The sequence below is a fragment of the Pangasianodon hypophthalmus genome, chromosome 6 (genome assembly GCF_027358585.1).
Source record: "Pangasianodon hypophthalmus isolate fPanHyp1 chromosome 6, fPanHyp1.pri, whole genome shotgun sequence".
NCBI lineage: Eukaryota > Metazoa > Chordata > Actinopteri > Siluriformes > Pangasiidae > Pangasianodon > Pangasianodon hypophthalmus.
The window spans coordinates 20,436,841-20,975,975 of record NC_069715.1 but is presented as its reverse complement, the minus strand read 5'-3'; the positions used below and the strand labels follow the sequence as shown (position 1 = coordinate 20,975,975).

At 39.1% G+C, this 539,135-nt stretch overlaps 17 protein-coding genes and 1 long non-coding RNA gene across 49 annotated transcripts; 11 read left to right on the top strand and 7 right to left on the bottom strand.

The window, feature by feature from the left end:
- Nucleotides 1-4,463: 4,463 nt before the first annotated feature.
- On the bottom strand, nt 4,464-9,172 carry irf2bp1 (interferon regulatory factor 2 binding protein 1). Its single transcript, XM_026914092.3, has 2 exons — nt 7,117-9,172; nt 4,464-6,763 (listed from the first exon to the last, which is right to left on the bottom strand). Exon 1 carries the CDS (start codon nt 8,915-8,917, stop codon nt 7,127-7,129), a length of 1,791 nt encoding a protein of 596 aa, XP_026769893.1. The 5' UTR covers nt 8,918-9,172; the 3' UTR covers nt 4,464-6,763; nt 7,117-7,126.
- A 4,642-nt stretch (nt 9,173-13,814) lies between these two features.
- On the top strand, nt 13,815-34,453 carry daw1 (dynein assembly factor with WDR repeat domains 1). Of its 2 annotated transcripts, XM_026914093.3 has the most exons (14): nt 13,815-13,909; nt 15,874-15,946; nt 16,576-16,720; nt 20,655-20,713; nt 20,794-20,916; nt 23,045-23,144; nt 23,645-23,752; nt 25,122-25,228; nt 25,431-25,533; nt 25,637-25,751; nt 26,034-26,110; nt 31,495-31,587; nt 31,704-31,773; nt 32,088-34,453. In XM_026914093.3, the coding sequence occupies exons 1-14, from the start codon at nt 13,870-13,872 to the stop codon at nt 32,120-32,122; spliced, it is 1,248 nt and encodes a 415-aa protein (XP_026769894.1). In that variant the 5' UTR covers nt 13,815-13,869; the 3' UTR covers nt 32,123-34,453. The 2 variants fall into 2 exon arrangements, with proteins under 2 accessions (XP_026769894.1, XP_026769896.1); XM_026914095.3 differs by lacking the exons at nt 13,815-13,909; nt 15,874-15,946 and adding an exon at nt 20,400-20,511 and having other exon boundaries at nt 16,599-16,720.
- A 44-nt stretch (nt 34,454-34,497) lies between these two features.
- On the bottom strand, nt 34,498-140,275 carry sphkap (SPHK1 interactor, AKAP domain containing). Of its 2 annotated transcripts, XM_053235010.1 has the most exons (13): nt 140,081-140,275; nt 98,929-99,032; nt 74,626-74,722; nt 67,699-67,806; nt 54,291-54,350; nt 49,828-49,965; nt 49,017-49,269; nt 42,461-45,587; nt 40,738-40,905; nt 37,519-37,602; nt 37,291-37,334; nt 35,911-36,095; nt 34,498-35,550 (listed from the first exon to the last, which is right to left on the bottom strand). In XM_053235010.1, the coding sequence occupies exons 2-13, from the start codon at nt 98,970-98,972 to the stop codon at nt 35,407-35,409; spliced, it is 4,452 nt and encodes a 1,483-aa protein (XP_053090985.1). In that variant the 5' UTR covers nt 98,973-99,032; nt 140,081-140,275; the 3' UTR covers nt 34,498-35,406. The 2 variants fall into 2 exon arrangements, with proteins under 2 accessions (XP_053090985.1, XP_026769789.3); XM_026913988.3 differs by lacking the exons at nt 98,929-99,032; nt 140,081-140,275 and adding an exon at nt 80,136-80,403.
- A 27,904-nt stretch (nt 140,276-168,179) lies between these two features.
- Nucleotides 168,180-190,808, bottom strand: pid1 (phosphotyrosine interaction domain containing 1). 2 transcript variants are annotated; one of them, XM_026914123.3, is made up of 3 exons: nt 190,607-190,808; nt 175,541-175,687; nt 168,180-172,451 (listed from the first exon to the last, which is right to left on the bottom strand). In XM_026914123.3, exons 1-3 carry the CDS (start codon nt 190,634-190,636, stop codon nt 171,987-171,989), a joined length of 642 nt encoding a protein of 213 aa, XP_026769924.1. In that variant the 5' UTR covers nt 190,637-190,808; the 3' UTR covers nt 168,180-171,986. The 2 variants fall into 2 exon arrangements, with proteins under 2 accessions (XP_026769924.1, XP_053090862.1); XM_053234887.1 differs by lacking the exon at nt 190,607-190,808 and adding an exon at nt 186,232-186,403.
- Nucleotides 190,809-196,478: 5,670 nt separating this feature from the next.
- Nucleotides 196,479-219,321, bottom strand: dner (delta/notch-like EGF repeat containing). Its single transcript, XM_053234886.1, has 13 exons — nt 218,801-219,321; nt 209,476-209,769; nt 209,295-209,389; nt 208,188-208,351; nt 207,945-208,093; nt 207,624-207,777; nt 207,296-207,409; nt 206,289-206,519; nt 202,881-203,003; nt 202,636-202,749; nt 202,431-202,562; nt 199,364-199,610; nt 196,479-198,527 (listed from the first exon to the last, which is right to left on the bottom strand). Exons 1-13 carry the CDS (start codon nt 219,020-219,022, stop codon nt 198,416-198,418), a joined length of 2,151 nt encoding a protein of 716 aa, XP_053090861.1. The 5' UTR covers nt 219,023-219,321; the 3' UTR covers nt 196,479-198,415.
- Nucleotides 219,322-223,647: 4,326 nt separating this feature from the next.
- On the bottom strand, nt 223,648-280,933 carry trip12 (thyroid hormone receptor interactor 12). Of its 6 annotated transcripts, none has more exons than XM_026914160.3 (43): nt 280,596-280,869; nt 276,899-276,940; nt 268,714-268,833; nt 267,600-267,725; nt 266,592-267,472; nt 259,721-259,826; nt 259,377-259,507; nt 257,812-257,895; nt 255,762-255,848; nt 255,249-255,400; nt 254,227-254,262; nt 253,706-253,801; nt 253,049-253,141; nt 252,578-252,739; nt 251,755-251,823; nt 251,452-251,617; nt 251,197-251,314; nt 250,139-250,295; nt 248,133-248,286; nt 245,933-246,158; nt 242,801-242,919; nt 241,563-241,764; nt 241,351-241,451; nt 240,863-241,037; nt 240,314-240,455; nt 239,091-239,282; nt 236,165-236,316; nt 234,932-235,089; nt 234,749-234,822; nt 234,133-234,332; nt 233,613-233,740; nt 232,980-233,131; nt 231,091-231,233; nt 230,304-230,460; nt 230,086-230,184; nt 229,265-229,379; nt 229,000-229,154; nt 228,116-228,280; nt 227,301-227,465; nt 225,790-225,903; nt 225,605-225,699; nt 225,374-225,477; nt 223,648-225,129 (listed from the first exon to the last, which is right to left on the bottom strand). In XM_026914160.3, exons 3-43 carry the CDS (start codon nt 268,782-268,784, stop codon nt 224,933-224,935), a joined length of 6,219 nt encoding a protein of 2,072 aa, XP_026769961.1. In that variant the 5' UTR covers nt 268,785-268,833; nt 276,899-276,940; nt 280,596-280,869; the 3' UTR covers nt 223,648-224,932. The 6 variants fall into 6 exon arrangements, with proteins under 6 accessions (XP_026769961.1, XP_026769956.1, XP_053090616.1 ...); XM_026914155.3 differs by lacking the exon at nt 280,596-280,869 and adding an exon at nt 280,068-280,542; XM_053234641.1 differs by lacking the exons at nt 276,899-276,940; nt 280,596-280,869 and adding an exon at nt 280,912-280,933.
- Nucleotides 280,934-281,622: 689 nt separating this feature from the next.
- fbxo36a (F-box protein 36a) lies at nt 281,623-287,316 on the top strand. Its single transcript, XM_026914384.3, has 4 exons — nt 281,623-281,724; nt 285,474-285,582; nt 286,253-286,425; nt 286,842-287,316. Exons 1-4 carry the CDS (start codon nt 281,629-281,631, stop codon nt 287,049-287,051), a joined length of 588 nt encoding a protein of 195 aa, XP_026770185.2. The 5' UTR covers nt 281,623-281,628; the 3' UTR covers nt 287,052-287,316.
- Nucleotides 287,317-290,005: 2,689 nt separating this feature from the next.
- zbtb38 (zinc finger and BTB domain containing 38) lies at nt 290,006-312,539 on the top strand. 19 transcript variants are annotated; one of them, XM_053234837.1, is made up of 8 exons: nt 290,006-290,070; nt 290,671-290,817; nt 290,995-291,062; nt 291,139-291,235; nt 296,808-296,876; nt 298,887-298,982; nt 300,013-301,423; nt 306,699-312,539. In XM_053234837.1, the coding sequence occupies exons 7-8, from the start codon at nt 301,406-301,408 to the stop codon at nt 310,497-310,499; spliced, it is 3,819 nt and encodes a 1,272-aa protein (XP_053090812.1). In that variant the 5' UTR covers nt 290,006-290,070; nt 290,671-290,817; nt 290,995-291,062; nt 291,139-291,235; nt 296,808-296,876; nt 298,887-298,982; nt 300,013-301,405; the 3' UTR covers nt 310,500-312,539. The 19 variants fall into 19 exon arrangements, with proteins under 19 accessions (XP_053090812.1, XP_053090813.1, XP_053090821.1 ...); XM_053234842.1 differs by lacking the exon at nt 290,006-290,070 and having other exon boundaries at nt 290,407-290,817; nt 300,013-300,150; nt 300,278-301,423; XM_053234841.1 differs by lacking the exon at nt 290,006-290,070 and having other exon boundaries at nt 290,407-290,817; nt 300,013-300,150; nt 300,261-301,423.
- Nucleotides 312,540-318,147: 5,608 nt separating this feature from the next.
- rasa2 (RAS p21 protein activator 2) lies at nt 318,148-365,472 on the top strand. Of its 3 annotated transcripts, XM_026913853.3 has the most exons (24): nt 318,148-318,354; nt 331,874-331,997; nt 337,262-337,365; nt 337,976-338,070; nt 340,115-340,191; nt 340,635-340,718; nt 343,456-343,528; nt 343,993-344,066; nt 345,760-345,861; nt 349,038-349,191; nt 349,407-349,555; nt 350,261-350,375; nt 350,460-350,534; nt 350,633-350,756; nt 351,561-351,667; nt 353,693-353,779; nt 355,196-355,273; nt 355,351-355,424; nt 355,510-355,616; nt 357,201-357,283; nt 357,393-357,541; nt 360,135-360,238; nt 361,192-361,369; nt 364,060-365,472. In XM_026913853.3, exons 1-24 carry the CDS (start codon nt 318,297-318,299, stop codon nt 364,088-364,090), a joined length of 2,406 nt encoding a protein of 801 aa, XP_026769654.1. In that variant the 5' UTR covers nt 318,148-318,296; the 3' UTR covers nt 364,091-365,472. The 3 variants fall into 3 exon arrangements, with proteins under 3 accessions (XP_026769654.1, XP_053090905.1, XP_053090904.1); XM_053234930.1 differs by lacking the exons at nt 318,148-318,354; nt 331,874-331,997 and having other exon boundaries at nt 336,382-337,365; nt 360,138-360,238; XM_053234929.1 differs by lacking the exons at nt 318,148-318,354; nt 331,874-331,997 and having other exon boundaries at nt 336,386-337,365.
- Nucleotides 365,473-369,572: 4,100 nt separating this feature from the next.
- Nucleotides 369,573-373,422, top strand: polr2i (RNA polymerase II subunit I). The gene is made up of 6 exons (XM_026914140.3): nt 369,573-369,731; nt 372,242-372,296; nt 372,398-372,471; nt 372,725-372,799; nt 372,947-372,998; nt 373,216-373,422. Exons 1-6 carry the CDS (start codon nt 369,577-369,579, stop codon nt 373,276-373,278), a joined length of 474 nt encoding a protein of 157 aa, XP_026769941.2. The 5' UTR covers nt 369,573-369,576; the 3' UTR covers nt 373,279-373,422.
- A 4,717-nt stretch (nt 373,423-378,139) lies between these two features.
- pglyrp5 (peptidoglycan recognition protein 5) lies at nt 378,140-382,581 on the top strand. Its single transcript, XM_026913364.3, has 4 exons — nt 378,140-378,443; nt 379,981-380,176; nt 380,422-380,540; nt 380,638-382,581. The coding sequence occupies exons 1-4, from the start codon at nt 378,416-378,418 to the stop codon at nt 380,823-380,825; spliced, it is 531 nt and encodes a 176-aa protein (XP_026769165.2). The 5' UTR covers nt 378,140-378,415; the 3' UTR covers nt 380,826-382,581.
- A 7,089-nt stretch (nt 382,582-389,670) lies between these two features.
- On the top strand, nt 389,671-394,186 carry snrpd2 (small nuclear ribonucleoprotein D2 polypeptide). Its single transcript, XM_026913365.3, has 3 exons — nt 389,671-389,820; nt 391,093-391,272; nt 393,835-394,186. Coding segments are annotated over exons 1-3 (357 nt in total). The 5' UTR covers nt 389,671-389,818; the 3' UTR covers nt 394,010-394,186.
- Nucleotides 394,187-397,680: 3,494 nt separating this feature from the next.
- LOC128318527 (uncharacterized) lies at nt 397,681-400,196 on the bottom strand. Its single transcript, XR_008301923.1, has 3 exons — nt 399,934-400,196; nt 398,043-398,259; nt 397,681-397,780 (listed from the first exon to the last, which is right to left on the bottom strand). It is a non-coding gene; the product is annotated as an uncharacterized LOC128318527 (long non-coding RNA).
- Nucleotides 400,197-401,512: 1,316 nt separating this feature from the next.
- Nucleotides 401,513-432,411, top strand: vaspb (vasodilator stimulated phosphoprotein b). 3 transcript variants are annotated; one of them, XM_026913362.3, is made up of 14 exons: nt 401,513-401,947; nt 414,210-414,381; nt 418,983-419,157; nt 420,033-420,099; nt 421,868-421,965; nt 423,117-423,370; nt 423,582-423,724; nt 423,946-424,009; nt 424,297-424,324; nt 424,465-424,507; nt 424,811-424,867; nt 425,934-426,003; nt 426,793-426,850; nt 429,765-432,411. In XM_026913362.3, the coding sequence occupies exons 1-14, from the start codon at nt 401,943-401,945 to the stop codon at nt 429,797-429,799; spliced, it is 1,269 nt and encodes a 422-aa protein (XP_026769163.2). In that variant the 5' UTR covers nt 401,513-401,942; the 3' UTR covers nt 429,800-432,411. The 3 variants fall into 3 exon arrangements, with proteins under 3 accessions (XP_026769163.2, XP_026769164.2, XP_026769162.2); XM_026913361.3 differs by having other exon boundaries at nt 401,514-401,947; nt 423,579-423,724; XM_026913363.3 differs by lacking the exon at nt 424,811-424,867 and having other exon boundaries at nt 423,579-423,724.
- A 5,679-nt stretch (nt 432,412-438,090) lies between these two features.
- akt2 (v-akt murine thymoma viral oncogene homolog 2) lies at nt 438,091-458,796 on the top strand. The gene is made up of 14 exons (XM_026913651.3): nt 438,091-438,236; nt 447,358-447,602; nt 447,857-447,985; nt 448,219-448,330; nt 449,299-449,437; nt 449,557-449,688; nt 451,965-452,030; nt 452,142-452,210; nt 452,301-452,423; nt 452,626-452,754; nt 452,893-453,107; nt 453,287-453,374; nt 455,114-455,216; nt 457,309-458,796. The coding sequence occupies exons 2-14, from the start codon at nt 447,557-447,559 to the stop codon at nt 457,386-457,388; spliced, it is 1,431 nt and encodes a 476-aa protein (XP_026769452.1). The 5' UTR covers nt 438,091-438,236; nt 447,358-447,556; the 3' UTR covers nt 457,389-458,796.
- A 6,254-nt stretch (nt 458,797-465,050) lies between these two features.
- Nucleotides 465,051-471,989, top strand: ccnp (cyclin P). The gene is made up of 9 exons (XM_026913555.3): nt 465,051-465,190; nt 465,271-465,396; nt 468,967-469,033; nt 470,017-470,201; nt 470,287-470,385; nt 470,504-470,659; nt 470,835-470,993; nt 471,088-471,266; nt 471,539-471,989. Exons 1-9 carry the CDS (start codon nt 465,143-465,145, stop codon nt 471,705-471,707), a joined length of 1,188 nt encoding a protein of 395 aa, XP_026769356.3. The 5' UTR covers nt 465,051-465,142; the 3' UTR covers nt 471,708-471,989.
- A 5,087-nt stretch (nt 471,990-477,076) lies between these two features.
- On the top strand, nt 477,077-494,066 carry si:ch211-132b12.7 (uncharacterized protein LOC564531 homolog). 2 transcript variants are annotated; one of them, XM_053234946.1, is made up of 6 exons: nt 477,097-477,167; nt 477,463-477,707; nt 477,860-477,997; nt 483,155-483,334; nt 488,054-488,223; nt 488,380-494,066. In XM_053234946.1, the coding sequence occupies exons 4-6, from the start codon at nt 483,163-483,165 to the stop codon at nt 489,538-489,540; spliced, it is 1,503 nt and encodes a 500-aa protein (XP_053090921.1). In that variant the 5' UTR covers nt 477,097-477,167; nt 477,463-477,707; nt 477,860-477,997; nt 483,155-483,162; the 3' UTR covers nt 489,541-494,066. The 2 variants fall into 2 exon arrangements, with proteins under 2 accessions (XP_026769104.3, XP_053090921.1); XM_026913303.3 differs by having other exon boundaries at nt 477,077-477,707.
- A 177-nt stretch (nt 494,067-494,243) lies between these two features.
- Nucleotides 494,244-496,220, bottom strand: ttc36 (tetratricopeptide repeat domain 36). The gene is made up of 3 exons (XM_026914235.3): nt 496,025-496,220; nt 495,558-495,746; nt 494,244-494,621 (listed from the first exon to the last, which is right to left on the bottom strand). Exons 1-3 carry the CDS (start codon nt 496,128-496,130, stop codon nt 494,353-494,355), a joined length of 564 nt encoding a protein of 187 aa, XP_026770036.3. The 5' UTR covers nt 496,131-496,220; the 3' UTR covers nt 494,244-494,352.
- Nucleotides 496,221-539,135: the final 42,915 nt, after the last annotated feature.

Here is a 539,135-nt window from a genome sequence, read left to right as displayed (position 1 = left end):
TATTAGTTGTTCTTATATGTACTGTATTTTTGCAGAACTGAGAGGCAACTGCCTGGGGGAGGCAGACAACGTCTTCTGACAGAGGACCAAGAAACTGCAATTGTAAATATGGTCATTGCTAATAATGCAATTAGACTGCGTGAAATTCAGAGAAGAATTATTGAAGATCAACATGCCTTCTCAGAAATTGATCGTATAAGTATTTCTACAGTTGACCGGATCCTGCATCGTAACAGACTTTGAATGAAACAGGTATATAGGGTGCCTTTTGAAAGGAATTCAGAGCAGGTCAAGAATCAGTGAGTGCAGTATGTGCAGGTACTAAGTCTAACTCACTAATGTGTTATTTACTGTAGTGCTGTAATTTGATAATGTACTCTTACAGGTAAAGTGATTCTTATTGCTTACTGTACACATGTACTCAAAACATCTTTTCGCAGAACATGTTCGAGTTTGATGGTAGAGACACCCTGCATGAATATATATTTATTGATGAGGCTGGGTTTAATCTAACTAAAAGGAGGAGAAGGGGGCGGAACATTATTGGACGGCGTGCCATTGTGGAGGTCCCTGGCCAGCGTGGGGGTAATGTGACACTGTGTGCTGCCATCAGTCACCATGGGGTTCTCCACCATCACGCTACCTTGGGCCCTTACAACACACAACATCTCTTGGATTTCCTTAACCATCTCTATGGTTCCGTTATCCAGCATGAAGCAAGAGAGCCAGGACGGGCCGAGCAGCCTCAGTATATTGTAATTTGGGATAATGTAAGTTTCCATTGTGCTGCTATGGTCTGCAATTGGTTCAATGACCATCCCAGATTTTCTAACATGTTTCTACCAGCATACTGCCCATTTCTCAATCCCATAGAGGAGTTTTTTTCTGCATGGCGGTGGAAAGTTTATGATCGAAACCCTTACAAACGGGAAAACCTTTTGCAAGCAATGGAAGAGGCCTGTGGTGACACTGCTATAGAGTCGATCCAAGGCTGGATAAGGCACAGCAGAGCATATTTTCCCCGCTGCCTTGCAAGAGAAAACATTTACTGTGATGTAGATGAAGGTATGTGGCCTGATCCTGCCCAGAGACGTGATGCTGAGGGTGCTGAGGATGCTGATCAGTAACTGCTCGTTTTTGTGTGTGTGTGTGTGTACTGTAACTGTAGACAGTAAACAGTCTTTTGTTGCATACTGAGTTCATACTCAGTTCTTTAGTCTGTGGATTTGTTAGGTTTGTGCATCATCTGAGGCCAAAGTTTGATTCTGACTGAAGAGAATATGTTTTTGACTAGAATATTTGGTTTTGACCTGGAAGTTTAAGGTTTGTGCAAGTTGGTGTATAGTTTTGAGATTGTGTTTATAGTTGCGAGAACATGGTGAATTGTTTCATGAATTGTGTGTTAGCAATCGAGAAAAACTGTAATAATGTTTTTGTGAGATTAATAAGGTTTATGTCTATGGTCTCAGTGTGATTACACCAGTAAAATATTATTCATTCAAAATTACATTCATTCTGGATTATAGCCTAGGTAGCCTTATAGCCTAGTCAAGGTCAGAATCACACTTGTGATAACTGAGACACTCCTCTGTTTGGACAACCTGCACCCCCTGTGCATAAATCCAGTGCAACTGTCTGAGCAGCACTTATATCTGTAGTTATGTCTGAGATCTGGAACCTGATGTGGGCGATTTCATTAACTCTTCTTTACATGCATTTAACTACGAACACGACCCAAGGAGCATGAATGATGTTTAGCATACACTCAGTTTCAGATATGACTTCCGCAATTCATGGATAAAACACTGGCAGATATGGACTGGCAAACATAACTTAAACCTATATGTAAAATTTGATCATTTGTTTGATAATAATGAGGTCGGTTATGAGTATGTATGGAAATGCAGCGCTTTGACGTTTTTGCATTTTGGAATTGCGAATCCCGTCAGCATGATAGTGACTGATACAAAGTCGTTCACTGTAGTGCATCGTTTAAAAAAGACTGAATCATTCACGTTCAGGACAATTGTAAAGAGGAAGAGTACTGAGCTGGGAACCCTCTGCATAGTTAGTTATTGGCCTGATTAATGTTCCATATTTCCCAGTCTACATTATTAAGATGTTTCATAAAAACACGATTTAATGCACATAAAATCCATCAATGCATCATTTAACCATAGCTGTGGAGTGTTTCATGTGTCCATTCATGCATCCATTTTTGTATCAACTTCTTGTATTTTAAAATGGTACCTGACTGTCTCCATCCATCCATTCTCTGTAGCACTTATCCTACACAGGGTCACAGTGAGCCTGGAGCCTCTCCCAGGGGACTTGGGGCACAAGGCAGGGGACACCCTGGATGGGCTGCCAACCCATCACATGGCACAATCACACCCACTACAGACAATTTGGATATGCTAATCAGCCTACAACACATGTCTATGGACTAGGGGAGGAAACCAGAGTACCAGGAGGAAGCCCCTGAAGCATAGGGAGAACATGCAAGCTCAGTGCACACAGGGCGGAAGTGGGATTTGAACCCCCAACCCCAGAGATGCGAGGCAACAGTGCTAGCTACTAAACCACCGTGACCAACCCCCAACCCTGCATAAACCTGATACTCACCACCGTCAGAGGAGTGACACGCATCTGGTGGTTTCTGAAAAAAAACATAAACACACAACGCCAGCACCACCAGCAACAGGGAACACACCGACCCACAGAACCCTGCTCTGATGTAACTCAGTCAAGCATTGTTTCGGAGTCAGATTTTGTCCTTCAAACTATCCAGAGACCTGAGACCAGTGTGCACAGTAGATCATCAGGAAAACTGCACACAGACTCAGTTACAGCACTATACACTGCCATAGCATTGTGCATCATCATCAGTGGAGCAATGAGCCTTCATTTTGAAACCATTCCATGGAATGCCTAAAGGCAATGTGTGAGACAAGATTACAAAATCCTGATCACCAAATTCACTATCATCATGGGAATCAAATAATGCAGATATCATTAATGATGAGAATAATGAAATAATAAATGCTTTGGGGTTTTTTTTGTTTGTTTGTTAGATTTTTAAATGTTATGAAGGTGTTACCAACAGGAGGTGCTGCCATGAGGGTTCTTTTAAGACTGGGATCTTCTAATCTTCAACTGTCCAGTTTGAGTGAGTCTGTGCCCATGATAGCCTCAGATTTCTGTTCTTGGCTGACAGGATTGGAACCTTGTCATGTGGTCTTCTGCTGTTGTACCCCATCAACTGCGACGTTTGATGTTTTGTGAATTTTGAGATGCTTTTCTGCTCACCACGGTTGTAAAGAGTGATTATTTGAGATACTATCTCCTTCCTGGCAGCTCGAACCAATCTGGCCATTTTCCTCTCACCTCTCTATTCAACAAGGTGTTTCCACACACAGAACTGTCACTCAATCAATGTTTTTTGTTTTTCACACCATTCTGTGTAAACTCTAGAGACTGTTGTGTGTGAAAATCCCAGGAGATCAGCATTTTCTGAAATTCTCAAACCAGCCCATATGGTACCAACAACCATGCCATCATTAAAATCATAGCGATCACACTTTTTCTTCACTCTGATCAAGCTCTTGACTTGTATCTGCATTATTTTATACTTTGCACTACTGCCACATGATTGGCTGATTAGAAAACTGTATGAATGTGCAGGTGTACAGGTGTTCCTAATAAAGTGGATGGTGAGTCTATACTCATACATATGTTATTAATTTTATAGTATTGTACTGTTTGTAATCTAATTGTGAAGAGGATTACACATTTGGAAGAATTTGGAAAGATTTGGTTGATTTTTAAACCAACTTATAGGTAAGAATGATTACATTATTGCTCTGTAGTCACCCAAGTTGTTATGGTTACTGCAAGGCTGGGCAGTATCACGATAAAATGTTGAAATTGTGATAAATTATATCATGATTCAATTTTTTTTTTGATATATCATTGTTACAGTGATAAACTCTGCAAGCAGAAAAAGTTTTCTACTGTTTTCAGTCTTTAAATTTGTAAAATATTACAATTTTTACTACTAACTACAAACTACTACACGAGCTATTGTATCATTAAAGCTACTCTTTAATATTTTCGTACCAAAAAATTGCAAAGCTGTCTTATTTAATTCAAGAAGATAACTTTGACATGATTTCCCCTCAGATAATGTTGTTAGCCAACATTCTTTTTGTCAACTATAGCTTGATCAGCTATCAAGCCAAAATACACATTATTATTATTATTATTATATTTATAAATTTGTTTGAACAAATCAGTTACTATTTTAGAGGTTTTCCCTATTCTACAATACTTCGATGTTCCTCTTTAATCTGTGTGCTATCTCTTTTAATCTCTCATAAAGTTGTTTTTCTTTTTTTTGTTTAAAATAAAGTGCTGCATCAAATACATTTATTATAATTATAATAGTAAAAACAGGAGATTGGTATCTTTAGGGATGTATTTAATAAAAACATTTGAATTTCCCCTCAAGAAAAGTTTTTTTTAAGTGATTGTACAAAGCGAATGTGTGTGTAAGTGAAAAGCAGGTCACCTTTTAATTTAAATACAATCCAAGAGCTGATTAAACAAAACAGTGCTTCTGTTTATACACACATTTGTCCAGAGATACATTTTCTATTCATAAAACAGAATTGAAGAGGTGAGGACTAAACATACCAGAACATGTAAAAGGAAAGGAGTAATAATAAAATTTAAAAAAAAAAGAAAGAAAATTCTTACATGGAAAAATATCCAGACTATAATAACAATTGTAGAAAATTAAAAAAAAAAAAAAAGAATATCTTCAACTCAACAGTGTTAGAATACAAAATATACTGATCGGCTAACACTTTAATAAGAACAACATCTGTGTTCATGATTAAATATAATTACGTGAACCATTTCCCACCAATGGTGCTGTTATTTAACAAAAGCCATGTTTTTATGTTGCTTTTATGCTGTTTTCTATATATAAAGTGTCATATATATATATAATGTAATATAACATGTAATATATAATAAGTTTTAGCACGTCTATCTTTGGTTTTGTTTGTGGTATCAAATTTATAGAAATTGCACATCTAATAACCATTAACAGCAAATATTTCTTACAATCTATATTGTATAAAATATAAATATTTCTACTATACATGCACTCTTAATGTAGCACACATATATATATATATATATATATATATATATATATATATATATATATATAAATATATATATATATATATATATATATATATATATATAAATATATATATACACATATATGTGTGTGTGTGTGTGTGTGTTTGACCAAAATACAAAAGAATGTCACAACACTAGGCATGAGCCAATGATCAATGATTTAATAAAAACCACTGGTTGTGATATGACATATTGCAATATTTGACAACATCCCGATCGAAAAGACCTAAATAGGTGGCTTTTTTTTTTTTTTTAAATCAAATCTGTGCAAGTGTAACGACAGTTGTATACCTTGTTTAAGACAACTGTCTATAATTTTGGTCAGATAATAAAAATATGAAAGACAGGACAGTTGTTTCAACTGATGAATGATTAGTTAAAGAATACAGTATCATTATAATATTATAAACCATGATAAAAAAAAAAGACTACGCAATTAATGCAATATGCATATCTATCATCGGCACATGCCCTACTTTAGTGCTGTTGTGGCTGCTGAAACAGGTGGGAGAAACAGAAATCAAAAGCAAATCCTTTTGCCAAATGTAGTCAATCAACCAAGAAACATTATAAAACATTTAGTGACTAGTGTCTCATCCAGGCTGTATTTCAAACTGGATTTACAGAATTTTGGGTGAGATAAAGTTCAGTTAGTTGTTAGACTTGTAGCTCCACTGCAAAATATCAGTCTTGGCTGATCAATTATATTTGACACAAGGAAAACTGTAGATAAACCTTTTGCTAATATGTATTTGTAGGACATTCGTTCAGACTAATCATTTGTCATATGTTGTATTTGAGATAAATCTACTACTGGGAATCAGAAATGCTAAATAAAAGTAAAAAAAAAAAAAAAAAAGGGATTTTAAAACCCTAAATAAAATGATTTAGCTCTGCAGTAAAGCACTATTAGATGTTGGGGTGGGGAAAAAAAAAAAGCAAAACAAATCTAACTGATTGTCCATTAAAAGGCATTAATTGAGGAATGAAAGAAGATGAGACGAGTGAAAAGGAAAAGGGCCATCTTGATAAAAGCACTAAACATACTGAAATAAATTGAATTGAAATGAACTGATAAGGGGAGTAACAGAAAGAAAGATAGATAGATAGATAGATAGAGAGAGAGAGAGAGAGAGAGAGAGAAAATGAGGAGGGGAGAGGATAGAAAGAGAATGAGCAAAATAACTAATGAGAGGACAGAAATAAAGGTTGTGGGATGAGAAGACAGAGAGAAAGACTGAGAGAGAGAGACAGAGAGAGAGAGGTAAAGAAGTGATAAGAGGATAGAGCAAAAGACAGATGAAGGATGGTTGATTTTATTATGGGCAGAAGATGTGGTAGACAGAATAACAGACAGAAAAAAAAGATGGAGACACAGAGGAAATATTCCTCAACATGGGTGGATGGGTGGATGGATGGATGGATGTAAGGATTCTTCATCGTGGACAGAGGGATGAGATAATTGGAGGAAGAGGACGTGTGCATGTGAACAGTCGTCTCTTCAGTGCTGTGGCGTCGGTCATCTTTGGGGTTCAGGAACTGCAACTTCCTGCATTGAAATAGAAAAAATGTATAGTATATTTATGCAGTCTGCCTTCTGGACTGTAAAATGTCTAGAAATTGTGCACAAACAGTAAAAAAGTAATGATCTATTGCATTCCATTAGATTCTCTCTCTCTCTCAATAAGCACTTTGTACTGTGCTGTCTTATTGTATTTATGGTTATCTGTGAATGTTTGTCTTTTTTCCACTACTGTAATGCTGCAATTTCCCTCAGGATCAATAATCTCTATCTATCTATCTATCTATCTATCTATCTATCTGTCAAGCACTTAGCATACCATATATATATTAGCATATATTAACAGATGTGTGTGTTTTCAGTGTGTGTGTGTAGCATACCTGCTTCGAATTAAGGGTCCCTCTCCTTCTTGACTTTGACATCTCCAGCCAAGATGGTGGAAATCTCCCCCTGCATGAATGCCCAGGGTACATTGGAGCCCACCAGTGGGCATTTATCACCACTTGGGCAGTACACCTCACTCCCTGAGCCCTGATTACGGATGAATTCTCTGGTACAAGGGAAGCAGAACTTGTGCACGGGTACTGAAGGGCACTGGACAAAGTGTGTATCCTCAAGCCTTTCATGGCAAATGGTGCAACAAAGAGGAGGTCCAGATGCTCCAGAGATTTCAGATCCTTGGTCTGCCGCTGCACCTGGGGGCATTGCTGTGGCAACCGCGGCTGTTCCCGACCCATTTTCACCGTTACGTGATGCCAGTCGCCTTTGCCCAGATGAAGAAGGGCTAGCGCTGGAAGCGTGGGCGCCACTGCTTCCCGGCATGTCTTTTGGCGATTGGCTGATGGCACCAACGTTGTCTGCAACGCTCATGAGGGCGCTGATAGGTGAAGGATCACTGCCATGGGAAACAGGAACCACCTCCTGGAGATTTGGAGGCTGGCCAGGCATAGCGCTGGCGAGAGAACTGGTGGGAATGTGGGCGCTCATGCCAGGGTACCAATGCTGGCGTAATTGCTCCTCTGAGGGCATCCTCTCAGCGCCATCCGGATCCGGAGAAGCTTTTCGGCGCCGCATTCGAGCTTGGCCAGGACGTCCGAGATGGCAGAGCGCAGTGGGTAACATGGCACAGGCAGCATCCACGAAAGGTTGAGGGAGTGAATCAGGGGCTGGCGGTTCTTTAAATGCCCGAACAGCGTCGCTGAGTAGCTCAGAAAGGAGACGCCAATCGCTGGTGCCATGCCGCTTCTCATATTCGATGTATTTGAAGCCCGAGCTGATCACTTTGCCTGAGTCTTTTTGGCTATCCTGGAACATCTGCTTCACCAACGCCAGCAGGCTGGAGAAAACGTTGCCTGAGCCACACGGGTACTCGACAAACACCTTGAGCTCAAAATCCACACCAAGCTTGGCGTCAAACGCAAACACCCTCCCGACAAGGCCATGGTCTTTCTTAAAGCGCACGTTGAACGGTGCGCAGTTGGAAAGCGCCAGCAAAGTGTCTCGCACAGATTTGGGACGTCCAGCCCAATCATCAGCCCGGTTCCGGACACTTTCGGAAAGTTCTTCAGCATTCCTCTGTTTCTCCTTCAGATCCTTCTCAAAGTCTGAGCTCATGAACGACATCCCAACACCCAACGCCTGTCTCTTCCCAAGTTCGCTCAACATTGGGGCAGATATGGCCAGCGGTGGACCGCTGGACCTGGCGCCGATCAGGAGGCCATGCGGTGTACCCACAATCCCTTGGGCCATCAAATTGGGTGACACACCTGCCACCATCGTCCTCCTCGCATTGGGACTTTGCCTGCTAACCTCTGCAACAGCACCATCCTCCAACCTGGGCAGTCCATTGGGAAGTCTAGCAGGTACAAAGTCTCCTCTGCTCCTTTCAAATCGCTCAGCAGTGTTTCTGCCCCCATCCAGTGCGCCATCTTTCGCCCCAGGGCCGTGTTTACCACCCGGCTGGGGACCTGGAGACCTTCCGTCCTGCATCACATGGGTGCGTTTGAGCTGTCTCGCCGTGTCTATTAGCATTTCTATCCTGTCTGCACCTTCATAATTCACACACCCGCGACACACAGCTTCGCTAAAATCCCAAATCATGGCCCAAGGCATCTTGGGTAAGTCGCAGAGATAGCACCATTGCCGCCTGGAAGATGCCTGCGAGGAGGAAGAGGAGGACATGTTTGATTTCTGATCCGCCCCCGATTTTCTTTTGTCTCTTTTCTCTTCTTCTCTTTTTCACCTCGTCCTGTCCGAGTGATAAAACCGTCCACCTTTATCCACAAAATGAACTTTTCCTAAACATCCAGAACGAAACTAAGTCGATGTTTCTATTTTAGCCGATGTGGCTAGCTAACTAGCTACGGCCGCGAGAGTTTTCGCCTGGAAGAAGCTGGAAAGTTACACAACTCTGTCGCGGTGCAGCATGGGAAATGTAGTTTTACTTTTATTTTCTTTTTCGCTTTTAGACATGAGTTAACAAAATAGTTACCTCTGCAAAATGTTTCCTATTGTACAAACATCAACACATTGTACGTATTGTTAATGCATAAAAGATTAACAATATAAATATTAATTTATAAACTAAATGGATAAACAAAACAATCCAATTTTAGGGAAGAATTTGTTTTATATGTTTGTTTACATGATATATGTCCTGAAATATATATTAGTGTGGGATTTTATTAGGAATATTTAATGGATATATATATCCTGAATCTGTTGATATACAAAGCAACTTGCACTTTTACCGCAGTGTATATAAGACTTTTACAGCGATAGAGGAGGGGCAATGCTACTACATTTCCCAGGGTCCACCACGGCATTTAGCGTTCGTGACGCAAATTCCGTTACAGCTTCCTGGAACTCAAAACTTTGAGATTTGTTTATTGTAAGAAAACAGAATTAAAATTGGACATGTATTGGTGAAAATAACAAATAAGTACCTGCTGAAAGTGCCAAATAAACATTAAAATATTAAAAGAATAGCTATAATATTATTCTGAAAATGTACGTCCATGAACACTGAAACGACTATATATGCTTTTCTACTGTATTCTGATTCTGTACAGTACTGACAGATTTTGGGAATTTTTTTTGGTATTTTTAAGTAATTTCCAGTAACATATATAAATTCTGAATTATACATAATTTAATTAAACCTGTTGCATTTGATCGGTATTAAATAAGGATTGATTGGTTGTTTAGAACCAACAGTGATCAGTGATTGGTCACTGGGAACAATGATGATCAGTGATTGGTTGTTGTTAACAATGATGATCAGTGATTGGTCTCTGGGAACAACGATGATCAGTGATTGGTCGCTGGGAACAATGATGATCAGTGATTGGTTGCTGGAAACAATGATGATCCGTGATTGGTCGCTGGGAACAATGATGATCCGTGATTGGTCGCTGAGAACAATGATGATCAGTGATTGGTCACTGGGAACATTTCAGAAGTGCAACTCAGTCACACCGGGGTGAGTCCACCGAACCAGTTCAACTCTCATCATGTGTAACAAGCAGCTGTGGAGCTGGCGAGCTGTGTCAAATGCAGGACAGTCACTAATGCTAACATCTGTTCAAAAAGTTACTAAATTTGTTGCTAGACGCATTTAAAATAAATAAATAAATAAATAAATAAAGTCACTAAAGGGGTCCAAAATCACCAAATCTAGTGACAATGGAAACACCTCAGTTCACTTTCAGTTAATTAATGGCACTCTCATATTCATTTTAATAATATACTCAACAAGTTCTCTAAACTTTTACCTGATCTGCCCCAAATATGATTCGCACCATTTTGAAGAGGATAGACTTCTCTATAGTTACATCCTCCAGCAAATAAGCCCCATTATGATTCAATGTCTTCCTCTATAAAGTTAAGTCAATGGGCAATATTCCTGTTCTTAAAAACAGGAATCATCTAATTGTTTTCAGGAAATGCCACAGGATTCTTGAGGGGAAGCTTATCAGTTACTCATGATGTGACTTTGATGCTTGTTCACTGTAGTTCACAGGATTCTCAAAGACTTATTAATTCTCACACATGGAAGATTAGTGAAATATCTTTTTCCTAGTGGCTCTTCACGCTTAGCAAGACTAAAAACTGAAGTAAATGAGTACATATGAGAATGGAAGACACTGTCAGCCCATAGCTACTGCAAACTGGAAGGAAATCCTAATGATGCAATCTAGTATTATATTATATCTAGCTAGTTTAGTTCAAGCTTCTCATCTAACAAATGCTCATAAATGTTTATAAAGTCAGTATCTAGGATTGATGGGTAAATGGACACTGTGTCCCGAATGCCCATTTTTTAAATCCTGTACCTTCAAGGACTTGACAGAGACCTTTTCACTTTGCCTACATCATGAAAGTGTGGACATGGAGGAGGAATGTAGGGTTTAGGGCACTACTTGGGACAGGTCTGGAATCAGTTCCCTAGATGATATACAGTAAGGACATTTTCATGTTATAATACAGGTCTATAAATGCCTGTAACCATAGTGACAACATCAGAGACATTATTAAATGTCTTCTTTACCATCGGTAATCTATAAAAAAAAAATTAAATAAAATAGAATAAATCCTTTATTGGATCCTCATTGGATCCAGTCTGTGTTTCATATGCACCAGGTATTCTGTTCATCTTCATATCTCACTTTTTCACAAACTCCCACAAAATGAGACAATGTTTGTTGGCTAATATATAACTTGCAGTGTATTTAAAATAATGCGGATGCAACAACCTGTATACTGTGAGGACTGGTCGTGATACTGAATGGGCGAGCTGAAAAAGTCTTCAACCTATCAGTAACTCACTATCATGAAATCTTTATGGCTGAATCTTATAGCGTGAGGTGTCATTGAAGACATAAAACTTTGTATTACAAAGTAGCTGCTTTGAAGCAGGAAGTAAAAAGATTCCTGGAAATACAGTTTATCTGGTTCCTCAAGTGGAAATGGGCCTTTTCTATACTTTTGTACGTTGACAACACAAGAAGGGGCAGAACATGAAGTGCTTTCAATTTAGGGCTGAATATTAGTCATTATTGGCAGTGTTAAAGTTGTCCATGTGCTGCTTATAACAGATTTAATTGTCAATTATTATTTGTTATGGTGTATAAAAAGGTCTGTGGTTAATCTTTAGTTTTAGAAGCACTTGAACATATAAGTCTGTAAATGTGCTTAAGTAAGTAAGTATGTGAGTATAGTAAGTAACTTAGATACAAATACACTATGTGGCCAAAAGTATGTGGACACCTGACCCCACCTACATGCTTGTTGAACATCCCATTCCAGATTTAGTTCCCCCTTTGCTGTTATAATAACCTCCACTCTTCTGGGAAGGCTTTCCAATAGATTTTGGAGCGTGGCTGTGGGGATTTGTGTTCATTCACGTTAGTGAGGTCAGGCACTGATGTTGGGTGAGGAGGTCTGTGGCGCAGTCTGTGTTCCAATTCATACCGGAGGTGTTCAGTGGGGTTCAAATCAGGGCTTTGTGCAGGACACCTATGTTCTTCCATTCCAACCTTGGCAAATCATGTCTTCATGGACCTTGCTTTGTGTACAGGGGCACTGTCATGCTGCAACATGTTTGCCCCCTCTTAGTTCCAGTGAAGGGAAAATCTTAATGCTACAGGATACCATGACATCCTATACAGTTGTGTGCTTCCAACTTTGTGGCAACAGTTTGGGGAAGAACCACATATGGGTGTGATGGGTGTCCACATACTTTTGGCCGTATAGTGTACCTTAAGGGAAACATTTAACAGAGAAAAAAAAAAACAAAAACACAGCAGCTTGGCGTGACATCATGGCAGTTCCTTGTCTCTGTTTTTCCCCCTCTTTTTCTTTTTTTTTAAAATTCTATATATTGAACATGAACAAACAATCAGGCAAATGTATATCAAATTGTAACAAAAAGGCAGACTTAACAAACATTACCAAGCATTGGTTGAATAAAGTTAAGAGAATAATTACTCCCCTTTTTTCCCAAACTAAAAAGGGGAGTAATTATATTGGGGAAAGATGATATTGCAATATATCCCAATCATCCATATCATTTAGCAGTTCCAATAGTGTAATAACATTCTTAAATGAAATTAGGTGTAGATATGTTCTAGACTTACCAAAATCATGTTTAAAGTCTTGCAGTGATAGAAGGGTTTTCATAAATCTACACTTATGTATGAAAAAAGTTTACAGTTATAAATATATTGTTAATCGGAAAGTGATGTTTAGAGTCTTTCTTAAGTACACCAGATGTAATCAGCTTATAATTTATAGGTTTCATATGAATGTTATTACAGGACATCCAGTTGCATAACTGAACCCAAAGCAATTTCGAGTAATTACAACTAAAAAATGATGTTCAGTGTTATTCAGTGTAATTATGTTCAATATTGCTCCCACAAAATTGTTTTCATCAATATTGAAGCTTAAACTAAGGAAGAATTCTTTTGAGGGATAGAACTCATTTATTTTAAAATTTGGAAAAATTGGAAATCTAAGATCATTTGTCCTTATGTTGTGTAACTCATGCATTTCAAAGTCTTTGAAGATTTGGTGATGTCTGAGCTGACTTGGATGGAGTATATCAATGAAAATATTTCTAATGTACATGCTTTTTGGTCCTTAATGTAAAACTTATATACACAGTACTGTGCAAAAGTCTTAGGCACATGCAAAGAAATGCTGTAGAGTAAAGATGTGAAAAAATGTGACAACATGTACATTAGAAATATTTTCTAGAAATATATGTATATATGTATGAATAAGAAATATTTCTAATGCACATGTTTTTTGGTCCTTAACGTAAAACTTATATATATATATATATATATATATATATATATATATATATATATGTATGTATATGTGTGTATATATATATATATATATATATATAGAAAGTGTGTGTGTGTGTGTGTGGGTGTGTGTGTGTATGCACGCACCATTACATTAGAATGTGAAAGAAAGTCTCTGGTGGTTAATGAGTCTCTTTGAGTCTAGCCACTTATTACAAACGCTTATTACCGGCGCCTGTTTGTGACGCATGCGCACATAGAACAATGAGGCGCGTAGTCGTGGTTGCCGTGGTAACGCTGTGTTAAACTCAAGCAGAAATGAGACTGAAGCGGCTCCACATTCGCTACTATCCTCCAGGTAACACTGAAAAAGTAACACTACATGACTTTTTATTACTCCTTTTACAGCTTAATATAGTCTGTTTTCGTAATGTATATATTACCGCCTGGTTTTCATGCTTCGTAAACTAGCTTGTGTTTTTAACACAAACTTAAGCTGGTTTTAAGAAACAAACACATTAGCTGTTGAGAGGTAGCTAAGCTAGCTCTTGAAACAAAACCTTAATTACAGTGAATAAATACATTAAAGATATAAATAAAGATATTCCCCTGGTTATTATTTGCTATTAACTTGCCTTACTAAACAAAAACACATACAAGCTTTTACTGAACCTAAACAAATAATACTGAACACAGTCATAGTCAACATAAACAGTTGTTATTGGGCAAAAACAGGACTTAAGTTAGCTCTTCAACAAAAAATCACATATCACTGTATAATATTAGATTAATAATAATAAATATTAAATATTTCTGAAACAGATTAAGAATTACAGAACAAATTCAGTCATTGTTAAATATTCCTAACATTTCAGTATTACTTGAGTTGTGTATTGTGTTGGTGTTATTTATTCATTTGTTTGTTTGTTTGCTTGCTTGCTTGCTTATTTATATATTTATTAAAACCATTTATAAGACCACACATGCTGTAATTAATTTCAGTAGACCCCTTTATGTGTCCATAATGAAAATAACTTCAGATGTAAGGAAATTTATTAAATAGAGCATTTTTACAAAGAGAACACAACACAATATTATCATATTAGATATCATGGAAATCTTAAAATGTCATTTCACCTAATGTTGTCTCATGCCGTGTCTCAATTCACCTACTATCCGTCCTAAATAGTATCCGAGATTAGAATTAGTGTGTCCCAAATCGTAGTATGTTGAAACGAGTGTTCCAGAGGTACCCGAACGCTCTACTATTTCCGGGCCCATGGACACTTTTTCAGCTAATATTGCCCACAATCTCCTTGTGTGAAAGAGGAGGAGCTTTGTGATGGTTTGCGTCTCCAAATTCAAGGACCTATTTTAGAGAGCTGTAAACGAAATGTGGAAAAATAAATGAAATTATGGAATTAAGGAATAATGAATGAAGAAAAGCTGAAATGCAACGAGAAGTTTGTTTACGGTGACAGTTTCTCTTCCATTACATGACGTGTTAGTACGTCCCAGTACCTGCATACGCTTTTGCTACATACTCAAAAGTATGTACTTTTTTCTTCATGAAAAGAGTGTGTAGTATAAGTAGGCGAATTGAGATGCAGCATCAGTCTTCCAGAGTAATTGCTCTGTACAGGACTGGCGTGTGTTCAGATGTGTTGACGCCACACAATGAGGAGACGTTCCTCATTCTACTACTGCTAGGTAGATTTTACAATAAATTATTACAATCCAATAAAAGATGAAAGATAAAAAAAAATAGTGTATGAAATACCATTCTCCTACATTGTACTCTTCAGAAGGGCATTCTTATATACATTTACATGAAAAAAAAGGTCCACATCCTGTTTTTCACAAGACCCAACATTCCCATATATGCTTATGTTATGGTTTAAGGAAGCCTCACTCACTTAAATCTACAGCTTGTTTCTGCTCTCCCCTCTTAGCAGGATACAACTGCCTATGTAAGGTCATATAGATCACTTTCAGGCCTCCGTGTCACATTGAGCACTACACCGGTACATCTATACCATTGAAGATAAAATATCATCAAATATGAGTACACATTTTGTGGTTAACATTTTTTGCTTACAGTACTTATATAACAGTGATCCACTTTAAACAATATTCTAGCAGTTTCACCTCTATAACTGAACTGTCAGACTATCACAGTGTTTTATGGGATTTAATGTCATCCTTTTTTGCAAAATGGTTAAACCTATGCTGTGATTTACTGAAAACTGTTATGACAGTCGGTTCAGGAATGTATCACCTAATCCCCACGTCACACTGAGTCTGAACTTGGTTTTTGTGCAGGTATAATTCTGGACTATGAGAAAGGAGGACAGGAGAGGAGCAGATGCATCGACCTGCTGCGCTTAACACCAAAGTGAGTGTTTAATGCTTTGCCAGTTTTAAATCAACATGTATTTTACAGGTATTTAACTTACTCAGATTGACTTGCAACTCAGGTTGAAGCCAGTCCAAATGGACTTGCTGGTTCTTAGGTTTGGACCAATGATTGACACAATATTCAATAAAATAATCTAGAGCCCCAAAATTTTATAGCTGTAAACTGTTTTAACAGATTTTGATGCCTGAACTAGCTTGCTAACTAACCAAAAGTAGCACAGTCAGTAGGATCAATATATATATATTATATTAACCAGAGAGATGAAAGTAGGGGTGATCATTGTACTGATATTGTAACTAGCATGAACTAAGACAAGACAGCTAACACTAGCTATTTTATAACAATTTACTATTGACTGTATGACCTTAGCTACCACTCGAGGTAGCCTGGTAAGGTTTACCTGACCATCACACCTATATGTGCTTTCTAAACATCCTGTTCCAGATTTATAGGATTAATCTAACCTACCATTAATATATTGATTAATATCACTTACAATTTTGCAATCATGTGATGTATTGTAATACAGTTATAAAATTGGACTTAGTTGAATTATGTACATGTAAGCTTATAGTTATAGCAATTCACACTGCATCTCATTTCAGCACCGATGTGAATGAGTTGCTATCAGAAATCAGACGAATCGAGCCATTAATCACTGACTCACGTACCGATCAGGTGAAAGTGCTGATTAAACGATTACAGGACAAACTCAGCCAACCAGATGAACGCAACTTTTACCTGTTCAAGGTATGCACATACACACACATTTGTACACACATTGATGTTCCTGACAAATGATTATCAGTATATAAGAAATCAAAATCTTCCGTGTTTAATTGTACAACATTAAGAAAATAGCAAGTCATGATCCAATGAGGGCAATAATACATATATACAGTCCAAAATGCTGTTCAAAGTATTGGAATGGCAAGGCCAGTTCTTTCTTTTTGCCTTTGTGTCAGATTTATTTCGCCACTCTGAGAGTAAGGTCAAAGTTATAATAGACCATACTCTCAGAGTGCCGAAATAAACCTGACACAAAGGCAAAAAGATATAAAACAGGAAACACAAGAGAGTTACCATTTTTACTGCCGCTACATTTCCACACAATGTCTAATCACAAAGACATGTTTTATGTTTTTTTTTTTTTCTTATAGCTCCTTCTTAAACTTTACGGTGATAAACACAAAAGGTAGTATATTCCTTTTCATAAAAATGGGCAGTTTGAGTTAACTGTTTTCACTATAACCTCCAGATGGCAGCAGGGGGTCAGTTATGTGAAAAACAAAGCAAAACAAATCAAACAAAAAAAAAAGCAAATTCAAGTAAGGTGATCAAGGTGATCAAGCAAGGCAATGTAAATAAATACGTACCTGTCCTGAATTTACCAAGTGACAGCTGTCCCTGGGTCATCAAAGGTTAGATCAAGGATTGATCAGCTAATCACAAACCTTGCCATCTGACATCACCACTAGCCTTTCATTTAACATCTTTAGGTCAGCACATGGATTAGCATAAACTACTGGATTTATACAACACATAAACTAGCCATTCCTCTTCCTCAAGGCAATATTGTTAGTCACCTAAGTAGATAATTTAGCTAACCTTAATGTTATCTCATTAGCAGTAAATATCTGCCAGATTTGCTAGCTGAAGTTTGATAGACTATTATATTGTATAATTAGCTAATTAATTGGGGAGGGGGGGGGTTGTGTCAGTGCAGGTAAAGACAGCTTGAAAGGATAAATTAAGAGTTGTTAGAGATTAATAATTTTGCTGCAGATTTCTTTTTCTTTCCTTTTTTTTTTTTGCGCAACGACAGCTGCCTTAAAAATTTAGGCTTTATTTTTTGTGCCGACGCAAACATGATTTGTGCCATGTTTGTATTAGGTTTTTTTGTGTGTGTGTGTGTGTGTGTGTATGCACCTTGTTATTTTTGTGGGGTTTTTTTTCCTTTAATTTGTTTTGGTCTCTGTATTAATGTGATGTTGGTGTATTCGACTCCTTTGTTTGTTTGTAAGTGATTGCAGTTAAAAAGCACATGCACTTGTATTAAATTGTCAGCATTTGTGACATTTCTGCTAAAATAATGACATCAAGTATAGTAACAGAGACCACTAAAAATCTGAGTGGAGCTGAATTGATTGTATATCACAGCAGCTTGCCTAACCACATGTCCCTGTAATGTAGTAGCTCCTTTTACATTTACCCCCCTCTGTGCCACATTACCACCTGCGCTGTTGGTCATGAAAATACAAAAAATATGTGCCACAATCTTATGCCGTATTTTTGTACATTTGCTCTGATTATGAAAGTAGTCCTCTTAAAATATTATTTAATAAATCCATTTTTTACAGAGAACAATAAAGACAACACTGCAACAGAACACACAGTGGGAGAGGTCACCGAATGTAGCCTTATTTCACAAAATATTGAATTCTTTCCTTTTACCTTTCCAGAACAGACAGCACTTATAAAGAGTGCCAATATCCTACTTTTTTGAGACTGAGAGTCACTCAGAGTGTTGATTGAGGGAGAGGATTACATAAACTTTCTCCAGGGCACATGGGTTGCGAAGAAGCAACATTCAGTCTGTAAAATCTGGCAAAGGTAAACCGTGGACTCCATGTGGCTACTTCACAAATGTCTGCAATTGATATTCCTTTTGCCCTGCTTTCAAGCGTGTTTGCACAATCACTTGCTTAACCAACAGGCTAACCTGTCTTTAGACAGCCGAGCCCTTTTGTGGTTCTCCACAAAGCACACAAACTCTTACACATAGTGCTTAAGACCGCTGGACATTCTCACCTGCAGGCACAGATAGGTTGATAAGTTGATAAGTCTTTTTGAACGCTGGGTTTGGTCACAGTGTGACATGTTTGAACTCTGGTCCCCAACAAAGGTACTGCGTGCTGACCAATAATGCATGCAATTCACTTATGTGTCTGCATGTCAGAAAAAATTATATATCTTAAGCGAAAGGAATTTTATGCCTGCATCTTCCATTGATTCATATGGCAAATTCCAAAAGCTGCATGGGTTTGATGGTCAGTTGTCCACATACTTTTGGACATGTAGTGTAGCTTGGTCTTTTAAACCCAACTCCATAATTGGTAATAATGTGATAATGCAGACGAACCCTAAGGGCAGTATGTTGTGTCACGTTTTTCGCTATTGCCCCAGACAGAAGGAGGCAATCATTTAATGCTTCCTGGGCTTGCGTGCCAAAGACCCATCCAGGTACCAGCTGGTATGCCTGCTCTTTTATAAAGTCTAATCTTTTACCCACCCTTGAACATGCATAAGGGCTCATCAGAAAAATTGCTACATTGTGGAAGATCCCAGCAACTTGCATGGGTGAATGCACCATGAAAACAGATTAGGCACTTGTCCAGCCATTTTGGCTGGAGGATCCAAATTTATTTTTCCATGGCAGCCTTAACACTGGCTTGTAGCACATTCAGTGTCACTACTCTGCTGTGCTTCTGATTTTTCTCTCCGATCTTTAGTCTGTTTTGATATGTAGCTACCAGTGCTCTCTGAGTGAGCCTCAATTTCAGGGAATGTGAATCAAATCTGCATTCCAATGCAGTAAAGGCACTCTCTCCTGTTCGCTGGGTCTTCTGCCGCTGCAACATGGTGAAGGAGCTTACCTTTGCTCTTATGTCTGCCATTTGCTTCACTCCTCACTTTGGCTGCACAGCTCCAGTGGAAGGTGAAAAGACAGCAGCATTTTCAAAGTACGTGAGGCGCATTTTGGCTCTGTAAGTGTTCAGATCGCAAACAATTTGGGCACTGATCATGTTCATCATCCAGTTCCATCAAGGCTTGGCAGAATAAACAACTCACCATCCTGCCCTAAAATTGACAGAAGATTTAGAAAGTTGACAAAATTTCAACAATTCACACTTTATGGACTTATTTGTTACTCTGTTACACAACAACTTAAAACAACAGGCCACATATCTTATTCAGCAGCACAGTCAATGGTGGCAAAATTAGTAATAAGACAATTATTAATGAGAAATCCTGGCACCTATAATGCGTGTTTGGTTTACTTCCTGCAGTTGGGTTGATTCAGGGTCGAGTTGCTTTCTCACTGCAATGGAACTGCACTATTTGCTTACAGACCAGTTGTTTAGGTCCACAGCCAAGTGAAATTGCTGTGTTCTTATGTGCCCAAATGAACTGAACCATGTGAAAATGCACCAGGGTTTGATTCAAATGGAATAATGGAATTCACAATGCTGCATATGTGAAAGCACCTTCAGAAAAAAAGAAAATAAAGGATTAGAGTTGAAAAATGTGCTCTGCGTTCTTGAAAAACTAACATTTTTATCTAATGTCAGTGCCAAATACATTAACATGTGAAGCAGCAAGACAAATCCATGCATGCACAAAATAATGCTTTTTTCGGTTGCCACAGCTGTCCCTGCAGCTGTGCATGCTGAAAGCATAATATTCTTGCCACCTCCACTGGATGCAATACCACCACCACCCACTGGGAAGCCATGGTTTACAGGCTGAAAATTACCGATGTATGTAAATCACACAGTCAGGATTATAGATTGGAAATGAATTAATGCACTTAAGCGCACCACTTCACAACACACTCTTTCCATCCATCATTCCCTCCCTCTCACTCCTTTCTCTCTCTCTCTTCCTCTCCCTCGCTCTCTAGGCGCTTCAGGCTCACATCCTGCCTCTTACCAATGTCGCCTTCAATAAATCAGGGTCGAGGTGAGTTTATCTCAGCCGCTCATGTTCTTCTCACTCACTCACTCCTCCGCTCATCCTTTTCTCCCTCATCTTGTCTGCAGTTTCATAACCGGGAGCTATGACAGAACATGTAAAATATGGGACACTGTGTCTGGAGAGGAACTGCACACACTGGAGGGGCACAGAAATGTTGTTTATGCCATCGCATTCAATAATCCCTATGGGTAATAATATTTATGATTATTGCTATTCATTACCATCCATTTCTTTCTCTGTACCATACTTCTATCCTCGTAAATCAGAATTCTCTCTTGAAAATAAACTCTTACACTATATGTCCAAAAGTTTGTGGACATCTGACCATCAGACCCATATGTGGTTCTTCCCCAAACTGTTGCCACAAAGTTAGAAGCCCACAGTTGTATAGGATGTCTTTGTATGCTGTAGCTTTACAATTTCCCTTCACTGGAACTAAGAGGCCCAAACATGTTCCAGCATGACAATGCCCCTGTGCACAAAGCGAGCCCCATGAAAACATGATTTGCCAAGGTTGGAGTGGAAGAACACGAGTGACCTGCACAGAGTCTTGATCTGAACCCCGCTGAACACCTTTGAGATGAACTGGAACGCTGACTGCGCCCAGGCCTCCTCACCCGACATCAGTGCCTGACCTCACTAATGGTCTTCTGGCTGAATGAACACAAATTCCCACTACCACACTCCAAAATCTAGTGGAAAGCCTTCCCAGAAAATTGGAGGTTATTATAACAGCAAAACAGAGACTACATCTGGAAAGTGATGTTCAAAAAGCAAATATAGGTGTGATGGTCAGGTGTCCACAAACCTTTGTCAATATAGTGTATATGTTAATAAAATAATGGATTAATGAAAGAATTAAATGATGTTATTGTAGTGAATTAGTGTTAGGATCCTAATGAGGGTGTAGTTCAAGTGTTCTCAACCTTTTTGGCCAATCAGATTTTAACCGATGCCAGAGCATGCACTGCTGCAGTAGGATAGAACATGAAATATTGCCCATGGGCGATTTAAATTATGGGAATACGCTGCAAAATTATACTCAGATTATTGCATTTTGTAGTGTTTCTAGTTTAAAACCATGAGCAGTTTACATTGTAAAAGGCCACTTTGATTAGCATGACAGCATGTTGGACGCAGCACAGACGCAGTCTGGTGTAACAGGCTTAAAAGAAGCTTCAAATTTAATCAAGGCTAATTAAATTTTAATAATTATAATTATTAATATCAAAAAGTTTTATTTATTATATTAAAATATTCCATAAATCAATTGTTCATGTGCATATAACTACAATAATTGGATGGTAAAAATCTGCGATCCCATCATCATCTCAGGAGATGAGGCAAGAGGGTTGCAACCCCAAGGCTGAGAACCTACTGTACAGCATAGTTCCATGACATTACATGACATGATCAGATGTCAGCTGAAATTCAACTATACAAACATTCACACTTTAATCTGAAATATTTAAAAAAAGTATTGAGTTAAAAAAGCCACGTCACTTGCTGAATTAAGGTTACAAAACCGAAGCTCAAACAGAACCTGTACACGCACACACACATACACACACACACACACACACACACACACACACACACACACACACACACACACACACACACACTACAGGTTCAGCCAGCTCCAGAGTGTTGTGTGGGAGCACTTGTCATTTTGAGTCAGGTGCTCATTCTCTTATCCCCTTCTGTTTCTTTATCTCGCTTCCTTTATCTCTGTTTCTCTTGCTCTGTCTCCCTCATTCACTATCTCCTTCTCTCAATTCAAAACAGCTTATTTCTCTCTCCCTATAATGTTGTGCACCGTCTGGCACCTATCCAGGACTCAAAAATATGTAGCCCCTGCTCTAGATAGATTAGCTTACCTGATGCATCCACTGTACAATAGACTTTTGTATGGATTTACTGTTATAAGAACAGATATTTATCTCTCTCTCCTTCTCTCTCAATCCCTTTCTCTTTTTAAAGCTGTTTAAAGATGGGAGTGGCTTAGCATACATATTGTGCAGGCAATTATGGTATTCATCCTAAATATATGTGCAATATAGTATATTCATTTTCTGTAAGTTGTTCTTCAGGTGATAGGATGTGCATTGTGCATCTCTATCTCATTATAATTCACTATATACTTATTACCATATTGAGTTTGCTTATGCCAAAGCCTGGAAATTTATAAATCACTGAGATATGGATAAAGAAATCAATGTAATTGACTATACATTTCGAGAAATATTTAAATGTATGAACCGAAACTTACTAATTTGTCTTTTCTGTGTTTCTAACTATATTTATCTCTCACAGAGATAAAATAGCTACAGGCTCCTTTGATAAGACCTGCAAATTATGGAGTGCCGAAACTGGAAAGTGTTTCTACACGTTTAGAGGACACACAGCGGAAATCGTACGTCTTACACCCCTCAAATCTGCAAGAGACTGCAAGAGCTGATTTTATTCTGTTATTTTATTCTGAAATAGATCCATTGTGAAAAATCTATGTATGAAACTAAACTCTATGTGAGTCTCTTGTTCACACACCCTATACATTCCTCATAATTGTCACTCTAGTAACTACATGCATTTTCCTATTAGTTCCAGTGTAGTTACTGAATAATTCATAGTAATTACTGAATAATTAAAAAAGGTATTAGGTTAATAACAACAACAACAGAAAAAAAATTTTTTTTTGACACCATCAGCAACCTCCTCTGTGTGTTACACTTTAGGACATTTTCCTGTCTGTCAGAAACCATTGATATGCTTTGCTATCATCCTCAAAACGACGTGACACACAAAACACTCCAGGTGATTGTACAAATTGTCCAGCCATACAGTGTGTGTGTGTATGTGTGTGTGTGTGTGTGTGTGTGTGTGTGTGTGTGTGTGTGTGTGTCCCCTCTGCAGGTCTGTGTAACCTTCAACCCGCAGAGTACCCTGGTTGCCACAGGCAGCATGGACACTACGGCTAAATTGTGGGATGTGGAGAGTGGTAAAGAGGTTTCCACCCTAGCAGTGAGTATCTCTGGCTGTGTTCCAATTCTTTTTGTCCCCTACCATCAGTTGAGGCCCTTTGGCCATCTTAATGGCTGTTCTATTACTTTAGTAAATCTGGTTAGTTGACCATTAGATGAGGAATTAGATGAGGAGTATGTATTACTGTAGACTTACACAGAAGGCAGTGCTGTGCTCTGACGCAGTTTCCATTTCAAACTGGCAGAAAAAGTGTTTAAACAGCAGCAATAAAATACTTTATATTTCAAATACATGTGATAAAGAGGGATGAAAACAGGTTGTATTTTATTGTCAGGCTCTGTATTACAGTAGTATATTATTTTAGTGATATTCCCCTCAACTTTATGTGCAAAAAAAAAATGCTTGCAGCTTTTTCCATCAAATTGACCTTGTTCACAGCTTTAACAGCTACATGTTGACAGAATGATGAAATAGATCAACTTTCCTGATAAAAATGGCATGTTCTGTAACTTTTGACCTATTTTAAAAACATGCTTTGTGTAAGTAATACACATGTCAAAGTTTCAAAAGCATCTTATTCAATAAAAATCTTTTAAGAAATTAACATTCACTAAACCAGAACTTACAGCTGATATTATCAGGAGAAACTTGCTGTAAACGTGCATTGATTTGTTTATATGGTGGGTCAACTGTTGATGTATCGTGGCAATAAGAGGCATTGAAAGACCATACCGAGTATTGCTGTTATGATATAGATAGTCCCATGCCAAGGGGCTACTTAGAGATGCTATACAAATCTTATTTGGGAAGGACAATAGGTAGGGCATTCACGTGGGACCCACAGTAAAGATGTAGACTAGACATGTGCATGGGACTATTTTTTTAAAACCCCACTCCTGCCTGCTCCAGAAAGAATTCTCTGTAATCCCACCCATTCTCACAGAAACTCTTGAGCAATCCTGCCTGCTTGCATGGTTATTATCTTTGTTTGTATTTGCCTGCAGTATATTTTTTTTCTAACAAACTTATTTGGTTCCCTTCCACCCTTATCCCCTTGAACCCAGGCCAACACCGCTCTCTAAAACATATCATGTGGCCCGTGTGTGTTCGGCCAGTTCTTGGTGTCATAATTGTTTGTTATTTTCACATAGGCAGTGAGGGAGTCCGTGGCATTCGGAGCCTGCTTTGCCTCTTGCTTCGTGACTGTGTGTGTGTGTGTTTGTCCCATCATTACATTGTTTAACTCCCCAGTTCCTCTCCAGTGAATCTAAATGATGCATCAGAATAACAAGTTCTTAAAGATCCAACATTTTCTACTTTTGTCCTTGGTGTAGAATAACAAATAATTTCTCACTTTCTCTTTTTTTTGTCTTTTTTTTTTGTCTCTCACACTCACTGTCTCTCTTAGGGTCACTCTGCTGAGATAATCTCTCTCTCCTTCAACACGGTTGGGAATCGTGTAGTCACTGGGTCATTCGATCACACGCTCACACTGTGGGATGTACCATCAGGAAGGTGTGTGTGACCCAGCAGTTGGTGTCCTGAGAGTTCACTCAGAATTTTGAACATCTACTGCCTAGACGTGAATTGTGGAAAAAAGGGAAATTAGCCTAGCCAACACCAGATTCTAGATAACCATTTCACAAATGTTCTCTGATTGGAGTATTTTATTTATTGATTGATTGATTGATTGATTGTGTTGTACGTGTCGTTGAAGGCGAATACACACTCTGATAGGGCACAGAGGAGAAATCAGTAGTGTGCACTTCAACTGGGACTGTTCCCTCATCGTCTCTGCCTCTATGGACAAAAGCTGCAAGGTCAGAATTCAGTGCTATATTCAGTACATATCATGAATAAATGTTCTGTATGTGTGTATAAAAGGCCTAAACTGAGCTTATGTGTTTGTATGTATGTGTGTAGTTGTGGGATGCTGAGAGTGGCCAGTGTTTGGCGACTTTGATTGGTCATGATGATGAGGTGCTGGATGTTTGCTTTAATTATACCGGTCAGCTCATCGCGACAGCTTCTGCCGATGGTGAGTCCATTGCTGCCATCAGCACAACAACATCACAATTTCCACACCACCACCAACCACATCATCACCAGTGACGTCTAACAAGCAGGCACATCATTACCAGTATCTCACCAGCCACATCATTATCATGATCAGAATCCTCACCATCACTACAACCATTAGCATCATGATCACATTCATCATCATCACCATCCGCATTACAGCAAGATTATCATAAACATTGCCATCATTATCATCACTGCTTGCACATTCTCTCTTCTTACTCATCCTCCCTCTGTTTAGGTACATCCAGGGTGTTTAATGCAGAAACCTACCAGTGTGTATGTAAACTTGAGGGTCATGAAGGAGAGATATCTAAGGTAAGTCTTACATTCAAACACACACACACACACACACACACACCTGCTTATCTTTTTCCTCATCACATCTCCATTTCCGTGTTCATTTCCTGTTTTTCTTGCCTGTCCCTCAGTCACTTCCTGTTTGTCTCTACATGTTTCACAGTCTATCTCTCTCTCTATACCATTTTCTCATATTTCTTTCAGTTACCAATTTCCTTCTCACTCCTGTCTTCATGCCACCATTATGTCATTATTCACACATCTTCTTTTATTTTTCTCACCCTCCCTCTCAATTCCTCCCTGTATGTATCTATCCATCCATTCATCCATCTCTCTCTCACTCACTCTCTCTCTCTCTCTCTCTCTCTCTCTCTCTATCTTTTTATCTCCATCTCCCCCCTCTCATCATGAAGGCCAGAATAGTTCCATTTCCTGTATAATGGATTATAATTCAAACACACTCTTACATTTTTATAACAACATCCACATAAGGGGCTCTTCATCAATTTCAGCTGTAGAACATACTGCCACAGTGACATAGGTCACACAGAGTTTAAGCTGTCTCTCTCTCTCTCTCTCTCTCTCTCTCACACACACACACACACACACACACACACACATACACAGACTCATCTGCCGATGTTAGAATTTTGTAGTATGATCATTGACTAGTTTTTGTCATGTTTTGCGATATTACAATATTGATTTCTGTGTCTAATTGAGCAGCAAAGTATTACGAGGCTTATGGAAAAAAAGGAATTGTGTGGTGTTTAATATTGTGAGGTTTATCAAGGTTGATTGGAGTAATTAATTGTTGTAGGTTGTGAGTGGCTAACAGCAGCCTAGCAAAATAGCACAAACACTGGCACAAGCACCTATTTAAACAGTCTTCAAGTTGACATTATCTGGCTGGCTAACTAACTAGTCAAGCTAACCGATCACTAGCAAATAAGCAACTTGATTGTTTTCATCATAAAATTAATCATAAAATTGCATAAATCTTGTCATATACCTTTTTAAAAATTCTGTTCCACTTCTTTCCCTTCTATCTGTGGTGATCTCTTCTTGATAATAATATGATCATAGATGTATCACAGCTGAGTGGCACAAACAAGCTGAAACATACCATGCCAAAGATGAAGCTTTTGAAACGTCCATTCAGGATGGAGAGTTCCAAACATCAAAAATCCCAGAGAAAGGGACTCTCAGAGTGTTAATGCTTTTGTGCAACCCCCATACAGTACTGCTACCTTTCAGACATTGATGGAGGGTCCTGTCTGTAATGTTTTGAAAAAGTATCGATGTATGACATCGGTATTTATGGAAAATACTGTGTCAAACAGCAAGCATTCCCAACAACCTTCTTGCTGAACTAGTACCGGTTTCATATGACAAAGAACATTTGCAGTTATATGGGGTCGACAAAACCACAGTTACATAAATAACTAGCATTCTATTTCACCCTTGCTAACTGCCAGGGGTAATGTAATAATGTCATGAGGAATAGACCTCACCTTAGGACTGCCCTAAAAGGTGCTCAGAAGTGATGGCTGCAGTGGCAGGGGCAATGTTAACCTTGTAAAATATGGAGAAAGTGCATGGTGACATCCACATAGCAGCAGCATAGATTTCCCTGTAAAAGGGGGAATGTGTGTTATGACCAATAAGGCTTGGTATGATCACCGGAATGTATAAACTCTCAAGACCTTCTGTTCTCCCGATCTGGAACACATCACGCTTAAGTGCCAGCCATTCAAGCTACCTAGAGAGATTACATCAGTTATTATACTGACTGTTTTTATCCCACTACAAGCAGACTGTGATGTGGCACTTCAGATACTGTACAAGGACATCAATAAACAGGAAACCATGCATGCAGCTGCTGCCCTTATTGTTGCAAAGGACTTCATCATAGCAAACGTTGAAGCAGGTTAGCCCCAAATACTACCAACATATCTCAAACAACAGATGAGGAGACTGGATACTCAATCATTGCTACCCCCCCTTCCATGTCTAGACAGTTTGGATATCCCAAACAGAAACCATGGATTACCAGCAAAATTAGTGCAGCAATAAACACATGGTCTACTGCTTTTGTGTCCAGGGACACGTCAGAATAAAAACAGTTAAGCTCTTCGCAGAATAATCACAGCAGCCAAACACAATTACAGAGACAGAATCGAAGACAAATTTGACACTGTTGATTCAAGGAGCATATGGCAAGCACTACAGACTTAAAAACAAGAACATCAACGGTGCAAACTCTTCCATCTCTGTCGCCAATGAGCTGAACACATTCTATGCTGTTTTGATTACACCAGTGTCACAGAGAGCACTCCCAGACTGGCGAGTCAAGTCCCGCAAAGCAGCCAGGCCAGGTGGCATCCCTGGTCATGTCCTTCGAGCATGCACAGGTCATTTAGCCTGTGTATTCACAGACATTATCAATCTGTCTCTCACTCTGTCTACCATTCCTGCCTGCTTCAAGAAGTCTACTGTTGTGCCTGTTCTTAAGTATAACAAGGCAACATGTCTTAATGACTGGGGACCTGTAATATTCACCTCCATCATCAGGCAGTGTCAGAAATCTTCTCTGCACCATGCTCTCTACCACCTAAGACCCTCTGCAATTTGCCTACTGTCATAACAGATCTACAGATGATGCAATCTCCACTGCAATACACATAGCCCTCTCTCACCTGGAAAACAAGAATACTTATGTGAGAATGCTGTTTGTATATTACAGCACTCAATGCCATAGTGCCCTTCTAGACTAGACACCAAGCTCAGAGACCTGGGCCTGAGCCCTTAATTATGCAGCTGGATCTTCAGCTTCAGTTACCATCCATAGCATATTAAAAGAGAAGGTCTTCAGGAACTGGGTCAACTCTCTGAGATCCAAAACTGGATGGAAACTTGATGGGAACCATCCTTTATTTAAGGAAAATATGTTGAGTATGACTCCTTGTTTTGAACTGCAAGGATACCTTTTATAGCACCTCTGTCCAAGAGGGAAAGAACTTTGAATGCTGTGACAGAGGGGCAGCATTAATGTGATATGAGTTCGACTAGCCCTTGTGCCCTAAAATAGCTAGTGACAACATTGTCATCAGGACCCACTGATCTGAGTTTTCTTTTATAAAATGCCTCAATGCCAGCCCCTGCTGTGGCCCTCTGTGTTGGAAGACTGGACTGGTGTGTCACCACACGAATGGTCCATTTGGCTGTGCTGGTTTTGTGTTTCCAAACCTGTACCTTCCTGTGTAGTACTTTTTTGACACCAGGCCCAAAGTCTGACCTTTGCACATAAGGCAGGTTCCACAGGGCAGCTTTGCACACATCAGTCTGAGCAGATTGCGCAAAACACACTTGAGAGTTGCCCCTAACTTGTCTTATGTGCCCCACTGCAAGGAGTGAGGCGTTAATGAACTTCCTTGCAGATTCAACATTTGCAGATTGGAGGGAGTGCACCTGTGCTAGCAGCAGAACAGTCAACATATAGCCAGTGCATGCCACATGCAATGCAACATCGTAAGCTTTCACCAGGGAAAGAACTCAAGGAGTGCACTCAATGAGTGCAAGGAGTGAGGTGTTAATGAACTTCCTTACACAGTCAACATTTGCAGATGTTGCAACATCGTAAGCTTTCACCAGGGAAAAAACTCAATTGAGAAACAACTCAATAAAGTATTTGGTAATATATATATATATATATATATATATATATATATATCCAAAATCCAAGTCAACAAAAGAATGATATACCCCTATATATATATATATATATACACACTCCTGTTAAAATTGCAGCTTTCTATCATGTAAAAAAATTTAACCAAGTTAAATCATGCCAGATCTTATTCCACCTTTAATGTATACCAACCAACAAAATTCAAGTGAAAAACAAATAGAAAAGGAACAAAGGAACAGAAAAACATACAATAACCTGGTTGCACAAGTTGCACACCCCTTAACTAATACTTAACACATTTTGCTTGTAATGCAGCACTCAGTCTTTTTGGGTAAGAGTCTACTGACTTAGCACATTTTGATTTGGCAATTTTATTCCATTGATCTCCTGTGCACAGCCCTCTTATAGTCATTCCACATGTTTTTGACAGGATTTAGATCTGGGGTATGACTGGGCCATTCGAAAACGTGATCATCGTCTTCTGAAGTCATTCCTTTGTTGACTTGGATTTGTGCTCATTAACATGTTGGAAGGTGAAATTTTTCTTCATCTTCAGCTGTATAACAGAGGCTGTATCAAAATTGATTGGTATTTGGAGCTATCCATGATTCCCTCTATCTTAACTAGAGCACCAGTCCCAGCTGAAGAGAAGCAGCCCCATAGCAAGATGCTGCCATCATCATGCTTCACCATGGGTATGGTGCTCTTTGAGTAATAAGCTGTCTTGTTTTTGTGCCTAACGAAAAAACGTAATTTTTTTAGAATTATGCCCAAAATCTTCTACCTTGGTCTTATCAGACAATAACACTTTTTGCCACTTAGTTTGGCGTGATTTAGGTGGGCTGGGCATTACCTGTTCTTGGTAAAATCACTGTGGGGCCCCATTTTCTCCACTTGACTTGACAATGTCCTTCAAGGAGAAACTTGCTTTTGATGATTGGTTAATTCTGAGCACAGTCACATGCCCCATTATAAATGGGTGTGGACACTTTTTTTTTCCTTTTTTGTTTTTTCCCTAAAAAGTTTGTTTGTTTTTCAGTTGTATTTTGCTGGTTGCTATATCACATTAAAGGTGGAAAAATATCTGACATGATTTATCTTGTTTTTTTTTTGTTTTTTTTGTTTACATCAAAAAAACAATTTTAACAGGGGTGTGTAGACTTTTTATATCCACTGTATGCAGAATGGAAATTAGAGGGGGATATCCACAGCTATGGGGGACAAGACCCCTGTAGCTCTGACAGTAGCTACAAGCGGCAAACAGATAGCTTCATACTGTGTTCATGTTCATGCATGGTGTGCGTGAAAAGAAAAAAGGGAAGGATTCACTATAGTTATATGGCAGTAGTTATGACAAATACTGTATCATTTACATAGTAACGTTACTGTGTTCAAGTTCAAGTGGAGTTTATTGTCATTTCAGCCATATACAAGTACATAGTGTATATAACGCCTTTACAAGACAGCTGTCCTTTTTATGGGACAGACATTTATCTTATTGGCCTATAATATCATCCACCTAGGCAGTCTGAGCCAGAGTGTAACAAGGGGTAGTGACAATATTTTGAAATACCATGGTAACTGTGCCTCTTTTTGTGATAACGGATTACATGCCATTACTTTTGCGTTTGCATTTTTAATTTCGATAAAAATAATGTTGATTAACATAAACATTAATTTTGCATGACTGGTGTCTCTTTATTTCTCCCAGGTGTGCTTTAACCCACAGGGGACACGTGTACTAACAGCGAGTGCGGATAGGACAGCACGTGTTTGGTGTGTGAACTCTGGCTCATGTCTCCAGGTGTGTGATTATGTCATTTATTAATTACTAATTTTGTACCCTTTAGTCGATTTACATAAACTCTCAGAACTCATGATTGTACGAGTGTAGATGTGCCGTAATAATAATGTGTGCAGGTGTTGGAGGGACACACTGATGAGATCTTCTCCTGTGCCTTCAACTATGAAGGAGACACCATCATTACAGGCAATGACACACACACACACAAACACACACACACACACACACACCCCATTAGGTGTATATAAGGTAGTTCAAAAGTGAAGCTAAATGTCTATGATCCCCTGTTAATACTACAGTAAAATTTTAACACTGTCGATATTCATATTAATGAACGGACACTGAGCTTCTCTCAACAGTAGCTAGGTTTTTTCTACTGTGCAAATTCTTCATAGTAATCTGCCACCAGTAGAATCACTGGAGCCATGTTGTCATTTTTATATACGTTCATAGCACGCACGCACACATTAATAAATTTGTGTTTGTTTCTTTTTCTGCAGGCAGTAAAGATAATACCTGTCGGATCTGGCGTTGAGACTCAAAGAGGGCAACCTTCAGTATTAACAAACACACACGAACACGTTGTTGATCTATTCAGCCTTCTGACTTGCATATAAAGGTTGCTGAGAATCTGCTCACACACACATACACTCACACTAGCAGTTTAAGAAAGCCTCCTATGAAATCTATTTGTATCTCCTGTTCACACACCATTTGTTGCTTCACCTGTTGCTTCACCATTTGCTTTTTTTCCGAATATGATGACATACGTTTAATTAAAACACTGACACTCACCAACAATTAACAGTACAATATGCGTGGGAGTAAATAGGTATAAGTGAAAATATTGTAGATTTTAAAGAAAATTATATTCAAATTATTTTTGGTAAACATGTTTTAGCAATTTTCCTATTTTACTTCCTATTAGAATTTACTTAGACTCCTAATGTACTTAATTTACACTCCTGATGGGAAGCAAGTAGGAAATAAACTGAAGGAAATCTGTCAGGTCTGAGCTGTTACAAAAATGAGTTGTCTTATATGGCAGCACTTTGAGACATGCTTTAAAGGGAACATATGTCACCACATTGCCTGGATACTGACATACTAACTCTAATGTCCATTATACAAGAAATAAATTATCAGTGGTGAAAATGATACTTTAGAAAAAAAACAGAAAAGTGTAAGTATGCTGTAACTACAAATATAATCTTATTAAATATAACAAATATAAGAAAAAAATAAATATAAATAACTTTTGTCCACAAAAGTTCAAAGAATTTCTCCTGTGTTGTCTGTCACCATTTTTAAAGACTGGCTGGTGCAATGGATTATGGGAGCGAAAGATACATATACTCACCAGCCACTTTAATAGAAACGTGTATTTCTTCTTTTTCAGGCAATTATTCAATCAGCCAATTATCAGCACTATGCATAAAATCATGCAGATACAGATCAAGAACTTCAGTTAATGTTCACGTCAAACAGCAAAATGTGGAAGAATGTGATCTCAGTGACTTTGACCATGGCATGTTTGTTGGTGCCAGATGAACTGGTTTGAGTATCATGCACAACAGTCTGTAGAGTTTACACAGAATGGTGCAGAAAAAAACAAAAAATGTCCAGTGAGTGTCAGTTCTGTAGGCAGAAATATTATAGTTGATGAGAGAGGTCAGAGAAGAGAGGTGACAGGAAGGCTATGGTAAATCAAATAACTACTCTTTACAACCAATTGAAAAAGAAGTTTGGAAAAAAACAACAAGGGCAGCACAGTGGCAAGGTAGATAGCATTGCTGCCATGGCTGAAGTCACTGAAATAAATTTTTTTTCCCCATTCTGAAGCTTGTGACTTGTATCTGCATGATTTATGCATTGCACTGCTGCCACATGATTGGCTGATTGGATAATTGCATGAATAAAGCGGGATAAACATGTTCCTTTTAAAGTGGCCGGCGAGTGTATATAGTATACTGCCTTCAAAATCATCCAGATGAAGGTACCTCAGTAAGTACCTGTTCTGAATACAGCCTCAGAAGGCAGCTGTTTTTATATTTCACACCCTTAGCCTCAGTGATGGAGGTTGGGAGAACATATTGGAAAGGTTTTGAAAATTTTTGGAAGTGTTTTACCACATTTATCGCCTTAATGTTTAGATCCTTTAATGTACTTGCTAGCTTGCCTGTATGTTCCGCTTCATGTCTGCATATTGTCCCCCTGCTCTTTGGCTTTGATTCATCAAGATATGGACAAAGTTAAAAATGTATGATTCTACATTTTGTTTAGAGTTCTTGCTTAAGCAGAGCAAGGCATATAATACTAGAGAATTCAGCATCTTTGATTTTTTTTAAATTAGCCACAATAATATGCATGTTGAAATGTTCAACGATATTTGCAAAATTCAAGACATATATTGTCCCAGTATATGTAACTACACACATTACACACCTTATTTTCACTACTGGGCAGAGAATAATACTTCACGGGTAGTTATAGCTAATACATGGCCAGTATGTGTACAAAGTATTTAAGCTCTTGTGCTATTTTACATTTCCAAAGAAATCTATTAACCTAATATTACGTTATAACAATGAGAAGTGAAAGTCTGGAACCGTCCAAGGTTTTTGGACATAAAATTAAAAACAATGCAGCAAACATCATTCCATTGTCATTGCTGTGCAGAGAATGTTCCACAAACCAAATGATATCCTTTCCACTGATGGATGGGGAAGATGGAGGCTGACACATTACACAGGTGTACCTGATAAAATAGCAATTCAGTAAATATCATATATATTACACACACATATACAATGCATATACAATATGTATAAATATATAAAAATTTAAGTTTTGTAATAGAGCAATTTTAATGTGTGTTGTAAAATAAATCTTCAAATAAAGGACCATTACTGAAATAATCCTACATACAATTTTATTGATTTTGAAAAGCTAAATACATTCAGATATACAGTCACAGATTGGATGCCTTTGTGCTTTCCGTGCTGACATTCAGAACACTACTGTTATTATGGAATTAAATTTCACACAGAATTTCACATATACAGATTTTTACATGACAAATAAAACCGTACTCACGCACTATTACTGTAAATCACTTCTGCAAACTTCCCTATTTACACCTAACTAAAATAAATCATTTTACTCACAACATACTGTAACACACCTCTAAATGTACCACAGAACGAGCAGATGTGTTTGTAAAAGTATAATTGAAGCAAAATCCTTCCCTATTCTCTGGAGTGCTGTACTCAAATTATTATATACACTTGATAATCTGTCATATTTAATATTTCATTTCATATCCACATAGATTTTATATCTTTGAACAAAACACCATTTGAAATACATTTATAAATTTCAGGCTACAAAATGGCTGGTTTTTATATCTATCCTGCCTACCAGAGTGTGGGATTGATCATCTTTTGCAGATTTAATTGGCTGTGCCAAAAAAGACAACAAGTGGATAATTAAAGGGGAAATAAATCCTCCAATCACAGAGTGTCTGTGAAGCAGAGGGCATGGCTAAGCTGACCTCATAATTCAGTGTTATGGAGAAGGAGTGAAACCGTGTAAAAACCCCTTGACAAACAGAAAGAGAAAAAGAGTTAGAGAAACAGGAAGCAGGAGAGATAGAGAGAGAATGGGAATCAGAGAGAGAGAGAGAGAGAGAGAGTTTAGACTTTCAGACCCCAGTGTGGGACATACACAGTGATTACAGATTTAGGGCTCTTCAGAACAGGCCACTACCACAATGTGTGTGCGTGTGGGTGTGTGCTTGTGTGTGTGTGTGCGTGTGTGTTAGCGCTGTGTTTTCAGAAGCCAGTCGAACAGACCAAGCTCTTCTTCACCCTCACTGTGAAGCCGGCAAAACTGCAACACAAGACTGAATAAATCTCCCACACACCAGGACCTCTGAGCAGCCAGGTGCACCACTTTCTGAAACTACACACAAACACAGTTTTGATGTTTTGAAACCTCTAAAAAAGTGTAAATGGTCATGACTGAACTAGCTCAGAGTGAAGGCTGAACAAAACATGGAAGGATTATAAGACAGCCAGGAAAAATGGAAAGTGAGAAGAAGAAATGAAGAGTGAACAAAAGACAAAAAAAATGAGTTATAGTGAAAGTAATTAAAGTATACATTTTTATAAAAAAAAAATAAAAATCCACATCGCAGTTGTTGCTAAAATTATCCAAAAAAGTAAAGTTTGGCCAGAGATTAATGTAATTCTTCCTTTTTCATAATTTATTTTAATTTAATGTATTAATTGGATTCATGTTCTAGGTAAGCACAAGGGTTACCTTGGTGTGTGTATGCTGGAGTGTTTTTCTGTAGTACAGTGCAGGGATACCAAGTTCAGATGCCGCAATCCACTGCAGTGTTGCTCGCATCTCTCTATCCACACCTTCCACCTCCAGGTCAAAGTTCATCACCTGCAGTTCCCTGTGACAACTACTTCCTGCTGTGGACAGACCTGAGGTCACCTCTGAGAGAGAGAGAGAGAGAGAGAGAGAGAGAGGACAAGAGAGGAGACAGAGACAGTGGGAGAAGAAAATTATCTGATGACATGAGAGTTTAGCTGGGCAAGCCTAACAAGCACCACTGGCTAACCAACCATTTTCCCCACAAGATGTTGTTGTTATGTGCACGTAGTGGTGCACATGCTTCAGGGTCATGTGCGGGTGAGGCTCACACACTACATGACCATTCTCCTGTAGTGATCCCTGACAAAGTTGTGCCCAATCCCACAATCACCCTGTTACACCTAAAATAAATGCAAAGCTTTTCATCATGTCATTTTTTTTTTTTTCAGAAATTGACTCTGAGCAGCTTTCTGCAATCATTGCTGCTGCTGCTCAAGAAGAAGACCATTTTAAAGAATTATGGAGCAGAGTTTGGGGAATCGTGTTCATAACAAAGCACAGTATGAAAGAAAAACGGTTAGTGGGCAGCGAGATGAAGCAGTGGGTAGCATTGTCTCACAGCTCCAGGGTCCTCGGTTTGATCCTGAGCTCTGGTTACTGTCTCTGCTGAGTTTCTCATGTTCTCCCCGTTTCCGTGTGGGTTTCTCTGGGTTCTCAGGTTTCCTCCCACTGTCCAGAAACATGCAGGGAGGCAGACTGGCTACACTAAATTGCCCCTAGGTGTGAATGAGTGTGTGCATTTGTGTGTGTCTGGTGCCCTGCGATGGACTGCTGTCCCATTTGGGAGTATTCTCCCACCAGTGTTACAGGCTACGGATCCAACATGACCCTGATCAGGATAAAGTGGTTACTGAAGTTGAATAAAAAAGTATAGTACTGTTCCACTTTTAGTGAGAATTGAAAATATATGAAAATATTGGATGAAATATACACATTCTGTGTAGACTACTCTATACTCTATATTATTTCTAGAAAGACAGACACATAAATGACTTTAATATAATACACAGTATACCAAAATGAGGAACAGTATGCACTATAAAGTTTGTACTGATGCAGTATGCAATATAAAAGTATGCCATTTCATTTATAGTGTGGATCAGAGGCTTTACTAAGAATGAAAATGGCCCATAAACTCTTTATAATCCTTTACTGCAGTAAATTAATGCTTTAAAGCACTTACAGTGCTTCCTCAGTGTAACCGAGTGTGTGTATGTTTGTGGTTTAAAAAGTGTGTGTGGTTTAAACATCACTCACCATCTGCTTGTTCCTGACTCTGTAGTACCCTCAGTCTCTCCTCACTGCACACACAGACACACACAGTCTCCATCAGCATCAGCAGTACTGCTTAATTGTTTTCCAATTCTATCACAACTCAATGCACTACTTTTGTCCCTCATGTAATACAGGAAAGACAAAGACTAGAAAATAAGTTTTGATCAGAAGCAATGAGATACATACGTCATATGTCATAAACATGTCTACCTGTTTAGCCCCGTGGAGCTGGAGCTTTCTGGAAAGCCCTCGAGATCCGCAACACCAAGACTAGATGCACTACTGTTACCGTTTCTATAAGGCAAACACCACATATATATTGAAACACACACATTTATGCACAAATCAGATTCATAAAACCATGCATTTGCTGTTTTCTTATCCTTTATAAATGTCTCCTTATAAATAAATGATTTTAGGTCCCACCTCCTGAGCCGATGGCCCACCAATATTTAAAAAATAATTACTAAACAAGGGATGAAATGAAAGTAAAAAGGAAATGATACAGCAGCAGTGGTGAGTGTAGAAAGCTTGGCCTGGTGCTTATCAGATTAAACCACACACATTTACACATCTCTCTCATGCTCTCTCTCTCAGCAGTTATGTTGACTTTCCTATGGACTTTCATACAGAATGAAACAAGACATAGAATTGAAGACTGAAGGTTTGTTTGGGGGGGCTGGGAGGGTGTGGGTGGGGGTCTGAGGTTTTTTTTAAAATATGTATATATGCACATAAGTTAAACTGATGCCTTAAAGGCATCTTGAAAGTCTTAAAACTCTCTCTCTCTCTCTCTCACTCTGTAAAACAAATCTACTCTTCAGTCGGTAATCAAACTAGATGTGTAGAAAGTGACAGTGGAAAACACACAAAATACTTTGAAAAATATTTTTAAAAGTGCTCTAAAATGCTTGAAAGTGTCAGTAATATGGAGCGAAGTTATGGGGTGATGAGAGAGAGAGAGAGAGAGAGAGAGAGACGAAAGAAGCAAGGAGAGAGGGAATATAGGAACATCCTTCTTCAGTGTAGTTCCACTGAGTGTGAGTTTAAGCAAAGCTGCTGACAGGTGGCAGGTAGAATGCTAATTACTAACATTCCATCAGTATGAAATTTTAGTAGTAGATTTCACACATTAATCTGGATTTTTTTTAATTGTCTAAAATTTGCTTTGAGGCAAAAACCATGGGGCAAATCAAATGAAATTATCTACAAAAGTCAAAAGAGTTCCTACATTAAGCACTTCAGGCTGGAGTCATCAGAGAAAGGGGGAATTTCTATACTGTGCTTGCCTCACACACCTAATTTGCTTGAACAACAAGTGGTTTGTTAATTTCTTCTTGTTCATACTCATATACTATTTTTCTAGTTATAACATGTCTGCACTGATGTGGGTTGTGAGACGCAACAGGAGGTGTACATTAAACTCTGTTGGTGCAGTGGTATGTTCAAACATATCTTGGTTCAACACTGTACTTGTAGTACCACCTGTAGGGACTCCCTGAGATAGTGACCTTAGTGAAAAGAAATTGAATAAAACATGTAATTAATTTGCACTGTGTATGTTGATTTTAGTCTTAAAATATTGCATTGTTTTCAGGTAATAGTCGTGTGACAAAAAAGCCAATCCAGCACAAATAATAATTACAATGGCACAAATCAGTTCAATTGAATCATAGATTAATTACATACATTTATTCAATTTCTTTTTAGACAGAGTGGCAATTTTGGTATTACTGAATAACAAGCCTTCCCAAAAGCACCATGATCAACAAAGTAGAAAATACCCTAGAATGTGGTCTTGTGGACTGTTTGAATTGTTCACTTTTACACCCTCACCCTCAAGGTTTCATTTGTCATGAGTAAAGTTTAATGCACCAAATGAGTGTGACGTGGACTTAGGGGCATCATTTGGGACAGGGTCAAAACTCAACACAACGCTAATCATTTGGATAAAAAATGTGTGTGTGTGTGTGTGTCCGCTGCCATTATGTCTTACATAAAATGTGTTTTATGCATTTTCCCTTCATCTATGATTTGTTATTGCTTTCAATATCTGAAAAGCTGATGCCTCCAGCTACACTGCATTAAAAGAAAAAATTACTGCTAGAAAATTGGATGTGATGGAGGAAATGAATAAATATAAACTGAGATCTGAGAAATGTGGACACTAGTGTTTGATAGAAGAGTTCTTTTTTTAAACCAAGAAAACAGAATGAAGTCATTTGGGACAGTGCACATACTCTAGACACTGTCTCAAAGAGTTGCTGGAAAACAGAACGTCACATTGAATAGCCAGCCACAATGTAAATAGAGAAAAAAAACTGTGTTGCAGCTGATGTTCTACACAGTATACTAAGTAATATATTCTATATATTGTATGCTATCTATTTTAGTATGTATAGCTGATTTTTTTAGGGTAGTAACGTAACTTTTTTCATTGCACCAGAAAGGACAAATTACAACAGGATACCTCATGTCACTGAACAGCTTCCAAGTGCAGTTGTTGATTTTAAAACCCAAAATGTGTAGTTCAAAGAGCAGTAGTGACATGCAGTGACATTCACACTCTGTGCATTGCCTAAAAATTAAAAAAAAAAAAGACCAGCTCTGATAGCGATGGCTCCTCCCTTTCACAATATAAAGCAGAGTGCAGTGTCCAGGAGCCTCCATTCCATGTTTTGTTGGTTTTAGTACATCTTTAGGGTATTACGAATGCAATAAAATCTCACTGAATTTTCCAGTATGAAACTTACTTGCACTAAACATACAAAAAGTACACATTTGAGGGACAGCTATAGTATGACTAGCTCCAGAACACCACAGTTAGCATAGCAATTTGTGCTTGTAGTTTTAATTAATAGCCAAATGGAGTAGCTTTAAAATGGTTCATGAACACTACAGATAGCATCACCATTTAGCCCATGCAGCTTTAATGGAGAGTCAAATGGAGCAGTCATTAAATGGCTCCACAACACCATTGTTAGCATTAACATTTAGCACATGTAGCTTTAAATGAGAGTGAAATCAAGTGGCCCTCGATAAGCTCTTCAACACTATGGTTATCATTAGCTATTTAGTGCATGCTGTTATAATGGAAAACCAGATGGAGTAAATGAGCAAACTGCTCAACATCAAGATTAGCATTATAATAGCTTTAGTGGAGCGCCAAATGAAGCAGGCTTGGAATTGCCTCACAACATCACAGATAGCATCAGCATTTAAACATCATAGATTTAATAGAGACCCAATTAGAGCAACACTGGAATGACCACACAACACTATGGTTAGCATTAGCATTTAGCACATGTAGTTTCAACAGAGTGCCAAATGGAGCCTTGGAATGGCCCTCAAACTCCACGGTTACCATTAGCATTTAGTGCAAGCAGCTTTAAAGGCTTAAAAAGCATGAAGGGATACTGAAACACTGACCCTTCGCTTAGATGAATAAAACTACAAGTGGTTTCCTCTTGTGGATCTTCATCAGGGGCAACTTGAGCCCAACCGCCTGAGCCACTTTCCTCACTGCTAGTGCTAAGAGAGCGACATGCCCCTTCTACACAAGTAGAGGGTGCTGTGGTTGTCCTGTTGCTGTTGTCCCTGGTAGGAAAGAATAGATAGTAAAACCACAATGTGTTACATGGCAAAAATCACAGTCACTATCGTTGCTACTGCCAGTTGTGCAGCTATTGCGAATTTTCCTTTAATGACTGTCCCTAACAAGTGACCACTTATCTGGGAAGCATATTATTCAGCAGAAATAACAATATAGTTGAAGCAAAAACAATGCTGTTGAGGCACAATCAATTTATCAAGTAATATATGATATCTACCTACAGCATATGACCAAATTTTGTTGACACCTGACCATCAGACCCATATGTGCTTTTTGAACATCTTATTCCAAATTTAGTCCGGGAAGGCTTTCCACTAGATTTTGGAGTGTGGCTGCTCAGGGATTTGCCCATTCAGTCACAAGACCAATAGTGAGGTCAGGCACTGATTATGGGCAGGGAGGCCTGTGGTGTAGTTGGTGTTCCAGTTCATCCCAAAGCTGTTCTGTGGGGTACAGCATACAAAGACATTGTATACAATTCTGTACTTCCAACTTTGTGGCAACAGTTTGGGGAAGAGCCACACATGGGTATGATGGTCAGGTGTCCACAAACCTTTGGCCATATAACATGATATTTTCTTAGGAGACTAAATATTTAATATTATATTTTAATATTAAATATTATATTTATTATTTATGTATGAAATTATATTCGATTTTTTTTTCCATGAAGAAAATTGAACAATATACCAATGCTTTTAACTTCCTATAGTTTTTTTTTTATAGTGATGTTGATGCAGTCCTTCATTTAATAGTCATTTATGGAATTTCACTTAACCTGATGACTTAGAGAAAACAACTATTGTGAGGTTTGAATTCAACAAAGAAGAAATCGAAAAAGTGGAAATCAACAAGGGGGCACATGTTGTAATGCAGGGTTGGACTTCTGTGTGAGCAAGTATACTGCTGTAATATAACAGATTCAGTCATAAAGTCTATGAAAGAGCTAGGACTATAAATAGTCTAATGCAGGGCTGTCACTGTACCCATAATACTGCCAAACTCTTGGTTGTCAATTTAATGTTGACATAATCTTTGGTTTAACAGGTTCTGTACATCACCTCCCCCCACAACCATCACCAAAAAAGGTAATACCAAGATATCACAGTAATATTTTTTGTGATTACAATAATTTAAATACATATAACTGTTACAGCCCGCATCTTATGTATGAATAATATAACAAATAATAAGACTGCATTTAAATAATGTGTCCTCGTCACAGTGTATGTTTTTGTGTGCTGCTTATCACTATTCATTATGCAAGTTCCAAGCCACTGGAGACAATGGATCAATAATGTGGTAGTAAAGGAAATGGTCAGCAATTTTATTCTTAAGAAAATCTCACTCTGTTGCTTCCTCTTTCTCTTCGTCTCTGTCCGGCAGATCAAAGCTGCATTGCTAGACTGAAATGCTACCTTTGTGTTTGGGCTTCTGCAATTTAAAAGCTCTGTGAGAAGCTCATCGGTTGCTCATGAAATTGTCTGATTGGGAGCAAGACCCTTGAAAAGTGTCTTTGTGTTTTCTTTTTTGACATACCTGTTCTGGATTGACATTGCTTTTTCGCTGCTACTTTGAGGTTGAACATTGGTGTTTGAATCTCTGAGGAAGTGACTATTACGCTCCATGTCTTCAGACCCTTCATCCTTTTGATCTGGTTCAATGTGGATCAGAGGAACCTCCCTCTGTCCACGATTTGCATTCTCTTGTTGGGACCAGCTTTGGCCAATTCCTGAGCAGGACTGCATGAAACCCCGCCTCCTCTCACCAACTGAAGCATGACTAGCCATGACTTCCTGTTGGCATCCAAGAAGTGACTTGCCGCTCTCAACAATGTCTGTGGCTAGTCGATTAGCAAAGAGTTGGACATGTGGTTGAGATTCGGAGGAGTCCTGCTCTGTGCTGTCCTCTGAGGGTTCGGCTATAATTTTGTTTTTACGCATCAGAGACTCAATAGAGCTGGCCCAGGTCTCATGGATGAGCATGTCTGTAATATGGTCTGTCTGGCCACGCTGGTACAAACAGGAATCAGATTTACATAATCCTGTGGATGACACAGAGTTGGATGGATAAATGTTGAGAAAGTCACCATGCACATTTCGGGCAAATCCATCAAATGAGTTGGCCTTAATGGGAGAGTTTACAGTTAGCCTTGAGTCAGATGATCGTCTGTCCGGAACAGATGATTGACGGATACAGAAGGGGGTTCTGGAGGGTGGAGGCAAAAGGCTGTTGCTCCAATCTTTCGTCTTAGCAATCCCATAATCTTTATTCTCCTTGTCCATATCTTTGAGCATGTAGCGATAAAATTCCTCAGTAATACTTTCTGTGCTGGACTGTTTGGACAGGCAAGACGATGTCCGAACATTGAGGTGACCATTTTTCTTGCTTGTCACCTGTTGAACAGCAGCTGCTAGGATGCTGCTAGCATTTTTCCCAGCATAGTAGTCCAGCAGTAGGTCAAACCCTCTGCCTTCTGTCTCCATCTGGTTCACCATGAAACGAGAAAACTCATCTGTAATGCTCTCACAGCTGGACTGCTTAGATATTGAGCTTCCCCGGCTCAGGTTGTGACCCAGTCTGCTTCCTGGATCTAGGGTGTTGGGTGCTCCAGAAGGATCTGCTTCTTCTTCTGGGATACTTTCATAGCTGGAGGCTTTTCCACGACTGCTCCATCTCTCGCATTGCAGCCGGCTGCGAGATGACTGACCTGATTTGGATGTGTCCACTACATTCAGTTCAGGACAGTTCATTATCCTGGCTGTGACCTCTGAGGCAAAAAGTGCGAAAGGGTCTGAGATTGCCGGATCATCAAGATTGACTGTCTCATCAACTACACGGTTCACCAGTCGCTCCATAAGCTCAGGCTGCTCCTCAGTTTTGCGCTTGATCTCACTGAGGCGAGGTGCACGGTGCTTTTTGGCAAGCACCACTCCATTTTGTGTCTCTTTTCTCCTGAAAGGTGCAACTGTGCGGCAGGGCAACAGGAGCCCCTCAGACCCTTCAGATCCTGCCTTCAGGGCACAAAACCAGGGTTGCTTGCCACTCGAATTTTCCAGACATATTGCTGCCAGCTCTGTAGCCATAGAGACCACAGTGGTTGCCAAGTCTTCAGCAAAACACGCAACAGGAGTCTTGGACTCACCTTGATTCATTTTAGACACCACCAGATTTCCTGTAGACGAAGAGAAAATCTGTTGCCTGACTTCAGCTTCCCTGATTGTAGCAGCAGTAGTTCTGCTTTGAGTATGTTTGGTGGGCTCATTCACATGTAATTCATTCTCTTTCTCTGCTTCAATGCCTTGGTGCTCTTTTTCCTTTTTTCCTGCAAGTAAAGAGAGCTTTTCTACCTCATTGGTATTTTCAGGCTGTTGGAGTTCAGTCAAATGCTGTAGTTGGCTTATTGCTTCTCCTCCAGGCTTGGTGGTGGCCTCGTTTTCTTTTGCACTGACTTCACTCTTTTTCTTAACTGATAACTCTGGGGTACATTTTGAAATGTCACCAAACTTTCTTGATGTGGCACAAAGAACATCAAAGAGCAAGCTGTTCACACTCTCCATGAGGAAGCAGTGGATGTTGGGGGCATCCTTCCCTTTGAGCTCTTTTCTTTTTACTGCTTTCTCCAATGCATATTTAAACATGCTCTCTGCCAACTCTTGGGTAAAATCATCATGGTTCTGATAGGACCTTCTTGGATGCATGATGCCATCCACAATCTTGTTATGTGTGGTCTCCAAGAAGTTTGCTATGCTTGTGTAGCTCTGTTTGTGGATGAGGACTTCTAAAGCTTCTTTCAAGAGAATCTCAGCCACGGTGGATCTAAATGTGTCCATACTAGATCCTTCTGCCACATTGCAGTGTAACGTAATGGCTGTGGATGCTTGAGCTGCTGATAGCAGTCCCACTGATGTTGCAGACAATTCACATGAATCTTCAGTTACACCTACTGAATCTACTGCTCCTGCTAGTTGGGACATGGCACATATTGTAGAAGGTAATAAATAGTCTCTTTGCTCCGTCTCTCTGCACTGTTCTTCATCTTTCTCCTCCTCATCATTTCCCGATTCTAGCACTAGTTGCTTTGTGACCTGTGGGTTGCTGATTGTGCCAATGATGCTAGCAGCACATGCTAAAGCTATCTCCACAGGTTTAGCTGTGTGCCTAATTGGAGAGCTGTGATGCAAGTGAGGCTGAGTTCCTGTCTCTTGTATGTCCTGGTTTTCAGGTGCACCAAAGGATTGTGTTCCGGGCCATTCAGATGGCTCATCGCAGTTATCAGGACTCTGTACTATCACAATTTTTGGAAGTTCAAAGGAGTGTGTTCTTGTTCTAGTGGGCTCATCACTTGGTTTTTTTGGAGAGGTGCAGATAGACACTGCTGCCTCTGTGGAAAAGGATGACTCGTCTTGAGAAAGGTAGATAAAAGCATCCTGCATAACGGATTCAGCAAGACTGGAGGCGTAATTTGACTCTTTGTTGGTTTGTTTGCTATTTTTAGGAGTGATATTGTCACGTCTGTTGGAAGTTCTGGAAACTTTGTGGGATTTGCAGGAAGCACAAAGGGTATCTGAGTCTTCACTGTCTTCTCTTTCCACCATGTTCTTCTTCTTAGTTAGGTCTGTCTTCAGCATCTTGGTTGATTCTACTAAAACTCCACCATCTGCATCTATAGAGATAAAATTGTTTTTACATCACAGTCATTTTGGACAGAGATGAACAATATGAGTATATGAGTTTGAGCATGGATTTGTACACTAAGGATTATAACCATGTTATGTATAAAGACTTCAATAAAACAACTTCCCCTATATATCCAGGCCAAATTAGGTGTAATTCTGTATGTTAACAAGAAGAATAATGTGACCAATAGGAAAGACAAGAGACAGCACAAGCAAAAAATAGCTATATGTTTAGTATCATTACAGACTCACTGCAGTCTCTACCTGTGATGACAGTAGTAGCTTCTCAGTCATGAGTGATGTATCATTAAACTTCATCACTGCCTTTTACTTCTTCTTCACTTGTCTTATAAACAAGCCTCCAATTAAGACCTTTGTATCTTATAATAAATACTGCATTGGCTCCAAGGTGAGCCTAACCTTCACACACTGCTCTGTCTTATTCCTCATGAGAGTTTAATTATAGATTAGTCTTACCTTGTGGCTGCTGGGCGGAGTGTGATCTCATTGCATTGACCCTCAGCTTCTGTGGAACTCACTATCCCTCAATCTTTAATACTATTTTCTTATTATAATTATCATTTTCTACTGATGTTTCTATTTTCTGGTTGGTCTTTATGCTGTTTTTTTTCTATGCTTCTACTTGTGTGTCTAAGAGTCCTGTTTACTTGTTGCTGGAGTGGGTGCTGAGTGCTGGATGTGTTTCTACCTATTGACCTATTCTGTTACAAGCCGCTTCCTAGTGTACTGGTCTATTAAGACAATATCAGAGGTCTTTGTTACTAGTCATTTTGGTCCAATGGGTAAAACTTCTGTATTTTCTGAATTTGATAGAAAAAAAATGCAGTTTTCAAATATAATAATTTTATTAATATAATAATTTTAGGGTAGTTGTAGCTTTTGTGTATCATTGGCACAACAGTGATTCTTGAGGAACATCTTTGGAACTGCATTGTTGACTGATTTGTGCTTAGGCACTAAAAGGTGTTCTCAATAATGCCACACACTGCAGTGTATAAAACCTAGACTGTAATTAGAGATGTAATTAGAAAGTAATTAGAAATGACTGTTATTGATTATGAAAGTTTGTACTTGAAAAGATACAAGCCAACAATTCCAACAATTTGGCTATGATAGCAAGGTTAGAAAGGTCAACAATGTATTAAGATGGAAGATTAAGGCTAAGTTCTTCAAGAATTGTGATAGCAGTGAATCAGAGTAGTAGGAATAGAATCAGACAAAAGTGAGGTGTTAATAAAGTGATATTTAGGTGCTGAGATGACCTGAAAGTGATGAGTAGAATCAAGCTGGTATGTAGATGAATTAGATTTGACTATAAGCTCCAAGATGAAAGCAGGCTCTGAAAAGCCGGCAGAGTTTAGTGATTTCACTGGCAGCAAGTGTCAAGGGGAACGAGTGGGAACTACTAATATGTTTTGCTGATTTTTTTTTTTTTGGCTAAAAAAAGTCAAAAGCATCACATTGCAGCGTGGATCTGGGAGGATCAGCAGGGGAGAGGCTGAAGAAGTGTGTTGATAGTATAAAGAAATGGTTTTGGGCTTATGTCCAGCACAAGTAATGACAGTATAATTGTGTCGTTCTGCAGCACTTGCATTACTGGCTCCAGAAACAACTTAAAGCTTAGATTATATTGTGCCTCAACTGTAACTTGCTTTGGATAAAAGTGTCTGCATAAAGATTATACAATAATATAATATAATATAATATAATATAATATAATATAATATAATATAAATGTAAGGTTGTTAATAAGGCATGCACTGCATTGGAAATATGATCAGACAGGTGTAAAGCTGTCTGTAGTGTGATTTAAAATAGAGAAAAGATTGAATGGAAAAACAGATAGAAGAATGGATGGATAGATGGAAGCACATTTTCACTAATGTTTTAAAGAGAACGAGATGAGATTAACTATTCCAAAAATTTTCAAAAATTCCACGGTTTATGGATAAACATATAGAACTTGACACCAATGTTATTGATGGGGATGCCTGCACCGGCAAACAAGTCTAGTCTTTTCAGACATTCGACCTTGCTGTGACCTTGACCCTGTTCTAATTCCATATAAAGCTGACAAACATTCAACCACTCATTCTTGAGAAATCACATTAACGAGAATCTCAGATGGATGGACAGACAACCCAAAAACAGGCGGATACAGTTGTATACAAAGTTTGGGCACCCCTAGTCAAATTACGTATCTTGTTGAAAGAAGTAAATACAACCTGTGCATCAAACTATTTTAAAAATTTTTTCTGAAAATTAGAATGCACAATTACTTTATATTTGATGAACTTGAAGAATAGAATAAATATTAATTGTGGCATGTGCAAAAGTTTGGACATCCTTCTAAATCAGTACGTAGTAAAACACCCTTTGGCAGACAGAGATGCCCAAACTGTTGCATACAACTGTATGTGGATGGATGGATTAATAGACTTATTATAGATAAATGATAGATACAGTTGTGGTCATTTTTACACACGCCTTTCAGAATATGCAAAATGTTAATAATTAAAAAAAAGAGGGATCATAGAAATTTTGTTTGTTTTTTTTTTACTGGGTGTAACCAGTTGAAAAAAAAATTTAAATTTTTGAACTGGTTCATTTGTGTAAATTCAGTTATTATTTTGTCTTGTGGACTATATGTAAACATATGAAATCACTTATTCAGGGCAGTACTAAATAAAAAACAAAATGCCAATTTTATAATCCCTTTTATTTATTTTTTTAATTATTAACATTTTGCAGCTTCTGCAAGGCGTATGTAAACTTACGACCACAACTGTAGATAAATATAGAGATGAATGGACAGAAGGTGGAAAGCCAGACAGATGGATGAACAGATGGATGTATAGCTAGACTCAGTGGATTGACAGATGTTGGTTCATTCGGGTTAGGGTAGCAATGCATCTGGAGCCTATCATGGGAACACTGGGGGTGAAGTGGGAATACACCCTGAATGGGATTTCATAGAGGTACATTCAGTTTAAAATGTAGGTCCGAGTTTGGCTCTTTTTTATCAGGCAGTGTAAATTTGATGTAGACAGTGACAGGTACTGGATGGGTGGATAGAAAGATGTGCAGATATGTGGACAGATGGATGGATGGATGAAGAGAACACAATGGACAGTGACAATTTTCATAATTTTGCCTCTGTACACCACCACAATGAATTTGAAATGAAGCAATCAAAATGTGATTGAAGTGTAGACTTTCAGCTTTAATTCAAGGGGTTTAACCATTTAGGAATTACAGCCATTTTTTACAGAGTCCCTCCATTGGATGCAAAAATTGCCTGTCACTGTGTCACTGTTCAAATACTTATGGACCTGATTGTGGATGGATGGATGGATGGATGGATGGATGGATGGATAGATAGATGTGTTATTCACCATTTTTGTCATCCTCACTTTCTTCCCCCAGATGTTCAGAGGCTGTGAGGAAATCCTCTTCTATGGATGAAACAGAACGATTGGTGTCATCATCACAGATACGTTGACTGGCCAATCGAACATGCCGCTGCCTCTCCTGCCCAGACTGTAGACCAATCAGGAACTTGTTGATCTGAAGGACGAGGCTGTCTGACTTAACTGGGCGACACCCACTGGCACTCTGAACCACACACACATCAGCTGCTCTCTGGCTCTGTAATTCACATGTGCACACAGACACACAAACACACAGAGCTAAATGCTTTGAAGCTAAATGCTGTGGCATCAAAATGGCACAGGCTCTGTCTGAAATGCTAGAAGTCATGCTTTGTTGGTTTTCTTACTAAAACATTCTATTTAGAATATCAGCCATTTTATGCCTCTGTCCCAAATGCTTGACAAATATTATGATCTTGATTATTTGTTAGTTAATAATAATTAGCTATTTGGCAAAAGCTTCATCCTTTACTCCAGGCAAGGGCAAATCATTTTAGTGACGTTGTGGAAGTTCTGTCAATTTTTTTTATTTATATCCATTGTTTATAGTTAGATAGTCTACATTTAAATGATGAAAATGTGACTCTGTTGCACATAAACTCTCATATATCAACTGCTCGTTTATTACATTAGGTAGGCCTACACAATAATTTAATAGCTTAATAGCCTAATACCTAATCAGAGTGCAGCAGAGGTGAAACATTGCATCAGAATGCACACACTATTTCATTACTTACTAGAATAAATTTCCAGTAAGAACTTCCAGGGTACTCACATGTGAGTGGGTGAGGTCATGTGGGCAAGTATCAGGTGACTCCAGGCCATTCAGCAGCAGAATTTCATGTTCTTTGAGTGGCCGAGAACCAAGAGCCTCAACCAGTCGTGGCAGATCAGGAGACACAGATGCCAGCTTCTATAATAATAACAACAATAATTATATTAAAATACAGGCATATTAAGTGTCCATTGCACTGACAGCAAGGAACCCTGAATTCATTCAAAATGGTTCAACCATTATAAACAGTTTTTTTTTACGTTTCTATGATGACGCCCAGTGCATTATATATATATATATATATATATATATATGTATATATATATATACACACACACACACACACACACACACACATACATATATATATATATATATATATATATAATTTTACGGAACTGACTAAATCATGGCCAAAAGCATCGCAGAGATATGAGAGAAAGAAATAAGGAAGGTGTGCATTAGTGTCTCACTGAGTGTGAGTTTAAGTGAAGCTGTTGATTGGTAAGAATTTGAATGTACTGATATTCATTCAGTTTATTTAAATGGAAAGAGTCACATTACTGAAATATTAACTGATATTAACATCGGCAGTCAAGTGAAACATTAGAGATTAAACTCAATTACACTGAGAGTGAATGAAAATGAGATGGAATTAAAAAGGAAGAGAGAGAGAAAAGGATGTGATAAAGTAAAAAAAAAATCTGAGACTAAAAAGCAGAATAAAAAAAGAAAATGAAAGAGACACGGGAAGAAAAAATACTGAGAGAAATAATTTATAAGAAAGGAAGAGAGATCAAGTAAAAACTAGAACATGGTCATCAATTAGATTTGAACTGGGGCCAAATTTGGCAGAGTAAATACTGTTTGGGCCAGACGCCACCATACACACCCCAACCCTCCCAAACTAAACAACCCAAAACCTCACACACGCTCCCTCTTGGACTCTCGTATCCAATCACCCACTTCTTAGCATGAACATGTTAACAATAATTATTACAATGATGCAAAATAATAATAACAAAATAATAATAATAATAATGTATTTAAAAGGGTGTCAGTATTCTGTGGGAGATTATTACATTATATTAACTGAAATTATATATATATATATATATATATATATATATATATATATATATATATATATATATATATATATATATATATATATATGAAACCTGCATACACCACCTAGTAGTACATGTAGAGCACACAATTTGATATAAAGCCACAGAAAAATGTAGCAGAAATATAGAGCCTAATGTAATGCTGTAAAAAAAACATCTTTGCCTTTACATATTTACACAAGCAAGATTAAAAAGCAATCCCCTTTAAAACTACTCTTCCAACTAATTTATTTATAAGGCCGTGCCTGTTTGACAGATTTTACACAAAACGTCAAAACGTCCTCGCTTACATTCTCACTCCTTGCTGTTTTTCTGACACACAGCCAAACAGCACTCACCGTTTTCAGTTTAATAACTAAAAATTGCATTTTTTGGCCCTTTACATGTGAATCTTTTCTCTCTTTAATGATGTTGCCTGCAAATTTCAGCATGTCTTCATGGTATGACAGTATTCAATACTTTACCCAGGTTCTACTTGGGTTTCTAATTAATGTGACTGTAAAATTCTTCAAAGGCCATCCTGCATTTAACTGATCATGAAAGTAAATTAGTTTTATTTATTATTATTATATTCTATAATAATAATATTATGTATTATTTTCTGTTAAAAATATAACTTAAAATAGATCTAAAATATATATCATATTATATTGCGTAGTTTATATAGGCTAATACTTTGCTACCTATTTGCTTACATTAACAAAATGCTCTGGGGGTGTGAGTTGAGGGGGGGATAAGTGTGGGTGGAGTCGAAGCATAAAATGGAAGCCTAGGCTACAAATTTGTGTATTAAAGGAAACCCTTCATATTTTATAACAACTTGGGGGAGAAAGGATGGCATTTCTTCAGCATGGTTATACTGTATACCCATTGCGTCAATGTGTCCAAAAATGTAGTGTCATCTGGCCACAATAGACAATTCTGTCTAACTGTAGTTCCAGTGATGCTTAGTGCGTTGCTCTGTAATGGATTTTTAAACTAACAGACCCAACAATCAAATAAACTGCAATTTTTTTCTTTGCCTCCCTCACTGTCATACTCATTGTGCAAGAGGAAAGGTTAGTCATGTCTCCAAAAGCTTGAGGGGAACATCTGAATCACTGTGTCACACTAGCTCAGAGTAGGATCCCTCCCAGCCATAAGAGCTTCCTAGGTGGTGGACATCAGGATTTTACTTCCTGGTTCTAAGAGTATATAAACCCTGTTACATGGCTTTGCGAAGTCTTGCCAGACATAGAGTGTGAGAATCATTTGTTATTCTACCTGAGATTGCTATGTACCTGGCCATTTGCCTGTTTTATTTTGACTATTGTTTTGGATTGTCCCAAAACAAGTCTTGACTGACATGTGTTTTGGGTATAATTATTGTCTTTTGCCTGATTTCAAGCTTTGGAAAATATGAATATGTTTTTAAACTTGGATTTTAAACTCCTGCACATGGGTCTACATCGAAATTTTTCATCTAACCCACAATGGCCCTTAATCATAAATGTTTTATTCAGTTAAATCTGATCATAAAACTAGCATATGCAAATTCCACAGTTTCCTTATTTCCTTATTCCTCAGCTGCATCCTTGACATATCTGTGGATGTCTAATTGGAGTGTGTAAATTGGACTTTTCCACTTTAACAGCCAGACATTGTAATTCTTTGTTGCAAAATCTACAACAAAGAATTACAAACATACTAGACCATTCTTTCTTAAGTCATAACTTTGGCTTTATGTTTATTTGACTATTTTGACTATATGAATATTAAATTTCTTTCAACCTTCCAAAAAGGATTTTTTTTTTTTGTGCCCCAAGCAAAAAAAGACACAAGCATCTCTAACACAACTTCACTGAAATGTATTTATCTTCACTTCTTTCTTGGATCTTAGATAAATGTATAAATGCTTGATGATGCGTTTCCTTTATTGGTTCCCTATTTTAGCACCTGCATAAACTAAGGTGTTGTTCATGTAAAACAGATTTATATGAGTGTACATTGAGGAATGATGTATGCCTATAACGTAAAAAAGGGACAAGTTGGTGGGAGCTTGCAGGTGAAGCTGATACATCATTTGTGCTCAAATCACAATTTGTTTTGATGCTGTGTGACATTTTCATGAATCGGACACATTTTCATTCATGCATATTGTCCGTAATGTTAATTTTATACAATTATTTTTGACCACTATTTTGAAAGGCCAATCAACGTGATTCTGTGAGTGTGTCAGTGGTGGCTGATGTCCAGTAAGTAATGTGGTAATGTTAGCTTCATATAAAGGATGTGTCAGTCAGACATTGTTTTATTTTTCCAATCAATAAAACATGTTTCTACTCATGACTGGACTGCATTCTGTTTGCTCTGCTGAGTTATTTCCTGGCCACATGTACCTAGCTAGCTAGTTGACAGCATGCAGCATATTGAAATCGAGCCACTGAGAGAAGTAATGTGTACACCTACTCAAAAGCAGTAACAGCAATCAAGCAGGTAATTACAATTCACACTCACTTCATGATTATAATTGAAGGCAAAAACCAAATGGAGCATCTTTAAGTTATCTTACTTTGGGTGGCTTATACTTGATATCTGTTGTTTTATGACACACTGATAGAAAAACAAATTAAGCATGTTGGTTGATTTATCGTGTTCATTCATTTACTTGTTTTTGAAGTATTTATTTTGCTTTTGTAACTGTACTGGTTTGGAGCTTATGTGTTTATTGTAAAGTTATCATCATTTCTTTTTATAAAAAACAATGTCAGTCAGTATGCACAACACAAGCTTAAGCAGGGTACGCCCTCCCATATTCAGTGGTTGTCCATAAAAACATTTTAAGAATACACAATAACTCTTATTTCTGTTAGGTTCAAAGGTTGATTAAACTACCCAAGACTGTCATTCCCACAGGCCTACATAATGCATTGTGTACAAGCTGTGAAAAGGATATGAAGTTAAACCTCGTATTCTTATTTTATATTATTGCTCAACATACTGTATGCCAAAGTTATTGACAATTGGCAATAGACACTTTCTACCTGAATCCCTATTTCAAATAGTCTTAATGAATGTTTGAAATAATGAATGACTGTGTGGCTCTAAAAAAAATTTAAATACATTTAGTAGTCATGTAGTAGTAATTACTATGTCCATAATATTATTAACCGTATTTGCTACAGTAGTCCCATTTAGGAAATGCTCTTCAGAGAAACATATCTCCCCAACCATTCTCCCCCGCCCCTCCCTTCCCTACCATGTGCAGATGTTTTGGATTTCTACTGTGATCAGGACCGTGGAATTTGCTGCACTGTTGGTTAATCAGTTAAATGTTATTTAAAAAAAACCCACCTTGAGGCAGATGTTGTCATGGCGGTCAGACGCACTCGTGTCCAAACTCACAAAACAGATCTGAAAACAGAGAAAGACACAGACACACACACTCACATAGAATAATAGCACAGAATAATAATTGATTTGAGTAGCAGAAAGAGACAAAAAAAGAGGGAAAGAGAGATGCTCAGCAAGTGTAAGAGTGAAAGAGAAAGACAGAAGTATGGAGAAAGGAGAGAGATAAAAAAAACAAAACTGAAAAGAAAGGGAAAGAAACAGCCATGCAGTTGGGTCCATAAGATTTGGAGGGTGAATTTTCATAATTTTGAATCTGTACACAACCACAATGGATTTATAATGAAGCAATCAAGATTGAAGTGTAGACTTTCAGCTTTAATTCAAGGGGTTTAACAAAAATATTGCATTAACCGGTAGGAGTCAAGAACACTCTCAAGGAGGTAGGCAAATCACTGTCAAAGTATACAATGAAGAGATGCCTTCAAGAATGTAAATGCAGACAGTTTACCTCAAGATGCAACACTCACTGGTAACACTCAAGAACAGAAAGGCCAGATTAGACTCTCCTAGAAAACTAAAAAAAAAAGCCTGCCCAGTTCCGGAACAAGATTCTTTAGACAGATGAAACCAAGATTGACTTGTCCCAGAATGATGGGAAGAGAAGAGTATGAAGAAGGAAAGGAAGGGCTTGTGATCCAAAGCATACCACATCACCTGTCAAACATGGTGGAGGAAGTGTTATGGTATGGGCATGTATGGCTGCCAATGGAACTAGTTCACTGGTGTTTATTGATGATGTGACTGCTGACAGAAGTAGCAGGATGCATTCTGAAGTGTACAGAGCTATACTTTCTGCTCACATTCAGTCAAACGCTGCAAAACTGGTTGGAATGGAATGGAATGTTCTTAAATGGCCAAGTCAGTCACCTGACCTCAACCCAACTGAGCATGTTTTCACTTACTGGAGATAAAACTGATGGCATTAAGACCCACAAATAAGCAGCAACAGAAGGCGGCAGCAGTAAAGGACAGGCAAAGCATCTTAAGAGAGGACACTCAGCATTCAGTGATGTCTAAGGGTTCCAGAGTTCAGGCAAACATTGACTGCAAAGGATTTGTATCCAAGTATTAAAAATAATCTTTATATTTATAATTATGTTAGTTTGTCCAATTACCTTTGAGCCTGTGAAAATGGAGGGACTGTGTAAAAAAATGGCTGTAATTCCTAAACGGTTAATGCAGTAATTTTGTTAAACCTCTTGAATTAAAGGTGAAAGTCTACATTTCAATCACATCTTACTTGCTTCATTTCACATCTATTGTGATGGTGTACAGAGGCAAAATTACAAAAATGGGAGAAATATGGAGAAAATGCCAGCGATAGAGATATAGAAGAAAAAGAAGAAAGTGTGAATGTGAAGATGAGGGTCAAGAGAACTGAGAAGGGAAGAGAGACATGGAAAGAGAGAGGCAGATGGAAGGAAAGTGAATGTGAGAATGTAATAACCAAAAGGAAAAAAGAGAGAAAGAGAGGTTTTAAAAAAGGCAGAATGAGAAAGTGAAGGAGAGAAGTTAAAGAGACAGTCGTAAATAGAGAGAGAGATGAAAAGAAATAGAGAGAGAGAGAGAGAGAGAGAGAGAGAGAGATGGTTGCATGTCCTTGACAAGGACACGCTCATTAAACCCCCATTTCCCATTTGAGTGGAAATGGCTGACATGCGTGCGTGCGTGTGTGTGTGTGTGTGTGTGTGTGTGTGTGTGTGTAGGTCTAAAAATGACCTCCATTGGGACACTGTCACATCGCTAGTGTCCAGAGGAGAGGTGATGGAAGGAGAGTGAGAGAACACACCCAGGGAATGAAGAAAGGAGGCAAGGATGAAGGGAGGGGAGGGGAGCAGGAAGAGCCATTTTGTGTGTGTGTGTGTGTGTGTGTGTGTGTGTGTGTGTATGTCCCTTCATAGTTCACTAGGTACTCAATGAGGCAATAAATTCACATCTGTGATCCCGGATACAGCACAATAACCAATCACATCCTCTCATCTCAACCTCCAACCAATCAAAACAGGATCTGACAACTTACAATATCCCATTTTTAGTCCGGTCAACCAACCAATCAAATTTCCATCTGGGTATTTTCGAATAAATGATGACATCCCATCAGTCTCTCAATTGTTTATGTCCAAAATTGCATCCTGCTTTACTAAATTGAGTGTTAAAACAATAGATCAGGAATGATGTTGCACTATTTTGCCATTTGACATTAGAGCTTCATTTTGACTGCTAAAAGCTTAGCTAGCTAGCACATCCACTTAATGAATACTATGTGCTACACACGACACACTATATTGACACGGTCTAGTGCAGTAGCATGTGATTTGGGATACAGCCTGCATCTGAAATTATTTGAGAAGTAATTTGATTATATTACTTCACAACAGTGTTGCCTTTTTTATCTGTATTTTTCCTATCATCATCTCGCTGTTTAGAGAATAGTAAACTCAACGAGCTTTAAAGTTCAGTGAGCTACAGACCAGTGAAGAATATGTTTAAAACACTTTGGCCTTCCCATCTGATTTTGTGTCTTAAAATGAGCTGGAACATAAGACCAAGACACAATACTAGAGCTGGAAGTAATTAGTGAGCAATGAGAACTAGCTGGGACAAATATCTAGAAAAAGAGATTCATCGGAATAAAAGCAGGACAAAAGTTTATAATGAATACACACTCTGCAGAAGTGGTCTGGGATTTATGACCTTGGACCTTCTTGATGACTTCTTGATTTTGTGAGTTTGGTTTCAACATGAGGTCCTTGGTTGCTTCTGTTACTCTGAGGATGGGATATTGAATGACAGTGCAGTTTTGGCCTTACATTAACACACACACACACACACACACACATACACACACGCATTCTCTTTCTCTATCTATCTATCTCTCTCTCTGTCTCCCACATTAGCACTCATTAGCATAAAACACTGTGCTAATATATTCACATTTTATAATGAAAAGCAAACATTTCATTAAAGTATAAAACAGGAAATCAAGTGGGGTGGAAAAAAGAAAATGGAAATTATATCAAATTAATAGCCAATAAACATCAACACTGTTCACGGATCAGTAGATTACGCAGAGCTGATGCACAAACAGTTTTAACATTTTATTGAGGAATTAAATCCTTTTTTCTATTTCATTTGCAGAGTTTTCATTTACATTGTCGGGCAATGGAGTACAAAATATATTAATAACAAATATACATCAGTGATACTTATATAAAAATCTACATTTATAGTCAGAATGGATGCTCCTTTGTGGAGACTAGGATCACGGATTTAGTGTTTTGTGAGACTAGTGGGTGCCGCAGCTATAAAAAAAATTAGTAAAGTGTACTTAAAAAAAAAATGACAACAATAACATAAACAAGTAATTTCAAGTAAAATCTATTTGACTGAAATGGAATCTTTCTTTCTTTTAATTTTACTTCTTTGCTTAAAGCAACAGAGCTTAAATAAATTAGCTAAAGCTAACCAATGCGAATGCTAAACTGCAAATGGTAACTAAATGACTGAACTGCAAATATAGCTCACTTTTCATGCTGGACAAATACTACATTTATCACATTTATCTAAAGCAACTTTTAAGTGACAGTTAAACCGAGAAAAAAACCCGCAGCAACCTCTTTTGTTCAGCAGGTGTTGATCTGTGTTTGCTCAGGAGTCCAGTCGGGTCAAGTAAATATTACTTGTCTTTTTTTCTTGTATTCTGAGCACTTGCAAAACACAGTTGAGGCATAAACGTTTACATACACCTAGGCTAAAGACATGCAAACTCAATGGACATCTCCAGACATTCATGCTACCATACATTTCCTGTTTTAAGTCAATTAGGTTATCCACTTAATTATCATAACAGGACATTTCAAAGGTTAATAACTAATTTATTTCAAGTTTTATTTACTATATCGGATTTTCAGTGGGTCAGAACTTTGCATCCACTTTGGTAGTATGTAGTGGCATTGCCTTTTAATTGCTTAACTTGAATCAAACTCTTGGAATAGCCTTCCACAAGCTTCTCACAATCCTTTGCCAGAATTTTGCTCATTCCTCCTGCCAGAACTGGTGTAACTCAATCATGTTTGTAGGCCTCCTTGCTCTGACATGCTTTTACAGTTCAGTCCACAAATGTTCTATGGGATTCAGGTCAGGGCTTTGTGATGGCCACTCCAATACTTTCACTTTGCTGTCTTTAAGCCATTTTGTTACAATTTTGGAGGAATGCTTAGGATCATTTTCCTTGCTGTGAGAGTTGGGATCATGATTGTCAGATTTAAAGCCTGACCCTTGTTCCTCCATACACATCGCTGTTAATTATAGCCAAAGAGTTAAATATTTGTTTCAACTGACCAGAGAAAACTCCTCCAAAATATTGGTGATCACCTGCAAACTTCAGTCTGACTTTTTTATGCTGGTCTTGAAGCAGGGGCTTCTTCCTTGCATGTCAGCTTTTCAGGCCTAGGTGACATAAAACCCTCTTAGCAGTGGGTGTACATACTTTGGTACCTGATGCCTCCAACTCCTTTACTGGTTCCTTTGTTGATGTCTTTGTCTGGGAGTTAATTTGTGCCTCTTTCCTGAATGATCCCAAGATTTTTATATTTGCATACAGTTGTTTGTACAGATGCTTGTGGTACATTCAGTTGTTTGGAAATTGTTCCTAGGTAGGAATATGACTTCTGGACTTGCACAATTTTTTTTTTCTGAGGTTTTGGTTGAGTTGCTTGGATTTTCCCATGATCTCAAGGGCAAAAAAGCACTGTCTCTGAAGTCAAGCACTTAAACACAGCCACTGGCAGGCTCCTAATTAACTCCTACTTATAACAATTGGCCAATCAGAAGCTTCTAATAGTTTTCTAATAGGATTAAAGCTGAAATAAATCTCTAATCGAGATTTGTTAAAAAAAAAATTACCTCTGATTACCTCTAATTGTTTTGAACAGAGTACACACCCTAACTGACTTATTAAATAAATGTTTGGTAACATGAAAAATTGAGTCTGAATGTCTTTAGCTTAGGTTTATGTAAACTTTTGGCCTCAACTGTGATTATAAATTTAACCCAGAAACCTAAGTATAATAGTCATGTTGAATTATAACCACATATGTATGTAAAAGAATTAATTTAGTACAGAACTTAAGGCATTTAAGTAATACAAATAATTAACTTTTTTTAATATTTGCTAAACAGCTCAATCACTTGTTTCAGTACGTGTTAAAACGAATAGAAAAATATTTTTAATCATGAAAAAAAACTGATAAATGTTCAGAAATGACACAGTGGTAATGTTGCTGCCTCACAACTTCAAGGTCCCTGGTTCTATCCTGAGCTCAGATTATTGTATGTACCTTACTGTTACTCTACTGTAGGTCCTAGTTGTGAATGTGTCCGTGCATGTTGTCCATCCAGGATGGATTATCGCCTTGTGCCTAGTGTTCCTGGGATAGGCTCCAGATCCACTTCCACCCTGACCAAAATAAAGAGTTACTGAATGAAAAGATGAATGAAGTGAATGATAACTGTTCATTCAAGCTAGCGAGATGCTATTAAAGCTTGAAAGAGTTTTTTGTTTGAAAAGAAAATGTGAAAAACAGTCATCTGGGTGCAAGGCAGGAACAAACCCTGGATGGTTGTCCATCCCGGGGCACCGTGCACACACATTCACACCTTTTTTAGCATAGCCAATTCATCTCTGGCATGTTTTTGGGAGGTGAGAAGAATCTGGAGAACTCAGTGGAAATATATGGGCATATGGAGAGAAGACACAAAACTCCACACAGACAGTAACCTGAGCTCAGGATGGAATTGAGAACCCTGGAGCTGTAAGGTGTCAACGCTACCCGCAGTGCCATGGTGCCACCAGTTACTGAGTCAGGAGAGAAAAATACTCCAAAATCTAGTGAGTTGCTGTGAGTCACCCTGAAAGTCTTGTAACAGTAATTGACAGTCAGATGCTACTTCATGTCTTAACCTTAAGCAGACAGAAGGTCCAGCTGCTATTATAGTTTTGAGAATCCAAATACTGTATTTGCACCCCAAAGGTTAGTAAATGTAAATATGTAAATGTTTTTAAAGGAAGCTAAACCCTGATCTGTCTCTCCAGTTGTGTTGTTTCAATCTGGGTGTATTGGCAACAAACAGACAAAATTGTCACACTCTCTGTCTCTCCCACTGGTCCTTTAGGGATTATGTAAGTCCTGGTTTGCCGAGACTAGATGAAACTGTGATAGATCGAAGATGAGAGGAGAGATGCCAAGGAGACCTTCCATACTAAAACCATCAGTCTAGTAAGTCACCACTTGCTTAAAAACTCTCTCTCTCTCTCTCTCTCTCTCTCACACACACACACACACACACACACACACTCTTCACCCTCCACCTGATTAGGACACAGCTGATCAGTACTAATGAGAAAAGCAGGCACTCCAAATACCAATCACATTAAACTGTGCAGAAGACCTTCAGCATTTCCGTCAAGTTTATTTATCATCCCAACTAAAGTTCAGATTTGTAAAGGCAGACAGACAAAGACGGGGAGAGAGAAAGAGAGTGAGGAGGGGGGCTACAGAGATAGACAAAGAGACAGAGAGAGAGTAATAAGTAATGCATCAAAAGACATGTCATTTTGTATTTTAAATTGTACATTATGTAAAAGAGGTCTGTTTTAACTCAGAAAGAGAAAAAAGATGGGGAGAGAGGCTTTTCTCAGATTAACTGTTTAAACAGACAGGGGTGAAGGAGATGGAAGGAAATATAAAGAATAGAATGAGACATTATTTCAAAAAGGGAGAGAATCAGACTGGTATGAGGCATGGATATTACAAAATTTGTGTGAGGTAAAAATGTAAATAATTAAAGCATCATTGAATATAACACCCTGTTAGATCTGGATAAGACTGTGTCTGGTAGGAGAACATTCAGAATTCTGTACACTGGTAGCACAGCATGTCCTCATCTACCACCATCAGAGAGATAGTAAGTGACAAACCCTCTCTCCTACCTCGTTTTCTTGCTGTTATTATTACTACTATACACTATACGGCCAAATGTGTTAAACATCCCATTCCAGATTTAGTCCTCCTTTGCTGTTGGGAGCTAGGCTGTGGTCATTTGCTCATTCAGCCACAAAAGCATTAATGAGGTCAGGCACTGATGTTAAGCGAGGTAGCCAGGGGTGCAGTCAGTGTTCCAGTTCATCCCATGTTCAGTGAGGTTGAGGTCAGGGCTCTGTGCAGGTCACTCGAGTTCTTTCACTCCAAATTTGGCAAATCATGTCTTCATGGGGCTCGCTTTGTGCATGGGGCATTGTCATGCTGGAACATGTTTGGGCCTCTTAGTTCCAGTGAAGGGAAATTTTAACGCTACATCATACAAAGACATCCTATACAATTGTGAGCTTCTAACTTTGTGGCAACAATTTGTAGAAGACCCACATATGGATGAGGTGGAAGACCCACATTTGGTGAGGTGTCCACAAACTTTTGGCCATATAGTGTACATTGTATTGTATTGTATTGTATTGTGAGTGCATTTCGTGGAATGATCTTTTGTGTATGACCGTGCCTTTTGGAATTTCTGACCCTGCCTTTTCTTGTGACCATGTGTCTGACATTCAATTTGGATTAGTTTCCTGTTCGTGTATTTTGCTAACGACTCAGGCTGGTTTTGACTTTGGGCATTGTTCTAATAAGCCCCTCCATATGGATCCGTATTCTGTCTCCCTGATCCCCTAACAACACGACAGAAATTTGGCATTGATTAATTTTTTTTGGTCTTGGTCAATTACCACCCGCTAGTCAGCTCTCCCCTATCATATGACAGCTACTAACCCAGGAGGGTGAGGGCTATCATGTGCTTCCTCTGAGACACATGCCAAGTCAGCCCATCACATCTTTTGGACCTGCTACTAATGCTGCCTCATGGGGTGGTGTAGCACACTCGGAGGAAAGTGTTATTCACACCCTTCAACATGCATGAGGTCACAGACACCCAAGATTGGCTAGTGTCCCTGTGATTGACAGGGGAGAAAGACTATACCACCCCTCCCACCCAGAAGGCACAGCCAATTTTGCTGTCTTGGACTCCCGCCAATGGATGGCTGTGGCATCGATTTCATCGTGTGAAATCCCTCCATCCTGAAGACTTTACTATAGAAACAATAATACAGTAGAATGAGCATATTAATAGAAACCTGTGATTTGCCTTGCAGCTGGCACTACCATCAGATCCATGCTGTTAAAGAAATTTTATTGAGAATTCAACAGTGTTCTGGTATAAAATTCTATATTAGTGGGTTAGTCAGTTTAGTATAATGCTGTATTAGTGGATTAGCATATTTACTGCTATATCAGTGGTTTAACCTGATTATTATAATACTACTGGGCTGTAGGGTTTGAGGACCAAAAGCAAAAACACACTCAAAATCAATGTTCTGGAAAAGAAATGCTAATTTGAAACCTCTGTTAAATAAAGTTAATTAATAACATTATTTTTTCATTCAGTCTAGCCCACTAGCTTGCATCCAAACTTTCTGGATCAACATCATGTAACATGTGATTTCCTTACATACATTATTCAGCATAGGTTATATCGTTACTGGCTTCATGTTACGAACAAAGAAACAAGGTACATTAAAATTAAGCCTGTTTGTTGTTGTGATGCACTCATGACAATGAGAGAAAAACACCTTAGCTAGCTAATCCAGACTAGGAATCGGCATTTAACCAGCGACCATATCTATGCATTTTGCAACAAGCTCCACTTTATTAACTGTACAATGTGTAACACTGCACTGGGACTTGATTAGATAATAACAACATCAGGCAAATGATGATGGACTGTTTCATGGTGATATGTTGGGGCACAAACAATAAAATTGCAAAGCCTGAGTCTGATAGCTTTCCAAACTGACTAGTTTATTATATTAAGTCTACATACGGCTTCTTTAAAAGGGTCCGAATTAAGGGCTGGGTTTTTTTTTTTTTTCATTTTGTTTTAACCAGTTTAAAAACATGATGTTGGAGTTGGAATGCAAGAACAGAAACATTAAAAACTGGTTCTGTTCAGAACTGATTGATATTTTATTTTCTGAGCCCTGTAATATTACATTAGTACTAATGTTTATTAGTATCTTTGATATATTGCTATTTTAGTGAATTAGTATAATTTTATGTTGATAGGTTAGCCTCATTTTTATAATGTTGTAAGTGGCATATTAGCATATTTACTGTAATTTTAATGCCCCCACATGCTTTTTTAACGGTTACTTCTTCCTTGTAAGTAATATAACGTAAGTTCTATCACTGATCACATTCTATCACAGTCTCACCTTCATTGAGAATAGTTAGATGAAATGTAGTGTGGCATTGAATTTCGGTCACACCACAGACATCTACAATATATTGTAACTAGTAGCATGTGATTACAGATCAAATCTTTGTTGCACAGAATGACATATTTTACCGTCGACTTTGCTTTTCAATAAAGTGGTGACTTAAATTATTGATCTCTTTTATTTGTATTTTATGTGCTTGTTCTGATTGGTCTCTCCTACAACAATGGCATTTTTAGTAACAAACCGAAGTAACAAAGCAGCTGCAACCTTAATCTGCATATGAATACACTGAACAATAGAATTAAGCATAAAGTTACTGTACATTAAAGGTAAAACGTTTTAAATATTTTGTCATGTGACAGTAAGCTCAGTTTAACCTGTGGAATTTTGTGCTAGGCGAGGAAAGTGTGCATTACTCTGCCTGATGTAAAAATAACTCAAATTTATCATTTAATGTATGATCCCTCACATTTTAATCATTCTGATAAAACAGTGAATTTCAGCGAGTTGGCCATGTTCTGTGATCATGGAAAAAAAAATACTTCCTACTTAAAGAAATCATTATACCCCTAACAAAATAAAAAGAAAACAAATCTCTCTCTCTCTCTCTCTCTCTCTCTCTCTCTCCCTCTCTCTCTCTCTCTCACACACACACACACACACACACACACACACACACACACACTCTGCTTGTGTAAAGTTGGCACTGTGTAACAGGCAGCTGGTATGTGTGGGTTTAAAATCACAGTGTGGAGTCTTTGTGTTAGAGGAGCATGCTGGGTGTGAGAGCTGCAGAAAAAGAACAGCACCACGAAACCAAACAGACCCGAGTAGGACCTTATAGAATTACTATAATCCAAACCAGAACCTAAGAGTACCCTGACAGAAGTTTCTTTCCTCCTTTTATTGGTATTACACACAATAAATGGAGAAAAAAAACCATAATAGTGTACATTGAATTACACAACTAGGGAAACCTTGAAGAGGTAACATTAAGGTATAAGAAAGATAAACACAAAAAACAAAAAATGAAATAACTAACTGTAAATACATACATACATACATACATACATACATACATGTATACATTAATTATTTAATAAAGATGGCACTAATCCAAAAATATCAGGCCAATGCCAGCAAAAAAAGGGGGGTAGGATATCAGAGGAAAAAAAAACAGTGAATGTGATCCAATACTGTAACAAATGGAATGGAAGATTGGAACTGGATTTAAAATATTTTGGATTACATATATATATATATATATTTATATATATATATATATATATATATATATATATATATATATATGTATATATATATATATTTTTTTTTTTTCATATTTTGTTGTATTTGCTTTGTAGGTGATTTTTTCTGCATTTCTTGACAGTCTATTCTATATTTAAAAAAGTGCAGTAATCCATGCAAATAGTATGATTTGAATTTGATCAAGTTGACATTTACATTAGTTAGTCTTATTAGGTGTAAATTTACACACACTCAGGAGAATGAGTAGAACATGGATGCTTTTCCAAGTTTAGGATTTTCATGAATGCCAAATTTATTGTGTAAAAGCTTGTATGAATGATTTAAGCATGAATCCATTCGTATCCAGCTTGATAAATGAGGCCTGTTGAGAGCGCATGATATGGAATGTTTTCCCACTCCTCTGTCAAGGCTGGATGATCGAAATAATTGGTTGCAAGAGGAGTGGAAGAAGTAGAAGACTGCTCCCAAACCCACCACCATGTTATTTGTATGTTAGGAATTTGGATAATTAAGGGGGAATGTAAGAGGTTATAGACAATAAACACGTAGAGCAAACCCAGGAGTTAAGATTAGCATAGGTTGCCAGATTGCCACCATCAGGGAGAGAGGATGTAGCGACCAGTTGAAGCAGATCCATCTGTATCAACTCCCTCAAAGTTTCTCCCTGAGCATTCTTGCATTATTATTGGCATCAACACATAAGTTTAGCTCTACATGTCTATTTTTTTGCAAACTGCTTTGTCTAAAACATCCAGGCATGACTGAAATATGCTGAGATGAAGGACATTATGTAGACTTTCGGACTTCCATGGAGAGGTAGCATGCAACTCTGCTGGTGGGGTTTTGCTGCAGCTATAATGAACACACTCAGTTTTCTACCTTGAAAGCACCACTGGCAAAATTCAGCAAAAATAACACACTTCAAAAATCTTACAGAAAGAATGTTAAATGACTTTACCTCAGATACCTCAGAAGAAATATTGAGAATTACAGGAATGCAACAGATCCCCAGATCTACTAATTCACTGAAGTTGCTAATAGTTTTTCTCATCTGGACACACACTGTAACTGAATGAATACACCAAATAATTAATTCCCTATACAAAAACCCCATAATCACACAATACTCCTTCACAATGATAAACGCATCTTCATTGATTCAACTTAGTTTGAGGTTCTGCTGCACTCTATACACACTTCTCAACACACTATGTACTTCTCATTGGGAACACTGGCGTCACCAATCAGAACTCAGCGTGCTAATGAATGGAACTGCATCTCACCTCTGAAAACTAAATTCACCATAATTATCCACTCAGTTTTCCTAATTCCCTGGGAAATATAAACTCTGTCCCTGTCACACTGGTTCACGAAAGAACTAACGAGAAATGGAGCAACAAAGACCGCAGAGAGGAAGAGGCAGAGTGGAAGACAAAGAGGACTGGGAAGACAAAGAAATATTTCCAATGACACTCAAGCAATTCTGGATTGAGCATGAGGGATGCTAGGCAGTGAGTACAACCGCATTTGTGTTGTCACACTGGCTGCAGAAAACACCACCTATGTTGTTATATTAGGACAACATCAGTTTCCACCGTGCACATGACATACAAGAATGGTTCGCCACACATCCAGATGATATTCCTTCCACCATATTCCCCCTTCCTCCATCCAAGTGAGGAATTTTTTTCAGTGTGGTGGTGGAAGATATATGAGCAGAACCCCTATCAACAAGTGACTCTTCTTGAGGCTGTGAAGATATCGTTGCACAGTCACGTCAAGGGTTTATCCATCACTCTAAGCACTTTTTCTCCCGCTGTTCGGCCAGGGAGAACATTAGCTGTCATATAGATGAGGTTTTGTGGCCAAATCCTCATGATTGACAAGATGATGCCTAAGTTTTCTTTTTTTAATTTCTTTATTTTTGTTAGCTATTTTCTGTATGCAAACTTTACACACAGTACCAATACTACATTTCCCTTTCGAGAAATGTTTTTGTTTCTCACCTCATTTTGTAAGATGATTAGATTTGTGAACAATGAAGTGTACATAAATTGCTTATTCAGTGGCTGGTAATTTATTTTAAATACAATGTCTAACTTGCTGCATTGTGTATGTGTGTGTGATTCAGACTGGATTATTTGGCTATGGGGCATGTGTGTAGAATTTTTTGAATGAAAAGTGAGTTGTTCCCTCACAAGTGTAAACTTTTCAGAATAGTATGTATGATAGAGATTTGTGTTTGTTGTTGTGGGAAATGTGTGTAATGTTTGGGAAAATGTGTGTAACCAATTGGGAAAAACTGTAAGACACAATGGGCCTCATTTATCATTCAGGATTCAAACGGATTTATTTGTAAATTATTTATATTAAATTGATTATTTTAATTCTAATTATGTTAAATAGAAGACTTTCTTTGTATAGTATATCATGTGTGTGTTTGTGTGTGTGTGTGAGTGCGAATTTTTTAGTCCTTTGTGAGGACAACATGTCACCATAAAGTGAAAAATTAGATTTTTTTTTCATTCTGAGGGTTTTTTTATTAAAAAATCTGTTATTTGATTAACGTCTGTATTTCTTCCATAATGTTCAGTAAAGATGTAAAAAAAGATTGTGTAGGTATAATTGTAAACATGTACAGGTACATCAGATATTATGTGTGTGGGTGTGGATGTAATTCAGAGACTGTGTGTGTGTGCAGTAAATCAGAGATTGTGTGCGTGTGTGTGCGGGTGTGTGTGTGATATAACTCACAGTACAGCCTCCATCATGTTGGTCCTCGAGGAAACCGACTCTGCAGAGCGCCTTGTCGTTCTTCAGCCAGTAATCGCACGTGTCTAACACACTGTTGCTGCATAGAACCTGACAGACACAGAAATGACAGTTCATTTTCACCTTATAGCAAATATAATGAATATGTAATATTAATATAATGAATACCTTACAGACACACAACATTACAAACAGATAAACAGTTGCTTGTACATGTACAAGCAGTACATCATACATGCCCGCCCACAAGCAAACACACACACACACACACACGTATATATGAAACATGTATTGGGAGAATAATTGCAAGGACTGAGAGTGTGTGTGTGTGTGTGTGTGTGTACATACTTTCCAGGTGAAAAGGTTTGTGCTATTTGGAAATTAAATTGCATAAATTCTTCAAAAATGTCAGCCATGCTCAACACATACACAAGATGTCTCCTAATTATGCAACAAAACTGTTTGTGTGTGTGTGTGTGTGTGTGTGTGTGTATAAAATCATGACCTTTAAAGTTGATTCATTAAGTACTTTGCAAGCTTGATCTCTTGCGGTCTGCTTATTTAGGGGATAAACACACATCCCTTAGCATCGACTCCCTGGTGTGTGTGTGTGTGTGTGCGCGCATGCGCGTGTGATAATGAAGAAAGAGAGAGACATATAGAGAGGAGTGAGGACACAGTTGTGAAAACTGTCTGCATGTTTGTATTGCTTGGTGTGTGTGTGTGTGTGTGTGTGTGTGTGTGTGTGTGTGTGAGTTCTCTCCTCTTGCTGTGGGTACCATCTGGCCAAACTGTGTATCTTACAGTAACTGAGGTACATCTAACCCACAGTTCAGGAATAGATGCATTACAGTTTAAACAGCTTTAGCAGAACCCTACAGAACCCAATACCATAAATCCCTAACAGAACCCCTGTAGAGCCAAGCACAAAACTATACCTCAAACACAAACGACCAACCAGAACCCAGTGCAACCCTACAAAACCACACACAACCAACCAGAACCAAAACAACTCTACAGAATCCCACAGAACCAAACACAACTAACAGCAAAATCCACAGAATAACACACAATTCTACAGAACCAAATACTAACACTAACAATAAACAAGAAAACCATACACACACAGCCAAACACAACTGCACTGATTCGTATAAAATGCATAAAGGACACGTGCAGAAATGTACACTACAGAACCTAATGTCCTGACACAGACCCTAACACTACCATACAGAATCCAAAATCACTACAGAGCCCATAAAAGATAAAGAACAACCCTACACAACTATACAAAACCATACAAAACTTATACAGAACTCCTAAAGAATTCAGCATAACCAAACCAATCCTTAAAGCACCTGGTACAGAATAAGAAATTTGATTTATTACATATTTCCACTGATCTTATTTCCAAAATTATATCACTTTGTAGTGCACTATTTGGACAGTTTTTGGACACTATTTTGTACTAAAATAGTAACCAGAGTAATAATAACTAGAGGGCAATGGACTTTAAAAAGTTAGTGTCTTAACAGTCTGGAGATCGTGAGTTGGAACCCCTAACATGTCACAGCCACAGAGTCTGAAGAGCACTGCCCGTGGCCTGTGGTTGGGAGTACTAGCAATCACTCTTTCTCCCCTGCCAATCACAGTGACTCTAGCCAAATGTGGGCGTCTGTGCTCATGTCTGTGGAAGAGAATGGATAGCGATTTCCTCCAAGTGTATTACGCTGCCCTCTGACGCAGCATGAGCAGCAGTTCGAAATGATGTGGTTGGCTGGCTTGTGTCTCAGAAGAAGCATGTGTTCGCATTCACGCACCCTAGTTGGTAGCTCTGGCATCAAATGTGCTGTTTGCTGCTAACTAATGTCATAACTCAGATTATTTTGGACTTTTGTGGAACCAAGCACAACAGCCCCTCCAAAGGTCAACAGAAAAATACATAGAATGGTATGAAGACTCGAGGCTGAGGCTGATTCTCTCTAAGCCCAGACTGTAGATTCATGTCTACATTCAGTCTAAAAGTGGCACTCATGTCGAGTGATTCATTTGGGCTGAAATTTTTCAGCTCCATTGACGCATCTGTAAGATGTCATCAGCAGTGATTGAGAAGTAGCATGTGAAATACAGTCATGGGTGTAATGAATGTGAACAAGGTGCATTAATTTACTCAGTCATCTTGTTTTCCTTAAAATGCCTTTGGAGGAGAAACTAAGAGTAGATAGACTATAGTAGTCTACATATTGTAGATAGACACATTGTCTAAACAAAATACAATTGCACAGTAAATTTAGAAACTGTAAATTTAGTGTTTTTTGTTTGTTTGTTTGTTTAAACGAAACTGTTACAACCTTTCTGTATACTGTGTTTGGTATTTGGAGGAAACGTGGTATAAACCTAGTAGGGCATTAGTAAGGACTTGAAACTCAAAAAAATATAGAAATCATGAATGTGTGTGTGTGTAATAGTTTGCCCTACATCATTCTTATTATACCATTGAGAGACATTGTCACATAATGCAATGCTCAAACCTAATAGTTTCATTGTCGAGATATTGATGGATATCAGATTTTAGCCCTTCCAGCTAATATCACCATCAGCTCTCACTGTTCATTGTGCTGTTTATGGGGAATATGGACTTTTAGGGAATAGTGGGTGTAAGGAGTGACCCTGAATCAAATAACATTAGATGAGCTATAGACACTTCAAATCAAATTTTAGTGATATAATATATTTACACAGGGCTCTACAATAATGTGGAGACGCTCACAAAGTCACTGTAATTCAGTTTAGCACAAATCAATCAGACAAAGCCACGACTGAATGAATGGATCAAAAGAGTGCTAAACGAGTGGAGAGAGACTGGGCTAAATCGAATCATTTCAATCAGCGTCCTCCTTACTTCTTTCTTTCTCACTCAATTTTTCCATCCAAATCTTTCGCCTATGTTTTGCTGATTTTCGTTCTGTTGAATATTCTTTAGAGGATGAAAATAACATAACGTGTAGAATTAAACATAAATATAACAGCTGCTCATTTTACAAACAAGATGCACAAGAACACGGTAAGCCATTTGTATGTGCTTTAATGTCTGGATATAAATATGTAACAAAATGTGTCCACAACATATTTATTTGCACTGGTTTTCTGTGTGTGTGTGTGTGTATGTGCGGTGTGTGTGTTTAAGCCTGTCAAAAAACCCACCAGAGCAGGCTATCGTTCTGCACTAGAAATTTTCAGCTAGCCATTAAGCTGCATCTGTTAGTGAGAACAGCAATGCAGTGTTAACAGATCAGCTCATTTATATTTGTGAATCAACAAACTTGAACAACATATCCAGAAAACAAACACAGAATTCACAAATACAGTTTTATGGACAACCTGACTTTTTTTTTAACCTTGTTAGTTCATGTTCCTGCTTGATTCAGCAGCAGGGTGATTCTTGATTCTTCTTTTTTTATGCAACCACTGAAAGGTGAGGTGAATAACATTGATCTCTTTACAATGGCACCTGGCAAGGGGTGGAATATATTACGCAGCAAGTGAACAGTCAGTTCTCAATTTTGATGTGTTGAAAGCAGGAAAAATTGGCAAGTGTAAGGATCTGAGCAACTTTGACAAGGGCCAGATTGTGATGGCTAGACGACTGGGTCAGAGCATCACCAAAACTGCAGGTCTTGTGGGGTGTTCCCAGTATGCAGTGGTTGGTACCTACCAAAAGTGGTCCAAGGAAGGACAACCAGTGAACCGGCAACAGGGTCATGGGCACCTGTCTGGCCCGATTCCACAGAAGAGCTACTGTAGCACAAATTGATGAAAAGGTTAATGCTGGCTATGATAGAAAGGTGTCAGAACACACAGTGCATCGCGCTGTGCCAGAGTACCCATGCTGACCCCTGTCCACACCGAAAGCGCCTACAATGGGCAATCACGTTTTCTTTTACATCAGGTGAAAGGCCAGGTACCTGTGTGTCACTCACCATAGATGGCACCAGGACGCACTATGAGAAGAAGGCAAGCCGGTGGAGGCAGTGTGATGCTCTGGGCAAATGTTCTGCTGGGAAACCTTGGGTCCTGGCATTCACGTTGATGTTATTTTGACGCGTACCACCTACCTAAACACTGTTGCAGACCAAGTACACCCCTTCATGGCAATGGTATTCCCTAATGGCAGTGGCTTCTTTCAGCAGGATAATGCGCCCTGCCACACTGCAAAAATTGTTCAGGAATGGTTTGAGGAACTTGACAAAGAGTTTACGGTGTTGACTTGGCCTCCAAATTCCCCAGATCTCAATCTGATCAAGCATTTGTGGGATGTGCTAGACAAATAAGTCCGATCCATGGAGGCCCGACCTCGCAACTTCCAGGATTTAAATGATCTGCTGCTAATGTCTTTGTGCCAGATACGATCAAGATGCCTCGACGCGTCTGAGCTGTTCTGGTGGCACAAGGATGACCTACACAATATTAGGCAGGTGGTTTTAATGTTATGGCTGATTGGTGTATTCTGACTGATCACATTTATCAAATGATGACATTTCTATCCTTGTCATGTCTGTGCCCTAAACACAATTAAAGAATAAAACCTGTGTTCAACAAGATTCTTATGAACTGTATTGAACGTTTTGTCACTGTATTATATTAATGTGCATGGGGATTATGACTGTAGAATAGAAAATATACAGTCCCATCTGAAAGTATTGGAACAGCAAGGCCAATTCTTTTGTTTTTGCTATACACTGAAGACATTTGGGTTTCAAAACATCATAAAATGAATATGAGATGAAAGATCAGAATTTCAGCTTTCATTTTCTGATATTTATATCTAGATGCTAGACGTTCTAAGTTAGACAACTTAGAACGTGGCACCTTTTGTTTGAACCCACCCATATGTGAAATATGTGACTGGCACATGTTTCTTGTTGCCCACGTGTGCCCTGTTAGATTGATTTTTTAAACAATTAATACCTCTGAATGTCTACTCTTGGTTTGAGCCCTGAGTTTTGCCTGTGAAGACTGCATTTGTTGTTAAAAAGGATAAACCAACAAGACCAGAGAGCTGTCTATGGGAGAAAAGCAAGCCAATTTGAAGCTGAAAAAGAAGGAACATCGAACAGCGCCATTGCACAATGCATCCAATCTAAGTGGGAGGAAGTTCATCATGCAGCAAGACAATGACCAAAAACACACTGCCAACAAAGCAATTCATTAGGGGGAAAACATGGAAGATTTTACACTGGCCAAGTCAGTCACCAGACTTAACCCACTTGAGCATGAATTTCACCTCCTGAAGAGAAGATTGCAGGAAGAAACTCCCCAAAACCAACAACAACTGAAAGAAGCTGAAGTACATGCCTGGAAAAGCATCATAAAAGAAGGATGCAACAGTTTGGTGATGTCACTGGGTCGCCAGCTTGATGCAGTTATTGCAAGCAAGGAATATGCAACCAAATATGAAGTGTTATTTACTTAATTTACTTTAAGACTATCTGTTCCAATACTTTTGCTCATCTACAAACTGTGGAACATGACAGTTTCAAAGGGGTCATGTTCTAAGTTGTTTTACACTTCTAGATGTAAATATCAGGAAATAAAAGCTGAAATTCTGATCTATCATCTCATATTCATCTTTGGATCTCAAACCCAAATGTCTTCAATGTATAGCAAAATCAAAAGAATAGGCCTTGCTGTTCCAATCCTTTCAGAGGGGACTGTAGATCTCTTGGTATCAGTAAACTCCAATCCTGATGAAAGTATTGGAACAGCAAGGCCTATTCTTTTAATTTTGCTATACATTGAAGACATTTGGGTTTGAGATCCAAAGATGTATAGCAAAATCAAAAGAATTGGCTTCGCTGTTCCAATACTTTCAGAGGAGACTGTAGATCTCTTGAAATCAGTAAAATCCAATCCTGATGGAAGTAGTCTCTTCCAGGATGACTCTGCTCCCAACCACAAAGCATGAGGCCTCAATGAATGGTTCAGTGAGTACGAAGATGATGTAAATCATATGCGATGACCTTTGTGGTCACAAGATCTCAACCAAACTCAATCAAACACCTATGGGAGATTTTGGACCAAAATGTTAAACAGTGCTCTTCACCATCATCATCAAAACAATGACTGATAGAAAATCTTTTGGAAGTTTCAGAGTTTCAGTGTTTTTGTGCATTACATTATGATTGTAAAATATGTTGCTAAATATTTTATTCAAATGTTATGCTACAGACACAGATTACATTGTATTTCCTCAAAGAAAGTGTTGAGAACTATTTGATGCTGTATATATATTTGTATATCTTACACTTGCAATTGTAAAAAGTTTTAAAGTCTTCTTAGAAGAGAAGAACCATGGTATCATCACAAACTGTCAGTTGAGCACATACTGAAAATGTCATTATTCTAAACACTTAGATTTTTACATCAGCAGCAAGCCAACAGAAATAGACCTACTGTATCATTGAACCTAATGTGTGTGTGTGTGTGAATTTTTTTTATCTCTTTAAGAGTACCAAATTTCCCAATAATTAAAGAAACATCTAAGAGTTTTGATCTTGTTGGTATATTTACTTGGTCCTCATAAGGAATAAGGTTTTTTTTCTTGCAACAAAACTACAGCTTTTATTTGAACATAAAATGGTCAAAATATGTGGTTACTGAGGTTGGTGGTAGAGTTAGACGAAGGCATGGCATATTATTTATCTATAGTAATGAATAAGTTAATGGATATACCCACAAAAATAGGAGTACAAACGTTTGTGTGTGTGTGTGTGTGTGTGTGTGTGCTCGCACGGTTTGACCACACTAGTGTGGCCAAATCCAATTAGTGTGGATCACTGAAGCTCAATGTGGGTATCAATCACACATATACACGCACACACACACATACACACTCACACACAAGTGTACCTTCTTGCACGCTGAGACAGAGGATCCAAGGCTACTTTCCGTTTTAATTCCTTCAGTTTCTACAAAGTCCTCAAATAGAGCAGAAGACTGGAAATTCCTGCAGAAAGAAAAAAGAGACAGAGAGAGAGAGAGAGAGAGAGAGAGAGAGAGTTAATATCTCGATCTCTCTGAGAACAAGTGATTTAGATCAAAGTTGAAAGGAGAGAGGGGAAAAACATCTGCACTGTAAACAACATTAAAAATAAAATCAATAAAAATACTGTGCCTGCAAGAAGAGCAACACAATGAAATATCTGTATATTGATTAAATCAAATTGATTAAATTAAATAATTAAATCTTTAATGATTACATTATTAGCATCTTATTTTGCCTTATTTTTTTTATATATATGCCTCATTTTTAGTCTCTCATCCAACTCTAAATAACTGTATGCAACACCTCTGGTTCTTTTAGGTTGTTTTCTTCTCAGAAGCTGGACTATGGGCAGTAATAGTTATCACTCTATTTAATAATAAAAATATTAATTTATAAGAGTGCAGTGCAGATCAACCTGAGTCTAAAATTACCAACATGCCAAGGTAATTGGACAGGAGTCAATAAAAATACATGAATGCATCAGTAAATACATGGTACGTAAAAGTGTTTTATATTTGCATTATTGGTTTTCGTTCATGCTTATTGAAGAGATGGTTCTGCAGGCAGACAGGGAGAGAAACTGAGCTGTTTGAACATCCAGATGAAATGGATTCCAACAACATGAATCTTCGTTGTAGTCAGTAATAAATTCAGGTGAACATGTCTGGAAGGAAGCACTAACTGATGAGCTCTGTTTTTGTGACCTTACAGAGGCCCATGACTCACAAGCATGGAAATGCTTCTTGCCAAGGTGAGCTCTGTGGTGGCAGGTGGTCGAGCTGCACTGTGGATTTGATAGTTGGTTGGATTCACTTGCCTGTTCGGGTGGATGGAGGTCCCATGAGCACACTCCACACACCCGGGCCAAAAGTGTTCCAGCAAACACACCAGTCGTCTTTGGATCATTAATTAAAGTCTGGAGTCATGTCTGTGAGAACCGCGCACATAGTGTTGTTTATGCAGTTAGTGTTGTTTATGCAGCCCAGAGCCCAGCTTCTGAGATGGAAACAACCTAAAAGAACCAGACGTCTTGCATACAGATAGCTAGAGTTGGATGGGAGAAAAATTTTTTTGCACACTGCATAAAAACTCTTACACTGTACAGCTCTGTATATTTCTACACACAAACACTTACACTATGAGAAAATTTTTTGCATACTACAGCTCTGTATACTGTTTAAACATATTCAATTTATGCATATTCATATTCTACATTTCAGTCCTCTAAAGGCTGCTAATCTTTCTTAACATATAGTCTACTAGATTTTATTATATTCTGTTTTTATTATGTAAAATCACTGTTGCACTGTGGGATGAGGCACTGAGGAAATACATTTCACTACATTACATCACATGTATGTAATATGTACGTGACAAATAAACAACCTTGAACCTTGAACCAGTTAGGCCAGAGTTGCTATAATAACTGGTACATACAAGAGGTTTACTTGAAGCAGAAGTGTTTTGAAAAGTGTGAGAATGCCACAGCTGTGAGTCAGGAGTCCAATCCAATGTCCAAAATGGTGCATAATTTATATTGTGGTAATTATGCTGGGCCACATTTATCAACATTGAGTAAAAGTTCTAAAATGTTTCTTACACATAAAATTCGGAATTCTCAGACACATTAAAATTGGGATTCATCAAATGCACATACGCAGCTCACATACACAAGAATCATTTTTCACCTGGGTGCTGTGAAAATGCATGGTCAAAGTTGTGTGTAAATATACACAAATTCTAAACAAACATTCATTTTAATAAAAGGAGTTCAATGCAAAGTTTGCATTGAAAGGTTTGTGCAGAAATGTGGGCCCCATTACACACTCAGAATAAAGAGATAAAAGCCATAGCGTTTGTGTTGTCTTGTGTGTCATTTTCGTGTATAAGGATGTCTCTGGTGCTATGTATAGCTGAAGGATTCGAATTTAAATGCAAAGCCAGGAGGACAACATGCAAAATATGAGTGTTATTATTTTTACACCGTTCATTGGTTCTCAGCTGGTTCTGAAGCAGCACTGACTGTGTCAATGGAAAAGTGTCATCAGAAATGATGTTCAGGAGGAGCCCCGAACATGAGAATGGCTTCCAAGGGCTTTTGAATCAATACAAAAGGACAGCACATGATTCCTATACACATGAACACACAAACTCATGGACCATCACCTGTCTATTTTACCCAGCCTTCACATCGCACCACACACCAAATGTGTCACGTTAGGAAACACACTTGCTCTGACTTGCTGTATCAAAGCTGACCAAATAAAATTATTGATCTGATTTTTGTTTTAGCAAACAGCCACAGAGGTTGCCAGAGTCATTATCACAGCAAGTGCACCTTTAATTAGCTTGATCCCTTTTTTCATGCATTTTATTATTATAATCCTGCTAGGGTTTGTAAAATAGGAGTTCATTATAAAGCATAGTGGATACCTAATGGTCCCCTCGCCCTTACAGCTTGCCCAAGCCTTGGCTCTGGAAAGCCATAAGGGTCATAATGTCAACAAAAAAAATTGCATTCATAGAGACAATGTTCAAACAGTTCCGCAGAGTTTGTAATGTTAAAACCATTTATTTCACACCAATATTTTTTAAATTCTCTGTATGTATATCTGTAAAGTTTTCTAGAATGAGAACAAATGGAAAGGTATGAAAGCGGAACATGAGGAGTTATATATACTACATACTATATATATATTACATACTATATATATATATATATATATATATATATATATATATATATATATATATATATATAGATGTTTTTTCAGCCCTAATGTAACGGAAAATAGGCAGCAGGCAAATCTGGCAACACATGTAGTGACAAGTATAGGGAAATCTGACAGAGTTACATTTTGTTTTGCACAATGAACACCAACAGAACACCAATGATATAATAAGAATCCTTGACAACAATCAATGTTGCATTGCACTGCAATATAATTATGAACTATTATACAACATTTAATTTGATTGGTTGAGCGGCATTCCCACAGCGCTCGTATTTCCTATAACCGCACTGTGACATTTTACTGTGTGTGTCATTCCGCTCGTCTGTGTTCGCCGTGTAAAATTCCACTTCCTAGTTCGGAACGGTTACTAAAGTAGTGTTAGAGACGTCAACAGTGGACATAGCAAACTATAGTTTTCAGGAATGTAACTTTTGGCTTAAAATATGAAAGTTCGTCAGATGATTATGAAAAGGAAGAACGGACACTGATTTTCCCAGGAAACACCTTTAAGAAGAACATACAAATCAATATGAGCGACAGTAGCTAGCCAGCTAGCTGACATGCTATAAAGTGAGTGTGGCTTCTTCGGGATCTATTTCCACTAGCGGAGCACAAATAAACAGAACATTTGACCATATTCTGTCAGAAATGTCAATTTCTTGATATTGATTTCTTGTTCATAGAATTGTTGTATAAAAGCAATATCGCACTCGCAATCGTGCAGTTATACTGAATACCTGCACAGCTGTGATTAACTACAGTCGAATCACAGCCATGCCGATATTCAGTGTAACCGCAGCCTTGCTCGTGTTATATGTCTTAAATATCATATTAAACACTTTGAACAAAATGTCGTATTTGTAAATTGCTCACTGTTAAATACACATTTCACTCATAACATTCACATTCAATACGCAGGTAGGAATATAGCCTAAATAGGACTCCAGTCCATCGCAGGTCATCATACACACACTCATTCATACAGCTATTCAGACTTATGGCCAATTTAGCATAGCTAAGCTGCCTTCTTGCTTGTATTTGGACAGTGCAAGGAAACCAGAAAACCCAGAGGAACCCATGCAGACACCAGGAGAACATGTAAAGCTGCACGTAGACAGTCACCCAAGCTCAGGATCAAACCAAGGAACCTGGAGCTGTGAAGCGGCATCGCTACCAGCTGCACCACTACACCACCCTCATAATACAGGGTGTCCCAAAAGTCTGCATATTTAGCAGAAATTAACACTTTTTAGCAAAATGTAACTTTATTGCCATTTTGTTGTAAACACACCCATTGCAACCTTGCGACAACTTTCCAATCCAATCCAGCCATGAGAATGATTTCAATACGTTCTTCTTTTGTCAAAGGCACTCTTAAAGGCTATCTGGAAAATATATATATATATATTTACACAGTACTGTGCAAAAGTCTTAGGCACCCTATTTTTTTTTAGTACAAACTTTGTTATAGATTTTTATTTTATGACTTCTACATTATTGATTCAGTACAAAAACATTTTAGATTTCCAAACATTAGTTTTCCAGCACAAAATTAAATGTTAGAGAAAAATGTTTGTATGTCAGTAAAGAAAGCAACATATTACATAAGAGACACTTTTCAGACAAAAAACATAATGAAGGCTGCTGGGTTTTGCTGCAAAAATAAAACCCGAGTGTGACAAAGTCTCCAGAAGAACTGTGGCTGCTTCTGCAAGATGCTCAGTAACACTTACAGCTCATTTCCTTATAAAACTGCACAAATTGTACCTGAGACTACTATTTTTTTTTTTTAAAGCGAAGGATCGTCACACCAAATATTGACTTTGTTTCAATTATTACTGTTTACCGCTCTTTACAGGATGTATATGCATTGTTAATGTAAAAGTATTTAGTTTCATTATTTTTGAAGGCATCTTTGCTCTACAGCATTTCTTTGCATGTGCCTAAGACTTTTGCACAGTACTGTGTATATAAACTAAGTATGAAAAATTTTGGAAGACATTTTTCTAATTTCCCCCATGTATGGAGGCATTTGACCCCTTTGGCTCGCCATAGCAGAGCCATGAAACTCGCTGAGGTTAAAGAAGCCTAAAAGAGCAGTGTGTTCCTCGGATGCACAGCAGGGTTTATCCTGTTTTATATTAGAGGACAGATTTATTATAGCTGCTGTTCAGCCAGATTAGTAATGATTAGTAAACATGGACACACTCCCACTTCATACTCAGAACCATGGAGTGCGTTCTCATATCAAACCTGTGTACTGACCTACATTCACACCTATTTTACACTCAGTCTATCTGCAGATTTAACTGACATAACACGTGTTTAAGAAGCTGACACGTGCGCGCGCAGGACCAGTGTATAGCCTACAGTTTGATGCCATTTGGAGTATTTTCTGATTCACTGTTGAAGTATGCTACCTAGAGTTTTCTGAAAATAAGATAATAAGAACACACTGTTAACAAACCACACAGAGGACAATAGCACAGGTAAGGTAATAACAGATAAAAGCGTTTCATGTGTTCAGTTAATTCAGGTGCATCGTGCAGGTTCATTTTGTATACGACAGCTTCGATTCAGAAGAAGCATACACACACGAGCACGCGCGCAAACACGCGCGCGCGCGCGCGAGCTCTTACCCCAGTGTGGACAGAAGCCGCTGCGCTCCCGCCATCCCGCCGCCCGTTATAAACAAGTACAGGACCCTCAAAGAGCCTCAGTAATTCCACACAATTAAATCCCAGATTGTCTCTCCGTGTTTCTCTTTATATCCCTCTCTCTCTCTCTCTCTCTCTCTTTCTCTCTGTTTCTCTCTCTCTCCCTCTATTTCTCTCTCTCTTGTGTGTGTCCGTGTAAGGTCCCGCTCCCCGCAGCACGAGCGCCAATCTCCGACTGAACGGAGGAGGAATTCCAGAGCTCGCGCCGACACGCCGTGCGTCACTCACGCGCGCACATTTATTTATTTATTTACCTGGGGGGGGGGGCCTGAATTCAAATATAATGGGACACTTTTGGAATTTTAAGCAGTTAATAAAACAGAATACCCAACACATGATGCATTTCTGAAATCCGCAAAGTATTAAATATTTAAATAGGAAGAGGGAAAATACACACACATATATATATATATATATACACATAGGGGCCCTGTGGCTTAGTGGTTCGCACTGAGGCTGAAATCCTGCCTCTGCCCTGTGTGTTCTTCCCATGCTTCAAGGGTTTCCTCTGGGTACTCCAGTTTCCTCCCCCTGGGCAAAGACATGCATTGTAGGCTGAGTGCCATTTCCAAATTGTCTGTAATGTATGAGTGTGTGTGTGTGTTTGTGCCCTGTGATGGGTTGGCACCCCGTCCAGCATGTCCCCTGCCTTGTGCCCCGAGTCCCCTGGGATAGGCTCCAGGCTCCCCTGTGACCCTGTTTAGGATAAGCACTACAGAGGATGGATGGCTTCTGCTTTTGTCGAGACTGATGCAAACCATGTTTTAATGACATGCTTGGTCATTTGGGACATGTTTTCATTGGTTTAGGCTTTACGTTCCTCCACAAATTACATGTTTAAAACATGATTTGTAACATATTTATTAACGGCATCAATAAATTACATTTCAGTAACAGGGTTTTTAAAAATCTTATCCAAATTCATAATCAATATTACAGTTCATTATAGAAAAACATAACGGTTTAGAAATCTTCAATACTGTATTTTCTGAATTTCTAACTGTTTTCTAAAAATCATTATGAACAGATTAATTTTAAAAAATCACAGTAAAAACACCAGTAAAAGGCAATATTTTTTTTTTTTTTTTTTTTTTTTGCAGTAGCAGCATCACAAGATTAAAAAAAAAATCAACATCAATCTCAACTTCAATTTCTAAGATGATATGAACACAGACTAAAGCCGGGATTATGCTGGATTATGTTGCAGGCACAATCGCATATCGTAAAGGATAATCTTTGGTCATGAGTTGAGATCATTGGTCTTAGAACGTATAATGTCACGTGCTCACTGGTGGCCAATTTAGTGCCAAAGACAGCAACAAAATTCTGGCAGTGTCAGAAAATTTTGCTTAAAATCTCAAAGTATGACCCCTGCTACAACACTCATCTAAAATGCACCAATAGAAGGGTGGCATAGGATTACACAAAACTCACAGGACAGCTAGAAAGAAGAGCAGTTTGTTGAATTGTGGCAGCAGACAGAATGTCTCTATAACATCCCATCACATATATCATGACAGAACAAAAATGGGACGCAACATGGAAAGAAATAGAGGATTAATTACATCCTCCAGGTGTGTAGCTAATTAGCATGCAAGCGCTCTGTTCATAGAGTATATTTACTACTGTGATAAGGTGAAGCTATTTTTATGCTTTCTAGCTGCAGAGCTACAAACCTGTGCTGAATTGCTGCGCACCCAGTATGGCAGACCATCATTTAATCTGACATGAAGAACACATTATCGCACAGTCTGCTACAGAATTCTTATTGCGTTCATCTTGTACAGTGTGACAAGTAATATTCGTAAAAAAGATCGTTGGGAAAAGTAAAAATGTCTGCGTACTAAGTATTTGGCCTATGTAAAGCTCTATACAGTCCCCTGAGTGATACACATGATGCATGACACGTGAAGAGAATTTGTTTTCTAAAATGTCCTGTCTTGTTGTTGGGTGTCAGAATCAAAAAAGTGTTCATAATCACATTCATTTTTACCGCATACTAACGAATCAGACACCTTTCCAAGGCAAAAGAAGATGGCTGTGGTTATAGACAATTAGGAGGGATAATTGTCCGAGGAGCACAGTCTTTGCATTGCAGTGTCTGTTACTTCTCAGCTAAGTAGCTAACTGTCATGTAAGTGAAGGTGACTTGCTAGCTAAGAATTTAACAGGCTTAGCATGCTAGGTTTATGCCTAATTTACTGTATATTGCTTTAACAAACCTACATAGCTCATCTAAAATCGACATCAAGAAACTAGCTAGCTAATGCTAGATAGCTAGGTCACATCCTTATCGAGGATTTGCCTGTAATGCACATGTTTAGCTATTGTGTGTGTGTTTGTGTGTGTGTGGGTTTGTGTGTATCCTTGTGGTTGGTCCTCATGAGGAAAACTACTTTATTAAAAAACTTAAAGAGCCAACATGTTTAGCTAGCTGACAAATGAGTTTATCTGGCTTGGCAGCACCTCAGCTTTCAGAGCCACAACGTTCTCAGTGTTGTAATCGTAAAACATTACGACTTGAACGTTCCCACAAACAACAAAGTTGTAAACATCAAGAGAGATGTATGCTTTCAATTTCTCTCTAGTATAAATGCTTGGAGTTTCTATGAGATATGTAAATATGTTCAGGCATGGCTTGATCATTTTGCCACTGACAGGATGCCAAGCAGATCTTTTACAGTTACACCATTTGAAAGGGTTACTTCTTATCCTTTTCATTATTAATCCATAATAATGGATGGATACCATTTTAGCTAATGCTGATCCAGATTCCTAAATGAAATTCTTGATTGAGCAAGTTTATAACCAAGTAGTATCAGGTTGCTAGCCTACTCGGGTCTTTTTACAACCAGGTTGCACTCGCATTTCTTTTTGCTTACAAACACTAGAGGGGTCTATCTCCCAGTCTACCTTATTCTCTTGCGTCTTAAGATGCTTCATAAAAACACCATTTATTGAGCATAAAATCCATCAATGTATCATTTAACCACAGTTGTGGCATGTTTCATGCATCCATTCATGCATCAGTTATACATGATTTGAACTAACCAATCTTCATCATAACAAGTTTATAGCCTCATTAAAAAAAAACTATGAAACTATAAAACTGTAAAAAAAATTTTTTTTTTAAAAACTATTTTAAAAAACAATAAAAAATATGCCGACGCATATGTAATTTAATGCTGATGACACACTTGTATCATTTCGCATGAATTTAGTCATGCTATTTCTGTCACTTCCAGTCCAAGGTCTTAGTAACAAAAATTTTGAAATCAGCCTTATTGCATTTGTTCTTTTAGGATACTATATTTAATTTAAAACAAGTTTGACTATTTAAATAATTGAAGCACATTTTGATGTTTCATTTAATGTCACAGTGCATCTCCTGTCAAATAGACAGAACACTCTAGTGCTCTCTTTGATTATGTGACATCCAGAACACTTTTGATGGACAGTCAGTCATATTCACACTTGGCCAAGAGAGCCACTTGAGACTCAGATTACATTTATCTTGTTTATACAACTGAGCAGTTGAAGGCTAAGGGTCTTGCTCAAGGGCCCAGCAGTGGCAGCTTGGCGGTGCTGGGATTTGAACACAACCTACCAAGTAATGTCTAAACTACTGAGATACCACTGACCAGTTTAGTGTTTCGGAGAATTTATAAGCTTGTACAGTGTTGTTCGCAGTAGGTAGAGCTAGACAGAAATAAACTGCAAAGAGCAAATATTGCTCAATGTCTGTGATTTGGTTGCCTCTCTATTTGGAGAAGGCATTATTTTGTGTAGCCTTCTCTCTCTCTCTCTCTCTCTCTCTCTCTCCCCCCCCCCCTCTCTCTGTGTGTGTGTGTGTGTGTGTATGTGTGTGTGTGTGGTGCGATGAAAGCCATTTCAGCCAATGAAATGGGAGAGCAGAAGTGTGGAGTGGAAAGAATGAAAGGAAACAACAGAAGAAAAAATAGGAATCGAGATTGAGGAAGTGAAGAAAAGTGAAGAAATAGAGGGAAGAGAAATGGACAAAAGGAGAGAAATTAAGAAAATAGAGAAGATAAGAGAAGAGAAATAGTACTAAAAAAGAATAAAGAAGAGAATAAACAAAGTAAAAAATGAAAAGTTATGAGAAAAAGAAGACAGAAGGTAACTATTAAATGAAGCAATGTTATGAAAATGAAAAACCGAGAAGATGAAGAATAGAAACATTAAAAAAAAGAAAAGAGAGCAAGACAAAAAGCTGAAAGAAGAGAGAGAAAAGAAACAGAGGATCAGGATGCATGAAATATTTTTAGCACAGTGTAGCATGACCCCGAGAGGAAGCTTTGCTTAAATCACTCTATGAAGGGGCGTGACTAATCCAGAGGTCATGTCCAACCACTGGGGGTTATGCAAATGATATGCAAATGAACAAAAAACAATATGCTAATTTCATGTTCTCTAAATGCCATTAAAGACAGCAATCTGTCATCTAACAAGGGGGGATGAGCTGTGTGTGTGTATGTGTGTGTGTGTGTGTGTGTGTGTGTGTGTAAGCAGGTGAGATGCCTGTCATCTCGCACGTCAACAGCATGCATGCGCGCACATACACACACACACACACACACACACACACACCAACAAATCTGCAGGAACAGAAAAAAAATGCAAGAGGCGCACTCTTACTGATTATACTGATTAACCGTGCCATTAACACTAATTACACCCACATAATAATACTATGTGTGTGTGTGTGTGTGTGTGTGTGTGTGTGAGAGAGAGAGAGAGAGAGAGAGAAGGGAAGATAGATGCGGTTCACAGATTGTGTTTCCGGAACACTGCTGAGTCCATCCACTGTGCCAGGACAAGCTCTCTCTCTCTCTCTATCTATCCATCTATCTCTCCCCTACCATTCTTTCTTCTTTTTTCTCACACAAGTGTCTCACACTGTCTTTCTCTGTCTGTAACTTTGCATTATACTTTAGATTTTTAGACTATACATTAGAGACTAGACCTTGATATTTATGGGGTAGTTACGTCTTACACTGAACACTAACACATCAATTCACAGTATCACACACCAATGAACAGCCAGAGCAGCTGTGTTAGCTGTGTTTTATAGATATTGTTGCTTGGTGCACTGACGTTTTTAATTTTTTAAACTGCAGTAGCTTCTGATGGCTCTGCTCTTTACAGTACAAAGAGGTACTAGTTAGCTAGTCCTCCTAGTTAGCTCCATAGTCTTAAGTGTGTCCCAACGCACACCACAGAATGAAAGGGGAGAGGCTTATAGCAGATAAAATTATTATGGCAACTGATGATAGCTGTAGATAGTTGTGTGTTTGCCCCTTGCGTCCGGAGATTGCAAGTTCTAATCCTGTCAATTGCGCAGCCATCCATGGCTGGGAGTCCAAGAGCAAGAGAGCAAAATTGGCTGGGCTCTCTGGGTGGGAGTGATAGCATACCTTCTCTCCCCTGTCAATCACAGTGACACTAGTCAATTGTGTGCAACTGTGAGCTTATGTATGCGGAAGAGGGCAGACAGCGGTTTCCCCTGAGTGTGTTATGCTGCTCTTTTATGCAGCTCAAGCAGCAGTTCAAAAAGATAAGGTTGGATGGTGCCTGAGAGAAAGCACACACTAGCCCATTTGGGGAGGTTTTATATATACATGTATAGGTAACCCTTTACAATAACTAATACCTGCATTAATACTTACTTAAATATGAACTATGACATGAGTCTTATGAATTCGTGCGTGAATAACAACCACCTTAAGTACACGTTAGTACATGTTTGTTAGTTAATGTATTAATTAACACGTAGGGGTAAACTAAATCAAACATGCTCTATAAGAAAGAATATGAATTAAACGAGTCATTAAATGAGTCAACTGTCGTTCACATCACGTCATGAACTGTTGTTTACATCACAAACATTTCTAAACATCATGTATCTCCTTCAGTACAAAACAGATAGTGTTTAAATTCAACCAACCTCTTATGTATAAACTCACATTCAAGTCTGTTTTGTACTGATTTTCTATACACAGTGATTACTTTTGATTATTAGATCACAACGTACAGTGTGTGACACAGCAGGGGTTTTTTGTTTCCTTGTTTTAGTGCTTGTATGGTGATTCTGGTCACTTCAGCATAGTAAGTTGGCTGGTGAGTTGTTCAGTGGAAATACCTGGATAAACAAATTTGGTGCAATCACTCCTCTCTGTCTAATGACTAGGTTGAATTGAAACAAGCTGTATGTTCAAAACCACACCCTATACACTACATAGTGTAGTATTTTAGGAATTTTGGCTTTACACATTAAGTATATATATGAATATCCTTACGAAATCCCACAATATATTGAAATAATTGCTGTAATGCTGCAAGCAATGAACCCTAGTGTGTAAAATATTATTGTATTATTGTAATTTACTGTTGGCAGACAAGTAGGGCATGATTTTGGACACAGTCCTCTCTCCACAAAAAAGGGGGCACAAAAAGAAGAATAGATAGGGAAAAGAGTAGTACACCCACAGTAATAACAACAGTAATAACAATTTTGTTGTATAAATTAAAAGTAGCTTTATGTACGACTAGGAACAATTTGTTTAATTACTCTCTATTAGTAAGTTTAGTAAATAGCAGAATGCCTTTTGTGTTTAATAAAGTACCTTCTGCTCTCCTTTCTTTTTCTCTGTCTCCCGGTGCTGACAATGGCCTGTACTCATTAATCCCAGTTACATTAAGGAATTATCCTGGATCCAGTTAATCCGGCACACGCTAATACTTGCGCGCACACACACACACACACACACGCTCTAGTCACATGCACTCAAGCATGTACACCCATATCACAGTGACGGTTTATTCATATTTATTCGCCTGGATAAATGATTAGTATGCCACAAGGGATGTTTTGTGCGTGCGTGTGTGTGTGTGTGTGTGTGTGTGTGTGCGCATTCCTCCAAGTGGATGGATGGCTGTGATTGGATATTGGCCCGGAGGAAGTCCTGTTGCTGGCCTCAGACAATTTAATTATCATCTATAATTAACATGAGCACAAGGAATAGCAGGTGTTTGTTCTCTGCAATTCAGTTAGCCTTTCTTATTGCTAGCCAACCAAATGACATAGCCTAATGCTACTTAAAGCAAGCAAAGACATGTTTGTTGTCTGAAGTTTGCTTCCATAGTTTTGCACTGGAGCTAACAGGGGAACAATTATAGCTTAAACTGCATATAGGCAGCAGTTTGAAAAATCAAGGGAACTTGAGTAAATTACCCCACTTGCAAAAGACATTGTTTGGCTCAATAATACCATTTGTACAGAAACAGTTACATAAAATAGCAGAAAAAGACTATGTTTAAACAATTAAATATGTAAATTAAATTGGCATGATACCAAATACAGACATGTGGTAAATGTTTGCAAAACCATCATATAGTGTTTTATTAGGGTGTTGGGCTAGCATAAGGCCCCAGAGCATCATTACACTTTGCAATACATTCTACAACTGTCTGGAACTGTACTAGAGGACTGAACACGGTTCTTCCAAAAGATATTGCCTCAGTTGTTGCTTTGATGGTGGTGAAGAATGAAGTTTTACACGCCGGTCAAAAATCTCCCATAGGTTTTCAGCTGGATTGAGATCTGGTCACTGTGAGGGTTATAACACATGATCTTCATACACATCAAACCATTCAGTGAGCCCTCATACCCTGTGGATGGTGGCAGGGTCACCCTGGAAGAGACCACACCCATCAGGATAGGAATATTTCATCAAAGGATAAAAGTGATCAGTCAGAGTAACTCTGTACTGATTTGTAGTGACTCTTCCCTCTAAGGGGCCGTTAAAGGGACCCTTAAAGGGACACTCTGGCCAAAATTTTTAAAAAATTAACCAAATTTAATATATACATCTGTTGTGAGCATGCCTACATGCATCTTACAGTGGTGACACAGCAGTCTCTGTAGCATCATTTCCGGCTTTGAATACTGGGCAAAACATCTCCTGATTATGTATCTTGAAGGAGGATGCAAAATTTGAAAAACTATAACCATTATGGTGGATATTTGGGTGGGAGGAGAATGGGGGAGAAGGAGGGAAGGGGGGCAGTGCTTACTAGATAATGGTATGTCCAGTGAAGCGAGATACCAGATAAATCACATAAATATAATTATTTTGCTTTGTAAGTTAATTTTTAAGTACATTAGCTTTGTAAGTACTTTGTAAGTAAAAAAATTACTTACAAAGCAATTACTTTGCTTTGTAAGTAAATTTTTACAATGGCACAAATGGATTATTCAAGTGACAGAAATTCCTCAATGGATGAGGAATTTTTTTGAGTTACTGCTTCACAGTGCCAAACAATCTGGCTTGTTCAAGCCAGAATACACAGAAACAGAACTGCACCAGACCGAACAGCAACAGGAGGCAAACATAGGGCAAAATGACACTGAGTCAAATAACTGCAGTTAGCAACAACACAAGTAGCTACTCTGATCTCTGTTTAGTACTAAATATAGACAAAATCGCAGAATTGCAGAATTACAGCATCTTCTTTGGCAGAAAACCCAGTAACTCTGCTTTCAAATGAAGGGCTGGCTGCACACTCATAAATATACATCATTTTTCAGAGATGGATAGAAAGCATTAGTGTTTGGAAGCAAAATGAGATGTGTGAGCAACCTGGTTAGAAAGAGATGTGTTTACCCTATATCAACTGAGCTACTTGGTTTTAATCTGACCAAAGTATCTATCAAGACTTTTATTTAGGAATTGGATTGACGGTAGCTAAAATGTTATCGGTGTATTATTGTGGATTACCATTAAAAGACAGGGAGAGCTATTTGGCTAAAGTAACACTTTCAGGGAGGGTGTGAACTAACCATCAATAAAATCTATAATGGGATAAATAAAACAATACAGAAAGCACTGACTATGCCACCTGGGAGTCTCAACCAGGGAAGTCTCACAAGCTCATTACACATTACACACATGTTTCCATTATTAAAAGTGTTTAGTGTTTATTAACATTTACACTGGCAAAACACATTGGGCTTAATAGTGTATGCTGTAATAAACATTCTTATATATATATACTGTGGCAAATTGCAATTTCATCAATAAATATGAATTATATACAGTCAGTTTGTTTTCTCCTTTTTAAATTGACTTAAGCATTAACCAACAACCAGGTTATATCTACACATGCACACATGGATCGCCACTGATAACTAAAGGGAAAGAAGAAAAATATAGACCAAAGGACGAGGGCGATAGAGAACTTGGGGTGTTCACTTGCCCAACAACCCAAAAACCAAACCATACTAAAGAAACACTCAAAGCACACAAAAATCATGCAGTAAACCCAATTGAATGGTGGCCACCAGGAGAAGGAATACCTCTAGGCTAAATTACCGGCTCTGCTGTAACAAAATTTAAAGGAAATATGGAAAAACTAATAAAAAAAAGACACTTTTTAAGTTAAAAAGAACTTAAAACCAAAATCACACCACAATTAGAAGTGCGTAGTGAACGCAGCAGAGCAGGAAGGAGTTACAATCAAAGGTTGGCAGAGCAGGACGAAGCAGCAAGCAAGCAAGGTCAGCAAGGCAGCAGCATCACAGTTACTAGCTCACTGGCTAGTTTATTGCCTGTTAACATATCTCTTACTTTTCACCTAGAAAAGTAATCCCCAGGGATTACTCAAGCAGTTACAAAGTTTAGCCAGCCTGATGAAAGACACAACATGAATAACCACTGGAAAGAGGAGCAAGTTTCAATGCAGCAGCCAAGCTTCTGTTTCTATGTTACAGGCAACAGGGGGCAAGAGAGTGCAGTGCCCCTCTTGAATATCCCTCTTTTCATATGTTGTGCTAATGACACAACCAGCTATCAGTCAGCCTGCAGGATTAAAAGCGGAAGGGGCCGTGCGAGGAGAACTGGAAGGAGGAAGGAAAAGGACAGGGAAAACTGAGCCACCTGACCTTGCTACATCTAGAAGCTTCTTCTGGCTTGGTGTCCTGTCAGTGGCTAAAGCTGTGGTCTAGCCTGCAACAACCTTACATGTATGCATATCTCATAGAAACTCTGAGTGTTTATACTAGAGAGAAATGCATGTAGGCATACAAGTCTTTTGATGCTTACAACTTTGTTGTCTGAGGGCACATTACGTTTTGTTTTACAGGGACGTTTTTACACCGAAAGCTGAGATGCTCCATAGCCAGCAGCTATAATTAGTATTTTAAGTTAGATATCCAGATGTGGCAATTATAGGCAACTCCTAAATAAGAACACGACTGATGTAGAGCTACATAGGTTTGTAGAGCTACACAGGTTTTCCAGGATATCACAACGTTATCACAATTCCACTGTGTTTTGTGTCCAGGAATGAGGGAGACATCAGAGAGACGTGTCTCATTCAGAGATCTGGGTTGGTTGATTAGTAGGGATTCCCAGTGGTTGAATATGCATTGGTGTATTGCATGCTGGGTATTGTAGCTTTTGCTACTTTGATGGATGAAAACAGGAAAATGACATAAAATCATGAATTCTGCTAAAATGTGGACAGTAAGTAATACAATCCTGTGCAACACAATACTACATAGCATGACAAATAATATATCAAATCTACTTTTATGCCGGAACTGTCCTTTAACCCTAAATGCTCCAGGGGCACTGTATCATGGCTGACCCTGTGTTCTGACCCCAGCTTTCTAATAAGCTGTGATATGCAAAGAAAAGAATTTCAACGTACTGTATACGTGACAAATAAAGGATTCCTCTTCTAAATATTTACAATGCTGGTGTCTATAAGCTGTCTTTACTAGATAGCTATATTTGTCTCATAGAGTCAGTGTAAAAGAAATAACACACCATATGCTTTACACACTGACACGCAAATGTTTTGGTAGTAAAGTAGAGTTCACTAGTGTAACTGATCACCCACCCACCCACACAACCAAAACAAACACACACACACACACACACACACACACACACACACACACACACTACCATCACTGTGTTAGGACGCATGTGTATTTGGAACGCTGTAACTAATCAGCCCTTATCAATTATGAAACAGTGGTGTATGTGTTGTGCATCAGTGCTGAGTGTGTGTCGATTGTTTGAGCAGAAAAACGACCTCCACAAACTCATGACTCATTACCGAACATTTACTCATAATTTATTAGCACATCCAGATTAATTATGAATTACCACACAAAATGGAAACAGCAGGCAACAGAGAGAGAAAGAGAGAGAGAGAGAGTAAGTGAAAGAGATGGAGAGAGGTATAAAGAGAGAGTAGGGTTGCCACCTTTGAAAAATAAAATAAGGAAAAATTTCCTCCATATATGTCTCCATCATTCGGAAGCAGTATTTTTAAAGCATTGTATGCACAATATTATAAATCTCACACATTCTTTTTTTCTTTAAATAAATGATTAGTCTCTAGCAGTCCTCCTTCTATGCTGTATCTCAGTGTTTTCTTTTTTACACAGTATGGGAGCAAAGCACCAAAGCAGTTACTTGTGGGCATTAGCTAATGTTACTATTACAAAGGCAACATTATATACACTACGTACTGTATTAAGGAATCACAGAAATGTTTATGCATCAGTGACACTGGTATATAGGAAACTTTTCAGTGCATCTCGAGCATATTTTGCCTTATGCATCTAGATAATACTTGTCCGATTTGTACCAACAGTTCAAGTTAATAGGAGTACATGAATTTAAAAAAAGGCTATTGCACTTCTTAGAGAGCGAATGCATGACTGACTGATGCATGTGTATATAGGCACATGTACAGAGCTGCCAGTGAGATATTTATCTTACCTTCTGGTAATATTTGTGAATAAATTAGTACTTTAATTGTGCTATTTTCACTTCTGTTACTCTAGTAAGGAAATATAAAAACATACAGCATTCTGTATTGTTATCCATGCAACCACTGAATGCAACATTTTGCATTTCATTATGACATTAGACAGAGTAGGATAAAGAGTGACACACAAACATTGTCTGTGTACTGTGTACTTGCCTTTAGTTTTAGCGCTAATGACTAAAAGATAACTTAAAGTTACCACAGGAGGGTATTTCTAGTTAGTTAAAGTTACCATGAGAGGTCACTAGTTATCTAAAGTTACAGTGCTAACAGTGTCTCCATCTATCTCGCTGTCTGTCTCTTCATTCTCTCTCTCTCTCTCTCTCTCTCTCTCTCTCTCTCTTATCTGGCTGAGTGGAGAGCAGGAACAAAAAACAAGCATTACACATTTATTAACACACCACTTATTCCCATCCAGTTACTAATAATACATAATCAGGTGTGGACAAAATGCAAAAGTATGTGTGTGTGTGTGTGTGTGTGTGTTTGGAACCTTGGACAATGACTATTAGCGCATGAAATGACCCTCATCTTCTGTTTGTACGTGCACACACACACACACCCACACAAACACACACACACAATCTGTGAACTGCATCTATCTTCCCCTTTCTGTCTCTCTCTCTCTCTCTCTCTCTCTCTCTCTCTCTGATACACACACACTATTAAAGCAGAGCAAAAAAGAATCAAACAGGACACTGATTTGGTCAGCCACCTGCAATAGAGTCAGGAAACTGTGTGTGTGTGTGTGTGTGTGTGTATGTGTGTGTGTGTGTTTTCTAGTTCTTCTCATTCACACACTCTATGTACATAAAAGCCCCCAATCAATTCTGGTCTAGACACACACGCACACGTACACACACACACACACACACACACACACACACAGCCCAGTCAATAACACTCACATATCGAAAAGAATGAGTGGAAAGAAGAGAGATAGAGAAGAAACAATGGGGGAGAGGATTAGTGCAAAAAGAGGAAGAAGAGAAGAGGAAACGGTGAGGGAAAAAGCAAAGAAAGGAATCCAAATAGAGAATGGCAAAAATAGAAAAAGAGGAAAGGGATAAATAAAAAAAAGATTAAAGGAATGGTATTAGAAAGAGGGGGTGCACTACCTGTGATTGCAAGAAGCTTAAACTGATAAAGGAATGAAAGAAAGTAAGGGACATATGTTGTGTCTGAATTTTTTTCCCTATTATTCCTGAAGTGAGTATGTGTGTGTCTATCCCCTGGTTCTCTATATTTTCATTTCAATTGTTACACTCAGTCATGTAGATAGAAACGTACAGGTACCTCATACTTAGAAACAGACAATACTGTACAAGATGACATACTGGATATTTTTAAAATATCGAATAAATACAATAATAAAATTAAATTTACTTAAAACTAATTGAGTACACTTTCTAATTTTTCACAAATGCAAGGATATGCATGTAATCAATCAAATTATGTAACTTGAGTATAGTCAAATTGATCTAGTATTTCCTACTACATGATTACTAAATATAGTATAATATAAGATTATTAAAGCTATTTCTAGACATTTTTAATAATTTCAAGCTTTAACTTTTCTTATTCTATTGACAGATCACTTTGCTTCTTTCCAGAAATAAATGCTTAAAATTAGCAGAATTATTTGCCAATAGAACAAGACTTTTTCAAGCTAGAAACTAGTAGAAAAAAGGTCAAGACATAGGTTTGTTTGTTTGTTTGGTTGGTTGGTTTGTTGACCAAATATAATAGGAAATATTAGATATATTTGACTATATTCAAGATATTTTATACTTGCTCTCATTGTTTGCAGTGCGCCACAGAGTGGAGGACTCCCAGGGCAGTTTCCTTTCGAACTGGTGGAGTTTTCCCATGTACTCATTCCTAGCCGAGTACTTTTAATTTATCACCTCTTAAACTCACATAGGAAGCCTAGAAACGGTCCCTTCTATGTCACACTCTGCCCAATCTAGTCAACCCGAGTGATCCAAGTGTCATTGGCGGTCATCCACTCACACACATCCACACACATGTCGTAGAACCAAGGTTACGTACATAACCTTCCTAGTGGAGGCCGTGTATCAGTCTTCATGCTGGTTAGTAACATGTTCTGATGCCATACCTCACCAGACAATAACAGCTAGCATTCATAAACAGTGCCAATAACACACAATTTTAAGACAGAGAATTACACAAATGTTGATATTAAACTCTATTGTAGTTACAAATTGCTCAGTCTTCATACTATATAATCAGTCTGTAAAATCTATCATAGGTAGATGGTGAGCTCCATGTCTCCACTTAACAAATGTCCCCAAGTGACTTTCCTCTTAGTGCTACCCAGGAAGAAGCCATAACACACATGGAATGGTACTTAATGGAAGAAGGCATCTTGTGACCTGTGTTCAAGCATGCCTGCACAATCACTTTATTTACCCAATGGGCTAACTTGTTTTCAGACAGCTCATCCCCTTTATGGTTCTCCCCAAAACCCATAAAGAGCTGGCAGTCACTTCAATGCTTGAGAGCCCTCGCTGGACACAGGGCTGGACCAGACTCATTCTCACCTGCAAGCGTGGATAGGTTGATTTGTTTTAATGATAAACTGTCAATATCTTTGGTAAGAGTGCTTGGTTTGGCCACAGTGTAACATGTTTGCACTCTGGTACCCAGTGCAGAAACTGTGTGCTGACCTATAGCACGAGCCATTTACCTACAGTCATGGGATAAGAAAGTACACCCTCCTTCAAGTCTATGCTTTTATTTATCATGGCCTAAATAACAATTGTGTGGTCCTCACCAACTTCTATATACAAACAAATACCCTCAGGTGTCAACAAATAAACACAACAGATTTCAATATGCTGTCATTTTTTTCCTGAAAAGGAAACCAACATTTAGAAACCAGGTGGGAAAATACGAGTACACCTTATAATTCAGTAACATGTAGAACCACCTTTAGCAGCAATAACTTGAAGTAAACCAATTCTGTAGGAGTTTATCAGTCTCTCACATTGTTTTGGAAAAATTTTGGCCTACTCGTCTGGTATAAAGTGGAGTTCATCATTGTCTCAATGACTGCAAATTTCCCAGGTCCTGTGGCTGCAAAAAAAAAGTCCACATCATCACCTCTCCACTACCATGCTTGACAGTTGGTATGAGGTGTTTGTGGTAATATGCTGTGTTTGGTTTTCACCAAACATGATGCTGTGCATGATGACCAAACATCTCCACCTTGCTCTCATCACTCCAAAGGATATTGTTCCAGATCTTTTGTGGTTTGTTCAGATGCAATTTTGCAAGTCCATATTCTATATGGAGAGAAGGGGCTTTTTCCTAGCCACTCTTCCATGAAAGCCATTCTTGTTCTATATTTATGTGATTGTGCTGTCATGAACAAAATTTAATGTTCTTATAAAGGACTGTAGCTCTGGGTTTTGTTTATATATTTGAGCATTAATAGTCTAATCTTGGACTGAATTTGCTGGGACGCCCACTCCTGGGAAGATTGGCAACTCCATTTGTCTCTCCATTTGTAAACAATCCTTCTCACTGTAGAATGGTGAATTTCAAATTGTTTGGAGATGGCCTTATAACCCTTCCCAGATTGATGAGCAGCTACAATTACTTCTCAGAGGTTATGGCCCTGAGGCTATGGCTTTTTTCTTGACATGATATAGACACACTGCTGTGTCACATTTCTTGATGATTAACTAATCTTGTGCATTTCGTTAGTAACACCTGGCTGCTAATTACTCTCTTAATGATTGTAGAAGTAGGAAGGGTGTACTTATTTTTTCATACCTGGTTTCGGAAAGTTGATTAACTTTTTGGGAAAAAATGACTACATATTGAAATCTGTTTTTTTGTTGACACCTAAGGTTATTTGTTTGTTTATAGAAGTTGATAAGGGGCACACAACTGTTATTTAGACCCTGACAACTAAAAACATAGAATGGAAAGAGGGTATATTTTCTTTTTCCCATGACTGTCCTTGTCTAGCCGTTTGTGATGAACAGTAAAAAAAATTGTCTTAAGTGAAAGCTGTCTGTATCTTCCACTGATTTATATGACAAATTGTACAAGCCGCTTAGCGCCAATTCCAGATTCTTCTGTGGGATCATTGTTTCGAGGGTCAGAGATGAGCAGAGACATGATACGTATGCATACATAAACTGTATACGGTGCAACTGTATAGAGTGCATTATGAAATATGATTGTAATGTGCAGTACAGATCTAGCAGGCATGTAATATAAAATAAGATGTATGCATGCATACATAAACCAGGCAGGGAGTGTGAATCGGGTACAGAGAGTAACATTGCAATGTATTCTGAACACTTCAATCTGAAATCTTTTAACAGCCTGAAGTTTACAAAAAACTAATACTTCGCACCTCTTACTGAAATTATCTATAAAACAAAGTTTGAACGGAATCTGTTCAAATTTCACACCAGACTGTCACGCGTTGGTGACAGTGAGAGAGGGAAAGAGGTAAACATACAAAGCACTATATAAAAAAATCTCCTACTATTATTATTATTATTACTCCTTTTTCTTCCAGTTCACTGATGTAAGAAGATCAAAGCTGATCAAATGGCAGTCCGAAATAGAGATTACTGAATTTGGATGTATTATACTGGATGTATAATATGCAAAAGTACAAATATTTACAGTCAAAGAGCTTTATTGTTAATTTAATTAATTCATTAACAACCTCCTTATGGGAGACACGAGGAAAAAGATGATGAATCACTCAGGCATAAGAGTCATCTGTGTATCTGTACCAGGCTCAACTGCCTGTCGTCAATCTACTGTTCATACTGATATTTTAGTACTTATTTTAGATTTGAACACACCATTAAAAGTGAATTAATCAGTAATTACCACAGACTTGTCACTTACTTTTTATTTATTTATAAATATAGAGTTCTTAGATACAGAGTGCAGAAGCCACAAAATATATATAAATAACAATATAGCAATACATGTGCACAATTTACTTTTCCATCTTATCCACAAAGGACTGGTGTGGGAGCAAGTTTTCATTTCAACTAAGCACGAGCCACACCTAATTCCACCCGTTTACTATCAGGTGTGTCTCTTGCTTAGACGGATTGAAAACCTGCATCCACAATGCTCCTTTGCAGATATGTTATATGGCCAATGGTTTGTGGACACCTAACCATCGCACCCATATGTGATTCTGTAGCATTACAACTTCCTTTCACTGGAACTAAGAGGCCCAAACATGTTCCAGCATGACAATGCCCCTGTACACAAAGCAAGCTCCATGAAGACATGGTTTCCCAAGGATAAATATGGAAGAACTCGATTGACCTGCACAGAGCCCTGACCTCAATCCCACTGAACACCTTTGTGATGAACCGACTGCACCCCAGGCCTCCTCGCCCAACCTCAGTGCCTGACCTCTCTAATGCTCTTGTGGCTGAATGAGCAAATATCTACAGCTAAACTGCAAAATCTTGTGGAAAGCCTTCCCAGAAGACTGGAGGTTATTATAACAGCAAAGGGGGACTAAATCTGGACTAGAATGTTCAAAAAGCACATACTGTATGAGATTTATGGTCAGGTTTCCAGTCTTTTGGCCATATAGTGTAAGATTGGACACTGCTGCCTTAAATGGAAGAGTCACTGCAAATAAATATTTTAAATAATTCTGACTGATCACCTTTATCCTATGAGGAAACATTTCTCTCCTGATAGGATGATCTCTACCAGGATGACAATATACAATGGCTCACTGAATGGCTTGATGAGTAGGAAAATGATATGTCATATGCTATGGCCTTCACAGTCATCAGATTTCAATGCATTTAAATACCTATGGGAAATTTTAGACCAACGAGTTAAATAGCACTCTCCACCACCAGCATCATCGACACCAATTGAGGGAAGTATGTTTGTAAGAATTGTGTTCATCCTTCCAGTACAGCTCCAGAGATTGGTAGAATCGATGCCAAGGTGCATTGAAGCTGTTTTGGTGGCTCATGTTGGCCCAACAACATAATAAGTCACCTTATCGTGATTTTTACTTTAATTTGTCACTATATATTGGCTGAAATATTTTAATTAAATCTTTAATTAAAGACTTTAATTAAAAACAATTTCTTTTGAAAATGTAAAAATTGAAAATGGACAAATTAGTAAATATAAAATGTCCAAAATACACTGTGAACTTTTGTTTCCCATTGCCTGCCTACACCAGTGATCTTTTCTGTGTATTTATTTTCATACTTTACATGTACACTTATACTTACATAATAAAATTCTCACCTAAACTGGATGTTGCCTGAAAACATTTGCATTTTGCATTCTGGCTGGTTTGTTTGGGAACATTACATGCATAGACACCTGTTCATTTTATGGTGTGGGTCACAGAGCAAAGGTGAGTGTTAGTGGCCTCACAATGCTGTTGGAATAACGTCATCAACTATTACAGCTTTAATGTAATGATCTGTAGGGTGTAGCAGCTCCATTCAGTGGAATGTCAGTGCACACTAAGAATAAATGAGTCTAACCAATTGTCATGGTAGCGCAGAACTACACTACCCATCAGCCCCTGCATGTCACATTTAGCTTGTCACATGCCTCACTAATCACCTTTCATCCTTCTCCAACTACCATTCCTGAAACAAATTTTAACGTTTATCTCTGTATCTTTTTTCTTTTACTTCATCACAATCCCCCAATTGAAATGACAGTGTTCTATATATTTTACTTTCCTTTACTATTTTCTGATAGACTATTCTATTATTCTATCTATCTGTTCTGGTGTTTTACAACACCTACTGTAAATATTTTATTTGGATATTTCATTTTGTTTGTTTACCTCTCAGTAAAGTTGTGCAGAATGGTGAACAGATTGGTGAACATGTTTAAGCACTCACTCTTCTCTAGCCAAGTCTGGGCTGTCTTGGGTCCCCGCTGTCCTTCCTGTGGGAGAAATAATTATTATTTGTGTGATCGGTCATTTGCAGTACAGCACAACCAAATTAAATAAACTTAATTGGTCAGACGTAGACAGTGGCCCTGGAACATGTGTGTTAAGTCAGAGATTGTTACAGTCGGATGTAAGCTTTTCTCAGTGGACCCTGTATTCCTAGCCTCACCTCATCTAACCTAAGGAGAAATGACAAAGGATATGTGTAGAGGAAAAAGGAGGGGAAAAAAAGATTAGAGGAGATTATAGACAAAAAAAGGAACATAAGGAGAGTAGTGAAAGAAGAGACTACTACATAAATAGACAGAAGAGGGGAATATGAAGAAAAGGAGAAAGGATAGAGTGGCAGAAATGGAGAAGAGGAGAGGGAGGAAAAGATGAAAGATAAGGAGAATGAGAGGGGAAGAGGGGGAAGAACAAAAGAAAGAAAAAAGAGGAAAGAGAGAGGAATAAAAGAAGTCTTGGTGCTTTTTTGAAATGAAAAAAAATCTGGGACAAAGCTGCTTTATTAATAGTGTAATTAACACAACATAGATTTGTGTGTGTGTGTGTGTGTGTGTAAGTGGTGTTTAATTGACCTAACATTGAACAATAGAATGAGCGGTGGTAATGAGACCTGAAATGGAATGAATGGAATGGAACACAAACACAAACACACACACACACACACACACACAGACACAGCAAAAAAAAAAAAAAGCAAAGGCATACCATAGTGTGCGAAAAATGAGGCTCCCTATGAATTAACCTTGTAAAGATAACAAGGTAAAAGTAGGACCAAGAAGTTCTTGTTTTGTTCTTGTTTTGTTGTGCAACATAATTGTCCAGCATGGAGGTTTACATCTTGCAAGCTAAGCTAATTTATGAGCCTGTCACAAATATCAACCTAACTAGCTAGTAGTAGCTAGCTGGTTGCACAATATAGTAAATATCAAATAAATATTTGAAATTGAACTAGGTTAATTTGATCTTCAATCCCCTTACTCTTCTGACTACATTTCTGACATCATTTTTCTCACTACAGATATAGTTTGTTTATCTGGCTTTCCATTGCCTATCACACTCACATCTCAAGCACCAGTTTTATTTATGAGTTTCACCGATCAAATGTTGTCAGATAAAAGTTGAGAGCAGCTGATACAGGCTATTTTATGGGAGAAACCGGTGACTCAGCAGAGGCAGCATGCTGGCAATAAACTGAAAAATTACTTTCCCTCCAACCAGTCAAGAGTAATGACTCTTGCACCACCTGCCACAAAAACGTGGACATGAGAATGCAACATTACCAGTAACATTAGAAATGAATACAGTGCATAATTATAAGTACATTAATTGCTGCCTAAGTATATTTTGTCCCATTTTAACATTTCTCTGTTTTTTTTTTTTCACTAATAGAGAAGTGGAAACATTGTGACTTGTTTGCAATATTGGTTGTGACGTGAACAAAGTTCAGGGTTGGGCAGGAGAGGGAAGGGAGCCAGTTAAAAGGAAGGGTCAGTGGAATTAATTCATTAAACCACAAAGTATGGTAAGGTAGAACCTTGTTTTGTTTTTTTAAAACAAAAATGAGACATATAAATGCAGAATTTTATATCTATACAGGCAGCTGAGTCATCTTGGCTGCTGTCATTATGTACACTATATGGCCAAAAGTTTGTGAACATCTGACTACCAGACCCATATGTGCTTTTTGAACATCCCATTCCAAATTTAGTCCTTCTTTTGCTGTTATAATAACATCTACTCTGATGAGAAGGCTTTCCACTGGATTTTGGAATGTGGCTGTGGGAATTTGTGTCCTCTGAAGCCACAGAAGCATTAGTGAGGTCAGGCACTGATGTTGAGCAAGGAGGCCTGGGGTGCAGTCAGCATTCCTATTCATCCTAGGGTTGTTAAGTGTGGTTGAGGTTAGGGCTCTGTGCAGGCCATTCAAATTCTCCCACTCCAACCTTGGCAAACCACGTCTTCATGGACCTCGCTTTGTGCACAGGGGCATTGTCATGCTGGAACATGTTTAGGCCTTTTAGTTACAGTGAAGGAAAATTGTAATGCTACAGCATATAAAAATGTCCCATACAATCGTGTGCTTCAAACTTTGTGACAGCAGTTTGGGGAAGAACGACATACTGAATGGGTGTGATGGTCAGGTATCCACAAACATGTTGGCTATATAGTGTATCACATCATTCTTGGATATATCTCACTCTGCTGCCATTGAGCTTCACGGATATTCTAAAATAATTTGAAATCACAGAATGTATGCAAAGATTCTGACTGCAAAAGTAATCAGATCCAGATGCTTACATTGTGATTATATTCCTATTTAGCACATTGTTGTTAAATGGATTACCCCCCTAATTTATTCAGATTGAAAATTCATTCATATCAGAGTACTCAGATTTTATTTTTTATCTTTGCTAGGTTTAAATTAGCCATTGGGGAAAAAAAACATTCATATACCTATTTCTTAAACATTTTCTTTATTTTTCCTTGCAAGTTTTTCAAAATTGTCACAGTGAACTGATTTCATATTAAGGAGCAATAGAGTAGACATCTCACCATTAATAAATCATCTATTTTATCTAGTTATTGTAAATGACTGAACTGAGATGTTCATTATTGTGTATAATACAGTCTACTTACATTACAGTGGATGGCTTATTTAAACCTGGTAAAGATAAACAATAAAATCTGAGTACTCTGATGTGAATAAATTTTCAATCTGAATATATTAGGTGGGTAATCCATTTAACAATGTGTTAAATAGGAAAATAATCACAATGTAAACATCTGGATCTGATTACGTTTCCAGACAGAATGAATTGAACAAACCTGTGTAAAATATACATTCTATTCTAGGACTATATGAATTTTTATGTTTTTATGTCAGTTGAACTGTTAGACAGATTAATGATGGATTATTAAATTGCATGTAAACATACTTGCTGTGGTGAGAATCAGTTGTTTTTAAAATCTATATTTCCTTTAATTTTAACTTTTACTTATTGAAGAATAAAATACATAGAGTGAAGCTTTTCCTGTCCATCTAATTTCAGTAAGGGTCAAGTCAAGTATTTGGTTTTCAGGGAAAAACTGAACAGAGAAAATAACTGAAAGAAGAGCTGGCAGCTTGTCAGCACATATCTATAAATGGGCCAGTACCAGAGTAATTTCCCTATGGACAGGCATTGGAGAGGTTTTCAGAAACCAAAAAAATCATATGTACAAACAGTGCCATCTTGGGTAATAACACATTTTTAGTCTTTGACACTTATCGTCTTTTATATCTGTGTCAAGATATGTCTATTTTGCAACTGCATGCTGATCATTTAATTTAAAACAATTGTAACTCTTTACAGTAAGTTTCCCTTAATTGACATTATTTAACACATTAGTAATATGAACAAACCATGTACCTCAGCATTAATACACTATTAGTAACATTAACAAAGTAACTAACACTCATATTAATTTATGGGGTTTTTTGGTAATAAAGAAAACAAGCCAAATAATCAACACCTGGATTCAATCATGTGGCAGCAGCAGAATTGCATAAAATCATGCAGATACAGGGCAAGAGCTTCAGTTAATGTTCACATCAAACATTAGAATGGGGAAAAAATGTGATCTCTGTGACTTTAACTGCAGCATTGTTGTTGGTACCAGATGGGCTGGTTTGAGTATTTCAGAAACTGCTGGTCTCCTGGGATTTTCACACACACCAGTCTCTAGAGTTTACACAGAATGGTGCAAAGAAAGAGACGTCTTGTGAGATGAGGGTCTGCAGGCTGAAACACGATGTAGATCAGAGAGATCACAGGAGAATGACCAGACTGGTCTGAGCTGACAGGAAGTCCATAGTAACACAAATAATCACTCTTTCCAACCAGGTTGAGCAGAAAAGCATCTCAGAATGGACAACACATCAAACCTTGAGGTGGATGGGCTACAACAGCAGAAGACACATCAGGTTCAACTCCTGTCAACCAAGAACAGGAATCTGAGGCTATCATGGGCACAGACTTATCGAATCTGGACAGCTGAAGACTGGGGAAAGACCAGGTGATTTTTTCTCTAATCTTCACCTGTTCACTTTGGGTTAGTCCCACAGACTCAATCTCAGATTCCTGTTCTTGGCTGACAAGAGTGGAACCCAAAGTGGTCGTCTGCTGTTGTGCATGCTGAGATGCTTTTCTGCTCACCATGGTTGTAAACAGTTATTATATGTGTTACTCTATCCTTCCTGGCAGCTCAAACCAATCTGGCAATTTTCCTCTGACCTCTCTTATCAACAAGTCGTTTCCACCCACAGAAGTGTTGCACCATTTTGTGTAAACTCTAGAGACTGTTGTCTATGAAAATCCCAGGAGATCAGCAGTTTCTGAAATACTCAAACCAGCTCATCTGGCACCAACAACAATGCCATTGTTAAAGTCACAGAGATCACACATTTTCCCCATTCTGATGTTTGATGTGAACATTAACTGTAGCTCTTGACATTGCGCTGCTGCCACATGATTGGCTGATTAGATAACTGCATGAATGTGCAGATGTAAAGATGTTCCTATTAAAGTGGACAGTGACTGTATTTTTAGTGGTTTTAATAAGTGTTAGTCAACAGAGGTGTATTTTACAGTGGCCAACACGTTGCAAATGCAGAAAACGCATGCAAATGCAGAAAATGGATGCATCAAACTGGCAACCCATGCAGGGTAGTTCAACAACAGCTACAATGTGTATAAGCAAATTCACCAATTTGAGAACACATAGGCTGCATGTAGAACACACCGCAAATCGAGAAAGCACATGCAAAAAAAAATGAGTAAGAGTTATCACATTAGCTAAGTTATTTGTCTGAACAATGTGTTAATGTTAGTGTCCTTCATCACTTTTACTCTAAGTAACATTATTTAATGACATGAAAACAATTTACATGAACACACTAAGACCAAGATTCTCTTTCCCATTAAGATAAAACCAAAAACAATGTAATTTCACTGTTAAAACATAAGCAAACTTACATGTTAACTTTTAACTGTTATTTTATATCATCCGTTTTTTGTTGTCTCAGAAAAGTGTTTACAGATAAAATCACATCAATCATATAACACTCTGGAGCTCTCAATTCAGAACTGCGGGAAACTAATGTTCTTTTGCAGATGGGCAATGTTCCTTCTGTATGATGTGACGTGTATTTAAATCAGTTTTTCTGCATTTGTTCATGTTCATGCTGAATGCTTTAATCTCACCATGATGAACACTGCTTGTTCTGAAATTTAAATCTCATAGCACACTACTTGAGTGGGTTTTTCATTACTTTCATACTCTTACAATTTATTTGGTTAACCACTACTACTCCTAGTTTTTATTTATTTTAGGTAACTACTTTTACTTGAGTATGTTTTACTTGGGTATTTTTCGTATATTCTACCCGACTCTTGGGTAGCATTTTCAGTTAAGGATCCTCAAAACAAGTAACAATGGTGCAAGTTTTGGCGGTTTTTAAAATGCAATTGTTTATTTGTTTGTTTATCCTTATATAAATTGTACAGGAAGAATAGAAAAAGGGTTGTTGACCATTCAGCCAACAGTGAAGTGGTCTGAGGTGCAACATTCCCAGCTTCACTACTGGAGTTGTGGGCACTAGAATTCTAGGAATTCTTTATATGGACAATGAGTTGCCACTCAAAATTTAAATGCCACATTTAATTATTTAAATGGCATCGTCTTCTCTTGAGAAGACTCACATGGGATGTGAGTGAAGCTTCATGACAACTAACTGAATGAGGGACTGAAGTGACTTAGTCTTAGGGCTTCCATATGTGAGCTTTGTCTGGATCACCACCTGCTGCTGGGGCTGTCCGCACTGAAGCTAATTGTCCAGAAATGCGATTATACACAGACCCTGAAAGAGCTACAGTAACTCAGATAACTACTCTGTACAATTATGGGGAAAAGCGTCTCAGAGTGCACAACACTTCGAACCACGGCTTGGAAAAACGCAGCCTGGGCTGATAAATCTCCATTTCTGCTGAGGCACACAGATAATAGGGTCAGAATTTTGCATCAACAGCATGGATTCATGAACAGAACCTGCCTTGTGTCAACAGTCCAGGCTGGTGGAGGTGGTGTAATGGTGTGGTGAATGTTTTCTTGGCACACTTTGGGCCGGTTACTACCAATCAGTGATCACTTGAATGCCACAGCCTATTTGGCCCTTCATAACCACAATTTAGCCATCTTCTAATGGCTACTTCCATAATAATGCACCATGTCACAAAGCAAAAGTCATCTAAAATGGGTTTCATGAACATGACAATGAGTTCAGTGTTCTTCAGTGGCCTTCCCAGTCACCGGATCTGAATCCAATAGAACACCTTTGGGATGTGGTAGAATGGGAGATTCATAGCATGAAAGTGCGCCTGAAAAATCTGCAGGAATTGCATGATGCAAGTATGTCAAGATGGACCAGAATCTCAAAGGAATGTTTCCATCATCCTGTGGAATCCATGCCATGAAGAATTTCGGTTGCTTTGAGAGCAAAGTGAGGCCCTAGCCAGTATTACTATAGTGTTTCTAATAATATGCTCAGTGAGTGTATATGTATGTGCACAATAGGCTACACTTTTAAGTTTCAAACTCAGACCTATGCACTAATTGATGAGTAATTATCAGTGTCATACTCTCTGGCACCCTGACTACAGAAAGACTCAGTTCTTATCTCACCTTGAACTTTCTTCCCCGGAGCTTGTGGGTCCTAATTAATCATTCCATTCATGGCTGGTTTGCACCATGCACAATATTTGTTTTTGTCAATTGTGCCCTAGTCCTCCTACTGTAGTAGCCCAGTAACTCAATTGGGTGGCTGCGTGGTGAAATGTCTTCAGCATTTGATTGTTTGGACTGGAGGATCAAGCTTTTGTTTTTCTAAAGCAATTTAAATTACTGACTACAGTGCATTCGAAACTGCTTCGAAACAGAATTCTCTGATAGCAGGTACTGAATAATCAATAATATTCCGATATCCCACAAGGTGTACATCAAATTCAGCATTATGCTGCAGTTAGTGGTAGGCTCTGTAAGTGCTCATTGAAGATGGTTATCATGAGCATTGATAACATTCATTCTCCTACTCCAGAACAGCTCACCTTCCTACCCACAAGAGGTTAAGAATCGTTTTTAAAGTTCAATAATTCAGAATTTATATAAAAAATTGTGAAATTAGTTACACTGCCCATAGCACCAGCACTACTGCACACTGACATGAACAATAGGCAATGTGTCCATTCATACAGGCAATTGTGGCAAGAATAGTAATATTTATAGATAGTCAGAGTGAGAACAGAGATAGTGTCAAGTAGTGAAGTCATAGTGAATGACCATGCACACAAAAATTGGTACCTCTGAATCCTTTTTTTTTTTGGCCTAAAATCCCTTGGTGCAACCATCCAAAAAGTAACATCCAGTCCTTAAGTAAACAGCAAAAGGGAGAAAACCTAACCAAGTTTTAAAAAATTCAGGCTAGGAGGTCTTAAAATTCCATACACACAATGCAAACAAGAATTGGTTCAGACCTGGTGTTAACGTCAGTCGCAGGTTATCTGATTACAGGTGGGCAGAGCTAAATGCAGGTCTAGATGGAGTAAAATGGATTTTTGTCATCCAGTCATTTCAGACCAGTGGTGGTTTGGGATGCATGTGGCCACATTATATTTGTAGTGTGAACAGCAGTTTCTCCCAATGCATCCCCAACATTAAAGCCCACCTAGTGACCAGAGTTACCAGGTTTGTGGGTTTCACAAGGAATCAAGCTACTTTTGCACTGCCCAGCCACACTGTTGGTACACAAAAATGGTTCATGTTTTGTGTCCAAAGGTTTTTTTTGTCAGCCCTGACTTCTCTATCCATGGCCACAGAAGTCCAGGGGGATCCCCATGTATTCTCAAACCAACTGTGAGGTATAATCTCTCCAGTGGGTCCTGGGTATCCCCTGGGGACTCCATCAAGTTGGATGTGTCTGATACAGCTCTAGAGTAAGGTGTAAGTATATAAGTAAGCATTGGCTCTCTCTCACTCTATCACAGACAGTAAGCCCTGCAAAGGAACCTCATTTCAGACACATGTACCTTATTCCACCTATCTCCAGAACCCTGGCATTGACTTTTCCTATGAGGCTGTAACTTGACCACAGATCCCCCACATTTCCAGTTTGCCAGTCCAAAGGCACTACCACAGATTTCTATGCAACACCAAAGAGTCCATCCAGAAGGCTTTTTCCATGGCCGAGCTTTCACTTCGGCAACCCTTCTGGCTGCTTCTATTCCTCTCCACTGAATAAGTAAAGCCCTCTGTGAGCATGACTCTAAAGGCTTCCTTCTTTTTTCACCACTGGTGTCCACCAGTGGCACCAGTGGGTCCTTGGGTTACTGCTTCACTCAGGACAAGGGAAAAGTCCTTTCAGAGGTGGGAGTTAAATTTGTCTCTCACCCAAGCTTCTGGCAGATCTCTCAAGCAACCCAGAAGGCCCTAACTGGGTTTATGTTAATTAAATTTCTATATTAAACTGGGCACTCTCACTGCCATGGCCCGGGCTCGATTCCAGGCCAGGGAACCAACTCCAGCCACTGGGATTCATATGACAGTGCCCTTCCAGTGCCAGTCCCAAGCCCAGATAAAATTGGGGAAGGTTACGGTAGGAATGGCTTCTGGTGTAAAAACTGTGCCAAATCAAATATGCGGACAAATGATCTGCTGTGGTGACCCCCAACGGGAGCAGTCGAAAGAGCAACAACAACAACAACAAATTTCTATATTAAATTGTGCACATCAGCCATGCAAGATAGCCGCATCTCATACTTGTTACCATTCTTAAATTAAGTTCTACTCTCTAGTGTATAAATGTAGGCAGTGTATTTATGTACTGTATATGCATCCATTTGTGTCAGTGAGTTGGTCTATTCATTCTCATAGCTATTCTGTATTTATGACAATCTGTAATAGTAAAAAGGCAATGTTAGCGGCTTGGTAAAAATAAATATTTAAGAAAATTTCGTATTTCATATTTTTAATACTACTTCGTTAATAAATACTGTATGATTTTGTGTGTTATAATCAAACACAACTAGACCTAATGGTCTAGATGTTGTATTTACAATAAATATAGGGTTTGGAAGAAGCAGATTTTGAGTTATTCATCCATCACTTTGTTTAAGGAAACATACTGTTGGACAAAATTACTATTTTAAAGCCATCGAGCACACAGCAAATACAATTATGTTCACATTTAGTTATTTATCAGATACTCTTGTATGGTGTCAGTGGGAACATTTGTTTCAGCTGTCATAAGAGGCAGTTGCTTTGTAGCCATACACACACACCAGAGGCAAAGCTAAGAGGGCCTTGGCCCACCCTTTTGGAGGCTTGGCCCAACCAAAAAATAAAAGGAAATGAAATAATTTAATAAAAATCTGATGATGAATGGGCCATTCTGGCTATTGCTTCTCTTAAAATCCTCACTTGAATAAATTATTTTAAATGTCACTGCAACTGAAGATGAATCCGCCTATGCCTATATTCAACTCTATTTCTGTCATTGCACAACTAGTTTATGTAGAATTTCTGGCCTTGCCACTGACATACATCACTGTTAAAGACACAGCATCCCACATTACACAAGAAGAAACCTTTAAAAACAGTGTGCCTTTCCAAGACTGAGCATGCTCAGTAATTAACCAATCAGCAGCCTTGAATGCTGTGCCACACTCACATATCCTGCTGTGCTCTCTGACATACTGTATGAGTCACTCAGCAGCACAAAACTGTCGGATTCATATGGAAGAATGAAGCAGAAATCATGCAAATGCCTTCACTGAACATTTTCTGTGCAAACACACACATACATGTACACTTATATGTGTATATAAACTAAGAACCAGAGAGAGAGAAACTGAAAATCCAAGAGAAACAGAGTGAGATTGTAGGTCCAAATGGAACTTCTGAATTCATGGTTTCAGTATGAGTGTATAACACACTCATATGCACATCATGCAGGTAATGATAACATTGATGTCAAGAATAAGCTAGTAAATGACTGAGGTGAATGATTTAGGTAGCAGGCACATAGCAGTTAACCCTTTTAAACAAACAAAGTACAAGCAAAAGAATAGGTAATTCAAGAATATCCTTGGGTAATATCAACATGTTGGTAAATTACTAAAAAAGACTAATAGTATACTGTAATGACCACAAACCTAATGTCCATGGGCTGAGCCACATTGATGTCGACATTGCATGAATTTGCAGTTATTAGTACAGTTATGAAGTAATGAATACCAGAAGAGCAGATAGTTCATTTAAAATGTCCTTGCTTGATTACTAACACCTGCAGCTGGTTTCATAGATCAGTTTTCAGACTGTATATATACCAAGCTCCCACTGTCTCTGTGTGCGAAGCCTTGCACCTTTCCATGTGCTTACTCTTTGCTGCTTTCTTTACTGTCATGAACATAAACATTTTATGTGCTTACAGAGGCCAGTAAGTCACATGGTATAACTCTTGGATTTTTCTTTATATCTCTGAGCATTAAATGGTCTGTTTTCTGACTGAAGTTACTGGGCACAAATTGGGAAGATTGGCAACTGTCTTGAAGGCTCTCCATTTGTAAACAATCCTTCTCACTGTAGAATGGTGAATTTCAATGTTTTTGGAGATGGCCTTATAACCCTTCCCAGATTGATGAGCAGCTACAATTGCTTCTCTGAGGTCACGGCTGATGTCCTTTCTTCTTGACATAATGTAGACACACACCCGAATCACACTCCTTGATGATTAATTAATCTTGTACATTTCATTAACAACACTGCTAATTACTCTTTTAAGGATTGGGGAAGTAGAAGTGTGTACTTATTTTTCCAACCTGGTTTCTGAATTTTCTTTTATTTTTTGGGAAAAAATGACTACATTTTGAAATATGTTTTTTTGTTGACACTTGAGGTTATTTTTTTGCTTATAGAAGTTGGTGAGGACCAAACAATTGTTATTAAGGCTCTGCTAAATAAAAACTTAGAATTGAAGGAGGGTGTATGTTTTTTTGTACATACATATACACACACACACACTGCTGTTTTTTCTGAGTTTGTCAAAAATATTTTGCTGAACAACAGATGCTTGATTTTTCCATTCAAATTGAGAGTGTAGTGGCACAGAGTTCATTAAATGTGTCAAAATAAAGTAAGATTGCTGTGTGTGTGTGTGAGTGTGTGTGTGTGTGTGTGTGTGTGTGCACTCCACTGCTATATCTCTCTACCAGCTAGTTTAAAAATCTACAGTGATGGCATTGAAACATGGAGAAGCAGCACATACTGTACATATTGGGTCTGTAAAAAAATAGCTTTACTGTATTTTCATTTAACTGCCTACTATCATGTGGCAGTGAATGACATATTAACAATTTATTGTGGTGAGTCATGACTTTCTCTGCTGAAGCTTGGGAAGATCAGATTAACTTTCTTGTATTTTTCTGCAGTGGCTGCTAGTCAATAGGGACACCCCACCATATACAGTACCTGTGCAAAAGTCTTAGGCACTGCATTATTGAGTCAGTACAAAAACTTTTTTTATAATTCCAAATTAGGTTTCTTACATAAAACATAATGAAGGCTGCTTGGCTTTGCAAGCAAGTGCAACATTCAAAGTCTCCAGAGGGACTGTGGCAGATTCTCCAAGATGCTCAGTAAAACTTACCAGCTAATTTTCTTACTACATAAAAACTACATAAATGGTACCTGAGACTACTGATGTTTTTTTTTTGTTTTTGTTTTTTTTTAAGCAAAGGAAGTAACCAATGGAGAAGTAGCAGTGGACTGGAGAGTTAATGAAAGGGTTTAAAAATTCAAGAGGTTGGCAAGCTCTTGTTTTACAGCAAATAATCAGATTATTTATGATGTCTGTGATGTCCAGAACCATTTTTATTGTAAGATACATTGCAAACACTGGGAGAGGGAAAGGGAGATTATGGAGTGGATCATGTCCGTACATCAGAAATGTGTGCACCACAGTGACCTTGTTTCCCATGCAAAGGGAAAATGAGAAAATGAAGAAAAATATGTCTTCATTTTTCAATTCCCAAACTTTGGGCTAGTTTCAGATCTTTTCTTTGGTTTTTGGGATTACTGAAATTTTGCTGAAACCTGGTAAAAAAAATCTGCTGTAGCAAACGGTTGCATCAAAAACAGCATCTAAAACACTCAAAAGCTACTAGACTGTGTGCTGGATGACTGTTACTATAAAAATTCACTAGATATAGGAGGTATATACAGATAGTAGCATACAGCATAGAAAGTGTCATATAGCAAGTCAAGTGTGATAGTTTCTCAACTTAATTTTGTTAATGACCACAAAATCTATGGTCATGAGCTGCTGCTGTTGTAAGATTTTATCATATAATGCAAAACAATGTCAGAAACTGCCTTGGCTCAAGTGTAAACTTTTTTTAATTGAAAAAATGGGTTAGTTAAAAAAATAATAAAAAAATAATATTATAATATATTCTTGCCCATCAAGATTCAGCCAGAACAAGATGGCAGAAAAGTTAAATTCAGAAATGTCTTACCTTAAAAAAAAATTATACATATATATATATATATATATATATATATATATATATATATATATATATATATATATATAAAGCCATTGTTTTTTATTTTGCAGTCAGTGATACATTCACCACAGAAGCTATAGCTAATAGTAAGAAGCTAATTATGAAAATAAATTGGCAGGCTTTTTGAAAGCACATGTCAATTAGGACTGTGTACAGTCTCTTACTGTGTACTACTGTGTACTATGCTTCCTTCCTGTGACATAAATAAGAGTTACTCAGCAAGAGGATGCCATAATATTGCATTATTGTAGCCTACTAACTAATGGGGTAATTAGCAGTAAATGTATTACAGAAGCAGATCAGAAGATTCATCTAAAACTCAATATATCTAACCTCCCACATAATGAACTTAAATGAACTTAATAACGAATGTTGATGTTTATTCCACAAAACAAGCTACATAGCTAACACTGTATAGTATGTTCAGTGTCACATATGCTGTATTTAATGCATTAGAATTGACCTCTGGTGTGTTTTCCCACCCACTGTACATTTCCTTTGCTGGGTTATTACCTGCCAAATCATACTCGAGTATAGGCCAAAACAATCTGTCTGAGTCTGAGAGAGCTGGTCTCCAGCCACTTCCCTGCAAACCCTAAAAAAAAAATGCTGGATAAAGTTAAAAACAAATTAAGCACCCTAAAATGGCCATAGGAACTCCATCCTACACTCCCATTTCTCTCTCTCTCTCTCTCTCTCTCTCTCTCTCTCTGTGTGTGTGTCAGGTTTAATCAGACAGTGATGAGAGACTGATTAAGTCTGAGAGCCATTAGAAACGTTAATGAGACGCTTACAGGAGGTCAGACAAGCAAACACACATATACACACAGTCACATACAAACACGCACACACATGTAGATGCACAGCAGCACCTCCAAGTACCTGTCTCCCATCTTTTCTTCCACTAATATTATTATTTTTAACATTCTGTCCCACACTCTCTTCTCTCTCTCTTGGGTATGTGTGTGTGCATGTGTGTAGTGTGTATGATGTAACATGTCACTTGTGCTGCTGATGAGTTATCTGCCTCGTCTCACCTCTGAACAGGCAGATCAATATTTCACTTGTATTGCTGCCACATTGAGATGGATGGAGGCACTTTATAGTTCAAAAACTTAACATGTACATGTCCACACACACTAGTTGAAGTCCCAGTCATGAGTAATGGATTGAATGTCACGCCTTTATAACTGGCCTGTAACAAATAATAGGTATTTTTCTGTCTTTCTCTCTGCCTCCCTGTGTCTCTTTCTTCCTCTTCTTTACCTGAAAAGAGGGGCTTGTAAAATTGGACTTGTAAAGTTGGACAGAAAGACAGTGTGTGTGTGAGAGCGAGAGAGAGAGAGAGAGAGAGAGAGAGTTGGATGTCATGTGTTGATGTCTTTCTTTCGTACAGTGAGTCAGTGTATGAGTAAAGAGCATCAAAACCTAGTACTTATGCAGCCACCATGACAACCGCAGGAGCTGCACCTCCTCTCAATCATTAAGAGGCCGAACACTCACTAATTACCCACAATGCACTGTTGTGTGAGGCGAGGCGTCGACACACTTAACTTAGTCAGACTGAGATAAAAGGACACTGGGCACTCTCTCTCTCAGAGATGAAACATAGGACACTCTCCCTTTCTCTGGATGTTCTTTAATCCAAGTACTACTATAGGGGCTGTTAATGTGCCAGAGTGCCCTTATGTCTTTGTTACCTTCTGGCAATCAAATTTTAGTTATGCTGTCATTCAGTGGATAAAAAAAGTCTACACACACCTGTTACAACTGTTGTAACAAATGAAACCAAGATAAATCATGGCAGATCTTTTTCTACCTTAAAAAAATGTAAAGTGTGCATTCCCTTTTATAATGGGGCCTGTGACTGTGCTCAAAATTAACGAATCACATTCAAACTCATGTTTAAAAGTAACTATTATACATCCATCATCAGTGCAGTGATTATGATTAATTCCAAATAGAGATCAGCTGTTTGTGGGTTTTTCTTGACATCTTCTTGGTTTCATCTGACTGCTGAAGTCGTGGTCCACATGGTCAAACAGCTTACAAAGCACATACAGTATCTCATTGTCAAAAGGTATTGACCAGAAGAGAACTAAACAGAAAACTAAACTTTTGAACAAAAGAACTTTCAAAACATTAGATGCACCATGGGATATTGTGAAGGCCATCATCAACCAGCGGAGAAAATGCTATGGATCATGCTAGGGTTCTGCTTCTCTTCAGCTAGGACTGGGGCTTTAGTCAGTTTGATACATCTTTAGCATTTTTACAAGGAAGAGTGGAATAAAATTGCCAAATCAAGTTAATAGACTTTTACCCAAAAAGATTGAGTGTTGTATTACAAGCAAAAGGTGGTTTAACAAAGTATTAGTTAAAGTAAGCACATGCACACATATGCAACCAGGGGGCCACCTTATTGTTATTCTACCTTTCTTATTATTATTCTTCTTCCACTTATTCTTCTTCTTCTTCTTCTGGCTAGGGTGTCTATGGCAGCCCATAGAACTGTCTGGTAAAAAGTTGTGAAATTTGGCACACTGATTGGGGAGGGTCTAAGGAACATTCTGACCAAATTTGGGCCTAGTGCTGCCAACGCTCTAGTGCCACCATTGGGTCAAATTTGGACCTAATTTCTAAGTATGTTTATGGTCATAACTTTTGAACTGTTTGTCCAAAATTGAAAAGCCAGGCATCCCTGGGTCGAGATGAGCACAATGCACTTTATGACACCTAATTAGATTTTGCGCCATCTTGGATTTTTTCAAAAAGAGTTTTTCGCTGCTCCTCCTAAACATTTTGTCCAATCTTCACCAAATTTGGCATATGTCATCTTCAGAGTAAGCCTCACAAAACTTATCAAAAGAATTTTGATTACTCCAAATGGTTTGCCCATAATGGGCCAATGAATCTGACGGCAATGCCGCCAAACAGGAAGTGAGGCTGTATCTGACACAAAACTTGTTAGCATTTTCAGAACCATGACCTGAGGCTTTGCAACAAATTTAGTGACAGCATCACTTGCAATAACAATGATAAAGTTGCAATAACATGCCGAAAATGCTTCCATCTAAGTGCCATTTTTGCTACTCCTCCTCCAAATTTTGTCCAATCTTCACCAAATTTGGCACACATCATCTTGAGCCCTGTCTAAACAAAATTTATCAAAGGAACTCTGATATCCAAAAGCGTTCTCCCATAACAGACTGGCAAATGCATGGAACTATAAATAATTCTTGAATCACTTTGCCTATAGTTATGGCTTTGCTCTCCCATGATTGTTTATGCAACAATTGTAGCGTGTCTGTGAGTGTGCAGCTCACCGAATCTGGGTGCTTGGCCTACACTATATGCTGCTCGCAGCGTTAGTTTTTCTGTTTTTCTTTTTTTCCCCTAAAATGTTTCTATTTGTTTTTCACTTGAATTTTGCTGGTTGCTATATCACATTAAAGGTGGAAAATGATCTGACATGATTCATCTTGGCTTCATTTTAATATGATAAAACCTGCAATTTTTACGAGTGTGTAGACTTTTATATCCACTGTAGTTAGACCTGTCGGAGTCTCCACTGGTACTCTGATCACAGTGTTATGTCACTGTAATTTAAGCGCATGCATAATAATCTCTTTTTATCATACCTAATATCTGTGACCCAATGTGATGCCAGTGCCAGTGCTGGTGTTACCCAGAAGAGGACGGATTCCATTTTTGAGCCTCTCAATACTTCCTCCTTATGTAATCTCAGGGTGTTTTTCCTTGGTACAGTCATGTTTGGCTTACTCATTAAGGAAATAAACTATATGGCCAAATGTTTGTGGACACCTGAGTATCATACTCATATGTACTTTTTTGAACATCCCATTCCTGATTTAGCCTCCCTTTGCTGTAGTAACCTCCACTCTTCTGGGAAGGCTTTCTACTAGATTTTGGAACATGGCTGTGGGGATTTGTCCATTCAGCATTAGTGAGGTTGGGGCACTGATGTTGGGCATGAAGGTTTGGGGCCTTAAAAAATATTAACTAAAGAAATATTAAACATGAAAAAAGAAAGAAAGAAAGAAAGCAAACATGAATCCCTACATTAAAACAAACAAGACCAGTCATTCTGTTAAGAATGCCACTGTAGGAGGACTGGCTGCATTTTTTGATTCATGTCAAACCATTTTCTTTTCACCTCACTTAATTCATATCTAATTCACCTTTTCTTTGTTTTGGTTCCAGATTTTGGTCTTTTCAAGGGGTTGTTACATTGATAAATAATATTTTTATTGACATAGACTTGATTCAAAATAACTTTCAATTCTATCTCTTGGAAAATCTTTTTTGCTGTTTACTCATCATTTCAGCTATATGAGCTTTTGCCTTTAACTTTTTTTTGTGGTCAGCACATATGTAAATCAGCTGTGCCATGCACATGCCTTATAATGTTTTACAGGTTACTGGCACTCATTGATATACTCAAGCAAGTGTGAAGAAAATCAGCGTTTCCAAAAATTTAGTAAATCCTGGGGAATTGTTTAGGTCTGTTGGCTTATATAAACATTTACACACAATTTTACTAAAATGAGGCCCAGTGTCAGCAGGCAGAAGTGCTGTGCCATGAAGCCCCAGAGTAGCTCAAAGCATCTCACAATGCATGCACTGAATAGAGTACTGCGTGCTCTACATGCTCTCTGAGTATGAGGAGGTGCAGTAGTAACAGCATATTATACTTATAGCAGCTGCATGTCTATCTGTATTTGTTATTGAGGCTCCGCCCACACACGCCTTATTTAAGAGCCTTGTTAATCATCATTAGACTCTTTAACTCTCATTAGTAGTCTCTTAATTGGCCCAACACAGCAGGAAACATGCTTGTCTCCCACAGTGACCTCTTCTGACCACACACACACACACACACACACACGCACGTACCCACACATGCACGCACACACACAAACCCCCTATACTCCTCATTCTGTTCTTTTCTGTGTTTCCCCTCCGATAAACAGGGAAAAAGAGAGAGACACTGAAGAAATCAGAGACATGTGGAAAAGGAGAGACAGGCAGAGAGAGCGAGAAATCAAAGATTGTTGTACATCATTTTCTCTCTCTATGAATAACCACACACGCATGCCTTCATCTGACCTCTGAGAAAATTAGCACGATAAGCACAGCTAATTAGTACAGCAAAAAGTGTGTCTGTTTAAAGTGCAGGAGGCTCAGTCATGCTGAATTAAACCATCAAAACTGTCACATTTCTCATTACACTCACAGCAGGAATTTAACACACACACACACACACACACTCATACACACACCAATTACAGTATAGGAACTCTCTAATGAAATCTGCAATCAAACTTATGTTACATTATAGACAAAGGGAGAGAGAGGGAAAGAGACAGTGGTACATCACATATTTTAATATAGATGATCTTAAAGATCTGACCGTTAATATAAGCATAACACACCTTGATAAGCATAACACATAACATAACACACATAACACACCTGTAATACAGAGCCACATGACACAGGCAGGGATCTGTCTGTCTCTCTTTGCCTGTCTCTCTCTCTCTCTTCACTTAAGGTCAATTCTTCAGCACATTCCAATTTACTCTGCACCATTGAAGATCAAACACACACTTGATACACTTCCAGTTTTTACAGCACTACAAAGAGCTGTGTGATGAGTCACACACACACACACACACACACACACACACACACACAGATCCATTCAGTGTTACAGATCTACTCAAGTGCACTTGAGCACTTTCATTTTTTTCACTTTAGGAAATTATGTGATTACAGACATAAAGAGACACCATCTAGTGCTATAGCGTGCATGCGTGTGTGTGTGTGTGTGTATTTTTATGTTTGCTGTATTGTGTATCTGGTCAACAGTACCCAGCCCTCCCTCTTTTAGTACGTAATTCAGCATGTGCGAAGCATGCAATAGCATATAGAAAAGTCTAGGCAATTACAGGAAACCCTGCAGGATACCCTGCACACACAGCTTACTATAGCTGGATGGAGTCACTTGTGAGATCAAAGGCTCAACATGTCTATGCACATCTTGAGTCAAAAAAAAGGATTAAAAAAATGTAAGCTTGAAAAGCAAAATTCACAAATGTATTGAAATATGTAAAATGTATTGAAATTACATGGTAAAAGCATGCAAATATTCATTAGAAAAGGCAAATGTGTAAGAGATTAGCATGGTGGGGCAGTGGGTAGCAATACCATCTCAGAGCTCCAGGTTCCCTAATCCTGAGGTCTGTTTACTTCCTGTGTGGAGCATTGCACCCTCTCCCTGTGGTTCCTCTGGGTTCTCATTTTTTTTCTCCAACCTCCTAAAAGTCGGTGGATTAGCTACTCTATATTGCCCCTAGGTATGAATGTGTGTGAGATGAATGTCTGTGATAGATTCGCATCCCATCCAGTGCTTATGCCTGCCGTGTGTCTAGTGTTCCCAGGATCTAAGGACCTAATAAAAAGAACGAAATAGAACAAAAGACTAAATTAATCAGTGATTATTTCCTCAGTGATGTTGTGGACAGAGATCAGTGAGTGAAAAGAATGTGTTGAATGTTGTGTTACGTGCCATGAGTGAATGTTGCCCCAGGTGATGAGTAAGACACTGATGTGGATGATGCTGATAATCAAAGTGAGAACTCATTTTCCATTATACACTGACACTATATGGCTAAACGTTTGTGGACACCTGACCATCACATTCATATGTGCTTTTTGAACATCTCATTCCAGATGTAGTCCTCCTTTTGCTGTTATAATAACCTCCACTCTTCTGGGAAGGCTTTCCAATAGATTTTGGAGCGTGGCTGTGGGGATTTGTCCATTCAGCCACAAAAGCATTAGTGAGGTCAGGCACTGATGTAGGGTGAGGAGGTCAGGGGCATTGTCATGCTGGAACATGTTTGGGCCTCTTAGTTCCAGTGTAACAAAATTGTAAAGCTACAGCATACAAACATCCTATACAACTGTGTGCTTCCAACGTTGTGGCTTCAGTTTGGGGTAGAACCACATATGGGTGTGATGGTCAGGTGTTTCAAACATTTGGCTATATAGTGTATATCATATTCTTGCAAATTTAGAAGTCATGTTTTTCATATGTAGATTAGGTTATAAATGTAGAGGTAGTCATGGCGTGGAGTTCAGTGGAGTCAGAATGGAATCTTTAAATGCAATTTTCTGCTTTTTCACCTTTGGTGGTAACTAGATTTTGAAATGAAACTTATTTCAATTCAGCAAATCCTGTCATTTACAAAATTATATTTGGTAGAAAGTAGCCATGTGAAGGGTTTTCCTAGCCCACCACACATAGTTTTTGTACATAGACAGACAAATTATATTAGCGCCTAAGCAAATTATATAACCGCTTCCTGAAACTTAGCAAAGGCATGCTGTGCTGGAAGCTGCACATCAGCACAGTAAATGTAGGTTTGCAATTAAGGATAATTTGTTTACTGTACTCATATTTATGTTATGGCTTAAAATATCCTCTCAGAAACCTTTTTCACATTATTTATTGACCTCTCTCTCTCTCTCTCTCTCTCTCTCTCTCTCTCTCTCTCTTTCTCTCTCTGGTAGACAGATAGACACATTCCTAAACAGGTATTGTGAATTTTGTATTTTAAAAACTACAGACTGGCTGCACCTGCTTCACCCTTTGTGTGTGTGTGTGTGTGTGTGTTTCTGCTGTGTGTTTTCATGTAAGAGACACAAAACATGAAAAGGCGTGACATGAGTTATTTTTGAGCACAGATTTGTCATGTTTGAAGATGTAGTGTGAGTGCCTGTGAGATTCTTTCTGGCTGTGAATCACAGTGTGCATTGTTCCTGCCTCACAGGAGAGGAGTTGTGTTATTTAGCACAGAGCTCATGCTTGACATGCAATTTCCGCAGGTGTGACTATAGTGTGCTTTGTGTTCTGTATATCTGTCTGTCTGTCTGTCTATCTATTGCACCAAATATTTATTTTTTTATGTTGTAATTTCAAGAGTTGTTCTGTGTGGTAAACATACAGTACAGTTGAGGTCAAAAGTTTACATACCCCTTTCAGAATCTGCAAAATGTTAATTATTTTACCAAAATAAGAGCGATCATACAAAATGCATGTTATTGTTTATTTAGTGCTGACCTGAATAAGATATTTCACATAAAAGATGTTTACATATAGTCCACAAGAGAAAATAATAGTTGAATTTATAAAAATGACCCCGTTCAAAAGTTTACATACCCTTGATTCTCAATACTGTGTTGTTACCTGAATGATCCACAGCTGTGTTTTTTTTTTTTTGTTTACTGATAGTTGTTCAAGAGTCCCTTGTTTGTCCTGAACAGTTAAACTGCCTGCTATTCTTCAGAAATATCCTTGAGGTCCCACAAATTCTTTGGTTTTCCAGCATTTTTTGTGTATTTGAACCCTTTCCAGCAATGACTGTATGATTTTGAGATCCATCTTTTCACACTGAGGACAACTGAGGGACTCATATGCAACTATTACAGAAGGTTCAAACGCTCACTGATGCTCCAGGAGGAAAAACCACGCATTGAGAGCCAGGGGGTGAAAACTTTTTGAATTTGAAGATCAGGGTAAATTTAACTTATTTTGCCTTCTGGGAAACATGTAACTATCTTCTGTAGCCTCTGAAGGGCAGTACTAAATGAAAAAATATGATATTTAGGCAAAATAAGAAAAATGTACACATCTCCATTCTGTTCAAAAGTTTTCACCCCCATGCAGTTAAATAAGCTAGATAGCATCACAGTGAGGGGCATTGGAGCATTTTAACTGCAAATGAATAGCTAGCTGGCGAAAATGGTACTAAGGAGTTGTCATTGGAGTAGTTAAATAAATAAATAAATAGCTAGATTGGTTGGTAGCCACACTTTATAAAATAAAGCATTAATCTTAGTAGCATTAATGCAGTAATCTAGATATCAACTACCTCAACACTAGATGGATTCTCAATGGTTCTTTCGCAATGATGATGGGCCAGGACTGCCATGCCCATGATGTAAGCAGCAAGACACTTTACACAGAGAAGTGTGTAAAGTCTGTATGTGCTTTATTATCAGTCCATAATCAGAATTATAACACAGGTAAAAGTCAAAACCAGGAAGTAGGGAAACAGGGCTTGAAAAATGAGCTTTATACAGACAGACAGACAGACAGAGGGAGAGAGAGAGAGAGGGAGAGAGAGAGGGAGAGAGAGAGAGAGAGAGAAAAGAGCACAAATCTCAGCTGGAGGTGTGATTGAACATTCAGAAGCACAGTCATCACAATAGGACATGAGAAAACGAAGCAAGCGAGGGATGGATGGGGAAGAGAGAGAGAGAGAGCGAGGGATAAAGAGGAAATTCATTGCACATCTGCTGATGTTTTATACAATCCCTCTGTCCTTTAACTCGGCTGTCCGATGTAAGAACAAAGCCTAATCAGCACCTCTTCATTTCTTTTCAAATAGGCTTCCTTTCAAGAGTACTGTTAAATGCAGTGCAGCACTGCTCCTAATATGCCCTTTTAGTGTTACCTTTCCTCACAACTCACAGTGAGTGTGTATCATTGTGTCACCTGAGTGCAGCACAATCAGCATATTATCACAGTCTCTCTCTCTCTCTCTCTCTCTCTCTCTGTCGAGCTACACATGGCGCTCCTGAGATACCTTGAACTCCAGACCTTCCTGATCCATCCTGATGCCCTACTTCTCGTTGGAGTTCTCATCACCCGAAAACCACTCGCTGCTGCTGAGGATGGACATACATGGACAGCCTAAAGATCATTGAGATTACTGTGGATGGTACCACTTAGAAACCATCAAGATGGCTTAGGACTGCAATTGCTACAAACAGTTTTGCACTCAAGTCTCCATCAGTGATCAGCTGATAACTTCAACAAGATAGACTTCATGTTAAAACTATAATGAATTCAGAAATAACTCTGTAAGAGCCATATGTTATTTGTTTCTTATATAGATGTGGAATAAATAATTGTGTGTGTTAAGCAATTGTAAAGTAATTATAAAAGTAAACAATTTAATGTGTATTATATTTTGTATTGACAATGATGTCATTTCCGGCAAGGACCGTTAGTTTTTTTTTTTTATGCAATATTGGAGCGAGACAGTTTTTTGACCATGTAACATTTTTCCAGTTAATTTTGTTATTAAACTTTAACTAAAGAAAGTTACTGGACTACGGAATGTTATTCGAGTTCAAATCACGCTCACACATGAAGAAGAAGCAAGAAAGATGAGAATTTAAACTGATTGCTATCACAAACTCTGATCCTCGTATTCACAAGTTGCTCATATGTTCCTGGTTACACAGTTGCACTTTTTGACTATATAGTATACAGTTATAGAAGAGAAATTATTTATATATTATATTATAATCGCACTATCCAGTGTCACCCAGATGAAGATCAGTTCCCTTTTGAGTCTAGTTCATCTCAAGGTTTCTTCCTCAGATCATCTCAGGGAGTTTTTCCTTGCGACCATCGCCTCTGTCTTGCTCATTAAGTAAAAATTTATACATTTAAAATTAATATCTGGAATTTATATGTTTCTGTAAATCTGCTTTGTGACAATGTCTGTACAAATAAAACTGAATTGAATTGAAGTGAATTGAACTGATTGCAGGTACATAGTAAGGTTTATTAAAATGTACAGCAGACAGTCTGAAATGTCATGCAAGACCAACGTCAGTACCAGGCAGGGGATCAAGCTATTGGCAAACAACACAAACCAGACAAATCCAAACTCAAAACCAGGAACAAAGTTTGAAACCAGAATAGTGTGAACAAAGGCTTGGCAAGTCAGGCAGTGATGCACTGAGCATTACTTTGCAGTGAGTGAGTGGTTTTGTGTATGTTTATATAGCGTGTATTAATTGAGTCTAGGTGTGTGCAAACAGTTATCCGGTGACTGTGAACATGAAAGTGCTGGTGAGTGTTGGGAGTCGTAGTCCCTGGCAGCCATGTTTGTAGGCTGCAAGCTGTTCTGGGAATCCAGCACTGACATGACAGCCTTGCTTATTAGAATAACAGAGGTCAGTATGAGTTTAATCTTTTATCTAATTTAACCTCTTGAATTAATTTAAATTTAAAGTTAAATCAGGTAAATCACTTGCAGGACAGATTCAGCTGTAAATGTCATTGTCTCTTAAGGTGTTGAATTATGACCTTGGGAACCTCATTCATAATTTCACTTACGGAATCATATTGAGGGAACCCAGAGCCAAAGGGAAACACAGTGCCCCGGAAAACTACATATGCTCTTGGTGGGTGCAGTAGGGCATCTCCATGAGCTGTCATATACAGATGGAGAAGTTAAAGAAAACAAAACATAATCTGAATATAGAGTCATAGTTTGAAATAAGTACTTTATTGCTCCTTTCCATTTTGAAAAGGAGCTACACTATATGGCCAAAAGATTGAGGACACCTGACCATAACATTCATACAGCATGTGCTTGTTGAATATCCCATTCCAGATTTAGTCCCAATTTGCTGTTATCCTCCACTCCTCTGAGAAGGCTTTCCTCTATATTTTGGAGCGTGGCTGTGGGGATTTGCCCATAGAGCCACAAGAGCATTAGTGAGGTCAGGTACTGATGCTGAGTGAGGAGGCCTGAGGTGCAGTCACCATTCCAGTTCATCCCAAAGGTGTTCAGTGAGGTTGAGGTCAGGGCTCTATGCAGGCCACTCGAGTTCTACCACTCCAACCTTGGAAAAACATGTCTTCATTTGATACTGACAATGTGCACAGGGGCATTGTCATGCTGGAACAGGTTTGTGTCCCTTAGTTCCAATGAAGGGAAATTGTAATATTAGCCTACAAAGACATTCTATACAATTATGTGCTTCCAAATTTGTGGCACCAGTTTGGTGAAGAACCACATATGGGTGTGATGCTCAGGTGTCCACAAACTTTTGGCCATATAGTGTATTATGTGACATTGACTCGATCTAACCAAAATAATGGGATGGCACTTAAGTATTGAAAAGCAGTCTTTCTTTTACTCATGAATAACCTTTTATTCTATCCTCCACCGATCCCCTGTCTCAGCAATTCACACACCTGCTCTGTGGTGGAATTTAAAGCTGACACTGACCAACTTCAGTACACACACACACACACACACACATTCCTCAGAGTGCTGAATGTAGCAGAACTGGGCCGAATTGAATCAGACTTTCTATATTCAGCTCTGTTTCATTCCTTTGTTTTAGTTTGTAGGTGTAGCCTATTTTTTATTTCTAATACTGCTATCTCAGGTACTTGTGTGTGTGTGTGTGTGTGTGTGTGTGTGTGTGCGTATGTACTGAAGTAATGTATGTTTTAATACTGTAATTTTTCAGTATAAAAGAATTCTAACATAAATTCAGCATCCAGATTGATTAGTTGTAGAAAAGAAATTCATTTTGAGAGAATCAGTTTTAAAATACAATGTGATTTCATGTGTTCCTACTCTAGTAAGTATAACATAAGTTTTATAAAGAAAATTGGCATGTACTGTATATCATAATGACATAAAATGACATATCAGGAAATAAGCTTTTCAGGGATACATGACATGATATTTTCGGGCAAGGTTTCTGCAAACTTTCTGATAAAGAGGTGGTCATGAGTGGATTAAGAACAATGACATAAACATGATTCTGTTGAGTTTTGAAACTCTAAGCAATGATTGAAGTGAAATGACCAAAATCATCATTTCTAACTGTAGTGGAGTTTTCTCCTCATGCAGTGAGGAGGACGAGGAAGTTAAGGAGAAATCTGTTCAACAAGCAGCCCAGTTATGCCAACAAACCAGAATATCTTTGAATAGTAAAGTGGTATGTCTAGCAAGAGCCTCAAAAAAGCACTAATGGCTTCCTATTTAGTAACTCAGTGTATTGCTAAAAGCAAAAAGCCACATGTGGTTGGATAAGAGCTTGTGTTCCCATCAGCGGTTGAACCGTGTGAGGTTATGTTAACTCCAGATGCAGCTAATCAACTCAAAGCTGTCCCTTTTTCAAATGAGCCTGTGAGGAGCAGAACAGAGGATTTGGAGCTAAAATAATTGTGTTTGTTCAGTGTGTGTGTTCTGGTGCCCTTTTGATGATGCCATCTAGTTGCACCTTAAAAATGAGGAAAGAATATTAGCTTCCTTCATATATGGATGAAAATGTAGCTATTTAGCATGCATCTGTCACTAATGAGTACTACATTATTACGCAGTGATTATCTGGCATTCGTATCCCTTAAGTTCATTTATTAATGCTATTCTTTAATAGTTTATTCATTCGAGGTGACTCAGGTATCTGCAATCTATGACATCACTTTCACCACATATCTGTCTAATTAAATGTCATTGATCACTCTCCACCTCCTCAATTCACTCTCTCTCTCTCTCTCTCTCTGTCTCACACACACACTCACACACACACACATGCAGGTGGAAAGTATAATCAGGGTTATCTTGATTAGTTGGTGCTGTGGTAAAGAGCTGACCTTATCAGAACGAGATTTTCAAAGAAACCTGAGACCAAAACATCACCTGCTTCCACCAAAACAAATCTCTCCCTTTCTCTCTCTCTCTCTCTCTCTCTCTCTCACTCACACACACACACAGACTGAGTGGATGGAGGGCATCTGAAATTAGTTCCTCGGAGACTGAGAGAGCTGAAATGAGGTCCTGTGTCAGTCCGTATGTTTCTCCTACAGAATATTAATGAATGTTTTTAACCCCCTGTAATCTGTTTTGCTCTACATTCAGTTTTCCCTTTGCTTATCACACTAAAGAAAAATCACACTATTTTCCCTAAAATAAATGGTGCCAGCACAACCAAAGATGAAGCTAGAGGATAAGCAAACCATGTAATAACAAGAACAACATATCAATGCCCCCCATTAGTAAAAAATTGCTCCTCTTCATCACGCAAAAATGGTCAACATTGTCAATGTCTTGCGTTACCTGTCTTGCATTTTGGTCCATTCTGCCCTTAGGAAACTCGACTATGGTTAATCATGGGTAATGATGGTTTTGCTATAGTACTTCATGGTAACTATCACACTACCATGGTTTTATGATGGTACTTCACTGTAACTATGACACTATGTTTTACAGTGGTACTTCATGGTAACCATGATGCTAGCATGATTTTACTATGGTGCTGAAGGGTAACAGTGTATGTTATGCAACTATGTATATCCTACATACTCAAAACTTCCAAAGAAACAAGAGCTTAAACAGTGTTGATTTCTAGATGTGCATGTTGAGATGAATATACATTATAAACGGTGCATATAAAGTGCAGTAAGTGTGAATGTGCCAGTAGTAGGTGTTGCAATGCAAATCAGCTGTTATAGCGCAATGTAGAGCAAAAGAGATTAAAACTGGAGAGAGTTGGGATGCTAACAGCAGGTTAAGTGCAGATAGAATATAAGTGAAAAGCAGTGGTTAGTTAATGAGTGAACACTGATGAGGTAAAAAGGGATAAAGGCTCGGGGTAAAACTGTTATAAAGCCTTACTGACCTGTCTGCCAGACACAGGAATGAGAATGCTCTGTGTGTGTGTGTGTTTGTGAAATTGTGAAAATTATGTCCTGCCTTAAATAGAGTTAGTGATGTAACCTTATGCATGATGTGGCAGTATTAAGTCCAGCCGTCTAAAAGTTTGATAGACACACTAACACATAAACACAATATGTCACACTGAAATACACTATATGACACCTGACCATCAGACCCATATGTGGTTCTTCCCCAAACTGTTGCCACAAAGTTGGAACCACGCAATTGTCTAGAATGTCTTTGTATGCTGTAGCATTACAATTTCACCTTTACTGGAGCTAAAGGGCCCGAACGTGTTCCAGCATGACAAATCCCCTGTGTACAAAGGTCCATAAAGGCATGGTTTGCCAAGGTTGGCGTGGAACAACTGGAGTTTTCTGCACAGAGCGCTGACCTTAACCCCACTGAACACCTTTGGAATGAACAGGATAGCCAACTGCACCCCAGATCTCCTCGCCCCACATCAGTGTCTAACCTCACTAATGCTCTTGTGACTAATTGAGCATGTATCCACAGCCACGCTCCAAAATCTAGTGGAAAGCCTTCCCATAAGAGTGGAGGTTATTATAATAGCAAAGGGGGGGACTAAATCTGGAATCGGATGTTCAAAAAGCACATATGGGTGTGATGGTCAGGTGTTCACAAACTTTTGGTCATGTAGTGCATATGTTTTGGCCATTGTAAATAGAAAAAACTAATAAGAAAAAACCCATGTAATGCAATGCCATTTGAGGCCAGCATTAAATACATAAGTATATCATCCTTTAAATTCCATAAAAAGTTTTTTTTGTTGTTGTTGTTTTCTTTTTTTACTAGGAGGACATCGGCATCTCAATCAGAGATGTTGCTTATCTGCAGGAATGGCCCTTGAGCACGGCCCTTAACCCTCAACTCAATTGTATAAAAGAAATGAGATAAATGTAATTTGCTCTTGATAAGGGTGCCTGCCAAATGCTGTAGACGTAGTGAGAATAACAATACAGTATAAACTTGAGGCCAGTGGTCCAAAATAAGTTGAACAATGATAGCAAGTTCTACAAGATCCTGTAAGATCAAATGACAATCACATTAAAATTGTCGTCCACCCCTTCTTCCTTACTCTCCCTTCTTTCTCATCCTCAGGTAACCTGGAGTTGACTGGTGTGTAACATCTCTAATTATGACGAAGCTAACTCATCTATAGAGGAGCACATGCAGGAGGCCCTCACACAGGTGTACAGGTGAAGAAAGGTTTGGGAACTATGGCCATGTATTGATTATCATGGATTGAATCAAGTAACAAAGAAATTCCATTATCCTTGCCAGTGGTGTTCCAAGTTTTTTGAAGCACAGCCTGAGGACTCGATACAACCTCATCAATTTCAGGGAATGTTATAGTGTAATATGTGCTCACATTGCTACTGCTCTCAGCCAGAAAACACATCATTAAATGTACTAATTGTACTTTAGATGCATTTTTAGATTTTTAGATGAACTGATATTTATAAAGAATGATGGAGCCTGTAGACTAAATAGTATTTGTGTTTGATAGCTGATTAAATTCACACTTGGCTTTTGTAGTTGCCTTAGATATTCTCACACGATTTTCTCAAATGACGAGTCACTTCGGTCTTTTCCATAATTTCTCAAGTCATACTTTTCAGAGATGTGAGATATTTTGAGGTGTTTCATCTCTCTGAGCTGCACGGCACAGCATGGTTTTACACATATTTCAACTGTGTCTCTCTCTCTCTCTTCATTTCTTTTTTCCTCAGTTCTTGAAGCCCACCAGCTGGCCGCTATGTGGGTTTTGTGTACTATGTCAGGAGTCATTCTCAGTGATAAATAGCAGCACTTTCAGAGAACTGCTTGATGTTTGCAGTGTTTGCACGCACACACTCATACACTACACAGTGTTTTTTGGTACAGTGCACTGGCTGTGTATATTTTCATCTTCAAGGATCACATAGAAAAATAAAAAGACAGAAAGATGGATGTGCAACATACAGATATATTGGAGGATAGAAACATAAAGAGATAAAACTAGAGAGAGCCCTAAGGCAAGACAAACAGAAAATATTCATTTGAATCATATAATCAGAGTGATAAACTCTATCCCTAACCCTATCCTCTAGCCGCCAATACGTACCTTATAGGTCATGGTACGTCAGTCTCAGAAGGTATATATACATTATATACCTATAATGATCACCGTGGCATTCATAAATTTATTATTTATTATTTTTAAAGTATTTAGCTAACAATCTTATCCAGAGAGTCAGGTTAGTGCTGATGGCTGGTATACTACAGCGCCCATCAGCCACTGCACTCCACATGTTCACATCACGCACCAAGTCACATGATCACGAACACCTGAACTATGTTTATGCACAATGAGCATCAGTATTTATACTCACATTTGTACAGCACTCCTTGTCTAGCATCTGTTGTATGTAGTGTCGTTGTTTATTGTCCTATCTATGCTGTATTTATCCTGATTCCAGGCTTGTCTAGTTTGTGTTTTTTCTTATAAAGCCCTTGTTCTTGTGTGTTTCACAATTAATAAAAGACACTGCACTTGAAGCTGTCTCCAAACCATCCGTGACAGAATGCTAGACTGAACCATGTCTGCAGCAGAGTTTATCCAGGTCATGTCAGACCAGACTAAGCAGATCCAGGAGAACCAATGGCAGATTAAGATTATCTTGGACCAGCTCTGGGCTGGGCTTCCTCAAAACAATTTTGGAGGGAGGGCTATAACCTGAGGACATAGTCAGCCAAACACTGGCAGTGGGGAAACAACGGGGCTCATACCAGAGGCCATGGATGTGCAGCATACACTATTGCAGCTTAGACTAGAGGTGAAGGGGGGGGCCTCAACAAACCAGCTAATGGCTGAGGCAGACAGGACGGCCTTCTCTGTGCAACCCACACCAGAGGTCGACAGGACAGCCTCCCAAGAGATGCCCAAGCCAGAGGATGACAAGGCGGTCCTGCAAGCCACACCCGAGGACGACATGGCCTCATACACTGAGTCCACTCTGCCCTTTGAGTCTGGTAAGGACATCTTTGCATCCCCTTCCTGCCCCAAGGAAGTGCTTTGGAGTCTCTATCAAAATCACATCCTCCTGCTAGCTCACTAGGACAGGGATTAAGAACCAGTCAGTTTATATTATTGGCATTAATTAAAGAATATGAAAAATATAGAAAGCAAGCCAGCACAAACCCATAAATTAAGACAAATAAAGTAAATCACTCAATTCTGATAAAATAAATGCCGCTGTATGAATGTGTCATGTCAACACAGGAATCGGTGTTAAACTCCAACTCCCAGAGCACAGCATGGCTTATAAACATGGCTGTTGAGGACAACAATTCACAGCCATTACGGACACTCTCACATTCACGTTCACCCGACTACTGATTGCACACACCTGGACTCAATCACCTACATACTACATAAGCGCCCTGCACTTTCACTCTGCAAAGTATACACTCTGTGTTTGTTTATACCAGTCATTACCAAGCCGTTGTGTACGGATTGACATTCTGGATTCTTATCTCATCTCTGGTTTGCTACAATCAATAAAGCTCTGTATACTTGCACTTGCGTCTGTACCTGCATACCTGACAAAATGGAGGAGAGGCCGGTCTGGTAGTGTATAGACATAAATGGTAAACAAATGCTTCAACTTTTAAGATTTAGCGCTCACTTATTATTATTATTATTATTATTATTATTATTATTATTAAATATTTTTCTATTTATATTATTTATATTATTAAGTATTTTTATTGGCTTAGAAGTGAGTCAGAATAATTTCCATTTCTATCTTTCAGCCTTTACCCTGATTGTTCACTTTGTGCTTCCAGCTGTCTGTGTACTTGAAGTTTAATGGAGTTTTGTGGGCCTCAGTAAATGCAAATGAGTTGTGTTGGGAATGTGTTTTGCACTTTAGGGGTGATCAACAAACACACGAAGAAAATCAGCATTTCCAAAACTATTGTATGTATTTATACCGATCAGCCATAACATTAAAACTGCTGACAGGGTAAATGAATAACATTGATTATCTCATTACTGTCAAGGGGTGGGATATATGGGCACAGATGATGTGGGCACAGTCTTCTTCTGGACAGCCCTTGTGTGTGGCGACTCGCTCAAAGGTGCGCAGGAAGGCTTCCGTTTCGTCTTCAGCCATCTTCTTGGTGCGGAGTCACTGGGTATCTTGGCAGGGGTCAGGCAGCAGTAGCAGCGGTTGTGTTGAGCTTGCAGAGGGACAGCAGCTCCTCAGTGGATGTGCGGAGCCCCAGTGCTAGCTCCTGGGTCACCACTTGCTGCTGGAGGCTGATTTCTAGGAGGTGCTTGAGCATCGGATCCATGAGTGGCGTGAGGGGTGTGTGTGTTCATGCCCGCATTCGCCACCACTGTAGCTTGATGGTTACAGTAGCAACTCGAGGCTGTGATGGGCTGAACACAGACACACAGGAGGCAGGGGTAGTGGAAAACAAGTGCTCTTTAGTGGAATGGAGGTGAGATGAGTGCTGGTTGAGAGGTTCAGCATTGTGGTCATCCTAGCTCTGGGCACAACGAGCAGGGATGAGCAGCATCAAGGTGACGCTTTGACCATTGGGGTGCAGTCACTCAGTTCAGCACTGGTAGGACACATTGCCTTCGTCACTGTTGGCAGTCTCTGAATGAGGTGTATTGAAACGGATCAGCATTGCCTTCCAGACCAAACATGCTCACCTTGCTGTTTCTGCTGCACCCCTGGTTATACTCCCCTGGTTATACTCCCCTGGTTTCTCCAGGAGGGCAAGGAGCCACCGCCACACTTCTTAGAGACCAGCCATGTGTGATTGTTCCGCCCCGCCTTGCAGCCATGTGCTCCTACGCCATCCATAACAATGGGGGTGCCAAAGTGGCGCTGTCCTTTCAACACCAAAGGTGCTATTTACATGCTTTTTGTGCCATTCCTTGCATCATGTCATTTTCTAGCCTTGTGCTTATCCTTTAGAAGTTAACATATTAACGATTGCATCTAGCTCTATTGGTCTGTTTATGTCGAGACATAGTTACTTGTTGTGTTCACTATTTCCATGCTTTAAGCTTATCTCTATTATCTATGTTCTTAGGTTACAATACAACAGGACTTTGTGTTTATAATTTAGTTATTCACAGCCTTGTTTACTGAATTGTCAGATTCCCTTATTTTTCCCTTATTTTGCATAAATCTCAAATTATATTGCTTTATGTTTCTAATCTTTGTTTTCTTGGTTCATCTGTAGAATGTGGATCTGTGTCCCCTTTTGTCTCCCTTGGAAATTGCTCACAATTCAACAACTGCTTGTATGGTAATGGATGTGAGCTAGGCAAAAAAAATAAGAAGCATTGTTACGCTCAATACCTGTGTGTGGGTATAATGACAATTTGATCTCTATAAAAACCAAATTAGGATTTAAGATAAGTGTTGTGTTTCTCTCCATCTGATGAAGTGATAACAGAGTATTTCATCCTTCTCTCTGTCTGCCTGTCTCTCTCACTAATCCTGGTTATTCAGAATCCTGCTGAAAGAGAGAAGTGTAAAGCAGAACAGAAACAGAGGGAGAGGCGAGAGAGATAAAACTTCAGAGAGAGAGAAAGGGAGGGAGCAACAGACACAGCTGATGGGAGGATGGGCACCTGTTCATTGGTGATAAGACTCCTCCTGCTCTTCTGCTCCACAAACCCCAAAGCAAAGTAACACACTCTATTCGTCTGTATCTCTTCCTGTTGCTGTTACTCCCTCTCTCTCTCTCTCTCTCCCACTCTCTCCCCTTTTCCCCCTTCCTTTTCTTTTTTCATTTTCTTTCTCAATCTATCTCTATTTCTCATTTTGCTCTCTCCAATTTTCGCCTAAATCACCTCTGCAACACTGCATAAACTTTATCATTTCTACAACCTATTTTTATATTTTCCTATCTAGGTAACACACGCACACCAACACACACACACACACACACACAGACACACAAATGCACACACAGTGGGAGGGAAAATCACAGTCATGGAGGAAGCCGATGACAGAAGGGGATCTTTTGCCTAATTTTGATTGGTCGATTGTTTCTCAGTTTCTCAGTAATTATCTTGTCTGACTCACATCAGCGCAGCGACCCCAATCCCCATAACAAAGCTCTGTTGCCGTGGCGACCAGTAGCGGGTTATCTCAGAAATGTGGCTTCTATTCATAAAAAGCTATTTTTAATGTAGTTTTTTCTAATCTTTTTTTTATTTGTTTTTGTTTTTCTATCATTGCAACATTTCAATTCAAATGTCACACAATTTAAGCGAATTTTAAGCAAATATACAGCGATTATTTATAGGGTTATTAATAGGCTATATTAGTTGCGACTAAATAAGTTACCTCTAAAAAGCTACCGTAAGGCCAGCTGTCTGACAGCAATCGTGTGTTTAAATGGAATTTAAACATAGGAAGTGAAACACAAGATATATTTGTGAGAACACTGTTGCTATGCAACTGGAAAAGATGGTTGTCAAATATAACATATTAATAATTCCTAAGAGACACAGCATTTTTTGCTAGCTAGCAGAAGGCCATTATACAGAACCTCGTGGAATATCAATATTTTCCTCAAATATGTTGGTAAATGACTAAGAAAAGGCTCTGTATGATTTACATGCAGTTTAAGTACACTGTAATCACACCGTTGACTGCTAACCGAACAATAACTGAGTTTGAGAAATGTCACTGGATATGTGGATAACTCAGGAAATGGGCTGTTAAATCCATAAAATCTTGTTATTAACATAGTTAACATGGCCTCTTCTGAATGCAGGATAACTTGGCTTTACATTTCATCTCCTCACTGAGTATGGCTATGTTATAACATAATATAAAATAATATAGAAATAATAAAATAATATAAAATATCTATTGAGCTATTATAGTTATTATAAAATAACTATTTCCTTCTTATGTTTACTTTATTTCTTCTTAAATAACCTGTTCAGTAATAAGACTATGCCATGAAAAACAGTAAGTAGTATTGGGGAAAAAATGTACCAGAGTAAAAAAAAAAAAGTATTTGAAACACAACCTGTATAAAGGCCCTGAGAATATAATGCTTAGTTTCTGGTAATATCACTCCAGCAGTAGATGTGATGATGGTAAGATATAAGACCTTTGGATGAAGTACACCATACAGAAGAGTGCCAGACAAATTTACACTCTCTCTGGGTGTTCTTTAGTGTGCGCTTATGTCTTGACATTGCACAGTGCAGCAATGTGGACGAGGCAACTTATACCTGTAAGGAGAACAGGGTAGAAGATGGGGTAGGAATTGTTTATTGTTATTTATAAATAAAACATATATCAGTAAATAGAATTAAAAAAATATCTTGGAGGGTCATGTTTGCGACTCCTAGGTGAATTTTATTGCCACATTAACAGCCTGTAACAGATTGTTAAACTAGTATCTTGAAACACTATGTGAATGCTGGTACATGCTCACTGCTAAGTTAGTTAGCTCACAGTAAGCTATTATTGCTGAAGATAAGGGTAAGTATGCAGCATGCATTACACTCTTACAGAAGTCAGTGCTGGGTATGTCTGCCATTGCTCTGTGGTGTACGTGTCTGGTGTGTGTTTATCACTGCTGTTTTTAAGACCTGTATAATCACATCCCTGGTAATGTGGATAAAAAAAAAAGTGAACTTGATTACCTAAGTACATATTACATTTGTCTGCTTCGGACTATTACATGAGCCCTTACACTTGTTCCACACTGTTCCTGTGAGGCCTAAAGCCTATAGAGAATATGTTTCCATGTTTTCAGGGTCTCAACCTTTAGGGTTTATTGGGAAGGAAGTTTCACCTACTTTCTCTAACTAAACTTTGGTTTTCAGGTGGATTCACAGGTTACTGGATAACATGGACTTTTAGTTGGTTGTATGTACAAATGGGGAAGCCAGGATGCTTTTCTAAGCATGCATCTGGATATCCTTCTACTTCTTGGATGTGCTCATGAGCAATAATGTGCAATAATTGGTTTGGCAATATCAGGTCTTCCTACTGTGACAGACATACTGTGAAATGACTGTCTCCTCAAAATCTGAGCAGTTGAACTCTGAGACAGAAGACAAGCTAGCTTGTTGAGCTCATTATTTTCACCATGCCTCTTGCCGAAAACTGCAAACATTGCCATCGATGGGTGCATCTCGACTGGAATATGCTACGTAAAACACTCCTGGCCTAGTTTCACAAGCAATCTCAGATTTCCGTTAAATAACACTTTTTTAGCACAAGATCTATATAAAGGTTGGAAGACTCGGCTCATTACTGGTGATTTAAACCCTCTTGGTTTCCCTGTCTATATCAGATTTCTGCTTATCTGTTCATCAACACGTCTTGTTTAATTCCATAGTGATATGTCCACCTTCTAAACTCCATCCGCCTAATCATCACTCACACACCATTACTCCCTGTATACTGATATTCGGTTCTCAGCCACGTTTACAGCTGTTACTTTAACTTCTACCATTCCTCCTTAATGCCTCAGCATTGCTGAGCTAGTTGTTCTATTCAACTCTACTTGTACTGACATCCTGAACTCTGCTGCTCCACTTAAAATCAGAAAGCCCTGGTAGGCATGCAGGGGAGAAAGAACAAAAGGGATGAAAATTAAGTTACAAAACTCCTCTTGGAGAACTCAGAGAAACCATAAAGATGACTATGGATGTTCTTCCTTGGATAGCCTTAGGACTATAATTGCTAAGTACAATTTGCACTCAAGTCTCTAACCCTGAACAGTAAATAACCTCAGTTCAATACAATAGACTTTAAGTTAAGACTATAATGAATTCAGAAATGACTCTGATGCCCATACTCATAATTTGCTCCTAAGCTCATAAGTTCCTGTTTACACAATTGCACTTTTTGACTATACAGTTATAGAAGAGAAATTATTTATAATCACACAATCCGGTGTCCCCCAGATGAGGATGGGTTCCCTCTATCTCCCGTTTGAAACCTGGTGAAAAATGGCTCTCTGCAACTTCCCTTTGATTGTGTCAAATTAAATAATGCCAAGACGGATATAATATTTGGTCATCTAGACTCTTACTAGAGCTGAACTTAGAGTCCCTATCAAATAATGTACACAGCTATCTGTGTAGTTTTCAATTTCTTGTATTGATTATTTCAATTCTGTTTACATGGGACTCTGTCAGTCAACCCTGTCCCGTTTACAGCTGGTCCAAAATGTGATGATGACATTTTTTGTGCAGCACTGGGCCAGACATTATGTATTTTAAAAGTGCTGTATTAATAAAGGTGACTTGACTGCTGACTGATGTGTGGCTGCTAAATGCTTAGCTACCTAATTAGCACTGTTTGCTCAAGGCAATACACTATTTAGTACAGCAGTATGATGCTTCGAGCTGCAGTGGATGGAAAAACATACACTATTGTCAGAAATGCACAAGGAAAGATTTTATATACACACACACACACACAGTGTCTAACAAATAGAGGGTTTCAATTATTCAGTTAGAGTAAATCAATACACCAGTGCCTTTTAGTGAAAAAGGGAAACCAGCATTTTACACACACACACACACACACACACAAATTCTTCTATTTGTTTATAGTCATCACTTGAATTATGAATATGCTTTTGATTTAAAAAATCTCTCTCTCTCTCCTTGTGATTATTTCTCTCTTTGCTTTATTGCAACATTAAATTTCTGTGTATGAGTTTTTTATGTTTTCAGTGATTCTCTACATAAATAAAATTAAAATAAAGTATATACATTTACAGTTTTTAGACAAAAAGTCTAAAAACTGAATAACTGATATTCACACTTCTTTCTTTTAGCAATCTAAATGAGGAATAAATGTGTGTTAATGTTATATCCACCTGTGTCCAATTGTATGCTTGCATAATAGATATCTCTGACTTTGGGAGGTTTCACAGCTAAAATGCCAGATTAGATTAGTCCTGCTGTCTTGAAGACCAAGGCAGAGTTGAGCATTTAGCAGAGTTGGACAGAATTTGCATTGAGGAATGGAAGAAAATGCCAAAGTCAAAATGTGCAAAGGTCATAGACACATCTGAGCCAGCTCAAATCTTTAACTGCTGCAAAGGGACAATTCACACTGAGGGGTGAATACAGTTTTGAGATTTTTCATTTTCAAATAATTGAGGACATACTTTAATTCACTTCTGGTATGCTTAAAGTTGATGTTTTAATACAGCAAAAAGGGGAGGTGTATGAATACTTTCTGGAGGCACTGTATATATTCTGGAGGCACAGTACTGTGCAAAAGTCTTAAACACATGCAAAGAAAGGCCAGAAAAAAGAAAAAACCAAAGATGCCAGAAAAAAATAACTTAAAAAAAAGGATTAAATTTAATGTTTCAACACAAAAAAAAACTATACTATAAAAAGCAGTAAACAGTAATAGTAACTAAACAAAGTAAATATTGTGTCACAACCATTTCTCTTTAAAATGCAACAGTAGTCTCAGGTGTCTTTGTGCAGTTTTAATAGAAAATTGGCTAAAAGTTTTACTGAGCATGTTGAAGAATCTGCAACAGCTGTTCTGACAACTTTGGCTGGCGCACTTGCTTCTTGTCATATAAGGAGATGTGAGAGGGATGCAGTTGCAGTAAAGTGTTATATATTTAATGAGAGGCAGGCAGACAAATTCAATAATGTCAGGCTAGATCAATGTCAATAAACAGGCGAGGGTCAGGTGAGGAACAAACAGAGTCTACAAGGCTAAAGCAGAACACGAAAATCAGGAACAAGCAGAAGTCAAGATACCAAAATAGCGAATATGGAAACAAAAGGCTTAGTAAAGACAGGTGGGTAAACACTGAACAAAACTTCCCACAGAACACAGAAACATAAGGGTTTAAATATACAAACTAATCAAGGGACAAATTGAAAACATGGCCGAGTAATCAAGACAAGAGAGATACAACCAGTGACGGGACCAGGGTGGAGACAAGACGTGAATCAAAACAAAAACACACGTGGCAACATAAACAAACGTGACAGTTCAGAAACATGCACTGTAGTGCAAAGGGGAAATACATGGCAGACCCCCACCCCTGCTCCTGCAGCACCTTCAAACGCTCCCCCTGTCGGTCCTGCATCTATGGATAAAGGTTCGCCAGGGTCAGGTGGCAGGGCTGGGACAGGCTCACCGGGGTCGCATGGCGGGGCTAGGACGTGGCAGGCCACGCCGTCTGCCTCGGGCAGCAGCAGGCGTGAGAAGCCACCCTGTCAGCCTCTGGAGGGAGCTCTGAACGAGACGCCACCACATCAACCTCTGGCTGGAGCTTGGCAGGGGACGCCGCCTCGTCAGGCCGCCTCGTTCCATCGGCCTCTGGCTGGAACTCTGCTGAAGACTTTGCTTCGTCCTTCTCCAGCCCTTCTTTCTGTAGTAGCTCATGAATGGCAGAGTGGGTTCAGCTGTCAGGCTGGCCCTCCCCAAAAAATTTTAAAGGTCAGGGTTAAACTTGGCCCACCCATACACCACTCTCAGGAGGCATACACACTCGGCTACACTGCCTAGGCCTAGGTTTCCCGTGGCGACCAGGAGCTCCGCCCAATGGCGGGCTTGGCCGGTGAGCCGGGACAACTAGAACCTCAGAGACTGCTTCTCTTCAGGCTTGGGGTCCTGCAGGCCCTTAAAATAAAATTGGCACTGAAGCAGGAATCCATCTGGTGGGCATTCAGTGCCATCAAAGGGAGCTGGGTGTCCAGGTGAATCCACTGGTGGAATTTTACCAATTCAAATGTCGGCATGGTCATCCCGGGGTAACGCCCCCCCTCGCCTTCCTGCTGCATCCATGTTATCGGCAAAGTATTCTGTCAAGAAAGAGATGCTGAGATGGATGCAGTTTAGGTGTTTTATTAGAGAGGCAGGCAGACAAATCCAAAGACGTCAGGCAAGGTCAAGGTCAATAAACAGGCGAGGGTCAGGCGAGCAGCAAACAGAATACATTGGGCTAACCATGAGAATCGGGAAGCCAGACGACAGCAAACATGGAAACAGAAAGGCTCAGCACGGACAGATGGGTAAACACTGAACAATACTTCGCACAGAACACAGAAACACGAGGGTTTAAATATACAATCTAATCAAGAGACAAACTGAAAACAGGTGTGAGTAATCAAGACACATGAGGGATACAACCAGTGACAGGACCTGGGTGGAAACAAGACATGAATCAAAACAAAAACACATGTGACAAACAGACAGCTTGGAAACATGCGCCGTAGCACGCCTCTGCTCACAGTGCTCAGTGCAAAACCCAACAGAATTCATTATGTTTTCTGTCTTTACTGACATTTATTTATTTATTTATTTATTTAGGAAAAGTAATGTTTGGAAATCTATTTTTTTTTCTTGATTCAATAATGCAGCAGTCATAAACAAAAACATCTAAGACAAAATTTGTATTTAAAAAATAGGGTGCGTAAGAATTTTGCACAGTACTATAAACACATTTCTTAGAATTATATATTGAACATTTGAAACATTTGTTCCTTTAATTCATCCTTTAATGTAGGTTAACACATTGCTAATTGTGTGTATTTCCATGTATAACAGCAATTCAAAAAAAGAAAAAAGGCTGCTGTGGACATGACAGAACTAGTTAATAGGATTATCTACTTCACACACACACACACACACACACATGCATGCTGGGCTCAGACACCATTTGTGAGACCTAAAGATGCATACACACACACACACACACACACACAAACACACACTGAGCAGTATGTCTTTTATCTCCCAAATTGCTCCTTACTGTTCACTAAATAGGCCATTAAAAGCTTTTATACCGTAGTGCCCTTATACTGGTGGCCCCTAAAAATAAAATTTGCCAAATATTACTAAATATTTCTACAATTGTGTGTATCTGGTATCACATGGAGAGAAAAAGGTCCTGATAAGAGCACCTCTAAGAGGAAATATTAACTCTTACTCTTCTCATCAGGTCTGCATGACAAGTTTTAAATGTTTATAAAAGTGGAGCAATGGTAAACATGATTTTTCCAATATGATCCTGATTATGCATTCAACTTGCATTAATACACACTTACAAATTCATAAGGATTCACATGACTTAACTGGTATAAACTATTTCAAAGGTTACGATTGGGTTTTCGGGGTGGGGTTTGAGTTTTTACTTTTGCTTATGACTTCAAGCATATGAAACTGAATGAAATACAATCATATTGCCCATGCTCAGATTCCTAACAGTTGTACTTGAGATCATGCTCTTAAAACCAGTACTTCATGCTAAGCAGTACACCGAGAAGTAAGCATAAAAGGCTAGTGGTGATGTCACATGATTAGCTAAACGAATTTAACTTAAGCTCCACCCCTGTTGTCCTAGGAACACCTGTCCCTTGGGAAATCAGGACATGCCCTCTAAACAGGGTTGGCAGAATGAACAGAATCCTAAGTGAATTACACACATTAGCAACACATACACACACACGCGCACACACAGACACACACACACTTTCTCGTCTTCATATTTTCTCTTAACTCATCAGCAAAACAAATTAAGCATACTGGAATAAAAATCAAGAATTTCATTCAGCATTATTATATATTATTCTACATTATAGTGGGAACTAATTTATCTCTGAAGAGAAAGGCAGAGAGAAAGACAAGGAGAGAGACAGAGAGAGTTTAATGATCTGGTGAGTATATTGTGTTATGGTTAGGGAGTTCAGTAGCTCTACCCAACACACACACACACACACACACACACAGGAGGAAAGAAAGGCACACTCACCCGAGGTAAAAGTCCCGTCTTTCATCCAGGCTGGTAGTTCACGCTGCCGTGCTCTCCCAATTCTCTCTAGCCGTATCTCTCTCTCTGTTTCTCTCTCTCTCTCTTTCTCTCTCTCTCTCTCCTGATTTAAGTGTTTGTATACTTCCTGCAGTGGCTATTGAGATGGAAGAAGCATGTCTGTCTGTGCTTGTGTGTGTGTGTGTGTGTTGCAGGTCTCAGTAAGCTTATCTATCAGTATAGTATTTTTAGTTGTGTGTGTGTGCACGTGTGGATGTAATCCTTCTTGAGAGTGGGTGCTTAGCAGCCGAGAGACACCTGGGAATAAAACACTAATGTCTCGGTTACTTACACACACACACACACACACACACAAAATACATTCTGACCCAATAATATCTGCTGCATTGTATTTTGTAAATAACCTTTTATTTCACAAGCTATTTATTTAGGAAGTAGGGAGCTGAATACCAATGGCCCTTTATTGAACTTATAGTGCAGGGCATAATGTGTTAAATTCCAAGGGCCCTTCATTGGACTTTAACTCATTGGAGTGTCACGTTATTTCCTATCCTATGTAGTACACTTACATAGACAGTAGGGAGCTGACTCCCAAATTCCTCCCTTTTGGATAGGAGCCAAGTCCAATCTAGCCAAGTGACACAGTAAACTTATCTGTCTAAATAGATTATTGACCTGATGTCACCACACACATACACACACACACACACACACACACATACACACACACACACATACACATTGTCTAAGTCGTTTTAGAAGGCTCTTAACTGGAATCTAAGTTGACATACTCTCCACTGGGGAAACACGGACAAATTTAATTTTTTTAAAAATCACACACGCACTGACACACAAACACACACAGAGCAATCACATTTCTACAGTTTCCATGTGATCATAATTGGTTAAATTATATACCATGATGGTGGTTATCACGCACCGTACTGTTATCACGGACACTTCAAAGTACCATCACTATGACTGCTTTTCATCATGCAGGACCCTACAGAGGAAGACAAAAGTCTACAGTGGATATAAAAAGTCTACACACTTCTGTTAAAATTGCAGGGTTTTGATGTAAAAAAAATTTAATTGTTTCTGTAGGATTTTCTTGACATCTTCTTGGTTTCACCCGACTGCTGTAGTCATGGTCCGCAAAAAGCTTACAAAGCATGTACGGGATCTCACTGTCGAAAGGTATCGATCAGGAGACATGTACAAAAGAACTTCCAAGATGTGGAGAAAATGGGTCAGTAAAGTGATATTACCAAGATCAGGATGTCCGTCAAAAAATTGATAAACATAAGACGAAAACATTAGGAAGGTTGCCAAGAGACCTACATCAACATTAAAGGAGCTGCAGAAATATCTGGCAAGTAGTGTTCACTCCCTGCATGCGACATCAATTTCTCATAATTTTCACATGTCTGGGCTATAGGATAGGGTGGCTACAAGGAAGCCCTTTCTCACAAAAAAAACATCTAAGCCTGCCTAAATCACTCCAAACCATGTGACACGAATGTATTATGGTCTGAAGAGACCAAGGTAGAACATTTTATCCATAATTCTAAGAGATATATTTGGTGCAAAAACAAGACAGCTAATCTCCTAAAGAGCACCATACCCATGGTGAAGCATGATGATGGCAGCATCATGCTATGGGGCTGCTTCTCTTCAGCTGGGACTGGGGCTCTAGTCAAGACAGATGGAATCATGGATAGCTCCAAATACCAATCTATTTTTGGCACAAACCTTGTAGGCCTCTGTTACACAGCTGAAGATGAAGAAAAATTTCACCTTCCACGATGTTGATGATCCAAAGCACAAATCCAAGTCAACAAAGTAATGGCTTCAGAAGAAGAAGATTTTGGAATGGCTCAGTCACAGCCCAGATATAAATCCTATCAAAACCTGTGGAATGACTTGAAGAGGGCTGTGCACAGGAGATCATGGAGATCTGGAGCATTTTTGCAAGGAAGAGTGGAATAAAATTGCCAAATCAAGATGTTTTAAGCTGGTAGACTCTTAACCAAAAAGACTGAGTACTTTATTACAAAAAAAGTGCTTTAAAAAAGTATAAGTTTAGGGGCGTTCACCATCCTCTTAAAAAGAAAGGATGGTGAACAAATTTCTATTTATAACTGCTATAACATAATCGATAAAAGGAGCTAACTCGTCTCACAGATATTCCATAACATTAAATCTAACTATAAACAGTTAAAAAGTGTGGTATGTCATCCATTGAAAAATAAAAATTATTATATTATGATAGATTATAAATACATCAATTGATCATTGTTAAAGCCCTGACCAAGTTTGAACTTTTACTTTTTTCACACCTTTCAGGGTTTCACAGTGTAAGTGTTTTATTTAATTTGCTCTTTAGCTTTTTAAAGCTACTGCGCTTAAGCAGCCTATATTTATAGTTTAGCATTTTCATTACAGGATGACAATGAAGAGACTGTGATGGCTGATTCAGAAAGGAAAGAGTTACTTTTTGAACCAAAATTGAACCTCTTGCTAGCTGCCTATCTATTAGTTATGTAGTCCATCTGAAGAACCAAGTAAAAAAAAAGTATGCTCTCCAGACCAATTTAATCTACAAAAGAGGAAATGAGGCTAGTAATGGGAATAATTGAGTTAAGCATAAACTGGTTTTAGCCACTTAGAAATATCTATTGTAGATTGCATCTCTGTGGTAAGGAAATTGAGGGTATTCTTCCTCTGCTTTATGGTATGATATGGCAAAGTGTCTTGTTTCATGCCATGCCATAATAATATCACATGTCCCATGTATGGTGACCCTAAGCCCTACATAGACACTGGGGATGTCTGTAAGCATCCCAACCCTGGGTCTATTCCTGAAGTTGAGCAGGTCCAGCCTTAAGTAAGGGGTTAGACAGATCACAATTTGAAGAAGGTCTTCAACTTGTACTATACTGTGCACACACTAAGGAAGCAGATTATTTTATGTTCAGTTACGTTAAACTAGTCTTTGAGCATTTGTTGCACAATGTGGACTCATTATAAATAAATTATAAATGATATAAAAATTGAGTCAATTTCATGATAAGGGAGCTTGGCCATTTGCTTTCAATGTTAGTAATAGCATGGGTGAGCTCACGCATTAATTATCACCAAGCCCTTTTAATTAAATGGAGAAGACTAGCCTACTGAATGGCACTACACTGTAAAATAAAGCATTTGAACTGAAAGCAATATTACAGTGGATATAAAAGCCTACAAACCCCTGTTAAAATTGCAGGTTTTTGTGTAGTAAAAAAATGAAACATTAATGAAAGATTAATCATGTCAGATCTTTTTCCACCATTGATATAACAACTGAAAAAATTGTGAAGTGAAAGACAAATAGAATGTTTTAGCAAAAAAAATGTTGAGCAAAAAAGATAAAAATAAAACAATAACCTGGTTGCATAAGTGTGCACACCCCTTAACTAATTCTTTGTTAATCACCTTCTGCTTGTAATACAGTACTCAGACCTTTTGGGTAAGAATCTATCAACTTAGTACACCTTGAGTTGACCATTTTATTCCACTCATTTTTGAAAAAATACTCCAGATCTATCACATTGTGAGGGTAGCTCCTGTGCACAGCCCTCTTCAAGTCATTCCACAGGTTTTGATAGGATTTAGATCTGGGCTGTGACTGGGCCATTCCAAAACATTGACTTGAAATTGTGCTTTGGAACATTATCATGCTGGAAGGTTAAACTTTTCTCCATCTTCAACTGTCCAACAGAAGCCTGCAGGTTGTGTGCCAAAATTTATTGGTTTTTGGAGCTATCCATATTTCCCTCTATCTTGACTAAAGCCCCAGCTGAAGAAAAGTGGCCATCATCTGTCAGGGATTGGTCGTGGAGGTGGATGCAAGTGCAGATATAGTTTATCTTATACAATAATTAGGAATAGCGAGGCAATGTAACAGCTAGAACATAACATGAGTAGGAGACACTGACACCCCAAACCATGTGGTGTGACACCATTATGCTTCACCATGGGTATGGTGTTCTTTGGGCGAAAAAATGTCTTGTTTTTATGACAAACATATCTTTTGGAATCATGCACAAAAAATCCTACCTTGGTCCCATCAGACCATAACACATTTTGCCACATAGTTTAGGTGATTTAGATGGGCTTGGATGTCTTTACCCATGAGAAACGGCTTTGGTTAGCAATCCTACCCCATAACCCAGACATGTGAAGAATGCAAGAGACTGTTGTCACATGCAGGTAGTGACCAGTACTTGCCAGATATTCCTGCAGCTCTTTTTTTAATGTTGCTGTAGGTCTCTTGTAGGTCTTTAACAGGGGTGTGTAGACTTTTTATATCCATTGTATATAATTACCTACACATTAATGCAATGGAAAGATTTCCCCTTCACATCCAGTACATTTGCAAACAGCAAGCCATATTTTGCATAGTCCAACAGTTGAGGGCACTAAGAAACAGCATAGTTTGGGACATGATATAAAATGATAGCATATTTAACTGGATCTAATAGATGCAAAGCTGATACTAAAGGCCACAACCTTTTTAACAACTGTTAAGACACTTCTCTTCCATTGTTGCAACCTCATTTCCATCTAATAGCCACCTCTCCTCACTGGCCTTAAACACCACAACAGACATGATATGCTTCACTCTAACATCTTCTCTTGACACCATCTGCTGAAAACTTCCAGGCGAGTCTGCACGTCATCCTCTAGTCGTTGGCTCTCGAAAGCTGTTTGTAACAACCGGACTAAGCTCAGGGCAGCTGAAAGGAAATGGCGTAAATCAAACGATCCGTCTGACCTAACCAATTACCAAACTCTTCTCTCCTCTTTTTCTCACAGTATTTCTACCGCTAAAGCTGCATACTACCAGGAGAAGATTGGCAGTTCTACTAACACCCGTACTCTCTTCACAACTTTTCCTCTCTTCTCTGTCCCCCTCCACCCCCTTCCCCTACATCTCTGACTGCAGATGACTTCGCCACTTTCTTTTCCAACAAGGTTACATCAATCAGGAACCAATTCTCCACCCCAGACACCCATAGAAAGGCTCATCCTACATGCAACTCTCAACTGTCCTCCTTCTCCCTTCACTCGGAGACTGATGTCTCCAAGCTCCTCCTCTCTAGCCATCCTACAACCTGTCCTCTAGACTTTATCCCTTCTCACCTTCTTCAGGCCATCTCTCCCACACTACTACCTGCACTCTCACACATCTTTAACACATTCCTCTCCACTGGCACCTTCCCTACCTCATTTAAGTAGGACTGGGTTACCCCGCTGCTTAAAAAACCAACACTTAACCCTGCTGCTGTTGACATCTACAGACCTGTCTCCCGCCTCTGTTTCCTGTCCAAAACCCTTGAAAGATCTGTTTTCAATCAACTCTCCACTTTTCTCACACAGAAAGACCCCCTGGACACCAAGCAGTCTGGCTTCAAAAGCAGCCAATCTACAGAGACTGCTCTGCTGTCTGTCACTGAAGCCTTACAACTAGCAAGATCAACCTCGAGATCATCTGTCCTGATCTTACTTGACCTCTCTGCTGCCTTTGACACTGTGAATCATCAGATCCTCCTGTCAACTCTCTCCGGTATAAGCATCACAGGAACGGCTCTGCACTAGGTGGAATCCTATCTCTCAGGCAGATCCTTCAAGGTGTCATGGAGGGGAAGGGTGTCTGAATCTCAGCAACTCACAAGTGGGGTTCCCCAGGGGTCAGTTCTGGGTCTACTGCTCTATTCTATTTATACTACATCTCTGGGGCCTGTGATTGAGTCTCCTGGCTTCTCATATCACTGCTATGCTGATGACACTCAGCGCTATTTGTCCTTCCAGCCTGAAGATCCATTGATCTCAGCAAGCATCTCTGCCTGCCTGTCTGTCATCTCGGACTGGATGAGAGAATGCCACATTAAGCTCAACTTGGCAAAAATGGAGCTTCTTGTCATCCCCGCCTGCCCCTCAATCAACCACAACTTCACTGTACAGCGAGGCTCAACTAAACACAAACCAACCTTGGGGTGTCTTTCAATGACCACTTGAACTTTACAGATGACATTTCAACAACTGCATGGTCCTGTAGGTTCATCCTGTATAACATCAAGAAAATCAGACCCTCACTAATCATGCCACACAGCTACTTGTCCAGGATGTTGTTATCCCAAAACTGGGCTACTGCAATGCACTACTCCCAGGCCTCCCAGCCAGCTCCCTCAATCCCCTTCAGATGATATAGAATGCAGCAGCATGCCTTGTCTTCAACCAGCCCAAAAGGACCCACGTCACACCCCTCTTCGTCTCTCTCCACTGGCTTCCTGTAGCAGCCCGCATCAAATTCAAGGCCTTGATGCTCACATACAAGACCTTATCTGGAACTGCACCCCCCCTACCTCAACAGTCTCCTTGAGGTTTATGTTCCCTCCCTCAACCTGCAATCAGTCAACAACCGATGCCTGGTAGTGCCTACTCAGCGAGGTATGAGGTCCCTTTCGAGAACCTTCAAAGTGACTGTCCCTCAGTGGTGGAATGAACTTCCAACCTCAATCTGGACAGCAGAATCCATCACTATCTTCAATAAATGGCTAAAGACCCACCTCTTCTGTGAAGACTTTACTGTCCCCTAATTTGACCCCACTCAAAAAAAAAATGCTTTTGCGCTGGCTCTTACACCTCTACTCTTTGCACTTTGCTCCTCTAGCACTCAATTAAAAATCTTCTCTGACAGCACTACTTGTATTGTTCTCTGCTTAATATATCACTTTGCTTTTATTGTCTCATTTGTAAGTCGCTTGGGATAAAAGCATCTGCTAAATGAATAAATGTAAATGTAAATGTAAGTGCACGGTAAGCTGATGCTCTGATCTCAGGTTCTGGAATGGAACAGATATCTGTGTTAGCAGATAGGTGTTAGGGGTTATTAGCTAAATGCGCTTTCTGAAATTCCTCCCTGAGCCACAGCAGCCATTACTCATCCTCAGTCATCTAATTCAGTCCCATGTTTAACCATGCCCCCTTCTGCTACTACATTTCATCGGATGTTATTTGAATATGATTCTATGTGGTTTGTCTCTTTTCAAACTATCTATTACTTCAACTATCTGCATCTTAAATTCATATGAAGGACATCTAAGCTGCAATGTTACAAGCAACCCCCTCCTCCCCACTCCCAGTGTCAAATCGTTTAGAATTATAGTGCACTACAAGATGATAGCACACATAACACGCGATGGTTACACAAACGCAGTGAGTGACAGCTCATTTAGCTGGTTAGCAGGAAGGTGAAGAGGGTGATGGGAAAGGTTGCGTCCTAAAGTAAAAGAGACAAACGGCTCCTACGCTAACGTCTTTAGTCAGATGTGAAATGAACAGCCTGACCCAACCACACACACACACACACACAAAAACACACACAGTGTTAGACTGTCATCAGTAAGCTGTTGTTCATTTATTTTTCCTCCTGACCTCCTTCATTCATTCATACAAAAATAAAATAGAACTTTCTTCATCGTTTCTCTTCCTCACTGTCTCTCACACAACATAAAACACTACACACACACACACACACACACAGATAGAGATAAACAAAAACACAGACAGACAGACTGATAAATAGACCTACTCTCACTACATATTACACTACAATGCCTGTGCAGTAAGGAACCACTGGTAATTAATAATAATAATAATAAAAATAATAACAACAACAACAACAACAACATTGGCAGTAGTAGTAGAAGCAATAGCAGTAGTAATGAGTTGTAGTAGTAGTAGTTGGTCTTTAAATATAGCATAAGACCTACACCCATGCATTCAAGCCACAAGTTAATTACTGGATGATGAAGCTAGAATTGAGTTAGAAAGATTAACAGATGTACTGCCAGCCTGCTGAATTATAGTTTAAGCCACACACATACACACACACACAGACACACACATTTGTGTCTCCTTTTGTCTTCCTGACCTTGGCAGATGGCCCTGAGGGAGCTGAACTACATAATTAACACTATTTGAATGTAACACGACTCGACCTCACATCACAGAACATCAGAAACTCCATCCGTCTCCACCCGAGTGCATGTTTGCTCTGTTTATTTCTCTTCTCTTCAGGTCAAAGTGGTCCATTTCTTAAAAAAGAGAATAATAATAAAAAAAGACGTTTTTTTACATCATGTTGTACACAAATAGAGGCACATTAGAGCAGAGAGTGTTCGTTCTGATTTAAAGGGTTTAGAATTTATAACTCTTGTAATGACAGGAACATTGTAGAACATCTGAGATTCACACTGTGTTCTAAATGTGCGTTTCTCTTGTACAGGTGATGTTTGGATTATTTAGTTGGGAGTTGGGAACAAGTTGAAATAAAAGGTGAAGACAGTAACATAAAAGTCTTTATTAATAATATATTGTGTTTCTAAATATGAAACAGAATGGTGGTGTTGTTGTTATTGTTGTTGTTGCTGTTGTTGTTAGTGTCATCTCGTTCCTCCATTTCTTATTTTCACCCTAACCTGCACACACACTTGCCATCGGGAGGAACCTGAAAATGGACTTTCTGGTTCTGGCTTAGAATTATATTGGGTTTTTAAAATAAATTGTGCAATCATATTAGTTCAAAAACTAAAGAGACAAGCTGGGCAATGAGACACCACGCTGCTAAGAAGTGAACCCTAGAGAATGTGCAGGAGATGTTTGCATTATAGGGCTCAAGTTACTTTATTCAACTCAATATATAGATTTAAAACTGACTGCTAAAGAAAAATGAGAAGATGGAGGGGGTGGCATGAAAGAGAGAGAGAAAGAAAGAGAGAGAGAGAAGACGTGAAAGGGAAGGAGAGACATAAAACAGAAAACAGCTAAAGTCACTAATGAATGATTTTATTAGACGAGATGGAGAGATTAAAGAGGACCTAGAAACAGCAATAAAAAGAGATAGATACAGAAAACAGATAAAAGAGAAAAGTAGTAATGTGGGAGGAAAAGAGGACACAGAGAACACAGTGAAACAATTACCAAATAGGGAAAATGAACACAAAAAGATCACAGAGGATGATTAAAGAATATGGTTAGCCATTGGGGACTGAAACAGGGTGAACATGACACACTGAGAGTATTAATACTGAAACACACATCAATCCATATCCACTGGCACACAGAATCAGACTGTGTTGTGGATCATGAGCTCTCTGGCCATGCTAATCAATAAGCGATCGATATCTGAGTAGTGACATGCAAGGAAAGGGTGTGGTTTGTTTCTGAAGGTCAGGTGTAAGTTTTCAGATTGAATGGCAGACCAGACCTGATGAAAGATAATAATATAGTTAAGGAGATGTGCACTTAGGAATACATAGTGCTTTCTGAAAGTCTGACAGTTTTTTTAAATGAAGTGTCCCATTCTTCACTGCAGAACCTTTCAGTTTTGAATGGGGAGTATCTGCACTGCTAGAGATTAGGTCCATTAGATCCAGAGATTAGGTTCAGGCCCTGGCTAAGCAAGGACATTCACAGACTTGTACCAAAGCTGCTCCTCTGTATTCTTGGCTTGGTTTTCTACTTCTGCATTAATGCATATTTGCATCACGATGCAGAGAGGGGGATGTAGACAAGCATGCAAGCATGCAGATAAACAGAGAGGTGCTAGCTCACATCCTGTCAGAGAGCTAACTACATGTTATACATACCTGCAGTGATCAGCATCCACCGATACTGAGGTGAACGCTGATTGGTTGGTGAAGAGGTGTGTCCGGTTGTGTACCCAGAAAGGTTGTTCAATTCAAAGTAATATTGTTCCAAATACATCTCAAGTGTAAACAATAAAATGTTAGATAATAAAGTGTAAACAATCTAATTTGTCCTAATCGCTAATCGCATCCAGTACTTTTCTTCTTCTATAGACATGCTCGTGATCCCCAACCACTTCCTGAAAGTTTAATCTACTAAAAATAACAGCTCGTGTCAGAAACAGATGAAAAACTGCTGTAAAAAAAATAGATGTAAAAATCTCAGGTTAGACATATTCACTTTGTTAATTTCTAAGGTTTAAGTGTCTTTAATAAAAAAATTCTCCTCTATGATAAAACTCTCATGCTGAACAACTAGTACAAATGAACAGCTTGAGTGAGATCAGTTTCCCCTTGTGTTTCTTGTTTGCTTCACATGCAGCAATCACATTATTGTATAATGGATTTATTTACAGAAAACTACAATCAGGATATTGTGTTATAAGCTAATATAAAGTGCGAGGCTTTATACCAGCTGTAGTTCATTATAATGATGACTTTAATCCTGCAGGCTCTCACACTTTAGTTTCTCTTTATTCTAATGGCTCGTTAATAAAGACACAATGTAGATGATATAAACCGTAGCAACTCAATTAAAATACAATCTAAAGCATCCATCATTCTGTGATTGCAGAGCACTTTATACTGCTGAATATAGATGAGTGAAAACAGTTCATAAATGCTGTCAGTGGGAATTCAAATGGTTTATCATTGATAATGCGAGGTTTCTTTTTTCCTCCAGCACATTTCAAAACAATGCTATGCTCATGTTATCTTCTATTTATTATTTCTACACTAAAACATAGAACTCTCCTTTGTTTATGCTTTTTCTCACTCTTTAAATTCTGTAAAATCTGGTGTGGTTCATATGGCACTGCCCCCTAGTGGACATGCTCATATTATGTCCAAGCGTGAAGATTTTACCCTCTGCAAGCATCTGCTTCACCCCAATCTGAGATCGTGTTATTGGGCTTTTTTTTCCCTCAAAGATGCCTCTGTGTTTTGATCCATTCATCAATCTTGACAAACCTCTGAGTTCCTGCTGTTGAAAAACCTCCTCACAGATTGATGCTGCCACCACCAGGCTTCACTGTAGGGATGGAGTTGATCAAATGATGTGCAGTGCTTGGTCTCCTCCTAATTGTTAAGCTTGGCATCTTGGCTTTATCAGAATCTGGCTTCTTATGGCCTGAGTGTCCTTCAGGTGTCTTTTGTGCCTTTTAGGCTTCCATCTGGCCACTGTACCGTTATCTTTCTAACAGGTTCTTCCATTTCCACAATGGACCTCTGTAGTTCCATCAGAGTGACCTTAGAGTTCTTGGTCAACTCTTGAAATAAAGCCTTTCTCCCCTGTTTTTTCTGGTTTGTTTGTACTCCAGCTCTAAGAAGGGTCTCAGTGTTTTCAAAGGTCTTCCATGTAAGAATGAAGCCGCTGTGTTCTTTAGATCTTTTGAAGTTGCAGAATTTTTTCCCTTCCTCAGATCTGTACCGTGACACAATCCTGTCTACAGTGTTTTTTTTTTTTTTTCAGACATACACTGTGAGCTGTGGAGCTTTATATAAAGGTGTGCCTCTCCAAATAATTTCCAGTCAATTGAATGCACCACAGGGGAATTCTGGTCAAGTTGAATCAACAGAATCAACAGAAATGGGATGCACTTAAACTCAATTTCTATTGTCATGCAGAACGTCTAAATACTGTAAATATGTTTCAGTTTTCTGTTTTTAATACATTAAAAAAAACTTTAAAAACCTGTTTATGCTTTTATATCATGGTGGTCTTTTGTGACATGGGGCAAACTAATGCGCATTACACACACTCTAATGCGCATTACACGCGCACACACACACACACAGCACTGTATATGAGTGGACATAGTGCCATTTACTACCACTGTATGATATTGAAACCTTTTCTGGCCACCTTGTGAAAAGTGGAGCCAGAGCATGCACAGTAGATATAGCCAGTCAGACAGTGGGTCCACATCTTGCCTGCCCATATTAGTGATGGACACCATGATGCTAGTTCATGTCAGGAAACACATATGCAAGTATACGTTGCTAATGTAATGTCCCGACTGTAAATATACTGGTAAACAGCAGTCAACATTTACACTCATCTATATCTGACACCTCATACCCATCGAGACACACTTAGAGACACACTTTTATGTGCCACTCGTTTTGTCGGTTGAATTCGTTTAAAAAGGAGTGAATGGCTAACCTTACCAAACTGTAATATATAAGTTAAATATAAAATATATAATATTAAATATTAAAATATAAGTTTAGGTCTTTTCCCATTCACTGATTTAGGAATGGGCGGAGTTAAAAATTCTAATTCAGCCAACTACTAGGGGGCCTCAGAGATGTTTACTTTTGAATCCTTGTTACAACATCCATCCATATACTGTATACAGTCATTGACAAAGACACACACACACACTTATCAAGAAAGATCTGCGCTTGTTTAGCACAAAAACTAATTTAGCACAATGGATAGCATGAAAGGATAAGGGAGAAAATGCAGTAGGCTAGGCTGCACAAAATAAGAATAAAAATAATAACCAAAAAGCCTACAATAAAAATAATTAGAATTTTCCTCTGTTGAAGTAGCCTTACTTCAAAAGCTTGAATGAGTGGTTCTGTCACAATTATCACATAAAATGCAAAGTCTTCAGCAAGTCTAAGTACAATTTATAAGCTTTAAGGATGAAAAGCTTTTCCTCTATTCTGCAACTGTAGTGGCTGCATCAGCAAACTACTACTTACAATGCTCTTATTAATAAAACTATAAATGGAAGTCTTGAATCCATTGAAAACTTAAAATCTTGATTGTCACAAATGAGCATATGTCAGATGTGATGCCTGGCCATGTATGGATACAGTATAGTATAAAGAAAAGAGAGAAAAGCATCAGCTTACCTTACCAGTAAAAACAGATTTTTGTGATGCAAACAGTTTAATCATCAACTCAAATCTAATATTTTGGATGAAGTCTCTTACAATAGGTAGTATAGCCAATGGGTTCAGTCAGTCCTGTCCCATATTGTTCCAGAGAAAAGACATGATCCTTTTAAGTGTACTGAAACACCTTTCTGATTCTGACTTTTTTATGGGAGTTGTGACAGTAATTTGTGTTACTTGAATGTTTCAGAGAAAGTGCTTTGTAGATTGTTCTCATTAAAAATCTTTATCAGAGACAAAGCTGACTATAACCTCTAAAACTCTGTGCTGCTGTATGCCAGCAGCTCACCCTTCAACAAATCACTGGGAATTACTCACTTGTAATGTCAAGCTGTCTTTTGAGGAAGGTGATCATAAAATGCAGAAACAGTTCAGGGTCAATAGGTTCAAAAGACACAAAGTGTCAGGCTTTATCAAAACAGGCTTTTGACTGTTCAGTCATTATGTCACAGTCCTCTGCAGCTACTTTGACATTGTCCAGCCTTGTCCTTTTATGTGTCACTCCAGCATTAGTGACTGGATGAGGTCAGGATGGGTCATCTGTGATCACACTGTCCTTCAGGTTACCTATAGATTGAACTGGAAATTATGAAAATTATCAAGGGACTGTTTAGGCTTCAAAGAATCTGTTGATCATTTTTGAAGAACATTGCATAATAAACATGCACAAGGGCAGAGTGGAAAAAATGACAAAAAGAAAAGGAAGAGCTCATCTTCCAATAGTGTGAACAGGTCATGTGCTTGTTGAATTGAGGTCAAGATGGGTCATCTGTGGTCACCTTGTACCCCTGGGTCTTTCCCCGGAGGCTGATGGGTGATGTGTGTCCACCCCCTCGCCGCAGCATGGCGTGCAGCGTCTGATCACTTTTAGTGTGTCTTTTACTTTCGCTGATTATTCTGAGCGGACTTGTTGCTGCTCATTCCTCTGTTCAGTGGCAGTGCCCTGTGTGGGCCACAGCGCAGGCCTTCAGTGGGACTGTGATCAGATACACCAATGAAATTAAATCACAGCAGCTTTTAATCATTTTGTTTTTATGCGTTTCTTTGGTAAAGCAACCTTGGATGTGAGAAGGGCACTATATATATTAAATACTGTGTATTATTAAATATATTATTATTATTATTATTATTAATTGAGACGCTATCCTAAAATTCATCATTCTCAATTTTTTTCAACACTCTGGTAGGCAGCAAGGACAATGAGGAAGCAGGAACCAGGCTTTGGAAAGAGTGATGAGGGTTTTTTTTTTTTTTACTTTTTTTTTTTTTTTTTAACTGGAATGCTTTTTCAGCATATTGTTTAACAAACTAAACTACGTTAACACAGGTTTTCATTTTTATCAGTCTGTTTACGGTCAAAGTCCCAAATAACATAAACTACCCACAGGTGTAACCACTCACACATTACCTATTCATCCTCTGCAACTCTTCCTCCTATTCACAGCCAGCGTTTGACTGCACCCTATCTGCCACAAAACTGTTACAGAATCTCTTTATAATCAAAAACTATGTTAACAGTACAGCTTTCCATCTTGTTTGCCCTGATGCTGGAATCCTCCTTCAAAGATTTCAAGAAAGGATTTGCAAAAGCTGAGATGTTTCGTGGGTTTTAGAGATGAAAATACCTGCTGCATGATGAGATTTGACTAATGTCCATAGCAGTCCACAAAGTAAACATGAGGGAACATCTGATCTGCAAGCTGAATGATAACCTACTCATTACCTCTGCTCCATCAATATGTTTGTGCGATGAGTTTGTGCTCTAACTTATATGGCTTTAGCTTCTCTGTCAGGAGCTATGCAAGTCCCTCTGTCGTTCCAGCCACTAGGACTAGGATCTTGGCAAAGGAAAGAAATATCTTCACAACTGTCTCTCCAGTAATGTCCCTAAGGACAATTACACACTGGCTAACACATACTACTTCTGTCATCTCATCTGCTTGCACAGCCACAAATGGTACCTTATTTCATCAGCTATTTTCTGTCCATAAACAGGGAGCATACGGTCAAGTAGCTCATTTTGGCTGGTTTTTGACATCTGCTGTACTTGTGTTTAACAAGTGATCAACTAAATGGCTAGCTAAAAAAGAGAACTGATTGACCAAATCAAGAAGGATGCCCCAGTGTAATGATGCAGCAGATTCATCTGACCCATGCAGAACTAGCAAAATTTAATACAGTCTGCTATTCTTGACAGCAAGTGCCTGATCTTTTTAATGAGTTCATTGTGTCTCTGTATGAAGATACGGTGACCTTCATCAACCTGACAGGCAATATTAGCTTTGCCCAACACTGACAGTTTAATGCTATTTCCAATATGACTTGTGCTCCATTTGTGCTTCCTAATTCTATCTAGTTATCTACTTGATTTTTTTTTTAGTTAAGTGTTTCACACCTTATTGCCTTGCTGGGTATAATCTATATAAGGGGGCGAAATCTAGGAGGCGTTTCACTATGTGTAATCACTTCACTGTCACTGCTAGGCTGTGTGAACAGTGTGGGCTAGAAAGAGCCAGACAATCCAATCAATTGCATACCATTCTGTGTATTTATACTGACACCTTTGGTTGTGCTGTTGCACTTGGTTCCACAAAAGTCCAAAAAATCTCAACTAAGCACATAAGCTGATGTGGACTCCATCCCTGACTGTATATAATCTTAGGAGTTCTGAAAACCTTAACAGTGATCACGAATGTTCATGATTGAAGGGGCCCAGAATGCATTACTTAATAGCCATGTCATGGCCTTCTTCTGCATTAGATGGTTAGACAACTATTGGGAAAACAATCAAACCTCCTCCATAGCACTTACATCCATTTGTGTTGATGGTTAATTTACATTTTTAAATTTAACCAAATTTAACACGCTCATCTTTCTACAGGATAAAAGACTTGATGAATGATGGATATTGTTAATTGTAATATGTTGCAGCTCTAAAAAATAATGAGGGTAAAACCCCAGTGATAGTAAACAAGCAGGCTTATCAACGTAAGGAAGTCTGTAGAGCATAAAGACAGTTCAAAATTTTCAAAATTCTGTGTATTTCAGTAGAAACTTTCACACCTTACTCTTAAATATAAGTGTAAAGTTAAGAAATAAATAGCAAAAATCCACAGTGCAACTCTTTCTGAAATTAGCTATAAAACAACTTTGAACCGAGTCTGTACCAATGACTGTGTATGTGAGTGGACATTGTAACAGGGATTCAAAAGTCAAGCCAAAATGTCTCTGAGTCCCTCTAGTGGCTGGCTGCAGTAGATTTTTAACCCCACCCATTCCCATGTTAGTGAATGCAAAAAGCCATACATTTTAAGTTATTTCTCCACAAATTATTTTTAGGAATAGCGTTCTCTTATTTCAGTTCAGTTGACCTTGATATCTCCCCCAATATTAATTCTTAAGATAAATGTTTTATAAGAGTTATTTGATAATAAATGAGAGGATGTGGTTGATGAGGTGATTGATAGTTTTGGGTTGGGCTAGAAATAACAGTTAGGCCTCATGAATGTGCACACACACTTTACAACAAGGACCTGAAGCTCTTACTGAGACTACAGCCCAGAGAATTTAAGCTTTGAGTGTTCTGTAACAAAGCCATGTCTTGTTCTGCTGTAAACGGTTCTAACAGACATTATGTCTAGCAAACTAGTGTGAATGAATGAAGTGATGGCATAAACCAAGACATCTAATGCAAGCTAAATTTTCCAGCAAATTATTGACTTTACAACCTTACCTAACACTCTTTTTTTAAAAAGAGCACTTCTCCATTGAGATGGGTAACATACTGCATGTGTCAAAGCGAGATGGAAATCATGAATAGGTTGTGTTGAGTGTAAATGTTGTCTGCTGTTTACCAGTCAGTCATGACTGAAAGCTTTAAAGTTTTGAGTGTAAATGTTGTCTGCTGTTTACCAGTCAGTCATGACTGAAAGCTTTAAAACCATTTATTGACAATGGAAAATCAATGTATTTGTGAAAATTATACAACTACAATTTATCATTTTGCATATTAATTAATAATGCTGTACTTGCCAATTTTGAGATATCCAGTGCAGCATCTTAAGTTGCACTTCAGGTTATATTTCACAGCGTGTGCTAAACAGGTACTGTGTCCATCACTAATATGGGAGGCAAGAGGCGGACTCCATGACCAACCAGCCGGATCTACTGTACATCTCTCCAAGGTCTCTACTGCACAGACTTTCGCAAGATGGCGACAACCATTTTGACAACAAACGGCTCATGGGATCATCACAGAAAAGGCAAGAAGAAGACCAAATAACAGTACTGTTGCATCAATGTTACCTTTCTAGCAGTGGTTATCTGATGTTATGTAGGTTTGATGGCAAACTAGCTAACATAAGGCTTTTACACTGTGTAAATAAAATGCATGCTAAGCAGTGTGTCAAATAGAAGGTAGTAGTGGTATCAAATAATCAAAATTGTTCTTGGCTGATCAACATAAGCTACATCCTTGTTTACCCAGAAATGCCTGTCATGCTGGGAAAAAAGGATATTACACCCGACTTTATGATTTATGGTTGGGAACCACATATGCTAAATCCTTGTTTATCACACTCATTAGCAAAAGATTTTTAATCTCAACATCAGGCCAGGTGTGATCTCAGAGGCTGAGAATCTGCGCATATGTTTGCATCACACAAAGTTCTGAAGGTGAACAGGACCTTGGGTACTCAAAAACAGATTTATCTTGTGTGTTAAATTATAAAACATGAGCAATGCATTAGTATTTATGAGCAGCTCTGTTTCTTTCATCTGATGGTATAGGCTAGCTGCTCATATGGCTCGGCATCAGTTGTCGGCTGCTGTGATTTATTAACACATTTCAATTCAGACTCTGAAGCACAAGTAATGTTCCAAGGACAAATAATACAAGCATGACTGACTGTGTGTGTGTGTGTGTGTGTGTGTAAAGACGATTGATATTGGATATTGTGTGTATAGAGCAGGATTGAAGTAGACAGGTGGGCTTATGAGTAATGCATGTTTGTGTCAGATCATACACTTACAAGGAGGTGACAGCAATACAGGAAATAGACCTGCCCCCTTGTCCCTTGATGTTCACAGTTCCCATTTTTTGAAAGTATATATACAGTCCTCTCCAAACGTATGGAACGGCAAGGCCAATTCTTTTATTTTTGCTATACACTGAAGGCATTTGGGTTTGAGATTAAAAGACGAATATGAGATGATAGATCATATTATCATATCATATTAATTTCCTGATATTTACATCTAGATGTGTTAAACAACTTAGAACATGGCACCTTTTGTTTAAACCGGGCCATTTTTCAAGTGATCAAAAATATTGGAACATGTGACTGACAGGGGTTTCTTGTTGCCCAGGTGTGCCCTGTAAGATTGATTGTTTTAACAATGAATAGCTCTGAATGTCTACTCTTGGTTTGAGCCCTGGGTTTCAACTGTGAAGACTGTATTTGTTGTTAAAAAGGATAAACCAACTTGAAGATCAGAGAGCTGTCTATGGGAGAAAAAGCAAGCCATTTTGAAGCTTAGAAAAGAGGGAAAATTGAACAGAGCCATTGCACAAGCATTGGGCATAGCCAATACAACAATTTGGAATGCCTTGAAAAAGAGAGAAACCACTGATATGCTAACAACCTGACCTCAAACAGGTCGACCAAGGAAAACAACAGCAGCTAATGACAGAATCACTGAGAGCTGTGAAGAAAACTCCAAAAACAATAGTCAGTGACCTCAGCAACAACCTCCACAGGGTAGGGGTGAAGGTGTCACAATCCAAAGGAGACTTTGAGAGCAGAAATATAGAGGCCATACCACAAGATGCAAACCACTAATCAGCAGTAAAAATTGGAAGGCCAGCTTGGACTTCTCAAAGAAATACAGAGATGAACCACAAAAGTTCTGGAACCAAAATTAACCTCTACCAAAATCATGGAAAGGGCATAGTGTGGAGAAAGAAAGGATCATCAAAACATGGGAGCTCATCAGTCAAGCATGGTGGAGGTATTCACATGGCTTGGGCTTGCAAGGCTGCTTCTAGAAAGGGTAATCTTTATGCAGTAATCTTTATTAATGATGTAATTCATGATGGTAGCAGCAGAATGAATTCAGATGTCTACAGTAACATTGTGTCTGCCAATTCACAGAGAAACGCATCCAATGGGAGGAGCTTCATCATGCAAGACAATGACCCAAAACACACTGCCAGCACAGCAAAGGACTTCAGGGTAAAAAGTGGAAGGTTTTAGATTGGCTAAGTCAATCACCAGATCTTAACCCAATTGAGCATGCATTTCAACTCCTGAAGAGGAGACTGAAGGGAGAAATCCCCAAAACAAACAACGACATAAAGAAGCTTTGGTACATGCCTGGAAAAGCATCACAAAAGAAGAATGCAACAGTTTGGTGATGTCAGTGGGTTGCCAGCTTGATGCAATTATTGCAAGCATGGGATATGCAACCAAATATGAAGTGTTATTTACTTTGTCTATCTGTTCCAATACTTTTGCTCACCTAAAAATTGGGTGGTCTGCCACCAAAGGCACCATGTTCTAAGTTTAATATGTCTAGATGTAAATATCAGGAAATGAAAGCTGAAATTCTGATCGTCTCATATTCGTCTTTGGATCTCAAACCCAACTGTCTTCAGTGTACAGCAATAACAAAATTACTGGCCTTGCTGTCCAGATACTTTTGGAGGGGATTGTATATCCTTCCCAAACAAGGAAAATATATGGCCGTGTAATGTAAAAACTCAATGCTATGGCAAACACTAATAGCAAAGTACATTAAAGAGAATACGTTGATGAAAGTGTGCTGTTAATGCATGTTAAGCTTCATTCACACTTTTAGTTGTAGCCTACAAGTATTTTGTAATTTCAAGTTAATGCTAGCCCATACTCCAGCTTTGTTCCATGAATTCCAGGTTTGCTTAACCAAAACGAAACAAAACAAAAGAAGAAAAGTCCATGGCCATGAGATTACAGGGTAGTTATGAAGCATGCAGCTCACTCAAGTTTGCTACCATATGCATATCATTTAGATGAAACACACCCTAATTATGTTTGTAGCAAACATAATTACAACAAGATTAATATACCATTTTAGAGCCACTTGTTTAAAACCTAAATAAAGAACAGAATACATGCACTTTGATATTGGCCAATTCCAACATTTTGACCTGACCGGATGTAAACATGCTGTATAAAGTCTGAGTTTCCATCTGAACCTCAGTGTGATGCTTACTGGCGTCACTATCTTTTCTTCAACCTTCTGTCTTGCTGTTCAGAGGGGATTAAAGATCAGGGAACAGGTGCACGCACACACACACACACACACACACACACACACACACACACACTTTTACATCTGATCTGATAAAAACACCCGAAAAGCTCAAACTGAGCAAAGGATTTTAAAAAAATAATTCCGACACAGGAGAAGAAGACAGAAAGAGAGAGGATGGACAGGTGCAGTGAAAGCTATAGATAATAATAATCACATTAGAGAGACAGACAGGCAGATGGGGAAATAGAGAGAAACAGACAGAGGCAGACAAACAGACAGAGCATTCCTTGATATAGTGATCAGTATTCAATCTTCAGCAGCATGTAAAAGGTCAGGATCTCTCTCTGTCTCTCTCTCTCTCTCACACACACACACACACACACACACATAGATTTCCCTAAGCACCAATACTGTTAAAATGATCATAGTGCAGTTCAAACTCAGCTTTATACATATGACTACTGAAGTACAATAATACCAAAGCATGACAAGTTGACCCCTTTACACCCTTATAGCCACAAGAGGTACTTTTTTCAAGATTTATATAATTACAGACATGTTAATGGTCCTGTATCTTATTATTTTCCGGTGTTTTTGTATTATTCCAGAGAGTTCAGATTGTTAAAATGAAGAAAACTATTATAAAACTTAAAAACTAAACTATGGGTATAGATTTTCTTCTTCTCAAAAAAATACTCTTCTCAAAATAATAATCAGCTCCATAGAATGCTGTGTTAAAATTGGGAGAATTTTTTGCAGCTGAACCATATAAACCATTCTGTGTACAGATTTCATATTTTCTCTGTGTTTGCTCATTATAGTCTGAAAACTACCAATAAAAGCCTCAGGGAAAATGTTGTCTGTTAATTGCGTAGCAAGCTTCTTTCTTAATACAATTTTACTTGAGTAAAATTGAGTCACTTGTTAAATGGCAGTATTTGCTCAAATCTCAAAGGAATCTCAAAGTGCTTTTTAAATCAAATATTAAAGTTTCATATGCCACACTAAGAGACCTTTTTGTAATTAATGTGTTTTATTACTTGAACAAAATAACAACATACAGGGGGAGTCAAATGAAAAAACATTTTTTTTTTGCATTGTTTATCATTATCAGTGTATCATTTTTCTAACTAAACCCCGTTATTCAATGCAAGTGTTCCAGCGCTTAATGAGTGTCCAGATTTGATCAAATTCTAATATATGTAGCACTTTTTGGAATTAATTTGACCCTCGTATAATAAATGAACAAGGCATTGTTATGATTATATGGTTGAGACAAAAAAGTATTTGAGCAAGACTTTACCCTAGTAAGTTGGTGAGAAAAGTACAGTATCCTTCTTCCATATCTTTCTTTCACCTGATATCAAACCATGTCTTTTAACTATATAGTAGAATCATAAGGGTAATTTAACAGGTTACATAAGTACAGCAATAATAACTGGGTAATGTCATAGCCAAGAGCATAACAAACACATTAATGGTGTTCATGGTTGAAATATTTAGGGTTTTTTTTTTTCCTTCAACATCCTTGCATGGGGGCACTATGCCCATGTGTCCAGACACAGTGAAAAAAAAAATACAAAGGTAAATAATGGAGTTCTATCAAAAAAAAAAGAAAAGAAAAAAAAAACAATGTAAGAAAATGGTAGTTGCATCCATGAACATGTATTAAGCTTTGTGTCATTTTTAGGTGTGTTAAATATTACTGGCACACAAACAGGGCAGATCTGGCCTAATAACACACCCCCAAAATAACACAGGCCAAATGAGATAAAGTGTGACAGATTGGATGGATCTCTGATGCCACCTGGTGGTTGGAATTAGAAGCACAACTACTGTGACACTCCAGTTTACAGTTTTTCCTCAATCTCTCGTGACACTCAGTTTATTCTCAAAACTCTAAGTTTAATTTCTCACAATGTTTCACCACCTGGGCAATAGAAACCTAACACTGGCATAACAAATGTTAAATATTTGAAACAAACCTGGATTGACTACATAGTGCTGCTGACACTGTTTATCTATGACACAATCATTTAGAAAGGACAGAATGTAACAAAATAATGAAAGTCAGAATAATGAAAAAAAATTATATGTTTTTGGAAAACTACAAGCTGCTGTAATTAGCTGGGGTATCAGAGAGTGAATAGTGTAGTAGGAACAGCATCAGCATTCCCTGGTGATCTGCAAACCATTGCCTGATAACTGGAATTGTGAAATCTGGAACCGACCTATGTAATTTGACATGTCAAGGCTCACCCTTTAATTCTTAGCAATGAGAGAAGTGTCAAGGTCCCTCAAGAAATCAAAAAGACAGTTGTGTTGATAAAAACAACAAAACTAAGTCAAGAGGTTCCCACACTTGACTTGTGCTATATACTACTACTATATACTAAATTGTTAGAGTAACCCTGTAACAGGCAGTTGAAGGTCAACAACAAAGTAATCCAGCATGGAGTCTGGCATTTTGTCTTGAATTATCTGAGATCTACCTTTCTTCAGCTGTGAAGCAGGTATAGCAGGTAATATCAATAACCAGAGTTGCCAGCTTTTAGCAAAATTTCTAGCCTAACAACGTTTCTAAATGCACAATCCAGACCTGTAACTAGTCTAAAAAAATTCAGCATTGGAATTTTTTTTTTTTTTTAGACTCTTCTTCCCAGCATTTCCATGGGAAACAAGGTCACTGTGCTGCACACATATACATTTCTCGTATATGGACATTATCCACTACAAAATCCCCTCCCTCTCCCTAACTTTGCAATATACTGTATATCACAGTAGAAATGGTTCTGTACATCATAGACACACTGTCTGCACTTACACGTCGCCTTACTTTGCAGAACATTATCAGATTCAATTTTGATTATTTGCTAAAAACGAGATCTTGGCAGCCGCAGAGTAAAACTAAAACTTTTAAACTAGCCCAGTCCAACAACTCCATTAACCATTCTGTCTTCCACTCCTTCCCCGAGCATGGGGCAGCATGACTCCTTCTCCAATGGGCCTCTATTTGTGCTTGTTTTAGTTCCCATTTTTAACTAGGTTAGGTTAAACTAGGTGCAATAATAACTTTACGGAAGCAAAATGGGACATTTGCTGTACCATACGATTTTGAAAGGGGAAAATCAGCTTATGTTTGATAGTAAAAAAATGTTAGGGAATTTCAGATGTTTGATCTTATCAAGGTGCTCTGTATCCACCTATAAGTCTTAAAAGCTTCAGTCACCCCCAGTCAAGAAAAAACACGTAACATTAACCACTCTACTGAAAACTGCCATTCTTACATTATCAGCAAAACATAGCATGAATTAAAATATATAATACTTTGTTTTGCTTTAGTTGTGCTATGAGAGGAATATGTGCATTTAAAATTATTTGTTTGATCAAAGACAAATTAGTCAGTACACTGTAGAGACTAATCCTTCCACCTAATTTTAATATTCTGCTGGGTTTATTCTTAATTTTTACTATGCATATGGAAACGCATGTCGCCCGTATCCTGCGTTCATTTGGTACATCGATCATGCACTTGGGGGGCAGTACTGTATGGAGACGATTCTGTGACAGATGTGAAAATGTGAAATGCAATACACAGGTAGTATTGCTTTTCATTTGTGGTTTGTGACACTAGAACAATGTACCACACTGATACATTGACACTGGGATCATTGTTTTCTGTAGGGTCCAAAACATTTACATTTACCAATTGGGCTGAATCTTTTCTTGAATTGAAACAGGATACAACTGAGCCATCGAGGGCTTAAGTAACTGGGGCCAACATTGGCAGCTTGTATCAGTAGCCCAATGCCAATTCCAGTAGTCCAGTTCCAATCAGTAGCCCAATACCTTAAACACTGAGCTATCACTGCCTTTTGCTAAGTTGGCTAAGCTGCTATAGTTTTCATGTGATAAGGTTAGCTTTAATAAACCTAATAAAATTAACTCAATATATTTAAGACACAATGAATTTTATATAATTTTAGTATTATTTTAAACGGCTCAACTAATACACACTGGCCTAGATTAATAAAAACCTTTTAGGCTGTTAAATGCAATGTGTGTGTGCATGTGAAATATGGTTTCTATTCTTATTCAGTCTGCACAACAGGAAGTGACATCAAATAGCTGCAAAATTCCTCCACAGCATCTGTAGACAATATGGCCGACACACACTTTCAGACACAAACACAGCATTGGCGGGACTGTGTTAGTGTATAAACATGCCTTCTGATGGTCTGTATGACGTTGGCAAAGCCGTGACAAATGGTGACTCAGTAAATGTGGCACTTCATGTAAAGTTTGTGAAGAGTGCAAGACTCTTACAGTACATTGCTGCAGCACTTGTGTGTGTTTCTACATATAGTATAACTTCAAAGATCTAGATGTACTGTATATACAGTAAGTGTAGTGCTGCAGGCCAAAGGATCACAATATACATGTCTACTACACCTGGTTGTTTGGGATATGTTTTTTAAGCATCATTGTGTCCAGTTCTGTAGTCAGACAGTAATTATAATTTTTTTGTAATTATGTCACATGATTTCTGAATAACATTCAGTCCAGACAGCATTACAGTCAAGGCTGTGTTCACATGTGGCACTGATTTTAACAAGAAGGCTGCTTTAATGGACAGCAGGCACCAATGCATGATGTGAGGACTTGACTCCAATGTCCATTTAAACCACAAACCAGAGTATTGATGAACATAGTCTCATGTAACCAGCTCATGAAGCACCTTGGCTCACAGGAACACACATTTACTTTAAGGTGGCATATGACCGTATGATGCTATCTTCTTAACAGCACAATACCACAATATGATAAAAAGAAATTCTAGACATAGTCTTGCTAAAATGAAAAATTACATGATATTATAGCCCACAGCAATTATATTGAGACATCATACAACACTTTTATCATAATGTTCAGTCAACATTCAATAACATTTACATAATACTGAGACCTAGAACAAATAACATTATATCACCATTATGTTTTATAAAACAACATTCCATTATCATGTTACAGAAGAGATATTATACTGTCACAATGTACCAAAACAATCATTCCATCACCTTAGAGTTTCCAAACAAAACTTTCATCACCACAATTCTTCACCAGAACAAACAGTTCATCTCTGTAATGTTCCAAAAAAAACAATCATTCCTTAAATCATTCCTCAAACCATGTCTAGTCCATTCCATCATCTCAGAGTTTTAAAACAAACCTTTCATCACCACCATGTTCTAGAAACAGTCCATGTCTATTCCATGCTCCAAAACAAACATTACATCACTGCAATGTTCAAGAAAAAAAACATTCCTTCTCAATATCCTAACACACAGCATCCCATTGCAGAACAGCATTACATTCCAGAACCTATGACTTTCAGTCACAATGTTCAAATAATATCATATTGTTATATGCCGGACGAAAATATTTAAGCAATATCGCATGAGCAAGAGTGCTCTTGTACTGAATATCAGCATGGCCGCATGCCATGTCCTATACAACAGTCCTATAAACAAGAAATTAATACACAATGAGCCTCATTTATCAAGCTTATATAATCATTCACATGAGCATTTACAAAAGAAATTTGATATTCATGAAAATCATTCATGAAAAACATCCCTGTCCTACTTGTGCTCCTGACTGTGTGTTAATTTCTACATAAGAACACTAACTAATTTTTATCTATGGACTACCTTGTTAAGTTTAAATAGTTTGTGTATTTCAGTTACACGAATGTAATGAAACCTTTGTGAAAAACAATTGCTTCATATTAATGGCATTAACTAAAGAAATATTAAAAAAATTAAAGAAAACAAGCCAACATAAATCCATATGTTAAGACAAATAAGACCAAACATTCAATTAAGAATGCCACTGCATAAAAGAAGAAAACATGCTTTAATGGCTCAGCATTTAAGTTGGTACAGTTTTCTACAACATCTTCCTTTAATGCTGTGCAACACTAAGTGACTGATAAGTGACTGATCTGGTATGTCTCAAGCTGCAATGTGCTGTATTCTCCACATTGTGCTGCGTGACTTCCTATGAAACCCTCCTGCTTTCCCAAGACAGTGCCGGGGAGGGCTAAAAAAAATTAACAATTTCTCTGCATGATGTGCTTGGTGTCCACGATCACCTGGGTACAGATTGTTTCCTCCATTTTCCTGTCAAACCATTTTCTTTTCACTTCACAAAATTCACATCTAATTCATCTTTTCTGTATTTTGGCTCTAGATTTTGGCCTTTTCAAGGGCTTGGTTAATGATATGAATAACTAACTTCTACTTCCCAATTGTGCATCCTGGTGAGCGACGCACACGCACCTGGCCATCCACATGATGTAAAAGACAACGTGATTCATCAGACCAGTCCACCTTCTTCCATTGCTCCATGGTCCAATTCTGATGCTCACGTGCCCATTGTATGGGCTTTTGGCAGTGAACAGGGGTCAGCATGGGCACTCTGACTGGTCTGTGGCTAAGCAGCCTCATATGCATCAAGCTGCGATGCACTGTGTGTTCTGACACCTTTCTATCATAGCCAGCATTAACTTTTTCAGCAGTTTGTGCCACAGTAGCTCTTCTGTGAGATCGGACCAGATGGGCCAGCCTTCATATCAGTGAGCCTTGGGCACCCATGACCCTGTCACTGGTTGTCTTTGCTTGGACCACTCACACCCCTTGACGACAGGTGCCATTGTAACAGGATAATCAATGTTATTCACGTATTCATCTGTCAGTAGTTTTAATGTTCTGGCTTATTGGTGTTATTAATGTTCTGGCTGATTGGTGTGTGTATATATATATATATATACACATGGGGTGTCCCAAAGGTCTCCATGTATAGGGGACTATGTACGCCAGCACCATGTCAGCTGTGCCTTCGTCAGTGGATGTTCGTGGACGTCCACTTCTATATATGTTGTTCTTCTTACTTCAGCTGCGTATCTTTGCACAGCGTATCATTGGTCCTCATATTTGATTTGGAACAGTTTTTATGCTGGATGCCCTTCCAGACACAACCCTCCCCAATTTAATCCTGGCTTGGGACTGGCACTGTCTTGTGCAACCCCAGAGGTTGGGGTTGGTTCCCTGGCAAGGAATCAAACCCAGGCTGTGGTGGTGAGAGCGCCGAGGACTAACCACTAGTCCTCCAGGGACCCATATATGTATGTATATATATATATATATATATATATATATATATATATATATATATATATATATATGTGTGTGTGTGTGTGTGTGTGTGTATGAGAGAGAGAGAGAGAGAGAGAGAGAAATGAAATGATCAGCTTTAACTTGATGGTATTTACATTCAAATCAGGTGAAAGGTATAGGAATTACAACACTTTTTATATGTGATTCCCCCATTTCAGGAACCAAAAGTAATTGGACAAACTAACATTATCATAAACTGACTTGTCATTTTTAATACTTGCAAAAACCCAATTTAAGGACCAAGAACTCACAAAATGAGATTCATGAATTCACAAAAAGTGTTCCATGCTTAGTGGTTTCCAGGTCTTTGCAAATCTCCCATTCTCACTGTTAATTAAGCACTTTTTGCAGGTGTAGTAAGATAAAATAATAATAATAACAATAAATTTAAAAAGGCTCTTGCATTTTAGCTAACTGTGTTGATACAATTTGCTGCCATGGCCAGGTGAAAGGAAATATTGCAACGTGTTGGTCATCGAGCCACCAATTCTAAGAGAAAAGTGGCGGGCCAGTTAATATCTGTCTGAGGGCCACATCTGGCCCTGGGGCTATTTTTGGGACACCCCTGTGCTAGATAGATTGGCTAGGATTAACTGCCCTTAGGTGTGAAAGAGTGTATGAATGTGTGCACAAGGTGTCATATGAGTTTTACCATCTTTCAGTACCTTCTGCCTTGCATCCAGCATCCCCTCAGGACAAAGTGGTTAATATTCCATCATGGAAACAAAACATTTTGAAACATAATGACACAGCCTTCTGAAACACAACACACACCTTATGCAGTGCTGGTAAGGAGTTTATAGGTGAGGACTTTTATTTGATAGAAATTCACACCAGACATTTAAAGCTGCTATGGCAGGAAGTGAGAACATTCACAGAAAACAACAGCACACTCATTCTTCCTCTGCACAATACTGACTTCATGTGGTTAAACAAAAACATCTATAAACATTTGACTGTAATAATAGAGAACTGATACATCTGTATAAACAAAGGCTTCATGAATACACTGTGTAGATAAATTTATAATCATATTTATATATAGATTTCTTTCTCTCTCTGTTCCACTAATAGTCAGTCCAGTTACTGATCCATTTTTCATTTGGAGCAGTGTGTGTGTATGTGTGTGTGTGTGTGTGTGTGTGTGTGAACATGTTCCACAGCCAACTGTCCAAGAAAATATATCCACAAATCATGTGAACATAACCAAAAAAAATAATAATAATAAACAGGTACCTTAAAATTAAAAGTGTGCAGCATGATATCAAAGATACACTGCTCAACAAGAGACAGAAACTGGACTGTCTTTCATGCTAAGGCTTCATCCCAAACGCTAGAGTTCATGTCTAGTGTTCTTAAGAAGAACATCAGCCATTTTAAGGATGGAACACACAAAACACAGTCTACCAAAACCTGTTCATTGTGTTCATACAGTCTGACTCACAGTGGATGCAGTGCGTAAGCTTAATTCATTTATGTGGAAGATAGGGCTGTAGCTCATACATATCTTGTGTGCTGATTTAAGTAGATCACATCATTAGCCCACATCATTAGCCCATTAAGTACCAGGCTTTGTGTAATTCTTCCCAAACAACAGTTCTCAGTCACCAGCACTTGCGAGAATGATTCATAATAAAGCCACATATATCGTACACTTGCGTTTGGAATGCAGCCAGGCAGGTCAAAGCAGAGGGAATAAAACAGCAAAAAACTTTTACAACTGAACACAGCGTAGTGGAGAACCTGTATTTACACACTGCGATTGATGTGGCTGAGAAAAAAAATCTGTCAATCACTTCAATCCACAAACACACACACACACACACACACACACACATGCACACACACAAAGCATCACTTAATACTGTTGTCAAAAAAACTGTTCTGTAAAGATTTGCCCATGGTCTTTAGTACAAATCTTTCTCTCTCTCGCTCTCTCTCTCACACACACACACATGCACATACACATCTGGCTGTTAAAAACGCAATTTCTTAAAAACATATTGGGTAAGAACTTTGGCTACTCAGGGAACACTGTGTGAAAGAGGGAACAAATTCCAGAGATTCCTATTGGCCAAGGAGAATGCAAGACAGGAAAGCCCTGCCACTCATACAGTTACTGTAACACACAGCGGCTTTCTGTATATGGGGAGCTATTGTTTCCTCAACTGTATTCGTTCACAATGTTCAGGAATGTATTGTCATTCTACAACAACATTCTTTTACAGCATTCTAGAAGAATGTCCACAGTATAGAATGTTCGCAGTACTAGAAAAATATATTTCATCACAACGTTATAAAACAACGTTCCTCTTGGCATTTTATCACGTTTTATCATGATGCTGTAGAACACATTGTACAATGCTCTAGAACATTCCAGTACAACTGTATTCTAAAACAATCTAACATTCTCAAACCAGCTTTCACCAATGTTTCAGAACAAGGCTTGTGGTCATTCTGAAAATTCTACTGTTCAATAACAATGCTAACAATATTATGCAACAACATTCCATCACATCATTCATCTGATGCCCTTGAAAAGTCCTACAACAAAGATCTAGCTATGTACTACAACATTGTTTCACTGTTGATGTTCTAGAATAATGCTTCAACGTCTAAAAACACGTCTATTTTGGCATCGTGGGACAATGTTCCACTGCGATGTGATTAAACAACTGATTGCTCCAGAACGTTCAGTCACAATGTTCCTGATATACAAAGATCTGCTGAGATATTCTAAAACAGTATTCCATAACAATTTTCATCGCCATGTTGTAGAAAGATGTACACAATGTTCCAGAAGAACATTCCATCACAATGTACTGGACCAATTCTCACAATATTCAGAATACTCGGAATATAAAATGGCCTACAGGGTGGACAAATCATAAATCCATGAGTTAGAGTTTTTATTTGGTTGTCTAGAAACTTATTAACTAGGCTAAAAAGTGGGAGTTAATGTAATTTAGCCTGAAGTATAACAAGGTATTTATCTAGTTATGTGCAGTGACATGAAAATGGATTCTCAAATGAGTTCTCAAATTTACCAGCTTGAAGACAACTCTTTGTAGCCATAGGCCTAGTTCACACTACCATAGGTACATTTCTTTTCAAATCTGTTCTCCTTCATGGAAAAAGGAAAATGTAGATTGTTTGTCCTGTGATCTTCTCAATTACATGATTAATTGCAGAATTTATTGTGATGCTCTTTTCTGTATTTTAATTTCATCTGACATGCTTTTATGTTCATGTTTTAAATAATGTAAACGTCATGGGTATAATTTAAAATTATTTAACCAATTCCAGTGTGTTATGTGTAAGTGTACATATTAACGTTTAAAAAAAATAGCTTTTTGAAAGTCAATATGGCATTTTCTTCTGTGGTTGGTGGACTGCGTCTAGAACCTACTTGACCACCAGGGAACTACAACTACAAAAATGATAGCATGGAGAAGTAATCTGCTTATACTGGGCACCTGGGCTAGTGATTTGTCACTCCTGGTTAATCGTGACATTCTAAAACAATAATCTAGAACTAATTTTTATCATATGGTGAAGCATCATTCCAGAATATTTGCAATGTGACAATCTTGATCACTTTTGTTCTAGAACGGTGTATGCAACATTCCATCACACCATTCTAAAATAATGCTGCATCCTGATGTAATATTCCGGACAATTTTTCATAACAATGTTCTACAACAATGACATAATATTTGATGATCCATTAAAAATGCCTGCAATATTCTTTAATGTTCTAAAACACATGTTCCTTACCATCTCCGAGGAACAACGTTCCATCACAATGTACCAGAAGCATGCTAGCAACATTCTAGAACAACAATCCATCACATTCTAAAACAAATGTTGCATCATGATGCAATATTCGGGAAGAATCTTTCATAAGTTCTAGAACAACGCTCCCAATATTTGACGCTCCATAAAAAGCTTGTTCTATTCTAAAACAATGTTCTAGAACAGTGTGTACAATGTTCTAGAACAACATTACAGCAAGGCATTCAAGAACACTGTTCAAAAATAATGTAAAACAATCTGACTTTTTTAAAAATAATTTAGATACATGTTTTATAACAAGGGTTGCGATATTCTAGAAAAGTTTTTCATTGAGATGTTCTAGAACAAGGCATGTAATAATTTAGAACAATGTTTCATCTAACACCACATTCCATCATGTGATGGAATTTGAGAGCAATGTCCTAATCCAATATTCCAGAACCGCTATCACAATATTCGCCAATATTCTAAATGCAGTATTCTATAACAGTATTCTAGAACACACCTGGATCACAATATTGTAGAACAACCATGGCAACATTCGGAAACAATATAGTATCGCAGCAGTTGAGAACAACAGTCCATTGTGATGTTCTAATACATGTTCTAGATCAATTTTTCATTGCAACATTCTAGAACAATAACAAGATTTGTGAGCAATATGGCTGCAGTGATGCAATTATTTATTAGCCGCGAGCTAAGAGAACATTTTGATTTCTTTTTCTTTACTCCCACCAAAGACAGAAACAGAGATGGGATCACACATTCCCCCTACAGGTCCCATCCCCTCGGCCCTCAGCCTCAGCCATCATCAGGATTTGGATTTGAGTCTTCAGGAATCTCGCGTCCTGAGTGGTGGATGCGCCCGTCGGTCCGCATGGAGTGGAAGGTCTTGGTGAAGGCATCCATCATGGTGTGAGCGAGCATCTTGGCAGCACGCTTGCTCTCACACTCCACAGCATGGCAGTCCATCTGGAATGTCAGGTCCTCGTTGATCTGCCGGTAGATGAACGCGAACACCTTCGGGCTCACCTCGTGATCCGCCGTGCAGTATGCGATCCGTGCCACCTGGAATGTCTCCACTGAGTCTGGCGCCTCACTCCGCCCACCCAAGTGGTGCAGACGCACCTGGAAAGGTCGGATCTCCAGCAAGGCATCCATGGCGATTGATGAGCACTTTGTATCCCATAATGCCACCACCGCAGACTCAGTGCAGCCTGAGAGGAACTTGGAGCCGGGGATTGTCACTTTCCCTAGATAGGTCACCTAAAAGAGACACATAGTAAGAGCTAAGTACAGTTCACAGAAACAGAAGTGTGTTTCTGGTAGAGACACAAACTTGCCACACACACACACACACACATTGTGGAGCAACTGGTGTTGGTTTCATTTGCATTAGCATTAGCATGTGTGTATGTGTGTGTGCCATTTTCAGACAGTTTGTTTAGTCTGCAATTACAAAGCTTAAATCTGAACTGGCTCTGTCTCACTCCTCTTCTTCCATCTGTCTGTTTCTCTCCGTTTCTTGCACTTGCAATTACAGTATTTGTGAGCGTGGATATATTTGAAACTACTAAAAGAGCTATGTAAACACCAAAAAACAAACATCTTACCATCATTACTACACCATCCACTGTAGACGTGTCCCAAATTACACTCGGTTCACTATATAGGCCATGCACAGTTTTCAAATATCTGTACCTACTAGATATCATGAGTGCACTATAGAACGCATTGTAGATTGTGACAATGGGCCTCATTTATCAAACTAGATAGGAACAAATTCATTTATAAAATGTTTGTAAGATTATTGTAGGATGCTCCTAGTTGTGTGTAAATTTATGCATAAGAAGACTAACTAATGTAACCCTCCACTGATCGACTTTAATTCAGCTTTAAGATTACGGATTACGCTGTCAAGTAAATATTCTGTGTATTTCAGTTACATACACAAATTTAATAAAACTGTTGTGAAATCCGGTTCATATTAATGACATTAACTAAAGAATAAAAAAATAGAAAAATAAATAAAGCAAGCTAACATAAATCAACATAAAAAGACTGTCTCCAGTGGTGTATAAGTGTGTATATACATATATACAGTGTATAAGTCGTGTCGTTTGCCGTGGCATCTTCTTTTAATGCTGTGTAACACTTTATTAAAGCCAGCACTAAGTGAACTGTAAATGTGTTGTATACTCCCTAGTCTGCTTCCTGCAGACACATGCCCTTCTACTTTACGGGGTGAGGACGAGGGATTTCAGGCTGAAAGTCACCGAGACACTTCGCTTTGAATAACAAAAAAAACAATTAAACATAGCAGATAAACTTTTTTTTTAGTTTTCCTGTCAAACCATTTACTTTTCAGCTCACTTAATTCACAACTAATTCACCGTTCCTGTAATCTGACTCTAGATTTTGGCATTGCAGCTGCTGGTACTCTGTCAGATAATATGCCTTTTTTTAGCATAGCCAGCAGTGAAAAAATAACTTTCACTTCTACTTCTGAGAAAGTCTGTTTTTGCCTTTTTCCTTTTATTGATTTTTTTTCCACCAAATGCAAAATCAGCTGTGCCATGCATGCACCTGGTAATTTACGGATGATGGCATCAGTCAACATACGCAAATAAGTACTGAAAAAAATCAGCTTTTCCAAAACTTTTGTAAATCCGGCAGAAATTTTTAGTTTAGTTCGGTTCGGCTTCTGCAAACATTTACACACAACTTTACAAAAAGATTGATAAATGAGACGAAATATTTGGTTCATATAAATACAATCCATTGTAGGGTTAGTCTGTCTGTCTGTCTGTCTCTCTCTCTCTCTCTCTCTCTCTGTCTATCCTTCTGTAGACCTGCCGTGAGCTGCAAGAGGAAATGGCAGTAATATCTCTCTCTGAAGATGATTTGCTACAGAGAGTCAGGCGAGTTTTCTCTTCTTGGAATGTTGGAACACAAGAGACGACAATCCTAACACACACAGACACACACACACTCCTCTCTCTCTCACTCCTACTACTGAGTCCATTATTGTATACCTGAGTCACCCCAAGTGTATCTCCATCTGTGTGTGTGTGTGTGTGTGTGTGTGATTCTGACAGACTGATTTGCAGTGTTGACATGGACAGTGCCTCTGCAGGAGACTAACACACTTTTCCAGATTTCCTTGTGCGAGACCAACAGGAAGAAAGACACAGGTGTCCTAAATGCAGTGAAACATAAAGACCTTTTTTCCCTTATTCCTTTCAAAGTTTTAAATGTAGTACTGTAACATTATACAGCTGGCTTCAGTTTTTTTCCAGGGTTGGCCAGATATTTTTGTTTGGGATAAATATTTATAAATAGCTGTATGTAATTGTGGACAGTGTGGTGGTACATTTGGGTAGCATTGTGTTATAGCTCCAGGGTGCCAGCTTCAATCCTGAGCTTGGGTTAACTCTGTGTGGAGTTTCTGTGCATGTTCTCTCCATGTCCTTGGGGATTTTCTCCAGATTCTCCGGTTTCCTTCCACCAAAAACCCAAAAAAACATGCTAGTACAATGCAAAAATGACAGCAGGTGAAAATAACTTGAATACAGTCAAATTTATCTAGTATTTCCCATTACAAGATTACCATAAACCAAATATAAGATTATTAATGCTATTTCTAGACATTTTTTACTCATTTTAAGTTTTAACTTTTCTTATTCTGTTGGAAGATAATTTTGCTTCTTGCTAGTAATAAATGCTTAAAAGTAGCAAAATTATCTGCCAATAGAACAAGACTATTTCAAGCTTGAAATTAGTAAAAAAAAAAAAATGTCTAGAAGTAGGTTTAATAATCTTATATTAGGTTTATTGTAATCTAGTTTATTGTAATAAATTTTAATATAGTCAAGATATTTTCACTTGATGTCATTCTTTGCAGTGGAGGTAGATCAGACGAAAATTGAAATGAAATTGGATGAATTGAATGAAATCATTGGATGAAATTGCCCCTAGGTGTGAATGTGTGTGTGCATGGTGCCCTGCGATGGATTGGTATCTCAAAGAGGAAAAGTTCTTTGCTTAAAAGTTTCTCTTTGATATCTCGGGAGATCTAAAATTGATTCTCTCTTCATTTCGGTATCAATTTGATACAAATGTCTATCCTAAAATTCACACTTACCACCCCACTGTGCCACCTGGAAAGTTATTAAATTACACACACACACACACACACACACACACACACACACACACATATATATACTGTATATATGTATATGTATGTATATATAAAATCACTATTATAATCTAGTGTGTACTAGATCGCACTAGTTTCTGCACCTTATACATGGTGTGTTTATATTTTTGTGGTGTGTATGTGTCTGTCATACCTTATAACCAGTATGTGTGCGTGGCTTAGTGGTGTGTGTTGTGGAGCAGAGCTCGATGGCCTCCGGTTCATGGAAGATGACACTCGGTAACGAGTCTTTACGCAGTGTCAAAACATTCAGCTTTGATTTCAACATGTTCTGGAAATGCTGAGAAAAGCAATGGAGAAAGAGAGAGAGAGAGAGAGAACATAATTAAGCATTGATCTTTTAATTTTTAATTTTGTTCAACAGCAGTTGTCAGTAGATAACTAGATTAACATGTATAGCCTACAAAGGAGACACAGGGCTTCTAAAGCTGCATTCATAAGAACATTTTCATAAGTGTCACAAATTCTTCTTGCAGTTTAATGGGATGCAGTGATGGACAACATATACCAATGCATGGCTTTGTGTAAAAACTATGATCCATTATCCATTCAAAAGGCTCACCAGAGCTGAAACTGTGTGTAATGCAGTGGTTCTCAAACTTTTTGTAGCCAGGGACCCCTTTAACAATAAAATATATTCCACGGACCCCCTCTGTATGTATGTATTTCGTGAACATTGTTTAACATTCTTCAAATAATGTTTTCTGGAGCCATAGAGCTTTCTTTTCCTGATTTTTCCACTGATAGAAGACAGGTGTGAGTTGACTTTAGTGTTTGGACCCCTAAATATAGTACCATTGATAATGTGGGTTGTGATTTCCACTACTGTAACAAAATTTGAAATAAATAAATAAATGATAGACCATCTCGGAAACTGGAAAATCATTAGGAAATGCTAAAAATTGTTATGCTAAAATGCTGTAGACGGACTGTTCCTGGCTATATGCTGATATTTTTCATCTGCTTGAAAAGTAAGGTTTTCCAAAGTAAACTGCAAAATGAAGCATCCAGTTCTTTTCATTAATAATCTTGGGATCTTGGCTAACTAAGATAGCACCACTGTCATTATACAGCATCCTTCACATCTGGGTTCTGAACATGTTTTTTTAATACATAAGCAAAAAGAAGTAGCTAAATAAATATTTTTTTATTTCTAGATAGTTCTATGTATCCCTGCCTCACGCCCAGTGTTCCTGCAATAGGCTCCAGATCCACCACAACCCTAATCAAGATAAATAAGTTACTAAAGATGAATGAATGAATCAATTAATGATAATTTTATGCATCACTTAAACAGCAAGTTTCTTTTAATTCTCTTTGTAACACAATGCAATTCATAATGCAATGCAAACATACGCTGCGGTTTACTGACCCTGATGTGTGCTTTATCACCTCCTGTAATACAGAGCACAGGAATGTATGGTCTTCAACATATTAACGCGGTGACAAGCCAATGCCGGAATCCACCAGGAACTCTACTTCCCAGAACACACCACGGCCTACAAACATGGCCGCCGCAGACTACAATCCCCAACACCTCACTCCACTGGCACGTTCCCATTGACTCGAATACTAATCAGGCAAACCTGTTTCCAATCCCACCCTCACCCTATATATACACTGACTCTCGCACTGACTCTTTGCGAAGTCGCGCTCAGTGTATGATTACCTAACTTACCAAGCCTTTTGTTTACATGTTTGCCATTCTGGTTTTTGTATTCTGGATCTTGACCTTGAATTGTTGTTCCTGTTTATGATTTTGCCTCACGTTTTGCATTAGTTTTAATAAAATTCTACAGCAATTGCGTCCATCTCCAACTCCATCACATGGCATGCAGATATCGCTTAAAAAGCACAATGTTTTGGTCTTTTCCACACTTTAACACCATTTTCAAAATTGTTCTCCAAGGCTGGATATCTATAATGAAATATAACAATATTATTTTAATTTTAAATCAACACCGCTGGAAGGTTTTTAGTGATATATATTCCGTAATACTTCTTGTATCATCGAAATTTCAAGTATCATGACATGAGATTTTTGTCATATCACCCAGCAGTATTCTGGTCTAAATGTCTTTCTACCACTGTGGAGAAAGTTTACTGCAACTGGAAATATTTACATACAGTACTGTGCAAAAGTCTTAGGCACGTGCAAAGAAATGCTGTAGAGCAATGATGCCTTCAAAAATAATGAAATTAAATGTTTCTACATTTTAAAAAAAGAGCAGTTAACAGTAATAAATGAAACAAAGTCAATATTTGGTGTGATGATCCTTCACTTTAAAAAAAAAAATAGTAGTCTCGGGTACAATTTGTGCAGTTTTATAAGGAAATGAGCTGTAAGTGTTACTGAGCATCTTGCAGAAGCAGCCACAGTTCTTCTGGAGACTTTGACTGTCACACTTGCTTCTTATATTTTTGCAGCGAAACCCAGCAGCCTTCATTATGTTTTTTGTCTGAAAAGTGTCTCTTATGTAATATGCTGCTTTCTTTACTGACATACAAACATTTTTCTGTAACATTTAATTTCGTGCTGGAAAACTAATGTTTGGAATCTAAAATGTTTTTGTACTGAATCAATAATGTAGAAGTCATAAAATAAAAATCTGTAACAAAGTTTGTACTAAAAAAAATTGGGTGCCTAAAACTTTTGCACAGTTTTATTTTATTATATTTATAGTTTATACTTGATTATATTTGCCATGTAAATATATTATTTGTGTAAGGGATTTTTGTGTGAAAGACTTTAACTAATTAAATAAATATGCAGTTTTGTGTAAATCATATTTTTAGCTATGTATTTTTTGTATATTCAGTAATTTCAGAGCTTAGTAGTTTTTAAAGAAAAAATATCGGATGAGTATTGATATCAGCTGATACTCAAGGCTTCTGTATCGTGTCTTCTCTAAACTTGTAGTTTTCTCTAAACTTCTCTAAACTATTGTAATATCAGCATACCCTTAACTGGCAGAAGAAGAATAACACAGGAAAATAAGCACACTGAGAGAGACTACAACACAACACAATATAAAACTAATTAGGAATAATAGTTAGAAGATGTGGGCAGTGGGTAGAGCCAGAGCAACCAGGAAAGAGTTTCAAGGCTGTCTGTATATTTACACATTCAACAATTTGGCATGAGCAAACAGAGAGTTTATCTGACAGTGTTAACTATTTACTATTATTCAATGTTTACTGATTTAACCATTTTATATTCCAAATGGGTTCATTTGTTTATATAGTTGATTTTTATTCTTTCTTTGGATCAGCAACATTAAACACAAAAATAGCTATCCAAGTAAAGCAGAACACGAGAGAGAGAGAGAGAGAGAGAGAGAGCAAAAGAGAGAGACGAAGAGAAAAAGACAGAGAAAAAGGAGAAGGTCATTGCAAAAAAATATTGTTTTGTTTGACAGTTTCCTTCTGGAAAGTAAATTCCCAGAATTTCCACACACATTCACTGATCCTTATTGTGAAAGTGGTGTTTTGCAAGTGAGTGGCTGTGATTTGAACTGTGTGTGTGTGTGTGTGTGTGAGCTCACACGCTCTGTGGGTGTAAGTATCAGCAATGAAACAAAATAAAACTGAAATAAAACTGTCGACAATGTTGAATTTTCATCAGTAAACTCAATCAAATGGATGAAATGTTATTGTCCAGCTCTACTTTCACTTTTTTATATCAGGGATCATTTCATAATGCAGTATTTGAGAAAAAGAACAGGCCTAACACACCCAGGTTGAATTTATTTTCTTTCTTATGCTAATTTCTAACACACACGCACACACAAAAATAGGTCAACACTAAGCCGATGATAATATCTCCCCTATAAGATTAACATGTCTTGTACTTCTACCTAAAGATACAGACATATGAGTCCAGTAATATTACATCTATACTCTTTATTCATTTGTTAGGACTACACTTTGTTTATTCTGTTGAGATATATTAAAGCATTAGAGTGTAGGGTTTTTTTGTCTTGTTTTTTTTTTTTTTTTAATAAAAAACATGATTATTGAGGCAGTGGACAAAAAACTCAGTAATATGATGCTGCTGTGAGTTAATGGGAAATTTGTACACACACATCATACCCCAGCTGAGACATATCAAACAATAAAATTCCCTAACTTTAGGCATGAAAAAAGCCCGAGTGAAAGGTGACAGCCAAGAGCTGGCAGCCAATCAGGGGAAAGAGAGTGAGAACACATGAGAGTATAAACATAGAAAGTGGTAGTCTGTGAACAGTTTGCAATAAGACTGTTCTACCAGAGACAGCAAAATTCCAAAATGTCACATCCTGTAGCTTTAAATATTAAACTGCACCTTTTTTTTCAAATTATGCATCAAAATCACACCAATGTCTAAACACCCATACTTTATTTTTGTTAAAATGAATCTTTTATTTAAATTTAAAAAAAGTCTAGCTAAATATTCTAAAGAAAAATGCACAGATAAATCAAAAGAAAGTAACTAAAGAAAGACTAAATCCATGCACACACTTCCATATAAGCGATTCATTATACATCTGCTAACTGTACAGCTTCACAGTGAACCATGCTAACACACACCTCTCAGCTACAGAGTGGGGAAACTACCTTAATCCTGGAGTAGCAATTAACACACACATTGCTAATGCTGTCTATGTCACAGCACCTGATAAAGAACAAAAAGTGCATTATATGGTATTCTGATAATGACTTATTCAGTAGATTCCTCAGTGTGCTGTGCATCATCATTCCTGCTGCTGTCAGCCAATCAGAACACATCACACTCAAGTTATATTAATGGAGAGCAAAAGAAGAAGAGGATGCTAGAAAAGAGGAATAGAAAGAAGAAAGGAGAATGGAGAGGGGAAAAAAACAACAGGAAACACGTCCAAGCTAAATCAGCTATTTCAGACAGAGAGCGAGAGAGAAAGAGAGAGAGAGAGAGAGAGAGAGAGAGGTGGCGAGAGTAACACAGTGGTTTGTGTGTCTCAGTGGGAGAGCAGTTCTGTGGAATTCTATTCATAATATTTTGACTAAGTTTCATTTTTATTCCAGAATAAGTGTGTGTGTGTGTGTGTGTGTGTTTTACCTCCAACTGGAGTTTGGACAGTGTGTTATAAGAAAAACATTTAAGTAATACACCAGGTGAGTGAAAGCAGTCTCTCTCTCTCTCACACACACATACACACACACATGTGATGTGTGTGATGGTGATGGCTTTAACAGGTCACAGAAAGAGAACGTGAATCTCACCAAACACACCAGCGAGAAAAACAGACAGAGTAACAGACAAACAGAGAGAGACTGAAATGGGGAAGGGAGAAAATAAGAGGAAGGAAAAGACAGAGGGAAAATTTCCCAGGGGTGTGTTAATTCCTTATACCTGGATAAGTAGAATCTAAATTAGATTTGGTCAAAACAAACCTAAATCGATTCAGCTGATAGTCTACTACAGAGCCATGCTGAAATCTAACTACGGTTTAGGATTGGTCTGTATTAAACAGCATGACAACGCTGCAAAAACAAACATGAATGAAAGATTTTTGGGGTCGGGAATAGTGATGTTCTTTACCTCCATCGCCAATGTTCTCATACATCATATGACCAAAAGTTTGTGGACACCTGACCATCACACCCATATGTGCTTGTTGAACATCTCATTCCAGATGTAGTCCTCCTTTTGTGTTATAATAACCTCCACTCTTCTGGGAAGGCTTTCCACTAGATTTTGGAGTGTGGCTGTGGGGATTTGTGTTCATTCAGCCACAAGAGCATTAGTGAGATCAGGTACTGATGTTGAGTGAGGAGGCCTGGGGTGCAGTCAGCATTGCAGTTCATCCCGAAGGTGTTCAGTGGGGTTCAAATCAGAGTTCTGTCCAAGACTCAACTTCTTCCACTCCAACCTTGGCAAACCGTGTCTTTATGGACCTCGCTTTGTGCACAGGGGCATTGTAAGCACAAGCACACCTGCTTACTTCTCCTTGTATCTCATCATAAGCATTGTGAAATCTGAAATCTGCAGAGACGACAGATTTTCCTTGAATAAAAATAACCAGCAGATCACAAAAACAGAAAAAGGGGAAGGGGAAGAGTGAAGGGAAAACAATGTGGTCTTGTGAAGTATTACAAGAGCATGCATTTAATGCGTGTAATGAAAAAGCATGTCTCAACTCACTCTCTAGAGTAACTGTTTACTTTAAACTGTCGCAGCATTAATGTTTTAAAACAGGGGTCCGCAGTAACTTTTCCTCATGGGCCACATTCAATTAACAACCTTGGGCCAGTGTGTCGGTTTCAAAATAATAGGAGGGCTCCTGGGTTGGGGGTTCGAATCCCAAATCTGCCCTGAGTGCACATGTTCTCATGCACTAGAGGTTTCCTCCATGTACTCTGTTTTCCTCCCCAAGTCCAAAGACATGAGTTGTAGGCTGATTGGCATTTCCACATCGTCCATAGCGTGTGAATGTGTGTGCAATTGTGCCATGCAATGGGTTGGCACAGTGTCCAGGGTGTCCCCCTCCTTGTGCCCTGAGTTCCCTGGGATAGACTCCAGGCTCCTCCATGACCCTGTGTAGGATAAGCGGTATGGAAAATGGCTGGATAATAATAGAATATTATTATTGTAAATAATAAGGCCTAACTGCCACCTGCAGATATTTGATTTTCCTCATCATTCAATGAGAGAAGTGAAAGCAGCAGGTTGTAGTGATATAAAGACACTGCTACAGATGTGCACTGGAGAATCTGTTCCTGTCCTGGCTTTTGATAATGTTCATTGAACAAAATGCAGATTGACAGATGAAAGGAAATATTGTGAGAATCAGTATTACGATCACTCTTGTATTTCTGACCAATGGTTTACCTGGAAGTCACTTGCATTTTGTTGTGTTGCTCTTTCAGCAAATCAATTTTGACATTTCCAAGATCTCCAGGTGAAGAGAATCTTGGTGCAGAGTTGGAAGTCACCTTTTGGCCTCAGCCACTAGCCGTCTGCAGAAATGGTGAACGGTTGTTGTATAAACATGAGGATTTCACGAGAGGATGTGTTCGATTCGCTCCTGGAAATTCTCTATCAGCCTCACCATGAATCACACATCATGGAATCTTCTTGCACTTTCTTCTTCTCACATTGTTGGTACAGCTTTGAAAAGTGCAGTTTAGTCTCATTCAAACAAGGCCAACTCTAACTGGAAAGCTTCAAGTACCTCATGCGCAATGGTATGGTTCTTGCCTTGTAATGACAAATTCAGTGAGATGTGTTACATATGCACATTGATATGCAGCAACTGATCTCCTTGCTTCAGTGGATATTCTCACCTGAACACTGTAGACCTGTACCTAAGAACTGCTGTAATCATAAAGACTGTCCTATTTTCATCCCAGGACTCTTGTACTAGAGCAATAATTTATAATCTTGCTATTCAATGATTTCCCTTTTTGTCTGGTTCCTCTCAAGGTTTCTTCCTCATGTCGTCTCAGTTCGTCTTTCCTTGCCTCTGGCCTCTGGTTTGCGCAATAGACAAATAAAATTCAAATGAATTGAATTGAATCATGATGTTCTGTTGACATTTCCTTCATCAGAGCTCTGAAGATGCGATGCTGCAGACTGGAACTCCCACAAATGAAGTTTATAAGTTTCTTCACTGTATACATGGGGTCCTTCATTTTCCTACACAGTTTGGAGCATTGATTTGTAAATGATGCATTGAACTGTTGTTAGCACTGGGGTAATAACAGTTAGCCTGTTTACCAGACCCTTGGTTTGTCCAACCATGGACTTCGCCCATGTCGCTGGCAGTTTTTTTTCAACAACCTCCTGCTGTCCTGTCACAATATCTGAACTGAAAGTCTGAAAACTAACTTTCTTTAAATTAGAGAACAGAGTACACAGGCATTCTGTTAAACTCTTTTCACTGCAGTATTGTCCAGTAATGGTGCTTACCTCAAAAAGTCTACGACTGTTTTCTGTTTTTTCTTTGTGCCTTAAGCCTTCTTGCACCACATCAACTGCGCACAACTTTATCAACTCAGCATCTACAAAAGTTCCAGGAAAAATGCAAAGATGCTGCCTTTTCGCTTCGTCAAGATTTTACGGATGGTGGAAAAAGAATGATTGTGGGCAGCAGGGAAGTTGTCATGAAATTGGCTGTGGCTTGTTTTATTATTATTGCTTTATCATTATTATTATTATTAATATTATTATGATTATTATTAGCCACCTTGCATACAACTACAGTTTCAGAACATAGTAAACAAACTGGCTTAGCATTGGTATGGTCTGATAAAATAAAACAATATTTCTTTCAGCTCTAATTTAGTTTTTTTTAGTAGCCAGTAACGTATACGCGTAGCTTGTCTATTGGAGAACCCTGCTCTAAACCATTGAAGCACTAAATCCTTAAAGCACTGAAGCCAACAAACTCTAAAGCCTTAAAGCATAAGAACTATAGCCTACAACCCTAAGGTACTACATGTTCTACAGTCCTACAAATTTAAAGTCTTTAAACTATACAGCCATTAAGTGCCTTACAGTCAATAGACCTCAAAGCCCTATAGCACTAGAGCAATATAACCATAAGGCTCTAGAGCCCAAAAGCTTTACTGTACTAAAGGCCTAATTGTCAAAAGGCCTTAAAGCCCTATACTCCTAAATGACAATATTCTACAGCCCTAGAGCAATACAGCCCTAAGGCCCTGATGCGCTAAAGCTAATAGTCCTAAATGCCTACAGCTCTAAAGCTCTAAAGCCACAGATGAAAGCTCTACTCTCCTAAAACCTTAAAGCGTTACAGAATTACAGACCAACAGTCATAAACCTTTAAAATGTAAAGTTCCTGGAGCCTTATAATCCAGAGCCTTGAAGTCCTACAGTCCTAAAGCCTTAAAGAGCTATAGCCTAAAAGCTCTACAGGATCAAAAGGTGCCCAAAAATATCACACACCTACACAACCTTCTTCTTGTGGCAAGCACAAAATATTACTACTGTGCATGTGAAATATTGTGCTGTATCATGTATTGTATAGTGTGACAGCAAATACGCAGAAACTGTGATGCGGGAGGAGCAAAAACAGCAGCCATCCTTCCCATCTGACTCATAACTTACTCACATGTGCACAGACACACATAAATACAGTTCAATCCAGTGGTTGCTGTAGCAACGACATCATAAATGAATCATTGTGGTAATAGAAGGAAGATTCAAAAAGAATAAATGAGACATGCTATAATATACAACATCATCACGGACAGCTCGTAATACAACAACTGTACGAGAAAGCACAGAACAAGAGAGAACATTGCCAAAAACACTGCCGTTCATCACCGCCATGGCAACGGGCTGTGGCAAGGCAGCAGTGGTTGTCAAGGTAACCCTGTAAAGGACAAAAAAGCAAGGGTGCATTCAGAGAAAAAAAAAAATCTGTGTATGAGAAAAAAGATCAGTGTGTGTGTGTGTGCCAGAGATAGAGCTGCTGTCCTAGTTGTTAGCATCTCCTTACCAAATCCCCATCTACTTATGCAGTACAGGCACTTTACACTCCGAATCCCATGTAGAAGCGTATGAAGAGTCTTGGTTCAAATTTTTTCTTATTTAATACTTTTACTCAATATTCAATTTTATATTATTCAACACTTTCCAAAACTTTGGGAAACTCAATCGTTGCTGTCCTTGAGTGATACATTTAATTGGCAATGCAAAATGAAATGCTGTCAAATACCTTAAAACCACCCATAATATGAAATAGGATAATTATCTGGCCATATCTCTCAGCTCTAACTCAATCTGATGCATAGCCAATAAGATAATGTGGGTCAGCATCACATACAGAAAAACATCTCTCTCTCACTCCTCTCTCTCACACACACACACACACACAAACTAGCTGACCAATAAAATTCCCAAAACACTTACTAAATCCCCCCATTCCCCAAAAAACACATTTCACTGAAACACACAGGCTATATTGTCCAACCAGAGCAAACAGGAAATGCCAGGTCATACAAAGACAAATGTTTAAAAAATGTAATACTAGATTCCAAGTGGCAGACTGAAGGGCAAAAAGCCAGATTACACAGATGTGACTGTCATCAAGTACTGTCCCCCAAAGTATCACAAATATAAATGTAAAAAAAAAACGTTTTGGTTTAAAATATTAAGGTTCATAATAACTGTATAATGAAATAGAAAAGTTATTTTCTGTTCCTGATGTGGTGATTTCAACAAGAAACTCTCAAAAGCTTTCAATTTTTAAAGCTGACACAGGGATGAATGATGGAAGGAGGTAAAGAAAACTAACGAATGAAAGATTTCACCCAACATGCCATGGGGTTCAATGGGAAGGTTCTGATATGTAAAAATACATATACATTTTAAAAACTTTACATAAAAAGGAATTTATTCTGTTCTTTGTTATGTGCTTTGGGCTGGGCTCATGACAGAATGAAGGAAAAGTAATAAGACAAATGTATATTAGTATGTGGAATTAGAGTTCAGCAGTAGTTTTACTACATCTAATGACACACACACACACACACACACACACACCTGTTTACATGAGAAGTTTCACACTTTAAGTAACATTTATGTGATAATTTAAACCACTCAGTCTGGACACACATTCCTTTGCATACCAAACATAAAACAGTAAAATGTGTTTCAGCTCACAGCCAAAGAAATCTCTCTCTCTCTCTTTCTCTCTCTCTGTCGCTCTCTCTCTCTCTCTCTCTCTCTCTCTCCACACACAGATATAAATGTGTTTTGTCTACACACTAAGATAAATTAAATCGTAATGTGTAATAACATTGATTATTACAGCGCATAATGTTGAGTTTACATACCACAAGAACTTTGTGCTCTCTCTCTCTCTCTCTCTCTCTCTCTTTCACACACACACACACCTGTAAAGTGAATTAAGGTCATGTGGTGTGTAAACCATTTGATCCCACCATTCTTTTGCCGCACAACTGAGAATGATGACGCCCGGATCACTTACTACGTGATTCGGCCCTGCTGTGGCTTTGCAGAGTCTGCGTGCGTGTGTGTGTGTGTGTGTGTGTGTGTGTGTGTGAGAGAGAGAGAGAGAGAGAGAGTTGGGGGGCGATTGTGTAAGTTCACTCTGAACATCTGGAGTGCATTAAAGGAGCAGCACATGGAAATACCACTCATTCACCACCATTTCACTCATAAAGGGACAAAGTAACACGAAAACCCGTTCTCTACCACACCAGTACATGACTCGCATGTGACCATAATCACCAAACATTTCATCACAATTTTCCAAATTTCGTGTCAGTCTCATACCGTAAACAAAACTGCACTCTGGAATGGTTGATACATTCTAATTAAATTAAACCGCAATAATCACAGTTACAAATATCATCAGAAACAATAAGAAATGATCATTTGTGGTATAATTGTGCAACCTTATCTGTCAGCTACAATTGATTTTAAGAATAAAGCAAATTCCCAAGTGATTTTGTGGCACTATGGAACACGGACTGAGTATCCTCAGGAACAGCAGGTTTAACAGAAGTAACACAGCCACTGTGCAGATTTATTTATTAATGTTAAACCAAACAGTCCAAACTAACTAATTTAAAAACAAAAGCATGGAGTTACGAGAATTTCTTATGACAGCTATGATTCTCTAAGCCAGCTAAATTATTGTTAGATTGGAAAAATCATGAGGTAAAAATAGAAGATTTGGCAAAACCCTCACTGAGGAATGAACTTAGTGTTGTGTAAAATGGAAACACACACACACACACACACACACAGCCTGTAAACAGATGTGGGGTAGATCAGGAGATTCCAACTCTTGATGTTCAGCACCATGTGGCGAACTTCCTGCTCTAACACCCACTAATACACAAACAATAATACACTAATACTAATAAAAATAATAAAAGTAATCCGCTTAACACTAAATGAACAGATGATAAACCAGGTTTGTTGTACACAAATCTAAAATATATCTAAAATATAGTATCTAATATCTAAAATATAGTCGTGCTGACTATATTTTAGATATTAGATACTATATTTTAGATATATTTTAGATTTGTGTTTGATAAAAGGCTTTTTATTAGAACTCTTGATCAAAAACGTTAATAGAACGTGGTTTGGGACAAACCTGATACTAGGTATCAGGTACACCTAGCATATCGGTCACATTAGGTATATAATTACTGTCTGTTGCCTGTCTGTTGCCTGTCTTTGTGGACACCTGTCCATCACACTCATCCCATTCCAGACGTAGTCCTCTTTTTGCTGTTATGATAACCTCCATTCTATGGGAAGGCTTTCCACTAAATTTTGGAGCATGGCTCGGGAGGTCAGGGACTGACGTCTAGCAAGGAGCTAAGGTCTCAAGATCTTTCACTCCAACCTTGGTAAACCTTCATGGAGCTCCCTTTGTGAACAAGTCCCTTGTAATGCTGGAACATGTTTGGGACCCTTAGTTCCAGTGAAGGGAAACTGTAATGCTACGGCAAACAAAGACATGCTATACAACTTTGTGGCAACAGTTTGGGGAATGTGCACATATGGGTGTGATGGTCAGGAGTCCACAAACTTTTGGGCATATGTACAGTATTTTTGTACAACTTTTGGCCGTATGGTGTATGTACAGTTTGTCAGCCCCCCTCTACCCTAGAAAGGAACCACAATAGCACCACCACAGTGTGTCGTAGCGCAAGGGCACTTCTACATATAACAGGCGTCTGGTTAAAACCGGAAAGATGGAAGGAGAATGAGGAGAACACCAAAGTGTCTCCAGTAAAACCTCTGTTGTCATTTCCAAGCTCCATTACCAGCTTACTGACCCTTTCAAGCCAGGTCTGATTCTTACTATAAGTGATATATGCAGTTGTATGGCCAGCAAGCCACCAGCAGGCAAAATACTGATACTGTAAAAACCAAAACATTTGTCTGAGATGTATTGGGTATGATCGATATTTTTATAGAAATTGCAAACTATGATTGGAAGCTGATTTGATGTTCAAATTTTGTAATGATTTTTTTTAAATTAATACATTTAAAATAAATTTTCTCCTTTTTTGGAGACTTTAAATAAAAATATCATTGAAAATTTACTTTTTGAAATTTTTTTAATGCAATGCTACCATTTTACTGCCGAGCAAATCTATATAAAAATGTTACATATCACGTATTGTAGAAATGACTTCAAGTATCATGATAAAAATGTTTCATATTTACATAATAAGGCTGCATTATAACCCTAAAATACCACTAGGAAATAAAACACTAACTAATTGAAATTAGTCTTTTGTAACTATTAAGATTTTTGCAGTTCATATAAATCAGTTAATGGCTAAGTAACTAGTATTTGTAATAATATGTGTTAGCTAAATTGTTTACAGCAATTTATGAAAACAGTAGCCTAATAGTCAGTTATGTCATACTTACATCATACACTTACACTAAAGTACACAAAACTCTTTTTCATTTGTTTGGACAGTGAAACGTATTAACCCTATGACTGTACTGAATTAAATGTGTCCTGATTTTCAAACCTTGTGCACCATTATTTATTCAACCTTTTGTACCATCAGTTATTGAACGTTCTGTGCTGATACCAGTCTTTTACTGAAAACAGCACATCTGTAGACTCTATGATAAGCTCCTTTGTTAGCTAGCTAGCTCTATTTCTTAGGATAATGTATTTATGCAACTGTACTTGGGCTGGATGATATGACAATTTATACCAAATCTATTTATACCCCACACACATTAATGTGCTCCTTCAATATGTTAGCGTTTCTATAGTAACAATTCATTCACAGGGACTTGCACGGCAGACTCTTCACATAATCTAAGCTTAATAATAAACATCTTTTTAAAAATGTGGACATTCAAAAACTATAAACTGTTATTAGTATGTTATGTCGTTCATGAATAAATTGCAAATTGCTGTGGTATAAGAGGAATAAAAAACTTCACAGCACCTTGTCAATGATTAGTTTCTTGCAAACAAAGTCCCGAAGTGTTTTATTCCTTACATGATATCAATGTGATGACAAATGACATCAGAAAACACTTTTTTGAGGTATACTGAGTATTGTCGCTATTTTCATAACAGATCAATACAATAATAAGCACCTGATTTGATGTTAAAGTATATAATAATACCAAGAGAAGATAATGCATACATTCTGTAGATAATACATAAAATTGTTATTGAAGTTTTAGCTTTTGTAGTTTTTTTTTTAATGCAGCACGACTATTTTTAATACTATTTTGCTGGCACTTCTTATGTAGAAACCCTATATATTGTGATATTGTGTCTTAAGTTCTTAAGGTATCATAGTGCATTTTGTGTATTATTTTCCCTACTCTTTACTCGGTTTGTCTGTACTGCTTCTTATGGTCTATATGTTACCATTTTCATTTAAATAACCAAGTTCTCTTCAGTCATAATTAATACTTGTTAGCTAAATTTAGGTAGCAGGGGGTAACGTATTGCTGTACAGTATGCTGTTAAAAGCGACAGGTGGAATTAATAGGTTTAAGTGCATTAGTGACGACTTAAGTCCCTGCTGAAAAGAAAAAAAAAAAAAACAATAGAAACCATCACAGAAATTCTAATGGTTTCCACTACAAATACTATTATAATCCATCAGCTAACCATTAAACCCATTACCATTAGTGGTCCTTAATGGTGTCCACTAGACATAACATGCCATCAATAGAAGGCAACAGATTACCAGTAGAGATCCACAGGGACCATTAGAGTTTCCATTAAAACCAGTACAATTCCCATTACAACCATTAAAACCATTACAAATTCTATGAGGGTTTCTATTGCTTTTTTTTTTTCCCAGCAAAAATTTCTCCTGTATATTAAACTTTCCTGGTCATAAATGAATGTAATATGAATAAATTGTCATCCTTGCATGGAGAATAGTGTGATGATGGTGGGAGGAAAGGAGGAAAGGAGGAAAGGAGGGAGAGATGTCGCTTTAGGAGCCCTGCTCTGCTTCAGGAGCAGAGAAAAGGAGAAAGTCGGTGTGATTGTAAGCGCCAGCTGGGTAAAAGGCCACAATGGAGCCGATCTGCTTTAGCGTTACTTTAACAGATCGTACAAACGCGCCTGCTTTACCACAGCGTGTGCTGAACATCTGGAGCTGTGAGTGCACAGCTGGCTGGCTGGAATGTGTGGAGGATATGCAGAATAAACGCGGATCCGCTTACCTGCAGTCTCTCAGTCGCAGGCTGCCACATCGTAGCGGATTTCACCGGGTTCCTTCAGCTCACATCTGCCTTCTTCCCCTCTTCCTCTGTGCTCTTTCTCCTTTTTTTTCCTTTCCAGCAAAATACACGCAGCGAATTCCAACGGTACTGGAGGAAGAAGCTCCGCCTGCGAACCCGTACGGCTCTTCCTCCCTCCTCCTCCTCCTCCTCTTCCTCCTCCTCCACCTCTTTCTGCTTTTGAAGGTGTGCTCTCACACTGTCCAGCAGAGGGCGCGCTTTGTTTACGGACTCACATTTTAGAGGGTGGATTAAAGACGAGTGGCGCCATGTGGAATTTTAAACGTACAAACTTCCGGGACAAGGTCATGAATATTAATTAAGCTGTGCACAGAGAGGACATGTGATTGGCTGACGCGAGACAGTGGTTGCTAAGACAACCGGTGTGAACTCAGGCTTCCTAACCAGAGCTTCTATAGGGTTATATAAACCAGAAATGTACATGGCGTAGGTTCCCATTAGAGTCTGTGGAAATTATGGTTAAAAATGGAATTTGCTGTCCTTCTCTGTCACTTGCCCCACAGGCGGACTTATGCTCAGGAAAAAGCTGGCTGTAGCCCCCGGCCCGGGGCAAAATAGGGCCCCTAAATTAATCAGAAGCTGTGAATAAATATTAAGGTTTTCAGTTCAGCAATCTACGGAAGCCCTAAGAGGCCATGTATTATAATTTTTTCTTGTTTTGTCCTGATCACAACTTAATTTTCTTGTGATCTCGATATAACAAGTTGTTTTCTGGTGATCACGACTTAATTTTCTCGTGATGTCTACATAAGTTGTTTCCTCGTGATCCAGACATAACAAACAGTTGTTTTCTCATGATCTCGACTTAATTTTCTTGCAATCTCGAAATAAGTTATTTTCTCGTGATCACGACATTAACAGTTGTTTTCTCGTGATCTCAACATAAACAGTTGTTCGCTCGTGATCTCGAATTAATTTTCTCATGATCTCGAAATAACAAGTTGTTTTCTCATGATCACAGCTTAATTTTCTTGTAATCTTGCTTAGTTGCTTAGTTGTATTTCAGTCATATTTGGCTTGTGTTTATTGGTTAAGGTGTTGGCAAAAAAGAGGAGAAAACAGATGTAGTCACATAGGCCTTTGATATTAGTTAGCTAATTGTCATAATGTCAGATAATTACGCAATATCGCACAAGCAAGAATGTGGTTATACTGAATATCGGTACGGCTGTGGCGAATGTATTCACAGCAGTGCCAGTATTCAGTAGAACAGTAATATTGCGAGTGCAATATTGCTTTTATACAACAGTTCTATAAACAAGTAATTAATATTGAGTAAGCAACATTTTGGACACAATATGGCCAAATGTTCTGTTTATTTGTGCTCCTCTAACAGAAATATATCCCGAAGAAGCCACGCTCAGTTTATAGTACATCGGCTAGCTCGCTAATTAGCTCACATTGATTTGTACAGTGGAATTATTTGATTTTCCTTTACTTTCTCTTATGCTTAAAAATGTTTATTCTCTTTATGCTGATTCTTATTATTTGTGAGTGTATTCTGTACCAGGGTGTTCTGACCTGATATGTCACGCCATAAGATAAGTGAATAGAACGTACATAAGGAGATAGATAAGTGGTACACGTTGTCATTTGAAGACTCGTTTATCACACAATGAGCTAAGCCTGTCTGAATGTTATCACATAAAACGCAAAAACTTGTTATATATTGGGTAGAATTTCACACGTTTAGTGAGACAGAAAGGGAGACAAGTTATGGGACAAGGCTGAAACAGAAATCCAACTACACTGCCATATTTATCCATCTGAAGAACTTCTGCAAATAAAATTCATCTACTGTGAAGATCTTGTCTCCAGAATTATCCTTCCACCCTTTGCATTTGACTGAAGTGTTATTCTGGTGTAAAACACAACAGTACATTCCCGTTAAAGGTGCTTCCAGGAAACACTGGTCTTCCTGCTTCCTTTTCATCTTCAACTGATGAGCTTTCATAGTTTAAGCCAAAAGTTATATTCCTGAAAATATTGATGCCAAGTCCACTACTGTAGTAATGGTTTCAAACTAGGAAGTGGAATTTTATGTGGCGAGCACAGATGAACGGAGTGATACACACGGTCCCAGTGAGGTTATAGAAAATGTAAGCACTCTTGGAACAGCCAATCAAATTAGTGGACCAGAACTAACTGTTGTATAATTAAGCAATATCGCACAAGCTAGAGTGCTGTTGTAGTGAAAATCAAAGTGGCTGTGATTCAGCCACAGGTAATAACAGCTGTGCAGATATTCACGACAGCAGCATGATTGCGACTGTGATTATTTCTTTTTTATGCCACAGAAAGGACAGTAGTTCCAGCTATAAGATGAAAGATAGGTTAATATTAATTCACTGATTCTAATTTTTATTGTTTCTAGAGTAAAATCTCATACACAGGGACTTGTATGGTGGACACTCCATACAAGACTAATAATAAATGCATTTAAAAAGAGTGTTGTTATTTAACAAAGTAAAATCTATAATCATTAATGTGGTGATTTCTTTTAGAAGACATTTATTTAACATTTATTAAAGGAGTCTCAGGTGTAAGCGCTTTGTATCAGTCATGTTTGTCAGCCCAGGAAAGTCTACAGGACAGAGGAGTTTTGCACTTTTGGAGTAAAATGACAAGCTGTAAGTAACAGTTTCAATGTTACAAACTTTTGCTAGAATTGTAGTTTTATTTAGTGAACACAGACAAGCAGAGTGAGATGAACAGTGAAATGTACCAGTGCTGTTATATTAAATATCAGTGGTTTGTAGAGGTTTGATTCGTGCTTAAGTGGTGGCTCTGTACATGCCTGGATTTGTAATACACGCCAGGAAATTTAGTTTCAAAGTCAGACATTTGGACAGCAAGCCAAAATATTGCATAACTACATGTTTTGAATGTGACATCAGAAGGAGACCAACTACACTTGTTTAATCAAAACTCCTTAGTTAGTTTTGTAAGTTAGTAAAACATTTTGTCTGCTTATACACCATTGTGCCTATGTCTTCTCATGCCTTTTTGTAGCATTAAGTCCAAGTCTTGTTTTCCCTGTCCTGTACTTCCTGGTTTTAACTGTTTACTATATTTATTATTATGGATTACCCTTGTTTAATTTTGCCTGCCTGTATTCTGTTCCCCGCTACTCAGCTTATACACTTGCATCCTGCTTTAAATCACAGCACACTACAGAAACTTTGTCCATAACTTTGTCTTGGACTTGTTTTGATAGCTTATTGGTTTTCATGATGCTGTTTGTTTAGATATGCTCTCTAACAAACTCTATGAGCTTTCTTTAACATTTATATTAAGATCACGTGATGGGTGACTTCTAATAGCAACTGGTGAATTAGTAAGTTCAGGTAATAAGGCCTGGCTCTCAATCAATGATCCAACTCATCCCAGAGGTGTTCAGTGAGGTTGAGGGCAGAGCTCTGTGCAGGCCACTGGAGTTCCTTCACATCAAACTCACCTAACTATGTCTTTATGGACCTCGCTTTATGCACAAGGGTACAGCCATACTGGAACAGGAAAGGGTCTTCCCCAAACTGTTTCTACATAATTAAAAATATACAATTGTCTAAAATGTCATTGTATGCTGTACTATTAACATTATCCTTCAGTGGAACTAAGGGGCTGAGCCCAAACCCTGAAAAACAGCCCCAAACCATTATCCCTCCTCCACCAAACTTTACTGTTGGCACTATGCATTCTAGTAGGTAACGTTCTCCTGGCATCCGCCAAATCCAGATTCAGACTGCCAGATAGTGAAGCATGATTCATCACTCCAGAGAACACATTTCCACTGCTCCAGAGTCCAGTGGTGCCATGCTTTACACCACTTCAGTCGATGCTTGTCATTGTGCATAATGATATTAGCTCGCCCATGGAAGCCCATTTCATGAAGCTCCCAACGCACAATTCTTGTGCTGATGTTGCTTCCAGAGGCAGTTTGGAACTGTGGCGAGGATGCAAGGAAAATTGGAGGAAGGCTTGGAAACTGGCAGAAGTCTGTTTTTGTCTTTTTACATTTAGGCCCCATGGAGGAACCCTTTTGGGGAGGGAGATGTGATGGCCCCACGCCTCCTGTGCTTGTTTGGGAGGCCAGGCCAGGCCATGGCAAATCGGTTGCCTTGCCTATAGAAGAGCAGGGGAATATTAAAAGAGAGCTGTCTCTCTTCCTCTCTCTCCTCATTGCAGATGCTGATGCTGCCATACCCTAGACACCCTTTTCCCTTCCTTATCCTTTTCACTTTTCAAACATTATTCCGCATTCATCTCCCATTCATGTTTTTGTTGCGGCTCTTAAACAAGCTGGGTCATAACAATGATTTTTTTTTTTAATTGTTTAAGCAATGGCATCAGCACAGGTGTATTATGTGGCTGATAAAACCCATTTGGAAAACTAATTGGGAAGCCAATGAGGAACACTGACTCACCACATCATGGCAACAACTTGAGTGTAAAGTAGAATCTTTGAAATATTTACATGAATTTCAGAGTTTCTTAGTATGTGGTTTTTCCCCTTTTTGCTATAATGACAGTGTGCACTCAAGCTGGCATGGACTCCACACATTTGTACAAAACCTTATGATCCATTTTAGATCAAATCCATCAGAGTGTCGTCTGAACACTTGCTTCAATAGAAGAGATTAGGCATAGGCACCATAAGTCCCACGCATAAGTTTAATCACACTCCAGATTTAATTATGACATTTGGCGTCAATAGAATACAAGATACTCACTGTTCCTTTAAACAAAGACGTGTCTAATCACTGTTTTAATTTTCTGATGCGCAGTTTCTGACACCTAAGAAACGTGTACTTACACCACTCCCAGCTGCAGCAGTCAGAGATAACCTAAGGTTACTGCAGTGTACCATGTAACAGATCCCAACTTAACTGAATAATTGAGGGGTTAAATACAACTTTAAGAACTACCATGTACAGTGGAGCACCATCTCATATGAGATAAACAATAATTAGAAGATCCATCCCTTGGTACAGCGAATAATTGCACACCATCAAGCAAATCTCCTGACAGTGAATGAAAGTGATGGAAAATTAGGTGGAGATGGAGGTCTTCCTAATAGTATGGAGGTAATAGCTCAATAACTACCATCCAGCCCTTGTCTCAGCCAGAACAGCTTATTTTTCAAACGTGATAGAAAGCAAAATGACAATATTAAGTCTTTATTTAACACAATATCTAATTTAAGAAATTATCAGGCTATTTATGATTGTCAGAATTCCTCCACAATGATTTCTCAATGACTTTTTCATAAGAGGTAAAATTCAGCAAACCATTATGTACCACTCCATATCGTTCTGATCTCCTGAAACAGTATAACCTATCCCTAGCACTTCACTCAGCTGAGGCCTGCCTACTGCTATTGTAATGGCATTTCAAACACTTATTTTAAATTCTGATTAAATACACACTTGGTCTATCCTTGGTCTCTGGACATATTTTATTAAATAAAGTTTTCATGATGTGTAGTCATTGTTTTGACTTTTTACTGTATGTAAAGTATTTAAATAAAAGCTGCTATGAAAATGAAGATTATTATTATTATTATTATTATTATTATTATTATTATTATTATTATGTGTTGGGATTTCCCTCCAACTCATATAACTAACAAAATACTTTAAAGTAAAGTGGACTTCCAATGTCTAATAAAAAAAGTCATCACCCAATGATCTTCTATTGATCTGCTCCTTATGACCTAGAGCAGGAGTATGCATCCATCAGTTTCTGAAATATTCTTCCCTCCTTTCTGAACAAAGTGTAACAAAATCAAACAAAATTAAAGAAAAGTCACATTTAACCTTTTAATGAAGAAAAATCACATGTATGTAATACGACTTTTTTTTGTTGTTTTTAGCTTGATCACTAAGCCCTCACACTGCACAGTACTCACCATAGTTCAGTCTACAGAACATGCCAGTATTGACTCACAGATAACAAAACTACTGTTCTTAATTTTAGTTTTATGAAGGACAGAAAGGATAGAGTAAAACAAGACTTACATTCAATAAAAAAATGTTAAACATTATTAAAGCTAACCACATGTCAAAATATGCCATATTCACTACATAGTGAGATGCAGGAGTCATTTTTGTAAATGCAGTGGAAAATATGTAGCTCACAAAATCCCACAGTGCATTTCAGTAGGTTAGTGTTCCTTATTGGGACAGAATGTACTTTGCATAATGCAATTTGTAGGGAATAGGGAGTAAGGTATCATTTTGGAGACAACAGCTAAATCATAGCTACATCAATAGTTATAGTGGATGAATTTAGTAAAACAAACCAAGTGAATGATAGTGGTTAAAAGCAGTTATTTACGATACAATGGCACTTAACACTCTTCTACCACCAGGATGAGTGCACAAGACTCCGGCAAAGAGAACACTAGATAAACATTCAACAACATCTTACAAATAATTTAACTGTGAAACCACCGAGTCTAGCCATGCAGTGTTTAAGGCAGCCTAGAGCTTGTTTTTACTTATGCTTGCACAAAAGCTTTGTCCCAAAAGTTTGATAGAAGTGTTCTTATTAGAAGTAACCTTAATCAAGATACCTTAAAATGGCTAGTGCACTGTGTCACACAGAAGACTCATAGTACAGCAAGCCATTGTACCTGGTCTGATGTCAAAGACACTGAAAAATATATTTTAATCAATGAAAAATAGGTAGCTGTTTGCTAAGGGTAACTAGTTTGCAATGAAGTTAGCTAGTGTTACAACAATGGACTGTCACTGGTGTTCGTTATCTAAACATAAATAGCTAGTTAGCTAATATCTGTAAAATACTGAATATAGTTACCTCGCTGACAACTAAGTATAAATAGCTAAACAACAAGCTAGTTTAGTAGTTAGTAGTAGCTACCACCACTCTGTAAAATAAAATGTTATATAAAATAAGTGTTACATCAAGAAGCAGTGTACAGTGTAGTAACATAAACTACATAGCTAACTAGCCCACCACTATTATCACAACTTGCAAATTAAGGGTCCTTTCATAAGGATTATGTCAAGGGGGACCAGCACGCTCACTACACTGGCATAACTTTGTGCTATCATATGCTGTACGTAAATCGGCACACTCAGCTAAAGCCTGACGGGGACGTTATACACATGTGATCTTTAGCTATATGTTACAGACAAATACACTATTTAACTTTATGTTTATTTTGTTATATATTCTGAAACAGAACGTTACATGTGTAAAAATGACTCACTGCTAGCAGCTATTTCTCAGTGTTAACATAGTGCATTGTAGGTAATACAAACACTCCCTCCCACTGAATGGTTTCATTAGAACCTACTTTAGCATTTGGACAGAGCTTTAAACGTTCTAGTAAGAACACTAACTGTGTTTGGAACAAAGCCAAAATTACAGCCTACAATACCAGTGCTTTACTGAAGGAGACTACGTCGAAGTGTGCAAAACTAGGGACACTTATGCTCTTTGTAGTTCTTCTTTCTGCAATTAAACAAAGGCCTTTACTGATAAATACATCTATAAAACACAAATTTTAGCTGATTATGCATATCAGTGGTAAAATAGATCTATTCAATATCAAAGTTCATCTAAATATTATCTTTTATAGTTTAATTAAATTTTTTATTAAGTCCTTTATTAAGGTTATTTAATACTTAATGGTTGGCATCAGCTAATTGGAAAGGCTGGATTTGCGTGTGTGTGTGTGTGTGTGTGTGTGTGTGCGCATGTGCTTTACAGATCTTTAGTTTTGATGAGTGTGACAAGCGGTTTGTCATCTGGACTGAAGTCTTCGTAGTTGATGGGTGTGGCATCGTACATGGCTGGGCGAGATTTCTTCCCAAACCTGAACAAAATAAAAAAACATCAAAATATATTACACCACATACAACCTGTCCTACTCGCTGTGTTTGTTTTTCACTCTCTCTCCCTCAATCTCTCTCTCTCTCTCTCTCTCTCACTCTCTCTGTTTCTCTGTCTCTCATTTCTTCACACTTTGTGCCTGTCTCTTTACCTGTATCTCTATCTCTTTCTAACTCTAAATTTCTCTCTCCCTCCCTCTGATGCACTCATTCTTTGTAACTGTCTGTTGGTATCACTCTCTCTTTGTCCCAATTTCTCTCTCTCTCTCTCTCTCTCTCACACACACACACACACGCACACACACTTTATCACACTTTGTGTCTGTCTCTTTACCTGTATTTGTATCTCTTTCTAACTCTAAATTTCTTTCTCACTCCCTCGGACACACTCATTCTTTGTACCTGTCTATTGGTATCACTCTCTCTTTGTCCCAATCTCTCTCTCTCTCTCTCTCTCACACACGCACACACACACTTCATCACACTTTGTGTCTGTCTCTTTACCTGTATCTGTATCTCTTTCTAACTCTAAATTTCTCTGATGCATTTGTTCTTTGTACCTGTCTGATGGTATCCCTCTCTCTTTTATCCCTCTTTTATTTCTTTTTTAGTCTGCATCTCTTTATCTCTGTCACTATCTGTCCATCTGTCTGTTGATCTTTCTCTCTGTCTGTTTATCTGTATTGACTTTGTGTAGAGTGTAGTTCACATTCTACATGAAGATATATAAATGTTATAATGTACTTTGTGATAGATGAATTCTGAGATGAGAGTATAAGTGTGTGAAGAGATAAGTATATGTGATTAGTGTATGATGTACCGGGCATGGCGTATGGAGGCAATGGCGTTGCTGAAGTCACTGTCGATGCTGCGGCAGTTATAAAACTCCTGATAGGCATGACGAGACGAGGCCTGATACTCGATACGGCTGATGCGGCAGATTCCAACAATGAGGATGATGAGCATGAGGACGAAGGCTACACACAGCGCACCAATAATGATGTAGAGAGAGTGACGTGGCATGCTAGGGAGGGAATCGACTGTACGAGATGCCTTCCACTGCAGATCTGGTGATAAGTATAAAACAAATAATTAAAGCAATATAATAACTACAATTTCAGCTGGAGATCTGAAAGCACAAATAATATATTTATAACAGTGTTTTTTTCTCTTCAAAATCCGATAAAATATAGAAATACAGACTCTTTGAACATTCTTGTATTTATAACATTAAAAACAAAAGGGAGTCAAACCAGTTATAACCAAAAACAACCCAGTTGAGTCCTCTCAGATCCAGAACAGGGCAGAATCCACCATCCTAAACAAAAAAATAGCTTGTGCTGAATAGCAGGGTCTAATTTTTTGTCTCTGTCCAAGAGCAAATAAACTTCTTCTCAGAAAGGTGCATTTTTTGGGGTTTGGGCCAACGGCAGAACTGGAGTTTGTACACCCAGGATTATCAGAATCCACTGATCTGATGTAGTTGTTGGCTATGAAGCGCCACGCCCGCAGCCCCTGCCATTCACTGGTGGGCTCTGTGGGATTCTTTTTAGGTGGGATGCCACATATTATGGCCCAACCCAAGGAGTGGACCATGGTGTCTGGACATTTGTTAAGGCCCTGGTTATGCTTATGATTCTAATGAGACCTGTGAACCTTCAGAGGACATTGGAGTATTGGTTTGACCCATTGTAACCTGTTGGTGCCATGTGTCTTTGTGCGATTCCAAAGGCTGAACCTCTCTAGGGCTTCTTTGGCTGCAGGCCCAAAGAGTAGCCTTGGTACACAGGGCAGACTTTTTTTGTGGGGTTGCTTTGCATGCTTCTAGTAGTGTGGACTGTGCCAGGCACACTTGATGCAACATGTAAATCACACTGATGGACAGCTTTCCCATCGCTTGGGCCAAGTGCCCTGCTGTCAGAAGTGTGGTGGAACGACTGGCCTCTACCATCTGGGACAGCCACTCTAATGCTAGGTGGAAAATTGCCAAAGAATTGCAAATGCTAGCCAGCAGAGGGTTGTGAAAAACCTTCGAGGTGTTTTTGTTTGTTTGTTTGTTTAAGAGCGGGTCACTGAACAACAATGACAACACTCTAAGCTATCTTGGCCACCATGGAGTGTAAGCTAACAGGCTAAGCTAGCAACTAGAGCTTGAAGAGAAGTCACAGGCTTAAAGGGGTCTGACAGAATTAAAAGGATACACTCAGTTGTGGTGAAGAGAAAGAACAGGAATAAAAACAGGAGTCTATCACAGCTTTGGAGAACAGAAAAATTGTAGCTCCAACTGTATATACAAGCTGTACAGGATAGCTCCAAACTCCACAGTCCAGCATGTGCACACGTTAAAGAAAAGGAAAGAAATAACGTGGTGTTAAGGTATTTATAGCAAATACTATATCACTGTCACTTTGTTCTTGGATAAAACGCTAAAAATAAATAAATAAATAAATAAACATAAAATAAAAATTATTTGTGATCTGCAGAAACTTTTCATCTCAAAAAGATGGACACTGTTTTTCAACAACACTTGCTACTACCACTAGGTGTCAGCAATCTCCCAAACACCTGCTTCACCAGAACAAGCAGCAACAGCACCACATCAGCATCACATAGAAGAACATCACTTCACTTTAATGTGATTGTAGTCACAGGTCCTTCTGAGAACAGTGGGTTTTAGGCAAAAAATGTCTACTGTCGTAAATTTATCACTAATGCTATGTTAGATTTTTCAAATTCAAATGTGAAGTCATGGTATTTTTGTCCAGAATTTCAAAATATGGCTTCATGAAAAATATAAATAATCATACTGATATCCATATTTATTCATAATACCTTTTATTACATGATATACAAAGATATTTGTAATGTTAATAAAATAAAAGATGTGATATGGATGAAAAGTAGAGCTTCTAAGCTTTAAAAGATACCGGGGCTATATATATGCAACCTATATTTCTCAAGATATTCTGTTATTTAAAAAATATGATTTTGGATTTTAAAAAGTTAAACCAAATTTTCACATAGGATTCTTTCATTTCAGAAAATACATAACTGTACTCCTATGTATTAAAAAATGTACATGGTATACTTTACCATTTAACTGCTGCTTAGAAGATTTCCTTTTTGAAGTGTTTAAATGTGATAGTGTGCCCACCCTTTTCATTTTCTGTCTACAGTACACCATTCACCATATATTTTATTGCTTTATGTTGAATGTCTCATTTTTAAAAATCTCACTTTTCAAAATCTACAAACATACATGCTTTTGAGGCTGAGTTGAAGAATTTTGCTGAGAGAGTTTTGTAGATTTTACTCATGCATAAAACTAAATATTATAGTGGTTATCAATCATATTTTTGAAGGAATCACTTTTGCTTTACTATATTAAGGGTTACTTTGCATCTTGCATCATACAAGAATACAAGCAATCATTCTGTAACACAACTTTGAATTTCAGCTATGATATGTTTGTGGTGTGCAACCCCAAGAATTGGTGTGCCCTGTCTGGCCACTCCACTTTAAATTTTCTGGAGGCGCCATTGGCTGGCCCACATGAGACCACTTTAGCCTTGCAGTGAGTCACACACTGAGCATTGAGACATGCACCTTCCTTTCCCTTTACTCACCAGGGTCTACACTTTGCTTTCAATTTGTTTGGCTCTCTTTTAACAGCCACCCTCACTGACACTGTTCTGCACACTCAAGTCCTCGCCACCTAAACACTATGCATTTTTAGCCATTTCGGTTTCATAAGTTCAGCTGTTAATTAATTCCACTGTTAACCCATATTAGATAAATCTATATAAGAGAGCTGCTAATTACACACACATTCGATCAGTAGCAGATGATTCACATTAAAGATTATTCAAGTTAAAGGTTTAACTTACGGATCTCACAGGCCCCGCCCACCCAGCCAGGTGGGCAGTGACAGATGAAGCCATCTGACTGGTCAATGCAGGTGCCACCATGATGACATGGGCTGCTCTCACACTCATTAATGTCAATCTCACAGTTCTCACCTTAGGAAAGAGCAAAAGGGGGTTAAGTCTCTCCCACGCACTCACACAAACACACACATATGAATGTACTCACCTGTGTATCCAGGTGCACACACACAGGTTGCATTGCTCCGCCTTCTTTCACACTGACCTCCATTCTGACACTGCAGTTTCGCACATGGATCTTTATAAATCTCACAGTGTCTCCCTACAAAACACACACATCACAAGACATCACAACACAAACATGATACAGACTGCAAGTACATTATTGTAAGGCACACACACACACACAGTCGACACAAAATGCAATACTGTAAAGCAGACATAAACGTGTACCTGTGTACTGCGGCGTACATACACATTCATAGGCATTGATCAGATCCCGGCACGTAGCAAAATTTAGACATGGAGCAGAGAGACACTCGTTATACTCCTCCTCACAGTACAACCCATGATATCCTGAGAGAAAAACAGAGAGAAGGAGACCACACAATGGCAGTCTTACTCTTACTTACAGTCTTACAGATTTGTATTTCCTTTTTGCAGTGTTTTCATACAAACATTACATTATTGCCAAAAAGGAATAGTGCCGGGTAACCAGAGAATTAATTTTTGTATTTCTGTGCACAAGCAAGCACATACATCACTACATTTCTACTCACACACACACCTCAGCTATGTATGTATGTATGTATGTATGTATACACACACACACCATCAGAAGGTACCAAGGGAACATTTGCATATTACAGGTATGCTACTTCTAGCCCTCCATACTAGACACCTCTCCAACCTTGGCTGTGACTTGATATCCTGTCCATGAAAACCACAAACATGAGTGGAGACAAGACACCCCCTTGACAGTGACTGACTCTCACCTTGAACAAATTTGGTTTAACTCCAAGTATAAGGACACAACTCTCACTGTGCTCACACAAAGACCGGACTGCACAAATTAGCAACCTAAATATCACGTGCACCTGCAGTACCTTTTAAAAGAAATAATGAGGCACATGATCATAGGTCTTCTCCAACTCCACAAAATATGTAGACTGAATTAGCATACTCACGTGAACCCCCACAATGCTGTGCAAGAGTAAAGAGCTGGTCCACTGTTCCATACCATGGGTGAAACCCATATTCTTCATCCAGAATTCAATGTACAACAATTGTATGAAGGCTCCTCTCCAGAAACCTGGCAGACTTTTCCTGGGATGCTGAGGAGTGTGATTCCCATATAATTGGACAACACCGTCTGGTCTCCTTTTTTAAAATTAGGTACCATCATCCCAGGTTGGAAGTCCAATGGCACTTTCCCAAAACTCAAAACAACACTGAACAGGAGTGTTAACCACACAACCCCATCTTTGTCAAGTGCCTTCTCCAGCCAAATCTCATCCACCCCTGCCTTGACATGTTGAACTGCCATAGTAAGCCACAGCCACTGTGGTGGACCCCAAAACACCAGATATTTCTACACTCCCTCTTGAAGGGAATGCATGTCCCCTGGGAAAAGGAGTTCCTCACTGTGCCCCTTCCACTGCCCTGCTATATACCCAGTAGAGGTCAACATTCTCATGCACTTGCTTAGCAGAACTTGTGCCTCGTCAAGCACCGAACAGTTTGCCAGAATGTCTTTGGGGCCACTTGAAAATCTATTTCCACCCGAAAGCCTATTTTCCATGGCCTCTCCAAACTCCCATGCTCAAGCTTTTGCTTCTACAATTTCATTTGCCACAGCCCTCTCATATACCTCTCAGCTGAAAATGGACAGCCCTTAGAATGCCTCCTTCTTCAACTTGACAGCTTCCCTTACAACTAGTGTCCACAAGCACATACTAGACGTACTTTCATGACAGGCATCAACAGCATTCTGGCCACAGCTTCTGCTATGATTGGACTTGAACATAGTCCTTTCAGAATCAATGTCACCAACCTCACTTGGTAATAAGGAGAAATCCTTTTGGAGGGAAGAGTTGAATTTTACTGTGAAAGAAGCTTCTGCTAGACACTCCAAATCAACACAGAAGGCTGTCCTGGTTTTAAAAGATAAATCTGGCCAGCACATTGTGTGACAATTCCAACTTAGCACCAAGTGGTGATCAGTTGATAGCTCTGCCCTTCTCTTTACCTGACTATCCAAAACATATGGCCTGGTGGTCACATGCTCTGCTAATGCAATCAGACAAAGTACTAAGTACACGTATGAACAACCTTGTGTTCAAACAAAGAGTTTGGCCAAATAACTTTGTCAGGAATATGGAGTTTGGCCTCAGAGTGACATGTTTGAATACCTGGTCCGCAGATACTTTGTGCTGACTAATGCACTATGTGCTAATGCATGCAATTTGCTGATTTGTTTGGCCGTAGTAATGGCAAGTTGGCTAAATAATGCAGCCAAGAGTTTGAAGAGAGCTTGTTTTCAGCTGTTTATGTTTTTCACTGCCCATTTGCTCATTGCAGCCTGGCAGAACAAACAGCTCACTATTCTACCCTGAAAAACAGGAGGCTGGCGGGAAGGTACAACAAAGTACAAGTCAATAAAGTCAAAACAAGCTATGAAATTCTGGGCTTATTAAGCTTATGGTTATGAGATAAGTTACTATGTGTCTTCAGCGCGCATTCTGCCCTTCTGCCTCATATGCCTGTTCAAACAATACAGTCAACCATGGCGATAAACAGTAATAAATCAGATACTAGAATTACCATCACCTAAGGTGTGTTAGTGCACTACAATTACAAGATTACACTTAATAGCAAAAAAAGTTTAGGGTCCAGGAAATATTTACGAGTGCTGTGGTATGAGGTACCGACTTTGCCATTGGAACTAGGCAAGAAAAAAGGCAAACTGGAATACTACACTAATTCTGAAGGTAACTGCCCTGGCAATCAGGAACAAATGGAAGTAGAAATTCCCTTTGACATCATCCATACAAAAGGACCTTTACAGACAAAGTCAAGGTGTTGAGCTAGCTGTTTGGCTTATGTAAGTAAGGTTTAGCTACTGCGGTGAAGCCTGTTCATGTATCCCCCACTTTTCAAACTTATTTATTATAACTTATTTTTATTAACCATTTTATTTCATAGACTAAGAATAGCTGACCACCAACCGAGTTAAATATTTAGCTTTTAAATGTTTGGCATTGGCAGCACCTAGGTGTAACATTAGATAGATAGCTATATTTAATTCTTAGCTAGCTATTCTTAGCTAGCTATTTAGTACTTCAGTGACAACTCATGATGCAACACCAGTTAATCACTTGCTATATTGTCACCTTGTCTCCATAGCAAGTGTCTCATCACTTGCAGCAGCATTGATTGTTTCCCTGTTATCATGATCCTACAGCCCCTGGGTTTATTTCATGACCCCTACTTTTCAGCACAAAGCCATGAGGCATACAAGACGATCCATGCAGTATGACTGAGAACCTTTATCATATATTAACTAGCATATAGTACATATCTAATTGGATTTAACCAGAATTTGACATTACCTTTGGCAAGGTGTGCTGTGCTAGGCAATAATGTTATAAGCAATATATTTATAAGCAATAAACTTATAAGTTCCATTAACACACAGTTTATAGTCAGCAGTATTCACATGTCATCGTTTAGTGAGATAATGATCATCATTTCAACTGGTGTCATCTCAAATTTCAATTTTATCCACATTTAACTTGTGACAAAATTGATAGCAGTCCAACTTCTGATACAGCAGTTTAATCTTGTGTGTGTGTGTCTCACCTGGCACGCACAGGCACCTATAGCTTGTGCCAACATTGCGACATACACCATGTGCACACGGGTTGAGTGAGCAGAAATCGACGAGCTGAGTGCAGGTGTGTCCGGTGAAACCAGGAGGACAGGTGCAGCTGAAGCCCTGTCCACCGGCCTGCAGATAACATGTCCCATTATTGTGACATGGACCAGAAGCACATGGGTCAACTCTTACCTCACAGACATTTCCTTTATAACCTGCAGGATGTGTGTGTGAGAGAGAAAAAGAGAGAGAGAGAGAGAGAGAGAGAAAGAGAGAGCTTCAGTAAAACTGTAAATTGGGATTTTTGCATTATTGCTGAGGCTATGGCTTCTCTGGGGAAAGGAGTAGGACGAGAAGATTAAAATAAGCAACTAGGTGGCACAGTTAGGGAGTACAGGAGACAGAAAGGGAGCATAAATCAGGACGGAGTCAATATGGGCTGCTCATGCTCCGTGGGAATTAAAATAGGTATTAAAAAGAAGATAATTTTAGAAAGGTCTCACTAGTGTTTTATAGCTGAGTCAGTGTTTTAAAGTAACCAAGACCATCCTGAGTAGTGTTGGGATGAATGAGTTACTTTTCCTGAATCAAACAAAGTCCTTTCAAACCAGTTTAAGTAAAGATAACTCTGATAGTAACAGTTGTGAATGTGAATCATTCCAGCTATTTCCACCATCTTAGAGCTTTGCCGTTTCTATAGTTACTGGTGGTTCAGGTGGTCCAGATGGTCAGCAGAGTGAAATAGGTACTTTTTTTTACAGTAGTAAGGGCTAGTAGGTGAAAAACAGTGCTGTTGTCAAATAAAACAGCAAATGTAGAACACTTTTCAACCAATCAGACTGTAGGCAGGTCATATAATTGCTAATATGCCACACAATTTGTACATGGGAATGAACTGATTTGAGTCAATTTCTGAGCTAGAGAGTTTTTCGGGAAGTGTGAACTGGCCATTTCAAGAAGCACATTTGTATATACAAGCTGGATTGTGTACCCTCTGCACAGGTGCACTGTGGGCCGTTCAGGGTGTTTGTGCATGTTGCTCCATTTTTGCAGGGTTCTGAGGCACAGTGATTTACCCGAGACTGACAATTCTGGCCTTCAAACCCTGTAACACACACACACACACAGGCAGGAAAGAGCCAATAAACATTCTGTTTATCATAGACCAGTTACAACCAGGCTTCTAATCTTACTAGAATTAGCTCTTTCTCTTGATTCATTTGCCTCTTTAAGTATCTTCTTCTCAGTCACTCTCCCTTTGCAGTGCAGTAACGTTTCCAGTAAATATTCCACTAACGTTATCTTTCTAAAAAACACACCTGGTGCACAGGTACAAGTGTAGTCATGCCCATCATGTCTCTGTGTGAGGTCACTGCAGGTCCCATTGTTTTCACATGGGTTTGTGTAGCATGCGTCAAATTCCTCACAAAAGATTCCAGAGTATCCAACATCACACCGGCAATAAAATGTGCTCTGCAACACACACATACACACCGTATATTCCAAACCATATACTACAAAAATAATTATCAATATAGTATACCAAGTGTGGTAATTTACAGTGCCATACTATTTCATCGTACTACTTAGTACAGTAGTATGCAGTTTGGGATGTAGTCAGCATCTTTGTGAACTCTTACCACAGAAGACTGTGTGATGCACTTCCCTCTCCCAGTGCATTGTGGGTCACTGAAGCTGCTGCCTGGCTCCATGCAGCTAGCAGACTTTACAGTGAACTGTAATCTGAGAGTGACCTCCAGACCAGAAGGGGCTCCAATGCGCAGCACAGCTACACACACACACACACACACAAAATACTGAGAATGCCTACTGCACTTACACACAGTAATGAATGCTAAAGCAGTACTGTTAGACTCTCTTACTGATGAAGTAGTTGTGACCGAGTGGCAGTAACTGATCAGAGATTACGAGGCCATTGGAGTCCTGCTGGAACCATACGACCATGCCATCAGATACTGAACACCGGTCAAACCCGAGAGCTCCAACACGCCACAATGCTGCAGCTCCACTAATGTTCAGTACCAACCTACACACAGACACATAACACTGTTCACGGACCTGTAATAATTCAGCTCTCTGCCTTTTATTTCCTTTACTTCTTCTGTGTCTCTTTCTTTTTTTCTCTATTTACATCTGTAATCAAGAGGCTAATTTTTAATTATACTTGACATAATATGCACCATCTTGCCAAAAGTATGTGGACACCTGACCAGCAGACACATATGGGCTTGTTGAACATCCCAATCAAAAACCATGGGCATTAATATGGAGTTGGTCCCCCTTTGCTGCTATAATAACCTCCGCTCTTCTGGGAAGGGTTTCCACTAGATTTTTGCATGTAGCTGTGGGGATTTCTGCCCATTCGGCCACAAGAGCATTAGCACTGATGCTAGAAGAGAAGGTCTGGTGTGGAGTCTGCATACCAATTCATTCCAGTGGGGTCAGGGCAGGGCTCTCAGGAGTTTTTCCACACCAGCCTGGGAAAACCATGTCTTCGTGGACATTGCTTTGTGCACAGGGGAATTGACATGCTGGAACAGGTTTGGGCTAGACCACTTAATTCAAGTGAAGTTAAATGTTAATGCTATAGGATAAAAATGACATGCTAGACCATTGTGTCCTTCCAATTTTGTGGCAACAGTTTGGGGAAGAACTACTTATGTGTGGTGGTCAGGCGTCCTTTTGGCCATATAGTGTATCACGGTACCACGCTTGAATTCACTGAGCTCCTGAGAGCGACCCATTCTTTCACAAATGTTTGTAGAAGCAGTCTGCATGCCTAGGTGCTTGATTTTATACACCTGTGGCCATGGAAGTTATTGGAACACCTGAATTCAATGATTTGGAGGGGTGTCCCAAAACTTTTGGCAATACAGTGTATGATTTTTATTATTAAATCCATTATATGACACTTAGACAGAGTCTGTGTGCAGCTGTTTTTATTAGTTGGCACAGCAGCGGTAACTTACTTTACTGCAGTTCCTTCTGCAATCTCCATAGAAACCGTCATCATTCCAGCCGGCTCAGTGCCTGCGATGCTCACACACTCTGATCCATCAGTGATCTGTAACACACATAAACACACTTGGAATTTGTTAAACAAAAATGATTAGTTGATGATGTATATGTCTGCTAGATACAAGCACACACCTGGAGCTCCTCCCACTGGACCTCCACCACTCTCTGTCCAGGCTTTGATTGCCATGGTTGCAAAGTGGGTGGGGCCTCAGTGTCACTCAGCTCTGTGATTGGTTGAGACGGTTGAGTAGTGGTAGCTGGAGTAGCTGCCAGGTCCCAGCTGGACTCAACAAGGTCAAAGGCTGAAGGTGGCTGCTCACACTTGACTCCTCCATACCCGTCGCTGCACACACACACAAACTCTGCACCTTCACGTGTGCAGTTACCATGGAGACAGGGGTCACTGGCGCAGGGGTCGGCATAGAACTACAAAGAAAATTCAATAGAGAAGGGAGAAACAGATTAGACGCACAAAACATGATCTTTCCGGCTTACTAAAGGAGGGTCAGTCTGTAGAACACTGAACATGTCCCATATATGAACTTCCTTCTTTCCATATATGGACCCAAACATGACCACAATTCCCTCTATGGCTTTTAAGCATGGCTGATCAGAGCCACTGTCAATTTCATACAAGAACTCAAACACATGCCCTTTTGTGTACCGTGATCTGCACACAGACCCTATTGATTTACTGTGTTAATTAAGCGTGCAGTTGAACAGCAGTTCTAACACACAATCTTTTTTTTTAATTACTTGATAATTGTTCATATTTGTCATGCGTCATCACCTACAATTCTCATCTCTTCCAATCTTTCTCTTTTAGAATAAAATGGCTGGGACCCCTATGAAGGGGCAGTAACAACAATGAAGGCCACTACAAACAGGCCATGAGTGTGAGAGACTCACATTCAAATGGATCAAATGCTTCAGTATTTTAATATCCATTATGTAACTTATACGGCTCAACATCAATCTGTCTCGCTTCTGTTGCCCTTTAGTTCTCCCCATGGAAAAGTATGATAGGTACATTTTACATGAGCATAACAATACAGCTTCTAGAAGACAAGGATGACAGTTTACATTTTGTTTAAATAGTTTTAAAGGTGTCAGTAGTATTATGAAAAAGTAAGTAGTTTCTCCATTTGTTTGAATGGAAAATTTAAATTGTCTGTAATGTTTATTTCATATGTATTTTAAAATGTTTGTCTTTTTTCAACAAAATGTAATTTAAATGTATTTAAAGTCCTAAGTTTTATGTTTCTGCTTTTCAGACATGTTTATATTTTGAATTTCTTTACCACCTTTATGCCTCTATACTAATATAAGATAATGCCAAACTAATAAACCACTCAATAAACCACTTAATAATTTGCTAATATGATGCATCATTATGTTAATAAGACAAAATGAGCTTGACGTGTACACATGTATGTAATGTGACATATTGTATACTTTTACTTTTTGCTTTTTTTTACTTTTTTATTAAACTTGTGAATGGTCATTGGTTGTCTAGCAGCTAAGGATCCCGCGCTCTAACTGCCATGGCCTGGGTTCGATTCCTTGGCAGAGAACCGACCCCAGCCACTGGGAGTGTACTCTCAGTGCCGCTCCCAAGCCCAGATAAAATGGGAGGGTTGCAGGGCATTCGGCGTAAAAACTGTGCCAAATGGAACATGTAGACCAATGATCTGCTGTGGCGACCCCTAATGGGGGCAGCCGAAAGAACAGCAACAACATGTTAGAATTGTGAATGTGTATTGGGGACTGGTGAGAACTGGAAAAAGACCATGATTTGTTTTCCCTAATCTTCAACTGTTCAGTTTAGGTGAGCCTGTGCCCATGATAGCCTCAGATTCCTGTTCTTGGCTGACAGGAGTGGAAACCAATGTGGTCTTCTGCTATTGTAGCCCATCCACCCCAAGATCCGATGTTTTGTGCATGCTGAGATGCTTTTCTGCTCACCACAGTTGTAAAGATTGATTCTATGAGTTACTCTATCCTTCCTGTCAGCTTGAACCAATCTGGCCATTTTCCTCTGACCTCTCTTATCAACAAGATGTTTCCACCCACAGAACTGTCTCTCACTCAGTGTTTTTTGTTTTTCACACCATTCTGTGCAAACTCTAGAGACTGCTGTGTGTGAAAATCCCAGGAGATCAGCAGTTTCTGAAATACTCAAACCAGCCATCTGGTACCAACAACCATGCCACGGTTAAAATCACAGAGATCATACTTTTTCTTCATTCCGATGTTTGATGTGAACATCAGTTGAAGCCCATGACCTGTATCTGCATGATTTTATGCATTGTGCTACTGCCAGATGATTGGCTGATTAGATAACTGCATGAATGTGTAGGTGTACAGGTGTTACTAACACAGTGGACAGTGAGTGTATATGATATAAAATTTTGGCATAATTATCTTCTGTAAAATTAGCCGATTGAAGCAAAAATAACATGTTTATCTTATTTATTTACAGAGATTGGAATCTGTGAAGATTTGTGGTTGTGTTTCAGCAGGTAGTGCGTGTGTGTGTGTGTGTGTGTGTGTGTGTGTGCTTAATTTGATGATCAACACAAATATAGCATGTCATTATTTACAGTAATGTAGTTTGCAGTGTGCATTTAGTTAAAGAGCAATGAATTAGTAAGTGTGTGTGGTGTGTGTGTAGGGGAACAGAAGAAACATTACGTCCTCTCTGAAAGTAGCAGAAACATTGTCTCAGCCATGATAAACCATCACCATCTGTGTGTGCGTGTGTGTCTGATGTAAAAGAGGGTGCCAGAGAGACATGTCATACAGACAGGTCATGCAGTTGCTAAGAAACAGCCACTCCAGGAGAAGTGGAGGCTGAAGGAACAGATGAAGAGATACAGACACACACTTACACATGGCACGTCCATCCCTAGCACACACACCCTACTGAATCACAAACAAATTTTCATTGATCACTATGTCTGTACACAGGTGAAAGAAACTCTGTGGTCAAGTCAGACATTCAGAGGAACACACACACACACACACACACACAAACACTCACACATAAACATATCAGACCCTGATGTCCACATGGAGGAGAGAAAGAAATAAGAAAGAGTGTAGTATAAGAGGAGGATGTGAGGAACTGACAGCTCTACTGCCTTTTTTAGATCCACATCAGTAATGCGCATTGCTATGGCAACACCTCTGGACAGTGACACACACACACACACACACACACACACAGAATAGAATAGAATACTGCTAGAATACTGTAATGTTGTGGTCAGGATTGGGTAATCATTGCATTGCTAACTACAGAGAGAGTACAAGGCTCCATCAGAGCCAAAAAGATGTTTTGTACAATTTTCTTTTTTAAACAAAATATTGTAAATTAAGTAGTATATCTCTCATCTTAACTTAAGGGAACAAAAGAACTACAGACAAACTGAGAGCTGTGTATGAATTTTCTCATATACAGATGTTCTATGGGCTAAACATAAGTCAATCTAAGAATAGTTAAACCAGAAAAGAACTTTATGTATACCACAGTGTGGCTGAATGCTTGAATCGGATTGGTCAGAAGGTGTGCTTTATTTTCTGTAATGTTCTAGTGCATTATTGTTTCTATAGTATCAGCTCATACACATGGACTTGTACAGCAGACATGTTAAATGCTTTGTAACAGACACCGTGCTGTCTTCACGACAGAGGAGTTTATGCATTCCCGTTTCTGGGTAAAATGACAAGCTTTGCTTTTTGAAAGAGAGAGAGAGAGAGAGAGAGAGAGGTTGGTGAGGGAATGACTGTTTATCACAGATATAACATAAGTGATAACAGGAACTAGCTTGTCTCTCGGACATTCCCCAACATTAAATCTAACTATAAACCGGTAAAATCACAAACTGTTGTTCATTAATATTTATACGTTAATAAACATTGTAATTGTTGGCAAGTCATTATGGTATAAGGGAAGAACATAATCCAGACTGTGTGGTTAACGGAGTGCATTATGCTGATTTCAACTTGCCTTGTAAGTGGTAATTTGCAGATTGTAATGATGTCATTTTCCACCTCGGCATGTTTGACTTGTGAAGTTGGGAAAAAATAAATTTGATGCCACAATTTTCATCTGTTGTTAGCAACAAGCTAGCCAGCTAACTGTGATGAGCGATGTATACTTTCCTCCTCAAGCAACAAACTATATATATATACAGTACTGTGCAAAAGTCTTAGGCACATGCAAAGAAATGCTGTAGAGCAATGATGCCTTCAAAAATAATGAAACTAAATGTTTCTACATTTAAAAAATACTATAAAGAGCAGTAAACAGCAATAAATGAAATAAAGTGAATATTTGGTGTGACGATTCTTCGCTTTTTTTAAAAAAAAATCGTAGTCTCAGGTACAATTTGTGCAGTTTTATAAGGAAATGAGCTGTAAGTGTTACTGAGCATCTTGCAGAAGCAGCCACAGTTCTTCTGGAGACTTTGACTGTCACACTTGCTTCTTGTTTTTGCAGCAAAACCCAGCAGCCTTCATTATGTTTTTTGGTCTGAAAAGTGTCTCTTATGTAATATGCTGCTTTCTTTACTGACATACAAACATTTTTCTGTAACGTTTAATTTTGTGCTGGAAAACTAATGTCTGGAAATCTAAAATGCTTTTGTACTGAATCAATAATGTAGAAGTCATAAAATAAAAATCTATAGCAAAGTTTGTACTAAAAAAAAGGATGCCTAAGACTTTTGCACAGTACTGTATGTCTATATGTTGATTGATCTAAAGCAAATACTTGTATATACAGTATAACTTGTTTAAAGGTATTAAGTGTATGTTGTATATTTCTGATGCTGCACACACAGTCATGACATCACTCCCTAAACTGGGAAGGAACGTCATTGAAAAGACTACCTCAAGTTGATGAGTTGGAAAGTTGAGGGGGAGATTTTTTTTATTTTTACTGATCGGAGTTGGGGCATTACACGTTGCATCCTCGAGTTGGATGCAGCAGTATTTTTGTATAACTGCACATTCTGTTGTGTGTCAATACTTAGATAATACTAAAATCATTCTAAACAGTCTCGATCAGTTTGCTGTTCTCCGTTTTGCACTGAAGCCATGAGGTAAGGATCACTAATAAGTAGTAGTATGTAGCATTGTACAAATAGGACACTTAAAATATCACACTACTGAACACTTAAACCATGTCGAGTAGGTGTGCAGTTTGCAGCAGTAAGCCTTCCGTTCTTGTTAGCTACATTACACTTGTCAGTCCAGTGCCAACTAACTAAAGAAGCAAACTTCACACACTGAACGTTTTGAACAATCAACTATGTTTGTGGTGAGAGGAACAGAATGGGCAGGACTTAGTGTTGCTAATATAGACGTGGTTAACAGGGAAAGTGACAATAAGATAACAACAAGCAAAACATAAGGAAATTATGCAAAGAAAGACAATAGGCAAATGGATACAAGAAGATGACAGGGAGAATGGCACAAAGCAAAAGGGTTAAGGACACAACAAGATATGTAGGTCACAACAAAATGACTCGGGAAATTACACAACAACTTGAAGAGTGACATAACAGGATGACAGAAAGAAATTGAAACTGAGTTAAGGACACAAGGAGACACAAGAAGACTATAAGATGAAGTACACACAACCAGGAGAACATCACAACACAACTTGGTTAAAGACAACACAAAACGATACAAAAATACAATGGCAATATACAATATACAGCACATAAATCAGTTAACGTACAATTCAGGGTAATTTTGAGAGCTCAGGGGAAGAGGGGAACAGAGTAAAGGACAAAAGAGAAGATAAAAACAGAAGATTAAGAGAGGAAAAGAGGAAAAGATAGAGGGAAGAAGGTCAAACAAGAGGAGAGGAGGAAGATCAAAGAGGACAGCAAAGGCAGTTTATGTGGCTTAGTGAATAGGGTAATTCGTGGTTTGGGACACGTCCACAGTGGACTGCTGACAGTGACGTTTCCGCAATGACGTAAAGCAACTCTGTGCCTGTTTTACTGTACTACAGAGTGTCCTTGCTGAGGTGAGACAGTGCATTTGACGTTACACTCTTCATAGAGCGTGCACACACACATGCACACACACACACACACACACACACACACATACACACACACTCAGCCAAACCTCAGCAGGGGTTAAAAATTATAGCAACATGCACTGATTATTAACAATTCAGGTCATTAGAATGTAGCACTCCTGCAGAGAGAGAGAGACAGAGAGAGAGAGAGAGAGAGAGAGAGAGAGAAGAGGAGAGCACTGCACTGGCTCTGAAAGGTTCTGAAAGGCTGAAGTGTGTGTGTGTGTGTGTGTGTGTGTGCAGGCTATAATAAGAACACTAAAGGGTTACGGGACTAATACAAAATCTCAGTGGGAAACACTGTGACATCACCATGACTACACGACTTTCTTCTAACCAATCCCTGTACACTGATGACTACAGAGCCAATCAGTGAACCCACACAAGTGTGCGTCAGGTCTGAGGTTAAAACTGGGGGAGGGGTGTGACGTCTGGGTGACGTTAGAGAATGAGACAGAGCGAGAGAGTAAAGCAGACAGATCTGAAGGAAAAGAGAAGGACACATCAATAAAAAAACTCATCTGCTTTACCCTTCATTATTCAACTTTATGACTATCATAAAGTTTATTTTAGAATTAATCCCAGAGTGACTCAACATATTAAACACATAATGTGACCATTTGTGTGCATGTTTGAGCTCATGTTTTGTGGTAGCCTGTTAAGTGCACTTCAAATAGCCTGTAATGTTCAGTCAATTAAAGATTGCACACTTCACTCTGCAAAGGTGATTTCTGCCAAAGCACTAAGCTTATTAATAATGAAGGAAAGTCACGGACGACAGTTAGCATAATGCTGATGAGCTTCTATCAAAAGGGGAGACAGTTAACTCCACAGCCATGTCAGTCAAGACTCAGGGACATTACTTATATTGTATTGTCCACTCACTGTCCACTTTAATAGGAACACCCATAGAACTGCACATTTATGCAGGTATCTAATCAGCCAATCACGTGGAAGTAGCACAATGCATACAATCATGCAGATACAGGTCACGAGTTTCAGTTAATGTTCACATCAAACATCGGAATAAAGAAAAAGTGCCATCTCTGTTATTTTAACTGTGGCATGGTTGTTGATGCCAGATGAGCTGGTTTTAGAATTTCAGAAACTGCCGATCTGGGATTTTAAGACATAACAGTCTCTAGAGTTTGCACAGAATGGTGTGACAAACAAAAGAACACTGAGTGAGAGACAGTTCTGTGCATGAAAATGCCTTGTTGATAAGAGAGGTCAGAGGAAAATGGCCAGACTGCTTCGAGCTGCCAGGAAGGATACAGTAACTCATATAATCACTCTTTACAACTGTGGTGAGCAGAAAAGCATCTCAGCACGCACAAAATATCAAAACTTGAGGTGGATGGGTTACAACAACAGAAGACCATATTGGGTTCCTCTCCTGTCAGCCAAGAACAGGAAACTGAAGCTATCATGGGCACAGGCTCACCTAAACTGAACAGTTGAAGATTAGGAAAAAAAAAAAAAACACCTGGTCTTTTTCCAGTCTTCAACAGTCCAGTTTCGGTGAGTCTGTGCCCATGATTTTATGCATTGTGCTGCTCCCAGATGATTGGCTGATTGGATAACTGCATAATTGTGCATGCGTACAGGTGTTCCTAATAAAGTTGACGGTCAGTGTATATTTATATATTATTTATTCCTATACACAAACTTAAAGTATGTGAACAAACATTTCTTTGTGCACCAGTACGTTAGCACATGCTTACATAGTTCCTGACTTTTAGTCATGCTAGTGTGACACAAGATAACGACTAAAAAAATATAATTAATCTAACACTGATGATGTATATACTGAGCAAAACTGTTATGACATCAACAAATATGACATTAAAACCATAAACAATACAAAAATCTTACGTAAGGGTACAGAACAAAAGGACTGGATATTAATCCCCAATGATAAAATAGATTTTTTTAAAAAAACAATTAATGAAATGAATCAATGAACTGTTTGTACTCAAATCATACTGACAGCAGGTTTCCAAGTTTGATTATACTTTTTTTGCCCACAATGAGACTTATTCTTGTCTTATGAGCTATTGGTTACTGAAAGCCAAGGTCATTGTAACTACACAGCAAGTAATTTAGTTTGTCTATATTTGGTTGTCCCACTAAGGATTTGACAGCACTGTCTAGTCTGAGACTGGGGTTGTGTATCTTATCCACAAAGGGCCAGTGTGGCACCTGATTCCCCTTGTATAATCCGTTCATCTTTGCCTTCAGTCATTATCAGGTGTGGCTCCTGCTTGGCTGGAATAAAAGCCTGCAGTCACACCAGCCCTTTGCAGATAAAACTGATGACCCCTGATGTAGGTTGACTTTAAAAATAATTTTTCCTGTGTTAAATGACGTCACGTGATCATTCATGCACACCATTCATTAGGAAAATTCACTCAGCAATCTATAGAAATTCAGCTGATCCATTCTGATTCACGTTTATCATGTCACCATTCGTTGAAATAGTTTCAGTAATACAGTATGACTTCATATTTAATAAACTTGTAACAGTAAATTTAAAACCTGTAAAGTTAATGCCTACAAAAACCATGCAAGCTGGATTTCAAAAAGCTTTACAGCATGTGATGTTGTTTCTCTGCTTTTCACTTAATGAATATGTGATTTGGGGTTTTTATATATAAAGGGCCAAAATACAGTGCTGTGTCAGAGCAAATCTGTTCATTTATAACCTGCAGAGTTTAAATATTGTTTCCTTCAATGTTTAATGGCATCAGTTATGCAATTATTTCTTGTAAATCACCCACTTACTAACGGTTTGTGTGATTCAGATTTAGAAATACGCAAATTATCGCTTTTATTATTTGGTAGAAAAATGGAGCCTTAATCTATTCTGAATATGTTACGCTTTTAAGTATTTTAAAAGAGAAAAATGACTGAGTATATAGTTTGCTTTTCATTGGCTGCATCTGTTATTTATCAGAAATGATTAATTAATAAAACCTTATTTTATTCATTTAATGAAACACTTTGTGCTATCTGACCTGTAGCCTTTTTGAAATAAAGGAAAAGAGGGGAAAAAAAGGAAAAAGTGTGGAAAAAGGAAAAGAGTAAAAAAATAAAAAAAAATCTATGCTAATTGAACAGACTTCTTCTCACAGCCACACTGTAAATGGGTCAATGGGTAAAAAAAACTCTCTCTCTCTCTCTCTCTCTCTCGCACACACACACACACACACACACACACACACACACACACACACACACGTCTTCCTCTCTGTTCTGTTGCCACAGCAACGCTCTCCTCTTCACATCTTACAGACAGCACATGAGCACACACACAAACACACACACACACACACACACACACACACACACACACACCTGGCAGTTGTGTCCGGTGAACTGTGCACTGCATGTGCAGATATACTTCAGCTCTTCTCCCTCTGCAGGTGTACACACTCCTCCATTTAGACACGGTTGTCCCTCACACGGATCCGTGGGGATTGTTGAGGTCACATCAGGGTCAGAGGTTACAGGAGTTGTGACCCCCCTCTCCGCAAGGAAGATGAGGAGAGGAAGAACGAGCGCGATGTGCTCCATCATACACCCGTTTACCACCGAGATCTTCTCTAATGTGTAGTGCAGAGCTCCACAGCTCTAATGTGTGTGAGACAGAGACAGCAAGAGAGAATGTGTGTGTAAGCGAGAGCAAGAGAGAGAGAGTGAGTGAGGGCGGGTGAGTGAGGGGAGGAGAGAGAGAGACAGACAGAATAGTGAAAGAGGCAGAATGAGACAGTCTGGGAGAAAGATGGAAAGAGAGAGTTAAAGAGATAGAGAAAGAGAAACAGAATGAGAAAGAGGGACACAGGAAAAGCAAAAGACAGCAAGAGAGACGGAGAGAAGTCTCTACTTCAGCAAGCGCAAGACCGAGTGATATACAGTATATGGGGGTGGAGACTGACGGGGAGATCAAGGATGCTGAATCACAGGCAGTATTGATAACACACACACACACACTCACACGCCCCTCATTTAGAGTGTTGTCACTCATAACCTGGCCTTGTGGTGCACACTCTCTTAGGGAATGTGTGTGCGCATGTGTGTAGATGGCTCACCAATGTCTTGATTATCATGGAGGTGGTTTCCATGGTGACCAGATGGTTCATATGTGTGTGCATGTTTATTTTCTATCTCTGAGAAAAACCATGCAGTAAAATTCCACTTACTGCTTCAGTCTTTATCTGTTGTTATGGAAAATATGGAAAAGAGGGCTGAGTTTGTTTCCTGCGCCTGTACACACACACACACACACACACACACACACGGCTGATGTAGGACTTTAATTGTACCAGCCTTCTGCTGTTTAAGCACTGCATTCAGTAAAGTGTATCTGTAATTGGCACACAGTCCAAAATCTTCTGAAACTTTTATTAATTGTAATGATTTCACAAGATGTACCATCAACACAACATTAACACTAGCAGACTAGCCTAGCTAGTTTGAATGTTAAACTAAACATTACATTAAGTGTAAAGTGAAATGTCACGAGCTCCAAAGTCTACATGAACAGGGCGAAAGCACTGAAGCAACTTACTTGCATTAGCTGTGGGTTTTAGAGCATTGGGTGTGGGATTTTTGGACAGTCTGCTTTTTTTCTTACTTTTTTCTAAATAAAAACTGTAGGGAAAGCAGTAGTCTCCTCTGATGTAATCCTTACAAACGGACTCTTGAGGATCATCTAAGCTTACCATAAGCAGGTTACCTAGATTATGTACGTAACGTTTAGCTACACAGCATGACGTAACACTTACCTATTTTATTAAATACTTTATTTGACAGAATAATATTGGCTAATTACCCAACGAGCGATTTTGTGGGAGCCTGAGAAGACATTTGTAACCTTCACATTTCTAACCATATAATAGTACAGACTTTTCTGACCTGATATTGATGTCAAGTTGTAGGATTTTAATGTCTGGTTACTCCCAAATAAATACATTGTGAAAAGGGAGAAAATTGCATTTAAAGATTTTTTTCCAGTAATCCATTAGGATCACTACTGTACCAACACTTTGCTATGCATGAACAAGCTGCACAATCATGACATACTTGTACATTATGAATTATACAATAAGGTTTATTGTATACAGAAAGTGATTGTGATTCAGTGGAGGTTATGCATCATTTACATGTGCAAATGAACAAAAAATGGTGAGGTGCATCTCTTGGACATTGAAGAAATGCTTCAGAAAGTTGTCCTGTGTGAATTGAACTTCATGCTATGTAGCTTACAACTCTGGTGCCCAATTTCCCAACATCCATCCATCCATTACCTGTGCCGCTTATCCTACACAGGGTTGGGGGGAGCCTGGAGCCTATCCCAGGGAACTCAGGGCACAAGGCAGGGGACACCCTGGATAGGGTACCAACCCATTGCAAGGCACAACTGCACACACACACTCACACAATACGGACAATTTGGAGATGCCAATAAGCCTACAACACATGTCTTTGGACTAGACCCCCAAAGCAAGGGGAGAACATGCAAACTCCATGCACACAGAGGCAGGAATCAAGCCCCCAACCCTGGAGATGCGAGGCAAACGTGCTAACCGCTAAGCCACCATGTCCCCCCTCCACCACCACAATTTCCCAACATGGAATACTATGATTACAACATACAGCAGGTTTGGAAGGTATTCAGATCACTTCACATTTTATTATTATAGATTTAATTTATAATGGATAAACTTTAATTCATCACAATGCAATAACCCATAATAACAAAGTAAAAACATGTTTGCAAATTTATTAAAATTTAAAAACTAAAATCTCTCTTTAAAAGAAGCAACCCCATAGCATGATGCTGACAACACCATGCTTTACTTTAGGGATAATAGTCAGTTGATGAGCAGTACCTGGTTTTCACCAGACATGGTGCTTGGAGCTCAACACCAAGAGTTAACGTTTTGTCTTATCAGGTCACAGAATCTTTTTCATCATGCTCTCAGAGTCCTCTCAGAGTGCCTGCCATATGCATTTTACTCACAAGAGTCCTCCTCCTAGCCAGTCTGCCATAAAGGCCTAAATGATGGCTGATGTTCTGAAGCTGGTCACCTGCCTGACTAAGGCCTTTCTAGTTCAGTTTGGCCAACTCTAGGAAGAGTCCTTATGAATTGTTGGACCTTATACACACAGGTGTGTGCCTCTCTAAATTACATCCAATCAGTTAAACTTGCCAAAGGTGGACTCCAGACAAGTTCCAGAGACATCTCAAGATAATCAAAGCAGATCGATGCACCTGAACTCAAACTGGAGTGCCTTAGCCAAGGAATACTTATCTAAATGAGAGATTTTAGTTTAGGGCTCTGTGCAGGCCACTGGAGTTCCTTCACACCAAGCTTGTCAAACCATGTCTTTATGAACCTTGCTTTGTGCACAGGTGCAGAGTCATGCTGGAAAAGGAAAGGGCCTTCCCCAAACTGTTGTCACCAAGCAGGAAGCATAGAGTTGTCTAAAATGCCTTTGTGTACTGTAGCATTAACATTATCATGCACTGGAACTAAGAGACCTAGACCCAAACCATGAAAAGCAGCCCCAGGCCATTATCCTACCCATTCTGGGAGGTAAGCATTCTCCTGGCATCCGCCAAAACCAGATTTGTCCATCAGACTACCAGACAGTGAAGTGTGAATAATCACTCCAGAACACAGGTCCCACTGTTCCAGAGTCCAATGGCACTGTGTTTTACACCCCTCTAGATGACGCTTGGCATTGTACATAGTGATCTTAAGCTTGTGTGCAGCTGCTCGACCACAGAAGCCCAATTCTTACATTGATGTTGCTTCCAGAAGCAGTTTGGAACTCTGTAATGAGTGCTACAACAGTGAGTTTGCATGGTCTACCACTTCGTGAGCTGTTGTTGCTCCTAGACACTTCCATTTCACAATAATAGCACTTAGAGTTGACCGGGGCAGATCTACCAGGGCGGAAACTCCACAAACTAACTTGTGGCAAAGGTGGCATCCTATGACATTTCAAGTCACCAAGCTCCTCACTACGACCCATTCTACTGCCAGTGTTTGTCTATGGACATTGCAGGGCTAAGTGCTTGAATGTATGCACCTGTTGGCAATGGGTGTGGCTGAAACACCTGAACTTTTTCACTTCACTTGATTTTTTTTTTTAAATGTTGTAGAATGCATTTACTTCCTCTCCTCCTCACAGCCTCCATGACACCCCCACTAGTCATTAAAATTTATAAAACAGACCACCAATATTTATTAATATACATTTTATTGAATTGTCTTTTGTAACATATTGCTGTTTTAAACATAGATATAAAAAAACCTAGGTTTCTTAAACTGAGACCTTCCATAAACTGTATGAATGTATGACATAGTATTTGATATAAGTACTACTGTCATATGGACTTTGCTCCCTGGAACATGGTCACCAAGTTCACACCTGGTAGAGCTGGTTCTAAATGACAGAACCCTGGCAGTTATTAGGTGCTCATTGAACCAGTTACATATGCAACAAGGGTTCTATTTCACCCCTCACGATCACCAGGATAACTTTTGTCGCAATATCATGTATACCCAACATGCCTTAGGACTTCACCAAAAAGGTGTTTGGAGATGGCTGACACACTAACACCACTGGAAAAAGCAGTGTTACCCTGGTATTAAAGTGTTTTTCTATCTTTACTTTGGGTTTTGTTGGGTATCACCTGGTGCGTTACAATTTAAATGGAAAACATTTTCCCTCTTTCTTTCGGATAATTAATCCTGGTAAAGATGGCGAGGAAACCGATTGTGTTGTGTGAATCTGATGTTAACTATAACATCACTTTTAAAACCAGCAGCATGCAGCAATCGCAACTGCACTCGCTATAACACACCAATATAAAATGTTAGGTCAGGAGCTCTAAAACTCTGTGTTGATATAACTGAACCCACAGAGGTTTCATAGGTCTTCTTTCCACCATTATTTTGCATTTACATATTCCATATAATAAATGGCTATGTGCTAGAGCTAGCTGAATCTTTCGCCTCATTTTCAGTAACAGTACGGAGCACGTCCGCCTCCATAGCAGCCAGTTACCTGGCTTGTTGGACTACCTATGCTGAAAGTATGAATCCAAGAGCTCCAACTGAAAGGACCAAAGCAGGTCTTAATTAGGAGTACTTGGTGTTGTGGGTGAAAGAGGGCTGACAGGCTGCACACTGAGTCAAACAGTTGCTTTATTTATGTGTCCAGGTAAAAACAAGAACCTGATGCAGTAAATTATTGCAGATCTTAGAAACCAGCAGATGAAGGTTCAGGGTGAGGAGAGTGAACGCTAGCACGCCACCCCCCCAGGCAGGCAACACACTGTAGCGCACACACACCACACCACCACGCTCCAATCCAAGCCAGCAGTGCAAACAAAACAGAATAATAAACTACAGCAAGAGAAGAAAAAAATATAGAAAATAAAAAAAAGCACAGTCGCACCTCAAACCGGGTGTGAGAACTGCATATAAATTTTATTCCATAAATGTTTTTTTTTTTTTTTTTTGGAAATGTCATCTGGCCATGAAACACTAAAATGAGACCAGCCAATTTTCTAATGTTTTATTTTTTAGAGCTCAGCTACATGGCAGGATTAGTTATAACCCTGCAAGTCATATGACCTAACCACATAAGAGCAAGAAAATAAAGAAGGGTCTACTCTATCCAACTTCAATGCAGAGTAGACACTGACGGCTTTTAAACATTGGCCAGAAGTCCATTTCACTCTGACGATAAAAAAAACAATAATTATAATAATAATAATAATAATAATACAATTATAGATCCTACACTTTCATCACTACCTGCATTGAACCAACTGCAACTTTCATACAGGGGGGAAAAAGAAAGATGTAACACACAATAAAGAATGTGTAGAATGAGCAAAACGTTGGTCTGTACAAATGATCTTTGGAGCTGTAAGAGAACACGCGCACACACACACTGCCTGCTGGATGGAAACACAGTGATGACATCACTCACCACCATGACAGGAAACACACACATCCCCATTTTCTTTAAATATCACATTTGATTTCCTCGCACACAAATTGGCTACTGATATTACTGATTAGATCTGCTCAACAGGAGGCCATTTCATTTCCAAGATCTGCTCTGAAGAGGAGGCCATTTTATTTCCGAGATCTGCGCTGAAGAGGCAGCCATTTTGTCTCCAAGATTTGCTCTGAAGAGGCAGCCATTTTATTTCCAAGTCTCGTAACATTTTGTTTTATTTTTATTTGCCCCTGCAGCGGACATACAACTTGAGGAGTCTCTTTTTTTTTCCCTCTGGAAGCAGCTGCTTTATGAGGCAGCTGTACCAATAACAAAAAGAAAACAAAGGGAGAACTAAAGCAAAAGAAGGGAGGAAGTCATGATGACTTGTGTAGGTTGGTAGAAGGCATTTTGCTTTGTTTGTGTATGTGTGTGTATGTGTGTGTGAGAGTATGTGAGCGATCAGGACAGGTGAAAAGACTGCTGGCCCTCCCGTGCCGCCATTAACAGTTTTTCCCTCATGATCTCGATGCTGGAATAATCCGGAAGCTTCAGGTAGTTTACACACGTCATCACCGACGGCAGGAAGTCGTCTGGGTTCTCCGTTGACTCAAACGTCTTGCGCACAATTGTCAGAGGAGGATTCAAACTCCGGAAACCTAGCGATGAAAAAAAAAAAAACAAAAAAAAAACATAAAACTCCTAAAATTAGCAGATGACTGCAAATATACACATAAGAAAAGTTCACAAGCTTTGGAAAGCTCTGGCGTTTGAGCTAACGAAGGGTAGAGCACAAACAGAGTGAGCAAAGCTAAGGCTATGGCACTATCCACACTTAACCATGCTTTCCTTGCTCCAGGACAAGATGCTATATAAGAAAGTGGAACAGGCAGTGTTTCTCACCTCCTACTGGCAGTCTCGGGCTCCCAGTCACAAACTGCAAGAAGAGTCTCTGCTGCTCTGCATCAAAACTACTCAACACCTCAAAAAGGAATCGCACCGCCCGGCTACATACACACAGATGCAAAATTTTATATTATAAAAACAATTACTATCAAATTGTCATTTTTTAAGGCAAAAGGACGCTACACTGTACTTAACGATTAAAAATAACGAAGCTGTACATGTCTGTACCTGTCGTGTGTATAACCGTGGTCCGGTCTGCAGCATTCCATCAGAGTTTTGACATCCCATGTCTCTGATTTGCTGCCACACAACAACTGGTCCAGCTAAGACAGGCAGACAAACAGATGATTAACAGATGAAGGAGCAGACAGAAGAACAGGACGGGAACAAATAAAAGGACGAGTGCAGCTCACCTCTTCTGGGTAGAAGTACTGTAGGTGGTGGAGGGGGAAAACGGACTCGAACCCTTCCCTAAATGACTCGAACTGCCGGGACACACCCTCATTTAAGGTCCAGTACACCACCAACTGCACACAAACACATTTCACAGTGTTTCCAAACATAAAAATTCTTCAGTGTGTACGGTGTGCATCTCTTTTTCAGGTGCTCCTCTAGTAGAGAGGCTGACATGTATTTTCCAACGTGTGTGGTAGATGAGGTACAGGGTGAAGTGGGTGTAATATAGGTAATCCTCCAGTTTGTGTATACTATGTGGAAAATATAGGGTGATTCAAGGTTTATTTGTCACATGGGCATTCACAGCAAGTACAAAGTGTAGTAAAATAAGGTGCAGTTACTCCACTGTGCATATCAAGAACAATAAATACATTACACAGACAATACAAGACACACACACACACACATACACACTGATCAGCCATACCATTGAAACCACTGACAGGCGAGGTGAATAACATTGATTATCTTGTTACAATGGCACCTGTCAAGGGGTGGGATATATTGAACAGTTGGTTCTCAAAGTTGATGTGTTGGAAGCAGGAAAAATGGGCACGCGTAAGGATCTGAGCGATTTGGAAAGGGCCAAATTGTGATGACTAGACAACTGGATCGGGGCATCTCCAAAACGGCAGGTCTTGTTGGGAGTTCCTGGTATGCAGTGGTTAGTAACTACCAGCAGTGGTCCAAGGAAGGACAACCAGCAAACAGGCAACAGGGTCATGGGCGCCCAAGGCTCACTGATGAGCTACTGTATTACAAATTGCTGAAAAAGTTAATGCTGGGTATGACAGAACGCACAGTGCATCGCAGCTTGCTGTGTATGGGGCTGCATGGCCGCAGACTGGTCAGAGTACCCATGCTGACCCCTGACCACCATCGAAAGCCCCTACAATGGGCACGTGAGCATCAGAACTGGACCATGGAGCAATGGAAGAAGGTGGCGTGGTCTGATGAATCATGTTTTCTTTTATATCATGTGGATGGCCTGGTGGGTGTGTGTTGCTTACCTTGGGAAGAGATGCACCAGGATGCACTATGGAAAGAAGCCAAGCCAGCAGAGGCAGTGTGATGCTCTGGGCAATGTTCTGATGGGAAATCTTGGATCCTAGCATTCGTGTGGATGTTATTTTGACACGTACCACCTACCTAAACATTGCTGCAGACCAAGTACGCCCCTTCATGGCAATGGTATTCCCTAAGAGGCAGTGGTCTCTTTCAGCAGGACAATGCGCCCTGACACACTGCAAAAATTGTTCAGGAATGATTTGAGGAACATGAAAAAGAGTTCAAGGTGCCTCCAAATTCCCCAGATCGAGCATCTGCGAGATGTCTAACGTCTTGGTGTCAGATACCACAGCACACCTTCAGAGGTCTTGTGGAGTCCATGCCTCGATGGGTCAGAGCTGTTTTGGCGACACAAGGGTGTGTAGGGTATGGGACGTTGGGTGTATTGTGTGTGACTCACCCTCAGGTACTCCTCCAGGTTGTGTATGGTGACTGGGACGTCTTTGCCTCCCTTCTTCAGCTCGATGTTCGGGAATCCTGGCAGTGTGAAGTCCAGCCCTAAATCCTCCACTGAACAGCCATTCATATTTAAACTCTCCAGAGCCTGCTGTAGTGTCTCTCTTGTCTGAGAAAGACAGATGAACAGAAACACATTTTTCTAAAACTGATATTGGGTTTAAAAAAAAAAAAAAACTACATCTTACAAATGCTATAAATAATGTTTACTTAAGCTGGATGTACACTCTAAGACAATAGAAATCTTGTCATCTGACTACTGCTTACTACTGCTCAAACTCATGAAACAAGCCACTCACTCACCCTATACAGCCTACAACACGTGATTAAGGTTACCAGGCAACATCATCAAACTAAACACCATCAAGCTGAATGTAGGCTTCTGATATGCATATCGGATTGTCACACTACCACAACGATTCATCGTGAGCTCCAAAAGCTCAGTGGAATGCCTTTATCAAGCATCCCATAGTTTACCCTTTCACTGTGTGTGTGATTCATATGCAATTTAGCCATTATTTTTTAAAAATGCTGCTGACAGAAATAGTATGCCTAAATCAAGCTGAAATCATATAGTCTAAGCCTGGCTTTAGTGTTCTTACTAGGAAATCAGCCATTTTGAGTGACACAGATTGCCGCATCATACCCTAACTGCTAATGAGCCCTTTTCAATCTACACTGATCTGTACACATGGAGATCCACATTCAGACAACAACAAAGCCTTCATGTGCATGAAGTGTGTGCATGTGTGTCCATACATAGGATTTGTCTTGCTCTAGTCTCTTCTTCTGCCTAATGATGTCCTCCAGGTGCTGGATGGATTTGGCCACACCGGGGTCGATGTTCACCAAATCGTGAGAGCTTATTGACGACTCATTTCTCAACATCCACTTGTAAAAGGGCAGGCCCAGGGGCAGATCCAGCTGCATAAACATAATCGTCATAATATTTATTAGCATTGAGCACAATTCACAGTTCCACTTTCAAGCCTGTCAGCCAGAATCAGTAATCAATTTCGAACCTGGCATAAGTGCATGAGTACTTGCAAGTGACAGCAGTGATTGGTCATGATATTGCAATTTGTGACTGAACACTGCTTAAGTCTAGTATCAAGTGGACCACTAACCTGAAGCTGTAATCATCATTTAATATTTTGTACTTGTTATAGTGGAACTAAGGTACAAACTGCAGACTGATTGGTTACAGTGGCACTGCAGGTGGGTGCCATGATCTGACTGTGGACACTGGGGCTGGGGTGGAAGCGTCAGGCCACCTGATTGGTTATAAAGGATTTATGGAGGGAATTATAGGCTAATCGGTTACAGTGCAATCAGGGGCAGAAGCTGTTGTCTGATTAGCTACAGCGTGGGTCAGGGCTGAAACCGCAGTCTGATTAGTCCCAGTGGTATATGGGTCAGAAACTGCAGTCCTGCTAGCACAAAGCATAACCACCTTGTAATTTAACACAACTGCAATCTGTAGCACTTTTAAAAGAGCTTATAATCACGAGAGGGAAAAAGCTGGAATTTATCATTATCACCGCTATGTGGCACAGACCATGAATTCACTACAATTTTCAAACTTTAATTTGATGTTATTTTTACAAGTGCACGGGTGTCGAAGTCTAAGGGAGAACTCCTACCAGTCTGAAGTCCATGATGGCTTTAGCCATGAGTTTCCCCAGAAAGCGGAATTTCATCTTGATCTTGGCGATGTGAGCTGGCTTGGTGCTGCGACCAAAAGGCACAGCAAAGAGGCCCCTGGAGCTGAACATGTACTTGGTGCCCTCCTGACTCCCTGCAGACAGAAGGTGACGTGGAGCAGACGAGAGATTACAATCGTAGAACAGAGTTTAGGGATAAAACCATAACCAAACTGTGCTGGACTGTAAGGAGATAATGAGTGACCTTTAGGGTTGGCAAGGGTGACCTCCTCTCCTCGCCATAAACCCAGATCAGCTCTCTGCAGCTCCTGAGACACAAGAGCATAGAACTCCAGGGTTGGACCAAGACCAGTCCCCACCTGGGAGGGAGGGAGGGAGAGAGAGAGAGAGAATGAGTAATGTTCAGGTATCTCCCATATCCCCATAGCAAGGTGTCAAAAATCATAAATGCTACAGATAAATCATAGATGATGTCAGATATAGCTAATGTTTTCTATATTGCCACTTAGCATGATCTTACATTTTCCCCATGATTCAAGTAAAACCCATAATCTTCTCACTGGACCAAATACCAAAGGCTCCCTATTAACAATATATAACAACATTTGAGGTTCTCCCTCAGAAAATGCACAACTGCTTGTTTGAGTGTTTTTGAATGTTCTCTGGTTTGCACTCCTCCGTATTTTCGTTAAAGATTAAAGTATTGGCACATGTGACTATATTCAGTTGGCAGCCACAAACTTACAGTTCGTGTTGCCATCCTAACAAACCCCATTGTGCCTTGTGCTTATTTTCACTCTATAAGACAGAAAAGCAGCAGCGCCACACACATTTTCACATGTAATCTGATGTACCTGGGTCCATTTCAAAATAATTTATTTAAATCTCAAGTAGTGAATTTCTAGAATTGATTTGAATTTTACTACTTGTACCCATCAAAACACCCCCTAATTACCTCCAGAGAAACTAATCCTACTTTGATAGGTAGAGTTTGGTGATGGGAAAGTTACACAATCTGCGACAGACAGATAGCCTTTTTTCATGACGCATAATCGAGGAGCTCACCTCGTTCTCATACTGAATCTCCAGCATGGCTCTGGAACTGCCCAGATCCTGCATCACCGACTCTGCTTGCTTTAACAGCTCATCTCTGTTTATCGTCCGCTATAAGCAGACAGACGCAGAACCACAGAGGGAGAATAAATAAAGCACATCATGCTCACTCTGCTTTTAATTCAGCTGTTAGCATTACAAGCAGCAGAAATAAGGCAGCAGTCACACACCTTCTTCCTGTCGAGGCGGGGTGCTACGCGGCTGTCCTGCGAATCTGACTGGTTGATTTCAGGGTTGGTGTCAAGTAGACGCTGCATGGCGCGGTCACGATCAAACGCAGTGACGTAGAACAACATTTGCCTCGTGTCAAACGGGAAAAAGAATGGACTAGATAGAGACAGAGACACCAAGAGACATAAGCAATGCAGCCAAAAAATAGGAACATCACAGTGTGTATGAGTGTAACATGAATTGTGTGTTAGTCTGTCCGAATACATAAAAGTGGCTGTGATCTAAACCAAAGTTCACGCTCTGTTGTACTGAATACTGCATATACAATAAGAGGAAATAAGTAAGAAGGACCCTTGTAACCTTGGGAAATTGAAGTCTGTTTACCAAGAGGAATAGGCCAAAATTGATATCATGCAAAAACCTAATGACTTCTTGCCATAGACATTGTGAAGCTATAACTGCCAGCAATGGCTTTGCACAAATAATAATAATAATAATAACAACAATAATAATAAAATTTAAAAAATTACCTGGGGGTAATTTGTGTCCAATTACTTTCCCCTTTAATTTCATTTTTTTAAACACTTTGTTTATGCTTATGATGTTCATATTTATAAGTAAGAAGTCAAAAGACATGGGTGTAAATTTGAAATTCCAATGAAATACATGCACTGGAAGTATATTAAATAACAAAAACATAATTGACCTTATACGTATCGCCCCTGTCACTGTATGTATATGTGTGTGTGTGTGTGTGTGTGTGTGTGTGTGTGTGTGTGTGTGTACCAGGTCTTGCCCAGCTCAGTGAGCCAGGGTGGGATGTTTCCAGTCATGATCACAAGCGGATCCTGCAGCTGTCTGTTTGCTTTTGCTGTCAGTTTACTGTTGATGAACTCACTAGTGGGAATGATCTCCTTACACACAGCATTCTGAAACACGTACCAAGAGATTTGAATGACAAACACAGCTTTAAAATTATTAAACGGGACTACACGCCTCCATTACTGCCTCCAAACACACCCTCACCAACTTCTCCTAAGGATCGAGGGAAAAAAACAAAAAAAAAAAACAGCACACTTGAACATGGTCTGGCTAGACTCAGTGTTAATTAGCTAGCACACATTAATCTTAGCAAAATCCATCGTTTAATACAAAGCTAATAAGGGCCATTCCATTTTACAGTTGAGGCCAAATGTTTACATACACCTTATCTAAAGACATTCAAACTCAATTAACACCTCCACACATTCATATTACCATACAGTTCTTGTGTTAAGTCAATTAGGGTATCCACTTAATTTCCATAAAGAAGTCATTTCAAAATAATATCTAAGAGACAGATATCATTATCTGTCTAATTTTATCATTAGATTTCATCAACAGATTTTCAGTGGGTCAAAGGTTTACATACAATTTGCCGTTTAAATGTTTAACTTTACTCAAACACTCAGGGTAGTCTTCAACAAGCTTTTCAACAATTCTTTGTCAAAATTTTCTTTGCCTATTCCATCTAACAGAACTGGTGTAACTCAGTCAGGCTTGTAGGCCTCCCTGCTCTGACATGCTTCGTCAGTTCAGTCCACAAATGTTCTACAGGATTCAGGTGAGGGCTTTGTGATGGCCACTCCAATACTTTCAGTTTACTGTCTTTAAGTCATTTTGTTACAGCTTTGGAGGAATGCTTAGAATCATTTTCCTGCTGAAAGACCCAGTTGTGATCAAGTTCTAACTTTCTGAATAATGTCTTGAGGTGTTGCTTTAGTATTTCTAGATAATCCTCCTTCCTCATGATGTTATCTATTTTCTGAAGTGCACCAGTCCCTTTTCCAGCAAAACAGCCCCACAACATGATGCTGCCACCCCCATGCTTCACAGCTGAGATGGTGCTCTGTTATGAGATGGTGCTCTATTATTTCATCCATACATAGCACATTCCTGACAGCTTTTCAAGCCAAGGTGATGTAGGACTCTTAATGGCGGGAGTACATACTTTGTTACCTGATGCCTCCAACTCCTTCACCAGTTCCTTTGTTGTTGTCTTGGGGTTCAGACACCACCAATTTTCAGAGTAAAATTCGTTCATCCCTGGGAGTTTCTTGAATGATACAGTGTCTGTGTGGTCCCAAGATTTTCATATTTACACACAATTGTGTATACAAATGCTCATGGTACCTGCAGTTGTTTGGAAATTGCTTCTAAGAAGGATCCTGACCTATTTTTTTCCTGAGTTCTTGGCTGAGTTGCTTGGATTTCCATGGCATCAGGGGCAGAAAGGCATGTTCTCTGAAGGTATGCCATTTTACAGCTGCAAGTGCACTCTCAATTAATTCCCACTTATGACAATTGGCCAATCTTAAGCTTCTAAAAGTTATTACATCTATTTCTGGAATCTTGCAGACTATTTAAAGAGACAGTCAACTTGGTGAAAGTAAATTAACTAATTCACTAATACAGCTGAAATAAATATGTCTGTAATCGTTTTCATTAGAGGCTCTAACTGACTCGCCAAAAAAATTTGAGTTCTGAAAAATTGAGATTGAATATCTTTAGCCTAGGTGTATGTAAATGTTTGGCCTCAACTGCATTCCTTTACTATAAGATGGCAGCCACGCAGAAGTACTGAAGCCAGTACTGGGACCCAGGGCAGCTGTTTGCCTGTGCACATATGTACTCACATCGTAGAGGTAGAACCAATATCTGCTGATGGAGTGCAGAACCCTCAACAGCAGAATGACCTCCAGCGAGGGGTCGTCGAACGTAATGCCCTCGGGAGGTTCAGATATGAGGTACGACTCCAACGGGTTACTGACACTCGGACACACACCATCTGCAATATACACACAATTCACCAAATGAATGCATTTGTAGCTATGAGTCTAAGAGAATGTTCTTGTCAACTGGATTCCAAATTGAGTATTAGCCATTTTCAGTGACAGCTGGTGGTTCACAGGGCCAACACAGCGTTCACAAGCAGCCAAACACTCATTAGCAACTTGAAGTGGGCAGAAGCAAGATTTACAATAAGAATGAGCAGAGTTTAACTCCGAGCAAATATAAGGGAAACCAATGTGGCAATGACGAGCTACGTAAAATCTTATCAAATATTCATTCCCAATCCAGAAGGAGCCGACGTGTTGATGAAGTTGTAACGTGAAGATGGCCACCGCTCTATCTAAGGGTTACCAGTGTAATCACATGCCCTAGCTATTCAGGTGTTACGAGGTGAAAAAATGCTGCTTTTTTTAAATGCCAGGTAAGTTAATTGTACATCAGACCATGAACAGTGAGTGCAGATGAAATGTCTGTACCGTGCCATAGCTCGTCCTGTTTCTTAGCGTTACGTGGTGAGGTTTTAGTGGGAGCCGTTTGTGCTCGACCCCTCTTCCCTCCTACAGAGTCCTTACAGCCATCCTCATCCTCTCTGACCGGCTTATACCTGCACACACACAAACAAACACACGCACACACACACGATGTGCAAAAATTACCCAATGTGGAATTCATAGCTGTAATTAATACAATAAACTTGCTCCTGCATGAAAGACCAGCATGTTCACTTCTTCACTTAAGTGCTGATGCATTTCGAGTCTGTGAGAGAGGTTTGCTCTAAAAGCTTTTATGACTTTTAGATCATTAACATTTTTTTGTCAAACAAGTAGACATTTCGCATCAAAGCATATTAAAACGCACATAAGCATGATGCAAGGTAAAGAATAATAGACAATGGCAGACCATTGGGAACACTAGCTTTGAAATATATGTATATAATCTAGCCTGCTTTGTCTATTAACACGACAACCAGTTAGACTAAATGGTGTGTGTATATACCATATCGTGTGTGTTTTGGTCCAGATGCCGGCACGACCGAGAGGGTTGGCCTCATCGTCAGTGCTCTCACGCTCCTCCTCTGGCTGCAGGCTGAACTGACGCACCGCCTGGTACACAGTCATGTTGTAGGGCAGCAGGTGATCAGCAATGTAGAACTGTAGCCGGTGGCGCACACTGCCTGAATTCAGGAACTGAGCCGCCTGTGAAAGGGTCAGAGGTCATAGAAATTAAAACAGTAACACTTGCTTTTCACTTAGCATAATGCACTGAAAAGGGTTTACAAAGCAAGTGATGACCCAGTGCACTACATAGTGGACTACGTTTTGTCTAAAACATACTGTCTTTTATTTAAGTCCCATAATGCACTGCAAGTTTAGTCTCCATGTCTTTTTAAGAACTACTGAATATCCATAAGGCCCCATGGTATTTATATTGTGGTCTGAATTTGTGAACTTATGATTAGATGTCTGTGATCATCACAAACAGTGAGTAGATTTGGAGACGTCCACAATGGAGTGAGGTTAAGAAATCACGATGGTGGTGACGGAATAAGATATTTTCTTCTCTAGTTTAGCTAGTTTAGTTTAGAAAAGACAAGCTCAGAATGAAACCATACAAGTGACTCGTCAATTTCATCATCTGATCCATCATCGTCGCTGTCTTCATCCTCCTCTCTGATTCGGCCGTATCCTGATAGGAACAAACAAAAGCTGGGTTATATCATTCTACTTGAAAGATGCACATTATTAAGTGAGTCACGTATTTAACTAAACACACATACACACACACACACACACACCTCTGACAACAAGGTATCTCTCAATGGCCTGTACTAGTGCAAGGGGGTCAATTTTAACTGGTCCCCCCTTCCACTGCTTCACGTTGGTGCAGTCTGGGTGTCTCTGGAGCTGGCACTTCAGCTGGTGTGTGTTGAAGAATTTCAGTGCTTGAGAACCTCTGGAAACACACATACACACACACACAAAATAACTCTTGGCAAAATAACTTGATTAAAGAACAAACAAAATCATGAATTTATAGATTATAATCAGAGTACATGCATACACACACTCAGGGTGTAACGTAGTACCATTATCTGTCTCAGCTTTCAAAATATTCTAATCTGTTGTCATATTAGGATTTAAACACGAAGCAGGTGTCGTCTGTATCAAAAGGTTTGTTTTGTTTTTTTTTTTAAATGCTAACTCTATGACTATATCCTACAAATACTGGAAAACAGTGAAAAGCAGGGCTGCTGGACAAATAAGTCATTTTTCATTCACAAATTATTACAACAAAACACAATTTGAACATAAAGAACAACTTTATTCCACTCCTGAACCAGACACCCTGTGAAAGTTTTCTGGAAAGCTTTCGGGCTAATATCTATTGAGACTAAGTAAGCAAGTTAACCATGTTACAAAACAACATCTTTCCAAAATCAAAAAGCTGTTATTCAGGCTGCAGCTGAAAACAATTGCCATAATATTTTCCCTGAAAAGACTGAGAAAAAGAAGAAAATGCATGTACCTTTTCCTATGCCAAAATCATTTTGGGCTAGTTTCAAGATTTTTTTTTAGTTGTACTTGGGGTGAGAAGTTTGCTGAAACCTAGAAACCCTTCACATAAGCTTCAGAAAGTTGTACTTTAAAGCTTGACACTAAAGTAAAAACTTTGTGCTCAGGCTTTTTCATGTTTGTGTTCGCGTGGCGGGATCCTGGTTCCGGAAGCTCATAAGCTTTCTTTTATTAGAGAATTTTTAATTTTCATTTAGTTTAAGACGTATCTTACATCTGTATTTGTATTCAGTTACATCCATAATACACACACAGGTAAACTAATGCATTGCAAAATATACTGAAAGAATAAAATGTTGAAATAAAAGCAATAAAACAAAGCTTCCCTGCATTCACTGCATTGCTGTCAACATGGAATAATTAACATTTTATTAATATATTAAGTTTTTAACCCTAACGGCCATGGGGGCTGGTTTTGATTAATGGCAGATAAACTGGTTGAGCTGAAGCCATACCTGCTGCCGTTGCCATTACCACTGGGAAAGTCGTGCACTTTAACAGGAAACTGCTCCATCTGACTCAAGCAGCTGTTCATTTTGTGCACAAGTGCCAGCAGTGGCCCGTTCTCTGTTGGCTCCAACCGGAACAGTGGCTCCTGCCCTGGAACCTGCACGTGTGCACGCACACACACACACACACACACACACACACACACACACCTTATTAAGATGCACACATTATAAAAGTATTTCAGTGTTTCTAAATGGCATCTACACTCGCCTGACATTTTAACAAGAACACCGTACACCTGCTCATTCATGCAATTATCCAATCAGCCAATCATGTGATAGCAGTGTAATGTATCATGTAGAAAGATCATGCAAATACAGGTCAGTTGTTTAGTTAATGGTCACTGAAAAAACATTGCCTAGTCTTTTTCCAATCTTCACCTGCCCAGTTTAGGTGAAGATTGGAAAAAGGTACCCACTGCAGCCTCAGATTTCTGTTCTTGACTGGTAGGAGTGGAACCCAATGTGGTGTTCTGCTCTTGTAGGCCATCTGACTCAAGGTTTGATCATTCTGAGATGCTTTTCTGTTCAGTAAGTCCAGGCTTACTGTCAAGCTCAAACCAGTGTCACCATTCTCCTCTGAATTCTCTTATCACCTGCAGAACTGCTGCTCACTGGATGTTTTTCACACCATTCTGTGTAAACTCTAGAGACTGATGTGTGTCAAAGTCCCAGGAGATCAGCAGTTTCTGAAATTCTCAAACCAGCCCATTTGGCACCAACAACCATGCCACGGTTAAAGTCACGGACATCACACATTTCCCCATTCTGATGTTTTAACTAAAGCTTTTGACCTGTATCTGCATGACTGGATTGAGTAAACAAGATTTTGCCATTTTTAACAAATTGCAATAAACATTCGGCACAATAAATGATAAACGTTTTAAAAAAAAAAAAAAAAAAAAAAAACATTTCCACTATTTCAGTTGTCAGGGGAGTAGCGGAAGAGCTGTCAGAATCAAAAACGGCAGAAGGCAGCACGTTGGCGCTTTTTAATAAGTGCTACAGGTATTAAATATTGTTCCTTGTGCTTAAAATGGACTTGTTTAACAACACCTGAGTAAACAGTTAATTTGTTGAAGATTTAAACAAGAAAAATCAGTTGTGGTGCAGGTGCTCTGATCTGGTGGGCTCTAAGTTTTTGCCGTCGTGATGACGTCATAGATCACATGACAATGCCAACATGGCGGCTGTAGTACGTCTGGATTGTATTCATACTACACACACGCAGTAGGCACTGAATCGAATGCAGTATGTGCTGTCACAGTACGCGATTTCAGACACCAGGTTCATTCATACACATCTCATTTTTCTCTTTAGTTTACTTATATTTTGACACTAACACATTACTCAGCTAGCTTGCTGAAGATAATGGAACTTTGGTCAAATTCAAGCTATTTTTAGGTATAAAAATGTACAAAATGCTTAGAATGGTTGCTGATATACATAAATGAATATGATCAAAATGGCAGGTGCTAACAATTAGCTTCATTCAGAAAAATGAACAAAACCTGTCATTCAGTACAGAAATTGTACTTTCTTCTGCCATGTTGAAAGTTTAGGACTCCTCCCATCTCGGAAACTCGGGAATCAAAATTATCTCCCAGTTTCCCAGTCGTAATTACTCCTTGAGGTGTCATTCATAAGCAACTTCCTAATGTGAAACTTGTATTTACTGTAATTCCGATATCACGTGAAGGCAACATTGGACCTGACACTTCGTTGTAGGCCTTTTCATCTTTTCAGTCAAAATTTTTGTTTGTTTTTTCCCCCTCTTTAACCGAAAGAGCAGTTTTGACCATTTTCTGCCAAAATTTTCTGTGACATCCCTAATAAATTTTGTAAATGGATGTTAAATATATATACTTCTCCAATGTTAGCCAAGTTAAATATATACGGATTTTATTCATATCGATGAACTTAAAATATTCTCTGTTTACCCTGAAAGAAAGCGAGGGAGCTCTGCGTGAGACGAGAGCACATGAGATTTGGGGGGGGAGGACACAGGCTTCCAGGAAGTGTCTGTTAATATTGGAAAGTTCAAAACACCTGCGCAAATCTTTCCATATTTACACGTCGGTTGGCTCATCTCTCCTTTTATTGGAAAGAAAAAGACTGCTCTTTTGGCATACTTTTGAGCAATAACTCATAGAAGTGTACTCCGATATTCTGGCGGCGCTCCTAAGCAAAATGCATAACGGTTTACAGGTCTGGTAGTATATTATATTTGGTGATAAACGTCAATGGATATTGTGGCAATATAATCTTGTAGGGACGATAATGTGGTTATATTACACAAGCCTCATGCAGACAATTTCACTAAGCTCTGTTTGCTTGAAAATTTTTCCAAAATCTCAGAGAGCAATTAACAACTAAGGCTAGAGTCAACACCATGATCTATCTGCAGTGCTTAACGCTTTAGTAAATCCTATCCTGTTCACAGCGTTTAGTACAGAGAGAAAAATCAGTTTTGAGCTGAGCAATTCAAGCAATATGACATATTTTTACTCTAATTATTCACATTTGTATGTCCTCTTAAGTTATACAGTGGAAAAAGACCTCTGATAACACCAATCTTCACTAGCAAGGATTTAATTTCCTTATTAGTTATAGTTAACAGTATGCTACGATTAATATTCAGTATTTCATCTACTGACAATAGCTTAACACAGGAATTCACTTCTCCTGTCTCCGTGCCAGTTGAACAAACACACAATTTTAAAAGCCATGGAATTCCCACCGCTCAATAAGCAAAGCTCAATAAGAAGAGCTGAGTAGCGGAGAATATGACCAGACCATTCCGAATGACTGAAAGCCTTTCCAGAGGAGGTGTAATGAGGTGCTATAGACACCAGGTGGTGCCATTACTCACAGGACCGCCGTAGAAAATGTGCAGGAATCTTTTGATCCTCTCGTCCCTGCTGACGACGTCTCTCTCACTGTTGGAGGTTAAATAGAGTAGCAGCTGCTTCACCAGGCCACTGTGTTGAATCTCGAATGAGGACACATCCGACTCTGAGACAATGCTGCAGATCTCCACTAAACACTCCACACCGCCATCCACCTGCAAAGACATGCAAATCCTGTCAATTTCAACCACAGCCCAAAGAAGTATATTCTGATGACTTATAACTTACAGCCAGATTCTTAAGTATTTGGACACTGAGAAAGTTATTGTTTAGCTGTCTACCACAGTACATTGGAGTGGAAGTTAAATAATGAGTATGAGCTTGATACTTGGTTGCAAATCCTATGCAGTCAATGACTGCCTGAAATCTGGAACCCATAGACATCACCAGGCGCTGGGTTTCTTCCATGGTGATGCTCTGCCAGGCTGTTAGTGCAGCTGTCTTTAGTTTCTGCTTGTTCTTGGGGCATTTTGCCTTGAAATGCATGCTCGGTTGAATTCAGCGTCAGATGACTGACTTGGTCATGGCAGAAAATTCCACTTAAAAAAAAAAGTTGGGTTGCTTTCAAAGTATACTTCAAGTCATTGTCCATCTGCACTATAAAGCACCATCCAATGAATTCTGAAGCATTTAGCTGAATGTGAGCAGATTATAATAGATATACACTTCAGAATTCATCATGCTGCTTTTGTCAGCAGTCTCCTCATCCATAAATCCAAGGGAACCCATTCCACTGGCAGCCATACATACCCATGCCATCATTCTGGTACAACACACTCTCATCTACCACAGTTGTTTTCTGTCGTCTTCTAGGTCTTCTGGTGTTCCTGAGCTTACCACTTCATTTTTTTCTTTCTTAAGAATGTACCAAATAGTTGATTTGGCCACACCTAAAGTTTTCGTCATCTCTCAAACAGGCTTGTTTTGATTTTTCAGCCTTTTGATGGCTTGCTTCACTGGACTTCATACTGAGAGTTAACAGCAATAAATTCAAAAATTCCGACACAAGATTGATACAACATTGCTCCGATTTGGATGTAAATACCCTCAAATTAAAGCTAAAACTCTGCACTTTGCTCATATTCATTATTTAATTTCAACTCCTAAAATAACACTAACTTCATCAATGTGCAAATATTTATGGACCTGAATGTATTTTTAGCAGTGTGAGTTTGTGTTTGTGTACCTGCAGGCTGAGCTGCTCTGTAGCAGTACACAGTCTCTGCAGAACGTTCAGTGCTGGGTTGCTGCCGTCCACGTTCTCTGAATTGAAGTATCGCTCCACAAACTTACTGGCCTGCTCCTTTATCCATGCCTTAATCTTGTCCCTGTAAAACAAACACATACACACAAATAAATAAAGAGGGCAAACATCATGATGCCACACATCAGAGAAGCCTAAACTCTATGGAACGTGTAGTGCATTACACAGAGCATCGCCTATGTCTGGCTATTAAGTAGAGCAGCATTTGGTACTTAACTGTGCCTCTTTGTTTGCAATACAGTGCACTATGTAGGGTGTAGTAGCCTTTACTTCATACCCATGTAGTGTACATAAAGGATATACAGAGATAACTCTCAAATAGCTATTATATATAGTACAGTGCACTATAAAGGTGTACTAATCATAGCCTATGTATACAATCTACCTGGACCCCAACAAGTCCTCGACTAGATCTAACCACGATAGCTGTAGAATGACAATTAAATTGTAAGTACAATTTTGTGTACTTACCTGTTATTAGAGACTGAGTCTTTGTTAGTTGTGCGTGCGAGGCCGCTGACCCCGGCTGTGCGAGATGGCTCAGAGTTAGTGCTATTGTTCTGAGCACCAAGTTTTCCCCAAGTTTTGGGGTTAAGACTCGCCAGGAAGGACGATTTGGGAGACGCAGTGGTAGTGGGACTCTTAGCTGGAGGGGAAAATCAGATACACGAATAGACACACCATTAAAACCTCCAAAATTAGAACAGAACAGCATACTACTCTAACAGGCCTTTTTTTTTCCCCTCCAAGCTTTAGTTGGAATACATTGAATAGTCTTATTCTGTAATATTCTCTATGTGTAAGTGTCAACAGAATAATTTGTTCACATTAAAATGGTTAGTTCTATTTTGTGATAACTAAGCACTCACATCATGTCAGACAAAGACAAAAGAAAAAAAAAAAAAAAAAGCAAACCAGTTATCAGTGGTATATAATTAGCATATGTGTGTTTGTCTCACCCTGATTGTCCACTTTGTCATCATCTCGGGGTGGAGAATATTTGGGACGCCGTGGTACTCTGCGAGGAAGGCGCTTCCTCTTCAGAACATCACTCAGACGACTGCAAAACACACACCGTTATCAGTGCTGTCAAGAGCAAAGTGATCACAGTACACTTTAACTGATTGTGTGGGGGTGGGTGTGTGTCGTGGTAAAGACATTGTGTATGTACCCCTGCGGGCTGAGGTCCAGCGAGTCCTCCATGTTGTTATGAAAACTCGGTGAGCCCAAATCTGGTGTGACACTGGAGGCGGCCGGTGTGGTTGCCGTGGTGATAGTGGTGGTTGCCGCAGTGATGCCGCTCGTGCACGCCTTGGGCGGACTGGGGAGGAACGACTCACTCTCTGCCAGGTTCTTAACCTGGTGCATCACACCTGCACACACACGCCCAAATTACAGACAGATTAACACACTAGTTGACTTGCAGCATCATCATGGGCCCCTTTATCCCTTGAGTTAGACTGGGACTAGTAGTGGGAGGCATGGCCAAAATATCCTAACATGATATAGTTTAAAATTCACACAATATTGGTATACATCACGATATAGTGTGATCATAAGAGACCATATGTATTTCGTATTCTCTGGTTACCTGTTATTAAAATAAATAAAAACATATAACGTGTTTTTTTTGTGTTGTGTTGGGCACTAACACTGCCACGCCTGCTTTAAACAAATAAAAGCTATTAATTTTTTTTTTATTGGGAAAGACCAACATGTCAATCAATCACAACATAGCGGGCAGCTCAAACGCTGAAATTTTTCCTGACTGAATGAACAGGAGCGAGCATCTTTGTTAATCGTGCTGTTTATAACAGCATGTTCTAAAAATACACGTTAACCTCTCATTGTGGGGATAAAGGCATTAGAGAGCGCCAATAAATTTTGTGTTTAAAAGTGATATATTGATCTTGCTGGCAGTAGCCTTTAATCAGCCTTCAAGCAAACCATGAGGCTTTAATGAATAATGATCTCATATTATTCAAATGTTGTAACAACTCTAGATTATTTCAGCGTATGCTCCAGTGTACTGTATGTATAAAAGTTCATTAAATCTCTCCCTGCATGGTTTTGTTGCAGTCATTTCCAAAAATCATTTGATTTGAATACGTGAATGGACTTCAGCCAGACAATGTAAGACAGATTTTACTGTCTTGAGCATCATGCAGCACGCAAATCCTGAACAGCTCTCCAGTGTAATGAATAGGATGAGCATGAGGATGTAGCATGCTTTGATTGGACTCATAAATTTGTCACAAGGATCCCATTGCAAAGAACAATATCACTTCCTACAGGTCTTATAAATACCCCTTTCCAACACTGCTTCATTAGCATGGAAGTTAGCAATCTAACCCACAGCTGAACATCAGACTGGAAATTTATGTAACATGATTGTGTGAACATCTTTACCTTCTCTCCTGAAGTACACACTGAACACATCAGGTAGTTTCTGCATGAGGATCTCCGCCATCTGCAGAGAGCCAACCACAATCTTCAAGTCCTGGCTGGACAGCATGGAGGCTATGTGACTGCGGATGCACAAACATACACACATTTACATAAATACACACTTATACTTCGCATTGCTGTGCAGCACAAATAAAACCCCTGCTGTACTTCCTAGAAACATGACGTAAGAGTGATAACTGAATGAGTTCTGTCTAATTATTGTGCAACCCAGGGTCATGGATTTCAGTGTCTGCTTACAAAGGACAACACTTAAAGGAACAATCCATCCTGAACAACCTGCAAATTATTTATCAACACTGATACGTGATCTTCAGGGGCATCCAAGATTTATTGCAGAATGAAAGTGAGTTGATGCTTTTGGATTAAACTCTGTTCAAACGCAAATCCATGCTAATACCACCGTCCTCGATCAAAGCGATTACGCGCGATATCCCATAGTCTGCTGACTAGCCAAGCTGAGTTCATGTCCAACAACGTGCCTCACTTATCAATCTTTGAATACAGTTGTGTGTATATAGTTTTTGCGTATCTTGATCACACAAAGCGCATTCCCAATGCACCTCATTCACATGTAATGATGCCCACAAAATCGCATAAAGATTCAAGTGCACAGACAGAAGTCTGGGAGCAAGAAAAGAACTCATTTCTATGTTAATAAAAAATATTTAGATTTTATATTATTATTAATAATATGCAAGAGCCACACTTTTCCATCAGCTGAGGCATTTGTTTACAGCTTATGGCTTTGCGCAGACAGAGCAGCCCTTCCTTTTATATGGCAGCATTTGTTTTGTCATAACTGAGTGACTTGTCTTATTTGTTTTAATTTATGGGATTGTGTTAGCTCACTTTCTTTATTTTTCATATTCTTTAATTAATGCCGGTAATATAAAATTATTGGTTTCACAAATTTTTCTCGATGGTATTCTTAGTACCTGACAGAGTACCTTGATAGAGACTACAAAGCACATCTGTAAGTTGCTCTGGATAAGAGTGTGTGCTAAATGCTGGAAACGTAATAAAAATAAGATATATATAAACTCAACAGAATATTCCATATATAAGAAAGCAGTAATCCGTGTGACTTGTATGGTTTGAAGTCGATCAAGTTGAGGTTTACATTAGTTAGTCTTCTTATGCATAAAATTTACATACAATCATTAGCAGGAGACAAATGTTTTTTTCCTGAATTTACTGGATTATTATGAATACCAAATTTCTTGTGCAAATGCTCGTATGAAGGATTTATGAACAAATCTTTTCATATCCAGCTTGATAAATGAGGTCAATTGTCCCCAGCTCTGCAAAAATACATCTCATCATATGCAATTTACAACTGCATGATACCAGCTCTTGTTATCTCCCATAATTCTGTGTTGGATTTCTCATTTACTGACATTGAACATTGCTGAAAAATGGTGAAAAAAAAAAAAAAAAGACTTGTTCTTTTTTTTTTTATTATTATTAAGAGCGAAACCCGACATTTATCACTTGTGTTTGAGATCACTGAAAAGCGGTCATCTATTTAACGCCATTGTAACTGAGCTAGCCATGATGTCGGCCTCAATAGAATTAGCACCAGAATCACCAAGCATAAATATTTCCATATAAAAATGTGTTTCATGAAGGACTTTTCCATTTAAAACGAAATAATATTGAATGATTGATACTGGTAGGCAACATGAGAATTCGGTTCACTATAGCACAGCAGTAAGGATACAACCATTTCAGATTTAATTGTCATTTTGTAATGTTCCTGTTATTAGAATGAAGCATATGGAACAACTGTTTTTGAATACCCAATAATATTCACTATGCAGCTTGGGAAAGTAGCCTCCACTTGGCCAGATAGCTAACATGACTAATAGTTGTGGATCAGATGTTGAAAGATGGGGGGAGAAGAGAAAAAAAAAAGAAAAAAAAGAGCTTTCTGGAGAAAGACAGAGTCATTGGATTGAAAAAAGGCTTACGGAATAGAAGTTATTCACCACAACGTTATTCTCAGAGCCTGTTTACTGATGGGCTGAAGGAAAAGACTGGTCATCTGCTATGTCACGAACCGTAGCAGACTCTAGAAATCTGGCTTGCAAAAACGACCCTGCCTGGTGATATTCAATTCAGTTTTATTTGTGTAGCACTTGGAAATTGTCACAAAGAATCTTTACAGAAATAAATACATTCAGGATCTAAATATTTAATGCATGAATTTATCCCTGATGAGCGAGCCGGAGGTGACAGTGGCAAGGTAAAACTCCCTGAGACGATATGAGGAAGAATCCTTGAGAGGAACCAGACTCAAAAGGGAACGCACTGTCATCTGGGTGACACCAGACAGTGCGATTATAAATAATTCCCTTCTAAACTGTGTACTATATGGTCAAAAGTGCAATTGTGTAACCGCGAAAACTCATAGTTTACACATGAAGTCTATCTTGTTATACTGCATATGATAGAAAAACAAAAATGTAAACTACTCCTGAGCATGAGGTTGTCTGGATACTCAAAAAGAAATTGGTGCATGGACACCCTTCAGCGCTCAGGCACACAGAATGGTTTGAGGAGGATGACAGTGTCAGCCGTCATCATATCACAGGGTTGCCAGGTTTAAAGCTTTGCTGCCAAATACTTTTGAACTCTTTCCTCAAGAAAAATATTTTGTCTGTACACTGGTCTATTAATTCATACAGCTATTCTTTCCTTATAATTTAGAGACTTTTAATGGAATTGAACCAGTTAAGTAAACTGTGTACTTAATTCTGGCTCAATAAAATTTAGCATATATTGTTCCTTAAAAATTTTATAAAACTTTTTTTTTTTTTTTTTTTTTAAATAGTACTCAACATGTTAAACTTCTTTTGAATTCGTTAATGGTTACTTTTGTACAGACCTGGCAACGCTATAAACAGAAATACCGAATAAGATGCAGAGTTCAGGAATTCTGTTTGCAAGCCAGCGCTCAGTGCCATGTATAAACACGATCCACTGCACCGTTCTTGCCCCGAACACATCTTTTGTTTGTTTGGCTTATTACACACACACCCACACACGCTGAGGTGTGGGAGAGAGACTGACCTGGAGACGGCGTGGTTGCGCAGCACATCCTTGAGCAGCTCGGAGTCGGAGAAGTAGATGATGCGTAGGATGGCTCTGAGGCACTTGTGTCTGACGGCGGGGCCGGCTGAGGAGCTGTACACCTCATACAGCACGCCGAACAGAGTCTTAATAAAGCAGCGTGCTAGCTCCGCCTCCTCCCGCATCAGCTCTGCACGCGCGTCCTCACCACGTACCTCCACGTGACCTAAGATCGAAGTAGACAATGAGGAAAGAGAAAGAGAGGAAGAATGAGTCAAAAGGCAATTATGTAAATGATCATTTTGTTAGACTCACAGGCAATTATTACATTTAGGATGCTAACTGTTAACTACGGATATATTTACAAGGTACACACTGCAAAGTTTCCGAGCCCTCTCCTGGCTCTGAGGTGAACTGCAATGAAAACATTAAGAAGTTGAGCAGCTATGTCAGGGGTGCTCACACTTCTATGACCTTTTCTTATTATTATTATGGTAAGATCCACCAGGTAAAACATGTACATACACTTAAAATTTTGAGTTTCAGAAATTATTTTGAGACATGTGGTTTTTATTCAAATAACATTACGCAATCAATTTTCATTCAGAGAAATCGCAAAAGTAATATACAGCAGCAGGGGCGTTTTCAAGCGTTTGCAGTGGACGGAGAGGAGGCGGGTTGAACCGGCAGGTAACGTGTGATGATTCTCACCTGTATCTTATTACCACCAGTCTACTTATTTGTGTCTCTTTGTGCGTTCAGTAACTGACGTAACCAGAGAGACAGAGTGTGTGATATAGTTGGGGAAGCTTGTGAGACACACAAGCACACACACCCACACGCAGTAAAGCATGAACTTGACGGAGTGAAAGCTGTAAGTCCGGGACGGACCCGTTTCAGTTGATTTTTCTGGGGGGTTTGTCGACTATTTGAAAGTGCACTGAAAAGCGTATACTGGATGAACGCGAGCCCGGAGCTCAGCAAAAATTCCACCTGTCTCCCGAGACTTCCTCCACACTCACACACCGGGTCCTTACATTGACCTATTAAGAAGATCGACCAGTGGAATATCTTGCAATTGACGTAATGGCACCCCTTAGCTATGTTCTGGCTGGGGGCTGAAAAATGAAAACAAGCTTGAAGCACTGACACCAGCCAGATTCTTTAATGTTATTGCCAATCACAACTGTAAGGTAAATATCAATGAATGTTAGAGGTTGGAAGCACTTTTCAACTTCACGAACGTAAGAAATAAAACATGATAGGGTGGTGTGGTGCAGCCCGACATGAAGCAGAGTTGCTGTTACCACCCCAAAGAACATGTCCTGAAGACTTTATTCTTCTTATACCACAGCATGTTGCTAACAAGTTTGTTTTTTAATTAAATAATGTACATTTTAACCATTTATAGTAACACAATGTTGTGGAACATCCGCAAAACAAGTTGGTTCCTGTTATCACTTATGCAATAACAGCTATAAACTCATCCCCTTACCATTACCTCTCACAAAAAATGCCACTTGCCACGTTAACAAGAAAGCACAAATCACGCTTTAACTTTAACACCAGAGGCTTATTCCAGAAATGTGAAATAAACAAATTGAAAAAAGTAAAAGTTTTGAAGACATGTTTATGTGGAGTGTCCACCAGTCCTTGTGCAACCTTTCAGTATAGAAACAGTAACGTATTAAAATAAGTGCATTAACCCAATCATGCGGTTGTAGTCCCATTCTGACCAATCAGAATAGAGAATTCTACAGCACTGTGGTATAGTACTTATGTTTTACTAATGATAGAATTCAAACCTTCAAATGTTGGATTATTTCTGTTCCCTTGCACGTAGTATAGGACTGATGATGACACTGGGTGGACGTGCAAATAAAGCTAATTAGCTTGTATTAGCATGACATTAAAAAAAGCTAGCTGTACACTGAAATAGTTAGCTAATCATAAACAGCTAACATAAAAGCATTACCCTCTCTCCAAAATAAAGCTAACAATGAGGTGTGGCCAGTAAAACAGCTAAACATTATTAGCTGGCTTGAGTGTTTGCTATGATCGTTGTATAGATGTATTAAATACAAATTAAGGTATTAAATAAGCGACTGCTGCACAGAGAGATTATCACTGGAGTGTGTGTGTGTGTGTGTGTGTGTGTGTGTGTGTGTGTGTGAGAGAGAGAGAGAGAGCGAGAGAGTACCAGTGTTGGGGTTGATCAGGGGGTTGGGTTTCCTCTGAATTCCCCGTGCCGTTCCCGTGTCCTCGTTGATCTGCTGCATAGAGTTGAAGTCAATGGTGTAAACTCGGCCAAGTGTTGAGAGGCTGATCTCGTCCTCACCGTTCTGATGGGCCGTCTGACACACACACACACACACACACACACACACACACACACAAAACAATGTGTTCCCATTAGCAACTGTCTTCAGAGCAGTAACAAGATGTCGTCAAACAAGCATCAGCAATTCACAGATGGTCACGGATTGCGTCTGTAACTACACTAAATTGTGTAACTATTCTAAACTATACCTGTACTAAAAGGTGTCAATCATCTCTCAGTATGCCTGATGATGGAAGCACAATCTGCTCCCCAAAAAACGTGTAACAATAGCAAAATAAATAAAACGAACACAAATCTGGATTTTGCTGCTTTTCCTTCTGACCACTAAGGAGATGAAGCCGGATGCTGTATTAGCTATATTTCTCCTGTACAAGTCACAATGTTAATCTTATAAACTGTTTGGATGACCATCTAACTTTGTTACAACTAAGTAGAATGAGATGAAGAATGCTTGTAAAGTAGTTAGCCAGATGATCTGCAACCCTACTGTCCCCACTGTGTCAGGAACAGGCCTAGCGGATCCAATTACATGGTACAGGCCTAACATGACAAGTTATTTTTTCACCAGCATATTTATGTTCTGGCCTAAGCACTGGAAGGTTACAGAAAGGGAGGAAAATAACTGTAAACATCCAAACTTGCTCTCTTCCTAGGTATACCGAACCATGCTTGCATCACACCACTAAATTATTTGGCATGTCAGCGGTTTGAGTGGTTATAACAAGCTTGGTCCAAACTGGTTAAATAGAATGAGAATCTAAACTTAGCTAGCCATCAAACTACCACGGATGCTAGATAACTAATCTAAGCTATAAACAATATTGCATTCATTGTGTGGCAGCCCAGAAAAACCCTCACATGGTGAAACTGGTGACATTTTCTACTATATATTGTTCTCAAAACTGCATGTTGTCCGAACTGAAATTACGCATGGATCTCAGTCAGAAGTAAGGTTCTAGCATTTTAATGTTTTGTTACACACAAAAGTGAAAAGGGAGAAAATTGCATCCATTGTGGCCATTTTTGATATTTTGTATCTGATTACAGATTGCTTATGTTGCCAGACAGACTGTTTTACCTCCATATATATTAAACTGGATTTTTACCCAACATGAACTTTGCAGAAAGCCTAGACGAGAGGATAAAACTAGAGAAATGTCATTTTGGTGTTTATGGTCTCTTCAAGTTGAGGTATCAAGGTATGTTAGAGATTTATCATCTTTTTTGGGTTGTTTGCCAGAATTCAGCCACAGTTCTTCCCCAAACTGTTGCCACAAAGTTAGAGGCACACAATTGTATAGGATGTCTTTGTATGCTATAGCTTTACAATTTCCCTTCACTGGAACTAAACGGCCCACACATTTTCCAGCATGATAATGCCCTTGTGCACAAAGTGAGCTCCATGAAGTCATGGTTGGACTGGAAGAACTCGAGTGGTTTGCACAGAGCCCTGACCTCAACCCAATGAATGACTTTCGCCTTCTCACCCGACATCAGTGCCTGACCTCACTAATACTCTTGTGGCTGAATGAGCACAAATCCTCATAGCCAGGCTCCAAAATCTAGTGGGAAAGCCTTCCCAGAAGAGTGGAGGTTATAATAACAGCAGAAAGGGGCTACAGCTGGAATGGAATGTTCAAAAAGCACATATGAATGTGACGGTCAGGTGTCCACAAACTTTTGGCCATATAGTGTATTTTGACAAAATAGGTACTGTACTTGCAGCTATATAACAAGTGAAAAATAATGCATTATTCTACATACATTATTATTAATGGATTTAGAAACGACACATTCAGAGATACTTTCAGAAGATAGTGACAGCGGCAGTGTTTTAAATAATATTATAAGCAGCACACTGTTACCTCAATGATCCGACTGTCTATGCGGTTGTATGGATGCCACAGGCCTCGGTCGTCCCTCCACTGCCACACTGCGGCCTCTGTAGTGTGTGCACTACCCTTCTTCAACATGGCATCTACAGCAAAAATGCCTTCTCTGGGGAGGCACGGCATCAGCTCACTGAAACACGCACACACACACACAAGCTGGAACGTTACTGGATAAGTCTGTAGCTGTGAGCATACATGTAGGATACACTTACACATGTAATTTGCTTCAGTGTAATATAAAGAAAATACTTTTAAGTGTTCTTATATCTCCAAGTAGCTAGTAAGTGTTGTGTATGGTTAGCTGTTAATCATGATTAGGGCTGCACAATATATCGAAATTATCGGAATATCGCAAAACTAAATATTGCAGTACGCATAATGCAAGGGCTTGCAATAACTAAATGATTTTAATACTTTTTATTAGCAGAGAATGCTTTCTTATACACAAAAACACGAAACATGAATGTTATGTCATTTTCAGTTGTAAAATATATAAATAAATATAATTTAAACTGATTTTACACTCTTATAGCATTATCGTACCGCGTATCCCATATCGCATTATTTAACAAGTTATCGCATATGGCATTTTTCTTCAGTATCATGCAGCCCTAATCATGATGAGTATGAACTATCCACATTATTTTATTGATCTGAAAAAGTCAATAAAAAGTAAGTGCACATAACAGATTAAGGTTGCTGTTTATGCAGAAAGATGTGACCAAAGAAAACCATTTAGAGACACTGGAAGCAAAACTGCTCTCTGTTCCTTTTGTTTTGCATTATGTTGTTTTCAAAGTACATCAATCTAGGAGTGCTCATAACCAAGTACACCGTTGTATTACATTATTCTGCTCAATGTTAAACTGATTACTAATATGAAAAGTAATATGGAAAGTAATCATATGAATATAATTACTAATATGATTACTAATATGAAAGTTGATTAAAGGCCACTGTTTCAAAATAGTTTCAAGTTGCAGGCCACTCCAGGTAAACATGAAGTAGAAAATCTAGTAAATGGAAAGTACCAGATAAGGGAAGTAAGCTCGTAGAGTTCCTGGGGACTTCTGGGAACGAGGTCGATTTGCTCCTGACAGCTTCCGTTAGACGCTCCACAAAGCAGGAAACGTAGTGTCTCTGCGATATCTTCTCACACACACAGATCATTTGTCCCATCATTACCAGTGTATTTCATTTATTAAGGCATATTCAGTGTGTGTGTGTGTGTGTGTGTGTGTGTGTGTGTGTGTGTGAGAGAGAGAGATAAAGAGAGAAAGACCTACTCTGTTTCATCAGCTGCACAGCGAGGTTGGGGCAGTTGGAGCACATGAGTGAGAACATGCGCACCACCATGATAAACATGCCTGAACTCAACACCGGCGGTGTCACCACCAGAAGCTGCTGGATGTTAGTGAGCAGATCGCGTGATGCCACCTGCTGCAACAAATTCTACAGGTGGCAAAGGTCAAACGTTAGCACAGTGAAAGGAGCTACAAAATGGTATTTGTGGAAGCTGCTCTTGCAGCTCAGTGACATTAGGTACTATACAGAGGTTTAGCAAATGACCCTCTAACAAATTTTCTCACCTCTTCATGCTGAAAGTTGTCCACCAGCCGGGCGAAACAGAGACAAGTGCTCTCCACTGATTTTTTATCCTGATGGAAAAAGAGAAATAGAAGTAAGTCTACAAGACAACAGGAGCAACATTAACAATCATTACAGCTTACCAGGACAATTATTTTATTTTATTTTTTCCACACAACATAGAATTGCATAAGAAAGTGATCTATGTGACTCTACACATGCATAGTGCCAATAAAGTGCATAAGAATATACAATATAGTGTGGTATGTGACATGTGCCAAGATATTTAAAACAAAATCACTACTACAGTGTTCCATTCAGGAAGTCTGCCTACATAGTGAGCATGTTTGAGCTCCCTATATAATATATGCATTCACCCTTCAGTGTCATCATCAGCCCTAGAGCATTCCACACATGACATTTAATAGAAAATATGGATCCCAAACTAGTACCAACTATTGTTTTGATGTTGAACACAACTAGAGGACCGGTCACTGAATAACACAACATGTATTGAACTATATAAGATAACCTTAACGACTAGCAAGTTAGCCACATAAGCAAGCTGCATTAGCTGCTTTATACATGGAACTGCCTTTATCTTATGAGCACCCTAATGCTGCCCAAACCTGCTGCCTACCTAGGATGCCTAGAGGATAACAATCAAAGTCAATTTTAAAACAACCGTCTAAAGGTTATTACTCTTGACGCACTAGAAGACTATGCCATAATTCTGTACATTATACAAAAACACTAATGGGTTGAATATTGGCACATGCCCAAATTAAAAAGTGTGTGTGTGTGTGTGTGTGTGTGTGTGTGTACCTGGTGTGTGAGTCTCTGAGTGAGTAGAGGCAGCGAGTCGGCTACAAAGTGAAACTCGTCAGGTGTGATGCTCTGGCAGCAGTTAGCGGCAATGGCTAATGCATTCCTCTGAGCATTAATACTGAAAAACTCCAGATACAGCAAACAGTCGGCCAACCCGCCCTGCAGAAAGACAGTCAGACCAAGAACAGATAGATAAAGGTTAAACAGACTGATAATAGTCTCCAGTTTGTTTGCTTCGCATTAGAAATGAAGAAGACAAAATCCTAATCCACTTTGTGCTTGGACCCCTGGTGCATTAATGTTTTCATATCATTCAGTTATGAGAATGCAAAAAGCATACAAAGCCTTAGTTATGATGTCATCTAAGGCATTAATCACACATTAATCCACATGGAAAAACAGATCACACGGCCACCACTGGATAAACCACGGCAACCAGCAAGAAAGTAGGGTGCGCTGTGTACTCACGGCCTGTAGGATGGCCTTGCTGTGTCTCCGTGAGAGCATCTCCAGTGCGGTGAGAGCCTGTTCGGCCACGTCGATAAACTGGATCACCTGAAGCTACACAAACAGGCAGACACACACAAAAAAATTTATATGACTCCATCCGAAAACAAACATATCAAACACACCGCCATCTTGTTTTGTGATTGGCCTGGTGACTGGCTGCATGTCACTGCCATGTGATGCCTCATCACCTTCAAAAACACCCCAAACTGTTGCCACAAGACACTCATCAAGGTCCAAAGACACATTTACACAAGCTGCCTGTCCAGAAAATTTCTAAGAACTGATCAAATGGACGTCTGATTGAAGAAGAGAAACATGAAGAGCAAGCTTAGCACACAGCTGCAGTGCTCTTTCTCCACAAGTCTTGGCAACGTGCCAAATTACATACTAGTAAATTGTATTAAATAGTACGCAACCATAGATCACTAGGGGTGTGGAATCTTTTCACACGCTGTTTTTCTGTTTCTATTGCACTGACTACTCACCGTGGTTCCTAAACACTTTGGTTATGAAATGCCCAGTTGTCATTCCATGTGGCTGTATACTACTCTGACACAGTGCTATAGTGGTGCGGGACGAACGCATACCTGTACATGTGACTCTGTAAGCACTCACCTTTTCCAGGAAGACAGGAATGGCGTCTACAACTACAGCAGAAGAGCGTGGCAGAGCCTCCATCATGTAGGTTAGAGCGCGAGATGCATGATTCATCTGAAATTCACAAAAACGCACACTAAGATCATTTCTCCTCCTTAACGGGATACTTTTAAATGTAAACACACTACACGAATATGTTTCGTATTAGAATTAAGCTAAGCGTGAACTCCTGCTACTTAGTTACTCTTTTTATTCTAGAAGCATCCATAAATCATCAATGCACACTGGCTTATTTCCTCCTGAAGCTAGTGTTACAGCAAGGGGCTGTCACTGGAGTACAATAGCTAAACATAGCTAGTTCGGTAGTTCACTATAACGACTCTATAAATTAATGTATTAAATATTAAATGATAATAGATAAACAGGTGTTATACAGAGGGGATTAGCACTAAACATCAGCTACACAGCCTAAATAGACAGCTCAACTAAAGACATGAAATATGTGCATAAAGGTTGAATAAAGCAGTGCTCATACTCACAATATCAAAGTTATGCTCCATTTGTAACAGCGTGATCTGTGGGGAGAGAGAACAGCAAAACACATGAGTCACAGGCATTTACAGAGCACATTCTGAATTCGATTGTCCTTAAAGGATTCTAGGTAAGCTAAAAGATTCAGCTTCTGGTTGTCATGAGTGTTAAGACCTGATATACATATTAACAAATGATCAGATTTTCATCTAGCAAATCAGATCGGTACCAAAAGTAAATATAGTCTTAGGCACCCTATTTATTTTTTAGTACAAACTTTGTTATAGATTTTTATGTTATGTCTTCTACATTATTGACTCAGTACAAAAACATTTCAGATTTCCAAATATTAGTTTTCCAGCACAAAATTACTAAACTAAATGCCACAGAAAAATGTTTGTATGTCAGTAAAGAAAGCAGCATATTACGTTAGAGAGCACTTTTTAGACAAAAAAAACATAATGAAGGCTGCTGGGTTTTGCTGCAAAAAAAAGAAACAAGTGTGACAGTCGAAGTCTCCAGAAGAACTGTGGCTGCTTCTGCAAGATGCTCAGTAAAACTTATAGCTCATTTCCTTATAGAACTGAACACATTGTACCTGAGAATACTATTTTTTTAAAGCAAAAGGTCGTCACGCTAAATGCTAACTTTGTTTCATTTATTACTGTTTACTGCTCTTAACAGTATTTTTTTAATGAAGAAACATTTAATTTCATTATTTTTGAAGGCATCTTTGCTCTACAGCATTTCTTTGCATGGGCCTGAGACTTTTCCACAGTACTGGATGTAATTAAAAATCCTGAAGGTACACAATCTTGAAGTCATTATATATCTATAATGACTATATGAAGAACCTCTGCTCAAAACTGAATGCACATAAATAGCTATCTGGCATGATATCCTGTCACGACTGCAAAGCACTGCACGGCCGTCTCCTGCACTTCTGCTTCCTGTTCAAGTCTACAGCTGTGCTAACTCCAAACTAGCATAACGGAGCTGAGTGAGGTACTCTGATGAGAGATGGACTGACCAGAGCGGGTACGACACTCTTCACAGGAAATCCTCCAAGTGTCTCCTCGTTCCCCATCACCAACAGCTGGCACATTTCTATCGCTGCCTGCAGCTGCTGAGACTCGTCCCCCGTCGCCTGCAGACCCTGCAGCAGCTGCTGAGCCTTCGAACCTGTAGCACACACACACACTCAAACTGCTTATTATGATAAATGGCCTAATATATTTGTTACAACACGCAGGGTTTGAAAATGTAGTCGGGTGTAACACTTCAATGTTTGTGAACAAGCTAGCTTCTTGGATCTAGAGAGCTTATTTGGCATGACAGGCTCGGAGCAGGAACAATACATACGCAATACACACAGACAAACTTAACTACTTACAAATTTTTATTTATTTTATTTTTTTTAATTTCTTCTACTTATTCAGAAGTTTTCATCTTGAATACATGAGCTTTATTAAGACTATGTGTATCTATATTTACTCTTTAAAGGGATGCCTAATATCTATGAATGAGACAGAAAGATGCTCACTTGCTCCAGTGCCGATGGTACGATGGAACAGTTGGGACATACGAGGTCCGAAAAGGTGAGGGGGCAGACCACGTGCCTCCAGTAGAGCTGTACACAAGAGGAAAACGGGAGGAGAAAAAACACACACACACACGTTTAACTCGAAGATGAAACTCCAACTGGAGCACAGAAACAATACGGGAAACAGTCTATACAGTAAATAACAGTCATCTGCAGCCTAGCTAACTACATGGCCAAACAAATAAACAAGTTTTCATAAATAACCTGCACCGAGTTACTGAATCAAAAAGGTTCTGTTTTTCTTCATTCCCACCTAAACATGTCTAAACCAAATGTTTTTTGTTTTAAAGCCCCATTTGTGGACTAAGTGTTATTGGCCCCCATAAGCTACTGCTGAGTGCAAAGAAAACAGACACGGCATGATGGGGCGCACGATGGCTGTCGACCTGTCACGATAATTACGTTATCGTCTTATCGTATGATATATGGACATGACCTCGATCGTTTTTGCTGACCTCAGTATTGCCCATTGTGTTTACATAAGAATGAATGTCACCAACATTTTAGCCGTTTGCGCTGCTTCCGCCCTCTCGTCTGCTCTAGGGCTGTCAAATTAAAATTCAAACTTTGAATATTTCACGAATTTAATGTAAAAACGGACATTTGAATGCAAAAACTGTTGGCATTCAAATTTAAGATGTGCGGCAAGCACTAGCACTGATTTTGATTAAAACATGCTGTTTGACAAAAAAAAAATGACATGCAAGATATTAACAATACACTAAATGTTTGAAGAACAAGGGGAAAAAATTGAAAAAATAGTGTGTCAGATAATCCAGTTATAGTCAATAATGTCAGGGATTGACCCGCTTAAACAGCGTGAGCTGAAGCTGAACAGCGAAGGAACACCGCTAAACTGAAGCGCTTAACTAGCGGGTTATTTAACTTACCCAAACGCATCCTATACACATATGAGATTAATCAGACCTATACACAATATAAATGTAATATTACAACTTGCTTCGGCACAAAATGACACGAACGCACAAGTGAACTTGAACTTAAGTAAGGTGCTAGGAAGAACAGGTAGAGGTCACGTTGTGAATCCGCTCTTTCCGTAACAACGCACTAAAACATGGACAATATGTAAAGCATAAAGAATTCACAATATTGCATTACAATAGTGTACTCACTGTAATATTTCAGATCATCAGGTTTTCACAACAAAGGCAGTTTTCAAATGTTTTTGTTGATACATGTTTAAGATATAAAATGTGTGAATATTTGATTGAATTTTTGCATTTTCTCGTCAATTAAAATGCCATTAATTAATAATCAATGCCATTTTAGTCAGAGTAAAATTGACTAAAATTAATAAATATGCCAAATGCCAAAATATGACAAAATATTGACTAAATTTAAAGGATATTTTCATCAGAAGACAGAAACTCTGACTAAAAACCAGTGAGAAAAATTAACAGTGGAACTGGCCTGGGAGCCTAGGTTACATCTTTTGATTTTAGAATTTTATGCATAGTTTAAAAATAAAAGCACTTTAACAACCAGGTTTGCTCTTTGCAATAAACAATAAAAAATATAACACTGATCTGTTTGGTTTGTATTTATTTGTTGCTCCCTCTAGCAGACTGATGATATAAAAATCTGTTGTTTTTTTTTGACATTTCAATTCCAATGTCTAAATATTTTTAAGAATTTAAAATTTTTAAAAATTTCATTGCTCATCGTAAGGGTGTACTTGCATTATTATGCTATTATATTACCATTATATCAGTGGCATAAAATGATCATAAAATGATAATATCGTTACTAATAATCAGTTACTTCTGAGACAATATATGGTCCAACAAAAGTAGTTATCCTAACAGGCCTAGATGGCTGTGAACTGTGACTGACTGGCACACATTTCATTTTAATACTGTTTAATAACATCTATTTTTTTTTTTTTTTTTTTAGCTTTCAATTTAAAGCTGAATTTTTTGGGTGAATTTTTCTGCTGCATAAAGAAAACCCGGTTAAGAACGAGTGTTACCTTGCAATCGGCCCATTTCCGAGTCGTCGGATTCACTCTCTCCGGATGTGGTCATTCCAACGGCACCAGCTACTGAACTGGAGGCTGCAGAGATAGAGAGAGAGAGAGAGAGACAAAGATAGATAAGCCAGCTGAAGCTCTCAGCTGTATGTGTGCACATAGTGCATCACCAAACAACTGAGTCGACACTCGCACAATAGCTTCAACACGAACACCTGGCTGTCATTTGGAGAGATAGAGTTCACATGGACACATTTAGCTAGCTAACATAACACAGTCTACACGTGAGAAGCTACCACTAATGGGTTGACTATCTGTACTAGCCAAGCTAACCACTTCAGTCCTGCTTGATTTGTATCCAAGTGAGGGATTGTGAGAAAACCATCATGTCACCATGTAAATGGCACAACAGGGTTATATGGAATGCCATCAGAGCAGTCAAAAAACAACCACCACCACAGAGTTTTTCTCCAGGTGAAAGCTCGTGTAGTGTGTATGCCTCGTCCAAGTGTGATCATGAACTGTGCACACTCTTACACCACCAAACAACTGATCACAAGCGATGCAAGTCGTGTAGTGTCAAAGGGTTAATGATTCAGAGATTTTGAGCGTCGACTAGTGTGCATAGTGTGTATAGTGTGCATCCTACAGACATCATTCCAGCACAGTGGTTTGGACTTTAAGCATAAACAAAAGTAAACATGACAAAAAGGTATTTTATAGCATCATATATGTTTTTATATAAAAAGGTTTGAAATTAACTATTTAAATTTTTATTTCTAATTTAAAAAAAGGCAACATTTTAAACCTAAATTTTTTTTTGGCACATTACATTATGCTGCTACTAATATTTATTATACTGTACATATGCTGCTACTTCTTATGTTTACACTATTTCAGCAACTTATATTGTACTCTTGTACTCTTTGCACTATTGTCACTGGATTCACTTTCAAACAGAACTGTGTACTGGTCAGCGCTGCACTGGGACTTACTGTGCCCATTGTCTATCCCAGTAGTCAGTGTACCGTCTTGTGCTGTCTGCACATGTTTGCACTTGTGCACTTTATGTATAAATTATGTAGTCCCTTGTAGTTCTGTGTTGTTCTGTGTTTGACTTATGTAGCACCTTGGTCCTGGAGAAACGTTGTTTCATTTCACTATGTACTAACTGGCTGTATATAGTTGAAATGACAAACTCCACTTGACTTGACGTAGGTTTTCCCCCCAAACAGACTTCCCCAAAACTTCGCTCTTTGCTGATAAATTCCCGATAAGCTCATAGATGATTACTGAGCAAATGCACTTTCAGGTTGGTGGCATGTGCTTGCTTTTAAGCTAAAAACAGATTCAACAGAAAACAGATTTTCCTCATTAAATTATTTATAATGTAACTGAGAGCAGTGTTTAAGTGTCAAACTGAACATTGTTTAGAGCAGAGAGGTTTAGAATGCTGATCAACCAATCACAATGCTCAGGACTCCTGTGAGACGCTAGCAGATGATTAAAAAGTTAAGCCAATATCACGACATGCTCTGTGTGTGTGTGTGTGTGTGTGTGTGCACCTGAAGCTCCCTGCGGTGTCTCCTCTGTGCGTGATGAATTGGCTCCGTCCTGATTGTTGTCGTTTTCGGCCATTTTGTCCTGTCGGCGAGTTTCAGCTGCACCACGCTTCCCTAAACCTGAACCTCGCCGACTACAGACAGACAAGAGAGAGAGACAGAGAGAGAGGCAAAGAGAGAGAGAGAAGCAGTTACACAGAGAGAACTAATGAAATCCATCCCAAACTGTTAACAATGGAGACATGATCTAATATAGCATCTTTCAATCACACACACCCACACACACACACACACACCCACACACACACCCACACGTGCACTGACACATGGAGCACAGCGTGTGTTACCTGGTGCTGGCGCAGGAGCCCGTGGTCTTTTGTCTTGTGCTCCTCCTAAAGCTGGGGAGTTCTGCGGGGGGAGACTCACTACGCTTCTTACTGGACTTTCTCAGACCTACACACACACACACACACACAAAGTCAGTGGGATTCCTTAAACCTAAACAAGTACAAGTTCATATCAGTGTGTGAGCATTATGTTAATCTATAAGGAATATTAATAGATTCGTCTGAGCAATCATTTAGAAATCATCTGCAGAAGCATGTCTGTGTGTCTTTGACTCATGTAGATTTTACAAATCTGCACACAGAAACTACTTCAGGAATATCAAGTTGTCTAATTATTCACTTGATTCATTATTTGCTTTATTTACATCCACAGAGAGACGCCTATAAATCAGACATGCTTGCACTCTATCAGATGATCAAGTAAACGAGAGGTAACTAGAAGGGCTGCACTACAATGATAATTATTTTAATTTGCAAATTTAAACCTGCCCAAGTGGCACAGAGAGAAAGTCACAGGAGTCACAGAGCACTTTCACAGCTATTATCCGTCCGAATCTGAGCAAAATCGATGACTTTGGTTCAGCTTCACACTACACATAATTAAACAAATTAAAAAAAAAAAAAAAAAAAAAAAAAGCAAAGCTGTAATAAGCTCTTTTATTCACTGGTCAGAAATACATCAAGAGAAACCTAACAAACCTTCGCTAAGTGTGTATATAATCACGTCAACCTTTTATTTCATCTCCTCTTGAGTACAAATATCAAGACCGCATCGCAGCACGCCTAGAGTTCACATGAAACCGGACCGAGTTTTCCACCTCACGGATCTGTGCGGCTTTGGAAAGGTCACCAGCTCCACTGCGCTCAAATCCGCACAGCTCGTTAACACGTCTGGAGTCTGAACACACCACCGTACACACTTTATTTCCCATGACCCTGTGCACACCTGTACAGCCCAACATGCTTCGTTTTCAGTACGTCACAAAACCTACGTCTAAGTTTCCTGCTGACGCGGCAAGGATTCAGTACGAGGATTACGTTTCACCATGTACGCTATACATACAGCTCGGATTTCCCACAGCGACCAATAACGTTTCTGTAACAGCATTACCGAGACCAGGAAATCATATCCCAACTCCCAAATTGAATTCTCACAGTATTCGGTCGTGCAGATGTCCTGACCATGAGCACGCTGGCATATAGTTGGTGTTACATTTTATTTAAAGGAGCAGTGCGTCATTTGAATTCTGCAACATTCTGTATCAGTTGTTTAAAATTTAAAGAAAAGAAAAAAAAAAAAAAAAGAGAGAAAATCAATGTCCTACCTCTGCACTCGCCCAGCGAGAGTCTCGATCTGCAAGTTACTGTAGCGACGGGTATTTTTAGCGTATTTTTAGCCTATTATTAGCACGGAGCTCGGCTGAAACGTGAGCCGATGCCCCCCACCACCACCATAGTGACCTGAGAGAAGTGGACGAGTGTCCATTCATCAGCGCACACTGAAGGCAAGGTTCAGAAGGTTTACCTACACTAGGTCTAAATGCTGTATTTAACATACAGGCAACCTTGTGTTCGAATATAGCTGTTTGCCAACAGCCGCTCGGGGTGTTTTTCCACTGCATAATCACAAACAACTGGACCAACCAGGAAGCAACAGAATTTAAACCAAAACCTTTTCAACCAACTGAACAGTCAACGCGACATCCGAAGACATAGTGTCGCGGCCTTTAATAGCTGGTTAAACAAACAGACTAAAAGATACATTTTAGAAAAATAAGATGACAAACAAATACAATAAATTGATGTCACCAGTGCATTATGGTCCTGTGTGATGTTGTCGCTCAATATGATCAGAAAACAAAAATATTTCTGGTTTATTCTTAGTGTGGTTGCGCTGTAAAGACTGCTTGCGGTGGACTTTCGGAGAAAATAAATGTTTTGAAGCAATAAACATCACTGAACTTTTTTTTTTTTTAATTCTGTACGACAGTCTTGATTTACTGCATTAATAAATGATTTAACTTTTTCATTCACTCAGACAGAAATATGATCCACACTGACCATGTCATTTCACTTTATTCTGATTTAAGTGTGCACATGAAGGGGCTTCCAGTTTTCCTCATCATCTTAGTACGGGTGAAAACATAGCTAATGACACCAGCTGTAGGATAATCAGTTCAGCGTCACACTTAATAATTCATGCCGTTAACAGTCAAGTCGAGAGTGAACTCGGCAAAGGCACAGGACACTGCAGCTTCCCCACAGCCTGTACAGAGGAATAAAACCGAGCTAAGACTCTGTAACAAAAGCGAACGACACGCGAGAAGGAAAATGTTCAACGGCAACAACCGTGAAAATGTCAGACACGCAGAGACGGCACACAAGATCACCTGTGCAAATTATAAACGTGCTGATGTAGCACTTCTGCGTGCTGAGGACATTCAGTTCTCCACTTACAGACAAAACACGACTAGCAGCGGCGAAACACGCCAACTTGTTACATCAGTGCCGATCAGCAAACCCAGATTCAACATTCAGCCAACCAAAGAGAAACTCAGGGAGAGAACACTTCTGTTCTTGCTGTGCTGAACCCTCGAGCTGCATGTACATATGAAACTTTATCGTTTATCGTTACTAGGTTATTCCTATACTACACTGCTACTGAATTCTCTAATCTGATTGGTCAGAAGGTGTTGATTAAATTTCTATAACAGCTCTGACAGTGGTGCTGGCTGTAATTCAAATCAGTTTTATATTATTGTTATCGTTTCTATAGTAACAGCTCATTGAAAACGCCTTATATGGCAGACCAGCTACATAACCTAAGACTCACAATAAACTGATTTCTTAAAGATGTGTGCTATTATTTAAACATAGAAAAATGTATAACAGTTGATATAGTGAAGCACTCAGTAAGGAGATGTTTATTTTACATTTATGGAAGGAGTCTCCAGTATCAGCCAATTGTAACAGTAAGTTGTCTGCCACTGGAAAAACTTCAGAATGGAGGAGTTTGGGCTTTCTGGTTACTCAGTGACAACAAGATGCGTTTTTTTTTTTTTGCTTGTTTGTTTGTTTTTTTGTCTTTAAGACAGAAGAAATTACAGCATGGTGAGGTGAGGTCTGGTTATAACAAGGGGTGGGCGATATGATAATTTTTTTCAACTTATGTTTCTTGATTATGATGTCAATTTTTTTTTTTGCTCTTACATAATGTAATTATAAATAAATTGCATATTTTTTGTAGGAGGCGTTCATCAGGTTAAGAAGGCTGTATTTTTCCTTCATATTGGTTTAAACTTTTAAATAGCATTTATAGATGTTTTAATTTTAATATCCAAATTAATTTTTTTTTTATATATATATACACACACACACACAGAGACATTATATATATATATATATACATATACACATACACATACATACATACACATACGTGTGTATATATAAAAATACATAACACATGCATTTTTTTTTTTAAACATTTTTGTTCTTACATAACACAAGATGTATACGTATGTATGTATGTGTGTGTGTGTGTGTGTGTGTGTGTGTGTGTGTGTATATATATTTTACACATACACACACATACATATACACTCGTGTGTACAGTCCACACATTTTGAATCACATTAAAACATTAATCTGACCTAATTAACCATATTAATCATGAAAATCGCCCAGCACTACTGTGAACAATTAAAACGTTTCGCAATCTGTTTTACAGAGATTGCGTGACACTAAACACACTTGGTTAGGTGTGCTGAAATTGCTCAGACATGGCACCCATAATTGTTTACGAACCAGACTTTACTCTATTCTCTAGTCCAACTCGTGTTCTCCCTGACAGACACAAACCAACCAATAGCAGACAACAGTAGGCAGCTCCTTAGCTTACGTTCTCTCCTTGTTATGTTTAGCAACATAGCAGCATGGCCAACAAGACAGAGTAATATGTAACTGCTAGATTTTACATAACGGACGTAGGGCAGTCGTTTGCAAACCACACAAAGAAACAGTGTTGAAGTAAACACAGTAACAATCATGTTTGAAAAAGGTATTCCTTATAAGAAAACAAGTTAAGTGCTGGAAAGACATCGCTGATGCCATGACATGTTACCTGGACAAGGATACAATATCCATCAAAATGGTCGAAAAAGAGTTTTAAGTGATTTCTAAAAATAGTTGATCCTCGTTATGGCTTACCAAGTCAAAAACATTTTTCTAACACCGCCATTTCTCAGCTATACACAGAACGCAGAAAGAAGTGCAGTAAAAACCACAAGAGCGAACTACATAATCACTCATTTTAAAACTGTTAAATAAAAATGTAAAACCCACTCTGCTAATGTATTCAGTATTTAAACATTTAAATACTTACTCACCTGTCAAACATATTTTAATTGTCTGCACTTTTAAATACTGAACACAGTAAGAGATGTAATTTCTTTTCTTTCTTTTTTTTTTCTTTTTTTCTTTTTTTCACACACTATCCGTGCTTGATTTTTTTTTTTGTTTGTTTGTATTTTAATTTAAAGATAATTCTTTACATTTTGTTGGGAAGTGCACTTTAATCTAATTTGTTTGAAAAGCCACTTTGGCCTAAGGTGTCTTTTATTCTTTTTCTCTGAGGTTATATTTCCTCGTGTAGCTGTATTTTTATTAATAAGGAAATTAGGTTGGTCAGTCCGTTCAGCCAAAAAAAAAAAAAAAAGCATGAAAAATAATCGTGATAAGATTGTGGATCGTGATCCAGCCTGAAAAAAATCATGATATTGTATGATTTTTCACCAGCTCGCCCACCCTTACGCATACCTACTATAATATAATAGTGATAAAAGGAGCTAGCTTGACTCGTAAACAACATTTGATATAACTATTTTAAAAGGTTAAAAGAATAATGTGTCATTCGTTAATAAATTAAAAAATGCAATCACTAGAAAGTTGCTATGGTATAAGAGGAACAATTCAGAATGGAGCTACTAGTGTTCATTTTGTCAGCTATTTTTTTTTTTGTTTTATTTTAAATTTAGTCTTAGTCCTGTGTCAAATGTCCTTGATAAAAACTATAATATTTTGTCAATCTTATCCTGTTTTTGCAGTCAAGTTTTAGTTGACTAAAAGTCTGGGCATTTTAGTCTTATCTTAATCAAAGAAAACTAAGTATTTTTAGTTTAGTTTTAACAGGAAACCTGTTGACATTTTAGTCACTGAAAACTGTAGCCATTTTTAGCCGTAAGATTATTATTGATTAACATTTCAGTTAATCTAATCTAGCCAAAACCAATCATTTTTGTCATTTTAGTCTTATTTCATGTAAGATTTATCTTATTATCTGATGAAAAACACAGGTTGAATGATCTCCCAAGTCCAACAAACATTAGCTTGAAAGGTACTCCCCGCTGTGCTTGCTTAATCCTGTAATGGCGTGCACAGAACAGGAAAGGAAACTGCTGCTCGCGCCATTCAAAGAACAGGATATTTGGATTGTAATTTAGAAAAAAAAAGTAGTCTATAATATTTTGAAATGCCGTGCGCAGAACAGGAAAGGAAACTGCTGCTCTTGCCATTCAAGGAACAGGATATTTGGATTGTAATTCAGAAAAAAAAAAAGTAGTCGATAATATTTAGTCTCCTCTTTTTTGTCGACGAAAATAAAGAGATTTTGGTAAAGTTTTTATTTTTTAGACTACACTTTTGTCTCGTCTTTTTTCGTCAACAATATTGCATGTCGATATAGTCACAGATAATGTTTAATGATGTCTGTGTCACCTTGTCATAGTCATGCGGAAAAAGGGTCGTCAAGGAACATATTTCGTCATAATTTAACGTATTTCGTTAACAAAATTAACCCTAGTAGCTACAATGTAATAGTGTCGTAAACCATAATATTTAGATATGTAAAGAATAAAAAAAAAAAAACCACAGGATCTGCTGTTAGAGGAAAATAATCAACTTTGTGATGGCAACAACCATGCATCACACCTCCCCGTCACTGATTATTTTCCTAGAACAGCAGACCCTGTGGTGTTTTGCTCCTCACATATCTCAATATTATGCTTTATCACATTATCGTATTGTAGCTACAGGTATATTTGTAACTCTTGTCACTGCTCAATGTTATAGCGCCAAAAAACGTTGTGTAAAATTTTAAACACTTGAGTGTTCTAATAATAAAAAAATAATCCAGCAATATTTGAATAGAAATAATAAAGGATTATCACAGGGTTGCATTTATCATTGCGTATGCCGAACAGACAAATCTGAGCGCTGTCTGGGCGTGGCTTAATATTCTAATGAGCGTGTCTGATTGATGTTTAGCTTTACCGAGTACAGATAGTACAGATAGTTTGTGCTATATTTAATAAAAATACCCGAGATATCTGATTAGTGTCCACCACACTTTACGACTTTTAATGGAGTTACTAAAGGTTACAAAAGGTGGAAATTCTCCTTTTATATTCTCTTTATTTTATTCTCTTTTTTAAGTTTTATATCTGGATTTACTCCACCCACTTCTGAAAAAAATTCTGGTAAGGTGACACTGACAGATGCTGGAAAGTGGCCAGTTGTTTACTCTGTGTATTGCATATTGAGATTAAGGTTAGAAAGCGATGTTTAGGTTGTGATTTGACTGTGTCTCATTCAGGATTCAGCTTCATCATACTCGCTCAATTCTATCACCCTACACAACGTGACGTTTGTTTGCCGTCTCACAATTGCTTATCCTATTCTCGGCTCAGGTATCAATAGCAGTGCAGTGACAGCATGCTATATAAACAGGAGAGCAGCGAATTTAGGAGGAATGTGTGGAAGAGTGAGGTGTTACTGAGGATGAAACCCTTAATGGTGAGAGTGAGAGACTCACTGGCGAGTTTGGCCTGCAGTCCGCTCGGGCCGGGTTTGCTGGACCCTGATGGCGTTTCGGGCTTGGAGGATCCGGGCAGGGCGAGTCTGGGCTTCGGTAAGTTCACTCTAGGACTGAAGCGGCTCGTCCAATCAAATTTAGAGGCAGCTGAGCTGGATTTGCTGTGCTCTTTATCCCGACTGCTGCGGCGAGGAGAAGGTGAAGAGGCGGAGCGAGAGCGCCGCGACTTGCTCTGATCTTTACCCTGCTTGAGCCGGGCGCCCTGTGAGGGCGGGGCACAGCTGCTGGCACCCGCAACCACCACCGAAGAAGAGGAGGAGGAAGAGGAAGTGAAAGAGGAAGATGAAGCGGAGGAAGAAGAGGCGGAGTCGGTCACGGATTTGGCCGAGGCGGCCGATTTGGACGCCAGTTTGGAGGGTTTGGATGAGCGGCTGGCCTGCTCGCTGCTCGAGCCGGATAAAAATGAGGAAGAGGAAGAGAACGAGGAGGAAGAAGAGGAGCAAAATGGGGTGTCTGCCTTTTTGCGTTTGTGGGAGGAGCTGGTGGCAGGGCACGTGCTGTTCTTCCTGTTTACTGTCCTGCTAGTAGGATGTTCAGATGCCAAACGTCGCTTTTTAGACCTGGCTGTGGGTGGGAGCTCGGGGGCGGAGTCAGCAGTAGGGTCAGCAGGTTCCGACTGCTCGGAGCTCTCGAGGGGCGGAGCTTTGGGCCGCTTGGCCGGGCTGGGTGAGTAGGAGGTGTTGTTGTGATCAGGCGCAGAGCTACGTTTGAGGGCACGGTTGTTGCTGACTTCGCGCTGCTCGTGTTGGCCTGAGCTTCCTGCTGCCTCCGAATCCGGGTCAGACGCAGAGTGACTGAGTGAAGAGAGAGAAAGACTGTTTCTGCAGAGAGAGAGAGAGAGAGAGAGAGAGAGAGAGAGAAATATTAGGGCAAGTTCTGGAAAAAGAGTAAGCAATTTAATTTGAATAAGATTCATCTTCGCTTTGAGTCACTTGATGCTGACGTTACCTTCGAGGGGCGTGGCCACGCGAGGAGCCAGCTGCAGGCGTGGGCGGGGCTTTGGAAGCTTTAGTATATGATCTTCTACTTTCAGGAGGGGAATTTGTTTTTTGTTTGGTTTGTTCTGACTGCAACCTGGAGAGGAGTTACAGAATAAAACACAAGTATTAGAACATCTACCACATTATTTACACTTCCACAAAACCTTTAATAATCTACACAGCAGCAAACAAAGTATCGCTCCCCAAGAAATATACTCTTATTGCTATAAATCATTGGCCTACATTTTACAGACAGTAAGAGAAAAGCTGATTCATGCCTTAAGCCTATTTTTCTCACAGTTTTAACAATTGAGGTTTGGGCATGTTTGGACTCATGTCGCTGTACAAGCAGGCAGCCAACAGACAAAACAAAACCAGTATGCAAAAAGAGTTATAAACCTTTTTACTGTAAAACATCTGGCTGACAAGCACCCTGACCTTAACAGTTTAGTGCTAAGTGCTAGCAGTATAAATGACTATTATGACTGGGTATTATAAAATAATCACCTAATTTTAAAGCATAAAAAAATGATGTTAAAAACAGAGAGGTATTAAACATGAAAAACCACTCTAACCTCAAATTATGAACGGATGCTGTTTAAAAGTATAGGCACCCTGCGCCTTTAAACACCATTTAACTTTGGAGTTGTACAGTATTGAGATATAACTACAACCACATCAATATTTTTGAACTTATGAGAACTTCTGATGCTAGGCATTTGATCAGCCTTATGTTGCTCTATTCCATGAGATTTCATGATTTGTTTATTTGTGTTATTAAACACAAGAGCTTTACATTATTTGAAAGAAAGAAATTATAATTATAGGCGTCAGCAATCTGAATTTTGGGTGTTTAATAACTTCCACTAGTGCTTTATTCATTTCGTTTCATTTATTCATTCTTTCTTGGCCAAAGTATCCTTCTGGTATCGACAGTTACAATAGTACACCTTGATATCGTGACACGTTACCACACATACTTCTTTCTAACAAGTAACAATTCGAGTAAAAACATACAGCCATTCAAAAGACGAAAAAATACTCAGGCACACACTGGTGTGTGTGCGAGTGAGTGTACAGACCTGGTGGCGAGTGTGTTCCTCTGTGATCGGCGCAGTGACCCCCCTGCAGTGTGATTAATCCTGATGGACATTGGCACCTCTCTCCTGAAGGGACATACCCTTTATAGACACTACCATTCACTACAGAGACACACAGGAAGGGGAAGACGAGTGTTATAAATGGTGCACGTGCAATATTCCTGGAACTCAAAGAGATTAATTAGCGCTCATCCTTCTGCCATCGCTCAAATAATTCACATCATCTGTGATACCACACGCGGCTTTACTAAAGGCCAGACTGAGAAAGTGTGTGAGAGAAAGAGAGAGAACATGGTGAGAAAATAAAGCATTGAGTTGAGTGTGACGAATCAGGTCGACGAATTGTTAATTATGAATGTGCGCATCTATTCAAATACCTGAGTAACCTTTTAAAGTGCCTGTATCTAAATCCTAAAAGCGCTATTCGGGTATTTGTTATGCCCTGCATCCATATGAAGTCAGTGAGATATGAAAAATAAAAGCTGTGTATGGCAGTAATTTGATGCAGAGAGCAGCACTGTTGTGGTGCGCGAGTTAGAGGTGGGGCATGCGGTCTCGGCTCAGCTCGCAGGACAAAACAGAGATAAGACGTTTACAATAAAGCTCAGTACAGCTCAAAAATATTTCACTACAGCGGACACAAATCCGGTACGCTGGTTTTACAGATTCAGCCAATATGCTCCACTTTTCATTTTACACTCACACAGAACAATCGTTTGAGTTTTCATTCACTGATTTTTTTTTTTTTTTTTTTATTAAACGCAACACACAAATCCGTATTAACTCATTTACATAATCATGCATCAACACTGAAACAATGACCTGGCACAGTAAAGCTTTTGTTCCTTATTTCTCAGCATTACATCTGTCAAACACAAACTCGCCACACACACACAAAGTTTGCTTACAGTAGAAAAAAATACTTGGTTAAGGCATATTAATTTTCATTATGTTTCATTAGCTCTTACGGATGATTTAGTATTAAAATTAGGCAGAAAGCACATCTTTATTAGTAATAAAACACTGAAAATAGGCCTAGGAGCAGCTTTAAACCTTTACTATGATCGTTACAAATGCCAGGGTCTATTAACATGCAACTTCAGAAATGCCACTAATGTCCTCCACCCATGCCAAACATCTAGTTGGCTCACTATAACTGCTAGTAAACTGTCTTACATTCGTCATAGGAAGACAGACATGGGCAGGATTTCAGAATCAGAGGATTGATTTACGTAGTCATATTCATTCAACAGCTTTCACATTATTCTCTACTTAGCATATCAGAAGCTAAGTGACAGGCTCAAAAGCTTTAAATGTCTGAATAGTGTTCCTCAGCTGCGTCAGCTGGCTCTAGCTATGAGCTCGACATTTTGAATGGGAAAACAGTAAAAGGAAGAGCAGAAAGGGCTTTTAATTAGCTGATTGGTTGAGCAGGGTTGAGATAATGATCATGTCAGCTACAGTAAGAACAGAAAGGTCTGCCATCATTTAGAAGACTTGAGGAAAGAAAAAAAGAAAAAAACAGAAGGAACAACACCACATTGCTTTATACTATGGATCCACTGATACCAACACTGGTAGAGCGGACTCGTCTGATACTGTGGTATTGACTCAAAAGAAAATAAATGCTCCTATACCTCCTATGAAACTGTGTAATGTACACTGGTACACTGTCATGCTGACAAACAGATGACACAAAGTGACAGCGATCCGGACATATTTAATGATTAATGATCACAGCAATGCGGACTGCAAACTGTGCTGTGTGAAAATAGGGCATCTTCGTACAATACAAGTAACCTGTAAAACATCTTAAACATAAAACTAACATGAGGAGTAGCAGCACACACCAGCAACCGACGCTGAATCAAACTCCAGCTGGGCAAGAAACGACGTCTACAGACAACGCAACGCGAGTGAATAATAATCTCTTCATAATCCAGTGTGTTATTCTTGACGATCAGCCACTACCGATAACTGAACACTATTGACTCTGACGCAATAACCAAAAAAAAAAAAAAAAAAGTACTTTATTTACTTTACAGCTGTACAGCAGCGCTTGTTTGAGAAGTGAAACAAATCCTGCTGTCCATGATGCCCCTGACTGATTAATACTAAGTAGGTTACTCATTTCGTTATTAGTATCAACAAGGACCCAAAAAAAAAGGTATTTATGCAATCCTGGTTTATACAATGTCCTCTAAACACTACAGAAAAAGTATTGTGTGCAATACATCAGACACCATGATGCTCACCATTTGTTATAATCAGGGTTTTCCCTACCATAGAAAGGGTCAGGCGCAGCGCCTAAGTGTTTTTGCGGTGTGCCTTAAGCCAAATGAACCGTAAAAAGGCTTTTATGCAACATATCATAATGAACGTAAAAGCAATATTGAGAGTCCTATGCGCTTACATAAAATCAATCAAACAGCTGATTGGATATTTCTCTGTACCGTCAACTCGGGATGGTTGTTACTCAGATAAGCAAGTTGCAAGCCATCTTCTTTTTTTTTTTTTGTTAGGAAGTAATTCTTGTGGATGTAAACAATCATGATAGCAGATAAAGAAAAGATATAACTAATGCAGCCTATTTTACAACTAAAGAATTGCTTTACCTAGCTAACTTACATAGATATTCACGTACCGAATCGAGTTACGTTAGTCAGCAAAGCTAGTTAGTTGGTGTTACATAAAGATACCTCCACTGAACTAATGTTAGTATCTAACGTGGCTTGGTAGCTAAACATAGACTGCATAGTTAGACTGCATTCAAGCGTAACGTCTTTTTCTCTTGCAAAATGCAGTTGAGAGCGCGCCAAAAGAAGCTCAGTGCGTTTTTGAAAACACAGACTTATTATTATATAAAACAGGTGCTGACTGCTTCAAATAAAGGCAACGAGTGTTGCCAGCTTTCTTTCACAAATATGGTAAGGATAACGGCTGAAAAACATCAAAAAAAAAAATTTAAATTTCCTTTGAATAGTTTCAAACCCCCCAACCACCACCATCACCCCGGAACCCAGACAGCATTCTAAGCCCTCTGAAAACCTAGAGAAAACCCTGATAACAACTTCCTGGGAGGAGCTGTTTAGAGCTGTCAGACTTCAAGATCTCCCCAATTTCAACCCTTCTGACTCGTTTCCACCGAACAGAGCACTTTTCACCAAAACGCCGCGCATGGCTTTAGAGTTATGATGAAGGCTGGAAAATCCGTAGTGTGTTCTCCTTGTAGGCTGTTCATAACGTTAATAAAACACTACGTAAACCTACACGTCTCACGTCTAAAACCTGAGTGGGTGGGAAATAAAGCTGCAATCTGAGGTGCAACCACACACAAAAAAAAGAGATGATGGAGGTTAGATAGCAAGAAGAAATGCTCAGATACTAGGGGGCAAGTCTATGAAAGACAAGCTGTGAGTTTAGTGATATTATGAAGGAAAAGAAGGAGAAAGCCTGGCACTGTGAAGCCATCTCTTGGCTTATCCATCTACACAGTAATCAAAAGCACACTGTGTTTATTGTATTTTCGAATCATCTCCAATACCTACGCATTACAAGGGATAAAACCCTTAGGAGCTGAACCAATTTCTGGTGTTTAATAGCACAAATCTGCTCCTTTAGGCCAACTATAGAATGTGCACACAACTGCAACATTCGAGTAAGTGACCTTGTGCATATTGAGTTATTCTTCCGGCTGCTCCCGTTAGGGGTCGCCACAGCGGATCATTGGTCCACATATTTGATTTGGCGCAGTTTTTACGCCGGGTGCCCTTCCTGACACAACCCCCACTCCCCAATTTTTAACCGGGCCTGGGACCAGCACCGGGAGTTCAGTGTCTTGTGCGGTTCCCTGCTCAGGAATCGAACCCGGGCACAGCGGTGAGAGAGCTGAAGCCTAACCGCTATTCCTCCAGGGACAGGCAATGTACTGAGTAACTTCTGTAAATTTATACATATGGATTAGGAACATGAGGTCATGCCTCAGTGATCCACCATACTCATTATGTAAGACATCAGATTTATCTACCAAGTTATTTACTACCAACAATCTAGACACAGTTTCTTTTTTAAATGTGGAATTTTTCTTTTTTTTTACAGTTTTCCTGTGTGGAGTGAACGATATCTCTCACTGTCTCTGTGGTGATAGTCCTCAAACGGCTTGGATTTCAGCAATCAGACGTAAAAACATCACATTTTACAGCATAATGAATCCTATCAGAGCTACTCCCTGTATTATTCTTCCAATGCCTCACTGTTGTTTACTTTAAATGAATGAATTACTTTTGCATGCATGTTATATATTGTGTCCTATTCACACTCTCTCTCTCACATACACACAAGTACGTTCTCGTTCAGCCACTCTATCTCTGTTTATATTATTACACAGTTATTTATATATATTTTTTTTTACACAGCCTGAGAGTGTAATGCCCGCGTTAACAGATGAGTGAAGATCGTGCGTGTTGAGGTGTTACAGCGTTAATTGTATCGCAGGAGAAACAGAGTGCAGGTCTGAATAAGAGCGCTATCACTTTCAAAGCTTTGTTACTCTCATTCACTGATTTTAATATTCATTCTCCTGTCAGTCAGGCGACTTCAGGCAATCCATAAACCTGAGGAAAATGTAAGATGTAATGAATATACATCACACAGTTAATCATCTGTTTGTGAATTCCAGAAACATAACTTTAAAAAATAAGTGCTTAAGCCACACACAAAATATTAAATTAGAAAGAAAAAAATTAGGCATGAAGTAGTTGTGCTTCTGTATCATTAGTCTGCTAAGTGTTTAGAGGTTTGTAACTCTAATTAGACTGATTTTTTTTTTTCCCCTCACCAAAATGTCATGCTTTTCCCTCCTTGAAAGGTTTATCCATATAAAATTCTACATGTTCTCCCTCAATCATGTCATGCAGTGTTTGTCACAACCAAATCACACTTTTTTTAGGTAGAGAAAACTGAACATGGAGTCCACGCAGACAACATGGCGGCTTGATCCCACAATGCAACACAACATATTGATTCCCAAGCTGCAGGTTTTGCTACTGAAAGCACGGGCTGTGTCTCAAATCAAGCTCTTGTCTCAATATGTTGTGCACTAATCTGGGATTTTTCCAATACTCCACAATGTACCTTAAATCCTTAAGTGGAACCAAGTACCTTAAACCCCCAGGATGCATTGCACATCTAACTAAGAAGCTACAAATATTGACTTTTAAAATATCAGACATCTCAATGTGCAGTGCTTCCACTAAACTAAGGTTTTATCAGGCTTCTCCAGCAAACTGCGCAAGAGCTCGGCATCAGACGAGAACCCAGGACTATCCGTGTCACGGCCAAGTGTGTGTATCGCATTCCCATCACATAGCTCTACCTGGGAAAGCAGGAGGAATTTATCTGGAGGTTATCAGGTGGTGACTTGATAGGTCTACGTAGCAAAATTCTTGAAATTCAAAGAAATGATTTTTAAATAAAACTTGATATAAATGTGTGTGGTGCTGCTGCATTTTTTGCTCATGGAGTGAAAGTAAGTACGAGACACAGCGCGTGCTTACGTCATAACAAACAATTATCACAAAACTTTAATGTTTAAACTTTTACTTAATGGCTGTCCGGCTTAGTGACAATACAGAGGAGTTTGAGTGCAAATTTTATCTGCTAACAAATATAAAATAAACACACACACAAAAACAAGGAGTTGTGTATTGTCTGGTGCCAACTCTCAATTGTTTTTGTGCACTATTTGTGAGTGCACTAGGTATGGCCCTCAGGTCCATTATGTTCTATGCTATGTAAAGCACAAACAGAGTCAGGAGGAAGATATTTGGGATTTGGCTCAACTAGAAGATGTAGAAACACCTTACTGTGGATAAATGAATACAAATGTGGTGAAACACTAAACTGCTGTTTAAAATGTTCAAGTTATTTAAATGACTGGCGTTTTAAAAAGACACCAGAAGAAAGGGCTTTTGGAAAGAGGAGGAAACATTACACTAGCTACTACTGAAGTCGTCTGTGCTGGTAGATAAGCAACTCTAGGCAGAGACACTAATCAGGATGGTCTGTACTATTCTCATCTTCGCCCATTTATCCCAGCGCGACTCGCATGCTACCTGAATAAGAAGCGAAACCAGAATCAGCATGGATACTAAAGGACGGCACTGCCTGTTTGGTAGTGGAAACTGTGCGCACTCTGAGCTGAATATAAACAGCAGAGCCGAGCCACGCTGTCCAGCAGAGACGCGCGATTCTACACAACCGCTGTCCTTATGCTGCCTTCCTAACTGGGAGTTTTGAAACGTGGGCGCACAAACACACACTGTCTGCCTAAGTGATTATTTCACAAAGTGAACTTGTGGAAAAGACGGGTTTTAGGAGCAAAGTTTGGACATGCGTTTACTTACCTTGCTTTTGAAGCAGGTAGTCAGAAATAAATAAATAAATAAAAACAGTGATAGACGCTTTCGCTGCTAAGCATCCTGACCGTTACAAAGTCTCAGCAGGTTAGATGACTATGAATGAGGGAGTTTCAGTAACTTTCAAAGTGTTTTATCGAGTTTATCGGTTTTTACTTCAAGGATGATGGATAATCATTTCAGAATAAGGAAAATGTGGAAATAATGTGGGGAGAAGAAAAAAAAAAAAAAAAAAAAAAAAAGCTACAGGTCACCTGCGTTTAAAAAAAATAAAAATAAAAAAATAAAAAAAAATTCAAGTCAAAGGTAAAAAAACAAATATTGAGAGGAAGTATAGACACTAGCCGGACGTGAATAATATATTTTACGCCTGATGTTAGAAGAGAACGTGTGTTGGCTAAGAATTTACTGAACTATTGTTAAGACACAATGCAAACACAATGTGTTACACTAAATATATTTTTAATATAATAATAAATAATACTTTTAATATTGTATTAATATATAATGCATATAATATTTAATATATATTTTAAGACAAAATATTTTGTTATATACATACACACACACACACACACACAGATATATACAGTGGATATAAAATATATCCAGATAGTGTTCTCCGAAGTCTAACGTATGGGTTGCATTCACTAGGCTTGGCAGCTAATATAATGGAATAATATCTGGCGTGCTATATATCTATATGTACAGTGGATATAAAAAGTCTACATACCCCTGTTAAAATGCCAGGCTTCTGTGATGTAAAAAAATGAGTGTGCACACCCTTAAACTAATACTTTGTTGAAGCACCTTTTGATTTTATTACAGCACTCAGTCTTTTTGGGTATGAGTCTATCAGCATGGCACATCTTGACTTGGCACTTTAAATGATGGCAGGTGTGTACTGACTCCTATTTAACATGAGTTTGAATGTGATTGCTTAATTCTGAACTCAGCCACATCCCCAGTTATAAGAGGGTGTGCACACTTATGCAACCAAATTATTTTGTTTTTTATTTTTACTCCCCCCCCCCCTAGAAGATTTCAGTTTGTTTTTCAGATGAGTTGTACAGGTTACAGGTCACATTAAAGGTGGAAAAAGTTCTGAAATTATTTATCTTGGTCTCATTTTTTTACATCACCAGAAACCTGGCATTTCAACAGGAGCGTGTAGTCTTTTTATATTCACGGCACATATAGATATATAGCACGCCATCCATATATTATTCCATTATATTAGCTACCAAGCCTAGTGAATGCAACCCATATGTTAGACTTCAGTGAACACTATCCAGCTGTGACTCTAACGTCAAAACCTGATTTGATGCTGTTTAACGGCACACGCACTCTCGCCACTGCACGAGGCTCTCTACCTGTTCCCTGTGCCTTTCCTTGTCGTTTGAGGGACACTATTTTAGCTTTGTAACAATGCGGTGTGGTGTCATACGTTGCTGCGCTAGAACTATACCTGCACTAATACTTTTGTGCATGACATTTACGCTTGGACAGCATCAACTTCCATTTGTGCTCCCGAGACAAAGCCTGTCCCATTCAGGAGGTGGCGTGAAGACTTCCGTCTTCTAAAAGTCCCCGTTTTGGCAGAACATGACGAAACGTCAAAGTGCTTCCCTTTCTGAGCTGGCGAATCCCATAATCCTGTTCACTGTGCGAGTGTGGAAAAACAGCATGGCCGACAGACCTGCAACTAAGGAACACGTCTACAGATGTAAAATGATTAAGTGTGAACTTACCAGCCGTGTGCAAATGCCCCAACCGGCAGCCTAGAACGACAACTGGTGGAAGAGAGCAGAAATGAAGGGAGGAGAGAAAAGCGAAGTAGATTTCAGTGAAACGTGGTAAAGTACTGAGACGAATGATGGTGTTGCAAAACAAGCAACTTAATTACACTAACTGTAAACTGGTGGCCATTTTGTAATTTGTTTTAAACTCTAATAACCAAACATTATGAGACCTTACAGCCAAGATATGTTTGGTTCTGAAGCTGGATTTTTTTTTTTATCATTTTTTACATGAGCCTAATGTAGCTATATAAGAGAAGTTTACAGCCTCAAGCTGGTCATCAGCCAAACTGCATGCCTAATTCACCACCACCACAGGATATCATCTGGCTCACCATCATCATTTGTACATAAACAGTTTCATACAAGCATCATGGCAGAATTAAGAATGTATTCAAAAATACAAACATAAACATCCATTTGGAACCAGAGCAACATCTGAAGCACAATTCTACAGTCCAGGCTTTAAAAAGCTACACTTCATTCCTGAGTCTGATGCTTGTGTGAAAAAACGATGGCTGCTACTATTGCGTCTACCCCTCCGACATCCCTTTATCCACTTTTATACAGGAGTGTGTTATACCTGTTAAACCTCTTAAACCTGATGCAGGCTCACAGTGTATGATGGGTAACACAGTGAGAATGTCACAGTAAGAAACACGAAAATATGATCACGTGACCGCCGTCATGAAGTCAGATTCGGTAAATTCTCACATTCGACTTGAAGCTTTAAACTGGCTGCAGCTTGACTTTAAACAGTAACTGCTAGAAGAAATTCCAGTATTTGGGATGGGGCTGTACAGTCTCTGCGTACACGTGGCACTCAAACGAAACCCCAGTGTATCTGCAGTTTACCTTACAGATATAGAGCAGGGTAATACACGCTAAAACGGATCTTTAAATCTTCTAGTTCAGCAAATTTGGTGTTCAGTTGTTGACTGTTTAAGAAAAAGACTGAATGAGGGTACATAATGTTCAATACACCATTCCAGACTGTGTATTCAGCCTCAACGTGTCAGGCGTGTAATATAATAATTACTAAAGACAAGGCTGGTGTGAATGGATGGATGGCTATAAAATAATTTAACCTCAGATTACTCATTAGAATAACCCTTAAAAAAAAAAAAAAACGAGGCTGCGTCTCAATTCACCTACTTATACTATACACTCTTTTCATGAAGAAAAAAAGTACATACTTTTGAGTATGTAGCAAAAGCGTATGCAAGAGAACACTGTCACCGTAAACAAACTTGTCACTGCATTTCAGCTTTTCTTCATTCATTATTCCTTACATAATTTCATTTATTTTTCCACATTTCATTTACACCTCTCTAAAATACGACCTTGAATTTGGAGACGCAAACCAACACAAAGCTCCTCCTATTTTGCACATGGAGATTGTGGGCAATATTAGCTGAAAAAGTGTCCACGAATCCACACTTTGAAAATCTACCGGAAATAGTAGAGCGTTCGGGTACCTCTGGGACACTCGTTTCAACATACTACGATTTGGGACACTCGTTTCAACATACTACGATTTGGGACACACTAATTCTAATCTCGGATACTATTTAGGACGGATAGTAGGTGAATTGAGACGCGGCATGAGTATTTATAGAGAAATACAACCACGTGATCTTTGAAAACTATTCGTGTATATCCCTCTGTGTTCTACTTGAAAGGAGACTATCCCAAAAAAAAAAAAAAAAAAAAGAAAAGAAAAGGGGGGAAGATTTGCCTCGTGGAATAAAGGTATATAAGACCTGTATGAGAGATATATGAGACAGTGGTCTTGTAAGAGTGCTTATTTGATAGAGGATATCAATCCCTATATCAAACTGAGAGCAATCCCATAATTCTGCTCACTAGACTCCAATATCAGTATAGCACATTTATAATATTTTATACCTCAATAAAACGTTCATGGCATGACACAATAATGTCTATTGCAACCGAGCAACAGAAATCTTAGTGGTGGTTATTCGCATTAACCTGAATGAATTCGTTTTTTAATAAAATCGGTTTACGATGGCTTCACTTCCGGGTTGAAACCCGGAAGTGCCTACACCGCTACACCGACTTTATTAAAAAAAAAAAAAAAAAAAAAAAAAAAAAAGACGATTCCAGTCGGATCAAAGCAATCCCCATCCCCTAGAGTTTCACTGGAGCTCCAGTTACTCTGCCTAATGTGTGTGTGTGGTTTTTTTAATACAGTGAAACACAATTCGAAACAAGTTAATAAACCTGTCCGTTCAATCAGCTATTGTTTGTTGTTAACTTCAGACTGAAGGAAATCATATCGAGCCGCTTGGAGCTGCGTCTTATCCAAATGCGACATAATGATCAAGGCCATTTTAGGCCTGAACGATTATCGTCGCCTTTTGTTTATTTTAGCTCGGGTGTCAATTACCCGGCATGGCTCAACACTGAGAGAGGTGATTTTCGGCGAGTAAAGCCGACAATATGTGAAAAGGTTGTTTAATCAGTAGCATTATCATGGTTAGTTGGGCACAGTTTATTGTACTCACTCTCTCACTGGCCCTCTCTCTGGCGTATTTGGCTAGTTAGCATTAGCGACAACACACTTGTGTCAACAGAGTGGTGCGAAATAAAAAGAATATATACAACCTCTCCTCGAGGCACGTTAGCACCTGAAGGAAATATCGACGTTATTATGATGAAGTCAGCAAAGTTAAGACCCTGCTAGACTGCGTAGACAGTTAAGCTAAGCTAAGAACTTCCCAGCTAATGTTCGCTATTATAGCTACATCAAAAAATAAACATCTCGCCACAAAATCCAAAGATGTCACCAAACACCGATTACACGACGAGCTGGTCTGCATTACAGATGAGCAGCACAGTATGTTCTATTTGAGCTAGCCATCAAAATACACTCAATTAGCATTAGTCGTTAGCTAGCTTTTTAGCTCTTTTATATTGGCTACAGGATCGCGCGAGCTAACCTACATTACTTTGCTAATCTGCTCACTGAGCTACTAGAGAGTGCAGCACAATTTCCGTCTTATATATATATTTTTTTACCTTATAAAGATTAACGACGTATAGTTTCACGGCGCTACTTTGCCAGTTCGGGGTGTAAATCAAGAGAAAACATACGTACCGTTGTTGAAGAGGTTGGCCTATGTGGTTGAAGCAGGCTAACCTAATATTAAACACACACTGGTGGACGTGTATGCGTGTAAGCCCAGGGCTGTGTTCCAATACACCTAACTGTACCCTACCAGTGGCGCCGGACTAGTGCGTAGCGCGCGCACCGGACGCCGCCGCTTACGCGTTCTGTTTAGCAGGCGACTGCGCATGTTGGAGCGCAGCCCTGGGCTGCCTCGAACTACAGCTAAAGCTAACTTACGGAAACAAACAGGCGTTAATGCGATGAGCTAGCAAGTCTGGTTAGCTTTGACACACTCGCCGCTCGCTGTTCATGACAAAATAACCCCACTGGTGCCAGGGAAGGAGACTCACAAGAGGCACTAATATGAATAATGTAGACTCTTGTGTGGGTTTCGTGCCACCGCTAAACAAATTTGAAGTCATTTATTCGGCAGCCCATCAAACTGAAGTAACAATTAAAAAAAAAAACACCACGGAGACACAACAAGCTCTTAGTGGAGAACCAAATGTTACTTACGTGCGACGTGTGTTTTATTTTGGGGGAAATAATCTAGAATTCACCTCAAAATGTACGCGACGCTGTCAAGAAACGAGTCAAGGGCTGTTATTGTGTGTCTACCAGCAACAGCACGCGAAATGGCCTCTGAACCTTCACTGCATCACAGGCACACAAAAATAAAAAGCAGGAACATGATTTCGACAGATGACAACTGCAACCCGTGTTTTGTCCGCGAAAACATCGCTGGTTTTTCTGTCATTAACACACATATAGCGAAACTTTCAGCCTCATTAACTCATTATTCACTAAAGACGCTGGTAAATAGTCTTATTACCTATGTTTTTTTTGTTTTTTTTTTGCAGTGTTGTATAGTTGCTGTTACAGACAGTTGCAGCAGCTCCACTAAGATTACTGTGGGCTAAATCTCAAATAACACCGTGCTAGCTATATAAGTGCACTACATAGGGTGCGAAATAATGGCTTCCCCAGCTACGTAGGACCCTGTATGTATAACAGGTAGTGTTTTTGAGACTAGGCCCTCGTCACTGGCCGATCGGCCCCCCCCCTCCACCGCACGACTTGAACTGCGCATGCGCGGGATTTTCACGCAGGCGTAGTAGGACAGACAGTGACATCACTTCAACAGCTGAGCGACCTGCATTCTGTTCCAAAACAGTCCTGTGACAGTGAATTTAAAACTAAACAGATTTAATTACGTGCCTAAATAGTGAAAGCGGTTTTGTATTATAAGTGGGAAAATCACTCATAAACTCGTTACATTTGACTATTTTTAGCCATCTTTTAAAATGAATAAAAGTGTATAAAAAATGTAACGTTCCCCAAGACTACATATTTATATATAATAAATGTATATTTGTGTCCTTTGTAACGTGATTAATAACGAATTATTTGCTAGTAACGTTCAAAATCAGTATGTGATCCAGGACACAACCTTATGAACAGGAATAACGATAAATAAAGAACTTCCGATAGCAAGCGGTTAATCCGGTGGCTCTTGTTGCCATGGTAACCACTTGCTGTAGCATCCAAAATGGCGTCCCTGCTGCCCGAGTTACTGTTTGAGACCAGCGGTCAGGCGCCTTCTCCCTCTAAAGATTTCTATCAGCTCGCTGTAACAAAAACAGAGGTATCATAATTTACACGAATAGCAATTTAACAATCTGTTTATAACATACATATGTTATATATAGGAATAGGTAGACGTAGAGGTGGTAAAACTCCAGTGTAGTACACAAAGTTTCCAGTGAAACACAAAATCATTCGTAAGCATTCGTCCTTCGTGTGTGTGTCTCATATATATATATATATATATATATATATATATATATATATATATATATATATATATATATGTATAGAGAGAGAGAGAGAGACAGAGAGAGAGACATATACGTATATACATAAGCTGCCTTTCAAAAGCTAAAGTATTCCATAGTCTATTTATAACCAATTCCTCTACACTGAGGCACAGTGAAATTCCCTGTGGGTTGTACAGAACAACCCAGGTTTAATCACAAGGGATGCATCTCAATCAGCTCCCTAGGTCGTGAATCAGTATATTGTGTACACGAGTTCAGACCCTGGTAAGGACCCTGGCTCAGTACACTGGTGGACTGGGACACTGGTGACTCAATTTCCGGGGACATGACTACGTACTTACACTGTAAAACATCACCATTGGCATTTATCAACAACAGGCAGGACCGTTATCTTTCTGTACATAAGTGATCAACTTACAACAACAAGCTACTTATATTTGTAGATGAAGTTGGCTGAGAGTTCGTCCGCCATTGAGTCAGCCCTTAAATGTCCGACTCCCTCATCAGCGCCCTGACTACTGAACTAGGGAGCTGATTGAGACGCACCCAACGTCACCCTAGAGCCATCTGGCCACCGATGCAAACTTAATCCTACAGCATGCAGTTCTTCCACTCTTTGTTGCTGACAAGATCACTCGCAAAATAGGTAGTTTTTAGAGGCACCCATTTCAGGCCGGCGTCTTGCATAGGCTTAAGTCTTAAGGAACTTCAGCACAAAGGGAGAGATCCCTTGACAGGCTCTTCGCATTCATCTTTCAAATTTCAAATGTTTCCATAAGTTTGAGATAGCAGATCTGCTCAAGGAGGAAGCCACAGTGGTGTTTCAACCACTAGCAAAAGTAGCAGTGGAAACTATTGCCTTGCCGGCCATCAGGGGCTACAAGTAGGATTCTGTGGCCTAGTTGCCAAATTTTGTGCAACATGGAAAGAATCAGCAGTAGAGGCAGAACAGTGTACAGTAGATGGTGAGGCCATTTGTGGGTCAGTGCTTCCTGTCTCAGTTGGCTGTCCGGCACCACAAGCCTTGGCATCAGTGACGAGGTCCTTGTCAATCTTTACCCAGATCTCAGACACGACTTCTGGGTGCAGATGCCACTCCCCTGGGCAGCACATATGCTGTACCATTGTGCAGTCCTGGCAGGAGGGCTGTTTAATCTTGTACCATCTTGATGACACACTATGTGGCTAAAAGTATGTGGACACCTGACCAATCACACCCATATGTGTTTGTTGAACATTCCATTCCAGATGTAGTTCCCCTTTGCTGTTATAATAACCTCCACTCTTCTGGGAAAGCTTTCCACTAGACTTTGGAGCATGGCTGTGAGGATTTGTGCTCATTCAGCTACAAGAGTATTAATGAGGTCAGACACTGATGTCAGGCGAGGAGGTCTGGGGTGCAGTCAGTGTTCCAGTTCATCTCAAAGGTGTTCAGTGGGGTTGAGGTCAGGGTTCTGTGCAGGCCACTCGAGTTCTTCCACTCCAACCTTGGTAAACCATGTCTTCACAGACCTCGCTTTGTTCACAGGGGCATTGTCATGCTGGAACATGTTTGGGCCTCTTAGTTCCAGTGAAGGGAAATTGCAGTGCTGCAGCATACAAAGACATCCTATACAATTGTGTACTTCTAACTTTGTGGAAGACCCACAAAGGCTCACTGTGGCACCACACTGCTTCCCAGTTATTTATCAGTTATACTTAAGTGAAAGTATAGATAATTTTAGTCAAAATCTTACCCAATTTTACCCTCTTACTCAAACTTACAAGTGAACCTATCAAGCCAAAAAAAGTATGTTGTAAGCAACTGCAGTCTTTTGCCGGAAAACGTCATCGTCATATGCATGACTAACGCTACGTAGTTTTATAATGAATTAATCAGAAGTGAAATATGTAAATAAACAGTATTTACCATTAGCTAGAATTTTCCTTGCTGCCTAGCTGATTCCGTTAGCTACTGGAATCGATGGTATTCTAACCTGGCATTAGCAAAGAAAACAAGCTAACTTAGTTAAATATAGCCAGGTAATGTTAGAAAATTAAAGAAACATACTTTTTCAAATTAGATGGAGTTCAGGCAAAGGAGACACCTCACTTTATACGAGTGCTTACTCTAGCATACTGAGGCATTTTACTGAGGAAGGGCCAGGGGTGCTTATCCTCAACACCGCAGTCTGGTGGCTTCAATCACTAACTAAGCATTGACTACACTGTGTAGCATGCAACTATCACCGCAGATGTCGAATTGGCATGATTTTATATTGATGACTTTGACTGGATGCTTTAAACTGAAATGGAAATAAAATGTGTTATAGTTTGTTCTGTTGTTCTGATGTACAGCATACGGTCATTGGCTAAACGAGAAAAGAAGAGACATTTGAGTTTTGTGACGAGTACTTTGAAAGTCTAAATAAAAAAGCAAGAAATATAAAGTAATTTTTTTTCCTTTGAAATGTAATAGTAAGAGTATTATAAGTAGTATAATAGTAAGAGTATTCAATAACACTCAGGTAAAGTATAAATACCCCAAAATAGTATTTAGTATTGTAACGAAGTACAGTTGCTCAAGTATTTTCCACCCCTGAATGGAACTAGCGCTGCAGTCGCTGTCAGCAGTCGTAGCATCCTCAGGAGCTGATATATAATGCCATACATTGAGGTGACAGGGTTGGTGTTATCAAATGAAGTTTCATGCCAATTTCTAAGTTTATTGTAAAGTGTATGAGAAGGGTTTGTGTATCCTGAGTGGCCTGTTCCTTGACATGGACGCATAGGAGCCTCTAGCTATCAAGGAGCCATTTAAAAGGAAGATGAATTGTAGAACTTTGAATTGGAATTGATGGCAAACCACAAAAATAATGTGTTCTGGGGTGATGGTAATGTGGAAAGGGTGTTGCACAGATCCACCGATGTCAACTAGTTCTGTGGTTGCTATAAAACTTTAATCTGATAATCTTAACATGCAAAAAGGGAGGGCTTCTGGAAATCAGTTTAGACCTCTCTAGTCTAGAATTGGATGGACAATGCTGTCCTTCACCCTCTCCGGTTGGTAGTTGTCATGTGATGGGGAGAAGTAACTAGTGGGTGTAAAGACCAAACTGGGGAGAAAATCATGCCTCTGTCCAAGAGAGAAGAAATTTCTTGGATCAGAGAGATAATCTTGTTGGGTATAATATTGACAAGGGTGTGAGCGCTGTGAACATTGGGGGATGATGGTGGACCTGGAGTTTGAATCCCTGCGATGTTGTCTTCAGGACTCACTGATCTGATATCGACGCTGCCCAGTGAGCAATGTTTTCGGCTGTAAATCATTCCACTGACAGCCCCACCTCTTCATGGGTATACTCCACGGGACCCTTTAGTGGTGGTGGGGTGCTTAGGCACCTATTAGAGGCCTGAGGCACTAGGGATCTCGTGAGGTCGACTGAACTTTTGGGCAGAGTTGGACCTAAAAGTGATCCGTTTGGCCATGCTGGTTTTGGGATTCCTAAATCTGTGTTCTCCTGTACTCTAAACTGATTTACTCTGTGTGTGTGTGTGTGTGTGTGTATGTGTGAAGGTTATATGGAGGTGGTGGAAGATTTCTCTCCGTATCCAGTTGCAAGGCACGTTGCCCGGGGAAATGAAACAGAGTCATGTGGATTTTCTAAATGATGCCAGACTACAACGTAAGATTCTGAAAAACAGTCAGACAGACAGATAGATAGACAGATAGATAAATAGAGCTATCAAATACTTTTTTATTGATGCTTTAAGGGAAATTACAGATATCTAGCATTATTATATTATGAGATATTATGAGTAAAAAAAAAAAAAAATCAGCAATGACAATGCATACATGCCCACTGTATATCTCTTTAACTGTATATAACATGGCAGGTAATAACGTAGGCCTAACACCACAAATATTAATTTCTTTAATTGTGTACTTTTATTCTATTATAGTTTTTAAATTTTTGTTTTATTGTAGTTCCATTACATTCTATTATATTTTTATATTATGTTCTATTACTACTACTATTAATAATAATAATAATAATAATAATAAATGGTTCAGGAAGTTTTATTTTATTTTAAGTTTTATTGTCAGTAAAATGGTATTCACCTATAACTTACAGGGCACAAACCTTTGTTAATGGGACGGGACCCTCAAGGGTACATCTTTTGTACCTTTAGTTTACCAGGAGCATGTAGACGAAACATCTTTACTGACCATTATTGAACCTTCAGGAATCATGATATCTCTTTAAGGTCACATTTACATGTTGAGGAGCAAAAATGTACCTTTATGGTAGACAGTTTGTGTGTGTGTGTGTGTGTGTGTGTGTGTGCATTTAGAGCAAGTTGGTGTGGTGTTTGGGTCACAGTTACTGGAGTACACACTTGGCCTCTGTGAAGGGAGGTTTGATTATCTGGAGCGTTTGCCTGATAAGCTGCTGCTGCGTATTCTTTCCTATCTGAGCCACCAGGACATTTGCCACCTCAGCCAGACCTCACACCATTTCAGGAAGGTCAGAGCACCCAAACGATAGGGTTCTACTTAGTGTTCCTGGGAGAACATTGGCTATTTTAAAGTTTTATCCAGAATATTAGGGTTCAAGAGCCTGTCCCAAACAATGTAAATCATGTCTAGATAGTGTTCGATTTCAAGGCTTCATCCCAACCTCAAAAATTCCTGTTTATTTTTCCCAACGGGCATGCTAGCCATTTTAAGGCTAAATTTATGTCTCCTTAGTGGTCTACTGGAACATTAGCTATTTTAAGATTACATCCCAAATGTTAGAACCAACTCTTTATCCCAAACTAAGGAATTCATGTCTAGTTAGTATCTATCTTATGTCCATCCTGAATGCCCCTTCTCATCCAAAGCTGCTTTGTTTTTAGCTCAAGATTTGAGTGGCAATAAAGTTTGTCTGTGTGTGTCCAGCTGTGTGACTCTAAAGAATTATGGGAACAGGCAGTGCGGCAAGGCGGTAATGAAATCACACCCGAAATAGAGATGCTGGCCAACAAGTTCGGCTGGAGGAGGATCTACATGACTTTCTATCATAATAAAGCCCAGCATGGCAGTGAGACAGACATAGACATCGAAATGGATGAAGATAAGGACAAAGATGAACCACATGAATCCCTTTAAACATGGCTCTTAGAAGCAGTTTATTAATCTCTGTGATAAATTATTGTTCTTATGTTTGCAATGTTATCATTAATGAACTTTCTTGACACGCTTGTTCCCCAACTGTGTGTTTGTCAGATGTGGAACACAATGTAATTACACAGCCTTTAGAGATGATTGATTGTAATGATCTAATACTTGTTCTCAGTCGCTTACATACATTTCAGAAAACAGTTTCTCTGCTTCCAAGCATTCTAGTATATTTCTCAAAACTATACACCATTTATGTAAACGTTTTATATATGTATTGTATGTGAGCAAAATAAAACTAGCAAACTAGTTTCAAAACCTTGAACTCTCTGAAAATAAAATATTAAAAATACAATATATATATAAATAAAATATGAAAATTAAAATAGACCTACATTTAAAATACCACACTCAGGTGTCGTGTGAACTGGTATCATTGTTGTATACAACAACTAAAGAAAACTGTAAATAAATGAAGAAAGGAAAAGTCAGGAAAAAAAGTTAATTGACATACTTCATACACTGTATATGTAAACACATATAGGCCTATATGTGGCAACATAGAAAACCCCATCGGAAATACTGCTGAATTCTGGCAAACAGCCAAAAAATATCTATTAATCTATTTTTGTCTATAACATATTTACCTTGATAGTGCTACGTTAAGAAAAAAAAATTATATATTTACTTTCTAATCTTACCTATGCTATCTGTGTCAGGTATGGACAGGGGTTTGGATGCAAGTGTAGGTTTATTTATGCAAATGTAAAAACAAAATCCAAAGGGCAAGTCATTAACATGAAATAGTTCAGGCAATCAACAAACGGGCTAGAATAAGCAATGGCAACTTGACAATCTAAAGAAGCAGGATCAAAACCAGAATAGCATGCATTCAAAAGAAAAGGCTAGGTAACATCAATAGCGATAATCTAGGAGCAATACTTCGCAGCGAACAGAGGATTGTGGTGTGTAGATGTAGTGAACCAGTGACTGGGAACCAGGGAATGAGAGCAAGGTACAGGTCAACTGATGGATCAGGTGATAAATGATAATACAGTGCCTTGCGTAAGTATTCACCCGCTTAAACTTTTCCCTAGTGTTACAACCTGGAACTGAAAACGACTTAACTGGGATTATATGTCATGAATGTATACAAAATAGCCCATAATCCTGAAGTGTGGAGAAAATCAATGTACTTTGCAAAACAAACAAACAAAAAAAACATCCTGTTGCTGTGAAAACCCTTAAATTAGTTCTGGTGCAACCAGCTGCCATCAGAAGTCACATAATTAGCTGAATGGAGTACAGCATCAGGAAGACCAAGTGACAAATCTGGGCCAAAGTTTTGGAAAAGTATCAAGCAGGGTTTGGTTATAAACACCCACAAGTCAATGATCAGGTAAGTAGGACATTAGTCATGTGAGATAATGCAGTAACCAGAGTAACTGAAGACTGCGATTACAGTTTATAATGAATTTCAATCATCTATAAAGATTATTATGTTTCACACTGCACTGATTAATTGCAATTAAGTCTTTAATGATGTATTTATTTACTTTATACTCTTTTATGTTTACAGGTGAAAATAAAACTCCCAAAAACTCTAAGTAGACACTGTACATGAACCATTGTTTGATTTGAATGTAAGAAATTTAACTTCTGTACCATAAAAATGAACTGAACTCAAACATTATGACTGAATAGCAGATTTTTTTTTTTAAATCACCCATAAAGAAAAGAACTGGATTCTTCCTTCTGCCTCTCTCATAGCCCAGTCTTGGTTAATGACTTGGTCATCATTTAGTGTAATCTGAATTTCCAGTGTGGCTGTTTTGCCTCCTTGACAGTGATCCTTTCTTCTCTGTAGTCTAACTATCTATCTCAACTTATGTTTTCGATTCTTACTTTCTCTCTGATTCCTCCACCTTTCCCCTCATAGAGCAAATTTCCAGTACTCTTTTTATACATGCATGTATTAATGCTCAGTCTGGTTGGCAAAGTTCATCGGGGTGGCGGAAGTAGTTATCTGATACACTAAATTATTGTGTAAAAAAACACTAGGGCACCATGCGCACACACATACTTTCTATATATTATATCTCTGCATTCTTGCATTATATTGTCTATTGACAATGACATTTCCACTTGATTTTTTGTTCAGTACAGAATGATAGAGAAGTGTAGGGAAAAAAGCTCTATAGTGTGAAAGGAAATGAAAATGAAGTGAAAAATAAATGATTTGGCTTTAAAATTTGTTTAGAAATGAAGCCAATGTGTGAAGTATTTTTTCAAAAACGTGTAAGGAATTTGTAATGAAAGTGAACTCCAGTGAAATGAGTTTTGTCCCAGTGAGTGAGATAAAATACGAGTGAGTTTTGCTTATTGAGAAACATGCATCAGGTTCGCAAGTGACATGAGGTCTGGGGAACCTGAGGGATCTGTGAAGCCTACCAATCATTATTACTACTTTCATTATATTTATTTTGAGGTCATTAGTCTATTTGACTGGTTACTGGAGCTTAATGACTTTAAATGTTGCTGTTGTTTGCAGGTAAGATGGTTGATGGTGTGAAAAACTAGCTGCAACAGTGAAAAACTAGCTGCTAGTTTACTAGCATGTGTTAAACACACTTTGTGTTAATTGTTTTTCTCCTGAAACAGTGCATATAACAAATTTCTAATCCAAAAGGCAATGGCAAAACGATGCTCTACTAAAAAAATATCTCTGTGAAAAAAAATATAAATGTAAACATACACTTTAAAAAAAACGAAGAATTAACTTCCGGCATCGATGTGACCTAATCACTAGACCTTGCTAGTTTTGCAGCTTTACCGCCATCTTGTGGTGAATTGCGGCGCTGCTGTTGTACAGCCAATGACCAACAGAGGGCGCGTTATAATTTTTTTTTTTTTTTTTTTTTTTTTTTTTTTTTTTTTTTTTTTTTACACACACACACACACACACACACGAGAGTCCTGGTTGACGGGGAGGAACGTCATGTACGGAAAAGTAGGTGTCATTAAATTCTTCTACTGCGTGCGCAAAAAAACCAAAACAGTTACGCAAGCTGCTTTGACTGTACACAGAGTGCTTACATATAGCGGTGTAGATGTAGGTACAATGCAGCACTCAGCTGAAATGAAGCTTTACTGTGTTATGTAATTTCCAGGTCAGGGATCTGACATGTGTGTGTGTGTGTGAGAGAGAGAGAGAGAGAGAGAGAGAGAGAGAGGGAGGGGGGAGAGAGAGAAGGAGAGAGAGAAAGAGAGAGAGGGAGATAGAAAGAGAAGGAGGGAGAGAGGGAGAGAGAGAAAGAGAAGGAGGGAGGGAGGGAGAGAGAGAGAGAAAGAGAGAGAGGGAGATAGAAAGAGAAAGAGGGAAAAAGGGAGGGAGAGAGAGAAAGAGAAGGAGGGAGGGAGAGAGGGAAAGAGAGAGAGAGAGAAAAAGCAAGAGGGAGGGAGATAGAAGGCCTGCCAGTGACTGACATATATTAATAGTATTTAACACAGAGAAGGAGACAGAAAGTCAGTCAGAAAGCAGGTAAGAATAAATAAGGTGACATAATGAGGGATTTGTTTTCCTCTTATCTCTCTCCCTCTCATTCAACAGAGGAATGACGCAGTAGTTTGAGGCCAGAGGAAGAGCTGCCCAGGGAGAAGAGTACACCACAACACAAATGTGTACACACACACACACACACACACAGATAGTGCTACTGGATTCAGGTTCATGACTTAGGAGGAAGAGCAGAACCAGGTATGAGAATCAACATTCTCAGTTTCTCTCATTGAGAATACTAAAAATAGCACATGGGTATTGTGTGTGTGTGCGTGAGAGAGAGAGACAGACGGAGGGAGAGTGTGTTTTGAGTTGACACTGTAGGACTACAGAGCTGGCCATGTGACAGTGACTGTATGTGTGTATGTGTGTAAGTGTGTAAGAGCTCTTTTTTCAAAGGTCCTCATGGAGGATGGTATAGGAGAATGGTCCTTCATTATGTAGTAAGGCCTATTTCTTTGCATTCATCTAGCTTTATTGGTGTTGTTTTGGTTTTTTTACATTATTTATAATCCCCAGCAGGCGGCACTGCACACTGACTTGCACGCTCGGTGTTTAGTGTGTGGTCAGAGAAGAAGCAGACGAGACGATCATGATCAGGACGACTGCACTGCAGGTTGGTACAGAATTACTAACCCTACTCTGGCTCGCTCTGACACTTCACACACACTGCACTAATTCTTATACACTTCTTTCTCATTGGTATTCCTGTATGATGTCAGCGCTTTGGTCTTACAGTGAACACTGAGGTGTGTGTTTTGATGTTTTTGATGTGCTGCAGCATTTCCGTTGTATTACTGTGAATCAGACAAACTGTTCTCGTTTGGTTTTTTTGTTGTTGTTTTTTTCCACAGCTGACTGATCCTGTCACCTGCTGTTTCATTCCTGTTTAACCATTTCTCTCATTCCCTTTTTTTCCTTCACAACTTGGCTGCCCTCCATCACAAGGGCCTATCTGTTACTTTGTCAGCTCGAGTGAAGTGCATTAGATGAGGGCTGGAAGAGCTCAACTTACCCAGAAGGCATTGCTGCAATCTAACACAGTGTCCTTTGACAAAACAGTGAAAGAATGCAGGTAAAAAAAAAAAAAAAAAAAAATCGATGATCACCGGTCTCAAATCAAGCCCGTGTTCCATATGTAGAGAATGGCTATAAATGGAAGACTATAAAAGATCTAGGCTGCATTCCAGTACTGCTTTTAACATCTTTCCTTGTCTGGTTGCCCTCCTTTTCTTTCTCCATTGGCAGTTGTCCATCTTGAGGGCTGTTATGTTACTTCTTTGAATTGAAGAGTGTTAGATGATTATTTCTGCCATAAGTAGTGATTTTTTTTTTTTTGTCAAGCAGTCATCTTTATTAGGGCCTCAGTAGCACAGCTTACCCAGAAGGGTTTACTGTACATGCGTATAAGGCTGATTATGAACAAAACTTTTTTCCCCTTCCCCTCATTTTTTCCCCCTTCTGACATTTGTACATGACATGCTAACGGAACTGTGCTACTCAATACTGCTGGCAAGATTCTTAGAGCTAGCAAGCTAGCAATCCAATCTAGCACCGTACATACGTAGTCAAGCAAAGAAAACAACTATACAACTATAACTATACTATACTATACCATACCGGCGGCATGGTAAGCTCAGATACTGTCTGTCTGGAGTTTAACTCTCAGTGTCTGCATGGGTTTCCCCAGGGTTCTCCAGTTTCCTCCCACCTTCCAAAAACATGTCAGTAGGAGGACTGGCTATGCTAAATAACGCCAGTGTGAGAAGGAGTGTGCAAATGTGTGTGCATGGACATCCCATCCACGGACTATTCCTTCCTCAGTCTCAGCGTTCCTGGGATAAGCTCCGGATCCATAACCATAACCCTGACCAGGAAAAGGCAATTACTGAATCAGTGAATAAAAAATTGGATACCCAAACCCACTACTTAGCACACAAGTGAATGAGCAAGCCCATTTGTTTTTCTAAGTCTGTTAGGACATCACATCAGCTGTTGAACGGTACTGCTCCTTGTGCTGGTGCTGCAAGTGCACACTGGTGTTAGGTAGACTGAATGCAATTCAGCAAGCTCTTGTCTCTCCAGGATGGGTGAGTTAGTGTTAACTTGGTAATGTTGCTCGTGTTTAGACAGGAAGTGAGTGATGTGACAACACACCACCTACGCACCATTCGGTGACTCAGAGAGAAAATGTGGTTTGTTCACTCTCCTGTAGTGTGCAATTCTTGGCGGTGTTGTGTTCAGTAGCTCCAGGCCATCTCGTTAGATCATCTCTTCATCTCACTGCTGATCTGTGTACACATTTGGATGAAAACGGAACCCATCCTATGCTCAGGGCTCATCTTGATTGCAGGTGTGTGCGCACAGGTGGGAATGGAAATAAGATATGAAGGCAATGAGACACCACTGACAACATCGCCTTGCTGCTACACATTTACAAGCATCATGCATTTTTTAAATGATTGTGTATGATTGTTACTACCAACCGTAATTGAGCTGAACATTGAAACGCTGGATTTCTAAATTGTAAACTCAAAATTCTTGAACTGTGTAGCTCAGAATTAAAGCTCTGTGCTCTAACGGGTCAGTATTAGTGTATTACATATTGCATGCAAAACACTTAATGTGTCATGGGAAATTGTAATTAGGAATGTTCCATTTTTAGGAATAATTTAGATATTTGTATAAATGCAGTAAGCTTTAAAGCAAATAAATGAATCTAATTTTGCTGAGTGACAGGTGTCCCAGACCCAACAAGGACGAAGTTCAGCATTATTCACCAGGGAACTTTCTTTTCACTCTCCATTTTAATTTAGAGGCAAATTGCCTGGCGTATAAGAGGAATAAAAGACTTGAGCTTATTGAAAAAATAATTAGCTCTGTGGTGTTAACGGCCTTCCGCATCACACCACCCCTTCAGTTGTTCTTCTGCACACCTCATCCTGTTTTACTCCTTACATATAACATTGGGTTATCACAAACCATTGTTATATAAAATATTGCTATGTGCAGTGCCCGTGCATCGTTGACCTGCAGAGTGTAATCATTCTGCAAGATCATAAACAGCACAACCTATAGTATGCACTAGTTAGTTAATGTTAGACAGCTAAACTTTAAGCTCGTTGCTCCATGTAATCTCTCAGTGGGCTGAATATAGGGGCTTCAGCACCTACTCCACACTGAAGATAAATCCACTGACTAACATGCATCATTTGCTAGCTTCTCACAAAATTAGAGCACTAAGAAAAATGCTAAAACTATCAGTCCTGAATTTGTTTTCCTACTATAGTGTAGAATAATGTCCTATTATGGTGTAGAACTGGACTCTTTCTCTCTCTCATTCTTATTTGCTTTGTTTACACTCATACACTGTTACACTCTGTCCTGATTGGCTACCACCTCCAGCCACTCACCGTGTAGCTGGACTTCTTTTGTGCCTCATGATGGGCCGTGATAACGTTTGACTTATCTCAGCTGGTGTATGATGTACCATATATGTGCAAATATCTTGCCATTCAGGCCTGAAACACCAATGCAAACTAATTTTTGATTGTTAATGCTATGTGCGGAAAATTAGCCACAGAATTAATCGGCGATTATTGCAGCACCGATGTAAGAGCAGACAGTGATTAGTTGAGATGGGAAGAAGAGCAAAGATGAGGCTCCTGTTTGTGAAATGCCAGGGCTGACGTTTACTTTCTGAGATCAGGAGATAAGACTAGAGAGGCTGACTTCAGCAATTCCTTTGATCAAAATGATTACTCGTTTTCCATTGTAGATTCATAATTGTTTGATTAGGGCTACAAATGTAGAGATCAGTGAGATGTTTTGTTGTTGTTTTTTTTAAATAAAATGAAGGATATTACTATTAAGACACCGAATGACAGCTGGACGGGTGGGGCTTCAAAATAGACTATATATATATATATATATATATATATATATATATATATATATATATATATATATGTGTGTGTGTGTGTGTGTGTGTGTATATATATATATATATATACACAGTACTGTGCAAAAGTCTCAGGCACATGCAAAGAAATGCTGTAGAGCAAAGATGCCTTCAAATATAATGAAACTAAATGTTTCTACATATATATATATATACACACAGTACTGTGCAAAAGTCTTAGGCACCCTTTTTTTTTTACTACAAACTTTGTTATACATTTTTATTTTATAACTTCTACATTACTGATTCAGTACAAAAACATTTTAGATTTCCAAACATTAGTTTTCCAGCAGAAAATTAAATGCCACAGAAAAATGTTTGTATGTCAGTAAAGAAAGCAGCATATTACATAAGAGACACTTTTCAGACAAAAAACATAATGAAGGCTGCTGGGTTTTGCTGCAAAAAAAAGAAGCAAGTGTGACAGTCAAAGTCTCCAGAAGAACTGTGGCTGCTTCTGCAAGATGCTCAGTAACACTTACAGCTCATTTCCTTATAAAACTGCAGAAATTGTACCCGAGACTACAATTTTTTTTTTAAAGCGAAGGATCGTCACACCAAATATTGACTGTTTCATTTATTACTGTTTACTGCCCTTTACAGGATTTATTTTTTTAAATGTAGAAACATTTAGTTTCATTATATTTGAAGGCATCTTTGCTCTACAGCATTTCTTTGCATGTGCCTGAGACTTTTGCACAGTACTGTGTATATATAAATATATACACACATACACACACACACACATACATATATATATATATATATATATATATATATATATATATATATATATATATATATATATATATAATTTTATATATATATCTGCTAGAACTATAGTTTTGTATAAAAGAAAACATTAAGGGTTTTCCCAGGCTTCTACATATATCTTGTGAAACTGAAGGGACATCACTTTATATCGTAGTGTACATGGTTGACCATTCTATATGCACATACACAAGCAAGCTCATGTTTTATTTATTTTACATTCACTTCAGAACGCTGATATGTGTATCTTCTTAGAGAAGACTCAGAACCACAGAAAATGTCCAGTTACAATAAAAATGCCCCTCTTTCACTCTCTCTCATCCATAATTTTCTGTCTGTCCTCACATAGTGCACCCATTTAATCCTTTCTTGTTTTGTAACATCCGTCTGTTCCGCTTCTCTCCCTTTTTTTTCTTTTTCTCATCCTTACTCCCTCCTCCTGCCATCCATCATCTTCCCTTGTGTTTCCGTGCCCTCATTCATTCTTCACTCATGTTTTTCATGCACTCTTCCTTCTGTGCCCTCATTCTCTCCCCCCATCCCTCTCTTTCTCTCTCTCTCTCTCTCTCGCTCTCGCTCTGATGTCACTGCATTGATCAGGCTGCAGCTTAGCTGCATTAAAATATGCATTAAAAAAGGGCTGCGGTATGCAAGATGGATCTGTCTATCCTGCGTGTAGGAGACAGAAACCACTCACACGGATGTGTGTGTGTGTTTGTATGCAAATGTATAGACACTGTTTTTTCCCTCCTAATCTCCTAGCCACCGCCACTGCTGCTAACCCGAGATCGCCATCAGTTTTTTTTTTTCCTGACATTAGCATCATAGGGATCTGCTTCTACCTCTGTCTCTTTTTTGGTCACTCTGCCCTTCAGCTTTCCTGTTTCCAGTCTTTCTTTCTTTCCTCCACATCTACAGAGCAGTCATTCCTCCTATACTATCATCCACCCTTTCATCCTTTTCTCTTTTCGCAGCATGCATCTGTTCTGCTCTGCCTTTTTCTTCTCCCTGCTCTCTCGCCGTCCATCATCTTCCCTGGTGTTTCAGCAGTGTTTCTGATGTTAGCATCGTACCATTCTGCATCCCTCTTTCTCTCTCTTCATCTCTCTGTCTCTTGCTCTCAACCGTTTTTCAGCCATGTTGATTAAAGTTGCAGTGGCTATTCCAGAGCAAAGTCGATGCCACCTCTGAAGCTCAGCAGAAAGAGGGCTCTGAGAAGAGAGAGAGGGAGAGAGAGAGAGAGAGGGATGGAGAGAGAGAGAGCGCACGAGAGAGAGAGTGAGAGAGAGAGATGACGCACAGACTTTGAGAGCAGTGCTAGACAGCAAGCAACGAGTCAAACGAGTCAATTTTTATTTTCGTTGCAAGATGGCGCATTTTTCTGTTTCATCTGTTTCACCTCATTCTCTGATGAACAGAAATAAATAGTATATTCTACGTGTTTCCTTCTCTGCAGAAAGCGCTGTGATGCGATTCTTGCTCTGCGTATGACTGGACGCCAGCAGCTGTGTTTCATTTTGCTGAGGTAGGGGATTTTTTTTTCCAATTTTATTTTTATTACTAATTGTTTAAAAAAATCACATGCCATGATTGACCGCTCATCGCTTTTTTCTATGCTGCTATTTTACACTATGTTAAATAAGGGTGTGGCAGCATCCGTTTTCGCACATCTGCGGATGGGGAGTTAGAACGCGGAAACAACATAACAAAATCCGTGTTAAAAACAAAACAAAAACTCCCAACAATTACCTTTAGCGTATTGCACTATTAAGCAGGTTTACTGACTCATTCGCGAGCCGCCATCGCAGGAAAAGATGCAGCAAGCCCTCAGTGTGAGAGTCCAGAGGCTGAGCAGACAAAACCCACACACACACACACAAACGCAGGAGCAGAGCAGGCAGGCAAAGCCGCCTATCCTCCATCTTAACATATGCTGCTAAGCTGACTCTTAAGCACAATTTTTACACTGTTCGCCATTCATCACCCAGCTTAATTGCTGATAAATGCGTTGCCCCGACAACAGAGGCCTGTTTCAGCAGTGATCATACCAACTTCTCTGCCTTACGAGAGAATGAAAACATGAAGGCTTTGCACACTGGCTTTAGATTTGTTTTTTTTATGCATAGATTTGTACATGAGTTTTTTATTTCCTATGCACACTAGTCAATGCAAAAAATATAATAAATCAACAAATCTTTTATGTAGATGCCTGATGAGGTCATCATAGCCCTATGTGGGTGGATGAACTGTGCCTTTTTTTGCTGTGTAATTCATGTAGAGCTTCGCATGTGGTTTTCTATCTCTTTCTTTTTTTCTCTCTCACGCTCACATAGTCAGAGACGCACTCACGGCAAATGTAGCTTTCACAAACCGCATGTGAATTAAAAATGATTTCCTTACAGCAAAAACCTTTAAAAACAGGAAATCTAGTGTCATATTAACAAAATGTCATGTGTGTGTGTGTAGATTGGTCATACTTCTTTGTCTGCTGTTTTTTTGTACCATGCTAACTGCTAGGCAGCTTATATTAAGTACATATGAATGAAATCTGCAAATAGATAGATATACTTCTAAAATGCATTAAAACCAGGACAGCACTGGCTTAATTTGTGCTGCGTTCATCACAAAGTGTGAAACGCAAGCATTGTTCACAATCGATAGTGATCTGAACCGTCAGTTAAACCCCAGCAGCCATTTTGTATTCACCAAGGCTGACTCATCTCTCGTTCATGTTTTAAAATGGCCGCGCTGCATTGAGGAAATGGGCAGCAGTGCAAATCATACAAAAAGTGAACGAAAAACACAGACATCATAAAGAATTAGAATTGGAATACAATCAGATGATGTAGAGATGCAGTGAGAGAGGAAGAGAGACAATACAAATGAGACTAAGAAAGGGAACAGTGTCACCAAAAGAGGAAGAAAGAGAAATGCAAAGCATACCTGAGACAAAGCGACAGAGAGAGGAGAGGTGAGAGAGAGAAAGAGAAGAAAAAGAAAGAGACAGATAGGAGAAAAGATCAAATTGAACGACAGATAAAGTTAATAACAACATAATAACCATTTAATAAGAATGTTATTAAATTACATGTAACGCACACACATTGGTGCTTTTATTTGAAAGTAGAAGAGCAATGATATTAAAAACAAGATGCTTGTAGAAGTTGGTTTAGGGCGTCCAAAACATGATACAGGAAATGAGCGTTAGCCACTCCCACTCAATGAATATTTATAGCACTTATCGTATACTCCTGGACAGACACACACACACACACACACACACACAGATGGGTATTAGTGTAATGATCTGCAAGTATATTAACCTCTGCATCTATAGGAGATTAAAAACCAATAACAAAATATAAGAAATATCACAATTCTTGGTGAGAAAATGAAAAACAATCCCTTCAAGTGGAGGCTGCAGGAAGCATTTTTGCGGAGCATTTGTCGTGATGATGAAAGACGCTCACAGCAGCCCCTCTCTTCTATCCCTCCTCTTCTATTTCTCCATCAATTTCTTTTATTCTTTGTATAGTTCTACAAGAGGGTTTCGTTATCAAAGAGGGTACCTAGTAGAACCTGTGTAGGAGCCTAAGAACCCTCCAAAGAACTCTTACAAATCGTCTTAAAGGTATCTAAAATTTTATGAATAAGTTTATATGTTTATAATTGTGTATAAAATATAAGTATTTATGTAACCTGCTCCTTTATGCTTTGCTATAGTTATTCTGATTAGCTCTAGTACACTAATGGCTATCAGGTTGGTAAACATGAGGTGGACATGGTTTCCATTGCTGAAGCTCTGCTGCCATCTTGTGTTTTGCACAATGAGCTTTATCAGTGGTCTGAATGTTTATTCTATCGATGCTGTTTACAGTTCTCCATTCAATGGCATATGTGCAACTGTAATAATACTGTTTATATAAAGTAAGAATAACAACATTAAAGCAACATCTATAAGGTAAGTATGAAATGGTGTTTGTGTTTATGGCGTATCTGTGATTGTCACATTTACTCATTTGTAGTTTGTGTTGTTAAATATACTGTCTATTATGAAAAGAATAAATGTTGTTTTATCATTAGCAAAATATATCATTACCTGTAACCACATAGTATCAATGCTGTGCCTTCGTGCAGCAGGCACTAATTTGCATACATGAAGGCCTTCATGGCTGCCTATTATTTTGATGTTTGGTGTTTGTGTTTTGTTAGATTAAGGATTATTTGTTAGTGTGGGATTGTGTTGTGTTTGTCTGTGTTCTAAATGCACATTGGGCCTCATTTATCAATCTTGTAGTAAAGTTGTGTGTAAATGTTTGTGTAAGCTAAACCAAACTAAAAATTTCTGCCGGATTTACAAAAGTTTCGGAAACGCTGATTTTCTTCATACTCGTGTGTTGATAAATGGCAATCACTTGTAAATCACCGGGCACATGCACAGCACAGATGATTGGCATTTACAAAGTTTCACGAATACCAAATGCCTTGTGTAAATTCTCATTTAGTGACGCCCACAAAACTCCATAAAAGGCAAAGCTCACAGAGCGGAAAGCGCAAAATGACTACTATATGGCCAAAAAAGGCAGCGGCAGTACTGGAAATACTTTTGACTCACGTCTACAAGAATTTAAAAAATAAATAAATAATAATCATTTTTGCAGTGCAACCTGCAGAGTCACAGCACCTGAAAAGGCCAAATATGGAATAGGCCAAATAAAGAGTCCTCATTGATGCTGTCTTGAAAAAGCAGGACACTATGCTCAGAGCAGTGCAGGACATTGCAGCAATGAGTGACATGAGTAAGTTTACAGCAAATATGCCAATCACTGCAAAATGTGAAAAGGTGTAAATAAAGCTTGCTAAATGGATGGAATTAAATGGATGGCTGTATTTCTCCTGTTTATGCCAGAAACCTCTGCTTTACAGACCTCCATGATGAGACACTGACGTACAGTTAGGGCTGGAGGAGGAATGTGCTCTGATGTATTCGGGATGAGCCGGATGATGGCAAGCAGCACACAAGGGAGTATACCTCTCATTGTAGGCTGAGATATACCAGATCTGTCACTTATCTCTCTTTGAAATGTGCCAGTAGCAAGAAATCAAAGCATAGACAAAATTTGGACATGCACAGGAATGGCACAGGATCTTTTTGTCAGCTGAATTAGTGCTGGCTCTAAAGTGTTGCGCAGCAGTAAAAGACGATGCCATGGCAAACGAAACCGATTTATAAGCCAGCCTCGGCTTACGTCTACCATTTGCCCAGACCAGCCCATTCTCCATTTATACAGAGGTATTTTTTCTAGCCTAGTCTAGACTAGTCTTATTTGTCTTAAAATGGATTTGGGTTGACTTGCTGTCTTTATTATTTATATTTAATATATCTTTAATGCAATTAATATGAAACGACAGGTTTAAAAAAATATTAAACTTGTGCGTGTAATGGAAATAGATAAGCGTAATCCGTATATTAACATATGAACAATTGAGGTTTACGTCATTCTTCTTATACATATATTTACACACACTCAGGAGCACAAGTAGAATATGAACGTTTTCTGAATTTACAAATTTTCATGAACACCAAATGTCTTGGGTAAATTATCATACAAACGATTTACAACTCAATCCATTCATATCCAGCTTGATTAAACGAGGCCCATTGTTTTGTTCCATGTGTTCACCATTTAGTGGTAGCCTGGTGTGATTTGTATCCCCCTTCTGGTTTTCCACCCTCTAGCCTTTGATAAGGTGGTTAAAAAATGTGAATTAAAAATTCAGTTGGTCATTAGAAGTGGGAATAAATAATTCTCCATAATTTTATTGTCATTTTTATTACATCTGTGTCATTATTTAAGCAAGCATTTTGGTCTGGCTGATTTATTGCTTGGCTTGGGTAATTTTTGTTACTTTTGCCTCAATCCAGGAGGTTGAGACATAGTTGCAGCTAACCTCCAAATAGGCATCCAAATCAAGAATGAGAAACAAAAACACAAAATCTATATTTGCAACTCACTTGGCAATATGCTGAACCATGAAGATGGGCAGTGATTCATGCACACTCAGAAAACGGTGTGTTTATTCTATCCTTTTAAATATTGTAAAACCTATTTAAATATTTTGGAATAAGTTTTCTTGAAAGATGCAATGCTTTGAAAAAAAGAAACCCCCATTTTGTATATTTATCACAAATAATGGTTTTAGAGCCTCACACAAAATGTAATATAAGGCAAGGAGAACATTAGGAAACATGAAACACAGTTTTTAAATTATCATTTCAAAACGTAAAATTAACATTTAATTATCATTTCAAAAAAAAAAAAAACTCCCCCAAACTTAATAACTGGTTGTTCTACTTTTAGCAGCAACAACTGCAACCAAATGATTCTGATAATTCAGCCACATTGGAGGGCTTTCAAGTGTAAACTGCCCGTTTAAATCTTGCCACAGCATCTTAATCGAGTTCAAGTCAGGACTTTGACCAGGCCACTCCAAAACCTTAATTTCTGTCAATTATGGTAAGCTGCCAGGGCCTGAAGCATGGAAGCATCCCTACACCATCACATTACCATCACTATGTTTGACTGCTGGTATGATGTTCTTATTGTGGAATGCTGTGTTAGCTTTACACCAGATATAACAAATACTCATCTTTCAACAAATTCCACTTTCGATTCGTCAGTTCATAGAACATTATCCCAAAAGACTAGGGAGTCATCAAGGTGTTTTTTGGCAAATGTGAGATGGGCCTTGATGTTTCTCTTGTGTACCAGTGGTTTTCACATTGCAACTCTCCATTGGATACCATTTTTTTTGCCCAGTCTCTTTCTAATGGTGTAATCATGAATACTGACCTTGTCTGAGGTGAGCGAGTCCTGCAGTTCCTTAGATATATGTCTGGTTCTTTTATGACTTCCTGGATGAGTTGTCGATACATTCTTGCAGGAATTTTGGTAGGCCGGCTGCTTCTAAGAAGATTCACCACTGTTTTAAGTGTCCTTCAATTGGAGATAATGGCTCTCACTGTGGTTCGCTGCAGTCCCAGAGCCATAGAAATGGCTTTGTAACCCTTTCCACACTAATACATTCCAATAACTTTCTTTCTCATCTCATCTGTTTCTTTTGATCACAGCATAGTGTGCTGCATGTTGAGACATTTAAGCCTACCTTAAATTGCTGTTCTATTTAAGTGATGTTTAGATCCAACAAGGCTGGCAGTAATCTAGCCTGGTTGTATAGTCTAATTGAACCCAATTATCAATTGGATTTTGTTGATTGAGTAACTAAACGGGCAGTTAGTTTTTCACACATCAAATAAAACATGGGGTCAAATAACTTTTTTCCAAGATATAAAATTTATAGCATGAATTTATATATTTCTGTAAAGCTGCTTTGTGACAATAGCCATTGTTAAAAACACTATACAAATAAAATTCAATTGAACTTAATAAAAACAGCTGTTGATCATCCATTGAACAACGCAAAGTATTAAAAATCAAGCATAAGTAAACTTTTGAACCGGTTCTTTTGTGTAAATTAATTTATTATTTTGTCTTGTGGACTATATGTAAACATCTGTTATGTGAAAAATGTATCCAGGGCATTACTAAATAAAAACAAAATGCAATTTTTATAATCCCTCATTTTTTTTAAATTATTAACATTTTGCAGATTATGCAAGGCGTATGTAAATTTATGATCCCAACTGTACATACATTTGCATAAAGAATGCACTTTTTTTTTTTTTTTTTTTTTTTTAGCCAGAACAATTATTCAAACTGTAGAACAGAAAATGGGGCTTAACTCTATTCATGGAGGTCTCAAATTTGAAAGATGCAAAATTCAGAATCCCTAAATGAAACACTGATACATATTTGTGTAATTGTGTAAAAACAATGAATTATGTAACATTAGTTTTAGGAAATGGATTTAAACAGTATGTGAAAAAAATCATGAAAGATTAAAAAAATAGGTGTGAAATTCAACTTGCATTTTAATTTGTGCATTATAATATGCAAGTAAATTGTAATGTGGCTTATTTGGTAGTTGTAATGGCTTATCATGTTACGTTGCTGTATTTCTCACATGAACACTATCAGTGTGGTCCATTCTGAAGGGATCAGGGCTGTGCCGTAATTCCTGCCAAGGCTCTGTTCTGAGAACTCTGTAGGATCACTCTCTTGCTGTGATATTAATAAAGAACATGGACTTTGCAATGCCACTACCAGCTATTTTCGGCTATTTTCAGGTTTATAAAGTATGCTATTTGAGAACTGCAAAAGGTGTATAATCATGTTTAATAATATTTTTTGTACTAGTGTGATGTGGTGAGAGTATTGTGAACACAGAACCCACAATGTGGAACAGCCCATTTAGAAATTGTATTTACATTGAATCTATAGGTGAAAATGTATTTGTGTACCCATTCATGCTTCATCACATTGCCAGTCTGAAGGTCACACTTTGTAGGGTGAGTCTGTAGGGAGAGTGAAAGAGTAGTCAGGGCAAGGATTGTTGCTTTTAAGCTAATTTGTAGTTTAAGAGATCTGTGATGGGGCAGCTATAGAGGACAAGTTAGCAATTAACCATCTGTAGTATCCTGCCAACACCAGAAAAAGCATGTACTTGTGTTTTTCTTGCTGGCTAAGAGAAGTTCTTGATGCTTAAAACACTTCTTTGGTTTGACTCTGAGACCCGTGTGGCACTGGGTCCCTGTGGAGCCTGGGTGGGAGACCCTATACTGCCAGGGACTGTTAGAAATGGAAAGAACGGATTTGGTGCAGTTTTACAGGCAAATGTCACCTGCCAGTATCTTTTAGTCAAGTCCAAGTATGAAATTACCTACCCAGCAGCTCATCTAGTTCATCTGCCCAGGAGATGGGCTGGGTATCAAACTTTGACACCTTGATTAACTACCAGAAGTCATTACAGAACCAGAGGGTTCCATCTGGCTTGGCCACCATCACTATGGGACTTGACTAACTGGCTTGAGGACTCAAATGACTGAGTTGCTGTATCTTTTTCCACTCTGAGCTCTACAAAATGCTGGATGAGTAGTCTGTATGGCATCATGTAATGGTTTTGAATCAAGCTAGTTCATTTAGGGTTAGTGGTAAACATGTCCTCAAACTGTTCCTCCATCACCAGTATCTAATATTGCTGGTGAGTAAAAGGTTCTGGGACCAAACCCATTCAACATCTTGTCGAACCTGGGAAACCTCATAGGTACTGGGAGACTGGCAGTAAATCCAATTTAGACAGGCCATGTTTCCATGGGTTCTGTAACAACAATTAATGCCATGCTGAAGCTGCAGACTTTGCAGTGTGTGCAGTTGACCTGGACAGTTCCTCTATACCAGACTGGTCGAGGTAGATTGGTTGGTTGTGCTAATGTAACTGCATGTAACCATAGTTACTGGGTATGTTGCTCCTGTTCCTGTCTTATGTCCAAGGCAAGCTGCAGTCTGCCACCAAGGGGTGTTCCCTAATAGTTAAGCAGAGTCTAGAGAATGAGGCCTGTACTTCTGCCTGGTGTCAGGTGTACTGCATCAGCTCATCTATTTTCAGTTACAGATACATGTTGTCTCTCATAACACAGGGTCCTCTATGATGACACTCTAAATTCATTCATTAGTAACTTCATTCATATACTAGTCATTGTCAAGGTAGCCTCAGCCCTCTTGGTGGCAGCCACAATTTCCACTGTACTCTCTATGTTTTGACATGCCACTGCTTTGCAAGTCTCATAACTGAGGACATGGATGAAAAAAAATCCATGCCTACCTTTTCTGCAATGTATTTGTCTTTCAAGTCCTCTGGCCAAAGCCTGTTGGGTGATCCTAACAAGATGTGGGATGAGGATTAATTCCTAACCATCCTTTTCCGCTCCCTTAGTTTTGGTGATGTGCTCAAACAAATCCAGCCACCCCCACACCAACCATCTCAGTCCTACAGTTTCCTTTTCTAAGTCTTTAATCAAATGCTCAGAGAGGTATTTCAGATAGATAACCAACTCCTGCATGACTCATTGATATTTGACCTTCTCAGGCTACTATGTTAAAGGATCCATTTTAACCAGTGCAAACATCCACAAACAAGGCAGGAGAGAAAATTACCTCAGCTGACTTGACAACTCGTCCCTTCTGCTCCCTAAACTGCCTACATTACTGACAATACTGAACAGTTAAATCTCAGAGAGGAATTTTGTTTTTGCAAGTGAAAATGTAGTCATGTACCCACCAGGGAACAGGTGCTTGTCTTAATGCTAAGGAATTAGCATGGTATGGCAGCGTGATGCTGGGAGCAGCCAGAGTATTGGCACTAAGCTGCCTGGAGAAACATACTTTTTAACCGCTGCTGAGAGAAACTCTGTATATTTAACACCTTTTTGAATGTGTTGCATAACATTCTTTTTAAATCATAAAATCATGCAGTTGTAACTATGCTGTTAGATTTTACATAGCATTATATAAAGTTACATTTAGATATGCTTTAGCATAGCAAGTCTGTCAGACTGAGCTAGTACAAAATCTACATGTTGATGGTGAAAGAAGCACAAATGTGTCAGGGAGAGATGCTGGTTGTAGTGTTCATTTATTTTCCAAGGCAAAAAAAAAAAATAAAAATAGAGAGCAGTAGGTAACATATTTTGAGCTGCTTCATCCACAACTGTGTGGTATTTAGACCAACTGCAGATGGGGGAGGTCTCAGAACTAAAGCTGCTGTGGTTAGAAGTTCTGTTTGGAAGCTTGCACCATATAATACAAAAAAAAATGATAGTGTCTTTTTGCTAAAAGTCTTAATGTCTTTTTTTCTATTTTACATATACTGCCAATACACATTGTGATTGGCCACATACTAGCTTCAATATCTTTCTGTTTAATGCAGCCTACAGAAAAATGGAACGAATATGGAATAACACAGCTGAATGTTATTAGACTTGCAGCTGTCACCATGTGGGTGTCAGTTATTTTGTGTCGACCGCATCATATGTTGCATATATTTTGTTTTCTAACAGCACTTATTGGCCTCATTGTCATTAAGTTTAATGACAATGAGGCCAATAAGTGCTGTTTTTTATTATTCTGTATGCATCCCACCATTGTCAATGGGAAAATTTGACCATGTTAAAGTCACTTTGCATGTCTACAAAGTGAAAATGTGTGCAATTTACTTTAGAACACTGTACATTATGACATTTACACTTAGGGCCCAACAACAACTTTTTTGCAGTTCTGAGATTTAAACTAACATTACAGTCACTAACAGAACTTTTACTGTTGAGATAACACTGCCCATTAACATTGTATCCTAATGACATTGTTTTCTCTTTCATCCACACTTGTAGATGATGGTGGTCCATTCCAGCTGTAATGGGATGATGGACAATTTGCACCCCCACACTGTCCTTTCTCGGCTCAGTGAACAACGCTCACTTGGCCTGTTCTGTGATGTTACCATTGTTGTGGAGGACATCAAATTCCGTGCTCACAGAAATGTCTTGGCTGCAACTAGTGGATATTTCCACAATGCTTTCGCAGCCTCTGAGACTTGCGGTTCCAGCCAGGTGCTGGAAATTCCAGATCTGAAGTCAGAGGTGTTTGCCATCATCCTTAATTTCATTTACTCCTCCAAAGTGGATTTAGCAAGTAAAGGGGACAACAAGTCCTTAATAGCTGCAGGGAAAAAGTTAGGGATCCCCTTTCTGGAGAAGCTTCTTGAGACTGAAAGACAAGACTCTGGAATGGCACAAAGCCAAGCTTTTTCTAAATCAGAAAGTTCAACCAATCAGACAAAACTGTCTGTTTGCAGCACTTTGAAGAAAGAGGCACCACGGCTTGAGGAGCAAGAGTGCTCCAAAGGTCCACGAATAACTAATGCTTTCTCCATCACAGAAGTGCCAGAAGTTAACAACCCATTTACTTCAGTGGACTCACATAGTAATGGCCACCAATCACCAGACATGGCTCAAAAACCACTATCAGGAACACCATCTGTCGAAAGTGATTCTGTTGACGCCATGTTTGAGCACTCGTATGCTGTAAGCCAAGGCCATCAAACTTCTGAGGTAAAAGAGAAGGTGCAACAATATGATAAAGAGGTCATAAAGCCTGTAGTGCTACCTTGCAAGACTCTAACCAATCATAGGCTTGGTCCCATTAAAAAGCGCCATCGACTTTGTAAAGTTTTGGCACCCATATCCAATGAAACTAGTGAATTTGTTCAGAGTCCTGTTAGCAGTTCTGTTGTACAAAATGGTCCCCCTGACTCCACATCTATGCTGCAGTCTTCAAGCTCAAATTCAGCCTTGTGTTCTGCCCCAGACTTGTTGCCTCCACCTGAGATTTTGCCCCCACAGGATGATGATCCGCCTTCCTTAATTCCCGAAGATGTACCAACATCTACAACTTACCGCTGCCAGCAATGTCCTGAGGCCTTCAGCAGTTCATCACTTCTTGCTGTCCATATGCAAAGCCACAAGAGAAGATTTGTCAGTCATCTGTTTTGCAAGTACTGCCATAAAAAGTTCATGCACTTGAAACGATTGCGCAATCACGAACAAGTGTGTGTGAAAGGTCTACCACAGCTGGAGCCAAATGGCAAAGAGGCTTCAGGCAGTCTAGACTCAAGTATCACACCCATCCTAGATGATACATCTTTCCCAAGTTCTGATCTTCAGGATCCTCCAAAACTTGATAGTACATTATCAGGCCCCTTGGAAGCACTTCAAGAAGGCGTTACCAAATCAAGCAGTCAGCGGGCTTATAAATGCAGTGTGTGCAAGCGAGCCTACGTAACACTGTCTAGCTTAAAAAGACATGAGAATGTGCATTCATGGCAAAGAGCCTATCCTTGTCACTATTGCAATAAAGTTTTTGCTTTGGCAGAATACCGTACCAAACATGAGATCTGGCACACAGGAGAGCGGCGCTATCAGTGCATCTTCTGCTTGGAGACCTTCTTGACTTACTACATCCTCAAAAACCATCAGAAGTCATTCCATGGCATTGATCCACGTCTGGCAGTGAATAAAAAATCTGCTAATGGTGGTTTCAAGGGAAGTGTATACCCCATAAAGCTCTACAGACTTTTACCAATGAAGTTCAAGAAGAAAAGGTACAAGAGTTACAGTCAGACTTACTCTGAAGTCATGGGCAACCACGAGCATTCTTTCACTGCCCCACTAGATGCTAATTCACAAGCTGCTCCACTTAAAGGCACAGCTCCTGTTCGTAACACAGAGGGTGCCACTAGTGGTCAATCATTATTCTCAATGCCTGTGACCTTTATGGCAACTCCAAAAATGGTGGCTTCGGAAATGCCTCACATTACCTTTGACCAGCCACGTGACCAACGTGTAGAAACTCCTTTGCCTTCTGATAAGAATTTGTCTCACCTCGAAGAGAAAGGCTTTAACCCCACTAATACCCATAGTGGACTGACAGGCTTTCAGGCCACTGTGTCACCTGTTTTTGGAGGTGGATACACCCCGTCTTTGACAGTAGAGGAAAACACAAGGTCCTCTACGATAATGCCCAGAAATGACTCATCTCCCACGCAATGCAGTAGTAACACAAGCAGAGATGTTCTACCATTCCTCAACATACCACCTGTGTGCTCATTTGAGGGACTGAGTAAGCTTAGTGAATTATCAGCTGCTGCACAAACTATTGAAGTAATGGCTAATCAACTACTTCAGCCACAGCCAGAGACCCTGACGCAGAACCTTCGCCCTGATGGAAAGACAGAAACGTACATTGCCAAGCCTGCTTGTCCTGGTCCATCAGTGAACAACCAAGTCTTGCCCCTGTGCCAGATAACTGTCAAAATTGGCAATGAGGCCATTATTCGTCGCAAGATTAAAGGCTCAAAGCTGTTTCCAAAGAGGAAAAAGAGAAGAAACTGGAAGCAAGATAATGAGAAAGGTAACATGGCAGAGGATGGTATAGGATTCCCAAACCTGCGCTTACGGACAGAAGTTTCAAGCTCACTCACAGAAGATGAGCCATACGATGACGTGAATGATCCTGAAAATGACAAATTGTGGCGTCCTTATTACACATACAAACCTAAAAAGAAGGGCAAAAGATTCAGATCCAAGCGGAAAAGGTTAAAGGCTGCTCAGTACTATACAAAGCCACTGTCTCCTGAACCAGATGATGACTTCATGGAAATGGATTGTGGTCTAGATGAAAGAGTCGCAGCAGAGGGATCTGAGTCTAGGATGGAGCTAAGGAGTCAAAGTCCAAAAGAGAATTTTACCTGCCGTTGCTGTAGCAGCTCCTTCTCGACTTCAGCCTCCCTCAGCATGCATATCGTCAACTGCCATCAGCCTTGCTGCAAGATTTGTGGTAAGCAGTGTCCTCTCGAAGAGCTTCCCAATGCAGATGTCCCGTTCACCGAGGATTTTGCCTGCCAAAGTTGCACCGAGGATGGCTCATGCTTTAACTCGACAGTGATGACTCGTAGCCTGAGTAGTGAAAAACGCTACCGCTGCTCATACTGCCCACAGCGGTTCCTCTACCTTGCCACCAAAAAGAGCCATGAAGCAAAACATCTTGAAAGGTTCAGTACAGAACATAGCTGTCGGTACTGCCCTAAAGTGTGCAAGTCTGCAATGCTGCTGGGCATGCATGAGAGCAAGCACTTCAATAAGGTAAAAGAGACAGAAAATAGTGAGATAAAGGCAATTACAAGATTGCCTGCGTCAGAGAGCAAGGAACAACCGAAAATTGAACCTTGGGCAAGTCCTAAAATCTGCTTACCACTCAGCCCTAAAACTGAGGAGGCACTAGATATGGATACTAAGGGAATTTATCCCCAAATCCCTCAACTCCACAAAAAGACATCCCTTTTGTTGTCCTGTAAATCAGACAGGACTTTGTCTCCATTTCATCCAGAGATACAGAGAAGAAAATCTAAGAAGAAAAGCTTTGTGGAATTTTCTAAAGACTCCACTCTGGGGTTTGAGACTCAAGTGCAAAAGGGCCATCTGCCTAAAAGTTTAACAAACAACCATCTCAACACATCCAATCTCTATACAACACGTCTGACAAGAATGCCTGCTATTAAGGGAGCTTCCCTGCAGTCATCCAAGTCAGAGTGGCATTTGTGTAAAGAAGAACCTGTTTTTTACACCCACAACTGATTCTGAAGGAAGAAGATGCAGAAAATGAGATTACACAGTAAACATTAATGAGTGAAGTATGAAGATGCACATTTGAACCTGTGTGACAGAAATGAAAGTTGTTATAGTCACTTTACAATGGTGTAAATATAAAGTATTTTTATTTGTTTTCTGCAAAATACTGTTGGTAGTTTTTTATGTTTTTTCTATGAGAGGAGAAAATTATTTTTGTATGTTTTCATTTGCCTCCCTGGATCAAGTGGATGTGTCATTGCTTATCAGATGCTTAACAGAAGCAGGACTTAATCACATTTTAAAGACTCAATTTAAATGTTCTCCATCATATTCATATTATTTGTTAGATGCACTTGAGGATGATTGATTAATTTTTCATTCATTTTGAACTACTCTTTTAGGTGAATTGGGCAAATTGTTTGACAAGCATGGAAATACTAGAAGGTAGGTGTCACTGTAACTGCCGTAACTTGCAAATCGAATAAAGGTAGTGTTTGATTTATAGTTAGTGTTTGATTTAATTAAAAAAAGGTAGTTCAAAAGGAATTGAAGCACTAAAGTGAGTCATTATTGTGAATCAAATGAGTTGACTATAGCAATGTTCAATTCAATTCTGTAACGGTTGACTTTACAGTGACTGATACAGTAAGTTAACCCAGATGTCTATGATGCCCTCTAGTGGCTGGTTGTATCATTTTTAACCCTGCCCTTATCCATATCAGTGAATGGACCAAGTTACTTGTCCAGTCAGTTATTTGGGCAGTTGTGTTCTGTAAGCTTTCCTTTCATGTTCATATTTTTTTCAGTATTTTTCTTTATGATGAATACAGTTTAATGAAGTATTTTACATACTGAGCGACAACAAGAACTACTGTACTTGCACCGTGGGCATGCAGACACTTTCCCTTATCTGGCAGACCTACATCATTTGACAATATATGGCATAGGATTCCCCAAAAAAAATTGTTTCCAGTTATTAACATAGTAAAATATTTTGCGGTTATGTCAAAGTATTCCAACTACTCCAAGTTACTTATGTGGGCTGGGTCAGAAAAATAAAGATTCTCAAAAAATGGGCAACCTGCGCATGCCCATTGAGGTTTTGAATGTTATATGAATGTGATGGGTCTCCTTTTATTACAGCTGCTGACCAGGTTATTACCTATGTAATCTGTAATTTCTTATTTGGTAACATGTTTGCAATTTTTTTTTCTTTGTTCTATTATTACACTCATGTGTGGAGGCTCCAGAATTCATGTACTGTACTGTTCCTGAATCCACTGCTCCAGCAGTACAAACAGATTTGGAATATGACATGGGTGAAAATTTTGTATTCAAGCGTAACCTTAAGAAGTAGTTCCACCTCATCAGTCCACACATATGAATGTTTGTGTTTGTTATTTTTTCATTTTAGAATTTTTGGCTATGTTGGTGTTCTTCCTCATTGCACCTTCTCTAATGCTCAATATGCGTGCTTGTAGAGTTATTCTTGAGGTGTTATACATAAGAGCATAAGACACACTCTCACTGTGCTGGCATGCTCAGGTCTGACTTTTCAGCTTGTTTTTGCGTTTTCATGTGGCTAGAGATATTTTTGAAAACTCCTGTGGAAGGAATTTTTTTTAACCCAGTGGATATACCTCTCATCTCTGCGCAGACTCTGTTAATGAAATGAATCTCTAAGTTACATCACATTAATTAAAACTCATTTGATTCCCTTTTATGTTAATCTTTGTCATAATCACTAGAAATGTGTCATAACGCAGTCAATACGCACAGCTTCTATGCCACCAACATATCTGTAGCATTTATTGGTAAAGCTCAATTCACAATTCCTACTCTCATCTGAGCTTGATTTGGAGAAGGGTATTAAAAAAGTGTTTATTTCCAGTTATTATCATTGTAAAATATTTAGCCTCTATGACAACTCTATCTTTCTCTTCTGAATAACAGCAATGTCACCGATCGCTATAGGACCAATGTTCTAATTGTTCACGTAAATGCTCCTATGAAGGATGCGCAATAAATATTATTAATTGCAATAAACATGTGGTTATTCATTTTGTTGTTATATTACCAGAAACTACAGTGGATATAAAAAGTCTACACACCCCTGTTAAAATTGTTGGTTTTTGTGATGTAAAAGGTAAATTATGTCAGATGTTTTTCCACCTTTAATGTGATGTAGTAACCAACAAAATACTGGTGGAAATCAAAGCAAAAAAGTAAAAGAAAAAACTTACAATAACCTGGGTGCATAAGTTTGTAGGCCATGTGATTTTGATCAGAATTAACCAATTGCATTCAAACTCATGTTCAAACATAATTATCATACACCTCTCTTCAAAAAAGTGATTGTGATTAACCCCAAATAAAGATCAGCTGTTGCAGGATTTTCTTGACATCTTAAATTTTTTTCAACGGACTGCTGAAGCCATGGTCCACAAAGAGCTTACAAAGCATGCATGAGATCTTATTGTTGAATAGTATTGATCAGGAGAGGGGTACAAACGATTTTTGAAAGCCATAGATGTACCAAGGAAGGCCATCATCAACAAGTAGAGAAGATGAGGCACCACAATGATATTAGCAAGAACAAGATGTCCCTCCAAAATTGATAAGATGACAAGACGAAAATTTACCAGGGAGGCTTCCAAGAGACCTACAGCAACATTAAATGAGCTGCAGGAATATCTGGCAAATGCTGCTCACTCCCTGCATGTGCATCTCTCATATTCCTCACATGGGCTATAGGGTCAGGTGGCTAGACAGAAGCCTTTTATCACCAAAAAAAAAAAATTCATGGATAGCTCCAAATACCAATCTATTTTGGCACAAAACCTGCAGGCCTCTGTTAGACAGCTGAAAAGAAATATCACCTTCCAGCACGATAATGAAACAAAGCACAAATCCAAGTCAACAAGGAATGGCTTCAGAAGAAAATCAACATTGGTATGGCCAAGTCAGAGCCCAGGTCTTGATTGCCAAATCAAGATGTACTCTGTTGGTAAACTCTTACGCAAAAAGACTGCTGTATTACACAGAAAAGGTGCTTTAACAAAAAGTTTCTATTTCTAACATGAATTATCTTTTTGTACTTTTTATATTACATTTTAAAACCAACATTATTTATATTTATGCCTCTGCCACTAGGTGGTGGCTACATAAAACATGCAGATACAGGTACAGAGCTTCAGTTTATCTCAGTGACTTTGACTGTGACATGCTCGTTGGCGCCAGACAGGCTGTTTTGTGTATTTCAGAAACTGCTAAACAGTGGGCATAGCCTTACCCTTAGACAGGTGAAGACTGGAAAAACATCACCTGGTCTTTTTCCAATATTCAACTGTCAAATTTTGCACGATTCTCTAGAGACCGTTGTGCTTTTAAAACCCAGGCGATCAGCAGTTTCTGAAATACTCAACCATGCCACGGTCAAAGTTACTGAGATCACATTCTTCCCATTCTGATGTTTGATGTGAACATTAACTGAAGCTCTTGACCTGTATCTGCATGATTTTTATGCATTGTGCTGCTGCCAGATGATTGGCTGATTGGATAATTGCATGAATGAGCTAGCATACAGGTGTTGAATACAGGTGTCAAAATTATGTTGAATACCTTAAAATGTCCCTGCCCTTTTATGACAGTTGCTATAATTATTTCATTAATTTCCTCATCATTTTACCATATGTAATTGATCTACCATTCCTATATCTATCCAATCTTTTACCTCCATCCTATTTTGTGTTTTCAAGATATTATTACCCAAAATATATCTCAATAACATGGCTGACATAAGCGTAACAGGGTTGACGACAGCAACAATGTTTAGTATATAAAACAAATGGCCCCTATGCTGCAAATATATCATTCTTTTTGCATTTTCTTATTGAACCTTTTTTAGGTAAGTATACATTTCCACATAAAATAATAAAAGCAAAGCTATTATTTTATTCAAAACTTTTTAACAGGTCAGTACAACAGACTTATTTTCACATAACGATATGATTTATATAAATAAGAATAAGAGAATACTGTATACTATTTATTATTTATTTCACTTACTTATTACTTATTAGAATCTTTAAATCTTTGGCTTACCTTACTTACACTTACTATATTTATTCCTTTAATTAGAAATGCCTTTTTCAATTGTTATAATCTCTGTTACGAAAACTGTCGAGCCTGTTACTTTACATATCAACCCTGATGCCTTGCTAAGTAACACATATGATGTCTCTGGCCTAATATCAGCCATAACTCCTCGCGAGATAAAACTCATGGGAGCTCATGGCATGGACAATGTGGATGTTTACATGCATTTCTCAAAACAAAACTGCAAAAATTTATTAAATATTTATGTATCTTCCAAAACATAGGTAACTGAGATGTTATATGATTATTACCAGTGGTTAAAGAAAAATAAAAAATAAGAAAAAGATTAAAAAATAAGGACAAAGAAGGCTGCAACACTTGAAAATGTCCCTTGCTCAAAATCATAAAGCTCAATAAAGAAGTACATTATTTTAAAGGGGAGTTTTCATCACAGAGTTGACAGCAAACTTAGGACATATCATCTAATATTGAATAATAATAATTGCAAATATAATGCAATACTTTATGAAAGAATCAGAACAAGTATGGTTACACAACAACTATTGAACTTCTTCAGATTCAGATTTTTAAAAAACTTTTATTTCTATTAGAATTTGGATGAACATGATTAAAAATGGCTTGATTATAATATTAGAAATTAATTTTATGTTTAAAAAATGACTCTCAGCCTATTAAAATGGTACTTTATTCCAGAAAATATATATAATTTATACCCAATATTTTAATTGTGTAGGTTTTAAACATTTTGTCAGAAATTATATCAAAGTTTGGTGTAGGGATTTATCAATTCCACCTAAGCTCTAAGCTGCTTGTTCAAATGGTGGGAACTTTCTTTAGGTTATGAACCAAAACATGCAAAGTTTTATGTCAAATCTTCAAGAATCCAGTCCAGCTAACTCGGTAACACGCATATGATGAACAGGCCCCAGACCCTGTTACTTAAGAACAAATCAATATTTATACTGACAAAACACATAAGCAAAACATACAGGCAGAAACAACTATTTTGGTTACATCAGTTTTCAGATTTTTTGGATAAACCACATTTCTCTTAACCTGTATTAAAATAAAAAATATCAAAATTCAACAGAAAAATGTTTATTTTGGTTTTTGTGCACTCCACACTACGGTATATGTCATTATGATACACATGTCACTTTCCTTCATAAACCTCAGAAACTCCACATTAACACATTAAACCACACTCTATTTTCAAAATTCCCACCCACTAGCTAACTCTTTCCTATCACACAACAGCTACCAAGCAGTGAGGGTGAAGACTAACACGAGACACGTGAGGCCAGCCATGACATCATTTCGAACTGCTGCTCACGCTGCGTCACAGGACAGCATAACACACTCTGGGGAAAGCACTATCTGCCCTCATTTTTGAAAAGGTCCCAATGCTCCAATACAAAGAATTCTTTGTAAGAACACCAGTAATCATCTAGAAAAGATTGAGTGTGAGTGTGATATAGTAATGCCTTACTGCCTGAATGTTCCAGTAGGTGCTTAAACAAGCCCCAGTTAGTCCAGAATGCAACAGCGAGAGTCCTTACTAGAACCAGAAGATCACCCCTCTCTTATCCAGACTGCACTGGCTCCCAATCAAGTTTCACACTGATGATAAAATACTACTATTGACCTATAAAGCACTGAATGGTCTCACACCGCAGTACCTGAGTGAACTTCTGGCCTTTTATGATCTGCCATGCCTACTTCGATCAAATGGTGCAGGCTATTTGTTGGTACCTCGAATAATGACGGCTACAGCGGGGGGCAGACAAAGCCCCACAGTTATGGAACAGCCTTCCAATTAGTGTTCAGGACTCACAGTTTCAGTGTTTAATTCACCATTTGTTTAGTCAAGCCTTTTGTGAATAGTTTTTCTTAGGTAAAGGAGCAGATCTAGAAGGTACATGGGCATAAAGTGTTTTGATAAACTAGGATGTTTGGATGCTGTTTGGATGCTGAGAGGAGATGGGGGGGCGACAGCATCCAAACGTCCCAGTTTATCCAAACACCCTCCCATCCTACTTCTGGTTGGAGTTCTCAGCAGCTGCTGAAGTGCTATGACCAGTTTTTGCACTCACGTCTCCATCAGTGAACAGTTGATAACTTCAACAAAATAGACTTCACTTGAAAACTATAATGAATTTTCATGGTTACAGAATTGCACTATTTGTCCATGTAGTACACAGTTATAGAAGGGAATTATTTATAATAAATGGACTGAAGATCTTTGGAATTGCGGCTGATGGTGCCGCTTGGGGCCCATGGAGATGGCTTTGGACAGCGATTCATATGGGAAGTTGTACTGTGATGGCTTGAGACTGCGATTGCTGTGGTAGCTTTGGGGCTGCAGTTGGTGTGAGCAGTTTTGCACTCAGGTCTCCATCAGTGGACAGTGGATAGGTTCAACAAAACAGACTTCATGTGAAAACTGTAATGAATTTCCTGGTTACACAATTGCACTATTTGTCCATGTAGTACATAGTTACAGAAGGGATATATTTATAATTGCACTATCCATTATCACCCAGATGACAGTGTGTTCCCTTTTGAGTCTGGTTCCTCTGAAGGTTTCTTCCTCATGACGTCTCAGGGAGTTTTTCCTTGCCATCTTCACCTCTGGCTTGCTCATTCGGGATAAATTCATACATTTAAAATTTATATCCTGAATGTAGTTATTTCTATAAAGCTACTTTATGACAACGTCCATTGTTAAAAGCACTATACAAATAAAATTGAACTGATAAAACTGAACTTTATAATCGCACTATCCGGTGTCACCCAGATGAGGATGGGTTCCCTTCTGAGTTTCATTCTTCTCAAGGTTTCTTCCTCATGTCTTCTCAGGGAGTTTTACCTTGCTACTGTCACCTCCGGCTTGCTCATCAGGGATAAATTCATACATTTAAAATGATCCTGAATTTATATATTTCTGTAAAATTGCTACCTTAAATATTACCCTACTGACCTGTAGTGTCTTGCCTTAAATTAAATAAACAATATCTTGAGCAAATTTATAAATTAGAAAGCTGACAAAATGATAACATGACCTCTTTCCTGGTATTTTTATGCAGTGTGATGTGTGTGTGTTCTTATAATCTCCTGGCTGTATATATTAGTATATTTTATTAGTATAAGTAATAAGACTCATACTGTTTTCTTTCACTTACCCGCACGGATGTGGTCAGTTAGCCAGCTGTGGGACAGTCGCTTAGCCGGTTAGCTGTACTTACCGAACATTAACACGGCGTGACGTAAATGAAGAAATTACACCAAAAAAAAGGGTATATTCGTGTGAATTTATTTCAAACGTCTAAACAGCATAATTCCATACTAAAAAAAAAAACAGACAGAAGTTACTAAAATTCGCACTTAATATAAAATCCCCACATCCTATCCTCCTTAGTGAAGGATGTATAATTACGCGCATGCGCGGCACCGTCCGGGTCGCGTCGCAAAATGCGCCGCTTTGTACGCAGGCGTGAAAAATGTCGCGCATGCGCAGCGCGAATCGGGTAGTGACAGCAGGCGCTCCCGAGAGTTGCGCTCAGTACTCAGTGAATGTAGCTACTGTACACGCACAGACACACATACATACACACACGCACACACACACACATATATACACACACATACACACACAGTCACTCACTCATACACAAAGCTTTGACCATGGCGGAAGAAGACGAGACGAAAATCCGGATTCTACAAAGTCTGCGAGGGAAAATCTGTAAGTGTGAAATCCTTTACCTTCACTACTTTGTTCAATATTTGTTTTGGTAGAGGGTGAAAACACACACACACACATAAAAAGTGTGTGATCGACACGAAGAGGGGCGCGGTAGGAGCAAAACACACAAACATACCGTGGGTTAAAATGAGCTAGGGGTTTGATTATGTTTATACTGACACAAATATCAACCTGATTAGGATTGGAAAAGTGTGGAAGTCGAGCTGCGCCAAGCATCAGGATGAGGAGCTGCTTTAGGGAAAGACTGAAACCTTTTAACACACACATAAAAGTTAAAACGACTTCACTTCCCCTTTTTTAAACTCTTTAAACACTACAGAAGCACTCGGCTGCCGAGCTGTGCAGCTCAATGATGAGGATTGGACGTGAATCACTCTGTACCCGGAATGAGAAACGCACACAGAAGAGAAATTCAGCAAAAACTTGCGAAATTCTGCGCACAGGAAGTCGCACTGCCTTTCAGCACTAATAAAAAAAACCAACACTTTATTTCATTTCAATCTGATAACACAGCACGGTGCCTATTTAAAAACCTACAAGGCTTTAACTACATTGCATATGGTTCTCTTCCTCCAGTACAGGTTTAAATTCTCTAAAATATCAGAATAAATCTCATTTGAGAAGTATCAACTAAGTTCAAAAAAGTTATCTTATTATTCATAATCGAATTAATAATGGGGCAACCATTAGGCATTATTGAAGAAGAAAAAGAAGAAGAAGAAGAAAACATTTAGGGGAAAAAACAATAATAGGTAAAATGATAATTAGGGTTATTTTGATCAATATCATGATTATCTATTATAAATAAATAAAAAAATTAGGGAAATCACATGATAATAGAAAACAGGCTTTTCTTGACATTGTTGTTTGGTCACATTAATTACCAATGTGTTATATCAATACAATAAGATAGATAGATAGATAGATAGATAGATATGGATAAATTCACATATTTACAATTTATTTTGGTTTCATTTAATTTGAATGTATTTATGTATTTATAAAGCTGCTTTGTGACAATGTCCATTGTTAAAAGCACTATACAAATAAAATTGAATTGAACTGAATACATTCAAAACATATGAATGAGAGGCTTGTGAATGATTTAAGGCAGCCAATAAAAATTCATCTAAAGTCACCAGTTTGTTCACAGTCTGTGAAGTGTTTTAGCACCTTTCAAAGACTGAGGCTTTCCTTACACTCCTTCAAATAAGCTGTATAAAATATGAGAAAGTGTATGAGTATGCCACTGCAAAGCAGCAACAGAGAAACATTAGAAATAGCACGGACATAAGTACAGGTCGTCATGCTGCCTTCCAGTACTAATGACGTAAGGTTTAAACAAAACATTTTGCTTTAATCACGTAATCATACACCACATCTTCACATGGTGTATATTTATTTATGCAAATGTTATTATATATTATGTGAGTTTCTACAAATGTAGGCAAATGTCCATGACAGAGAAAGGTTATTTACTCTCTTATTGCTTATCTATGATATTGAATTATCATATCACAGATTTCTTAACATTATATCTTTTTTTTATTTATTTATTTTTTTTAACAATATCATCAAACATAATTTTAAATAATCATATAGTGTAAATAAACTATTGTTCATTCTGGCATATTTTTAAAACTTTCATGGTCTGGTGAACAGATTTATGGGATTGCTTTCTCTGTGGCAATCTGTCTTCAAATCTGTCCAAAATAAGGACAGAAGACAGCTGTCCTTATGGTCCTTCCTTTCGAAAGGGACAGACTTTTTATCCTCAGAGCACAAACAGTGCCCAAAAAATGCTGCCTAATTACACAGCCCCCTGCCGAGTGCCTATATTTTCACATCATAACAATATTGTACGTGTTGAATATTATGATATACAATGTACCAATTATCACACATGTCTAATTATGATGATGATGATGATGTTGATGATGATGTTGTAGCATTAACACATTAAGAAAGTTCCATATTTAGTGTTTTGGTTTAATCTGGTTAAATTCTAGATTATTAATTTATAATGCCTACTTGTCTTATGTAATGTAGACTAATTTATGAAACTTATAGGCTATTTTACGTGCTCTTCTTACACACATTTTTATAGCCTATGCACATTATTTGCTGTTTAGTTTTTTATGTATTTTTTTTCCCCACAATCATGTAAGGAATAAATTACAAGGCAAATGCACATTACAGAATAATTTTAAGTTATCTGCAAGTGTCTTGCTATGATTTTGGACATGAAACGATGCAAACTAAGCAAACACTAAATACCCATTATAAAAATGTGGTTTAATAACTGTGCTTTGATGTGTTGGAGTTCACTTGCTGGGTGGGTTATCCATATTTACCATACCATACTACATTTTTCATCTTTTAGTGAAAAGCTTTAGGCCAGTGATCAGTAACCTAATGGATTGTCGCCAAACAATGCAGCATGAGGTTAATGATGGAGGCTGTTAGACATTTTCATTAACTCTATTTCATATCACATGCATTTTATTTAAATATTGGATTTCACTTTTTTAAACACTGCTATGTTAAGCTCACCGGTGTTAGACTAGCTCTTCATCATTGGCATTTGGACAAAATTGACTTTTATACGTCCTCTCTTGAATGTGTGTATGTTTGCATTAAAAACATTTCTCCAAGCTGTTCCAACTGGATGAGGGCAGATCCTGCAAACACTTGCAGTCACTGAGTTTGGAGATGGTTATCTGTGTAGGTTGGATTTTCCTTTCACATAAAAAACACAACCAGGCATGTGATATAAAATATCTTTTAATAGTTTTATAGTAGCCACTTCTGAATACCGTCAGATGAGGCTGTCTAGGTGTGCAGCATCACGTTTGTCACGTTCACAAGGCAGCATAAGGGTCTAAGGGTCCCTATTTTGGAGCATATGTGTCCTGTTCAGAGAACAGAATTTAATAGTTTTGTTCATGAAAAACATGGCAGTTAGGATTGTCACTCTGACTGGGGATCACGCAGCATCAGATCATGAGCAGAAATCGTACGTTTTAATTAGGGATGTGTCAATACAGATACTGATCTCGGGTAATGGTCCAACACCGTGCTCATTTACTCATACTCATAATGCTCTGATACCAACATCCGATATGATGTGAAGTAAGCATAGTGTACATTATTGCATTAATGAACAGACAACATGAAATAACAGTGATCTGGACGTATCACAATTAATGATGGCAAATCAAACCAGACTGCAAACTGTACAGTACGAGTAATCCTATGAAATATCTTATGATGTTTGAACAGTATCTGTAATAGAGAGCTTGAGGATGGCTGACCTGAGTACGGAGAGCATGCTCAGAGCAGTGAGCGTGGTCACTAAAAATGTGCGCAAGGAGCCATTAATTGTGAGCACACAAAAGTATTCGCAAACATGGGGCATGCAGGGAAACGTTCGCACGTGAGAGCACTTTAGTTCTGTGAGCACTGAGACATCGGCACTTCCTTTCCACTCTCTTGTCGGCGTCTAAGCTTTGCTTGCAAGTCAAACTCAGGTTAACCATCCTTCCCTGCTCTCTTAAAGATACCGTTTAAACACCATAACATAAATGTAACTTAAAACATAAAAAACAAGGAGTTAATTGCTAGCATAAACAGAGATACGTTTTTTTAATTATTATCATCATTTTGAGTATGCAGAAACAATTCCGTATGTAATCGTGCAACCCCAAAACAATGTCCATGCCTGCACTTTCCATCTGTTTTATAATCAGGAACATCTCTACCTCTATCACTGATGGTGATAACACGGTGTATTGGTGTATTATAGTTGGTTGGTGGTGATGGTGATGATGGTGGATACTCTTTTATATGTTGGGTTGATGCACTTCCACATATGCAGTGAGTGTGTGTTTTAGACTGTCAGTGTGTCTGTTTGTGTCGGAGTGTATGTGATGGTTGTTCAGAGAGTTTGTTGCTCATTACAGCGTTACTGATTTATGTGTTAAGCCTCAATCTTTGCCCCTCTGAGTTAACCATCTGCTTCATAGTGAACATTTTCCTTATTGCTCTGATTTTCCGTTATATTTTTGATTACATTTACATTAAGGTTAAATCAGTACTGACATTTTCCTATACGCCCTTTAGTATGCTGGTACATCTGTACATCTGTCTATATCAATCACTTAAAAGACAAAATCCGTTCTTTCAATTCTTTCATTAAAAAGAAATGACTGCTATCAGCTTCTGAACGTCTCCTGGTTTTCACCATTGTGGGGGAAAATATTATTACCAAATAATATTATGTTATATATAGTAGTTCCAGCTATAATCCAGCTATAATCGATTGAAATACTGAGCTTCAAGTCAGAAATATGTCACAAGGTAAATGCTTCTTGATTTCCGTTTCCTGTTGTCTTTAATGTGTGTGTTTATGTGGCCTGTGGTGAATAGAGTGTGTCAGTGTATAATGAAAGTGTTTGTATCACCATTATATCGGCATTGTTGTTGAAGTGTGTATAGAGTGTTCATGGCTTGGTGTTGAGTGTGTGGCCGTGTGAAATGTTGATTCAGTATTGAACTGAATGAGAGTGGTGAATGGCTCGTGTTCATTCACAAAATCACCTTAGAGTTTCATTATGAGCAGGAAAGGACTCTCTATTAACACCCCTAAGGTTAACCTGTATCCCTCTCTCAGGCAGTCTGTCTCTCACATTATAGCAACGCATCAATTAGTTGAAAATTCAGGACTCACTTTCACATGGTTCAAGCTCAAGGGCTAGGCTAAAAGGCTAACACTGACAGTGGCATTAGTAGCTCATTAAAGACCTGAACGGGGCCGGCATGCGTAAAGCTTCTGAGACTTACTCTTAAAATTGTCTGGAAGTAAAAATGTGTTATTAAATTTTTCGGAGCAACTCTTAGAGAGAGGAAGGAGTTAAGCCTAAGTGTAAAGCGTAAGCATGAAGTATGACAGTTGCATCACCATAAAATTGATCAACCACATCATAGTGTGTGGTTGAAGTACACACAAAGTAGGTTATAGGCAACAGACAATCATACTAGTGCTGGATTCTATCTTATAGTTAGAAATAATAATAATAATAATAATAATAATAATAATAATAATAGCTGTAAGCAGCGATTAAGGGGGCCAAGCACTTTCGGGCCTCACCCCTTAGTGACAGAGGAAGACCAGAAGCCACTGGGACTATGAGTGGTTGTTCCCAGGGTGATACACTATATTTGATGGCAGTACGTCAAAGCTGTTGCTGAGATATTGCCTCACTTCCTTTTTTCAGTAGCCCTCCCTAGTTGCAAATGAACTCGAAGCCTGTCTGAAAATATATTGCATCGAGATTATATCAAATTTGAATTTTGTGTATCATTACACCCCTAGCATTTGTATTATATTTACACATTTCGTAATGTTTACATTTTTGTAGGGCAAAAAAAAAATCCACATTCACATAGATATTCACAATATCTCAGGTTCTACATTTATAGGTAAGTGTAATGAAGTTATGGATGTGCCTGCTGCTTAATTTTAATATTCATATATCTGTAAGAGTTAATGAACAAGAGTTGACTGTTATGAGAAGAAAAAAGTTTTTAGTGTGGTGTAATCAAGTATCGTTTTTTCCACTGCAATTAAACCTTCTTCCTGTCTGTCATGGTGATGCAAATGTTTGTGTTCGACAGATGTAATATTGAGAAATAATGAACCGAAATGCAGAAATATTAAACGCACAGCAAAAGCTTTAATGAATATAAGCTCAACATTTCAGCCTGTACCCTGCTGTAGCAGCGCAGGCGATTAAAGTTAAATATAATTGAAAGTTTGAAGAGGTAATTGGATTAAAGAGCTTTGTGTGATCACAGTGGTAATGACATTTATATGAATTGGTTATATTTACTAAACCGTAAATGAGACATCATTTCAATGCTGCATTTCAGGTTGCAAGGGGTCATTTTCAAAATGTATTATGGTCTCTTTTTTTAACCCACAAGCTTCGTATCTGATCAGTCGCCCTCAAGATCAGTCGCCCTTTTTTGTTTTGTTTCCCACCTTTAACTGGCATTAGTACACCACTGTCCGGGATCAAAATACTGCCAGACACATTTCTTGTTCATTTTTTTCACTAAAGTATATCTATCTATCTATCTATCTATCTATCTATCTATCTATCAATCACTGTAATGAATACCCGAATAATGTTTTCAGTATTTGAATACTGGTGCCTTAAACAATTAACCTGGGAATTTGATTGCCAGTGCTCATCCCTAACTGAAGCCTGGCTATATAAATCATGTTGCCTGATGTGCAGCAAGAGCACTGAATAGTTTGATGTAATTTAGGTATTAATAATTAAATATAAATGAAGCAAATCAAAGTTCATTTGCAACGGTTCTTCTTCTTTTTTTTTTTCTTTTTTTTTTTAGTTTTGTGGCAGCTACATCTCAAATAATGTTATAATAGAAATATATTGCGCTGTGTAGGTATTACAACACCAGTGTTATTCTATACAGTTACTAGGAATCCATTTGGCACAGCTTCAATTCTTCTTGCCTGAATTTGGTTTAAAGATGGTGGATGTTTATGTTGATCTCTTAAAATTGAGCTAAACATCAGAGACAGAAAGACTTTATTATGGGTGAATAAATTAAAATGTATCCCAAGCCGTTTGTTTCATGCTAAAAGTTCTTTGCTTTTATGCCAGTGTCTACGAGTACCGATTGTATACAAATAGAGTATGATGCTGATGTTTCAAATGCTATATCTGGTAAGTAATTTAAAATTTAACACGTGTTTAAAAGGGATATGCCAACTAATTCATGTACCGTTACAGACGACATATTCTAAAAATGTTAAAAAGCCGTGTTTGTCTAAGAGGAGACGCCTGATTATGATGTGTTGTGCATTGATGCATGAAAGAAACACAGTGCATGTAAGAGTCATTCATGCAGATTTATTTCCGGCTGCTACAGCTGTGCCTTCAGCCGTCGATGCTTAAAGTCCCTATTGGGACTGAGAGCAATGTGTGTGTTTTGACAGCGTTGTTTCCTGAAGGCACAAATGAACTCTGCTTACTTTTTCAGGTAGTGTATTACCTGTGCAGCGCATTAGTGGTATTGGTTGCTACAAAGCGTTGTACTCTTCCGTTGCTGCAGGCTGTCCCTTTAGATTTTACAACAAAATCCCCAGTCTATCTTCTCCTCATCTCAGTAAACTATTCTGATGAAATTAGAACCACGCCGGAGATGAGATACATCTAACATCACATTCGTGCTACAATTTCCACACCCTGAGGCATTTTAAAAAAGGTTTTAAAAAAGTCCTCTCAGTTTTTTTCCTCTCAGTTCTAAATAATCTGAACCTCATCACTAATAGAAATGTGATTACAAATTTAGCCAGATTAGCAATTTTAGCATGGTGTGGTTAATAGCATTAGCAGTGTGTGATTAGCTACCTCAGCATTATGTGTTTAGCCTGTGTGATAGGCAACATGTAGTCTTGTGTTGGTGGAAACATGAAACTTGCTGAAGTAGTTAAATGAGCATTGCTTGTTTAGCAAAATGAACATCACTGGATTAGGAGTGCTAGGGTTAATTGGCTAGTCAGCTCTCCCCTATGACATAACAACAAACCAGGGAGGGCGTGGGCTAACATGTGCTACCTTTGAGACATGTGAAACCAACTACCACATCTTTTCGTACTGCTGTTCATGCTGTGTCACAGGAGGAAGGCGCTGTCTGCCTTCTTCCACATACATGAGCTTACAGGATTAGCTAGTGTCACTGTGATCGACAGGGGAGAGAGAGTATGTCACGCCTCCCACCCAGAGACCACAGACAATTTTGTTCTCTAGACTCCAGTGTATGGATGGCTGTGAAGTCACTGGGATTCAAACTTGCAAGCTCTCAGTGATAGAGTGAAAGCTTTTCTGTTGCGCCACTCGGGGAAAAGAGACACCCTCTGTCACCTTTTTTTAAACCCCGATCTCATCATTTGCCAATTCATACCCACTAGCTAACTCTCCCCTGTCACACAACAACCAACCAGGGAGTGTGAAGGCTAGCATGTGCTTCCTCCAAGATACTAGCCCAAGTTATCAACCAATTTTGCATGCTCAAAAAGTCACTAGAAATCACAGGATGATGTCATACCTATTCATTAAATTGTCACGATCATTTGCATATCAAAAAATCGAATAAGGAAGCCTTTTGGAAGGGGCTTGGAGTGGAATAGAATAGTTTCATCAGAACAAAAATAAGGAAGGAATAACAAAAAACAGACCAGGGTGGTGTGATGCAGAACATTGCACTTTTTAACAGTTTATAGTTAAATTTAATGCTGTGGAACGTTTGTGAGACAAGTTAGTTCCTATTATCACTTATTTTATAAAACCATAAACCATAACCAAGTCATTCATTCACCAGCATTTCCTTTTTGTTCTTTGTTAAACACCACTTTTTTATTAATCTGTTTAGTCTATAGTTAGTCTTAGATTATGCAGAGTGTCTGCCATACAAGTCCCTGTGACTGAGCTGTTATTATAGAAACAATAATACATCAGATAGAATGCATTAATGTAAACCTATTGTTTATGTTACAGCTGGAACTACTGGCTAAGCCTTGCTGTTATACAAAATTAATCCACACCAACTGACCAATCAGATTTGAGAATTCAGCCACACTATGGTCATGGCAACAAAATCTAACTATTTACAGGTTTATACTATACTGGGGAAATACTGTAATTCATATTGAGAATCACTGAGAAAAGAGTTTAAAATTAAGAGCAAAGAAGTGTGCAGGTGGGACAAACAATGGTGATCAGTGATCAGTCATTGGGAAGAATGGTGATCAGTGATTGGTCCCTGGGAACCATGGTGATCTGTGGTTGATTGTAGGGAACAATGGTGATCAGTGATTGGTCACTGGGAAGAATGGTGATCAGTGATTGGTCACTGGGAAGAATTGTGATCAGTGATTGGTTGTAGAGAACCATTGTGATCAGTGATTGGTCTTTGGGAAGAATTGTGATCAGTGATTAATTGTTGGGAAACAGTGTTGATTAGTGATTGGTTACTGTGAACCATGGTGATCCGTGATTGGTTGTAGGGAACAATGGTGATCAGTGATTGGTCTTTGGGAAGAATGGGGATCAGTGATTGGTTGTAGGGAACAATGGGGATCAGTGATTGATCATGGGAACAGTGGTGATCTGTGATCATTAGGAAAATAGGTTCACACAAGTACAACTCAGTCAGGCTTTACTCACTGGTTGTGACACACACACACACACACACTCTCTCTCACACTTAATCATATCTAGGGGCAATTTTTTAATCCTAGTGAATCTACCTATCTTTCAGCTTTAAATGAGCTTAGAACACATTGTGATTCTCAGCTGTTCTAGAATTTTCTAACTATTACAATGGAACACTGGAGTTCTACATTCTAGAACCCTTTAGATTAGAATGAGAACTCTCTGCTCTAATGTGGCTATAGTAGTGTGTGTGTGTGTGTGTGTGTGTGTGTGTGTGTGTGTGTAACTTGTTTGTTCAGGCTTTGCCCTCTTGGTTTGCGTACACTTCCGTTGCTATGCATACAGTGGCACATGTTCGTTTCCCTCCAGATCGCACCTGTGTGTGCGTGTGAAAGAGAAAAAGACTGAGATACTGAGATAGAGAGTTAACTGCAGGGCATTGGTTGCTGTCTACACACTCCCTAAAGCTTTACTTGTGGGAGATTAAGCTTCCTCTGTGCATGTATATGACATCACACAATCAACAGTGTCAGAAAGGTATGTACTGAGGAATGTTTTGTGTGTGTCCTTGTTTGTGTTTGCGCGTTTGCGCGTTTGTGTATGTTTGTGTGTGTGTGTGTGTGTGTGTGTGTTTGCGCGTGTGTGTGCGTTTGTGTATGTTTGTGTGTGTGTGTTAGCATAGATTGGTTTCTCTTCTAGAATTACCTGGAATAGAGAACTGTGCTTGCATAGACAGGGGCATGAACTGAAATTATGAAACTCTAGTATCATTACTATGTGTGTGTGTGTATTAGGGGTTGCATAGACTAGTCAACTAGTCCATTAGTTGCAGAATACTTCAACTATTCGGGCGGTGGCGAAAAACAGCACCGCAGACGGTAAAGAAAGCAGCTAATTGTTGAAAATATTTCCGACTAAAGGAAATTAATTCTGCAATCAACTGCACAAGATTATGCAGGGAGAACTCTTTTTAAAATTTCTTTTGCTTTAATGGCACATTAGCACTTTAATATCATTGTACCTGAAGTGGACTTGTTTTCAGACCAAGGCCGGAGTTGGACATGGCATTCAAAAAAAAACCCTCCCAGATGCTGCTGTAAACATCGCAGCCTCCATCAATAAAGAAGCGAGGATCTCATCATCATTTAACTATAAGGAGTTTCCACACCACATCTTCACAAACACATTTTTAGAACTGGTATGTCCTTAAATCGTGTAACATGATGCACATATTTCTTATTTTGTACAGATATTGCACCAACTTGGGGTCCCTGGAGGATTACTGGTTAGGCCACGGTGCTCTCTCCGCTGTGGCCCGGGTTCGAATCCCGGCCAGGGAACAAACCCCAGCCACTGGGGCTGCACATGACATTGCACTCCAGTGCCGGTCCCAAGCCCGGATAAAAAAAAAAATAAAAATTGGGCAGGGTTGCATCAAGAAGTGCATCTGACGTAAAAGCAGTGCCAAATCAAAACATGATCAGTGATTCATCATGGCGACTGCTAACGGGTGCAGCCAAAGAAAGAAAATTGCACAAAATTATTTACTTTTATAGCCTCAAAAAATCGACAAAGCTGGAAAAATGTAATTTGAAACCTATGAGTGGCTCTTAACTGACCTGCAGTTTTACGTGTTCTTTACTGCACAGATTAAACAGCCTAAAAATAGTGATGTCCTGAAACAGTTTTTGCTTTCATTTGTTGACTATTTTTTCAGATTGCAGGTCGACTAGTTGTCTTTTCCATAGCAAAAGCAAAAAAACTGTTTCAGTGCATTGCTTTTTTTTAAAAAACACTTGTATTTGTGCAGTAAAGAACATCCACAATATATGATATTCACAATATAGTATATATACAAAATATATGATATTCCCAATATACAATTTTCGAATTATACACACATATATATTATAATATACACACAATATATTATATTCCCAATATGCGATATTCACAATGTTATATTGATTCTTGAAGACATTTCTACTGAACATGAAATGCATTACGATACATAGCTTACAAACTGCTAACGAACTGCCAGCAACTCAGCAGTGTCTATGTAATGTCTTCAAAAAATACATTTTTAATTGTTCTCATCCCTAGTGTCCAAGTAAGAAATGATACATTATACATCTGTGTGTGGACACTTATATAGAAGTGAACTCTAAGGCCTGGACATGTAGTGCACTACTCAGGGTGTAGGAGCTTTTGTAGCCCGAGTGATATCAGATCAGCTGGCTGGCTTTGTATTTGGCTTTTTATTTTTTTTTCCAGTTTTTTTTTTTTTTTCCAAATATCACAGCCTTTCCTGCAACCAACATACTCCATTAAAGTGTGTGTGTTAATTACTTGTATATGTGTAATGTGTTATGAATAAGGCTGATGTGACATTTGTTATGTGTGTGTTTGTTATGTGTGTGTGCACGCATGTTTTTTCTGAATCAGTGTTTTGCTGGAAGCCGCAGTGCATTCTGGGAGGAAGTGAATACTTCTCGCCTTTAACCACATCTTACACACGATGCAGTTTAATACACACATCTGTGTGCACGCACACACATACACACACATACACATAATAAGAATATCCGAGAGTTTTGACAACTGCTTTTATGTGACAAAACCTGCAGCTTTTATAAAACAACCTGAAAGAGCCAAGCGATTTCCTTTTGGTTACTGAGGTTAGGATTAGGGTTAGGTTTGGATATATATCCCAAGCTCTTGCCCGGTGCTCCAGCGCGGCCATGACCAGGATAAACTGTTACATTATTATATCAATTTCTCCATTGTGAAACTTTCTTAAGCAAAGAAAATCACGAGGAAGCAATATCACTACCAGAGAAATGTAAAAATCAGCTTCAACTTCCTATTCACTGTATACGCTCAGTACCTGTGTAGTGATCTATATGCTCAGTAAGATTGCATTTGAGATTAAGTCACACAGAGTTCCCAGGTCCTCACCTATTAATGGTGCATAAGCACAGTTATGTGTGTGATTATGTGTGTATAAACCTTTCAGCTCAAAATATGGAATTTAAAACAAATGTTTGCTCAGATTTGTGTGTACGCCATGTATATTTATGCACAGCTTTGACCATGTGTACACAAAGCACTCAGGTGGAAAAATGTGTTTGCTTATAAATCCACCATCATTGAATGAGATTGTGCTCGCAGTGCTGAATGCCATCGTTTCTCTTGGCTCATATGATCTAAATCCCCTTTATGGCATTCGTGTTGCCGTTATATTTACATTTTCAGCATTTAGCAGACACCCTTATCCAGAGCGACTTACAGAAGTGCTATCTAGTTTCTGTAAAACACACACATATCCTCATGCTAGTTCGCTAGGTGAGGGACTAAGAATAACATCAAGCTAAATCCCTATTCGGGAAGACATGAAAAGATAATATGCAAGGGATTTTTTTTTTTAATTCCCTTTAAAAAAATAATTTAATTAAGCGCTTGGTGAAGAATTAGGTCTTTAGTCTTTGTTTGAAGACCGCCAGTGACTCAGCTGTTCAGACAGCCAGGGGGAGTTCATTCCACCAACTGGGTGCCAGGACAGAAAATCATCTTGATGTGTGTCTTCCTCGTACTTTGAGGGATCGTGGTTCCAATCAAGGCGTGCTAGGGGCTCAGAGGAAGTGAGCTGCAGAGCGGGGTAACAGTTATAGCACCATCAGACAATTAGTTTGCTTAACACTCAAGAGTTTTGATTTTTTTAACGAATGTCCATGTATGTAAATTTGTTAAATTATTACTGGAAAATATAGTCACGAAAATATTAAACAGCAAACTTCTAATCAAATCAAAATCTCTGCTTCACAAAAAGTTTCTTTTGTGTGTGTGTTTCCAAGTGGCGCTAACAAAATTTCTGAGTTCTTTTGTTTAGGAACTCTTTGAAGAGTTTGAAGAGTTATGGCCTACATGCCATATATGGTTAATTGTGGACATGTCTGTTTTTAAATGAGCAATGACATGGAGGTTAAACACAACTGGTTAAACTTCATTACTTACTTGCATGCGTGGCCTTATTTAGGACTTATCTGTGTGATGTTGGTAAATGAGGTCCTTGGTGAAACATGAAAGTTTGCCATTAATGATATGCAACTATTTAAAGTGGTTTCCTAACATCAAGTGACACAAGGGTTTAAATGGTATTTAAACAGTGAAATTTGTTCTAGAAAGTGATTTCTGTGTTGAGCTGAAACAGTAAGTTTGCTCATATTGTTTGTGTGTGTGTGTGTTTTCAGGTGAAGGCAGGAACCTAGGTATCGGTTCTGGATCAAATCGTCTCCGAGACATTGGTACATTTTGCACCATCAGTCTGGACCAGGAGGAAGTGTTCCGCACTAAAGTGTATGACAGGAGTCTGAGGTGAGACGCGTTCAGGACGAGGTTCTGGCTTAAAAGCCTCTTTACAGTGCACCATGTATTTCATACCTTATGCAGTACTTATATAGGAAGTAGGAAGCTGAATCACTAAAGCCAGTATTTCATATGCTAAGTAGTGTATTGTGTACACTGTGAGTACACACACACACACACACACACACACACACACACACACACACACACACACAGAGTAAGTGTATGAATGAATCCCAGTTTACTGTGTAATAGAGTTACCTGGTTTTGTCAGGCAACTCCTGCATCTCTCTCTGTTTCTCTCAGTCTTTTACTGTCTCTCTCTCTGTGCCTTTCTCACTGTCTCTGTCATTCTATCAGTGTTTCACAACAGTGTGTTGTTCTCCGTGCTCAGAGGATTGTGACTCAGGAAGTGTTTCCACCCACGCGTTCCTCTCTCTCTTTCTGTCTCTCTATCCATTTCTGAATCTCGCTCTATCTCACTCTCAGTTCAGTCTGATTCAGGGTGCTTTATTGGCATGACATATAATGGATTGTATTGACAAAGCTGACTGTCTCTCAGTATTAGTCTGTTTGTCTTCGGTCTCTATCTATCTATCTATCTCTGTCTCTTTCTCTCTGTGTCTTTTTTTTGTCAGTCTTTCAAAATCTCTCTGGCTCTCTTTCTGTCTCTCTTTTTTTCTCGCTCTGTCCCCTTCTGTTTTGTGACTTGCTTTCTACGTTTGCTGCACAGTTTGAACCTTTTTCCACCTGTGATGTGTGTGTGTGTGTGTTTTCACAAGTGCACGCATGCGTGCTGGACTGCGTGGGCTGTGAGTGTGTAATGTGTTGCATGTGTGTGTGGGCGGATGTTCGTTCTCGTCTGCAGTATGTGCTGAGGTATTCGACCGCACTGACTCCATACGCACACGGTCACTCTCCCTACTCTCCTAAATCTGTAGTTTTGTTATTACTGTTATATATATACATATATATATATATATATATATATATATATATATATGAATGGTTGAAGCCATTACTTTGTATCTAATATACGTCATCCTAAGTGGTTTGTTATTGGCCAGAAAGTGCACTACATTGGGTGTATATTATATTTTATACATTATATAGCAAATATAGTTCTGAATCCTAAATGTCTCTTAACTGTACAACTAGCATTAGGCTTGTGTGATATAATGATTATATTGTCCCTACATAATATTACATTGCCATAATATCCAGTGATGTTTATATCAATTATATTATATTATATTACCAGTCCTACCAACCGTTACACACTTGGCATAGGAATCTTTTTCCGTCCAATAAAATGGGAAATGAGCCAAGTGTTATGAACTCTCCGATATTAACAGACACTTCCAGGAAGCTGCATCCCCTTTTCCCCAATCTCATGTGCTCTCGATTCCCGTGGGGATGCTCACTCAGGCTTACTCACTTTCTGAGTAAATGGAGAATGTTCTGAGTTTATTAATGTGGAATAAAATTTATCAGTATATCTTAGACTTAGCTAGCATTAGACTGGAATTTAACATCAGTTATATTTACTATAGTTATTAGGGATGCCTCCACAAAAAAAAAAAAATCTGCCAGAAGAGAAAAAAAGGATGAAGATTTTGGCTCAAAAAAATTCAACAGCCATACAACGAAGTGTCAATTTTTATACTTTACAAATAATGTTAATGGTAATGATAATTAATAAGTGTTTAAATGCACTGTTTTGTTTTTTTCTTTTTGAACGGCGCTCTCCTGTGCTTTGCTGCTCAACACTGTAAGCAGCTTCAACAGTAAAAATGTCAGCCATGTGGACAGAAGACAAGTGATATCTAAAAGGATTATATCGAAACTGTGTATTACTGCAGAATCACTTAAGAATCCACTATCTGACTGATATTTTTGTAATTGCCACAGTTCCTGACTGTACAGCCAATAATATTATTATGCCTCTCCTACTCTCCTTAAACCTGAAATGGTGTAAATGTGCATTTTCCTGTCTTTCCTGTTCTAGACGATTAAATCTTTTATCATGATATTTACAAATGGAAAATCATGATCATGGAAAATTCAAAATTCATAAAAAGCTAAATACCAAATGGGTCTCTGTTGGACACAAAGTGCACATAATGTATATAAGCACTCATATAGGTAGTGAGGAGCTGAATCCTCAATGCTTCCCAATGAAACATAAAGCTCCTCTTTGACTAAAGCTTTGTGTATATAAAAACACCCGCAAAACTATGTACGCTGGTTTACTAGCACGGTCTATGGAGCATTGCGTCTGTAAAGCAAAATAGCATTTGTTGTTGGGTTTCATGTGTTTTCATTAATGAATATGCAAATTGGCACATTTTTACCTAACAGTTTTTAAACAAGCAAATTGATTAAGCATCTTCAGTGTGATTTACTAAGCCTTAAAGTCACTTTAGAGCCGTAATTGCCTGTGCAGTTTAACACGACCAAAAAGCAGGAGTCCATTTTTCAGTCCATGCCAGTCACTTGACTAAGTTATACCATTTTTAGACTCATTTTTAATGAGAAGGTTTATCAAGGTTATGCCTCAGTATGTTAAAACGAGCAGGAAGTTTGTTAAAATCATGACAACATATGTTCACGATCCATTTGATAGCAGCAGGATTCAACCTCTGAACAGTTTTAATTCACACACACCTTATGAACAAAACATACACTGCTTTGTACTCCATGTGCAGTTATGTATGTGTGGCAAGATTTAGTTTCAGTTTTACTCTTCTGGAAATCTCTTAGGGATCTGTTCTCACCACGACCATCAAGAAAAACAGCATGTGAAAAAACCTGATTTACATACTGATTTCCTCTCCCTGCTTTGTAAGTGAAGTACTTTGTGCGATTATATTGTGCGATTGTAAATCACCCTCAACATGCGCACTTTATTCACAATTTATCCGATTGTGCATGTGCCTCCCAAAAACATGCCTGTAGGTGGACTGGCTGTGCTAAATTTCCCCAAGGTGTGTGAATGAGTGTGTGAATGTGTATTTGCATGATGCCCTACAATGGCTTGGCAACCAATTCAGGATGTATTCCCGCCTCATGCCCCGTGTTCCCGGGATAGGCTCCACACCTACCCTGACCAGGGAAAAGCCGTTACTGAAGATGAATGAATGAATAAATGAATTAATGATTTTATACCTTATATAGGAAGTGAGAAGCTGAAAAATGGGTTTTTATTTTTTTCTATTTTTATTTTATTGGACATATACACTGAGGTGAAGTAAGTGTTCGGACGCTATTGTTTTTATTAGTTAATATGCTTCCAGTGCATATATTGTGCTGTTTGGACACGTTTGCACGTGCACTTTATGTAGTAATGTGTAGACTCTTGTAGTTCTGTGTTGTTTTGTGTAGCACCATGGTCCCGGAGGAACGTTGTTTCACTGTGTACTGTACCAGCTGTATATGTTTGAAATGACAATAAAGCAGCTTGACTTGATATTCGCTTCAAATTTTGACTTTGTACTTATATGAATACATACTTTGTAAGCATAAAAAAGGTATGTTTAAAAAAAAATTGATAAGAAAAAAGTATTCAGACACTGTGTTAAAACTGGACACTAAAACTGGACACTGTTCTTGTGCAAATTGCACCCAGTGTCATTATAAAAGACCATAGCAAAGATTATAAACATCCCTGTCATTACAGTTGGTACAATTGGTACAGTTGGAAGTTGTGCAGGTGAAAACTTCATGGAACCACAACTGTTCATCCCTGGACAGGTGTGCAAGGCAGATGTAATGATAAGGAAGGTAAAAGAAAAGCCAGCAGTCACTCAAAAAGATTTGACCCGAAAGCAGCCGGAACGGCAGTTACATAGAGAACAATGAGCAATGAACTGCACTGCCATGATCTCTTTGTACCTACACCTTACGCAAAACTCCTCTGCCAAAAAAGAAGCACAGAGATGTATGATTAATTGCATTTAGACAAATCAGGAATAATATACTCTGGTCAGATGAAACAAAAATAGAACAGTTTGGAAATAATTTAGCTTGTCATGGTCGGAGAAGGAAGGATTGCGTGTGTGATCCCAAGAACACCATACCCACAGTGAAGTTTGGAGGTGAGAGCATTATGATGGGGCTATTTCTCTGCTAACGGCACTGAAGCATTACATGCCATCAAAGGGAACATGAATAGAGCGATATACCAGGACGTATTAGAAGAGAATTTAATCTCATTGCCCAAGAAACCATATCTGGGGAGACGATTGACGTTTCAACAAGACAAAAACCCCAAGCATACAGCCAAAATAGCTCAAGAAGGCCTTGCATGACCTAGTCAATTTCCTGACTTGGATACCTTTGAAAATTTATGGAGGATTTTTGAAGTTGTGAGTCCATCAGAGGGATCCTCGTAACCTCTGTGAATTGATGATGATTTTTTGGGCAAAATGGGCAAATTATTTCTCAACATAGACATCTTGAAGCTACAACTGCCAACAACAACTTTGCAACAAAATACTAATGTTGTTAATTTGTGGTGTCCGAATACTTTTTCCCCCAGTCAGTTTCATTTTTTAAAGAGGTCTTTGTTTATGATTATAAATACACACTTTTTTGTACATATTTATAAGTACAAAATCAAAAGACATTATGTGTGTAAATTTGAAGTGGACGTATACACTGGAAGTATATTAAATAACAAGAACAAAAGTGTCTGAATACTTCTTTTCCCTCACTGTAAGATACTACAGGGTGTCCCAAAAATCCATAGATAGGGGACTGTGTATGCCAGCACCACATCGGTTGTGTGTTCGTTGGTAGATGTTCGTGGATGTCCACTTCACAGTTGGTCCGCAACCCTTCCAGTCTTTCTGAATTTGTTAATACATTTGGCAGCAGTGTCGTGTGTGATGTGCTTGCCATGTTTCCTGTGAAAGTCCATCGCAACCGTCCTGATCCAGCAATGAGAATGATTTCAATACCTTCTTGTTTTGTCAAAGGCATTCCTAAAGGCTATAAATTAAAGGCTATTAATTTCCCCCATGTATGGAGACTTTTGGGACATCCTGTACATAGAGTGTATAAGCCATTATGTTGTGCATTGGTTTGACTGATATCTGGGACTACCTTTCACATACCTTAGGAAAACAGTTGTCCTTATGCTGCTTTCAGACTGGAAGACACATTATCTCGCTGCCCAGCAATGTTGACTTTCTGGCATGTGTGATGAACATTAATGTGCAGAAGCCCTGTGCTGTGTTGCATTTCCTCATGTTCTTGTATGTGTGTTTCAGCCCGTTTTATGGGGAAGATTTCTACTTTGAGATCCCTCGGCCGTTCCAGTGTCTGTCCTTCTACGTTTACGCCAAGAGTGTATTTCAGAGGGACCTGACCATCGGTTAGTGCATACATCATACACATACACAGAGCAATATAGATAAATAGTAATATAACTGTGAATTTCAGAGGGATATTCCCTTATCGGTTAGTGTATACATTACAAACATTTATTCTATACTCTAGTCCTACAAAAGCCTTTTTTTTCTCACAAACACTTTTACGTGGGAATTGAAGAGTTGAAATCCAAGAAAGATTGTAGCAGCATATTGTATGACACTGTGTACAATTCCTAGGAGAGAGAGAGCTTACAGAAACAGCACAGGTTGTCAGATGAATGGCGCAGCAGGAGATTTTTAAAAAAAATTTTTTTTATTGTTATAAAATCATCAGCAGACTTCAGGGTTCTGGCACGAGAGGATGCTGGAGATAAACAAGAGCAAGAATTTGAAATGTGTGAAACAATCAATGAATCAAGGCACAAATGAATAATTATATACTATAAAGTTCGGAATTCAGATTTGAAATAATCTTGTTGCAGATCCAGATATAACAGTATGCTAATAAGATGCAAGCAGTTCTGAACATTGTAGATTTCACATATACAGTGTAACAGCCACAAGATATGTTGGGTGTGTGAGTGACCTGTGTGTGTGTGTGTGTGTGTATAGGGAAGGTGGCTCTCAGGAAGGAGGAGTTGTGTAATTACAGTGGGAAGGAGCACTGGTTCCCACTGCAGCCTGTGGATGCAAACTCAGAGGTGCAGGTAAGGGGTATATGTGTGTGTGTGTGTGTGTGTGTGTGTGCGTGCGCGCGCGCGTGTGTGCGCATGCACAAACCACACATACGAACAAACATGAACACACATGAACAAACATGTGGTTTGTTTTAGGTTAAAACGTGTGTGGTATATGGCTCATGTTAACTTTGTGCATGAAACACTGAAAGTTTGTTTTAATAACAGTGAGCAACCCAAATTCAAGTATGCAAAAGCTTTAATCTTAGTGAAAATGAAAATGTTCACTGTGTCAGACCACATTTAAAATGCAAAAAAAAAAAAACAAGCACATTTTCTATGGCTCTCGCTCTTTGTGGCCATTATTTTATATCATTCATAGGGAACAAACACAGTGATTTTAATTCAGTTATGGAAATGAAAAGAAAAAACAAGATAAATATTAGTGAACAGAAATGAAGTCTGACAGTTACTACACTGCTACTAAAGACCTCTGAAGGTGTGCTGTGGTATCTGACACCAAGATGTTTGCAGCAGATCCTTTAAGTCCTGTAAGTTGCGAGGTGGCGCCTCCATGGATCTGACTTGTTTGTCCAGCACATCCCACAAATGCTCGATCGGACAGAGATCTGGGGAATTTGGAGGCCAAGTCAACACCTTGAACTCTTTTTCATGTTCCTCAAACCATTCCTGAACAACTTTTGCAGTGTGTCAGAGCACTTTATCCTGCTGAAAGAGGCCACTGCCGTTAGGGAATACCGTTGCCATGAAGGGGTGTACTTGGTCTGCAACAATGTTTAGGTAGGTGGTACGTGTCAAAGTAACATCCACGTGAATGCAGGATCCAAGATTTCCCATCAGAACATTGCCCAGAGCATCACACTGCCTCTGCTGGCTTGCCTTCTTCCTATAGTGCATCCCGGTGCCATCTCTTCCCCAGGTAAACGACGCCCACGCACTCAACCAGCCACATGATGTAAAAGTAAACATGATTCATAAGACCAGGCCACCTTCTTCCATTGCTCCATGGTCCAGTTCTGATGCTCACGTGCCCATTTGTAGGAGCTTTTGGCGGTGGACAGGGGTCAGCATGGGTACTCTGACCGGTCTGCTGCTATGCAGCCCCAGACACAGCAAGCTGTGATGCACTGTGTGTCCTGACACCATAGCCATCATAGCCAGCATTAACTTTTTTAGCAGTTTGTGTTGCCCTTCACTGGTTGTGCTTCCTTGGATCATTTTTGGTAGGTACTAACCACTAAAAAGCTTTTCACACGGGATGTGATAATCAGGATGGGTCCATCTGTTCAATTTTGGTCTCATCAGACCAAGACAAAAGTAAAACCAGAAATCAAACTATGATTTAAACACAGAATAGGAATACACACACATATGGTCTCATTTACTTGTGTGTGGTTAGTCATCGGTTCTCATTTTAGGTTTTAGACATCAGATCACATCCTGGCTGTTCATCATCACTCTGTGAGCCAATCAGATGCATGTGTGTGATGAACTGGGAGAGTGCTGTTCTGCTCCATTTCCTTTGTGTGTGTAAAGTGTATTCTCTGTTTAGTACACACACTTCACCTTTCAGCAGCACTGAGGACAGAAATCTCATAGTCATAAAGAGTGTGTGTGCAAGGACGTGCATATGTGTGCCTATGTGTGCACATGTACACACAGTGAATTGAATAATGCTAATAAACATGACATATGTCATTCCTGGCTCATGTTTATTTTAGAGTTTTCCCAATTTGCTCAACATTCAGTTTTGTCCTTTTTGTTTAGTACTACAGTGTGCTCGGTGTACTGAGGAGAACAAAGCCATGTGTTCGATAGTAGTTTGATAGTTAGTTCAGTAAGCATATTGATACACAGCTAACATTAGAAAAATACTATAAAAATACATATAAAAAATATAGTGTAAAAGAGCCAAAAGAATTCCTTTACTGAGGTCAAGGAGTAGTGAGGTTAAGTGCAGGCACAGCATTATTCAACTACAGTAATATAGAGTCAATGGAAATACCTCACAAAGATTTAATTAAAAGAGTGTGTGTGTGTTTTTGTTTTTAAGGGGAAGGTTCATCTAGAGATGAAGCTTAATGAAGTGATCACAGATAACGGGCCTGCCTCTTCGCGCCTGCAGGTCAGGTGAGTCAGCATGTGTGTGAGAGAGATGGTGTTATGAAAGAGGAAGTGATGCCACCAAAACAGGAAGTCTGACTTGCTCTCCTCCTGCTGCAATTGTGCTTCTGTTTTAGCTTCACTGTTAGTGTGTGCAACACTGACACACACAAACACACTGTCTTTTATCTTTCGCTCTCAATATCTCTCTCTGTCTTTCTCTGTCTATGTCACTTTGGCAGACTCTGTGTATTTCACTTTCCTTTCTTCACACATTAAAAGACACATAGCTTACAGGAAGTGATATCAATTTTTCACACCTCTTTATCACAGATTATAAAATGGCACAGTTTGCCAGGCTTAGATAATGATTGTGTAATAACACTTACTGTGTGTTTATGTGTGTGTGTGTGTGTGTGCGTGTGTGTTTGTATGTGTGTGTGTATGTGTGTGTGTGTGTGTCTGTGTAGGATAATCGAGTGCCAGGGTTTACCGTTAATCAGTGGGCAGGCCTGCGACTCTTACGCTTCTGTAACACTCATCGGCCCTGCAAGGTAATTTACACACACACACACACACACACACACACACACACACATACACACACACACACACACGCACATATACTGGAAAATACAGTAAAATAAAATGTTTTGCTTCAAAGGCATTACATGAATATTGCCTATGTATTCATGCACCCCTCTAGGATTTTTAAGTTTTACATCCTGGAATTTAAATGAACTTAATTGGCATTTTTTTTACCACGTTTTACAAAATATGTGTAACATTTGTAGGTGCAAAATATTTATTGTGTATTTTATTGTGACACAAGGCATTAAACAAAAACAGCAGATTATTGGTCGTCACTTCCCCAGGTCACTAGAACGACCAACTATTCTATTGGCTGTAGTTATAGCTTCACGTGTTCTGGGATATGCCTCTATCAGCTTTGCACATGTGGATCCTGATATTTTTTACCCATTCTTCTTGGCAAAATTCCTCAAGCTCTGTCCAATTGTATGGATACCATTGCTGAACAGCACTTTTCATGTTTTGCCACAGATAATCAATCAGGTTGAGTTCTTGGCTTTGACGCAGCCATTCTAACACACTGGTAGTGTTGTTAAGGCTGATTTACACTTACTGTTAACTACGTGTACACACGATGGCCACCAAGCGTATACTGCAGTAATTTGGCGCATCACTTACACACATTCTCAAAAGTTAACGTGACACATCCACGTAGTGAAGGCAGTGTAGGCAGTATAGCACCATGTGACACTGTGTCCTTGTGTAAACTGTGTAAACAAACTAATGTTGTGTCTCAAATTGCATACTTATGTACTACTCTAGACCGTTGTTGTGTACTAAAACTACCGGGTTTCCTATTACAGTGAGTGTTTGAATTTTAAAAATCTCTTTAAACCTATTGAAAGGTCTGTTTTGAGTACCATTCTTCTGGTTTTTCTAGATTAGTAAATATTTCTGAATGTACGGTGAGGGTTTTTGATTTGAGAAGCAGATCATGACAACAATCTCACCGACTGCGGCACATTTTAAAGAGAAATGGAGCTCGTCGTTTAACATCTCTCTGCATGAAATCGCTAAACTTAAAAGTTTGATTTGAAAAAAGGTGGATGTTTTGGCTCTGACGTGCCATCTAGTGGATGCCGCTTTTACTCCTCCAGATGTACATAGTAAAATATGCAAGCGAGTAAGTGAACAATGCCGCCCGTGTAGCAGCTGTTTGCGCACGTAAACATGGTGAAAGTGACGTTTATTTGCACCTTTAGGGTTGTTGTAATGTTGGAACCTTCACCCCAGTCGCTTACAAACTGGAACAGGTTTTGTTCTAGGATTGCTCTGTATTTCTTGCAATCCACTGTGCCCTCAACCCTGACCAGTTTCCCAGTCTGTTGATGAAAAGCATCCCTACAACATGATGCTACCAGCACCATGCTTTACTGTGGGGATGATGTTCTCAGGGTAGTGAGCAGTGCTGGGGTTCCACCAAACCACCAAGGTCACAGTCACAATCAGTGCTAAGTGTCAGGTTAAATTGTACGTCAAAAGTTGTTAACCCCCAACATCAGTACATGGTAACTGAAGAGAGCGACGGTCACACACAAGTGAGAGTGGGACAGAGTGTGAGTATAAACAAAGCAAATGAGAGTGAGAGAATGACCATGTCAGATATCACACTATAAAAGACAGAAATAATCAGAACAGGTGGAGTTCAAGCTTTTTTCTTAACAACTGAGGCATTTATTTGCCCTCTAATTTGCTGAGAGGCTGTTATAGGTGATAGTCAGCTGATTTAGCCTCAGTGTGGAGTTTGTAGCAGAACCAAGTTAAGAAGTTGTTGTGCTAAAGAACTCATGATAGCGGACTAATGTGTAATGATTTTTTTTTTTTTTTGTATATCAGACTCAGTTATATAAGATGAGCGTAGGTGCCCGATAAAGGTTAAGGTTTTAGCTAGTGTGTTCATTCTAAGCCTTTTTGATAGGCTGGAGAACAAAACACAGAGATTAGACAATAAAATATACAAAAGAATACAAATTGGGTTAAAAAAAAACAGCAGATATTGACCAGTTCTAATAGTTGTTATCGCTACACTATATTTTGTCTAGCTAGTTAGCTAGACTTAGGCAGCTAACTGCACCTGACACCCCTGAGCACACAGAGACATTACAGCAGAGTGTCAGTTTTTTCTTAAACCAAAGCTTATATTTAAGCTAGTTATTTTATTAAAGTTATTTTATTTTCATAACACATTTGTAATAGTGAGCAGTCATGAGTTGCGAATACAAAGGCTGTGTCTCCAACTGCATACAACTGTACTAAATAGTATGTCACTACACCTACACCTTTAATATTGGGAATCTGGCATATTGCTACACCCTAACAGACACGCACACACACACACACGCGCGCGCGCGCGCGCGCGCGCGAGCAGAAGGTGACCGATGATGTCTCCCTCTTGCTGCCCTGTTTACACTCGTTACAGACAGAGATGAGACTTTCCATAACACACACAGTTAGTGCCAGTTACGCTGGTGTGTGTGTGTGTGTGTGTGTGTGTGTGTTTATGGAAACTGTGCAGGAAGTTTTTATGTAAAGCTTGCGGAAAGCTGTGTAACAGACATGTGGTAAATAAGGCCTCAATATATGGTGTGGCCTACATTACAGTCTCACTTCAACTCCCTCTGTGTCTCTGTCTCACTTTCATTTTCTGTCTCTGTCTCTCTCTCTCTCTCTCTCTCTCTCTCTCTGTATTTGTGTATGCAGGTCAGATCAGAGGAAAACGAAGGTGAAGAAGAAAACCAGTGACCCTCACTTTGATGAGACAATTTACTTTGAGGTAAACAGACATACAGTGTGTGTTGTCTTATTGTCATTCAGCATAATAATCATTGTAGATACAATACAATATTTTCCTCCAGTCCCTCCATCCACTTTATTATGAACTACTTCTTTTTCCTCTTCCCGCTGTTTCTGTGTTACGTCCAACCCAGAGCACTTGCTACAGAGTCCCTGTTCAGAATTTATTTTGTGGATTATTTCAGTGAGAAGTACACTGTAGATCTGTTTACAATATTTCAGAGTAAATTGTGAAACGTTCCCATTGAAGCACTCTGAATATTGGTAAGAGTGAATTCCAGCTGCTAGCTGATGTCATCATGAGGGGTGTTACAGCAGCTTGCCAATCTGCATCTTTGCTAAACACACACGCAGTGGGACTGCACACTCATTAGATCCCTAATACACAGTCATTATAATTACATCAGTGGACAACACAATGAAGCTGTTTGTGTGTGTGTGCAGGTTTCCAGGGCAAGCAACTACAACAGGAAGAACTTCCAGGTAGAGGATGAGGACATTGAGAAGCTAGAGATCAAGTGAGCTCCTCTCTTCATCTCTTTTCTCTGACTAATGAAACAGTTGTTAGCAATGTCTACAAGTGACGGTATCAATTTTTCATAAAGTCATAAATTAAAAACTATTACTAAAAAAAAATAATGACAATAACATGAAACCACTGTTAGTTAACTTGTTTATTTAGTGAGTAAACTTAACAATCTCCTACTCATTCCTGAGTCGGATAAACAACATTTAGCTCTGGTAACAATCATCTACATTTATACACTGACTTAACAGAGAAAAGAGGAATCAAAATAGTTTCAATAATTTTAGTCCCAAAACAATAAGCGGCAATCATTTTTAACAAATCTTCATGAGGTGATAAGGTTCTAGAGGTAAGTAGCTAAACAGAAACAATTAATGAACACCTGCTAAAGACTCATCAACTTATAAAACTAATACTTAGTACAAAGGTCAGTTGGTAAATAGCTAACGTATTACACGAATAAATACAATCATTTTGTTTCCATCAGACATGGTGATAACGTTAAAATTGATGGTGCTAATATTAAAACAGTGATGTAATAGAGAAGAGAGAATTTCTTCTTCAGTTAAAAGCCACTTAGCGTTGGTAATGTTTATGAGTAATTAAACACAACAGAGAAAGCGAAATCAGAATAGCTTCGTTGACTGTTTATTATGACTAGGCCGATATCTCGAGAAGGAGTGAGTGAATGTTTGTAGGATTTATATGGAATTATCACTGTAAACAGCAGATGGACTTATTAGATTTTGGAATTGATCCAAACAAGGTCAAGGTCACAGCAAGGTCAGATGTCTGAAACAGTTTTTCTTCAATACCTTCCTTCTTTTCTGAAGCATGTTTGAAGTGTATTTAAGGGTATTCGAGGCATACAAATTAGTAACAAGAAGGACTAGACGTGTTTTCAGCACAGACTTCCCCGTAGACGCTGTTGGCCTCGAGTTCTACTTGTTTAGATGTTTTTATGTTTTACATTGTGTTTATCGCTAATTATCTAGAGATGTCTAGATACGAACAAGCCAACTAAAATCATTTCATTTAAATCAAAAGTGAAAACGAGTGAAAGTGGTGCCCTCTGGGTAAGAGAGACTCATGCAGTAAATTGTTACTTGCAGTCGCATAGAGAATGCATGTAAGTGCAATGACATAAGAGCACCTGTTTTGTCTGGAAAGAACTGAACATTAGTCACATTTCTAACTTTCCAGCTAATCACATTTCCCTTCTCTGCTTGGTCAGATTCAGACTGTTGTCCACTAGAGGGCAGTAACACTGACATTGTTACCTATGTGTCTGTGTATTAACTAAAGCAAAATCCAACCAGTTAGTGTTAAACTATGAGGGTAGAGGACAGATTAGTCTCTCTCTCTCTCTCTCTCTCTCTCTCTCTCTCTCTCTCTGTCTCTGTAAATAGCATTGTTGTTTTGGATGTGATGAATTAGTGTGTGCTCACTTGTACTGTACCAAAGTGCCCTTTGGGTGTGTTGAGGGTGAGGGGGATGGTTTGTGGTTAGGGCAAAAGGTTTCCTCACTGAGTTTAAGATTAGGGTAAGATTTAAGTGTAGACATAACACATCAGTGGAAGGTCCTCGCAAGAATAGTAAGACAAACGTGTGCGTGTGTGTGAGTGATATGTGTTGCAGAGAGAACTTGTGTTCAGTGTTTCTCTCTCTCTCTGTTTGTCTCACAGGGTGGAGTTATGGAATAATGGGAATCTGGCTCAGGATGTGTTTCTGGGTGAAACAAGAGTGTCAGTGAAGATCCTGAGAAATGACCTCGTACACAAAGCTTGGTGAGAGCACGCACTCACACACACACACACACACACAGTCACACTGGGGAATATGCACTGGAAGTACAGAGCGGTAATGAGTGAGCACTGCTCATGACCAGATGAAGGTGCACGATAAACACCAATCAGCTCACAGCTGCTCTTATCTGCCCAACCAGTCAGCTTTCAGCTTATCTGTCCGATCATCCGGATTCAGCACTACACTCTTTGAATGGGCAGAATATTTGTATTTGTGTTTGTGTGTGTGTGTGTGTGTGTGTGTGAGAGTGTGCGTGTGTTTTTTGGGGCTGACTCTTCCGGCTTGTGTCCTCTGTGTCCTCAAGCCACTTTAAACATAGAGTCCTGCTGGTAGTGTTTTGTAAATATTGTGTGTGTGTGTGTGTGTGTCAGTGTGTGTGTGTGTTTGAGAGAGCAAGAGAGAGATAAGGGAACTTGTTGATACTGATCTGCATGTTTTGAATGAGGCCATTGAGTCTGGTGCACGGTTAAGCTTCTGTATGGAGGCAGCAGAGAACACATGCACACACACACACACACACACACACACTTTCCAAAGCAAACTGTTTCCTTTCTGCTGCTGATTCAGAATGTAAAAGTTGCGCCTTCTGTGTGTGTGTGCGTGTGTGTGTGCGTGTGTGTGTGCGTGTGTGTGTGCGTGTGTGTGTGCGTGTGCGTGTGTGTGTGCGTGTGTGTGTGCGGGTGTGTGTGTGGGTGTGTGTGCCTGTGTATGTGTGTGCTGAAAGATAATTGGCTGTGCAAATAAGAGCAACTGTACCGTCATTGGCCTGTATTCATCAAGGTTGTGTAGAAGTTGAGAATGGAATTTGAGTGCACAGAAAGACGTACAAACAAATCTGATTCAAGATTCAAGAGATTCAAAGGAAAGAAGTGGATACATTGCAGTGAAGCTGTGTTAGACACTGCTGAAATTAAAGATGTTTGCGATCAGACAAACTAATTTACATCAATTGTTAACACAGTTGCGGTGGAAAGGATGGTCTGATAGATTTGTCTTCTCCAATGTTTTTACTGGAATTAATGGTATCACTAATGGTAGACATAACAAAAACAGGAAAAACATTGCTTGGTCTTTTTCCAAGCTTTAACTGCTCAATTTGGGAGAGCCTGTGCCCACTATGGAGTCAGATTCCTTTTCATGGCTGACAGGAGTGGAACCTGATGTGGTATTCTGCACTTGTAGGTTAAACATGTTTTCTGTTCTGAGATGCTTTTCTGCTCACCATGGTTGTAAAGAGTGGTCATTTGGGTTATCATAGCCTTCCTGTCAGCTTGAATCAGTCTGGCCATTCTCCTCCGAAATCTCTCATCAGCAAGGCATTTCCCCCAAATAGTGTTCATATGGGTGGATGTTGCAACAGGGATTCAAACGTGAAGCCAAAATGTCTCTGAGGCCCTCTAGTGGCTGGCTGCAGTAGATTTTTAACCCCACCCATTCCTAGGTTAGTGAATGCGAAAAGACCCAAATTTGCATTTTAAATTATTTCTCCAGAACTTATTTTCAGGAGTAGTGTTCCGTTGTTTTACAAGATCAGTTGACCTTGAATTCCCTCAGTACTTCTCCTTACGATAAATGGGTTTTATAGGAGTTATTTGATGATAAATGAAAGGGTGTGGTTGATGTGGTGTGCAGGATGTGGGTACTACAGCCCAGCGAACTTCAATTAACGTCTTCAAACTTTGTAGATTTACAGTGTTGACAGCTTTGAGTGTTCTGTTGCAAAGCCATGTCTTGTTCTCCAGCAAGTCGTTCCTCAAAAAATAGGTTTGTGTTGAGTGTAAATGTTGACTGCTTCTTACCAGTATATTTTTAGTTGGTACCTTACATTAGATACTTATACTCACTTTACTTCAGTTAAAATAACAGATAATGTCAGCTAGCTAGGTAGCTCAGTCAGTCATGACCCAAAGCTCTAAAATCTTTTCCTGACAATGGTTAATCAATATACTTGTGAAAATTATAGGACTACAATTTACCATTTATGTATTAATTAATAATGCTGTGCTTGCCACTTTGAGTTAGCTGATGGGGCATCTTGTGTGAACGCTCCTGACATGAGCAAGTACCATATCCATCACTAATATGGGCAAGCGAGAGGCGACCCACTGTACGACGAACCGTATCTACTGTGTATGCTTTTGCTTCAATTCAGTAAAAGGTGCCGTGTTGCCCACTCATATATGCAGTCATTGGTGTCTGCCCACAGAACTGCATTCTCTGCTGACACTTGATTGGCTGATTGATTGACTTTTATTGTGAAGATTGATTTTTGATTTTTGTCACAGTAATGGGTAAAAAAGGGATTTTACATGTGTGAAACCTCTTATTTTTACCCCAGGGAAACAAGACATGGTTAAAGGCTACAGTCCTGCAGACTGAGGACAAATGAAAAGTTTTTTTAATGACAATTTGTTTACATTTATCTAAAATATATATTAGGGGTGTCAATAATTTTGCCATATATATTTTTAAAACAAAATAGTATTATTCAACAAAGGTAGCTATACTGAGAACAAGGGTTTGTTTTTTTTTTCCTCATTAGAACAAAGATAAGTAGTTTCTTATTGCTTGAGTGGAACATTTGGAGCATGAGTGGAACAATAATGTTTGAATTCATGTAATGTTTAATTTATACAATTATGTTTGCTCATTTTTATGAAGGGTGCCAATAATTCTGTAGGGCACAGTATTTACAGGCAGCTGCTCTATATACTACACTTTTGATGATATTGATTTTGATTAAGTGCAAATCAAACATTTGTCTCTCTGACTGGTAACTCTCATAGGCTGGGAGGATAAGAGCAGCTGAACTCTGATAGGCTGGGAGGATAAGAGCAGCTGAAGTGTGATAGGCTGGGAGGATAAGAGCAGCTGAACTCTGATAGGCTGGGAGGATAAGAGCAGCTGAAGTGTGATAGGCTGGGAGGATAAGAGCAGCTGAACTCTGATAGGCTGGGAGGATAAGAGCAGCTGAAGTGTGATAGGCTGGGAGGATAAGAGCAGCTGAGCTGTGATAGACTGGGAGGATAAGAGCAGCTGAACTTTGACAGACTGCTTTACTTGTTTAATATATAGATTGATGAAAATAATAATGAGATCTTAAAATGAAAGGTTTGTGTGTGTTTGTGTGTGTGCGCGCGTGCACGTGTGCATGAAGGTATCTCCTCCAGCCGAGAGGTAATGGTGTGAAGTGTAAGCCTGATGATCTCGGCTCTTTGCGTTTAAACGTGTGTTACACTGAGGACAACGTGCTGCCATCAAACAGCTACATTAACCTGAGAAACCTACTGCTCAAATCACCTGACGTACAGGTAACACACATACACACACAGCATACTGATGGATAGAATAGATTAAATTAGATTAGATTCGATTAGGCTGCCATAAGGAGTCATCTATTCTATAATTGAAGGATCTGATCTTTAAAAATGATCTTGCTCCATGTCTCTTTTAAAAAGCTAGCACTGAGATATGCTCTGCCTCTCTCTCTCTCTCTCTCTCTCCCTCCCTATATCTATGCATGTAGCCAATCTCAGCATCTGCTGCTCATATTCTGGGTGACGTGTGTAGAGATCGATCGGAAGCCTCACTGCCTTTAGTGCGACTTTTACTGCATAACAACAGACTGCTGCCTTTTCTCATGGCTATTGCTGCCTTAGAGCTGGAGAACACACAGTGAGTCTCACACACACACACACACACACACACACACACAAAGGCTGCCTATTCTTAGGGTACCTATAGTTTAGGGATTATATAATTACAATTACACTGTAAAAAAATTACTGTACATTTTACAGTAATTACAGGCAACAGGCTTATCAGCAAAGTACAACTGTAAAAACATATTTACACTAAAATACTGTAATATCTTACATAGTATAAAATAACACATAATCCAGTACATTCGCTCATATGGCTGACTCTTAAAAAAAAAAAGGCAACTTAAAATTGATGCAGAATACAGATAATTGTTTCTGTGAATGGATAGTTTGCCTGTTGAGACAACCAAGTGTACAACCAATCTTGTTAGTTTTAGTGAGAAAATAAAGAAGTAGCTCCTTAAAAAAAACACCTTTATGATATTATATTTATATATAATGTGACCAGTAAGTAATGCTTTTATATTATGTGTTTAAAATGGTATTTTAGATACTGTTTAGCTTTAACATGACCACAATGGAAACAAGTAAAAAGTTATTGTGTCAATAAACTAAAGTAAATATGCTAAGCAACCCATTTTTACTTTTTTTATGTAATTTGGTAATGTTCGTGTCTGTACAGTAATTTACCCATCACACATGAATCAAAAATATTGCTCATAATTTAGGGAGAGGCATCTCATACTCACCTTCTCTCCCTGTCTCTTTCCACTTGCAGAGAGGCGAACACCATCTTCCGTGGGAATTCTCTGGCCACACGCTGTATCGATGATATGATGAAGATGGTGGGACGGAATTATCTGAACATCACACTGAAGCCTGTGCTGGATGAGGTAATAGCCACTGGGGGGGTGCTGCCTTTGCGTCAGACTTTACTCGAATACACTTTATCTTAATATATTTATATATTTTTTTAGATTTGTGAATCCAATAAAACATGTGAAATCGATCCAATCAAACTGAAGGAGGGAGATAACGTTGAGGTCAACAAGGTCAGCACTTGCACACACTCACACTCTCACATACACACTTTATTAGTTTAACCTGTGATTTTTGGGTTTCATTAAACTGCGCATGTGTGTGTGTGTAGGAGAACCTGCAGATCTATGTTCAAAAGGTGTTCTCGTCCATTACGGAGTCAAGTACGAGTTGTCCACCTCTGATGTGTGACGTTTTCCAATCCCTACGTCAGCTCGCCTCTGACCGCTTTCCCAGTGAGTCACTCTCTCTCTCTCTCTCTCACACACACACACACACACACAGAGACAGAGAGAATATAATATACTCTAGACAACCCCTTACAAAATCATATATTGAATAGGACTGGGCAATAGTCTATATAATATCGATACTGTGATCACTTATGCCACAGTTTGCTTTATTGACTTTATTTAATTAAAATAATCAGATTGTATTTTTTTATCTGTTTAAAGTAATTTATTTTCATAGACATAAATGTTTTTCATGATTGATTTTAAATGCAGTACTACTGTCTTGCCGGCGGTTGTTTAGCAAAGCTATAAATTGTAATACATATTGTGTATCATATGAATGTCTTCAGATATTGTCATTTGATATTTTTGTCATATCGCTCACCCCTAACATTAAATATAGCCAATAAGACCCAAACGTACATCAACCGCAGTGTTGCTTAGGAACCATTTCGGGACACCAGTCACTTATTTAGATGCAGTACTGCCATAACCGTTATAAGTTTTATACATTATACATAACCTTTATAGGTTTTATGCATTAGACGTAACCAATATAAGTTTTATATATTATACATTTGTTATTATTAAGGCTGTAACTGCATTGTGTAATAATACTCCTAATAATACTAATAATAATAATAATAATAATAATAATAACAATAATAAGGGTATTATTACACAATGCAGTTACACCCTTATATAGAGTATATAACTATCAGTAACTGTCTCTCTCCTGTCTCTCTCACTCTCTATTTCGTCCCCCCATTTCCCCCCTCCATTTTAATTGTCTCCCATTCTATGTAGGTGATCCTCATGTTCAGTATTCTGCGGTGAGCAGTTTTGTGTTCCTGAGGTTTTTTGCTGTAGCTGTGCTCTCTCCACACACCTTCCAGCTGCGGCCACACCATCCAGTGAGTTTACACACATGCACATGCACATGCACAGAAATACACTTTATTTTTAGGTTTGAGTAGTGTGACATGGCTTCAGGTTTTCAGTGGGTCAGAAGTTTACATAAACTTTGTTTAGTATTTGGTGCTAATGCTGTTAAATTGCCTGACTTGAATCAAACGCTTGGGGTAGCCTTTCATAAAACATCTCACAATACTTTGCTGGAATTTTTGCTTATTCCTCCTGACAGAAGTGGTGTAACTCAGTCATGTTTGTGGGCCTTCTTGCTCGGCCACACTTTTTCGATTCAGTCCACAAACTTTCTATGGAATCCAGGTCAGGGCTTTGTGATGGCCACTCCAATACTTTCACTTTGCTGTCCTTAAACTATTTTTGTACAACTTTGGAGGTATGCTTAAGATCATTTTCCTGCTGGAAGACCCAGTTGTGACCAAGTTTTAACTTTCTGGATAATGTCTTGAGGTTCTGCTTCAGTATTCCTAGATAATCCTCCTTCCTCACGATGTTATCTATTTTCTGAAGTGCACCAGTCCCTTTTCCAGCAAAACACCCCCACAACATGATGCTGCCACCCCCATGCTTCACAGTTGGGATAGTGCTCTTTGGATTAAAAGCAGCACACTTTTTCCTCAATACATAGCACTGATCATTATGGCCACAGTGTTCATTTTTTGTATAATCTGACCAGAGAACAAAAAGCTAGGACATCGTCCTGGTGATCACCTGCAAACTTCAGTGTGGCTTTTTTATTCTGGTATTGAAGTAGGGGCATCTTCCTTATGGACAGCCTTTCAGGCCATGGCGATGTAGAATTCTCTCAATGGTGGATGTACATACATTGGTACCTGATGCCTCCAACTCCTTCACCAGTTCCTTTGTTGTTGGGATTCAGCTGAACCATTTGGACCAAAGTTAGTTAATCCCTAGGAGTTAATTTATGCCTCCTTCTTGAATGATGCAGTGTGTGCATGGTCCCAAGATTTTTATATTTGCATACAGTTGTTTGTACAGATGCTTGTGGTACTCTCAGTTGTTTGGAAATTGCCCCAACATGGAACTAAATTTGCGGAGGTGCACAAATTTTTTTGGCTGAGTTGCTTAAATTTCCCAATGGTATCAAGGGAAGAAAGTCACTGGCCCGTAAATAAATGTCATTACATCAATTTCTGCAATCTTCCAGACTGTTAAAAGAGACAGTCTGCTTGGTATATGTAAACGTTTGACCCACTGGAATTCTCATATAGTGAATGAAAGTTTTTAACTGATTGTTTTATAATTACCCCTGATTGTAGAGGCCCTAATTGACTGGTAACAAAGAAATGTATGGTAACATGAAAAGTGTGGAGTTGTGAAAAATATCTTTTGGATTTAGTATCTCTAGCCTAGGTGTATGTAAAATTTTGGCTTCAACAGTATGGAAATATAGTTTTGTGGCTTCCATGTTATAATTTTGTGGCTTGCAAGCCCATTAGCAGCAACTGAATCACTGTGACTCACTGTGTTAGACTCATAAACATGTCTAACACACACTCTGATATTCCCTTTGACCTATATTAAGGTCTGTAAATGTTGCAGGCAGATTTAGTGTCATTTAGATACAATAAAATTCATAGTTCACTCAACCCGTACTTTACACTCTGTATAACCATGGATCATTTTCTGATCACTTATCAGCAACCACAAACAAAACTTATATGGATTTTGCAGTATTGAGAAATATTGAGGTGTCTTGCAAAATCAATTGCCCTAATAATGGTCTTGTAAACAGTAGCAGTCTCAGTATCCCTTAGCAGTTTCCTTTGTTTTTATAAGACATTGTCAAATGTTTGCACTTTGGACAAGCTATTGTTACCCCAGGTATACTTGCCAAAAAATGTACTTGAGAATAACCAGAGATGCAACATTCGTCCCCACACGTATTCTGACAGATCTCTTTTGCTGCATGTTTGTCTCCATTTTCCACTCTGGTTTCTCCTCTCATGAGCTCCCTGTGGATTAACGTATTGCTGTTCTCTCTCTTTAAGGATCCAGAAGTTTGCCGAACTCTCACACTCATCTCTAAAACCATCCAGACGCTGGGCAGCTGGAGCAGCCTGTCTAAAAGCAAATTGGTAAACACATGCACAAACACCCTTCAGTCCACCACATCCACACTTACACAGCTTACGGCATACCTGTGTGTATTATGGGTGTAATATTTAGAAAAAAGTCTTTCTGATGTCTACATTTTATCAGAATGTCTCCCTTTTTAATGCAAAGCAAGTGAGGCTATTCTTGAGTAACTGCTATGTAAGCTTCACCCCTCACTTGGGATAATGGCAGGTCAAGGAGAACTGTAGATGGATGGCATAAATCATTTGTGCCTATAAGAAGAAACAGAATAATGAATTAGATTAAGCTTATTTTGTAGCCAGCAAAAATAAGCTTGTAAGCCTGATTAATTATTTATGCACATGGGCTGGGCAGAGATATTATTCTGACAGTATATGTGATTGTTGTCTATTTGGATGGAGGATGGAAAATTACTAATAAAATGAAAACTCTGTGACCAGTGTTGTAATTGAGGCCAGGAATGGAGAAAGAAGTCTTCTGAAACGCTCCCTCTCATGTCCCAGTGTGGGAACATGACTGACGACAAACATTTCTCTAACATTTCTCTAACATTTCTCTAAAAAGATTAAAGAAATTTGAAAAGTAACAAAAGTTTGATAATAACAACCTTTCTGATAGTGAATTTGGTGGTGGTAGTGAAGGGGTGGTCGTTTTGAATTTCACAAATGAATGTAAAAATAGAAACATGGATGTGTGTTCAGAATTAAATCTGCCTGAATTATTCTATTTATTGAACCTATAGCTGACTAGACTGAAGCAAGTAGGCTATAAAGAGGATCCAGGAGTTCAGACAGTTGGTTGACAGTCCAGATGTTTCTTATGATATTAGTCAGGGACTTCCTTGAAAGGCGCATTCTGTCCATGATGCATTTTTTTCATGGTTGTGGGGCAACAGCAAAGCGTTCACCCTGTTGTCAGGAGATTACAAGTTGAAATCCCCTTGATGCAATAGCCGTCTATGGCCGAGCGTACAATCATGGGTGTCTGTGCACTCATGTATGTAGAAATGGCCAGTTAGCATCAACTCAGTGCATGTTCAGCTGCCCTTTCATATTGCATGATCAGCAAGCTGTGGCAGAGCTGTGCAAATATCAAAGAAGCACCTGTTAGCCCTCCTTCTCCCTGGTTGATATCCGTCATGAGATAAAGAAGCATTAGCTTATGGGTGGGAATTGGCAATGACCAAATTGGTAGAAACTGGTATGCCTCTAACCATGGTGTCCTTGATGTGACTCACTGGTCACTGATTAGCAAGGTGCTAAACTAGACTGCTCCAGTAAGGGTGTCCTGAAATGCTGTTTTAGAAGTAGTACATGGAAAATGAAATATATGGCCTACGTATCAGCGGACATTTTGTAAAACGTTCTGATCTTCGGGTGCCTTATTCTCACTGATGTGTGTGTTTTTGACTGCAGTCGAGCTTCAAAGAGACCTACATGTGTGATTTCTTCAAATTATTCCAGGAAGATAAATGTATAGAGAAAGTGAAGAAGGTAAGACTAAGCCCTGCTTTTACCCTCCTGTGAGTATGTGTATGTGTGTATGTCTCATTTGTCCTCTCACTCTCCAGTTTTTAGATGACATCTCATCCAACGTGTGTAAAGGCACCAGCGGAGCAGAAGATTCGGTTGTGCTGAAAGAGGGGTGAAACACTAATATACACTCTCACATGCAAGCAGGCTTATAGGTGTGATTACCGTGTAAAAACTGTGTGTGTTTGTGTGTTTAGAGAGGTCCACAAGCGAGCCCAAGGTAGAAAGCGTCTAGGGCAGAAGAACTTTAAGAAGCGATGGTTGAGAGTGACCAGTCGAGAGCTGTCATACCATAAACAAAAAGGTGATCACACACACACACACACACACACACAGGCCAGATGAAGCCAATTCTACTGTAAACTGCATAAGACTGCACTATATGTCTGAAGGTTTGTAGACACCTGATCATCACACCCATATGTAGATCTTCCCCAAACTGTTACCACAAAGTTGGAAGCACACAATTGTATAGGATGTCTTGACAATGCCCCTGTGCACAAAGCGAGGTCCATGAAGATATGGTTTGCCAAAGTTGGAGTGGAAGAACTCGAATAGTGTGTGTGTGTGTGTGTGTGTGTGTGAGAGACAGTGAATTTAAGCTACCATGAGATTGTGTTCTGTTCTTCTAATCTGGCCTTTCTGTTCTTGAGTGTTATCAGTGGTTTGCATCTTGAGGTAAACCATCTGTATTTACATTCATGAAGGTGTCTCTTGATTGTAGACTTTGACAATGATACACCTACCTCCTCCAGAGTGTCCTTGACTTGGCTAGATGTTGTGAAGGGGCTTTTCTTCACCAAGGAAAGAATTCTGTGATCATCCACTTTAGTTGTCTTCCTTGGTCTTCCTGGCCTTTTGATGTTGCTGAGCTTGCCAGTGCATTCCATCTTTTTAAGAATGTACCAAATTGTTGATTTGGCCACGCCTAAAGTTTCTGCTATCTCTCTGATAGGTCTGTTTTGTTATTTCAGCCTAATGACGGCCTCCTTCACTTGCATCAACACCTCTTTGGACCACATAGTAAGAATTCCCATGAACAGCTACCAAATGCAAATTCAACACTTGGAATCAACTCCAGACCTTTTAGCTCCTTAATTTGTCATGAAATAACGAAACAGGCCACATCTGGCCATGAAATTGCTTATCAGTCAATTGTCCAATTACTTTTGGGCCTGTGAAAATGGAGGGGCTCTGTAAAAAATGGCTGTAATTCCTAAATGATTAATGCAATATTTTTGTTAAACCCCTTGAATTAAAGCTGAAAGTCTACACTTCAATCACATCTTGATTGCATCATTTCAAATCCATTGTGGTGGTGTACAGAGGCAAAATTACGAAAATTGTCACTGTCCAAATACTTATGGACCTGGCTGTTAGACTATTAGGTTAGCACCAGAACCTGCCATGTTTGATCTAGTCCAGCTACACACCCTGTATCTGTATCTCATCACAACATTCGCAACACTCCCAGTTTCGGCAGCTGGGAAAACTGCAAAAGGCAACAACTACCTCTATGTGTACATACACAAATTAATTCTAGGGGCACAAATTAATTTTAGGGTTTCACAAATTAATATTAGGGGCAGTGGTGGCTGAACAGTTAAGGGTTACTGATTGGAAGATCAGGGGTTCAAGCCCCAGTACTGTCAAGCTGCTGCTGTTGGGCACTTGAGCAAGGCCCTTAACCACATCTGCTCAAGGGCCACCGTATCATGGCTGACCCTGCGCTCTGACCCCAGCGTCCTAGCAAGCCGGGATCATTGGCTCTGTACTCGTACTCTGCACAATGACAATAAAGTTGAATCTTAATGTTAACATGGCCTTTGTTTATGCTGATGATGTGTTACTATTTATTTGGAACACATTTATTTGTGTGTTTATACAGGGAAATGTCCACTCTGTGTGATTCCTGTAAAGAGCATCACAGGAGTAGAAAAAGTGGATGAGAGCACCTTCAACCGCAAAAACGTGAGCAGCATCCTGCCTACCTGTTCAGTTCAGTTTTGAAATATGACTGTTAGAACAATGTTAATAATCTGTCTGTCTGTCTCACACTTTGTGCCTGTCTCATTCTCAGATGTTCCAGGTGATCTTCAGTGATAAGCCCCTGTATGTCCAAGCAGGTAACTGTGTTGAGGCGAGTGAATGGATCGATGTGCTGACTCAGCTCATCCGCTGCAATACTGATCGACTTGGTGTGTTCCATCCGGCTGTCAGCAGCAGAGAGTATGTACACACACACACACATTGTTACTTGATTAGTTTCTGATGGAACATGTATATGTAAAGGTATTTTTATAGTGGAGGAGCCCTGCACAGGTTACCTTTCCAAATAAAGCATTTGATGTGCATACTCCTACTCAATATTATGTGAAAACTCAGTAACCTGGTATCCCTGTTATGGCCAGTAGTGCTGTCTAAACCTGCTTAACAACACCTAGCACTATCACAGCAAAGCAGAGCAAAAGCATTGCTAGTAAGCAACAAGTCATTCACACAGACACAAATAATGGCATTTACACCCATTGCACTATTCTGGCAGTGGAACATTGTCAACTTAACTACAGTTAGCACATAAACGCAACTACCATCAATGCATTTCAGCTGAAACTAGCCTGTCCAGCTACCTAAGTTAGTCAGCATGTGATAGCTGCTATAATACTAGTCCTGTACAAGCAATGAGTGATTTTGCTAAGCAAATAGTGTCATTTAAATACACTACAAGATCAATATATCATAAATTACAGCTGTTAGTTAACTAATTTTAGCTAAGATATTATCTTTTGCAAACCTATCTAGAGACATTGAGGGGGAAGATTAGGTACCAGAAGGATTGAACAATTTTATACCAAACAAATTAAACAAATTTTTAGCATTCTGATACTTTTTCCTAGTAGGCTGGGGGACTGCTGCACTGTTTAAAATTAATAACTTCATCAAACAAAGTAAAATGATGCAATTGGGCTGTCTATAGGTGGTCTCTGAGTCATCTGATGAAATTAAACATCCTATCCTATTAGGTAGAGTACACATTAGCCAGATCTCCCAGATCTCTGCAGATCAAGAAGACCTTTGATAACCTTTCAAATTCTACAACTTTAGCACAAAATGATGCAAAGTTCTGTAAAGTTATAATGCATTAGTTCTAATAGAAAAGGAACATTGTAACCATGAATTAGATTTATTTGGATTTGCTTGTCTACTTCTAAAATTCAATTCACTTTTATTTGTATAGCGCTTTTTACAAAGGTCATTGTCTCAAAGCAGCTTTACACAAACAAAAGTAAAGTGAAGTGTGTGTGTGTGCCGTCTCTGATGAGCAAGCAGGGCGACGGTGGCAAGGAAAAACTCCCTGAGATGGTGATAGGAAGAAACCTTGAGAGGAACCAGGCTCAACAGAGAACCCATCCTCATATGGGTTTACACTGTAGTGTGCGTGTGTGTGAGTACAATGTGTGTTGGTGTAGTCCATGGAAAACAGCTGAAGCGTTTTCGTGGCAGTATGAAGCATTGCCGGTGGACAGGTCCAGAGTGAAGGGGGGGGAGGTCTGGATTACCAGCAGCTCAGGAGTGTAGCTCGGCAGAAGGAGAAGGAAAGTGGTTAGGTACACTCAAAGGTGGAAGGAACGGGTTCGAGTGGTTAAATAGCATATTTCAACTGCTAGATAGTGCCATTATATACCAGTTTCCACAGTTTGGAGTAACAAATTAACCACACAGTGAGTCACAGGCTCCAGTGCACTTAGCTCACTGTTTTGACTAGGGCTGGCACTCAACGCACACTTTTTGTGATTAATCACACGAATAATCACATATTTAATCACACAGCGAAAAACATAAAATGTAAGTGTTTAACTCCATGAGTTTTATTTATTCCTAGTGATAGATCTGAACACAGAGATAAAATGCATAAAAAATACTGTACATTTTCAGCACAATAGAATAACAGTGCTTCACACAGGTAGTGCATTTCCAGTGATAGACGATAGTTCTACAGTTGTTTTTATTGTCCGCTGAAATAATATGCTTATAATGTTCATTAAATTTTCATTAAAATAGTACATTATATGTGGCATATTACCATTAACACATAATGCTAGCTAGTGTTTTTTTTTCAACAGCTGGAATACTCATCTACAGCTATACAGACCTCAGTATTATAAGGTGCTATCCACCATTTAATCCTATCTTAGATAGAACTTTATGATACTAACCTTATAATACAAACATAACTTGTGCTTCTCACATTTGGCTCGAATAAAACTGTTTAATAATGTTCAAACAGAACAACATAACAGTTATCTGTGTAATATGCGGTCATAGCGAGGTAGTTTTGGTTGCGAGAGATATCATAAGTCATCCATCTAGAGTGCTGATTTAAATGGTAGGTTCAAGACATCGTACGTCTGTGATACTTAAATTCGCAGAGACAAAGATTGCTAACCTTCTTCTTTATAGATTCTCTATTTTAATTTCCACCCTACAGTAACCATAAAAACCCAAAAAAAACAGGACTACCTGAGTACAGAAACAATAGCCTATGATTTTAAAAGCACATTGTCCTAGTGTCTGTGTGTACCTTACTAGCCGATGGCTTTTCAATGGCTGTGCATTAATGCGATTAAAAAAATTATTATGCATTATGATTTTAAAATGAATCACGTGTTAGGTGGTCATTTTGATAGCCCTAACTTTGACACATTGTTTAGTACAGTGATATGGCAGTTTGGGACACAGCCTGTCCGGAGACTGCAGCGCACAACCAAACACACAGCAAACATTACTTTCAATGTCTTAACTTGTCTGTTTGTGTGTGTAGCAGCACACTGGCGAATATCCAGCTGGAGATTGACTGCGACAGAGAGACAGAGAGGATTTTCTCGCTGTTCAGTGCCAGTTTACCCCGTCTGCAGAAAATGGAGGGTAAGTGTGAGCTTGATCTTTTCACTGGTCATTACATCTCTCATTGTGAGAACTGTGAGATAGACAGAGAGATATAAAACAGAGAAAAAGTGCCAGTGAAACAGTGTGTTTCAAATGGTGTGTGATGCCCTACTATACACTGCGCACTTGAATATGTAGGGTCATAACATCTCACATCGAATTTGAGTGGGCAAAGAAGCTTCCACATGTGAGTGCACTCCAGTTTGTGCAAAAGAAGGCTAGGGTTGTAAGGGTTAATTCTCATAAATTTCATTGTCATCATGGGAATACTTCGATGAATGAGATCTAATTGTGTGTTGTCAGAAGAAAAGGGGTTGGTTGAGAGTGAGTGATCATTGGTTTGGGGGCATATTTCTTATCCCTCACCTCAAGTCAGGAAACATGGTGAGAGAGGAGAAATGAAACAAGCACATCTAACGTGTGGAAGCTTCACTGCTCCACATTCACAAATACTTTTTCGTGCACAATTTACATTACCTTACACTCTACTTGAACGTTTGGTGATACTGTTCAGTGTGCTCATGTCAGCCATTCTTGCGCTCTCTAATAAAGATCTTTTTTCAATGCCATAAATGTAAAATGTAAGTATTTTCTCAGATGTATTAGTAAATTACTAAGAAGCAATTGTATGAATAAAATTACACTGTAATTACATGAAGTATCAACTGCTAACTGAACCACCATTAGTTCCGGTATACTGAGGAACAGCAACTTTGCATCATAACTCCGAGTGGCAAGTAACACGAGTTGACTGTTAATGTGAAATCATCATAAACACAGAGAAGTGTATTTGAATGTAGCACTACATTAGTGAAAAGACAAAGAGAACTGTAATGATTAATTAAGGGTGACATTCAGCGGCGAAGCTGACTCTGTGTGTGTGTGTGTGTGTGTGTGTGTGTGTGTGTGTCTGTGTCTGTGTGTGTGTGTAGATGCCTGTGCCAGTATGTCGGTGTACCTGGGCCAGCAGAAGGAGCAGGAGGAGTACTCTGCCTTCGTTATTCAGGACCCGAAGGAGACGTTCCGCACCATTAAGGAAATCAAAGAAGTCCTGGAGGACCTGCAGCTCAAACACAATGCCATCGAGCTCACAGACCAGCCAGGGACAATGTATATACACACACACACTGTACATACACGCACATACATAATATAAAGTCACTTCCAGAGACTGTATAGTATAGTATAAGATAAGATAAGATAAGATAAACTTTATTAATCCCCGAAGGGAAATTCTGGTAGTCTTGTAGATAAGTAAGAAAGAAAGTAGTAAGAGTAGTAGAAATTAGTGAGAGTAGTAAAGTAGTGAAGTAGTAAAGTAATGAGAGTAGTGATTAGTCATCTGCCATTGGCTAAGGTGTTATAGAGCCTGATGGCAGTGGGGATGAAGGATCTCCTGTATCGTTCAGTCCTGCAGCGCAGTGAGGTGAGTCGTCCACTGCAGCTGCTTCTCTGGTCCATCAGGGTGTTGTGTAGGGGATGGTCCGGGTATTCCAGAATGGCCTCTAGCTTTTTCTGTGTGCATCTCTCCACCACTGCCTCCAGTGATTCAAACCTCATTCCAATCATGAAGAAGCTTTTTGCACCAGTTTGTCCACCCGCCTTGCATCCTTCTGCTTTATGTTGCCTCCCCAGCAGACTGCAGCATAAAACAGCACACTTGCTACTGTAGTATAGGGAAGTAAATTAAAACCAGGCCTGTAATATCTTGTAACAGTACCCCCCAATAATACTTCTGTCCTTTGTGCTATGCTGTAGAGGTGGTTGGCTGTAAGCCAATTTTTTTAATCATTAAAAATATTTTCAGTTCTTTTCAAACAAGCACATAGTGATACCACATGACTTTCAGCAGGGTAGGCAGTAGTGGCTCGTCCATAGGGGAGCCATTTATATCAGCCGTTCGACAAATATTAATCTTCATTTTAAAAAATTGCTATTTGACAGATATAAGTGGATTCATTTCATTAATTTGGTTGCCTTTCTAGATGGTGCACAAATTGTAAGACAGGCTACACACTGCCCCACTTAGCTTCCATAGACTTATTATTGCACCTTGTCATCAAAAATGGGAACTGCACCAAGCATTAACAGAGGCCCACTGGGACAGGATTTACGCTGCCCCATGCTTATTTTATAGCAAATAATCAAAATTAAATGTAATAAAGTGCAGACAGTGTGTCTATGATGTACAGAACCATTTCGGTTGTAACATATATTGCAATGTTTGGGAGAGGGAAAGGGGGATTTTGGAGTGGATAATGCCTATACATCAGAAATAAGTGTACACCATGGTGACCTTGTTTTCCATGCTAAGTCTCACTTTTCCAATGCCAGAATTTTCTAGTTTCATGTCTTTTGTGTGGTTTTTGAGATGTAGTTGGGCTGGAAATTTTGCTGAAGCCTGGCAACCCTGGTTAATGGTATTAACGTCTTGTGTGTGCGCCTTGTCGGCGACAAGAGACATACCTGCTGTATCAAACACGGTTGAACAAAACCACTCAAAATGAGCTGCTAGACTGTACGCAGGATGACTGTATGTTATCAACTCTCGACTGCCTATTATGGAGTTCGCTAGATAAATTCACTGGATAGTAGCCTGTAGCATAAGTCAAGTGGGATAGCCTCTCAATTTAATTCGGTTTAAGGCTATGTGGTTATTACTGTCATCCTGCTGCACCAACATCTATAGTCACGAGCCGCTGCTGAGTGTAGGTAACCGATAGAGTGATTACTGCTGATAGAACAGCATCTGTAGTGTCAGGTGCAAACAGCTCATGTTGTCCACACCAGTATAGATAATAATGATCACTAAAACATGTTATTGATTTACAACAGGGTTATGATGATGCATCGTTGTTTTGGTTCACTGAAAGAGTTACATCATTAGCAATATGCCATAGTGGTGTAGATCACCGTGGTGTTATATGGTGTATATAATGTCATTCAAGGAGAAATACTGCACTACTGCAATAATAAAGTGCAGTAGGAGGCTGGATGATTATCAGAGTGTGATGCAGCTATTTAAAAAAATACATACAGAAATAATGCTCAGAAAAAATAGTCTGAGTTTATGCTAGATAAGTGATATAATAAAAAAAACACTGGTTATTTGTTGTTTATTCATTTATTAAAGGAAAAATGAAGTTTTCTCCCTTAAAGGTGCAATAGTTGACTTTTTTGGATTGCTTACTTGTACAAATAACCTGGAGGATATGTAGAACATTACAAAAAAAGATGGATTAAGCTGTGGCCTTAGCAAATGTTTAATAAGTGGCTAAGAAAACCCATTTGGAAAACTGACTTCCGGTCCGGAAAGCTTGTTTGTGTTTGGATGCGCCTCCTGTTAGGTATTTTACAGACACTATACCAGACATCTAAGATCCTGGGGTGGGGGAGCTTTGTGAACATGGGCAGGAATCATTCAAACCTCAAACCCACCTAAATATTACTGACCTAATATTTCTTCTTGAAGAAAAAAAAAGATTAATCTTACCTAATGCACCCTTAATTTTGCACAGAAGCAACAAATGTAATGTTGCTAAGACTTGTAATTATTGTGATAGAAATGTTCACAGTCTGAAGTATTTAAAAACTGTAAAGTTTACGAAATGCAGAAATCCTACTTTAAATGTTTTGGGTTGAGGAAATAGTAGTATGAGAAATAACAGTGCCGGACGCAGTACACACACAGTAATAAAATCTTAAACAGTGATCCACAATCCTTACCACTATAAGAAATTTTTAAAATGATCATCGATGAATGTTTCTCAGTCTCCATTTTTTTTCCTCCATCTTTTTAGTGAGAATCCGATCGTGGGGAAGAGGTCCTGACGCTCCCTCCGCACCAGCAGGTGACACTGCCCAAAGCCAGACGCTGAGACACACTCAGTGAGGAATGGAGTGATGGCTGCAGGCTCACAATGAAGAAAAAGACTGATGGAGAGAATCAGCGACTCTCACACTCCATGCTGCGCCTTAAATCACCTCTGACAAACGTGTGTTAGACTTTTTTCACTGAGATAAGCACGCACGATCTCGATCAGAATGCTGTGACGGATGAGACTCCACCAGTGATACGAGAATATGAATATGGCTGCTAACCAGAAGAACTTGACCTCCAGTTTGAAAACAATCGTTTAAAATCCTTCCACATTTTATAGGCCTTCGATGTCTGATGTCTTTGATGTGCATCAAAGGGAATTTTCCCAACTTTTTCTATTCTGTCTTTTATATTCGTACATGGACTGTGTGGATGTGCGTACACACTCATTTTTGGAATAGACACACACACACACACACAAATGGCACTTTAGGCATTTGGATTAATCCAGATGAGTATATTTGATACACTGTATCATCACTTGATTGATCAGTTGAATGATCGCATCATTATAACGCTTGTCTCTGTAAAGTTTGTAATTGATATGTTTCTCATGCCAAAGACAATTTGTCGGATTGATGATGTGTAAATGGCATTATTTTTGGAATACTCACCTTTAAAAGATGATCTATATTTCTCATGTCACAAAAAAAAAAAAAAAAACATAATTTGTGATGAACATACATAATCAGACCTGCTCTGTGATTTTGCACAAGTCATTTTCTCAGACGGAAGAATGGAGAGATGGACAGGAGTGAAGGAAATGTTGTATGGTGTGCAGATGGCGGGATAGATGGAGGCATTCTGGAAAAGATAGATAGGTGAGAGATAGAGTGATGGAGTTAATACATTCCTTTGAATCATCTCATGATTAGCGTGTGTATCCAATCAGGCTTTTTTTTTTTTTTTTTTTAAACTTCTCAGTGCACATTCACGCAGAAAGACAAAGGTCTGACCTGTAGTAATCTATTTCTTTTATTTTCCTGTTATTTTACCACATGGTTAACTCAACCTTGTGTAACCTGTAACTGTTTTATTATTTTTTTGTAATGTTTGTTATAAATTGCAGTTGGATAAACAGGGATCTGATGGGATCTGTTGGTACACTGATTAAATTGATCAGGTAAAATTTGTTACAGCAGGTACGATAAGGAGAGGCACATTAGACATGTCTTTCTATGCCACGTCTCCAAGCCCCGCCTCCTGCAGCTGGTTCAATATTGTTGCCTCCTGGTCAGTTTTATCATTTCACTGCTGTCCTAACCCCCACCCCTGCTCATTTACAGTAAGCTTATCTGACATTCCTCTGAATAAATGAAGGATCTGTAATGTGCTCATGTTCAGGTTGTTTTCCTTTTATTTTTCTATAACATTGGGAAGCAATTGCAAAACCATTTGTTTGAAGTCACACTGTGCTTCAGGTTCAGCTTATTGTCTTTATGCAGTTTTGCATGTTCTTCCCATTTCCATGTGGGTTTCCACCAGCTTCTATGGTCTCCTCCCAACTCCTAAAACATGCTGGTACTGGCTGTGCTAAATTGCCCTAGGTGTGGGTGAATGCGTGTGTGTGTGTGTGTGTGTGTATGTGTGTGTGTATGATACCCTGCGATGGACTGGAGTTCTATCCAGGGTATCCATAGGTTCCTGACACATCACAACCCTGACCAGGATAAAGCAGTTACTGAAGATGAATGAGTGAATTTCTTTGGTGATTGCTCAAACCAAAGTAGTGTAATTGTATACTGGGTGATTTGGGATCATTTGAAATCAATTGAAATTGATTCAGGATCAATTGAAAGAATAGAGACATGCATAGCAGGGTCCCAGGTTTGCTCCTGAGCTCAGGTTACTATCTTTGTAGAGTCTCTGTGCATGTTCTCCATGTGTCTGTGTGGGCTAAAAATGTGGACACCTGCTTATTGAACATCTCATTCCAAAACCATGGCCATTGAGCTGGTTCCATTGAGCTGTTAAAACAGCCTCTTCTCTTCCAGGAAGGCTTTCCACTAGATTTTGGAACGTGGCTGTGAGAATTTCTGCCTATTCAGCCACAAGAGCATAGAGAGGTTGGGCACTGATGTTGGGTGAGGAGGCCTGGGGTGCAGTGTTCAGTGGGGTTGAGATCAGGGCTCTGTGCAAAACACTCCAACTTTGGCAAACCATGTCTTTGTGAATCTCACTTTGAGCACAGGGGCATCGTCATGCTGGAGCATGTTTGGACCTCTTAGTTCCAGTGAAGGGAAACTGTAATGACAAAGACATCCTATACAATTGTGTGCTTCCATCTTTGTGGCAACAGTTTGGGAAGAACCACATATGAGTGTGAAAGTCAGGTGTCCACATACTTTTGGCCATATAGTGTAAATTAAAGAGTGTGTGTCTGTGTGTATGATGTACTACCACCTCATCCCTAGTGTTCCTGGAATAGGCTCCAGATCCACCCCAACCTTGAGAAGGATAACACAGTTACTGAAAGTGAATGAGGGAAAGAACAGACAAATACACAGCAGATCCTGTAAATTTATCCTGTAAATCCTGTAGATTTATTTTTTGTTCACAATCCAGCTGTCATCAGTCAGTCATTGTGTGTGAGTGTGTGTTGTTCAATGTTGTTATTTAACATTAGAAAATAATTTGCAATAGACTTTTATAAAAATAGATATTTTTACAGACTCTGTTCAAACCAGTCTGATACTACAATGTGAAACGTCTCCTCTGTTACGAACATGCAGACTCATTAATGGTCTACATCAAGCTGGTTGCAAAAGGAAACAGAATGTAAATGGAGCAGTTGCATTTCTTCCTTCTTTACCATGATTATAAGTTATGAGCATTGTAGCTGCATAGAGGCTTCACAATTGAGCTGTATATCAGGTATGTACTGCCACTGAAGGCTTTTAACAGCTCAGATTTTCTTGGAGCTAGCAACAGTTACTATGGACTTACATCTCTCCAAACACTGTGTATTGCTCTGCATAAAAACAGTCTCCACTTATTAAATCTTTTATAACAGGCATCTGTATGATCACAGGAACTGCTATAAAGTGTTGCTGGAGTGTCTCAATGCAGGGTTTGCCATCCCTCAGGGGTATGGGAAGCATAGCCAGGGAGTCTGTGATTTATTTATTTATTTATTTATTTATTTATTTTAATTTAGTTACTGTGGTGGAAATTGCTACCAACCATTATAAAATCTGTTATAAAATTATTTAGTTCTTATATTTATTAGCCTGTTTGACTGGACACTTGGATTTAGTCCAAACTTCAATACCTCATAAACAAGTTGGTCTATAAATGATGTCAATTTAAACTTAATAAACACTTTAATAAAAAATTACTTCTGTCAGTAGGAGGTTCAGGAATAGAAAGCTCTATGGTGCCAATAAATACAGTGCCCTCCACTAATATTGGCACCCTTGGTAAATATGAGCAAAGCTGTATTTATTGTTTAACCTTTTGATCTTTTGTTCAAAAAATTCACAAAAATGCTCTGTGCTCATGGATATCAAACAGGTGCAAACACAACACAGGGTTATAAAAAAAAAATCTGTGTTAAATATATGTGTGGCACAATTATTGCCAAGATAACAGCTCTGAGTCTTCCCCTATAATGCCTGATGAGGTTGCATGAGGAATACATGGCAAATGATCTGAGACCATTCCTCCATACAGAATTTCTCCAGATCCTTCAAATTTGGAGGTCAACGCTGATGAGGTTGAATTTTTTAACAAAAGATCGAAAGGTTAAACAATAAATACAATTTTTCACAGCCTTCTTTGCTCATACCACCATACATGCCCACTACGATCAATGTATCTCTATGAAGCGGTCTGGTTCCTTCCATCTTCAGGTCAAATTATTTGTAAGCAAGATAAAGGTTATTAGCTGCCTAAATTCTGCTAGCAAGATAAAATTCTTAGGCAGACAAAGACTACAAGCAGGACAAAGTTTATTCTTTAAGCTTTATGAAATCTGATGGCTGTGTTAGCCAGATGAAGTCTGTTAGGCATTGAAACTCGATTTTATTAGCTAGCTAAATACTATGAACTGTATGTCCATTAAATGAATAAAGTCAATTAGCTAAATAAAGTCTGTTAAGCTAATAAAGACTAGAGAGAAAGACAACAAAATTATATAAAGAACATGGGAACACAGTGAAGATGCAGTTCACCCAAACATGGACAAGAAACATGTGTTTGTTACACGTGTATGTGTGTGTGTGTAGAGAGAGAGCAAGGGGTGTGAGGTAAGGTGTGTGAAGAGACTGAGTTTGAGAGAGGAAGAGAAGAAATATGTGCAACATTCTTCTGCAAACAAACACAAAAGTGAGTTAAATGAAAGAGATCCAAACAGGCCTATGATTATCCATGATAGAATAATGAGAGATAAAGGAAGAGGTCCAGACAGGGTAACGGGGAGCCTGGAGCCTATCCCAGGAAACTTGGGGCACAAGGCAGGGGACACCCTGGACAGGGTGCCAACCCATCGCAGGGCAGAATCACACCCACACTATGGACAATTTAGAGATGCCACTCAGCCTACAACGCATGTCTTTGGACTGGGGGAGGAAACCCCCGAAGCATGGGGAGAACACACAAACTCCACGCACACAGGGCGTTGGCAGGATTGCCCCACCTAATTACACCTTGGTAACTCATACTTAAGCAATATCGTACATACAGCTGTGTAGTTATACTGAATATTGCCACGGCTGTGATTTGGCAGCAGGTGATATTGCTTTTATACAAAGGTTCTATAAACAAGAAATTAATATTGAGTAAGTGACAGGTCAGACACAATATGGCCAAATGTTCTGTTTATTTTTGCTCCGCTAGTGGAAATAGCTCAGTTTATAGCTAACTGGCTAGCTAACTCATTAATTTGTATGTTCCTGTTAAAGCTGCTTCTGGTAAAATTGGCATCCCTTCTTCCTTTTCACCTTCATCTGACAGGTACTCTGGTTTCCTCCCCAGAACAAAGACATGTGTTGTAGGCTCTGTTTCTAGATGACATGCATTCATAAAATTTTCATTCTTATCCCTAATTAGACGGATATTACAGAGGAGTTTCCCAAAATGTCAATTATCATTGGATTTAAATTAGATTTTATACTAAACAATGGCATAAAATATTTTTATACTGAAAATGTCTTCACAGTGAAATAAATATTTTTATTCTAACAACATCAAAAGAATAGATTTTGTTATTTCAATTATTATGCAAATGTATGCACAAAAAAACACATGTAGGAATATTAGCAATCAAGTGGCAAAGACAGAGTGTGATATCTGTTGTTTTAATAAATATAAATTAATGAATAAATAATTCCCTGCTCACCTGCAGTGTCTTGCTTTAGCTGTGTTTCCGGTGCAGTTCTGTCCTCCCGCCGCGCGGTGTCGCTCTAGCGTAACAACAGCGCAAGATCAAATCGCGCGCATGCGCAGTATTGTCGCGGCTGTTTTCACCAGCGCTGGTGCAGTGGTGTTGAGTCTTTTCTTCGCGGTATTATCCAGTTGCAATAAGGTGTCTATGGATTTGGAAAGCGGCGCGTGTGAGCCAGGCTTCGTCGGGATCAGGTTCTGTCAGGAATGGTGAGCTGGTTTATTATCATAACTGACTGAGTGGCTTTAATAACGCGCTAAGCTGACTTTAGCTAAGCTTGTTGCTCAGCGCGGGTCGGTGAACAGTCACAGTAATAACCGAGAGCTAATATCACACACCGAGCTGTAATAATAAACTCCGACATAAAATATTACAAACCACAGTTAGCTCAGAAAACACTGACACACACACACACACACACACACACCCACACACCAGTGAAGTACTGTATATACAGCTAGATATGAGGCTAATTACAGATGAAAAGACGCGCATACACACCAGTGAAGGATATATACAGAAATACAAAGTGAGTGTGTGTGTGTGTGTGAGAGAGAGAGATCCAAAAACATGTTTTGTAGGCTGTTTGGCATTTCCAAATTGTCTGTAGTGTGTGGTCGTGTGTGTGTGAGAGTGTGTGTGTGTGACCCTGTGTAGGATAAACGGTACAGAGGATGGAAGGATGAATATAGGCAGATTATATACACTATATGGCCAAAAGTTTGTGGACATCTGACCAGCACACCCATATGTGGTTCTTCCCCAATCTGTTGTCACAAAGTTGGAAGCACACAACTGTATAGGATGTTTGTATGCTTTAACATTGCAATTTCCCTTCACTGGAACTAAAAGGGCACAAACTTATTCCAGCATGACAATGCCCCTGTGCACAAAACGAGCTCCATGAAGACATGATTCGCCAAGGTTGGAGAACCTTGTGTCCTGCACAGAACCCTGACATCAACCCCACTGAACACCTTTGGGATGAACTGGAACACTGACTGCACCCCAGACCTCCTCACCTGACACCAGTGCCTGACCTCACTAATGCTCTTGTGGCTGAATGAGCACAAATCCTCACAGCCATGCTCCAAAATGTAGTGGAAAGCCTTCCCAGAAGAGTGGAGGTTATTATAACATCTGAAATAGGATGTTCAAAATCACATATGGGTGTGATGGTCAGGTGTCCACAGACGTTTGGCCATATAGTGTAGATTCGTTTGAGTGTTCACTCACGTCATCATCTTCAGTAACCACTTTATCCTGGTCAGGGTGGTGTTGTATCTTCAGCCTACCCTGAGAACATTGGCTGTGAAGCGGAAATACAAGTGCGGTCCAGAGAATCAATCCATGGTCCTCATGTAGATGATGGTCAGGGGTTTGCTTCAACCATGGTGCAGGTTGCAGGGTCAGGGGTTCTTATGGTCAACAGAGGACACAAAATGGATCATTAGTATATAAAAGCAGATGTTCATAGCACTTTGTGTTTCAGCTACATGAAGTTCAATGTTCAACAAGTTCAAACATGACTAGGGCCGCAACTAACATATATTAAACTAACCTATACTAAAATATATTAAACACCCAAAAATATTTATTTAAAAATACTTCTTTGCAGTATTTTAATAGACTAATACTACCACAGAGCTCTTAACTAGGCTTAATTAAATAACAGGTAACTAACTGCAATACAATTTTACTGACATTAATCAGATAATCAGTCACAGTATGTGAATATTATCAAGTGCTCATGACAACCAAATGACACACTTGAATGAACACAAGGTGACAGTTTTCTGTGCCTTTTTTGCAATTTTTTTGCAATTATGTGTCTTACCTGAAATTCACACCCTGATTTGTTCAGTTCTGACCAGACAAGTGCAAAATAAATATCTACTGGCCGCCTCACTGATGATCACACTCTGATGCTAAAGTAGTTTCGCTCGCCTGTGTGTACAAGCGAATCATTTTCAGTGTTTGGAATTGACAAACACTGACTCTTGGTTTTCAAAGCCTGGAATCAGTGAATCGACTTTTTTTGGGCTTGACTTCGATATGAACCGAAAGCAGGACGGAGACCGGATGACACACACGAGATATATTTTTTAAAAATATATTGTGTATGCTGAGAAAATTACAACACCGCAATGTGCACATGCTTCATGGCATCAGTGATGTTTTGAAGTGAGAAAATGTTTGTCTCATAGATGAATCATTCGTTTGATACCATGTTCAGTCATTTTCAACCCATCAAGCTGTCGTTCAAGGCAAATGAAATACCACAAGATAAGGTTTTCTGATAGGGCAGTAAAGATAGACGAATATTACCACGAATGTGTGATAATAGCTAGAAATCTGAATAAGGTAGGACAGCTCAGCACCCAGTAGTTAATAAGCATGCTTCAAGCAAGAACATCGCGCTTGCAGTGTTTCTCATATTCCTGCAAACAAATGATTACAAATCACATGAATACACAAGTTATGTCATGAGGCCAGCAGCGTAGTGTAATGTAATGTCCCATATGTTGTGTGTGGTAACATGCTTCTCCATTTTACAACAAAAATGTGTTAATGGTCCAAATTAAAAGATGTAGCACACCACAGCAGGCTTCATAACACAGTTCATCAAGTATGAAATTTGTTGCCTGTTATATTTTTTTCAATTTTGTCGGCTAGTTGTTGCAGCCATAAACATGACGGTTGTGTTTTTTGTTTACAGTAACAACATGCTGTATCCAAAAGAGGACAAAGAGAACCGCATCCTCCTCTACGCTGTGAGTCACCAAAACACAACCCTGTCTGTATATCAGTATATCAGTAATCAGTGATCTAATAATGTTTGTGTGTGTGTGTGTGTGTGTGCACGCATGTGCAGTGCAGGAACTGTGATTATCAGCAGGAAGCCGATAACAGCTGCATCTATGTGAACAAAATCACACACGAAGTTGAGTGAGTACAGACACAACCTCTTCACTGTCAATTCTGACAATTATGATTACTTAAAAAAAAAATGGCAGACAAAATTGTCTTTTTAGACTGAAGAATAGATTTACAGATTAACATCTAGCAACAATATACTATTAGCATAATGTCTGTCATATTACAACGTATATTACTATCAACAATATATATCATAAATTAGCTAGTTATTATGATTTGGTGTCGACTGCAGTTTGACTGCATGTTGATTGTGTTTCTACAGCGAGCTCACACAGATAATTGCTGATGTGTCTCAAGATCCAACACTGCCTCGTACCGAAGATCATCCATGCCCTAAGTGAGTGCAGCACACACGCATCAATTAGTACAAATCAGTGCAAATCATTGCAGCTGTGGAGAGTGTGAACGTGTGTGTGTGAGTGTGTGAGTGAGTGAGTGCATTACTAAGTATTGTATCATGCTGTAAGTGTATTCTTGTTTCCAGATGTGGCCACAAGGAGGCAGTGTTCTTCCAGTCACACAGCATGAAGGCTGAGGTACACAGTTATAAAACACACAATTACATAATGAATAAAAACCCAGTGTGTCCAATTACACAACCAGTACACAACACAGACAGGATGTGTAGACAGACATATTGGTCACCACTAGAGAGAATGAATGTGTGGAGAACAGCTCAGTGTCACGCTAATACATTCCAAAATGCCTTGTGTTTAATTTGAGCTATAACTTGTGCGTGTTTGTGTGTTGTAGGATGCAATGAGGCTGTACTACGTGTGTACGGCTCCACACTGTGGACACAGGTGGACAGAGTGAAGGAGAGGTGGAGAGACTCACTCGCCTAATTTGTTATTAAGGCTAACGAGATACAGCTGCTTCAGTGTGGAGTGAATCTTCATTAGCTGAGCTGTGTGTTTGTGTATTCAGAGGACTGAGTCGTGTGTGTGTGTGTGTGTGTGTGTGTGTAAAATAATGGATGCTTATAGTGTTTTTCTTATTAAATATTTTTTAAAGATTTTATGATTTTTGAGTTTTATGTGAAATAAGTATGTACCAAAGAGACATAGTAAAATTAAATGTTTCATTTTTAAGAACTTTCAGTTTATGTAGAGTCCTCTCCAAAAGTATTGGAATGGCAAGGCCAATTCTTTTGTTTTTGCTATACATTGAAGATATTTGGGTTTGAGATCAAAAGATGAATATGAGATGCTGGATCAGAATTCATATAAATGTGTTAGACAGCTTAGAACATGGCACCTTTGGTGACAGACCACCCAATTTTTAGGAGAGCAAAAGTACTGGAACAGATAGTTTTAAAGTAAATAACATTAAATATTTGGTTGCATATCCCTTGCTTGCAATAACTGACATCACCAAACTGTTGCATTCTTCTTTTGTGATGCTTTTCCAGGCTTGTACCTCAGCTAGTACCTCAGGTTAATATTGCTTCCAGCTTTTGTGGCTCATCTCTGTATTTCTTTGCAAATTCCATTCTGGCCTTCTGATTCTCACTGCTGATGAGTGGTTTGCATCTTGTGGTATGGCCTCAATATTTCTGCTGTCGAAGTCTTCTTCAAACGGTGGACTGTGATACCTTGATCCCTGCCGTGTAGAAGTTGTTGGTGATGCCACTGCCTGTTGTTTCTCACAATGTTCCTTTCATCATCTGCTGCTGTTTTCCTTGGCCGACCTGTTCAATGTCTGGTTGTTAGTACATCAGTGGTTTCTTTCTCTTTCAGGACATTCCAAATTGTTGTATTGGCTATGCCCAATGCTTGTGCAATGTCTGATCGATTTCCCCTCTTTTCTCAGCTTCAGAATGGCTTCTTTTCTCCCGTACACAGCTCTCTGGTCTTCATCTTGGTTTGTTTTTTAACAACAAATGCAGTCTTCACAGAAACCCAGGGCTCAAAAAAAAAAAACAACAACAACAAAATAGACATTGTTTAAACAATGAATAAAATGAATCACTAACAGGGCACACCTGGGAAACAAGAAATACCTGTCAGTCACATTTTCCGATATTTTTGATCAGTTGGGGGATGGGTGGGTTCAATCAAAAGGTGCCATTTTCTAAGTTAACACAACTAGATGTAAATATCAGGAAATGAAAGCTGAAATTCTGATCAGTCTTCTCATATTCATCTTTTGATGTATCTTTTAATGTCTTCAGTGTATAGCAAAAACAAAAGAATTAGCCTTGCTGTTCAAGTACTTTTGGAGGGGACTGTACATATTTAATCTGTTTATGTATTAAGGTTGAGATATTGTTAATGTCAGACTGTTTTTTTTTTTTTTTATAAATATATTTATTTAGAAACATCAGCATAGTTTCCTTATTTAATTATGGAGAAAAACACCTGATGATATAACTGGCCTTAGGATACATAGAATTGTTAATATCGACCTATAATAAGAATCATAATGATGATAAATGTTTACATTGCGCTTTTCAAAAACAAATTCAACAAGAAATACGCTGGACTGTTGCGCTCATCATTAGTATGGTAACACTAATAGCAAAAGGCGTGCGTACAATTTTGGCTGGAATATATGTAACATGCATAAATACAGATTGTCTGGTTTAGGATACATATAAAGAATTCATTCAGAGTCTGAATATCTTTTAATTGGAATGACAAAAATCTTTGCATGTCAACACAGAAAACCACATTTATTATGTATTTATATTATGTCATTTATATTATCCATGTAGACCTAGATTTTACATAAAATGTGGCAAAAGGTTTGTGGACACCTGACCATCACACCCATCTGTGATTCTTCCCCAAACTGTTACCACAAAGTTGGAAGCGCACAATTGTATAAAATGTCTCTGTATGCTGTAGCATTACAGTGTCCCCTCACCGGAACTAAGAGGCCCCAGCATGACAATGCTCCCGTGCACAAAGCGAGGTCCATGAATGGTTCGCCAAGGTTGGAGTGGAAGACCTTGAATGGCCTGCAGACCCCTGACCTCAGCCCCACTGAACACCTTTGGGATGAACTGACTACGCTCCAGGCTTCCTAACCTGGACTCAGTAATGCTGAATGGGCAAATAATAATTATTGTTGTGCGCAATATATTCCGACAAGTACCTCGCATTCAAAGTTGACTCTCGGTGTCCTCTGTGAAGTGATAGATCCTAAATGTACACCTTGGCTGGAGAAGAAGAATTTAGCCAATACTAAATGATTCATAAAATAGGGCCAGGTGTCTAACTTTTTGAGACACTGTCTAACAGCAATCACAGTGAAGATAAAAATAAATATAATAACGGTCTATCTTAATAGACTAATATCTAAATAGTCTATCTTAATCCATCATTTATGCTCTCAGTCCTGTAACTGGCAAAAAAAACCCTCTTGGTTTGGCATTAGTTGTTATTCAGGCAAGTCAATCATGGGTGCAGTTATGTTATTTTGCCATGTATGTTCAGCTATCTGCGTTAAATATGTCATTTGTGTATGTTAAGAAAATTTGCCAGCGCCTCACAAATATAAAATTGTTTAACTACAAGCTACAAGATTAAAAACAGTAGTGACACCTCACTACTAGAATATATACTATATAGCCAAAAGTATGTGAACACCTGACCATGACACCCATTCCAAAGGCATGGCATTAGTATGGAGTTGGACCCCATTTGCTGTTACAATAACCTCCACTCTTCTGGGAAGACTTTCCACTAGATTTTGGAGCGTGGCTGTGGGGATTTGTGCTCATTCAGCTACAAGAGGATTAGTGAGATCAGGCACTGATGCCGGGCGTAGAGGTCTGGGGTGCAGTCGGTGTTCCAGTTCATCCCACAGGTGTTCAGTGGGGTTGAGGTCAGGGCTCTGTGCAGGCCACTCGAGTTCTTCCACTCTAGCTTTGGCAAACCATGTCTTCATGGGCCTGGCTTTGTGCACAGGGGCATTGTCATGCTGGAACAGGTTTGGGCCTCTTAGTTCTAGTGAAAGGAAATTGGAATACTACAGCATACAAAGAATCCTGTACAATTGTGTGCTTCAACTATGTGGCAACAATTATGGGTGTGATAGTCAACCTGTCACACACATTTGGCCATAAAGGGTGGTAGTAACTATAATAGTTAATATGGTGAAGTTTACTGTTAGGATTTTCTAGTTATTTAACGTTTATGGAAGATGTGTCAGCACTTTGTAAAATCAGCAAGTTTCCCGGCACAGGAGTAAGTTCCTGTTTTGAGTTACATTATAGGAGCTATATACAGACAAAAAACACAGCTTGTCATGTTAGTGGAATCTTCACTGTCCTGAAGACTCGAGTACATACAAACTCAGAAATGTCCTTATCAAAAAATCCTAAAGGATTCCAATAAGAAATTTCTACGGGATTCTAATATTGGACAGTGTCCAATCAGATTCTAAGAATCAAATAAGATCCTACAGGACAAACAGAAATTCTGTTTTAAAAGAAATCGAGAGCATCCTGAGCAGCTGCATCACTGCCTGGTTTAGGAATTGCACCATCTCGGATCGCAAGACCCTGCAGCGGATAGTGAGGACAGCTGAGAAGATCATCAGGGTCTCTCTTCCCTCCATCATGAACATTTACACCTCACGCTGCATCCGCAAAAACACCTGCATTGTGGATGACCCCCCTCACCTCTCTCACACACTCTTTACCCTCCTGCCGTCTGGTAAACGGTACTGAAGCATTCGGGCCCTCACAACCAGACTGTGCAATAGTTTCTTCCCCCATGCCATCAGACTCCTCAATACTCAGAAACTGGACTGAAGGAACACACACACACACACACATACATATATACACACACACTGAGCATCCTCCATCCTCTCTGTAATTTTTTTGCAAGTTTTTCCACATGTTTATGCTGCTACAATACTTATTATACTGTACATAGGCTGCTACTCTTATGTTCACACTTATGTTTACACTATTTCAGCTACTTGTATTGTACTCTTGTACTCTTTGCACTATTGTCACTAGGTTCACTTTTAAACAGAACTGTGTACTGGTCAGCGCTGTAGTCACTGTACTGTCTTGTGCTGTCTACACGTTTGCACTTGTGCACTTTATGTATAAATTTATGTAGTCTCTTGTAGTTCTGTGTTGTTCTGTGTTTGTCTTATGTAGCACCTTGGTCCTAGAGAAACGTTGTTTCGTTTCACTATGTACTTGTATATGGTTAAAATGACAATAAACTTCACTTGAACTTTAACTTGAAATCACAGTGTCCAATAAGATTCTAAGAATCAAGTAAGATCCTACAGGACAAACTGAAATTCCAGCAGGATTTTTTTTTTCTACAAGGGCGACTTAATTTTAAAGTTTGTTTAGCCTATTTCTTTATCTTCATTCTTCTTCTTCTTCTTCTTATTATTATTATTACTTTGGCAGGGCAGAGCTGCAGTTAAACATAAACATGGCTGCAGTCTCTCAGCACTCCTACCTCACTTGTACCTTTCTTGTAGCTATACGCCGCTAGCCTGCAAAGTTTACAGAAGATTACGCGTCAGCCATTTTTTTAATTTTATTTCAGAAATTCGCTTATATGTGGAGTGTCCACTATTACACATGGCACAAAGTGATGGGGACATGTCTCCTGTGTCCCCAGTGTAAATTACACCTCTGCTCAATACACTGCATGTCCTCAGAGCGGCAATTCCGCCCTGCGCCAAAGTCCATATGTGCTGAACTGCTGTAGTTTCTGTGTGTGTGTGTGTGTGTGTGTGTGTGTAAAAGTGTGTAGCTGACTCTCTCACGCGAAAATTCCACAAGGAAATGCTGAAACATGTCCGCCCTCAGCAACTTGCTTTAACCTGCGGAGTGTTTATAAATTGCTCTCATTTTTCGTGTTTAGACACACACACACACACTGACACTTATAAACAGTGACACACTGACACTGACACACACTTTGACACTGACACACACAGTAACACACACAGTGATACACACACAGACATGACAGGAGCAGCTGAATACAGTACAGGTAAGCCAGGCTCTACACTGGATTTTATTTAAATTTCTCCACATGTAGCTTATTTATTTACTTACTTACTTATTTACTTATTTATATATATATTTAGGAGTATATGAACTCTGTGTGTGTGTGTGTGTGTGTGTGTTTAACAGTGTATTTATTAGTTAACAGCATTTTCTCTGTGAAACAGACTCTTACTAAATCAGTTAGAAAAAATAAGCATTATTAGCTTAGTTAGCTAGAATGTTGCGTATCAGCTGTTGCTAGGCAATTACACAGAGATTACCTCGCGTGAAGTGTGCAGCAATTACGTCAGCAGCTTTTCAGTTAGCTAGCAGGAAGTGTAATCGGACCAAACTTTAATGTTTTTCACAGATTTGACCTCACTAATAAGCGCTTTTAGGTTGGTAAATAACCATAAAAGACTGAAAATCGGTAAAATGTATGGGTTATTATGAATGTCACGTATATATATATATATTTTTTATCAATCTTATTTATTATTGCACATTTTAGTTTACTGGCAGTCTGTGTTGTATTAGTCATCCCTGTTCCCTTTTTTGTGCTATTTATAATTATAACTTGTCATCGTTTTGTAAATTGATATCTGTTGCATAAAAAAGTACAGTCAGATCTCATGGGAAAAGTTAACATGTGGAAATTTTTTTCTGTACAAAAAATGGCCATAACAGAATATACCAACGCTCTTTATTGAGGTGGCATTAAATTATATGTTCATAAATTGGTTAAGTATTTAGCCTATAGGCTATATCAGTGAAAATGTGACATGGAGATAATTTTAATAATCAGCATGTCATAATGGATTGATCATCTTGGTGCTTAAACTACAAGAATAACTTTTATTAGACATGTTAATGGCTGTTACTGCACCTTTACACCTTATTCTCTCCCCCCCCCCCCCCCCCCCCCCCCCTTCATTTTAAAACTATTTAAAAAATATTTTAGAATTATTTTTTTTTCTGCTTATCCCAACCTGCAGTAATACAGTTTTGTTCCAGTGCTGTAAAACGTCCCAGATATAAGTTATATTCTTGAGTTGTTAGAGTTTTTTGCCTACAACTGAAAAACAAGTAAGACTATAAATAACGACATCTTGGATCTAATGTGATCTGTTGGTAAAAAGTTCAGGAATAAAAAGCATTATTATTGCACGCATTTAAATAAAGTTCATTATATAAATCTGTACTGTGGGGATCCGTGGAATTTATTTTACAGTTACAAAAAGTTGATAACCCCGTCATATAGAATAGCATACTGATAAATCAGTATTGAAGGCTTTTACTGTGATTATTTATCCAGACTGACAACACCTCTCTGAACTCTATTAATTATTAATTAATAAATACAGGTAGTATTTATTTTCATTAATTCTTCTAATTCAATCAATTAAATCTTCTCAGTTACATGTATAGCATGTAGTGGCTAGTTTAGAGATGATTTAAAATAATTTGTTTATAAATTCACACACATTTACTGGCTGAGGATGAGGATGAGGCTGTTGTTGACCCATCTCTCTTGTGTGCAGTGACGGTGATCCCTCGCAGTGCGTGGAAGGCAGTGGATGTTCAGATCAGAGAAAGATTACACAAACCTGCTGATAAGCTTATTATCCATCACACAGCAATGGGGAGCTGCTGGAATCGCACACAGAGCATCGCTCAACTAATACATATTCAGCAAATACACATCCACGAGCGCAACTTCGCAGACATCGGCTACAAGTCAGTGAATATTGTTATGGTTAACCTTCCTGTAATGTGTACTACTTAACAGTGCTCTGTCTCATCGGCCTAGCACAACATTTTCCTTCAGCTTGTCTGTAAATGACCCGCACATTGTATCTGTAATAGGAAAAGATATGTGGAGCATAGTGTGTGTGTGTCTTGGCTGTTCTATAATGTTCCACTCTTTACAATTGAATGCTGGGAGTTAACTGTTAAGTTAACGGTTAATTTTGCATGTTCAGCTTTTTGGTGGACCAGGCTGGTGTGATGTATGAAGGTCGTGGCTGGGGCATCGTAGGAGCACACGCGAAAACACATAACCATAGCTCTGTCGGTGTTGCTTTTATGGGCAACTTTAATGGTGAGAGCACAAACCTGGCACAATGATACACACACCCTTACATGTTTAATCTTCATCTTAACCTTCAGTTGCATTGATGTGATTTCCCTCCTCTCAGATGAGTCGCCGAGCGTGCAGGCTCTGTCAGCCGTGCGTGCTTTGATCCAGCACGGAGTGGCCAAGGGATATTTACAGCCCGACTTTGTGATTTTGGGACACAGAGACGTTGCAGACACGCAGTGTCCAGGAGAGAAGTTGTATTCCTCACTACACACACTCAAGACACCAATAAACCACACATTCTGAAGGTTTCATTGTCTAAAACTAATGTTTAAATGACTCTTGCACTCTGCAGATACTGTATTTCATGAAATCCTTGTGTGCATTTCACTTGTTGTTTATTATTAATTTTGTATAGTTTGTCCTAACCTCCTATGTAAGCACCAAATCCAACAGATTCTGATTTAATGACCCATCATTAGATACTCTAAGAGAATGTTCTCATAACAGGGAAAGACAGGAAACACAAAAGTATGAAATTACTAAGAAATTAAGGCTTGTAAATCAATGTGATAATCACAAGCCTTCACCAGTTCCAGTTTTACAGTGCACTCCAGTGTTTAGATGCATTGCAAGAAAGAAGCACTTCCTGACAGCATCTAAAAAAAAAAACAAAAAAAAAAAACGCAGCACTCGAACCTTACCAGGCGTCTTGAGAACTGGAATTACAATTGTCATCATGTTTCAGATGAAACCAGAATCTAACTTTCTGATCATGCACACCATCAGCATATTTGGTAACAAAAGGGGACTGCGTAAGAGTATCATTTCTGCCTTTTATACTTATATATTCACACACAAATGGTTATAGTGGTTTGCAGTTACAATCTCAATCTTAGTATTTGAGCTCTAGTGAAACTCTGTGGTCTGAATTGAAGAGGAAAGTCCATGTGCACAATCCTAAGAATATACAGTGGGGTCCAAAAGTCTGAGACCACATTGGAAATCTGGGATTTTTTTTTTTTTTTTCATTTAAAATAGCTAATAATCGGAAGGTTTTAGAATTCTGAAATATTTAAAACAAAGGAAGTAAATATTGAATATCTTGAATATTTAATATTCAAGATTATGCACCATTTCTAGGTCCCTATTTATATGTAAGAAAATTTGTATTTCTGACCATGTTAAATGCTTTGTACAAAAGGTCAGATTTTACTCATGCATAATCTCTTGTACTGAAGAATGTGTTCAGACGACACTCCGATGGATTTGGTCTAAAATGGATCATAAGGTTTTGCACAAACTTGTGGAGTCCATGCCGGCTCGAGTGCACACTGTCTTTATAGCAAAAAGGGGACATATCAAATACTAAGAAACTGTTTCTAAAGAAAATGTTTCAAAGATTCTACTTTTCACTCACTTCATTGTTGTCACTAATATAATTTGTAATGAAAATGTAATGAAAATGAAAATTACATCATTTTCACTAGTGGTCTCAGACTTTTGGACCCCACTGTAAGTGAGTTTATAGTGAGTTTAAAATGCACGGAGGAGTGGACATTGATGCCTCTACAAGTTTCCAACCTTGTAAGGCAATACAGGAAGAGACTTAGTTCTGTTTTTCTCTCCAGGGTCGGTGTCATAAAATATTGATTAATTAAACCAGTGTTTTCAAGAAAAATACATATCCCTGTATGCTTGGGCTCAAAATATCACTTGATGCATGTATTGTTCTTTTTATATAGTGATTTTTGTTCATTTTCTTGACGAGTGATTATTCTGAATAGTACTGTAAATAAAAAACATTTAGGGGAGAACTAGACAGAGGTAAATACACTAAACAAATCAATGACTAGATGATGACAAAGACTTGACAAAAGTTGCCAAAAACAAAAAGCATATGATACCTCACCTAATGTTACTGACATGAAGGTCTATAACTGTATATGATGTAAAAAGTTATGGAGTTACAGCTGATCTTTTATGCAAGGTTATGTCATTTATCTCATCAACAAACCTTTCAATAAAACATTGGATATCATTGGATTACTTCCTTATTTGCTCAGTTTTTGTGTTCAAATTTCAACTGTCCTGTATTCCCTCACACTTGCACCCAAGCTGAGACAAGGCTGCAGCTACACTCTAAAAATACACGTTAAAAACAACAGAGAGTGTTATCATATTGAACACTAGGTGTGTAGTCAGATTTTCACACAAATAGCTAACGCGTTATAAGATGTGACAGATATGCTTGATTTGGCCTGAATGCACTGTCACAAGCTAACTTAAAAGGCCAAACTCAACAAATGAATATCTGTCATTTCAATTTATCATTATCATTTATCATGTTCTCCCCATGCTTCAGGGGTTTCCTCCAGGTACTCCGGTTTCCTCCCCCAGTCCAAAGACATCCGTTGTAGGCTGATTGGCATTTCCAAAAATTGCCCGTAGTGTGCGAATGTGCCCTGTGATCGGTCAACACCATGTCCAGGGTGTCCTTGTGTCCCGAGTCCCATGCAAACCTGTGTAGGATAAGCAGTACAGAAAATGGATGGATGTGAAATGAATTTCCCTGTTTCTAGCTTTTCCCCAAACAGCAGAAGTAAACGAGCAAATGGTGGCACAGGAGCTCTCAGGAGTGCATTTGTTTAATTCTTGATAGTTTTCTGACCAATGATTTGTTGTTAAGACCATTAAAAGTGCAACATTTGCCATTTTGGCCCTTTTTTTTTTTGCCCAGGAGTGTATTAATTTTTTCCCCTGTGGGTCAGTGGGGAGGGGTATGAAGCAGGGGGCGGGACAGAATGACATTGTGCCCGGGCTGATGAGGTTCAGAAGTGTTAAAGTCCAGCTTCAGGGTCTGTTCATCAGTCGGAGAGACGCAGTGGCACAGAGACGCATGACTCGGGTTTCACATTTCTGTGCCGGTGTTAATGTTTTTTTGTGTGTTTTTTCTGTAAGCAGTGTGGAAAAGTTTCTCCGGTGTGTGTGTGTGTGTGTGTGTGTGCGCGCGCGCTGTAATGTTGGAGGAGCTGAATTCCGCAGGTCGAGTTTTCCACACGTCCTCCTGCTTCAGCATCATCAGTCCGCTGCTGCGGCGCGACAGAGACGTGATTAGAGCCGCTGCAGGAGCGCGCGGCGGACACCAGGCGAGCGCGCGCGGCGAAGACAGAGACAGACGGAGCGAGGGAGCGGTGAAGGAGGAGAAGCCTCCGTTCAGCTACAGCGCGCTCATTATGATGGCGATTCTGCGGAGTCCTCAGCGCAGCCTCACGCTTAGCAGCATTTATGACTTTATCACAGAAAACTTTCCGTACTACCGGAACCGGAACCGGCGCAGCTGGCAGAACTCCATCCGCCACAACCTGAGCCTGAACCGGAGCTTCATCAAAGTGCCGCGGCGCTCCGATGACCCGGGGAAAGGCAGCTACTGGACGCTCGATCCGTCTGGCGGTGACGATTTCTTCATCAGCGGCACCGGCGCGCGCAAACTGCGGCAGCGGCGGCGGCGGCGCGCGCGCTCCGACCCGGCGCTGAGACAGAGCGCGCGCCCGAGTGACACCCCGGGGCTCGTGCTGCCGGGTTCATTCTCCTGGCCCGTGCACGGGTCACACTTCCTGTTTCAGCCTCAACTCACAGTTCAGCAGTATCATCTACTTTACCGAGCGCATCACGCTCCTTCCGCCATCGAGCACAACCTGTACGCAGCTTCCTTCTCATCCTCTTCCTTCTCATCCTCTCTCCCACTCTCAGCTCCCCCGTGCGCTTTCCTGGACTTTTCCCGTCCTGCACAGCGCTCAGACTTCCACATGTACTGCCCCTTTAACCTCAGCACTGCACGCGCTCTGTAGGGAAAAACAACTGATGATGATGATTAAAGTACATGTGATATAAAATAACCCAGCTGAAAGACTGAACATGTTATAGCTTCAATAAAACATTAAACACATGAAGATTTTATTTACCCATAGCTTCATGTTATCTATCTATCTATCTATCCTTCCATTCAGCTGCCTATCCATCATCTGTCCATCCACCCATCCATCAGTCCATCTGTCACGCTGATCCATCCATCCATCCATCCATCCATGAGGCTGCTGTAACCTCTGTATGAAAAGCTGCACTTGCAAGCCAGAGTAATTTATACACATTAGAAGGACACACTGTTTATACAGTTAATGAGATTATTATTATTATTATTATTATTATTAATATACCCATGTGTATGAAATCTATTTGTGCAATAGATTCAGTAAATGTCTCATCCAAATGTTATAGAGTGATAGGCAGACTGTTGTTGTCGTTGCTGTTGTTGTTGTTTTTATTGTCATTTTACAAGGTTTTCATAGAACGTCCTCGATTAAAATGATTATGTTGTCGAACATCGGTTTATTTCAATCAGATTGTTTTAATGGTCATAAATTATGAAGGACCACATTCAGAGACTAGTTACAGTGAAGAGTTAATACTGAAATTAACACTGAAAAATGATAGGAAGTGCTGGATCAAGTGCTATTTTATATGCTAATAATGAGAATGGAAGCCATATTATTAAATTAAGACAAATAAGCAAGTGATTGTGATAGTTACAACTGGGAATATTCATGCAACAATATTGCCAACATACTCAGCTGGACATCTTAGTTACATATCACTGTAGATAGACAGATAGATAGAAAGAGAGAGAGAGAGAGAGAGAGAGAGAGGGAAATTCACATATTACAGAAGCACAGAGAGTTAGAACATATACTAAAAGTAATTAACATTATAAATGAAATAATATATATATATATATATATATATATATATATATATATATATATATAAAAGAATACAGTGTAAGAGTGTGATGTGGTGCAGTGGGGTGTAAATATTTTTGGATATAAGCAGCAAATTGGAGTGGAATTAAAGTGGCAGTGCGGTGCAAACAGCGATAAAATGAAATGAATAGAGATATACAGTATTGTATAAAGTAAATATGAGAAAGAAAGAAAAAAGAAAAATGAATAGAAGAAAAAGAAAAATGAGGAGAAGAAAAGGAAAAATGAATTACAATTAGTCTTTATTTATAAGAGTTTTAGTCTTTAGTTTTATTTGTTATTTTTTAGATTGTCTTTTGCTTTTATGTTACATCTCATTGCAATTGACAGAAAAGGAAAAAAAACATGATCTGCTTCTTTAGTCTGCATTTTTATTCCTCTTTATACAGCAATTATTTTCAGTCCCCATATCTGATTGGACACTCGGCATTCCAAGAGTGCTGATATTTAGTATAACAAGCACAGATATATTTCAGTGTTTGTAAAATCCTATGGGTCTAGCAACATGTCTAGCAACAGTTCATTACATTGTACACTGAAACCATTACTACATTTATTATGGGCTGTCAGTCTGTGCATTGGCATGGCAACATGTAATGCTCTATCCAGCTGTGACTTCTTTGGCAACTAATTTTGTTAACGGAGCGAAAATAAACTAAATATTTGGCCATATTGTGTCGGCAATATCACACTCACAATCATGCTGTTGTGCTGAATATCAGAACAGCTGTGATTACCTGCAACCATATCACAGACATGCACATTCAGTCCAGCAGCACTCTTACTCATGATTTTGCTTGAATCTTTTTTTTTTTTTTTTTGTAATTAAAGGCACGTGCATCTCTTTAAAGGTGATGGTCTGGACATTACTGGGGAAAAATCCCCTCTCACATACCTCTACCTCAGAGGTGTGAACTACATACAGGTCATTTTAATACTCTGAATGGACCACAGCTGCAAAAAGCAACTCTGAATATGGAATTTGAACTATGAAAACATTCCCTGCAGTGATATTGATATATCTTTTGAAATTAAGTCACCAGTTCTGAATAGAGTCCAGCAAAATATGCGACTGTATTGGATCAGCTGAAGTTTGGACTTTAAATGATACCTTATGGGTACACTGTGTGTGTGTTACAGTCATTTCTGCAATCATTTCTAAAGATTTGTAAGAATGTAACTGGAAAATTAAAAAAAAAACATAATATTATACTATTATAATATAATATTATGTTAAATAGTGACATTGTGTCCATAGTTATGACTTTTTAAATACCATATTTAGCCATCCCACAAATATTAGTCTTAAATACAATAAACATTACTCCTTTATACTTTCACATGCTGAACTTGCACCAATTGCTAAGGCAGAGAGTTAGCCTAACACTAGGAACAGATTTGTCATGTTGTTATGTAAATTATTTATTGTATTTGGATGTTTAGGAGTAAGAAATTTAGGAGTAAGAGCTTTATTGTGAGAATGTTTGCCTCTGTGTGACACCACAGCTTTATCTCTGTTTCCTAAACCACTGAGGTGCATCAGGAGATTATATCAGAAATTTATACACACCACTCTTTTACTAAAATTCACTCTTATCACATTACATTTTTTAAATTAGTATGGCAGGATATGCAAATCTGGAAAGCTGCAGGAAGCAAGCATGTGATTTGTGCATGAAGAATGTGTGGTGTCTGATAAATGATGCAAATAAAAAGAGATCCGTCATGGATCAGTGTAATGTTTCCCTCACACTATAGCTATATATCACTCATCAGAAATGCATATTTAAGACAAGACTAGTGATTAAAGTTCTGTAACAACAGAAAGGTTATCTGGGAAAGAGTTCAAATCCCAGATACTGATAGGTGAAGAGTGTGTTCTGAAGGACTAATAACTTCATACTTTAGCTGTCAGTGTGTGTAATAAATGATTTCACGATGGTGCCAGTGCAGATCATAACTCATACTTCACAATCTGATCTCTATCAATGCCGTAAATAAATCTGCTATTTTAAACTTGAGCAGCGTGTTCCATTCTGAAGATACCCTGTGCCTTAAACCTCACACACACACTATATACCTGTGATGAGAGGGTTTGAGAGTGTAGAAGTTTAGACTGCTGGTTTCTGTGCTTATGTGTTTGAGCATTTAACCCCTTCAGTTCTGTTTGGGTTGAAATGGTTCTCTGGATTCACCAGGACCCTGACCAGGATAAAGCAATTACTGAAGATGAATTAATTAACAAATGTATTATGTTCACAATAATAATAAATAGTAAATCTACACTTAAGGGTAGTCAGGGGAATTCATTTTACAGTTAAAAGAGTCCTTGGTTAAAAAAAAAAAAAAAAAAAAAAAAAAAAAAGTTGTCAGAACCTCTGGCCTATATAACTGCCTCCAATCCATCTGCAGCTTTTAAATCCTTTCAGTTGTAATAATCAATCCAGGGTAGGCCACCTCCCACCCAATCTTCCATTTCAGCTCTAATACCATTGCTTCAGAGTCCGTCTTACCAAATCGGTTAGAACTTAGCCAGATTGTGTTCTTGAGACCGGGTCTGGGAACAGAGATGACCTTTGCAAAACATTTTCAAAATTCTTTTTTAACTATTTTCTGTTGATTTTGCCTTAAGCGTTGGATTGTTTTCTTGCTAGTGGATACAATTACATTTCATATTTTTTAGGATATTTCAGTTGAATGTCTATGTTAAATGCATCTAATTCATTTATGGTGATAAACCTTGTGGTTTTGAAGCATTCGGCTTATTCAAATATTTAATTGAAATGTCCCAAACATGACGACAATCCAAAACAGAAGGCAAAATCAACAAAAAATAATTTTTAAAATGTTTTGCCAAGATCCTCACTGTCTCCAGGCCTAATTTCAAGAACACAATCTGGCAGAGTTTTAACAGATTTGTTAACAATGACATGGAAGCAATGGAATTAGAGCCGAAATGTCAGGAAGATTGTGTGGGTGGTGGCCTACCACGGGTTGATTATTACAACTAAAAGGATTCAAAAAGATGCTCAGGGGATATGCAAATAGTTTAAAGGCAGTTACATAGGCCAGAGGTTCTGAAACCTCTTTTTGCAGCCAATTACTCTTTGAACTGTAAAATAAATTCCACAGACCACCCTCAGTGTAGATTTATTTTATGAACATTATATATTCATGAATGAATACATCTTTGGTGATTGCTTTATCCAGATTAGGCTCATGGTGAATCCAGAGCCTATCCTGGGAACACTATAAGAACTCAATAATAAATCATTTTGATAATGTTGTGTTGAGATTTCCACTACTGTAACAGAACAAAAAAATTTTAAAAAATCACAAACTCCATTTTGAGAGCCACTGATATAGGCAATGAGTGGGTATACAGTTTATATCATCTTCAGAAAGACAGATGCAAACTTTTAACCTGATGTCATTACGATTTTTCTTAAATGAAGGAATATCTGTGAAACACATAATATCTTGTTGGTCAAAGTAAGTTTGAAGTAAATTTCTCTCTTTTTTGTACTCTTTTTGCTCAGTCAATTTAAGGGTGCATTAGGTTTATTATTTTTTTTAAGATTAGGTCTCTAACAATCAGGTACGGAAGCCCTAAGAGGCCATGCATTATTGTTTTGTTTTTTTTCTTGTTTTCTCGTGATCTCAACATTAGTTTTCTCATGATCTTGACTTGATTTTCTTGTGATACTGGCATAACAAAAGTTGTTTTCTTTGATATTGACTTAATTTTTCGGTGTAATCAACATAACAACATGTTGTTTTTATTGTTCTAGAGGCAGCAAAAGCTTAGCGCAAACCCGCAGCATCATGGAAGAACAAATTCAGTTTTTACTTTGCTCAGGAACTCGCTCTATGTCTGTCAGGAGGCTGGCAGGTCGACACCCCTCTCTCTTAATGTGAGATAAAGTCCATCTCTACAGCGGACAGTTATTAAACTAACGATGGCGATGGTGAAGACGCCAACGTGCACACAACACCAGTCCTATTCACAAGGCTCGAGGTTTTTCTTGTGATAAAATTACGTCGTGAGAAGACAGCTTTTTGTTATGTCAAGATCACGAGAAAACAAGACGGAAAAAAATAACAATGCATGGCCTCTTAGGGCTTCCGTAATTAGGCATCCAAACACAAACATCTTTCGGACCGGAAGTCAGTTTTCCAAACGGGTTTTCTTAGCGACTTAATAAACCTTTGCAAAGCCCACGGCTTAATCCGTTGTTTTTCATAATGTTCTACATATATTCCGGGTTATTTGTACAAGTAAGGAACCAAAAAAAATCAACTATTACACCTTTAAGCAACTACGCGTTCAAAAGCAGAGGCGGAGACTGACCCGGAAATAGTTTTATTTGAGGCGGTTTAGACCCGGAAGTGGCGCCATCACCAGCGACGTTCAGTCAGCGTGTTAGCAGACCTGCTACCTGTTTTATCTGTCAGAGTTGTAACAGAGGATAAAACAAAATGTAAGTTTATCTGCCTCTTTCCCACAGTTACAGTGCGACAAGTTTTTCTGGGAGAGTTTGTTTTAATTACAGCGGTGGCTTACACACTAAGGCTAAGGTAGCTGTGTAGGCTGTGTGTAGCAACACCGCTAGCTAGGCATTGTTAAATGATTAAGTAATGCTAATCAGATCATTTTAGTGAATAATTAGTAGAGGCGTATTCTTTATGGTTTACTGTTGAATTGCTAGATATTTGTTGGATAACATCATCCATAAATCATGAGTAATTCATTCATTCCTGCAAACTGCATGAACGTCGTTGCCGCTCAAATATCAATAAGTAGTCTCTTTCTCTCTGTCTCTCTCTCTGTCCATCCATCTCGCTCTCTTTCTCTCTCTTTCTATTTATCTCGCTCTCCCCGTCTCTCTGTATCTCTCCATCTATCTCGTACTCTCTCGCTCTCTATCTCTCTCTATTTCTCTCTCTATATATTTTTCTCCCTCTTTGTCTCTGTCTATCTATTTATCTCTCTATCTTTTGATCTATCTGTCTCGCTCTCCCCATCTGTGTCTCTATATCTCTATCTACCTATGTATCTATCTTGCTCTCTCACTCTATCTCTCTCCCTCTTTCTCTCTCTATCTTTTGCTATCGGTCTCTCACTCTCTCTAGATATTTCTAATCACTAGTAATATCCACACCATTTACCTTCTGTCAGTGTTTAAACCTCTAACCATCTTTGAAATAAAAGTATATGATATTAGTCAAAAATCAGTTTCTTACCAGGTTTCATCTTTTGATTCTTGCCTCTGTTTTAGTAGTTTTTAATTCGGAGACCTCTGCATGGTGTAAAGGTCTAATAGAAATCAGAGTTCTCATTTGAGCACAGTAATTATTCATCTTTATTCCCATGAACCACAAGCCGACAATGAAATAACATTAGTATATTATGTTTGCATTTACATTATTATTACATTATTATACTGTAATATCTCTTTGCACCTTATTCCACACAAGAACTGTGTCCTGGTACACAGTATCCCTTACTGTGCCTATTGTCCTGTTTAGGAATAGTTGTACTGTCTTGCACTGTTTGCACACATGCACTTTGTGTAGTCTTATTTAGTTTTGTGTAGCACCATGGTCTTGGAGGAGCGTTGTTTAGTATCATTGTCTACTGTACCAGCTGTATATGGTTGATATGACAATAAAGCCACTTGACCCTTGATGAGCTTGTGTATGTATACGTGTGTGTGTTAGTTTTAATTCGTTTTGTTGTTGTTGTGGTGTAGGAGTCTTTTGAATAAGCCAAAGTCGGAGATGACCCCTGAGGAGCTGCAGAAGCGTGAGGAGGAGGAGTTTAACACCGGGCCGCTGTCTGTCCTCACGCAGTCCGTCAAGAACAACACGCAGGTGCTGATCAACTGCCGCAACAACAAGAAGCTGCTGGGTCGAGTCAAAGCCTTCGACAGGTAATGAGGGCCTTCATGATCTTACGCTACTGAATACAGCACTGAAGCGTGCACTCACTGCCAGTGTGGAGAGAGTGTCGCTGTAGGGGGTCTCTTGTTCTCATCTGTACATATGTATGTTTGTTTATTTATTTTTGCAAATATTTCAGGTATGGTTTATATGACGGCATCATATATGACGGAAATAACCTGCTTCCTACCTTACGATCACATTAGAATGTGACAAGAGAATTTTCTGTGTGTGTGCGACAGAGTCATGATTTCAGGGACAGCAGCAAGCTTCAAAGCAATTGCATGACAAGTGACATATGATTTGAGATTTTCTCAACTACGCATGTCGACATAAAGCAAAACATTCAAACAGCTGGCTTAAATGATTCCTCGGCCCAATCCGATGGCACATGTGGTCTGATGTTTTTAAATTAGGCAAGTTCTTACCTGCAGTTAGTTCCCATTTACTGTTTAATGATCAAAGACTGAGAAAAGAAAATTATAACAGTGGTTTCATCTTATCCTGCCATGTACAACCTCTCCTTCAGTGTGTAAAGAGACATTACAAAGAAAAGTAAAGCTCGTAAGGAAGTAGCAGAGATTGTTGGTGCCTTTGGTGAGTTTGTGTACTTAGTACAGTTGGCTTGCTTTGCCAAATTTTCGACTAAACTAGTACGAAGCCTGGCACGTAGCAAATCAGACAAAAATTAGTGCATTTAATCGAATACATTTTCTCACAAGAGACAAACAAGTGACATGAGTGGATTATCAGTTGCTAGTGTGAAGGGTCATCTCTCTCCCTCTCTTTTACCCCAGATCTCTCAGATCTTTCTAACTCAACCTGCAGTTGGACTCCTTCAACTGACTATTAAAAATGAGGCATGTTCATTACAGCTCAGCTTGTTTTAAACTTAATTATTGGCCTAACAGTGCATATGGAGATTTTTGGGCATGTAGCTATTTTTCATAGCCATAGCATGATTTATGAAGGGCAACAAATTTGTGTAATCTGATGTAGTCTAATTTTCCCCATGTTGATGAATGACTAAGGGGATTTGACCTCTGTGTCCTCATATTTATACCCCAGTGAAATTCACGTGTAACCTCTTCTTCAAAGAAATATCTACTTCAACATTGCAACCGAAACTCAAGACTCGGGGTGGTGAACAAGTTTGAGATATATTTGAGATGTATAACCGTTTCCCCTTTATGCCACCCTGGTGGTTGATGAATTGTCCAAACAGACCAATGTATGGCAATATCTCAGAACAGATAAGAGGTGCTTGAGGGCTCGATGGACCATCTTCAGTTCCAGCTGCTTGATCCACATGCTCCTGATGCCACACTGACCCCCAGCCAGTGAGGGAGGCTTCTGTGGTGATCATCTCTCTCCAGTGGGCCATCAAGAGGACCCCATTTTTGAGAAGAGCTTTATGTCTGCACTAAGCTAGAGCTGGTGCCCCTCTCACTGAGATAAGGGCATCGCTGAGGCATTTGGGGGCTATGCACAGACTGATAACCCACTTCTGAATCCTTCACTTCCAGGAGACCCAAAGGAACTACTGCAATAGCTGCAGTCAGCCATCCTAGCATCCTTAACAGGATATCTTATGACTCATAGCAACTTGCCTAAATTCGACTTTTTGGGTGCATTATTTGCCACATATTAGGGTGACGCGGGTCTAGCTTCATGCCGATGAATTGTCTGGTCTCTTTTGGTGTTGGGGAGCCGTTCACCTGTAGACCACACGTTTTAACGGGTGTAAGGAGGTTGGACATGATCGGGGCACGTAGGATAGAGTCGCCAGGGTGTGGACACAATATTGGTGGAATTCAGGACACACGTTTTCTTACTGTAAAACATTTATCAGTCTTTTTTGGTTCCTGCCAGAGAATGTTTGAGAGAATTTTCTATACTTTCCAATCTTTAGATATATCATGTGACACGTTACTTAGAGAACAGTCCCTGAAACCGAAGGTATTGTGAATAAGTGAAATTATTAGGGGAGTAATGATTGGACAATTGGAATTGATGCATTGCATTAAAAGGGCAAAGATTGAAATGAGTGGTTAAATAAATCGATTATCGATTGTGTAAATAGACTAGCAAGGTGATTTGCCTGTAACACTGATACTTTAACATGGGAGCATGCAGTTTAATGAACGTGGGATTTGTTTGTCACAAGTAAACAAATGTGTATGCCTGTGACTTCTCTGTTGGGTTCCCAGGCCTGATACACATCTCTATCCTACAGCTCGCATATAGAACCAATATACTGTCCCTGTCTCTTCATCCATTACTCAGTCTGTCCATCCCTCTGTCTGTGTTGTCTGAGTGTACATCCATCTTTCTATAAATTTGTCCGTCTCAAACTGTCTGTCTACATTGTTGTGTCTATGTGCAATTTTTCTTCCCATATTGATAAACTGTTTCTATTCTGTGTATTGAACTGTCTGAGCCAGTCTGTACATCTGTCTGTGTGGTGATGGAAGAGTGCAGCTCAGTGATCTCTACAGGATGTTGTGCTCCTTGTCCAGTCTCACTGTGTGTGTGTTTGTGTGTATGTGCAGACACTGTAACATGGTCCTGGAGAACGTAAAGGAGATGTGGACTGAGGTGCCTAAGAGCGGAAAGGGAAAGAAGAAGTCCAAACCAGTGAATAAAGACCGTTACATCTCCAAGATGTTCCTGAGAGGAGACTCGGTCATCGTGGTGCTGAGGAATCCACTGATCACCGGCAAATAACTTGTATACTCTGAAGCGCGCACATTCTCACACACACACACACACACACACACACACACACACACACACACACACACACACACTGCTCTCAGTGAGAGACATGGTGTGTGACAGTAGTACTGATTGTGTCACTTTGACTGGTTTGTGTTCTGAATAAATGTTTTGTATTTACAGTCACTTTGTTTTCTTTGTTTCTCTTATCAAAGCTTGTTCTTACTGCATATAAGTCACCACTTGTCAGTTTACTTTCTCTGTCTGTACCTCTATTTGCCTGTCCATTTCCTTTAGAAAAGAAAAGCTTTAAAGGCAGTTAAAGTGATAAAATATTTTTGTAATATCTGGTGAATTTCGCCTCACCTTCTAGTAGCTTCTAATTGCTGTCAGAGTATCTTCCCAGATTAAAAAAAAAAAAAAAATTGGTCTGTCTGGCACTCCAGGCTCTGTAAATGGAAAATGTGGAACATCTAATCAGAACAAGTAGGTGTCTCAACTTGCCTGTCAATTTAGAAAACTTGCTATAGTGTAATACAATTCAATCATGTGTTTTTGTAGCATGTTGTAAGGGTCTACATTTAGATTTTCAGTCAGAAAACTAGCTAGCCTTTCTTGCTGAAATTACTAATTTACATGTAAAGCCCCCCTCAAGCTTAAAAAAAAAAAGGAGAGTTCATTTCAGGGGGCAGATGAGTAAAAATGGTGGTAACAGCAGTTTCACACTGTTCTTCTCAGTTGAGTTATATACATATGTATATCTGCATTATATACATATAACACAGTACAAAAAGATGTCAGTGCAGAAAAATAACAGTATAGGTGCAAAACTACAACAGTAACAGAATAACATAGAGAAGATGGGCAAAACTGTTCATCACTGTCTCCAGTTTTGGCTGCCACTTTCTTCTCTGTTTGTTTCCAACGAGTCTCACGTCAGTCCTGTGATGGAGTTGGCTTTTCCGTTCAGCTTACTGAGCTTCTTGGCGTCTCCTGTAGTGATGGTGCTCCCCCAGCAGTCCACACCATAGAACAGAACAGTGTTGGGGTATGAAGCAAATCATTTTGTACAGACATGGAGGTCAAAAAGATTTTTACCATTTCATGCAGTCCAGAATTATTCAACAGATAACACTTTAAACTTTAAATGTTTTTTAGTCTAAGGCCCCATTTGTGGATAGTCTTTCAGCAGCCCTCCACAGCTTTCCTTTCTCCACAGCCATTATTGGCCATAACCAGTCTCTACCAGCATATACAAGAGGTAGCACTGTTCTGATGACAGTTAACTAAGTCACTGGCCGGCACATAATTAATTTTATATCTACTTTTTTTTTTAAAAATATGTATAACTTTTTATAGATTTGGCCAAAGCAGAGTTAATAAATTGACAAAATCACAAAATAACTTAAGAGACAACTTAAGTGTTGCATGTATCTCCATCTTTTGCTCTAGTTACTCCTTCTCATGAGGGTGTGTGTTTCAGCTCTGAGTGCTGACTTTGTGACAAACTGCCGTTTACAGACCTCCGGCATTATTAATGTGAGCCGATGTGCCGACACACTTCATACATGAGCTCCCACACGTACACACTCACACTGCTCAATTTCAGATAAGTAAAATTTATCCTGGTGTAACAAAATGACCTTGTGTGGAACAGACTTTTGGTTTGTGAAAAAAGATGATCCTGATCTGAATAACTAATACGTAGTAGTGATAGTTTGTATCCGCTATTTTTATGACAAATGAAATCAGCAGCTAAAAGTCTGCATGCTGAGCATAGCTATGTATAGGTGTGGTGAAAACATTCAGTCTAAAACATTCACATCTTTGCTCTTACGCTAATGTTGTATTGATTTCCAGGTGCAGTCATGGGCCATGTCCCAAATCTCACTGTACCTTACTAAATCCTGCGCTAAAAAAAAACAAACAAACAATTTTTTCTTTTGTGGAAACAGAATTTTGTATGGTTCAGTCTACAGTTCATTAGGGAACTAAAATAGTTTACTGACATAACTCTAAAGCAGAGGTGAGCCTTTTTAGGACCATACTCTAAGACTATTCATTTTTAAACATATTATTTCTGTCAAATAGCACCAACAACCTAGGCTCTAAAAGAAGAATAAGACCATTCTAGAAGGGCTAACAAATGATTCAACTGTATGAACTATTAGGTGTTAACATTTATTATACAGATTAAACTTTTCTTTTTATACAGTAGGTATCTCTCACTAGTGCAAGGGCAAACACCCAGAGGCATAGCTGAGGAGGGGGCGATTTCAGGTTTGAACCCCCTGAAATATACTATGTTAAAATACCATATTGCCAAACATACTTTGGGGAAGAACCACATATATGTGTGATGGTCAGGTGTCCACAAACTTTTAGCCATACATTGTACATAGGGAATTGGAAGCTGGTTCACAAATGGCATCAAAATGATGTAACTATTTCCAAACATACTATATTTCCAAATTTCACACCTTTATGTGCTTTTTGAACATCTCCCACATGGAATGAGATGCTTTTTGAACATATCATTCCAGATTTAATGGCCCTTTGCTGTTATAATATCCTCCACTCTTCTGGGAAGGTTTCCGCTAGATTTTGGAGTGTAGCTGTGGGGATTTGCTCATTCAACCACAAGAGGGTTTAAGAGGTTTCTTATTCTTATTCAGGGTCGCCACGGATCCAGAGCCAACCCTGGGAACACTGGGCATGAAGTGGGAATACACCTTGGATTGGGATTCCAGTCCATCACAGGACACCACGCACACATTTTCATTCATTCATTCACACCTAGGAGTAATTTATCTTGGTCAATCCACCTGGGAGGTAAGAGGGGAGTGGAGAAACCAGAGTAACCCTAGCACAGGATTGAACCTGGGACCCTGGAGCTGTGAGGTGATAATGCTACCCACTGCACCATCACTATATAACCAAAAACACATAAAAGTTTTCAGTTAGCAACGTTATTGACACCACTACAGTTTGGTGAAACCTCTCCTGGAGAGAAAAACAGCACTGAAACCATTCCTGTCATATCCAGTAAACATTGCTCTATGCACATGTCATTCTTACTTACTTCTTACTTGGGACTGCCATTGAAAAACACCAATTTTCTTTTTCTCTTGCAACTATTTCTGTATTGGTCATAATTTTGCTGAAAGATTAAACTGTGTCTTAACCTCCTGACTTAAAAAAAGGGTAGTATCATCTGAAGACAACACACAGTTCTAACAATGCTTGATAAAGTTCCGGTGCAGCACTTTGTGGATTGCTCTTGTTCTTTTTTCTATTTTTTTTTTTTTGTTAGAAAAAAAGTTTCTTTAAGTGGAAAATTAAAAATCATTGCATAGAATTTTGTCCCCCTGTCTGAAAGTGCAGAGTTAGGAGTGACCTCCATAAAACAGTGTTTGTGTGTAAGAGAGAGAATTGGTTAGAGATGGAGTGTTAAGATCATGACTATTCATGTGATGTCATTCTTTCACTCTGTAAGGAGACACCTTGTTCACACTCTGCACTGATTACCACAGTACCACAGAAACTCAGAAAAAGCAGCTGCAGTGTCACCTCTGGACTCACTTACATGCACACACACACAGTTTACCTCAGATGACTCTGCCACCACACACCTACACGCCACATCGTGTGAGCTAAATGAGAAATACAGTGTGAAATGTTCACCTTACCTCACGTGAACTCTCATTAATATGCTGATTAATACAGTGCCGCCAGAAAGTATTCAACCCCAACACCTCCAAAATTAACAGATGTGACTCTCTACAGAAATAAAACCAAATAAATTATTTAGACATCCTCAGAATTGTTTAAAAATAAAAAAATCTAAACAAAGCTCAGTTGATAAGTATTCACCACCCAGTGTTAATACATAGTGCATCCTTTTGCAGCAATAACAGATTTGAGATTTCTCAGATGCGTCTCTATGAGCTTTGCACATTTTGATTTTGACATTCTCTTCCATTCCTCAATGCAATTTTTCTCACTTATTTCAAAATCGCTTATTTCAAAATAATTGTCATACCCAGAATAAATATTTGGTGAAGATTTCTCTTTCCAAAGAGGCCATTTCATTACTTGTCACTGTGGTGCTCCATTTTCTCCACCTGTTGATGATGGCCTTCACAGTATCCTCTCTTGATTGATACCTTTCAACAGTGGGACTCTGTACAGGCTTTGTAAGCTCTTTGCAGACCATGGCTTCAGCAGTCAGATGAAACCAATAAAATGTGAAGAAAATCCTACAGAAACAGCTTGTCTTTATTTTGGGGTTAATCAGAATAATTTCATTGATGACAGCAGTATGATAATTACTTTTGAACATGAGATTGAATGTGATTGGTTCATTCTGAACACAGCCACATCCCCAATTATAAAAGGGTGTGCACACTTATGCAACCAGGTTATTGTAAGTTTTTAATTTTTCCTATTTTTCCCTAAAATGTTTCTGATTGTTTTTCACTTAATTTTTATATGTTTCACATCGAGGGTGGAAAAAGTTCTGACATTATTTATCTTGGTTTAATTTTTTTTACATCACAAAAACCTGCCATTTTAACAGGGATGTGTAGACTGTTTATATCCACTGTATGTATGTGGATTATGTCACTTGCCAGGACAATAACCATTTGTCTGTCTTGTAATCTTCAATATTCTAGGTACTGATAAAGAACCTGCACTGTTTTATCAAAACAGGCATGGTGGATCATAATAAATAAAAATTTCATTCAGAGACTGTGGGGTAAGACCATATAGTTCTTTACAAGACTTTTCCAGTGCTTTGTAATTTGTAACTGGCATTTTATAATCAAAGCAAAATTTGACTGTGAGTCAGTGTAGTGTGGATAAAATAAGAGTGATATGATCAGTTTCTGCTTCTAGTAAGGTCTCTGACTGTTGTGTTCTGGAGTAACTGGAGCTTATTTATTCACCTGCTGGAACATCCAGACAGCAAACGTTACAATAGTACAGCCTAGTGGTAATAAAAGCATGAACTCATTTTTCTGCATCATGTAATGACATTATATTTTTTAAGTTTGCAATATTTTTGAGATGAAAGAAGGCTATCCTAGCAATATTATCAAATGAAGTCAGATAAAAGACTATAGTCAATAATCACACTAAAATATTTCACTGCTGCACATGATGTAACTGAAAAGCTATCCAGAGTTCCTACATAATCAGAAAGCTTGCTTCTAGCTGCCTGTGGCCCTAGCAGAGGTACTTTTGGCTTGTCATAATTAAGTAGGAAGATGGTCCTCAACTTTGTTAAAGCTGGTTTAGTTGAAACATAGAGCTGTGTCACCAGTATCTCCATACAACCTCCCCTTCACCCAAATACAGTGATGTTGTTTTTAACCCCAGGTGAACTCTTTACAGCCTTTTCTTTCACTGAGCCAAGCACTTATCTTATCTCTAAATCCTTTCTTTCCCATCCCTACTGAAAAATCTTGCTTGGTCTGACAAGCTACTAGCTGCCAAAACACAGGTTGAGTGTTGCTAGAAATGAAACTGGGTGGTGCTTTAGTGGTGTGTCGAGTGGCACTGAGTCGGACTTAGTGGTGTGTCAAGTGGCACTCAGCTGGGTTTAGTGGCATGTCGAGTGTCACTGAGCTGGGTTTAGTGGCATGTCGAGTGTCACTGAGCTGGGTTTAGTGGCATGTCGAGTGTCACTGAGCTGGGTTTAGTGGCGGGTCAAGTGGTGCTGAGTTGGGTTTAGTGGTGTGGTGAGTGCGCTGAGTTGAGTGGTACTGAGTCGGGTTTAGTGGGGTTCTGAGTGGTGCAGAGTTGGGTTTATTGGTGTGTTGCGTGGTACTGACTTGGGTTTATTGGTGTGTTGTTTGGTACTGACTTGGGTTTGTTGGTGTGTTGCGTGGTGCTGAGTTGGGTTTATTGGTGTGTTGTGTGGTACTGACTTGGGTTTGTTGGTGTGTTGAGTGGTGCTGAGTTGGGTTTAGTGGCGTAACCCGTCCCCTGCCATGGAAGGACCTATCCCTTACAGCCAGATTTTGAATCCTGAAAAGGATTTAGAATATCGTTAGAATCATCTTTTTTAAATGTTTGTTCTTCATTTTTCTATTTCATAAACAGAAAATGAATGAATGTAGCATACTTAACTTATCATTTTGCATTGTCTCAGAGCAGCTGTTAGGGTAATCTTGATTTCATGCAAGCCTTATATCTGAAAAGGAAACAGTCATATTTTCATGATTCTTATCAATCTAACTCGCAAATCCGGCTTTCTGGAAGCGACCCGAATAATTGTACTAAAAAAAACTTCATATATGGGGTTAGTGCTTCATCTCCTGGCCTAAAACACACATTGAAATCTGGTATCAATTTTGATGTTGGAATTCACAGCAGAGTGGACAGGTGCTGATCAGTAACCTGTGATAGATAACTGTATTTCAAGTTAAGTGTCAGGTGGGTTTTATTGTTATTCCTCTGTATAGCTTGTATGCATTAAAACGAAATGTTGTTTCTCCAGGACCAAAACATATGGTGCAAAACATAATACAATAGTACAGTACACAAGGCTATATCAAGTCCCGATACACAAGTGTGACACGTGTGCAAGCATTTTTTAAAACTTATATTTATATAACTATTTATTGTAGTTCATCCTAGAAAATGTCGGCACACACACACACACACACACACACACACACACACACACACACACGTGGATCCGAATAAAACAAGCATTGTGTGAGGGTGTTTTCACATGTGTGGAAACTGTTTGAGTCAACACAGTGAACAGAGCAGGCCTAGCGTCACAGCGCCATCTATCGGACATGTGCAGTAACACTTTAGTAATTTGCTCATGTCTGGCCTACTGTGTATTAAGTGTGTGAGTGACGTCAACAAGCTCAAACGGATAGAGACGGTTGTGACACACTTTTCATTTCTCGGGTGAAGTAAATAAGAATTATAAGAATTGTGCTCCATTACATTTATTCATTAAATCACAACAAAATAAAAAATATATTTACTTTATGGCTCATTAATATATTTAAAGGTAGATCATACGAATCTTAAAATAGAGTAAATCCGGTTATATTAAAGGGTATTGCTGCAATTACTGAATTTAAAAAGGTCTTTTCCCAAATTGTTGTTGTTTTTAAACCTGGAAGTATCACCTTGGGCGCTATTTTTTAAACCTGAACGAGAGCATTTAAAAACATCTGCCTGATAGTAATCTATAATTAGTGAACCGTCTGTTCATGCGGTAATACTAACCTGTTAGCAGGACTTCTAAAGTTTGTTGTGATTGGTTTGAACTTTGAGCCAAAAACACCATTGTGCAGTTTCCCACCTGATTGGATAATCAGTGGCGTACCTTTTTTTTTTTTTGTGGGTATGAAGTATTAGCCAATCCCAGCTCAGGAAGCGGGATTTGTTGGCTGGAGATGGGCGGGGCTTGTGTCGGTGGAGGCGGGGCTTGTGTCTGTGGAGGCGGGGCGTTTCTCCTCAGGGAGAGGGGGAGGAGGGACGGGACAGGGCGGGAGTAATGGCTTACTATAGCTGTGACTCGCTTTAACCGTTAATGACAGAGCGAGTTTGTCGAGACTCGGGCTGCAGAGTTGAGCGACTGGAGAGACTGCTACAGGAGGGACATGGAGGTGTAGAGGGAAGTCTGAGGAATATTTATACACTTCAGCTGTATTCAGTACTGTTCAGGGCGCTGAAAGAGGGAGAGCTAGAGGGAGAGATAAGGGGGTGAGTGGCAGATCCTGATTGGAGTTGACAGGCTCCACTCTTCCAGCCCCTTTTTCTCCCAAACCAGGAAATTGAGTTTGTACTCCGAGGCGAGAAACCCGTTCAGCCCTTCGGAGGCAGGATAGATGAGGAAGTGCTCGTTATCGGCACTGTTTTGTTCACTTTTCTCGCTTTGGGACTCGGAGCAGCGCAGAGCAGCTGAACAATGAGGTAAAGCGGCTAAAGCCGAGTTGTGTTATTGTTTATGTTATTCCTGTCCCTACACACACACACACACACACACACACACACACACACACACACACATAGCGGAGTTTCATCTGCTGCACAAACAACACACTTCAGCACACACTTTCATCCAAGTTTTTGTGTTTGTCGCACAGTTTCCCTCGCTGGTAGTGTGTAAGTGGGATGAAGTGTGAGTGTGTGGACTGGGTATGCGGCAGTGGAAGCCTGAAAGCGGCGGATTCACGGCTACAGAGTGGCCACGTCCCAAACCGCACACTACTGCACTGCATAGTGTGTACAGTTAGCCGAGGCGGCTTATGCTCCATGTTTCAGCGTACTGTTCAGTACAGTAGTGTGGGTAGTACAGTAATACAGGTTTTTTTTTTTGTTTGTAGTTCAGTGTGAATGTGTGTCTGTGGTAAATATATTGTTTGTCTGACGGTTTTTGTTGAACTTTCTCGCTCATGGAGACTAAAGGCTGGTGATAAAACAAAGAACCGGGCTTTCATTTCGATTTATAGCTTAATTCGGTATTTTAACATGACTGGTCGACTTGTGTAAACTCTTATTCGATATTTATTCTTATTTATTTATTTATTTTTTAATAAATATACTTTAACAGTTTAGTTATTGTGTAGTGTTTAATACGTATACTTATTATTATTATTATTATTGTTATTAATCGTTGTATAGGTTTATGAATGCAGGTAAGTTAGTTACCTGTAACGCTCTTATCACTCTCCATGGGAGTGGCTGAAACTCGCCTTGAGGCTGCGCGCGGCGCTCCTTCTGTTTGTCTGCGCATGTCCGGTGCTCGCGCTCCGCATTCCACGTCCTGTAACAGCGCGCGCGATGTGCAGCGACAAGCTCCGCTTTGGCTCTTCCAGGTGTGTGCATGCGCGTGTGCGTGCGCGCGTGCGGGGGTGGATTGAGTGATTAGGGGGCCCCTAGGCAAAATATAGGAATGGGGCCCTATTCAGTTGTTTTAATATCTATATTTAAATTTTCAGCATAGCTTATTTAGCATTAATAATTAAAAATATATATAATTTGCAATCTTAGGGGGCCCTTGGCTTCTGGGGGCCCAAGACGGTGACCTGCCTTTGCTTAGCGTTAAGTCCACCTGTGTGTGTGTGTGTGAGTGTGAGGGTGTGTGTGCCCTCACAGTGTGAGCACTGGTCGGCACACACTGAAGTTAGTTATCAAACTGTTTATTCAAATCCACCTACTCCACACCTTCTATCACCATGTTAATATTCTGTGTAATCATATATCAGTGTATTATCTGATATTTTTTAATGACCAAGTACAGTTTTTATTTTTTTAAAAAAAAGGGATCTAACAGTCATGTCTGTGAACAGAAGTGTGACTCTTTCTGTTTATTTAACATAATGTTTATTACACCAACTGATACACACTTGTAAGTCACACCATATAGACCTACAATACACAGCACAGGCCCATATCTATCTATCTATCTATCTATCTATCTATCTATCATTCATTCATTCATCTTCTGTAAGCACTTTATCCAGGTCAGGGTCACGGAGAATCTGGAGTATAACCTGGTAACACTGGGTAAAAGGCAGGGATACACCCTGAATGAGAAACCAGTCCATCACAGGGCATCACACACTCATTCACACTCAGTCACTAGGGACAATTTAGCACCACCAGTTCACCTACTGGCATGTTTTTGGAAGGTAAGAGGATGCCAGAGAACCCAGAGGAACCCGGGCATACGTGGGGAGAACATGCAAAACTCTGTACAGAAAGTAACTGGAGCTCAAACCTACCCACAACTGTGCCACCCATCATCATATACACTCACTGTCCAATTTTTCCTGCAGAACTGCTGCTCACTGGATGTTTATTTTTTTTTATATATATATCACACCATTCTGTGTAAACTCTAGAGAAGCAATCCCAGGAGATCAGCAGTTTCTGAAATACTCAAACCAGCCCATCTGGCACAACCATGCCACGGTCAGAGTCACTGAGATCACACTTCTTCTTCATTCCGATGTCTGATGTGAACACTAACTGAAGCTCTTGACCTATATCTGCATGATTTTATGCATTGCGCTGCTGTTTGGTTGGCTGATTGGATAATTGCACAGATGAGCAGGTGTACAGGTGTTCCTAATAAAGTGGTGTATATTAAGGATATGCCTGGATCTGGATCTGTTTAGTACTCCAGATATTCACATCTGTATCTGCATTCAGATTTAAGCCCAGAGTGGGTGTGTCCTAAACTATTTTTTAAATTAAATATGAATCCTACCAATATGCCCCAAAAAACACTGGAAAATACTGGAAAAAACCCAAAGGTAGAAATGCCAGCGCTGTCAGCATATCATGAATAAACGCTGTAAATGCATCGGGCAGTGTGCTCTTTGTTTGTCCTGCAAGCTTCATAACTTCTGAGACATATTTCTCGTGCCTGCATGAAAATAAAAACCTCCCGCTTGTGTGACACAACTAGATGCCATGTGAACCTTCTGGTAAGCTTTCTAAAAAAAAATGAGTAGAGCTTCTCCTCTTGGTATTTGTATCCTTTTAGAACACATTATTTGTTCAACCAAATAATGTATTTGTATTCGGTTACATTTTTATATATATATATATATATATATATATATACGCACGCATATATACAAGCACATATATACACACACAAATGTACACACACAAATGTACACACACAGACATTAAATGGCCAAAGGTATGTGTACACTTGACCATATGTGCTTTCTGAACATCCCATTCCAGATGTAGTTCCCTCTTTGCTGTTCTAATAACCTCCACTCTAGGCTTTCCACTAGATTTTGGATTTTCACTGTGGTGCTCATTCAGCTACAAGAGCATTAGTGAGGTCAGACACTGATGTCAGGCGAGGAGGTCTGGCGTGTAGTCGGTGTTCCAGTTCATCCCGGAGGTGTTCACTGGGGTTGATGTCAGGGCTCTGTGCAGGTCACTCGAGTTCTTCCACTCCAACCTTGGCGAATCACATCTTCACGGAGCTCGCTTTGTGCACAGGGGCATTGTCATGCTGGAACATGTTTGGGCCTCTTAGTTCCAGTGAAGGGAAATTGTAATACTACAGCATACAAAGACAAATATACAATTGTGTGCTTCTAACTTTGTGGCAACAGTTTGAGGAAGATCCACTTATGGGTGTGATGGACAGGTGTCCACATACTTTTGGCAATATAGTGTATATATCGCCCTGTTAATGACAGAATGAAAGACTGAACAACACTAGATAAATAGAGAACACAACTCTCTGTTGCACTGGTTGGCTGTGATGACGAAAGAACGAACTCGCTCAGCCACTCAGAATTTCAGTGAGTTTCTGCTGGTCTATGCCTCATAAGTGCCCTGCATGTGTGTAAAAGGTGCGTGCGTGTGTGTGCACATGTGCGTGAGTGACTCTAGGAAACAAGGAAGTGTTGACTAATTTTTGATTTGGTCTGAGAAATGAAACTAACATGCCTGATCTCCGTACACACTGTCTCATTGTCTGTATCACTGCCATCTAACGCTCATCATGAGCTGTGTGCACAATAGAACACAGACCATGTCTCATACACCTCCCCCCCATGTAAATATTGATTTACTGAAATATAAAAAAGTGATCATACACAGATAAGTTTGTTGTGTGTTGGTATTAAACCTTTATACAGTATCACCACATTGGGCTAACCTGTAATTCACCAGATCATCACAATACTTCCTGTCTGTTTGAAACTTCAGTTTGATGCAGTCCATTTGGAAACGTGAATGGACAAAATTCAAATTTGTCCTCCCATTCTCTCCTTAAATCTGAAATGGTAGAAATGTTCGTTTTGCTGTGTCTCTTTAGGTTATTGATTCTGGATGATTCATTTGTTTAGCAAGATATTTTTAATAGTAGATTGCGGAACTTGTCAGACAGGGGAAACACTGGAGCCTGTAGCATAGCCAGAAATGTAAATTTAGGTGTGCCAGTAGAGATGCAAGATGTGCCCCAACCAAAGCCTGACTGAAATTCCAGCCGGCTGAGTTTGTCGGTCTTTGTCTTAACTGTCGCCTAAATTTTTCAATTAAATTCTTAATGTACTTATTAATCACAATTTACTTTGCATTGTGTTTGTTTTAAAACTGTTTGCTGTGTTTGCTTTTAAATCAAGTCTCCAGAAGATTCCTGTTCATTTACAGAGTGTTCACGTACAGAGTTCGCAAACGACCATTCATTCGCGACCTTTCCATTCATTGCAAAGCATAAAGTAATGAGTAGACCCAAAGGCCAAATCTAGCCCTAGACTACAGATTTACATGGTAAAACCAACATGGATGCAATAAGCGGGTACTGATCATCTCGACTACTGTGACATCAACAATACAAGAAAACGTGTTAAGAGAATTTAAAGGAAATAAAAGTATGAAGAAAATTAATTCTCTCAGCCAAGAAGATAGTATAATGTAAAATTATTGGTACCACCAGGAAACATAAATTATGCACATCCATTTGTACATCCCATGCAGCAAAGCCTCGTAAAGCCTATTGATAAATTTATAGAAGAGAGTTGTTCTTTAAAACCTCCATATTAGTGTACACAGTTTGTAAGTAGTGAGTATAATATTGTACGTACACGTACATCGGTTCATTGAATAACATAGTCTGTCAATATATTGTTCACTGAGATGACAGAAATGGCAGGTAACTAGATTCAGCCAAAGAAACTGTACCTTTTGCTCATTTTTTTAATGTGCAAGTTGTCCGATATTGAGACATCGTCACAGTTTGATGATGGTTCTGCTGAGCCTGTTGTGTATCACTGTATCCTCCACAGTAGGCTATGTGGCTATAATAGGCTATAACATTTGAAAAGAAAAACATAATGTTGGTCAAATAATTTATTTTATTTATTTTTTTTTTTTTTGGTCAGGCACACATTTGTACGCGCAGATTCTGGTGGCATAGGCACTTTCCTGTAGCTGCAGAGTTTGGATGAACAAATGAGTTTATTGGTAAATTGTTCACAGGAGCATTTACACAAGAAAATCCAGTTACTCATGAAGATCCAGTTAGCTTGGAACACTGTTAGTATCCTTTTAGAGCTCTTGAGTGTGTGAAAATTTGGACTCACTAATGTGAACCTCAGTTGATCGACTTCAACTCTTATAATTGGCGAGTTGCAACAATATTATATATGGATTACACTGTCAAGTTTAAAAAGATAATTTATTTTAATTGCACATATGAGTTTAGTGACCCCCGGTTTGTTTCATATCAACGATCATAAAATGGCAAAGTAATTCAAATAAGACTGGCAATTTAAAAGAAGTGGTGCCCTTTAAAAGCTGGAGGAGGTAAAATTTTTTTTATTAATATTTTCTCCCTTTTTTTTTCTCCACAATTTGGTCTTACCAATTCCCACCCACCAGATAACTGGCCCCTACCAACCAGTGATAGTGGGTCAAACACATTCTTCGTCCAAGACACGCGAAGACAATCTCTGCATCTTTGCTGTGAACTGCTGCTCATGCTGTGTCACAGGGCAGCGTAACACACCCAGAGGCAGGTGCTATCTACCTTGTTCTGCATACCCGAGCTCACAGACGCCTGCGATTGGCTAGTGTTGCTTTGAGTGACAGTGGCGAGAGAGTAATGCCTTCCCTCCCCTAATGAAAGCATGTCCAGTTTTTAGCCAGTGCTCTACAGTGGCTGAACTGCATCAGTGGCTACCTCTCCTTTTCCTTAAGTTTATTTAAATATACTATTAACCCTTTCTAGTGGTATGCTGGCGTTCCACTGGTGGAATGGAAATCGACTTATCGGACATTTTCAATCAGTAAAAACATATGAATTAAGCGCCGCAAGTCTGTTATAACATTAGTCAGGACATGGTTGGGCTCCTGTGTGTAGAGTATTGTGACTCTGGGTTTAGCTGCTGGTGAGCAGGGCGAAGGGAAAGGGGAAGGGTGTGATTCACACCTCCCCACAATAACATTGGTAAAGAAATAAAACAAACAGCACAACTAAAGCTTCTTTTGATAGTATATCAGCATAAACAACTGCTACAATAAAATTATAACATTTAAACCTAGTAGAAATTCTCATGGGAAAAACTGCAAATTCTTGTGTCTACTTTCACATAAGCCATTAACCACTACTATGGAGTGTGACATCACAAATATTCAGTGCCGAACAAACAAGGATTTTTTTTTTTCTTTTAAATATAAACAGTTCCTTTTAAAATGCCTACACGTGGCATTTATTTGATACAGCGTTGTTGTAATAATATTGTACTGTGCTAAAAAGCTTGAGCAGTTATCATATATGAGAATGGAACATTGTTCAGAGCTTGTGGTAACTCAGACACACTGTATGTGTCATTCAGGAAGTGTGTGATGTCTGATCACTCAGTGTGTGAGTCAGTGGCGTTATCAGCCCAGTGCATGCTGGGACTTAAACGTCACCCACTTTCTCTGTTAATGAGGCTAAATGAGCCTTAATGAGTTAATGTACAGAGCCATTTAATGTACATACTAGCTGGTGGCTGTCCTGCTGTCTCTTTACATAAACCTTTCATAGGTTGCGGTCTGTTCATCACTGATCGCCTTAACAGAATTAAGCATTCAAATCCATAAGATTAATTTGCAATAATGTTTTTGTTTTTTTATTAAATTATTCCATAATTCAGTGCTTAGTCAATGCAGTATGGATATTAAATCTCCTACTACAAGCCAAAAGCCTGGGTCACAAAGCCCTTTCATTTGCGTGTGTGCTCAGCACATCCACAACCACACACACACACATATACACACACACACTTCCGCACACACTTGTTTAGTGTACTGTAGTCTGATTAGGACAAGGATTTTCAAGAAATATTCAGTAAATAGCTTTTGTTTGAACCATGTTGCCTTGTCACAATATCACTCATATTACCTAAAGCCAAACTATTTTAGAATGGCAATCTCCAGAGTTTACACAGAATTGTGTGGAAAAATAAAAAAATATCCAGTGAGCTGCAGTTCTGCAGATGGAAATGCCTTGTTGATGAGAGTGGTCAGACGAGAATGGCTAGACTGGTTCTAGTTTACTCAAATAAACACTCTGTACAACCGTGATGAACAGAAAAGCATCTCAGAATGCAGTAGCGGAATGAGAAAATCAGCAGCAGAAGATCACATTGGGTTCTCCTCCTTTCAGCCAAGAACTGGAATCTGAGACTACACTGAGCACAGTCTCATCCAGACTGGACAGCAGAGGATTGGAAAAAGACCACGTGCCTACTGTAGCAGTTTCTGAAATTATGAGACCAGCCTGTCTGGCACTAACAACCAGTCAAAGTCACTAAGATCACATTGTCAAGCTCTTGGCCTGTATCTGCATGTTTTTATGCATTGTTCTCCTGTCACATGATTGGCTGATCGGATAATTGCATGACTAAGCAGCGCTATTGAAGTGCCCAGTGAGTGTATATATTCTTAATAGAGTCAAGAAAAAGACTGACTGATTTAATTTGCAACACATAAGCTGCACGCTCGGATTATAACCAGCCAGAGGCGATCAGACAGAATGGAGAAAAAGGTTAACTGAGGTGAAAGCTTTTTGCAGCTCTGCAATACACCAAACAGGGTAAAGAGTGGCTAGCATGCCAGCTAACACTGGCTTGCTGAAACACAGATCAAACACAAAATTCACTTTCCAGGTTGGCTTCAGTTTGTGTATTTTTAGTATCCAATCTGTGTGTGTGTATGTGTGTATTTTGTAATTTGATCCAGTGTTCTCCACCCTGTCTTTTAGTTAGCTTATGTTGGCCAGGTAGATTGCAACCGTCAGCACTGTGAAGCCTGAACAGCTTTTATGCTTTTAATATGTGTTGATGGATTACACACACTATAAGGTCAAAATATGTGGACCCTGGACCATCACATCCATGTGTTCCTTCCCCAATCTGTTGCCACATAGTTTGTATGCTGTAGTATTACATTTTTTTCTTCAGTGAAGCTAAGAGGCCCAAACATGTTCCAGCATGACGATGCCCCTTTATACAAAGCGAGGTCCATGAGGACATGGTTTGCCAAGGTTGGAGAGGAAGACCTTGCGTGGCCTGCACAGAGCCCTGACCTCAACCCCACTGAACACCTTTGGATGGAACTGTAACGCTGACTGCACCCCAGGACTCCTCGCCTGACCTCACTGCCTGATCTCACTAATGCTCTTGTGGCTGAACGAGCAAATCCCCACAGCCACGCTCCAAAATCTTCCCAGAAGAGTGGAGATTATTATAACAGCAAAGAGGGGACTAAGTATGGAATGGGATGTTCATGCATATATGAGTGTGATGGTCATGTGTCCACATCCTTTTGGCAATGTAGTGTATCTGTGATGGGGAATGATTGATGTATGCATTTGAAACTCCCACCAAGTGTTACCCAGACCTGACTGTCAATTACTGTTGCTTTCCAGGCTTTCCAGGGAGATTTGCAGAAGCTCAGGAGCATTGTGCACATTTGACTTTTTGGCTGAATTTTTCATTCTTGTATTCAGTAGTGAGATTACAGTTATTACAGTCCGCTACAAATTGATTTCCCGTCTGTTGGTAAAAGGCCCGTGTAATTTAAAGGGTTAGACATGCCGAGGTCTTCCGAGTGGTGCGAGATATCTGGAGATCGTGAGTTCAAATCCCAGCGATGCCTCAGCCATCCTATGGCTGGGAGTCCAAGGGAAAAAAGATTGGCCATGGCATACTCTCTCTCCCCTATCGTTCACAGAGACACTAGCCAATCATGGGCACGTCTGTAAGGTCATGTATGCGGAAGAGGGTGGATAGTGCTTCCCTCCGAGTGTGTTATGCTGACCTATGACATAGAGTGAGCAGCAGTTGAAAAATATGTGCTTGGCTTGCCTCACGTGTCTTGGTGGAAGTATGTGATAGCCTCCCTGGTTGGTAGTTGTTGGGAGACCTGGCTAGGGGGTGAGAACTGGCCAAGACTGAAAATTGGGGGGAAACCCCCACAAATATATATTTAAACAAAAAACATGCCTGTGGAGGGACTGTGGCTATGGGGAAGTGTGTGTGTCTGTGTCTGTCTGTGTGGGCATCTTTGACTGTGTGTCTGCTTGTGTGTGCATGTGTCTGCTTTGGCGTGTGTGTGTGTGTGTGTGTGTGTGTGTGTGTGTGTACCCACACTTCAGCCTGCAAAAGGAATTAAGTAGGAGAAACAGTGCACTCGTTCAGCAGTCCAAAAAAGGAAGTACAGGAATGCTGTTTACGCTTCTAGTGCACTAACACTGAGGGAGCAACTGTGTAGGGCACTAACACCAAGGGCTATAATTACATATCTGAACAAGTATAATACTTTCAGGAAGAAGTATGGGTGAGAATACAGAGTGACTAAGAGAGCTTTGATTTTGTGTGTGTGTGTGTGTGTGTATAAAGTCTATGGCCTGCAGCTCCAGCCTATGCAAGCACAGACACGTCAGAAGAACGAGAGAGAGAATAACAGAGGAGAAAACGGAGGAGTGTTAGTCACAGCACTTCTGCACTTGAGTATCACACTAGGGCAGACTGCTAATTCTGATTCACATGTTGATTCAGTAAGGTGTACTCATATAACGGGACGTGTCTCAATCCTACAAACCTGCAAACGCGTTTGCAGTGATGTAGTCACTTTGCAGTGATTGTAATATTTCACCTATAGGCCAGTTCCACTATCTGAAGATATGCAGATAGATAGACAGGCAAATAGAGACAGACAGATGACCAGACAGACAGACTGATAAACAGACAGTAAGACAGTGTAGAATGTATATTATGGGAATGTGTGTCTTTCTCTCCTTGTGTAACTGTACACACGCTCACTGGTTCACCTTTACTGCACATAGTATGAAAGAGTGAGACACAGAGGAAGAGCGTGTGTGTGTCTGGAATTTGTTCCAGGGCCTTATTAGGAATTCCTGGCAACAGGAAGTGGGTAGTGGCCACAAAATGATGTCACAGGAAGTGGAAGATTGAGTGATAAAACTATTCTGTGACTGGGAGATAGAAGGAATGAGGCAGTGAAGTGTATGTGTGTGTCTGTGTCCTTATACAGTAATTTCTCCAAACACTCCACACACTGCACTTCCTGTTAACTCTTTAATCACTAGGACTCTTATTTGTCAAATTATAAATTTGTTCTTGGGTATAAAGTCTATATTTGGAGCACTCGGAATAAAACTGGGATTCATTGTGTGTGTGTGTGTGTGTGTGTGTGTGTGTGTGTTAATAAAGAAACTTAATAAATACCCATTGTTTCTAGCCACTGTGTGCCTGCATGGCACTGATAGTTTGAAAATGCAAAGAAAAGAAATGTTTCTGAGGCAGAGATGATGATTTGGAGACTAAGGTGATCACCAAGCTGTGTTCTTTTTTTATAATAGGGATCCTGAAAGACACAATGCAAAACATCCTCCACCAGAGCAAAGTAAGCCATGCTGCTTGGTGTGCCATCAATATGGATATGAATTTTATAAAGCTAAAAATTCCCATAGAGGGCAGCATGGTGGCACAGTGGGTAGAGTTGACGTCCCGTAGCTCCAGGGTACTGACTAGATCCTGGCTCGGGTTACTGCCTGTGCATAGTTCTGACTGTTCTCCCCGTGTCTGTGTGGGTTTCCTTCAGGTTCTCCGGTTTCCTCCCACCTACCTAAAATATGCCAATAGGTTGACTATCTACTCTAAATTGCCCCTAGGTGTGAATGAGTGTGTGAAAGTGTGTGCGCTCTAAGATGGGCTTGTGTCCCATCAAGGGTGTGTTCCTGCCTCGCACCCAGCGTTCCCAGGATAATCTCCGGGATCCACCGCGATCCTGACCAGGATGAAACCGAAGATGAATGAAGGAATATTTTCCTTTCGTGTGTGACCGCTTTGTATACTATCCAAGCGATGTTGGCATATGCCGGAAAGTGTGTTTTATGTTCATGTTGTCAAAACAAGCAAAAAAAAAGCAGAAATGATGTAAAGGTGATGGGTCAGGCACCCAGTGTATAATCCCGATATGCCATTTCCTTTTCATCTTTTTTCTTGTTTCATTGTGGTTGGGATGCTTTTGGAAAAACGATGCCAGGTTTGATACCCCTGGGCTGGCGTCGCATCCAGGATGTAGTCCCGCCTTATGCCCAGAGTTCCCCGAACAGGCTCCGGATCCCTAAAGCTGTTGCTGAAGATGAATTAAGTAATGAATGGGGAAAATGATACTGTATACTCATTTATCAGCCCATGATGTGCTCCAGACGTTAGTGGGTGACTGTTATGGGTCTTCAGTGGCTGATATGATGCTGATTGTCCCCCCCCAGAGACCATAGGACAATATAATGATAAATGAAAATACAATACAGTTGCTTCACTTTTTGAACAATTCAGTTGTAGTAAACATCCATCATGCACCAGCTACACGTGAATAGTTAGAATAGGTATGAAAATAGCAAACATTGCTAGTTTTGAGCCTAACGTTTCTGACCGACTTGACAGGGTGACATGGCCGGCTGTATTGTTCAGCTTCAATCCACGGCCTGTCTGAAGTGTGTGTTGAACGCATGAACGCATGTGGTATGCAGTCTGCAGTCTGCAAAGCATTATGCTTTTGCCATGTTTGTGTTAGCTCTCTTAGCTTAGAATCATGTTATATCACTAAACGACAGGAATCAAACAAATTCTATAGAGCCTAGAGTAAACTTAGTTTATCTAATAAATGTTGCTTAATACAGATAACTTTAATTATATTCAGTTACATGAATTACTCTTTGAGAGCTTAGAATTCAGCCGTACCATTCGTTCTCTAGGAACTCCAATGCCAATGTTTTATGTGAGGCATTTTATTGCGTTTGTAGGCTGTATGTGATTGTAGCAGAAACTCACTTTATCATCATGATAAGTAAGGCCTCTTGAGGTGCTTTACACAGGAAAAGAAAATACAAACAGAAGTTCATAGCATAAAACAAAGTACATAAGCATGTTACATAAACAGTTATTAATAAAATACAATTCAAAATAATAATAACAATGATAGTAATAATAATAATTCTTCAAGTAAAAGCTATCCAAAGAAATAAGTTTTGAGAGAAGATTTAAATACACTAAAAGACTAGACTTCTCTAAGATCAGATGGCTGTGAGTAGTGATTTAAATATTGTTATCATTTTAATCGACTCTCTCTTTGTCTCACTTTATTCCTTTCTGTATCTCTCTGCCTGTCTGTCTCGCAGTGAGCTGAGTGTATGTAACGCGAGGGCCACGGTGATGGTGTACGATGAAGCTGGGAAGCGCTGGGTGGCGGCTGGCACCGGCCCTCAGACCTTCAGTCGTGTCCAGATCTACCACAACCCCACCACCAACAGCTTCAGGGTAGTGGGGAGGAAGATGCAGCCTGACCAGCAGGTACACTGTGTGTGTGTGTGTGTCACTCTCAGATCTTACAGACATAACATTCATGTTTACTAATGCAAATGATCAGTTATGGCTGATTTATGCTTCTGCGTGCACATCAGGACGTCGTGTGCTGACACTCGCACCGGGTGAAGTATTCAAACGTGCATGTAAGTGAGCGTGAGCATGTCCTCTAGGAGGCGCTGTCACATGATCTACATATAAATGTAAACAATCTAAACGTGTAAACAATGCGAATACCACGTTTCACTGTGGGAATTATAAATAGAAGATAACACAGGCACAATTTTGTTTTGTATAGTGCTGGGGAAAAAAAGAAACCTCGTGATTAATTATAAACCAAGTGAATTCTCACTGAAAGCATTTCTGAAGTGTTATAACTCGTCCGTATTTAGCAGTATAAGCGGCTTTTGTATGAAAACACTTCAATTTAACTACTGTTCAAATCCACAGTTCTATCAATCGCTGATTGACGGATGCTTTAGACTTTATTTTTATTGAGTTGCTGTGGTTTACATCAGCTTTACATCTCCTACACTGTGTTTATCTGGAGTCTGTTTGAAGAAATAAGAAGTGCGATCCTTCAGGAGTAAACTGGCCATTATAAAGTAGTACAGCTGTTATAAAGCCTCGCACTTCATATAATAGATTTATACTAACACAATATCATGATTGTAGTTTTTCGTAAACAGATAGTTTATAAAGTAATGTGATCATGTCTTCATGTGTGAAGCAAACATGAAACGCAAGGGGGAAAAATTGGCCTGTGTTCAGTATGAGAGTTTTATCATGGAGGAGAAATTTTTATTAAAGACACCAGTCTGAGCTGAGGTTTTTAAACAGCGTTTATCATCCATTTCAGTCGCAAGCTGTTTTAAAGTTTTTAACAGATTACACTTTCACAAAGCAGTTTCGGCATGTGAGCTCGTCTATAGAAGACTGAAAGTACTGGATACAACAAAAAATGTATTGTTTAAACTTTAGTGTTTAGCATTTCCTCGTTTACACATTTGGTGTCTTTTGAACAGTGTTACACTGAATTAAACAATATTAATCCGAATTTGATTAAACCAGTTGAAGAGATGTCACGTTTCGTCAAGCCTTTTCCGTATAAACAATCAGAGATGCCTCCCAGCCAACCAATCAGCGTTCGCCTGACGCACAGAACCGAAGATACGCACAGCGTGTGGTTAGCTCGTGGAAGGACCGTGATTACGTTTACCCATGATCCCCCTCTCTGCGTTGCAGACCATTATGACCACTAATGAAGTTGTGATCATTCAGTGATGGGGTGGTTTGCTCGATGGCAAACTTAATATTCATTCGTTTTGTGTTTTTTATACATTTCCTGCATATTCAACAAGCAGTTGGATTTAAAGTACACTACACTAAATGTGACATTCATTTTGATTTTGTTATATGAAGAGACATCACTTCAGACCATTAAATGATATGTATGTACACATACTGTGATCATTTTAAGCTTTACCAAGATACATTTTGCCCATATCGCTCACTAATGTTTGCCATGGGCGAGGTGATAAAGTTTAAAGCAAACAACTCCTGCATAGAGTGAGTAGCGCTATTAGAGTTTAAATAGTTTTTCTTAGTGTATACATACAGTCCTGTGCAAAAGTCTTAGGCACATGCAAAGAAATGCTGTGAAGCAAAGATGCCTACAAAAAATAAACAATTTCTACCTAAAAAATACTATAAAGAGCAGTAAACAATAATAAACTAAACAAAATTAATATTTGGTGTGACCACCCTTTGCTTTTTACAAATGCATCAGTAGTCTCAGGTACAGTTTGTGCAGTTTTATAAGGAAACAGTTCTTCTGGAGACTTTGACTGTCACACTTGCTTCTTATTTTTCATACAGTGTAAAACCCAGCAGCTTTCATTATGTTTTTTTTTTTTTGTCTGGAAAGTGGCCTATTATGTAATACATTGCTTTCTTTACTGACAAGAATCTATACAGTCTATACGTTTTTCTATAAAAATGTTTTGTTGCAAATGTAATATTATAGAACTCTAAAATAATGCAGAAGTCATAAAATAAACATCTAGAACAAAATTTGTACTAAAAAAACTAGGATGGCTAAGATTTTTGCACAGTACTGTATATTTCGTGTCGGTTGGATGGAGTCGCTTTACTCTTACAAGTCACTTTCTTTTGGAGTCAGTGTTCTGGGAGAACTGGCCAAAAAAACCCTGTCTAACTATTGCAGCATGTTTTGATTATTATTCATAATTAGCAGAATTTCTTACTTTAATTGTGGATATAACTTCAGTAATTAGGCTATATTATTTACAGAAGTTAAATAACTGTGTGATTACTGAGCCTCCATGCCTGTAAGAGCTAGTGGAGAGCCATTCATAGTTAGCTAGTTTGTAAACTAACATAGCATGCCATGCTCATTGCTGCTGTAGTGTGGATACACAATACCTGAGATGATGTTTGAGATATTCATCTATGTGCAAAAATAACAGAAAATAAACCACTTGCTAACTCTTAGCTGATACACAACTGTCACTGTAGGATCTCTCTAGCTCCATTCTGTCTACAGAGATGGATGAACAATTCAGTAAAGAGGTTTTTTTTTCCCTCCCAATCCCTAATCCCTGTGTATGTTTGCTGGCAACGACAGTGGATTTAATTAATCTGGACATCATTACACACTTTCATCCTCAGTTCAGGGCAGAGTAGAGTTTTATTTAATCAAACACTGGCACAGTGATGAATCTGGTGTTAAGGCAAGCTTTTGCTAGTAACGCCATTAAAGAAATACTCTAACGTTTTAACATTTTTAAACAAAATCTCTATCCAGCTCATCTGTTGTATGTGTACAAATACCACAGGTAAAAAAAAAACCAAAAAAAAAAAACAGTCTACTAAATTTCACTTATAACCATCTAAATTGTGCAGTTGTAATCCTGATAATAGAGATTTAGATGAAACGGGTCGTAGAAATGGATTGTACAGTCAAATGCATCTTTTTTTTTATATTAAGCTGTAAATCTGTGTAATTTGTGCTATCAGAGATGGGAATATATTTTCAGAGGCAAGAAATAGTCGTTATGTTTTTTTTTTTTTTTTTTTTTTTTAAATGCACAAAAACAGCTTTGGCATCACATTCTCTCATGTCTGTCTCATTCTTTTACTTTTATTGTTAATGGCTATAGTTTTATCCTGCACTTTATTGATGGATAACAAGTACACAAGTGCCCTTAGGGAGTTTTGAGTTAAAAAAAAAAAAAAAAATGGTTTTGCATTCCTTCCTCAGCACAGGGAGTCATTTATATTTTTGTCTAAGGTAATTGCATTTATGCTACAATGTGGTATATGGAGGTTAGATTAAAATGCTTGAGTATACCTTTAAGAACAGTTTTGTCTTAATATCATGATGTAAAAAAGTGTACACACGGAGACAGCCCTGAGTGTGGCTGTGTTCGAAATAACCGTAGCATCTCCCACAAACACACACCCAGGTTTCTTTTAGTTTCTCTGTGAGATACTATTTATTTTAGGTAAATAGTAGTACCGTAACTGTAAGTGTCATAACCAAAAGGCATTCTTTTGGCTCTTTTATTTTAAAAAAGGCTTCATTTTTTTGTGAAGACACTCTTTTTCTGTGTGGACCAGCCCGATGTCCTCAGAATCTAAAGATTGTCATGTATTCATATCATTATGGGTTAAACACCTACCCACATTCCTATCACAAAGGGCTAAAAACCTACACACATAGTGTCTCTCTCTCTCACACACACACACACACACACACACACACACACACACACACACACACACACACACACAGAGCTGAAGGTTTGAACACTAATCTCCAGTGTTGACTGTAACCAGGTCAGACCTGTGTAGGTCTCCTAATACTGTAGAGAAGATCAGTAAGGTTCTGAGCTTCCCCCACTTCTGTCTCTCTGTTCTTGCCATCGTAATCTCTCTCTCTCTCTCTCTCTCTCTCTCTCTCTCTCATTTCCCCAGAGATCCGCATCTATCTGTTCTAAAGTGGATTCTGTTTCCTGTAATCACTCACTCCACTTCCTGTGCCTCTTAGGGAATTCCCTCCATCTTCTTCTTCTCCACAGTCCCTTAACCACCCTCATCTCTCTGCCTGTCTTTCTCTCTCTCCCTCTGTCTAACAGGTTCTAACTTGTTTTTTAATTTATTCTTCCTGCTCAGCTAGGCTGCACTGCTTTTGGTTAGGAATCAACAAAACATTCTCTCTCTCTCTCATTCACTCTCTATCTATCTATCTATCTATCTATCTATCTATCTATCTATCTGTCTATCTATCTATCTGTCTGTCTGTCTGTCTGTTTCTCACTCTTGCTCTGTCTTACTGTCTCTCTGTCTGGAATGCAGAGCTGTAAAACAGAGCAAACAGAGAAGTGAATAGTCAGCACATTACAGATGCAGCTCTCGTCTCATTGTCAGTCTCTTCTCTTGCCTCTCAGCTATAGTGGTGCCATCTGCTGGTTGTCTACTGCTGTGTCTCTCTCTAGCTGCTGATTCTCTAATGAATGTAAAAACATTGTTTGGATTGTGCCTTATATTCATCTTGCCGTCTCCAGGTGGTGATGAACTGTCCGATCGTGAAAGGGCTGAAATACAATCAGGCCACGGCCAATTTCCATCAGTGGCGAGATGCACGGCAAGTTTGGGGTCTAAACTTCGGCAGTAAAGAGGATGCCGCACTCTTCGCCAATGGCATGATGCATGCACTGGAAGTGCTCAGTGCTGATGGAGGTAAAACACAAACAGGTTTTTTTTTTTTTTTTTTGGTCGCTTCGCAAGTACCCATAAATAGCATACTAGTAATATGTCAGAATAATAGGCTATGCTTACAGTTGTATGGTATTTGCGATGCAGCCACAGCTAATGGACAAAGGCATTACTGTTAATGTAGCAGACCATCAGATTATTGATTATTATAAATATGCATTATCACCATATTTGATATGATTGATATGAAATAAGATTGGTAAATCCAGTAAAAATTTCACTTGTGTTCAGTGGCAGAATTTGAACTGCCATGAGGTTGCATGCAGCTACAATACAGCTGGAAGCTGAAATATTGATTATGGCCATAGACTGCAAAATAATATTGAATTTTATAGAGATTTTAGCATAATTCTTACCCAATATTGTCTTATTTCTTATTGGCCAAGAGGTATGCAATAAATGAAATAACAGAAGTTACTGTGCTTGTAACTTGAGTGGTTCTGTCATTTCTGTAATTTCACAGATATAACCAGAACATACACTATACTTATTCACTTGTTTTCAGAGGTTTGATGTAGCAAAGCTATTGAACGAATGAGTAAACCTCATCTACTTGACTTTTTATTGCCACATCATTGTAATTAAACATTCATATTTGGGGTATAAGCATAAACTATTGCTGCTAAGGCATGAACGTGGTTCTTGTGCGAGTTCTCAAATAACAAGGAGGTGGGGCTCATGATGTGGGAAAAAAGTTTGAATATGTCTGTCATAGAGGGTGTGGCTTTCTTATGCAAAATAAAAACATGAAGAGACAATATACTTTTATCACAAACTTGAAAGTGTTTTTTATATATTTCATGGCACACCTGATGATGAAACTGTGGTTGTTTCTGTAGGATATTCTCCAGGTCCCCGTCTGGTGTCAAATGGACCAACCCAAGAGGAGCTGGAGCAGCAAAGAAGGTAGCCTACATACTGAGATCAGTTATATTAATTATAATGAGACAGCCTTCATAAATATTCACCACTATGAACTTGATGAACAATGATACCAAATTTTTCCCCCCAGATAATATAGAACAATATAATAACAAATAAAAATACCATACAGTTCCTTAGATTTTGAACATTCCTCATGCATGCCTTAGTAACACTTGAATAGTTTTATTTGTTTGTTTGTTTTTTGTTTGTTTTAGTGAGGGAGTCAGTTAGCACAAAGTGAACGATTATGTTTGACCATTCAGAGTGTAAGTGAAGTGAGCATGCCCAGTTCATGCAAAATCAGTAATGATTAAACTTATTAAATTAGATTACATTAGATTAGGTTCAGTTTTTACATGGACTAAATATTTTCTCTTGAAGATTTGTTATTTGTCTCTTACCAAACAGAAAAAAAAATCGTTTAGCACAACATTACTGACCAACCTTTCTCTGACCGCTTTTATGATATGAAATGCAGGACCTGCGATGAAATGCTATGAAATGCCTTAATTGGCATTATATGTCACAAATCTGTGCAAAGTAGCCCATAATAGTGAAGTGGGAAATTCAATCAGTATAGATAGCAAAATTATTTACAAATGAAAAATGTGAAATTTGTGATTGTATAAGAACTCACACTCACACACTGCTGTGAAACCCCCTAAACTAGAGAAATTAATTAGACAAACAGAATCATGAAGATCAAGAAGCTATGAAAACAAGTTCAGGACAAAGGTATGGAAAAGTCCCAAACTTGGAACATCCCAAAGAGCACCATTAAATCTTTTATTAAAAAATGGAAAGAATATTCCACAGCCTTGACTCTGCCTAGAGGAGGCTCTTTATAGACAACTGTAACTTGGACACTCCACAAAGCTGGGCTTTATGGATGATTGTCCATAGCTTTATTGAAAAAAGAAAAAAAAAAACATATACTTCTGAGTTAGAGTAACTTTTTGGCCTACGTTTGACAGAAACCCAACACTCATCACACTGAGAACATTATCCCCAGTGTGAAGCATGGTGGTGGTACCATCATGTTGTGGGGATGCTTTTCATAAACAGAGACTGGAAAACTGGTCAGGGTTGAGGGCAATATAGATGGTGCAAAATACAGGGCAACCCTAGAAGAAAGCATGTTCCAGTCTGTAAGAGAGTTGAGACTGGGGCAGAGCTTCACCTTCCAACAGGACAACAGCCTTAAACACACTGACAAATACTGGAGTTGTTCAAATCCAAGAATCTGTATGTTAGAATGCTCCAGTCAAAGCCCAGCCCTGAATCCAAATGAGGATCTGTGGCAAGACTTGAAAATTGCTGTTCAGCCACATTCAGCATCCAGCATTGCAGAGCTTGAGCCAAGAAGAATGGGTAGAAATATCAGGATCTACGTGTGCAGAGCTGATGCAGACAAATCCCAGAAGACTTGCAGCTGTAACTGCAGCCAATAGTTTTTCCAAGTATTGACCCAAGAGGAGTGAATACTTATGTAAAAAACATATGTCTGCTTTTTGTTTATTTAACCTTTGTGTCACAATAAAAATGTTTTTGCACTCACATTGTTACCCATATTATGTAAATAAAATGGGGAAAAAAATCCCAATCATGTCAATTTCAATTGCAGACTGAAAATTATGCAGGAGTCACTCTGACTGTCTGCTGTGTCTGAATTCCTGAACATTATGTCACGTGTGTGTGTACGCATGTACGTGTGTGTGCTGTATTGTAATATATGTTATTTCCTATGCAGATTGGAACAACAGAGACTGGAGCAACAGGAGAGAGAAAGACAGGAAAGAGAAAGGCAGGAGAGAGAAAGACAGGAGAGAGAGCGACAGGCTGCTTCAGGTCAGTGTAAATTTAACATTTAATTTCCATCGTATTGGGTTTGTTCACTTAGTTCTGGTTCAAGCTCCACTTCAATTGTCAGTTGCCTTAACACACATGTTCCAGGCCTCCTGAGTCTTTCAGTCCCTCCTCAGCCTATATTCTTATTAATACCCCCCGATACTGGCACATGCATTTTGATCATAATATTTAGCGTTCTTTTTTTGTACGTAGTGCGCAAATAGTATTTCAACAATTCGATTGCCAAATTATCGTCTTTAATCAAATAAATAGGTAGTGTGATGTTAGCGTAGTGCTGACAGCGTACTGCTGACAGCTTAGTGTTCTTATTTCTCCATTACTTTTCCATTCGTTTTGTACATATTCATCATGGTGTTTTTGCTATTCTGATACTCTAATAAGGTAATCAGATAATGATTAACTAGTCATTTAAAAGTAGAATAGCTGGCTATAGGAAAACTGAAATAAAAAGCCCAGATGAATTTATGATGAAGGCGATGAGCTCTATGTAGTTCTCTGCTCTCTGCGGTCCAGCCTATGAGCTCAGGGCAGAGTGGGACGTTAATGTTTAGAGTTACTGCAGGGATGTTAATGTACTTCAAGAATCTCATTAAAGCTCTTAACCACACTCTCTCACTCCGCTGGCAGTAACTAAATTTATATCTGCAGTTCGCTTTTGTTTCTCTATTGTACATTTGTGTGGTTGTTAAAAGTACACAGCGAGTGATTAGGATTAGATATGCAAAAGCTGCAAAAAAAATTGCTGCTGTCTACTTTTGATGGTTTGCGTGTCTATAATCTGTGTCTATGACCATTTATTTTGGAAAAGCCATCTAACTTATAAGTTAACACTTTCTTTGAATTCTGGGCTGTAATGACGTTTTTTGGGCTGCTTATATCAGGCAGATTTGGCACTAAAATATGATAACACGATGGTCAGTGGACACACACAAACACACACACACAAAATACCAGTTGTAAATACCTGTACATCTCAACTGTCCATTTGTGATCAGATCACCTGAGATGGATGTTAATACTTAGTGTGAACAGGGCCTTAGTCACTATACACAGTGACACAGTAGGAAGGATGAGAGGACAGGTATACTGTTCCCTTTCTCTCTATTATATTTATTGTGTTTATTTCACAGTGATGGCTCCTCCTGCTCCTCCTCTTGCCCCCGGTGGCCCACCAGCTCCCCCTGCTCCACCTCCTCCACCCGGCCCCCCTCCGTCTGGTGGAGGCGGACCCCCACCACCACCAGGACCACCACCTTCTGGTGGAGGTGCACCTCCACCTCCAGCACCACCCCTTCCCTCTGCCTCAGGTGGGGGAGGTGGAGGAGGAGGAGGAGGAGGACTTGCCGCTGCTCTTGCAGGAGCAAAACTACGCAAAGTCGCCAAGGTATGTAAGAAATTATAATTTTTTCTAATAAATATGATAAGATGTACTGTGGTTATTTTACTCTCTTACAGTGGGTGTGTTTCTGTTTAGTATTCTCTCTGTATTGTACTGAAGAGTGCGTGTGTATGTGCGTGCCTGTGTGCCTGTGTGTGTATGTGCGTGCGTGTGTGTGCGTGTGTGTGTGTGTGTATGTGTAAATCGCCCTCAGCAGGATGAAGGTGGTACTGCAGCTCCTTCTGCTCCTGCTCCTGCTCCTGCTCCTGCTAAACCTGACTTGAGCCGCAGTAGTGGGTCTGGGCCGAGTGGAGGAGGTGGAGACCTGATGGGAGAGATGAGTGCTATACTTGCACGACGGTACACGACACACACACACTATGTGTATACTATGTGTTAAAGGGAACAGTTAGCAGTTATATATTATATATAATAATATAGTAGAATATATTTCTATTTCTAGTTTGAAACAGTCTGGATACCTTTAATCTCAGATGTTTGACAGCTATTTTTACTCAGTTATTCCATTCAGCAAAGTATTAATTACATTAAACAAAATAAAACGTGTGTGTGTTTTTCAGGAGGAAAGCAGCGGATAAAGGCGAGAAAGCTCCTCCGGCCCCAAAGACAGAAGAGCCCAGTAACGTGAGTGTGTGTGGGTGTTTGTGTGTGTGTGTCTGTACAGCTGTAATTAATGACTGTAGTTAACACTAGCTTGTAAGTGGTTATGAAGGTGGTTGATAAGATGAGAGGTGGCTGAGTGTACATGTGTGAGATCTTTTTTTTTTGTCAGAATTTTAAACACAGGCAGGCAGATTTAAAACCACTGAATCACTCTGTAACAGTTTACAGCAGTAAGTTTAAGATGAGTGTGAAGACTGCAGTAATGTTTCAGCAAAGAAGTTATTGATCTCTCTTTACTGCTTTTGCAGGATGATTCTGAGTCTCAAGGCCAAAGCGGTAAGATCAGTCAGTGTTTGTGTGTGTGTGTGTGTGTGTGTGTGTGTGTGTGTGTGTGTGTTTTATATGCAATAAGCTAAACTTTGTTACCCCCCAGCTTTCTCTTGCTCATGGCTTCACTGTGTATTTTGTATTATCAGACACGTTAAGGAGGCCGTGGGAGAAGTCTGCAACCATCCCCAGGTGAGGCAGAATTCCCCAGCATGCATTTCTGCTGTAATGTTTTATTACTAAATGGTCTCTCAGTAGGGCACAGAGGAATATCAGTGGCTCACCGGAGCAGAGATGTGCCAATATATTTAGGGTTAATGAGCACATTACGGTGGAGTGTTTAGAGTGGTACACCCTTTCACTCACACACAAAAAAACAAAGACACACAACTTAACAACCTCCCCGTCCCGCCACCTGATTATTGTTTAATCTTGTCCAATCAGAGTGTGGGTATATATGTGGATATATATATACACAGTTTGTGTTTCATACAGGAATAACTCTGTTACCCGAGGTCTGGATTCACCCGCCTTCACTGCTCTGACACCCAGGTACACTAACACCCTTTAAACCTTTAAATTTAAACCTACACACACACACACACACACACACACACACACACATAGACACTGTTGGCCCCCTTTCCAGCTTTGCTACAGTATATCATCCGCCTGGTGTTTAAATGTTGCTGTATGAGCTTCTCCTCGCTGACTAACTAGATCTTTGGGATCTCCTTTTGCCTGCACAGTGTATTTATGACTAACATTTATATACTTCTTTTATTTGCTGTAGTTTCAGGTCGCACTGGGTTACAGTGTTCATCGGTGGTCAGCTGTGTTTGCTGGGTGCTCCTTGGTGTTCATTTCAATTTTCTGATGTTCCCTGATGTGCCATCTGGAATTACTCCATTTATTATGATGATGCAGTCATCAGAAAAACCCATTTCAGAGTCGCTGATCTGATATAAAAACATAAACAGCTTATTTAATCACGCAGAAACAGAACAGACTTTATTAGCTGATTGTGAGCAGTTATTAGACCTGTTCTTACAGAAAGAAAAGGACAGTGTGCTCACAAGAAGTACATTATGAGCTATGATCTGAGACAAAGTCAGAGTCAAAATGAGTCAAATCAGAGGTCAAACCTGAATTATAATCTGAATTGGAATCACCATTGGAGAATATCAATCAGAATCTATATTAGCATAAGACTCGGTAACAGTCCAAATCAGAGGCTTGTTTAATTTGCTGAAAGGAAGTATTACTCAACCAATAATAATCTGCAGTCACAATTACAGAGAATAAAATCAGAAAAACATGAAGTGAATGAATAAATGGATAAATGTGCAAATCACATTACTTTGGATCAGTAAATAGGATCTTTTGCATGAATTATTCTGTTTGCTTTTAGATGGGTTTATCTGAAGCAAAGCTCCTCTGCTGTTTCTTCAAAGCATTTATTGGTGATTTTTTTTTTTTTTTTAATTTTCAAATATTGTGTGTACACAGTATAATTTTCCCTTCCTTTCCTAGCTTTCCTTTCCCATCTCTGCATTCTCTTCTGCATTCTCATCATGACTGCTTTTTTCCTTCATTACGTCCTCTCTCTATCCATCAGGCTGAAAGCACCTGGCTCATCAAATGACGCTGAGAGTGGAGATGAGTCTGAACTAGAGAGAGTCAAACAGGTCAGATTGTTGATTGTTTATAAGTACATTGTGTTGTGGTGAGACTTTTCATGCGTTAAGTATCCGTGCAAAGGTTTTTAAAAGTCTGACTAACTGACACGACCGTATGCGTCTGTTGTCAAGCGTTAACTAATTGTTAGCTAATTTCCTAGGGTAATTTAGAAGTTAGATAGCTAGTTAGTTCTGTAGAATGTAACTAGCTATGTTTGTGTTTGTGTGCTAAACAATCCTGTTTAAATCACAAACTTTAGTTAATAAGTCTTAGCTCACTGATTCGTTATGTCAACTGATTTTTTTTTTTTTTAAAGGATGTGTCAGATATTGTTGTAGTTGTTGCTGCCTGTTGGATTTGACATCACCGTTGACTGCTGATGGCTCATGCACTACAATTCATGTTGTATTATTGCTGCTTTTATTGGCTGCTTTTATGTTTTTATTGAAATAAAAAGAAAATCTTGATTAAAAAAATACATGTATCTTAAAGGGAAAGTACTTTAAGCTTTGGTCACAAACAGCATATGTATATAGGGAACACTTCCAGTTCCAGAGAGTGTGCGCTACTGGAATAGGGGCTTCGGTAGTGCACACTCAGTCACCTATTTAGGGCTCTCACGGGTAAACCAACTAACATTGTGTACTGTGATGTAGCACAGTACAGTACAGGACAACAGGTTTACAGCCAGCATTCAGTGTCAGACCCAGATTTTACACAGCTACACATGGCTAGGGAGCAGTACCATCTTTTAAACTGCTGAAAATGTAATTTATGTTTGTGTGTGTGTGTTGTAGGAACTGCTGGAGGAAGTGAGGAAAGAGCTGCAGAAAGTCAAGGATGAAATCATTGGAGGTAAAAGCGCAAATATAAATGTGTGTTAGAATTAACGTAGCTCTGTGTTAATATTGATAGTATCCTAAATGGCAGCATGTGATGGTAGTAGTGTCTGTGTCACTATGAATTAATTCCAGGAGTAAAGATCACAGAGAATCCTTAATAACGTGTGGTCTGTGCAAACAGCTACTGCATCACACAGAAAGGTCATTGGCCAATGGTCTGGTTAGCAGTTAGAATGAGTTAGTGCTGTACCTAAAATAATCAGCACACTCTATACACTTGTTTGGCTAACTCAAGGGTTCTCAAACAACGCCAGATGGACTTTATGAATTTTCTGTGACCCCAAGCCTTGACCACTCTCCATTAAAATAAATAAATAAATAAATAAATAAATAAATCCAGATTTATAATATAGAACTCCTATAACATTTGAACATTTTATTATATTAGTAACATATGTGTATGTGTAACACAAGTGACTAAAAACAAAGGAGTATTGCTTGCACTGACTTAGCAGTCTAGTGGGAAGTGTTTTGACGTAATAGGAAACTAATCCTCCACCAGGGTGGGGGTGATACAGCTCTACGTGAAGCATAGGAGCCTGATTTATACTCGACACATTACTTTTTTGTGTGCGCGTGCAGAAGCAGCAGCAACGTGAGCGGCATTGTTCACACACTCGCTGCGTATCTTACGTACATCCAGAACATTTAAAAGTGATATTCACCAGATGGTACATCATAGCCAAAACATCCCTATCCATCAGGTTTCCAAGGCGAAACTCTAAAATATTTAGCGATTTCATGCACAGAGACGTTAAACACACTGATGATCTCAGTCTTTCGTAAAGCTTTCCGCTGTTGTCTTGATTGTCTTGATTGTCTTGATTGTTGTAGGGTCTACCTTTGTTGATTGTTGTCATGGGCTGTGTCTCATACCGAAAACTCTAACATTACATTCAAAAGTATTTACTAATCTACAAAATCCAGAAGACTAGACAAAACAGACCTTTCGGTAAGTTTGAAGATGACATTTAGGAAGGTTTTTAGAATTCAAACACTAGCTATAATTTGAAAAACAGTTAGTGTTAGTACTCAGTAACAGTGTGTAATAGTACACAAGTGTGCGATTTGAGACACAACACTAGTTTGATTAGCAAACATTGATGGATGGGGAAACTGGTCTTTTTATTGCTGAATTACACTAGTGCAGCATGTCATTATAGTGAAAAAGACTCAAATAACAAGTACCCTGTTAATTTAAATGTGGCTTCTCTGAAAGTGTAACATTTCTACCAGTGACATTTCAAAATATTAGAATACAAAATGCGTCTTCGATATTTCTAATATTCAATTTTAAAAAATTGAAAGAAGCAAAAGTGGAGATTGTGAGTTTTTCTCGCGACCCCACGTGGGGGTCATGACTCGTAGTTTGGGAACCCTTGGGCTAAATTTTTTGCTTTACACATTCCTCTGAATATTACCTTTGTAAAAATCTGAATAGCACTGAAACAGAAAATGCCACTAGTTATGCATGTAGCTGGTTCTATTGACCTCCAGGGGGGAGATTATATCACCTGGATACCTTCTTGCGTGTGTATGCATGCATGCCGAGACCTTCCAACAAAGTCACGAGGTTAGCTAGCAGTTGCAATAAATAGGGAGCAGTTTACTGAGTTCACTGTGAGACAGGGTGCTGTACTGTGGGCGAGGAGTGTGGAGGTGTCCCAGTGGCTTGGTCCATGGTGAGGACACATAGGAGACAGTCATCCATTTATGGCAGTATACTGGTGCCTCTAGCCATCAGGGGCCACTAACTTACGTATCACGAATGCCTGTGGTGGTAGAGAGAGGCTGAAGGGTAGAACTATGAATTGGATTGCCTGTCTTTGGAGGCATCTGTGTTCTGAGGCAATGGGAATTGATCTCCTGTCACTGCATGGCATTACAGTTGATAGCCTTAGCATGGGAAGGGGGAAGACTTTTAGGAACCAGTTTGGCCCTCTTAAATCTACAATCAGACTAAACCCACGGTCCTTCTTCCAAACAAGAAAGTATGCTGAAGTACTGTAGGGTCTGCCTTTGTTGGGTCTGACACTGATGAGTCCTAAGAATGTTGGGGCTGACAGTGAAGCTAGAGTTGTACCTCCCGTGCCATTGTCCTCAGGATCTACTAATCTGATGTAGTCACTGCCTAACACTCTGGCATCGTGCGTAAACCTGACTTGCGGAGTGCCACCCCATGTCCTATCCCAGGTGTCCCACTGCGAGTCTTGCAGCATGGCTTGTTAGTCACTCCGTGCCAAAGACGTGTATTACCAGCTGACTGAGAGCAAGCTTAAAGTGTTAAGGTAGGGGCAAAAAAGACTTGAACACACTAATAGTGTATAACCACAGGCCAGTACAGTGTGGCAGTTAGAGATAAAATCGCAGAGGAACAGCGGTCTAGAGGGAGAACTGTGGAAAACCGACTCCAGACCTGGTGTTGCATTAGCAATGTGGGTAATGTAGTGGGCTAGCTGAACAGTGCCTTGCCTACACTACTGGCCCTAGCCACTGGCTTGCTAAACGCTGTGATGGAGGGAAACCAACCCCCAGTGTTGGTGTCTTATCTGCTAACATGGCAGTTCAGTGGGCTAGTTAAACATTGCCTCACATGAAGATATTCAGTTGACATTCACCACCTCTGGCGGTTAGGAAGGGTGAAATAGAACCATTATTAAAAAGTCTCATTAGAATGGATTCTCTGTGTTCTAGGGGGCTTAAAGTGGCAGGCATTCTAGTAAGGACACTGATCAATGTTAAACTGTTGCATGTGGAAAAGAACTTATTACTTATAAACAGATTTGCTGTTAGTGTAGTGCTGGTCCAAACATGTTTGCTTGATGATTAACCTTAACATTAATACTGTTTTTGTTTTCTCTCCACAGCAATCATTCAGGAGTTACAGAGGAGAAGCACATAGTCTCTCTCTTTCATGCACACACACACACACACACACACACACACACACACACACACACACACACAAGCACACATACACACACAAATGCAAATATATGCAGGGACTTAATCCATTCAGCTTGATTTTGATTTTCATTTTAAATCATTCAGCCTTTATTTTATTTTCCCCATCATCATCATCCCCATCATCATCAATATTGTTCACTCAGAAAAGTTTACACCTCTTTTGGGTGTTAATGAGATGTGTATGAAATTAACACCAGTTACTGTAAAAGCTCAATGAGCACACACACACACACACACACACACACACACACATACACTCTCTCTCTCTCTCTCTCTCTCTCTCTCTCTCTCTCACTCAGCAACCACACCAGACTTGCACTTGTCTACAGACAGGAAGTGAATGCATGGCTCTTCATTGCTCTAACCGGTCTGTGTTGCGCTACATATTAAGAGTACAGCCAAATGCAAGACTGTGTGCTGCTCCTAAAGAGCACAGCTAAAGATTATGTCATGTAAATAGTAGTAGGCGTCTGTGCCATAGTTCACTAGTGAACCGTATTATGGAACTAGCAAGCAAGCAGGCGAGTTAGCTTCAGTGGAGGTATTTTTTCAATTCAGGGCTCTGTCTCAAATCGCGCACTATGCACTATATTATTACACTATGTAGTACCTGGACTTTTATCAGGCAGTAACACAACTCAAACACTAGTGCTTTTCACTAAACATAAATGACACTGCATCATGTGGCACCTCACATTATTAAGCTGTGCCAGAACACCTTCTGCCAGAACAAGTGCACGTTTTAAATCCACCTCAACTCTTTTCTCCTCATTTGTATCTGTGGTGTAATGGCATTCTTGTTGGCCATTATGAAAATTTCAAACCATAAAGGCTTCTGCTGGCTCTATCCCTTCTGCTGCTTAGAGCAGACTGCAACCACCAAGCATTAAAAAGTATCTGGTGTGCAGCACTTCATTTCTGCTCAGTCCTAGCACACCATCCAGGTATTAATAGTACACTACATCTCACTGATTTTCCAAGTGTGCACTATGGAAGTACGCATGCTGAGATTTGAGAAACAACATAGATTTGCATACTTCCTAGAAACATTGATTTTGTTTTTAACATTAGCTGCCTGCTGGGATAGATAGATATTATATGTTAGTTAGCCATGTAGCCAGCCTTGCAGGCCAGGCATTTTACATCAGTGTTTGAAGCAGATACTCAAATGAACAGATTCCTGTAAGGAACTCATGATCTGACATAGAGATGGATTCTCTGATGATCCTGACAGGTTCCTGGTGTTTCTAGCTGGACTTATTTGTATAAAATTGAGAACTTTTGCGTCTGTACAGCCACGTAGTCTCTCAGGATGGTGATGTGATTTAGTCTACATTTACATATTTTCTTTCAGCAAACACTTCTATCCAGAGCAGCTTAGAGTGATGTGGTGTACACTATGAGATTGACAGCGATACGTGTGCTCCAGACAAGACAGGGACACTGGTGTAGAGAACAGAAGCAGTACTGTAAACACAATAGCTGGAGTACACAGGGTGTTACATACGTTTGTCACACAGCAGTCAAGCTAGACAGTCATCAAACCTGATAATACACACCAACAATAATAGAGTATTGTAAGTCACTACCAGGTACACTGTTACACTAATGAGCTGATGGATAGACACACAGACACACACACTCACACTCAGGGGGATTTAATTATTGCATTACATAAAATAAACACTCCTGAACACAATCACACAGTCACTATGCAACGCTTCATTCAAACATCACTGCAACACATTCCAATTTAACCACATTTAAATAATCAATTGGAGTTGATTCCAAGTGTTAAAGGAGTTGATTCCACACAATCTTTTAGGCTGCGTGTCCTTGACAATGAACTCAGTGAGCTTTTTTTGTTTAATGCCTGAATAAACTTATGCTAATATTACCTATACTTAAACGTGTACCTGACTCTTCTCAGCTTCTGTGGTTGGCCAGGTTCAAGGCATTAGCATTGGCATCATTTTATCACAAATTTGCCATTTTTTCCTCCCTGTTTTCTCTACAGTGAAATACTGCCAGACTGCTCATGTATTTGCCAAGAACAGAGGCAATTGTCCAATGTTAACAGTTGAATAGCACATGTTCTTGCACTATGTCCTGTCTGAATTTGAGCTGAATCTTTTTAATGTGTGGAATTGACTCTAAATCACTTTTGAGTCCCAATGCCTAGAATCAGGTAATCAGCTCTTTTTGGGATCAACTCCCAGCTCTGGGAATGGATATAAATAATCAACTTGATAGAAATAACGGTATTTCTGTTTAGACCAAATTGCCTTTGATACAAATGTGTGTGCAACCAGATATGCAGTGTGAGTGTACAGATCTATACACACACATACACACTGATCTTTTGGTGGGCAGGGTTTGTGATTATTGACTTTCTTGTTATTGGGTTTTTGTTTATAATGCTTTACTATATTTGAAACTTTTTTTACACTGAAACACACACACACACACACACACACACACACACACACACACTGGAGCATTGCTTTTATACCCAAATACAGCTGCTGCTGCATCAACATGCCTCTGTGTTATCTGTGTGTGTGTGTGTTCTGAAATGCCTCTGTGTGTTACATAAGCATATCCTGTTCATCAGTTGACAAAATCATTCTAATCTCTCATTCTAAGGCTGCTTATGTATTGCTGTCTTCTAAGGGTTCTTATTTTGGTCCAGTCTGAAGGAGTTGGCAATCCCACATATTGAATGATATATGAAACATATTGGACTGAATTGTCACTTGGATTGAGAAATGATGTTTAAAAACTACCACTAAAACTACCACTAAAACTACCACTGACCAGATATTATTTGGGTGATGAACTGTTCTCAGCAAAGCAGTGGTACTGGCATAAGTAGTTATGATAATGACAATAAAATGAGAAAAATTAACCTTGGTAAAGATGCATACAAGTGTGTGTGTGGCAGCCTGGGGTACCCCAGGCTGACATTTTCTACTATATATATAGTTCTGGAAACTACAGGCTTTCCTGAACTGAAATATATGTTTCTCTCTCACCTTTTTTGTTTAACATTTAAAGGTACAAAATATTTTTGCACCTTAAAAGGTTAATTAAACAAAAAAAGCAGACATTTGTTGGATGCGTATTAAATTTCATTCTAGGATTGCACTGTATTTGGCGCCATCCATCAAACCTAACTGGTTTCCCAGTCCCTGCTGATGAAAAGCTACCACCACCATGCTTCACTGTAAGGATAGTGTACTCCGTATGCTGAGAGGTGTTGGGTTTCTGGCAAACATGGAGCTTTATGCCAAAGGCCAAAATGTTCAATTTTGTTCTCATCGGACGAGAGAATTTTTTCCCACAAATTTCCTGAGTCTCCAACTTTGAAGTATATTTGGCTTTTTTTCAATAATGGCTTTCTTTTTGCCACTCTTCCATAGAGAAGAGTGAGAACAGCTGTGAACAGCTTCTCCGGCTGGATCTCTCCAGTACTTTCAGAACTGGCCTTTTGGTTGCTTCTCTGACCCTCCTTACAGCCTCCTCTAGGGAGTCGCTGTTGTGCCACATTCTTTCCATTTTTTAAATAACGGATTTAATGGTGCTCTGTGGGACGTTCAGAGCCTGGGATATTTTTTGTAACCAAACTTTGCTACTTTTCTGTGACTTTGTCCTTTGTCCTCGGTCTTCATGATACTTTTTGTTTAGGTATGTTCTATAACAAACTCTGGGGCCTGCTAGGAACAGTTGTATTTATATTGAGATCACATGACTTTAATTACACACAGATGAAACTCATTTGACTAATTATGTGACTTCTGATTTGTGACTTCTGATTTAGGAGTTTCACACTGTTTGCTTTTTATTTGTAAATAATGTTGCAGACTGTACTGGTTTTTATCCCACTTCACTATTATAGGATATTTTATTTATGTCATGACACATAATTGCATATGTGTCAATCCTATAATTATGTGATTTCACTTCCAGGTTGTAACAGTAAAAATATGGAAATGTTCAAGGAGGTATCGCAACCACAAGTAAAGATGTATCATTTTAACCTCTGGTTACCTTACCACCATAATTGAAAAAGGAGAAAATTTTATTTAAAGGTTTCAAGACTACTGAAAGACACAGACACACTCATTGTTTAAAAGAATCTACTATATATTGATTTTCATTTGAATTTAATTGAATATGTAATCAATAAGATATAAATTATAATAACAGACCTATCACAGCAGAGTCATTCACACCTAGGGAAGATTTGGCATAGTCAGTCCACCCATGCTTTAGAGGAGGGATGAAACCGACAGTAAGCAAAGCTCAAGATTGAACCTGCAGCTGTGAGGCAGCAACACTACCCAATAGAATTATCTAGAACTGTGTTGGAAACCTCACCAGTGAATGGAATTGTGAATGCTGTCGAAAATGTATCCATCAAACTAAAATCAGGAGAGGATTCAGTGCAGCATAGAATTAAACTCACTAAACTGGCTTTTAATATCCAATTGGCTAGTTGGTGTTGTTCTTTTGGCTTTTGGATAAGAGTCTCCACAGAGGATCATTGGTCCACATGTTTGATTTGGCACAGGTTTTATGCTGGATGCCCTTCCTGATGCAACCCTCCCATCTTATCTGGGCTTGGGACTGGCACTCAGAGTACACTCCCAGTGGCATCCAATTGGCTAGTTAGCAAACCTAAATTGGTGTCAGTCTGTTAAATCAAATGGCTTGCACAGGCATGTCTAAGCTAGTGGGTAAGTGCCTTACTGGGTTTGTCACCATTGTCAGACAAATGTCTTCCTCTTAAAGTTTTCTTAGTTTGCTGCCCCTGTAGCTTAAATTATGCTGTGTTAATTTGAGTCTCAGTCGAAAGCTCCAGAGTAGATTACGAGGTCTGTACCTCTCTAACTGAAGACCCATACAAGAACTTAAACTAAGAAAACAAAAAAGACAAGTACATACAGCTTATAACAGTAAAAAAGACCTCTCTAATCCCCAACAAGTACACATTCACCAAGGAAAGAACAATCGCTACATATAGCCTGAGTCAAAGCTGTTGTACAAACACACACACCCTTGTCTCTGGGGACAGCATGGAAATAAACGTGACAGATATTCACCATGTGCCCTTCATACAATTAAATGTCCATCATTTCAAGGCACAAAAAAGTAAAGAGAAGTCCCAGCCCAGTGACAAATCTATAACTCGAAATTACTGAAGAGAGAGGTAGGCAAAGGCTCACACCATTTAAATTAAACCAGTACAGCTCGACAGTTACACTATCTAGCCAAAAGTTTGTGGACACCTGACCATCACACCTATATGTGCTTACTGAACATCCCGTTCCAGATTTATTCTCCTTTTGCAGTTATTATAATCTCCACTCTTCTGGGAAGGCTTTCCACTAGATTTTGGCTGTGGGTACTTGTGTTCATTCAGCTATACGAGCATTAGTGAGATCAGGCACTGATGTCAGGTGAGGAGGTCTGGGGTGCACTCGGTGTTCCAGTTCATCCCAAAGGTGTTCACTGGGGTTGATGTCAGAGCTCTGTGCAGGACATTCGAGTTCTTCCACTCCAACCTTCTCAAACCATGTCTTCATGGAGCTCGCTTTGTGCACAGGCGCATTGTCATGCTGGAACATGTTTCAGCCTCTTACTTCCAGTGAAGGGAAATTGTAATGCTACAACATACAAAAACATTCTAGACAACTCTGAGCTTCCTACTTTGTGGCAACAGTTTGGAGAAGATGCACATATGATGGTCAGGTGTCCATAAACTTTTGGCCATATAGTATATTTCAGTTAGGCAGTTTCAGTCTCATATACAATGGAGCCAAATGTCCAACACAGTGCAAAAGTGCTGTATTATTATAATAAGAATATTGTCCTTAGCCAATTTCAGAAACCTAGTAGAGTTTGATAGCTGGCTATTCTTAAAAAATAAAAATCATGAGTGTTGGATAAGTTTTCCTCCATATTTATGTCAGGAATATTTCTCAGTAGTCTTCATTTCTGAATAAGCAGAACACTTTCCAGCCATCTCTTGTGCAAAATTAGGAAAAATGAACACTCATTAGCTGTAAAAGTACAGATCCTTCTTCTGACAACCCAAGTGAGGTATGTGTTCTATCTTGTCCCTATGGTGGAATGACTTTGGCTTTTCTCTGGGTCAGGGTGCCAGGGAGTGATGTGCCTGATCAATGTGCAGAGGTTTGTCAAGATACATGTAATATGTTCATTTATACAACAGTTAGTTCCAATCCACTAATTTGATTGGTTGAGCAGCTTTCCAAGAGGGCTTACATTTTCCTATAAGCACGCTGGGACGTTTCACTGTGCGTGTCACTCCCCTCGTCTGTGTTCGCCACGTAAAAATTCCACTTCCTAATTCGAAACAGTTACTACAGTAGAGTTAGTGACGTCATCAGCAGACATGGCAACCTATAGTTTTCAGGAATATAATTTTTGATTTAAAATATGACAGCTCGTCAGATGAAGATGAAAAGTTAAAAGGGATGCCATTTTTTTTTTTTACGGAAACATACAAATCAATGTGAGTTAACTAACGAGTTAGCTGACGGACTATAAAGTGAGCGTGGCTTCTTTGGGATCTCTTTCCGGTAGCGGAGCAAAAATAAACAACATTACGGGATATTGTGTTCGAAATGTCATTTACTCAATATTAATTTCTTGTTTATAGAAATGTTGTATAAAAGCAATATCACATCATCACCTCCCATTAGTCATTAGGCAGCCACCAGGAGTTCTCTAGCTCAAAAACCTCTCAACCATAAGCTCCACAACAAAGATTATTTGGCTATCATTTATCATTCACTAGCTTCCTGCTAAAACTAAAACCTCATCAGTCCGGAATGTTTTTTTCCTCTTGACTCCTGTTCCACTCTCTGCCTCCCATTTGCTTTATTTGCACTCTCACGCTCTTTCCTGATTAGCTGCTGGCTCTAGCCAATTACAGTGTAGTCAGACTTCTTTTGTGCATGATGTTGGGGTGTGACGTCGTTTGATGTATCTGAGCTTGTGTATGACGTATACATTTTCTGCCACTCAACACCACTGACACAGCGCTGACTGTGAATTACTATTACAGAATTGTTATGGAAGCTCAGAAACAGCATGTTATAAAGTACTTTTCTCTCCCCTGACTAAATCATTGTGGGTTTTTAAAATTTTTATCTTTTTTAAATTCTCTGTACTGTAGTGTTAACAGTCTAAAGCAAACCTTTGCGTCCTTATGAGGTAGATGACCCCTGACCACTGAGCTGGCAGAATAAAAAGAGATTAATGCACAGTCTAATTCCATGCCCTGACAGAGGCATGTTCATATGACTACAGAAAACTTGATTCTTCTGGCATCTGGCATCCTTTGGCAACTTCAAATGTTCAAATTTAAAAGGATGCATTTACCTTTACAACTCTTGCTGAGGGTTGGGCATGGTGTTGCAGCGTTAGGAGCATTGCCGCCTCACAGGTCCAGGCTCCCTGGTTTGATCCTGAGCTGTGGTTATTGTCTGTCAGGCACTGCATGGGTGTCCTCCAGGTTCTCTGGTTTCCTCCAACCTTCCTAAAACATGCTGCTAAGTGGATTGATTATTACAAACTGCCTCTAGGTATTAATGTTTGTGTTCACAATGCCTTGTGATGGATTCACCACGACCCTGACCAGGATAAAGCAGCTACTTAAGTCGAGTGGAAGTTGAACTCTTTCCATAGAGACAGATATTAGCTTTCCCCAGGAACCTTGGTTACGTCAACCCTGCTACCCCTGCTGAAAATAAAAACACAATAGAAACCATCACAGAGATTCTAATGGTTTCCACTACAACACATCAGCTAACCATTAAACCTATTACTGGTCCTTAATGGTGTCCACTAGACATAACATGCCACCAATAGAAGGCAACAGATTACCAGTAGAGATCCACAGGGACCATTAGAGTTTCCATTAAAACCAGTACAATTCCCATTACAGCCATTAAAACCATTACAAATTCTATTTTTTTTTCCAAGCAAGGATGCGAGTCAGGTCTCATTAAAATACATGTTTAATAAACTCATTTTTCAGTATACGGCGTGAATTAAATCTCAATACATGTCAAAAATACGAGTAAGAGAAAGCTGAATAATAATAATAATAATAATAATAATAATAATAATAATAATAGTGAGGCGTCCGTGAGAAAATGGGGGATGTTTTTATTGTTGTTGACGTCGACGTGACGTGACGTCACATCCTGTTTGTGCTCTGGTGAGGAGCTGAAGGCCTGAAGCTTTAAAAAAAAGGCAAAAAAAAAAAAAAAGAAACTCCAAAGTAGATTGGTAAAGTAAAGCAAGAGCGAGAACGGCGTGGCGGAGTCTGAGCTGCGGTGAGTGGATTTAACAGCGAAGAGTGTTAACGTTTCATTAGAGTTAAAAAAACAAAAACACACAGCATTGAGAATCCGTTCTGTGTTTTGATGAGCGCAGGCACATTAGCCTTTAGCAGGCTTTAGCAGCCTGTGGCTAACACACACACACACACACACGCCGTTAGAAGTGAAGCACTCAGCCAAGCTAGCAGCTGTATTAGCGCTAGCGTTAACGTTAGCATTAGCGCGAATTAATACGAGAGACCAGGGAATGTAAATGTTAAGTGATAATGAAGCCCCATTATTTTCTAGAGTGTGTGTGAGATGTTGTGAAACTAATCCAGTGTCCTCCATTTTAAAGCGGGGAGCTCTCTCTCTCTCTCTGTGTGTGTGTGTGTGTGTGTGGGGAAATGTGGGACAGCTGCTAGCATGTTAACTGAGCTGGCTAACCTAGCATGCTAACCTTTTCCGTGCAAGCACACACAGGTGTAATGTTATAACTGGCACGCGGAGTGCGTTTTAGCAATTTTACGACTTAAAAATTAAAAAATTAATAATTATTATTTCCTTGTTATGCATTCAAAAAACCTGGAGTTGAATTTACTCACTGTTAGCTTGGTTAGCTTAGTTAGCTTAACCCGCACTTTGCTGGCTGAAGTTGTAACGCTTGTGTAAAGTTTAATTTCGGTTTAAAATCTGTATTTATTCTTCTGTAATTTGTACAGGGTTGTTGTACTGTAGCTAAGTTTCATCTATAACCAGTTCAACGATGTATTGTAGCTTTATTCCGTTTAAAACCACGGAGTCGTGTTGAACTGGAGTACACTTTAGTTATTGGGTTTTTCTTTCTTTTTTTTTTTTCTTTCTCCAATGAGTACATCTTTTAGCATATTTCATGCAGTGAACTATAAACACAGATGGTGTAAAAATCTTAATTACTCTCTAAATAATTTTTACATTCTACTTTTACATGTAAAAATCTCCCATTTCTAACAGACAAGATCAGAAAACCAGTGTGTCCATGTTAGCAGTGTATATTATGGTTGTATTAATCACACTTTTCTGAAGAAACTAATTAGGTATGTTTACATGCAGCCAAATAATCCGGTAGTAATCGGATTGAAAATCCTTCACATAAACGTCTCAAACGACCCGGTTGAGCTCGATCCGAATGAAATTTCAACCAGTTTGAAAGGAGTGGTTTAGATCTTAAATAATCCAGTACATAGGAAAAAAATTATTTCATGTGAACGCTTGAATCCGAATATCTTCTCAATCGGATGGATACCATGCGTACATGTAGTGGTACTCACGATCATTTACGTCATATTTCGTAAACGTGGCGTCCGGTGGAAAGAACCGGTCGTTAGAGGAGACAGAATATTTGTTAAACATAGTAAAAGACAAAAAGGTTGTCAAGACACTGGACGGAAGAAAAGTCTGTAATAATGATCTCTTCAAAGATGTTTTTGAGGAAATAGAGTTGGAGGATTCAGTTGGTCAGTAGAACAAATTAAAAACAGATGGAAATTACTTAAAACGTGACGACAGACACTTTGTGCTTACGCAGAAGTTTTGCTTGGATTATATGTACTGCACGTGTAAACGAATATTTGAATTGGATTGCAGTGTTTAGGCTTCTTATAAACCGTACTTTTGGACTCTTCATTCAGATTCAGTTCATTCAGATTGGTGAAAATGGGTGCTTTAAAAGTACCTATTGTATGTGGGGTTTTTTTTCTTCTTAATTTTCCAAAATGTATTAATGTACAACAGACGAGGCAAAACAAGATACAAACTTTTACATGAGAAATAAGCACAGCTTATATAACACATACGTGTGTGTGTGTGTGTGTGTGTGTGTGTGTGTATATATAAATTAAATACAAATAAACAAATGAAATGGCAAGATTGATGCAACAAAATCTCAAATGTACACACATACATATATATATATGTGTGTGTGTGTGTGTGTGTATATACATACATACATATATTTATATTTATATATATATATATATATATATATATATATATATATATATATATATATATATATATACTTGTGTATATATATACACACACACACACACACTTCCATACCTCAAATAATTGAAAATAAAGTGAATAAATAATTAAATAAATAAAAAAAAAAAATATATATATATATATATATATATATATAAATTCCAAAAAAATAGGTCCTTCCTACAATTTCCATTTGATTTCTCAATAACTTAATGGCATTCTTAAGTTCCATAAATCTTAATGAACTAACAAATAACTCCAGTTCAATTGTGTGTATCTGATGATGGGAGAGGTGCATCATGTAACACAGACCGATTATATACAGTACTGTTTCTGACACTGACCTCAAATTAGGAATCAGTGGTTTATCAGGAGGGTCTGATGGACCTGTAGTCTGATCCTGGATTCACACCAGACGCGTCACAGGAGTGTGTCTGTTCAATTCATTCCCAAACTAGGGGTAACTTGATTTACAAATGGGGGTCGCAAGAGAACATCACCTCATTTGTTTTGTTTAATTATTTTACAAATTAATATTAGAAATATCGAAGAGGGATTTTGTGTGCTGATATCTTGAAATGTTACTGGGAGTCACATTCAGACAAGCCATGCCTATTAAATTAAATGTCTTTTTGACGATCCTGCATGCTGAAGTGCAGTTCAGGGGGGAAAAAAAAGAGAGAAATATCTATGTCCATCTTCTGCCGAGAAGCAAACTAGCATTAGGTCTCAAATCGCACACTTGTGTGCTATTCTACACCGTTACTGAGTAATAACACTAACTGGTTTTCCTGTTACAGCTAGTTTTTGAATTTAAAAAACTTCCCATGTCGCCTTCAAAACTACCGAAAGGACTGTTTTGCATACCAGTCTTGTATATTTTCTAGATTAGTAAATTCTTTTGAAAAAAACGGTCAGAGTTTTTGTTTTTGAGACTCAGCCCATGACAACAATCATGACAACAGCAGGTTTAAATAGATACAGAGCTCGTCTGTGTGTTTAAAATTAACTGCGATTAAATCGATAAATATTTTACAGCTTGACTTGGAATACCAGGCTGGGAAATTGTGACTCTGACTAGTGAATGCCACGTTTATGTGTACATAAGATACGCAGCGAGTGTGTGAATAATAATGACGCGGCTTCTGCACACGCACGCAAAATCACGCTTCAAGTATAAACCAGGCTGCATTTGCATTGGGTCGTATTACACCACCCCAGTGTGGACTAGTGCTGGTTGATTTCACGCTTAATTCAGTTAATTTGAACTAATGATTTAAAATGTTCTAATCCAGATCATACATGTTGTATATAATGTGTTTGTGTATATATATATATATATATATATATATATATATATATATATATATATATATATATATATATGCATATAAATTTTTTTAATTAAAACATCTATAAATGCTATTTAAACACTTAAACCAATATGAAGGAAAAACACAGCCTTCTTAACCTGATAAACGCCTCCTACAGCCTGCGCTACTCCCAACCACTGTGTGATTAGATTTAAAAAAAAAAAAAAACAACACCAAGATAAACAGGCAGCACTTCGCCGAGGACTGAGCTCATAGCAAAGAAAGGTTCAAATATCACTTCAGAGATATGGAATTGGTACAGATTTGAAAAGTCAGATGAACGAGTGTTATGTAAAATATAATGCTGCATTACATCCTAAGCAGTGATTTGTGAGTCGGAATTGCGTCATTTTTGACCTCGGCACGTTCGACGTGGGAAAACTGACACCCCCATGTTCCTGTTTTGTTAGTAACAAGCTAGACAGCTAACTCGGATGAGTGATGTATATTGTCTTTCTCAAACAGCGAACTGTATAGTCAGTGTTTTAGACAAATGAATATGTCTGTATGCTGATTAATCTTAAGATAACATGTATATACAGTATGACTCATGTGAAGGTAAGAAGTTTTACGTTGTTTATTTCTGATGCTGTGTGAAGCCCTGCTGATTCGAAGGAATTTGAGAAGAATACCACAAGTTGACTTCAGTTGCGGTGGCATTGTGTCATGAAAACCATGGTCCCCGTTTACTCTGTCGAGAAAGAAGGGTTCACTACGCTGTGCAAAAATAGTAACAGCACCATCTATAGCAAACAGTCCATATATATATATATGTATATTAAAATATCCTTTCTACCAGAGGCCAAAAAATGGGGAGGTGCCTGTGTTCAGCATTGAATTTATTTGTTATGTCACACACCACAGTAGTGCTTAAAGGCTCATATGAAAGTAGACACTCGGGGCTTTAAAAATCTGCAGTTTTTCGTAAGTATTTCTTTTTTTTCCCCCCTTACCCTAGCCTACTACGTTTAAATGTTATAAATTTATTGTGGCAGTGGTATATGGTGTTTTACTATTGAAAAAAAAAAAAAAGCTTTAGTTCTGTGTCTGCTTCTATTTCTGTACCAGTGTTGTGGAGACGTGTGAATTGTTTATTATTATTTTTTTTGGCAATATCGCCCAGCCCTAGAATTAAGTGAAAAATTGAAAGTCTCGTCATATTTTAAATGGAGAACAAGCAAACCAGTGGACGCAAAAAACGCTGAGATTCACTACATACCACTATGTTCTAAATTATCAGTATCATGCTGTTGGATGTTAAAGTAGAATAGTCGGGCAATGTAAAAGCAATATTGCACAATAAAGAGTGTGGTTATACTGGATATCAGCACGGCTGTGATTTGCCTGTAGGTACGAGCCGGCAGGGCGAGTGCAGTAGCTAATCGCAGCAGTGCCGATATTCAGTATAACCACACGATTGCGAGTGCGATGTTGCTTCTATACAGCGGTTTTATAAACAAGAAATTAATATCGAGGAAGTGACATGTCAGACGCAATATGGCCGAATGTTTATTTTTGCTCCGCTAGCGGAAATAAAACCACACTCACTTTATCACATTGATTCATTCATTTCTGTTAAAGGTGCTTCTGGTAAAATTAGCGTTCCTTTTCATCTTCATCTGACGAGCTTTCATAATGTAAGTCAAAGGTTATATTTCTGAAAAGTATCGTTTGTCCACTGATGATGTCACTAACTCTACTGTAGAGCCGACACCATTTCAAATTAGGAAGAGGAATTTTATGTGGCGAACACAGACGAGCAGAGTGATACGCACAGTGAAACGTCCCAGTGCGGTTTTAGGAAATATAACTCTTGGAACACTGCTCGACCAATCAAATTAGTGGACTGAAACTAACTGTTGTATTAATTTTTAAAAAATGAATAGTCCAGATGCGTACTCTTCTTGTCTCTGCCACCTGGGGTAGTGATTTGTCCACTGCTGAGTAATATAAACAAAACATACAATGCATTTCGTGCCTGTGCTTACAAGAGGATCGAACTCTCTCTCCCCTCTGACCCTCCAACCACTCCCGCCCCCCTTCTCTCTCTCCCTCTCTCTCTCTCACTTGCTCTCTCTCTTGCTAGCTCTCTGCACATGAGCACTTGGTTTTGGGTTAATTGTAGAATTGTAGACTCTCTTCGCAGAATTTCTGGGCACTCGACCACATGTACCTTCCCAGGGTTTGGACTAAAGGCTGGTTGAGACAACAATATTTGGATGTGCATGATATGCTGTTGAACATGTGAAGGTGTGCACATCAGCTCGTCCGTACACCTCTGAATGGCACGCTTACCCATAAACCCTCTTTGTGCCTTACAATGCAAGTATGCAAAATTGCTTCAACGCAGAAGTATAAACCAGCCTTTAGGCTTCTCTCATGCAGCTGGTGTGGATTGAAATGGAAGTGTAACTGTGGTGTGTGGTATTCTGAAAAGAAAAAAACCTTCAGAAGCATGTGTGATGTGAATTGGTGTTGAGTTTGGTGTGAATGCTGAAGGAAACAGCTATGACTGACTGTGGAGTGTGAGACAATGGGCCATTTACCAAGCAGGGTACAGACAGATTTATTTGTAAATTGTTCGTACGAGCGTTAACACAAGAAATTTGGTGTTCATGAAAATCCTGTAATTTCAGAAATACAGTCATGTCCCAAGTTCCTGAGTGTGTGTAAATTTGTGCCAAAGAGGACAAAATAATGTAATGAATTGATCAACTTAAAACCATATAGTTCACATGGATTACTGCACTTTTATATATGGAATGTACTATCGAGTTTAAATTGCTTTTGTGTTACGTTTACAGTATTTAGAGGAAGCTCTTATCCAGAGCGACTTACAGACGTGCTTTGTAGTCTCTATCAAAAACACTACCTCATCGAGAAAATTTTGTGAAGCTCAGGATTTTATAATATTGGCATTAAGTAAAGAGTATGAAAAATAAAGAAAGTAAGCCAACACAAACCCATAAATTAAGACAAATCAAAATACTCACTGACAACAGAAGAAATGCTGCCATCTAAACGGAGGACGGGCCGATCTGTCCATCTTGTTTAATGCTCCGGTCTAGCCGTAAGCCAAACAGATGCCTCAGCTGATGGAAGATTAAGGTTGTGCTTATGAGAGAAAGGATGTTTAAAGACCAGTATGATTTTATTTTATTTTAATCAGAGGATGAAAGCTGGCTTATAAATTGGTTGTGTTGGCCACGGTATCTTCTTTTAATGCTGTGCAACACTTTAGGTCACGTCGGCCAAAAACACTTTTTAAAATACCAGTTTCCCTGTGTGACGTGCTTGGTGTACACGATCACCTGGGTTCAGTGTAGAGCTTTTTTTTTTTTTTTTTTTTTTTTTTTTCCTCCCTTCCCCCCCTCCTCCATTTTCATGTCACACCTTTTTCTTGTCACCTCACTTAACTCCCACCTAATTCACCTTTTCTGTAATTTGTCTCTTGATTTTAGATTTTTTTTCAGGTGTTGTTACATTGTTAAATATTTTTATCGGCATAGAAGTGAGTCAGAATAACTTCCACTTCTGCCTTTCTGCCTTTTCTTTCACCATTTAGTAGTCATTTTGTGTTTCCAGCCCTCTGTGTGCTTGAACTTCTATGGAGTTTTGATGGCGTTGGTGTCACTACATGCAAATGAGCTGTGTTGTGAACATGCTTTGCACTTTATGGGTGATCAACAGGCGCGTATGAGAATGAAGAAAATCAGCATTTGTGAAAATTTTGAGAATCCAGCAGAGAAGTTTATTTCGGTTCGGCTTACGCTGAACCGGATGTGATTTGGTTCGCCGTGTTAGACAGAATATTGTGGCTGTGGTCAGTGTTATTGAAATTCCATCAGGCTAGCATTTTGTACACTCCCTTTATTCTATGCTTGGTCATGGTGAATAGTTTTACCTCACATCATCATAAACCACCTAATGGAATGAGAATTAGAAGTATGTCTGGTCTCTCGTAGGGTGTTCACCTTACATATGTACAAGGGCCTTAGCAGTATGGCGTGTTTTGTTCAATATCATGCTCTCAGTTCGATCTGTGTGGGTATCGAACAAAACATTCATAGACTGCGTAATAATGTAGGTTACTTGTCATAAAATGCCAATTATTTTATGTAAGATGATATAAACATTTAAACTTAATCAAGCCCACACTCCTTCTTCTGAAAAGTAACTTCCTCTTTAATCAGAAGAGGCAATGGGGGTTTAAAAAACTTGCTTATCCTAGTCATGCTGCTTTTCATGAACTAATACGCTAATATACGAGTATACCAGCCTAGACGTCACAAAGATACACATGTTCTCTCTGCTGCTGCTTTGAGACAGTATTTCCCAACTGATTCAGTAGAAATGAGCAATCTCTAATCTAGCTGCAGATATGAGACTCTACTCAGTAATGTGGTGAACGCAGGATTCAGAAACACGGTTGAGCCTCTAGAGAGCTGCATGACGTCAGACATGCACATTTAATCATCATCTCAACAATATGATCTTGTCAAATTGGGGTAGGTTTTTATTGCACTTCTCTCTGCATTCTGTGTAATGTTGAGGAATGGCGGTGTTAGATACTTGCAACTCTTTTTATTCAATTGAGTCATATGAAAAGATTTTTAGTGACATGAGGCCAGATTTAGTTTTAGGTATTTTATCGATGATAAACTTGAAAAAACATTTGTAAATCCTTCGTATGTTGCTAGTTTTTAACCTGTTTACTGCCATGAAAATAGCCATGGTAGCTGGCATGGCGTCAAATTACAAACAAACAAACAAGATACTCGCAACTTGGTGAGGCATAACGAGAATCAGGTATTTTTTAGAAGTCATTTAAAACCCTCTTTTGAGAAGCATTGTATCTTGACCAGGTAAAATGTCACACCATCAGCGATGTCTTTCCAGTGTTTACTTGTTTTCTCATAAGTAGAGTTTTTTTTTATTATTATTTATTTATTTATTTTTAAATTATTATTATTTTTTTAAAAATGCATTTGTTTATTTCAGTGCTGTTTCTGGTTATGGTGCTGTTCACGTGAGCTCTTCGTGTTATCTGGATTTCGGCACCCTCTTTGGGGTGCTTTCTCGGTGGTTAAACAAGTTTGTTGTGTTTCCTTGACATGAATCTTGCGTTTGCGTATTTTGCAAACAACCGTTGTTTGCGTCGTGTCTGTTGTGCAAAATCCAGCAGTTCCATATAGCTGATGTTGAACCAGCTCCTCCATGCTTTCAGCCATGCCGCTGTGTTGCTAAGTGACACTAGGACACGTAAGCTAAGTCTTGTTTAGTATTGGCTGCTTTGTGTGTCTGTCAGGGAGAAAGCGAGCTGGAAACCTTAGACACACATTCAGGCACTGCTTATTTCTGCTGTAATGAAAATGTATTGTATCAAGAAACCACTGTGTCATATTGAATATGAATTCTGCGCATCTCTAACACCTACGCTGTCTAGTCCTGATGCACTAGGTCTTAGTCTTTCAACACTGTTTATTCTGTTCTATACTTCATTCTGCGTGTGTGCGTGTGTATTAGAGTGTGTTAGTAACTGGAGTTGTGTAATGCTGAGTGTTTGCAGTGGTTGTGCAGTTGAAACTTCCAGGAAACTCAGTGACACACTACTGTTGTAGAGTTTTCAGCTTACAGAAGTATTGTCAATGATGTGATATTAGTAATATAAATAATATTATTGTTATTATTAACAAATGTATTGCGTGTAATGAGCGTGTATTTCATGTGTCTTTCAGGTGCCCTGTGTGTGTGCGTGCGTGTGTGTGTGTGTGTGTGTGTGTGTGTGTGTGTGCATGTGTGAGTGAGTGAGTTAGTGTGTGTTACTGGTTGAGATCACTCATCTCACTCTGTGACCTGCTGATCCTCCGACTCCTTCGCCCTCGATTGCACACACACTGACACACAGACGCACACTGAGACACACACAAACACAGCATGAATGAGGTTAGCGTGGTCAGAGAAGGTTGGCTCCACAAGAGAGGTGAGTAACATTGCAGACTCCCTACTAACTCACTGTAAACCTGGGTTAATACATATTTCTATAAATAATCTATAATCTGTAGCACAGTGGAGTTGGTGTTATTATTATTATTATTATTATTATTATTATAGAGTTTAACAGGGTGAGCCATAAACTAGAGAAGCATTTACTTTACTGAGTGTTTGCATCTTGTACCGGTTTCTCTCTACCCCTCTATATGTCTGTCTCCCCCACTCCTTGTGTCTCCCTTGTAGGTGAATACATTAAGACATGGAGGCCGCGGTATTTTATCCTGAAGAGTGATGGGTCATTTATCGGTTATAAAGAGAAACCTGATGTGTCCGAGCCAAATCTGCCCCCCCTCAACAACTTTTCTGTAGCAGGTGTGTGTGTATGTTGCTGTGCAAGAAGATGAACGGAGAGGTTCCGAATGTGTGTGTGTGTGTGTGTGGGTGTGTGTGTGGGTGTGTGTGTGGGTGTGTGTGTGTGTGTGTGTGTATGCGTGTGTGTATATATAACAGGTAAACATCAGATCACACATTCAATAGTTTAGTGTGTTTGTTCTGGTCTGTTGTAATGAGCTGCTATCGAGTGTGTGTGTTTTGTCATCTTTCAGAATGCCAGCTGATGAAGACGGAGCGGCCACGTCCCAATACCTTTGTTATTCGCTGCCTTCAGTGGACGACGGTTATTGAGAGAACGTTCCATGTGGACAGTAATGCTGAGAGGTAGGGTACAGGGGGAGCAGAGACCTAATGATCCTTTTTAAGGCTCTGTTTTTATTTATTTTTTTCCCTTAAGCACTAGTCTTAATGAAGAAATCTTAAAATAGCCTGTGGTTGGGATGGTGCACACTAGGGGGAATATGATAACTGTGTGTGTGTATTTGATGATATTTTTCCCTGAGGTTTAGACCCAAACAGCATTTTTTTCTATGCCTTCTCGTAAACAACTTTCCATAAATCATAACAAATCTTCCATAAGTAGATAGGCTTTTCTGAAGCCCGGATGGTGGAACTATAGTGGAGTAAGGAACTTGATCGCATAAAAAAAAAAAAATGAACAAGTAGATGGAAGTGCATTTTATTCAGTATTTTGAAAAAGTCAACGATGAGATTACTATCCTATCATACACCCCATGACACTGTAACACCTTACACATGGACATATCACTTGTTCCATTCATTTTAATAGATTCCCTCAGATGGTAGGAAGGCAAAAGAATCTTGTACCGCAGATGTACCGCATCAACTGATGCACTAAATAATTCAGTACATTAAAGTCTGTCAGAGGACACAGCGAGGCTACTTACATATAACCTCTCTGGTAATGATAATGTAGCTAACTTTACATCTTATTTCATTAGACATTTAAATGTCACAGTTGTAAACTGAACTCCCAGTCTGTAGCCAATTCTAAGTATTAAACCTGATGTACAGTCACAGATCACAGTGAATTATGGGTAACACCCACATTTGAACACTGATTGAACATTCAGATGCATGATCACTATCAGGATTTCTCATTATAAATGGTTCTGTGTGTTCGTACATTTGGGACGCAGCCATAAAGCGGCTGATATTCCAGTAAGGACAACAACTACTAATGAACTAACTAGTGTTTGAGACCAAGCGTCGAACAAGTATACCTCTTTCTTTCTGTGTCTTGATTTCTTTTTGTCCCCTCATCCTCCCAGGGAGGAGTGGATCCGGGCGATCCAGGCTGTAGCAAATGGACTGAAGACGCGAGAGGAGGAGGAGCCGATGGACATTAACTTCGGCTCATCAGGAGACAGCAGCATGGAGACAGCTATGGCAAAATCACGCAGCAAAGTGGTCAGTCTCACGCACACATACAGAGAAATGAGTGTTTTTGATAAAGATTCAGTGAGCATTAGTGCTTGGCACTGTTCACATTCATGTAACATGTTTGTGTTTGTGTGCGCACACTGTAGACAATGAGTGATTTTGATTACCTGAAGCTGCTGGGTAAGGGCACGTTTGGGAAAGTGATCCTGGTCAGAGAGAAAGCAACAGGAGTGCATTATGCCATGAAGATCCTGAGGAAGGAGGTCATCATCGCTAAGGTGACAAATACACACGCGTAGTAGAACTATCACACAACCAAAGTTTTGGTCTCTGTACCCATGGTATATTAATGTGAAGTGTTCTTTGTCATATAAAAATCTGCATTACATGATATTCCTGAGCTGTCGTGAGCTGCGCTGACAGACCCGTAATAGTAATTCACAATCAGTGTGTACGGGGTGTTGGGTTGGAATCTTGTACATGTAATACGATAGCTCAGATAATGCATCAAATATTAAGCACTCTCGACCGTCAGGCACGACGGAAGTTGCAAGCCCTGAAGACGAATATTAAAGGTGCATTAGGCAAGATTATGTCTCTAAAGGTTAAGTAGCTGTATTTGAATAAGATTGAAATGATTTTTTTTTTTTATTCGCTGAGCCTGACCCCCATGGAGCCCATGTACACAAAGTGCCGCCCACAGAACCTACACTCAACTCTTCATTCAGCTTGGGGCGGGGGGAGAAACACATGGACACTTCCATGCTCCTCTTTTGTTAGTAACATGCTAGCCAGCTAACTGTGATGAGTGATGAATATTCTCCTCAAAACAGCAAACTGTATAGTCAGTAGATTGAACAAACGAATACTATATGTCTGTATGTTAGTTGATCTAAAGCAAATAATTGTATGTACAGCATAACTTATTTAAAGGTAAGAAGCACTTTTTTTTGTCTATAGCTGATTCTGTTGCTAAACTCAAGGTTGAGGATATTGTCCCGAGTTTATGAGTAGGAATTCTGGGTTGAGGGGTAGTTTTCTTCGTTTTTTTTCTACTCAGAGGTCAGAAATGAGTTTTACTCGAATACAGCATTATCTGTCTGTGTTGGGCACTTGTCGATTTCAGCCATGGCTTAAATAATTATTTTTATCATGTTCTACATGTTTTCTAGGTTATTTGTACAAGTAAAGTTGACTATTGCACCTTCTAATATGCATATCATTACACCTCTGTTAGCTTATATGCTGTTTGTGCTCTGCAGGATTATAGTTACACAGTTATTCAGCAATGCATGGGCATTGCTGCTTGATCAGTCAGTCAGTGAGCTCTTGTTGAGAGACGGGCTGGTTTGAGTATAATTGCTGATCTCCTGGGATTTTCATGCAAATCAGACTCTAGAGTTTACTCAGAATGGTGCAGTAAAGAAAAAACATCCGGCAGTTCTGAGAACGGAAACGCCTTGTTGATGAGAGAGGTCAATGGAGAATGGCCAGACTGGTTCAAGCTGACAGAATGGCTACAGTAACTCAGATAGCCACTCTGTACAATTGTGGTGAGCAGAAAAGCATCTCAGAATGCACAACACATCGAACCTTGAGGCGGATGGGCTACAACGGCAGAAGACTTACGTCGGGTTCTACTCCTGCCAGGCAAGAACAGAAAGCTGTGGTTACAGTGGGGACAGGCCTGCCAACACTGAACAGTTGAAGACAGTTGATAGCTTGGTCTGATGAATCATGATTTCTGCTGAGGCACACAGAGATAGTAGGGTCCATTTGGTGCCAACAGCATGGATCCATGGACCCAACCTGCCTTGTTTCAACGGTCCAGGCTGGTGGAGGTAGTGTAATGGTGTGGGGAATGCCTTCTTGGCACACTTTGGGCTCATTAATGCCAGTCAATTATCACTTGAATGCCACAGCCTATTTGAGTATTGTTGCTGACCATGTGCATCCCTTCACGGCCACAAATTACCCATCTTCCAGCATGATAATGCACCATGTCACAAAACAAAAGTCTCAAACTGGTTTCATGAACATGACAATGAGTTCAGTGTTCTTCAGTGGCCTTCCCAGTCACCGGATATGAATCCAATAGAACACATTTGGGATGCGGTAGAACGGGAGATTCACAGCATGAAAGTACACCTGAATATTAATATAAAAAATGATTGTGCAATAGAAGGTTGTTGTTAAATGCAGGAAAAATACCATTTGAAATGCTGATGTTCCACAATGACTGTGCCATGTATATAAATTGTCCATATCCAAAGTCATTGACATGTCATTGACTTTAATTTTCACCTTCTTATGCTCAGTGTCCATATTTTCCAGTTGCATAGCAGCAGTTCTCTCATATCTTAACAGTAATGTTCAACTCATAATGAGGCACAGTCATGCTCTCTTGTATTGCACAAGGCTGTAGTAAACAGTCTGTAACTGTCGTACTGTAGTAAACACTTGTCATATTAAGTAGCATGATACTGCAGTATTATTTTCAGTAGTTATTGCAGTGTTGTAGATGATAGTTATTTTATGTTTGTTTGTGTTTCAGGATGAGGTGGCACACACAGTCACAGAGAGCCGGGTGCTGCAGAACACCAGACACCCCTTCCTTACGGTAAGACTGTCTATATATACACACACAGACTCATAGAGAATAGGCAGTGTTGTGATAAACCCATGAGAGTCACTGTGTATAATGATCTGGTATTTGTGTTTTTGTGCTCAGACACTAAAGTATGCGTTCCAAACACACGACCGACTTTGCTTTGTCATGGAGTACGCTAACGGAGGCGAGGTACTCAACACCTACACACTAAACATTATGTACACATCTTAATGCTACACACCATACAGCTGACCCTCTTTTGTCCCTCTTTGTGTCCAGCTGTTTTTCCACCTGTCCCGTGAACGTGTTTTCACGGAAGATCGAGCACAGTTTTATGGAGCTGAAATTGTTTCTGCGCTTGAGTACCTGCACTCACGAGATGTTGTCTACCGAGACCTGAAGGTCAAACACCCTCGCGCACACATACTCATTCACTCACTCACTCACTCACTCACTCACTCACACACACACACACACACACACACACACACACACACACACACACACACACACACACACACACACACTTGTGTGTGCCTCTCTTGTTCCAGAGATGTGTTAACCGCTTGATGTTTGCTAATTTGTTTGCCTGTGTGTTTCACAGCTGGAGAATCTAATGCTGGATAAAGATGGACACATTAAGATCACAGATTTTGGTTTGTGTAAGGAAGGAATTACCAATGAAGCCACCATGAAGACCTTCTGTGGAACTCCAGAGTACCTTGCTCCTGAGGTATACACACACACACACACACACAGTGAAGTGTACCTTGCTCCTGAAGTTCATGCACTTGCCACACAGTAATCTCCCTAGACTACAGTTTTTCCTCTTTCTGTAACCCTCTTTGTCTCTCTCCTTATCCATCTGCAGGTACTGGAGGATAATGATTACGGACGGGCAGTAGACTGGTGGGGTTTGGGTGTGGTCATGTATGAAATGATGTGCGGTCGACTGCCGTTCTATAATCAGGACCATGAGCGGCTGTTTGAGCTTATCCTCATGGAGGAGATCAGATTCCCCCGGAACCTGTCACCTGATGCCAAGAGCCTGCTTGCTGGCCTGCTCAAGAAAGACCCTAAACAAAGGTCAGACAGAAACACTGTACTGTAGTCAACTTTAGATATATTAACTGTTACATCTCTAATATCTGAAATCCATAATATAGCATAATATAACACATATAGAAGGTGTGTTTCTGAAATTTGTAACCTAAATTTGAGTCAGTGTGTTGTAATTGACACTGGTCTTTTCTTGCTGAATGAAGGTTGGGAGGAAGTTTTGAAGATGCCAAAGAAGTGATGGCTCACAAGTTTTTCTCCTCCATCAACTGGCAGGATGTACTGCAGAAAAAGGTGAGAGGTAACAGAGAGAAGAGCAGAACAGGAAACAATAAGTGGCGTGATTAGCTATATTTGACAGTGTTGTGATGCATGGGAATGCTTAACGCCTTCCTCAGCCATAGACAGGCTTTTTAGGCTCTTTTGGGAGATTTAGGAGTTGAATGAATGGGTTTAAGTTTTTTAGGGGTAAGGTACCAGCTGCTTGAGAACAGAACAGTGACCCAACAAATACGTAGCAGAGCTTTTGCAGAGCTGTCAGGTTAATTTTAGCAGGTTAGGTAACTGGTTAAACTGGTTACCAGCAAACGGTGGTTAACAGGTTTCTTTTTTTTTATGTTAAAAAAAAAAAACAACAAAAAACCAAACAGGTCGTTGCTTGTCTCATGTTCAAGTTTAAACTCAAGTTTGTGTGTGTTACACCGGCTCCGCCAGCTTTGTCTCTCTCTGGTTCAAAGCAGCTGCTGAAAGGAATAACGAGCATATAAGTAGGATGCTGGTAATAGCACACAAGTGAGAGCAATCACTTGTTACTTGCCGGTTCAACCTGCCTCCTTTCTCCACCCACAGCCGACACTCAACCACTCCTCCTTTACCACAGTCAAGTATGGTGAACCTCACAACATTACACTGATTACGGCTCAGTTAAGACAGCAGTCATATAAGTATTATGTATGTATAAGTGTGGCGGACTGGGTAAGCCTGTCGAAAGTTGCCGTGGCTGAATTCTGGCCCAAAAAAAAAAAAAAAAAATCTGTTTTTGGCCAAATTTTATGCCCATAATGTACTCTGAAACTGCCTAAGTTATCTCTGTGTTTAAAATTGCGCTTGCAGTGTGATTTCTTCAAACAGTGAACGTCAGGCTTGGATCTAGTTGTTGGATAACTACATGCCATAGCGAAATGGACATAAGACTAATCAGTTGGTCAAATCACTTTTAATTAGATATAAACTGTTAAAATTCTTCTGTGCTGCAGTGGAGTAGGAACTGAATATTTAAATCCAATTTTCTCTTTTTTCAATCCTGCAAGTAGCCAGACTTTAAAATCTTTTAACTTTACTCGTGGTTGAGAGACATGCAAAAGAGAAACATATCAGGAAAGCTGGTAGTTTTCTATAACTGTGTATATATATATATATATATATATATATATATATATATTTGTGTGTATATATATATATATATATATATATATATATATATATATATATATATATATATATATATATATGTAACTATATATAGTAGAAAACAGTGAAAAATTAATCATGTGAAGCGTTTTCCCAGGCCACCATTCATATATGAAATACAGTTATTCATCTTCAGTAGCTTCTTTGTCCTGGTCAGGGTTGAGGTGGAGGGGAGCCTGTCCCAAGAACACTGGGTGTGAGGCCAGAATACACCCTAGATGGGCACCACACACACACACACACACACACACACACACACACACACCCTTAGGGGCAATTTATTGTAGCCATTTCATCTATTGGCACATTTTGGGCAGGTGGTATGAAACCTAAGAACCCAGAGGAAACCCACACAAACACTGGGAGAACATATAAATATATATAGAAATTATATAATTGAAGCCATGTTTAGTCATGCAGAGCAGCCTCTATAGTGTCTTTGTTTAGACTGCTAATGTCCCCAAATACGGTAGTAAAGTGCCTTTGTTCTTAATTTGCACAATTAGCCATTGTTGATTTGATTTGTTCTCACAGACATTACATTTTCTCTTTCTCATTTTTAGCTCACCCCCCCTTTTAAGCCTCAGGTGACGTCAGAGACTGATACTCGCTATTTTGATGAGGAGTTCACTTTGCAGACTATCACTGTCACACCGCCTGACCAGTGTGAGTATAACAGCTGTGTGTTTGTGTTGAGTCTTGGTGCAAACTTGCTCAGTATCTCTCTTGATGCTTAGAGTTTGGGTCTCTACACTTAGTGCTCACAGACTTAGAGTCTGGGTCTAAAGCAGAATCATGCTAGTCTGTCTGGGTTGCATTGTTTCTACAGTCTAGTTTCTTCTAGTTAAGTCTTGTTTGTGCAGTTTTATGACACTGCAGAATTTTTGGAAAACAGATGATAATGGCTACATTAGTCTTTTTTATATATAGTTAATATGTAGTTACTCAAAGTATTAAAGTTTGCGTGCCTTCCATATTATTGAGAAAATGCTCAATTTCTGCAGACGACATGACTTTCTCTGCCAATATGAAACTTTGTAATGTGTCAAAGGAGTGCAGTTGTTTTCACACATGACGTGGTCTGCACCTGAGTCCATCTTAAGCAAACTCAGACCGTGTGGACTGTACGTGGATTCGAAAAGTCAATTTCCCAATTGACCAAATGTATGAATTCTGTGCAATTCTCTCTTTTAAAGCGATTAAAATGTCGCCACATTGTTTTTACGGTGAGATTGAGTGTACTGTGATACTGAACACATTTTGTTAGTTGCGCTGAAATCGCTCAGACATGGCACCCCAAGTTGTTTCATGAGCCAGACATTATTCACTAGTCCAGCTCATGCTCTCCCAGACAGACACAAGCAAACCAATAGTAGGCAACAGTAGGCAGTTGCTTAGCTCAAGTTTTCTCCTCGTTATGTTTGGCAACATAGCAGCATGGCCGAAAAAACTAAGGAACTGGTGGCTAGAAAATTCAACATAAGTTATGTGTAACTGCTGGATTTTACACAATGGACTACAAAATATGCAGAGTCAAGATTGGCATGTCGAGGAAATGCGACACATTTGATTAACCACTGAAAAAGGACCACAAAATTGTGCCGCTCACATGAGTGCAGCAGCATCCCAGCTAGAAACAATGTTTTTCAAACAAATGTGTTTTGCACTCAGACATCACGGATGCTGTAACATTCAACCTGACCAAGGATATAATACCCATCAAAATGTTTGAAAAAGACTTTGATCCTCGATACAATTTGTAGATTTGCAAGTCAGGAGATTCTGAGCAGTTCTGGTGTGACGTGTTTCAGAAGGGAACGTAGTGTACAGTGGTATTGGGAATCACCATAGATTCCACCTATCACAGTGGCTATCAGTGTTGGCTGAAAAACATTGTGTCTGCAGTTTTAAGATGGACAAAAATAAATGGTTGTATCCTTGTATTATGCATTTCCTTTTAGCCGATTTTGCTTCCTGTTTGAACCTTAATAGCCTGTGTTGTCTGACTTCAGAGCAGGACAACAAAACATCTTCCTGTATTTCCCTTAGTTTCCCTTGTCCCTGCTTGCCAAACAGATGAAGCTGGATGCTAAGCCTTCCGCTTGTGGAACATCTTCATTAGCAAAACATGAGCGGGATTTAAATTAAGGAAAAGAAACGTGTTTATCATGGCTGCATTGCTGTACAAGAATTCAGTAATTACCTCTGCTACTCTTCAACACAGAGCTCGTGCACGCATATATAATTTACTTTCAATTTAGAATGAGCTTAGTTACAGCTAATAACGTTAGTTATTTTTAACTAAAGTAATTAAATCATTTCCGACCTTGTAAATTAATTAAAAAAAAAAAAAAAGACTAAATGCTAGTAACTACCAGCTACAGCTGACTTGTAACCAGCTTCCAGTATTTATTTATTTTTGTTATGATTTCTGGCCACGCCCCTTCTGTTGGTGGATTTGCGGCGTTAAAGTTGATCATGAACTTGACACAAAAACAAAATTGCAAGAGGAGGCTGCAAAATTAACCACTACCGGACACGAATCCTTTTTTTCTATACCGTGTCCTCTTCCAGTGAATTTTTTTTTTTTGCCAAGCAGATTTTAATCATGCCTTGGTGCTTAGTGTCAGAGTCTTTATTTAAGTGTGTATTTCTTAACAATGCTGGTATTTTATCTGTTAAGTTAAATGGAAAGTGTATTTCTATGTGTTTATTAAGACTTGTTTTATTGTGTGTATGTTTCTCTGTGTTTGTGCAGATGATAGTTTGGATGCGGAGGACTCGGATGCGCGCACACACTTCCCTCAGTTCTCTTACTCTGCCAGTGTTCGAGAGTGATGGAGAGACCTACAAACACACACACACACACACACACACACACACACACACACACACACACACTCACCAGCAAACCAGATATCATTGCAACACACACCTACACTCACACTGTCTCACCAGCAACCTGGACACCACGCTAACACCCATTCATACACACACTGTTACCTGTTACCAGCAAACTGGAAACCGTACACACACACACACACACACACACTCTGTCACCAGCAAAACAAACACCACGGCAACTTACTCACTGCTATCAGCAGTCTGTTGACTAGTGAAGGCCTTGTTAAGATGTGCCTGATTCAGATTGGTCCTTCAGGCTGTCTGTTACACTACACACTATTCACACCTTTTAATAAAATGAGTCATAGACTCATTGTGTTAAACACCTCAGAAACAGCATATACTGTATACACACACTTTCTTGTATGCACGATTTTAACCGAGTTTAAAACGAAGTAGAACTTCAGATTGTTACAGTTTTTAATACAGGAATGAAATGCACACATGAAGCCATCCTGCAGTGCAAGTGCCCTTTTTATGCATTCAGTTGTTACTGGGGTGTTTCAATAACACATACTGCTGATAGAGAGTGTGTGCGTGTGTGTGTGTAGTGGTTTTGTGTGAATGGTGAGGTGTGTGTTTGTTCTGAATGTACATCTTCAAGTGTGTGTGTTTGTTTTAATTCAATTTTGTACAGGACCCATAATGTGGGGCGGTTGGGAGGGAGGGAGGGAGGGGGGTGGGTGCGATTGCTGACATATATATATATGTACACATGCACACACATACAGAAACCGTAGATGTGTAAAGGGAAGAGAGCAGCCGCAGCTCTGTGGATGAGTGTGTGTGGAGTGTGTGTCCACTTTCTGCACCTGTAAGGCTGTCATCACTGTGTAACCCAGGGGTCTGCAACAGAGGGCAGAATTCCACACAGTACAAGCACTGGGAAGATGTAGTCTTAGTTTCATTGCTTAGAGACACCAGAGTCGTCACTCAGCAGGTGTAGCAGAGGAATCACTAAACTGTGCTGGGCAGGACTATGCAGAACTCTGCACAGCTCTGCGTGGCCACACCCCACAACTGCAGCCGGCCTCCTGCTGTAAAACACCCAGTCACTCAGCTGTACAATTCTGCAGGCTTTGATGTAAAGAGATTTTTATTAAATGAGAATTTGAAATGTGTCTCTCTTGCTCTTCTCTCTGTCTCTCTGTGTTATGCTGGTTAATGATCTCATTTAGGATGAGAGCTGAGTGAGTGAGGTGGAGTGAGTTTTGTGTGTTTTGTTTTATTTTGCCTTTTCTGTTTGTTCTTGAACAGATCAGACATTTGACATTTTTGCTTCTTTTGTTCCTCAAATCGTCCTGATGAGCTCAATATAAATATAATCTATTCCACAAGCTGACTGCTCTCATGTCCTTTGTGAGATACTGTAACTGCTTGCGAGAGTGTGCATGTAAGTGCGTGTGTGTGTGTGTGTGAGATAAGCAGTCCTTGAAGTGGAGTTCAAGGTTATGCATACCATCACACTTCATGGAAAACTATATGGTGACATGGACCACCACTGACCAGGACTGATACACTATATGACCAAAAGTACGTGGACATCTCACCATCACACCCTTATGTGGTCCTTCCCCAACCTGTTGCCACAAAGTTGAAAACACACAGGTGTATAGGATGTCTTTGTGTATTGTAGCTTCAAGATTTCCCTTCACTGTGATTAACTGGCACAAACCTGTTCCAGCATGACAATGCGCTTGTGCACAAAAAGAGATCTGTGAAGACATGGTTTGCCAAAGTTGGTGTGGAACTGAAGTGCCTGGACAGAGCCATGACCTCAACCCAACTGAACACCTTTGGGATGAACTGAAATGCTGGCTGTCTGCCAGGATTCCTCGCTCAACATCAGTGCCTGACCTCATTAATGCTCATGTAGCTGAATGGGCCAAAATCTAGTGGAAAGCCTGGAGGCTGTTATAGCTGCAAAGGGGAGTCCAACTTTGGAATGGGTTGTTCAACAAGCACATGTAGGTGTGATGGTCAAGTGTCCACATACACATTTTGGCCATATTGTGTATGTATGTATAAAGCCACTCAGAGTTAAGTTGTGTAAAATGCCAAAAATGTCTTACAAGAAAGTTTTCTCCTATACTTGAGGCTAAGAATAGGGTCCCTGGAGGACTAGTGGTTAGGCCACAGTGTTCTCACCGCTGTGACCTGGGTTCGATTCAAGTGTGTCAAGTCAAGTGGCTTTATTGTCATTTCAACCATATACAGCTAGGTAGTACACAGTGAAATAAAACACTGCAATGTTCCTCCAGGACCAGGGTGCTACATAAAACAAACACAGAACTACAGGAGACTACATATATTTACACAGTGCAAAGTGCAGACAGTACCAAACAACCAGGGAACCAAGCCCAGCTGCTGGGGTTGCGTGCAACAGTGTGCTCTCAGCACTGGTCCCAAGCCTGGATAAAATTGGGGAGGGTTGCGTCAGGAAGGGCATCCGGCGTAAAAACTCTGCCAAATCACATACATGGACCAATGATCCGCTGTGGCGACCCATAACGGGAGCAGCCTCAACAAGAACAACAACTTAAGCCTAAGAATAGGAACAACATACAAAAATCCTTTGGCCTTAAAAGTACTCTTGAATGGGTGAGTGTTTAGAAATGCTTCAGAGTTGCCCCAAACTGTTACGGGAAGGAAAAGAGGGCAGCACTGAGACACAAAACACATGCACCCACTAATTTCTGTGCGCTCACGGTGGTTACTCAGGGTTTACTCACATGGAGCTTCATTTTTAAAGAAGAAAACAAACGTTTTTATTTGTAAATTGTTTATAGGAGCATTTACACAGTAAATTTGGTATTCATGAAAATCCTGTAAGTTCATAAAAACGTTTGTATCCAACTCATGCTCCTTCACGCATAAGAAAACTAGTGTAGATCTTGACTGGGCAGCTTCAAACCATATAAATTGAGTTATTGCACTTTTATATACAGATTACGCTGTCATGTTTAAATCAGAAAGCGAGCCAACATAAATGCATAAATTTAGACAACTAAGCCCAGATATTCAATTAATAAGAAGTGTTGCTGTATAAATAGAGCATGTGATGCAATGGCTTAGATGGCGTGCAAGTCGGTTCCATTTGCCATGGCATCTTCTTTTAATGCTGTGCAACATTAGAGCTAGAACTAAGGCCCCCTTCCCACCTTGCAATAACGTGTTCTGGGTGATCCGATGGTAAGTGGATGGTGCCAAGTCAGGTGTGAACCGAGTACAGTGTGTCTCAGAGATGCATTGTGATCCACTCACTGAAACTAGTTTGGAATGCATATGACCACGTAACATTTGTAGTGTGAACTCAAAAGCGCCTTGATGCATTGCAAACAGCAGCAAAGGACTGCCTAATTGATTGTCATTGCCCTAGTCAGAAAATACGTAATCATAGTGAGAATGTTTGGAAATAGTGCTGAACATAAGAGTTCTCCACCTCAAGGCTATTGGATAAAGGTGATGCTCTAATAGCAGAGATGAAAGCAGCTGCTTTTTATAGCTTCTTTCATCCTCTCATCTCCTGTTTTATTAAAGTTTTGTTTAAATAAGTTTTGTTAGACCACGCGATCAAAATGTTTGAGAAAGCCATTTCTGTCTGAAAACAAATGCAGCACAAGACTGACGCAATAAACTTGTGTGACAGCCTTCCTCCAGCAGAAAAGATGTATGAAATCCTATCACAAATGATCACTGGAGACGCATTCAAAATGCCAGGTGTTAATGGCTATGCGTTTTGGCTCTCCACTTCGGCTCACCTAAGACAAATGGTAATACCAGGTGTGAACAGGGCCTAAGTGACCAATAAGTGACAGATCTCGTATGCATCAATGCATGTGCAATGTGCCGTGTACTGCCTAGTAGGGCTGGAGGACTCAAGTCTGACCTCGAGATGTTTTCTGTATTGACTTGGAATCGTTTCGGACTTGATGCCATTTGTACTTGGACTTGTCCCGCTCTCAGACAGTGATGTCACTAAATATGGTCTTTTTCTTAGCCAAGAGTTAGCAAAAATAATGTTCATGTTGTCTTTTCCAGAAACAGAATTAAGGAAACTCAAACTAGAATACAAAAACCTCATAACAAAAAAACTCAACTCCTCCTACAAAGACTCAGGCATGAAAATTTTGAATATAATAATAAAAAAATCTGGAAAATTCCTAGCAAACCTCTAAACTAAATAAAGAAAGAACATCAATTCCAATTATCAAGAACTCAACCAAACATGTGTAGACTACTCCACCTGATATCACATAAAAATATAAAATCAGCAATAGTAATAATTGATGCAGAGAAAGCCTTTGACATAGTTAACTGGAAATTTCTACTTACCACACTTTAAAAATTATGTTTTGGCAAATCATTCATTCAGTGGATAAAAATTCTCCACCCCACCAAAGGCCACACATCACTAATGGACTAATATTACAAAGTTTCACACTGCACAGAGGCACTAGACAAGGATGCCCACTCTCTCCATTCCTATTTGCCATTTTTATAGCTCATCAGTGAGACAAAATTTACATTTTGCCTCATTGCTGAGCTATAACATTAACGGAACCCAGACAGCAAACATGGAACACAAAATCAGTTTATATGCTGATGACATTTTAATCTTCTTGCAAAGATTCAATACAGAAACTATCCACACAATCGAAAAATACTCCAAACTTTCCAATTACTCAATTACCTGGACAAAATCCACTATGCTCCCTCTCAACATGAAACTCCCTGAAACTACAGTACAATCTCTACCCATCCCCATAAGCACCAAATACATTACTTATCTTGGTTTCAAAATCTCCAAAAAAGCTGTCTGACCTGAATAAACTCAATTTTAACCTATTACTGAACACCATAAATAATGATCTCCAACACTGGATAAACCTTCCCCTCTCTCTCATTGGCAGAATAGCATCCATAAAAATGATGATACTCCCCAAAATAAATTGCTTATTGTTAATGATTCTGGGAGGTTTGTTTTTCCAATAAAATTGAGTGATTGAGCACAACCTCCCCATCCCTGTTTCAAATCACTCAATTCCAGTATCACTCAATTTTATTGGAAAAACAAACCTCCCAGAATCAAATTAACCACCCTACAAAGATTCCAACATCCTGGAAGATTTGATGCCCCAAACTTTCAACAATATTACCTCACTAACCAACTCCAATATATAATGAAATGGATAAAAACCCAGTCAGACAGATGCGATATGGCTAGACACTAAATAAGCCCTATGCAATGAAATCAGAATCTCAGAACTACTGTTCATCAGCACAGCTATCAAACACCATCCCTGCTTCAAAATCCCAACAATTGCAGCGACTTTAACAGCTTGTTGGAAATTTTATAAAACTATAAATTCACCACTCCAACTAACCAAACATTCCCATATGCCACAACCCTGACTTCTCAAACACTGTGAAGATAACAAACATCTCCACATGGGTAGAAAAAGGCATTACACACCTAAGCACATATGTCTACGCAACACTTTTACATCATTTCCATATCTAGCTGAGAAGCATGGACTAAAAAATAAACATTTCTTTGAATTTCTACAACTCAGATCCATTATATGCTCTAAAATCAATCTAAAAGACAACACGTTAGAACTGCTAAATATCTTACCACCAACTAAGGTCTTCTCCAAAATATATAAAATAATATCCAAATTCAACTCTTCAATTACCACACCATGTAAAAAAAATGGAATGATGACCTAGCAATCACACCTAGAGAAGATTTTTGTCCACAAATCGTACAGAACATGTCCTACATAGCCAATAACACTAGTCTGATACATAATACAAAATAATCCATAGAACTCACTACACAGGTCGTAGGATGTACAATTGTGGTCATAAGTTTACATACGCCTTGCAGAAGACACAATAATAACTGGATTTACACAAATGAACCAGTTCAAAAGTTTACATACGCTTGAGTCTTAATACTGTGTGTTTTGTTATCTGGATCATCAACGACCGTTTTTATGTTTTGTGATCGTTGTTCATGAGTCCCTTGTTTGTCCTTAGCAGTTAAACTGCCCACTGTTCTTCAGAAAGATCCTCCAGGTCCTGCACATTCTTTGCTTTTCCAGCATCTTCTGCATATTTGACCCCTTTCCAACAGTGGCTATATGATGTTGAGATCCATCTTTTCACACTGAGTACAACTGAGGGACTCATATGCAACTATTACAAAAGGTCCAAACATGCTCAAGAAGGCAACATACTACATTAAAAGCCAGGGGGGTGTAAACTTTTGAAGAGGATGATCGGTGTAAATCTGTATTTTGATTAAAGATCTTTTTTTTTTTTTTTTTTTTTTAAGATCTGCCCTTCAGAAGCTACATAAGATATTTACATGTTTCCCATAAGACAAAATAATAAAAATTTACACTGATCATCCTGTTCAAAATTTAAGTACTTCTGGAAACAAATCACTAAGGAAACATCTCATTTTCTAAATCACACCATCTCACTTTCCCCTTCACTCTGCTCAGAGATATATCTGGGATCAACATCACAAAGGAAAACACAACATTTCTTCTTCCAGCTCTAACCATCACCAAGAAAACTATACCAACAAACTGGAAATCAAAGAATAACATTAATACCACACATTGGAAAAACCTAATAATCGACTACACAACAATGGAAAAACTCTCTACCTCAATCGAAAAGAAAACTACCAAATTTAACTCCAGTTGGACACCACTCATCACCTACATACACCAGGGAATCACTGTACAATAGGCTGAAAATACAGTCCTTATGGACAAACCACATAAAGCCATACCACACATCTCAAGCATAATACTCACAAACACACACAAATAATCACACACACACACAACATTTACAGAAACCAGAGTTGGTGTTATAAATATTAATCAACTCAACCGACATTCCAACTAGGTGGTCATGGTGGCTTAGTGGTTTGCATGGTTGCCTTGTACCTCCAGGGTTTGAGGCTTGATTCCTGACTCCACCCTGTATGCATGGAGTCTGCATCTCCCTGGGCTTCGGCGGTTTCCTCTGTGTACTCCGGTTTCCTCCCCCAGTCCAAAGACATGTGTTGTAGGCTGATCAGCATCTCTAAATTGTCTGCTGTGGTTGTGCCCTGCAATGAGTTGGCACCCCATCCAGGGTGTCCCCTGCCTTGTGCCCCGAGTCCCCTGAGATAGGCTCCAGGCTCTCTGTGACCCTGTGTAGGATAAGTGGTATGGAAAGATGGATGGACATTCCAACTACTATTCTTTACACATCCCCCCATAACCCCCACTTCACCCACCATCCTGATAAGTACCATGTCCATGTCTGGGACTGTCTCATCTATTGTTTTGTGTCATCTACTGTCCTGTTACTGTCCTACCCCCACCACTCACCCATACCATGTACAACACAAGTACAAATAAAATAAATACAGAGTAAAATAAATAAAGTCTCAATAGGGCCCCTTAAGGAAAAAAAAAAAAAAAGCTTCCAGTAAAATCTTTAAATCCTACATTTCTCTTTCCGACAGATTTTATTTTGACACGCCGGGTGTCGCAGTGCGCTAGGACCGCCCGTCCTTAATTACTCCCTCACGTGCGCTAATTAACTTGCAGTGGATTTGGCAGGTGCGCTCGAGCAGGTAGCTGCAGGTTCCTGGTGAGCGCGTGTCCGGTTGCGTCATGGCCAGAACCGGATTCTGTGATTCCAGGGCGCTGTTGGACCGCAAGGTAAAACATGCACATGACTTAAAGCGGAGTGCACGTGCGATTGTGAACCGATAACGACTAAAGGGTTGTTTTTTCTACAGACAGAAGAAGCCCGATTCCCTTTGCGCGCGTGGGCGAACGCATGCGCTGTGCGGGAGCGCGGGGTGCTGAGTGAGGGAGAGGAGCAGAAACAGCAACACAAAGTGGACAGTACAGAGTACAGATGGGTAAACATGAGAGCTCCATGTCTGTTCCAGCTAGAGTGTCAGGCAGGGCTTTAAAACACTGCTGAACACACGCACACGCGCTCCACTTCAGTTTGCTTCTGTTTTTCAGGGTGTTTTCACACACAGCACTTTAAATGAACCATGCTCAGTCCTGTTAAAGTGGACTGCAAATGGCCTCAGTGCTTTTGGTGCTCACGTGTGGCTTCAAAAGGCGACTCAGTTCACATTCTGGAAATTTTAGCAGTGATGAGATTTTACACCACAACTCCTTTACCATAGTTTAATAGTGAATATATATGTAAATGAGTAACACTGAAATTGACCTAGAAATTGTGCAACATCTTGAATATTGCATAGTTGCATATTTCCTTTCTTAATTTTTAGAATTTTCAAATCCAAATTCAAGCAAATTTGTGATATTGATCATGCTAACTCCTTTGTACAAAAGGTCAGCTTTTCTCTGAGTTCCACTGAAACATGTGCTCAGGTGACACGCCTATGGATTTGATGTAACATAGATCATCAGGTTTTAGTGCACACTGTCATTAAAGCAAAAAGGGGACATCGAATACCACAATTCTAAAATTCATGTAAATGTTGCTAAGATTCTACTTTTCACAAGTTGTTGCTGATATTAGCTGTAACGAAAACCTTTGTCTTAAACTGAAAAAGATTCCCAAACAAGCATTTTCACTAGTGCTTTCAGACTTTTGGACCCCACTACATGTAGAGCAACTCTCAAGTTCATTATCTATAAAGCAATATGTGAAGTGGACTGAAACTGCTGTTTCACAATGTACAAATCAAGTGGACCACATAAGGAACCACAAACGAACCGCACTTGGACCACTTCTGAAGGTCGTCTGAGTACAGTTCCCTTACGGGACATTTTAGAGGGGTCTGATTTCATTTGCTGTGTTCACATATGCAGAAAAAATGCTGAGTCATTGATCTGAGACCACTTGAAGAACTGAAATGGACCAAGTGAGAAAACACCCTCAGTGTGTTGTCTTGAGTGTGCAAACACTCTGCTTGACTCTATAAACCTGCTGGAGGAATAGTGTTTACCTTCTGCAGGCCTTCAGTTTGAAACTGAAGTGTAGGTGTGGCTCATTAGGAAGTGATGCACATGAAGGGAAATGCTCAAGGCAGCTAAATGCACATTCATTCCAACCTAATGTACTGAAGAACCTCTTTATAATTCTAGACAGCCATTACTGTGGGTACGGAGGGGCAGGGGGGCATATTAAGGGACCAACCGATTGGTTTTTTTTTTTTTTTTTTTTTTTGTCATGATGCCTCACAGCTAGTTTGCTGGCTTTTCTGTGGTCAGCAAAATTGGGGCTAGGCCACATGTCCTTGAAGCATGCTTACTGGTGGATTTGTTCAATAAGGCCAAATCAAACAGTGTTGCCTGTTTTAATCCTTATCCACCAAAACATTGTTTATAAGCATGTTATCTGTTAATATACCAGATCTGCCAATTTGTTATTTATGGTGTAAAATGTAAAACATTTAGAGGCAAAAATAACTCCATGGAAGCTATGTGGGGTTTGTTGCCATTTAGAAGTGACGAGTGAACCAAGTTACAGTGTACTGAATTTCAAGTATACCTGTTGCAGCTTCTGTTTTTGTAGTGACTATGCAGGACAGTGCAAAAATTGTGAAGTGCCTGTAGTGCAGCCAAAATAACACACTTGCCCAGACTCAGTACCTCAGTACTGCCCTTGGCCAGACTCAGACTCAGAAAAGAGAGATGTTGTAGAGTCTGTAGAGGAATAACTTCCTGTGGTGTTCTGTGGAGCATCTTGGTGGTCTCAGCCTCCTGCTTCTGTATTGTTCCAATGTGGTGTGTTGGGTGAGAGTCATTGTCCATGATGTCTAGTAGTTCGTGTAGTATTGTTCTCTCTGACACCTTCACCAAGGAGCTCAGTTCCACCCCAATAGCAGAGCTGGCCTTTCTGATGATCTTTTTCACTCTGCCTTAGCAGAGCTACCTTAATCCTGCTGCCCCAGCACGCCCCAGCACACCACAGCACAGCACAGCACAGCAAATGGCACTTGCCACTACTGCTTGGTAAAAGATCTGCAGCATGTTTCTCGGTTAACCGCTCAACCTAGTCACCCTTCCCCAAGGAAGGCAGCATGGGTACTTTTTTTTTGGTGGCAGCTTATAGTCTGTTCTTTGTCTTGCCAACACTAAAGCTGTAGGAAGGGTTGAAACTGCTGCTGCTTGTGTTTTTTTAGTTATTAACAGCAGATGGCAAACATTAGGTGGCATTAATGCATATAACTGATCTGGATTGTGGACTAGTACAGCTTACTAATCTAATATGAGAACAAAACATACAAGGGATGAGGGGTTGAATGAAATTCTTTTAATCAGTCCAGTTATTTTTAAAAATGCTAAGACATGCTACAGTTTTATCTTTTGAAGACTTCCTCAGAATTTAACTGATGTCAGGTTATTCTCCAAGCCTCACCCTCACCCTCAGTATTTCCCTTTCATTATTACACTCACTACATACATTAACTCAGGTTCCCAACCCTTTTGGGCAATGACCTGAGATGGACATTATGAACTTTCTGTGACCCCCAAGCCTTTCCCAGCCAAATGCAGCAGATGTAGTTGGATGTTCAGAACCATCTGGTAAGGTTGTAGTTATAGGGTTGAAGCTTTCCAGCCAGCTGCATTGAAATATGGTTAGTTTCTTGAGGTTTCAAGTACTCACTTGAGGCCTCCAGTGGTCAAACCACCGCATCATGTAAAACTGTTTTTGATGACTGCAGGGTATGTGTAAAATTTAGTAATAATTTAGAAGGAACAAGTAAATGCCTAAAAGAAATAATCGGCTGATGAAAGCTATGACAAATACAAGACTTCTAGAAAATGTAGAATATTATAGCATATCCTAGACATGAATTTTGAATAATATCTTGGCAGAGATATTTCTGTATGCTGATGGAGCTTATAATGCTATAGGTGAGATCTTGTGTTGTGTTGATCATTGATGTAATCCTGTCTGTAAGATTAAAATCTACAAAAGATCATGCACTTCAACTGAACAGTGATTGTTTCTTTAAATGGACAGTGAATGGGGTTTGAGATTGACTGCCTGTTTATATGGTAATAGCATAGGCTATTCAGAACAGTCTGTTTTAGTTGGAAGCCCTGAAGCCTGTCTCGGGAACCCTGGGTGGGAGGTGAGAATACCCCCCCCTGGATGAGACACCAGTCCACTGCAGGGCAACATGTGCACATATTCACACATTCATTTACACATTCATTCACACCTAGAGAATTTATTTTGGCCAGTCCACTTAATGCCATGTCTTTGGGAGAAAGGAGAAATCTAGAGAACCTGGAGAAAGCCCACACTGACACAGGGAGAACATGCACAGACAGTAACCCAGCATTAACTAGCACAGACAACTGAGGAGGGTGGCTTAAGGAGTCAGTCTGGAATAGGTCTGTTTATATGAAGGCCAAAATATAATGGTTAAAAATGTTTCATAATGGCCTGTAACACTTTTCCAGTTTGCTGTTGTGCAGTGTTTTGTCTTATGCAGGTCCAGCGGTTGCCGTTATTTGCAGACGATGGAATCATTATGGAGTTTGCTCAGCAGAGCAGATCAGGTCTGGTGCAATTACACTAACACATCCTCAATCCTAATACTGTTACAGTGTGGCATCACAATGTTATCTAATTCATAAATATTATTTTTCCTGGAGGGGTCCTCTAGAACTAACTCCTAATTCCTGACCATATAGTCTTTAAAGATATTTTAAAACTTGCAGGCAACTGAATCAACATGGCAAGTTTCATTATGTAAACTAATGTACACTATATGGCCAAAAGTTGGACACCTGACCATCACACCCATATGTTCCTTCCCTAAACTGTTGTAGAATTACAATTTCCCTTCACTGGAACTAAAAGGTCCAAAGATGTTCCAGCATGACAATGCCCCTGTGCACAAAGGTTTGCCAGGATTGGACTAGAACTCGAGTAGACTGCAAAGAGCCCTGACCTCAACCCCAGTGAACACCTTTTGGGATGAATTGGAATGCCAACTCTGCCCCAGGCCTCCTTGCCCAACATCACTGCCTGACCTCACTAATTCGATTGTGCCTAAATGGATCATTTAACTAAAATGCTGAAAAAAGTATAGTTTATGTAAGGAATACAATTCAATGGCATATGCTGTTATAATAAACAAAAAGCTGGCCTGGTGTGAAGCAGCATTACTGTTACCACCACAAAGTTGATTATTTTTCCTATAACAGCAAGTCCTCTAAGTGTTATTCCTCTTTATTAGACAGGTTACATACAACAGACATAAGACATTCAGACATTCTCACCAGCTCGTCTTTTTGTTTTATTAAAAAAAAAAAAAAATATGCAGTTTATCCCGTTATCAAAAAAGCCTGGTGATTAATGTTAAAATCACATGTTCAAAATCTGTGCTTGATGCTACTTTTTTGCCATTTTTTTTTTTTAGCGATTTGGAGTCAGCTGTGTTTTGATTTTTATTTATTTATTTTTTTTAAGTAATATTTTTAAGATGTTAAGAGTGAGAAATGTTTACGCTCAGTGATGGAGGTGTGTGTTGTATTAGTTGTTCCTGCAGTAGAGCATTATGAGGAGGAGGCTGTGTTGAATCACCTGCATGGTCTGCAGCTTGCGCCTGCACTAAGAGATCTAGTTCCTGAGCTGGTGCACAGAGAGATAGAAGTGGCAATGAGCAAACTTGGGCTGCTGTACGACCGTACCTACACATTGGACATTTTTTCTGACATGATGGTAACGCTGAAGACCTTACCGCTTTCATTCAGTGCAGTGTTTCAGTTGGGTTTTAATGATCTGTGTAAACTGATGTCTGTTTTAGAGGAGTCAGCAGCACCTTGCTCTGTCGAGCAGCGAACTGCCCAAACCATTTACAGAAACAACGCGTGCCATTTTGGTGGACTGGCTCATTCAGGTTCATGTGAGCAACACTGCTATGTTATTCAGCTAGTGATTTGTAATCACTGTAATGGCTCTCTTTAACATGCTCTGATTCAGTGTGATGAATTGTAGTGACACCTTTCTCCACCACCACACAGGAAGCATTTAACTTCTCAGAGGAGACACTGTATTTAGCAGTGCACCTGCTGAACCGTGTGCTCCGGCAGATCAAAATCTCCATCTCCAACTTGCAGCTACTCGGTGTCGTCTGTCTATTTCTCGCCGCAAAGAAAGAGGAGTGCCTGCTGCCAGAGGTAAGACATCAGATAAAATATTAGATGACCAATGCCCAAAATAATGGTTTGTAGATGATTCTGTATTGTAGAGAGAAACGCAGGCTGTCTGTACACTGTAAGACAGAAAAGGTTTCACACACAACACTGTTACATTAGTGCTCTGCATAGTCGTGTGTGTGTGTGTGTGGTTCAGGTATCTGAGCTGTGCTACCTGATGGCGAACACTTACAGTAAGAAGCAGTTGTTGCGCATGGAGCGCAGGGTTTTGTGCACGCTGAAGTTTGACCTGTCTCACACTCCACCCATTCACTTCCTGCTACTGTCAGCGTACATTGCGCGTTGTGGCGAGAAGGTACACACCAACATTGTTGCACTGATTTAAGATCTTCAGATTAACATTGTTGTGCTGTTTGTACAGAATAGTTTACACAGTGTGTAACTTGCAGGTGATCTGCATGGCACGGTACCTGTTGGAGTTGTCTCTCCTCGAAGCGAAGTGTGTGTGTTTTTTCCCGGTTCAGCTCGCTGCTGCTGCTCTGCGTCTGGCACGCCATCTCATTCAGGAGCCAAACACCCCGGAGAGTGAGGCGGCCTGGTGTATCGCATCTACTATATACTTGGGCAGGTACTTAGGAACTCTCATAAATGCACAACTGTTATATTGGTTGTCTTCTATAAATTCACTGAACTATGAGGATCATGCTGCTGAAAATGCCTTTTTTCCAGTTTATCATGACATCATTCTAAGCTATTTGAAATGCCTCCAGATTTTTCTTCTAAACTCAAATTTCTGGCTAACTTGTGTGGTCATTATAGCATGAATTAACTACTGAGAGATTAATTAATGCTGAAGTTGTTGTAAATAAATCCAGAGGTCTTTTATCACTGTGTGTGCAGCGAGGCAACACTCTTCACAATCATGCACATCATGGCCGCTGCTGCAGCGCGAGCTCACAACCAAGAAACTCGAGCGACGTTCGTCAAATTCTCTACAAAGGAGACGCTGTATGTGAGTCTGCACCCTGCACTGAAGAGTGCTCCCCGTCTGCTGAGCCGTTATACCTGAACAATAGTAACAGTAAAAAGTAGTGTCTGTAACTAAATGTTTGTATCTGTATCTTGTTACTCTTTTAGGCCATCTTGTCCAATTTGTCAAAAAAAGTTACATTTGTTTGTATCCATTTTAAATATTTGAATTAAAAGTGCTTGTTCGAAAATTAATATATTGAAAATTTAAGGAGACTTATGGAGGTCTATTCCTGTGGTTTGCTTCGAAATGTTTTATTTGTGGGGGAGAAAATAAAAACTGCAAAAAAAATAAATAAATAAAATACATAAGAGATTTTTATTCAGCGTAAATCTGTTATAATTGGTCCCAATGCTTTTAATAGTTTTTGAAATGTATAAACTATATGGTCAAATGTATGTGGACACCTGACCATCACACCTATATGTGGTTCTTCCCCAAACTGTTGCCAAAAAGTGTGAAGCACATAATTGTATAGAAAGTCTTCATATGCTATAGTATTAAGATTTCCCTTTACCAATTCAGGATGAATTGGAACACTGACTGTGCCCCAGGCCTTCCCACCCTACATCAGTACCTGACCTCACTATTGCTCTTGTAGTTGAATAGGCACAAAGCCTCACAGCCATGTTCCAAAATCTGGGATGTTCAACACATGTGGGTGTGATTGAAGGAAAATAAACCAATAGAACACAAGTACAAGAAATTGTGTTATTATCCAAGTCCACAAGTGACGAGAGTAAAGTGTCTAAGTGACTGAACGTATGCGAAGACCAGCATGAGACAATTGGGTGATGTTAATAATTCAGTTCCAATTTGGCCATTAGGTGACAGATTTTAGTTTTTAGTTTTCACTGCTCCTAGCACACCTAATGGAACACCTAACTAACAGCCCTCCCTGAGCTGAATGGGTGTGTTGGGAGCAGTGAAAACACTAAAAGCCTCAGGACAGGGCAGGGATGTCAGAAAACATTTTACATTGAGGCTGCTGGAATTTTAAGCAGCACACATGTGGTGTGCGCAAAGACGTCACACCAGTATGACATAATTTTCCTTGTCTATTGAGTATGTAGGGAATACCACATGACAAACCATTACCCCACACATGTAGATTAATCTCCTATAACAGCATGGTCTGGAGTGTGCTATTCTGTTTACCACAGTGACTTGCCAAGGACTACAGTGTTTCATTTATTAATAACACTAACACACACTCATAAAAAAAAAAAACAAAACAAAACTGCAGCTTGTCATTTTACAGAGGAACCAGAAAGCCTAAACTCCTGTCATGAAGACTTTCCCATACTGGGGAAACTTTGCAAACCACCGTGACTGTTACAAAGAACCTGACACTTGAGACTCCTTCCATAAATGTTAAACCTCACTTAAAAAAACTTCACATCAATGATTATACATTTTTCTTTTTTTTAAATTATTTAATTTTATTCTTAGATTATGTGGGGTGTATACCAAAAAAGTCCCTGTGAATGAACTGTTAGTATAGAATAGTGTATTAGAATAAGCACATTAATATAAACTTATTGCTCACTTTAAGAGATGGAGCTACTGTCTGAGCTGTGTAGTTATACAGAAGTGATGCACACCTTCTGACCAATCAGATTTATTCTGTAAATATTAATTTTTATTATATTTATTTTTAAATATTTTAAAACATTTTCTGTTTTGTCGTACAGTATAATACAATATAATGTTGGCAGCCTAACAGTAGGTGGTGCAAATGCACCCACTGCACAAATTGAAGAAAATAATTGTACCACAGCATGGTTGAATTCTCAACTCAGGAGGTGTTGATTAGTTTTCTGTAACAGCATGGAACTTTTCTAATATGTTTTCATTCCTAGAACACCTCATTCACAGGGACTTGAATGGCAGATACACCACACAATCTAAGCCTACTAATAAATATTTAGAAATGTGTTAAATAAAGAAAAGTGTTTAATCATTCATAAGGTGAAGTTTACTGTTAGGACAATTTAACATTTATGGATGCGTCCCAGTGTCAGCACTTTGTAACAGTCAGTAAGTTTCCCAACACCTGAGTTAGTTTACAGTCATCCCTTCACAAACCTCTCTTTTTTTTTGTTGTCTTGAAGTCAATGAGATAAAAAAACAGCATGTCATGTTACTGAGAAACTGGAGAAACACCTCTGTCCTGAAGACTTGAGTCTAGTGGATGTCCCGTAATATTCATTGTAACTATAAACTGTAAAAAAAACACAATTTGTCATGCATTAATAAATGAAAGTTTGTAATCACTGGCAAATCACTGTAGTATAAGAGAAATACTATTTCCAACATACAAAACTCATTCACAGGGACTTGTACACTCAATTTTAAAAAATAGTCAGTTTTAAAGTTTGTTTAGCCTCTTTCTTTCTTTCTTTCTTTCTTTAAGCAGTTGCAGTTAAAAGAATCCTGAAAGTCAGAGGTAATGCAGCACCCTCAGCACTCCCACTTCCTATGTCCTGGGGACAGGAGATACTCCAGGACCAGGGTTGGGAACTTATGGGTGCCACTAATGGGTGCACTATTGTTTGGCTGCCAACATTATGTTGCATTACAGTCCCCTCCAAAAGTATTAGAACAGCAAGGTCAATTCTATTGTTTTTGCTGTACACTAAAGACATTTGGGTTTAAGATCAAAAGATGAACAGGAGATGATCAGATCAGAATTTCAGCTTTCATTTCATTCACTTGTTGATGGTGGCCTTCACAGTGTTCCATGGGACATCTAATGTTTTGGAAATTCTTTTGTACCCCTTTCCTGATCGATATCTTTAAGCAATGAGATCCTGTACATGTTTTGTAAGCTCTTTGTGGACCATGAGTTCAGCAGGTGGATGAAACCAAGAAGATGTCAAGAAAATCCTACAGAAACAGTCTGATCTTTATTTGGGGTTAATCACAATCACTTAATTGATAGCAGGTGTATAATAATTACTTTTGAACATGAGTTTGAATGTGATTGGTTAATTTTGTGCAGTCACATGGCCCATTATAAAAAGGTGTGCACATTTGTGCAACCAGGTTATTGCAAACTTAAAAATACACAAACAAACAAAAACAAACATAAAAATACAGACAGAAAAATACAAAACACATAAGACAAAATCCAGCTTATGAATAGCAAATACACTCTTTAGTTACCCAATTTTTTTTTTAAATCACAGCTTTAAACTCTCCTGTTGTAACAAAGTGATTAAGCTGTAATGTGTTCTGAAGATTATTCCATCACCAGGGCGCAAAATAAGCAGAAGCCTGTCTTCCGAGTTCTGAAAAAATAGACTTAGATACAGTCATATGCGCTATAATTTTATGCTATATTCTCCCATATTTGGGAGTATGAAAAGTTTGTCTGGATTAATAAGACATGTTCTAATTATGAAATAAAAAAAGGAAATAGATTAAACATGCACTGGCATTGATAACATGATGTGAGACATATAAACATAAAAAGAGACAATAAATAATAAATTAAGAAGTAATAAAGTTATTTTTTAATTTTAATTTTTAGGAAAAAATTATACTCACACTATAATCAAGGTTTGCATTCAACTTTATTTTTTAACTTATTAATCTATTAATGACTTCTGTTGTTTTTGGGATTCCATGCTCTAACACTTAATGAATAATATATAATGGAATCAGACTGAATATTTTAGAACTTTCTTTAGATTTAGATGTACAAAAATGACATCATACACAAAATTAAATGAGAGTATTTTTTTTAAATGAAATAATAATAATTATTATTATTATTTACTATTTCTATTTCCAAGTGGAGTCACCAATCTGCTTTGGTTGACAGGAGGTTCATTTTAAGGCCAAAAAAAAAAATTATTTCAAGTATAAAGTCATATCATATTTTGAGAAAATAACTGAGAATATTTTGAGAATAAAGGTGTAATATTTAAAGTCATATTACAAGTAAACAGTTGCAATATTTTGAGAATAAAGTAATATTTTGAGAAAAAAGTCATCATATTACAAAATGGTACATATCTGAGCAACAAAAATAAAAAATACTTTACCAATAAAAAATAATTAATCTTCTGGCACATCAGCACTGTTTTATTAGAACTTTGAAATGACTTTGGAAGAAACTGTGTTTATTTAAAAAAAAGAGCCATATGAACTCGGAGGAAATCATCTCGTTTGCAGAAGGGAAAATCACAGACAGTGGTAGCCTTTAAGGCTATTGATGACCATGTTCCCATTCCAAAACCATGAGCATTAACACAGAGTTGGTCCCCCTTTGCTGTTTTTACAGCCTCCATTCTTCTGGGAAGGCTTTATACTAGATTTTGACTCTTTATACTAAATTTGTGTCCATTCAGCCACAAGAGCATTAGTGAGGTCAGGCACTGATGTAGAGTGAGGAGGTCTGGGGTGCAGTCAGTGTTCCAGTTCATCCCAAAGGTGTTCAGTGTGGTTGAGGTCAGGGCTCTGTGCAGACCACTCGAGTTCTTTCACTCCAAGCTTGGCAAACCACATGCTTTGTGCACAGGGGCATTATCATGCCCTTTAGTTCTACTGAAGGGAAATCTTAATACTACAGCATACACAGTCATTTTGGACAATTGTGTGCTTCCCAGTCTGTGAGAACAGTTTGGGGAAGACCCACACATGCTGTGATGGTCAGGTGTCCACACACCTTTGGTCATGTAGTGTGTGTATCTGTCAAGCATGCATAGTTGCACTCCTTCAGGTTCAATCATTCTGATCATCATTCATCTACACACTCTCTTTGAAATGCACACACAAATGCACAATAACTTAATAAACAATAACCAAATCCTCAACGTCCCTCATTTTATCACATGAACGTTATATGTACCATTCTGCCTTAATATTACATCTCAATATATTATGATTTTTTCTCATAATATATGACCTTTTTCTCTAAATATTACTTTATTTTCGAATTTGTCTTGTATATTTATATATTTTTGTATGTATATATTTTTTCTTTATAATTAATATTTTTCTATATTTTCTTTTTATGTTGGAACAGTTCTAAAGCATTTCACTGCAAGTCGTACTGTGTATGGTTATGCATGTGACAAATAAAATTTGAATTTGATTTGAATTTGGAATATTATATATATTTTTTCCCTCGAAATATTACGACTTTATTCTCCAAACACTGCGACTATTATATTTCCATTATAATTTCAGACATTACGACTTTTTTCTCGAAATGTAAGGACTGAATTCTTGAAATCTGTGTGTTTTCACCAGTGGCCCTAAAACGGCGTCGCAGACTCGACTTTGAGTCTCTGCATGTTTTCCGCTGTGAAGCGCGAGCCGCCTCCACACGGCTCCCAACACGTGCGTTTGCAGTAGCCACGCCCCCAAGCTTTCCGTACTCACGTGTACGCGCGCACTTTGGCTCCTCATTGGCCGAAGCCACTCCGCCCGGACAGCGGCACGCGGACCATGACGACGACACGGCGCGCGCTGCAGTGTCTTCTGATGGTGACTAGATTTGTTGAATGTTTTCTGACAGAAGATGAATTAAACATAAAATATTTATACATCAGTTAGTTCAGTCCCACACAATGGTTATCTGATAAGAGCACGGTTACGTCACTTGTTCGTCCGTGCCTGTGACACTGATTAGACTTACGGTAATTATAGCTTTGTTTTCTGCTGATGTCAGCTGACGCTAACTTAACCAACCTACGTCATCACACACTCAAACACGTGGTACTGCTTAATTACCGCGCTCTGTTGTCTGTCACCCCGAGCTAAATATCATTAACTGCACTAGGAGCTGTCGACTGCCTCGCGCCTGTCCCTGTACTCCACTCCACGTGCTCTGTTACGCAGCAATACCATTGCGTCACTCACGTCGGAGATTGGCGCATGCCTATTGGCCGCTGTGGATGTCGCTCATCAGAAGAGCCGCCCAGCACCCAGCTGAAACGAGCGGCTGCGTTAAGCACAGGCGCGCGCAACAAACCAGACTGAAACAAAACACAAAACACAAGAAGACATTTACAGCGCGAGCTGAGGGTAAGTGGGAACTTTTTTTTTTTTAGATTTGAATCGAATCTCCGATGTGTTTGTGGTTTGTTTTGATCGGTCCTGTTGTTTTGTGTCACTAGTCGTTTAATTTTTTTCGAGCAGGGTATGTGTGTGTCAGAGTTTGAGTCTCTCTCTTTCAGGCCAAGCCGTAGTATTCCATAAGAATACTGAATACTGAGCATTCAGTCGTTTTGCTGCTAGCTTGGTGGTGGTGCATGGGCCAACTAAAACCTGCAGAATGGAGTGAAGGAGAAACGATTGAGTGTCTTTAGAACCAAGTAAGTTTATATATGTGTGTGTATGTATGTATATACGTATGTATGTGTGTGTGTGTGTGTGTGTGTGTGTGTGTGTATATATATATATATATATATATATATATATATATATATATATATATATATATATATATATATATATACACACACACATGCACGCACACATATACATACATTATATATTATGGAAGCCCCGCCCCTTTTCCCCTTCTTACATTAGTAATGGTTTGGCCAGTGCTTGAAAGATGCACTGATCCAGCATCCTAGCCTACTGTCAAGGTAAATGGAGCATGGTTTGAGTTGATTATTGTGAAATAAAATCTTTCAAATTAGATAACCGTGAATGTGTATATATGTGTGTGTATAAATATGTGTGTGTAATATATATGTGTTCTTTATAAAAATAAAAAAAAAGAGGGGTGGGGGTGTCTTGTGGGGAAAACTCTTTTTTAAAGTCAGTTTGGTCCAAACTAGCACAATTGTAGCAGCACAATGCAAAAAAATCATGCAGATACAAGCCAAGAACTTCAGTTAATGTTCACATCAAACATAAAAATAAAAACACAAAGAATAAAAAAAGTGTGATTACTGTGACTTTGATCGTGGCATGGATGTTGGTACCAGAAGGACTGGTTTGAGTATTTCAGAAACTGCTGATCTCCTTTGGAATTTCACACATAACAGTCTTTAGAGTTTACACAGAATGGTACACAAAAACAAAAGAACATTGAATGAGCAACAGTCCTGGGGGTGGAAATGCCTTGTGGTTAAGAGAAGTCAGAGGAAAATGGCCAGATTGGTTCGAGATTCCAGGAAAGATGTAATAACTCTCATAATCACTATTTACAACCGTGGTGAGCCCATGCACAAAACATCGGATCTTGAGGTGGATGGGCTACCAGCAGAAGATCACATTGGGTTCCACTCCTGTCAGCCAAGAACAAGAATCTGAGGCTGTCATGGGCACAGGCTCACCGAAACTGGACAGCTGAAGATTAGAAAAAAAAAATCACCTGTTTTTGTTTTTTTTTTGCCTTCAGCTGTCCAGTTTCCAGTTTTTTGGCTGACAGCAGTGGTGTGTTGATGTGTTGTGCATTCTGACATGCTTTTCTGATGACCACGGTTGTAAAGAGTGCTTATTTGAGTTATTATAAACTTCCTAATATATATATTATAAACGTGTGCTGCTGCCACGTGATTGGCTGATTAGATAACTGCATGAATGTGCATGAATGGACGTGTGTGTATATGTGTAAAAATGAACTGAAATGTGACAGTGTTATTTATTTTTTGACATTGATATTTATTGCTGCATTTACTTAATTTATTATTAATATAATAGGAATATTTATTTATATACATATTTATAATTTTGTTTTAAAACATAAGAAAAACACTGCCTCATGCTCACTCTGTGAACATTTTCAGAGGAGGAGCAGTGGACAGGACAGTAAATGACGGGGTTGCGTTTTTTACGCCAATCCGGGTTCATTTAAAAATACTCTGTGCCTGCCAAATTAAATCTAATAAATTTCAACAAACAAAGGCAAAATGTAAGTGCACGCAGTGTGTCTATGATGAACAGAATCATTTCTATTGTAAGATATATTGCAAAGATTGAGAGAATGATGGTGTGTTACGGAGTGAATAATGTCAGTACATCAGAAACCATGTGCCCTGCGGTTTCCCATGCAAAGACTGAGAAAAAGAAGAAAAACGTGTCTCCATCTTCCAATGACCATATATCTTGAGCTGTTTTTTTTTTTTTTTTTTTTTTGGTTAATGATATTAGCCTTTTCTGTGTGCACCTTACACAGTGCAATGGGAACCTCATCTACTGTAGTCAATACCATTGAACAAAGGTATGTCTAAACCACTTGAGCAGCTGGACTGCATGCTGCATGCTGTATGGGGCTATTAGCAAGCTGCAGAATTCAAACCCTGATGGACTGTTTATTGTTGCCGGAGATTTCAACCATCTCGCAAATCTCAAGTCAGTGCTCCCTAAATTCCATCAGCGTGTGGACTTTGCAACGAGAGGGAAGAAAGCACTGGATCTTGTTTACACAAACATCCCCGGCGCGTACCGTGCGGAGCCCTGCCCCCACCTTGGCTACTCAGGCCACATCTCTCGTATGCTAATCCCTGGTTCTGAAGCAGGTGAAAACCTGGCCAGCAGGAGCCATCTCTGCTCTTCAGGACTGTTTTTAACACACTGACTGGCACATGTTCAGGGAAGCAGCAACTGACGGCGACTTCACCAACTTGGAGGAATATGCGACATTAGTGGCCGGCTATATCAGCAAGTGCATTGATGTCACCGTCTCCAAGAACATCACCACACGCACCAACCAGAAGCCGTGGATGACTGCAGAGGTGCATGCGGTACTGAGGACCCGAGACTCCGCCTTCAGAGCAGACGACAAGGTGGCCCTAAGAACAGCGAGGGCCAAACTGTCCCGGGCCATCAGAGAGGCAAATCGCACGCACGCTCAGACAATCCACAACCATTTCAAGGCCAGCAGAGACACGCGGCACATGTGGCAGGGCATCCAGACCATCACAAACTACAGGACAACATCACCTGCCTGTGACAGTGATGCCTCCCTCCCAGATGCGCTGAACGATTTCTACGCTCGGTTAGAGGCACAGAATGGCATGACAGCGAGGAAGACCACCCCTCCTCCCAATGACCAGGTGCTGTGTCTAACCACGGCCGATGTAAGGAAGACTCTACACAGTCAACCCGCGGAAGGCTGCTGGACCAGACAACATTCCTGGCAGGGTGCTCAGAGGATGTGCAGACCAGCTGGCAGATGTCTTCATGGACATCTTCAACACCTCCCTGAGCAGTAGCGTTGTTCCGATGTCCTTCAAGGCCACCGCCATCGTCCCCGTGCCAAAGAAGTCTTCAGTGTCCTGCCTCAATGACTACCGTCCCGTTGCACTTACACCCATCATCATGAAGTGCTTCGAGAGGCTCGTCATGAGGCACATCAAGACCCTGCTGCCCCTCTCACTGGACCGCCTGCAATTCGCCGCTACAACTGCTCAACAGACAACGCCATCACCACCACCCTCCATCTGGCCCTCACCCACCTGGACAATAAAGACACATATGTTCGAATGCTGTTCATAGACTTCAGTTCAGCATTCAACACAATCATTCCTCAGCACCTGATTGGAAAGCTGAACCTGCTGGGCCTGAACACCTCCCTCTGTAACTGGATCCTGGACTTCCCGACTGGGAGACCTCAGTCAGTCCGGATCGGGAACAGCATCTCCAACACCACCACACTGGGGCCCCACAGGGCTGTGTGCTCAGTCCATTGCTGTTCACTCTGCTGACTGACGACTGTGTAGCAAACGCACAGCTCGAATCACATCATCAAGTTCGCCGATGACACGACCGTGGTGGGTCTCGTCAGCATACAGTACTTTCTGAGAAGACAGAGGAAAGCATATCTCCCACCTCCCATCCTCACCATGTTCTACAGAGGGACTATTGAGAGCATCCTGAGCAGCTGCATCACTGCCTGGTTTGGGAATTGCACTGTCTCGGATCGCGAGACCCTGCAGCGGATAGTGAGGACAGCTGAGAAGATCATCAGGGTCTCTCTTCCCTCCATCACGGACATTTACACCTCACGCTGCATCCGCAAAGCCACCAGCATTGTGAATAACCCCACACACCCCTCTCACACACTCTTTACCCTCCTGCCATCTGGCAAACGGTACCGAAGCATTCGGGCCCTCACAACCAGACTGTGCAATAGTTTCTTCCCCCATGCCATCAGACTCCTCAATACTAAGAAACTGGACTGAAGGAACACACACACACATACATATATACACACACATACATATATACACACACAAGTGAGCATCCTCCATCCTCTCTGAAATCTTTTTGCTAGTTTTTGCACACGTTTATGCTGCTACAATACTTATTATACTGTACATAGGCTGCTACTCTTATGTTTACACTATTTCAGCTACTTGTATTGTACTCTTGTACTCTTTGCACTATTGTCACTAGGTTCACTTTTAAACAGAACTGTGTACTGGTCGGCGCTGCACTGGGACTTACTATGCACATCGTCTGTCCCAGTTGTCATTTTTACTGTCTTGTACTGTCTTGTGCTATCTGCACGTTTGCACTTGTGCACTTTATGTATAAATTATGTAGTCCCTTGTAGTTCTTTGTTGTTCTGTGTCGTCTTATGTAGCACCTTGGTCCTGGAGAAACGTTGTTTCGTTTCACTATGTACTTGTATATGGCTGAAATGACAATAAACTCCACTTGGATAACTAATTTCGTACTGAAGCAATTAATGACATTACTTAACTTGCATGCTTTGGTACAATGCATCACTGTAGAGTAATCTCGTGATTGGTACTTGCAGCAGATAGGTGGAGGAGGGCAGATTGCTTAGTTTGAATGGATGTCGCTGCACTGTGCTCTATGTAATCAGTTGTGTAACGGCTGGACTCACTTTCCTCACTTTTTTAAAAAAAATTTTCTTCCCCCATTTTCTTCCTAATTTGGCTTTGTCCAATTTCCACCCAGTAGCCTGCTCTTCCCTATCAAAAAAAGGCTAATGCATGCCTCCTCTGAGACACGTGAAGTCCGCTAACTGCATCTTTTTGTACTGCTGCTCATGCTGCATCATGGGGCAGCATAACACACTCTGAGGAAAGTGCTGTTCGCCCTATTCCACATTCATGAGCTCACAGATGCCCGGCAATGTTTAGCTAGTGTCGTTGTTATTGACAGGGGAGAGAGTATGCCCAATTTTTCTCTCTTGGACTCTTTGACTCCCGGCAGTGGATGGCTGTGGCATCGTCGGGACTCCCAATATCCAGCTGACAGGGTGAATGCTTTTTTTGTTGCCCCATTCATGAGCCCCCTGCCTCTTAATCCTATACATTTAAAGATTTATTTACCTGGAAAATGAAGTGAAAACTTGGTATGGTCATTTTGTGCTATTATTATTGAATTATGGAGGGGTGAGAAATGGTAAAGAGATTGAAGTTCACTTTCTTTTGTTATTTTGCATTTGTCTGTTACAAAACCTGGTTTGAGGTTATGTGGATGATGAGATTCAAAATCTGCTTAGAATACAGACCTTGCTCTGCCTCTCTTTCTGCCTTCAGTACCCACAATGCCCCAGGAATCCAGTTGTGTGGGGAGGTGTGCTGCCCTTCCTGCCAGTAAAAATGCCAAGGACAAAAGCAACAGTGCTTCCCTGCTGTCCAGAACAAAGTTTCACACAGAGCAGGTGATGAATGGACGGAACTCCCGCTGCAGTTCTGAGAAAGACTCAGGTTATTCAGGTGAGACATGCATATGCGCATATTTTGGGGAAACAGTCTGAGTAGTAAGATTAAATGAGAAACAAGCTATCATCTGAAGTATAAAATACATGTGAAATGATCGTACACCTGAATTAAGAAGGATAGACACTCAGCCAACACATTACACTCCCTCTCTGACATTCTGACAGGAACACAGGTAGTGGGCACTCAGTGGTTAAGAACCTGTGACTGGGGCCAAAACAAAGTTCTGGAAAAGTATCAAGATTTGGTTATGAATGTATCCCAGACTTTGAATATGGAGAGCCGTTCAGTCTTTTAAAAAATGGAAAGAAGATGGCACAACTGTGACTCTGCTTAGAGGATGCCATCTGCCAAAACTCAGTAACTGGTTTGGTTGTTGGTAACCAACCAGTAGGCCAAGGGTAACTCTGAAGGTGCTGGAGAGATCCACAGCTCAGATAGGAGAAGCAGTTTAAAGGACAACCATAGTACAGACTCAAAGCTGGCCTTTATAGTAATGTGGTGAGAAGAATGTCATTATTAGGAAAAAAAAAAGCCACATGAAATCTTATTTGGAGACTCAGCAAGCATATGAGAAACGGTACATATACAAGGCACTGTGCATTAATTCTCATTACATCTCTTGTGCTTTTATCTTTAATAGCTTTTATCTTTAGTATTTATGTATATATTTCTGACAGTATGCTGGAGGATACAGTACATGGGTGCTGAATTAATGAAGTCTACATGCTGCTCGTCTGTGATGGCCCTCTTTAAATTGTCTGTACTGTCTGTTTATTATCCTTTATTACTAAATTAGGTTCTTACTGAAGTGATTTAGTTCCTTGCTCCTGTCATCTAGCCTTGCATATCCTGCCTTTTTATTGAAGTTTCAGACATAGTCAGGTTGCTATTGAAAGCAGATGGCATAGTGTATGAAATCCTCCCACTCAATGTCATATAAACTTTATAATATACAGTCCTCTCTGAAAGTATTGGAACGGCAAGGCCAATTCTGTTTATTTTTGCTGTACACTGAAGACATTTGGGTTTGAGATCAAAAGATGAATATGAGACGATAGAATTTCAGCATTCATTTCCTGATATTTACATCTAGATGTGTTAAACAACATGGAACATGGCACCTTTTGTTTGAACCCACCCATTTTTTTTTGAAGCAATCAAAAATATTGGAACATGTTGTTTCTAGTTGCCCAGGTGTGCCCTGTTACATTGACTGTTTAAACAATTAATAGCTCTGAATGTGTTTGGCTTGAGCCGTAGGTTTCACCTGAGAACACCAACATAAAGGCCATAGAGCTGTCTATTGGGGAAAAGCAAGCCATTTTGAAGCTAAGAAAATTGATCAGAGCCATTGCACAAGCATTGGGCATAGTCAATACAACAATTTGGTCAGCCAAGGAAATCAACAGCAGTTGATGACCGAAACATTGTGAAAGCTGTGAAGTAAAACCAAAAAACAACAGTCAGTGACATCGACAACCTCCACAGGGCAGGAGTAAAGATATCAGAATCAGAATCAGAAACAATTTATTGCCAGGTACAGTAAAGGACACTCTACAGTACTAGGAATTTGTCTTGATGCCAGGTGCAAACACAGAATCAAAGATATAAAGTTAAGGGGGAGATGAAATGAAGAATACAAAAATGCAACACAATAACATGGGTAAAACAATACTAAAGTGCAGAGACCAAGGTGCAAGAAGAACATGCTATATATAAATATGAAATATGTAAACAGCAGAAGATATAATATATTAAATCAAAAATATAAATAGTTATATACAGAAAAAGTGAGTGTACATGGTAGATAGAAAAGTTGCAGCTTCAGAGGGGAGAGTGACTGTCAGTAGGTGGGGGGGAATTGGGGTACTGTTCAGCAGGCTGACTGCAGCGGGGAAGAAGCTGTTCTTATGGCATGAGGTCCTGGTCCTGATGGCTGAAAGAGTGCATGTCCGGGGTGAGAGGGGTCGGCTGCAATCCTGGCTGCACGTCTCCGGGTCCTGGAGACGTACAAGTCCTGGAGTGATGGGAGGCTGCAGCCGATCACCTTCTCAGCGGAGTGAATGACGCGCTGCAGCTTGGCCTTGTCCCTGGCCGTGGCAGCAGCAAACCAGACTGTGATGGAGGAAGTGAGAATAGATTCGATGATGGCAGTGTAGAAGTTGACCATCATCTTCACGGGGAGGTGGAACTTCTTCAGCTGCCGCAAGAATCCATCATTCAAAGAAGACTTCAAGAGCCACAAGATGCAAACCACTCATCAGCAGTAAGAATCGGAAGGCCAGATTGGAACCAGACTGGAAAAGTTCTGGAACCAAGATTATCATTTACCATAGTGATGGAAAGGCCAAAGTGTGGAGAAATAAGGATCTACTCATGTTTCAAAACATAGAAGCTCATCGGTGTAGCACAGTGAAGGTAGTGTCATGGCTTGGGCTTGCATGGCTGCTTCTGGAATGGACTTGCTAATCTTTATTGATGATCTAACTCATGATAGAGTAGCAGCAGAATGAAATCGGAAGTCTGCAGAAACATTCTGTCTTCTAATTTACAGAGAAATGCATCCAATCTAATTGGGAGGAACGTCATCATTCAGCAAGACAATCACCCAAACACACTGCCAACACAAAGAAGGTTTTTTCAGGGGAAAAAAAGTGGAAGGTTTTAGACTGGCCAAGTCAATCACCAGACCTTAACCCAATTGAGCATGCATTTCACCTCCTGAAGAGGAGACTGAAGGGAGAAACCCCCCAAAACAAACAACAACTGAAAGAACCTGCAGTACAAGCCTGGAAAAGAAGAATGCAACAATTTGGTGAAGTCAGTGGATCATCAGCTTGATGCAGTAATTGCAAGCAAGGGATATGCAACCAAATATTGAGTGGTTATTTACTTTAATTCACTTTAAGACTATCTGTCCCAATACTTTTGCTCAGCTCAAAATTGGGTGGTCTGCCACCAAAGGTGCAATGTTCTAAGTTGTTTAGCACATCTTGATGTATATATCAGGAAATGACAGCTGAAATTCTGCTCCATCGTATCATATTCATCTTTTGATCTCAAACCCAAATAGCTTTAATGTATAGAAAAAAACAAAAGAATTGGCCTTGCCATTTCGAAGGAGACTGTATACATGGGCATATATAAAGGCATATAATGGGCAACTGAAACTGTTTGGCAAAGGCTAAAATATGGTGACAACCTGTATACCAAAACAAAGATAAACACCTAATGTATCTTTTGCTCAAAGTTGGTCTAATGCACCAACAAGAATATGTTCTGTAGACATAAATGTGTGGTTGAAAAAATGAAGGACTTTTCCAGCAAGACTCATTCACCATGGACAATTCCCCCTAGACCACCAGAGAGCACCCTCCCTTTTTCACATTTCTTCCTTTGATGTCTGTCTCACTTCCTGTGTACACCTGTTTTGTGTTCCCCTAATTAGTTACCCTAATTAAGTTCTGCATTTTCCCTCCTTAGTTGCCAAGCATTATAAGTTGTATGGTTGCCATGAGTATTTTTTTTTTGTTTGTTATAGTTCCCTTGCCTTGCACTGTCTTGCCATAGTCTAGTCCTTTATAGTTTTTAGTTTTTCTAGTTTTTTTCTACCTTTTCTGTCTTTTTGTCTGTTTTTTAGTTGTTTTATTATTAAAGACTGTCTGCAGTTGTATCCGACTCCTTGGATTTGGCCAATGCTTGGCCCTAATCTGGATGTAGCAGAATTGGGGGTGCTAAGGCAAGAGTTAAGGTGCTAAACACAGGTCCGTCTCCTCAAACAGCACGGGAAGCAGCTGGAAAAACTGGCCAGCAATTGCAATGACAATTGCAATGCTGTCCTTGAAAAATGGTCGGGGGAGGGGCCACAAGCCCAGATCGGGGGGGCCTTCCCTCTCTGCCCTACTGAGAAAGTTGCTCTGCCTCCCTACCCAGCTGACGACATCGTCCCCCTACCTTGCCCTGCTGAGGACATCGCTCTGCCTCCCTGCTCTGCTGGGGATGCTGCTCCACCCCTCTGCTCCCCTGAGGATGTAGAGCCGCCTCTCTGCTCAGCTGAGGATGTCGCTCTGCCTATGCTTTGCTGTTGTCGTCACTCCCCCTCTGGCCTCGCCATGGTTGTCGCTTCCCCCTCTGGCTTCGCCATGGTTGTCGCCACCCCCACCACCTCACTTCCTGTGTTTGTGCACACCTGTTTTGTGCCTCCCAAATTAATTACCTTATTAAAGTTCTGGTTTCCCTCCTTAGTTGCCAAGCATTATGTTGTTGTATGGTTATTGTGAGTAGTTTGTGTGTTCATGTTGAATTTCCCTTGCCTTGTCCTGTCGTGCCATAGTGTATTTCTTTGTTCTAGTTTTTGCTTCATTTTCTTCATTTTTTTTTAGTTGTTTTGTCATTAAAGATTGTCTGCACTGACTTTTTGGATTTGTGGCTAGACACTCAGACAAAACCTTGAAAACTAAATGCAGTGAGAACATGTCAATATAAGATTGTTAATTCATCTAGGCAAGACTTAGTGGTATTATACACCTTCAGACTCCAGACATCATACAAATGGGTTGGTGAATTTCCCATCATTCAGAAGAACTACCTCAGTTGAAAAATGAGATTACACCATAACATGTCTTGATTCACTACACTGACCATTTCAAAATGAGCTGGATGACTGAAAACATTTAAAGACATTTGATATTTCTGTCATTATTTCCTCAACAGATGCTGGATCTGACTATCAGCAGACAGATGTAGATGATCAGCACAGTACTGTGACTGAGTTGAAGGGCCGTAAACCTCAGAGTACAGCAGATCAGGGGAACCACATCCTGGTATCGGGACAAGCGGAGTTCACACCCATGTTTATCATCAAAAATGTAGTTTTAAAACAGGTGAGGTCAATGGAGAGGATAGAGATAGATGGGAGAGTGGGGACAATCAGATTGTGCAACATTAACTTTTTCAGAAAGCTAAGCCCATATATGGCTTATAAGAAGAAATTATGAGAGTTATAATTTTCTCTGTTTTCTGTCTTTATCTGTCTGAAGTCGGGACAGACAGGACAGGATCAGGTTCTCCAGTCTTTGTGGGGAACAGAGGGCACTAATTCTCAAAGTAATCTTCTGTTGCTGCAGCAGCCTGGCATCACTGTCTCTCCACTCCATGTTCTTACACCACAGCTACGAAGAGCTGAGAGCAAGAACAAAAAGGGCAAAAACACGTATCTCCCCATCCTCAACTCGTATCCCAGAATTGCTCCTAATCTGAACAAAAAAAAAACAGAGAAACCCCCAGCTAGCAGGGAGGGCAGTTCAGAGGAGCACAGCCTGAGTAAGAGAGTGTGCACTGAAGAAATTAAAGAGGTTGTGTCTGAGAAGCATCCAGACAAACAGCTGGAGAGCCACTTCCTGTCTCACTCTCATTCTTTCTTACATTCACGCTCTTCCAGTGGTGACTTAGAACAGAGGAGTTCATGCCTCCCCCCTCCTGAACTAAAAATTATGGGGACATCAGCCTTCACGAGTCTTAGCTCGTCATCTGTTTCCACTTCAAAGACTTCCTCTCCATCCTTTCCATTTTCGTCTTGTTCTGAACCTGCAGCACATTTGCTCCCCACCAGTAAGGTAAGCCTTTCAGGAGGCTCAGTCCCAGACTCTACCATTGGCTTGACTCGGCACCGCCGCTTCCTCAACACAGTGGAGATACTGAGCCAGTCAGGACTGCTGGACATTACCCTAAGAACACAGGAGTTGCTCCGCCAGAGTGCTGCCACAGAGCAAAATATTGCTCAGCTGCGTCAGCATACACATCTGCTGTGCCAGGCTGTCCACGCAGGTTCCAAAGTGCCCACTTTGGAGAAAATACACAGAGTCATGGTTGAGTCTGGCTGCTATCCAAATCTCAGGAACTTGCTTTTCATGGGCAGTGATGATGGAGAGCTGGAGGCTGACAGCAACTCCAAAATTGATGCCATGATCACCTACAGATGTGGTTTTAATGGGCAGGGGGAAGTTGCACCTCCCTCCCCTCTTCTCACTATTGAGCCAGGCAGGGAAGGCAGAGATTTTCCATCAGCAGATCAGCAGGACTCAACATTTGGCATGGAATGGTTGAGGGCCCATGGGAAGCGCCCGCCTCACAAAAAGCTTCTCGTGCCTCCAGACAGCTCAACTTGTGGGGTGGCTGCTGTAGAAACTTACACAGAGTAACACTCAGTCACTGAGTCAAGTAGTGTAATTATAATATACACATACATACACCCATGGATTGCTCACCTAAGTCAGTGAGTGCTGGCCTTCACTGTGGAGAAACATTTTAGGTGGCATGTTTCAGCCATGGATTAATTTATGAACTGCACAGCTTCATGACAAGCTGTTTTTCTGTTTTCACAGTTTATGGTATTTTAGGATATTCACAAGCACAGCATGTCCATCATTTTGTTGTCCTTTTCAGTTCAGCTTGTTTCCAGATTGTAATTTCTATCTATCCACTTATTATAATAATTTCGTTACATCGACATATTAAATGGCACAATCAGGCCAGAATTGGCCATCGGGAAACTTCGCAGTGGCCTGATCTGTCTTGTGACTGGAATTGTCCTGTTCTTTGCCAAGTGGCTGGCAAATGCTGTAGTTCCTAGAAATTATGTTCTGTCCATATAGTCAAATTCAAGCATATAGCTAATTTTATCTTATTAGGCTGTATTAACCGCAGTATCACTATCTAGCAAGTAAAACCACAGCTGGCTGCATAATTATTAGACTATACAGCTGAACATATTTTTGTTATTTTCAAGATTGACCAAGAAAACGCACTAAAACTGAAGCCCTTTCAACAGGGCTGCAACTATGTAGCTAGCAACTATAATTTATAATAAAAACTGAAAGTAGTAGCCAACATTGATAGTCAGTGACTAGCTGCCTGTGTCAGAAGGTAGGCCTACACTTTCCCATCAGCCAAGTACAGGGAGCAAATTTACAGGCACAGGGAAAACAGAAAGCAAGCAAGCAAGAAATGAATGAATGAATGAATGAAATGCCATGCACAAAGAAATGCCATGATCTTATTTTGTATTGTAGCTACATGTATGTGGGTCATTTATAAAATCACTTAAAATGCCCACCTATTTGTGAGACTGAATGCATCACTTTCTTTACTGTATTCATTTTCTTATTGTTAAAAGTAACACAACTCATGATTTTCTTTTGAGATACATTCACCAATCAAATCATTAGGAATCTCTTTCTAAAATAGGGTAAAACTATCCGTTCTGAGATGCTTCTCTGCTCACAACTTCTCAAGAGTGGTTATTTGAGTTATTGGTGCCTTCCATGTCACCTTGAACCAGTTTGTCCATTCTGCTTTGACCTCTCTCATTACCAGTGCATTTCTGCTCACACAACTACTGCTAACTGGGTGTTTTTTGTTTGGTTATTTTTTTGGCACCATTCAGTGTATAACAAGATCTGGAGATGGATATCAATGAAAATCCCAGGAGATCAGCTGTTTCTGAAATACTCAAACCAGCCTGTCTGGCACCATGCCACAGTCAAGGTTACTGAGATCACATTTTTCCCATTCTGATGCTTAATCTTAACCATAACTGAAGCTGTTCACCCCGGTTTACATGATTTTATGCATTAAGTTGCTGCCACCTGATTAGATATTTGCATGAATGAGCAGATGTACAGGGGTTCCTAATAAATTGGTCGGTGAGTGTACATTACAGTAGGTGGTTAGTGGTCTCAAGGTTTGTTGTGGGTATATGGGGTGGTGTAAGTGGATTTGAGACTCCTGGCCTGAATTTTTGTCCCAGTCCAGCCTGAGGCACAAGAGACATATATTAATTGTCTGATGGCTTCAAATGTGTTCGGTTACAATAGAAAGACTACAGTAGAAAAACTGCACTGTCTGATATTTCTCTTTCATTAGAAAAAAATCCATTATATGAGGTAATATATGGTATAGTTTGTGCTTTTAGCATCTGTAGTAATGTAGTGATTGCACTGTGGACTATTTGTCATCACACAATTACATGCGACTACAAATGGGTTTTATGCCTCTACATCACGATAGCCTGCTGGTGCTACATGACATCCTGTAAGTACTGGGACAAAAATCTCTTTCATACATGAACTTTCCCTTAACACTAAAAAATGCAAAATGCTTATGAAGGTTTTGCAGTAGAATCTTTTGTTTTGAATTTGATCTTTTTCTGTAGTGTGCGTTTCATTTTTGTTTTAATCTATGCTATAAACAGTATTAATTAATGTTACTAAGGAATAATGTCTGGCTCTGTATCTGAATGTTAAATAATGATGTTTTTTGGTTCCCTGTGAAGTGAACTACTAGAGTTGATAACAGTTTCTGTTCCTTTGTTTAATCATGAACCATGTGATAATTATATATGTGAAATGTCTTAGAATGATTGGTGTTCTTTACAGTCTTGTACTCTGCATTACACTAAGGATTTTGGTCAATTGTGAGAGTTTTATGATGATACATAACCCATTTAATATTATTTCTTTATTATATGTGTAATGATGTCTGGGAGGCTTGGTAAATGTCTTGTTTATTGCAGTTCATTGTTTAGTTATGCAAGAAGTAATTCTTTTTATTTTCTCTATTTGGTGTTAAATCTTTATATAGTCCACTCTAAAAAATATTAGGAACAGCAAGGCCCATTCTTTGTTTTTGTGCTATACCCTGAGGACATTTAAGATTTAAGAGATGATGATGATAAAAAGATGAATATGAGACAATAGATCAGAATTTCAGCTTTCATTTCCTGAAATTTACATCTAGATCTGTTAAACAACTTGGAACATGGCACCTTTTGTTTGAACCCACCCATTTTTCAAGTGATCAGAAATATTGGAACATGTGACTGACAGGTGTGTCTTCAATCAAAGCCATTGCACAAGCATTGGGCATAGCCAATACAACAACTTGGAATGTCCTGAAAAAGAAAGAAACCACTGGCATACTAACAAGCAGACATCGAACATGTCAGATGAGGAAAACAGCAGTTGATAAACACTGTGAGAGCTGTGAAGAAAAAACAAAAAAACAACAGACAGTGACATCACCAACGAGTTCTTCTCTGGTGTGCTTCCTCCTCCACACAATGTCTTTTGACTTTATAATTTCAAGTATGTATTCATAAGCATAAAAAAGATACACTATATGGACAAAAGTATTGGGACACACCTCTTACTTATTGAATTCATGTGTTTCAATCAGATCCATTGCCACAGGTGTATAAAATCAAGCAGCTAGCCATGCAGTCTGCATTTACGAACAAACAAGAGCTCAGTGAATTTAAGTGTGGTACTGTGATAGGATGCCACCTTTGCAATAAGTAAGTTTGTGAAATTTCATCCCTGCTAGATATTCCACGGTCAATTGTAAGTGGTATTATTGGAAAGTGGAAACATGTAGGAACAGCAGCAACTCAGTTTCTCTAGATATTCCACGGTCAATTGTAAGTGGTATTATTGGAAAGTGGAAACGTGTAGGAACAGCAGCAACTCGGAAGACCACATAAAGTCACAGAGCCAGGTCACCGAGTGCTGCGGCGCATAAAAGTCGCCAACGCACTGCTGATTCCGTAGCTGAAGAGTTTCAAACTTCCACTGGCATTAATATCAGCACAAAAACTGTGCAGAAGGAGCTTCATGGAATGGGTTTCCATGGCCGAGCAGTTGCATGCAAGCCTCACATCACCAAGTACAATGCCAAGTGTCGGATGGAGTGGTGTAAAGCATGCCACCACTGGACTCTGGAGCAGTGGAAACGTGTTCTGGAAACGAATCACGTATCTGTTTGGCAGTCTGATGGGCCAGTCTGGGTTTGGCGGATGCCAGGAGAATGTTACCCACCTGACTGCATTGTGCCAACTGTAAAGTTTGGTGGAGGACGGATAATGGTATGGGGCTGTTTTTCAGGGGTTGGGCTCAGCCCCTTACTTCCAGTGAAGGGAAATGTTAATGCTTCAGCATACCAAGACATTTTGGACAATGCTAACTTTATGGGAACAGTTTTCTATTCCAGCATGACTGTGCCCCAGTGCACAAAGCAAGGTCCATAAAGACATGGTTGGATGAGTTTGGTGTGGAGGAACTTGACTGGCCTGCACAGAGCCCTGACCTCAACCCCATCGTACACCTTTGGGATGAACTGGAATGGAGACTGCCCTTCTCATCCAACATCAGTGCCTGACCTCACAAATGCTCTGCTGGATGAATGGGCAAAAATTCCCACAGAAACACTCCAAAATCTTGTGGAAAGCCTGCCCAGAAGAGTGGAAGCTGTTATAGCTGCAAAGGGGGGACCAACTCCATATTAATGTCTATGTATTTAGAATGCGATGTCATTAAAGTCCCTGTTGGTGTAATGGTCAGGTGTCCCAATACTTTTGTCCATATAGTATATGTTTAAGTAAAAACGAAATTGATCAGGGGAAAAAAGTATTCAGATATCACAAATTAGCAATGTTAGTACTTTGTGGCAAAGCTGTTGTTGGCATTTAAAGCTTCTAGAAGTGTACAGTAAAAAGTAATTAAATCTTTGCAGGATTGTGGTTTATTTTAGCCCATTCCTCTTAGCAAATCATCTTCAATTCCACAAAGTTACAACTTATATTTGGGGCCATTTCTAGCTGAACCTGTAACTAGCAGGACATGTAATTTAATAATTTTCTGCAAAGGTTAAAATTAAAATATTATCATTATGTTTAGAGAAATAATTCAGATTGTGAAATATATATATATATATATATATATATATATATATATATATATATATATATATAAAATAAGCAAAGAATGCACTGTATTGTAGAGACCTCTAGTGGCTAATATAAGGTTATACAATTTAGACACTACAAAAAGAAACTTAAACACACAAAATGTCCCGTTAAACAAAATGATCTTTATTACATCTCCATCTCCAAATCCAGGTTTGCCTACAGCATTTATGAATGTACATAATGTGAACTTTGCGGTGTCGCCACTTCATCTCTACTGTGTCTCTGGCACTTTTGGGTTGCGTAGGTTGCTGATGACTTCAGAAAGCATGCGGTTGCAGAGAGCTGCATAAGGATTTAGAATTACAGCCTGCTGTCTAGCAAACGTGCTACCCAAGGCTGCTGCCCTCTCAAAGTCAGCCCTGGCATCGTCATCCCTGTGTGCCAGTCTGAGCAAGAGGCCGCGCTGAACAAGAGCCTGGCAGGCTGTGTGGCCTGTGCCCTTGCTCAGTAAAATGGCCTGTTCCAAGTCCTCAATTGCACCTTTAAAAAGGTTATACAAAAGTATACAGGTTATACAAATACATCTTACACTGGGATGAATACAAGTTTAGACAGAATTATTCATAAAAATTCTGTTATTGTATAATATGAAGAAATTTACCCACAATGTAACTGTAATAATTTTTGTAAATTAGATGTTGAGTTAATTATTAGTTTTATTTAGCCTTTATGTTCTGTTCAAATATGTTCTGACCAGAATGTAGATGTAAAATAAAAGTGTCCAGAGTATTTGTAAATATTACACTTGAGAGAAATTTTACTCCTTGTTTCATTACCTCCATCTCTTATTTGCTTTCATAGATTTTGTTGGAGGATATGTAAAGGGACTGTATGTATGTATCCATTTCATAAACATTATGTTGCTAATAACTGAAGTAAATACTGGATATTCTGTATGTATGTATGTATGTATTTATTTATTTATTTACAATTGTATCACTATACAATTAAATGAGATGGCTTTCTTCAATAGGATATCCACTGATAAGTAGTAAACAGAACATGAGGGTTAAGTAGTACAATCATAGTTTATACCTATTGTTAGGTCATACAAAGACATTATGAATTCTTCTACATTCTGATTACTCTTGAAGGTAATTCAGACAACCAGGCAGTGTTATAACTTTCTCATAAATCCTATTTGTAGAAAAATCACAAACATGTGCATTATAAATATTTCATGACACCAATAAGTAGCACCCTTCAAATACTATATTATGTATTACAAATACAATATGTGCTGTTATATTTATATGTTCATTAGTTTCAGTTTTCATAATTGAGTTCCATAAAAAGGACTATTGGTAAGTACTAACAGTTTAAGTATTTTTTAGAAAGATCACAAAATCTGTTAAATAAGTCAATGAATAAGAAATAAGGTTTGAAAGACTATTTGGCTAAAAAGAAACAACCTACTCTCAGTATCGCCCTGTAGACGTTTGGCCTGAGCACGATTGTTGTAGGCTGAAGCTCTCATGGGAAGTATCTGGATGGCCTGGTTAAAATGACTCAGGGCTGTCTTCAAATCCCCAGACTCAGCAGCAGAAACTCCCTGCAGTTCCAGATTCTTCACCTGCTTTAGCAGATTAGGGTCAAAGGAACTGTCTGGAGAGAGAAAATCAGTGATGTATACAAACAAACTAAGGGATTCAATAATAGCACTTATTATAGTACTCAGTAAATATTGAATGCTTTTAATCTTTAATATGGAATATGCTTTTAATCTTTAATATGGAATATGCTTTTAATCTTTAATATGGAATATGTGGCATACATAAGTTTACTAAGATGTTAAATTTGTTAAAGATGTGCACTAAGTTGTTAAATTAAGGCATAACATATGACGTAGAACATTTCCTTTAATATAAAAACCCTGGACATACCATCATCTGCAAGCTCTTCCTCTTGGTCTAAACCAGGAATGTCTCCAAAAGGGCTTGTAGGATTGAAGATTGTCCAAAGAACTGCCCTATCATGTTCTGATGCCATTGTATTAGCGAGTAGACTGAAAGGGACTCACAATTCAAACAATGTATATGTCATTTCATAGAGGAGTGTTCTTTTCCTAATGTTTTCCAGACCTCCACTGTAGCCAATCAGAGCAGGGGGTGGAGGCAGGACTTTGAGATCATGCACATCTGTATTTAATTAACTCTGCTAAGCTGCAGGGTGCAGCGACAGAAGCCTACACTTTTAAATATATATATATATTTTTTAATAATATCAAGTCTATTTGGCTTGCATCAGATGGAACATTCAATTTTTTCAGTGTTCTGTGATAAACTTTGATAAGTCAGATAAACTTGACTTTTCAAATATTTTAAAATAAGTAAAAATAAATAAAGCCAAACAATAATTAAATTAAATTACTGAAATACACACACACACACACACACACACACACTTACCATCCAATTTAAAAGGAGCACCTGTACACCTGCTCATTTATGCATAATCATGTAATCACATATAATCATGTGGCAGCAGCTGATTTTAATACATAAAATCATGCAGATACAGGTCAAAAGCTCCAGTTAATGTTCACATCAAACATTAGAATGGGGAAAAATATCAGTAACTTTAACCCTGGCATGGTTGTTGGTACTAGATGGGCTGGTTTGAGATCATTTTAGCTGTTGCTCAGCTAGGTACACGACCTCAGACAGTCTCCCCATCACCTCACATGGCTCTTCCCAGTTTGCCTGCAACTTTCCATGCTGTGGGTTGTAGAGCCTTACATGTGTGCCCGGCACCAACCGCTCCCCCTGACATTGCGTGCCATAAACTCGATTCTGTCAGGAGTTGTCTGTCGCTCTGCAGATGGAGGGGTGTAGTCTGCATTTTCTGGACTCCCAGCCATTGGTACATCTCTGCCATCACCTAGGACTGGAAGTTCCTCCCCGCTCACTGTGCGGCTTTTATGGAAGACCAAAACGGCAGAAGAAACTTTCCAGCAGCCTCCCAGTGGTGGTCACAGTGCTCTGATCTGGGACTACCTTGGGCCAGTTCGTGAAGTAGTCCATGGCCATGAGGATATTCATCAGTTACTCTCATTGGTGTCATCAGCTTTTGCAGTAGCACGGTGATGTCTGCGAAGCCTCAAATAAAGTACCAGTAGTAGGATGCCAAGCCCAAGAATCTGTGTGGTGTCGCCCACCATTGCACGGGTTGAACTGTAACCCATGGTTGAACACTGTTGAACTGGATCATGTGTTGGAGGAGACGACACTTCTTGGGATGGAGGTGGAGACGGGCCACTTAGATTGCTGCGAACACCAGCTCCAGGTGGCAGAGAGCATCATTGAAGCCGGGCTGGGTGCATTCACTAACAGGTCATCCAGTTATACAATGCACCGCTCCTTTGGCAGGCCTGCCAGCACAGGCTCCTCCAGCTGGTCAAAGGTGGCCATTGCGTTGCATAGCCCGAACGGCACCATCTCAAATTACCACAACCCTGTTCCGAGTGTAAATGCTGTCTTCTCTCTGGCCCTTGGAGCGGGTGGCACCTGCCAAAAACCACTGCGCTGGTCTACTGAGCGCAACCATGTGGCCCCCCTGCTTCCAACAGCGCCAGCACACAATCGGCACTCCTCATTGTAGCATGGTAGTTTTGTTTGCATTACACTGTTTCTTAGTGTGAACAGGCACCGCCTCCTGGGAGTGCCACCATCATCCTTAGCCAATCTCAGTGGGAGCAAAAGTATAGGGACAGATATTCTTAAAGTAAAATAATGTAAATAACATTTAATATTTGGTTGCATATCCCTTGCTTGCAATTACTGCATCAAGCTGGTGATCCACTGACTTCACCAAATTGTGCATTTTTCTTTTCTAGGCTTGTACTGCAGGTTCTTTCAGTTGTTGTTTGTTTTGGGGGGGTTTCTCCCTTCAGTCTCCTCTTCAGGAGGTGAAATGCATGCTCAATTGGGTTAAGGTCTGGTGACTGACTTGGCCAGAATGTTTCTTTAAACTTCTGAATTCATTCTGCTGCAAACGTCATGAGTTACATCATCAGTAAAGATTAGTGAGCGTGTTCAAGAAGCAGTGATGTATGTTTTGGATCATGAGCAGATCCTTTCATTCTATACACTTTGGCCTTTCCGTCACTTTGGTAGAGGTTAATCTTGGTTCCAGAACTTTTATGGCTCATTTCTATATTTCTTTGCAAATTCCAATCTGGCTTTCCAATTCTTACTGCTGATGAGGGGTTTGCGTCTTGTGTTGTGGCTTCTATATTTCTGCTATAAGTCTTCTTTGAACAGTGGATTGTGATAACTTCACCCCTACCCTGTGGACATTGTTAGTGATGTCACTGACTGTTGAACATTTCTTCACAGCTCTCACAATGTTTCTGTCATCAACTGCTATTGTTTTCCTTGGCCGACATGTTTGATGTCTGGTTGTTAGTACACCAGTGGTTTCTTTCTTTTTCAGGATGTTCAGGAAATTGTTGTATTGGCTATGCCCAATGCTTGTGCAATAGCTCTGATTGATTTTCCCCTCTTTTCTCAGATTCAAAATGGCCTGTTTTTCTCCCGTAGACATTATGGTTTATCCCTTTTAACAACAAATACACAGGCAAAACCCAGGGGTTAAACCAAGAGTAGAAATTCAGATCTATTAATTGTTTAAACAATCAATCTAACAGGGCACACCTGGGCAACAAGAAACACCTGTCAGTCACGTTTCAATATTTTCACTTTAAAAATGGGTGGTTTCAAACAAAAGATGCCATTTTCTAAGTTGTTTAACACATCTAAATGAATATATAAAAGCCAATTTATATTATATTAAATTTGTCACACTATATGGTTTCATATCCTCATATTAAATATAATATAAGATAAGGTGAGCATGAGGAAACACCAAATACAGTTTTTAAATGATAATTTCATTAATTGAAGGAAAAAGATTATGCTACACCAATGTCACCCATGTGAAAAAATAATTGCCCCTAAAATTAAAACCCAGTTGTAACCACAAAACGTTTCCGATAACTGGAGATAAGTCTTTCACATTGCAGTGGAGGAACTCATCAGTCCACAGAGCATTATGCCATCAAGGTGATTTTTGGCAAATGTGAAATGAGCCTTTGTGTTACGCTTGGTTTAACAGTGGTTTTCACCTTGCGCATCTCCCATCCATTCCATTTTTGCCCATTCTCTTTCTAATGGTGGATTCATGAACTCTGACCTTATGTAAGGCAAGTGAGGCCTGCAGTTCCTTAGATGTACATCTGTTTTTTTTGTGACGATGTATGAGTCATTGATGCACTCTTGGAGAAATTTTTCGTAGGCTGGCCACTTCTGGGAAGATTCACCACTGTTCCAAATTTGCTACTTGAGAGCTTTTAGCCTGTGTCGCATTGCTGGAAAGTTTCTATTTAAGTGATGTTTAGATGTCAAAAGGGCTGGCAGTCATCAACTCTGGGTGTGTAGTCTAATTGAACTCAATTATCAATGGGTAATTTGGTTAATTGGTTGATTGAGTAACTAAGAGGGCAATTATTTTCTCACACGGCAAGTTGGCGTTGGATAACTTTTTTCTTTTAATAAATGAAATGATCATTTAAAAGCTGTATATTGTGTTTACTTTGGTTATGTTTGTCTTATATTAAATTTTGTCTGAAGATCTGAAAAAAATAGGTGTGACAAATATGCACAAATAGAAGAAATCGGGAAGGTGGAAATACTTTTTTATGCCACTGTATGTTTAATATAAAAATAAATTCCCAATGCCCAGCTTCCAATACACTGATAATGACAAATGAACAGAGCACAGGCATCACCTTCCTTTGCCCTTCGTACCAGTGAGGTGCCTGACATCTCCATGTCACTCAGGCATGTATTAACATATATTTACATTGTAAAACCTATTAAATTTAATTACTTATTCAAAGTAGGCCAATGCCTTTCCATTACCGTGCCAGACTGTCAAAAGACTTTCTAGGTTGCACTTGAAACTCATTTGACAGCTTATTAGAAACATTACCTTGTACGCACATTCATTAGGCACAGCAGTATATGGGGGATTTTAAACACTTCAATGTCATTGATGGGTTGAGAGTAGTCTGCCAACCAAACATATGCAGCTGACAGCCATCCTATGGCCAGAAACTGACTACTGATGAATTGCTAGAAGATGATTAAAACAAATTACACATGGGGAAAAAAAAAAAGAGTTACTATCTCTTTGAAACATCTTTCGCAAATCAAGAAATTGTTATTTAGGCTACAGTTGACAACAATATCCATCTAATAATATTGATACAATATTATTAGATGGATATTGATACAGATTTACGTTGTTTTTGGGTTTGTTACATTACAAAGGTCAGAAAGGTCAGAATCTAAAACTGGAATATTAGAATTAGAAATATAAAACTGGGATGCATTTACAGTGCTGCTGTGAGTGGAAATGGGTCCTTTTAAGTGGTATTTCATTATAATGCCTGTATGATTTTTGAAGAGCATTTTCCTGTAATAATGTTGGAGAGCGATCATTTAAGATTTACAAGCTGGCAAGCTTTGTCAAAAAAAAAAGTGTTACATTTCTTTTAGCAAGTCAATTAGGTAAACTACTTTGTTCACAGCAGAGGTAGTTTTAAAACAATCAATTATAAACAGATTTATTTTGACTTTTATTCACAAAACTTCACATACACAAAGTTGACTGTCTCTTTAAACAGTCAGGAAGATTCCAGAAATTGATATAATGATTTTTAGAAGCTTCTTGGCGAATTGCCATAATTAGGAGTTAATTGGGAGTGCACCTGTGGCTGTATTTAAGGGCCAGTGCATTTTTGCCCTTGAAACCTTGGGAATATCCAAACAACTCAGTCAAGACCTCAGTCCAGGTTCTCCTTAGGTGCAAAATCCAAACAAATGAAGGTACCATGAGCATCTGTACAAACATTTGTATGCAAATAAAAATCTTGCAAAACAGACACTGCATGGGACTGGGAAAAAAATTCTTGAAAATTCTTTTTGATAAGCTTGTGGAAGACTATGCCAAGCATTCAATTCAAGTTAAGCAATTAAAAGGAAATGCCACCAAATACTAACAAAGTGACACAAATATGTCTGACCCCCTGAAAATCTGATATAGTAAATAAAAGCTGAAACAAATCTGTCTCTTACCTATTATTTTGAAATTACCTGTAATTAGCTGCAAATAGATACCCTAAATGACTTAACACAGGAAATGTATGGCAGCATGAAATTATGAAAATTGAACAACTGTCTTTGTCTAGGTACATTTAAACTTTTTGACCTTAATTGTACAGTGGATATAAAAAGTCTATGCACCTCTGTTAAAATAGGTTTTTGTGATGTAAAAAATGAAACCAAGATAAATTATGTCAATTTTTTCCATCTTTAGTCAAATGGGTTTTTTTTGTCATTCCTCTGTATAGCTTGTATATAGTGGAATGAAATGTCGTTTCTCCAGGACCATGGTGCAACACATAATAGTACGCAAGACTATATATATTGCAAATACACAACAGTGTGAGACAAGTGCAGGACAAAGAATACATAGAACAGAACAGTAAATATACAAAACAACAAATACACAGGAAAATATATACACAGATCATGGGCTATAAACTGTAAACTATTTAGTAGTGTAGCAGTAATAAATATATCTGTACCAGCAATAAGTATAGCATTCCATAAAGTGTCCATAAAGCTTTGTTAAGTGCAGTGTGCAGTGGTATTGAGTCCTACTGGGTTAGGTGTTTCACTAGCCCATGTGAGTGTTGGGAGACAGCACTGTGTTGAGTAATCTGACTGCCTCAGGGAAGAAACTGTCTGATGGTGGTGGCATGGTTGCTCCTGCACCTTCTGCCAGATGTGTGAGAGGAGTCGTCCGCAATACTGGTGGCTTTGCGGATGCAGTGGTTGTTAATGTGAAATAGCAGCCAAAAAAAAAAAAAAAAAATCAACAAAAGTTAAAAAATTTAAACATGTTAGGGAAAAATATATTAAAGTGTTTACATACTGTATCTCTCAGTGTTAACAAGCACTACAAACATTTCAGTCAGTTACTATTAATGTTGGTAAACAGAATGCATTCAACGTGAGTCCAGTGTTATATTATATACAATGGGGTCCAAAAGTCTGAGACCACATTGTAAATTTGGGATTTTTTAAATTTAAAATTGGACATAAAACACAAGGTTTTTAGAATTTTGAAATATTTAAAACAATGAACGTTAATGTTCAATACCTTGAATTAATTAATATTCAAGATTCTGCACTATTTCTAGGTCACTATTTAAAGCAAATTTGTGACATTGACCATGTTAACTGCTTTGCACAAAAGGTAAGATTTTCTTCATGCCTAATCTCTTCTACTGAAGCAGGTCTGACGACACACGTGGACGACACTCTGAAGGATTTGATCTAAATGGATCATAAGATGTTGCACAAACTTGTGGGGTCCATGCCAGCTAAGAAACTCAAAGATTCTATTTTTAACTCAATTTGTTGTCAGTAGTATAATTTCTAATGAACAATGTTATATTAAATTAGAAAAAAATGCAAAATAGAAGCATTTTCACTAGTGGTCTCAGAATTTTGGACCTCAATGTATATTGGTCTTTTGTCAATTGTTTCTAAAGAAATCCATGTTTTTCACAAGGGTGAAATATTATTTATCCACACAGATGTTACAACAGTTGACCACTAGTTGACAGTTAAAGACCACAAATAAATCTGGCTTAGCAGAATCATTAGTATTATTCTTTTGCCAAATAAGTCTATGGCAGTACCTACAGCCGTATGGAAAAAAGGTTACTTTTGGCACACTGACTGGGGATAGTGCCAATACTAATTTCACCAATATAAAATTAAGTAACACATAGAAGATTTGAAAAAATGACTGAAAAAGAGAGAAAAAATGACTGAAAAACAAAAAGAGAGAGAGAGAGAGAGAGATAGATAGATAGATAGATAGATAGATAGATAGATAGATAGATAGACAGACAGATAGACAGACAGACAGCTCTATTAACATATGATGTTTTTTAAACTATGCAGCTCGGAAGTTACTGCAGCACAGGACTATTAGAGTGCAATTCTGCAAGGGAGCTACTAAGCACATCTCATGCTGAAGCATCCTGAGTTATGTAAGGGAATTTGAAATTCATAGGGTGATAATGATGTCTAGGGAAACACCATTTGTCATAGTTAAATTTGCTTTAGTTGAAATAATACACTCATTATTCAAACTTATTTTACATGTTCAAATAATCAAATTATGCAAATGGACTTCAGCTTTAATGGATGATCCTGCAGTATATGAGGACACTGTTACACCAGGACCAACGAAAAAGAAACTTGATGCTATTTAGAAGGATGACTCACCTTCAGTGCAAAATTTTATTTGGCTTGAGCCTGTTAAAGATTACAGCAATTTTATAGCCGATTTTATGAATAATCATCTGATTATTACACTTTAATAAAGGTTTGAAGAGTCATGCTGATACTAGGAACATATCTTTTTAACATATTTTTTTAAAGATGTAATCTGTATGCAGAGACAGCACAAGCTTCATTGTCAAGCTCCCATTTAATGAAAAAAATGGTTACAAAAATGGATGCACACAAGGACTGATAAAGACAAACTGGCAAAAAAATGTGGCATTATCCTTTTAACGTCTATGGATTTAAAATAGATTTTCATGGTGGAATGTCCCCTACATTGCAGTCGCAAAATAATAGAATGAAAAACTTCATTATTTAATTTCATTATTTAACAATTGATGTCATGCTGCTAGTTTATAGCATGATGCATGAGAACACATTAAGAAAATGTAAAGTTCCTTGGAGTGAAAGAACCATTTAAAAGCTCCAGTTTATTCCTCTTTAATAGTCTGTTGGATGTGTAAAGCCCTACAAGCATTTCAGTGGGAGGCTGATGCAGCGGTGTGTATATATATATATATATATATATATATATATATATATATATATATATATATATATATATATATATACATGTATGTATGTATGTACTCTATATGACCAAAGTTTTGTGGACACCTGATCATCATACCCATATGTGGGCTTTCCCTAACCTGTTGCCACAAAGTTGGAAGCACCCAATTGTATAGGATGTCTTTGTATGCTGTAGCATTAAGATTTCCCTTTACTGGAATTAAGAGGTAGAGACCAAACATGTTCCATGACAATGCCCCTGTGCACAAAGAGAACACCTTGAAGACATGGTGTGCCAAGGTTGGTGTAGAAGAACTCGAGTGGCCTGCACAGAGCCCTGACCTCAACCCCACTGAACACCTTTGGGATAAACTGGATCTGCAACTGTGCCCCAAGCCTCCTCGCTCTACATCAGACCTCACTAATGACATCACTCTTGTGGCTGAATGGGCAAATACCCATATCCATGCTCCAAAATCTAGTGCAAAGCCTTCCCAGAAGAATGGAGGTTATTATTACAGCAAAGGGGGACTAAATCTGGAATGGGATGTTCAAAATCACATGTGGGTGTGATGGTCAGGTGTCCACAAACATTTGCCCATATAGTATATCTGTTGTAAATGCTTTTTATTCAAAGCAGACACATATGTGAGTAGTCAATATACTGTTTCATCCAAGATATGCTGGAGTTCAAATGTATCTGTGTGGGTGCTTTCACAGTTGCACACACCTTTCACCTCTTTTTTTTTTTTTTAAATAAAAGTTGATCTATGTGATCATTAAAAGACAAAATATAAGTATTTTATCTTTAAGTATAAAATATAAATGCAATGATACTGTAGATATGCCATTCATTTAATGTAACCTTACTTGCCTTCTATATTTCTCTGAGAAGAAATAAAAACAATATAAGACATAAAACTCTGTTCTAAAGGTCTGTAGTACATGTGTCAATAGGAGAATTCGTGGAGACAGATACAGAAGCCTTTATTTGTCACATATACATTACAGCACAGTGAAATTCTTTTCTTTGAATATCCCAGCTTGTTAGGAAGCTGGGGTCAGTGCGCAGGGTCAGCCATGATACAGCGTCCCTGGAGCAGAGAAGGTTAAGGGCCTTGCTCAAGGGCCCAACAGTGGAAGCTTGGCAGTGCTGGGGCTTGAACCTTCTGTTCAGTAACCCAGAGCCTTAACCACTGAGCCACCCCTGCCCCAAATGCAGAATCTCTTTAATGGGGAACAAAACAACAGAGAAGCAAACAAAACAGAACCAAAAACAGGAACAACAATGGGCTAGGATAATGCTAGGCTAGGCAAGACAAGGCTAGAAAAATAAACACTATAAACAGTGCAAACATTAACTGTAAGCTCACCGGCCAACACAGGCACGAACATAAGCTTAATGATCCAACAAAACAAGAGGAAAAAAAACAGAATTTAAATAGGGAGTCTGATTGGGAAACACAAAACAGATGTGCATAATCAAGGGAAGAAATACAGCAGACAACCAAAGGTGAGCCCTCTAGTGGTCTGGGGAGGAATGGCCCTGACAACGTGAAATACTCTGAGGGGATAAAAACATGCTTTTGTGATAAAAACATGCTTTTCTTCTTCTCAGTGTTTGCTGTCCAGCTGCATGATAATTAAATTTTTTTTAAAATGTCCTACTCTGGGCCCTCAAACGATGGGTTTACATAGTTTACACACACCTAAAGATATTCCATCTCAGTTTTTCACAACTTCACACATTTTGTGTTATTTCTTTTGGCAAGGCAATTAATGTATCTGCTTCGTTCACATCAGAGGTAATGTTAAAACAACCAAGTAGAGACAGATTTACTGTATTTCAGCTTTTATCCACTATATCAGAATTCCAGTTGGTCAAAAGTTTACATATCTCAAGTCTCTTTAAACTAGGGGTCTTCAATCTTATCCACAAAGGGCCGGTGGCTGCAGGTTTTCATTACAGCCCAATTAGAGGCACACTTGCTAGTTGATTGGAGACTAAGATGAACTGAATAAACAAGTGGAATCAAGTGTGGCTACTGCTTGATTGGAATGTAAGCCTGCAGCTGCACCGGCTCTTTCGGGATACAGTTGAATACAGTTACTGACATTGATGTAATGACATTTAGAGGCTTCTGATTGGCCAATTGCCATAATTAGGAGTTAATTGGAAGTGCACGCTTGGTTGTATTTAAGGGACTACCTTTACCCTGGATACCATGGGATATACCATGGGAAAACCCAAGCCCAGCCAAGACCTCAGAAAATAAATTGTGGACCTCCCCAAGTCTGGTTCCTCCTTAGGAGCAATTTTCAAACAACTGAAGGTACCACAAGCATCTGTACGAACAATTGTATGCAAATATAAAAATCTTGGGACCACACATACACAGTATTTTTCAGGAAAGAAGCACAAATTGTCTCCTAGGAATGAACAAACTTTGTTCAAGGGAACCTCAAGACAATAACAAAGGAACTGGTGAAAGAGTTGGAGGCATCAGGTACCAAAGTATGTACAGTGGATATAAAAAGTCTACACACCCCATTTACAATGGCAGATTTTTGTGATGTAACAAAATTGAAACCAATGTCAACATATAAAAATTAAGTGAAAAACAATCAGAAATATTTTAGGGAAAAATAGGAAAAACAAAAAACTTACAATAACCTGGTTGCATAAGTGTGCACAGCCCTAAACTAATACATTGTTGAAGCACCTTCTGATTATATTACACCACTCAGTCTTTTTGGCTAAGAGTCTATCAGCATGGCACATCTTGACTTGGCAATATTTTCTCACTCTTTCTTAGAAAAACATTCTAGAGCCATCAGTTTCTAAGGGCATCTCTTGTGCACAGCCCACTTCAGGTCACCCCACAGATTTTTAGTTGGGTTCAGGTCTGGGCTCTGGCTAAGCCATTCAAAAAACATTGACCTTCTTTTGGTTAAGCCATTCCTTTGTTGATTTGGATGTATGCTTTGGGTCACTGTGATACTGAGAGGTGAAATTCCTTTTCATCTTCAGCTTACTAGCAGACACCTAAAGGTTTTGCATTAAAATTGACTGGTATTTGTAGCTATTCATGATTCCCTCCACCTTGATAAAGTCCCAGTTCTGGCTGAAGAAAAGCAGCCCTAAAGCATGATGCTGCCACCACCATAGTACACCGTGGGTATGGTGTTCTTTTGGTGATGTGCTTTTTTTTTTTGCACCAAACATACCTTTTGGAATTATGGCATTATTATACCTTTTGGAATTGGTCTCATCAGATCATACATTTTGCCACATGGTTTGGGGTGATTTAGTTGAGCTTGGATTTTTTTTTTGTGAGAAAGGGCTTCCGTCTTCCCTACCCCATAGCCCAGACATGTGAAGAATATGAGAGATTGTTGTCACATGCATAGAGTTATCAGTACTTGTCAGATATTCCTGCAGCTCCTTTAATGTTGCCGTAGGTGTCTTGGCAGCTTTCCTGTTAAGTTTTTGTGTTGTCCTTTTATAAATCTTGGAGGGACGTCCTATTCTTGATAATGCTTCTGTGGTGCTCCATTTTCTCCACTTGTTGATGATGGCCTTCATAGTGTTCCACAGTAATGTTTTGGAAATTTTTTGTACCTCTCTCCTGATCAATACCTTTTGACAGTGGGACTCTGTACAGGCTTTGTAAGCTCTTTGCTGACCATGGCTTCAGAAGTCAGATGAAACCAAGAAGATGTGAAGAAAATCCTACAGAAATAGCTGGACTTTATTTGGGGTTAATCAGAATAATTTCATTGATGACAGCTATATGATAATTACTTTTGAACATGAGATTGAATGTGATTGGTTCATTCTGAACACAGCCACATCCCCAATTATAAAAGGGTGTGCACACTTATGCAACCAAGTTGTTGTAAGTTTTTTATTTTTCCTATTTTTCCCTAAAATGTTTCTTATTGCCTTTCACTTAATTTGTATACAATGTAATTTCACATTGAGGGTGGAAAAAGTTCTGACATGATTTATCTTGGTTTCATTTTTTACATCACGAAAACCTGCCATTTTAACAGGATTGTGAAGAACTTTATATCCACTGTACATCCACCATTAAGAAAGTCCTACATCACCATGCCATGGAAGTCTGTCGTGCAAGGAAGAAGCCCCTACTCCAAGACCAGCATAAAAAAGTCACACTGATGCTTGCAGGTGGTCACCAGCCTTTTGGAGGAGTGTTCTCTAGTCAGATGAAACAAAAATGGATTGTATGGCTGTAAGGATCAGTGATATGTATGGAGGAAAAAACACCATCCCAACTGTGAAGGATGGAAGTGGCAACATCAAAAGTGATGGCTCAAAGCCAACAAAGTTAAAGTATTGGAGTGGCCATCACAAAGCCCTGACCTGAATCCCATTGAATATCTGTGGACTAAACTGAAAAAGCATGTCCGAGCAAGGTGGCCCACAAACCTGACCAGTTCTGTCAGATAAAATGGGCAAAAATTCCAGCAAAATATTGCGAGACACTTGAGGAAGGCTTTGATTTGATTCAAGTTAAGCAATTAAAATACTACCAAAGTATATGTAAAATTTTGACCCACTGAAAATCTGATATAGCAAATAAAAGCAAAAAAAATATTAGATCTCCCTCTTAGCTATTAGTTTGACATTACTTAATACTGAAATAATCTAGATACCCTATTTGACTTAACACAAGAACTGTATGGTAACCTGAAATGTGTGGAGTTGTGAAAAATTGAGATTGAATGTCTTTAGCTTAGGTGTATGTAAACTTTTGGTTTCAACTGATCATACCTCCAGTGAAAACAGCATTTTAGGGGAGCCTGTAAAAAGTTTTTATTTACAAATACATTATGAACAGGACACATATGTATATGTCCACTATTATTTCGTGGTCATATTGTAAACAGTTTTTCAACATGTCTCATTGACCTGACTCGTAATTGCACATACACATTGCCACTTTCAGTTTGACTCTTCCAGGGCTACTGATAACAAAAAGCACATGCAAGTGATTTTTATCAGTTTGAAATTGTCACAAATTCCCACTCTCACGCACTGTCACTCTCAGCTTGCGCTGTGGCTATCAGAGAAGGTGAGGTTCATGTTATAACGGCTTACGGGCAGAACACGTGAATGGGCTGAAAATCTGATCGCCAAAGGACACTCAAGCCTAGATAAGATGGCAGAATTTTCCAGCCTCCTGAAAAGGGTGTTTCCACTGCCCATGTACGAGCCTCTCCTAAAAATTATTGGGGAGGCTATAGTCTGCATGTTGGCCAAATCCAGTCAGCTGAACACAGGCTACTTCACTGAAGGGATGACTGGAGACAGAGTGGGAACAAATGCTCCAGCCTATCTCAAGCATGACGCTGACTAGGCGGCCTCTTAAGCCAAGTCTCAGGCTGAAAAGACATGTTGTCATGCCCCTGCTTGCTGACTTCACAGATGACTTAGTCACTCAGCTCCCAGCTGCTTTTTGGATGACATAGTCACTCTGCCCCTCGCTGACTTTGCTTAAGATTTGTTGCTTCATCGTCAACTTTGCCAGATGATGTTGTCGTGCTTCTACTTCACACAAGTTACAGCAATAAGCAAATTAACAACCTTTATTGGGATCTTAGTAAATAAACACCTCAGTACATTCACAAGACAACTAATTGATGTTTTTTTTAATCTCTGTCTTATTTTATGTTTGTGTAAGGTTAGGTTATCTACCAATTCTGTGATAACAGTAGATTAAGTAGGCTTTGCATACTTACTCTAATGATATCAGTATCATGGCTTAGATTATCTGAGCATGTAGTATTCTTTGATTATTTAAGTTTAAAATGCTTATCTCTGAGGCTCATGCTAGCATGCCGATCCAGATAAGATACTGAATTTAGGCTTATAATACATCAGTATCTGATATTAGTCATATTGTCCACTGCATTATTAGCACAGCAAAGTACTAGTAGATTTCTGTACTAGGAGACTTGCTTCCTGTCTTTCTTTCAAGCTCAATCGCATTTGATTCTCTCTGTCTCTCTCTCTCCCTCCATTGAAGCTCAGTTTGGACAGTTGTTTATTAAAAGCACTCTTCCAAACTAAAAGTTGAGAGCAGTGATCTTATCAGAGTAGCAAATTAATCAAGTGATTGTACTGAGTGTCTGCCACCATTAATCTCACACAAGTGAAGAGTTTCTTAATTACACAATAAAAGTAGGTACAAGGTGCTGATTTTAAAATGGCATACTTCTCCTGTAACTTCAAATGGCTCTTGCTGCCCCCATTCAGACAATAATCTCTTGTTTTCATCCCAGGTCTCTGTCATCCAATATCTGCAAAAAGAACTTTATGTCTCAACCTTCACAAATTTTACCTGAATAGTATCAGTAGGTATCAGAAATACTTTTCTTAATTTGAATGTCAAGTTATAATTTCCCCTCACTGGTATGAAGGAGCCCAAACCTGATCCAGCATGACAATAGAAGAACTTGAGTGCCCCTGACCTCAACCTGGGATGAACTGGAATGCTGACTGTGCCTCAGGCCTCCTTGCATGACATCAGTGCTTGACCTCACTAATACTGTTGTGACTGAATGGGCAAATCCCCACAGCCACATTCCAAAATGTAATAGAAAGCATCCCAGAAGAGTGGAGGCTATTATAACAGGAAAGGGGACTAAATTTGGAATGGGATGTTCAAAAAACACATATGGCTGTGATGGCCAGGTGTCCACAAACTTTTGGCCATATACAGTAGTGTATCTCATATTACATAACCTTTCATGGTTTTCACTGTTTTCTATACATGGAATATTGACATAATCCTTAGACTACCAGTAGTCATTTACATCTTTTCACTGTTCTCTGTTTCACTACATCTCTGCCTTGTTTAGCAGCAAAACAATAGGTTTAACAAACACAAAGACTTACTTAACAACTGGACTTAAGACTAAGACTAAACATTTCAGAAGAAAACAGAAGCCAGCATGCTATATTTAAGTTCTACATTTACGTTTAATATTTATATTTAATAGTTATACTTACTATTTGTATTTAACATTTACATTTAATATTTACACTGAAACCTGAAACTATTATTTGACATGAGTCGCTATCTACATGTATCAGAATGGCCTCAAATGTTCAAAAAAAGGCAGAGAGAAAAGAGTGAGTATTCAACTTTTTACATTTGGCACCCCATAATGGTCAAGTGTCCACAAACTTTTGGCCATATAGTGTATTTGCTTTTCATCAGACAGCAATGAAAATAGGTTTCAAATGTTGGCAGAAATCCTACCCTAAACCAACAAAGCAAATGAACCAATAAATTTCCAAGAGGTAAGTTTTAGGACATGAATAAATTATGAATCTAGAATATAATGCACATTCAATGATTTTTGCCTCATATGTGACTGACAGAAAACATAACAAAGACCAATGACATCAAACATAAAACAAATAGTCTGAATTGCATCCAGTAAAGAGTGGACAAAAGAGGACATTAATTATGGCTCATTAGGTTATTTAGCTAATAAGCTAGTTTCAGTTATAATTTTAATTTTTAGTCACAGGATTAACCTGACAATTTCTGAGAGGACATCTACAACCAGCTAACGTTACATCAGACAGTATGAATCTGCATGCAACAGCTCTCTGCTAGTTGATGTTTCCATATTATGCAAACCTGTCCCCATTATCTGGTCTAGGTGCGAGACTCTTGCTTGTCAGATAACAGTTAATTTTTAAAAAAGTCTTTTAACAATATGTTAGTTGCCATTTATTTGCTTGGACTCTGCCTTAGGTGGATACTTGCCAATGGATTTCTCTGCAACAGCAGAATTCGCAGCTTATGCCATGCATTTGAATGCCACTGGCAGCATTTGAATGTTGGCAGCCCAGCACTATTAAGATTCTCACTTGTTTTTGGTTTACAACTTCCTTTATTTAAAATTCTGAATTACTGAACAAAACCTTCATTCATGTGAAAGTAATTACCTGCAATGCTAATGTGGTTGTTTATAGATGGAAAAAATTGCACAACCTTTTTTTCCTTGAGTTTTCATTCTTGACAAGGAAACCTTTGAACAGTTTTCATGTTTTGCTGCTGATCACAGAGACATAACATTGCTTAGTAATCTGTCTTTCAGGAAGAGTTGTTCTAATGCAGAATTATTCTCTTCTTATTGAATTGTGCTGATGAAGCCTGGCTGTATTCCCATTTTCCAACTAAGTTTATTACATTATAATATCATTTGATGAAAGCAGCAGTTTTAGTTTTAGTAGTTTGTATGAATCATGGCTAACCTGATCATTCATTCATTCATTCTTTCATTCATTCATTCATCTTCAGTTAGCAATTTATAATTGTCAAGGTCATGGGGGATCTGGAGCCTATCCCAGGAACACTGGGTGTTAGGATGGAATACACCTTGGATGGGACACCAGTAAATCACACACATTTTTTTTTCATTAAAAATAATGCACTAGTACAATAGATCAATTGCTGTTTTACTTGCTAGAGTGCATCACTTTATGTTAAAATGACAGGGATCTATATTTTTAGGGTTCGTTTTACATTTAACCCTATGTTTTAGAGAGCTATTTAGGGAAAAACAAAATAAAGTGTGTTTTTGAAGCAAATTTATACTTTATTTATTTTTTTCTGCCTTGTGGATTGGAGACTCGATTCTATTTCAGCCACATTCAGCACAAAGTATGGGTACATAGCAGCCTGTGCATAATTGGGGTAAACACAAAGTTGGTATAACATGCTAATATACAGACAATATATTACCAATTACCAATGTAATACAGATGTGATCTGTAGGTCTTTCTGATGTTGGATGTTTGTTGGGAAATTTCCCTGCATTTCTATTTTTTCTGTTTTGCGAAACAGTTAATAGTTGCCTTGACTGAAAGAATACATTCTACACATTTGAAGTGTAAGCATTTCTCTATAATGCAGTGCGAAACTGTATTACAGTATATCATTAACACAATTATTATTAATACATTATTATGCCATGGTATCATCAAATTACAGTACCAGAGTTCAGTTCCATTTGCCGTTCTCCTTTGTTTACGATAGTCTAATTATGTTGAAGAACTAATCTACATAATCTGTAACACTAAGGGTGCCCCCTGACCTTCCCACAATTACTGTACTCTGAGAGCTCCCTCTAGTGGTACACTCTAGGACACCACATATCCCTCTCTGTTAAGAATGACACTGTGTAAATTATAACAGCAATGTATTCAGTGTATTGTAGTATAACTTGCATTAAATCTAATGTAAAATAATCAGTAGAAAGAATAAATAACAACACTTTCAGCATAAGACATCGATAACATATCATATGGCAATATCTAAGAGCGGCAAAACTATTTCGGATTGCAAACTATTTCATCACATTTCGTAGTCCTTAGTCCATGCAGGTGCTCTGTGCATTCTAATAGGATGTGTGACTACTATAGGTTCAGTGGGGTCAGGAAACAACAGTGGCAGCTCATTCACCTCATCTTCTTCTCCGGGCAAGAAGGCAGGTGCCAGGTAGAATGCGTTCTAGCACCTTCCATCCAGCAGTTTGTATGTATATGGACCTTTCCTGCCCAAGACCCTGAGGGGTTCTCCACCCTGAGTACCCTGAGTCTTTGGTAGCATATCCGGTTGCTTTACACTTACATAAGACCCACACGGGAAAGAAACATGCTTGGCCCCTCTATGAGACAAACACAACCTCAGGCCACTTGCTGTAGTAGTCTTCCAAACCGACAGTCCATAGGGGCTATATTAATAGGACCCATTATGTCAATTGCCACATTTTTTGACTTAAACATCCATGCCAGGCCACCAGTAGATTTCTCACAGCCTCCTTTTTGTTCTCACTACACCCTGAAGACTGGCACCAGCAGGCGATTTGTACCTCTCACCACACAGTCATCCTGAATGGAAAGTTCAATTTGCAGCTTTTGCAATTTGAAGTATAGCTGTAAAGCAGATTCCAGCATCATTGCTGAATACTTAGGCCACCTGGAGGTAAGCAGTTCACACAGCTTGGTTTGATCTGGACATGAAGTGAATTTTTGAACTCTGCGCTGGTTACAGCAGGTGAGTGCAACGACCGCCATATCATTATCTAGGCTTGGCTCTGTGCTTGGCAGTGGCAGGCCTGATAAACAGTCGGCAATCACATTTTCAGCCAGTACTTGCTTGTACAGTACAGTACAGGCTTGTACTGGATGTCGTATGTGAATGTCATCAGACTAGCTGACTATCTACCTATGTGCATATCTGCTCTGCCTTGGCTAACATGAGAGTGGTCAGTGGGCTGTGGTCTGTATGCAGTGTGAAATGTCTTCCTCACAGGTATGCCTTCCATCTGTCTGTCACCCACACACACGGCAGTGCTTCTTTCTCCCGGTGGAGTATTTTCTCTTGGGCTGGGGTGAGTTTGCATGATACAAATACCACCACCTTTTCTGTGTTGTCTCGATGTAGCTGAGGAGTCCACCATAGTCTGATGCATCTGTGGGGACTTTGGTCAGCAGTTCTGGATTGACCAGTGATAGGGCAGCACTAGTCACAATCAGTTCTTTCACAGTCTCAGAACTCTGCTGAGCCTCAGGTGAAAGTGGAGCCCCGTGGTAAGGCATTCAATGGCTCCATGCCAGCTGCATAGTTTGGTATGAATTTTGAATACAATGAAGTCAGACCCTGGAAGGAAAGAAGGCTGACCACATGAGTGGGTGGTGGTGCCTGTGACACTGCAGACGTGTGAGACACATCAGGCTGCAGTCCCTTTGCTGACACAGAGTGACCAGTGAATGAATATCAATTCAGTTTGTCTGATATGGCACTTGGAAAGGTTCAGCATTGACTATGCACTGTAGCACAGACTTCAGGTATGTATCATGCTACTCTGCTTTTGCTCCTGCAATGTTTATATCATCCAGGTAGCACTGGACCACTGGCTGGCCTTTGAGAATTTCACAAATAAGCCTCTGAAAGCAGCTCAGAGCTGTTCTGTTTCAGCTCTTTTGAAATAGAATAGTACATCATGAGTAATGTGTGTTAAAGGTGTTCCGGCTCTCCTCACATAACAACACTTGGTGGTAAGCGCTCTGGAAGTGTAATGTGGAGAAAAGTGTTGCGCCAAATAGCTCTGCAACCATGTCCTCCATATATGGCATAGAGAAGCTGTCCACTACCACTACTTTGTTTGGCTCTCGTAAGTCCACGCAAGTTCTTATTCCATCTTCATCATCTTTTTTCATGGTGACCACTATGGGTTTATCCCACTCAGATGCATTGACAGACTCTATCATCTTGCTCCACCAGCTTTTGTAGTTCCTGAGACACTGCTTCACATACTGAGAATGGTAGGTGTCACAGCTACTACTGTACAGTGTGGACCTCAGGACAGACTTTGACTCAAAGTATGAACCCCTTTGCACATCCAATTGTTTTGTCTTTTATGGCAGCTACCCCAGAGCTGAGCTGATGCAGCCATCCATTAGTTGCAGCCCAGTAAAAAAGTCTCTGCTTAGCACAGCTGATCCTTGTTGCATAATGATATCTCCGTGGCAGTGCAGTGGTCACCAAAAAACATGCTGGCATTTACGCATCCAATCACATGAATAGCATTCCCTCCAAAGCTAACCAGGCTAAGCTTCAGAGCAGTTATAGGGGTGTGAGCAAAAAATTACATTGTAACACTTCCCAGGTTCGGGTAGGGAATGAGGAAGCTGGAGGAAAGCTTGGAACAACTCAAACTCAGTGGTTTTATTTTATAAGCACACACGCACACGCACACACTTGGCTCTGTGCTGGTTGGCTTTGTCTCTCACTCTGCTTCCCCCAGGAGGCCACAATGAGACACAAACAAATCACCTTTCACTGATTACACACAGGTGAGAATCATCACACCTTACCTGCCAGTTCGACCTGTCTTCTCTCTGTCCACAGCTGATGCTTGACCACGCCCCCACTGCCACATACAGGTGGGAGAGGTAATCCGCCACCACCATCTGCTCCCCCAGACTGTGGACCACCTCGAACTTAAATGGCTGAAGTGCCAGATTACTAAAGAGTGATCCGCGCATTGGCATCCTTCATTTAGGGATGCCATTGGAGCAGGGAATGATCGGAACACAGGGTGAAAGGGCACCCCAGTAGGTAGTATCAGAGGGTGAGGACTGCCCATGTGATGGCCAGACACTCCTTCTTGATGGTGCTGTACTTTGTCTCTCTCATCGAGAGCTTCCAGCTGATGTACAGCACCCTCTCCCTCCACCACCTGGAGAAAAACCGCCCCCAGCCCTCCGTCTGATGTGTCAGTCTGCAGAACAAAAGGGAGAGAAAATGCAACAGTGGGCGCAGTGAGATGAGATTAATGCAACGGTGGACCCCCTCACAAAACCGCTTTTACCTGGCAGAATGCCCGCTTCCACAAGCGTGTACATGGACATGGCAAGATGGAAATAGCTAAGTCTGTAACCAGCATTAGCTGCACATTCTGTCTCTGCCCCTTGCTCACATTCATCTGCAATGTGCACATTATCTTGCTAGAGTCACGAGCATTGGGATTAACATTCAACACAGTCACTTCAGTTACAGCAATTTCTCTTACTCATTTATTTCACTGCACTGTGCATCTTTTGCCGGACATCCAGGGAAGTTAGCTGCTCACCCGATCCATATCTGTAACAGTTAAATCTCCTGGTACCTTTGGAATTTCCCCTTTGTTGCTGTGCTGTGTAGCCTTTGCCTTTTCTACATGTGGCTTGCTCAGATGCTGGACTGCTTGTATTGTGTTGTCTGAAGAACTATCCATGGCTTTAGCATCCATCATCTCTGTCTCAATCTGCCAGGCAGTCATCATGGCCTTCTTGAGGGTGAGTGGCACTTCCAACAGCAACTGTTCTCTGATGCGCATTGAGTTGGTCTTTTCCATGTAGCAACTAGATCACATAAAGCAGCGATGTACTGGTCCGTGGGCTCCCCATGCGCTGGATCTGTTGGCAAAACCAGCAACAACTTTCGGTAAGAAAAGTCCTAAATTACAGTTAATGCAGCGACGTACATATCCTCAGCTTAGATATCCTCAGTTGGTGAGTAGAACAGTCATTGCCCCTCTGTTCCCATGCAATGGATCAGAAGGATGAGCTTACTGTCATTTGATAGCTGCTCTCCCAGCGCTATCTATGAAAGGTATTGGCAGCTCTCTGACCATCTGTAGAAATGGGGAAGGTTGGCTTGGGTCCAATGACATTCTCATTGCCAATATGCTGTATGGTAGCACACCAAATGAAACTCAGGAAACTGGAATAAAGATTTATTCCAAACTTTATTATGAGCTAACTGATTGTATATATATTAGTCTTGGGCCATCTTGTACTCTCCCTACACTATATCTCTTTCACAGTTACTATACTCTGAGAGCTCTCTCTATCAGTACACTTCAGAACACCACAGGAACTAAATAGCATCCTTTCATTATTTTTATAATGGGGTGAATACACATTTTACTGCTGTTCCTAGGTGAAAGCTTATGTCTGTTCTCCCTGTCACAGTAAATATATTTTTATATATATATAAAATATATATATATAAAAATATATTTTGGAAAAAAATATATTTTGGACTCCTGACTGCAGATAACTGTGGAATACTGTGGGCTAGCAACTCTAGAATCCAGTGCCTTCCACACTTTCCCAACAAACCTCATCAGCTAATTATCAGGGTCTTTTTGAAGTGTGCAAACTTTAAATGAAAAAATGCATCAAAGAGGTATCTGGCAGACATGCTGTATCCACAGTTATAGACCAACTCATATAGATTGGCTATTTTGGTTAACACAGGTATGTTATTATTTCGCATTTCAAACTTAGATGTTCTTAGTACTTTATGAAAGAGGTGCAACAGTCCAATATGCAGATTACAAAAAAGGATGGCTTTGCACCTATAATGTTATCTACACATATGTGTTAATCTACTTAACTCTGCTAGCTTAATGTATCGTGTCCATCACGGACAGTTTACTGCCAAGCCACCAGAGGGCACCCTTCCTTGTAGTTCTGAACTTCTTCCTTTGTTGTTCCTCCTTAGTTGCTGAGCATTTGTTGTCATGAGTAGTCTGTGTTGCTGTTGAGTTCTCCTTGTCATATCCTTATCTTGCTCTCAGTTCTGATTTTTACTAGTTTTATGATTCTAGTGCTGCCTTGGTTTGTTTTGTTAGTGTTTTGTTCAATAAAGATCACCTGCATTTACATATGCCTCCAAATTATTGCAGAATGCTTAGCCCAAAAATGGATTGTATTGCAGTAGCATCAGCATCTCAACAAAATCACCAGCATGTTGAGTCAACTTGCTGCACTGTGGCCCCTGAGAAAATTGTTTGGGGGAGAGGTCACCAGCCCAGGTCAGTGGTAAGAAGGCATTTCTTAGTCTTGTGGACCTGGTTTGTATGCTCCAGAATCACTTTCCAGATGGTAGAGGGTCAAACAGGCTGTGGCTGGGTGGTGTCTGAGACAATGCTGAATGCTTTCTTCAAACATCTTTTGCTGTAGGTGTCTTGCACTGGAGGCAGAGTGACTCCACTGATAAACAGAAGTGTTTTTATTACTGACTGAAGGGCCTTGCAATCAGCTTCCATACCAGACCATGATGCAGCTGGTTAGTATGCTCTCCACCTTGCACCTGTAAAAGTTGGTCAGGAGCTGAGAAGGCAGGCGAATTAAGTGGTGAATGGACACAACCTGTGGAGATTCAGTGCTTAGGGTGAGTGAAGTGGAGTTTTGGTTGACTAGTCTGACAGTTGGGGGTCTGTTGGTGAGAAAGCCCAGAATTCAGCTGCAGAGTGGGTGGGTTGTTGATACCAGCTTTGATGGCATAATGGATGCTTTTTGTCCAGGTTGGTTAGTGCTGTGTTGATGCTTATAGAGTCTGTATCCTTCTTTGATCTGTTTGCAAGGTAGGTGAACTGATGTGGGTCTAGGTGGGTGGGAGGCTGGACTGAATGTGGGCCATGACCAATCTTTCGAAACATTTCATTATAATGGGCATGAGAGCAATTGGCCTTTAGTCATTCAGGCTTGTGATGGTTTTTTCTTTAAAGCTGGTGGGGACAGTAGCTTGGGCCAGGGACATTTTGAAGATCTCTGTGAGGGTGGCAGTCAGCTGGGTGGCACATACTCTGAGTACATGGCCAGGGATGCCGTCTGGTCCAGAGGCTTTGCATGTGTGTAGCCTAATCACAAGAGTTCTTCTTACCTCACAAGAGTTCCTGGTCCTGTATGGTGGCCTCTGCATGCTAATTATAGTGGGTTTCAAAACAGGCATAGAAGGTGTTAAGCTCATCTGGCAGTGAGGCTTTAGTGGCTTTAGCACTGCTGACTTTACTTTTATAGTCAATGATTGTCTGTATTCCCTGCTACATGCGGCGCCATGTACTGTGGTTGTTTGGGAGTGTTCTTATTATTTTTGAGACTACAACATCATCGACATATTTCCTAATGCATTCTGTCACTGATGTTGCATATTTGCCCACATGTACATGTCCTTCCTTTTGTTGCTGTAGTTTTAGACATGTCCCAGTCTGTACAATCTAAACAATCCTGCAGCATTGATTCAGCTCCCACTGGGTGGGCACACACCTTCCTCTTAGTAGATTCAATACAATTCAGAGCAGTCGGTATGCAGGGATCATGAACAAAGAGCTGTGGTCTGAATGTCCAAAAGATTGAAGAGGAAATGCCTTGCAGGCTTCTTGGATATTTGTGTAAACATGGTCCAATATATTTTCTAATCTTGCCACGCAGGACACATGCTGATTAAACTCAGGGAGTACAGCCATCAGGTTTGTTTGATTAAGGTCCCTAACAACAATCATTGCTGCTTTACCAGGTGAACAGTGGCTGGCAAAAGATGTTGAGTCCTTTTGTTTGTAGCCATTCTGTCTGAAAAAAAATGTGGTAAATCTGTCTAGCTCAGGGGTCAGGAACCTTTTTACACCAAAGAGCCATTTCTTCATTTTTGGTTAATGCATTTTTTCGAAAGAGCCATTGCAAAAACTAATATTTTACTATTATCAAAACCACATTTTTTTTCAATAATATTTCAATAACAATAAGTTTATTTTGGTCCATAGACAACTCAAAAACAAACAAATATGGAAAACACAATAGGTAACATGTTGCAATATGGAATTAATTGTGCAGGGCTTTCACTTTGAGGTTTAGTTTCCACCTGAGCAGCATAAAACCAGTCAGTGTTCTGTCTGTGTGTGTATGTGTTTGTGTGTTTGTGTGTATGAGTGATTGAAGAAAAAAGCACAGTGCTTACACTGGGGCCACCAAAAAATTACTTCCATTGCTTATAAACTCCTTACAGGCTTACATCATGCCTTCATAAAATTAAAATTCATTACACATATGTCCATGAAAATGTGCACTTCTCTATAGTAGGTTTACTCACAATTTGTCTGACTTTTGGGTTTGCATGGTCTTGCTAATAGCTTTGTAGTCCAGTTCATAGGTGGTCAAGTTCAATTTCATGCAGGTGTTCAAACTCTCCTCTGTCAACCTTGAGTGCTGGTTGGACTTGATACTGTTCAGAAATATGTGAGAAAGACTGCTCACACGAGTACATGGAGCCAAATATAGTCAGCACAGCTGTACGGACTCTTCGTACAATGAAATTCACCACTTGTATTACTAATGACATGACTTCATGTAGTTCGTGCCCCCATGACTGAGCACACAGCACCTCTCGATGTAAGATCTTGCTCACATAGCAGAGATAGAAGCTAGATAGAAGCTAAATTACCCCACCATACTTGGAGCTCTGTCAGTGCACACAGAAACAGTAGCAAGTAGTAGTTTTTTTCAGTAGCAAAATCCATAAACACTTTCAGTACATCTTCCTCTTTAGTTGTATGCTTCATAGGCAGAATGGCCAGACTTTCTTCATGCATTATGTTGCCAGACACACATAAGCCCAACATTGCTTAGCTGTGCAATATTACAAGAGTTTGTAGACTCATCCAGCGCTAGAGAAAAAAATCTGCTGAAGTTATATCCTTGATCTGTACCCTCTCTATCTCAAGAGCCATCATGACGGCACGGTCATGTACTGTTTGGGCTGACAGGGGCACATCTTTTATTTTCTGAATGATTTTCTCCTTGTTCAGGAAATCTGCAAACAGTTCAGTTGCTATACTCAACATGCATGACTTTACACATCCTCCATAAGTAAAAGGTTTTCCTTGTCTTAAAATCTCCAATGAGCCAGCAAAGCTGGCAGCATTCAGGCTTCCAGTTGCCTCTGTCCATACTTTCAGCTGCTGCTGTCCAGCTTGCAGTTTATGTTGGAGCTCTGTGCACGCCTTCCTTTGGCTTTTGCCCACCGGGTACTTTGCTGCAAAAGCTGCATGATGGGTTTCGAAATGTCTCCTAACATTTTATTTTTTAAACAAGGCAATACGTTCTGTGCAAATCAGACACAGCAGATCACCAAAGCTTTCAATAACAGCATATGTTTCAGTCCAGTCACTTTGAAATTTGCGATGCTCCTCTGAATTCTTTCTTTTTGCCATCTCCACAAATTAGCTAGGTAGCTGCTTGAATCTGAGCACGAGAGGTTACCACAGAAACGTAAGTGGTTTGCCATTGATTGGTGTCGTGACACTTGCGCACAGCACTGCATACGCGCGTTGGCCGGAACAACTTGAAATATATTATTGTAAACTGAGTTTTCATTAACTTCGACAGGCTGTACAACTAAGGAATTATAATTAACTTTGTGTTTTCTGTGGGAAACTGATCTCTAGTGATGTGTCTAAGTTTTTAAAGATCATATATTGGTGAAGGGTGAGACACCTGGCCGTACGTTTCTGACCACTGGTCTATTTTATTTTCCGGAGATCGTACGTTCGCAAGTAGCAGACTGGGCAGGGGTAGAATGTGAGGTTGCTTCCTTAGACTAGCATGGAGGTCTGCTCTCTTACCGCACTTGTGTTTTATGTACACACAGTTGTCTCTTCTGCCTTGCACTGGGCCTGGTCTCAGGAAATGCTGTGGTTCTGGAGGCTCAAACACCTACACGAAAACAGTAGACGAGCTGATGAAGTCTGGATCTGGTAGGCTGAATTAAAAGTCTTTGCATCATTTTCCGATGTCCAGCAGGGTCTCTTGGTCATGTGAGTTGTATGCATATAGGTGTTGAGATAAAATAGTGCAAATTATAAAATAACAAAAAGATAACACCATTTGGTGAGAGCTAGGCAAGGTGCTGCTGCCATCTTGTAAGCGCCACCAAATAAAGTGAATTTGATAGATAGGATATTTGGATAATTAGCTGAATGAAGCTTGATGACAAACATACACTGAGACAGTGTCGGCTATGAGTCAGAAAATATTATGAAAGTGGGACAACAGCACTTTTTATTCTGACAATAAAGATACTTTTAAGCAACAATGGATGTACTTAATGAAGTAAATATAGCTAAACTACTATGCCAACATGAAGGTCTGTAGGGAAGCTTTATAGTTCCACTCCTATAGAGGCCTTGTTTAGTGCTGATCAGCACTGTTGCTTCAGTCCAGTCGGCCATGGCTTCAGTAGACACTGAGGAGAGGAAGTGTCTTATGAACGTCTTTGTATAGCATCAAGTCTGCTTGCCCAGAGATCGCAGGGAACCTGTGACCTGACTGTATGACCTGGCACTTTAGGGTAGTTTATGGCCAATCCCAGTTTCTGGCATGTTTCAGTACCATGGTCCTTCTGAAGCTGTGTCCAACATGAGAGCCTGTATCACTGGCAAAGTTTTTATGTACTACAATGATTTTTGTCCAATCTGGCCTTATTAAACAGCCTGCCACTAGCAACATTGTTTGTGTTCAGAGATCAGATGCTGCTATCAAAGTGAGAAGCAGTAGTATATTAGACCACAGGATCACTATAAAAACAAGCCATTTACAAGCCTCTCAGTTAAATACCCCAGTTGTTGATTCGAGATAGTATGAATGATAAAGCATCATATAACTGGAACAGAGTACATTTTAAATTCAATATCGTATGTGAGGGGCTTTCAAGGCATGTAGCATGGGGGGCCCCTGCATTTCGGGGGTCCCCAGAGTAGAATGAAAAAAAACAACCCAACTGATCCTGAATCATCATGCAGCTGGACCATGAAAATTAATGAGAAGAAGAAGAAAAGAATGTTCTGATCACAGTTAAAGATAAAAGTATTTTTTATATTATTGACCTTTTACCACACTTCCATTTACGAATGTGGAAGTAGTATTTGGAGAGGTAGTGAACAATGGCAGCAAATACAGCTCACAATCATTGCTTCGTAACATCTGTACTTGAACTTGCACTTATTTTCCACTGATGTTCTTATGAGAAAGAAATTGTTAGAATGAGGGTGAGCATTTTAATATTTTAAATATTGAAGTATTTAAATATTTGTAGCCAGCATTTCAAAGAATCTGACCACTTGAAATCCATGGCCATAAATGTCTAAAACATGCGGCTGCACCCTCTCGATCTGAGCAGACAGATCAAATATCTGTTGTCTGGTGAAATGTGTTTTATAAACAGAAAACCCAGCCAGCTTTTTGTCATTCATAACACAGAAGTGTACAAAAGGCTTATTAGCTGCCTTATTGACATTTTTGCGATATAGTTTCACCGCTGTTAATCAAGGCTGAGATCAAGGTCTGTTTCTGGAAGAAAGTGGATTGGGTGAGAGTGACCAATCACAGCAGTGGGAACATACCATTTATTTATGCCCGCAAAGTCTCAAAATTCAACTTGACTTGGTCACAGAGTGTAGCCCTGTGAACAAGTGATATCACAAGTGTGAGCATTGGGTTTTGTCACAGTCATAGCTAGACAGCACCTATGATTGGCACAACAGTTACTGACACATACTGACTATGAGATAATAATAAGCTAAAAAATTATTATGTGAGGGTGAGTGTGAACAGTTCTGCATATTTATCCTTCACTGCTTGAGCCTGTTACTTTTTCTGATAGATGAAAGCAATAGATAAGTGCTGTCAAAAAGGCTTAGTAATTAGGAAGGGTCTGAAGGAGGAACACAAGGGGCTCAGGTAACAGTGACAGCAGTGACAAAGTTTAGTGCTCTACACTAAAGAATAAAATAATCTTGATGGAATTATAACTATGTATATGTAAAATCACTAACCATTTGTGTAGAAATGTTTGAGATGTTTGAACATTTGAGTTTGTTGAGTTGTGTGGAAATGGAAAGTCCTCTATTTGAAAGCCAGGTTCATATTCTCTAGAAGGCAGAAATTTCAGTCAGGTTCAATGGAGGAGCAACATAAGAAGGTGGATTGGTTATTGATGTGCCTTGTGTTATTCAGTGCTGGATGGAAGGCTAATGAGGGATACCAGAATATAGCTGTAGTTTGTCTAGTTTGTCTAATGTCTAAATGAATGAATGTTTGAATGTCTAATTCTGAAACTGGACATCACTCTGTCATGCCTTATCATTTAAATAAGGATACACACAGTAAACACTTTAAAATCATTTTGGGGTGAACCTGTCAACCAAGATCTCTAGTTAGGCCAACACCATGCCTTGTAGTTTTAACAGGCTTACTAATAGCAAATATGTTTAAACACACAATAATTTAATCATCAAATGTAATCCACAATTGAGCAACATTTTACAGAAAGGCAGTCTGCAAAAGACCATTCCATATTATTCAATATTAAGTTTTTAATCTTTGATCTTACCCATTCACCCAGAACACATGCCCTTATACATCTTCAGTAGGTCTTGCCCTCCCATGCCATGCTGAAGCCAGAGGCTGACGAGGCGGCCTCCCACACCATGCTGAAGCTAGAGGCCAACAGGGCGGCCTCCCCAGCCAAGTTCAAGCCAGAGGCTGACAGGGCGTCGTCGCTCCGATACCTGACCCCGGTGAGAAAGTCGTTGCTCCACCACCAGACTCTGGCAAGATCGTCACAGCTATGCCACCTGACCCCGGCGAGGACGTCGCTGCCTCACCAGCTGCCTCCTGCCAAAGTGATTCAAGGTCTGCTCCCTGGCTCCTCTGGGAAGAGCGAGCAAGCTGGACAATGCCTGCCTCAGGACCCTGGGAATCCGACATGATTTATTTTCTTTTTTTTTTTACTTCACAAAAACCTTTAATTTTAAAGAGGGGTGTGTAGACTTTTTCTATCCACAGGAGCTCATGAGCACTTGATCTAGTGCAGTTATTCCACATAAAAGATTAGCTTCCCCACGTTAGCAAGGATACATTAAAGCTCTGATTAGGATTGGTATAATTTCAGTTTAGATGCTAATGTTTGTCAGAAGGGAGGAAATTAGGCTGACAGGAGTTAATATGAGTTAATACGAGTTAATTTCACAATGCCCCTGGATTACAGTATTATATAAAATAAGCTAAATTCTCCTACAGCTGACTCTTTACTGGCTAAATGTTAACACTCTCACAGTGTGGTATTTTAGTTTAAAATTCTCCAGTGTCAAAAGGAAACAAATGACTTGTCACTGCAAAGGTACGCTCCTGCTTGTGGAGCTGCTGAGTGCCAGGTATGCTAGTCTTCACGCAGGCTTATCGACTGAAGCCGTTTTTCCTGAGGGGGATCCATTTGCATTTTTATAACATGTGTCATCACACCTTGCTCTAATGAAAGACTGTATACAAGCAGTAAGGTGACTAGAGTGTCAATTACAAAGCAGGGGAAGCTCAAAAAGGTAATGTGCTGTAACCAAGAAAGGCCTTTTCAGAAATTATGTAATTAACAAAGGTTTATTTTTAATTCTGCACTAAAAAAAGCTCAAATTATTTGATTCTTGAGAGATGTAATTTAATGTATTTGGCAGTGAGAGAGAGAGTGTAGATGGGGAAAACTGGTTAAAGAGAGCTTGAATGACTAATGTAAACAGAAAGAGTGGGTAATATTGAATAGTGAGAGAGAGAGAGAGAGAGAGAGAGAGAGTCCTCTGAAAGGGGGATGTAAACAAACAGAGGAGAAAAAGAGCAGTGTCTGTTGGCAGGATAGACATAAGCAGAAAGTGCTATTTTTCTTTTTGCTGTATTGTAACATCAAATTTAATTTTATAAGTATGGAACATTTTTCTGCTCATTTTGACGTTAATCTTTGCAGAAATGAAATGAAATAAATTATTTAGATGTCCTCAAAATGATTTTAAAAAGTCTAAAAACTGCATAATTGATGAGTATTCACCCCCCTTCTTTTATTATTCGTATAAAGTAGTGCTAGAATTTTATTTGAGAGCTCACACTAAATATGTTAAACAGGGTACACCTGTTTTAATTTTATATCCACCTGTGTCCAATTGCATGCTTGCACAATAAATATCTCTGATTTTAGGCAGATCAGATCAGTCCTACTGTTGTGAAGACCAAGGAACTGCCAGTGAAGCTTCAAGATGAAGTGTTAGGAGGAAAAAGATGGAGAAGGTTATTAAAACATTGGCAAAGCTTTGAAACTTCTTAAGAGCACTGTGAAATCCATTATAACAAAGTGGAAAAATATGACACAACCCAGACACTTCCAAGATCAGACCAAACTGAGTGCTCTGGCATGAATAGCAATTGTCAGAGAAGTGTCCAATAGTCAAGCTACAACTCTGAAGGGGTTACAGAGCTCACTGGCTGAAATAGGAGAACCTGTGCCGACCTCTACAATATCATCAGCTCTTCACTGATTCGGCCTCTATGGCAGAGTGGCCAGAAGGAAATAGCTTCTAAGTAAGACCATGTTAGAAAATTTGAGAGCTTTTGGAAAAAGATTTTGTGGTCTGATGAGACTAAACCCAGGTAACACCATTCTTGTAACGAAGCAATTTGGAGGTAGCATAATGATCTAGGGTTGCTTTTCAGCAGGAGGAAATGGAAAGCTTGTAGCCATCACAGGCAACATGGATGGAGTCAAATATAAGCAAATTGTTGAGGAGAACCCATTCTAGTCAGGCAGACATCTGGATTTAGGGCAAAAATACAGTCCGGTCCATAATTATTTGGACAGTGACACAATTTTCATAATTTTGCCTCTGTACACCACCACAATGGATTTGAAATGAAGCAATCAAGATGTGATTGAAGTGTAGACTTTCAGCTTTAATTCAAGGAGTTTAACAAAAATATTGCATTAACCGTTTAGTAATTACAGCCATTTGTTTTTGTCCGTCCATGTTCACAGGCTCAAAGATAATTGGACAAACTAACATAATCATAAATGTTAGGATTATTTTTAATACTTTTTAATACAAATCCTTTGCAGTCAATAATTGCCTGAAATCTGGAACACGTGGACATTACCAAATGCTGAGCTTCCTCCCTTGACATGCTTTGCTAGGCCTTTAATGCAGTTACCTTCGGTTGCTGCTTGTTTGTGGGTCTTTCTGCCTTCAGTGAAAATCATGCTCAATTGGGTTGAGGTCATCAGACATATAAGAACATTTAATTTCTTTGCCTTATATATTTTGTACAATTTGATAATGATCCATATTTTGTATATTTACATCCTATCAGTTTTGCAGCGTTTGACTGAATATGAGCAGAAAGTATAGCTCTATACACTTCAGAATTCATTCTGCTACTTCTATCAGCAATCACATCATCAATAACCACCAGTGACCCAGTTTAATTGGCAGCTATACATGCCCATGCCATAACACTTCCTCCACCATGTTTGACAGATGATGTAGTATGCTTTGGATCATGACCCCTTCCTTTCCTTCTCCATACTCTTCTCTTCTCTTGTTCCAGAACTGGCAGGCTTTTTTTTTTTTTTAGAATTTTTTTTTTTTTTTAGCAAGTCTAATCTGGCGTCTCTGTCCTTGAGTGTTACCAATGGTTTGCATCTTGAGGTAAACCGTCTGTATTTACATTCATGAAGGCGTCTCTAGATTGTAGACTTTGACAATGATATGCGTACCTCCACACTCAAGAGTGTTCTTGACTTAGCTAGATGTGGTGAAGGGGTTTTTCTTCACCAAGGAAAGAATTCTGCATTCATCCACTTTAGTTGTCTTCCATGGTCTTCCAGACCTTTTGGTGTTGCTGAGCTCGCCAGTGCATTCCTTCTTCTTAATAATGTACCAAATTGTTGATTTGGCTACTCCTAAAGTTTCTGCTATCCCTCTGGTAGGTCTGTTGTGTTATTTCAGCCTAATGATGGCCTCCTTCACTTGCATCAACATCTCTTTGGACCACATATTGAGAGTTCCAATGAACAGCTATCAAATACAAATTCAATGCTTGAAATCAACTCCATATCTTTTATCTCCTTAATTTGTCAAGAAATAATGAGGAAACAGGCCACAACTTGCCATGAAACTGCTTATCAGTCAATTGTTTAATTACTTTTCAGCCTGTGAAAATGGAGGAACTCTGTAAAAAAATGGCTGTAATTCCTAAACGGTTAATGCAATATTTTTGTTAAACCCCTTGAATTAAAGCTGAAAGTCTACACATCAATCACATCTTGATTGCTTCATTTCAAATCCATTGTGGTGGTGTACAGAGGCAAAATTATGAAAATTGTGTCACTGTCCAAATACTTATGGACTGGACTGTGTATGTTTCAACAGAGCAATGAATCAAAGCACAGGGCAAAAACTACAAAGGAATGGCTTGGAAAAAAAGCTTTGTGTTTTGAAATAGCTTGTTACGTCTACAACGGATTCGGAGTCGAACTCCACATCACATAACACCACATGGTCAGTCACCTGGGCTCAGTTACACATCCACACAATATAAAGACTTTCACATCCATTCACAATCTGCGAAGTGTATGCTCAGTGTTTCATACCTGTCATTACTACGCCTTTCACTCTGTCATAGTCTACCTGGATTCTGATCTTGTTTCTGGTTCCATGATTATAGACTTTGCCTAGTTTATGTTGTTTGCTGATAACCTGACACTAGCCAGTTCATTGTTTATGATTTTGCATGAAGATTTGGATTGTTGTTGAGCTTTTATAATAAAGCTGCACTTGCGTCTATATCTGCCACCATGATGTGGCTGACTCAAAGCCCAGACTTAAATCCAATTGAAAATGTGTGGTATGACCTGAAAATTGTTGTCCATCAACATTCTCCAAGACAGTTAAAATCTGTAATTGCTGCAAAGAGACAAATCACACTGAGGGTATGAATACTTATCAATTAAGAAATTTTTAGATTTTTAAACATTTTCAAATAATTCAGACGACATCTAAATACTTTAATTCATTTTATTTCTGAAGAGTCACTTCAAAAGGAGAAAAAAAATATCCCATTTCTCTTTTACAGTACAGCAAATAGAGAAATGAATACTGTCTGGAGGCACTGCACCTCTCTCCTTTTCTTTTTTGTTTTTCTTTGTGTGTGTGTGTGTGTGTGTGTGTGTGTGTCTGTGTCAGTGGGGGAGGATGTGCAAATTGCTGCAGCTGTTTTTTTTTTTTTTTTTTTTTAAATTGAACAGAGAGTATTGCCATACCATGGCACATGTACTTTTTTTTTTTGCCTGGTGGAAACAGCTGTGCAGGAAGCTGGATTTAAAGCTAAATCTGAATAAAGTCCAAAAAACAACATCGATGTAATTCAGTTAAATATATGAATGGAATGGATCATGCATCTTCTTATAGGCACTGCTTACTTACAATTCCACAACTAATGGCTGTTACATGTTAGAGGCTTAGCATTGTGTAAAATACTGTTTTTATTTACCATTACCCATTATCAAGTAAGAAACTTTAAATTAAATTAAATGCTTTTAGCTGTTAACAACTCATCACAAATGTAACAGCATCCAACTTTTTCTCATGGTATATTGGTACGTTTGTTTTTACCTTTTTGTAAATTTTCCGAGCCTATTAGGGCTATTCCAGGAGTAATTTGGTCATAGTCCTAGTTCCATAGCCATTGTCTGGGAGTGTGGCTCAGCTGTATTCACTTCCGATCTTTGTCTCTGTCTCATGATGACCTGAGGCAGGATGACATTTTACGTTCTAACACTGTAGACTATTTCTAGTGGACAGTTGGGACACTTTCTGTTTAGCCTTCCACAAACTTCGCACAATACTTTGCTGGAATTTTTACTCATTCCTCCTGACAGAACTGGTATAAATCAGTAATGTTTGTGGGCCTCCTTGCTCGGACATGCTTTTTCAGATCAGTCCACACATTTTCTATGAGATTCAGGTCAGGGCTTTGTGATGGCCACTACAATACTTTCACTTTGTTGTACTTTCACAGTACTTTCACTTACAACTTTGGAGGCATGCTTAGGATCATAGTCCTGCTTGAAGACCCAGTTGTGACCAACTTTGAGGTTTTGCTTCAGTATTTGTAGATAATCCTCCTTCCTCCTCAGGACATCTTTTTTCTGAAGGTCACCGGTTCCTTGCTTTTCCAGCAAAACTCCCCCACAAGATTATGCTGCCAGCCCCATGCTTCACAATTGGGATGGTGCGCTTCGGATTAAAAGCCTCACACTTTTTCCTCCATACGATCATTATGACCAAACAGTTAAATTTTTGTGGTACCTTCAGTTGTTTGGAAATTGATCCTACGAAGGAACCTGACTTGGGGAGGTCCATGTTTTCTGAGGTCTTGGCTGAATTGCTTGCATTTTCCCATGGTATCAAGGGCAAAAAGGCACTAGTTCTAAACATAGCCACAGCTGCGCTCCCAATTACTTTACCTCCTAATTATGGCATTGGCCAATCAGAACCTTCTAGATGTCATTACATCAATTTCTGAAATCTTCCAGACTGTTTAAAGAAACAGTTAACTTGGTGTATGCACACTTTTGACCCACTGGTATTCTGATATAGTACATTAAAGCTGAAATAAATCTGTCTCTAATTGATCGTTTTAAAATTACCACTGATGTGAACAAAGTAGAGGCCCTGGGGACTGGCCAAAAGAAATGTTTGGTAACGTGAAATCTATGAAGTTGTGAAAAGCTGAGATTGAATATCTTGAGCCTAGGTATATATAATCTTTTGGCATCAACTGTATGAGCTGTCAAAATGTAGTACACTATTCAATAATATTACTCTAAATCAAACATGTAGAACATACTAAAATTGTGTCATAATAATAATAATAATATAATGACACAATTTTACTATGTTCTACATGTTTGATTTATGGTATGTTCCACCATCTGATTCTCAGCAAATCTAACGGAAGGTAGAATAAATAACAAAAAATGGTTCCTTATTTTTGTTATTTATTCTACCTTCCGTTAGATTTGCTGAGAATCAGATGGTGGAACATAGCAACACTGATTGACATGTGATGTTCCTTCCACCAACCCAAGAGGAAACTCATTTGCCCAGGCAAAATAACATTCACACCTCATTTCCCATTTGCATATTAATACATGTTCCCATATTTAACTTCATCCCCACTATTTACCCTATTCATTTCCATCCACATCAGTGGGCAAACTGATGGCCACATTTGTAAACTGTCTCTGCACTTTCCATCTCACTTATCCAGTGCAACCCAGAGGTGCTGCTGATCACATTGAAACTAATTTCTCCTTCAGTATCTCTCTCTCCCTGTCAAATGGAATAAATCACTCCTGAAAGGACTCCCCTCTCATTAATCTGCTGCTGGACACTAACTATATCTTTGCATTTCCTGACGGTGTGTCTCTGTGCTGACAGGACAGCTGACATGGTAGGGGTAATGAGCTGCATACATGCTGTTTGCTAATGCACAGATAAGCTCTGATTCTCTTCAGTACCCACTGATTTCCACCTTCTTAGAAAGCAAGGTATACAGTGGATATAAAAAGTCTACACACCCCTGTTAAAATGGCAGGTTTTTGTGATGTAAAAAAAATGAAACCAAGATAAATCATGTTGGCACAATTTCCACCTTCATTGTGATATAACATCCAACAAAGACCAAGTGAAAAACAAATAGAAACATTTTAGTGGGAAAAAACTTACAATAACCTGGTTGTGTAAGTCTGCACACCTTTTCATAATAGGGCATGTGACTATACTCAGAATTAACCGATCACATTCAAGCTCATGTTCAAAAGTAATTATCATGCACCTGTCATCAATGAATTCATTATGATTAACCCCAAATAAAGATCATGTCTTTCTGTAGGATTTTCATCTGATTGCTGAAGCCATGGTCTACAGAAACCTTAGAAAGCATCTACAGGATCTTACTGTTGAAAGCTATCAATCAGGACAGAGATACAAAAGAATTTCAAAAACATTAGATGTACCTTGGAACACTATGAAGGCCATCATCAACAAGTGGAGAAAATGGGGCACCACAGGGACATTACCAAGAACAGCACATCCCTCCAAAACTGACAAAAGGACAAGAAGAAAACTTATCAGGGAGGCTGCCAAGAGACCTACAGCATCATTAAAGGAGCTGCAGGAAGTACTTGTCACTCCCTGCATGTGACAACAATTGTCTTGTATTGATGAAGCACTTTCTCATGAAAAAAAAAATCCACCTAAATTTTGCCACAACATACATACAATCACCTAAGAAAATTTTGAAGAAATATTTTCCTTTCACCTAGCACGATAGTGACCCAAAGCACAAATCCAAGTCAACAAAGGAATGGCTTCAGGAGAAGATCAGTGTTCTGGAATGGCCCAGTCAGAGCCCAGACCTAATCCTATTGCCAAATCAAAACGTTGGTAGAGTCTTTCCCAAACAGACTGATTACTGTATTACAAGCAAAAGGTGCTTTAACAAAGTATTAGTTAAGGAGTGTGCACACATATGCACTCAAGTACAGTAATTGCATGTTTTTTTTTCTTTTCTTTTCTTTCTTTTTTTTAACCTGTTTTCACTTGAATATTGTTGGTTGCTATATCATATTAAAGGTGGAAAAAGATCTGACATGATTTATCTTTGATTAATTTTTTACATCGTAATAATCTGCTGCTTTAACAGGGGTGTGTAGACTTTTTATATCAACAGTGCTCTGGAAAGGGCCTGACACATGATAACCTATTTGAAAATGGCACAAGTGAAATGGATGTTCTTGGAGGTTTGAGGGTAAATTTGTTCTCCCAAAAGTGCTTGCAAACATCCCTAGGCCTTTATTCTGACAGACTGCTATGATTTGGTCATGATGCAGTAAGTAATATAGCCTCCTATTTGCAAACGAAACTGAGTGAAAGTCTTTATGCCTACAAGTCAACTCATACAGTATGTCCTATAACATGCCCTGTCAGTGTCTCAACCAGTGTCCACTGAATAATGTGTTTAACAGCAAACTAAGAACCCTGGATGAAGAGATTGTTAGCCGTTTTGTGTGAAAAGACAATCATTTAATAAAGTTATGCGTAAAAGTTTGCATAAACCAAACTTTACTAAAAAATTCTGCCAGATTTGCGGAAACGTTTTGGAAACACTGATTTTCTTCATATTCATGTGCGTATGTTGATAAATGGTTATCACCTGCAAATTACCAGGAACCTGCACAGTACAGCTGATTTGCATTCAGTAACGCACACAAAACACCAAAAAAAAAAATGCAAAGCTCACAGAGAAAGCACAAAATGACTAGCACTAAATGGCTAAAAAAGAAGAATTTCTCAGAGGCAGACATGGAAGTACTTTTGACTCACGTCTGTGATAATAAGGAAATATTATTTAACAGCATAACAAGCAGTCATAGCACCCGAAAAGGGCAAAATATGGAGAGAAACCAAAAGTCCTCACCAATGCTGTCTTGGAAAAGCAGGATGCTAGCTATGTGTCAGGGAACAGGCTTGGACGCAAGTGCAGGTACTCAATGTTTATTAAGAACCCTAGCAAACGTAATCTAATGACATGGTCAAAAAACAGGCACAGGTCAGGCAATGTACAAACAGAGGAAACAGGGAAAGGCAAGATCAAGGACTGTAAACAGAATGGGTCAAAACCAGAAGGGCATACAATAAACAAAGGCTTGGTAATAACTGATACAGAAAGAAACAAAGCATATACTTCACACTGAATTAATTAATTGAATGTCCTTATATACTGTGAACGTGCTGGGCTGTGGTTGAATCCAGGTGTGTGAAATCAGTAATCAGGTGAATGTGAACATGAGAGTGTTTGTGTGTTGTAGTTCTCAGTGATCATTTCTGTAGGCCATGCTGTGTGTTGGGAATTGTAGTTGAACGCTGTTTCTGACACTGAAATGACACTATGCTCAGAGGAGTGCAGGACATTGCAGCAACTCTAAAAGACAAATATAAAGCAAATATACCAATCACTGTAAAATGCGAAAATGTGTAAATAAAGCTTGCTATTTAAATTAAATGGATGGCAGATAGTTTATGCCAGAAACTTTTGCTTTGCCGACATACGATGAGGTTCTGATGTGTGATAACCGTGTCAGGTTAGGGGTGGGGGAGGAATGCACTCTGATTTTGGGAAAATGCTGGATTATGACGCACAGCATAGTAGGGAGTATAGAGTTTATTGCACATTGATATGTACCAGATTGGCCACTTATCTCTCTTTCAAACATGCTAGTAGCAAGAAATGAAAGCATGGACAAAACTTGGACATGCACAGGAATGGCACAGGATCTTTTTGTTGGCCGAATTAGTGCTGGCTCTAAAGTTTTACGCAACACTAAAAGAACATACTATGGATCTGAGTGGTATGTGGTATGAATCCAGGGAACATGTAACATAGTCCTCCAAAACATACTGCAAACCTGGGAAAAACTCAGAAGAGAATGCCAATGTCACAGTGTCAAGTCTGAGCACAAGTCTGAGTTTTATTCTAGATCTGATTCTAGTATAGTCAGGTGTGACTCTGATGACTCTCACTCAGGTGCTTGGCTCCTTCTGCTAGTCTTTCTATGTGCAAATTTACACACACTCAGGAGCACAAGTAGGATAAGAAAGTTTTTCCAAATTTATGGAATTTTCATGAATACCAAATTTCTTGTGTAAATGCTTGTACAAATGATTTATGAATAAATCCATTTGTATCCAGCTTGATAAATGAGGCCCAATGACTGAACGTTATTGGAGACCTATCAGTATAATCACACTATTCCTTACTAGCATTCATAGTTAGCTACATAAGCATTTTGCGATAGGTTCCCTGTATCTCTTTCTAATATACACTCCTGGGCACAAAAAAAAAGAAAAAAAGAAAGGCTATCTAATAGTTGTCTAATGCGTTTGATTCAGAGTGGTTGTGTGGATTCATGATTTGAGTTGCATGATGATGCCCCAGAGAGGTGTCTTTGAAGATCTGGTGAGAAATACAATAGTGAATGCATCTCTACCACAGTTAAGCATGAAGGAAGAGGTGTCATGGTGTGGGGAGCCTTTCCAGCTGCTGGTGATCTGCTTCACTGTGAAAAGTCAAATAATGCTTTGGAATGCAGGAGAATATTGCAGAAAGGCTTGCTTGAAAAGTTGTTTTCCAGAGAGGCATGATCAGATGTTATTTTTCAACAAAACAATGCTCCTGCCCAGACTGCAAAGACCACCAAAAAGTGGCTTGAGAACAAGTCCATCAGGCTCATGTTTTGGCCTGGTAAGTCCACATTTTAACCCTATAGAGAATGTTTGGTCTCACATTAATCGCAAACTAACCAGGAAACATTTTTCAACTACTCATCAACTGTTTGAGGCCATCAACATTGAATGGAACAACACTGACTCTTCTTTTTGTAAAAAGCTATCTGCAAGTTTACCCACAAGGCTTAAACATTTAAAAAAATCAAAGGAAAAAGCTATCCCATACTAAGTTACTTTATCTATTTGTTTAATTCTTGGTAATTTCCTGACCAATGATTTGTTGTTAAGACCATTAAAAGCTTAATATTTTGCCATTTTGGGCTTGGGCTTTTTTTTTGCCCAGGATTGTATTGCATGAAACTATATAGAATGCAATTGAAGCAACAATACAGTCTGAAACAACATTCATTGATTATATGATGTAATCTATGTTTACTCTGATTTGAGCCTGCCTTGATGTTAAGTCCATGGCCCATTTTATACCATTTTATACAATTTATCTGTCTAATGAGGGCCTGTTTTAATCAGGAAATTAAACAATAAGACCACATTTATATCTGTTCATGGACAAATTTGGAACAGTATCCTCAGCTGAAGGCAGTCATTAATGAAACACTTTTAAACACCCAATAGCTGAGTAGGAAACCTGCAATTTGTGATGTCAGCCTTAGAGCTAGGATAATCTATTTCAAGTCATGGAAAAAACAATTGAGGATGCTGGGTTGTCTGCCCAAACAAGAGCATGTGCTAAAACCCCTGCTCCTACATACCCTCTCTACAAAAAACATCAGTCCATCAGTTTCAATCATTAATGCACACTGCCTCCATCTGCACTGCATTTTTTCATTTATTTCCCAAAAATAACTTTACCACACTAACCATAGGCACATTTTTGTTAAGAATTAATGATCATTATCTAGAAGCTTCAGTCAGCAAGATGAAACATGCTGAGTGCTCACTGGGCAATCAATTGATTGCTAACATTTTGCACCACATCATATTTTTATTAGTTTTATTCAAAACATTTTGTTTACATCCAGTGGACTTACATTAGGTTTAATTAAAATCTGTATCTTGTCAATTTTGTTTAATCAGTATAGTAATCAGTATAGTAATCAGTATAGTAATCACCTCAGCAATCATCATAATCGTTATCTAGGAAAGCTGTGTGTGTGTGTGTGTGTGTGTGTGTGTAATCTCTAGTGCATGTGCTCTGAGATGCTTTTCTGCTCACCATAGCTGTTGAGAGTTACTTGACTTACCGTAGCCTTTCTGTCAGCAGGAACCAGCCTGGCCGTTCTCCACTGAACACTCTCATCAACATGTGTATCAACATGTGCACAGGTGTTCATAATAAAGTGGCTGGTGAGTTTGTGTTCAGAATGCATACTGAATATTCGATATTCCAGAAGTTCACACACAAAAAAAAAAACCCAGAAGATATAGCTATACATCCAAACAGCATTGGCTGGTGAGAAAAAAAGGCAAGAAGGGTGAAATATATGTTGGTAAGAAAACCTGCCTTGAAGTAATTTTGTACCCCAAACCTGATGAAGAGGAAAGCCGTGGTGGAAATGAGTGATTCTCAGTGATGCCCTGTCAGTTAATGTTCTACAAATTCCTCATCGGTGTTCCTCGCTCAGGAAAAGAAATGTGTGTCAGATAATGGTGATTCTGAAGATCATTTACATTTGACACTGACAGCAAAGACAGCAAAGTATGTCTTATTAATTACAGGAACAGGGATTTCTTAATATAAACCAAATTGTTTTGCAAATTCAGAAATCATAGCTGATTCGACAGCATAAGTGACTGCAACTAAATAAAAATAATGGATATAAAGCTAGCATGCAAGCTAAAGATAGGAAAGAATATGTTGTTGTTTTTCCCAGACAACATGGCCAGTCATGAAAAATTAGCCATTAAAGGAAAATAGTAATTTAGGAAAATAAACTTACCTAAGCCTAATAGAAAAATCTTAGCATTATATAAACTAGCATTATTATAAGTTCAAGCTACGTAAATTAAAGTCTTTTTCTTAGTATTTAGTAGATCGAGCCAAACTGAAAAACACAACTCAGAGCTGACCATTTCTAAACAGTAATTAAACATAACCCAGACCCATTCCTTTAAACAGTCCACCATATAAAAGTCATAGGGTTTATTCTAACTCACCACAGAGCACACAGGTTACAATGACATTCAGTCTATAGAATCTAGCAGCAAAATCTTAGTGCTGCCCAAGAAGTAGCCATAGTGTGCATCAAATGACATTTAATGGTAGAAGGCACCTCTTGTCCTGTCATGTATATGGAGCTTGTGCACTTGCTAAAGAGTGTCTGACCCGTCAACACCAGAATCGAAAAGAAACTCCTTTTCCCAGAACACACATGGCCTACAACCATAGCCGCCAAGGACTACACTTCCCACACACACACAAGGACTTTGTCACGCTCATAGTCACCAGACTTCTAATAAACACACATCTATTTCCAATTTACCCCACACAGTATTTAAGGACTCCACTCACACACTCACTTTGCGAAGTAACGTTTAGTGTGCATCTTCCTGAACTTACCAAGCCTTTATTCCCTGGCATCATTATTCTGGTTTTGACTTTATTTCATATCTTGTTCACGATTCTGGATTTTGCCTCATTATTGATGTTTGCTGATCGCCTGGCCTTTGCCTGTTTTTGGATTATGTTTTGAACACTGTTTTGGATTTGCTTGCCAGTCTCTTCATTAAAACTTCAAACTGCATTTGCATTCGCTTCTGCCTCCCTTTAATGACAGTTGCGAACATCCCAGTATGATGGGGATGCTCCAAGGGGCCAGAAGCATAATCTCAAGGTGTGTCTGCTGTGATGGGTAGTGGGCACGGATGGCCTGTCAGCAAATGGCGGAACCATTTCACTCTAATTTTCTGTGTGCTTAAATGACAAAACTGTCAGCACACTCTGCCAAAGTGGGCTTCAAGTTCAGAGAATGAGACACAGCAACTGATAGCCCATCAGGGTCTGTCTCTGTAGGCGAGGCAGTGGTACTAGGCTCCCTCAAGCTCCGTATTTTAATGCATTGTTGCATTCCTGCTAACAGCTCTAGTATTCAGCCCATTCCCTCTGCCAGCTCTGCTAATCTACATTCCAACACAGTAAAGGCACTCTCTCCTCTTTGCTGCAATGCGGCAAAGGACTTACTTTTTTGTACCTAACCACCTATGCAACTATACACTATATGGCCAAAAGTATGTGGACACCTGATCGTCACAGCCATATGTGAGCCTTCACCAAAGTTGGAAAAACAGAAATGTCTAGAATGTCTTTGTATGCTGTAGCATTAAGAATTCCCTTCACTGGAATTATGGGCTCTAGGCCAAATATGTTCCAGCATGACAATGCCCCTGTGCACAAAGTGAGATCTAGAAAGACATGGTTTGCCAACTACATGCAAGGCCTGACATCAGTGCCTGATCTCACTAATGCTCTTGTGGCTGAAAGGGGCAGATCCCCACA

Excerpts from the sequence above, each read along its gene's own strand:
- irf2bp1 (XM_026914092.3), bottom strand. The coding sequence starts at position 8,917 with ATGTCCTCCTCTTCCTCCTCGCAGGCATCTTCCAGGCGGCAATGGTGC.
- daw1 (XM_026914093.3), top strand. The coding sequence starts at position 13,870 with ATGAGACTGAAGCGGCTCCACATTCGCTACTATCCTCCAG. Across the intron at positions 15,947-16,575 it reads CTGCTGCGCTTAACACCAAA|CACCGATGTGAATGAGTTGC; the intron begins GTGAGTGTTTAA and ends ATCTCATTTCAG. Across the intron at positions 16,721-20,654 it reads GCAACTTTTACCTGTTCAAG|GCGCTTCAGGCTCACATCCT; the intron begins GTATGCACATAC and ends CTCGCTCTCTAG.
- sphkap (XM_053235010.1), bottom strand. The coding sequence starts at position 98,972 with ATGTTCACCAATCTGTTCACCATTCTGCACAACTTTACTGAGAG. Across the intron at positions 49,270-49,827 it reads ATGACCTCACCCACTCACAT|AGCCAGAGAGCAGCTGATGT; the intron begins GTGAGTACCCTG and ends TGTGAATTACAG. Across the intron at positions 36,096-37,290 it reads GAGTCAGGAACAAGCAGATG|AGGTGACCTCAGGTCTGTCC; the intron begins GTGAGTGATGTT and ends TCTCTCTCTCAG.
- pid1 (XM_026914123.3), bottom strand. The coding sequence starts at position 190,636 with ATGTGGCAGCCTGCGACTGAGAGACTGCAG. Across the intron at positions 175,688-190,606 it reads CTGCGACTGAGAGACTGCAG|CATTTCCAGAACATGTTGAA; the intron begins GTAAGCGGATCC and ends TGCTTTTCTCAG. Across the intron at positions 172,452-175,540 it reads GCACACATACTGGTTATAAG|GTGACCTATCTAGGGAAAGT; the intron begins GTATGACAGACA and ends TGTCTCTTTTAG.
- dner (XM_053234886.1), bottom strand. The coding sequence starts at position 219,022 with ATGATGGAGCACATCGCGCTCGTTCTTCCTCTCCTCATCTTCCTTGCG. Across the intron at positions 207,778-207,944 it reads GCATCACACAGTCTTCTGTG|AGCACATTTTATTGCCGGTG; the intron begins GTAAGAGTTCAC and ends TGTGTGTTGCAG. Across the intron at positions 203,004-206,288 it reads TAGGTGCCTGTGCGTGCCAG|GATATCATGGGTTGTACTGT; the intron begins GTGAGACACACA and ends TTTTTCTCTCAG.
- trip12 (XM_053234641.1), bottom strand. The coding sequence starts at position 268,784 with ATGTCCATCAGGATTAATCACACTGCAGGGGGGTCACTGCGCCGATCA. Across the intron at positions 251,824-252,577 it reads CTCAGAGACTCACACACCAG|GATAAAAAATCAGTGGAGAG; the intron begins GTACACACACAC and ends TTTTTCCATCAG. Across the intron at positions 235,090-236,164 it reads GGTAATGGCAACGGCAGCAG|AGGTTCTCAAGCACTGAAAT; the intron begins GTATGGCTTCAG and ends GTGTGTTTCCAG.
- fbxo36a (XM_026914384.3), top strand. The coding sequence starts at position 281,629 with ATGGCGTCCCTGCTGCCCGAGTTACTGTTTGAGACCAGCGGTCAGGCG. Across the intron at positions 285,583-286,252 it reads AAATGATGCCAGACTACAAC|AGCAAGTTGGTGTGGTGTTT; the intron begins GTAAGATTCTGA and ends GTGTGCATTTAG. Across the intron at positions 286,426-286,841 it reads CCTCACACCATTTCAGGAAG|CTGTGTGACTCTAAAGAATT; the intron begins GTCAGAGCACCC and ends GTGTGTGTCCAG.
- rasa2 (XM_053234929.1), top strand. The coding sequence starts at position 337,059 with ATGTTGTGCATTGGTTTGACTGATATCTGGGACTACCTTTCACATACC. Across the intron at positions 350,376-350,459 it reads TGAAGCCTGTGCTGGATGAG|ATTTGTGAATCCAATAAAAC; the intron begins GTAATAGCCACT and ends ATATTTTTTTAG. Across the intron at positions 355,617-357,200 it reads GTCATACCATAAACAAAAAG|GGAAATGTCCACTCTGTGTG; the intron begins GTGATCACACAC and ends GTGTTTATACAG.
- polr2i (XM_026914140.3), top strand. The coding sequence starts at position 369,577 with ATGCGCAGTATTGTCGCGGCTGTTTTCACCAGCGCTGGTGCAGTGGTG. Across the intron at positions 372,472-372,724 it reads AAAATCACACACGAAGTTGA|CGAGCTCACACAGATAATTG; the intron begins GTGAGTACAGAC and ends GTGTTTCTACAG. Across the intron at positions 372,999-373,215 it reads CACACAGCATGAAGGCTGAG|GATGCAATGAGGCTGTACTA; the intron begins GTACACAGTTAT and ends TGTGTGTTGTAG.
- pglyrp5 (XM_026913364.3), top strand. The coding sequence starts at position 378,416 with ATGACAGGAGCAGCTGAATACAGTACAG. Across the intron at positions 380,177-380,421 it reads TTCGCAGACATCGGCTACAA|CTTTTTGGTGGACCAGGCTG; the intron begins GTCAGTGAATAT and ends TTGCATGTTCAG. Across the intron at positions 380,541-380,637 it reads TTTTATGGGCAACTTTAATG|ATGAGTCGCCGAGCGTGCAG; the intron begins GTGAGAGCACAA and ends CCCTCCTCTCAG.
- snrpd2 (XM_026913365.3), top strand. Across the intron at positions 391,273-393,834 it reads CGAGTCAAAGCCTTCGACAG|ACACTGTAACATGGTCCTGG; the intron begins GTAATGAGGGCC and ends GTGTATGTGCAG.
- vaspb (XM_026913361.3), top strand. Across the intron at positions 414,382-418,982 it reads AGATGCAGCCTGACCAGCAG|GTGGTGATGAACTGTCCGAT; the intron begins GTACACTGTGTG and ends TGCCGTCTCCAG. Across the intron at positions 421,966-423,116 it reads AGAGCGACAGGCTGCTTCAG|TGATGGCTCCTCCTGCTCCT; the intron begins GTCAGTGTAAAT and ends TTTATTTCACAG.
- akt2 (XM_026913651.3), top strand. The coding sequence starts at position 447,557 with ATGAATGAGGTTAGCGTGGTCAGAGAAGGTTGGCTCCACAAGAGAG. Across the intron at positions 452,424-452,625 it reads TTGTCTACCGAGACCTGAAG|CTGGAGAATCTAATGCTGGA; the intron begins GTCAAACACCCT and ends TGTGTTTCACAG. Across the intron at positions 453,375-455,113 it reads AGGATGTACTGCAGAAAAAG|CTCACCCCCCCTTTTAAGCC; the intron begins GTGAGAGGTAAC and ends TCTCATTTTTAG.
- ccnp (XM_026913555.3), top strand. The coding sequence starts at position 465,143 with ATGGCCAGAACCGGATTCTGTGATTCCAGGGCGCTGTTGGACCGCAAG. Across the intron at positions 470,386-470,503 it reads ACTGGCTCATTCAGGTTCAT|GAAGCATTTAACTTCTCAGA; the intron begins GTGAGCAACACT and ends ACCACCACACAG. Across the intron at positions 470,660-470,834 it reads AGGAGTGCCTGCTGCCAGAG|GTATCTGAGCTGTGCTACCT; the intron begins GTAAGACATCAG and ends TGTGTGGTTCAG.
- si:ch211-132b12.7 (XM_026913303.3), top strand. The coding sequence starts at position 483,163 with ATGCCCCAGGAATCCAGTTGTGTGGGGAGGTGTGCTGCCCTTCCTGCC. Across the intron at positions 483,335-488,053 it reads GAAAGACTCAGGTTATTCAG|ATGCTGGATCTGACTATCAG; the intron begins GTGAGACATGCA and ends TTTCCTCAACAG. Across the intron at positions 488,224-488,379 it reads AAAATGTAGTTTTAAAACAG|TCGGGACAGACAGGACAGGA; the intron begins GTGAGGTCAATG and ends ATCTGTCTGAAG.
- ttc36 (XM_026914235.3), bottom strand. The coding sequence starts at position 496,130 with ATGGCATCAGAACATGATAGGGCAGTTCTTTGGACAATCTTCAATCCT. Across the intron at positions 495,747-496,024 it reads GGAAGAGCTTGCAGATGATG|ACAGTTCCTTTGACCCTAAT; the intron begins GTATGTCCAGGG and ends TTCTCTCTCCAG. Across the intron at positions 494,622-495,557 it reads TCTACAGGGCGATACTGAGA|GTGCAATTGAGGACTTGGAA; the intron begins GTAGGTTGTTTC and ends ACCTTTTTAAAG.